At 40.6% G+C, this 564,696-nt stretch overlaps 7 protein-coding genes, 1 long non-coding RNA gene and 1 pseudogene across 49 annotated transcripts; 4 read left to right on the forward strand and 5 right to left on the reverse strand.

Annotated features, from left to right (window-relative positions):
- Positions 1-5,557: 5,557 nt before the first annotated feature.
- Positions 5,558-17,260, reverse strand: SPCS3 (signal peptidase complex subunit 3). The gene is made up of 5 exons (XM_059049550.2): positions 16,928-17,260; positions 15,400-15,473; positions 13,367-13,443; positions 10,106-10,221; positions 5,558-9,154 (listed from the first exon to the last, which is right to left on the reverse strand). Exons 1-5 carry the CDS (start codon positions 17,068-17,070, stop codon positions 9,022-9,024), a joined length of 543 nt encoding a protein of 180 aa, XP_058905533.1. The 5' UTR covers positions 17,071-17,260; the 3' UTR covers positions 5,558-9,021.
- Positions 16,840-87,248, forward strand: ASB5 (ankyrin repeat and SOCS box containing 5). Of its 3 annotated transcripts, none has more exons than XM_067022553.1 (10): positions 17,401-17,613; positions 19,682-19,769; positions 21,359-21,488; positions 38,377-38,662; positions 78,938-79,017; positions 81,644-81,751; positions 82,455-82,605; positions 82,774-82,908; positions 84,924-85,115; positions 85,911-87,248. In XM_067022553.1, the coding sequence occupies exons 3-10, from the start codon at positions 21,453-21,455 to the stop codon at positions 86,036-86,038; spliced, it is 1,116 nt and encodes a 371-aa protein (XP_066878654.1). In that variant the 5' UTR covers positions 17,401-17,613; positions 19,682-19,769; positions 21,359-21,452; the 3' UTR covers positions 86,039-87,248. The 3 variants fall into 3 exon arrangements, with proteins under 3 accessions (XP_058905528.2, XP_066878654.1, XP_066878655.1); XM_067022554.1 differs by having other exon boundaries at positions 17,408-17,456; positions 19,570-19,769; XM_059049545.2 differs by lacking the exons at positions 17,401-17,613; positions 19,682-19,769 and adding an exon at positions 16,840-17,002.
- Positions 87,249-89,287: 2,039 nt separating this feature from the next.
- Positions 89,288-156,592, forward strand: SPATA4 (spermatogenesis associated 4). Of its 19 annotated transcripts, XR_010838486.1 has the most exons (13): positions 89,288-89,541; positions 92,407-92,510; positions 95,698-96,248; positions 97,154-97,283; positions 97,693-97,811; positions 97,918-98,138; positions 100,118-100,234; positions 101,658-101,852; positions 118,472-118,533; positions 120,099-120,233; positions 121,066-121,199; positions 121,706-121,807; positions 122,423-123,343. XR_010838486.1 is itself a non-coding variant. In XM_059049548.2 (8 exons), exons 3-8 carry the CDS (start codon positions 96,037-96,039, stop codon positions 101,771-101,773), a joined length of 915 nt encoding a protein of 304 aa, XP_058905531.1. In that variant the 5' UTR covers positions 89,288-89,541; positions 92,407-92,510; positions 95,698-96,036; the 3' UTR covers positions 101,774-101,883. The 19 variants fall into 19 exon arrangements, 1 of the variants encoding a protein (XP_058905531.1); XR_010838482.1 differs by lacking the exon at positions 121,066-121,199; XR_010838489.1 differs by lacking the exon at positions 121,066-121,199 and having other exon boundaries at positions 122,426-123,343.
- Positions 105,628-184,509, reverse strand: WDR17 (WD repeat domain 17). Of its 17 annotated transcripts, none has more exons than XR_010838481.1 (32): positions 184,309-184,492; positions 178,071-178,192; positions 167,064-167,192; positions 161,190-161,373; positions 157,126-157,356; positions 150,881-151,132; positions 148,862-148,984; positions 145,752-145,936; positions 144,986-145,154; positions 142,342-142,433; positions 139,055-139,137; positions 137,285-137,371; positions 134,953-135,117; positions 133,270-133,472; positions 130,743-130,892; positions 130,527-130,657; positions 129,006-129,131; positions 127,838-127,993; positions 126,071-126,135; positions 123,277-123,409; positions 122,708-122,799; positions 121,085-121,184; positions 120,109-120,248; positions 118,083-118,103; positions 117,895-117,965; positions 116,325-116,436; positions 112,918-113,059; positions 112,539-112,641; positions 111,159-111,260; positions 108,557-108,655; positions 108,061-108,244; positions 105,628-105,926 (listed from the first exon to the last, which is right to left on the reverse strand). XR_010838481.1 is itself a non-coding variant. In XM_067022557.1 (32 exons), the coding sequence occupies exons 4-32, from the start codon at positions 167,184-167,186 to the stop codon at positions 105,807-105,809; spliced, it is 3,873 nt and encodes a 1,290-aa protein (XP_066878658.1). In that variant the 5' UTR covers positions 167,187-167,192; positions 177,913-177,960; positions 178,071-178,192; positions 184,309-184,492; the 3' UTR covers positions 105,628-105,806. The 17 variants fall into 17 exon arrangements, 16 of the variants coding, with proteins under 16 accessions (XP_066878658.1, XP_066878656.1, XP_058905522.1 ...); XM_067022557.1 differs by lacking the exon at positions 117,895-117,965 and adding an exon at positions 177,913-177,960; XM_067022555.1 differs by lacking the exons at positions 117,895-117,965; positions 184,309-184,492 and adding exons at positions 176,590-176,680; positions 177,913-177,960 and having other exon boundaries at positions 178,071-178,149.
- On the forward strand, positions 184,242-207,957 carry LOC136793329 (uncharacterized). The gene is made up of 3 exons (XR_010838500.1): positions 184,242-184,871; positions 192,945-193,047; positions 207,862-207,957. It is a non-coding gene; the product is annotated as an uncharacterized lncRNA (long non-coding RNA).
- Positions 207,958-208,561: 604 nt separating this feature from the next.
- LOC131747640 (small nucleolar RNA SNORA18) lies at positions 208,562-208,685 on the reverse strand (annotated as a pseudogene).
- A 7,857-nt stretch (positions 208,686-216,542) lies between these two features.
- GPM6A (glycoprotein M6A) lies at positions 216,543-468,796 on the forward strand. Of its 6 annotated transcripts, none has more exons than XM_067022569.1 (8): positions 341,635-342,103; positions 343,397-343,455; positions 439,846-440,038; positions 450,923-451,079; positions 458,923-459,076; positions 463,172-463,248; positions 463,785-463,850; positions 466,681-468,796. In XM_067022569.1, the coding sequence occupies exons 2-8, from the start codon at positions 343,419-343,421 to the stop codon at positions 466,831-466,833; spliced, it is 837 nt and encodes a 278-aa protein (XP_066878670.1). In that variant the 5' UTR covers positions 341,635-342,103; positions 343,397-343,418; the 3' UTR covers positions 466,834-468,796. The 6 variants fall into 6 exon arrangements, with proteins under 6 accessions (XP_058905296.1, XP_066878670.1, XP_066878672.1 ...); XM_067022570.1 differs by lacking the exon at positions 341,635-342,103 and adding an exon at positions 342,680-342,841; XM_059049313.2 differs by lacking the exons at positions 341,635-342,103; positions 343,397-343,455 and adding an exon at positions 216,543-216,672.
- Positions 468,797-523,852: 55,056 nt separating this feature from the next.
- Positions 523,853-530,844, reverse strand: LOC131747560 (beta-defensin 109-like). The gene is made up of 2 exons (XM_059049493.2): positions 530,682-530,844; positions 523,853-524,058 (listed from the first exon to the last, which is right to left on the reverse strand). The coding sequence occupies exons 1-2, from the start codon at positions 530,764-530,766 to the stop codon at positions 523,853-523,855; spliced, it is 291 nt and encodes a 96-aa protein (XP_058905476.2). The 5' UTR covers positions 530,767-530,844.
- An 8,430-nt stretch (positions 530,845-539,274) lies between these two features.
- On the reverse strand, positions 539,275-547,346 carry DEFB108B (defensin beta 108B). The gene is given in 3 exon segments (XM_067022751.1): positions 539,275-539,406; positions 539,408-539,439; positions 547,286-547,346. Coding segments are annotated over 3 exon segments (225 nt in total).
- Positions 547,347-564,696: the final 17,350 nt, after the last annotated feature.

The raw sequence follows: 564,696 nt of genomic DNA on the forward strand, positions 1-564,696 counted from the left end.
CAGTTTACACTCCCACCGACAGTGCAAGAGGCTTCCCTTTTCTCCACACCTTCTCCAGCATTTGTTGTCTGTAGATTTTCTGATGGCCATTCTGACCGGTGTGAGGTGATACCTCATTGTAGTTTTGACTTGCATTTCTCTAATGATTCGTGATGCTGAGCATCAGATTGGATTTTTTAAATCCCGCTTTATGCTATTTAAAGGAGACATCCCTAAACCCAAGGACATAATAAGGACGAAAGCAAAATGACCGGGAACTGTCTACTGTGGAGCCATACCATCTACGGTTGCCAAACAGTTTGTAGTTCAGATTGCCCAGAAAATCGCATTTTTTCATCCTGTTGGTGGGCTCGTTTTTAATCTGGGCTTCACTAACTTTTAAAAATGTACTTGTCTTGGGCTTCACTGGTGGCGCAGTGGTTGAGAGTCCGCCTGCCGATGCAGAGGACGCAGGTTCGTGCCCCGGTCCGGGAAGATCCCGCATGCCGTGGAGCGGCTGGGCCCGTGGGCCGTGGTCACTGGGCCTGCGCGTCCGGAGCCTGTGCTCCGCGGCGGGAGAGGCCACAGCGGTGAGAGGCCTGCGTTACCGCAAAAAAAAAAAAAAAAAAAAAAAAAGTACTTGTCTTGTTTCAGCAGGGGTGGATTTATCGGCAGTATGCACACATTTGCGATAAGACTGATTTATTTCCCTTAGTCAGAGATAGTTTTTCCCACGCCACTGGTTTCGAGCCTCGTCTGTTCATGAGATTAGATATTGCTTTCTTACCTTAACCCTCTCACAGCTTTTGGCAAGTTCTGTGTGACGCAAGACTGAAGGAACCCACAAGTGCACATTCCTGTGGGTAATTTTTCTTTATGCGTTTCCGTGTTGTAAATCGTACCCATCAGGCCGCAACACGAGGCGGCATGGAATCCGGGAGACCTAGCACTTGTTTTTCTCGGCTCTGTCACCAGGGGGCACCAAAGCCCCAGTAATCAGCAAAAGAGGCTCATTTGAGAGAAAGCAGGCACCAAGGTGTACAGCTTGCACAGAGCACAGCCGAAGGCTGTCTGTGAAATGACTGGACACGAAAACTTCTTACTGTAAAAAATTAACTTTAAAACCAAGAAATGGGGAAAATTGTACTGATGAAAATTACTTCCCTCTCTAGTGATTGTATAGGTTACACTGAACTTAAAATATGTCATGTAGAAGATGAATAAATATATAGGAAATTATATGAATGAGTTATATTAAGTTCTTATATGAAAATATATGAATATATATAGAAAATTATCTTATGCCATCTCACTAAATAATTAAAACAGTGATGCACTGGATATATATTTGCTTCTTTCCCCTATTAATCTTCATAAAGCTTGTCGGGCCTGAGTGTCTCCTATTAACAAGCTCTTTATCACGCGATTTCTAGCCAGGGGAACCTGACTCCTGCAGTTCACCAGAAAATGTGAGGCAACCATCACACAGTTAAAGCTGGGTAAGAGGATGGATGACACGTAGTAGGTGTGCAGTGACTAGTGTTATATACGTCCCGGTGATGGACATTGTAATGGACTTTGGAGCCAGCTAGACCTGTGTTCAAAACCCCTCCTAGTCTGACCTTGAGCTGAGTTTCCTGAACCTGTTTTTCCACATCCGCATCCCACATCAGCCCTGTTCCTTGGGTGAGCCAAGAATTCTGGTTTCGCAGTCTGGCCCTCGCGACTCCCGGGGTCAGGACTTCTCCTCTGTCGGGTACCCTGAAGTCCATCCTCTCGTCTCCGTCAGCTATCAGCTTGCACCCAAACACGCCTTTTCCCCCTTCCCCGATTCTTTTTCTCCATAGTACTTATCATGACACAAAATACATCTTACTTCCTCGTGTGTTAGCTAGAGATTCTCCCCACTAGTCGGTGAGCTCCATGAGGGCGGAAATTGTTGTTTCTGCTTTGATCGCTGCTCCGTGTCTAGCGGCTAGAACGGTGCCCGGCAAACAGGAGCACAGTAAACGTCTGTTGAGTAACGAATGACTCGCAGGAATGTTACGGCTCGTGATGTTCATAATCACCTAGCATATAATAGCAGGTAAGTTGTAGCTGTTATTAGGAAATTCTGTTACATTGTAGACTCCATTTCTTGATTCCTATTACAATTTGAACTTTTTAAACAAGGAGTCTTGAAGTTGATTAACTAGGTCACGACCATCTTTTTTTTTTTTTTCTTTTAATGACATGGAAGGGTAAATGAGCCTATGCCTGTAGCCCAAAGTATCATTTTGTGAAACTTCACTTGCAATTTTGTGTGCGTGGCAGGAGTGTGTCATAAAAGCACAGGCACTGATATAGACCCACTGCCTTTCATAGGTTGCCCTGGAGGTCTTTTCTCACGGAATGTGCCTTCCTGGAAGGGGACTGACCGACAGCAGGCCTTAGATTTGGAAGGACTGGTCCTTCTGGCCTCCTGGACTCATCCCAGCTCACGTTTTATCCTGGAAGCCCCTCAGCATCGCCAGATTTAGCACTTAATGCAGCTCCAAGCCTATGTCACCGAAACAGACAGGTAAGATCACCCGTGGGATAAGCCCATCTGCTTTCCCAGCAATTCTGTGATGACTTTACGTTTCCCCTTGGAGTCCGAGCATCTCTCCGGCTGGCGGGTCCCACCAGGGTCGGCCGCTGCGCTGCAGCCAGCTGCGCTGAGCCTGGACACCGTTCCGCAGGTGTCCGCGCAGGGCAAGGGGTCTCCGCAACCAGCTTGGCCTTCCCGGCCCGCTGCACCGTCAGGAGGATCTTGGCCGCGTGACTCAACGTGACGCGTGCAGTGTGCCCCCCCGCTGCCCCCCCCCCCCTTTAGTGCGCTTATTCTGTCATTAGTAATCACTGCGAATACAGCATTTTACTTCCTGACTCTATAACCGGAAACATCTTAAAGGCAGGGCTGAGAACGCCCCGCTTTACTCTAAAAACAAACTTCCCAATAACATTTCAGGTGTGTGAGGTGCTGTCTGTATTTACCACGTCACCCCACCCCAGGGTGAAAGCAGTGTCTGGCCCGTTACGGACGCTGCGTAACGCACACAGATCAGTAAAGTAAAACTGGTGAAATCCGAATAAGATCCATAATTGTACCAGTTCCCAGGTTCTGATACTGAACTGCAGTTGTGTAAGATGTCACCGCAAGGGGAAGCTGAGATGAAGGGTACAGAGGACCTGCTATTTTTGAAACGTCCAGTGAACCGCAATAATTCTTTGAAGGATTAATAAAGGCCTTTAACCAATATATTTAGCCTCCGTCCTAACCAACACCCTTGCAAAACTGGAAAGACTGTCAGGTGACTCACCAGAAATGCATTTCTAATTAGCAGGAACGGGCAGGCAAAGGACAACTTCTAGAACCTGTTAGCGGTCGGTATAGAGAGAGGGCTCTCTCATCACCACAAGGGGGATCGGGGGTTGTTACGTAGACAAATGACCAATGGAGAGAAGAGAGAGTATATAATGCACTGACTTTATAAATAAAAATACTTGGAACTTGGTAGGCAAGATGCTGAGTAAACACATGTTCCATTTCTTGATTGCTACGGTACCATCGAGGGTAAAGAGCTGGTGGTCCGGGAACCGTCAGTCTTTAAGTTGAAAGTGACAAATAATGGGAGATGGAACCGATTCAGGTTCCTCATCTCTCTGGGGCGCGTCCTCTCCGACATGTTCCTCTGACTCTGTAACTTCCTGGGTACCAACCCACAGTGACGCCGTTCCACTGGGGGACTCTGCAGTTTCCTCAGCTCTCCCCAAACCAGTGACAATGCTGAAGCCTTCCTGCGCCCTGTGCGCCCAGAAGGAAGCAGTGGTTAAGCCCCCGACCCTGGACTTCCCGAGAGCAGAGCCATGCCCGCCAAACCTGCAGGTTCTGAGAAATAACGGCATCCACCGCGCCTCTGCAGGACTGTCTTACTTACCAGCCTCTAAGAAACCCGAGCCTCCTTCCTCTTCTGAGAAATCCTTCTGCAGAAATGGACGTTCTCCCCATTGCAAGGGCCAGAATAAACCCACCTCCCCTGCATCGTCGGTGCATTTTGTCTCACCAACTTCCAGTCAGCTTTAGTCCTTGTTTTTTTCCCTGGCCTTTCTTTTTCCAGATGGTTAAAATGAGGGTAAATTTTTCTATACTTTTCACAATCATTAATCAACTAATCTTCATGATCAAGCTAAGTGATTTTTTCCTTTCTTAGGTGAAAAACATTGGCGCAAGACTCAGTGTTTTGCATCAAATGAAATAACTACCTAAGTTGTCCTACCATTACAGGTAAAAGAAAAAAACCCTGCATCTTTGCTAAGAGACTTTAAAGTCTGTGAACTTTTCAGCCCTGTTCCCTCAACTCCCTCCCCTACCTGCCCTACGTTTCGTAGAATAAAAACCGGCTATGTGCCAAGAACCCCAGGAGGTCCTTTTCCCACACGTATTTACTTCTCCCAGCACTTCTGGAAGAAAGTTATGATCACCCCCACGTTCCTGGCAAAACAGCACAGCCTGTGGGGAGGGGCGTTCAGCTCTGGGGCAGACGCCAGGGTCTGAATATGGGTTCTCCCACTACCTACCTTTCAACTCCCAGATGCCTGTTCCCAAGTATACTCAACAGATATACCAGTGGGATATGCAGCAACCACACATACTCCAAAAAGGAAATGCCTCTCTGCTCCTCTCCAGTGGGAAGGAAAGGCCCGGCTGAAAGCTACTTGAGGTCTATTCAGATAGACTGAGGCTCACCTACTGATGGGGCAATTTCCTTCTACAGGGATAACTCACTCATCAGGCCACAGGCTGCAGAATCCAGAATTCTCGCTCAGACAAATCAAGCCAAGAGAAAATGCGCGAGAGAAAACGTCTAAGGACTGAAGTTCTGATACAGCGTTGCCCAGGTTCAGAGAAAACAAAACCAAAACCCAGCTGACCTCTTGTGTTGTCCCAGATTAAACATACTTCGGTTAAATATAACAAAGTTGCCCTCTGAATTCAACTTTCTGTTCTTTTGAGGGAGTACTTCTATCGTTTCAGTTGTCCGAGTTCACTGGGAAACATTCTTTTGAGAAACGGAAAGAAAAGGCAGGGTTCCCACAACTCAGTGGGCTCGCACGGTCGTCCCAGGGGTCAGGAGCGCGAGGGCAGCGACCCAAGCCGCCGACACGCCCGGGAGCCCCGGGAGGCCCGCGAGGCCGGGCCCGCCACACTTTCAAATGGAGCCAGCTGTCTATTCTGACCCAGTTCTTCACGAGCTCCGCAGGCATCTTGAGAGTTTTCAAACTCAGGTCTGTGTGGAGACTTTCCAGTGTTACCTTATCCATCTTCTCAACCAGCCGCTACCCCTCGGCTCTCACCGGGAGCCCGGCACTGGGGGAACCCGGGTCCCGGCAGCCAGAGCGGCAGCAGCCTGGCCCAGGCCGTCCCGAGGCGTGAGGAGAAAGAAGGAGAATCAGACGTAGCGTCACCAGGAGCTCAGGAGTGACAAAGGCGGCCCTTACAGAGCACACGCACTGCAAGGCAGTCCCCACGCTCTGGCCACATTACGGAGACAAGGACTTTGTTCACCATCAGCATTTATTGGGCGCCTATCATGTGCAAAGCGCTCTGCTAGGTGCTGGGCAAGGTACAAGGAGAACCCCCAAGACTGCCCTCAGAGGGCTTACAGTCTAGTATAGGAGCGCAGTCTCTGGAGAAGATCTTTTAGGTGTGACTGCTCTCCCCTGACCCACCCCACCAAAAAAAAAAAGAGGGGATGGGAGGGGGGGAAAGGAAACCACCTCAAGGTTACTAGACTTGGTTTCAGCCATTTTCTCTCAGTGCAGCAGCTTCACATTAAAAAGAGCATCAATCTGAAAGTCTTTTAAAATGCATACTTTTACTCATAAACGAAATTCACTTTCATTAGAAAAATGCTGAATATTTATTGCAATTAATAAAATCCTCAAATATATCTTCAGTATTTTCATGAATTTTTTTCTTATGAATCTGTATTTGTAAAGTAAACAGTTTCCCAAATTGCATCAAAACATGCAACCACTTTTTGAAACAGACCTCTTTAAACCACTGGCAGTCACATAAAAGGTACACAGGCTGCCTGCTAAAAGCAAGGGAAGCGTCTGAAATGGACAGATGTTTCCTGCCAAAATTCACAGCTTATGGTTTTTTCCCCCCCATAAATTCATTTCAGGTCAAGTCAAAGCATTATAAAATAACACCTCCCTTAACCTATACCCCCAAAGACCCAAAGCTTTAGATCATTAAGCTTCAGATAGAATAGTGAACAAACGTTCCTTGTGGCCTTCAAGCCTATCTCTTAGTTGCCAGACCCACCAAAGAGCTGTAAAATAATTCCAAAAACAGAAGCTCAAAATAACCCCCTTTTCCTGTTACACCATGAGGAATTTCTGAAGTTTTCTGGTATCTTCCTTCAAGCGTAAAGGAACCAAATGCAATCAAGTGGGGAACAGAATCGCGGATACAGCTGCTGGTCTAGGTTAAACTGCTGAGAAAAGGAGCACGCAAGCACCACATCTTAAAATTAACGCATTTCTAAACATAATTACTTTAGGTGAGTGTCTTGCAATTACCCTCGTCCCAGGATCACCCCTGGGCTCAGATGTTTCTAATTAAAAGTGTGAAGCCTTGGGTTCTTTGTGGAGACTTTCTAAGACTTCTTGAAAACACTGACGCTGAGGTCAATGATATGATTATCAACTGAACACAGGTCCATCAGGGAACTTACAAAGCTGTGCATACCCAGAAGTGAGCTCCTGAGAGGCAGGTTTCTTATTCCCATGTTGGAGCATGCTTGGCCCGAGCAGCTTCCCTTAGCTAGTGAGTAGAAGCAAACGCGTCCATTGTGCTGGGGGGCCTTTCTACTCCTCTCTCACTCAACTCCAAAAAGTCGGTGGGCTTGGACTGAACAGTAACTGGAGTAAATTTCCACATTCGTCTCCAGCAAACACGGATCCACAGACCCACGCGTGCAGAGGCCCATGAACACCTAAGCCAGCCCCGGGTCTGGCTACGGCTGCAGGCTTCTTACGTGTACCCGCCTCAAGGAGAACACACCCAGCTTTTAAGCTTTGATGCCGACGGATTTTAAGTTTGTACAAACGATATAAGAAGTTAAATCTTCTGGGTGTAAAATCGAAGAGAAATAAAGTCAGATCAATATGAAGTATGTGTTGACTTGTCTTTCAGTCATCTTGCTGCCCTCACACGACTGAGGTGCTTTTCTGCTCAATCTCTCTGCCAAACGGATACCACAAATTTTACAGACGTGTGTGGTAGAAAAGAACTACTATTCAAGTTAACTAGTCCAACTCTGTCATTTCACAGATAAAGAAATGGAGACCCTGAAAAGTTTAATGAAAAATCTGGGAGCCAAACCCAGTCTAGCATTCATGATACTGTACTTCTGACTTTCAACTGACCTTCACAGAACACACACCCTTACAGGCAAGAGCTGTTCCAACCAATGCAATTAAACGGAGATGTATTTCATATGAAATAAGTATAACAAATGTTAAGCCACTAATGTGAGCCATTCTTAGAAAATATTAGCCCTTTTTGGTTACTGCTGATAGGGTACCTACAGTGTTTGGTCTTGCTTTTAAGGGTGACTGATTTGTAGTTGCTTCCTTTGAGGATGCTTATTTGCCCACTGTAGAAAAAAATCATGTTAAATACGATCATATCATCAATCTCTAAATAATTTTTACATACATTTGGATTCTTATACTTTAAACATGAGTATAATTAATTTATGCAGAGAATGAGTGAGATATTACCTCTATATAAGTTGTTGGCAACCTGAAAATTAGTCATTTCCATACAGGATAGGAAATCTCTTCTAGGTAATAGAAAGGGCATCCAGGGTGATAAAAAATATAATAAAAATTATGTAAGTGAATTTTGACTAGTCTGTAATCGGAGGTATAGAAAAAAGGATATGCTTAAAGAATCAGATCTGAGTTCAAGGGTTAACACCCTTCCTTGCTAGCTATGTAATAACCTTGAAACAATTCCACAAACTTCTGGGTCTGTTTCTTTATCTGCAAAGAGCTAATATTTGCACTACTTACCTCGTTAGATTACTGAGGAACATATACAGTAAAACATATGAGAGTGCTTGTAAATGGAAACGCACACCAACAAATTCTGATTATTATTACCCCAATAATTTTCAAATGTGGACCTAGAAAAAAAATTAAATAATTACCACTCAGTGGCACTAGGCATGCTCACTAGATAAACCATGCAAACATCTTCAACGTTCAATGGCAATGTTAAAAAAAAAAAAAAAAAATCACCCAAAGATATAATACCAAGGAACTTTTTTAGAGAAAGCACTGAAAGACACACATTTGGTTGACTTAAGAGACTTTAAAACGACTTAGAATGATTTACAGCATATAAAGAGGTATTTAGTCTTTAGTGGAGAAAGTTGCTAGTCACCTGTCAGGAAAACAAGCATTGTGGGCATTCCTAAGACAAATGGAATAAAATTCATCACTTTTCGCTATTTTGTAAACCAGCCTTCTCACCAACAATTGTATTAATTTTTCCAGTATTCAGACATACCCTAAAAGAGGTAATAGAGAATGTCTGCTTCTAAATCACATCCAATGTGAACTTGCATAAATGCAAGGCATAAATAGAGTTCTTATGACTCCACAGGCACCTGAAAGTTTTAACTACCCTTCATGCTCACGTCATATTCCATAAAGAACGGAAATGCAGGGAATACTTCAAATATAAATATTTCACAAACCCTTCTCACGTGGCTGTCTTATTCTTACAATACTCCACTCTGATGGCCTTTGTTTTTGTTTGGAAAATTAAGCAGTACATTAACCTTTCCCTTCCAATATGCCTTCTGATGTTCATTCTTACACCAACAAAAAAAAAAAAAAAAAAAAAGTTAACAACCCAAAACAAATAAAGATGCAAGGGAAGAGATAAACAAGATACAATTCATTAGGTATAAAAATATGCTGTTTCAAATTCAGAATAATTTAATAACTCTTCGTTATTTCATATGTATCTGGAAATGGGACAGATACATGTCCTGATCCTGTCACAAGAGGTAGAATTCCAGCATTTGGTACAACGTTCCAAGATAGGGTTAAAGTGACATTCCTGTTTCCCCTATAAAAAGATACAATAAACAGATGTCAGCAGAAACATTTGTAGTTCAATAAAAACGTTTCAATTCAAGCACTGAGGTATCAAACACTTTATTTTTAACCAGCTATTCCTAATTGGAATTCTAATCTACACACAAGTTTTTTTCAAGTCGTCTGAAATCCAAGATGATGCTGGAAAACACCAGCATTCTCACTGCAGGTCTCCCATAATGACCTACTTAAAGCCAATTACAGTCACAGTTATTCGAGCCATCAACAGAAATGCTTAAATGAGTAAAACACAGAAAACAGAGAGATTTGAGCTAGAAATCAGGAGGCAAGGATTTGAAACCTCATTCTGTCATTATCCAGATGGGCAAACCTGAATCAATCAAACTCTCAGGGCTGGAAACTTTTCATCTGCAAAACCAGGTTTGGTTAAAATAGCTCTCCCCTAAAATCCTTTCCAAAGCTGACCCACAGAGCTTAAGAGCTGAAACTGACCCCAAAGATCAATCGTTCTAATGCCTTCATTTTGTATAAAAGGAAACTGAGGTTCAGAGAAATTAAGTGAACCAAAACTAGACACTTCAGTATCAACTCCTAGACCGACAGGCGGCTTGCTCGTTCAGGTTCCCAGGCGGGCTCCTCTCACGTCCCCGAAGGAGCCCTTTGACGACAGTCCCACTCCAGGGTCAGTGGCCCAGGCTCCCCGCACCCTTAAGGGCAGAAGCCCCAGGCCCTCCTCGAATGACCGTTACAGTTCCCATCAGGCGAGAGAACGGGGCACTGTTTTAGAGCTGGGTTTGCACGGGACTATTTCTACCTCATCTTCCAGTTCACATCTGTATAAATACTCTTCTTCTCTCTGAACTTTTCTTTTTAGCTGTTTTTCTTTAAAATAAAAACACATCACAGCTTTCTCTCCCCTTCATGTAACATCACACGTAAAAAACGACAAAGAATTGCTCACTTGAGACCATTTCCATCGTCAAAGAAAAAATACTTTGTTTTCATATCTTTCAACAGCAGCTTTGGATTATCACCTCTCAGAACAATCTTGTCCCACAGAACAACCTGGTTCAGAGCCTACATTAAAATAAAGATTGATTAGATAATTCAACAGATATAGCATCTCTGTCACTTCAAAAGTATGTTAACCGAAGAATTTAATTTATATGAATGAATCCAACTTTGAGGGAACTGCTAAAATCTTAAAGCAGACAAAATGGTAACGAGTGGATAGATACAGGAGTGAAACTTCTCCTGCACAAAAGAAAGATACTTCCCTAAAGGAAATCACCCCTTTTGCCAAGGCAACTGTATTAATTAGAGTCCTCAAAGTTTAATGCAAGGTTGTAGACTTATGTGCTCTCCAGAGTGAGGCCCTAGGAGAAACAGAAGGCACTAGAATCCCTAGAAGGGAAGCATTCTTTTAAATCACTTTTCCCTGTAAAATTTCTAAGACCCTCTAACTCTGTGGACACTGCATGGTGCCAGGGAAACCGAGAGAACTAAACCCTGTAGATCACACTGCTAATACAGGTCACTGCTGCTAGACTATCTCATGAAAACTGATATATCTCCAAGGTTTTTAAATTATCAAGGAATCACTAAAGAAATGAAGCCTTTTTAGGTTTTTTTTTCCCTTTAAATTAAGAAAACATAGGCACATTATTGTTTTACTATGGCAAAATCCTAGAAGTCAGACAATTCTTTTAAGCACTGCTTTGACATATCATAAACAAGTTTCGTTTGGAAAATTAGAGTTACAAAATGGAGAAAAAGCACGTTTGTAATCACTTCTAAATGCCGAGAAATGTGTTCTTATGAAGCTACCATCCATTAGCTTGTGAGGCCAACTGCTCAGCATTAACTAAAAAGAAATGTGGAACAGCTGATTTCTAAAAAGGGGTTCAAATCTTCACCTTAAACCCTCCAACATTAAACAGAAACATCAAGACTGAAGAACACAGAATCAAAGATATGCCAAAGTAAAATGACTTTTTATGTATATTCATTCACCAAAGCAGTGATCTGTCAAATTCCAAACTGTATTAACTTACTAGCCATGCTGGAGTAAATGAGAGTTACAAATCTGACTTAGGTATATCCATCACCAAGAAGGTGACATATTTATTTGGATCATTTGCTGAAACTTGTAGAATACTTGTGCTTACAGCTGTCACTCTTATCTTCAGAGCAGCTTCTTCTGTTTAACACTTTGTTGCTTCTCAAGGGCAGAGATCAAAACTTATTCAACCCAATATTCTTACTGCCCAACGAAGTATCCTCCATAAAAGATATGCTCAAAATAAATATACAGAGGATTGAAGTGCTAATGATTCCAGTTAACTAATCGAACCAATCAACAGATAAAGTTGATTAATTTGTCATCCCTTGAAAATGAAAATACAGTTCAAATACAATACAGAAGTAGACTCATCTCTTAACTACGAATTACCTCAGGCTATGCTGATAACAAAACATAAGCGTAGCTCAGGTAAAAACAACACAGAAGCACATTTTGATTCCACAGATTTCACCTTTCAGAGTTAATGCACATACCGGAATCACTCTCCTTACACTTTCTGGACCTAAGATTTCTGTTTTATCAATATGTTATGTAAATATTTTAACCCTTACTCTTGTCTGCAACAAAAGCTCTAAATCAGACTGGACTGGACTAATAAATTTCAGCCACAAACTAACAGTTTTAATAATGTTATAATAGGTTTTAATCTAACAGTTTAATAGTTTTTAATTATAAAACTTCTAATCAACTCTTAATTTATGATTAAAAAGACTACTTTAAGTGTTTGAACTGATGGGTCCCGTACAACTCAAAACAAAGTAATGTATTTCTCAATATAAATTAACTGTAGATATATGGCTTAATAAAAGACTATCAAAACAGCTCACATCATGTATTAAAAGAGGGAAAATATAAATATTTAGATGGATTTTAAAATAATCTAAGAGACGATTCACAAATTAGTTATCTTTACAGCTTTTGATTACATTATCTGGGTAACAGAGTTATAAGCACAAGTTACAAATTTCACTGATTCAAGTATCTTGCCGTCTATCTCTAACGGTAGCCGTGAAGAGAGACTATCGTAGCTTCGACCTCCTCATTTCCTCATATACCCATAGTTCAGCAACATCCTTTTGGAGCTTATCACTGGAAATAGTCTCCAAAGATTTCTGATAACAAATTATTTTGAACACCAACCCCAAACTATGCGTCCTTATTTACAAGTTACCTGCATGATACACATGACTATTATCGTTAGATATATTATTATTGATAGTGAATGTAAATGTGCATCTCAAATAGTCTTCTTGACTAATGCTAAATCGTTCTCAACCGACTATTTATTAGACCTCTTTGATTTTTTGTTACTCCTTTACCGTGGCTGAGCAGCTCAAGAGCAGACAGGCCAGCTCGGCCGTTTTCCTGTCGCTCACACGTGTCTGGACGGTTAGCATTCTCTTCAATCTGTAATTTCTTTGAAAGAATTTTTAAACCATTTTTCCACTTGTGAGGATTAGTTTATTTAAAACTAGATGATATAATCTACTCAATTGGGTACACATTGCACTACTTTGCAAAATGCTGAAAGTGAATGAATAAATGTATGTTAGCAGGCTGACCTCTTGCCCTACAGAATTCCCCCCTTCCTCCAGAGCAGGTGCGCGTTTTAGGAGGCGTGTGACCATTTGACTTAAGGACCAAGTACGAGTATTGGTGTCAGTCCATAGAGTGAGTAGCAGTAAAATTTCACATCTTCTCCCTCTTATTTTAAATGGAGAAAGAATACGTAAGCGGCCTTTCGGTTTCCAGTGTGGCACGTGAGGAGCTTGGAAGTTGCCACTCCATCCTAACACCAGGTAAAAAGCTGAACAAACTGAAAATCTGGCACCTCTTCTTAGATCCATAAGAAAAGAAACAGTAGCTCTGGATTGTTCTCCTTATACATCTAGGCATTACCCTGCTTGCAGCCCACTCTTGGGAACCACAGTGCAGGGAGGCGGCAGAAGCAGACAGAAAAACAAAGAAGACAGAAGCTACCAAAGGACATAACGTTTTCTTAGTAGAGTCACCCTTCCATGGGCTTGTGATTTTTACTAAATTACTCAGGTCAGATATTTCAAATATATAAAATTTATATTCTTTTCTAAAGAATGAGGTTTTAAATATCTACGAAAATACTTCCATACATATACTTACATTATTTTTTGTTGAATATTCGGCTGATAAATAAAGAAACAACTGCTTAACATTCCAATCAAATATATTTTCTAGATGTATATAAATTAAGGAATACATAAATCATAAGGCAGCATACAACTTTAAAACAGATTTTAGTTATTCTTAAATTAATTATTCATAGCAATACTCATACTAAAATTTAAAAAAAAGGAGAGGTGGCCCAGAAACATACTGGGCCTCTAATTTAATAAAAAATATATAGAAGATGATACACTGTAAAATCCAGCTCATTCCAAAGTCAAAAAATATCAGTGAGATTACCAGTATCCTGCCCTGCTCCTCTAAGCATTACTACCTGAGATACTTCGATTAATACAAACTTAACTGAGAAATACGAAATTTCGTTTTCTGTAAAATCAACCCAGTAAGTCTAAAAGAAAGAGGACTTAGTATTTCAAGCACATATGATTCCAATGGAGTTCTGAGTATAACCAGTCACCACAATATAACTTAATGTTAAGCAAAAGTGAACTAGGCTCAAGTATTTAAACCAAGTACGGTAAATTGTACATATTATTTTTGGACATATGCCAGTAGAGATCAAAATGTCTCAACTCATGAGGTGCTTCAGTAACGGTACGCAGCTGAATACCAATCTGGTTTCATTAGTTTGCACCCGAGTGAAAAAAACTCACCAGGATTAATGACAAGACTGGTGTCACTGAGAAATGAACTAAGTTAATGTTTGGATTCATTAAGCATCATATGTAAATGGTTAAGTCATTTTATTATATCCGTTTATATACTAACAGCTACATGTTCATGAGATTCCACTCTTAGATATGTGTATCCACTAAGAATCACTATTTTAGAATTCAGAAGTCTTAAATATCTCCTTATAAAAACAGGTACAATTTCAAGTTTTAGCAGCCATATTAAGAAAATCTAAACTACAAATGATGAAATTAAATTTCACTATAATTGCCCACATACACAAAGTTCCTACTTTCACACTAGCTCCAAACTCTCTCTCACTAGCTTAGTTTTTCTAAAGACATGAAGACTTAAAAGCAAAAGTTTAACACAGGACTTTTCTGATGGTGTACTCTATTTCCTAAAAAAGTGCCTACAGAACTAATTCCTAGTCTACTTCTAAACCTAGTAATTTATTTCTAAAAAAATCAAGTTAAAAGTCATTCCAGGCTAGTAAAGAGACATGTCAGGTAAACTCCCCAGGTAGATAATCTGCTTCCACTGTTCAGATAGTTGCTTTACACAAGTTCAGACAGTTCAATGTCCATAACCGATTTTAATCCTGGGGTCTTAAAAAGGCAGATGAGATCCCAGAAGTGGCAGGTAACAATGCTGCCAGGATAGTAATCTAAGACCCTAAGAGAAGATTAAACTAGCCCAGAGATCAGAGGTGTCAAAAGGTGGAAATTCAAAGTAAAGAGAAAATATTTAAATCACCTCCATTTTAAATAACTCTTTTAATTGTTACGATTTCTGACTCTTATTATAAAAATACTGATAAAAGGAATGATAATGGCAAAATGCTAATATGGTTTACCAATAATCATTTGACAGTGACCTTCAGAATCACAACAGATGCAATTCACTTTTCCAACATGTGTTTTTTCTCTCTGCTATCACAAAATATGGACATATTCTTGGGGATTGGACATGAAACGTTACATCTAGGTAGGCTGAGTAGTGCTTACATTCCGTCTTTAATCTAGATGATCTAATTTTATTTTCTTTCCTAAATACAGATTCAAACTCTCCTGTAGCTTTAGATCTATTTAATGTTTCTGTGAAGAATTTAAAGTGTGTTCACACAATAATAACTCATCAATCTATAAATACAAGTTTTCTCAAGGCTGAACGAGGAGGTATTAACACGACTATAACTGATGAAAACATAGGCATAGAAATTTCCAAGGTTTGACTGATTCAATGGATAAACATACTTACCGTCCCCCAAATCACTAAATATGTATATCATTATAATACTAGAGAAAGGGCGATGAAATATTTGCTAAAAAGGATATCAGCAGTTATATCAAATGTAATGAATCCCAGATCACTTCTTTCTCTAGGTCCAGTGAAGTCTTCTACATTTTTTCTAGAAATAAAGATAATAGTTTCACCATCCTTCAAACATAACAGCATACAAAACTCACAAAATTCCTTACATATGTGAAAGACAGGGTCTAGCTGTATCCCACAAAGAAACAAGTAAAAATCAGAGAAACGTGTAAGTGTGACAATAGAAACATTCTAATCCACTATAAAAGTAGGTCTTCAGCTATTTTCATTTACCTTCAAAGAACCCCTAACAAAACCCAGGGGGAGAAAAAAAGTGCTCAAATAATGTGGAAATACTCATGTCAAGTGATTTGGTAGACTGGCTGGAAGAAAATTACATTGGACTGCAAGGTGGTATGGAAACCAAGATTAAATGAACAACTACTATTCACTGAGCACGTGCTATGTATGCGTCTGGGTCAGGGCCACTGTGTGTTGACAATTATCTCAATCCTCACAACAGGCCTACGAGTTGGGTATTACTTCCACTTCAGACAAAAGGAAATGAAGACCCAGGAAGGTAGGAAGCTTGCTCAAGATTCACAGTAGCTAACAGCTGTTCAGTGTGTACCATGAGCCAACCTCTTCTAAGCCCTCCCAGAGTAGACAGCGCTCGTGATGCCCAGCCTGAGTCTAGCGGAATCTAAAAAAGAGTACCTAACAAACATCAATGCAGAGAGGAAAAAAATAAGTGGGGAATAGCCATTAGATGACTGGCTTGTTGGTGTTTGTGACTTAGAAATAAAACCAAGGTTGAAGACGAGGGAAGATGGCACAGATAAGAAGGACACGAGAACCAGGGGAGAGAAAAAAGGTAGAAACCGAAGAAAGTGCCAGAGAATAAAAATTAGCATAAAAAATAGGCATTAGCGAAAGGACAATGTTATTTCAAAATTCTACTTCGGGCATTTTCGCAGATTTATTCAAGCGGCTGGCCGTTCACAAATAAAACGAAAAGCACGCCACGCCGCCTGGGAGCGCTGGGAGGCCGACTCTTCCCCGGGCATCCGAACCTCTCCGGCCAACTTCGCAGGCGCCGCGGGTACCTTCGGCGGCGGGAGGAGGGGGACGGACCCTGCGGAGGGGCTGTCCGGGGGCGAGTCGGGCCGGAAGCGCCTGGGACCCCGAGCCCCGCGCCGGCGGGGGTGCGGCCGGGCTGGCCCGTTGGGCTGGTGTGGTGCTCCCTTATTGGCCGGGTGCGGGCGAGGGAAGTGAGGCACAGGAAGGAAGCGGAGGCAGCGATCCGAGCAACACTCCAAACGAACGTTTAACAGCAAGCCCGGGAAGGTGCGGCGGAGGGTGGGAGCCGAGGGAGAGCCCCCAAGGGGTCCGCCCGGGGGCGAAGGCCGCTAGGGGGAGGCGGGGAGGGGAGGGGAGGGGAGGGGAGGGGAGGGGAGGGGAGGGGCCCCGCGCGGCAGCCTGGCCTCGGCGCCCCCCGGCCCTGCCCGGCCCGGATGCCCGGCCCCGCCGCCCGACCCCGGCCGTACTCACAGCATGATCCTCGAGACGTGCAGCCGCACCGGGACGCTCCGGTCTTTGAAGGCCGTAGTGATGAAGCAGCCGAAGGTGAGCGCCGCCATCACGCTCAGCGAGAAGGCGAACAGCGAGTTCGCCCGCGACAGCACCGTGTTCATCGCGGCCGACGCCCCGAAACCCGCTCCCCACGCACACCCGGGACCCCGTTCCGGCCGCGGTACACCTCCCTGCGAGCCGCGCCGCCTGCGCCGCGCGTTCCGGGGGGAGCGCGCGCTGCCGCGGCCCCGCCTCCTTTCCGGTCCCCAGACGCGAATGAGCGAGCGCGCTCCCGCCGCCTGGACACACCCACCTGCGGGCGGGACGCGCCGAACCGGAGAGCCGGAGCCACGCGGGGGCCCGCCCCTCCTCGCGCGCCCTGGCGCCGCCGCCAATCAGCGACCAGCAAGGGAGGGGCGGGGCTTCGCCGCGGAAGGCCCGCCTCTTGGGCGCTGGCTTCCTCTCGTTCGGCCCGCGGCTCGCCCACCATCTTTTCCGCGGCCTTAAGGCAGGTTCTCTGGTGTTGCGGCTTCCTGGGTGCTTAGGTTCCGTCGACTTGAGCTTTAAACCGGCAGCGGGGCCGGGTAGTTTGGTTTGTGTCCTGACGTGTCGCGTTTGAAAGCAGCGCCTTAGAAAAAGCCGAGTCTTTCCCTTTGTCAAACCTGGTCAAAGTTAGAACTCCGGCTTTTGTGGAGGACGTGGGAGCCTTTACTTTACTTTCCACTCCCAACCTTAGACTACTTCCTATTAATGCTTTGCCTTCCAGCGGTCGCTAACGCTGTGTAAAGCCGATAAGGATGCTGCTACCCATTTTAAATAGTCCATTTAACAAGGTGTATCGGGGAGCTGAAAGGATGACCTCACTAGGTCCTTAGGATGAAAGGCGGTGGTGGCTGTGGAATCGTTATGTCGCACGAAGTATAATTTAAGTTTTATTTACATAAAATATTTAATATGTATAATATATAAAGAAGATACGTACTATAAAATACATACACTTACAATTTAACATTAGCAAGCCAGCAATACATAATGGCCCTGAGGGCCCGTAGGCTTCATACAGCGCCAGTCCCTGAGCTTAAATATGCTAACAACACCTTTGTTCCTTTTGCAACGAGGCTGTTTTGTACTTATAAAAATGGGATTCAGAGGGCCCAGTAATCCACTGAAATAAATTTTTTAAAAAAATTCTCTGTCCGTAAGCCAGAAGAGTTTACGAACACCTGAGATACCTGCAAACCAGAAAGATCCTGATGCTGGCTTACGTTGTCTATCGTTGAGCCCTTGCTTCTTTGCATTATTCATTAATCACTCAGTTTTCATACAGCCATGCAGTTAGAATTATTACTAAGTGCCTACAGTTCCAGGTAGAGTTCTAGGCTTTGAGAGTACAGGACTAATAAGGCAAAGTCCCTGCTAAACTGGAGCAAAGCCAAGTAATGAAAAAAGGATAAACTATGAACTAAGGAGAGATCCTTAGTTGAGTTAAAACCATAAATGTTTATCTTCCAGGCAGCCAGAGGTTATTCAATAAAGCAACGATTTATTGAATACTGAGCCCAGTGCATAAACAAAACAACTAGGTATTCTTATTATAGGATGCCTTAGAGAAGGGATGCTTGTTGTTACAGGTGTTGATGTCCAAGGAGAGTATTCTAAAAGATTCGGAACTGCAAGTATGGGTTTATGTAAGAGTTACCCAGCAGTCTGGTCCAGCTGAACAATGTATGTATAAAGCATTAGGTGGAAAAGAGTCGGGAAAGGTATATCAAGGGCCTTTTGTAGAAAACCTGGCCAAGGAGTCAGGATCTTATATCACAAGAAATTACATGTTAAACAAGAGTGGCATCACTGAACAGACAGCCATTTATAAGTTACATGTAGAGAGTAAGTGCCTGAGGTTGACCACAAAGGGACAAAAAAAAGACCGATAGGGACATTGCCGAGTCAAAAATCTATGATTTAGCAATTGCTTAGATAGGGGTGTGTGCAAAATATGGTGGAAAGTAGATTGTGAAAGCACAAGTGAAATTAATATTATTATTATGACATCATGGCTTGAACTTGAGTGACTGGGAGTTCCAAAACACATGCAATTCCACCATAGGAGCAGAATAGAGATGGGGTGGGGAATTCTCTTATTCTGTTGTAATTCTCCCATTGTTCCTTTGCCTTGTCTAGATACTTAATCATACCATGTACATTAGAGAACACTTTACCTTTTCCTTTCCAGTTTTTAAATTTCGAATTGTATTCTCTTGTCCATCACAGTAGCTAATATTTCTAACAAAATCCTCAATAATGGAGATAATTGTCATCCTTTCATTTCTCCAGCCAGTAAGATAGTGGCTTTGTGATGTAAGTGGTGTGTGTGTGTGTGTGTGTGTGTATCATATTGATATCTAGGAAATATCCATTAATTCCTTTTTTATTGAGAAGTGTTCTTTAACATGAATGAGTGTTGAATTATTTTCACATGTGTTTTCTGTATCTTTGGATGTGATTGCATAATTTTTCTCCCTAACTATGCCATAGACTGAATGTTTGTGACCCCACCCCCCAAATTCATATGTTGAAATCCTAACTCCCAGTGTGATGGTATTAAGAGATGGGACCTCCAGTAGGTGATCAGGTCATGAGGGTGGAGCCCTCATGAATAGGATGAGTGCCCTTCTAAGAGAGACCCCAGAGAGGTCCATTTCCCCTTCCTTCATGTGGGGACTCAATGAGAAGACTGCCAGTCTATGAACCAGGAAGCCGGCTCTCACCAGACACTGAATCCACCGGCACCGTGATCTTGGACTTCTGAGCCTCCAGAGCTGTAAGAAATGAACTTCTGTTATTTATAAGCCACCCAGCCTATGGTAATTTGTTATAGCAGCCAGAACAAACTAAGACACTCTATTAATATGATGGATTATATGAAGAGCTTTCCTAATATTGAACCATTGCACATTCCTGTAATACACTCCACTTGGTCATGATGAATTAATTTTTAATATGATCTTGGGCTTTCTTTTCTAATTGTTCTTTTAAGTTTTTGCCATAAATATCCATAAGTGAAATTGATCTGTTTTTCTTTTTTGGTCGTAATATACTCAGATTAGAAAATGAATTTGTAAGTTTTCCTTGTTTCTCTATGCACTAGGATATTTAAGTGGCACTTGGATTATCTGATCTTTAAAAATTGGATAGGAATTACCTTGAGATGCTACTCTTCTTTTTTGATGGTTATTGATTGTTCATTGTAATTACCTATATGTGTGCTTTCTCCCTTTTTTATTATTTTAATTAGTTTTTTCTTTGTTGAATTTTTTCAAAGAATTATCTTTTACATTTCCTAATTAATTCTACAGTTCTTTGTTTTCTTATTTATTAATTTTTGTTTTGTTTTTTGTTGTTGTTGTTGTTGTTTTTGCGGTACGCGGGCCTCTCACTGTTGTGGCCTTTCCCATTGCGGAGCACAGGTTCCGGGCGCGCAGGCTCAGTGGCCATGGCTCACGGGCCCAGCCACTCCGCAGCATGTGGGATCTTCCCAGACCGGGGCACGAACCCGTATCCGCTGCATCAGCAGGTGGACTCTCAACCACTGCGCCACCAGGGAAGCCCTAATTTTTGTTTTTAACATTATCTACTATTTCCATTCCACGTTTCCTTGGTTTTCTAGCTTTAAAGATTAGATATTTAATTGATATATTTTCATTTTTATTGTTATGATAACCACTTTAGCTGTATCCTAAAATTTTTGATCAGTTGTGTTTAAATTTCGTATTTCTCTTCTGAAGGGTAGCTTAATTGTGTGTGTGCGCGCACGAGCTACATTTCCAGGAGGAGGGACCTTTTTCCTTTTGATTGTTTTAAATTGTTGTCTGATTTTATTTCATGTAGACAGAGAATGTTATTTCTACTCTTTGGATTATTGAGGTCTTCTTTGTGGCCTAAAATGTCACTTTTGTGAATATTCAATGTGCATTTGAAAAGGTTATGTATTTTCTGCTAATGGTCTACAAAGCTTGATATATATCCATGAGATCTATCTTATTGATTATGTTATCTGTCTTTTATATCCTTATTAACTTTTTGTTATCTTTGTTTTCTTGGATTGAGAGAGATGTGTTAAAGTCTCCAAATTATTGTGTTTTTGTCTGTTTCTCCTCTCATCTTTATACTCTATGTTTTATAAAATTTGTTAAGTAATAGTATGTCTTCATTATAAATGGTAATCTTTAGCATCATAAAGTATTCTTCTTTTACTCTTAATGCTTTTCGATCTGAGTTCTAGCTTGTCAAATGCCAAGGTGGCATGGAAGGCAATTGAGGCTGTTATTTATCTAAAATAATACTGTAGACCTCAGTTAAGGTTTAGCACTTTTTGACTAGATGTCTTCTCCTCTTTGATAATTTCTACAGAGAAGCTGATGGCAGTTATGAGAGGAACGGTTGGCGTGCTTTGTCAGCACCTGAATAAAGAGGGGGTGGTCGACTGGGGAAGACACGCTTAGTTATGTTTTCCAAGCGTTGGAAGAACCACAGGATGAAGGTAAAGTTTCCATCTTCTTATTTGCAAATAATTATTCTTCTGTAACACTGAGCCAGGAAGAAGGAAGAGGAGTAACTTAGGGAATACTTTCAATAAAGCTGTGTGCACACGGACAGTCAGGCTGTGGAAAAAGTAGATAAACCGAAAGGGACAGCACTGTAATGACAGGTGCTATTGTTCGGGGTGTGTAAAGTGCCCCAGAAGCACCAGGCTACCCAAGGAGGTTGCTGCGGTGGAGTACGTTACAGGTCTGAGCCACTGCGGACTCCCATTAGAACTATTTTTCATAAAGGGACTATAAATTATACTGTCCAGCGTGGGGAGTCATACATTTTTCTATCCCTTTTAATGTCCAGGACAGAACCTTTACCTCGGAGATGCTCAAAAACTTCTAGTTGAATGGAGGTGCCCTGAATCCATAAACTATATTTTTGAAGAATTTTCACAGAAAAAAATGTACGTCATACGCAAATAACAAGTCTTTAAAGTATAAATTGGTAAAATGGTAGCAAGTGAAAGCTAACTTGGATATGAAGGCTGAGGACAAATTGTAGACGCGGCTTGGATGCCAGGGTCATAAGTTGGAACGTCATCCAGGGGACAGTTAGAACCTTTGGGAATTTTAGGTCATTTGACTATTAAGACCATGGGGTCTCTATGTAGATAAGTAATTTCTTAGGGAAGAACGAGACTGCCAGCGGGTAGACCAGGTGAGAGGTTATCGCGGTAGTTCAGACGTGAGCTGACGAGCGTGTGAATCAAGGTGGTGGCCGTGCAAGTGGAGGGAAAGAGCAGCTACATCTCTGAATTTCCCTATAAAGTCATCCATAGCCTCCAGGTCTTTACCACACTGAGAGTATTTCCAAGGACTCTGGGAAATACCCATAGCAAGTCACTCAGCCCAAATTCCAATCCTGGCACCAATTCACTGGCATTTCATGGATGCAGTTTCATGGAGGACTGTTTCGTGGATGAAGTCAGGAGATGTGAGACTCGTGGGTCAGAGACTAAGGACTCTGTTACTTGCGGCACAGCAAAAGCAGCACGAGCACCATGTTTGAATTGGTTCTTCTTGGCCTCCGAGTCCCTCAGGGGTGACACAGAGGGCCCCGATGTCAGCTGTGCCCACATCATTTGCAGTTTTGCTGAGGAATGTTAAGCTGAGGAACCTACCCTTTTATAGCAAAGCAGTAAAAGCAAGGGGACAGCACCCCCTCCCTCAAGGTTGCCCACTGCAAATACAACTCGAGAGATGGCCTGAGTAAAGAGAAGTCAGGGCTTGGCCTGGTCGGCGTACCCAGCAAACCATGCGTGAACACAGGGGTTCAAAGACTTCTCTCCCAGTGCGTGGATCCAGAAGTTGTATGTGTTTCAGGTGGCGATAAATGACAAATAGCCTTCAAAAGGTGCCCATTTACACTCCCAGGCACAGTCAACACCCATGGCGTTTTTGTTTGTATGCTGAGCTGGTTGCCAGCTTTCATTTCTGAGTGTAAGGTTACAGATGAAATATGTTTGTCGCTCATTAGTATTTTCTGTGACTTGCCTCTCCAAAATTGTCAGCCCCCTTTCTGCTATGAAACGCTGTCTCTGCCACTTCCTTGAGTTTTCTTGCCTGATTTTCAAGACCTCAGCGCTCTAAGTCCAGCCCGCGTTGCCAGATCTGTGTCTCCAACGCTCACCTTCTGCCCTAGCTGCCAGTGCCCTGATCTGTGAGACTCCTTATGCCTTAACTCTTGTTCCCTCCACTTAGAAGCTCGCCCCTCCTATTCTCCCCCTGCACTTTCTTTCCATCTTTTAGGTTCCAACCCTGCCTCTTCCAAATAGTCCTTGACAAGTTCTACTTACCTAGCTTTCACTGCTTTGAACTCTTTCAGAAACTTCTTTACATAAACCAGGATTTATGACTTAATTTTATGTTATAATGAATTTTTATGGTTATGTCGTCTATGTCACCCTTACCTCCTAGGTTTGATTGCATGGATCTGTGACTTCTTTTATATTTATATAGAGCCTCTTGGAGTACATATTACCATACGTGTATTTAACCAAACAGATAGCTTCAAAACGATTTTTTTCAAGATATTTATTTGGTTAATGACTATTAAATAGACCATGCCAGTCTTATAATTCTAGCAGTTCTATTCCTATGCCTTTCTTTAAAGAGAGAAAACCAGAGAAACAAAACACTTTAGCAGAAGGAAAACCACTTACTGGGCATTTGAGGGGACAGAGGACTATGTAATTTAAACAAAACAAAACAAAACTTGTTGCTTTCAGGTCATTTTGTGTCTGTTAAAGTTTTTCCAAGCATGACTCCTATGGCGCGAAGGAAATTTAAGAATATGTTTCAATTTTTGTCACAGTATGTACGTTTATTTTCCTTGTTACTTCCATGAAAATTACCCGTTCAGCCCAGGGCCCTTGGAATGAAGCAAAGAAGCAAATGTTTCTGCTCAGGAGGCTGTGGGGCTTTTATAAAGTTCATCGTCAGCCTCTAGAACGTTCCTCCAAGCAGCCGCTCTTGCGTACTTTTGTCCTTCCATCGCTGTCACTCTTTGCATCTCGGCTTTGCACTCTGGGTCTCCGTTCCCGACTCAGGCCCTCCTCAGGCTTGCTTTCTGAACCTAGCCTTTTGGTCCACTGTCTTTGGCCCACCTGTGTGCACTGACTGTTAGCCTGCATGACAGGTTAGCGCGTGGGTTCACAGCCGCCTGCCCCTCGTGCACAGGCCAGAGTAGTTTATGGAGCCTCCTTGGTCGGGGCATGGCGGTTAATTGGAAATTTTCCCAGAGACCCTTGGTTTCTGTGGATCTAAATGTCACCCTCCCGAGGAAAATGAAAAACAAGAAGTCCTTCCATATTCTCTAGACAATCAAAGACATCCAGAAGTTACTGGCATTCTTTGGATAGAATAGGCAATTAATATCCACCTTCTCTGCTCAGAGCATCTAGACAACTGTCCTTGCAGGAAAGTGAGAAGCTGCTAGTGAAGCTGTGGCATTCTCTTAGTTGAAGAGCCTGCTAAGCTTTAATGTCTTCCTGGCCCCCTCAGACTCACCCAGAAACCTGCTGTTCCAACTGTATCTCTAACACGCTGGACATCTGGCCACTGGAAAATCCAGCTTCTAATTTGTATCACTGCACACACACTGCACACACGGGATGAGGAAACTCGTCCCGGCCGCGGTAAAGGGGCCTGAGGAAGGGCCATCAGCCTCAGGCCAGCTTTGGGGCACCGGGCCCTAGAGTGAAGTTGGCCCGGCACTCTGCTGTAATGAGTGCAGACCGCCAGAGCTCTACAGCTTTGAGATCCAGAGATGCAGAGCATGCCTGGTGAGGTTTACTGCTTCTTGCTTCTGTGAGTTCTCTTTAGTATAGAAAAGTTTCTAGATACCCACTGGCAAACAAAGCCAGCTGCATCTGGGATGGATATAAATGGGGAAAATAGTTACGGGAACTGTGTACAAGGGTTAAGCCAATAGGCCCGAGACTGCTGTCCTTAGAAGTACCTGCTCGCAGGGTTGGCCCTTGGCTGGCGTCTGGGGACTTGGCTGGTAGACGGTTCCCTGAGCTGGTATAAAACGTCCCCTAAATGATAAAAGCGGTTCACTGTCCCGAAACGGTCCGTAGAAGCAATGTGGTTCGTGCCACGCCTGCTTTCCTTCTGAGAGTCTGGAATGTTGTTGGTATGCGCTTGGCAGAGGGTGACCTCATGACGATTCCCGTGTAGAGACCCTGGGCGCTGAGTCGAGCGCCTCCCCGGTGGGCAGCACTGCACGTGTGGTCACGGTCCGCAGCTGGGGGAATGGAGCACATCCTGTGTGACCCCACGGGGCGGGGGAATCTAACTTCAAAAGGGTAACGTTTTTTTTTTAAGTTTAACTTAAAAAGTTAGAAATCCATGTAGAACTCTATTATTCTATCTTAGTAACTTACAAAAAAGGAATAAGGAAATATTTGAATTCTTTACCTCCTTACTTTGAAAGGTCCATTCTGAAGAAAAAAATCTGTTTCAAGAGAATTTATTAGATTTTAGCTTCTGGGTGCTGGAGTATGTTCAAATTTTTTGCACTATTACATTTCTATGAATCCTTATACTGGAAGGAAGTAAAAAGTACCACTCTAGGGATGTGAATATACTACTAAAACTGGAATTCGTGAAGCACAAATTCTGCTTCTGTGGTTTAATCATGAGTCACATTGTGTGAATCAGTTCATAAGCGTACGATATTGTAGGAGCAGGTGGGGAAGCAAAGAACTTATGACCTGGAATAAGATCTGTTAACAGACGCTGAGAAAATGATCGTGCCACGTGCACTGACTTAACCATATCAGCGGGCAAGACCCAGCGCCCCAAAGACAGCTGTGGTGCGGGTGACAACCAGCATATGGGATTTGAGTTGTACGTGAACCCTTTGCGTGTCTGTCTGCCCTTATGCTGCTGATTGGTATAAGACACGTTTCACTATGAGTTATCATACTTAGCAGCTGGTAGTTTTTGTGATAACTTTCCTAGGAAAGATCCCAAGTGATTCCTGACACCAAGATCCCTAGAAGAAAGCGGTGAAAGGTGTCTTCCTTCTTTCCTCAAACAAATATAAAGAAAAAGCAAAACTTCAGTCAATCTACAAACTACATTTCTTCACTTCCTATCTTCATTGAGGCTTTGAATGTAGATGTGGGTACAGGGAGGGACCCACATGACACCTGTACTTCTCTTTGGTTCAAAGGCTTACGGTGAACTTGTAATTCTTCTCCCAAGCCTAGAATTAATGTTTTTAAGGTAAGAATTATTTCTTATGTGTGTAACACCTTTGAAAATTTATTTAAAGGTTTAGGGAGAGAGTTGCTGGAATAAAACGTAGATGATGGATATCTGAGAATATATCTTGATCATTTACATTAATTCTTAATGAAATAATTCCTGGTGAATCTTTTTTTCTAAAGTTGGGTTTTCTAGCCACATAGCCTTGATGTATTACATGAATTCATTGGGCTTGATTTTCTGATTATAAGAGAAGCTTTGCAAAGCTGTATCCACATTTGCCCAGAACTGTTCTGGTTTAACCAAGTTGTACTTGAAAATTTGTGATAGTATTTCATTTTCAAAAATGTCTTGGTTCATAATAAGTTCTAAGATTATGCTACAAATACAGCCAATGGTAATGAATTTGGACTTTATTCTAAGTACAATGGGATGCTTAGTTACAAAGTGCCAGGTAGCAACTAATTGCCAATAATTTATTAGGCAAACACCATGTAATATATAGTACTAGGATATGGAAATCATAATCATCTTTGGCCATGTTTTAAAATTTATACTGATTGCATATTTCTTTGGGACAGTTTTCTAAAATGAAGCCCAAATATTATCTCCCGAGATGTTTAGCGCTGGAGTCTTTTCTCAGGACTTTCTTCGGTGCCGTTGTATCCAGGCGTCACAAAGCAGTGTCGAATTCTGGTGCCCTGAATCTTCTGCTGCTGCACCTCCAGAATTGTGTTGTGCGGTCGCTTCGATGTTATTCTCTGATGCCTGCCTTTCTTGCACTGTCCAGTTAACCACCAATTCTGTCAAAACGTATCTTACGTTTATCCACTTTTCTCAGTTTTTACCTCATTACCCGAGTTTCCGCCGTCACCTCACCTGGACTGCTGTAGAAGCTTCCTCACCCACCCTCTGGTTCTATTCCTGCTCTCTCGAATGCAATACACACCAGCTAAAACCATCCTGCCTTGCTTTCAGTAAAGCCCTTCAATCACCTTCCATTTAATTTAGAAGAAAATCCCATGGACTCGTTGCCATGTTGCAGTTTGCGTCTTCAAGAGGAAGTCTCCCAGCCAGAGCCCAGCGCACAGGCGCGTTGGTAGAGAGCGTCGTGGGCAATTCCCCAGAGGACTGACAGACAGCCGAGGACTGACAGACAGCCGAGGACTGACAGACAGCCGAGGGCAGTCAGTGGGCGGCCCCACCAGCAGCTGGGAGAAGAAATGCTTCCGTCCTGAAGGGGAACCTGGGTGGCGCTCGGCCGCTATCCGGGGCCCTGAAACAGCGGTCACGCCCCCTGTGTCAGCACCGTCTCGTGCCCGGCCTCAGGCACAGCGGCGCTCCGTCACGTCCTGGGAAACCCAAATCCTGGACTCCCACGGGCCGCTGAGCCTCCTCCTCGGTGCCTGGCACCATCTCACGTGGCTGGCACGCTCCTTTTTCTGGGCTCTGCTTCATCTTCTCTAAAAGGCGTCCCCTGGCTTCCCTGGTTGAGGGTCGCCGCCGTTCTCTCTGTCACAGCGCTGCCCGGTTTTCTCCATTGCCCCCATCGGTCTCGTTATCTTGTAAGTCGCTGGTATTCAGTATAAGCTCCATGACAAAAGGGAAAACTGTTTTTGCTCACGCGTGTTTCCCCGAAATCTAACATGGTGCTGGCACATAGTAGGCACTCGATAAGTTTTACTGAATGAATGGGTATAAATCCTCAGCCCGTGTTTGCCGCCGTGGAAGCTTCGCGATTGCCTAGCCGAGACGATCAGTCAGACAGGCTCCATCGTGCCGCAGCAGCACGTTAACCTCGGTGACCCAAAGCCCAGGGGGCCTCCTGGCCCCTCTCTGTGTCCTGCTGGGGACACACGCTGTCCTCACTCGGGTTCCCAGGCCAAGTGAGGCTTGGTCTCCTGGCTTCGTATTTGCTGAGGCAAGAAGGAGGGCAAGTGGCCGGCTGTGCGCCTCCTCCTGGAAGGGATGTGTATCCGCTCCCACGTGGCCTGGCGGAGCGAGTCACGTGGTCCTGCCCCGCTCCAGAGGCCGCGTAACTTGCCTCCGTCCTGAAACCAAAGTGCCTTGCACCTAAGAAGTGATTTAGAAAACACCACCAGTAGTTCATGTAGCTCTCAGATGACTGCATAGATCTCTCCAAAATGAGGCTGCCCTTGACCTGGAGTCGCTCCCCAGAGAGACAAGGGACTCGTTATTTATGCATACTCTGAGGATAATTATCCTTACAGTGGAGTCTTACATTTAGAAAAGACGGTTCGAAATTTGTTCCTAACTTTAGCTAAATTGATCAGTTAAACTGCCTCGGTGCTGGAAAGCAGACATTGATGGTTTATGGGACGAGTTCAGCTGGTGGGGTCCAGGACTCTGCGGGGGAAAGGTTGACATCAACACTGCAAGGTTTTCCTCATCCCGCTGTTTGGAGTCGTGTGTGTAGTAGCCTAATTACATGCTGTATGAGACACGTTGGAGGGGTTTGGTCCCAGCCTCTGTTGATCAGATTAGTCACAGTGGCTGACACTGTGACAGACTCATGGGAAAATTAGCCAGAAACCAGAAATGATGGGAAAATTTGCTGGCACAGAATTCTCCATGGGTCTCTGTGTCGGTGCCCTTCTGTAAGCAGAGGCACTTGCTGCCTTTTTCCTAGACTATCTTTTGGAGGATGTTTGTATAACATTCTTTGGGAGATGGAGATCAGTGTCTTTCTCTGCAGCAGAGGGCAGGTTTGTGTATTACACAGTATAATAAAGATAATGGTCTCCCTCCAGGACAAAGTTGAGGCAAGCTTACTGCCCATTAAGAAAGATCTGGGTTCCTAAAGCTTGGAGTTCCTCAGCTGTGACACAAATCATATGTGCAGGATGTACCTGGGACCCTGAGGAGTGTGAGAGGCTGGAGGAATTGATGCAAACACTATCCTCTTGCTACTTTCTGTACCTTGGATAATGGAGTCCTTTGACTTAAAATAGCCTTTGACCCAGGAGGCTGGTGTGTTCTGTCAGCAGCCATGAACCTATGGCAGGTAACTTATTACATTTTAAGTAGGGTAAAATCTCAGATCCTTCACGTTCTTGACAGGGGGGATTTTTTTTTTTAATTAGCCTGCTTGGGAGTCATTGGGTTCTTGAATTTATGGACTGATACCTTCCATTTGTGTTGGAAAATTCTCAGCCATTATCTTTCCAAATTTTGCTTTGGACCTTCTCTTTTTCCAAGACCTTGATTAAACATATGTTAGATTTTCTATTTGCATCTTCTCTTCTTCTTGTTCTTTCTTCTCTTTCATCTTGGCTGGTTTCTTCTGACTCATCTTCAGATGCACTAACTTTCTTTTAGTTAAAGCTGACCTGCTGGTGTACCCGTCCATTGCCAATAGCGAGTTTTACAGTTCAAAGATATCTGGTTTTTTAATTTTTTGCTTTCAAATCTGCAATGTCCTTTTTAAAGACCCCATTCCTGCTGAGATGTTAGTTTGGCATCTATCTCTATAAGCTTAGTGCAATACTTGATACATGTTAGATTTCTGGAAACTTCACTATCCCGGATATTTATGGGTCTCTTTCTGTTGTTCTTTGTGCTGGTTCGGATGCATATCGATACGTCTATTTGTGTGTTTCCTTATTTTTCAATGAGTGCTAGATATGTTTTTTAAAAGATGTATAGAAATAATTTAAGGTCTGTGATACTGTCTTCTTCCAGAGAGCATGCTTTTTGTTGTTTCTTTCTGACAGATGCCTGTGAGTGTACCAGCAATCTTGAGTCACCTTACTCCAATCTCCAGGATAGAAATTTCTAGACCATGTAGATTGTAGTCATTGAAAGCAGCTGGCTTACTTCTGGTTCATTCTTCCTTCTCTGTTTTACAGCTTTTGGATACCAGCTCTAAGTGTGAGCCCTGTACCATGGTCCTCGATTTGGGCAGGCCTTGTACTTTAATTTTCTTTTATTTGTCCTTTTATTTTATTTATTTGTCCTTTCCTCCAGAGACTGTTAGGGGGATTGGTTAACCTCTCTGCCATCTCTTCCTGTTCCTAAGGCAAATGTGGCCCCAAATCCCTTGCTCCCCTCTCTTGTCCTAAATTCTTGGTCCAATTACTTCTCGCTTTCTTCATAGTTTGTTGATATTACTAGGAAGAGGGTCTTAATATTTCATCCAGAAATGTTTGTTGTCTCCACTGGGAGGTCTGTTCTGAATTAACTAGCCTGCCATTACCAGAAGCCAGCATTTATTTATTTTGTCAGTTTTTATTTCATTGCATGTAATTCACTTAGAGTAAAATGCACAGATCTGAACTATACGCTTGAGAAGATTTTTTTTAATATATATTCCATGTTACCAGCACCCAAATAAAGACAGATAATACTCCCATCTTCCTGGAAAGATACCTCATTCCCCTTCCCAATTAATCCTCAACTCCAACCCCAGAAATCATTCTTTTGGTTTTATCTTTTTGTTTTTTTGTTCTTTTGGAATGTTTTGCGGTACGCGGGCCTCTCACTGTTGCGGCCGCCTCTCCCGCTGCGGAGCACAGGCTCCGGACGCGGAGGCTCAGCGGCCACGGCTCACGGGCCCAGCCGCCCCGCGGCACGTGGGATCCTCCCGGACCGGGGCACGAACCCGTGTCCCCTGCATCAGCAGGTGGACTCTCAACCACTGCACCACCAGGGAAGCCCAGAAATCATTCTTTTAATCCATATCACCATATATTTATATTATTGATATTGAACTTAATATAAAAGAAATCATATAATATGTACTCTTTTGCCCAACATAAGTTTTTGAGACTCTTCTATGTTTTGCACATATCAGTAGCTTAATCGGTTTATTGTTCAACTGTATTATGTTTTATAAATATACCACAATTTGGTTATCCGTTTCCTATTGATGGACATTTGGACTATTTCCAGTTTTGATTCATACAAATATATCTATTAGGAACATTTTTTTAGGATTCATCTTTTCTCATGGAAAATGAAAGGGCATTCATATTTCTATTTAGGGCATCTCTGTTACTGGAGATTCTTACACCAAGTTACACACCAAGCTACATCTTCCAACCTCATCTTCATCAGTTTGTTTCACTTGACATATTTTTTGTTATTTTAAAATTTATTTATTCAGCAGATTCTTGTAAAGCACTTAGTGTGTGTTAGACATTGTTCCAAATACTTTCAAATAGTAACTTATTTAATAGTCCTGACAACCAGTTGATGTAGTTATTATTACTATTCACATTCTATGAATGAAAAAACAGATGAACGGAAAGCTGAACTGACTTACTGGCGGTCCCAGAAGTGGCAAGTCGGAGGGTCAGGACTCAACCGCCCCCGAGGCGTTGCTGCCTTCCCGGAAGTGTTCATATATGAGCAGGGAATACCTACAACATACCCTCAGATAACCCGAGAATAACTAGGCCCGTTAAATATGCCGCAGATGTTCTTTATGATAAACCCTTGTACAAAAGAAAGTGGGTCACTATTAAATGTGCGTGTTTGAATAGCCAGATTGTGAAACGGAAGGGACTCATCCCAACTCAGAGAGAGACGAAAGATACACTTTAAAAACCTGTTTGACCCCAATGAGCTCCTCACCGATGTTCCCTCACTTACTCAGGCACTGATCGTTCGCGCTCTCCACACAGGAGTTGCCAAATCCCCGTGACCAATAGGTGAAGGGGTGAAGGTCACCACTGTCCTGCCAGGACCCTCAGTTGTCTCGTGGGGTCTGCCTTCCCCACCCATCCACAAGAGTGATCGTATCTGGGTTTCGTGGACCTCAGCGTCATACGTGTTCATCTTTGTTTGTTTCTGCAAAGTATTTAAAAAGCCCCTCCTGCCTTTGGTGATGTTACAGACCAAGGCCGGTCTGGGGAGCTGCCCAACAGAGCTGGACCAGGCCAATCTCGGGGCAGTTACCTTGAAAAACCTCAAGCCACAGTGTAACTGTGAGGAAAAACTGAGGTTGAGAGTGCTTCCTGCACCAAGTGGGCAAGACAGGCCAGAACATAAAACACTGAACCAACGTTGAGGTGGGTGGTCAAACGAAGGCTTCTCTTGACTTTTTGAGCCTTTTACATTCTGGGCCGTCAGATAAAAGAGCCCCCAGGGGCTTCCCTGGTGGCGCAGTGGTTGAGAATCCGCCTGCCGATGCGGGGGACGCAGGTTCGTGCCCCGGTCCGGGAGGATCCCACGTGCCGCGGAGCGGCTGGGCCCGTGAGCCGTGGCCGCTGAGCCTGCGCGTCCGGAGCCCGTGCTCTGCAACGGGAGAGGCCACGGCAGTGAGAGGCCCGCGTACTGCAAAAAAAAAAAAAAAAGAGCCCCCGAAGTTGCATAATCTCAAGCAAATCTACTGTAAAAACTGGATATTTTCTCTGTTCCGCGTCCAGGCTGGGTCAGCTGGCGCTGATTTAGCACTGTGAGAGCGACGAGGTCCTTGTTTGCCTGGGTGCGTCGCCTCCCAGCCCCCAGGACCTGCCCCGGCAGGACGTGGTGAACCAGCAGCCCTATCTCGACCTGCTCAGCAGAGGCGTAGCTTGTGGTTACTTAGTAGTCAGAAACTGCAGTTTGTTACTGGAGGGTGAGCTTGCTTGTGATTTTAGAAACAGTGATAAAATCAGGGGCTCTCAAATTCAGAGGTTGCCTTTATTTAAAAGGAAATTGAACAAAACTCAGGCCAAATTCTCATACACTCCTGCAAGTCTGTGATAGCACTATCATCCTGTTTCATAGGTGAGAAAACAGGCCAGAGGTTTAAGGAACTTGCCCAGGTTCACAGAGTTCACAGCTAGAGCTGGGTCTCTGAAAGACCTCACCCTAGCACTTTCTGCTGCCTTACCCAGTTTTTCCTGGGACATGTGTGACACCGGCTGACAGATGCCCCTCAGGGTAAATGCCCAGGCTTTCAGATGGCCATACAGCTTCCGCTGTCTGCATTCCCCTACTTGTACAACTTTATTTAATTCACGGGCTGGTTTAGGGGTGCTGTAATACATAACAAAATATATTGCGCTGTTACCGTTGCCTTATTACCGTTGCCATGAGCACACCTTCAGATAAGGTTTTGCAGTTCCAGGACCTTGGTTTCTTTCTTTCTTTCTACTTATTTATTTATTTATTTATTCACTTATTTATTTATCTTCGGCTGTGTTGGGTCTTTGTTGCTGCGCACAGGCCCCCTCCAGTTGCGGCAAGCGGGGGCTACTCTTCGTCGCGGAGCACAGGCTTCTCACTGCGGTAGCCTCTCCTGCTGCGGAGCATGGGCTCTAGGCATGTGGGCTTCAGTAGTTGTGGCCCATGGGCGTAGTTGCTCTGCAGCTTGTGGGATCTTCCCGGACCAGGGCTTGAACCCGTGTCCCCTGCATTGGCAGGCGGACTCTTAACCACTGTACCACCAGAGAAACCCCATAACCTTAGTTTCTTAAGCAAGGAACCATGGATTCTAATGTGAGATCAGGTTTATTTCTAAGACCTGGAGTGTCTGCTCTCTTCTCTGTATGCAAGACTGTTGAGCATCTTTGTCCTGGGCCTGGGAAAATGAATAAAATATTCCAAAATATCTGTGATGAACAAATTTCTTAGGAAGTTATAGCTATCCGTCATATCTTGAAGCAAAATATATCATTTAAGGACATGTAGGGGCTTCCCTGGTGGCGCAGTGGTTGAGAATCTGCCTGCTAATGCAGGGGACACAGGTTCGAGCCCTGGTCTGGGAAGATCCCACATGCCGCGGAGCAACTGGGCTTGTGAGCCACAACTACTGAGCCTGCGCATCTGGAGCCTGTGCTCCACAACAAGAGAGGCCGCGATAGTGAGAGGCCCGCGCACTGCGATGAAGAGTGGCCCCCGCTCGCCACAACTAGGGAAAGCCCTCGCACAGAAACAAAGACCCAACACAGCCAAAAATAAACAAATAAATAAATTTAAGAAGATGTATAGGGCTTCCCTGGTGGCGTAGTGGTTGAGAGTCCGCCTGCCGATGCAGGGGACACGGGTTCGTGCCCCGGTCCGGGAAGATCCCACATGCCGCGGAGCGACTGGGCCTGTGAGCCGTGGCCGCTGAGCCTGCGCGTCCGGAGCCTGTGCTCCGCAACGGGAGAGGCCACAGCAGTGAGAGGCCCGCGTACCGAAAAAAAAAAAAAAAAAAAAAAAGAAGATGTATATATACACACACATACAAAGAAATATTACTCAGCCATAAAAAAGAAGGAAATAATGCCATTTACAGCTACATGTATGGACCTAGAGACTATCATACTAAGCAAACTAAGTCAGAAAGAGAAAGACAAGTACCATATGATATCACTTATACGTGGAATCTAAAATATGACACAAATGAACTTATTTGTGCAACAAGAACAGACTGACAGATATAGAGAACAGACTTGTGTTTGCCAAGGGGGAGAGGGCGTGGGGGAGGGATGTATGGGGAGTTTGGGGTTAGCAGATGCAAACTAGTATCTAGAGAATGGATAAGGAACAAGGTCCTATTGTACAGCACAGGGAACTATATTCAATATCCTGTAATGAACCATAATGGAAAAGGGTATGAAAAAAGAGTATATATATCTCTGAATCGCTTTGCTGTACACCAGAAAGTAACACAACACTGTAAATCAACTATACTTCAATTAAAAAATTAAATATATCATTTATTTTATATGGAACATTGGTTATGAATTCCAGTTCCAGAAATGGGCCTATTTTCTATCCTTTCCTTGATCCTCATTCTTTTTGTGTTTACTCAGTTATTTGACCCTCTTTTGAACATTCAGCGTTGTTTTCAATGAACTAACTCTCGACTGCCCTATTCTTTGGCCCTTCTACCGGCTTCCTCTCTGCTATTTTAATGGGAGCTGCTCACCGACTCTTAACCTTGAATAATCGAGAAGTATTAGTCCAGTCTCCAAACATTCCCCTTTTCCTTGGTTCCCAGGTGTCAAGCACACACAAGATTCCATCTCCTGTAATCATCAGAGCATGGATAGCTGCCCCACTCATTTAGGTGCTAATTTAGGTACCTGATTAAATGCACTCTTAGACCGACCTCCCCACTGTGTGTGTAAGTCTATGTGACTCTGTCTCACTCTGTATGTACAAATCGTACTTGCTCGTTCAGACGGTAAGTGCTTAAAAATAGAAAATATGGGCGGCAACTTGAGCACGTATTTTAGAGGCATAACTGTGTTCAAATACTCTTATAGGCCACTAACTCCCTGAATTACACTTTCTTCATCTTTAAAATGTAAATGACAATAATACTCACCCCTCCAGGATAGAATAAGATAGTAAATGAGAAGATTTATGTAAAACATGTGCCTTACAGTGAACTCTCAATAAATGATTTCTGGGCTTCCCTGGTGGCGCAGTGGTTGAGAATCCACCTGCCAATGCAGGGGACACCGGTTGAGTCCTGGTCCAGGAAGATCCCACATGCCGCGGAGCAACAAAGGCCGTGCACCACAACTGCTGGCCCTGAGCTCTAGAGCCCGCGAGCCACAACTACTGAGCCCACGAGCCACAACTACTGAAGCTGGCGCACCTAAAGCCCATGCCCTGCAACAAGAGAAGCCACCGTAGTGAGAAGCCTGCGCACAGCAACGAAGAGTAGCCCCCACTCGCTGCAACTAGAGAAAGCCCGTGCGCAGCAACAAAGACCCAATGCACCCAAAAATAAATAAATAAATTTATATTAAAATATTATTTCTTCCTGTGTTCTTATCTCCTCTCACATCGCCCATTCTAGTAACAAAACTGTTGAGCTCAACTTTGGTTTGATTGATTGATTGATCAAAACTAACAAGATCAGTTGGGATATACTGGCTAATCACCAAATCACTCTACCACATCCTCTCAACATGGTAAATGATAAAAGTATTTATCTCAATAAATCCCTTAAATTACTAATCAATATTTGATTTTTTAAGAAAACCCAAATGCCAGGAAAATAGGCGCACAATATTTTTCATGTGTCTTTTAAATATTAATAAAATAACTTATGATGTTGCTTGGAAGGGTCTATAATGTGAAAAATACAGCATCTAGTTTATATTTGATGAGTCCACTTACTATGAGTTATTTTATTTAGCCTTAATTTTTATTTAGTGATACTAGAACTAGAGACGGTAAAAGTTGCCAAGGGAGAGTTTATGCTAACGAAAGAAACAGAGGTGGGAAATCAAGGAACTCATTAAAATAAAGTGTGACATCTTGACATAAAATCCTAACTATTGGAGAGCAGTATTTTTCTAGTAGTAAAGCTGTAAGGAGTTAAAATTAACTGCTCCAATGATAGCAGCCTTATTGAAATAAACGTGTTCCTCAACCCAAAAGAATCCAGTCCCCTGATGAGGTGATGTGGAGATAATTATTTATAATAGCACTTACTGGTAGAGAGGAAGGAGTGAAACCTTAGAAGACACTGAGGCATGACTTAGGTGGGTTTTATTTCTGATTCTAAAGCAAAGGAACTGGATGTGGGTGCAGTGACTCAGAGTATCGTGATGGTCCAGCTGTCCACGGGGCATGCCTCTCTGGTGCGTACTCAAGCATCGTCACGCCAGGGGAAGGGCTAACTGGAGGGTCATCTCCTCCAGTCACTTAACTAACACAATCTCACATGTAGTTACTTCGTCTTCTATACTCTGCAGTACACTTTCATTGATCCCCAAAACACATGTGAAATGGCACTCCGGGGCCAGTGAATCACCTCTTAGTCTAGTTGTCTGCCTGTGCGAACAAGACCAAGGGGCATTTCCAGAAAGGGGGCAGTGACTGCTTTCTAATATTTTATTTTATCTAATTTACTTTTCTGGGAACCACGCAGTCACTGGGGAAAGAAGAAGCCTGCTTTATCTGACACATGTATTTTACAGCAATACTTCCTTTGTCTTAGGGGTGTTTCATATAAATCAGTGCACGATACACGGCATGAAAAGCATGCAACACTGACCACTATGACCAATCACTGATATGCTCCTTTATTCCCGGAAAAGCCACTTCTGTTTTCTTATGTTTTTGTTATTATTTGTGATTCTGGAAATTTTCGGAAGAATCGGGAAGCAATACAACAATGAACAGGCCCCAGGCCTGGTCATAATGTATAAATGTATAAACAAGCTCCCTGTATAATAGGTCATTTTGTATCTTGGCATATTCTTGTTGGCTTAAATGCCATAATACTGTCACTCTACATTATTGTTCTTAAATAATGTACTCATTTTCTGTTCTAAAAATATAGCTTGCCTAAGGATGCCCTTATAGACAGTTGCATTTCACTTCTAAACTACATCAGATCAGGTTTAACAAAGATTATGGGGCTAAAAAATATATTGTTTTGCTTGGTTTGGGAGAGTCAAGATGAAATACTTACGTTTACTTGAAAATCTCTGGATAGTATATGTCCTCCAGGAAGCCTTTCTGGACTCTTCTCTACCAGGATTAGGCCCTTCCTCTTTGCGCTACCCTGTCCTCACTTGTATTTATTTTATGGCTGTTTCTCCTCCAGACTCTGAGATCCTTGTGGCAAGGATTGGTCTGCCAGCATCCAGCAAAATACCTGACATATAGTAGGTGCTTAAAAAAGTGTTCAGTGGATGAATAAACACTCTAAATTTATGAGCCTGTGACTCTCCAGTCTATCCGCTTACACTTTTTTTTTTCTTCCTGACAACGGTGAAAGCCACAATTTGGCGAATTTGATGAGTGATCATTAAATCATCAAGTCGTGGACTCTGATAATGTAGCTCCTAGCCTACAAAGACGACCATCTCCAAGGTTTGAATTGATGGGCTTCATTTTTCCTTGATATCATGAATACCACTTACATTAACACCGGGAACCCCTTACGCAGGGTCTTCAAAGCGCTCCTGACAGAGATCCCCGCAAAGGGAAACACTCTGTATATCAGTCGCAGTACCTGGACTCTGAAGTTCCGAGCAGGGAGGCAGGGTGTCATTTTGTAGCCAGCACGGAAAGCCAGGAGGGTCAGGGGCCGGCACGTGTTGCCATTGCCCCCGCGGGACACTGTCAGACCAATGGGCGTGTGCGAAGCTCTTTCACGGACGGTATAAATATTTTGAGCTGGACGCTTCGTCACCAGCTGATATTTTCCTTCCTCAGGACCAGCTGTTCAGGAGCACCCGGACCGGAGCCAGGCACATTCGAGACTTGGATCTGACCAAGGGCGGCAACAGCAGGGCTCGTGCGGCGATGTCGGTGGTAGAAGAAAGCCGGCCCTTTGCTCAGCAGCTCTCTAACGTCTACTTCACCATCCTCTCACTGTTCTGTTTCAAGCTCTTTGTGAAAATCAGCCTCGCCATCCTCAGCCACTTCTACATAGTGAAAGGCAACCGCAAGGAGGCGGCCCGGATAGCGGCTGAGTTCTACGGAGTAACCCAAGGACAAGGTACGTTTACGGCGGCCTGCGCTGCCCGCGTTTCCCGTTTCCATCTTGCATGCACGATCCAAGACAACGTCCCATGCTTCCCTCAGGGACTGCTTCAAAGCGAATGTTTTGCCAACTTCTCATTGCGGAAAATATTTAACTCCCTTCATGGCCTCATAAGAAAGAAAATTACTCTTTCTGCATTAATGAAATCAAGGTATCCCTGCAGGATAGCCGAATGGAAGCATCGTTTTAAATATATATCAATATTTTCCTATTAACAAATATTTTCTAACTTTTAACATTTCATGTGCCGAGCCATGCTTTCACAGGCTTCAGTTAGGGTTGCACTTCGACTGTCCTTTAACATGCCTGAGATTTTATGACTTTTTAAATCCCTCTTTAGCTACATGGAAAATAATGGTTGTGAGAGAAGATTTGAAGGTTTTACTGGTTTCTCACAGTTTTTATTTGACCAGAGTGAACCACTTAATTATAAAGTAAAGCACAGTGTGGTGAATATTAAGATTGATGGCATATGTTTTCCGGAGGGAATTGTTGTTTGTGCTCAATTTGCAAAACATTGATTATATGAGGATAGGACCGTGAATTAACAAATGTAACATGTATGCAACCAAGTACATCCATCATGCTTCCTACGAGAAATTGAAGTGTGAGACTAAATGAGAAATGATCATTTTGACCCTCAGCTTGAAAGGCTGTAAAACCATTTCCATTCTATTGGACTGGTATTCTGTATAATAAAAGCAATTCTTAGGATGGGCTTCAAGGTGACATTTTAATTTCTTATAGCCTTTTGATTAATTTCTGGTTTGAAATCATCAGGCAAGCAAGCACATTTTACAGCCCTGCATACCTCTAAAGTAACTTTCATTTTCAGAATCAAAATACACTATCCTACTAGAGAATGGACTTGAGGACATGCGGAGGGGGAAGGGTAAGCTGGGATGAAGTGAGAGAGTGGCATGGACATATATACACTACCAAACGTAAAATAGAGAGCTAGTGGGAAGCAGCCGCATAGCACAGGGAGATCAGCTCGGTGCTCTGTGACCACCTAGAGGGGTGGGATAGGGAGGGTGGGAGGGAGGGAGACGCAAGAGGGAAGAGATATGGGGATATATGTATACGTATAACTGACTCACTTGGTTATACAGCAGAAACTAACACACCACTGTAAAGCAATTATACTCCAATAAAGGTGTTAAAAAAATACACTATCACGTAATTAGAGTGTAATTTTTTTTTTTTAAAGAATGCTTAGAGTAGAAAGATTGCCTTCTTAAAATCTGTTTTTCTACATTTTTCAATGTCTGGAATAACTTATTTTAAAATCTAGGCGACTGTAGATACATGGAAAGTTGAATAAAGGTAGAAAATCTTTTTTGGTGTATGAGGTAGTTAAGGAGTACATTTTTCCTGAGGAAGATTGTTCTTATGCAAAGTGAGGAATTTATGTGCTCATTCAAAGTGAGGGAAATCTAAATGCCAGGATGAAACTCTCACAAGGAAGATGGGATCTAGAGAAATAGACAATATTTAATCCTTCACCCACCAGCTCTGCTTCCGACCAGGTATAACTATTTAAGTGTGGCATACACCATGTTGGTAAATGGAATATTTTGTTTAAAAACCAGCAAACATAGGAGACTAGATTTTAAAACAAAATCCGTATTTTCATTTTATTTTTTTAAACCCGTATTTTTAGACATGAGACTAAAATAGGCTCTGCGATCATAAGGTGAAAAAGTTCACTGTCACGGGCAGCCCATAGCTCATTACCTTATACTCAGATCCCGTCTACGTGTTATGAGAATTGCCATGCATAAAAACGGAAGTATTGGCTAAAAATGCACCATTTTTGGTGGATTGACAAGGGTGGTTTTAGAGGAAGCTTTGGAATCTCCTTTTGTCTTGTCCCCTCTTTAGCCTGACCTCACTGTGCTCCTGCTGGGAGGTCATGGGAATATGTGAAATGGCTTCCATGCTCCCGCCTCCTTTTATGAGTCTGTGTTAAGATATATTAGAACTCTAGGATTATATCCCAAAAAGGAGAGAAAGAAATCCACACTCGCTAATAGAAAACACTTTTCCTGGGAATAAAAATGGGGAACATAGAGTTTTCAAATGTTTGTTTTCTGTTATTTTTAATTTTGTATCTGTTTAACAAAATTCTCCCTTCCTATAGCTTGCATTAATCTATATACTAAACAATACAATATAGTATTATAATTTTTATTCAGTATAAGCATAATTAGTCTCCAATTTTATTTTAATATTAGGAAGACAGTCAGGAACCTTACAAGCTCTTTCTTGGTCTACCTCTAAGAATCAATTCTTCCTTGCCTAGGAAATTATTACTTTCTCTATTTTAACATAGCTTTTTCTTTTATTTACTACTACTAAACTTATTTTCATTTTATGTATGTCTTTATGATTAATCAGGCTTCATTACCTTTGTTTAATCTAGCAATTTCCTCCTTCCTAGCAGAGATTATCACCTTCATTCCATTCTGAATTGGGTTTCTCATTCCTACTTTCAGGACTTAGCCAGATCATTTCCCAACATTTCTGATGTGGAGTTGCCAAAATCCATGAAATATGAGATGGTGTGTGTATTTTCATGTCTTTCATAATCACGGAAGACCATGTTGACAACATCCTGGACGTCCTCCCCATGAGCTGTAGTGCTCTGGTATGAAATAAAAGCCACTCCGTCTTCCCAGATATGGTTGCAGATCAGCTCATTGTATTAGACAAATATGGGATGAGCTTTCTTAGTGCACTTCCCAATCAAGCTTAAGACCAAGGTATGATGACACAACAAGAATACTGAAAAGCACACGGTAACTAAAATCGCTTAAGACTGTCTCCTTCTTGATCCCTTTGCTATGCCCATAAGCCTTAGAAATCTGCCTTTTCATCCGTTTATTAACTCTGCCATCGTATTGAAGGGACTCATTAGGAGTTTCTGTGCAACTATCGCCCTGTATGGTTCCTGCTGTTAAGTGTCCTGGTAATAGTCTCCACATATCAGAGGTCTAGTCTGTTTTTAGAGCTAACACTTTACTTTGAGGCTGGGTGAGACTAACGAGTGGAAGGGTGTCTCCAGCTGTAACATCAGACAGTACGGAGAGCAGGGCAAGATGCAGGGGACAACACGGATTCTGTGATATCACTGCAAGGGCTTTGGAAGAAGCCATGTGCCACTAATAACCCACGGACGCTTGGAGAGACAGCTCCCCTCCTCTGCTAAGGGTCATACCTTTCAAGTCCTATCTTAGGCTCTGAGGAGAATTCAGTAGTTTTACCTACATGTGGACAAGGTCAGATCTAAGCACCTGCTTATGGAGCACCCCTGGTATGGAGGCTTTGAAGAAACAGGATATAAAAAAGGCAAAATGTATTGTTCCCTAGTGTAAGTAGGTCATTTTAGTTGAGGAGATGGTATATCTACGTATAATACTTACTTCCCAGATACACTAGATACCAGATGAGCCTAAAGACTGGAAAGCTAAGTTTCAGATTTGGACCTTCAGAGACATTTTTATGGAGGAGGAGGATCTTGAGTTGACCCCAGGGGCCCAGGAACAAGCAGAGACAGGAGTTGGAGTGCACATAGGATATAAGAGACAGTAGATTTGACTGGAGTCGAAGTTTCATGCAGTAGAAAAATGATAGTAAGTTGGGCACAGATATGAAAGTATTTGAACAGCAGGCCAAGCAATTCAAACTCAACTTTGAAGACAATAGGAGTCACTGAGAGTGTTTGGTATGAGTGAAGGTAGGAAAATGGGAAGAGACGCGTACAAAACGCTTTTTTTTTTTTTTTTTTCGGTACGTGGGCCCCTCACCACTGTGGCCTCTCCCGTTGCGGAGCACAGGCTCCGGACGCGCAGGCTCAGTGGCCACGGCTCACGGGCCCAGCCGCTCCGCGGCACGTGGGATCCTCCCGGACCGGGGCACGAACCCACGTCCCCCGCATCGGCAGGCGGACTCTCAACCGCTGCGCCACCAGGGAAGCCCCAAAATGCTAATTTATGGTTGATTTATATAGTAGTGATCTTTGGAGTTGGGCAGTGGTAGACCAGTCAGGCCCCTGCCCCTCATGAAGAGATGAGGACCTGGACTTGTTCGGTGGTGGTGGTGTGGATAGAAAAGAAAGGATGACAACAAAAAATAAATAAAAAGAAGAAAAGGAAAAAGAATGAATCTGATGATACCTTAAATAGCATTGGCAGAGAGAGGAAATGTTACCTTAGGGTCTCCCAGAATTCGTTATAACAAAGGAAACGCCTGTCATTCAGAAAGATTAATTACCCACCAGGCGAGCCTGCAGTTCCCAGCCTATGCCAGCCCAGAGAACTGGGTCTTCAGCTGCTTGGTGAGTGGGCCACCTGTCTCTAGTGTGAGATGTCAGTGAGAATCAGGAAGTCATGGAACTGGAATCTGAATTCCAGCCTTGCCTTTGATTTATTTACTGTTTATTCCCTTTGTTCCACTTTTTTATCACCAAGCAACATTCTGGTTATGACCTCGGCCCTCCATCCGCGTCCGTCCACAGAAAGAGAATGTGCTGGCTTTCCCCAGAGTGCTTTAGCCCATCTGACATTTATGGTTCTCGCTGTAAATGACTATGTTTGCATCTTGACATCACTCTTTAGTGCTCTGTGCTCTTTGAGTTGTAAGTCCACCTCTGAGATGTGACTTTGCTCCAGCTTTGCTGACAGATCAGGTCTCCAAGACTGCAAGGCCATGGACCAAATGTTAGAGGGTGGAAAATTCATCAAGGTAATGTCTCTGTGAGGCTGCTTGAGAAACAATCTAGTGACATCCAACCTCTTTGGGTGCTCCTTTCAGGGTTGAGGCTTTATATAGACTACAGAATGTACGTAGAATCATCTGGCAGAATCTTTGTGCTTGTGATTCCATAAATATGATTTCAGCGTTGCCATTAAGCATGCTTTTGTTTGTTTGTTTTTTGGTGAGTCTGTTGTTGACACTTGGAAATAGGATATGGGGTAAACGTGCACCGCTAGTCAAATGGCAAAAGGACTTGTCGTTCCAGAGAATAGTGTAACCTGGGGAGGAAAAGCAGCTAGAATTTTCTATGATGTAATATTCTTTCTCCATCAGGAAAGTCCATCCCAGGTTTAAAAACAGTTTTAAGAATTTAACTTTACAGCAGACGCCAGCAAGGGCAGCAGTCATATCCATTATACCTGTTTCCAAGGAACAACTTGTTTCATATGATTTTTGGTGCTACCACGTTGATTGTCTATGAAGTTAGTTACGCTGGGAACATTTCTCAGAATCTCGGCAATGACAAATTTCAAGCCAACCTGTAGAATGACTTCTTTCATGCTGTTCATTGTATAAAGGTATAAAAATACCTCGAAGATGTGAGAGTTTGGGGACACATTTTCTGTACTTAGGCGGAAGAATAACTGGGGTCAATGGAGCTGCTCTTCTCTCACAACAGACATGACATTATAATCAAAAGTGCGACCAAAAAAATTTTAAGAGACTTTAACTTTGCCCATGTTCTGCTATTTTTTGGAAATGCCAGAGCACTTTTTTTGGAAGGAACCATTATAATACTGTGAGTTAGAACAGGAATCTGGGAACAAACTTTCCAAGTTTACAAAAGACTTTGTCATAGTTTAATGTATTAATATTGTTCCTCTTCCTCTATATTTGGAGAAATGCATGGAGTTTTGGAATTAAAGAACTCGGCATGGCTCATGATAGCTTAGGAGGGATCAGTTTTCCTAGGGATATTTTTCCCATACCTTTTACTTGTGTGTCTTCTATGTCAAAGGCCTGTGCTAGGCATGAAGGATAAACTATACAAACACACCGCAGTCCCTCTCCTAAAGGTGTGTATAGTCCAGTGGGAGAGACAGAGAGAGATAATCAAGTAATTTAAAGCACGGCGAGCGCTCTTTTACAAGGTTGACAAGGTGCTGCGGGAGTGCAGAAGAGCAAGTACGGAGATAAGAAGAGCTCTGCCTGGGCTTCACCAGTTAAATAAAAGCCGTGCTAAGCCCATGCCTATTCTCTCCCACAATCGTGCATGTGTCCTTATTCATAATGCTTGAAAGCTCCCCCGTTCCCCATTGTTTCTCTCTGTTCTTTTCATCTCGCAATCTACTATTATTATTATTTCTAAGAATTTGGTTTTTTTAGGAAAGAGCAAGTGTGCTCATTGCTTATCCACTAAGCCTTTTGAAGAATGACAAGTATTTTGGTGAACAATTTCAAAATGAGTTTTGTATATAGGTGACATTTTTATAGTCAACTCTAAAATTTTTATATAGTGAGGTCAGTTAAAGGATGAAAACTAGGTCTCTGCTTTCCACTGTGCTATCTTTTTCAGAAGGTGGTAAATTATTAAAATAAGCTGCCTTTCTTATTAATTGACATAACTGATACAATTTTGAATTTAATTCAGTTTAATAAATATTTGGATACCTACTCTGTTCCTGGCACAATATTATGTGCTACATGTACATGGACGGATACATATATGTGGGTGTACATGCAAATAGTTACCATATATAGTATATGAGTTGCTTTTTGAGTAACAGACTTGGGTCAGCGGAGCCAAACCTTGCACATATAAAACAGGCAAACAGCAAGCAAGTAGAAATTCATAAGGTGCTAAATTGAACACAGTTGAGTTCTGCAATGAATGTTCTCTAAGAAGGTCCGTTGGAAGTACCAGGCCCTTCCTGAGAGAAGGTGGAGCTCAAGGTAAAACTTCAAAGGCAGCACGTATCTGGTTATGTACAAGTGTGGATGAAACCGAGCCGACTCTAAAGAAAAAGAGAACTGTTAGATGTGGAACTGAACAAGCGTGGCTCATGGAATCAAATGTTAAAGGATAAATATTGGCTGAGGAGACAGAGACAGATGGTCGGTGCCAAAGTGAACAGTAAATACGCGTGTTCTCAAATCACACATCCAAAGTAAAGAGTTCTATTAAGAGTTTTCTAATGCCTTTACTGGATTCAGCCTATAAGAAAGTCACTAGGTAATGATGGAAATCAGTGTCACCATGAGTATTTTACAAAATCCTGGGGGTAATGAGTCAACATGTCATTACATGTGTTCCGTGAGCTACACCTCCGAGAAGGTCGAATACCTCCTGGGCGCTGAGTCAGCTGTGCACATCCTCAGGGTGGCTCCGTGGCAGCTCGGTGGATTCCGGCTTCAATCTTAGCACATTAAGCTCATTTTCTAACCTGGGAAAGAGAGAGGAAAGTTTATCCCCAGTGACACATGGACCATGTCAATGAAAGCAGGGGGGTTATTTGGAACGCCTCTTCCTTCAAAATCACCCTCCAGTAGATTTTTTTTAAAAAAGAAAGTGTTTGGTTACAGGCTATGTAGAACTTTTGGCATTTCTTCTTTACCAGCTGCATAAAGAACAAATCATTCATTCTTTCCAGCCCTCTCACGGCAACGCTACAAAGCAGACCACTGGCTTTTGAGACTGGAAGTGCCCCAAGAATATCAGCTCCGGGAAGGAGAGGCTTACAGAGTCTCATAAACTGTTAAATTGTCAGCACTTCCAGGTGGTCTGTAATTCAATCAGTCCATTCTGTGAAATTTAGGTTGAAGAGGACATATATTAGAAGGGTCTCTTCTCTCAATCCTGTAATTCTTCATTGGCTACTGTGGGATGGGATTTTAAAAATCTGTACTCCAAGTAGATTTAGGAGTTTTCTAGAAGAGCCTCAGGGACTGAGAGACTAGGCCGGTGCTAGGGGACAAGTTCCCATGGGCCCCCTTTTCCCTTCCTGAACAGAACAACTCTACTTTCATGAATCTTCAGACGTTGGACTTCAAGAGGCATTTTTCCTTAAAGAAAAGAAGAAAATAATGTTTAAAACTAAACTGTCCCAGTTTATTTAAAATATTATGTGAGTTACTTGCATCTTTACAGACCCTAACCACCCTGTAAAATGAGTCATAACTGAATATCCGTTCCACATTCTTTCCTAGGGATTAGAACAACAGCAAACATTTGGGGCCCGTCAGGAATGGGCCTAACTATGTCAGATGGCACAAAGGCAGTCAGTCTCTCTCCATGAGAGCAGCTAAAATTTCCATGTCACCATTACTTACTGAGCAAAATAGAAGCATTCCGAAATACATAAACTCTTTCCAGAAGGCTTATGGTCTTAAACTATGGGCAGAGGACAAACAAACTGAAATTCAATATGGAAATGCCTTGATGTTCTTAAATAGAAACACCAGGTCATCTCCGTCCTCAAGTGTGCAGCTTGATTTAAATGAAAACTGACAATGATGCAATTAAAGTTAAGGCCTGTGCATTGAAAACCTGCTCCTCGAACGTTCCTTGTTAGTTGATTGAGGCAGGTAGTGTGCTGCCAAAGTGCTAAAGGATGCTCTTCCGCCTCTAAAGAGTTCTCAGCACACTGTGATAGCAGTTAAATAATAAGCATGTAAGTCATGATGACGCTGTGAGTGAATTCCTCAGGAACAACCCAGCACGTCTTTGATTTACCGCTGGAAGACGGGTGGGCCGCTTCTGTTTTCCAAACTCGACCTCCTTCACTAGAGAAATGATGCCTCCCCTCATCCGCCAAGAGAAAGTAGTCATTTCTAGAATGAAATGAGGCACCAGAGGAGTTTCTGAATTTCAGGAAGCTTGGTGTCTTATTTCCCTCTTGAGCCATGATCCAGGATGGGGAGTTAGGACGAGGAAAAGAGCCAGTTCCTTTGGAGTTCAAATGCATAAAATCACAGATCTGTTGAGTCTGGGAAGGGAATGAATGCCTCCTCGTAGTGACTCTCCAAGAACTAAAAGAAAAGGAGCTAAATGAAAATTTGAGCATTTCTCTCTCTGTCTTTTCCCTGTAGTTATGACAAAACTGCTCATCCAGTAAAAGCTAGTAGAGGAGTGAAGTTTTAGGGCTACTTACCATGTTTCAAAGAAATCAACAAAATAAAACTGGTTTGAGTTGGAGAGACTGTCTCCTGTATAGTGAATATTAAGTCCTAAAACGATGCTTGCGTATCTACTTGGTGTGACGTTCCAGGAATGTGAAAGAAAGGGAAATCTGTTTAAGTAAGCTCAAATTTAGCGTCCATTGGAAGTAACGAAAATATTTTTTAAATGATTTTTGTTTATGAAAGTTAATTGGATTCAATGATTGAGATTTTTGTAATCATCTAAAGTTTAATTTTTAAAAGCACACACATGAGCAAAAACCTGATTCTATAGCATTATAATGAATATTTTGATTATTTTTTTAAAATAAGATTTTCAAAAGACAATGTATTTAACTAGAAGGAAAAAAAAAGAAGTTTGTAATTATCTAAAGCTCACGAGGCAAACTTGATTCCTGCCCCAAACTTGGATACTGAATTGTAACAGGACTACAGGGGAAAACTGCTGTTATTCTAGAGAAGGAAATTATAACTTACTAAGCGGAAAGTCAGTTGGTCCTTGAAATAACTGAAATGGCAAATAGGAAAAACAATGCCTTGGATATTGAAGAAACTCAGCAAATATTTGTGGAATGAATAAAAGACCCCTGCATAAATCACACTGCTGGTAACATAGCGATTTAGTCACACATAAATTTTTCTATCATGGCACTTTTGAGATGTGTGGTCTTGGGAAAGTTGTTTAAAGTCTGTAGACTCAGTTTCTTCATCCCTAAAATGGACATAATGGTATTTATTTCAGAGGGTTACCGTAAATTTTATATGGGATATAGTGTATTACCTAAACCACATGCCACAGTGTCTGGCTCCATGAATGTTAATTCTTTATATTGTACTTAAAAAAATTTTTTAAAACAGTACAAAAGTTCCCACAATTTAGTAACACAGAGAAGCATCAATAAGAAAAGATGGTGAAATTATCATGTTATGTTTGCTAAACAGTCGCTGTAAGCAGGAAATCACACTAGGACAAGCAAGTGTTCTGTCCCAGAATCATGCTAGCTCTTCAGGTGTATGATTTGAGAACTTACGTGGTTGGTTTTATTTATATGTCAATTTAAGAGTGACAAGCCGGAGCCCTGTGAAAGTTTAAGTAAGTTGTCAACTTTTTCAGTTAGTGACTAAAAGCGCAGAATTTCAAGCCAGATCCAAGTGGCTCCTGAGATGTTTCTCTCAACCACTTGGCTCTCCCACCACTGGTGTTTCACGTGGTGTGAACAGCGGCCTTGGCAAAATCAAGCCTCAAGCTCCCCAGGTCTCTGTGCCGTCCACGGGACTTGTCTGCCGGCCCCTTCCAAACAGAATTTTAAGAATTTAATATGCAAAATTTCCCCTAAATACAAGCCCAAAATGAGAAGTTGGTTCTGTGCCTTTAAGACTCAAGATATTCTTGTGATTCAGACATTTTTCTCTGACACGCTTCACGAAAAACAAGATTTTCTGAGCCATCACGTGGGATCGGAGCAAAGGGAGATAGCAGGCTTGGTTAGGATGTCGAGGACCTGGAGGGGATGCTGCGTGGGCAGGCCAGTTCACAGCACGGGGTTTTAAATGACTTGCAGACATTTTTTCTACCATCATATTACTCTGTCTAAGAAACTCCTCTTGCCAGAAATTCTTTGGACAGAAGTGTTTTCCTGGGCAAACTGGTCAGGTACCTGGTTATGAGTATACTGTAGGAAGCCTGGGTTTTTCTGGAAGGGCTTTATGATGAGCGTGTCAACAGCACACTTCCGGCTGCTCTGTTATCGTGGCCACCAGAGAAAGGGCTGAAGCTTCTTTACCTGCAACATCGCAAAGCCCGGGATGTTAACTTCCTCCGCTGAACTGTCCTTCTCACCCTTTTCTTTTTTCTCTTAATCCCTGGCAGCTTTTTGAAAAGGGAAGACAAAAACCAATACTGACAGCGTTAACGGGGAAGAGCTGAGTCAGCCTGTTCAGGGATGTGGCTTTTTTCCTTTATTTTCTCTGCTTTTTTCCTGCCCGCTGGTCTCTCCAGGAAGCAAGCAAAACATAGTTTTTCACTGGACGTATCTTACAAAAAAGTGGGGTTTTTTCTTATGAAGAAAGAGGGGAAAAAAACCACCTTTTTCTTAAAAAAAAATAAGCAGACTGCATCTGGGAAGAGGATACAGAATTATGTCATAGAATCATTGAATCACCTCGAAGTCTATCAGTGTTGTAAATTATCTGGGAACCTAGGCACAGGCTTGCAAACTAGCCCTCCAAGGACTTTTCGGGAACCCTTGCTTCTTTACTGGGCCACTGCAAGGATTATCTGCAGGTGGCTAAGCCTCTACTAAGAGAATAAGAAATCACAAATGACGGTTGTGTCTTCTTTCTCCAGTGTGAGACCATTAAGCTGTATATAGTACCATGGGGGGCAGGAATATGAAGGCTGTTCGTTGGCAGGTCTCTGGGGCTAGTGTCCCTCCTGCAGTGTCCGTGACCAAGGGTGAAGCTCAAGCGCAGGTCAGAAACCAGCTTTACGACCGAAAGCTCGGCAGGAATTTGGTGATGGACAAGGAACTTTCTCAAATCGGAATGGCTGACGGTGACGTCGCAAACTGGAGAGTGGCATTTCTGAGATCACAGCAGTAAGTGATGATTCATTCCCCCAGATTTTCGGAAGGTGGCTCAGACTAGCGCAGTCTTCGGTAGGCTCTTAAGGAATAATGCTGTGGATAGAATGCTGGCCGTTCGTTTTATGAGATGATAGCAATCCAGCTCCATGTTGTAATATCAGAAATTGAAATATTCTATAAGATATGCTATTTTTCAAAATAGCCAAAGCTTAGGAGCTTTTAAAGCTATGTTTGCAACTTGCTAAAACACCAATCAAATGTATGTACACCAGAATATGTGCACCGTTTTGCTTCACACGTTGCGTATAAAACAGCTTTTGGTAAATTACTGAATTTTTATATGATCATGTAAACTTGTCGCTTAAAGGCGTTCCTTTGGAAGTAATCAATTCATTTTGTAAATATACATTTTTATGTTCTTAAATTGAGGTACATCTGTGTTGCTTTTCTAGTAAATATTCTGTGGTTAATAATTGTAGAAGGAGGAGAAAATGAGAAATGGAAAAAAGTAAACATCCTCTTTACCATAAAGTGAACCCTTAGTTTCTCAAATTCTCAGCAATTGAACTTAATGGGGGTGGCCAGCAAGTGTCCTTCTACTTCTAGCTTCGACTCGACCTATCCCACACTTTCTAGTGATAATGTCACATTTTTGTCGTAATCCACGAAGTCTTTCCACACACGCGATCCCTTTTCATCTCATCACCGACCTCTGCAAACTGTCAGCTGGTATTATGCTTCTTTTACAGAGATGGTAACAGAGGCTTAAATACATAGACTTGCTCAAGGTTACCGATCAAGTTAGAGGAGAGTCAGACGTGAGCCCTGGTCTCCTGACCTCGCCTCTGACATCGCTCATCTGGACCATTTGCAGCGCTTTGTTTGTTTCATTTATACTATGAAACAAGCAATGTTCTTTTTCCAGAGCTATCTGTGTGGCGGGTTGCAGTCTTTGAAATAGTCCTTCCTAGACCCAGAATTACTTAATACTTTCTGTGCTGCTTTTTCCCCATCTGTGTGGGGAATCCCAAACAGATGCACCATCGACTGTCTCACCGAGTCAGATCATCACCAGCTTGTGTGTCTCGTGAAGACGGAGGTTCATTTCACGCTCAGAGCTTGGAAAGGTGCCTAGCACATGGCGGGAACTAAGTAAATACCCAAGGAAGGAAGGGAGAGAGGAAGAAGGGGAAAAGGAAGGGAGAGGGTGAGGGGATTCAGATTTAAGAATAGGGATCTTATCACCACTTACCGCGGGGCATCGCCAATTCTAATCTTGCCCCGGCCAGTGGTGTGGCCCCTGTACCCGCTGAATAAATGTTAACGGAGGGAGTTTGAGAGTTAATTCTCAAAGAACAAATGAAGACAGAAAGTCAGTACTGCCCAGAAATTAAATCTGTAACGAAGGCCCCACTCCTTCTTCTTAATCAGACCTACTGTCCCCTTTCTCTGATTCCTTTCAACTTTATGCCTTGGCATCAGCCCTCCTCCCGCAATAAAACAGACCCTCAATGTACATTATTTAGCAGGAATAGTTAATGGCTGTGAAGATCTTCAAGCATCTTCTTCATTTCATAGTAACTCAAAGATCTCTTGCCTTGTGGTGAGGAATGCTACTTGTTTACCTTTTGATTTCTCATTTTAAGTGAGTGCATCTTTATTCTTAATATTTTAAACTCTCTGAGCCAAACTTCAACTATTATTGACCGTTTTCTCTCTGTTCATCTAAAATTGAATGCTCAGCATGGTACTTCAAAGTGGGTATCGTGAACTGAAAACACACCAAACCCCAGATATCAGAACTGTAACTGACAGGGGATCGCTCTTTTTCTCTCTCTACAGCAAACCAGGAAATTGTCAAGTCTTAGAAGGTGTTACAGAAGGGGTTTGGCTGATGGAAAACTTGTTCTCAATACCTGCTGAGAACAATTCCTCTGGACTTCAGTTCTTCATCCTTTAAGCCACTCTGTATGTTACTCCTGGACCCCAGATTCTTTCTTTCTTTCTTTCTTTGGCTGCACCGGGTCTTAGTCGCAGCGCGCGGGATCTAGTTCCCTGACCAGGGATCCAACCCAGGCCCCCTGCACTGGGAGCGTGGAGTCTTAACCACTGGACCACCAGGGACGTCCCTGGACCCCATTTCTTTAGTACCTGTTTAAGTTAGCAGAGTGGTAGGAATAATAAAAATAAGTAAAATTTTAAAAAATCTTGCTTTTGCCTATACACACAACTGGCTGCTCATACACAGGCAGCTAGAGGATTACAACAGGAGGAACGGTCTGTTTCAGCATCAGGAGCTCTCTTCTCTGTGGTTAAGGTAACAACAGGGGGAGAGAGAGCCGTAGCCCCCCAGGGTGGGGTGGGCCTCCTATTGGGATGCAGTTGGGTGAGGACAGACTGCCCGCAGGACACTGGGCCGCCCTGCCCGAGTGTATCGGACAACGCCTTGCCAGGCAAATTTGGGGCTGAAGCCAGTACCCCTGGGACTCTTGACTTTCTATGCTTTCTGCTCTAAGACCCACTTCTGCAAAAGCGTGTTCACGTGTCAGAAACACACATCAGTGTGGCCCCTCTTCACTTCTCATGACGAATGTCAAGCTAAAACAAACTAGCAGCTGCCAGCGCCTAAAGCTACCCTGAGCATGTGGTTAGTGGTGATAAAACTATTTGTGGCTAGAACTGCGGGGAGGAGATGCAGTACGTGTAAACTGCTGGGCCATGAAGCCCTTGTCCGTGGCGCAGATCAGATTTTCCTCCACGCGGCTGGCGTCCTCTGACTGGAGAACACGGGTTGCTAGTTTCATTCCTTGTATGGGTTTGTGGCCTTTTTAAAACTTCACGCTGGCATTTGGTAGAGCTAGAACAGTGTGGTAACAAAGTGGGTAAAGAGAAGGAAAGGACGAGAAAAGTGTCATTTATGAGAAGAGTAAACACTACCCCCGTTCTTGGTTACGCGCCAGGGGCTGTTCTAAACGTGTACAATTATAAACTCATTTAATCCTGACAAAAGTCTGACGACGTAGGTGCCATTGTTTATTAGATCTGTTTTCACCTCCCTTATTTTATGTTCACTGGTTTCGATTTGTCTGCCTGTGGTTAAGGAGCAAATGTCACACGTTGGAAAAGCACATGCAGGAAGCAGACAGTCTCCGTTCCAGTCTTGCTCTGCTGGTAACGCTCTGGGTTACTCTGAGGACACCCCCTACACTCTCAGCTTCAGTTTGTTTGTTTGTTTGGCTTTTTTCTTCAACTTCAGCTTCTCTATCTGAAAAATGGAGGAGTCGGGCAAGATCGGTGGGTTTGGGACCTTTTATTTTTAAGCCATTGACTGTGTGTGTGTGTGTGTGTGTGTGTGTGTGTGTGTGTGAGATTCTGGAAGCTCAAATTGTAAAGCTGCTGGAGCGGAAGCTGCATCGTTGGAAGAGAGAACCCATGTTCTACAGATGCACTCGAGGTAGCTCTGTTGAACTCATAGGGCTCTTTGAAGCCACGTGTAAATCACAGAAGTCGATGGTATCTGAAGTGCACTCTCTGCTCTGAAACACATAGCGTTAACTACTGGTGAATCCTTTTTGTTCCAGAGAAGCTTTTAGCACTCAGAACCCACGCTACTCTTTGTGAATTTGTCACCCCCGTGACGTCGCCTGCCTTATTCCAGAACACGTAGAATGTTCTCACCACCTGAGCTGCTCAGCACAAGTGTCGTGAGCCACTGAATACGTGTAACTGCAGTGACCTGAGAACAGTCCTGCACTCTTGCGGACAAGTTTTCGCTTTTTTACTTTAAGGATCACCCAAGGGCATTTGCTGCGTGCTGTTGGCAGTTTTGCCCTCGAGCCACGCTTGGGCACTGTTCCATCCTCCCCGCTGAGCCCACTTTCGGTGCTAAGAGAAAGTCGCCGGGTCATTTTGGGTGCTCTGTGAGCCCCGTGGAGGCGAACGGTAACCCCTTGCACACCTGCGAGAAGGTCTGAGGTCCCGCACCGCCCTCAGTCATGGAGCAGGTGCTCAGCAGATTTAGGCTGTCAGGGTGAGCAGGGAGGCCCCAAGAGTAAAGGACATCGGGGTAAGAAGAGCCAGGTGCTTCCTCGTCTCTTACTGGGGTGTTATGTTTTCTGCTAACCTCATCCTCTTATTTTAAAATCTTTTTGGCTGCCCTCTCTTTGTTAATTAGCATCTTCTTAATCAAAAACTAAACTACATCGGGAAACAAAATGAACAGAACTCATCTATAGAATTTAATAAAAGACTGTAAAGCAGAAACCTGTTTAACCACGACCCAAGTCAAGTAGAGCATCCTTGGAACCCCAGAAGCCCTCCAGGTAAACCTTTGTAACCACAACGCCCTCCCTAGGGGAACTAACTTTTATTGTAATCATTTTCTTGCCTTTCTTTCTGGTTTTCACTCCCCTGAATACATCCCAAATTGATAAGGTTTCATTTGGTCTGTTTTTGGATTTTTAAATATTTATTTATTTATTTTTGGCTGTGTTCGCTTCTGTGCGCGGGCTTTCTCTAGTTGCGGCGAGCGGGGGGCCACTCTTCATCGCGGTGCGCAGGCCTCTCCCTATCGCGGCCTCTCTTGTTGCGGAGCACAGGCTCCAGACGCGCAGGCTCAGTAGTTGTGGCTCACGGGCCCAGTTGCTCCGCGGCACGTGGGATCTTCCCAGACCAGGGCTCGAACCTGTGTCCCCTGCATTAGCAGGCAGATTCTCAACCACTGCGCCACCAGGGAAGCCCCTGGTTTGTTTTTAAATTTTATATAAGTTGAATCATCCGCTAAACACTCTCTCATAACTTGCTTTTTTTCACTAAATGATATGATAGGAAGATTTATCTATGTGTATATGAAGTTCACTCATGTTCAATGCTATAAATTCCATTCCCAATTTAGAGTAATTACGAATGGTACTGCTCTAAATGTCCAGTAGAAATAAGTTGGTGTAGCTCTAGGACTGGAATTGCCAGGTCAAACAGCATGAATATCTTGTTTTTTTACCTAGTGTTACACTGTTTTCCAACATGGTTGTAACTATAGGGACCCCAGCAGCATAGAAGAATTTGTGCTGCTTCTCATTGTCGCTAATATTTGGTATTGCCAGTATTCTTCATTTTTGCCGATCTAGCGAGCATGCAGGGCTATCTTATGTTTTAATTTCCATTTCTCTAATAACGCCATTTCCATGTTTCCTGGCCGTCCGTACTTGTCTTTTGTTGCTTGCCTGCCAAATAGTTTGCCAGCTGTTCAGCTGCACCATCTGCCCCTTTTTTGTGGATTTTTAGAAGTTATTTTTATATTCTAACAATTAGATAGAAAATGAAAAAAAAATAACTTGAAGGAGCTCCTTATAAATATCTTTTGTGGCTTGTCTTTTCACTTTTTATGGTTTTTCTTTTGGTGAACAGAAGTTCTTAATTTAAAAATAGTCAAATTTATAAATCTTTTCCATTTTGGTTAATATTTTGTGTGTAATTTATTTGTTACAATGCTGCTGTATGCCAAGATAATGAAAGTATTTTCCTGAATTCTCTTCTTGAAGCTTTCCTTTCCAGTTATCCACTTGGAATGGATTTTTGGAATGGTATGATTTACAGTTGCTGCAGAGCCACTCTGAATGAGTACAGGGCCTATCATGCCCGTCTGTTTATGGGCTTTCTTACTGCTTACGTTTCCCCAGGCCTAAACCACACTATATTGGTTTCTACAGCTTTACACTATGTCTTGATACCTGGTAGCGCTATATCTATTTTAGAAGCAACTTCTGTGATTCCCAAAACACTTGTTGAGTTTATTTTTGGAATTCACTTAACCTATCAGTCATTGATTTGAGAGAGAATTCACATCTTGGCAACACTTGACCTTCCAATGAATAAACATGATATGTTTTCCCATTTATATAGGTTTTCTTTAATGTCTCTCAGTATTGTTTTATTATTATCCCCTGAGAAGGTCTTACTTTTTTTTTTTTTGCGTTACGCGTACCTCTCACTGTTGCAGCCTCTCCCGTCGCGGAGCACAGGCTCCGGACGCGCAGGCTCAGCGGCCACGGCTCATGGGCCCAGCCGGTCCGCGGCACGTGGGATCTTCCCGGACCGGGGCACGAACCCGTGTCCCCTGCATCGGCAGGCGGACTCTCAACCACTGCGCCACCAGGGAAGCCCTCTTACATATTTTTTGTTTAATTTATTCCTGGGTACTGAATTGTTTTATGCTACTATAAATAGTATCTTGTTAGTTTCTTCATTTTCCACCTGTACGTTGTAGGCATAGAAATAACAATTAATTTTTGTATATTAATTTTATACCCAGAAACTTGTTAAACTCTCGTATTAATTCTAATAAAAATCTGTAGGTTCTGTGGGGTGTTTTAGGTAGAAAATCATATTATTTGTGAATAATGCCAGGTTTCTTTCTTTCTAATTGTCATACTACCATTTTTTAATTTCTTCTTCTTCCTTCAGTCTATGGATTAAAACCTTCAGCACAAAAATTAATTGACTATGATTCTGTTCTAGGTCTCCTTAAAGCTTGAGTCTGAATAAAATTTAAGGCACAGATAATGGTAAAAAATAAATACAATATATAACTTTCAGAGAAGAGCAGGAAACAGAATTATAAAATTAATCAAATCAAAAGAACTAAAGAAAGAGAACAAAGATACAGAAAAGGTGGAGAAAATACAAACTAATACAGGAAAAGTAAATCTAACTCTATTAGTAATTTAAATAAGTATAAATTGAGTTCTCTAAATATAATTTTCAGATGGAATTTTTTGAGTGGCGCTTCTAAAACATAAGGATTCAGAAAAGTTGAAAATAAAAGGATCGTGAGAGGTGTGCCTCAGGAAATAAAAGTTCTGTCACTATATTAATGTGAGATAAGTAAGAGTTTTAGGCAAAAAAAAAAAATTACTGGATGCCACTCACTATATAATGATAAACGGTTGAATCTACTGAGAAGCTGTAACAAGTCTGTGTGGTCACCCAGTAAAATGGCTTCAAAATAGAAAATTGAAAAACTGGCATAGCTACAAGGAGAAAGAGGAAACATTTTAATAGAATTATCTTAGCAATTGATGGATTAAGGAGACAAACACTGCTCACTATATAAACACACAGAAGAAATTTAAGAGGTAGCTCTTATTGGTAAATGGAACTCTAAATTCACGTTCTTTTCATGTAGCTTTTGAACGTTTACAAAAATTGAGCATACACAGGGCCACAAAGCATGTCTTAAGAAATTTCAGATGTCTGGTATTATACAGACCAGAGGTTGGCAAACGTTTTCTGTAGAGGATCAGAGAGTAGATATTTTAGTTTCTGTGTGTGTGATGTCGTCTCAGTTCTGCAGTTATAGTCTCAAAGCAAACATAGATGGTGTACAACAGAATGGGTTTTGCTCTGTTCCGATAACACTTTATTTACCAAAACAGATGGTAGGCCAGATGTGGTCCAGGAGCCATAGTTTGCTGATCTCTGATATAGAACATATCCATTCCTCTCAGTTAAATTAATGTAGAAATCATTAACAAAATGCAATGAGAAAAAAAATCTCATTATGTTTGGAGACTGAGAAAATATCTTTAAGTAACTCATAGGTCAAGCAATCAATATTATGAAAAGAGCAAAATCAACTTCCGCAGATGAAGGAAGAGAAGAATAAAGCTGCAAGTAAAAATTAACAAAGGAACTTTTTATCAACAAATTGTAAACAAAGCTAAAAAATCACCTGTTGAAAAACTAGTAATCAGTATGCCTCTGTCAGAACAGAGCTACAAATACACAGATGGAATCAGAGAACATGATAGCAGACGTTGCTGAAATTTTTATAATAAGTGGTTGTTATATAACAACTTAATGCCAATAATTTTGACTATTTGGATGAAATAGACAATTTCCTAAAACATATAACTTCTCAAAGCTGAGTTTTTTAAGAAATAAAGAACCTAAGTAGTCCGAAAATCACTAAGATAATCATTAGTTTTTAAACTTCCTCCGAAAAATCTCCAAGAGTAGATGATTTTACCAGTGGCTTCTACCAAGCACCACAGGTAGAAATATTTCTAATAGGTGAATCATGACAGTAGAGAAAACAAGAGACTAGCCTCTCTCGTCTCGTGGAGTCAGTGCCCTGTTACCTGTGGCGTCTTTGTGCGGTGTCACCTTAGTTATCCTGAACTGCTTCCCAGAACCCCCTCTCCTCTGTCGTTCTGCGTTGGGAGCAGCCAGAAGAAAACTATGTACGCAGTGAAGGGCCACCATCTTTACACGCTGACGTCCGCTGTGGACACCGGGCGCCACGGCTGCCGGCACGGGCCACCGCTCATCCAGGAGCATCCAGACCCACGGCTGCCGCAGCTCCCTCCCGACGGCCTCTCACGCGGTGAAGGGTGCCAGCTTCTCCTCGGGTCACCTGCATCTTGGAAGGTGGAGGAGGTGAGAGACCAACACCATCCAGGTTTTCTTCTGGGTTCCGGCACATCCTTGCCCTCCCCCACTTCACATTCAGCTCTCACTGCAGACCTCCAGCCAGACGGTCTACAGTAAAGTCAAGCCCAGCGTGCATGCAAAGACGACAGCCTTGCAGAGACTTCTTAACCCACAACTGCGGAAGGGCTCATTGGTATAAGAAACCCCTCGTTCTCTATATTATATTCAGAGGGATCGAAATTTAACTGATACATTACCAAAACTTGAGAAGGTCAGTATAAGGAAAACCAGAGGCTAATCTCACTCAGGAGTGTAGCTGCAAAAATCTTTAGTGAAATATCAGCAAACCAAAACTAGCATGAGAAATCATCTTTCTAAGAAATCTCTATGGTAAGGTTTCCTATTTTAAATAACATCCTGGCCCATAAATTGAGCAGAAAGATAACATCCTATTAGGAGATGCAACCTTGCTTTTGCAGAAGCACACAATCAAAGCTTCTAAAGTGGGGCTTCCCTGGTGGCGCAGCGGTTGAGGGTCCACCTGCCGATGCGGGGGACGCGGGTTCGTGCCCCGGTCCGGGAGGATCCCACGTGCCGCAGAGCGGCTGGGCCCGTGAGCCGTGGCCGCTGAGCCTGTGCGTCCGGAGCCTGTGCTCCGCAGCGGGAGAGGCCCGCGTACCGCAAAACAAAAAAAAAGCTGCTAAAGTTACCTTGGAACCATTTTGAAGCAGATCCCAAACGTCTCACTTGATCAATAAAGAGAAAATGGGTTGAACAATAGCCAGAATTAATGTAAGCAGGACAGGAAGTGACTATCACAGTACACAACGTACAGCAGCTCAGGCTAGGCCTTTAACCGCGGGGCGGCGGTGTTGGAAATGAATGTACACGGACATAACTAAGGGAATTCTTGCAGGGGGGATTAGCATGATGAGCTAACAGGTTGGTTTTCGCGCAGTTCCACATCAACATCTGAAAGCCCTGGGGTAATGGCAACGTTATGAAGGCACTTCTTCCAGTGTAAGACGTCATAGCGCGTTATTGCACATTTAAGAGCTGCCATCCGTTCTTTGTTCAGGGAAAGGCTTAGGTAACATTCACCTTGATCTGAATTCAATTCCACTCGGCAAACTTGGGGACTGTCCAGATCGTCTTGGCTTCCTCACCACTGGCAAAACCTTCCAGAACCAAGGGGCTGTTGATAAGGATATTTGAGAGACTTCCGTGCTTCCAGAATATTACTACCTCAAAATGTGTGGCTTCTTCCTTTTTAAAAAAATTTCCTCATTTCTCATATTTTTAGTGTTTCCTAAATTTTTGACTTTTACATGAAAATGGCTGGTCTGTTATGTATCAATGAGCATTTCTTTCTTTGCAACCAGTAGACTCACCTGTGACATAGGATGGATGTATTTTTGAGCCTGCAACTTTTCTACAGCAGTGTTTTCTGTTGCTTCATTTTCATGGGCTGTCTTTGTTTGGTTGTTTGTTTCGTTTTGTTTTGCTTATGAGGTAGCAAAGTCACATCTAGTATACCAGAAACTGTTTTATATACACCATAGTCACTAAACGACTAACGAACCATGAATATCTGTAGGGTTTACCAGTAACTGAAGTACTTGAGGGTTTTGAATTTGCTTTTCAACTTTGCCACTAGATAGAAAGACAAGATCTGATGTAGAAAGCATGAATGATGCATTTATATCTACATTATAAACTAGTAAGAATAATGCCATAAAAACTAACATTAATAGGGGGCTCACTGGCTACCAGGCATTGTTCTGATTTATGTATTAATTCATTTAATTCTCAGAGAAACCCTGCAAGGTAGGCTTGTTATCCCGTTTTCCATGTAAGGAAATTGAGGCACAAAGAAAGTAAGTAGCTTTCCCAAGGTAACAATTTTAGTATTCGGCTGAACTGGGAAACGAACCAGCTTTGGCAGTTGGATTGCAGAGCTGAGGCTCCTAATTAAGACACTAATAGTGGAACAAGTACTGTTGCCGAAATCCGGCCTCTGTGCACCGGTGCCGGGTTAAATCTCGGAGACAGAGTTTGGGGTGAAGTGGAAAGAAATAGCTTTATTGCTTTGCCAGGGGGAGGGGGCCACAGCGGGCTACCGCCCTCAAGACGGTGTGTCCCCCCTGGAGGGGTAGTGAGGGGTCTCGCAGTGTTCAAGGAGCAGGGCGTGGTCAGCTCGTGGACACTCTTCTGATTGGTTGGTGGTGACGTAATGGGGAATCAGCATCATCGCCTTCCGGCTCCATCCGGTCTGCGGTCTACGTGCTGGTTGGTGGGCAGCATGCGGTGAACTTCTTCCACCTGCTGGGAGTTTCGGTCTCTGCAAAACAGCTCAGAGGACGTGGCTCAGAGTGTTATCTACAGCCCTTGAGGAAGAGCTAAACGTCCTTGACTTTGTTCAGTGGCTAGAGTATTATTATTTTGTCTTGCTTGACTATTTTCCTTTCTTTCTGCGTTGTCTCGCTTCTCTGATGAGATTTATTCTTTGACCGAAGTTTTTCTACAGGCAAAAGGCAGGTGGAGGACACAGGTTGGGGTCTGTCCTTGGAAGACCTCGTAGGCACCTGCTCGGTTACAGTAGCTCCATTAGAAAGTGGCTCTCCTGACATCTATCAAATCAAATGTAGATAAATTGCTGATGTAAGTAAAATTGGTTAAAAAAAAAAGTCACATCAATGAGAGTTTAAAATCTTTTTTTCCTGTGTATTGTGATTTTAAAAATTAGGCTTTTTTTTTTTTTTTTTTTTTTTTTTTTTTTGCGGTATGCGGGCCTCTCACTGTTGTGGCCTCTCCCGTTGCGGAGCACAGGCTCCGGACGCACAGGCTCAGCAGCCATGGCTCACGGGCTTAGTTGCTCCGCGGCATGTGGGATCTTCCCGGACCAGGGCACGAACCCGTGTCTCCTGCATCGGCAGGCGGATTCTCAACCACTGCGCCATCAGGGAAGCCCAAAATTAGGCATTTTTAAATGCAATATATACTTTATTTTAAATATATGTTTAGCAGAAGTCTGAAAAATGTGGAGTCCTGCTTTCCAAAACAGAATCACTCTCTTTGGTTAGATCTTCCTTGTTTATTTTTTCTTTTACAATGGTATCTTTCATTTTGCTATTTTTCCAGTGATTTCATAGCTTACAGGCTAGCCAAGTGCTTTCAAAGATACCACGTTAAGAATAACAGCAACAGCAAAAATTGGTTTTTCCTTACTCGTCCACAAAGATCTGGGCTTCACAGACGTCTTCGTGATGGAAATATACCATCTGTGATAACGTCGTGTCCTCTTTATTGAGAATCACTGTTTACCACTTACGATTTATTAAACGTCGGTGAAAGTTGTACGCGTAAATCAGATAATTTATGGATATCTCTGGCAGTTAAGGGGCACTGCTGCAACCTTGCTGTGGGAATTTCTGAGTTTGGCATGACTTGAAGAGCCTTTGATTCCCAGACATACAAAGGCTGCTTAGGCAGTGATCGAGGTTCACGCAATTCTAAGATGCCTCTGTAGAGTTTAAGGTTAAAGTGGGCAGTGACCACCTTTTCACTTTGTGTTCCCAGGAAGTAGTACCTGGTAGGCACCTAATAAATATTGAATGAATGGGTGAGTGAACATCTCACTACCTTTATTCATTCATTACACAACCAGGAATTAATATACTTAGTTGTTAGAGTTTATGCTAGTCTCTCATGGCTTAAGCATTCAGGTATCTTGAATTTAAATTGTATTTTGTTACTTTCTTTCTACATACAGGGATTATTTGTGTCTCTTAAAAAATTGTTTGTGTCACTTGGTATAGTTTGAAATATTCCAAATTCAAAGGCATGTTTTATAACGTTATACAAGATGTTTTAAACGTTTTGAGATTTTAGCTCTCAAAATTAACAAATATTTGAGTTTGGTGGAAATCACCTGTAAGAACAGCTAAAGGAGAATGACTCCTCATAATTTAGTTTCCTGGACAATGGAGACAGGTATATTTTCCTCAATAGAAGCCCCTTACCATCTTGTTTCAGGATCTACCATGAGAACGTGTTTTGTGTGGACATATATATTATTATTTCAAACTATATTGAACTGGAAGTTTTTATTATGCTTATAGTTTTTTTCATCATCCCGCCCCAAAGTTGGTAACATTGGAAAGACCTTATATGACATTTATTCTCAAAGGCTTGTGCACACAAGCTAATAAAATATCCTTCATCACATGGTTTAGGCACCACCATTACATGTGTGGTTTTGTAATGATACCAACCGTATTTTCGTTAATTGGGATTTTTCAGGCCTCTGTGACCTCTCCTAACCACTCAGTTCCAGCTAAGACAGGAGCTGTCATGGACCACAAGATGTCACTATAGGTTTCCCAGCAACCTTTATACAAGAGGTAGATAACCTTTGAAACAAGGGTTAACTGCCAGGTAACAATCCCTCTGTTTTTCCCAAGAGACTTCTGTCAGGTTTGCCCTCAGACCCCATCTGCCCTCATTTCCCATCACTAGGCCAATAGATGTAGGTACTCATGTTTAGACAAAATAATAAAAAGTAAAATGGAGCAAGAACGGGGCTCAGAGATGATGCTTAAGAGTTATACGCACACGTGGCTTTGTAATGAAGCGCACAGCAAGGCAGCCACCAAGAACTGAGTAATGGCCTCTTCCAGACGGGACTTTGCAAGGCTGGAAATTTGGCATTTATAGGTAAAGGGGCTCTACCGCATCTTCGTGATGATTTAAGACGATGATTGTGTCTTGTACTTAGTGAACCCTTGGTAACAGAGAAAACAAGCTATCTTTTTTAGGGGGGACTCATGTTTTTTAAACAGACATTTAGAAAAGGGAGAGATCACTGATTTTTGCCCCAAGATAAAGGAGTTAATGGTTATATCAATTTAGGTATCGTTATAGAAGGCAGTTTACGAATTGAGTGGCTCTTTAGAAAATAAAAACTACTGACCTGTAGATGCTGATATATTGGAAGTACTGTTTTTGTGGGATTATGATATAGTAGTTATGATTGCAAAGAGTCTGCATCTTTTTTTTTTTTCACTGGGGTACAGCTGTTTTACAATGCTGAGTTAGTTTCTACTGTACAGCGGAGTGGAGTTCCCTGTGCTATACCGCGGGCTCTCATTAGTTACCTATTTTATACGTGTTAGTGTATATATGTTAGTCCCAATCTCCCAATTCACCGCACCCCCAGCCTCGCCCCTTGGTGTCCATACGTTTGTTCTCTACATCCGTGTCTCCATCTCTGCCTTGAGTCTGCATCTTTGAGAGATCTGTACTGAAATATTTATGGGTGGGACAATACGATGAGGTTTGCTTCAAAATGATCATAGGAATAGGGGTGGGGAGAGATGTGCGTTGGCTGGATATGAAACAAGACTCACCATCAGTTGGTAACTGTTAAACTGGGTGGTGGATGGCATATATGTCGGAAATATTCCATGGTCATAATGGGGGAAAGTGCCAACCCAGATGCAAGCAAGAGTCTGTTCATCCTGATCTTCTTATTCTGAGAGTGGAGGGGCTCCACGATCAAGTCCCCCAGCTCAGGCACACACCCTCAAAACTCTTTACCTATGCGTTATTCACTCGTGAGTTTACCTAAATACCACCTTTCGGGAGCAATGAGCTCCTGAAGTTTGTTACTGTGTAAACTAAAAATAAATAAATAAATTAAAAGCGTTTACTTTTTAAAAAATCTAATTTAATTTAATTTGTTTATACAGCAGGTTCTCATTAGTTACCTATTTTATACATATTAGTATATACGTGTCAATCCCAATCTCCCAGTTCATGCCCCCTCCCCCTCACCAGGATTTCCCGCCTTGGTGTGCATACATTTGTTCTCTACATCGGTGTCTCTATTTCCACCTTGCAAACTGGTTCTTCTCTCCCATTTTTCTAGATTCCACATATATGTGTTAATATACGATATTTGTTTTTCTCTTTCTGACTTACTTCACTCTGTATGACAGTCTCTAGGTCCATCCACGTCTCTACAAATGACCCAATTTCATTCCTTTTTATGGCTGAGTAATATTGCATTGTACATACATACCACATCTTCTTTATCCATTCCTCTGTCGATGGGCATTTAGGTTGCTTCCATGACCTGGCTATTGTAAATAGTGCTGCAATGAACATTGGGGTGCATGTGTCTTTTTGAATTACGGTTTTCTCTGGGTATATGCCCAGTAGTGGGATTGCTGGGTCGTATGGTAATTCTATTTTCAGTCTTTCAAGGAACCCCCATACTGTTCTCCATAGTGGCTGTATCAATTTACATTCCCACCAACAGCGCAAGAGGGTTCCCTTTTCTCCACACCCTCTCCAGCACTTGTTGTTTGTAGATTTTCTGATTGGTGTGAGGTGATACCTCATTGTAGTTTTGATTTCCATTTCTCTAATAATTAGTGATGTTGAGCAGCTTTTCATGTGCCTCTTGGCCATCTGTATGTCTTCTTTGGAGAAATGTCTATTTAAGAGTTGACATTTGTGTCCCAAATTTAGCTTTTAAAACTGTCGGAACATGATCTGTCTTCCTAGTATTTCAGAATGTCTTGAAAAGTTTATTCACACCTGTGACTTGTATGATTATGTAGATTTCTATCAGATTCCCTCTTAGATGTCAACTTTCCATTTTGAAGAATCTAAAAGTAATAAGGTTTCTCTCCTGTGGAAGTGCTCTGTCTTGCTGGTGATTTCCAGCGTCCTTCTTTGAAGCTTTTGCAACCTTAGTATCACTTTATCACGGAGGATTGGCAACCAGACTAAACATAGGTCCCCATGTTTTCAGATACACTAGCGATGTTGAAACGGGAATAAAATGGCTCCTGGGAATAGAATTACCCTGTTTCATTCCCCATGCCCTTCTTACAAGGGTTCAAACTTCATTTTAGCCTTTGTGGGTAGTAATAGCGTGCCATCTCCAACCTGTAGTCTATCTCAGATACTTTTACTGAGACATGTTCAGAGTTCTTTATCTTCTATGAGTTGATTTTTCTTATTGTTTTATCAATACCTTCTTTAAAGCTTCTGCCTACTCACAGAGCCTGATGATACCCTGCCGTTGATCTAATCCACTTTTTAATTTACACTAGGCAAGACGCTAGATGCTTCTATATGTCTGGAGATTTCACCATGAGTTCTTATTTATACAATCATAGATACCCAGCATTTAAATGATTCTGTGCCAAACATATTCACTTCACTGTGCATATTTTAATGAAATCATACAGCTATGCATAATCGATGCAATCTTTCGTCCCTTATTTTCTCCAGTAAATAGACTGAAACATTTTCTTTCAATTCCATAGAGTCACTTTAGAAAACTACTTATACTTTTGATGTATTTAAAATTTTTGGAAGAAGTAACTGTGATCTCCCTGATCCACCTGATTATTTATGTGACTTATTATATGTGTTCTGCAGGCCGCACATACCTCAGTTAACTAAGTATGTGGTTATGGTCAAACGCAATGGCTTCTCTTCCCCCCACCTCGCTGCACTGGAAATTTGCTTATTACCCCCCAGGGACTATAGAAAGCCTTCTTAAAGTATTCTCGGGAATTCCCTATGCAAATTACATTTTAAACTAATTCGTTTTTGACTGCCCATTGTAAGAGGTGCAGGGGTGGACCTGTTGAATAACAGGTGTATGTACTCAGAGTACACAACATAGTGTAGGAGACAGACATAGGAAGAGGCCATTAGAAGACCAGAGGTCCAAGATTGTTAAGACCAAAAATGTCACAATTCTTATAAGAAAGCATCCCATGTTTATTTTATAATAACAAAAGAAAAGTGCAAAGCCAAAACGTCAAAAGTTTAAAATTGAAATTTCTTTTAGAGACAAAAATTAGTATTTACTTTCACTGTATGGCTTGTGTAGGTCCTTGCACCCCCCTTATGGGTACCAGTGAGGGCAGGGAGCCCAGTGGCTCATGATAACTGGCTCCTGTAAATATGCTGGACTCCATAAGCCCCCTCCTGGACTAGCTTTAAGGTTTTCTCACCACCTAGGAATGTTCCCCCCATACAAATAGCCTCGGCTAAGCTGACCCCAAGTTCCAGGTTTACTGGGAGTGGCTGGCCTCCTTGGTGGTGATATAATACGCCCAAAGCTCGCATACCACCCTACCCTTTCGTGTTAGTCCTAGACTCTGAGTCAAAGGATGCTAGAGCCAGAAAATAACCATCTTCTCCAAGCTCCTCATTTTATAGAAAAGGAAACTGAGTTATCATTGTGCTATCTGCCGCAGCCACATAGCTCCAAGGATTAGAAATCAGTCCAAGATAAGGAAAAACTATTCCTGGTATTCATTCGTGGTAACTTTGAAGTAAATATCGGCAATGAAATGCAACAGCAGATGTGAACAGGGGAAAATTATCTTACTCATGAGATGTGTTTGTCTCTTACCCAGCTTGTTATAAGAAGGCAGTACCCCCAATAATTATTTTTTCTGTGTATACCAACAGAAGGTAGACCCTGGTAATAGTGATTGAAAACTATAGATAATAGAATCTGTGACCCGTTTTCACCTAGACCACTCTCAGTAGGTTAATACCCTGTAACAGGATCAGCAGCTCAGTTAATCCTTGGTGCCCTGTCATGGCTCAGCCGCTGCTCTTGACTCAGTCACGGACCACGTTCCTTGTTCAGTTTTACGCACCAGCAAAAAATACCAGGCACATGTTCGGTTTTTCCTCTCTTCTCTCCAGCTACCCTTTCCTCTGCCTTTTAGGGTGAAAAATCTCAGCTGTACTTAAATTGACTGCTGACGTCTTTTGGTCCAGAAATGACCTCCAGGAAAAATCACAATAGAGAGCTATGCCTATATAAATAGGGAGACTGTGGTTTTGTACGGAAGCCAATTCTAAACTTGGATCCTTACAAGATGGAAGCATGAGCTAGCTACCAGCTGACCCTAAGGCACATACACTATTTATTTCTGAGGAGGGAGGACACTGACTCTCTGGTCACCGGCCACGATGGAGCTTTCTGGCGGCAACGTGTTTATTGCTGTCATCGGCGGGCGATTCTACATTGGATTGATTTGTATCAATAGATATTTCAAATAGGCTCTCATGTTTTAAAGACAGGGCTCAGCTTCTATTCTGTTTCCGACTAGGAAAGGCAATCTAACACGTTTTTACTTTCGGTGTCACTCAGGTAGTTAAATACTCAGCTGGCAGCAGCCGAGTTGCCACTTTAAAAATAGCGAAGCTACTGCCTTTCTGACCCAGTCCTACCCCTACGCGTCCTGCTCCCGTGTTTCTGAATCGAGTTCAGTGTGGAGGCCATCTTCCAGTCAGCACACAGGAATCTCTGTGAAAGCCCAAAGGGAAGGGAAAAAGGAGTTCGAAATCCAGCCGCTGACCTTTCCGTTCTGGCTGGAGCCCTTGCGCTGGGACATCTGCTTGTCTGGGCGGAGGCGTCGTCGCGCTATGCCCACAGACAGTGCTGTTGAAGGCAACCGCGTTAAGCAGACCCTCCCGAAAAGAAGGCTAGCGAGCGTAGAAGGATGCTCTTCTAAGCGAAAAGCTAGCTGGGGTATTCTGACCAGTCAAGGTTAGTAGAGCAGCCATTGCAAGTCTGTCGGTGTCCTGAAATAAACGATATGGACCTGTTTTTGCAAATACTAACTTGAAGCTGTGGATGCTTTCCCGAATGCGGACTCTGACATGTAAACGTGCAGCACGGCAAAGGGCTGCACTGTATCTTCACCTTGTAGCGCGTGGAAAATGCACCCGTGGACTCTTCCTTATGGCTGTGCAGTGAACACGCCGGGTGGTTTACCTTTCCGGTTCAGCGGGTGTTTCTAAGTTGATGTGGGAACAAGGAAAGCTGCTATTAAGCGGGAAAAGACTGTTGCCAAGCAACTAAATCTGGAAATTTCGAATCATTTCTATTGAACCATACAGTAGGGGGGTGATGAAGGCAAGAAAATGAATAGAACCACTTCCTTAAAGTGCCGTGGTGCGAAGCTTTTAATTTTAACACTAGAAAAATAGGAAAGCTGTCGAGGAGATGAGCACAGCACCAAAGAGCAGCTGTGTGAGGAGATTCTTTTTTGAAAGAATAAGTGTCAACTTTTGTAGAACATCGGTACGGTCGATGACAGACTTAAAGGTTGGAAAGACAGGTTTCGGCATAAAAGTGACCCCCTACTCCCCACAGTGTAAGAGCTGTATTTACTAGCTAATGGTTGGGGCCTGATGAATATTACTTAGAAATTGTTACAAATTTAGAAAACATGCAAAACAAATTTTTAAGTAGGATAAAACACTCTCATTTCTTTAAAAGACCGAGAAAGCAACCTGATTCTTCCCCTCACCCCTGACCCCAAAGTACATTTCCTTTTAATTTCTCTTTAACATTAAGATGGTCAATAAAGATTAAGAACAGATTAGCTTGGTTGAGAATATGCTCATATTCAAAGGCTTTTTTTCCTTAGTTAAAAAAAAGAACAAATTAGCATAGATAAAAAGCAGTTGACTACAAAGACAAGTTAATGGCTCAACAAGTGTTTACTGAGGACTTACTAGTTCTGGGCACTGTGCCGGCTGCAGGGAAGCAGTAATAAATAGTCTCGGCATTCTCAGACTCTTTAAGGATCCAGGAGGAATGCAGGCAATGATCATAGAACAAAGATTATTCTGGCATTTCCTACGTGAAGAGTCAGTTATCTAAATACATGCTTGACCAGAGCAACAGAGTTGAATACTGTGGTAAAAAATTTTAAATTAAGTAAACTCATTCACCTGGATGAGCCTCACACATCTTCACTGAAGATAGACTCCAGAAGTTGAAAATAAGCTCTAAAATTATGTTTAAAATCTAATTTTAGGTAAAGGAGGTGTAGTTTTACACAATCCTCTTTGACACAGCTTAAATATATTGAAAATAGAACAAAAAAAGAAATGGTCCATGGTTCAATTTTTAAAAAAAGGAGGGCTTCCCTGGTGGCGCAGTGGTTGAGGGTCCGCCTGCCGATGCAGGGGACGCGGGTTCGTGCCCCGGTCCGGGAGGATCCCACGTGCCGCGGAGCGGCTGGGCCCGTGAGCCATGGCCGCTGAGCCTGCGCGTCCGGAGCCTGTGCTCCGCGACGGGAGAGGCCACAGCAGCGAGAGGCCCACGTACCGCAAAAAAATAATAATACTAATAATTAAAAAAAGAGAAGCTATCTTCAAGCCACTTCTCCTATTTGGACTTAATCAGCCCCTGGAAGCTGGGCGGGAAAAACAAGAACCAAAGCACAGATACACCTCAACAAGTTACTGTGCGATATGCAAAAGAGAATTGAGTTGGGGGGAAGATGATAGAAAAAGGAAGGAAAAGCAATTGTTTGGAGGAACACGCACAAGCGTCCAGTTTAGCTTAAATGAGGGCATGTGAAGGTCGGTGGTAGAACAATAAACAAAGGGGAAGATCTAATCCATATTGTAGGTAACCTTTAATTCCAGGATCAGAATGTTAGACTATATCCAGTGGGGGACAGGGGGCAGCAACGTTTTTGAGCCTGAGGACGACAAGATTCCAGAGGGGTTTTCAGGGCAGCCACGTGCTGCCGTGAAGACGGAGCATGTGTGCCCAGAGCAGGGGGGCGTAGCTTCCCCAGGAGACGGGCGCCTTTTTCAGTTTCCCAAAAGGCAGTCTGTGGGCTAGCTAGCCAGAACCCTAGGCGCTTTGGGAGGTTGGATTCTGTGGCAGCATTCAGGCCAGAGTGGTGAGATAGAGACTGGTGTCAGGAAAACCATCTGGGAGGGTAGAGTCCAAACTGACTTCAGGGGGACGCAGACCATTCTTCCTTCGTCTCTGTGTATCTCCGGCGTCCAGAAGGGTCCAAATTGCCTGGGAGATAGATCCCCATTGGATGAGCGAGTAAATGGTGGATGAATGTGAGGCACGAGACTGCGGCTTGAGGACGAGCTCTGGGGCGCGTGGGTGGGGCCAGCGAGACGCCTGGCACAGTTTACGAACCGGTGAATCCGGCAGTCAGAGCGCCGCGGCTCTAAAGCGCGTCGACGGCTCACGTGACTCTGCACATGCGCCTCCATCAGTAGATGTCATTACGTGGCAGGCGCTGGGGATGCGGCAGTGGGCAAACTGCAGCAAGTGCCGATTTCTAGGATCTGGTAATAAGTGCTACGAAGGAAGACACAGCAGGGAAACGAGACAGAAAGAGTGCTGGAGAGGGGGCGGGGAGGACCTTCTCATAGTCGAGGAAGGGCGGTCCCGTGAGGCGCTGCCAGTGGAGAACAGAAGTCAGCGATAAGCCGCGCGCGTGTGTGTGTGCGTGCGTGTGCGTGTGCATGCGTGTGTGTGCGTGCGCGTGTGTGTGCGTGTGTGTGTCTCAGAAAGAAGCCCCGCAGGCAGAGTCGACAGAAGCACAGATGGTCTGTTTGTTCAGGGTGGCCCAACTAGGGCCACGGATACAGAGGATGTGTGGACACACCCTCGTAGGTCATAAGTTCCTTGGAGTTTACTCTGGGTGAGAAAGGAAGCCGTCGGAGTCCTTCTGGCTTTACAAGGATCCTTGTGTCAAGGACAGACTGTTGGAAGCGCGTGGGCGGAACCACACAGACCAGTCAGGAGGCTTTCGCAGTAAGTCAGGCGAGGGTATGGTGGCTTGGGCTAGGGGAGTAGCAGTGGAGGCTGTGAGATAATAGTCGAAGCTGGGTTATATTTGAATGGTCAAGGCAAAGGGACTTACGGGTGTTTGCCTGTGGGGTGTGAGAAATAGAGACAAATTCAGGATTACACAAAGGCTTTTGGTCTTGAAGTACCTGGACGATAGAGTTGCCATTTACTGATAGGGAGCAGGTTTGGAAGGATCACAGCCAGAGTTCAGTCTGGGGCATGTGAAGTTGCATTGTCTATTTCGATATCTAAGCGGAGAGGCCGAAGAGCCAGCTGGAGATACACGTCTTGAATTTAGAGGAGAGAGCTGGTCTGGAGATACAAATTTGGGGTGGTCACAATGTAGATAATATTTGTATCCGTGGGACTAGAAGAGGTCCCCCCAGGAGTGAGTGTAGATTGACGCAAGGACCGAGCTTGGAATGAGGGTCCGTGAAAAAGAAAAGACTACAAAGAAGTACCTCGTTTACTAATAACTGCCTCCCTGCAAAAAAGCACAGGAAATAGTCAATACCTATGAAGTTCCCCTGAAAACTGTTGTACTTAAATTGAAGACCATATTATTAGTGCCAGGGGGCAGGAGGAAAGCTAACACTGTTTAAAGTAGTTCTCTCTTTTTGAGAGAAAGGTGATGAATTTGCTTTTAGAAATGTCTTGAGATGCCAGCAAAGTATCTATGTGAATGTCCTGAAGTCAATTTTGTAATGTGTCAGTGAAATTTGTAGGGGAGTCCGGGTAAGAGCTATAGTTTGGAGAGCTACCCCTATGCATGTGATAATTGTCTCTGAATTTTGACCATTTCCTATCCATTTATATCTCCTACAGATATATGTAAGAGGAATAAGATGAGCTAAAGCTTTGTTATCTTAAATAAGGTGAATTACTCTATCTCCTGTTGAGAAGATGTAGTAAAAAGCTCACGGGACAGATAGACGGAGGTACCTGTTTAATATAGAATTAGGTGTGTCACATTTCAAGTGTGTTTAGTACAAATGTGCTAAGTACTTTCACGTTCATTACAGCCCTATGATGGAGATAGAATTATCCTTCCCTTTATGGCTGAGAAAACTGAGGTTCAAAAGGTGAAATAACTACCAGAGCTCCCCTAACTAGTGTCTGTGCTGGACTCTGAACTCAGGTCTCTGTGATGAGGCCGGGCAGGCCGTGTCTGCAGCGCCCGTGGTCACTAAGGCTTCATTGGGATGACGGAGTTACCCCTCCCAAGGGCAGCACGAGCTTCTAAAAAGCGTCTTACGTAGTCTTTCTCTCTTGATTTTGGATATCCATGGGGGAAACCACTATCTTCACTCTGCTGAAAATTTAGTCTTTTTTCCTGAGATAAACCACAGCGGTGCTTTCACTTATCTGTGGTTTTTTTCCTGTTCGGGCCCGTGCCCTGCCTTCTTATAAGATCAGGAGGGCCCCTAGGCCGCGAGCAGGCAGTCAGTGAGAGGTGCAAGTCCGTACATATACCTGGAGTTCCCGGGGCACAGAGCTCGCTCGCTCTGGCGGTTTCAGACTCGGACTAGCACTGTTCTTAGGAGATGAAAGACAGGCGCATGTTCTGAGAATGGAAAGACAAGGACGGTCGTCTCAGTCTCTAAAGAGACTGGTTTTGGCAACATGTCGCTTCCCCACTAATCAACCACGTCCTCCAGGATTTATGTGGCTCTATTAATCTGCTAAACAGAAAAGTACACGGTAAGGGTCAGTAAATCCCTGGTGATTTTAAAAGTATTTTATAAACTTGTGAACAGGGATGGGTCAGATGTTGTTGAACCTGAAGCGTAGCCACATCTCTGGATCTCCTTTAAGACAAACAACGTGAAACTGCACATACAGAGCCTCAGGAAATGGCCGTGAAAGTGATGGGTTCTGAACTTCACGGTAAATCCAGGCCCCTCATGAGGAGGATTGTTGATTTAAGATCGACAGTCTGTCAAGTGTATTAACGTTTTGCCCTCGGATTCGTATATGAAGATGTCGTTGCTCTTTGCCTCTCCTTGTAAAGTCCCCTATTTGAGATAACTGTCCGGACTTTAATGTTTGGGGCCACTGAGGAGAACTGGGTGTGGCCCAAGCCCAGAGCGCCGTCTGCAACGCCGCTAAGCGCCGTCTGCAACGGCGCTAAGCCTGCTTTCCCGCGAGCCTCGCTTCCACTTCTGCGGACGGGACCGGGATGGCGAGAAGGCAAAGACTTTGGGAAAACTAAAATGGTTTCATCATAGCCCGGAGCAGAGATCTAAGTGTAATGTTTGCATTTCATTGCACAGCACTTACTGTAAGGAGAAAACAAAACGAGTTAGGAACAGCCATAAGAAAAGGCAATTTTGAAAAGAAATCAGATTTTTCAAAAGCTGTTTTTCTTTTTGGAGGTAGGTGAAAGGTCATGTTACAAGGCGCTTAGAGCTCCATAAAATGGCCGAACGGAGCTAGCACATGGCAAGTGATTTTTGTTGTTGCTGTCAATGCTGATGAAAAAAAGACATGAGTTGGATTTACCTCAACAGTGGCTGGCTTGAAGTGCCCTGGGGAGATGGTGATTTAGGTATGGTGCAGGCCCCCAGCACTCTGTAAATACCTAAGAACGTAAATGTTTTGCTCTGGTAAGACAATGTTTACAGAACAGGGCAGGCTCTCTCCCTGTAAATGATATACCAGATGCCTGGGAGCCGGTGTTGTTTCTAAATATAGGCGGTCACCTCCACTGTTGCTGCAGTGAGACGGTAACCCCGGTAACCGTAGACATTAGATTAGCTGGTGAAAGTACAGATATTTTGTAAAACAATTTTCACACTGAATGATTTATCCTAAGGAGTTAAACTGAACATTTTTTAAACATCTTAGATACCCAATTTAAAGTCTAACAAGATTGTAAAGTTTAAAAGTTGCTGCAAATGAAGATGTTTATCTTCTGTTTGGTCTTGAGAAAGCTTATAAACCTTTCTACTATAAAGCATATCTGCGTTGAAAGGTAAGATATTTAATATTGAACGCATTTGAATGGAAATTTGCAGTTGCTAAATTTCAGATATTGAAAGGGAGAAACAGGGTGAAGGTTTAGTTCAGAGCGGACACTGGAGCATGATGTATCCTTTGATTCTCACATGTTACCAGATTAATTATAGAAATTCATCTGAGGAATTATAAGGAAGAAAATGAGACGGGGGGTGCTTGGGAGTTAAGCAAGCAGAATTCAAAACAAAAACTTTTTTATTTTCATTGATCTCAAGCATGTGCTATAAATTACTCCTTTAATGGACTGACATGACTTTATTTCGTATAGCTTACTTAGGAAAGAAGAATACAGCAGCAGTGTTGACTGTTGACTTTAAAACATTGATAAATCATTCAATCGCTTTATACGGTTTATTTAATTAAGCTGCTAGCACTGAAAATCATTTTGGTCAATAGATGCTGTCATCTATGGCTTGAGTTTCCCTAATTTTGGAGAAAAAAGGATTGTTCCTTAAAATTCATATTAAAATGGCCCCTGTTACTCAGTTCGTATTTGACAAAGAATGCTAGGTGTTATTTGTGCATTTACACGGCAGGCACGCACTGGGCGCGCTCGCTGCTAATCCACCCTCAGTCCTGTCTCATAGGCAGTGTTTCTCCTGTTTCATGAACAGTCTGCCTCGCAGAGCGGTTAGGTGCTTCCCGAAGGCCACCGCCCCAAGCTGGGCTGCAAGGCCAGGCCTCCCCGGCCCCTCAGTCCTTTTCCTCCGTGAACTTCTGGGCTCCAGCCCGCACCTGGCTTCTCACTTCCTTCTGCTTTCCATTTCCTTCTCCTCCTCCTCTGCTCCTGCCTACCCCCTTCTTTAAGGCACAACAGGCAACGGGTCCTGTTTAGGGCAGGTGAGCAGAGCTGAGTTCACCCCAGGAAGCAACAGGGCGGTGGCTCTTAGAAGCCTGGTCCCTGCCTTATGGGCCAAGGGAGCCCTCATGCAACACTGTGTGTTCTCGGGGCTTCTCTCACTGACCGCCGTCCGCCCTCTCCTGCGGGCTGTGGACACTTAACTCCTTGTTCATGCCAGTGAGGTCATATGAAGAGAGCTAATAGCAAATGCACGTGCAGTTTGCTTTCTTCCACCATAAGGGACTTGGGTCTTGGTGATGAGAAAGATGACACCGAGTGGGGACAGAAGGCTATGTGACAGTCTTGGGGGGGAGCCCCGGTGTGACGGGACGGCAGACTCAGCGAATACTTGCACTTCTTTATGTGGGCCCTGGAGTGGCCTGCTTTCTGGATGGCCCCTTTCCTGCTTTTCTCTCTCTTTTGAACATCTGCAAGCAATGCTGGAATGGTTCCGAAGACTAATGCAGTCGTTTCGGTGGAACAACTGTATGCAAAACAGGAATATCTAGTAGCCTCAGCTGCAAATATTGTTAGTTTTGCCGCCCCTGAAATGTCTTCATGACGTACTAGAAAGAAGTAAGTCCAACGTGAATCCAAATGGCCACTTCTATGGGCTTTTCCCAGTCCCAGCGTCCGGTTAATTGCTGCATTAGCCAGCGACAGCGAGTTCAGCCGATACAGCTTTCAGAGGGGAATGAAGGATATAGTGAAATGTGTTAACCCATAATTATACAGGAGGGAGCACAGGATCATTATAAATATTATAAACGAATAGTTTACTTCAAACATATATTTAAGCGTTGATTACTTAAAACCTTATTAATTTACTACTGCTCTGCTGACTAAACTGAATATAGAGGTTTCATACATGCAGTCTGTTTGGAAAGTTAACATTATAATTTTCTTACTTAAATAGTCGCAGTGAAAACTGATATATGTTCTGAAGTCCTCTAGAGTTTCACACTGCAGTCAAGTTGTTTAATGATGAAACGAACAGATGTGTACAATTTCTAAAGCACTGAATATTATCTTCGTAGGGGGAACTTGAAACACAGTTGTTCCCCCAAAGCATATTATTTATGATGGTGACTTTTGCATTTTATTTAGTGAGGACATAATGTTTCAATTTCTTATAAATTATTATTTTGCCGCCAAATTTTGTCCTATCAACAAATATTTACTGGGGTGCATTAATTCAATTCTGCTTTTAATAAAGCACAGGAGTTGCCTACTGGCAAGAAATAATACACAAAAACGAGTAACAGTGACTCTTTGGTCAGTTGAGAATTCTACGATCTGGCTGTTGGCTTTATTAATCTCCTGGATAAGCAGGAAATACTGCTCGATGGAAAGACCAGACAACGGCAGTGCCGTGTAACTAGGGGCATCAGCGCTGGAGTTGGACTCTGTGACTCGTTTTAAATGTTATCACTTCTTCTACAGCTCTCATTTCCTCAACTTTAAAACAGAAATATTAATTATTTATTAATACATTATTATTAATTAATGTACCTCAAAGAGCTGTGAGAACTAAATGAGATTCATACACACTGCTTAGACCAGTATCATGCACGTAGTAAACACTATTCAACATCAGCTGTGATTTCCGTCACTCGAAAATCAGCCGTAAGGAAAAGAAAGATTCGTATTTTCAATAATACCCCATACTATCATTGGATATAAAAAGACTGATGGGGCTTCCCTGGTGGCGCAGTGGTTGAGAGTCCGCCTGCTGACGCGGGGGACGCGGGTTCGTGCCCCGGTCCGGGAAGATCCCACGTGCCGCGGGGCGGCTGGGCCCGTGAGCCGTGGCCGCTGAGCCTGCGCGTCCGGAGCCTGCGCTCCGCAGCGGGAGAGGCCGCAACGGTGAGAGGCCCGCGTACCGCAAAACAAACAAAAAAGACTGATGATTTTCAGTTGACTTCTGCCCTCTGTACTGGGTTCACTGGGTCATTTCATTAACCTTGTGATATCTGTCGCACATTTTAGCCAGCAGAATTGTTTGGACCTCACTTGTGGCAAAGTTCTACTGTAAGAGCATCATACAGAAGCACAGGTATATGCCTGGGCATTTTCAGAGGTGCGGAGTGTAGGAATAATGAAGTGGTCTCTAAAAGTACAGCACCCTACTATGTTTCCAGTCATTTTCCTGACCTATACAAGCAAGCTTTACACATGCTTTTCATGAAATTTATGTTTCTGACCCAACAGCTAAGTGACTTTATTTAAATTGCACTAGGACTGATCAGCAGTTTATTTTTTTAAATTATTTATATTTATTGCATCCTATGGATCCACAAAAAGGGTACTAGACAAGGACACAGGTATTCGCAAACCATCACATTACATCGGGAAGATTTTCCGTCTTGTCGGCATTGCTTTACTTTATCAGCCGATGATACCCTGTGAGTATTTTTCTGATTTGTATAGTCTGTGTGTTTAATCGCTCTAAGGTGATCTCCCATGTCCATTAAATAAAACTGACAATGCTGGTCTTGCCAACAAGAAAATCACTGAGCACCAACCCAGTATCTTACAAAGTCACGTGGGTGGACCACGGCGGGGGAGGGCTGGGAGGGGCAGGTGCTGGCTGGGTGCTGAGAGGGGCCTGGGAGAGAAGGAAAGGGGGCTTCTACATGGGAGGGCACTGATTTTCCTAATGGGGAGGTGCCAAAGGCCTGTCAGAAGAGGGGTCACGGGGCGCATGGCAGGTCAGGGCTTTATCCACCGGGGCACAGGTCTGGAGGCTTTGGTACCTCCATCTTCCACTGCTGGCACAGGAGGGTCAGTGACCCCGAGCAAGCCCTGGTGCCCTCAGCACCATCTCAGACGCCGATGAGAAATAGCGTGTGATATCACTTATATGCGGAGTCGCAAAAACAGGATACAAATGAACTTATTTACAAAACAGACTCAGAGACTTAGAGAACGAACTTACGGTGACCAGGGGGAAAGGTGGCGGAGGAGGATCGTTGGGGAGTTTGGGACAGACGTGTACGCACCGCTGTATGTACCACGGGTAACCGACAGGGACCCGTCGTAGAGCACAGGGAACTCGGGTCACTATTACGTAACAGCCTAAATGGGAAAAGCATTCGAAAAAGAATAGATACGTGTGTACGTATAACTGAGTCACTTTGCTGCGCACCTGAAACTACACTCCAATATAAAATAAAAAGTTAAACCAAAAAACCAAAACCCCGGTGACGGTCTGCCCCTCCCAGCCTGTGACACCCCCTTTCTGGGACCCGCCTGGCGTCTTGCAGTTTCAGGACTTGGAGCTCAGCTCCTTGAGACAGCTGCAGCCCCTCACCCCGAGGGCAGGCCACCGTCGGGGTGCAGAGAGCATGCGGACAGCGGGCTGGGCAGGGGTGGGGAGATGTCAGTGTGCTCGCTGCCGTTTTTGCTGAGGGTGCAAAAACGTGTTTTTCTGGGGTCTGCCTGAAAAACCATGAAACGGGGGCTTCTGGGGCAGATCTAGTGACTTTAATCCTTCTCTTCTGTGGAGAGTAATCCAGAAGGTACAGTAGGTCTGGGATAGGCCTATTCCAGAACATGCAGCACAGCCCTCTGGGCTTGGAAACTGCCCATCGGGGCCCCTTAGATCAGCAGGGAATTTCTGCGACGTGGTGAAGCATCCCGGTCACTTCGCTGAACACGGGGCCTTGATGATGTCTATTCCGCCTGAATTAACTCTATCTCTCAGGGTCTACTCTGACTCACAGATTTTTGCTTCCTTTCTTTTCTGGCAGGTTCCTGGGCAGATCGGTCACCACTTCATGAAGCAGCAAGTCAAGGTCGTCTTCTTGCTCTGAGAACGTTATTATCACAGGTAGACTATAACGCGTCGTTTAAAATACGCCCGTGTCCCAGGAGCATAGGAACATCCGTGGCCGATAGTAATCAACTCAAAATAATAAAACGGCTTAATAAATTTTACTAGTCTTTTTGACTCATATTATTAGCCAAGTTCACAGTTTCTCACTTACCTCCGAAACTTCTTTTTAACCATTTCGGCGTAGTCTTCTGTCTTACTATTTCAAGTTTCTTGTACAGTATATTTGTTCATTGATAGTCATATTTAAGCAGGAAGTAATTGGAGGTATGTATTATTCATTACACCTTTTTAATACGCTTAAGTCAGTACAATGTGTACAGCTAATGGCAGCCTTAGTTAGTCATAAAATATCCAAGAGGGGGTGATCAGACCGGATGCCTAAACAGTCCTTTTTACATTACGGTGATCTGTAGTATGTTACAGGGGTTCACCTACGAAAGCTACAAAGCAGTCGTTTTTATACCTGTCTGCTCATCAGAATCACCCGAGGAAACCATGAAGAGCACAGATTCCTTACTGAAGTAGAAAGGCCTGCGCCTTGGCCAGTGCGATTTAAACGCACGCCCAGCTCTGGAAGTCCTTGCCCTGGCGCTTCCCAGTACCAGGGCGACAGGAATTGTCTCGGACGATTCCGAGGGAAGGAAGGGCTGTCGCCCGCTCTAAGCAGCACTGCCGGGGGCTTTGCAGCACCTGGATTCCAGGCTGGCGCCTGAGGCGACGCACAGGCTGTCTGAGCCCTCTTTCTCTCACCTGCAAAGTGAGGAGGCAGGCACTCCGGGCAGCCTTCCAGTTCTCGGTTAACCCTGTGACTATGTTATTTGCTCATCACTTGGTGAAAAATACCCGAAAGACTGCAAAAACGTCACTGGCTTCGAAAGGGTAACCCCTGAAAGGGTCATGCAGCTCTCGGAGAGGAGAGTAACCTTAGGATACTTGTCAACGCGTAGCTCGTGTCCGTGGAGAGGCCAGCGAGAGGAGTCAGAGGATGCCGCCTGCCAGGCGTGGTGAGGCAGACTCTTGACCTTGCCAGAGGCTTCTTCCCCGGGTCCCCTTAGTGGGCGGCAGGTGGGAATTAGCTCTCGAGTCTGGCTGAGGGCTAGCCAGTTCAAAACCTCCCAAAGGATGATTTCAGCCATCTTAAAAACCGCCACTTGCTAGTGACAGAGATTTGGGGTGACATTTATTTTCTTGCCTTCATTTTAAGATTCTTCGTGTCCATTCTGGTATTATTACAGCTCATGGTAATCTGTAAGATGTTACGGGGATTTGGCCATGAAAATCTTCCTATTATGTTGCTTAGAATGATTGACAATAGACAATGAATTGCCAGAAATAGCAAGAAGGCGAGGAATCGCATATCCTAGCAACATTTAATTATTTTAGTCTGATACCATTAGTTGAATTGGAATAAAAATATTTTAAGTCGTACTTAGTTTTCATTGAATAATAAAATAAAATCAAACATTTGCTATATGCTGGGCATTGTAATCATTATTGCTTTGCAGGTATCAGCTCAGTTAACCCTCATGATAACCCTAAAATTTAGCCGTTACAGTGGTTGTCCAAATTAAAATAATTACTGCATTATGGAGCTTCAGACCCACATCTAACTGACTCTGTATTCAGACCTCTTAACCACTAACATACAATCTAGTTGATGGGGTTCAGAGCAGGCTGCCCCAAAATATGCCCAGGTAGCATATTGATTATTTTGAATTAAAGCTATTTGAGAAACAGCCAGTATAAAGAAGGACCCTCTGCCTCTCCTTTGTCCCCCTGAAATCGGGAAACAAAGCTCCCAGGGGAGGTATCCTCCCCTTGCTGGGAGGTGGGTGAGCTTCCTGTCACCAGAGAAGGCGAATTTGGGATGGAGGAAGCTGTATAAACAAACTTGACTTACTTTTAAGTTGCTACTCCAAAAGCCCAAATGCTTTTGTCTCGTCAGATCTTCACAAACAATTGATTCTTTGTTTATGAAATTACGGAAGTGGCCTGCGTGCGCAGACAACTTCTTAGGTCCTGTACCCGTGGGGCCTCCACACGCATGAAATTAAACTTGTTTTCCTTCTGTTCGTTGGTCTTATGTCAATTTGATGATTAGACCAGCCAAAAGAACCTAGAAGAGAAGAAAAAAGGGTTTTCTCCCCTATATAATCATACCTATTTAGGGACAAAAATTCATGGAGCAACTTAAGACAATTTCTTTTTACCCCAGTCTAGGCTGACCTGAAATTTTCTGTCGCCCATCAAAACAGGCGATCCAGCCTAGAAACAGTCTTTAGTTCTACAAAACAAAAGACAAAATAACAATAGCAACCAAAACAATTCAGAAAGACAAAAAAAAAAAAAGTTAAGGAAGCAAAACTTAGAGAAAACACTCAGAATCCTTTGAGCGAACTACTGCAGGCAGTGAGGCATGTAGATAGATTGGCCACAATTTGCTTCGGGGCATCTGACAGCTGACTGGCCGGGGGGCATTTGCACCGGCCATTCCTGCTCAACTAAAACCTGAGGTGCCTGAAATTCTCTGGTCTTTGACATCGCCCTCTAATGACAGTTATAGAGAGGATTTTTTTCTGACGTTTTGCTCACATTTCGAAATTATTGATGTCATATTTAGGGCTATAAAGTCAATGCAGTAACCATAGACCACGTCACCCCGTTACACGAAGCCTGCCTTGGAGATCACGTGGCCTGTGCCAGGACGCTTCTGCAAGCGGGAGCTAACGTAAGTGCCTCTGAGAAGCCTTCACCGTTTCCACATCAACCGCTAAGAGAGTCAGGCCAAGTGCTCAGTTGGCTTCTCTTTCCTTCTGCGTAGTTTGCAAACAATAGGAGAACAAACATAAAGCTCTCAAATCGCCCCCTTGCGCTCTGAGCAGGATTCCCAGTCCTCGCCAAAGAATGGGTAGCTGCCGCAGGATATGGAGTATTCTTTAGGCTGTTGGCGGCTTTCCTGATTCTAAATAGCCGTGGATGAACATCTTTATGCCTGTAATGTTTGCTCATCTTTTGAATGATTGTTTTAAGATAAATTCTCAGAAATGGAATTTCCAATTTCAACTGCCACGAGCAAAATGGCTTCAGCACGACTGTCATCACTATTACCTGTGCACCTTTCTTTCCTAATTACAGAGTACCTAATCATGGAATCCGTTTTTGTGTATCTGATTCCCGGGCATTTTCTTCTTCACGATTCCCCTAGCCGCACGCCCACTCCTGCGGATTACCTACCGCATCCTATTTCTATTTACCCCTGTAGTTTTTAAGCTTGGCTTATGGACACGAGTGAGCTAAAGAGCCTTTGCCATCTGTACTGGCCACATGTTCTCACTTATCTGTTCCCAGGTCACGTACCTGTTTTTAAATGCCTGACAGCGAATGCTGTAGGATTCTGTGACTCCCATTCTCAGATCTCTGGTTTGGTTTAGGTAAATGCGATCACCATAGACGGTGTGACCCCGTTATTCAATGCGTGCTCACAAGGCAGCCCCAGCTGCACAGAACTGCTTCTGGAACACGGTGCCAAAGCCCAGCTGGAGTCCTGTCTTCCTTCCCCTACACACGAGGCCGCCAGCAAAGGTACCCGTGACCCCAGCTTAGGTGACGAGGGGAGAAAGCTCCGTCAGCAGCATGCGGTGCCCTGTTTATAGTGAATAACTGCCGGGAGAAGCCTAGGTGGAGGTGTACGTTTCGCGGGGGGAGCAGGTATTCAGGAAACGCAAACTCACCTGTCCTTTGTGTCGGCAGGTCACCATGAATGTCTGGAAATCCTGATATCCTGGGGCATAGATGTTGATCAAGACATTCCTCATCTGGGAACCCCTCTGTATGTGGCTTCTATGTCTCAGCAGTTCCACTGCATCCGGAAGCTTCTTTATGCTGGTAATTTTCTGTACACCATCTTCTGTTCTGTTCGTACACACAAGCAGTTATTCAGCTCCATATTGATTTCTGTAAATAAGCATCTTTAAAAATTACATCGCATGGCTACAAATGTCCTTATTCTAAACATTCTCACATACAACTATAAAACCCATAAAAAGAACCTCATTTATGGTAACTCCACTTCACCTCAAAACTCCAAAAGCCATATAAAAGGTCATCAAATTAAAGTCCTCAAGGATGAATATAATGGTGCCAAGTGTATGTATAACTCTGTGAGCAAACCCGTCAAAAGAAACGTTAGGGATTATAACTGATTAGATACCTTTTCTTCCAAGACTTTCCCAGACTTTGTAATCTACCTGAAAAGACTTAATCCCTCTTCACTTACTTGAAACAAACCAATTCCTCAAGGTTCAGCTTTAGCCCCTGAGAAACCATTCCTACTCTTTTGAGACTGTAGTGATCTCTCCCACTGTAGGACTCGGAGCCCTTTTAGGAGATGAATTATGTCTTTTTTTCCCATCATCTCTTTTCCCTAACACAATGCCTCTCATGTGGCAGGTGCTTAAAATACACATAAAATTAGCAAGCAGATTTCTATGGTTTTTATTGTCTATGACTCTCATTTGGCCTCTGATATATACCGACATATATTTTTAGTAAACCCTTTATGCGTTACTCGCATCATCTTGGCTAAATTATAAACTTCTTCAAGCAGTGTCTGCATCCGCTATTTTTTTTCCCTTTACATCTAGTAAGAGTCTTAAACGTGAGTTCTGGTAACAACAGCTGACAGGTTGTTATTTTCTGGTTATATTCTCCCATAAATTTGTATAACCAGAAGAGTTTATTCTTTATCACCTTCTTTTACTTTGCTAGCAATATTATTCTTTTCCAAATATTTTATATTGGGTTAAAAAAAAACTGGAAAAGTATTGTTAGTAACTGTGGGTTGATTTTCTCAGGCTCTGCTCTCCCATAAAACTGATATAACCAACAGAGTTCATGCTTTCTCTATGGAGATGTTGTTATGGAATATAATTTTCCCACTAAATGTTTTACATTTGATTTGAAAATATTGAAAACAATTACATTTATTGAAACTTGAGAGTAGCGAGAGGGCCATAAAGGGAATATTAAAATGTATTGCTTCTTATAAGCATCATTAGTTTTGCTGATGGTATCAGACAACAGAACTGAAGACTTAATGGGTTTTTATTAATAGACATGTCTTGGTGTTGTACTTTATGTATTTATGTCCTGGAAAATGGGATTATTATTGTTTACAATACTAAACAGTATGTATTCATTGCACAAGATGGCCACCGTGTTCCAGGGGCTTTTTGCACTAAGATAAAAAACCTATGTAATAGATAATTTAACATGTAAGGGTATTTTAATATAAGCATTTCAAAAACGTACTTTGCATGCAGAAATATAGGGTGCCTTTCCGTTTCAGAGGCTCAGTGCCTTTATATATTTATTGAATTAAACTACATGAGTGAGAAGTAAGAGGAAAATGGACATGCATTTTACCCAAAGAGCTCACATATCTATAGATTCATGAGTTTTCCAAGAAACCAAAGTGCTCCACTGCCTTAAAATAAGTGAAACGAATAAGAGCAATCAGCTCTTGAATAATCCTAAAAACTATCCATTATGATGAAAAGGGACATGAGTCAACCGAACTGTGCACTCTTTGTAATACTAATTAATATGACTCCTTTGGGAACTGTTTAAAATTTTAAAAAAAATTTTTTTTATTATGAGATCTTTCAAGCACAGAGAAAAATGTTAGAGAATCTAACAAAAGTGTGCATTCTCCAGCCAGCCGTATCACGTTTTAAGACGAAATATGCATGTTTATGTATATTATCCATAAAGAAATAACTCCTTGCAGAGAGAGTTGCGGTCCTCTTCGTGGCTGACACACCCGCCTCGCCTTGGTGAGGTTCAGTGACTCATCTAACTAATTCTGTTTGCATCTACCATCATTCCTCATTTCCCTGTAGGCGCTGACGTACAAAAAGGCAAATATTGGGACACCCCATTACACGCCGCTGCCCAACAGTCCTGTACAGAAATTGTAAACTTACTGCTAGAATTTGGAGCGGACATCAATGCCAAAAACACAGAGCTTCTGAGACCTGTCGACGTAGCGACCTCTAGCAGTTTGGTGGAAAGATTACTGCTTCAGCACGAAGGTAAGAAGAATCCATGTGGGCATTTAAAAAGTTTTCTTTGCCTGAGGTAGATGAAATTTAAAGACTATTTGCTGGCATGTAAAATAACAATGGCATAACATTTGGAATATTTTTTGAAAGAAGATAATTCTTTAACTTGGGTTCCACCTGGAAAGAAGAGATCATGATGATCTTGATTTCCTTTGGGCTCATCTTACCTAAATTCCATGTTCCTTTGGTTAAGCTTCGGACAATAAACAATATGTAATTCTGTTTAATATTTTAATAAATATTTGGAAACATGCCCCATTTTATAAAGGCATGCATTATCTATAACATGTTATAGAAACATAATCATGAAGTATCTTTGTTCTAAAACAGAAATTCTAAAGGCTGGTCGGTCCAGACACTGTAGTAAAACTTGCTTTGGCTTAAATAGTAAACCTAATTTGAGAAAAAAAAATTTTTTTTAATTCCCCTTTTAGTGCATAACACTTCTTGGGGCTTTTGATTTATATCTCCTTCTAAAAGCAGAAAATTTTTTGAAGGTTTACATGCAACAATAATTTCATAAGCCTGAAGATTGTAATGTTTTAAAGAACATGCATGGGCATAGACTATACCTCAATTATAATAAAGTCTTATAAATAAAAAAAGCATTACAAGTGCTTATATACATTTTCCTGGGATAATGGTCATACTCCCCTAGTTTACTGCAAAGCACTGTAGTTTTTTTGTGGTTTGATTTCATGTATCTTACAACATAGAAAGCTCCATTTCGATTTTCATGAACAAATACTTTCATGTCTTTTGCAGCTACCCCAAGCTCTCTGTGCCAACTTTGCAGACTCTGTATCAGAAACTACATTGGAAGACCAAGATTACACCTTATCCCACAGCTCCAGCTACCAACATTATTGCAGAATTTCTTACAGTATCGATAAGGCAGTAAAATAATTCTAAATGTTTGAAAATCAATCAAACATTTCTATTTCATCTGCATAGTGTATATTTCATATTAAAATATGCTAAAGATAGGGTAAAGAGATATGAGAACACCCCGCAGAAGAAGTGAAATAGCAATTTTAGTTAAAGTACACTTTAACTAGTACATACTATTGTTTTATGCATCTTTACTGTTTTTGAACTATATTATGTTTAAAATACCTATATATTACTAGCTATTCCCATATATCCCTTTGTTGATTTAGAAAAAAATGAGAAATTCACCATTTCATTTTTAGAATGAAACAGAAAAATGTGAACCCTTACTAAAAGTATTTGTATATTATATTTTTTAAGGTCTATATTTTTCAAATAATGTGTTAGCTTTTAAATTTTGGCCTCTGTAATTGACTATCTGTATTTTTTATATTAATACAAAATACGAGTATGGTTTAGAAAAGAGCAAGTCATATCCTTTTTGAAATAAAGTTGACTCTCATTCAGGAAACCCACCCTGTTAGATGTACCCTTGTCATTATAATGATTAATTCAGTAAAGAAAGGATAAATTGCCCCTTCCCTGCAAAGGTCCCACTGGTCACTTCAGCGCTTTAAATGGACCTATTTCAGAAACTGGTGGGAGTAAAATGGCCACTGCTGCCCTCTCACCCTGAGAACTTCGGAACATTACACACCTGCTCACACTATCCGAAGACCCTCTCCTTCTCAAGGGTGGCGTCCCAAGGTTTCCCTTCTGTGCTTTTACACGTATCTCTCCAGCCTTCCCCCCGTGCCGAGACTGCTGATAGCTGGGGATACCTGGACCCAGGAAAATGAACTTCATATCTCGTTGATAAAGAGGCCCTGGGTCACACTTCGGGGATCGGGGCAGCCCGAGGCTCTAGAAAATGGAAGACGAAAAATGCGTCAAATTGTGGGGTTTTCAAAGAAAGGGACGAGAGGGTATCACTTAGCAAATGTAGAAAACTCAGAAAATGTACGCTATCCGTGGACCTTCACTGTGGTGTTTCTAACCCTTCTTACACAAAGCAAGCGTTCTGCATAGACTGTACTGCAAGGGAGTGCTGTACACCAAGAAGGTATTAGTGTAGCGGTGTCCCCTGCAGGGGCTTATTCTCTTCTGCTTAACTGTACTTGAGTGTGATGTAAAACAGAATTTAAAAAATTAAATAAAAATTTTTAAAAAGCCTTCGTGCCTTCTTTGTAATTTAGACTGTATTTGAGTTTTTTGTAGATTTAGAAATAAGATCATCAAGATACTTATAACACTGTGTAAAGTAGAAGAAAATATTTTGATGAGTTTTATGTTATAAATTCACCAAATTTTGATAAACTATTTTGACCACTATTTTGATGACCCAGGGGCCTAGTAACTTAGTTCTTGGCTGACTTTCAGAGACCCATGGGAAATAAACTATTATTGTATGTAACCCCAAAGTTACTAAGATTGCATTTAAAAAAAATCATTTTAGATTTTCGAAAGTAGAAATAAGGCTGTAGCATGTTTGTTTAAAAAATGTCTTCTAGGGCTTCCCTGGTGGCGCAGTGGTTGAGAGTCCGCCTGCCGATGCAGGGGACGCGGGTTCATGCCCCGGTCCGGGAGGATCCCACGTGTCGCGGAGCGGCTGGGCCCGTGAGCCGTGGCCGCTGAGCCTGCGCGTCCGGAGCCTGTGCTCCTCAACGGGAGAGGCCACGACGGTGAGAGGCCCGCGTATCACAAAAAAAAAAAAAAAAAAAAAGTCTTCTATGTGGGTAGAGACTTTTAACTTAGTCTGTTTTACAAAATATCTCAGTTTAATAAATTTGTAATATCCTCAGAAGAATATGCATTTAACTGTTGTTTTATTATAGAGTAACCCTATTAAGTATAATTATGTATTAAAACTGCTTTTATAAAACAGTGTTCTACTAGCATTGTCCCTGAGCTAGAGGTCATCTTGGAGTATTAGAGTAATGCAAGGCATCACTCTTAATTGATCTTGTGCCAATAAGAGAAGTAAATAGCAAATATTAAAATAAAAATTGACACTTGAAAATTTTAGTATGCTGGTACCTTGTATCTTAGCTTGAGTACAATTGTCTTATCAAAGATGTGTTCTAATTTAAATATGTATTTGTTAATATATTAAAGTGGGATGTTTATCCCTGGAATAAAGCACTTTTTTTTCTCTTCTAATTAGTATTTGATTTTATAATGGAAGATAATGGGAGAATATGATTCAATTGTCCTAGTTTTGTTTACCACTTGTTTTCAAATCACTGTATCACAGGCAGTGAGAGTAGGGTAGTGCAGATTGAAAATTAGACCTTGAAGGTCCTCTAAGCCAAATCTTATAATATATATGTCTGTAAAGGTCCAAGGATAACATTCCACAAAGACAAAGACAAAACAAAAAAATACTACAGATCTTCCTATACTTAGTATGAGGTTACCTCCTGATCAACCCACCATAAGTTGAAAATATCGGATGTTGAAAATGCATTTAATACACCTTCCCCACAGAACATCAGAGCTCAGCCTGGCCTACTTTAAACGTGCTCAGATCATATATATTAGCCTACAGTTGAGCAAAATCATCTAACACAAAGCCTATTTGACAACACAGCGCGGACTATCTCATGCAATTTATGGAATACTGAAAGTGAAAAGCACTGTGTTTGTCTGGGTCCAGAATGGTTGTAAGCATATACCAGTTGTTTCCCTGGGTGATCGCGGGCTGGCTGCGTGGGGGCTGAAGCTGCCCAGCGTCAAGAGAAGATCAGACAGCATCTCCACATTCAAAATTCGAATGCACGTCGTTTTCATATGGTGGTAAAGTCAAAAACTTGTTAGGTCCAGGACCGCCTGTATTTGATATGAGATGAAAGAAATATAGTGAAATAAATACTGGAGTAAAGCACCGTTGAACACTATTTTGTACGAAAATGTATTGAATTTCTATTATTGTTGTGACCACAGGGTGTTTTCGATGTTTCTGAGTCAGTAAATAGAAACACAGTGTAAAAGGATGGCCTCTTCTGAAAAGGTCTAAGTGTATCCATCGTGTTTCCCTGGATGGCCCTGAACCCAGGTGACCGGCTCTCCATTTACAAACAACTCAAAACAGTATCCTCTCCCTTGGGTTAATTCCCACTTTTTCACTCTAATTTCTCTACTTTCCTATTCTTTATAATTGGTTTATTTTAAGGTTTGCCCTCTCTCTTAAAAACCTTAATAATCATTCTCAGTCTTTTTTCAGGAGGAAAATTTATTCAGAAAATTCAGGCCTTGCTACCTTTCCATCTGCTCTAGGATTTCAACAAAAAGGGGTGCACTCCAGAGAATATAAACGACCTACATACATAAAACAAAACATCTCCTGGAATTGCTGTGCTAAATGGAAACACTCACTCTGTGTCACAGAAGCACAACTGACCAGGTCCGGCTGCTAGAAATGGGCGATTCTAGTGTTTCTGAGCCCAAACACGAACAGATCATGCTGGTAAGTCACCCGCCAGACAATGAAGGTTCCCAAAGGCCCAAGGAAGGAAAGGCTGGGGTGCTGGGGGGCACAGGACTTGATGTCAACCAGGAGAGGACCCGCTGGACGCAGGGGAGGAGAAGTGGCGAGTCGGGATGCTAGCGGTCAGGACAGCTCCCTGCACGGGAGAACGTTTCCCTCCCGCAGGGCTCTGCACAATCCTCCCACGTGACGATGTAGGCAGAGAATGTGTGACACGCGAGGAGGGAAGCACAGGGTCACTTCCCTGCAGGAACAGCTGCTCTGGAGGGCAGGATAGGCCCTCGAACTTCCTTTATCCTGGTGCCAGCCTCCTGCATTAGACCAAAGGGAGAGGGGGATATATGTACACGTGTAGCTGATTCACTTTGTTGTAAAGCAGAAACTAACGCGCCATTGTAAAGCAATTCTACTCCAATAAAGATGTGAAAAAAACCCCAACAACATCAACAAAGGGATAAAGATGCGGAGAAAACCCTATTTCCGATCTTCCCTTACCACAGACAGGATAGAATTAACACCCTACACTAGACGTTTAAAAAGGAAAAGTTTGGGGCTTTGTGGGGGGCTTTTGCAGAGTAGAAGCGTGTTGTGGACACGGAAGGCACCATGACTCCATCTCTCCGTGTATCATTCTCGTGCCCAAGGCGGGATCCTTAGCTTGCCCCGTCCTCAAGAGGCACAAGCTAGCATTTGGGACCTGACGTCATCTCGCAGGCCCTGAACTTCGGGGGACCCAGGGGGATTGCGAGTGACGCTGGCACCTCAGCAGCTGCGTCTGGGCCAGGACTCAGCCTGCCTGTGGCCCCCCTGGTTCCCGCTCCCACCCTGTCGTTACAAGGAGGAGGGGCTGGGTCACCACGGGCCCGCTTTCCCAGAGGCCGCTCTACAGGCCGAGGACCCGAGGACAGAGCCCTCTAAGTGGGTGGCCTCAGGCCGCTGCATGGTCCGCGGGCCTCTGAAGCCGCAGCCCTGCCCTGGACTCTGGGAGGACTTAACATTCAAAGCTGCCCTGGTGTGGGAGCGCCCCGTCAACGGGAGGGGCAGACGTCCTCCTACATTCTCTCCGTTGCCCGGAGGGCAAGTTAAATGCGCGTGCGCGCGCGCCACACACACACACACACACACACACACACACACACACACACACACACACACACACACACACACACACACACACTTCTACACTTCCCAAGGACAAATGGTAATTCTCAGGCACAGGACAATTCAAACACGTAAGGGGGGAAAAGCAGTATTTTCCTAACTATCTCACATTTTTGAGGTATCCCTCTCAAAGCAAAGCCAGCATTTTACATTGTTACGTTTCAAATTATTAGGAAGATCCGTATCTATTATGTACATGAAGGCATAAGGCCTTAGGTACAAAATGACTCTTTGAAAGGAAGGACTCAATTTAATTCTCAGCCAAGTGGTCTCAGTCTGGGGGAATGGAAGGCAGTAATTTTGGACTTTGTTCTGTTCTCCTTAGGAAAAAAAAAAAGGAAGGTATTAAAAGGAAGCTCACAAGCTTCCTTCTTGATTTGTGTCCGCAGAGGAAAATTACATGGTCGCCACAGCCATAGATGCTAGTTTTAGTAACACTGAGGTGAGCTCTGCTCAGAGCCCTGCACTCAGAGGGCCCCAGGCTTGCTTTAATGGTGGTCTTGAAATGCTTAATTTTTGAACAATGGGCCCATTTTTATTTTGCACCGTGCCCTGAAAATTATGTACCTGTTCTGATTCGGTCGTGACACTCTAAATACACCAGTGCGTAACATGCATCTGGAGGGGATTCTCCCTCTTTGGCTAAGTCACATGGAGCTTTCTCAGGTAATTCCTTTGCCCCATTAAAAGAACTAGAGGGAGAACTTGAGGTCTCTTTGCAAACATCCCCTCGATATGGACGTAGTCCAAGTAGAAGGACATGGCTCAATGGAGGACTGAGTGAACCTTCTGTCTGATCCCAGAATCAGGGAGGCCTCGCCACCTCCCCGTGGGCAGGCGGAGGCAGGGGCAGGTTACGTCCCGAGCAGCACAGGTGTCCCTGGTTGAGCAGAACGCAGTCGGTGCTCACTGCCCGCACGCCCCCAACTCCAACGTGAAAGGGAGGTGTGGTGTTGAGAAATCAAAAGCGAGGCCACAGGCTGAAAATGCCCCTAGACCAAGAACCCTTGGCCACTTAACTAAAACTTGAACTCCCCAGACTTGCCCAAATGCTGATGCTGACCTTAAAGAAACTTTAAGCTTTCTCCCTGTCAGTGTGACCTTACAGCTTCCTAGCTGGTTGGCTACCGGTGAGTGAGTTTATGCAATGAGAAGAAGGGTAAGTTTCCAGTAACCAATCACAATAGAAGAGAGTGCACCGTCGCCCCTTAGTACCTGTGGCAGATCTGGTTCCAGTCTCCCTGGAATGCCCGAGGATGCCAAAATCCTGGGATGCTCAAGTTCCTTATAAAAAATGGAGTGGTATTTGCTTATAACCTATGGACACCCTACTGTATATACTTTAACTCATCTCTAGATTACTTATAATTCCTAATACCACACAAATGCTATGTAAAGAGGTGCTGGCAGGAGGTAAATTCAAGTTTTGCCTTTTGGAACTTTCTGGAATTATTTTTTCTAATATTTTCTATCTGAGATAGGTTAGATCCACAGATGTGGAACCCACGGGTCCAGAGGGCTGAATGTACTCACACATTTACACTTTATAAACTGCGCTGTAATTGCCGAAAGCCAGCTTCTAGGCACTTTCTGTTGGACGTCTCCCTGTCTGACATCTGCTTCTCAATCAACAAAATACTCATATCAAGTAAAGCTCTTCTGACTTTTCTTATGTTGACATAGGGCAACAACAGTTGCTGACTGCAAGGGCTGTTGGCTTGCGCAAAAGTTGGCTGGCTCTTAGAGGGCGACTGTGGATCAGTGAACTTCATCAGGAGGTAACTTCGGTGAGAGCTGCTTTTCCATTTGAGCTAACGGAATGGAAAGCGGGGTCTGGCTGCCCGCCACTCCAAAGCCAGTGGAGAGGCCAGGCTGGCGGAAAGGAAAGTTTGCTTTATTTTGGATGCCTGTAACCAGGGCGGAGAGGGGAGGGCGGACTCGTGTCCAAAGGCCAGCTCCCCCAGTGGCAACCAGTGGGCAAGAGCTTTTATGGGCAGAGAGAGGGGCTGCCTGCAGAAACAGCACAGGCAGCTCTGACGGTCATCTTGAAATTGGTCCTCTTGACTGTTTTAAGTATAGTTACTATTCGGTTCCAGGGTCGGTTTGTTTCCATTTCCTTGAGGCCAGTTCTTGGAATTGCGGCAGCTTATGTCATGGCTACAGCCTGGTCATCACGTAGTTAACTTCCCCACCTGGTGTGGGTCTTGGAATCTGTAAGAGAGCTCACAGGACACGGCTCAGAATATGATCTATAGCCCTTGAGAAGGAACCAAAGGTCTTTCATTATGCTTAATGACTAAACTAGTATTATTTGGTCTCCTTCGACTGTTTGCCTTTGTTTCTGCATTTTCTCGCTTCTCTGATTAAACTTATTCTTTGGCAATAGTTTTTCCACAGACAAAGGGCAGGCAGAGGACCTGGGGGAAAAGGACCATAAGGTGCTGCTCTGTTTCAGTATCTTTACTGGAATAAATCGCCACAGTCCCTAGCAACTGTTACGCTGCTACTGATCTGCAAAGTACTTCTTCTCCTCTCTACCAGCCTGCAAGAACCACAAAAAGCCGCTTGCTTTTCTTGAGCAGGGCAAGCAGTGCACGTTCATCATCCTGCCTCAGGTCAAATCAATTTTCTGGCTCTCTGCCGCAAGATCAGCGGAGGCTTTTGAGTGTCGTATCATCCCACAGAATATCCGGCTGGTCCACTCTGTTCGTGATACCGTGGATCCAGTGAACGGGAGTAGCAGGTTCTTTAGCTGCCCTGGTAACATGTAGATGAGCTACTCCGAGTATGAAGCAATGTATGATTCAGCAGGAAAACAGAGTAACTGCACGAATTCAACAAGAATTTAAAATAAGGAAACGGTCAAACGGAATTAAAATGAGACCATCAAACGAACAGAGACAGACCCCTAGCGCTGGAGAGCAAAGGCAAGGAACGGGGGTTCTGAGAGTCTAGAACTTGAAGGGAAAGCCCTACAGACCTTTGAAGGGGCAGCGTATACAGCAGATACTGATGCTTAAGGAGCTCAGAGGCACCGTCCTAGAGAAAAATCTGGGGCTTGGAGTTCTGAGCGCTTCTCAGTGGTCGCTGAAACCTCTGAGGGAGCACGATGAAACCTGCGCCGGGAATGCAAAACAAACAAACTAAAACAAACCCAAAAAACCCAACCTGGACGCTGGCACCAACTACCCCTGCCCGGTGGAGCTTTGTTGCCGTGGTGACCGTCATCCAAACAGCCCTTCTCCTTTCCTCTGGCCTCCTGGTCGCTCTCTAGTTCCCCCTAGTGGCAGGATTTAATACAACTCAGCAAAGGAGAAACTACCGTTCCGAGTTCCAAACTCTATGGGGCAGAACCTAGAAGGGTGTATTTGAAACAGAGACCTATTTGCTTCACAGTTGGCACATTTGCTACAGGAAAAAATTCTAACTCCTTAGAAAGACTGTTCTCAGTCAAGCCCCAATCTATAGCCTTAACTTACCTCTCTAGCCATCAGCACCGAAATCTTGGGGTAGCCCCACATGCCAAAGCCTAAACACTTTCTCTGACCTTAATGGGTTGTTATTCCTTAAAACTCATAAAAACGATCATATCATAGATCCTGTCTGCTTCTGCTAACACTAGTCACTCTGTGTGGGACTGTCCCTTCCCCTCTTCATTCCACAGATTTCCATGATCGTCTTAGAAATATCATTTAAACTTACTGAGCCCTATGTGTGTACACTGTTCCAGGCTCTTCACTCATTTAACTTGTTAATTTAATCCTTCAACACAACCCTGTGAGGTATACCCTATTTATTTCCATCTTTTACAAATAAAACTGGTTAAATTACTTGCCCAAAGTCACATAACTGATAAAAACTAGACCTGGTGCTCCAAAGCCTCTTCCTTAACCAGTTCAAAATACTGCCTTATAAGATTCACATCAAAGGTCACCTCCTCTGAGAGGACTCCTACAGTCCCTCAGGCCAAATTATTTGCTTCCTCGCTGATACTAATATATTTTTACCATGGCAGAGCTTTTCAGGGTGCATGATCTTTTTTTCAGGTATTTATATCTCTGCACCTTCTATAAATAATCTAGTGCACAGCTGCCCAACAGATCTTTCTGCAGTGACACTGCGGTATCTGAGTTGTACAATGTGGTGGCCGGAAGCCCCATGTGACTACTAAGCAGTTGAAATGTAGCCAGTGTTACTCACTTTATTTTATTGACATTTATTTAAATTTAAATCGGAACAGCCACGTGGGGCTAGTGGCTACCATATTGAATAGTGAAGACCTAGTGCATAGCAAAGCACCGAATAAGAATTCCTCAAAAAAAAAGTTCACCAAGTGAATGAATCATCCATGAAAAACAGATTGGGCAAAGGAAAAACACCTGTATAGCTCCGTTTTTGTTTTTCTTTTTCACCACGGGCAGACTCACATTGGTTTACTTGACTAATAAACATGTCTATGAATACACATTCAATAAAATATTATATAGCTCCACTCTCAAGATCTATCCCATATTTTATCTTGCACAATAATGTGTATTACGAACCACATTTTTTTTTTTTTTACTTTAAGACTTTTTAAAGGATGTTAACAACTCTGCTATGTAAATATTTAATTTATAATTGTCTGTCCCTGCTCTGCAATCCTTTTTTCTTCCCCTCTGTACTGTTCACTGATAAATCCCAAGTGACTAGCTCAGGGTCTAGTAAGGACTCAATAAATGTTTTTCGAATGAATGAACGAATCATGCCTACTGGGGCATTTTTGTGAAGTGTGAAAATCGAATTTACAAATCGCTTTCAAATATGTAATTTTTATGAACACAGCGTAATAATTAAGGAAATACGTACGTTAAATTTTGTAGCCATTAAAGCATCTATTCGTTTTAATTTTGAAGATTTTTTTTCATTGGCATTTTGGAACAAAACCCTATCGTTTCCAGTTTCCAAACACAAACTGTCTTTGTCCTCTGAAAGGTCCTCACAACCTCCTCCAACTGCTTGACTGAAACTAGGCCTTCGACGGGGCAGAAACCACGATATTCAAGGGCGGGCTCTAAATCGGTTATTCTTCACGCCAATTAAAACGGAGATTGAAAGCTCCGCCCAAGGCTTAAGCTTCCGGAACCAAGTCCTCATGGGAGGCCAGGGAAGCGCGTCCACCAACCCGGAGCCGCAAGACCCCAAACTGGAGGACCCGCAAGGCCCAGGGCGCCCGCGCCGAGGCCCCGCCCGCGCCGAGGCCCCGCCCCCGACGAGGCCCCGCCCCCGACGAGGCCCCGTTTCCGGTGACGCCATAGAAACTCAGAAAGCGCCATGGCTGCCGCCGGTCTGGGAGCGGAGCTTTTGGCACTGACGACGGTACCCAAGTCACCGTCACCTGCGCCACGTCCAGCCGCTCCCATGCGAGGGAAGCCTAAGAAGTGTCTGGTCTATCCGCATCCCCCGAAGAGCTCCCGCGTGTCTCCGTCGGTTCTGCGCTGGCTCCAGGGCCTGGATCTCAGCTTCTTCCCCAGAAACATCAGCAGGTGCTGGAGCACGGCCGGCCCCCGCCGCCTGGCGGGAGCCTCGGTCGGAACAGAGCAGCCCCGGGGTCCACGAAGGGGCTTTTTCCTGGGTTTGCCCCCACTCACCGCACACACACACACACACACACACACACACACACACACACACACACACACTCTCTCTCTCTCTCTCTCTCTCTCTCTCTCTCTCTCTCTCTCACCACACACACACACACTCTCTCTCTCTCACCACACACACACACACACACACTCTCTCTCTCACCACACACACACACACACACACACACACACACACTCTCTCTCTCTCTCTCTCTCTCTCTCTCTCTCTCTCCCTCTCCCTCTCTCCTTGCTTTCTTAGGGAGCTGACCTAAAAAATAGGATGGAGCCTTTCACTCAATCGGTCAGTCAGTCAATCATTACATAGACTTAAGCTAATACAGACTGCTTTGGTGACTACAAAAAAAGTAAAAGAGTCCAGGCTCTTTCTTCAGAGACATTGGACATTAATACTAGTGGCAGTTAATATTTGCTCTGGGATTGCAAACTAAATTCCATAAAAATAATGACTTTGTTGCAGGCAAGGACTCTGGTTTACTAATTTCAGTATTCCTCCAGAAAGACACGCCTGAAAATTTCAGTGTACCTAGGTATCACATGGGCATCTTGTTAAAATGCAGGTTCGATACAAATTAATAGTTTGGGGTTCATAAAAAGAACACCATGGCCTTTGGTGTGTGTCATCTTACCCAAAAGCTATTCCATAGCAGGTGCTCCTTGGAGCAATGGTACAACAAAATTCTGTAAGTTGCTGTGAGTGTAGTATATTAAATTGGTGTTAATGAACCATAATCACAAACTGTGTAAGTAACTGCATTTTATTTTATTTTCTTACTGTTATGGATCAGGGATTTTTCAAATGGCTTCCTGATAGCAGAAATATTCACTGTACACTACCCCTGGGACCTTACGTTGTCATCCTTTAAAAATGGAACTTCTTTAAAAGTCAAGTTGGATAACTGGGCGCAGTTGGAAAAGGTAAATTAGCAATCAATGACACTTTTAACTGTTGAAAAGTTTATGTTTGAAGAGGTGTATTCTTGAGGTCGTGGATTTCTCTGTATATGCGTGTGTGGCTGTGTTTTAGGACGCAATGCAGCTGGGTAGGCAGCTTGTTTCCTTGTATTGAAAAGAAGGTTATTAAAGTTTATGTCATGAGTCACCTGTGAAACTGACATACTCATTTCAAATTGGAGTGGGATATAATGGTTGATTTTCTTGCTGAGTAATAATAACTTTTAATAATTAACATGTTAAACCTCAAAATATTAGTTGAGGATTAAAGGGAGATTAAAGTGAATTCACAGTAATTGGAGATTTTTATAGAACTTCTTCTTATCACCATAAGAAGTATGGTGAAGAAAGTATTCTCTTTCTACTATTACAGTTCCTGGCAAGAAAAAAACTTAGATTACCTAAAGAACTAATCCACGGAACAATTCATTGTAAAGCCGGAGTACCTGAAATATTGATACAGGAGGTGTACACCTTGTTAACACATCGAGAGTGAGTTATTTGGAATTTTCTAGTAATATAATATGAAACTTTTGATAATATAAATGTTATTACTAAAATGGGGCTTGTCACCAATATTTATTTTTTTTATTTCCAGAATTAAAAGTATCCAGGATGACCTTGTGAATTTCACAGACTACAGTTACCAGATGCAGTTGCCCCTGGTCCCCAGATCGACAGCTTCAAAGTCTATTAAAGATAACATTCGGTTATCAGAATTAATAGGCAATCCGAACAAGCTCAACAATGAACGTAAAGTAGAGTTCCTCTTCTTTTTACACATGTTGCAAAGAAAATTGAGCAGAAAACTGAATCCAAGTAAGTTTTCTTGGAAATAGTCAACTGGGTTCTTCCAAGCTTAAGAAGGCTCTTCTTGAGCACAGATGAAAGAAAAGCCTGCCACTGTGCCCTAATTCATAGACTGTTGTAATTTCATCTACTGCGACTTTTATTGTTATTAATTCAGTCATACTTATTACCATATATGTATTCACATCTATCATATTATTTTGTGCTTTTAATTTGTTCTCTGTTTCTTGTTTTTGTCTTACCTATTTTTCTTCTTCTTTTGGACTGAACTTTTATCCAAAGACTTTTTTCCTCCCTACTAATTTGGAAAATTATAAATTTCTACTCTCTTGAGTGCTATGCTAGAAATTTTAACATGCATATTTATCTTAGTCTAAGAGTAATATCTTTATTCTCTTCCTCAAACTGTAAGGACCTTACAACAGTAGGACACTGACCATTCCCTATCAGCCCCCTCCCCACTTCAGTTCTTTTGTTGTTCAGCACTTTCGTTTTGTCGAGTTATTTTTTTAACACCGCAAAGTCAGGTATCATTATTTTTTATACCGAATATTTGCTTACATTTAATCTATCTCACTGTTACTTCCACTCCCCGGGTCTTGTCGGAATTCCTGGAACGAAGCACAGCCATTCCATTTAGTCATCACGTTAAATGTCCATCTTGGTGCAAAGCTAACCTATCCCTGCTGTCTTCTTTGGAGCACATTTTCTCTTTAGCCATGGACACTGCAACACTTCCGGTTCTGGAACAGAATTCTGTTATCACCAGTGTTGATTTCTGAGACTGCTGATTTTAAGCAGCCAAAGTAATTAATTGTGATCATCACAGTTCTGGGAATGTTACTGACCAGGGTGGTGTCTAAGCATAAACAGGGCACGGCTGACGAGCAGAAATGACCTTAGACACGTCTTCCAGCCTCAGTGAGGGTGAGCTGCTGAGGAGTAGGTGATCGTTAGAAGCACAGTGAAACTGATGCCCAAGTGCTGCAGTTGATAGAATTAGTCAATAAGAAATACGGGAAACATGGAAAATAATTTTGTCACTATTTTTATAGTATAAAAATGTTTGCGAAATGAAATAGCTACTGTATGGTTTTATTTATATGAAATATAAAAACATGTAAAGCTAACCTGTGATGACAGAAGTCAAGACAGAGTTTTAGTTTTAGGGTACTGTATGGGAGAGACAGGAAGGGATTTTGGGGTGCTAGCACTATGCTATTTCTGGATCTGGGTGATGGCATCCCAGGTATGTATTCACTCCAAAAATTCATCAACCTGTAAACATACGATTTGTTCATTTTTCTGTACATATATTACTATTGAATGAAAGCTTATTGGGACTTCCAGTGGTTAAGACTCCGTGCTTCCAATGCAGGGGGTGTGGGTTCGATCTCTGGTGAGGGAACTAAGATCCCACATGCTGTGTGGCAACAAATTTTTTAAAATAAAATAAAAAATAAATTGGCTGAATTTTTTTTTAAAAAGCTTAACAAAAGACTAACAGGAACATAGGGATACTGTCTTTAAAGTAACTTTTTTTTTTTTTTTTTTTTTTTTTTTTTTTTTTTTTTTTTTTTTTTTTTTTTTTGCGGTATGCGGGCCTCTCACTGTTGTGGCCTCTCCCGTTGCGGAGCACAGGCTCCGGACGCACAGGCTCAGCGGCCATGGCTCACGGGCTTAGTTGCTCCGCGGCATGTGGGATCTTCCCGGACCAGGGCACGAACCCGTGTCTCCTGCATCGGCAGGCGGATTCTCAACCACTGCGCCACCAGGGAAGCCCAAAGTAACTTTTTTAAAGCAACTATTTTGTGCATCAGAGATGTGAACCACAGTGGAGAGGGTTATTAACCTACGGATCCACACTGCTCTCAGGAATATGATACAACAGATGTCTAAATAATTTTCTTAATTTAAAATTGTGGTGTCGTATTTTGACCATGGCCATAGTGAATTTTTAAGAAAGAATTTTTGTTTACATTTTATAGAATGGTTTGAGGTCAAACCAACAGTGGGAGAATCGACTTTCAGACATGGTCCTGCCCAAGCCTCTGGGTGCAAATGTAATTCAGTCGTTTCGAAGGAAAGAGTTGCTCCCGTGTGTTGTAAGTTTTTAAAAAGTTTTTTCACTTGTTAAAAATGATGTTTTTGTTTTATGTTGTTTGTTTAAAATTTCAAGCTAGTTCAAATGTTGGTCTAGGCATTCAGTCGAGAACGGTGCAGTAGGTTGATGTGTGTGCTCTGGAATGGGTGGCAGACACATGCTGTCCTCTAAGAACCGGTTGCACCAGGGGACACTCCCAGGCCAGCGTCTCCCCGCCCGCTACTATAGGAGCCATTTCAACTCCGACTTCAGCTTTAAAAAGTGCGTCTGAAACAGGGGAGGCTCGTGGGCTGAGCTCAGAACTCAGTCCTGTAGCAGCTGGATGAGGAACCCGTCCTAAGGCGGATACAGACAACCCCCACCCCTGGGCTTCCCCATCGCTTGTTTTACAAGAAGCCACGAGTTTAAATCCTGTTCACTCAGAAAGCACATAACACCACAGCCAACTGTAGCCAAACACGGGCCAAAGTCAGCCTCTGCCTGACTTTTTGGTATAGCCTGCAAGTTAAGAATGGTTTTTACATGTTTAAATGGTTGACAACATATACCAAAATTGCACATAATGGTACTGAAATCACAGGCTGTTCATCTGAAAAGCTTCTAATTATCAAATAGAGTGGCAAAAATTAATTGTAAGAAAGGTTGTTACCCTTTTTTTTTTTTAAACACTTAAAGTTCCTCTTTGTTTACCTAAATCTAGCATCTAGCAAAATAATGCGCCAAGGGAATGTAGATTTCTTAGTTGTCGCTGGCCCCTCATGTTAGAACTGAGTCACCTAAAGAGTCTGGTGGCCAGCTTGGATGCCTCAGTGCAGAATTCTAGAAACCGAATTATGAATTCTGTATATTTGCCAAATCTAAGCACTATTAAAATCACGGCACCGGCTTCCCTGGTGGCGCAGTGGTTGAGGGTCCGCCTGCCGATGCAGGGGACGCGGGTTCGTGCCCCGGTCCGGGAGGATCCCACGTGCCGCCGAGCGGCTGGGCCCGTGAGCCGTGGCCGCTGAGCCTGCGCGTCCGGAGCCTGTGCTCCGCAAGGGGAGAGGCCACGACAGTGAGAGGCCCGCGTACCGCAAAAAAAAAAAAAAAAAAATCACGGCATTGTTGCCTCACCTGCTTTCTGAAGCAACATCTAAAAATAGTTGAGTCATATTCAGTATCAGATGCACCAAAATAAGCCCTGGGTATTTTTAGGCTCTACCGATGCCTTTTGGAGATGGTGGCATTCGGGTTTTGTATTTCCGACTACTGTAATGCGTGCTTTAAATATTCTGTTTACCAGGCATTTAGACTAACATGTACTCAGCCTGTTGCCAATCGTTCTGCGTATGTCTGGTATGTTAGAAACACAGATGGTCGTATTCATATTTAATAACCACAAATGGATTTTAATTTTGTTTATTTAAATATTACACCCAATACAGGTAATGGTGGCAGTCCACTTAAAGAAATTCACATGAAGCAAGCTGGAGAACATTCTTTTGACTCTATGAAACCTATCAGAAACATGGAAAAGGAACCCAGAAGAGCGCCTGTCTAATGGGCTTTGAAGAAGCGATGCCACCACCTCTTGCCACTCGAAAGGGATACGGTCACCCAGTCTTGGATATGTTTCAATAGTAAGTAAATTAAAGGGGTGTCTTATCTGTAGTTGGGCTGAAGAACGTATTTTTTAATTCAATTCAACAACCATTTATTCAACATCTGCACCTAGTAGTGTTGAAAATACAACATCGGTTTAATTACTAGAGAATGAACAAAAATAACTCTAAAGGTACAGTTAAACATAATTCACCATGACGAGTAAGAATTCTTTCTCATAAATTCTGTAGGAACGGCGAATCTACTTCGTAATATGTTTTCCTCACTAGAAAGAAAAGAGCCACGCTACTAATAGGCCTGATATTATTTATTTACACGTCATGCCCATCAACAAAATTTATTCTGAATGATGATTACTATTATACATAGGCCCATAGAAAACCTGGCCCACTTCCATAAATAACTTTACTTAAGCCATCAAAAAAAAGAGTCATCTTTCCTGTTGCTACTGAGTTGTGGGGAAGGAAAATCATGTTTTACTTGGTGTTAAGCAAACAATTTAGTTTGATTTAAAAAAATGCCTCCTGCTTGCTGCCATGCCCCATATTTTTACTGAAGGGAAACAAAAGCAGTGATATCCGAAAGACTGATGATATTTCATATATTCTTGGTCATTTAAAATTCATATTTGGAAAAATTTCTTCAAGTGGAATTATTCACGTTTTTATGCTATCTCATTAATAGTGTCATTTGACTTCCAAGATGAGTATTACTAATGCTGAATCCCATGATATGCTTGTCAATTTCCAACAAAACTCTATTCGTTTTCCTGCATTTTTGAAGCCTTAGAGAGTTTAATTAGAATTTCTACCTGCAGAGACTTCCTTGTTTAATCTTACCTTTCTGGATAGGTAATATTTAGTAAAAGAAATTAACAAGAGCCCTGATGAAATCGATGACTTCTTGGGAAAGGTTTAGAAAATTATGAGAATAATTTTTAAACCATAAAATATAGTTCCTTAGGAAAGGATTTTAGAAACAAGTCTTCTGAAGCTCAGCTAGAGAAACATCCAGAGAAAAGGATTAGATTTGGATAAACAGTCAAATAATACGTTTCTTTATTCTCTTGACTCTGTGTTCAATCTCCTGAAAAAGCTAATCACTCATGGCCTGACCTTGGTTAGGTTCCCAAGAGCCCTGTGGGACCCATGGAGAGTTTTGAAAATACAGGAGAGTCTGGAAGCTTTATTTGGTAGTGACTAAGGAAATGACGGAAGCGGGGATCTGGTGAAAGTAGGTAACGTCGAGAGCTTCTTAAGATGAGTTGTGTCAACAGAAGCCAACGCTTCAGGCAAATCTAAGGAAGGTCCTTTTCTTCACAAAGATCTTTGACAGAAGGAAGCAGTGAACTATTCTAGGAGCTACAGCAGCCCCTATAGGAACAGAACCTTTCAATCAATTGGCAGAATGCTTATCACGGGGATGGAAGCTTCTGTGATGTGCTGTTTATATTAATTAGTAAGCCTCTTTTTTCTCTCTTTTATACTAGTTCTGGGGTTTATTGTAGTCGGTGTTTCTTACAGTGGAGAATCGTCCTCCTAACAGTCCAATCACGTGATTTTTCTAGGTTTCTGAGCAGGGTAATAACCCAGATGGACAGTGCAGCCCTTCATACCACTGAGGACTTTAACCCAGAGTTTAGCGAGAGGTGGCGTCCTCTCAATGGTGGTTCTGAGGACAAGACTGATGTTCAGCTTAGCAGTGAACTGTGTCATATTTGGCTTTAACTGCAGTATTCATTAAAATCGTTGTCTAAGGAGACTTCTTTCATAAAAGCATACTTAGGCTTGCAAAATAATTTGTCCACATTATCAGTAATACGGACATCTTCAAATAAAAACAAGTTCATGTTCTTTGGGTTTTCATGCATACTAAATATAACAATGAAATTTAACTTTATAAATTTTTGAAACTTTTGTTTTTCATATAATATGAAAAACACATACAGATCAACAGAGTCAAATGACATTTTATGAAGAATTAATAGTCATTAAGGTATAGAACATTGTTGAAGTCAAGGAATAATAGAATTGCATTTGAATCAATCATATTTAGGTTTTAGACAAATATTGGGTTATACCTCAATGGTCTTCATGTGATAAAGAGTTGTAAGATCTTTTTCATACTCTATACGTTAAAGTATTATTTCCTGCACTCATTAAAAACACAGAAGAATGTAACAATTGTTTATATATGTATAACTTAATATCTTTGAAGTATTTAAAGCACAAATTAGGGTTTTTAATCTGTTTTAAAACAAAACAGAGAATGATAATAGGATTTAGACTGCCACCTTTTAAGTGAGATTTCAGTACATACATGCCAATTAATAATACCCCTCGCCTAAAAAAAAAAATCTGAATTACACATATCACTAAGGGTTGAAAAGTACTTCTCAGGTACGATTTACATTACCCATTGCATCTCTGACTTGTATACATTCTCTTCTATAATCTTAACTATTTTCTTTATAAAATGGAATTTAAGGCTAAAGTGCTTTTTTTGTGGAGTTAGAAGTAAGTCAGTGTAATAGGCAAGTACATAATATATATTGTTTTCTGCTTTAAGAAGCTTAAGAAAAATTTTAAAGTATTTTAAATGCAACAAATTTAAAGATAATAAAAACCACCATTATTCTAGTTATATGAGCTCACTCCCTAATTAGACAAAACACCTGTATTATAAATCTTGTAAAACAGCTTGAGTATCAAAGTACTATTCTTCCTAGTATGCATTCATTTCGTAAATTTTGAAGTCAGAATTCTAGTACAATTGAAATACTTGTCATCACGCCTCAGGCTTTTTAAAAATATTGACAGATGTACTATTATAATAAATATTTTTAAAACTTGAATTTACATAATATATCCCAAATTTCAACTAATATCCTATTTACTTACAGAAATTTATTCGAAACTCATTTTCATCAAATAAATTGTTTATTATAACTATATTATAATGTAACTTGATTCGCAATTATGTGAATATTAAATACATTAATCAAAATTAATATTCATAAATACCAGATCTTTTAAAATAGTGAATTATCATCAAATGCAAATTTTCACATAGATTTCACTGCATTTTGTGTTTTTCACCTCCAATTTTTTCATGCTTATATAGCCTATTCCTTTATAATTAGACATTTGAGTTTCAGCTACAGAACTTGGTAATGTTTTCTCTTAAAAAAAAGAAAACTCAAGGGCTTCCCTGGTGGCGCAGTGGTTGAGAGTCCGCCTGCCGATGCAGGGGACACGGGTTCGTGCCCCGGTCCGGGAGGATCCCACATGCCGCGGAGCGGCTGGGCCCGTGAGCCATGGCCGCTGAGCCTGCGCGTCCGGAGCCTGTGCTCCGCAACGGGAGAGGCCACGGCAGTGAGAGGCCCGCGTACCGCAAAAAAAATAATAATAATAAATAAAACTCAAAAGTACTTTGCGTACCCATTTATTGATATATATTAAACTTATAACTGAAAACTTCGATTAAATATGAGCTAAAACTAGTGGTTTACTATACATTGCATAGAGGACAACCACTGTTTGTTAACTTGAAGATCAGTTGTACACACCTTACATTTCGATACTTCAGGATATTCAGTCACCCAAATACTCTAAGCGCCTCTACTGCACGTCAAGCACTATTCTAGGTGTTGTACTATTTTATAAGTTTCAGTGTTTCAAGAATAGAATACTTGGTACCTTTTGTGCTTTGTGAAAAGTTTATATGCTCTTTTAGATTTGTCAGTCCTTTATAATTTAAATATTACCTTCCTCCCAAATAAGGAGACACCTATTTTTCCTTGAAATTATATAAATATTTTATTTGTTGAAGTTAACGAATAAAATCAACGGTGAGTCCCCACTTCCCACCTCCTCCTCCAGACCTTTGGCTCTTGGACAACAAAGGTTAAAGTTAATACTAACCAAAAAAAGGTCTTTAAAAAAACAATTAAGTGTGAGAAAAGCCTTCTGTCAAAAGGGGTTGAGTCGTATTCCAGTCCCCAAAGGTGAGAATGGGTTCACCTTTGCCCACATCAGAGCATCATTCAAGGAGATTGTGGATTTCCCATCTTCAAGGAAAAATACAGGGCCCTGCACAGTGACAGTTAAGGGAAGAGAAGATGAGATTACGAATTTGCAATATGTTTTTAAACTTCCAGAAACATACGCTACTAAAAAAAAAAACCACTGGTGATATTTAAGCAACACTGATAGGAAATTTTAAAATGAGAGAAAAATTAGATTCTTTGAATTGCCACCAAATAGAGAAACATTTTAAAATATCTTAACGTTATGCCCTGATGTCTTTCAAGATAGAATTTAGTTTTATAATTTGAATTCTTTAATTACAGTGGCGCTGTCAGTGGTAATAGGTATTGCTAACCTATTAATTACTACAAAGTTAACATTTATAAAGGCATATATGCCTAATAATAGACTTTAATCTTTTAATCATACAGCCTACATCAATACAGCTGGGTAAATTATTTAAGCTAGAAATTCAACCTGCTCTCCAGAAGATGGAAACTACACTGCTATATATGTGTATATATACTTTGAAGTCCTGTCAACCCTGTGATTTACTAGCATATCTATAATTTAGTTATATCAGCTATTTTGTATGTCGAGGGTAGTTCTGAAGAACTAAATCCAAAAAATCTTTCAGTGTGCATCTCCCAGCTCTTAGAAGGAAAAGCATGATTTTACAAACACAGAATGGTATAAAAATTTACTTTCTTCATTACTTTCTAAAGTTATCAGGTTTTTTATCATGATTTCAAAGGACAACAGCTTGTTGTTAGTAAATTATTTCTAGATATTAGAAAATCCATTACATGGGCTAGGCAGCTTCCTATTCACATGTACTTGAAATTTTAGTTTTAAGCAGAACACATTGATTTTCTGCAGGAACAGAAATATGCTAGGAGGGTAGCCCCCCCTCTGAATCAGTCATTTGCGCCCTAGCGCGTGTAAGATAACGAGTAGATCCTTTCCTAATGTGTGTGTGAGTGCAGAGTGGCTAGCCTGTGGCGTGGGCCGTCTGTCTGTCTCAGACGGAGGAAAAGTCCTGAAGAGGAGAAAGAAACAGGCAAGCGTCGGTCCCTAGAAGTACATGCAGGGCGGTGAGTGGCACTGAAAATGTATTCTAAAACGTGCACGATGGTTTTTGCTCTTATTCGTAAGTTCTTGAATTTACTGCTGTGGTTCTTTATCTCTGAACATAGTGGATAAGCACGTATACGACTATGTGTTCTGTCTGTGGTTTGGAATATATTGCTGTGTTCTGAAGACTTAGTTTGTTTCTGGTGTCAAGTCAAGCTATGGTTAGAGTTTACATTAGCAGCAAGATATTTAATTGGAGTGATTATCCTCCCACGTACCTTTCTCCATTGACCTGGCATGTCAGTGTTCGAAATGTGATTAGCTACATTACATTAGAAATACAAGAATCCACTTAGTAAACTGTGAATGAGCCCAAGAGGTGGCATCCTTTTTGTCCCACCTGGTCTCCATTAGCATTTCATGGGGATTCAGCTTTGTTTACTTCTTGGGGACACCTGCAACGGGTCCTGGCTCTGGGGTGATGAAGGCTCCTCTATTTTCTGGGGATAATGGCACCCCTGGGTCACACTGGGAGGCTCTGGCATCGTTCGCCATCATCACTCTGATTGGGCATGAGGGACCATTCCTTGGGAATCAGCCGTCCCTCATGATTGAGCCCCGTAATGTTTAATTGCTGAAAAGTTCAGTAAGTCAATGTAAGAATATGCATAATATATCAATGATATATTATACATCTAACAGTTTTTAATTGCCTTCTTTGTGTTTAAAAAATACAAATGGAGACTATAAAGTTAAATTTAATCTACTGAGATATAATCATTTGTAACTGTGTTGATTGTTGCTTTGTCTTTCTTATTTAATTTCCCTAAGGATATGATCTTTATGTATTTTAAAACATTTGTTATTAAGTATATCTATTCTATGAATTGCTTTTATGATAACAGTACAATGACCATGTCTCTGAATTTATTTCAAGGAGAGAGAAAACATTTATACCACATAAGGAAGCACTCAGGGCGGTATTTGCTCACTGGGCCTCAGGTCTCTTTATAGGTCCCTACTTTTACTCAGGTTGTGCTTATTTTAAGATCACATTTCAAAAAATAATGAAACAAATAAAAATGATGAACATGCACAATTGATGCGTGACATTACGCTGTACCTGGATTTTTAATCCTGTAAGACAAGAGATGTGGCTCTCAAAATGACTGGGAAGGCTTGATCCGGTCACACAGTCTGGTCCAGTGATTCCTCGGAGTGGCTCTTCTTTGAGTCTCTTCAGTAAAGTTGCATAAACCATTCTTTGTGAATCAGAAGGGGGTGTATGTGGAGATTCTTCTGATGATCTATATTTTCAACAGATGTTCCAGTTTTAGTTTTGTAGAATCACAGCGTTGTTAACGTTTAGATTGAAAAACAGTCCCAGATGATTATTTAGTTCTCCTTTATAAAACATGGCAAATCAACTTTAGACTCAACTGATAGTAAAATGAAGGACTTTAAAAAGGCAGGAAAGAGCGTTGTAAATTCTTCCTGAATATATGCTAAACAACACAAGATGCATTATCCTGCCAAGATAAATAATGAGACAACCGAATTTTCAATAAGTCTGTCTGCAATACCTTCTGTATCCCAATTTTTATATCAGATTCACTCACCGGTCGATGGATTGTGTGCAAGCTCTCCATGCATCCAATTCCTCAGAAAGGTGTTCAACTTTTATAGGCACTGACACCTTCCGACGTTTCAATAGCTGACTGAAACATGTGAAAAAGAAATTAACATCTGCCATCCAAGACAAAGATAGCAAAAGAGCAAATGAACTTTAAATAACTGCAATTTCAGATTTAGCAACTGTTGTTCAGCTACGGTGTGGTCCAGTGTGTCTCCGTAGTAAAAATGACTCTTAGAAAGCAAGTGGAACAGTAAGAAAAGAATGTCAATTAGGGGAAAGCAAAGGAAATGCTGATTTCAATTATTTAAAGACAGGGATGTGTGACAACAAGCAGCGAGACAGTGACGGCAGCGACCCATCACATCTGTGCACAGAAAACTGGAAAACAGATACAATGTTGTTGTTAATTATGAGGCTGTAGATCAGGAACTACCAGTCCTAGTTTGCATAAGTTACAAACTCAGTATGTTTTTCACGGAACTAGTTGGTTGAAATTTAAAAGTAAAAGCTGTTTAGGAGAAAAAAGGAAAAGAACATAAGACCTTACAGATGATATAAGACTAAATGTAAGCATTTCTGTAATTTATATCTTACGGTTATAACTCTTGCTGCTTTTGTCATCATTCTGCTGGGACATGATCAGAATTGGTGAGAAAAAATATATAAACACCCTCCCCACACACACATACCCCTAACATTTCAGTAATAGTATCTCAAATCAGTTGGTAGCTTGTTTTTTTTCAACCTCAAATTATTGACTTAAAAATTTTTTATTGATCATGTATGTAGCCTGGCTCCAAAACAAATTCTTTAAATCATATGGTTTCCGTGTCTGCAATTCTGCACTTGATAGCACTTTGTCTGCCCAGTAGCGTTTGATGATCTACTGTAGATAGAGCGCTGTTGGAGAGCGAGGAGAAGAACCAAGGTGGCTAGGTGCAGAGAGCGCCGTGAAAATATCAGAGAAAAGCTTACACGTCCACGGGGAATCACAAGTGTTTCAGTGTGGCTGGAGGAGAGGACATGTAGAAGGACACAGTGGGCGGTAAGGATGGAATTTGACTGCCGTGGAATTTCAACGTAAGACTAAGGATCTAAAATGTTACCTGCTCACTCGCGGGGAGTCTGTCTCACCGTCAGGGAGGCTAATGCCACCGTTGCAGGGGTGACAGGAGGGGGGGGTAGGGTGGCCAGAGGACGGGCTACCACGGGGGACAGTTAGTGAGGCCGGTAACCGTGGGTCCCAGAGAAGGAGAAGCGTGCGGGCGCGGGCACTTGCTGCATGAGTGGATGCTGACAGTGAGGAAGAACACCGAAGCCTGCCTGGTCCTGGCCGTGTAACCCTGCGCCACGGAAGTATAAGGACGCCATCGGAAGAAAGAGCGGACCCGGGAGGGACAGCCGTGAGAGGGAAGGCGGCTTTGATGCCGAGCGCACGGAGGTCCGGGAGCTGCCGGGCGTCCAGCCGGGCGCTGTACCTGCGAACAGGAGGCCGAGCTGTCCGCACAGAGGTGAGAGGCTGGGCTCTCAGGGACGGGGTACAGGCAGGTCCCGGGGCTCGCCCCTCTCGCCCACGGTTCTCCCCCAGCCACAGTCTCAAGTCCCTGCTGCCTTAGGAATAAAATGCCTTCCTTGTGTGGGTGATATTTTTTTTTTTCAAGGGACCATTTTCTCTCTTTCATTACCAAAGTCATACAGAGCTGAACGTAGCTCATTAAACAATATTAATTCCATGTGACACAGCCTACTGTTCTTACAATATATTTTCTAAGTATTGTTAAGAGTTGCCTTCGAACTGTGGTCACGCTGCCGGCGCAGATCTCTCCTGGAGAGCCCTGACGGCAGCAATCTCTGCGGCCCCCGGGCCAGGCCCACAGCTACACCGGACCTGCCCCCGGGGGCACTGGATTTTAATCTCGAGTACGACAAGCTTTAAGCACAGTGGCTGAGGTTCAGCAAGCTGTTAGAAAACACAGAGGTTTGGCAGGTAGGTTATACCTGAATACAATATGCCTCGCATTTTTCTACTGTAGAGATGGGAAAGCTAAAATACACAGGTTTTCGTCTTCTTTTGAAAGTAGGGTTACACAGTCCTGGCCAGTGGGTTGTAGGTGCACAGCCCTAAGGAAGACTTTCCTTCCCGAATCAAAGGGACCTGCCCTCTGTGGTCTCCCTCCTTCCTCCCTTACCACTCCTGCTTTGAATGTAGACCTACTACCCAGAGGGCTGGGAGCTACCCGGTAGCGTGGGTGACTCAGGCAAGAGGAAGGAAGCCAAGAATGTCGGAGTTGAAAGAAGCGAAGAATGCAGATCCTTGATGGAATCTGCCCGAGAATGCCTCCCTCAAGTGTCTTGACATAAGACCAGGAAACCTTAGTGTTTAAGCTAGAATTAGGATTTCTATTATTTACACCCCAGCTCACTGCTAATTCATATCGTTTCCTGCTGCTTGATTATGAAGCACATGCTTAGTGAATAAATGGATGAGTGCAAAATGTATCTGTTGCTTCTGTGATGCACTTAGACACTAACGGTCTCAGTGAAAGGCACTTCTCATTTCACAGTAGAAGAGAACCTGCTTTTACCTCGTGTACTCATAAAGTGCCGGGACAATGCTTTGGTACTGTCTTCTGATAGCCAGCAGAGCACCAACGTACCCACATAACGTCAGCAATTCATTTCGAGCTCTAAAAGAGAATATATTTATTTTTAAGGATTCCATAACTTGAGGTACAGAACATTGCTCTCATATACACTTATTGTACTTGGGTCTCTATATTTTGATGGGTGACATTTATAGCAAAATATGCTTAGAAAATTTTCTAAACTTGAAGATGTTTTATTCATCAGTTAACTCCTATTCAGACATGTACACAATAACATAAATTGTATTTTGAAATAAAAGACTTTAAATATTTAACCCCGCCTTCTTGTTTTTCTCTCTTCCTCGTCCGTTCCTTCATGTACTTTGTCCCCGAGTAATGCACTGGGTCGGACTGATGGATTCCTGGCATACTGTGCAGACGACAGGGAACGGCGGAGAACGCCTCTGCGCACCCAGCTGGGGAGGCTTGCCAAAGTTTCAGAGGCTCTGCACCGCCTTTTCCACACGGCATTGCAACGAAAATAGCCCGAAGCCTCTAGTATAAATATATGTGGTCTCGGGATTTTAGTTACATGGATAACGATGTCCTTAAATGATACCTGAATTCAAGGATAGTGTCTATTTTTTAATTTCTAGCACTTTCACTTCTCTCCCCAACCTAGTGTGCTTTGCACACATGTAGATTTAGGAGGTATGACCTCTAGACAGACCACCGAGGACATGAGGTCCAAAACCATCCCAAAGCTCCGAAGTGGCCCTATTTGAACCAGATGTGTATGTGTGTGTCTGTGTATGCATACACATAACACACTAGGTATTAGGAAATGGGACCACTAAGATTTACTATGTTTCAAACTGACCTCTGTATTTTTACTTAAGGATAACACAAATTAAAATGTAATTTCTCTACACACGCACTTATCTGTCCAAGATGATCTTATTTCCTGATCTGAACACCAAAAACAATACAGCCGGGACCTTCCCTGGTGGCGCAGAGATTAAGAATTCGCCTGCCAATGCAGGGGACACGGGTTCGATCCCTGGCCCGGGAAGATACCACGTGCCGCGGAGCAACTAAGCCCGTGTGCCACAACTGCTGAGCCCGCGTGCCGCAACTACTGAAGCCCCTGCGCCTAGAGCCCGTGCTCCGCAACAAGAGAAGCCACCGCCATGAGAAGCCCGCGCGTCACAACGAAGAGTAGCCCCCGCTCGCCGCAACTAGAGAAAGCCCGCGCGCAGCAACGAAGACCCAACGCAGCTAAAAATAAATAAATTAAAAAAAAAAAAAAAAAAAAACAATACAGCCATTCCGAAACATTACATAATCTCAAGTTACGCATTTTGGAGGAAAAGTACTCACTTAGTACATGTATGCAGGACTAATGTTTCAGTACGAACATAACTCAGTAGGTCAAGAACAGGGTAAATGGTATGCAAAGTCCAATCTGAACTACTGAAGTATTCTGGCAAAATAAAACCAAATAAAAGATTCTCTAAATAATAGGATTAAAACTTGTTCATCCAATTTTTAACTTATGTAATTGATTCTTTTCTAGTCAACGCTATCTACTTCTTTATTTTCTAGGTCACAGTCAGGTCCCGATAACAAACGCTCAGCAATCTCTGTCTTCTTTAAGTTCAGCACGGCTAGTGCTTGGTTTTAAGCCTTTTTATCAATATGAATGAAAATACCAAATAAAAGAGTAGATTTTAAATTGTACTACCAACTGAACACGTACCTTTGATGAAGTCAATACCAATAGGAAGGGCTTTTTCAGGTTCTTGACTTAACAAGTAATACTTTATAGTTTCAAATATATTGCCATCGGCATGGGCTGTCTCAGCTAATCGCATACATTCTTCTACTGTGGGTAGCTTGCACTAGAAAATAATTGGTTTGATGACACTGTTACTAAAATTTACAGGGATAAAAGCAATAGTATTAAGTGCTAAATGTTTCCAATATGCCTCCTGATTAAAGTTGCTGAGAACATATGTAAATGAAATAATTTGTACTAAAAGCATACATTTATGGGAATACCTTTAAGATCTAATAACAATAAATAGGGTATTACCTAATGAGCCAGTAGTTTTAAGCACACAAATTCCTAATAAAAGAGGTGGAAGTAAATTGTCCTGATTGTGATACTAGAATTAGTACCTGCAAATGTAATTGAGCAGGAAATGCTGAAATTAGTTACTTTAGAACAAATATACGGACCAGTCTCAAAAACTGCATCAAATGTAGAAAACATAAAAGGTGCCTGCTTACGTGTTCTCTACACAGTGATTTACTTTCACTTGGCCTTGAGACAAAGCAACTTTATTCTGAGCAAGGACAAGCTCTCAACGTTTTTAGCTTTGACATTCCGAAATGCCACAAAGTGGAGATTTGAGCCTATGAAATTTCATTACTGTAAAATGAAGAGCAACACTCCCCATCTTTTCAAATAATGTTGTTTCTGTTAAAATTGAGAGTCTACTCCTCCCTCATGTAAGTTTTTCTGCTTCCGTAACGTAGACAGGAATTAAGTTATAAATTAGTAACTTAATAACTCAAATCAATACTTTAACTTATAATTAAGGTATAAATTAATTTTAGATAAAATTGTGACATGTTCATGATATTTGCAGTTTAGGCGTCAAGGTTTGTTGGTTTGTTTCTAAGCAACACAGGCATAGTTTGCTGCTGTCTTACTAGTCTTGGGCAGCCACTCAGGTGGAGCTTCCGCTGCAAAGCATATTTTGTGCTGTGACCGCAGACGATGTGGTTTGTCCACGGTTAGGCCACCCGTCTCCTCGCCTGTGCGACGTGTCACTCTAGTTCCTCTTCACTCGTGTTTACATCCCCTTAGGTTACTGAGAGGGTTTATTCAATTTGTTTATTAATGCATTTATTCCACAGCTTCATGTTTTCCGTTGTTTAAAATTTAAGTAAACTGAATATTTTAGATCCCTCAAACTCTCAAAAAATTACAACAAACTAAACTAAAAGAGCTCTCATGTATGTGACATTTCATATTGTTTCCCCATCGTTATTCACTGAATGCCAGTTATTTACTGAGCAACTACTATGTGCTAGGAACTGTGCCTGGTTAGAAAGAAAGAAGTTGCTTCACTTTGCTACATGCTCTGAGAGTACAGGGAATTAACCACTAGTTCCCACTGAAATTTCATTCTGACACAGAACATGAAAAGAACAGTAGGTTGGTCATTCCTGTAATTCTTTTCCTACCTTAAACTTCTAAAAGCGATATAACTTAATATTTAAATATAATTTTTAGGGGAGTTCCCTGGTGGCCCAGTGGTTAGGATTCTGGGCTTTCACTACCATGGCCCGGGTTCAGTCCCTGGTTGGTGAGCTGAGATCCCACAAGCCACATGGCACAGCCTATAAATATGTGTATATATATATGATTTTTAGTCTTACTTGTGAAATTCTCCAGAGTTATTAACACCTTTACACACATACTAACTAGTCTTTCTAAAGAGTTATTAATGAAGTCTGCCGGAGAGTCCACTGATACCCGTTCAGGATGTGTGATGAAAAGACCAGGTGAGTACTGTGTTTGTTGCCTCATTAATAGTCGTGTAAACATAGACAAGGATTTAGCCTCTCTTAGCCTCTGTACTAACACCGCACCTCTGGCCTCAGAGAGTACGTCAGTGTACACTGAAACACTACACAGTACATGTAAAGGATAACTGCAAAAACTCCACTCCTGCCTCCTTCCATATGCATGTTAATTTCAACTTAAAAATAACTTTTGTCATGTTTATAAAGCAAAGCACAGCTCATTTAAAAAGTGATTCACAGAGCAAAGTGTATAAGGAAGTTAAAATCACCTATCATGTCACAACCCATTGGTAACTTTCAACATTTATCCTTTCACAAGTATTTTCCCTGATAACATACACAGTCATACACACACACTCACACACACACACACACACACACACACACACACACACACACACACACACACTTTTGGTCTATCTGTATTAACAAAATACTCAGTTAGTATCCCTTGTGGAATGAATAGGGCCCCTTACCCACTGCAGGGAAAATCAAGGTTCATATAAGAAAACTCTGTTATTTTGAGAGTTAAAGATGAGAAAATGTTTTATTTACATCATCTTTTTCTTAAAAGAACTGTACTGTGCTATAAATAAAATAAATATGTATACAGTTGATTTTCCAAATGAAAATCATATGGTGTGTACATAGTTTTATCATCTGCTTCTTATTTACTTGTTTTATAGCCATCTACCAATGTCAATAAAAATAGAACTTCATGACCTTTTTAATGGATTAATAGCACTGAAATATAGAAATGTACTGTAATTAATACAATCTCCCTATTGTTGAACATTTTGATTGCTTTTGTATGTAATCTTGGTATACAAATTCCTGTATTCTGTAATGGAGCATTTTTAAAAAGCACTTTAGAATAAGCATGCCAATTTTATTATACTTCACTAATTCTTTTTTTTTTTTTTTTTTGTGGTACGCGGGCCTCTCACCGCTGTGGCCTCTCCCGTTGCGGAGCACAGGCTCCAGACGCGCAGGCCCAGAGGCCATGGCTCACGGGCCCAGCCGCTCCGCGGCATGTGGGATCTTCCCAGACCGGGGCACGAACCCGTGTCCCCTGCATCGGCAGGCGGATTCTCAACCACTGCGCCACCAGGGAAGCCCTTCACTAATTCTTTTAAAGATCCTAAACTGCCTATTTTTCAAGTTAGCATACATGTATGTACCTTAAGATGCAAAGGGGAGAGGCCTTGGGATGTGAAGTTACAAACGTTGAAGTTCTCACCCCACCGTTAACTAGTTACAAGTTCCTTACCTCTCTGAGTTCACTTTCTTTAGAAATTAGGAACAGTATCCCCTGCTTTTCAGGGTTTCATGAGAATTAAGTAACAGACAGATAACAGATAGATGTGAAAATTTAGAACAGTTCCAAACATATAGGAGAAACTCAATAAATGTTCTTCCTTATTGTTATAATTTTTGTTGTCTTTATGAGAGGATTCTGACGGGATCGTATAGTCACTTCTCCGCGTGCACCACTATTTGACCAAACCTAAAGCTTATTAAATCACAGCACTGCATTCCAAGCTGGAATGCTTAATATCGTCAGCATACCTTCTCATGAAGATCATTTATCTCTTCGATACACCCCGGGTAGAAAGCACAGAGTTTTACTAACTGTAGTTCGCTCTCCGGAGTCATTAGGAGAAGATCAACTGCCAAATTCCTATTCACATAACAAAAGGGGAAACTTCAATGAGGAAAGAAAAGCCTAAAAATAACATTTTACAACTATTTCAAAGGAAGAAGACTCATTACACCTCCCTTGCTTTTCTATTTACATAAACAGTACTAATTTCCCACTTAGTTACGAAACTCCTCTAAATGTAGATCACGGAAACCAAAGGGCATCAAGAAAAAACATATTATGAAATTCCTAAATACTGAGCCTTTATATATTGACAGTTAATTCTGTTATTATAGAATAATTCTCTAACCAAACCCAGTAGTATTAGACATGATCTTTGGAGCGAATTATACGGCAGACTCTGTGAAAGCTAATTCTCATCAACTTTTGCTACACTTGCCAACAATGGACAACTGTATTATCCAGCTCATGAAAACTAATGGATATTTAGATATTTCAAGTTTAGATGTATGGGTATTCTGCATATTTCTTAAACTTTAGGTGGAAATCAAAGCTAGAAATGCAGTTTTCCGACTTGCTTTCTAAAGATTTAATCAGTGGAATAGATCATTTTGAAATCAGATATTTAAAAAATGTGTGGACTTTCACAGCTTTACATTACAATATTTTGTATAAAATCATTTTTAAAAATCACGAGGTGAGGAGGTTTTGGTTTCACGCCTCATAAGTGAGAAATCACTCATTTTTAATGGCTTACGATATTATTATTCAGTTTTCAAGAAAATGATAGACATTCAGCATGACTTTAGAATAGACAGTATATTCCCAATGTGAGGTTACAAAGGCTGTGCGGTGGCCTCCGAGTAAAGGCCCTCCACCTTCTCTGTGCAGCCTTCAGCTACATCTAAATTGGTCATTCAAGTGAATAAATTATTTTAGAAAATATTAGGGAGATGTTTAATCAGAATACAGTGAGTAAAGGACAGGAATAGGGGTAATTTGTATGTGTCAAATTCTCCATCATCACTGGGCAAGTAAACCTTTGAGTGTTCTTACAGGCTCCAAATTAGAGTAATTCATCTGTTCTTGGTAAAAGGTATGACTTTACGTTTTCTGATACTAACATTTAATAGCAGTTTTTAATAATGTCTGTGAGAAAATAGAAATTATCATTTGCTTTTATAGTGTTTAAAAAAGCTGTGCTAAAATTCTACTTTAACTTCTATGAACTACAGACAAAAGTCTGACTTTCTTATCCTAGAATCATATCCTGATACAGAGAAATTTACAGCAATTCTAGCTAATTTTATTTATTTTTTAGGCTAATTCACTATTGAAAATTCAGTATGCCAGTAGGGGAAAATGTGTGTACATATTGCTATATACTGATATGGACCAGCGAAATGATCCAAACTCTTAAATTTCACTATAGAACAGGCATTTTAATTTGCCTAGTTGAGTTATTTTTTTATTGTAGAAAGCCACAGTTCATTTTTTACACAGGTTTAAAGTATAAAATCATGAGTAATTTTGTACCTAGGTTACAGGAACTGTTCTCATTACTTTGTAGTTAGGTTTTATATAAACTATATAAATGAATTGGCATTCTGCAAAGCAATAAAGCAAAAACAGTTAGTGATCATTTCTTAGTAAAGAGTTGGTTTTCTAAAAATAAAATAATATGTGAATTTTTAATTGAACACTTTAATAAAACTAGATAATACCTGTATCCAGTGGATGGAAAGCTAAAAGGAAAGTAAATTTGAATACCATGAATAGGCAATGACAACCAAGAAAAAGCAAACTTTAAATCAGTAACTGTAAAAAAACACGAAGTGTTCTGAATTTATAAAATTTATAAAATTACATTAGGATTAGATTTCACCCGGAAAAAAGCCAGATCCACGTATTTCAGCGTTTGAACTTTATCCTGGTTTCTGGTACACAAATCTATGGCTATATAAAGAAAGGGCTCTTGGAGGGAGTTAAAAGGAAGGAGTTTGTTTTATATTAAAAGCAATAAGATATATAGTCAGGTGGAAGGTTTTGAAACCTCTTTAAAATTTAATATCCATGTTTTGCTACTTTTTACCTTTACTTTTTTTAAAAAAAGGAATCACATTGGATTCGAATTAGATGATGACTCAGCACAGCGTCAGTCAGTCACTTTTGTGGGTAAGTAGCATGGTTTGGACCTCACGCTTTCGGTTGGGTCTGAGCCAACTACCATAGTTCTTGAGAGACGGAACCGGGTCCTCTCGAGGGATGGTCTGCGGTAGGTACACTTAAGTCTGAGGCTGATGGTGGGGTACCACTCCATTCTGATGGGTGAGGGAGCTCTTACATCACTGTAAGATCTGGGTAAAAATCAGAAGAACTCTGAGATTCCCGAACCTCTCTGAAGCCCCCAGATCCAACAGGAAAGGAGACCGGGAAGCACTGCTCTTTTCCTGACTCAGCCCTGGAGGAGGAGGTGACGTAGTGTGACAGCTGCCAGAGACTGAATGGTTGTGTCCCCCCCAAAGTCCTATGTTGACATCTAGCCCCAGGGGGATGGCATTAGGCGGTGGGGTCTTTGGGAGGTTATAGGGTCATGAGGGAAGAGCCGCGATGAATGGGCTTTAGGACCTCGATAAAAGGGGTCACAGGGAGCTCCCTCACCCCTCCCACCGCGTGAGCACGGCCCAGACGCAGCCAGTTACGAGACAGGAAGCCAGCTCTCGTCGGACCCCGGAGCTGCCAGTTTATCTTGAACTTCTCACTCTCCAGAACCATGAAAAATCAATTTCTCCTGTTTATCAGTCACCCAGTCCGTAGCATTTTGTTACAGCAGCCCCAGCTGATAAGACAGCAGCCAGGAGTGCAAACGCTGGAGCCGGTTTACGTAGCTCTGAGTCCTGGCACGACCATTTACGGGGGCCAGAGGCAAATCCACATCTGCTGCCTAGTTCCGAGGGGACCGTTGCGCGTAGGTGCTTACGACGGCGCGTGGCGCAGCGGGCGGTACGAAGGGCTACAGCTAGCGACGATGATAGGCTCCTCTGTGGCGTGGGGTCTGTACAGCTCCACCGTAAGAGCGGGGGCCTGTGTGCAGGGGCTGTGCGGTGGGGAGAGGTGGAAGTCCTCATAAGCAAGCGTATGCAGACATTTCCCAAGGTTCTACGTGTTCTGGGCAAAGAGAAGGCAGAGGTCTGAAATCACCTTTATTCAACAAGCACGTGAGTGACAGCACCATCTCCTTCCTCCACGATGAGGCGTGAGGGAGAATTGCTGTGAGCCGGAGCTCCCGGTCCCCCAGGGACTCTCCCGGGTCCGCCTCTTACAGCCCAGCCCAAGTGTGTTCCAGTGTCCGGCTACGCCCTCTTTCTTGTCACTCTCCATTAGAAAAGTGACTTTATTTTCTAAACCTCACACTAAGACCCGAGATCTGACAAGAATGAGTGTAGACATGCAGAATTTTAAAAGTGGGAATGCGTGGTGCTGATAATCTTAAGGGCACATTTACTGTCTCGTGGTGCTTTATGTGTTTGAAAATATTACACGTTACAACTGGGCTACTTTAGAATAAGTGATGGCAGATTTCGCTACATAGCCACGTACTTCTCACTCTTAATTCGTGCTCACATCTTACCTTTGTCTGAAAGGGAGCTCCTATATTCTCCCAACACACACCTTACCAAGAGCAACTTACAACGTTCAAAAAATGCTTCCGTCCCCATGAAACTCTTCTCTGACTTTAGAAATGCTCACCGCGTCGGAATCATCATGCACTTTCTCGCCAGCAGCTCGAGGGCGTAGTGGGTTGCGGGTCCTGCCAGCTCTCCAAGCACTGTGCCCACACAGACGGCCAACTCCAGCTCGTTTCCGCGAATCAGGTACGCCATAGCCAGCTTGCGCGGTGAGAAAAGAATCCCTTCGGTTTCATAGATGCTGGGTGGGGTCATCGTTCCCCTACTCCGTCTCATAAAGCACATAAAGCTGTATTCACCTATAATCGATTATTCTTATAACACACTGAGTGTAACATTTGTCTCCAGTGCTTATGTAAGGGCAACTACAGTTTTCAGATGGAAAAGCTGATAAAGGGACACAGAGCACATTTTATAAGGTCAGAATTTAAGAGTTTCGAACCTTTGCTCACAGTTTTGTGATTAATTAATAACGGTCTCTGCAGTATCCTCAACATGTCCCTCAGTCTCTCTATCAGAAAAAAAAGTAAATTCTTAAAATCTTCCTCGATAGTGTACAATGACTATCAATTATCCCTTAAGGCCAACATAGCTAAGGATACATGCAAACTAGAACCCACATCTTTACTTAATGGTTTGCTATTCCATTAGAGGCTCAAATGAAAAATACCTCAAAAACATAACTTGCGAAGAATATACTAAAGTATTTATAAAAATAAGTGCTTTCAAAAGTCAGGTATTCTCAGTCCAAGTGCAGTGATTCTTCCCTTTACCACACTACTGCTTCTCATATATGATGAAACACTTAAAGTAAGGTTGTTACAAATACGTCTCTTGTAATAAAAATAAATAATTAGGTAAATAAAAAGATCTCATAGTCTGTAGAGTTTACCTGTGTTTATTGGGCATGTAATCGCTCAGGCTTGGAAAGCATGCAAAAACCAGATCTTACATAGAAAGTCACCGTATTATTCCTCCTCAAACATCATGACATATCTTAAGAGCTTTTCATTCACAGGAGCCAGTTTGAAACGTACCTCGATATTATCCACAGCGAGGTGGCAACACGCAGCTAGGACTGCCCGGCCATCCTGAAAATACCATTCCGCCAGCTCTCTGCAGGCTTCCTGCAGGAGTCTAGGAAGAAAAGGTGTACGTACTGGATATAAACACAAGGACTCCATCATAAAAGTGAACTGATGCCTTTTTATAACAAGCTGCGTAAGGGATCACACGAGATTTAATTTTATATCCTTGGTGTAGGTAGAAAGCCTGATTTGGGGGGAAAATCAGGAATGCAGTCTTTCTTAGCAGATGAGCTGACAGGCTACCTGCTCTCCCCTGCAATTTTTCTTCTTTTCAGAAGAAAAGCCAAATTTTCAGAATTTCCCATCCTACATCGAATAATTTATGCCTCAGCTATAGGGGCAGTTAACCTTAGAAGAATTACAGGTTGAACAGAAACTTTTCAAGATTCAGGTGGTGACTGGAACAGGGGTGGTGTAATGTTAGATCTTTAAAATGCCAAGTTTAGAAATGGCGGAGAATAGCAAAAAAACAGGAAGAAATACGTTAGTCCCAACACATTATTTGCCTAACATTTTGTGATCATTTTTACTTGTCAAATGTCCTAAAAGTTTAAATATCCTATTTCCTAGGGCAATGATAGGAGCTAAGAGAAGACACAGAGGAAGGTAGGTTACTAGATTTGAAAAAGGTCAAAAGGCTGGAGAACTCTAATTTCCATTTCTTTTAAAAATGTAAGTATTTGGATTTCTCTCTCTCTTTTTTTTTTTTTTTTTTTTTTTTTTTTTTGCGGTATGCGGGCCTCTCACCGTTGTGGCTTCTCCCGTTGCGGAGCACAGGCTCCGGACGCGCAGGCCCAGCGGCCGTGGCTCACGGGCCCAGCCGCTCCGCGGCATGTGGGATCCTCCCAGACCGGGGCACGAACCCGCGTCCCCTGCATCGGCAGGCGGACTCTCAACCACTGCGCCACCGGGGAAGCCCCATTTGTTTTTAATTTTTTAAAAAAATTGTATTGGAGTACAGTTGGTTTACAATGTTGTGTTACTTTCTGCTGTACAGCAAAGTGAATCAATTACACATATACATATATTCACTCTTTTTAAGATTCTTTTCCCATAGAAGTTATTACAGAGTATTGAGTAGAGTTCCCTGTGCTCTACAGCAGGTCTTTATTAGTTATCTATTTTATATATCGTCGTGTGTATATGTCAAGAGGCCTAGATGTTATTCCAGATGCTAATACCAGGGTCATGGATTTTGAGTGACGTCAGGGAGATGTTATCCACACTGAGTCTAGGGTGAAACATTAATAAACAGCACATCTTACGTTTACTGCCTCTCCTCCCCAGCAGGTTTGATCAGATTTTAAGGATTGAGGTGCTTTATATGCAATTTCTGTACTGAAACGCAGTTTGCTTTTCTGGAAGCTACATAAGACGTGTGGCGGCTGTGTCTATGTGCCTGACATTTCCCTCCTCGTCGAGGGACGGATGCTGTGATGGAACAAGACAGTGGTGAGAAATGCAGCTGAGGACACGAGACAGACAAGTCCTCCGCGTGCCAAGGAGGAACTGCCTTAAAGGGAAACCAGCCACAAAAAAATATTGATCCCCAGCAAAGAACGAATCGCTCACTCGTTGAAGTCTTCCTTGTAGATATCATCAGAATAAGAAGATCCTTTAGGTGTCGAAACATGGAAGGTTTGCATATTTCCCTCACAAGCAGCCTGGAATTTAATGCAATCTTTAGTTAATCTGTAGCTAACCGTTGATAATGGACCAATTTCAGGATATTCTTTTGAACAAAGTATATTTAAATGATGTTTAAAATTTATACTACGATTTGGAGATACCCTTAGAATTTAAAACAAAAAAACCAAAAAAACCCCACAAAAAAACCAACCCATGAACTCTGTTGTATCGACATGAAGCTTCAAGTGAACGGTTACTGGCGTTGTTCAAGTGTATACAGTGTCCAGTAGCGTAGAAAAGGCCAGAGTTCGGAGATGCTCGCATGTTTAAACATCTAAAATAGGTTCAGTGTGGCCAGAGCAAAGAGAGGGGGACTGAAATGTCCAAGAAAGAAGGTCGGGAGGTGGGCAGAAGCCAAGCCATTTACAAGTCTGTCCATCACATGAACATGACCTTCCCCCTCCCACACGCCCCTCCCAGCATGTCCAGCCCGTGTCGTTACGCGTTTGTACCTGTGCAACAAGCAGAGCTTCTTTAAGCTGACCTCTTGACATTAAAAAATGGACTAATTTTTTCACATCGCCAATGGCTATGCAGTATGGAATGACATCATCCTTATCTTCCTGGATTAACTGATCAGCTCTCCTAATAAAATAACAACAAAGGTTTTTTTTTATATAACAGTAATTTCAAGGTTCTCAGTTTGAGATTCTCTGAAGTATCTAAAATTTGCATCAGAATCCACAAAGACTTAGATTTATAATCAGATCACATAAGGAGGACAAACGTTTTCTGAAATAGTAAACACTATTAGTACTTGTTTTCCCTTAGGATACTACAAATTTTCATATTTTAAATGCACTGAACATTTCAGGTCTTAAAATTAATGTAGCTTAGCTATTAAAATAGAGAATATATCCTTCTGATAAGTTGTTATCTAGATATGTGTGATGGGACATCTACTCTCAATTGGATTAATGCATATGTGGGTGTCTACTTCACTAAAGACAGAATTTTAAGTGTTTTGGTGAGCAGAGCAATAATTGGCGAGCCTCTAAATGCAAGGAGCCTAAGAATCATGAAAAAGGATAATTCAAGAAAATTTTATTTCACTGTGACTTATACTGAACAAACATGAAATTTATTTCTGTTTTTATTTTTTCCCTACTCACTGTCACAACCGGCTACGTTTCTGCTGTGCTCATATGCTGGAAGGGGTTAAGGAGCTTTGCCTCAAGCAAGGTAGCTTAAAGAAAAACAATGTTCCCAAAACGTGAGGGGGGAGCGGGGGCCTGATCTTGGAGATTATGAAGGATATACATGTGTCTGTCTCTGTCTCTACACATCCATCACTGTCTGTCTGTCTGTCTGTCTCTGTTTCTCTTTTCCTGTTTTAAGTCCCCATTACCTTCTCAATGACCAATGACGTTAGCCCCACTCTTAACATTTAATCTCAGTTTTACTGAAAACTAATCTGTTATATTTAATTTATGCCGGCACCTGCATTAAACTCCATTTCAATCGCCAACCTCTGGGTGGGTGCAGTAGACACTTTTTTATTTAATAATAAAGCAACACTTTTATTACTGTTTTCCTAGATCACCGTTAAGAGTCTCCAGCTCATGGGGTCATTGGAGTTTTCCCTAACAACCAGGCTTTTACCATCTGACCCTGATTTCCCTGTTACAGCTGTTTAGAAACAATATTCTCTTCCTGGGCTTTCAGAAGTAGGACTTGAGAGACTGACGATCAAGCTCTCTGAATGGCTGGCTCCATAACACGAACCTAGGAGTTGCGGGGAGATGATTTGCTGGCCCCCACGTGAGCTAAGGAGCAGAGAAAAGCAGGTGTTGGTTTTCAAAGATAAATGAACAAGACTGTTGTTTCTTAGGTTGAAACAAAATTGTTTTGTGAAATAAATACCCTCTGCTACCCTGACTTTGTTAAGGTTTCAGCGGGAGCAATGACATTTACAATCGTGTAGTAATTGTACACACAATAGAAGAGACATGAACTTAGAATTACTTTGGATTCTTAGAGCTTCGTGTAAGGAGCCTGCAGTCTGAGGGCTGGAGCTATAGCTATTGCTTAACTTATTTGGGGAGAGTAGGTGCCAGGGAATGGTCCACTTTCCCACGGCTAATGGCGTTAATCCTTCTGTATTTCATGCTTATTCTCTGATTGATTTTATTGGTACATGTGAGTTACAGTTGAATTTTTTTCTAAACCATGTCCCATGAAACGAAAACCAAACTTTTCATTTTTAATGCCAGAAGCAAGGTAATTTACTCACTAAATAGTCCTCTACGGTAACTGGCACGTAGTGAGCGCTAAATATTTGTGGAACGAATGAATAGAACAGAACAGAGAACAGTCTATGTTTCCCCCTCAAAAGATACGTGGTGGAAGCCCTAATCCACGGTACCTGTGAATGTGACTTCATTTGGAAATAGAGTCTTTGCTGATATAATTAAGTTAAGATGGGGTTGTACTGGATTAGGGTAAACTCTAAATCTGATATGACTGGTATCCTTATTAAAAAGGGGAAACTTGGATGCAGAGACGCACGGGGGATAATGCCACGTGAAGGCTAGGCAGAGCCTGCAGCGCCAAGGGCCGTCGGTAGCCACCGGAAGCCAGGGGGAAAGCAGGGACCTGATTCCTTCTCAGAACCTCCAGCAGGAAGCAACACTGCTGACAACTCGACAGCCGTGAGAGAACACATTTCTCGTGTTCTCCGCACTCAGTCTGTGGTCCTTTCTTATGGCAGCGCTAGGAAACCAATACACCGCAGAAGAAATCTTGTTTGTTTATCACATTCTAGAACAAGGACATCCGGTTAACCTGGTTCGGTGGTAAAACTCTTCTTCAACATCAGAACTACCTTGTATACATGCAGGGGACACGGCAGGAATCAGTGTCCACAGAGAGAATTTCTGAGCGTATTTATAGAATGACTATTTCACGAACTGCTGGTAACCTTCAAAAAATCTTACCACTTATATATATTTCAATAGCAATACATTAACCAGTGATTATGTTGACTGATCTGTCATTTCCTCTGTCAACATGGGGGAATTTGCCTTCCACCACCGTTCTTAGCAGATGTCAGCTCAAATATGAGAACGCCAAATGACTTATAACCGATTCGTTTAATTTACTGTATCAGGAGATATAAAATTCAGTTATCATTTAAAACAACATAAGAGTAAATAAAAAATCTCAAAGGCTACTAGCATATTTATATATTGCTTCTATTTTAACAAAATGTAAAACATCTGTCTGGACACAGAGTCTCTGCCTCACCTCTGCATCAACTTCTTCCAGTATTTCACAGACACCCCTGGAGCAATTGACAAGGCTTTGTCCCACTAGAACAGGAGAAAAGAAGAGCAGAAACATACCCATTTTGATTGTACGGGCTAACTCTTAACAGACTTTTTAAAAAATGAACTCATATTTATAATACAAGTTTGTATTAGAGTGTCTGGATTTCCAGGGATATTTTTTGTATACTATCTCATGCATTCCCTAGAGTGTAAGTATTACCATAGTTTAAAATAAAATAAGATACAGGGCTTCCCTGGTGACGCAGTGGTTGAGAATCCGCCTGCCGATGCAGGAGACACGGGTTCGTGCCCCGGTCCGGGAAGATCCCACGTGCCGCGGAGCGGCTGGGCCCGTGAGCCGTGGCCGCTGGGCCTGCGCGTCCGGAGCCTGTGCTCCGCTACGGGAGAGGCCACGGCGGTGAGAGGCCCACATACCGCAAAAAAAAAAAAAAAAAAAGATACATAAATTCCCTGATTTAGCAGGGAAAATCCCAAGCCTACAGAAAAAGAAAGAGCCGTGGAGGGGAGGGGGGGAGCAGAGAGAGAAAAAGAAAGGAGGTTGGGGGAAGGGGTTGTACATAAAGTACGTAGTTTGAAAAATGTACGTACTCACCTTCCCACACAACACGAGTAATCTGGTCTATGGTATTCTATGTTCTATTTTCAAAGTCATGTATACACTGAAATTTTTATTTCACTGTTACTTATATTTAACAAACACGGCATTTATTTCTATTTTTATTTCTTCCCTACTCACTGTCATAAATTTTATTTATTGTCATCTCTCCCTTTATAACTGATATTCCTGTCTTCATATTTTAAAAATTAGACTACTACTAAAAGAAGCTCACTGTTCAATTAAGGCTGATTGTGACTGTTGTTTGAAGACACAGATTTCACTGAATTCAAGTCTAGAAGGGAACTAGAGGAGAAAATATTCTGAAATATCACTATATAAATCAAAACTTCATTTTAATTAAGGCTCTCCAAGACAGGCAAGTCCTACTGCAAATAAAGCTAGAAAATTGGTAATTAGCCTGAAAATAATAGGTTACATTTTCAATAGGGAATTTTTGCAAAAAAAATGAAAAGCTCAATAAATCTTCCCAAACTGAATAAACTCATGTAACCAGCTCCCAGATCAAGGAACAGAAGCCCCTCCTCTCTTTTGTTCTATTTTAGTCACCACCCATCTCCCAAAGGAAACCACCATCCTGAATTTTAATAGAATGGATTTATGCAAACCTTTCTGGAAAACTCCGTTTTGTTGATTCGGTGCTCTCTAAAGACCAGGATGTGCCTTCACAGCTGACCCTCAGAGGCGGTCAGTGTGGGGCTGACAAACAGTATTTGCAAGGGGAATTCACCGGGAGTAGATTAGCCAACATAGCTTTTTTTTTTAGGAATCAAAGACCAGAGTCGAGGACAGTGGTTCTCACAGGTTAGCTTGTTGGGAAGAGAAGCTGGAGGGCTTAGAAAAGCACCCGGCATTGGGCTCCATCCCCCGAGTTCCTGATTCTGTAGGTTTGGGTGGGAAAGGCATGTCTAAGGAGTTCCCAGGCATGCTGATACTGCTATAGCCGGGATCTCACTTGGGTAACCACCGCTCTGAGGTGTAGCCCTGGTATCAGATTGGCAGAGAACCGACCAGACCCGGAAGAAGATAAGCTTGATATTTCGTATCTAACTGAGACTTGGAACTCTGTGTGAGACTCCTTGGTTTTGCTTCCATATCACATTTTACCTCTCCAAGTTCGACCATCAGCTCACAGTATCTCCGAATCTGTCCTAATCGCAAGTGTATTTCAGCAGCTTCCTTCAGTCTTTCCTCTTTACTAGGGACACCAATACCACCACCAAATTTAGACATCTTGACTGTGGTTAGTTCTTGGGCTTCAGACTGTTAAGAAGAAAATGAAATTTTCTAAATTTTGTTATGCAACAGTTAGTGATAACAGATTATTATCAAAGCATTATACGGATACATATTTTATAAGCATATAGCAATGGAAATTAAATATTTATTAAAATCAGTGCTTTTTATCTATAAAATATATTACCTCTTTAGACCCAATATTTTGGTGTGGTGAAGAGTAGGGCTTGGATATGCCTGGTGTGGGTGGAAAGAGGCTAAATCCCATTTTCCTTAAAACTCACCAGAAGTCCAGAGGCCAAAAGGCAGTGAGTGATAAAGTGGTATATAACTGGTGAAAAAATATATAATAAATAACTAACAGTTATTCTAATTGGTTTCTGTACTATCAGTAGGTAGCTGTTATAATCATTAGGTGCTTAGTTTGTGATTTAAAAGGGTACTTTCTTTATGAAAATAGCTGCTTCCTGACACCGTCAAATCCACCTCCCTGGCGTGATTCTCTCCATGGTCTAACAATTATTAAACAGTCACCCACTGATACTTCATTGCAAATATAAAAGCTTTTTCTTCTTTCTGGTCCCAGGACTGGTTTATTGTTGGAACTGCATATCGCTTCACGTATAAGGTGACTAGTAGTTTTGTACTGAAATTCCTTAAGGGATAAAATATGATCAGTTTTAATAAAATATATCCCAGAATACAGCCTAGTAGGACTCTTGAGACAAAATCAGAGTAGCCCATACATACAATCATCTGGTACTAGTGTAAAGGTAAAGCATTTCAAGGGCTTTCCAGGTGACCTTCGAAGAATTTCACGAGATTCAACCTATGAAAACCGTGGCTGCCGTAATCTGTTCCCAAAATAATTGGTACTCTCGTGATCAGTTTTCACTGAAGGTAAAAACTGTCCTCAGTGTTCACTTACTTCAGTCTACCAACTCTAATTATATATGGGAAAAATAATTTTCATATTTTAAAAGTGAAAAGGCAAAACAGTTTTTTGTTTGAGTACATCACATCTGCATACTTTACTTACTGTTCGGAATGTAATCAGATGTTTCAAATGCATTATTCCTTTACAGTAGTTCGGAGGAAGTAAGCTATCATCTTGCCCTTTTATCACAGCAACTAAGTCCCATAAATTGTCACTGCCACCCGGAGGCTAAAAAGTTGATACAGAACATCCAAAGATATAATAATGAATTAAAAACCCCACAGCATTTTGCACCTTTAAAAATAGAATGCAGGCATATCTAACTTGAAACATTAACAGGATAATAACTATACTCTATCTTATTTATTGTTTCTTGCCTCCAGCCGCGGCGGGTCCTCGAAGTGCAGCAACGATCGACGAGAGGGGGCAGGGAACTGAAGGCACCAAGGTGTGGGATCAGAAGGGCACAAGCAACTGATGGTTGCAAGGCAAGTTTAATAACAAAGCGTAGCCGTGTATATACCCCTAAAGCAGGGAATTTGCTTCCTCACGGCATCAGCTGGTTGATTGGCTTCTCGGCTTCTCCCTCAAAGGCACCAATTTCCCCTCCAGGGTTGCTTTTCCTAGCTTTAGGGAACAACCAGGGACTCCCAGTAACTGAGCAGGTCCCTGGAGCGACTTGGCCAAAGGCCATCTCCTCTTTTACGTTCATACCATAAAGTCCAGGATGCAGACCAAGGAGAGTACAATCGGGCCCTGAGGCTTATGAGGGTCTTAATGGCGCCTTCCTCAGAGGACAATGCTCGCCACAGTTTCTGGTTTCCATTTGCTTTTTTTGTTTGTTAGGCCCTCTGAGATCCTTGTTGGATCAATGCATGCACCCAAATTGTCTATTGAGGACCAGAGGGGAAGAGCTTTATTTGTTGCAAAAGATCCTTGAATCACCCACAGTCCCAACAAATAGCCTCTATATACACAGATGTGCGTGTATAAGCGTGTGTGGTTTAATATGAAAATTTTGGATATTTTCAAATGTATATAGTAGAAACTGTTATAATTTATAAAATAACACTAAATTTAAAATCATTTTAGGTCAGTGGCAAACTCTTTTGATTACATATTTTGTTAGCTCAGCTATCTATTATCATGTGGAAGATCACAAATAGTTCTTGAGGTGAAAAGGGTCTTCAAAATAAAACACGCAGCTCTGAAGTGCAAGTAATAATTAACAAGGAAAAGTTGATTTATTGCCAATAATAAAAGATAATAATATCAAGGCGAGGGCCAGAATAGAAGGTAAGGAAGCAGGCTATAAAAGCAGACAAATGGAGACCACACAGCAGCAGTTGACAAGTTAGGAGGCAGATCCGTAGCTGAAGTGCCCTAGAGGCTGTCAGAAACGCTACTGATTAGTCAGTGATCGATTTTATCAGTGTTAGTAGGGTAGAAACAGCAAATTGCCTTCTTCTGTCTCTTTTTTAATGTCTCATTGCCCTCACAACTTATGGGCCATTTGCTTTCTTACACTGGGATGACACATGTAAATATGTGATAACTGAAAAGTTGTCATGATTCACTTTGGCTACAGGGCACATTTTCACATTTAATTCTTATAATACTTACTGATAAACATTCTGAAAACCATCTTAGTTTTTTCACACGAGCGTTGCCACTTAGTTTCTCTATCTCCTGTTTGATATCTCTTGACACTTTGCCACACAGCAGAGGGGGCATGCCTTGTTCCACAGCACAATCTGGAGAAGAGACACAACTCAGTGAGAAGAGCGCTTCTAAAATCGTATTTAGAAAGAAGATCTAATACATGCAGAGTTTCCATACCAGTGTTCCCGATAATTTCTTCCCAGGATCTATCTGCCAGAATATTTATTTGTAAAGGAGTGATTAACGGCGTTAATGACCAGAGTCTCACTGTAGAGTCCCGGGAACACGAGGCCATAGTGAAGGGGCGACGTGGGTGGCATGTTAAACCTGATGGAAGAAATAAAGCCATTTACTAAAGGAAGCACTGAAAAAATATGTTTTATTGATGTGTACCTCCTAACCCTTCCACCAAACTGAAGTTGTGGAGAAGTGTTTTAAATAACATTTCTGTCTCGGCTGAAAACAATACAAGGATGTAAAAAAAGTATTGAGCATCTTCTGTAGATAGGAATACAGAGTTGAATAATTATTTGAAAGCAAATGGTCCCGGATGAAAGTGTTGAAATTACATTTCAGTTGGTGTGTCAGCAAGCTGACTGTCATACCCGTGGACTCCACAGTGATCCACGGATGGGTGGATGCTCTCATTACACAATGAAGAAAGACTTGAGGGGCTTCCCTGGTGGTGCAGTGGTTGAGCGTCCGCCTGCCGATGCGGGGGATGCGGGTTCGTGTTCGGGTCCGGGAGGATCCCACGTGCCGCGGAGCGGCTGGGCCCGTGAGCCGTGGCCGCTGCGCCTGCGCGTCCGGAGCGGCTGGGCCCGTGAGCCGTGGTCGCTGCGCCTGCGCGTCCGGAGCGGCTGGGCCCGTGAGCCGTGGCCGCTGCGCCTGCGCGTCCAGAGCCTGTGCTCCGCAACGGGAGAGACCACAGCCGTGAGAGGCCCGCGTACCGCAAAACCCTCAGAGGTGGGTGTTTTATAAAAGAAAAAAATTACTGAGCTGGTTTTAAACCCAAACCCCTAGGTAGTGGCTGGCCTAGAATTTTAAGCCAGGTCTATTCGTTCTCACACCTGCTCTGCTTTATCATTTCTGATGCATGTCGATGATTTGCAAAGATTATGGAGGAGTGCCAAGTTAAATATCAAAGTGTAGCTTCCAGAGCTTCCCTGGGGGCGCAGTGGTTGGGGGTCCGCCTGCCGATGCAGGGGGCGCGGGTTCGTGCCCCGGTCCGGGAAGATCCCACATGCCGCGGAGCGGCTGGGCCCGTGAGCCGTGGCCGCTGCGCCTGCGCGTCCGGAGCGGCTGGGCCCGTGAGCCGTGGCCGCTGCGCCTGCGTGTCCGGAGCGGCTGGGCCCGTGAGCCGTGGCCGCTGCGCCTGCGCGTCCGCTCTGGCTGGGCCCGTGAGCCGTGGCCGCTGCGCCTGCGCGTCCAGAGCCTGTGCTCAGCAACGGGAGAGACCACAGCCGTGAGAGGCCCGCGTACCGCAAAACCCTCAGAGGTGGGTGTTTTATAAAAGAAAAAAATTACTGAGCTGGTTTTAAACCCAAACCCCTAGGTAGTGGCTGGCCTAGAACTTTAAGCCAGGTCTGTTCGTTCTCACACCTGCTCTGCTTTATCATTTCTGATGCATGTCGATAATTTGCAAAGATTATGGAGGAGTGCCAAGTTAAATATCAAAGTGTAGCTTCCAGAGCTTCCCTGGGGGCGCAGTGGTTGGGGGTCCGCCTGCCGATGCAGGGGGCGCGGGTTCGTGCCCCGGTCCGGGAAGATCCCACATGCCGCGGAGCGGCTGGGCCCGTGAGCCGTGGCTGCTGGGCCTGCGTGTCCGGAGCGGCTGGGCCCGTGAGCCGTGGCCGCTGGGCCTGCGTGTCCGGAGCGGCTGGGCCCGTGAGCCGTGGCCGCTGGGCCTGCGCGTCCGGAGCCTGTGCTCCGCAGTGGGAGAGGCCACAGCAGTGAGAGGCCCGCGTACCGCAAAAAAAAAAAGACTTGAGGACCTTTCATTTTAGAATGTCCAGAAATGGGATTCTCTCCCACACTCAGTCGCGCACTGCAGGAACTAAAAGGCCATTGGCGTAAAGCATATGGATACAATGACTAGGTTAGGGTTAAGTGCTCTCAATAATCATTGTTGCATTCTTAATTTACCTACTCAACCCCATCAAGGCCTGGGTGCTACAAATGAGAGTAAAGTCATGTGCAAAAGGTAAAGAATCTGATTGTCCATTCCCAACTCATTTATGGTAAAAAAACTTTGTACTATATTAAGAAACAAAACATTGCCCCAAATATCCAAAAATAGAGGTAAAGGAATGGTAACTACGTCATACCTAAGTCATTAAGGATTTCCTGTTTCACAGCTAACCTTTGGGGTGATAGTAAAGGTAATGGAGAAAAATCCAAGCCACACATGAGAAGACGTGCAAGGGTATATGCGTGCGTGCGTGCGTGCGTGCGTGCATATGTTTCTCTACAGGGATAGAGAGAAAGACACCACAGTGCTAACAAGAGTTATTTTCTGATTATTTCTGATGACATCTTCTATTATCTTCTGTGTATTCTGATATTTAAATAGTAAGCATGTATATTTCTACTAAGATGTTATTTCAAAATGCAACACTGTAAGACTTCTTCAAAAATACTGTCTTGCTCAGAAATTATAATCATTAATATAGCAAAATTTAAAAGTACATGAAAAACACTTTACCGTATACATCTGCACCATGATCGTACACGGTATCCAAACAAGTTCCTTCCCGAGTGTCCCACACTTTTATAGTATAGTCCCAGCTGCCGGATATTAGTAGGTATGGGATCTCAGTATTCCACATTAATCCCCGCACAGGCGCCGTGTGCCCTCTAAGAACGCTTATGCATGCATCTTGAGTATAATCCCAGATTCGAACAGAACTGAAAACAGAATATTATGTATACAATACCATTCAAGTTACAACTTATCTAGAGTATCAGCATATTCTTAATGGAACACAATGATTATTTCTTAGTATATTGAAAAAACATTTTATGTTTCAATATATGTTATGATTCTCTTCTTTATAGCAAATAAAAATGAATTTTATTTATTTTAAAATGAATAATTAACTAGGCTAGAGCCATCCTATTGCAATATTTTTTGCTTACTTTTACTGATCATTAACCCCTGATACTAAATATATGATTTCACAGTTTATGTGTTTAAAAAATTGCTTTCTTAAAATAAAATAGCCAGAGTAGATAAAGCCAAAGAAAAATATGACTAACCACATGTATACAAAAATGTAAGAGCGCTCAAATTACCTGCATAACATGAAAATACAGCATGTATGAGGATGGGTATTATTTGAAAAATCAATTTGTATCTCTGCTTTTATCCATACAGGAAACACTTCATGTTTTTGTCAGTTAAATAAGTTTCTTAGTCTGTGGAATCACTCTCAGATCAAGTACAAAATTTAAATATAAATGGGTTCATAATATTACTTGAATCTACTGATTGTGTAGAGTACAAATGTTACTGAAGGACAATTTGAACTCAAAATCAATTTAAGACCTCCAAATGCCAACTCTGCTTGGACAATTCATAATAATCTTTTAGTTAAAGATTTATATAAACCTGAGAAATATCAAAATATTAACACTCCAAAGGTTACATTACACTATTAGGAGACACACCACATATTTTATTCCTTAAGGCATATCTCTTTCTGCTACATATAAAAAGACTCCTTTCTTCTTTTCCCCCTTTATACCAGGACAGGATAATGTGGTTACTATATACTGCAACTTTAACTTGCACCAAGTAAGATTTTTCTTACCTAAATTTATCTCATATTCAAACAGCCCAAACTGTACCATGCAAATGTATCTTGTCTGGATATAAAATATAGACAAGATTTCAGAAACTTTCATAAACTCAGAAGAAATGTTAAGTCACTCTCATTTCTAAAATATCTTCTTTTCATGCTAACATATATAATCATCTTCTTTTATTCCATTCTTAATGAAAACAGAGTACAGCGGTTTTCCACATTAAACATGGGAACCTTACTAAAAATGAACTCGTCTCTACATTTTACAAAGGTTTATTGTTTCAGATGTTTTCCCCTTTCCCGAAAGATTTCTGTTAACTTTGTTCCTAATAAGACAGAAATAAGCATCTATTACAAGTACAACAAATAAGGAAATAGAAATCATGAATAAGATGCTAAGTATGGAAAAATTTAATTTACTTTTAGTTGGATGCAATTAGATACTTGTTAACTGCCTACTTGTTAAGTACATGTTTAAAACAGTTCCACATACACGTTGGATCATATAAATAAGTACATTTCTAGAAAATTACAAGCTTATGATTTTTAGGACTAGAGAATTAGAATCCAAAAATACATACCCATCATCAGAGCCACTGCAAAGAATTCCCTCCCTCAGAGGAGACCACCTAACGTGGAACACTTTCTCTGTATGCCCACTAAACACTTTCAGTGGTTGATTGGAACTGGTGGCCACATAATAGACACGAACATTTTTGTCTTCACAGCCAGTGGCTATCATGTCTCTGAAATATCACCCACGGCACATTAAAAAAATAAAAAGTTCGATATTATTTGTTACTGATCGTTTTTAAATGCACACAGTTCTAACTTCTAAAATGAGAATTTTTTGCTCCCTTAATGAAGTTACACTAAAAACTTACATACGTAAAAACATCATTTACAGCAACTGCTCTAGTACAGAAAGAGTTTCTCAGAGTTTCCTTTCAATCAGTTATGTTTTTATTTTATTTATGAGATAATGGTACAGTTATTTCTATACAGTCTTTTTCAAGATGTCCAGATTCATAACTTTAGTATTTCTCAGACCTTTATATTTTGCAACTGTTAGGTCTTAAGAAGGGTCCTGAATGGTCAGTGATTGAGATTTGCTTAATTGCTGGTAGGCACGTTATTAATTACTACATGCCATGACCGCTGGTAAATTTTTTTGTGGTAGGGATATAAATAGCAATGTTTCCCCCAGAAGTGTGCTAGGAAAGCTCCCCGCAGAACCAGGGTCGTCTCATCTGACAGTAAGTCACATTCCTGGTCTTCCAGTTCTCTTTGGTGAGATGCTTAACTGTTTGATCCAACAGAATCCTCTGGGAATATAATATGTGGATCTGATCTTTTCATGATCTTGGCTCAATATCTCCAAGAGAGTGAGATAGCTAAGCGACTCTTTGTAGCCTAGCTGTCATGCCAGGAATACCGTTCCCAACGGAATTCGAGTACCAGGCAGACCTGTGGCATCAGGGACCAGCCAGAACAGTCTCCCGGAGGAACATTAACAACCGTATAACAACAGTCCCCAGGCTTTAAAGGTAAAGAGGAGAAGTTACACGTTTTGGACCCAGCTGTTATCAAAACCTTCTCCAAACTTCAAATTGTTGATTTTTGTCTCATGGGTTGTAATACCTATATTTATTTAAACTTACATGCAGAAATACACCAGTTTGTAAACTGCATGCAAACCTATAAATGTGTAGATTACATGTGCCCAAGGCCCACTGATAAACAGTCCGCTCCTCTATGTGGGAAAATATATTTTGCATAATACAAATATTTACACGTATACATGAGCATATTTCTGTATATATGTCTATGCAGATACATAAAGATAAAATTTTAGAAATGAAAAAATATTCAAAGAAGGTACATACAGATATCCAAATTATAAATTCAGAAATATCTTATGAATAAACTTTTATAATTTCAAGGTGTTTTTCACTTATCTGCTAGGATGCTAAGTGGAATATAAATAGAGAAATTAGAACATTTAGAAAAGATTTTTTAAAATAAAAGTGAAATTTTGAAATGAAAAATGAAATTTATTAGGTATGCTTAAATTCAATAAAGATTTTTAAAATGGTCCACATTAAAAAAAAATTTTTTTTTAAAAAAAGAACCTGTAACTGTGTAATAAATGCTTCTATATTTACTGGAAGAAACTCATAGATCCATCATTTTGTATAATATGTGATTTGACTCAGAACACAGTGTAATAAGGTTTTAATATTTTAGTATGTATATTTTACGACTCTAATATGGAAAAGCATAATTCACATTGTTTTCACAATATTTAAAGAAAGTTTGAATTTTTAAATATAACTTATATCCCATCAAAGAGAGGTTTGAAACACAAGATTCTTGGAAGTGCAGTGGCTTAAAGGATCAATTTTAGTGGAGGTTTGACTTGGATTAATTTTTAAATCTAAGCTGATCTTGAATGCCAGGCTCTTAAGCAAGGTTGACCTTTCAAAACCATTCTAAGTTCCGTGTCATGGGAAATCACCCAAGGCCGTGGCATTTGCATTAGGTGGAGGCAATGGAAAGTCACGGGGAACAAAATACCATTGCACAGATTCCTAAAAAGGGTTCAGAGAAAGGGTCACGTTTCTCAGAAGACACACACAGATTGGACTGATTTCCACGTTTCATTAGTTAGTCATATGCTTTTCCTTAAAGTGGCAGGAAATAGCTTGAAGTAGGAAATCAGTATTTCTAAATCATATTAAAAAAACCTCATGGAATAAAAACAGACGGTTACACATGCAATTTCAAGGCTAGGCAAAGGGAATATTACCTAAAAAGAGTCACGAATATTACCTATGGAAATAACATTAAACTTTATGGCTATTCAACATCTCTGAAATGTAATTACTACTTATTTCCAGAAAAAATACTTACCTGTTGTTTTGGCTCCAATCACAACCAAACACTGCAGCTGGATGTTTGTATTTGTGTAGTACTTTACCATCAACTGTTCGAATAATACTGAAATTAAGTATAATATATTAATAGAAAATTACAACAGTCTAAATACATCTTTCAAGGGAAGAAAGCCAAAACTGTAAAATTCGAACATAAGTGTTTTAGGAAAGAGACCTTGTCTGCAAAGCACAAGGAACATTTAAAAGTACTGTGTAAATAATATTACCAATTATGAGTAAGGATATTTATTTCACATCGTATTAATTATGGTGACCCACTGAAACCAATTTAAAGGAGATACATTTTTATTTAGAAACGATTTCTTATATTTTTAATTAGGCAAATACATAGTTTAATACGTATATTTTAAAACATATTCATTAGATTTCAGCTTCAGATTTTAACAGTTCAAAATGTATGTTTAAAACAACTCATTTATAGCGTTGGTTGCATGCACTATTACACCAACTGCAAGACACATAATATTTTCGTGGCATATTTTAAGAGATACAACTAGAAATTCAGAGGACTGCTTCTCCCAAAACAGATCCTATATACTTTCACTGCAAAAACAAAAGTAGCTCTAATACCCTCCTATTATATTACCATAGTGCAAGGGCTACTGATTCCATTAGGGACACAAAGCTGTGTATAAATTAACGTATTGCAAAGTTTTAAAAGTCTTTGGAAAAGACCCTTTTAAAACATCACTAGGCCCACCAAAACTTTTGAGGTTACTGGAGAGTGGTGGTGACCTATGCTTCCCAATATTTAGTCATTGACTGTGGTATTTATCAAATAAGGAATGCCCTGAGAATATATGGTAAAGCTAATCATGTATCACCTAGTCAAAAAACTACTACATACATCTTTCGTATTTTGGTATGTATCAATTAGCAAATAGTCATTTTCAAGGGAAAAAAATCACTAACTGTTGTTTCTGAAAATTTTAACTTCTTGGTAAAGATCTTTGCTTTCCATAACTACTGTATTTTCCACTGAAGTTAAAAAGTGAGGATGAGAAGATTTGGGGCTGGGTATAGCAAAACCTAAGAGGAGATAAACTTTACTACTTCTCAACAACCATAAGTGCCTATACTATCTGTCAAAGATGACAATACCTATAGCTATAGGGTAGCACCATTGGATTAAAAACATTTTTTTTAACTTCAAAGGCAATTCTTCCCTTACATATATTTCTTGGAAACCTACTTTTTCCTGGGACTCAACAGAATTAAGAAAGCACATATTTCTGAGAAGTTAGTCACCTTCTAAAAATAGGCACTTCCCACAGGCATGATCTTATTCCTCCTTACAAAGCCTTTTTATCCTTTTTAAAATAACACCTACTGTGAACAAGTTTCTAGAGCACTTGATACCTCTTTAATCACTTGTGAAACTGAAATACCACTCCCTCAAAATGTGATGAAAATCAGACTCTGTGAAAGTCCTTTAAGTTTTTTTGAGGCAAGTCACAGTATTTTAGTTAAAATTCGAGTAGTATTTTCATTTAGAAAGAATTAGTGGTTTGTTTATTTTTAAACATCATTGCATTGTTATTTATTACTGATATATCATAGCAATGTAGCATGTGCCTATGCGGGCTTATAAATAATATTTATGATAGTAGGTAGAGCTGTACAAATGGAATCTCATCAAATATTTTAATGTATGTGCTAACATGATACAATTGATATTATCAAATGTATCTTTTATAAACAGTGTAATTTCAAACATAGTACTTACCAGTAACCATCACCACTGCAGGTTGCTATTCTTTTGGAATCTTTATGACTCCAGGCAATGCAGAATACTCCATTTTTTCCATGCTTCAAAAAATGTAAAATACCTATCAATAAGAAATAATTCACCCCTTTTTCCTCTTATTTATTTACTTCTTCTAATATTACTTTTCTATTAGGAACTTGCTCTAGATGATGCTACAGAAACTATTGTCAACAGCAGAAAGCTGAATACATACTTTGAAGAATGTGTAACGCTGCCAACACTTAAGAAACAAAACCATTGTTTTAAGACATAAACAGGTGGCTCTATTTCCTTTTTGTGGACACTGGTAAAGACTCAGAATCTGCTTCCTCAGCCATCTGTAGAATTAAGCTCTGCTTAATAGCTTAATACCTTTTTCTGTAACAGCCCTTCTGGAGATGAAGATGGTTATCTATCTGCTTTCTAACCCAGTTAGGCTCCTAAAACTACAGTATACGAGATGCTGCAAGCAGCTGTTATTATTGATTGTTCTTCTAAATTTCAAAATTTTATTTTTATGAAACAAGGTTTAAGGTTATTATTATAACAAATCACTCTGTATTTACCTGTACTCTATATTTATCTGTATTCCTGGACTGGGAAAGGGTAAAGGAATACAGTCACAGCTGGTATGATGAGAATTTTTAAAAACACAACGAATATATTTTATACATAGGAATGTCATGCATCAACTAGGTAGTGGGTGAATAAAGGTTGCAACCAATCCATTTCCAAATTTTCTTTAAAACATTTCGGTTTTATATAGCACTTAAATCGTGGCTGCTCTTAAGGGAAGCCTAAAGTGACATTTTATCTGGCGCTTTCAGGCTGTTTTGCTAAGGCGGTCTGCAGTTCGCTACTTTTACCTTCCTCGGGGGGTCGAGGTGGGTAGGTTTATGAAGATGAACACAAGCATGGAGGTGGCCTCTCTACTCACTCAGTTGAAGGAGGGGAGGTCCTCCATCAGCTGTGTCCGGCCCCGTGAACGGGGCATTAGGGCTGCCTCACGCCCTGCATTTTGTTTTGTGAGGCACGTGTAACTTAGTTAACTGAAGCTGGCAGTGTTCATTTTCCCCACATTTATTATCCCAGATGTAAGCTGTTTCGATCTTGGTCTTAACTGTGCTATCGGAGCTGGGAAAGACATAAATGGGCGTCAGAGACGTCCCTGATGCTCAGGGCTGGGCTGCTGGAATCGGGCTGCACAGGCCGAGCGCTAAGAGGAAGACACTTAGTTGACAGGATGCCAAGATGCTAGAAGAAACCGACAGATCTGACATCCAAGGATAAGATTCTTGAATTAGGTCCAAAGTTTCTTTTCCAGGTTCATCTTTTCTTCTTATATCCTTACTTATTAGGGGATACGCATCGTTCTGGTGATGGGGAGGGCAGAAGGCGGGTTGGGGGAGTGCAGAGCTGAGAGCATCGTTGTTAAGTAGAGAAAGGCAAGCACGGACTGTAGTCCTTTGCCAAAGTTTCCGCTTTTGAGAGCAGAATTGCACACTGGTGGTTGGTGATGTTTCCCTGAGGCTCTGCATTTGTCACATAACTTCCGTAACCCCTGGAAGATCAACGCTACTTGATTTTCAGAGAGAGAACAGTCTTTTGTATAAATGGTTTTAAAGCCTCGATATATAAATAATTATCAAGTCAGTTACATGTTGAATGAACTTCAACAGTGATCATTTGAAATGAATGAAATTTCAAGAGAGTGAAAGACAATCCGAGACGCTGTTCACATTTCCCTCCATTCACAACTAACATGCTGTCTAATGAGAGCATACGTGGTTACAAAATGTCAGCAGAACTCAGGGAAATATCAGATGACAATTTAACCCCAAGCAGAAGGAAAAGTACCATCTGTGACACTACAAATAGGAAGAGGGGAGCTTTTAGAACTTGTCATATGGAAGAATGGAATTGGAGACTTGGAAGGAAACCTAAGAAATTATATAATCCAACTTCACCATCTTATAAGTGAACAATCAGAAGAGCTATGGGGACATATGTACACGTATAACTGATTCACTTTGTTATAAAGCAGAAACTAACCCACCATTGTAAAGCAATTATACTCCAATGAAGATGTTGCAGATTCACTTTGTTATACAGCAGAAACTAACACACCATTGTAAAGCAATTATACTCCAATGAAGATGTTAAAGATTCACTTTGTTATACAGCAGAAACTAACACACCATTGTAAAGCAATTATACTCCAATGAAGATGTTAAAGATTCACTTTGTTATACAGCAGAAACTAACCCACCATTGTAAAGCAATTATACTCCAATGAAGATGTTAAAGATTCACTTTGTTATACAGCAGAAACTAACACACCATTGTAAAGCAATTATACTCCAATGAAGATGTTAAAGATTCACTTTGTTATACAGCAGAAACTAACCCACCATTGTAAAGCAATTATACTCCAATGAAGATGTTAAAGATTCACTTTGTTATACAGCAGAAACTAACACACCATTGTAAAGCAATTATACTCCAATGAAGATGTTAAAGATTCACTTTGTTATACAGCAGAAACTAACACACCATTGTAAAGCAATTATACTCCAATGAAGATGTTAAAGATTCACTTTGTTATACAGCAGAAACTAACACACCATTGTAAAGCAATTATACTCCAATGAAGATGTTAAAGATTCACTTTGTTATAAAGCAGAAACTAACCCACCATTGTAAAGCAATTATACTCCAATGAAGATGTTGAAGATTCACTTTGTTATACAGCAGAAACTAACACACCATTGTAAAGCAATTATACTCCAATGAAGATGTTAAAGATTCACTTTGTTATACAGCAGAAACTAACACACCATTGTAAAGCAATTATACTCCAATGAAGATGTTAAAAAATAAATAAATAAATGAACAATCAGGTTCAAGGCAATAAAATTATCCTACGTCAAGAGCTTATCAGTGACAAAATTGGGACTACAGTTTGGGTCTTGTTTTGAGTTTAGTCTTCTTCCAACTTTTGAATATTTGCCTAGACAATTTTGTGGAAGGTGACCCAAATTTCCTTTGAACCTCTAACGCAACTTCAGGTGAACTTTTATATCTTAGACTCAGCTACATTTTTCAGAATTCATTTTGGCACGTGCAGGTCCTCTTGGATTTTCTTCTAATTAAAAGACTACAATGCCACCTGGTGACTAACTAATAAATTAAGAGAGGAAAGCATTTAAAAAACGTGAAGCCATATAAGACATTATGTTATTTGACTAGTAATAAATACATCTTACCTCATTAAATCGTTGTACGATTTTGCCCTTTTTAATATCCCAAATAAAAGCACCATTTCGAGAAGTTGCTCCAGCAATACAATTTAAATCACCTTAGGAAACAATTTGTTAGACATTATATGAAATGTTTGCCACAAATGTAATTCTTTTCAAAAATGTAATTTTTGAAAAGTAAGACTTGAGTTTGCAAAGTGGCTCTTTTTTTTAAATAATGAAAATTATCAAATGTATGCAAATATAGAAAGAACAGTATAATGCATGAATCCATCATACAATTTCAACAATTATCAAAATATGGTCAATCTTATTCTGTCTATAGCCCCCTACTGGATTTCTTCGGAGCAAATCTCTAACATTGTATTCTTTCATCAATAAATACTTGAGGATGGCTGTCTACAATACAGGAACTCTTTTATTAACATGACCAAACTACTACAATCACAAATAGAAAAATTATCAAAAATTCCTCAATATTATTACATATCCAGTCAGTATTTATATTTTTCTGACCATCTAGTAATTTTTTTAATAGTTAGGAAAGTATTTCTCTAAGCAGGAGACATGAAAACATTCATTTTCTCCATCAAAGACATAAACAATACTCTTTGTTTTTAAGAAGTGAAAAACATCTGTTAAAATCGAACTGCAGCTACGTTAGTAGATGGTCTTGAAGGCAGTCAAAGAAGAGGTTTGCTCCATTAGAAGAAAGAAATAGCTGTTACCTGCCTCCTAGGAGTAAAAATATGGAGGAATTATTTTGTGATAAATGACTATAAATACTAAAAGAAAAGGCCTCACCATTTCTTTCTAGGGTTTTCATCCTGCTACCCTTTTAGTGCTCTAAAATTATTGGGGGAAAGTTTCCATATTTATATGCACTTCTAAAAATTTTCCTGTGATATCTACCCTAAAAATAAAGGAAATTTTGCAATCATCTATAACCTACTCTACTTCCATCCAGTGTCAACCTTTGCTACTCTTTTAAGTTTCATCCATGTTGACCTAACAGTAGTGAGTCATCAGTAATCACGTTGCAAAAAATGGCAGAATTTCCATTTTCCAACATTTTTATTTTCTTAAGGCAAATTCTCAATGTAGGGAGTGAAATAAACTTGAAGTAAGATTGGGCCTTCTGTGTTATGATTTGAAACAATGGTTTTCACAGTCACAATTTCTATCCAAGCTTTAGGTTTGAGACTTGAATACGTCTTGTAGAAGGAAGAATGATCAGCTCATTTTGCTGTTACAGTGTCACTGCGCTGGCGGCCCGATTCCTGTATCTCAGCCCGGCAGGCCCTGCTGTGACGACGCAAACCACAGTGGCTAAAGAGCACAGGCTTAACCATCAAACTGACAAGGGTTCAAATCTTGACTCCACCACTACTCCCTGCGTATATGATCTTGGGTAAGTTACTCAACCTCTCTGACCTCAGATCCTCTTTAATAATAATGTTGGCTCTCACAATCGAAAGTAAAATGAAGATGGAGGTAAAGAAGGGAGCAGAAAAGAGTGCTAATTCTTTTTCTTCCTTACTTCTTAATTAGTGAAACAACATCTTTTTTTTCCAATTAGCTTTGGATCTATAATGGCACTAAGTGTGTTCTGCTTCAGAGAACAACTGCTGTCATTAAGACTTGGAAGTAAAACCTTCTTCTAGATCTTCTCCTCATGGTAGGAGATAAAGGATACAAAAACAGAAGTTCTTTACCTTTTTTGTATCATGGACTTCCCTGAAAATCTGATAGCTATGATAATCTTTGACAGATATAGGAACATGCACACATATGCTAAAAATTATGGATAAAATTCCAAGAGATTCCCAAATTCTCTGAAGACATCAAAACCCCGACAGCCCATATATTCAGGGCTAAAAATCTCTGTGCACAAGGAGATAAGCTAAAAAATAAGCTACATCTTGGTTATAAGTGGGTGTTAAATTAATATGTTAGTATTAGGACAAATAAGTAAAGCATTCTACATAGTTTATAAAGTGAAAAATTCATTTTAGGTGTGTAAAATTATTTATTACAGGAAGAAAATATTTTGGGAGAAAATGTCAGAGGTTTCATAGGACATCTCTTTTTTCCGTACAGGAAGGTATAAAGGTAGCATCATTCTGAGATCAAAGAAAAGACCCTATTATAGCATAAAAGTTCTTCAGTATTACTAAAGCGGAGTTTATATAGAATCACACGCTCACAATTAAACTGTGATGATATGTAATCATTCATATTCACAAAACAGATGTATCAGAGAAAGACAGGTATTATAATTTTTAGAAAATACATGTTTTATTTTCATATATTTGATTCACATGAAAATTTTAAGGAAAACTTCTATAATGTAAAATACACGACACCTTTATAGGCATATCTATACAAATGCAGCTAAAATTAGATGGGTCAGTACCATCCTGATTTACTGGGGCTTTTCTATACAAAGGTGGCCCAGAAATCAACATGCTTGTGCAGGCAGTCTATTCTAAAACCCACAAAAACTGCACCAACAACTGTGTTGCTGCTAATCTGCCTCCACAATCATTTGGAGTAAGATGGCACTGTAAGGAAGAAGATAACACCAATGAAAAGAAAAGTTAGGAAAGTCATTTAATTGTATTCCTGATTTTAATGAAATACTTCCTACCTGGAGCCCATGAGAGGGAATAAATAACCCCTTCATTCCCTGGGGAAGTATCCACTGCCGTCAGAGTGTTTATATCCCAGACTTTTATCGTGCCGTCAAATGAAGCTGTTGCTAAAAGATTGGGATCGTCAGGTTTGAATTTGCAGTCAAAGATAGTTTCCACGTGACCCTAGGAATGCAGCATAAAAAAACATAGAACAAACGCATACAACAAATGCGAGTCCTCGGCACGGTTGCGTTCTATTTTACACAGAGGCTTAATGATCATGAGAACAGAAGTTCGTAGACTCATAGAATTATTATGACTCCATAACAGAAATAAATCTTAGGAGACGCTTAATCCAACCTTGCCCATTTCATGAATGAGAATAAGACAGCTCAGAGTAACTGGCCGAGGTGGACTTCTTCCTTCGGAAAGAATGTTCTATTTGCTTCCAAAATGTACTACGACTATGTGATTTTCCACTATACAAAGGAGTAACGTGGCCCACGCAGTAATGGGAAAACTACCCAATGCAGAGTAACCCTGATAAGCTAAACAGACATTAATATTGAAAGAAGTTTAATGTTTATCATGTTTACAATTAAATAATTTTAATAGTTCTATACATTTTTCTAAAATGTTTCGATCAACCAAGATAAAGTCCTAATATATGATTCTCTATGAAACTAATTTTAGAATATCATCAATAATGCATAAGTAAAAGTAAACATCATGTTATACACAAAATAAGTATTGTGTATAAAAGAATGACCACAGACATACCAAGTCCCTAAGAAAATCCCACTTCTTAGCTCCCATATCATAAAGTCCAACTCCACCATCCAAGAAACAGCACACTGCGTGACCGGGAGCAACAGAGAATGCTGGATTCTGTGTCAAAGTTGGGGGCGGTACTGCTTCACTCGTTGAGGATGTATAATGATTTTTGGTTGGGGACTGGATTGAAACTAGAAAAGAAAAAAATAAATAAGTAAACATTTACGCCAGTATCTTCCCATAGGCTGGAATGAAACCACAGGACTTAATTTACACAGACGCTCTTTGTTTTCTCTCTTTTTTTTTTTTTTTTTTTTTTTGGTACGCGGGCCTCTCACTGTTGTGGCCTCTCCCGTTGCGTGCGGAGCACAGGCTCCGGACGCGCAGGCTTAGCGGCCACGGCTCACGGGCCCAGCCGCTCCGCGGCACGTGGGATCCTCCCGGACCAGGGCACGAACCCGCGTCCCCTGCATCGGCAGGCGGACTCTCAACCACTGCGCCAGCAGGGAAGCCCCTCTTTGTTTTCTTTTATCCAGAATTTATATCAGTAAAGCTCTTAAGCAATGGTCAGATGTTCTGCCACAGGAGTACTGTAGCAGCATTGCCCATATTTATATATTTATATACACAAAATGGGATATTATTTTGAAAAGAGGTGTATAGAAGTGCAAAATAAATGAAAATTAGTTTCTGAGGAATCACAATATGTGGTGAATATTTGGTTTCTTATTGCCCCATAAATTAAAGAACAGCACGATTATTTCTGAATTAAAATTTTCTTTCAAAGTGCTGATGTAACAGCTTACTTCTTCCTCTATACAAGCAAACACACATGTGTGTGAACTTTTTTCTTTTAAAACTAATAACTCTCCTCCACTAATTTTCAATCCAATGAAAACAATTATTTTTGAGATTATTTATAATTCACTTTAATTTAGCACCCAAATTAAGAATTACAACTGTCTGATATACATTTGCATCTTAATTTCTCTCTTCTTCCTCAATTCTACTGTTCATAGACTTTCAATTCCCCAACTTTCAATTACATAAATGTCTCCTTGTTCATTTATTTTTTTTGTATTCTTTTTTTTTAAAGATTTTATTAATTTATTTATTTTGGGCTGTGCTGGGTCTTCGTTGCTGTGCGAGGGCTTTCTCTAGTTGCGGCGAGCGGGAGCCACTCTTCATCGCGATGCGCGGGCCTCTCACTATCGCGGCCTCTCTTGTTGCGGAGCGCAGGCTCGGTAGTTGTGGCGCACGGGCCTACTTGCTCCGCGGCATGTGGGATCTTCCCAGACCAGGGCTCGAACCGTGTCCCCTGCATTAGCAGGCAGATTCTCAACCACTGCGCCACCAGGGAAGCCCTCTTTGTATTCTTTATCGCATATTTTGCCTTCTTTCAAAAAGCTTTTCCTTAGAACATAAATATGTTCTTGTAAATATAATTCAAAATAATGATACCACCATAAATTATCAGACCAATCTAGATTAATTACACACTGGAATATAAATATTTCCCAGTATATTGTGTTTTTCGATTCACATATAATAAAGTCTTTCTTATTGCGTTCATTAGGATAATACTCATTTCTTAGAATTGGAGAACGACAGGCAGTCCAAACTAGAATGAACCATTAATAACAAAAGAAGCATTTGTTTGGTTCAACGGAATTTTGCTGAAAGTTTGGTTAAAATTAATATAATCCATGACTGTTTTCTCATATTTTAATGTGTTGATATTATAGGTGGTTTTGATACCCTTTATGCTCCTATCTATCCATAATTCATCTTTTTTTCAGAATTTGATGATTATATCTACATTTAAAGTTTTTCGTTTTTACAAAATTTTTCTTACTCCACACTTTCTGTTACATTAAAAAATTGGGATAAAAAACTATCAACAACCTGAAAGGAATGACTCAAAAATAAAAAGATCAGTATGTGCTTCTTTATATTTCCTGATTTTTCTCTAATGGGCCTGGACCACTTTTGCAATTAAAAAAAAATAAGGAAGAAAAGAACCTATGATATCTCAGTCATCTTACGAGATGGGTATTCACAGCAAATAAACAAAGAAAAAAATAGTTCCAAACAATGCAGGATACATAAACAATATCCCAGTCCCCAGCATACTATCAATACTTCTCCAGTCCTAATGCTTCTAGACCCTCCAGTTTCCAGGATTTAGAAGTATTAGGAAAAGCTTAAATTTGTGAAAAGACTGGAGGTTCAAATTCAGAGATTTTCTGCTACTTGCCATTGCCCACAAAATTAGATACTAAATTTGCTAACCAAAACAACATTATTTTGAACAGGCCTCACTAATTATTTAGTATATCATAGACAGTAGTGAGTAAGGAGGAATCAATAACTCTAGGTTGTTCAGTCACTAAACTCTTTTCCCCAAGGTTTTTTATGATCCACACAGAAATAAAAGAAACATTACCAACCATGCAGAGCAACCCCAGTTGACTTAAATAGGAAGTCAATTTCCTTTCCCTCATTCTAATTCTAAACCTCCCCCCGCCATACTCCAGATTTTTCTTTTATACCTTAAATGTGTTTTATAATTTTTTCTTAATCATAGAAGTAATAAAAGGTAATTAGAAAAAAACACAAAAATAAATGAAGAACATCTATAATACTAACTCCTAATCCTGCGACAAACATGCAATACATTCAAACATGGAATATATATTCTAGATCCTATGTTTAGGTTATTTTAACTTTGTTATAAACCATATAGATTGTAAAAGAGCCACGTTTAAAACAAAGTCCCCTAGTTCAGACCAATTTTATTTAGTCCCATCACTCTTGATATTTTTTATTTTCACCAATATCATTGTTTCATTTTCCCCATGTAGATCTGAGATTATCTTAATATCCTCATTTAATAGCATTTTTAATGTAACTTTGCTCTAAATATTTTAATTTAGCAATATTAGATATTGTGTGGCTTTGATGGTACCTTTAGCACGTATATTGTCAAAGGCAGTTTTTTAAAATTTGCTTTTCAGTAGCAGTATTTGATACATTTATATCAACATATCACTCATGTTATTGGATAGCAGCAAGTACGATATTTTAAAATATCAAATTTTGATATTTTTACTTACATTTCTTCCTTGGAGGAGAATTCAGTACATGTAAGCAGTGAAACCCTGTTTTCTTTAATTTAAAATTATCAACAGGTGTTGCTCTAGAAACATTCCAAACGCGCAGGACACCCACTTGAGAATCTAGTCAGATCAAGAAAAAAAGCATTATATTAACAAATTTTATTTGAAACATAAAATGCCTAGATATAAAATTCATAACAAAATTTCAACGTGCCAGATTTTTAGCACCACTTACTGGCCTCCTTCACACAGTAATATTATATCATAAGACAAAGACACAGCCCAAGTGATATTCTTGCTTTCAATTTTGGCACGTTTTGCCGTTTCCTGTTCCAAATCCCTTTCTCGGGTGAGAGACCGCCTGCCTCTTGGGAGCGTCCCCGACAAAGATCATTATGACAATGTGACCACAAAGAAGTACCCCAGGGACACACTTGCTCTAGGAAAGCCAGCCACAGAAAACTTTCCACCTCTACCATTAAGTTATCCCTCACCTTTCGAAATGTTTGTAAACTGCTTCCTTGCTCACCTGCAGCCAAACAAAGACTCCCTGACATACCTGAAGACTAATTAGAAAGCACCCCCCCCTTCAAAAATCCGACCTGAATAAGCTACTCTGGAAAGAGTCTGGCAGTTCCTCACATGATTAAACGCAGAGTCACCATATGACCCCAAAATTGCACTCCTGCATATCCACCCAACCGAACTACAGACATGTGTCCCCATAAAGCCTGCACACAAATGTTCACAGCAGCATTCATAACCACACAAAAGTGGAAACGAGCTAAATGTCTATCAGCCGATAAACGGATACACAAAACCTGGCGTATATATCCATACAATGGAATATTATTCATCTATACAAAGGAATGAAGCGCTCATCCACAAGCTACATCGTGGATGAACCTCGAAAACTCTACGTTAAGTCAAAGAAGCCGGACATAAAAGGCCACATGTTGAATGACTCTGCTCCTATGAAACGTCCAGAACAGGCAAATCCACCGAAAGAGGAAGCAGATTAGTGGTTTATGTACACTCCTGAGTGACTGAGGGGTGCGCAGGGCATAAAGAAGAGTGGCTTGCGGATGGGTACAGGGTTTATTAGGGGGATGAGGAAACGCTCTGGACTTAAATGATGCTCATGGCCGTAGAACTCTGTGAACACAGAAGCCACTACACTGTACACTTCAAGTGTACACGGTGGGTTTTTATGGTATGTGAATCTCAGCTCAAAAACAATAATAATAATAACAAGATATATTATTATTAATATATATCTATCATTAATTATATCCTGTGAAATTAAAGGCAATGAAGATACATCAGTAAGAATCCATCTACTTCTATGTGCAGTTTAAGTGCTTAAAGAGGTAAAGACTTCTTTAAAAATGTTGAAAAGATAAAGACTCTTTGTCTTTCATGTTACACGTAGCCAATATGGGAAGTATTTATACAGTAGCTGCAACAGCTCTGTCTCTTCAGAGACCTCTCTCTCTCTCTCTGAAGCTAAGTAAATGGTAAAAGTAGAGTCATTTAATTCCTAATTACTATTTAAAATTCCCCACCTTCCCATCCCCCATTACTTCTTAGTTTTGCTAATTCTCTTATGATTAGGAAATCATGACTCTGTCAAAATTCTCAGTGCGGCTAACAGACTCCTCCTCCAGATAAAACTGTTTTTCTAGCCAGTATTTTTACTGTCACCCTGCCCTGGCTGAAACTGAACTGCCTTTGTCTTTTGTATATACACAAACACAGACATGCACACGTGTGTGTACATGTATAACATATTCCAATGTTACCAGAAACCTGGCACACTGGGCCTTCTTTTCATTTTTATTTGTCATTGTGTTAATGATGCACTGTATAAATAAAAGTAAACTAGGTATTTACTGTAATAATAATGTTTGAGACATTAATAAGTTTTATACAAAATCAACCAATAAAAGTACAATTTCCCTGATTCAATTAAAGAATGTACACGTACTTAAACCTCTGGGAGTAGGGTAAAGTTACCTCCAGTTATAAACATGCCAGGAGCACTGGGAACCCAGGCCAAGCATTGCACAGAAGCTACTGCACTGGGAAAATTAAATGTTGTTATGCAACGAAGTGATTCCGAATCTACTAGGCGAATTCCACGATGCAAATTGGCCACTAGGAGGTAATCGGCAGACAGTGGGTCCCATTCCAGGGCTGTCACAGGATCCTCTTCGTCGGTGCCTTCAAGAGATTCAGGTCTCAGAACATGTTTCTGACTTTTATTACCTATTAAAATGTAAAGAGCATGATTTTAAACAAAATTTCCAAAATAAGATTAATCATTGAGATCACATGAACTTTCTCCTTGCATACCACTGATCTCTGAGACTCCTGGGAATACAAGTCTGGCATTTCTATGCAGAAGTCATAACTGACAAGGGAATGCAGGGGAATCAGAGTTTGTCCTAAGGATGAAGGTCGTACTGGACTGCTTTGCTTTGGCAATCGCCAGTACCCTGTATGTTTTTCTGTTTGTTACTGAAAAGCTGTAAGAAAAAGACGTAGAAAAATAATATACATCACCCTGTCATCAACTACAATTTCACTGAGTTACAACAGCATAGGGATAGGGAAGTGTTTACCGAAGGGAAGAACATCGTGTTCTGACTAAAAGCACAGACTTTGGAGGGCTGCCTGGGTCCAGATCCTAGTCCCAAGATACTTAATCTCCGTGTGCTCAGTTTTTTATTTTACAGTGGAGAACATAACGATCTCAGAGTTTGTTTGTTTGTTTAAGAGTAAACGAGTTAGCTGCCTGAAGTGCTTCGAACAGTGGGGCACGCGATAAACAGCATACCAATGTTTACTGTCACCTGTCCTCATTCATCCCACCACTTGCCATATCATAATTCACTCCTGGCTACCAGAACAAAGCGGCAGCCAGAAAAACAGGGAGATGAAACAAGTGAAATTAAGTGAAGAAAAGGATCAGCAAACAATCCTCTTATTTCTTCCACAATATATACACACTGGCGATACGGGAAAAAAAGGCCTTTGCTAACGCACCATTGGGGACTCCAATTAAACAGTTCTCTCATTCACAAAAGAAAGGCAGTGAAACACTAAGTTTACAGATTACAACCTCAACACAAGTACCAACTACTCCTAAGAACTGTAAACTTTGAAGAAGTGTTTATTTTTAAAATAACACTATTGAAAGATACCATAGCTCTTCCTGCAATGTCTTTGTTACATACTGTTTTCAGTGTATCAGATTATAAAAGCAGAAAATATAGATCTCCTTGTATATATAAGATATTTGTAAAGTTAATTGAAAAATCTTATAGTTTCTGGCTGGAGGTTAATTCGTCAGAACATATTCTTTAAATATAATGTTATTCTTAGGTAGGTAGTATTTTATTTAGATATTTTGCATACATAATCATAGAAGGTGCATGTGAAGCTTCTCTTATTTGACTTTATCACACTTTTGCAATAACCATCAAGAAAAGTTTGTTTGCTTCTTCCTTCCCAAAATAAGCATCTTTAAAGTTGCTATTTGATAAAACAAATAGTAATGAATATCAATTACAAACCACGGAGAGGTAGAAAAATCATTAACCTAAGTTGAACTAGCTATTTAAGTAATTATTAGGTATTTGAATGTGCCCATTAGTATCTATGGTCATTAAAAGTATTCCAGCATGTGAAAAAAAAAAAACAGCAACAAAAAACATGAGAAAATTTGCAATGCAAATACTGTAAAAGCTAAATCGTGTTGCTTAAAGCCCTACACTTACAGTTAAAATTATAATGAACTATATCATCATTTTCTGTTCTATCTGGTGTCAACATTCTTATTATAAAAGACAGAAAACTGAATCCATGAAATTTTGCATCCAGTGGTATGAACAACAGCTGATGGTAGTTTTATTTATATACGTTATTTATTTTATTATTTACTTATATTCTATTTTATTACACAACTTGTGTTGTCAGATAAGAACAGAAGCATAGGATATGAATAAGTCAATAAGAAGAATTTCTTATGAAAAACAAAAACTGGGGCAAGGCAAAACTAGGGTTGAAAAATAAAATAATGAGGATAGTGGAAATCCACATAGCTGTTCAAATGTTGACTTTGAGATCGGGTGGCCAAAGCCAAGAAGAAAGAAATCATGGAAGGTTACAGAATTCACAAAGTCTATAGGATAAAAATAAAAGAAGACAACGGACAAAAAATGTTCTCAGGAGCATAACTTTTCCTAGAACTGAGATGAGAAATAAATATTCCTGTGTGTTTTCAGAAACAACCCCACAGTATCACATAGGGCACAGTCATCAACAACCTTTCTAAAATGAAACAATGCGAATTTGATTAACCCAGATCCCTGGAATAATACCAAAGTCAACTCAATTAACACATTTCTATTATGAAGATTTAAAAAAAAAGAGATTTCCTGAAGATCTGGCTTTGTTTAATGATATAACCTGAAATTGCTAAAACAGTAGTTTTCCAACTTTTTTGGCCTGGGAATCCCGTTCACACAAGAATTTTTATGTGAAATCCAATACAGAATACAGAATAAAGTGGTGCTTTTCAGACTGAAAGGGAGCAGAAAGCTTGCAGCCCAGCTGGATCACCTACCAAGACTTACCATCCCCACCCCCACCCAATACACACACATAAATCCACAAACATACTAAGCACAGTTTAAAAATCACTGCTTCAAAACGAAGGATGAACTGCGTTACTGTGGGCAGTCCTCCATGAATATTTGTTATTTCTTCCAAGACAGATAAAGACAGGACAGCAGAGAGCTTGAGGTCACAGTCTCCTGCAAGAACCTAGAGGACAGAAATTCCATCTAGTTACATAGAAACAGAATCATCTGTGATGCCAATAAGGCATTAAGAAGGTAAGGGTGACCACTCTTCAGGAAAAGTAAAACTATAACAATACTGGATTAATACTGATGGTCTCAAAGTTTCAAACTCGCAATTTAGAAGGTAGTGTCAGAATTTACAAGTAGTGTTTCCTTCATGACCCATTAGCTCTTGCATGTGTAAGGAAAATACAAAGCAGGCTTATACTAATGTTTTGTGCATATTAATTGCTAAACACCCTATAGAATAAAGAAGTCAAGTAGTCTGTATTGGTTTGTTAGGGTTAAATTGTGTCCCCAAAAGATGCTGAAGGCCTAAACCCCAGTATCTGTGATGTAACTTTATTTGGAAATAGCGTATTTGCAGATGACCAAGTTAAATGGAGGTCACCGGGGTGGGCCCTAATGCATCATGACTGTGTCCTTATAAAAAGGGGAAATTTGGACACAGAGACACACATGTATGCAGGAGGAACCCCCTGGGAGACTGGCTTTATGCTACCCCAAGCTAAGGAACCACCAGAAGCTAAGAGAGAGGCTGGAACAGATCCTTCCCTGGCGCCTTCAGAGGGCTTTGCCAGACACCTTGCCTTTGTACTTTTGGCCTCTAGAATTGTGAGATGATGAATTTTCTAAGAGTTCTCATCACAAGGGAAAAATTTATTTTTCCCTTCTTTTCTTGTTCTTTTTATTGTATCTGTATGAGATGAGGACGCTAAGCTCATTATGGGAATCTTTTCACAAGATTTGTAAATCAAACCGTCATACTGTACACATCAGACCCATGCGGTGATATGTGTCAGTTCTATCTCAATAAGACAAAAAAAATTCTATCGTTCTAAGCCCTCCAGTTTGTGGTACTTTCTTAGGGCAGCCCTATCAAACTAACACACGGGTGGATCCAGAAAAACCGCACTTGATGATGAGGGCACAGACGCACAGATTACTTTGCTTAACAGCCAGGTGACTGAGTTATGGGAAAACACTGGCTTCTTCTGGAAGTCACACAGGCCAGACTGTTGAAATATTATACTTTCTACCCTCACATAAACCTAAACAGAAAAGTGCAGGAGGCTTTATTTTCCTGCCTATACTTTTTATGCCAAAATAAGCCTATAATGTCTCAGTGTTTCAGAGCTTAGACACATAATACTATGTCTCAACGTCTTAACAGATTAAAACCTTCAAAAATGCCCAATAACAGCAAGAAAGCTAGAAAAGAAAGCCCTAGTCCATGACAAAGGAGAAGGCCACAATGACAGATTACAAAATATGAAAAATACCCCAGATGAAATATGGACCAGAATAAGAGCATATACCCCCATTATCCTCCTCAGAGCTCCGGCAGCACGGATTCTGCAAGATGCACGTGTCACGATCCCCGTGAAATCTCTGGGTGTGGGCCAGCCCGAGGGAGATATGGGGAGGGTCCCTACACACACCCCAGAGGGCAGAGAGGCTAGAGGAGCAGCCACAGGGCAGGTCTTTACTGCCCCCAAATCACCTCCCAGGTGCTGAGGAAGAACACATGCGGGAGAGGAAGTGGTGTGTACCTGATTGGCACAGAGCAAGTCTGCAAATTATGTCACTTAACTGCGAGCCTCAGGGACCAACTGCAACCAGCATCTGCTCCCAGTGCAGAGAACGGAACAGGCTGGGTGAGGGCATCTGAGACAACAAATCCTAAGGAAGCCAAGGACTGGCCCCTCCCCATTCTACTCTAAACAGATGGCGCTTTCCCCGTGTTAAATCACTGCAGCCAGAAGGGCAAGAGGATGTGTACGAGGAGTGCAGAGGGGAGGCGTAAAGAAGCAACGGACAGTGACCCTCACCTTTCTTAAAAATGTATATAATAGATCTTCTTTAAAATGTACTTAAAATGGTCCGATGGATAAAGAAGATGTGGCACATATATACAATGGAATATTACTCAGCCATCAAAAGAAACCAAATTGAGTTATTTGTAGCGAGGTGGATGGACCTGGAGTCTGTCATACAGAGTGAAGTAAGTCAGAAAGAGAAAAACAAATACCGTATGCTAACACATATATATGGAATCTAAAAAAAAAAAAGAAAAGTGGTTCTGACAAACCGAGGGGCAGGACAGGAATAAAGACACAGACCTAGAGAATGGACTTGAGGACACGGGGAGGGGGAAGGGTAAGCTGGGACGAAGTGAGAGAGTGGCATGGACATATATACGCTACCAAATGTAAAACAGAGAGCTAGTGGGAAGCAGCCGCATAGCACAGGGAGATCATCTCGGTGCTTTGTGACCATCTAGAGGGGTGGGACAGGGAGGGTGGGAGGGAGGGAGACGCAAGAGGGAGGAGATATGGGGATAGATGTATATGTATAGCTGATTCACTTTGTTATACAGCAGAAACGAACACACCATTGTAAAGCAACTACACTCCAATAAAGATGTTAAAAAAATTAAAATTAAAAAATAAAGTGTTAAAAAAAATTAAAAAAAAAATAAAATGGCCCGACTTTATCAATAATTTATGTAGCCTTTTTTTTTTAACATTAGAAAGATCATTCTCTAAGGAAAGAAAAGATTTATTTGGATGTTCACTGTTTCTTCTGTTCGATTTCAATTTCTTCTTTCTTCTATTAATTTCGGATAGATTGAATGTAATCTGTCTTGGGAAAGTAGTTATTCGAGTCCTGAAACAGCACTTTCATCCAGCTACCTAGTGAACCAGAAGTCACATCCATCAACAGGGATACCAGATGGCTGAAAGCACGTTTTTCAAGTGTCAGCAGTGCTTACTTATAAGTGGAGAACTGTTCATCTAATTTTTCAATTTTTTATTATATATTTTGTTATTGTTTAAATTTTAAAAATAAACTAATTTCTCAGACCTTTCCACTGCGCCATATTTTTTGTTTTTTGGGGTTTTTTTTTTTGCGCCATGTTAATTAACTAATAGGGCTACAAGGAGTTATTGCTCCTTTTTATCCCAAGTTCAAACACTTTGCTAAGGAGCTGTGACAAATGGTATTTTACAAGCAGGTGGGAAAATAGTTTTGAGTAGTATTAATAAGTTATTATATAATCCAGCTGTAGGTCCTTTGTCATTCAGGCCATTTTCTTAGTAAATGTGCAGAATGAAACAACTGACTTGAAACAGTAAAAATGCAGGACAAATGCCTGACAGGGGTTAGTAACTCAAAGTAAAATCTGCAGAGCTCAGTTAAATGTACTACGATGCCTTACAAATAAGATTTACTTCCAATGGTTATTTGGAATTGGCATAGTGCTGGATAATATTTGCACAACTGTTATTTAAAAATTAAAATACTGTTAACTCTCTATGCTGTGTAGATAAGAAATTATATATGCTGAGAAAAATAAAATGTAAGAGACCTGACTAGTAAAATTCTTACCTGGTTGAAAAATTGATAGACTTCCATCAGTATGACCAAAGACAACTTTCCCCTTTCTTTGGGTATGCCATCTGAATAGACAGATATCAGACAGGAAGCTATGGGCTTCTTTGTGTACAGTCACGCCACTGTCTGGTCCTGAGATGGTCCAGAGGAACAGTGGGCCTCTCTGGGAAGCAAACGCCACTGTGTCATCTGCATTCCAGCACCAGCTGAGAGAGGCAGGCGTCCCTGGAATAAATTAAATACAGATACAAAGTAGGGAAACGTGGCGGTTAAATGTTACTTGCATCCTACCTTTCTAAAACAACTAAAATACAAGACTGTGCTCATTATTAAAAAATATGACCTTCTTACTTGTAAATTTGATTTATAAAGTAACCCTAAACGCTACAGGAAACATATGGAGGGTACTTCTTGGATGAAAAAGTACCTATAGTTTCTGGTTTAAAACTACTAATATGATCATATGCTTCACATACTCAAAGAAATTTATAGAGTTCTTTCTTTCTTTCAGAAACCTATATACTAAAGCAATAAATTCTTACTAAGTTTTTGTGTGTAAGACCTGCTTTAGGCGTTCTAGGTATACAAGTTAATATAGGAGACAATTCCTGCTTTAAAGGATCTTAAGTATAAATTGGGGAGATAAGGATTACATTTATGAAAAGTTGCATGCTACTATAAGGATTTAATAACAACAAAATTAACACCACAAACTACTTCTTATCAGGAGTTAGATTTAAGTCTTAGTTTTGCCTCGGATGATCTAAACAAGCCACTTTACCTCTGTAAACCTATTTCCTCACATAAAATAGACATGACTAAAAATAGCTGACCACCTGTTTCACACGAAAGTTTGGGCAAGAAAAAATAATGATGCATGTAAAAATCCTTTTTAAGCTAAAAGACAAAATACGAAAGTTAACTGTTAATCTCCTGTTATTGTGATCAAATAAATAAGAGATGAAATAAATGTTATGGTGAATTTGTGACTCAGGAGACAGACTGTGAATCTCCCGACATAGAATCGGAATCATCAAACTGAATATGCATATCAGATCGTGCGGAGTTAGGGCTCAGGAATCGATTTTCAACAAGGTTCTCCAAATGATTTTTATGTGTAGAAGGGTTTGTGACTGACTGTTTGGGCTACTGCCCTGGAAAGAAACTGGATTTGAATTACACCTTGAAGGAACAGCAGAGTTTCAATACGTGGGTCAAGAAGTATTTCCCAGGAAGAGGAAATGCTATGAACAAAGACACAGAGTTGAAAGTTGTTCCCTGACCGTAAATTCAATTTGTATCAGCAGCCTACAATGTGCCAAGGGGCAGAAACTAAAGCTGATTCACTTGGTTATAAAGCAGAAACGAACACACCACTGTAAAGCAATTATACGCCAATAAAGATGTTAAAGAAAAGAGAGAGAGAAAAAACAAACTGTTCCAGGGCTTGATATACATGGGAACTCCATAAATACTCACTGAATGAATGAATGAGTACATAAATAAAGCCAATAGCAAAGCTGTTTGGTTTTCGGATACATTAACAGAAGTAGAATTTCCCCAATAAGGGATAAGACATGCTGTATGGGTCAAACCACCACAGCCCACTTGAAGGAAGCCACCGGAATGATGGCTCTCGGAATGTGTGTTTTGAGAAGTACAGCAAGGAAGAGAAAGGACCAGAAACGATGTCATGTAGTTACAATAGAAAACACTGCCATACTGGCTTGTCCCACGCAAGCACTTCTAAGAGCTCGACAAATATCCACTCATTTAATTCTCCCAACAATATTCTGAGATAGGCAGGCAGTATTATTCTCCACTGTTAACAGTTTGGGTTTTTTTTTCTGAAAGTGTATTATTAAGTGTGACATTTTTCAGGTTGGTGACAATTTTTTAACCTTTTACATTTAAACAATACAATACTCGTGTACAATACTCATTTTCTTTTAAGTGACTTTTTTTTATATTAAGAAAAAAGAATGATGAAGTAAAAAGAATACAGAGGCATGTTCAAGTTCAACAGCCAGAGGTGGAAGTTCTAATATTTATTTTTTTTAAAGTTGACAATGCAAACTTCTACTTTGCTTAAACTGGATTCTGAAAAGAAAAAAAGGAGTCAAAAGCCATTTAAAAGGGGATTACTTTTTAAAAATGACCAAAAATATTCATAATTTTTACAAATAAAATATCAAAACTTTCAATCTTCCAATTAGGAAAATGAAGATCTTTGAAAACATGAGGAATTTACTCTGAAATTTTTCAGAAGAAGGAAAGAATATATAAAATTGATCAAAATTGTTACCACAATTATTTAATCATTCTACAAATGTTAATGAAAATGTCTTATTTAATTGTATATTCAGTGGCAAAGGAAGCTATGGTGCACACAGCTGGTGAACAGAAATCTCTTCCACCATGAATGGATATGATGCATATGGTGTTCGATGAGAAATCAGTGGACACACTAGGTAACGATACCATAATATGCTGTCTAATCTGTCCTTCTGCATAACATTTAGCAACTGTTATTATGCAGTTACAGTCCAGCATAGATTTTTGTGTGACAACTTTAGAGGCACAGTGGCATTGTATAACATTTTTAGTTTATGTCACATAAAATATGGAAAGAATTTTAAGGAGTGTTTATTGTGTTGTTTAAAATTAATCTCACACAAAGCTGTATTTAAAGTATTGGGAAAGTGCACTGTTGATCAATACAAACAATACTGGAAAAACCGTAGGATCTGTGATCGGTGGAGAAATGGGTATGACCAGAAAAACATGAAATCTTGACTGAGGCTATTAATCACTGTTTATACACCACAAAGCTTTGTACCAAACCGAATTTGGCTTTTTCTCATTGGAGTATCGAAAACCTTAAGGAAAACTGTTACTTATATTAATGGAAGCTCACTGAATAGATGACTTTTTGAAAGATTATGCTCAGAGATTGAAGCAAACTACTCACTGTCTCATACTGAGATTCACTGGTCACTGCAAGTGCAAATAGTAAGCAGCATATATGAACTTGGGAAGGAGATGCTCATTTTCCTAGCTGAAAATATTTGGTAAATATTTTTTAGGACGAAAGTTACATAACAAAATTGGTGAATCTTTCTGGTGTTTTCAGCATTCCTAACGACCTAAATTTGAAAAGGGAAAAGCCGTACTCAATCTATGTCGAACATATCCAAAGGTTCCAAAAAGCATCATTATTGTTATATTGGAAGCAAGATTTAAATACAGTTGCCTATGACTTCTCAATATTGTTGTTACACACTGAAAAGAAACCCTGTGAAAAGTAAAGTTTGTGACACTGTCACATCTCAGTTTACTCTCTCAAAGTTGCAACCAGTATTTTTTAGAGAAAAGGCTGAATATGGAAAATATATCCAGCAGTAGCTTTCAAAAACATGATCGGTAATTGAGCTACACTCAGGACTCAAAAAGAGAACTGAATTATTATGACCTTTAACACAGAAAAATGATTATTTAACTTTATCATCATTATGGGGTGAGATGCTAGGTAGAAAGAAAGTAATGATATTATGCCATTCACAAAGATCTATTTGCATAAACCAGAACTTTCTACTTTGACCTAAAAATATAGGAAAGAAGTCAACTCAGCAGAGCAGTGACTACATGCATAATATTGTCTTTGTATGTTTCAAGCAAGGCCAATTGTCTCATTGAGAAAATTGTATCAAATTATTATGTTTATATTTATTTTGGAAGTTTTAATATTATATTTAAATATTAATAAAGTTATTTGGTGTTGACTATGTTTTTTAATTGATCAGTGTACTAAGTCTGATAATTTCATGAAATTTTGTTTCAGTTTTGTACACATGCACATACACAATGAGTCATGATGTGAAATGTGTTTCTTATATAGATTACCATTAGAAAGCTGGAAAAACACTACTTTAAAACTTGAGCTAATTGAAATAAAATATTTTGCTTATTGAAATAATAGAAAAAAAACTGAGGTATAATTCACACGTAACATTCTATTTATTTTCATTCAATAAAATAAATCCCAGTTATAGGTATACCTTTTGTATTGTCGAGTTTAGCAATGACTTTTTGTTCTGCAACATTCCAAATGATCACTAAATTATCAGTACTGCCACTGGCAAACAGATCAGGGTTATGTGGACACCAAGAGATAGCTGTGATTGTTTTTTTATGTTCAGACATAATTGCGTGAAGTTTGAATTCATTATAACGGTGATCCAACTAAAAAATATACAAAAAAACATGTCAGTGCTTCTTTCTAGGTAATACATTTTCCATTAATAATCACATTATTTTTAAAAAGCTACATACATGAAAATCAGTACACCTAATAATAAGATATGAACATAATTCAAGCCTTGGTCTACTTTCAAGTGAATTCAAATGTATTCAATTAGCTGAAAGAAATCATTTTTTTTTTTAAAAAAGAGAATTGAAATTAAACATGCCAATTTTAAAAGAAGTAACAATAAATGTTGTACATTTAAATATGCATAATAATTCAGAGAATTATTTTCCATAGCTCTCTCTATTTATGAGGGAAAAACACCTTGTTCTTAAAATATTTTTTCTGCAAATTTTTAACTTATATTTGAGTCAAAAAAATGCAGGTTAAATAAACCAGCTGCTCTTTACTACATTATTAAGATGTCCAAAGTTTGCAGAGCAATGGTATCATTTGGACCTGTTTTATGTTATTGCTTTTGGGAAGGGGCATTATGTTGTGTTTTTATACGTAAGTGGACAAAAGGAATAGCCTAGTTTTCCTATTTCCTTTGTAAATGTGCCATTAATTAGTGGATCAATTCATCTTTCTATCATTTTTAACATGTTTGAGATGTAGATACTATATATGTCATTTTGTTGAACCTGGTTTTTCCCTTCACAGTGTTATATAAGAGCTTTTCGAATCATTATCATATTAACTATTAACTACACCAACCTCTCTTTAACCGTGTACTTGCGGTAAAATCCTAACTGCTGACACAGCCTTCAACACCCAGAATCATGAACTCCTGCTTTCGGGCCCGTCTCATTCGGTTTCATGCTCTGCCCTGTTCACTCTGACATTCTTGTTCCTCTAACACAGCAAAATCATTTCTGCTTTAGGGCTTATGCTTTGCTGTTCCCTTGGCCTCGAATGCTCTCCTCACTGATTTGCTCATGGCTTTTCATTCTCCTGTTTGGGTCTCAGTTCAAAAGCTCCGCTCTAGAGAGGTGTTTTCTGACCATGGTAGCTAAATAAATTCATATTCCTCCCCAGAACCTGTCTCATGACTTTCACTATCTTTTTTAAAAACTGCGGTATAATTCATATGTAACATTCTATTAGTTTCATGTGTACAACATAATAATTCAATATGTATACATATTGCAAAATAATCACCACAATAAGTCTAGTTAACACCCATCACCACACATAGTTGCAAATTTTTTGTGATACTTTTAAAATCAACTTTCTTAGCAACTTTAAAATATACAATACAGTGTTGTTAATTATACTCACCATTCTGTACCTTACATCCATCCCTATGATACATTTGTTTTATAGCTGGAATTTTGTACATTTTGACCACCTTCACCAAGTCTGCCCTCCCTCACTCCCCACCTCTGGCAGCCACCAATCTGTTCTCTGTATCTGTGAGCTTGGTGTTTTGTTTTGCGTTTCAGATTCCACGTAAGAGCGAGATCATTTGGTATTTGTTTTTCTCTATCTGACTTATTTCAGGTAGTATAATTCCCTCAAGGTCCCTCATGTTGTTGCAAATGGCAAAACTTCCTTCTTTCTTTATGGCTGAACAATATCCGTGTGTGTGTGTGTGTGTATACACACATACCACATCTTCTTTATCCATTCATCATTGATGAACATTTAGGTTGCTTCCATGTCTTGGCTATTGTAAATAATGCTGTCATGAACATGGAGGTGCATGTATCTTTTCAAGTTATTGTTTTGGTTTCCTTTGGATAAGTACCAGAAGTGGAACTGCTGCATCATATAGTGGTTCTATTTTTAATTTGGGGGAAAATTTTCCTACTGTTTTCCATAGTAGCTGCACCAATCTACATTCCCACCAACAGTGCACAAGGGTTCCTTTTTCTCCACATCCTCACCAACCCTTGTTATTGCTTGTCTTTTAAATAACAGCCATTCTAATAGGTGTGAGGTGATATCTCATTGTGGTTTTGATTTGCCTTCCCCTAATGATGAGTGAAGTTGACTACCTTTTCATGTACCCGTTGGCCTTCTGTATGCCTTCTTTGGAAAACTGTCTATTCGGGTCCTCTGAACATTTGTTTTTTTTTCTATTGAGTTGTATGAGTTCTTCATACATTTTGGATATTAATCCCTTATCTTATATATGATTTGCAAATATTTTCTCCCATTCAGTAGGATGCCTTCTCATTTTGTTGATGGTTTCCTTTGCTGTGCAGAAACTTTTTAGTCTGAGGTACTCCTTCTTGTTTATTTTTGCTTTTGGTGTCAATGACTATCTTATTATCTGGTTTACATCTTTATAGAACACATTTCTTCCTAAAACTTTTATTTATTCATTTGTTTACTCATTTATTTATTATCTCTCCCTGCCTCCGTCCTTCCTAAGAATATGAATTCCATGAGAAGAATTTGCCTGCTTTGTTCTAGTTGCATTCCTAGCGCCTAGTAATGTGTGGCCCATAGTAGAGATTCTGTTAATATTGTTGAAAGAATGAGCTGTTGTGCTATTGTTTAACATTTAAACAACTTTTAACTTTTGCTATCACAAATTATGCTGTAGCAAATATCTCATATATAAAAATTTGACTGATGATCTAATTATTTCCTAAGGTGTTACCTTATGTAACTCCTGTATTTTTTTTGCTACTTGAACTTCATCTATTCCTGAACAACTCTTGAAGGAAATACTATTAAAGATGACCCAGTAGCAATGGAGCTTTCATCTGATTAGTGTTACAACTATAGTGACTTTAAGTTGGGCTGTTTAAAGGTATAAATGCATTTTCTGTACATTTAGGGATGAATAGGTTTGTAAGTTTTCAAGTATTCAGGGATTTAGGTTACCTATGGTAGATACTGTGAATGTGTCTAATGAATCTACTAGAAGAAAACTGCTATATAAGTTAGACATTCAGTGAAAGAGTCTGTGACTACAAGGAATGTGTGAAGAAGCCACTTTGCACATCAGTGATCTTCTCTGACTTTACAAATTATCCATATAGGATCTTAAGCACAATATAGAATACTGAACTATTTGTAGGGATTAATTCAGTAATACATTCTTATTATATTTTCAATGCAGCATTATAAGACTGTACTGTTACAATGTTTTGGATCATAAATTACTCTACTTTTAGAATAGTTAATATATTAGTGCATTACAATTCAATGGTTAAAGAAAAATGCTAGTGGCACGTACACATATCATATAATAGATCAGAAAAATCTGAAATTACATCAGTGTCATCATACAGAGTGTGATGGACTCAGATTTTGTGCATTGACACTCGGTGTTATTTAATAAATATTCCCTCTAAAAAGAATCATAATATTTTATACAGCAAAATTTTCAAAGCATTTTCATTTAGATGTTCACATTTAAAATACTTATTAATATAAATTTAATTAGTGTCAATGTCACTATTTAATCATGTAATTTTCAATGCATATTTTGAAACAGCTTCTCAGCGAACTCTGTAATTAACTGTCACCTAAGTTTATTTGTATTAACTTCTAAATCAGGGTAATTTTTAGTTTGTTTTAGTCTTTAATGACACGCAAACTTTCTCCATAGGTTTTTTAGATTAATACTTTTAGCTTAATCTTCCTAAATATTCAAGTCATAAAATGTCAGCATTAAACAAGATATATGCAAACATTAAAAAAATTAAGTTTTGCCTTCATCCACTTTCTTACCTTCCTGACTCCTTAGAGCAATAGTTTTCCCTGCCTGATAAATTCTTCTTCGTTAGGAGGAAGTAAAAGACAAGACAATAGGGACCAAAGATTAAGGGAGAAATTTCTTACGGGGAAGCTTAGTAACACACATAGGGTGGTAAAGAGGTAGATGGCAAAACAAAAGGGGTAGTTAGCAGGCTTGCTCCTGCCTTGTGGGGAACGGGAAGTGAAAAAAAAAAGTGAGTTATATTGAAATTGCATTTTGATTGCTAGATATTTCCTCAATCTTGAGAAATGGACTACATAAAATCTTAGCATTGTGGAAACTTAATTGGTTTATAGTTTAATGCTATTATTTCTCAAATTTTGAATAAACTACAACACTATTAGCAATTTAAAGGAATTTTTACTCCAGAATAAAGCAATAATTTGTTTTCACTCTTAGCTGAAATAAATGAGTTGGTATTTCAAGATAAAAATTCAAGAAACATTTAATAAGTGGTTACTAAGTGCCAGAGAGTGTGCAGTAACTTGAGAATTCAAAGATGAGAAAGACACATTCCGGTCAATGGAAGCACGTAGAGATGCAATCCATTCCACAAGGTCCTTCACTAAGAAAGAGGAAAAAGCTGAATGTAGAAAAGAGCTTATACATTTGAGCTGACATTTGAAAGATGAGAAAACGTCTCTGGACAGGCAATGGGGGTAAACTGAAAAATCAGTGCAAGCACAGGCAAGATACAAAAGAGTCTGAGTCGTTTTGGAAAAGGCAGTGATCTCCGTGTCTGGAGCGCAAGGTGACAGGGAGACGGAGACAGGAAGATCATGAAAGGAGGTCATACGATGAGGTTGGATGTTAATATGAAGGAATGAGGAGTAACTGAAGATTGAAAATTTTAGGTTTGCATTATAGATGATTGATTACACTGAAGGGTAAATTAGAGGGAGTCAAGAGAGAGGCAAAGAGAGTATTAAGAAACTATTATAGGGCGTCCCTGGTGACGCAGTGGTTGCGAGTCCGCCTGCCGATGCAGGGGACGCGGGTTCGTGCCCCGGTCCGGGAGGATCCCACGTGCCGCGGAGCGGCTGGGCCCGTGAGCCGTGGCCGCTGCGCCTGCGCGTCCGGAGCCTGTGCTCCGCAACGGGAGAGGCCACAGCAACAGTGAGAGGCCCGCATACCGCAAAAAAAAAAAAAAAAAAGAAACTATTATAGTAGCTTAGGTGAGAAGGATATGAAGAAGGGAGTAAAAGGTAGAAAATACCAGAACCAGTCCTGGTTACCTAGCGTGTAGGACGTGAGTAGAAGAGGGGAGTCAGCGCTAACCTCACATCTGTGGTTTAGACTAATGGTCAGTGGGCAACACTGAAATGCTGGGTCCAGGTTTAAGAAGAAAAACTGGACTTGCATTTGTGATGCTTATGGCACCTCCATATGAAATAATTCAGAAGGCCGTTGGCTGTGTAGACTGGGAACTGATAAGAGAGGTCTGGATGGAGCCAGCACATGAAAAAAGGTAGTGATAAAGGTGTTTATCCCAAGACTATCTCAAAATATGTTACAACTGCACTTTTTTTAATAGAATGCTCTCTAAAGGACTACTCACTTCTTCAACTGATAAGGCAATGTTCTCGTATCACGTGTTACTGCACAAGGTTTGAAATAAATGGACAAATGAATTCCATTCATTTATATGGGAATGTAGTTTAAAAGAATTAAGAACTACTTGTTCACCGTTCATAAAACAGGACCTTTAATGCTTGAAGAAATTCTTTTTGATGAAGAGCATCAAAATAGGATTACTAAATCAATTAAGAATTTGCTAATAACTTAATATTATGATACGAGCACTTTCTAAAAGCTTGACTTGTAAAACTAACGTGGTAAAAAATAGTAACAACATATACAATAAAATACCAATATCAATAAAGTTACAGCATTAAGCTTTTCAAGTATTAATTAAATAGTAATTTTACCTGATAAAAGGAAAACTTGGAAAGAATCGGCACTCTTTACCTGGTAAATATAGATGGCCAGGGTAGCACAGTACGCGAACCTGTCTCCATTGGCAACGCACACATCTTTGTTCCATGGCTGACATCCAGCAGCCAGCAGCCCCACTTGCCTTACCTGGGACATGTTTGCCTTGAAAAACAAATTCAGAGGCATATCAGTCAATTCCATTATTCAAGAAACTTCCTCTTCTTTGTTTTACATCTGTTTTCTTCAATCCTTATCTTTACGCCCTGAAAAAATTTCCTACTAGCATCAATCTCAGTGTATACTTTCAAAGAACAGGCGTTGAAATCTCCAAATGTCAACAAACATCAAGGCAGGTCATTTCAATTAAGGACGCAAGAGATTATAAAATAAATGACAACTGACATTTGACCAAGGGTTGGTAATCCTACCAGGAGTGACAGGGACCAGAGTGAAATAGAAAGTGCACATCCTATCTAAAGGGTCTAGTACCACTGGAGAAGGTTACTCCATGTTGCCAGATTTCTGGAACTTCCCAAAGAAATGGAAATATCCAGATTTTTATGTAAACATACCAATTTTTATACACTGGCAATTCCTTCAAGGCAGCAAATTCAAGGGTAAGACACTGTGAGCCAATACAAAATTGAAAGGATTGTAACCTCTGCCTCAGAACTTCACCGTCTTCACATTGACTCTACATCCTCACAAAAACTATTTGAGGTGCACAAGGCAGGAATACAAGCTGGGTTAACAGTAGTGTTCATTGTGAAGAGAGGACGGAAGGAAGCTGGAAATTACAGAATATAAATCGTTTATGTGGCAGGGCAGGGGATTTTAGAGTAAATGAGTCCAGAGTCAGTTACGTTATATCTCATTTATTTACAAAGCTACTTTTTTCTTCATATCTTTTCTAGTTCATATTTCCACTCCCTGAAAAGATCTCTTCTTTTTTCCTCCTCTCTTTCTTCTCCAATTTCTATCTTCATCCCATTAAATTCCTTTATCTGGGTGGAACTAGTGATATATTTCCCAAAAAGAGAAAATAATTTGCAGTAAAAACTGGCATGATAAAGAAGCGGTGCTACCGACCTTTCGGTGCTTACAAGTATATGAAACTGCTACAAATACTTGCTTTCGTCCTCCTCTAATGACACCTAGCATTCTGGATAAATTTTAAAAATACACTTTTTTTCAATTAGTAATGTTATGACAGTATTACATTTCATTGAAAATGTAGATTTTCAACCACATGTGAATTAAGTAGGCTGTTATAGTTTATCCTTGGTATGTACGATTACTTTTAATGTTTGTGTGTAAACAAATTTTGAGTTTATATTTGGAAAAGAAACATAAGGGAAAGATATTTAATATACAGGCAAAGTGGAGTCATTTAATTTTCACTTTCTTCTAACTCTTTTTTTACTTTTTAAGAAATTAATAAACTTTATTATTAGAGCAGTTTTTCATTTACAGCAAAACTGAGTAGAAATTACAGAGATTTTCATTCGCCTCCCCCAGGTCCCCAACACGCACAAGCTCTGCCACTATCAACATCCCTACCAGATGGTAGATTTATTATAATGATGAACCTACCCTGACACATCACTACCATCCAAAGTCCATAGTTCACATTAGGGTCCCCTCTTGGTGTTGTACATTCTATGGGTTTTGACAAGTGCGTAACGACATGCATCACCACTGCAGAATCATACAAAGCAGTTTCTCTGCCCTGAAAATCCTCTCTGCTCCACCTGGTCACCCCTCTACCCCTCCTACTGCAGGTATAACCACTGTTCTTTTTACCGTCTCCATAGTTGTGCCTTTTCCAGAATATAGCTGGAAATCATACAGTATGGTTGTTTTCTCCAGATCAGTTTCTTACATTTAGTAGTATGTATTCAGTGTCTTTTCACGGCTTGATAGCTCATTTCTTCTTAGCACCGAGTAACAGTCCATTGTTTTGATGTACCGTAGTTTACCGACCCATTCACCTATTGAAGGACATGTGGTTGTTTGCAAGTTTGGGCCATTAGGGATAAAGCCACTACAAACATCTGTACGCAGGTTTCTGTCTGGACATAACTTTTCAATTCATTTAGGTAAATAAGAAGGAGAGGAAAAGGAAGAGAGTGCTGGATCCTGGTAAGGGTATGTTTATTTTGTAACAAACTATCAAACTGTCTTCCAAAGTGCCTGCCCTATTTTCCATTCCCACCAGCAATGAATGAGAGTCCCTGCTCTTGTACGTCCTCACGACCCTTTGCTGTTGTCAGTGTTGTAGATGGGCCATTCTAATAGGCACGTAGTAGTATCTCACTGTCGTTTTAATTTGCAATTCCCTAATAACTTATGACGTTGGCCATCTTTCCATAGCTTACATGTCATCTTCTTTAGTGAGGTGTCTTTTCAAGTCTTTTTCCCCTTTTATTTTTATTGAAGTATAGTTGATTTACAATGTTGTGTTAGTTTCAGATGGACAGAAAAGTGATATATATACATATATTCTTTTTCAGATTCTTTTCCATTTTAGGCTATTACAGGAAATTGACTATAGTTCCCTGTACTATACAGTAGGTCCTTGGTTTTTTTTTTAATTGGGGTGTTTGTCTTTTCTTGTTGAATTTTAAGAGTTCTCCACATATTCTGGGTAACAGTTATTAGATGGTCTTTGGCAAATATTTTCTCCGAGTCTGTGGCTTGTCTTCTTTTTCTCTTGACACTGTCTTTCACAGAGGAGAATTTTTTAATTTAATAAAGTTTAGCATTCAATTATTTATTTCATGGATCATGTCTCTGGTGTTGAATCTAAAAATTCATGGCCGTACCCAAGGCCATCTAGGTTTCTCTTATGTTAACTTCTAGGATTTTAATAGTTCTGTTTTACCTTTAGGGTCTAAAATCCATTTATGAAAGATGTAAGGTGTAGTCTAGATTAATTTTTTGCATGTGGATGTCCAGTTGTTGTAGCACCATTTGTTGAAGAGACTATCTTTTCTCCATTGTATTGCCTTTGATCCTTTGTTGAAGATCAGTTGATTATATTTATGTCGGTGTATTTATGGGCTCTCTATTCTGTTACACTGATCTATTTGTCAATTCTTTTATCCATACTACACTGTCTTATTACTGTAGCTTTATAGTAAGCCTTGAAGTTGGGTAGTGTCAGTCCACTGACTTTGTTGCTCTCGTTCAACACTGTGCTAGCTCTTTTGGGTCTTTTGCCTTTCCATATAAACTTTAGAATCCACTTGTCAAAATCCAAAAAATAACTTCCTGAGATTCTGGTTGGGATTTTATCACATCTATAGATCAAGTTAGCAATAACTGACGTCTTGACACTGTTGATTCTTTCTATCCCTGAACATGGAATATCTCTCCATGTATTTAGTTCTTCGATATCTGTCGTCTGAGCTTCATTGTTTTTCTCATATTGATCTTGTACATATTTTGTTAGATTTAAACCTCAGTATTTCATTTTGGGGGTGCTATTGTAAATGGTAATGTGTTTTAAATTTCAAATTCCACTCGTTCATTGCTGGTACACAGGAAAGTGATTGACTTTTGTATATTAATCTTGTATTCTAAAATCTTGCTAAAATCACTATATTGGTACCAGGAGGTTTTTTTTCTACACAGACACTAAAGTCTTCTGTGAACAAAAACAGTTTGATTTCTTCCATGCCAATCTGTATACCTTTTCTTTCCTTTTCTTGTCTAGTTACACTACTTAGGACTTCAGTACAGTGTTGAAAAGCAGTGGTGAGAGCAGACATCCCTGCCTTGTTCCTCATCTTAGCAGGAGAACTTCAAGTTTCTCACCATTAAGTATGATGTTAGTTACAGGGTTTTTGTTCTTTATCAAGATGAGGAAAAAAAATGTTCTTCATCAAGTTGAGGAAGTTACCCTCTATTCCTAGGTTGCTGAGAGTTTTCATCATGAAGGAGTATTGGATTTTGTCAAATGATTTTCAGCATCTGTTGATACATAGGTCTGTTCAGGTCTAGATACAGGTCTACACATTGTCTATTTATTCTTGTGTGAGTTTCGTTAAACTGTGTCTTCAAAAAAATGGTCCATTTCATCTAGGTTATCAAATTTGTGGGCCTAGAATTATTGATAGTATTCCTTTATTATCCTTTTAATGTCCATAGGATCTGTAGTGATACCTCTTCTTTCACTACTAATATCAGTAATATATTTCTTCTCTCTTTTCTTCTTAAGTAGCCTGGCTAAAGGCTTATAAACTTTATTGATCTTTTCAAAGAAGCAGCTTTTAGTTTTGTTTTCTTTATTGATTTTCTATTTGCAATTTCATTAATTTCTGATCTAATTTTTATTATCTTTTATTCTGCTTACTTTGAATTCAATTTGCTCTTCTTTTTCTAGTGTCCTAAGGCAGAAGCTTAGATGACTGATTTTAGATCTTCCTTTTTTCTAAGAAATGCACTAAATGCTATAAATTTCCCTCCAAGCTCTGCTTTTGTGGGCTTTTACTTCATTAAGTTGTATTTTCAATTTCATTTAGTTCAAAATAATTTTTAATTTCTCTTGAGAGTTCTTCTTTGATCCATGTGTTGTTTAGAAAAGTGTTGTTTAATCTCTAAGTATTTGGGGGTTTTCCAGCTATGTTTCTGCTACTGATATCTAGTTTAGTTCCATTGTCTCAGAGCAGACCTGTATTATTTCTATACTTTTAAATTTGTTAAGGTGTGTTTTTTGGTCCACAATATGGTCTAGTCTGTGAATGTTCCTTGTGAGCTTGAGAAGAATGTGTGATCTGCTGTTGTTGGATGAAGTAGCCTATAGATGTCAATTATATCCGGTTGATTGAAGATGCTCTTGCGTTCAGCTACGTCCCTACTAACTTTCTGTCTGCTAGATCTGTTAAATTCTTATAAAGGGATATTAAAGTCTCCGACTATAATAGTGGGTTCATCTATTTCTCCTTGCACTTCTATCAGCTTTGCCTCATGTATTATGATACTCTGTTATTAGGCGAATACACATTAAGGATTGTTACATTTTCTTGGAATACTGACCCCTTTATTATTATGTAATGTCCCTCTTTATCCCTGATAACTTTCCTTGCTCTGAAGTCTCACCATCTGAAATTAAGACAGAAATGCCTACTTCTTCTGATTAGTGTTAGCATGGTATATTTTCTCCATCCCTTTACTTTTTTTTTTTTTTTTTTTCATCCCTTTACTTTTAATCTATATGTGCCTTTTGTTTAAGGTGAATTTCTTGCAGAAAACATATAGTTGGGCCTTGTTTTTCAAACCACTTTGACAAACTCTGTCTTTTAATTGGTGCATGTAGATCAGCAACATTCAAGGTGATTATTGATACAGTTGGATTAATATCTACTATAGGGCTTCCCTGGTGGCGCAGTGGTTGAGAGTCCGCCTGCCGATGCAGGGGACACGGGTTCGTGCCCCAGACCAGGAAGATCCCACATGGGAGTGGCTAGGCCTGTGAGCCATGGCCGCTGAGCCTGCGTGTCTGGAGCCTATGCTCCGCAACGGGAGAGGCCACAACAGTGAGAGGGAGGCCCGCACACCGCAAAAAAAAAAAAAAAAAAAAAAAAAAAAAAAAAAAAAAAATCTACTATATATTTACTGTTTCATTTTATTGCCCTTGATCTTTGGTCCTGTTTTTGTCTCCCACACTTTCTCTTTCTTTTGTGGTTTCAACTGAATACTTTGTATGACTCAATTTTTTCTCCTTTCTTAGCATATCAATTATACTTCATTTAAAAACATTTTAAATTCTTGACCTAGGCTTTGCAATATACATTGACAACTAATCCAAGTCTGCTTTCAAATAATACTATTCCACTTCTCAGTACCTTATAAAAACAAAGTAATCCTAATTCCTCTTTCTCATTTCTTGTATCATTGATGTCATTCATTTCACTCACACATAAGCATACCTGACACATATATATGTATGTATGTGTGTGTGTGTACACACATAAGCTTACATAATCAAAGACATTGTCGCTGTTTTCATTTTGAACAAACTGTTATTTGTTAGGTCAATTAAGAATAAGAAAATGAAAGTTTTTATTTTACCATCACTTAGTCATTCTCCACTGTTCTTCCTTTTTGTATATAGATCTGAATTTCTACCTATACAATTTTCCTTCTCTCTGAAGAACTTTTTTTTAAACATTTCTTGCAAGGCAGGTCAACTGGCAACAAATGCCCCAATTTTTGTTTGTCTGAGAAAGTCTATTTCTCTTCCACTTTTGAAGGATAGTTTCACAAGGTACAGAATTCTAGGTTGGTGTTTTAGTTCTCTCAACACTTTAAACGTTTCATTACACTCTCTTTTTGATTGCATGGTTTCTGAGAAGTGGATATAATTCTGACCCTTACTCTGGCTTCTTTTAAGATTTCTCTTTGTCTGATTTTCTGAAGTTTGGATATGATTTCCTAGGCGTATTTTTTTTGGCATTTATCCCGCTTAGTGTTCTCCAAACTTGGTGGATCTGTGGTTTGGTGTCTGTTGTTAATTTTAGGAAATTCTAAGTCATTATCATTTCAATTATTGCTTCTGTCCCTGTCTTTCTTCTTCTGGTATTTCCATTATGTGTATGGAAACGTAGTTGTACATTTGTAGTTGTCCCACAGTTCTTGGACATTCTGTTCTGTTATTTTTTCATATTTTTTCTCTTTTCTTTTTAGTTTTGGAAGTTTCTATTGTCATATTCTCAAGCTCAGAGATTCTTTTCTCAGTTATGTCCAGTCTACTAATGAATCTATTAAAGGCATTCTTCATTTCTGTTACAGTATTTCTGATCTCTTGTATTTCTTGTTGATTCTTTCTTAGAATTTCCATCTCTGTTTAAATTATCCATCTGTTTTTCCATGTTGTCTACTTTTTTCATTAAAGCCCTTACCATACTAATCATACTTTAAAAAAAAATTATTGGTCGGATAAATTCCAACATCCCTGCCATATCTGACTTTGGAGCTGATGCTTGTTTAATCTCTTTAAACTGTGTTTTTTGCTTTTTAGTGTGCCTTGTGATTTTTTGTTGATAGGAGAACATGATGTTACTGGCTAAAAGGAACTGGTAAGCAGACCTTTAGTAATGTAATGTTAAGTTGTGGTAGAAGAGAAAGCATTCTGCAGTCCTATGATTAAGTCTCTGTCTTCTGATGAGCCTGTGGCTGTGGATTGGGAATTTCACCAGTTTTCTCAGGGATCTTTCTCCCCTAGGTGGGACAGGATAGCTAGTTAGCGGGGACTGGGTATTTCCCTTCCCCCAGATAGGTTAGGTGCTGATATAATCTCTGCAGATCAGGCTCTGGTAAAATAGTTTCTCCTCACAGGCAGCCTTGTTAAGAAGAAGAGTGCTCTGACATATTTCAAAACAATTCCTTTTCCTCTCCCTTTGCCAGAAGCATGAAGGGATCTTTCTCTGATATTTACTGTGAAAACTTGGTAAAGGTCCTGGAGGTAAAGCTCAGAAAAGCCTGGAGGCCTCCTTATTACTCCCCCTGCTGTCCCGAGTTTTTAGCTCTAGGACTTGATATGAGCCTCCAGCAATTCATCAATTACAGTTCAGGTTTTCCACTCTGGCTCTGGTTCCCACAGAGGTGTCTGCTGGTGGGTTTCCGCTCTGGTGCATTGTGATTCTGTGTATCTGCCTGTCTGTCTCTCAAGCTGGGGCAGCGGTTTGCCTTGTGACCTCACTTCTCTTATGAATATAAGAAAAGTTGTTGATTTTTCAGTTTTCATTGTTTTGTTTTGTTTTAGGCCAGAGTGAAGACTTCTGAGCTCCTACATGACAAACTGGAAACTAAAAGTTCCTCTGCTAACTCTTTATTTACTGAAAACAAATAAATTACTTCTAAATCCATGCCAATACTTCTTATTTTATCAGTCTATCCTGATTTACTTCTTTTTAGTTTCTAACTTCAGATAATATAAACATTTCAATATTGTCATACAATTTGGTATGCCTTTGTACGTTCCTAAGCAGCTTTTATAAGTCTTATAGTCCAACAACTTAAATCCTTCACAATTCAGAGTTGAATAACTTGTCTAAACAGCCATTAAAATAATAAACAGGAAAAAACAAAATGGCAGCTTCTTAAAAAAATTAGGATTTTGAATGAGGTATTAAAAAATCATGCATCATTAAACATATGAATACTATTGCATCTATAATTCTGAATTATGTATTTAAACTGCAAGTATTTGAAACTTCTATATTATTTTTCTCAAAAGTATCATAAAATATATATATATATAATATTATGTAGCCTTTATTAAGCGATATCTACAGTTACCGAGGAGATAAAAAGAAATGTCCAGAAGCTTTTGATATCATTGTGGTCAGCATGAATGGTTACACAATTAGTGATTCTGCATTACTAAAAATAGAAAACGTTCAACCGAAGGTCCATTTCAAAATACATGTTTATATTTTAAATATAAATCCTACAAATATGTCACATATATAGGAAATCAAATATATTTTAACTGTATGCAACAGGTAGTTTTATATTTCAGGTAAATATTATGTACCCTTTTATCTTTAGTTAAGAATATGTTTCATTCTTATGTGAACCACCTAAGAATTTCCATGTCCATTCTAAAGATTTGCTATTTCAGAAAACATCTTTTGGGCCCAGAAACAATATACACACTTCAAAGATAAAGTACTAAACCTTGCAGTTCACTGAATAATGCAGATTTACAAAGGATTCAGGAAGAAAGTCTGAGAATTGTGTCACCTCACATGCAAATGACAGTGTCAGTAGCCTGGCAACTACAGCCCTACAGAGATTTTTTTTTTTTAACCTAAATTCTATTCTTGGTTTCAATCTTATATTATATGAAATACACAATACGTACATTATAATTACAATGAAGTGTAAGTGTATGAAATGTAAAAAAGCAAGTTATAAGAATATATTTGCATTCGATTTGTATAACAATAAAGCTCACCTCTGAATATGCAAGATTATATGACATAAGCATGAAATTTAAATATAGCTAGAGTTACAATACTGCCAAAAATAAAATTATAAAACTAAGTTAAAATCAAGTTCATATACATGTGCTGTGTGTGTAGACATATATACATATGCCATAAATATTAATTATATCAAAGTATAAAGGCCACTTCAGTGACCTAAAGATAAAACTCATACTTGTATGTGATTTTTTTCAAACACTACATTTCTAAATTATAATTTTTAGCTCAAAACCCAACTTATCTTTTCCAGTAAGCATTAAAAACATAAGTATGGAAAAATCTGGTATTCTGAATGCTGATTATATAGGACATATGTGCACATATATATCATCTGAAAAATTATAAGCTGGAATTTTAGAAGAAATTAAATAATCATGTTTCAATTTTCATTATTTAGAATAAGATGTTTCATTGTCATCTAAGTCTGTATAAGAACTGATCAAAACTTGAGCCAAGAAAAGCTTAAACTCATGAAGAGGATATGATAATTTTAGGGTTGGACTATATCTATATATGAGAATAGTTATTCTTTTAATATGTCTCAGAACAAGGAATTCACTTACAAAGGCCATAGCTTATTAAAGGGCAGATTGCTGTTATGGTGGAGGGAAGGATTTTGAATCCTCATAATCTCCATGAGCTGCCTCAAAATCACTAAAAAAAGACACACAATTTTAGCAAAATGCATTTTCTTAAAATCAGTCACCCCCTCCCTCCAAATTAGATTGTCATCCCTTTCCTTTCCCATAGAGGAATATATGCACTACACTTGAAAAAAAAAGCCTTCTGTTTGAATATCAGAAATGCACTGTTATTATATTTAAAATGCACACACACAATATAAAAAAGGACGCTGGCATTATAGTGCATGCATGCATGTCTGTGTGTGTGTGTGTGTGTCCAGCGCAACTTCAAACTCTGCTATTAAACTCATAAGCTGAAATATTTCTATCATTATGGTTAAGGCTGGAATTCAGGAGGGTGAGCTACACAGTAATTCTCAACCTCTCCTCTGAAGAATGCTTTAGGATCTATACCATGAGGGTTATTCTCCACGGTTAGATATTTACTGGCTCCAGAGATGTTTACCAACTTGTTTCACAGCTGAAAAAAAAAAAAAAAATCTGAAGAAAAAAACCCAAGAGGCTTAAACCGCTGAGGATTTACAACTAAAAAGATAATCTAAAAGAAGTAAAATGCTGAGAAAATATCTTTGATTGATGTGATTAGAATAGCACCCTGAAGAAGTAAGGAGGAAGAAAGAAAAATTCAGTGCTGCATGTCTTTAGTAGTATATGCCCTCAAACAACAACGGGGAAAAAGCTGGTAAAACTACATAAAGATATTCTGTCTCTTTTGTTCCACTCATTAATGAAAAGAAAAATCCACAAATCTCCTTCATTTAAATAATTAAGGAATCCTTCATTTAAAAGGTGAACATAATCAAAGAGAAATTTTATGTTATTCTAAACTAAATCCATTTTGATAAGGTGCATTTAAAAATGGCAGTTTTCTGCTATCGCAGTAGAAATAGATCAGAATAGCTACGCTAAGCAAAAGTTGCCATAGTAACAATGCAAATCCCTTTGAAACATAATTAATTGCCTAAAAATTTACCAAATGGAACATGGCACTCTTCTTCAGAACATTTTCTTTTACAATATTATTATAATACATGGTATTACCATACATATTTCTATCATAAAATTATGTAAAATTACTTTCTTTAAAGTATTGCTATTTTCATACACTAATCTCATTAGAAAGAATCCTATTTTATCTTTAAAGCCTAAAGACAATCTGAACACGTTAAGAATTCATCTGAAATCAGGATAGAAGAAAACATCTTTTCTTCAATAAATGACTATCCTCATATATTTTCTTACCTCTGCTTTTAAGTCTATCAGATAAGTATCCTATTTACCCTCAGAATCCTGCAATGCAAAAATGTCCACAATATAAATGACACAGAAATACAGCTGCATGAGAAATAAAGCAGAAAAAAATCACAGAAAATTATAATTACAATGTAAATATATCTTACTCTTTGTAGTCCTTCATACCAATCATCTTGCTCAAACCAATGTGAAATGTAAGTCATCCAAGCCATAGAATGTTTCTACTTTAATCAAGGCAATTGGAAACCGGCTTCAGAATAGTCAGCACCTAAAGTAATAACAATGTGTTTCAACCAAATGGGTTTACCAGACTCTGCCTTATGAAATGTTGTTCAGTACAAGAAACTAGAAGTACACACACATTTCAGCTGAAACAGTTTTAATAAGTTAGTATCTGTAAAAATAATGCTAAAGCAGAAAATGCAAGCCTATAGTCAAATAAGAAATAAATCCAATGATAATTATGTTGTTGTACTAGAGAATGCTATGTCAAATATTTCATTAGCCCTTCAGTTTTCATTCTAAAAACCATCTTGGATTTAACTTTTGTAAGAAATAGGCAAATTATTTCTAAAAGTTACCAAGTTAAAAACAAGGAATCCAGAAAAACCACAAAACAACAGGAAGCAGGAAATCAGTTCCATTTTCAATCTCAGGAGTTGGACATAAAACTAGAGTAAAGATTAAAAGGGGTACAAGGACAAGGCCAATCCTATATATACTTCGATTTGCTTCCAGCTCCACGGGTTGAGAGTTAAATCCTTTTACGGTTAGCTGATTGTCAATTACCTAAGTGCCCCAAAAAGTTTAGAGGCAGCACCTCACTTAATAGAGCGCTAACACGTCCAACAGAGAATCAAAATCACATGACTCGGACTTCATTTTAGTTTTACCCACTTCTGGAAGAAATTACTTACTAGCCATACTAAACAAGAGATTTCCTGGTGTCCTAGAGAATATTTGGACTTCAAAACATCCTCTATAAAATTTAGGTACTTCACCCAACATTTAATCGGTTCTGAGTGATCTTTTCCTGCCCCAAACTCATCAAATCCTTATAACTCAGTGGAGAAAAAAGGAAGGAAGGACGGAAGGAAGGAAGGGAAGAGAGGGGTGGAAATAAAAGGAAAAAAACGTGAGCGATTTGAGTGTTTCATTCTTCATATCCAAAAAGTAAGATAACTTTTGTTCTGGCATAGAAACACACGTATGACATAAATATCACTGCAGCTAGTTGAGAACATCTTTATCTCACTCTACAAATATAGCACACGGAGGGCTTCCCTGATGGCGCAGTGATTGAGAGCCCGCCTGCCGATGCGGGGCACGCGGGTTCGCGCCCCGATGCGGGAAGATCCCACATGCCGCGGAGCGGCTGGGCCCGTGAGCCATGGCCGCTGAGCCTGCGCGTCCGGAGCCTGTGCTCCGCAACGGGGGAGGCCAACAGCGGTGAAAAAAAAGCTTTTATTTTAAAGCAGCCACTACCCACTAACTTGAGATCTTCTTCCTCTGTCTACTATTCATAATTCTAAATGACCACTATTTTCACTGATATGTACATCCATAGATTATCAAGGATAAATATAATTTTAAAAATCTCTAAATCGGTGCATCTCAAAGTGTGGTTCTCAGGTCTCTTGCATCAGAACTAACTGAGAAACTTGCTAAAAATGAAGATTCCTGGATCACAATCTAGGGCCAGTGGACCTTGGGGTGCAGTCTGGAAACCTGCTTTTTAACATCATTTCCGGATGATTTATATAGCACAGTAAAGCTTAAGAACTACTTACTCAGGTCAACAACAGTAAAGATATTTATCAGATAAACTGCCTCCGGTATCTTCTACTGACCAATTAATCTCTTAAATTTCAATCATTCCTAAATTTACCTTTCATGTGCTTGGCAGGACATTATATCTAAGCATCCCCAACATATGTCAAATCCTGATGTTCTTAAAAGCTTAGATGATAAAATAGGTCACAAAGTACAGTGTTAACCTACGTTAAAATCCTGGATTAGCTAGCGAATAGAAAAGAATAAGGTCATTATGGTTGTTCTAGTTTGGACTCACAGAATGACCACTTATACCAGTATGAATTCCAATTTGATCAGCGAAACAAAGGATTGTAGGTAAGATGGAGAAGACCAAAACACTAATTCAAAGATGTGGCAAAGTGAATGCAGTTATTTCGTCATCCATCTATATACTTAATCTATCATTCATCTAGATATTTATTTTTATACTTCCTACATTTTAACCACCAAAGTGAAAATTATATGGATTTGAATTATGAAATGAGATTTTCAAGGCGCTTGAAGGATTACAGAATCTCTTGACCTGCAATGCGGAAAAGATTTTTAATTTGATCAAAGATGTAATACACTTTTCTTGAACAATAGGATCATTCATACACCCTCAATTAACCATTCTGAGAGACTCAGCCAAAGAGAAATAGAGGAGTGAAATCACGTATTTTTCACCCATAAACGAAGAAGAGGTAAATATTCCAATGAAAGAGACATTATGAAAGTAAACATGTAAACACTGTCATAAAAAAGATGTAGGATTATTTTTATAATAGGGTATGGCAAAAATAAGTAGCTTTATTTGTATAAATAGGATCATTCCGCGTGAAGGAGGACTTGAGAAGCTATGGCATGAATTGCTCTGTAAACCTGAGGGTGCCTGTCCCCCTTTAATTAATCTGCTCTGTAAGTTGGATTTTGTATATGAGTTTTTAAAGTAGGGCGGGTCTTCACGCTTATCTGTGTCTGAACATCAAGATTCTTATTTGGCAGAAACAGTCTAACTAGACTGGTATTTTCATGTTCTGCGCCAAGGGTGTTAAAAATTACTTTTGTCAAGTGCTGAGAAAAACCAACAAAGGAAATCAAATGGATTTAAAAGCTTGAAAGCTTTAAGAAATAACTCACACAAAGTCACAGCATCCAAAATTTCTTTTATATATGCATCCATACATTGATAGGAGGCTGGAAATAAATCCTAAAGTCTGATAAGTGAAGAGTTGTATCAGCTAAGGCAGGATGAGTGCATATGAGACAGGATACTAACCTAGTCAACGGACCCCCTGTCAAAAATTATCCCCTTAGCCAACATAAAATTCCCACAAAGAAGAACTAATGTAATTAATAATGCAAGTGAGATACTGTGCCCAAAAAGCTACTGTTGAAATGTAAATGTTTATGAAATGTATCCACAATTGTATTCAATATTTTCAGGAATGAGTTCATTTATTTAGTAGTTTGAGTAAAGTTGCAAAGCTGGAGTTGTATACGAACACTACCAGTTCAAGAGAAGACTAGGTCCAGTGGCACAATGTACCTTCTGTCCGTACTTCTCAAGCGTGACCTTGCGTTAGAATCGCTCGAGGCTCCTGAAAACACTGATTCCAGGTGCTCCCTCACATATTCTGATTTGGCAGGGCTGTGGCCTGGAAGTATGCACTTCTTTTTTTTTTTGCAGTACGCGGGCCTGTCACTGCTGTGGCCTCTCCCGATGCGGAGCACAGGCTCCGGACGCACAGGCTCAGCGGCCAAGGCTCACGGGCCCAGCTGCTCCGCGGCATGTGGGATCTTCCCGGACCGGGGCACGAACCCGTGTCCCCTGCATCGGCAGGGGGATTCTCAACCACTGCGCCACCAGGGAAGCCCTCTCTACCAATTTTTATAACCGAAGTTACAAGTCCTTCTTGAACAGTTAAGTAACCTCAAGCAAGAGAAAGCTTTTCCTTTAGGATCTGTTTCTCTACAGAGTAAATTCTTTGGGGAATTTCTAAGATTCTCTCCAGGTATCCATATCTAATTTCTTGCTCATAAATCTCCAAGGAATAGTCTCATCAACAGTGAGAGAATAATCTCCACGTGATTATCATAGAACACAGCATGGTCTTGGAGGTTGTAAAATGCCAGCCACTCCTGGTCTAATATATGTTTCTCACATGAAAGAAAAGGAGGTGTCAGTTAGTAAGAAATCCCTTCCAATCTCCTAATATGATGTCTATGGATTAAAATATTCTCAATAAGATCTCTGTTCCTGAAGACACACTGGAAGCTACATACATAATTTCACTTTAATATTTCAATCTGCTACATGGAATAGATACAAAATACAAGATGAGATAATTCAGCAATTGCAGAAAGTAGTAGTAATGTTTGTATACACATCATTACCATGAATGGCTGGGTAAACACATTATTCAGTAATCTGGTAAACCATTACCTTTCTTGCATATTAGATCTGACTTTGAATAAATTCTGGAATACAGGAAGGACAAGTGAATCCTTCCAAATTGTTTGAATTTCATTTTAGTCTTCATTACAGAGTTTAGGCAAGTAAAATTAGGTAGTATGGAGAATTTGCACATCTTTTATTGACAGGGACAGTCTAATCATTCATGTTGGACTTCCAGTATCTACTGGGGCAAAAGAAACAAACAAACAAACATAAAACTGTTCTTACTCTTCTCTGAGCAATATAAAAGCTGCTGCAGCTCACCCATGCTCAGGCTAAGGGCTGCAAGGCAGAGTCCACAGAACACAACAACAAACAACACTCTAGCCCTAGAAGTCCCTCTACTGGGAGCAGAGGAATTTAAAAACATTATTTCCTAAGCTAAATTGATTTGCAGCTTTCGAATATATAGGATTATTGTGTGAGTAGTAACAAAACTTTTTAGTACAGCAATATTTAATCATTAAAGATAAAAATAATGAAGAATTTCAAACTTTTAAGTAAATATATCTAATTTTTTTTTCAGAGATACCCACAGATAAGTATTCCTATTACTATAAACACCGGGAAAATCAGCTCAATATAAGTAGTAAAATTCAACTAGCCATTTTAATATAGAGTAAGTTGGTGGAGCTCACTTAAGAAGTATATGAGTTTTCTTTCCATGTGGGCCCTTTCAAACAAGCCGTTGGTTTATTCCAGTTGAGCAAACTTCCCAGGAACTCTCAATGCAATGACCTAAACCTAGCATTTGTAACATTAACCTCTAAACAGTCACCTAAAGCACTGTTCCCCAAACTCTGTTGAATTAACTGACAACTTTTCAAAGGCACTTAATTACTGTATTTAATTTTAGATCACAGAACAGGAAAGACTGTCAGACTGATTTCTCAGATCTCTGCCTTCACACAGGTAAGATGTGACCACGCTCACTTTTCTTGCACACTTAGGCCAGTGAGGCAGAATCTCAACAGGATGTAAGAGAGTGCTTTTCTACAGGGGCTGCCCACACCGCAAGCCCAGAATCAGCTCCACTAATGCCAATAAGAGGGAGATGACATAACACCCAAGACCATGCTGTGTTCTATGATAATCACACCAAGACTATCCTCTCACTGTTGATGAGCCTAGGAGATTTGGGAGCAAGAAATTAGATATGAAAACCTGGAGAGAATCTTTGAAATTCCCCAAAGAATTTACTGTTAGAGAAACAAACCCTAAAGGGAAAGCTTCTTCTCACTTGATGTGACTTAAAATGTTCAAGGAGGACTTGTAATTTCGGTTACAAAAATTGGTAGGGAAATGAGTTTCTCCGAAGGGTATCTATTTCTGAAATACACAGACAATGAAAGAAATGTAATCTCTCTCTTCAAACCATTGTTGGAGACTTTTAGATTTTAAAAAAAGTCAATAAATACATATACAAATGGACATGGAAGTTACAAAACAAGTGTGCTTTACTTTTGATACATGATCCAAGGCATCACTAAACTTCATTCAAATCAACTGCTTTTACTTAATATAGTAAAAAAAAAAAAAAAGTCAGCTCCAATGCTTGCTCCTTTTAATATCTGCATGCAAAAGAGTAAGTCTGGGTTTGTTAGCGTCTGAAAAATAGGAAAGATTATACTTTTAAGATTCGCTTAGCACACAGTGCGCCTCTGAGATTCAGTACTGTCTGTCTTTTTCCTGGGACGCGCTTCCCTTTGACCCCAGGGTTTCTTGCCGCAGCCTGAGTAGGAAGGCCACCTTCAAGGGGGCGGGGGTCCTTACAGAAGCGCCCGTGGGCACAGTAACGAGAGCGACAATCTAGACTCTAGACGCACAGAGGGTGAATAAGCTTAAAACATAAGGCAGTGTTTCCGGTCAGGGTCGCAGGTGACACTCCAGGGGCAGTTCAGACACGCAAAGGCTGCAGCTTCTGCTGCGTCCCGTCCTCGGCCGGTGAGCGGCGCGGGCGCTGGGGGCCTCTTCGCCTGCCAAGCCCCACAGGACGCGCGCACGCGGGTCCGAGCCGTCGCGGGGGCGGGCGGAGCCCACCCCCAGCCCCGCGACGCCCCATCGCTCGAAGATCGCCCTCCTCCAGCCCGCGGCCGCCCGCGCCCCTCGCCCTGCGGCCCGTCGGCCCCTACCTGCAGGACGATGCGACCGCAGCGGCGGACAGCAGAAGGTGCTGAAGCGGGCGCGGCGGCCGAACCCGACCCGCACCGCCCTCCCCTCCTACGCCGCGGGATCCGAGGCTGCGCGGACTGGCCGCGGGGTCTGAAGGGCGGGGAGGCGGGCTCCGCAAGCCTGGCCGCGCGCGCGGAGCTCCAGGTCCCGCTCCGAGCCCCACGTGACAGCCACACTGGCCGCTGATTGGAGCGCCTGCGGAGAGGCGGAGGCGGCCCCTGAGCCCCGGAGACTGTGCGCGCCCAGGTACCCGGAGTCGGCGCTGAAGTTGTGGTTCCCAGACCCTGGGATAGGCTTCAGCAGAGTTTACAGGGAGGCTGAAAGTGGAGGAAAGAACAGTGAACCGCCAGCGTTCTCACCACCTAACAGATTCCGCACAGCGGGTTTGCACTTTCTAGGAAAATGAGTCAAGTATACAATAAATAAATCCCCCCCCCGCCCCCGTCTTCTTGAGGAGCCTGAGGGAGGGAGTTGAGCCTTCTTCAGAGGCTAGGCTACACTAGCCTTGATCCTCACCTGGAAGGTGAGTACAGAATGCTGTCTCTTCTACACTTCGTTATAGTCTGATTGGGCTCAAGAAGCTCTGTGCAAGATTCCTACTGATGCGATTTGTCTCTGTTGGTGGATTTGTATGTAGTTAATACACCTGCCCTCAAAGTGTGCAAACTGACATTTTCCTTGTGGAATCTGGTTGAATGGAAATGGCACTGTCATTCATATTTCCTTCTTCGAATCTCTGAAATATCTTCACTACCAATGACCTTTATCAAACACCCAGGAGAAAATAAACCTTCATATACTCGGAATGTGTTTAATAACATTTACTGAGCTTTAATTATATGTCAGACTCTGAATAGTTAATAATTTTTTTTGTTTTTTTGATAGCATCTTTCAGATCTTTTAAAAAATTAGTTAATTTATTTCTTCATTTTTGGTTACCTTGGGTCTTCGTTGCTGCGCGCGGACTTTAGTTGCGGTGCGCGGGCTTCTCATTGCGGTGGCTTCTCTTGTTGCGGAGCACGGGCTCTAGGCACGCGGGCTTCAGTAGTTGTGGCACGCGGGCTTCAGTAGTTGTGGCTCTTGGGCTCTAAGCACGCGGGCTTCAGTAGTTGTGGCACACGGGCTTAGTTGCTCGGCGGCATGTGGGACCTTCCCAGACCAGGGCTCGAACCGGTGTCCCCTGCATCGGCAGGAGGATTCTTAACCATTTTGCCACCAGGGAAGCCCCTGAATAGTTAGTAGATTATGGTTTACCCCAACCGGCCAACCAGGGAAACTCCCTGGACATAATTCTGACCCTCCAATGCCATACACTTTTTTCTTACAAATCATTCTGTGCAGACTGTTCCCTACCACGGCACTTAGCACTCTGTTTTGCAAATTAAAATTGACTTAAAAGTTACCTCTCCACATAGACAAACTTGTCAAAAGCTAGAATCCGTTCTTACAGGTCTGTTCTCTGCATTCTAATGAAGTGCCTGGTGAAGAGCAGATCTTCAGTAAATGTTGGATGAATGGATGGGTAAATAAATACATAAGCACGTGATCTAACGGAGAACGTATAGAGGACAACACCTAAAGATATTTGGTGTGTTAAGCCCTAAAATAGGGTTATATAAAAGTGCTGTGAGATAATTGCAGATGAGGGAAGGAGAAAATTTTCTTTGTTTTCAGAGTAACTCTCAAGAAGGGTGATATTTGGACAGGAACTTAAGAAACAAATAGATTTCCCCTGTTGGAAAAAAGAACTGGACATACTATGCAGCAGGAACAGCATGGCCAAAAGCACAAAATGGGGACAATGCACGATTGATTTAACTAATTTTGACTTGTTTGCATTCTCTGGAGGAGGTGAAGGTGAGTATCTAAAGATAAGAGGGGGCAAAGAAATTGGCAAAAGATTAAACTGAAAAAATAATAAAACCAGATTTAAGAAGACGTTGGACTCCCTGATTAGGTTAGACCTTGGACCTTAACCTCTAAAACCAGAGTTTTTTTCTTGAGAAAAGATACCTTACAAATGTTGGGGGGTACATAAGGGTGCAGAGAAATGAAAAGCTTGATCGAGTAGGGAAAAGATGCTGATGGCCTGAATTAAGATGATGAAAATAAGAATGATGGAGGGGAGATCGAAAGAAACATTTCTGGGAAAATAGACTGTCATTTTCATCTATGACAGATATTTGTTCGGTACAGTGTCAACAATAAACACCAAGAGAAAAAGTTGTCAAAGACACAATGTCTAGCTTGTTCCATCAAAGTCTTTTACAACTAATTGGTTCATAATCGTTCCAACTCTCCAGTTAAGAATCAGAAAAACAAATGACACATTAGAAATTATCTGGTTATGCATTCACAATTGAAAGATGAAGGTCTTGAGGCCTGGAAAGTTCTAGAATTTGTCAAGATCCTACAGCTATATTAGCAGCAGAATTGATATCATGATCCCAGACTCCCAGTTCAGTACTCTCCTCCCTTTACCATGATTTGGTTCACAAGTTTTGAAAGGGAGGTTTAAACAATCACAGATATAGTTAGATCCAGAACCCAAAGAAATAGTATAAGCTAATTTCTAAGGAAAACATCTTTTTACTGAGATTTTCGTTCATTTATTCAACACATATTTAATGTGATGCTGTCATCGCACAACCAAAAAAGTCAGACACTCAGGCCGACAGTTTCAGGGCAATCATTAGTTCTTAGCTAGAAGAGGGATTAGGGGAACCAATTGATTCTAGTCAATCAGTCTTCAAGGATAGACATGTTCTGTGAGAGCAGTGGCTTTGAAAAGGTGTTCCAGGCCCTTTAATGTGACAGGTGCACTTTTTGTGGATATTCTAAAAAAAAAAAAAGCAACCAGGTAGAAATTCTTGAACTTAAATTTTAGGAAAATTTAGCTAAAAGAGCTTTAGATTTACCTAAGTGAAAAGCTTTCTCACACTACTTTTAATGTAAAAATGGTAAGAGAACAGAAATAAGCATGACAAAAAAAGCGATCAAACTGATATGCAGTAAACACATAGAGAACTAAATACTTAGAAACTTACTGTGTATAAAAACACTGGCTGAAACCAGACTGCACTGGTTTAAGAGAGACAGCTGTCCTAGTTTTCAGGGTTTTAGCAACCCATTGGTGTACAGAGCTCTTATTAAAATTAAGTGATATAAACTTATAATTTTAAAATGTTATTGAAAACAAATACTCAAAGCTCATCACTTTCTAATTATTTTTAGTATTTTATCTGTATCTATGCTATTGATGTTATTTATGTCTATTATGTCTATTTATGTCTAAGTCTGCATGGTGGAAATACTATATAATATTGTATATTTCTTCCCAACTTGTCCTTCCATGATGTGATATTGGATGCTTGAAAATGGCCAAAATCAGTGTATTTACAATCCCCAAATCAGCAAATGCTGCAAATCAGGCCGTGATTCATGGTTTTGTTGACAGTCTAGACCTACACTGTCTAATAAAGTAGCTCCTAGCAGCATGTGGGATTTTTTAAATTAATTAAAATTAAAAAGAATGAAAAGTTTAGTTCCTCAGTTGCAGTAGACACATTTCAAGTGCTCAACAGTCAGTGTGGTTCAGGGGCTTCTGTATTAAACAGCACGGATAAAGAACATCTTCATTATCATTTTCATTATCACAGAAAGTTCTGTTTGTAAGTGCTGGCTTATTTCCAGAGTCAGAAAACTGTTCCTGGAAAGAGCCAGAGAGTAAACATCGATATTTTAGGCTTTGCAAACCATACAGCCTCCATCTCAGCTCCTCAGTTCTGCTGTTGTAGCTTGAAAGCAGTCAGACAAGACATAAATAAATAGGTGTGCTGTGTCCCCAAAAAACTTATTTATGAAAACAAGCTGTATTTGACCAAACAAGTTATTTGCCAATCCCTGGTATAAACTTAAGGAAATGATGGAGAAAATATTAATAATGCATTTCAACTGTAAAGTGTGATATGCCTATAGTTATTACAATATAAATAGCAAAAAAATTTGAGGAACACTGCTTCTAATATTCAAAACCTATTATGCAATACGTTGCATATGCTTATATGTTGTATAAGCTGAGCTTATACCCTTAATTTTACCATGTTCCTCTTAAATAATATGTTTTTGGCTGATTGTATCCCAAATAGAAATATTTTTTGGTATAAGATACAGGCAAATGTTATCTGAGATAGATATTATAACTCTCTACATCTAAAATTTCCTTAATATGGGCATTCCATTCCTATGTGTGTGTTGCATACACATAACTATGTATCTAAATAAAATGTATCAAAGCTTTGTAGAGAGCACTGAAGAAGTGTACGTATTAGACTGACACAGTGCAACAGGCAAAGCTGAGAAAAAATAAAGCAAGGTTGAGACTTCTGGTTATGGAAAATATGCCTTAGACCATTTTGCTGTGAAAACAAGACAAGATGTTGTTGCTACGAGCGGGAGTCCCACATGAAGTAATTTGCCAAAAATATCTCAGAAGACTTTGGGCCCCTAAAACAAAGCTTTTTGTTCTGGGGGTGACTGCCAACAACTTATCTTTAATCCACAATTTTAATCTTTTAGTGACACCAGGTTGGAGAGCACTTAATCATTTTTCACATGTTTTTAAAATTCTTAAGATCATCTACAATAATAAGTTAAAATCTAGCATTTCTAAAATCTTGTTCAGTGCATGGCCAAATTTCCTTTGGCTACGCTTTTTGAGAGCAGTTGCAAAATTAAACCTTAGAGGATTTCTTCTGTGTTACTGTATTTTTAATCCTAGCCATCTTGCCAAAAGGAAAAAAAAAAAAAGAGAAAAGAAAAATCTCTGAATATATATTTTATGAAATATGACAATAATATGTTACATTGTGCTTTTCCAGAGGGAAAACTTATAAACCGGTTGATTTTACGGCCTAAAAAAATTTTTCTAAGGAGCACAACAGTTTAATAAAAAGTATGTCCTATTTTTTTTTTTTTTTTTTTGCATGTTGTTTTTCCACACGCCCTTGTCCCTATATGCCATTTCCGATTCCACAACTACATTATAGTTTTACGTTTTTTAGAGATCAAAGAGGAATAAGAAAGCAATGGATCCAAATTCTCTTCTGGAGATGTTAATATTGAAAAAGTTTTTTCTCGAAAAGGAGAGTGTGGACAAAGTAATTAAGTAAATGAGCAAGTCAATCTTGAATGTCTATTAAGCAGGTCGGTGAACATCTAATACTTACCACTTACATAAATTGTTCTGTTTAAATGAACGTTAAAAAATTTTAATTTATGGTTGATAAATTAATATTTTAAAAGATGGTTATATTTAGCTTTTCAAACCTTTGCATTGCATAATGCTTCCTTTTTATGTTGAAACTTGAGGCAAGATCCTTAGGGATTAATTTGTAAGTATTCTCGAACTCTCTAATTGCCAGAGCATTTTAGTATCATTGCTTTTGGTATACAAATGGATTTCCCCCTCTAGTTCATGAAAACACAATTAAATTTTGAGAAGTGTGTTGTTCAATCATATGCCATTTCCCCAGTTAGAAGCATTTTACTAGTATAGAAGGGAACCAGGCAGATGTTATAACCAGTTCAAAAACAATTCAGAACTTCACAAATGTATATGGTGTGTGAAGTAATATTGAAATGACTTTCAAATGGAAGCGGAAATTGTGCTTCTGGGAAAGAGGAAGAAGTCAACTGAATCTTGACCAGATAGGACAGAATTTATATATCTATCAGTTACTTACAATTTGAAAGAGAAGTGCAAAACAGCGCAAAGACCATGAATAGGATTGGAATTGGGCAGCCAGAAGGATGGGCGATAGTCAATGCATGAATTTCCACTGGCGTTTCAGCAGTTGTGCTGGTGATATTTAGGGACCTAGCTTTGTGTACGTAATACACTCATTGAGATGACAGATCTGTAGACTTTAAATTTAATCAACCTGATGGATTCCTAACATCACATGTAGGTTCACTGGGGGAAAAAAAATATAATCTCTGGTTATAAGAGAACTGAAATAGTATTTAAGGCATAGCTTAAAGTAGCATATGCATTGGCATGATTGTAAACTAGAATTATCTAATAGATATCATTAAAAGAGGTTTTTAGTCTATCAATTCACCACCGCTTTTCCCAAATCTTTATTGTCAAATTTACAGTGGTTCATAGCTGAGATTTTTTTTGGTGGTGGGACTAGATGGAGTGTATTATGATTATATATAATGGGAAAAGTATTAATCTCTGAATACTGAAAAATCTTGGTGATTTTTTTGTTTGGTTAAGATATGGAGCTTAAAAATAAAGCTTCTGACATTATCTGAAAGAGTATACGTATTGTCTTAAGAGGACAATCCTAATTTTTCTGATGATTTTTGTGACAGTTTTGAGTTGCCACTAGGTGGCACTGCTGCATCCTTAGTCAATGTAACAGTTGATTCCTCTTCCACCCCGAAGGCCATGCAAGTTCTGCAAGCAGGGTCAGGGGACCCAAACAAGACTTGAGATGAGTACTTGGAGACGGTGAGAGAAAGGCTTCGTTTTTATAGGGTTGCTAAATTAGGAGCTATCTTGATTCACATGAAAAAAAAAAAAAAATCGTTGCATGAAGAATGGAGGCAAGAGGATTTACCCAGAGCCAAGAAACCCAAGACTTGATTTAGTTATTTGAGCTCCTGCATCAAGTCATGCCTAAAGCTGGACCCATTTATAGGCTTTAAGCCCTATAAGCCAATACATTACTTTTTAGCTGAAGCTAGTATAATTGGATGTATATAATTAGCAATGGAAGGAATCCTAAGACATGCTGAACTTATTTTTCCTCGGTTTACAGAAGCTAAATGAAATATAGCCTCTTGAAGATTCAGGCTTCACAGCACATGATTCCTCTGTGCATTAAGGCCGTATTCCTCCAAGGACACGGTGAAGGGTAGGAAGGGCGGGGTGGGGGTGGGGTGGGAAAGCTAACCCTCAGCTGAGACTCCAGGGGGCAAGCCGTGTGCAATGTACATCAATGAGGGCTTGGAAATCTCCAGGTCTGGTTCAGCAGGGGATGGCGCCAGGTGTGTCAAAGTAAAGTAGCAGGTGTGCCAAATGTGGGTGCAAAATGGCGACAAGGAAAAGCAACATGGGAGATTTGCTACACGGAGCAGGGCCCTAACTGATTGAGTACGGTGCTAAGTCCTCAGGGGAGACTGAGAGGTAGACCAAGGTAGGAACCAGTCCTACAGCCTAGGGCCGACGTCATGAGGAACCAGGCTCAGAAACTCTTCGGATAAGCCCAAAGATCAGAAGAGATTGGCCTGAGGAAGGGAAGGTAGGACCGTGGGAGCCTCCTTTCTTGAGGGAATTGGTTTGGGATTTGAATGGGGAAAAAGCCCAAGGAGGGGAAAGACCTAGTAGAAGTGCAAAACAGGGAAAAGAGGGCGGTTTCAATGATAGCTTCCTAAACTATAGTGTTCCCAGAAAAATGTTATCTTTACAACTGAATTCGAATTCTAGTGATTTTTCGTAAAAACAACTTTTTGCCTATATGCTCATTCCCCATGTTGAAAATCCACTCTCCGTTTGGACATGTATGTTTACTGGAAATTTACACTTCCACCTGCGAATTCATTTCTCTAAGCCTTGAACCCACAACTGACGAGCCGCCCCTCTATCCCTCTTCTCCTGTGCTTTCCTTAACTTAAGAAAGAAAAAAAGCTCAGCTCACAGAGCCGTGACGCGTGAAAAGAAACGAGCTCAATCACTACTGTGAACAAGCGAGCATGGCAACATAAACAAGCTATTCCAAATGTTTTCACTGGCTGAGATTTAATGCCGCTCCTAAAAGAGGTTGGGTTTCCATGTATGTAGTAGGACTGTCAAGTCAAAAATTTTATCGCTTCATAGATGTTTTAATGAAATAAAAGGGCATCTAAGAATAACCTTGAAGCATTAAATGCTTTCATTCTATCTCCCTGGTTTTTAACAAAACAAAAATGCAGGTCTAATTTATTTCATATCATTAAAAGGATTAAAAATTCTCCACTGGGGCTTCCCTGGTGGCGCAGTGGCTGAGAGTCAGCCTGCCGATGCGGGGGACGCGGGTCCGAGCCCCGGTTCGGGAGGATCCCACATCCGGGAACCCGTGAGCCGTGGCCGCTGAGCCTGCGCGTCCGGAGCCTGTGCTCCGCAACGGGAGAGGCCACAACAGTGAGAGGCCCGCGTACCGCAAAAACAACAACAACAACAACAAAAAGTAAACTTCTCAGACCTTCTAATCAGAACTCTGTGTTGCCTAGTCTTCTAGATTAAAACCAGAAGTTTTTGCTTAACACAAAATGTCTAGGAGTCAGCACGGTGGGGTGACCATCTTGTCCCCATCTGCGCAGGGCTTTCCTGGTTCTGGCGCTGAAAGTCCCAGGTCCAGTGTCCTGAGAATTCCCTTAGTCCCCGGCAAACCAAGATGGTTGGTGGAAGTTATCGCCAAGAACTAGCTACGATAACAAAAACAGCACAGTGGTTGCAAAGCCTTAGCATTTCACATAAGCTTTCGGAAAGCGAGAAGGCAAGGAGAGATCTGAGTCATAATTTCACTAAAATGCTTTTTTTGTACAGTATCAAGACCAGTCCAGTTTGAAGCTCCACAATCCATTCGTGCGGTTAGGCTGACCTCTGGTGGGGATGGACCCTCGACCACAGTCGCCTGAGAGGTGATCAAGTGAGTCGCATGTTTCTTTTAAGGTTTTTTATTTCCTTTTCTATTCAGAATGAAATATGCCTCCCATAAAGTTTCTCCTCTGACGTTAAGTGTACGGAGGAAGCTCTCTGCGGTTGTGCTCCTGACGTGCTTTGTGGGCCTGCCACGTGGTCGCAGAGTGGGGAAAATCAGGCCTTTGCTCCCCGTGTTTTTCTCAGCTATTAGTGCGGAGAACCCAACGAGATAGTTAATTTGACATTGAGTCTCTAAGTGCTAGTCTTTGCATCTAGTGTGTCCTCGGCCTTGACCTACTGTTATCCCAGATTTCTGTGTGTGTTTCTCCTTCGCTTCCTTCAGGTCTCCGATTAAATGTTACCTTATTAGACAGGCCTTCTTGACTACATTGTATAAATAGCAACTCTTTCCCTGATGCTATTATCCTTTGCCTACTTCAGTCCTCTTTAGACCAGTCAACCACACCTGAAATCTGTTCATCTCTTTCTCTCTACCTACCTATCTATCTATCTATCATTTACCTATTCATCCATCACTATTCCCACTAGAAAAAGGCAGGGGCTTTGCCTATATTGGTTACCGCTGTATCTATAGCATCTCGGACAGGACACCTGAGGGTACCAGTAGATGCACAATACGTTTCTTGAATGAATGAGTGAACGAATGGTCGGTTTTTCATTAGCACGATGCCAATCGTCTGAAAGACATTGAGCGTCCAAAAACAATGCCCAAGTCCTTGCAAAGGGAAGTTTTCACTAAAAGAATCACACCGCAGATTGTCTTTCCACAAGTTAATGGCCTAGTTACCTAATTTCACAAAGTGGAAATAGAGTGGTAATGGCAGCATGTGTCACTCACAGGTCTCTGAATGCAACTTTGTTCGTAAACAGATTTTGTTCTTGTTCTTGCTATTTTCCCTTTATCAAATTGAACTGTAAATTCAGGGCAGTGAATCTTCTCTCATTTATCTATTGAAGTTAAATCAATAGTAAGACTTTTTAATAGCCTAAATATTATTAGGCGTATATATTATGCCCTTCAAAATATGTTTACTGCATATAGATTACTCATGTTGTCCTTATTATATTCTAGCCAATTGCCACTAGGCATATTAAAAAACTATCTGGTGCTTATACCTGAGGCCATACAGACAGAGGAAACCACGCCACACATTTTCAACACTGGACAGAGAATAAAAACTATTTTTCTTGTTAATATTCTTTGATTAAATAGGACTTAGATAAACATTTTTGGACTTTTAACTGAAAATACATCTAAGAAGATCATAACAGCTGACAGTGCTTGAGAAAAGTGGTAAAAAGCAGTGCTTTAAACTTTTATTCAACTTCTTATTCTGACGTAATTTCAGACCTGTAGGAAAGTTGCGAGAATATTGAAAAGACTTTCTCTAAGCCTTTTTATTTTTTTATAAATTTATTTATTTATTTTTGGCGGCGTTGGGTCTTTGTTGCTGTGCACGGACTTTAGCTGCGGCGAGCGGGGGCTACTCCTTGCTGCAGAGCGCGGGCTTCTCATTGCGGTGGCTTCTTTTGTTGCGGAGCATGGACTCTAGGCTCGTGGGCTTCAATAGTTGCAGCACGCAGGCTCCGTAGTTGTGGCTCACGGACTCTAGAGTGCAGGCTCAGTCCCTGAGGGACTCAGGGACTCAAGGACTTAGTTGCTCCGCGGCACGTGGGATCTTCCCGGACCAGGGCTCGAACCTGTGTCCCCTGCATCGGCAGGCAGATTCTTAACCACTGCGCCACCAGGGAAGCCCCTCTCTAAGCATTTTATCCAGGTTCCCATGTTAACATGTGCTACCTTTGTTTTGCTCTGTTGCTCTTTTCTTCTCAAATATGTTACACATCCACACCCCCAGAGTTTAATCTTCTCTCTTTGTATATGATTTTTCTTCATTTTTTTGAAAGTAAGCCTCAGACATGATGCCCCTTTACTCTTAAATACTTCAGTAAATATTTCATAAAAGCAAAGATATTCTTTCTAATCAAAGTACAATTGCCAAATAAAAAATTAATATTGATATTGTGATCTAAACTACAGACATTATTCACACGTTGCCTGTTGTTCCAATAATATCCTTTATAGCAGAAGAAAATCCTGGTTCACACTTTGCCCCCTGTTGTTCTGTCTTCTTGGTCTGCTGTAGTCTGAACACTCCTTAGTGTGTCTTTGTTTTCATAACCTTGATAAATGTGGAGAATATAGGCCAGTCATTTTGTAGACTGTCCTTACACTTGCTTTTATGGGACACAGCCGTGTGATTGGGTTCAGTGTCTGCATTTTCGGCAGGAATATTGCAGAAGCACAAGATGTCATTTGTCCTATTGCTAGTGATATTGACTTTGATCATTTCATGACAGTGGTGTCTGCCCATTTTCCCCATGGAAAGTTATATTTTTTCATTGTAATAAATAAGCATATTACGGAAAATAATTTGTCAGTAAAGAATATAAAATTCCTGTGACTCATCAGACTTACTTTTTATCCACTAGTTTTAGCACCTGTTAATGATTCTTTTGAAATCAATTATTACTATGACGATTACCAAATGGTGGTTCTCTAATTCCATAACAGCGCTGCTTTAATCAGAAATAAGTCTTATGTAATAGTTTTTTATCTTTTCATAGTTTAATTATTTTCTTAATGGATTTGTATGCTCTCATTTTTTTCCCCACTGCTATCTGAGAGATCCGTAAAAATTGCCTAGGTCATTTGGTAAAAAGCTACTGATTTTATAGATCATTTCCTTCTTATAATAAGTAATTGTTTGCATTAACCATATTATTTTAATATTTTTATAAGTATAGATGCTGTCTGTTTTAAGAGTGCAACTTTTTTATATGTAAAGGGAGATCCTAGCCCTACTCACTAACTTGGGGTTAGGTTCCTTCACTAAAGCTTAAATTTACCGGGCATGGGTTGATTTTTTGCCAATACTCTGATATTAGCAGCAGGGGGCAGAAGCTGTCGAAAGATTTTTTAATTTTTTATCACAAGTGGCATTCATCTTAATTTCTTTCTTTTTCTTAACTATATGACACCGTGTGGTAAATATTACATGATATAGCAAAGAGTTTCCTATAACTTTTACATTATGACTCAGTGAAAGAAACTCTAAAACAAACACTACTGGGCAAAGAAGTTTTTAAAAATTATACATCATTGGGTAGTCTTTGCAATGGCATTTAAAAAATTTACTAACCTGACTAGCTAAATAAACTAGACTCTGCTCCTATACTAGAAATTTTTCTCTCTATATATGTATTTCTATATATACATATAGTATGAAGATATGAAGGGTGTACATAATATTTACCAATCTACAAACATTACCTCTAAGTTTATACACACTTTATCTCTGGATATTAAAATGTCATAATTGCTAAAGTTTAATGACCCTGTTAAGACGAAAGGAGTAGGTCTTCATCTATATTTTTTAATATATAAATAGTGAGAGTACCAAGAAAATTTGAAAATTATTTTGTGATAAAATGGGAAAAATTCTAGCATGGAACTCTAGATGCTGCCAAAAGAGCATTTATTGGGGGTTTGCTGATACTCATGTATAACTTCCATTATTTTACCATCACCATCATCAAATCATGCCTGTAGGAAGGCTCAATGAATACTTTTGGATGTATAACTTGTTGTTACCATAGATGTGTCCTTCATATTTGTTCATTGGGTAAATGGTTTAAATTAATAGCACCTTACTATATTCATTCCATGATTCTTGAAAATTCAAATTTAACTTACTTATTTTTGTTGTTGTTTCTTTTACTTTGGGTTGGCAAAAGTTGAGGAAATAAGTTGATTGCAGGGATGTTAGCACTCACTTTTATCCAGGATGAGCCTTGGTGACACTGCAGTGAAGTAATACGATTTGTATCGATAGCAAGGAAGACAAAGGCATCATAATTTTGTGAGGCTAGAGACCATGTACACCTTTTCTCTCTCTTCCTTTATAGCTTTATAACTTTATAATTTTCTCTGCCCAATCCCACCTCACCTCCACATCCCCCTCCATTCCCATCCCTTTTTTTTCTCAACCCCTAACCCTTCCTGACCTGCTTCTCTTATAGCTTAACTAGAACTAGTTTTATGTTCAGAGATGGGTGTTCGTAATATGTAGTCTTCACAGATTAAGTATATTTATGAAGCAGAAATGGAAGCTTTATTCTAACCACCAAGAACTTTTCGAACTTTTCAAATTTATGGAAATACAAGGATTCAAAATATTCTATTTTTAAAATTATATTTTAGAAATTTAAAACACTCTTAGTCTTAAAGTATACTGTTGGCAGTGAAATAAACATATATATAAAAATTAATTAATTAACTGTTATTCTTCAGCCAATGCAATCTTTAACAAGACTGCAGCCAACAGATAAATAAGACGTCTCTAATTCTGATGAAATGATTCATTATACAGCTTGACTCTATTTTCATATAATTTAAAGATCAATGAAGCAACAGAAAAATAATGATGACGAGAGAGCTCTATAGCCTCGCGACTGTGTTCTGATCCTCTTTTTTGCTGTAAGACCAGCTAGCTTATGATTGTTGCAGTTTGCTGCAGTCAGTACAAACAATCAAATCATTTTTACAGTGTTTCTTACACTAGAGTCAATTTTTTTTTCCTGGAGTGATTTCTTTTTCCTGCTAGCTCTCCAGTCTCTTCTCTCACCAGAATCTAAATTGCTCAGGCACCTTTCTGTCCAAACGGATCCACTCTCAGCAACAGTACGTGCCTGTCTGAATAGCAGGGAACACTCCAAAGGGTGGCGGTGAATCCCAATGAGAAGAGCACTGAATTCAGAGCCAGAGGCCAGCGTGCTTCCGAGGATGGTAGGCTGATAAGTGACAAAGTCCCTTCCAGTCTCTCCTTACCCTTCACGCAGGTGACAACTTAGTGCTTCCTTGTCTCAGTGGAATTTTCCTGTAGTGGGTAAAGGAGATGTATGGGTATATCAGTTCCCTTTTGACGTGTAACCAACCAATCACCCCAAAATGCAGCAGCTTGAAACAACCATGACGGACAATTTCTCGTGACTGATTGTGTGGTTGGTTCTCCTCTCCACGAGGGGTTGGCTGGACTCGCTAGTTTAACTGTGTTGAGTTCGTTTGTCCAGGAAGGTCTCTCTCAAGTGTCTGGAGCTTCAGTGCCAGCCAACGTTGGAGGCATCTCATTCTCTCCCCACTTGCTGTGAATTCCACATGGTCTCTCTTTCTATCAGGACATCTTGGACTTTTTACCCAGAAGCTCAAGAATCTAAGAGAGCCAACGTCAAAGCTTCTGGGCCTATTAAGGGCTAGTCCCCAAACCAGCAAAGTGGCTACTTCTGCTGCATTTATTGGGCAGGTCACATTCTACTGGACAAGGCCAGCCTGCTTCAGGGGGAGGGGAAATGCCGCCTCTTGATAGAAATTAGTGTCATGTGCACACAGGGAGGGGAGGAATTGTTCGCAGCTCATTTTTGAGACTATCTATAAGAAAGGTACATTATTTTTTAATGCTGACGGGATTAATTTCTCCCATTTTTTTTTCAGTAGCCATATCCATTTTCCCTCAGGAAATTATTTTTCCTACTCTCAATCCACATGCTTTGGGTGAAGTCCCATCCTCAGCTCAAGGGTAACGGATGGGACTTGGGTTTAGGTCATTCAGTGCGTGGTGTTACATTAACCACTGAGGTGAGGAGTGAAATGTGATCTCATCAAAGTCACGTGGGTGCAGTAAAGTTTGTTTCCCTGGTCATTGTGGGATAGAGGGCCTCATTCTCTTCCCTAGTGGCCTTGAAGCTAAAACGGTGATGGTGACAAGAGATAATAGAAAAATCATCAGAGAACAGATTCAAGCCAGAAGTAGAGCCCTAAGCTGGAAAGAGGAAAAACAGACCCTGATGACATAATTGAGTCCCGGATCTAGCTTGCTGAGGCCAGAACCCCACCTTGGTTTTCTCAGTGTTGCAATGCAATGCATGTCTCTCTGTGTATAATGCCTGTGAGTTCACTGGATGGGAAGGGTTCCAACTCATAAAAGTACAAAGCTAAAGTCGTCTGCAATTCCGTTCCCTTCTTGGCCCCTGTAGCCCAAAGTTCAAATGCCTTGAAGAGACGCGAGTGAGGAGAAAGAATTCCTCTGTTAGAAATACGAAGAAAGAAGGAAGGGTTTTTCCAATATTAAAAGAGAGGTTTTGTCAGGTTGAGCTTGGGGGTGGGAGGAGGAGACATGGGTGAGGCTCCGACGTTGCCGTGCGCCCTGAGGAGGTGGCCGGGCCTCAGGAGAGTTGAAAGGGTTAGTGCACGTCGTGAGGCAGGACCCTGGGCCCCAGCGCACTCACTTGCTCCAGAGCAACCCCAGCCAAGCGTGGCACGGATGCGGCAGAGCTGGCTGGCTTGAAGGGCTCACGGAGAACGGGACGGTGGGAGCGCCAGAGCAGGCTCTGAAAATAGCACCCTAAGCCCCAGGGCTTCTGCAACATCCTGGTGAGGAGAGACCCGGGGACCCTCAAGGTCGCGTGGCCTGCCATCCTGAGGGAGTTCAGAGTTAAGCTGATGTTAAAATCGCTTTTAGAAAGTAAAACAATGACTTTTTGTCCATTGGAATTTGTAGACTGAGATTTATGCTTATTAAGCACTAATGTAATACACGAATTAAAGCAAATTATTTAACATTTCTGGGCAGGATTGTTCTCCTGTACACAAGCAGGAAGATGAGGGATCCTGAAATCAAAATATCTTGTTTGCCTGTGATCACTGGAGAGTGTGTGTGTGTGTGTGCGTGTGTGTGTGTGTGTGTGTGTGTGTGTGTGTGTGAAATGTCAATTAAAATATGGAGCACCCACTATGTGTCAGCACTATGCCGGGTGCTGGGGACACAGTGATGAGAAGAATAAGCCCGGTTCCTGCCCTCCCAGAGCCTGTCGTTTAGTAGAGACACAGACAATGAGAGATGGAACTACAGTGCAGTCGGCGTGATGAGAGGACGGGCTATGTTTGGAGCGTTTAGACGGTGGTTGTGTCTGTCCGAGTCTCCAGGTCACGGAGAGCCACTGAATCCAAGCTGGAAAATAAAGACAGCAGAACTTTACAGAGCAAAGTGGGAAAGGAGATTTGTTGGGGGCGAGAGTTGTTTCAAGCTGAAGGAACAGCATATTCCAAGGTCAGAGTGGGGAGAAAGCATGGCAGGTTACAGGAAGCTGAACGGTGGTGCACAAGAGGCACGTAAAGAGCGATGAGGTGAGTGACAGCCACGAGAGGTAAGGCTGGAGGGCTGAGCGGACGGCAGCCGTGGCACCAAGTCCCTTCTCTGCTGCTTAAAATGTTTGTCTGGATTTAGCCATTTATCCCTACCCCCGCCTGCCCTCTCCCCCTTGGTAACCGTCAGTTTGTTTTCTACATCTGTGACTCTATTTCTGTTTTGTAAATTGCTTCATTGGGATTGACATATACACACTACTAAGCATAAAATCGATCGTAAGAACTGCTGTCGAGCACAGGGAACTCTGCTCCGTACTCTGCAATGAGCTATATGGGAATAGAATCTAAAAAAGAGGGCATATATGTATATGCATAACTGACTCACTTTGCTGTACAGCAGAAAGTAACACAACATTGTAAATCAACTTTACTCCAAGAAAAATTAATTTTAAAATGTTTGTCTTGGGGCCTCCCTGGTGGCGCAGAAGTTAAGAATCTGCCTGCCAATGCAGGGGACACGGGTTCGTGCCACGGTCCGGGAAGATCCCACATGCCGTGGAGCAACTAAGCCCATGTGCCACAACTACTGAGCCCACAAGCCACAACTACTGAGCCCACACGCCTGGAGCCCGTGCTCTGCAACAAAGAGAAGCCACCGCTCACTGCAGCTCGAGGAAGGCCACGTGCAGCGACGAGGACCCAACGCAGCCAAAAATAAATAAATAAAATAAATTTATTTTTAAAAAATGTTTGTCTTACTTTGATGTTTAGGTGAAGAATTTTAAACCAGGAAATTACATAACCAGATTCACATTCTTAGGATGATCAGCTGGGCTGCTGAAGAGAGGATAAAATGGTGGGGGGAATTGTATGCTGTAAATCGAATGGTTTCTGGCACTCCACTGCTTCTCTGAAATGCTGTTGTCACTTCCAGGCTGTCATTTCCGACTCTGGCCAAGATGTTCCCCGTCCATTGTACAGAATCAAAAATCTACTAGCGCTCTTTGGTGGTCTCAGGACAGCTCATTTCTTTCCCTATTCAGCTTTGCCCATCATATTTGGCTCTTGTCCTCGGAGCTCTGCTAACAATGCCACTAACTGGTCTCACACAGACCTATAAGTCCCTGGAGGATCTGAGCCTCCCTCTGCTGTTTGAGAACTCCTCTGACTCTGCCCCAACTTATAGAAACTAGCAGCATCACTGTAAATTAATAGTAATAATGCACTGAATGCAGAGTTGTTGGAAGAACTGCATATGTGATGTTTATGCAACGGACCTAGCACATAGTAGGCACTACAATACATGACTATTATTTATAGTTGATCTGATCTTTCGAGCAATTTTATCCTCCTTGCCCTGATTACCTAGAGTAAATATATGAAAGGAATCAGGATAAATTTAAACCATATTTAGGTCTATCGGCACAAGAGATAGTATCATAACTCAAATGTTGCAGTAAAAACATAATACCCGGCATCTCCAAAATCGCAAAGGAATAAAGAAACTTGAAAGTGCTTATCTTCATTAAGGAAATATATGAGGTGTGACTGAAGTGATGTGGCTTAAATGGGGCTGTGAAGGCTAGCTCCACAGCCACACAAACAATGAACCTCCTTATTTTAATTTTTTTTAATTTTTTTTTTTTTTTTTTTTTGTGCTAGGCGGGCCTCTCACTGTTGTGGCCTCTCCCGTTGCGGAGCACAGGCTCCAGACGCACAGGCTTAGTGGCCATGGCTCACGGGCCCAGCCGCTCCGCAGCATGTGGGATCTTCCCGGACCGGGGCGCGAACCCGTGTCCCCTGCATCGGCAGACGGATTCTCAACCACTGCACCAGCAGGGAAGCCCTGAACCTCCTTATTTTACACTTCACAGCAGGAGTACTAGATAGATAAGGGATGTCTGGTACTTCTACATTAAGGGTAGATCTCATCTGAATTGCATTTTCACTCTTGTGTTTCCGATGTCCTGAAATGATTTATTATGCTACAAATATGCTCTTTTTTTTTCTGGGAATTTTCTGGGAATTCTGGAAAAATTTTTTATTTACGAAACAGAAGTAGAGAAGTAGAGTCACGGATGTAGAAAACAAACTTAAGGTTACCAGGGGATGGGGGGGGAGGGCTATACTGGGAGATTGGAATTGACGTATACACCGTACTATGTATAAAATAGATAACTGATAAGAACCTGCCATAGTGCACAGGGAGCTGCACTCAATCCTCTGTAATGACCTCTATGGGGAAAGAATCTAAAAACAACAACTACAACAGAGTACTATGAGTTTGGAAGAGAAATATAGATTTGTTCTTACTGGAAAAGAATTATCACATCATTTTTATCCTTACTATATCTAAAGTAAATTGAACAACATTGAAAACTGCTTTAGTGGTGGAAAACAATGATGTCTCATTTGCTTCTGGTAGTTGGACCACATTTCACAATAGACTGAAGGTGAAGTTTCTGAACTTTCCCCCCTATCCTTTGGGGCATGTAGAATGGCATATCCTTCAATGAGCTTATTTTACATGCAGAATCTTCATTTCTTCTTACATAAACTATTCTAACTTCTTCCTGTCACACTTTACTTTTACTATCTAAAGGACATTGTGATCTCTTAAGCATCTTTATGTGACTTTGAAAAATGGTGTTGGTTGTGCTGATTTACATAATATGGCACACATGTGATAATTTACAGTGTACTACATCACCTGACACTTTTGGATAAAATTACAAATCATGGTCGTATTTCCTGACTTTTCATTTAGATCAATGTGAAACACTCTTAAAAATATTTAAAAAAAATTTTTTTTCTGCAAGTCTGGGATGAAAGACACTAAATTTGAAAAGTTTTTTTAAATTTTGAGGACAATCAAAATGTACTAATGTTATCCATAAATATTTATTGGTCTTTGGCAACATTTTTTCTAAATTATTATCAATGAGCCACAGCGTACATCTTCCCAACATGGCTAGTTCTAAACAGGAACTGTCTCTCTTATTCCATTTTGTCCTGATGGAGCTATCAAACCCAAAATTTTATGTGCAGCCTTCCCTCTGTCTCCCAGGTGGTAGCGCAGGGCTGGTACCTGAGCTGTGCAGACTGATGGTAGCGTGTCAACCTCTTGACAAAAGCGGACAGCCCACAGGTGGTCACATGACCTCCAGCAGAGCCAATCAGAGTCCTCCACAGACTGGTAGAGTATCCAGAGTGGGAAGGTCCTTTGCTGTAGGGCTTCTGTGCTGGGAAAAGGTAATCACAGAAGGTTAGTGCCATCTTCTATGTCACATGTAGAAAACAGAGACACTTTCTGAGGGATTTTACAGCTGAGAGGCACAAAGTGCCTACCCAGGGAGGAGGAGGAGAGGTGTAATTGGTATTGAAATGTGTTAAGACCACGTTACAGGAATGAGTCGTTCTGTAGAGAGAAAGGAAAGGGTGGAGATATTCCCGAAGCAACATCCACGTGAAGTTCTAAGCTCATAGGCACCCATCGCAAAAGGTGACCCTTATTTGTCATCCATGGAGGAAGGGCCTCTGACGACAGTGAAAGGCAAGCCCAGGGACAGTCAGCTGTTAGTGTTGAGCGGGGTCACTGGCCAGAGCCACCAGACGGCAGGGCGTCGCTCGGTTCAGTCTTCTGACCTATGACCCCTCTCAAGGTGTGGTGGAGTTGGGCGCCCCTGGCTTGAGAATAGAGAGCTGTTGGTAGGAGTACTCTGTGGGCAGCCTGGAGTGTCTGGAGGAGGCTGTGGAGACTTCGTAGAACCTGCTGGGGAGGTGTGTTCACAGCCTGCAGGTCTGCCTGGAGGAGACGCGCTCCTCAGAGCCCTCGCACCTCTCGTAGTTGTTACTTAGGTCTGCTTGTCCGCAGGCGAGGCACGGTTAGCTTCAGAGCCGGCTGTGCCTCCTGAGCTCCTGCACTGGTTAGACAGTAGCTGAGAGGGGGGTAAGGTAGCTGAAGATTTAACACGAGAGTGACCGTCACCCAAATATCTTCAAGAGAGTGAGCTAAGCCTGACATCCCCCAATAAATGGAGGGGGGGTGGGGAGATAAAGACGTCTGTAATGAAGCATAAAGTATCCTCCCTGATCCACTGAAATGTGAGCTGAGTGAAAGGAGCCTTGGATGGAGTGGTGAGACTCCTAACCCCTTCTCTGTCAACGATCGATGCTTTGAAGGACACGTGAAAGTTAATAATAATAATTTGAGTCTCAGGGTCTTGATACATCACATTCTAATCTCCCTGTAATGATTAACTTCCACTGAGTAAACTCAAATGACCACTCAGCACGCAGAGGTTTGCTGTAGCACTCTCTTAGGGGACGTCTCATACTCTTATTCTCCTTTCTCCATGCCTTACCCCACCCTTCCTTTTATAATCCTTAAAAGAGGAACTCATTTAATACTTAGCTGAAGAACAACACCCAAATGGAACAAGAAATGCCACGAGGAGGAAAGTCTTCCTCTGACAAAGCCCACGGCAACACCCTTGCCTGTAGTTGGCCCCCTCCTCCTCCCCCCCTTTATGGATGGGCGTCCTGCCCCTGTTTACCTTCCCTCTTGCAGCCGCGATTTCTCCTGCCCTCCTGATCTAGTCAAATTATGATAAGCATCCTCTGGAATCCACCTTCCTCTCCTCATGCCTTTCTATTCCCAATGCCCTTGCCCTGTTCCTCTTCTTCCTCTCAGAGCCAATCTTCTACCAAGAGGCAACGTTTCCACTTGCCCTTTTCTTTCACCCTTGAGCGCAATCTGTTTGCTTCCATCCCCACAACTCTTAGCAAGGTCACTAGGAATCTTCAATTGGCCAGATTTAAAGAGTCCTTCTTCAAGCCTTCCCCGACTTGTCTCTGTAGCACCCCTTCTTTGAGGTAATCTCTTCCCGTCCCTTCTCTCACGGTCTCCAATCACATCAGCCACTTCTCGAGTTCACTGATTCCTACTCTTCTGCAGCACATCCAACGATAATCCTCAGGCTCCTTCCTGGAATCCCTCTTTTACCCTCCCGCTAAGTAAGTCCTTCTGTTTCTGTGGCTTGTAGTAACATCTCTGTGCTGTGAAGACATACAGGTGCATCTGCAACTCAGTTCAGTCCTCAGCTGTCCAACTGGCAACTCGACACTTCTACTGGGACATTTCATAGGCATCTCAACACTTAACACGTACAAATGAGGTCTCTCCAGGACCTCTATTTCCTCCCTGCAACTCCTTCATTTCAATAAAGGGAACCTTGAACCGGAAACCCAGGAGGCATTCTTGACCCCTTTCCCTTTTTCAACTCACATCAATCAAACATCCCATCATGTCAGTTTTATGTCCAAATTGTCTGTCCAGTTTTCTCCATCTCTCCCATTGCTTCAATTCCAATCAACATCATCTCTCAACTGGCCTGGTTTTTCTGTTCCTTTCTCTTCCATTCCCCTTTTCACAATGCAAACAAAATAATCCTCTAAAAGTAGGAATCAGCTCAAGTCACGCTACTACTTAATATACATTAACATTTTCCCATTGTAGTGAACCTGATTTGCAGACTCTCTACAATGGCTTATAACGTCCAATGTGGTAGGACTCCTTGCTGTCTCTCTAATCCTACGTCACCTCTCCGTCACTCCTCACCAGCCATACCGGCCCAACGTCAGCTTCTGGAACAAGGTAAACTCTTTTCCTCGTAAAGTAAATCTGAAGTGAGACCTGAAATCTACATTTCTAACAAACTACCGGGTGATATGAATGCTACTCTTTCAGTTGCAAGGACCTAGATTGACAACCAAAGCTTCAATTCACTTTTCTATTTATTCAATAGATGATATCTATTGGCCATCCACTTAGTGTAAAAACTACAGGGAGGAACGTAGGTAACGAAAAGAGAATAAGGCACTCTATGCAGAGAGGACTGATGCTCTGATTGAAGGATAAGGTAAGTAAGCTAGTCACTCCGGGGAAAAGGGGATCCATTTAAAAGGATGTGGAGAGGGCTTCCCTGGTGGCGCAGTGGTTGAGAATCCGCCTGCCGATGCAGGGGTCACGGGTTCGTGCCCTGGTCCGGGAAGATCCCACATGCCGCGGAGCAACTAAGCCCGTGAGCCATGGCCGCTAGGCCTGCGCGTCCGGAGCCTGTGCTCCGCAACGGGAGAGGCCACAGCAGTGAGAGGCCCGCATACCGAAAAAAATAAATAAATAAATAAAATAAAAGGATGTGGAGGAACAACTGATTTGGAGATGGTGGATGATAAGAGGGCAAAAGATGCAAAAGTTCTGTCTCAAAAAATAGGTATTTCCGCAGGTGAAGGAGAAGTAAATGACAAACAGAAGTAAAGGTACATCGGACATAAATTATGGAAGATGCTAATTATAATAATAGCATTAATAAAACTAATAGTAGGAGCTTCCCTGGTGGCACAGTGGTTAAGAATCTGCCTGCCAATGCAGGGGACACGGGTTCGAGCCCTGGTCTGGGAAGATCTCACATGCCGCGGAACAACTAAGCCTGTGCACCACAACTACTGAGACTGCGCTCTAGAGTCTGCACTCTAGAGCCCACGAGCCACAACTACTGAGCCCGCGTGCCACAACTACCGAAGGCCACACGCCCAGAGCCTATGCTCCGCAGCAAGAGAAGCCACCACAATGAGAAGCCCGTGCACAGCAATGAAGTGTAGCCCCCGCTTGCCGCAACTAGAGAAAGCCCGCGCGCAGCAACGAAGACCCAACACAGCCAAAAATAAAAATAAATAAATTAATGAAAACAAAACAAAACAAAAAACTAATAGTAGCGATAAAACTAACATTCACTGAGCCTTTACAATATGCCAGGTGATTTCAAAACATGTATATATTTATTATTTATATACATAATTTATTTAAATATATGTTTATGTATTATATATTTATACTTCAAGACACATATATTAATATAGTATAATAAATATATATTAAAATTATAAATGTATTATTTATTATATACAATATAAATTATTTATTATATAAGTTCATTTAATCTTCAAAATAACCTAGAAGTTGGTGCTATAATTATGCTGTTTTCCAGGGGCAGAAGTAGAGGAGAGAATTTAAGCCACTTGCCCACCTTTACCTGTTTAGTCAGTGGCAGAGACAGGATATGAACGTGGGTGGTTTGTGGTAGTTGGTGGCTCCAAACCATTGCATCAGATTGCTTCTAATATCCTAAGCCTACCAAATTAGAATGTATACTTCAACTAGACCCAATGTCATTTATGCATGTGATGGTTTTAGAAGCTCTGCTCCAAACTAAGTGAATTCTGAGAGTTCTTGTAATTCTGAGGTTTTATTATAAAGCTTCTGAGGAGCATTAAGTGGTAACAGTGGGAGCTTGGTCAAACTATAAACATTTAATGGTGAGAGGATATTAACTAGAAAACTCCCTTTTCTCCCTAAAAATAGGGTGGTGATGGGGCAAGTGGAGTTAGAAAATATCTCTGGTGGGTTAAACATGTGAACAATATGTGAAATAAAATAAGGACTAAAATGTATACTGAAGGGTCACCTAACATAGGTTTTTTTTTTTTTCACATATCTGAAGTGTTTGTCTTTAATTCCATATACATTTCTTACAGATTATATCATCAGTGAGCTGAAGTGAAAAAGCAAAAGGAAGAGAAAGCAAAGCAAGATGCAGACGCCCAAAACAGAGCAAGGGCAAAAGAATTTCATAAGGTGAACATCCAGCCTCACAATTTTTCATGTCTAAGGTACATCAGAGCTATAACTGATAAACTGAGGGAACTCCACAGAAAACACTAGAGAAACTTCGAGCCAAAAATATATGCTGACTTTCCACGCAAAGTGTAAAGGTTTTTTTTTAAAATTATGTGTAACATAGACAAAATTGTTTAAGTGAATTTTTAAAGAATTTCACATGTTCTGATTCTTTCCAAGGCCAATCACCTTAGTTCCTCCAAACTCACAATCTTCAAGATAAAATAGCCCTCTCAGAAAGAAGCTGTCATGTGAATCAGCCCACAGTTGTTTTAGTTGGAGATCTTTGATCTCCAGTGGAATATGGACACACTTCAGAATTCCCCACCTGGAATCTTTGGGACCCAATTTCCTCAAGTGATTTACTTTAGGACCATATTTAGGGTCAGGAGATGGATCTGCCTGGTTCTGAATTTGACACCCTCTAAAAATGTATTAGGTTCAAATCATATTCACTCCTAAGCCATCATACCCTAGAACAGTACAGATCATTGGGATATGCCAATACCTAAGATACGAAGAGTTTGATGATTGGGTTTTTCATAGTTTACTTGGCAGCTTTGTCTTGTAGTTCTTTCCCACAGATCTAACAGGTAGTTCTATGAGTAAAGGAAACCACACGGTTACTCTATGAGGCGTTTCCAACGAAGGTTTTTTAAAAGATACACCAATGAGCCTAACTCAAGAGAGATGCTAACGTGATTATAAATGTCAATTGCATAGAGGACAGTGCAAGAAACATGCCGCATTCTTTAAAAGTGTGTGAATACAGACTAAGGCCATAGAATATAAAGGGCACTGAGGCCTGATACTTTCCACACCCTTAAGTCTATGGGCTCTAAATACTAATCTGATGTGTTTACAAAATAAGTATGGATACAGAGCAAACATTAAGGAGCTGAGAATGGAAGTAATAACGGGAACAAACAGAAGAGAGGAATCACGTCGGAATCACGTCGCCATCCAGGGTTGTGGGGGACCTGGGGATCTGACCAAAGTTAGATATTTTTCTCTTTGACCTTCTGTGTCTATTTTGCTTGTTGGCCCCTCACCCTCTTTTTTTCTTCTCACTATTTTTAATGCCTTACTCTTTTTTCTTTTTTAAAAAATTTTTTCTTTTCTCATTTTATATTTTTTGGCATTTTTGTATTTTTTCTTTTTCTCATCTTTTCCTTTTTATTTTCTTTTTCTTAATTTTTTTACTCTTTTAATTTTTCTCATTTTAAAATTCTTTGTGGCTTTTTCAGTTTTCTTTTTATTCTTTGACTTTTCTCACATTGTTCGTTTTTCTTTTTCTCAGTTTTCTTTTTCCTTTATTCATATTTTCTTACTTTTACTTTTTAATTTAGTTTGTAGGGGTTTTTTTGTTTACTATTATTTTTGTCTGTTATTGTGGTTTGATCCCTTTATGGTTTGATCCCAGTTAATTGGGTGAACTGTATTAGTCACAGCTCAACAGAGAATAAAACCAATAGGATATATAATATATGTATTTTATACATACATATATACAATATGTATATATGTATTTTATATATATAGTGTATACATATTATGTATACTGTGTATCGTATGTATTTTATTATAGATTATATAATAGTGTATTGCTATTATATAATAATATAACTGTTATTTATAATTTTATATTATAGTATGGATTTATTGTAGATTATATGCATATATGTATAATAAGGAACTAGCTCACAGGATTACGGAGGCTGGGAAGTCCCGTCCCACGATCTGCCATCTGTGAGCCGGAGCCCCAGGAAAGCCAGTGGTGGGATTCAGTCCAGTCTGAGCGAACTCCCGAGAACTGGAGGAGATGATGGTATAAACCCCAGTCTCAGGACAGAAGATGAGATGAGCTGTCCCAGCTCAACAACGAGACAGGAGGAAGGCGGAAAACATTCCTCCGCCCTCCCCTTCCTGTTCTCTTCGCAGACCCTCAGTGGAGGGGAGGCTGCCCACACGCACTGGGGCAGCAGAGCTGCTTTACTGAGTCCGCTGGTTCAAATGCTCATCTCCTCCAGAACCGCTCTCACAGACACAGCCAGAAATAATGTGTCCTCTGGGCCCCCCGGGCCAGTCGAGTTGACACACAAAACTAGCCAGCATGTGCACTTTGGGCCCGGTTTTGCTTCGAGGGGATTTGGACCAGCTTTTCACCATTTTGAACCGACCTTTTAGAAAATGGAGCAGTCAGCCCCACGCACTGCGGGGCCTCTCGCCACCTCGGGTTAGACCCAGAAAGGCAGCCACCATCTCGTCAGGCCTGCTGGCCATGGCGGGCGCACATCCTGCCTGGGAACGCGGTGGCCGTGAACATCAGTAACGCGGTTCAGCAGAGCCGCCCCGAGCTCCGGGGACGATCACACACGAAGTCCAAAGCACGAAGGCCTTGAAGCCCTTGCCACGCAGTAGACCAGTGGAGAGACTTGTCCCATTACTTCGTGGTCCATGGCAGCAAGAGAGAGAGCTAGAGAGAGACAGAGGCCTGAGGCGACCTCCACCAGATCATGTCCGCTGTACAGTCCTGTCCTCAGGAGTGGCTCGTCCTCAGGGACTGTCGTGGCCTGAGTGCCTGTGTCCCCCCAAATCCGTATGTTGATGGATTTGGATCCCCAACAGGTCCCCCACGGATATCCTAACGTGGCGGCATTTGGAGGAGGGCCCTTGGGAGGTAACTGGGGTCAGAGGAGGTGATAAGGGTGCGGCCCCATGATTACAGGAAGAGGAAGTGGGACCGGGGCTTTCTCTCGCCACCCCGTGAAGACACAGAGAGAGGCAGCCAGCCAGGAGGTGAGTTCTTTCCAGGAGCCAGATCCACTGGTACCTTGACCTTGGACCTCACAGCTTCCACAACTGTGAGAAAGAAATATCTGTAGTTGAAGCCACCCAGGCCGTGGAATGTTGTTACAGGAGCTCAAACCGAGTGAGAGATCCAAAGCAGAAAACCTGTTTTTGGAGGCTGAGGGTCCAGGTTTTGCCTCCGGCAACGAGTTCCCCCAGGGCTGCAAGCTGGGCGCCTCCTGCGGCACAGCCCCACGGACACACGGCAGAGATCCAGGACTCGTTAATGCAGCAGAAGTAAGACGAAGTGATGGCCACCTGTCTGCTCCCGGGCTACGTGAGATGCGAGCAGGGGGGCTACGCCATCACTCTGAAGCCCCCCACTTGAGCGGGTCCCACAAGCACCCGCCCTTCCTCCCCATCCTGCAAGGTCCAGCGCAGGGTCTCTGCCAACCCAAAGCAGCGGAGTTTCAGCCAACGTGTCGTTCTCACCTTTCATTCTTACTCCAAGAGGAGTCGGAGTAGAAGCAACTCAGGAAATCGGTGGCTGAGGAGGACTGGAATTCGGGGCAGAGGCCAGCAGCACATCTAAAGTGCCTCCCAGCCTTCTCTCGCGCGCGGAGAGGAAGACAAACTCCCTAGCGCCCCCCCCCCCCCGCCCCCAGGGTGGCCCTGTGCCCGCCTCTCCTCCCCGACACCAGCAGCTGTGTAGGGACCCCAGACCGTACCACCTCCCCCCAGGGCGCATCCTCCAAAGGACGCTCCCTCCCCGGCGCGCAGCTGGTGCAGGCGCAGAACCAGTGGAATCTGCGTGATGGTGGGAGGTGTGACCCAGCCCTTCTTCAGGTGACATCCGGGCCTAGCAAGGGGCCACTGGGAGATGTTTCATCTCCTCTGCAGACACTCGCCTTTCAAGCTGGCCAGAAAAAAAAGACAGCATCAACTTGAAAGCCGACTGCAGTGGATCAGACATCACGTGGTGGGCGGGGCAGTGATAAAATCGAGAAAAAATGTCAGGAGGTCAGGTTATGGTCTCTGCCCTTTAAGGGGGGGCCGGAAGGTCATGAACTCCACGGAGCCCAGCAAGGCGGTGCTGGAGATGAGCCAGGTGTGGACGAGCACAGCTGCAGGTGAGAGCAGAGCAAGAAGTCCACACTGTGTGTGCGCCGTACAGCCACCAAGAGGACTTCGTGCAGTGGAGGGTGCAGGTGTGCAAACGGCCCTGGCGTCCCCTCCGCGGGGCTCAAACTAAGAGGGTACCCAGCACCTCCATGGCCTTCAAAAGCATAACTGCTAAGCTTAAAAGTCTGCCAGGAGCCGTCTGGGACAAGAGGGGAAGCCATGTTTGTGGAAGAGGAAGGAGGGCTCTATAGAAAAAAACACACACACACACATTCTAATTTATGCATTGTGTTTAAATACAGTAGCTAAAAACAGACAATGATGCCCTGCTGTATCGTTACAGCTGTCACAAGACACTTGTCCACAGCTTTGCAAGAGAAGGCCTTGAGTCCTTCAAAATTCTCCTGTGACCCAACTGAAAAAAAAAAAAAAACCAGAAAAACAAAAACACCACCAAAAAAAACCAAACCCTTCCCTTCAAGGTGAACGAAAGCCTGGTGAGACTATCCTAAGGATAGGACTCATGTCAATGGACTGGACAGGGGTCTGTATTGGGGACCTGTGGTGTTGCTTTTTCTTGCTTGAGGGTCACATCTATATGATAAATATTGCTATGAAATGACCATTCCAATATTTTAAGCCTAAAAGAAACAAACAGAAAATTAAACTAAACAACAGAAATGATATGAGTCTTTCGGATGGCATTTCCACTCCCTGAGAAACCAGCTTGCTCTCTGAAAACCTCCCTTTCATCATCCCCTATCCTGCTCAAGGATCCATGGCTTCCTCTTGACTCATGATCATATATAAATTATTTTGGTTGGCTTTTCTGGCCACTCATAAACTATTTCCATTCATGTTCTCTATGAATACTTGCATTTGCAACTAACATTTGTATAGCTCTTTAAGATTTTCAAGGTCTTTTTCAAATGCATTATCTCATTAAAATTTTTTTTTTCTTCTTTTTTTTTTTCTTGCAGTACGCGGGCCTCTCACTGTTGCGGCCTCTCCCGATGCGGAGCGCAGGATCCGGACGCACAGGCTCAGCGGCCACGGCTCACGGGCCCAGCCGCTCCGCGGCACGTGGGATCCTCCCGGACCGGGGCACGAACCCGCGTCCCCTGCATCGGCAGGAGGACTCTCAACCACTGCGCCACCAGGGAAGCCCCTCATTTAAATTTGACTCAGACTTTTTCTTCTTTCCTTCTAGCTCCTAGTATTACTGCAGCAGACTTTAGAATCCCTACGGATGACCCTCCCCTCCATACCAATTACCATCACCTCCACTGCACTTTGCAAATCTACTCCTTGGGTCTTACCCTGGGCCTTACTCCCAATCGTTTAACTTCTGAGATCTTGAGGTCTAATTCAGAAATATTTGAACATAAGCTGCTGCCTGTCCCCCATCTTTCAGCTTTATTTCCACTAAATCGGCCTTTAAACTTCACTCACACTCTTGGTAACTTTACCCCTTCTGTCACCGGAGTCCCAATCTACTTTCCCTCCCTGCTGAGCTACGAATGGGGTGTCTGCGTTCCCTCCCTACCCCCCCCACTTCCTCATCACCTGTTGTCCTTCAAAGCCCTCTGCCCCCCCTTTGACAGCACTCTTGCTGACTGTTGGAGGAGGTCGTCGTGAGGAGGTGGCTGGAGAGCTGGGTCCAGGCAGTGGAGGCTCCTCACCCCCTCCCTGTCCTTGGACTGTACTTTCTGCACACTGTTCCCACACCTGGAGTCGTTTTCAAGGACGCAGCCTTGAGAGAGCAGTGTGTTACTGAGACCGTGTGGATGGTCTACGTTAGTGAACCCAGTTAAGGGCTCTCTCTGTAACCTCTGAAGAGTCTGGCCGGCAGGGGTGGACATCTACTGGTCTTGTGGCCCCCAAGACAAGCCTGCTAAGTCGATCCCCTCCCTTATTACACGTGCTCCCTCCCAACCTGGAGGGGCTGCCTCTTCTTTTGGTCTCTCTTTGTCCCCCATGTACGGGGGCCGGTTTCACATTTCACCCAGGAACCCTTGACGTATTGAACCAGCACTCTTTTCCACCAGTGACTCGATAACCGCTAAATCCAGAGGGAACTTCTCAGCCCTCATCTCATTGGCCCTGTCTGTGAAATCTAACCCAGGTGACACCACTTTCTTCCCGAAGCTCCCCTCGCAGGACTTCCTCTGGGTTCTTTCCCTAGACTGAGATGCTACTTTTGCACTCCTGTTCCTGGACTCCTCTGGCCCACGCTAATTACCGTCTGTGTGTTCCAATCTCCCACTGATGGCGCTCCTTCCTTTTCATTCTACATTCTCCCAAGATGAATCAAAACTGTGGCGATGCGGGAGTGATATCTGACAGAGCCAGGAAAGGCTCGAGCAAACTCCAGTCACTCTGTGCCTAGCTCAAACCCCTGCAGTCTGCAATAGAGTGTGGAATGAGAACTCCTCCACTCATCTCGGGATTTAGCTAAAGCCTCAATTCTGAGTTCAGTGGTGGATTAGAACCTCCATATTCTAAAAAAGAAGTGCTAGTCTCATCCACAGAGGACTTGTGAAGAGGTGGCCCAGGCGGTGGGGTTGGAGAAGGATGAGTGGGGAGGTGGTTTGGAGGCAGAATCATAGGGACTGATGGACAATTAGGTGAGAGGAATGAGAAAACAGAAATGCCGGAGAATTGGCGTTATGAATAGAATATACTGAGGCAATGAGTTCATTGAATTCGCATATAAAATTATGTAATTTATTAAAGCTCAGGTGAAATAATGGCTTCTTTGTGTCTGAGATCCAGAATATTGATGCCCGTTTGTATCGCAGATTACTTAAACGTTAAATTTCGACACATTAATTTATAATCAGCCAAAAGAGAGACAGCATCAAGATTTTGATTATTACATAGCAGTATATAATGAGATCTACCTTTATTGTATTTCAGAATTCTTACTGGGAGTACCTAACATATTTATGAATTCTTCGTAATACTGGAAGATGATACCACCATCTTTCTCAAGCATGTGGCCATCCACATAACTATGGAGAGACAGTGCGGTGAACTGATTAAGCTCATGGGCTCCGGAGCATGTCTGCTTGGGTTTGAATCTCACGTTTCTGTTTATTATCTATATGAATTTGGGTAAGTGATTTATTTCTTTGTGGCTCCGTTTCCTTATCAGTAGAGTGGGAGTAACTGTATGTCCCTTATAAGTTTGTTGTGAGAACTATATGTGTTAACATAAAGCCTTTAGAACCACGCTTACTTTATAATTATTATTTCGTATTTCAGAATCATGGTATAATTCCACTGGAAAAAGAAGAATAGTTCTAATTTTAGAATTATAGTATCTTGAAATAGAGCCTCAGGAAATAAGAAGTAAGTTGTCTGGGGTGATCCAAAAGCTGTGCTTAGAAATTACTCTCCAAACATTGATCATTTATCTCTCTTGGACCCAGGCATAAGTATTACGCTGTGCTGCAAACACGGCTCACGATCGTCGGTTTCCAGAACGGTGATGCCTTGAGCACCTTTAACTTCTATCGACTACTTCCCGCCCCGCCCACAGAACAACTTTCTATTTCCATTTAACTGAAAGGCATTCACAGCATCCTTCCGGGAGTGTGCCTCCTCCATTAAGGGAGAAATAGCTGTGCAGACGTTTCTGTGCCACTTTAATGATACGCTCAGCGTTTCTTCACGTTTCTCTGCCAAACGTGCTCTGAATTATTTTTTCGTGCCGTGTCTTCTCCATTATTTAGCAACGTTCCTCCAGGTTGGTAACCATGCACTTCATTTCATTCTTCTGTTTATTCATGGCATAGACTTTAGGGTGTGTCCTGTACGAAAAAGGAGCTTGCGATACTTTGGGGACTGGCTTACTGAAATAACTTCTCCACTATGAATCCTGAAAGAACTAGGCCAATAGCCCAAGGAATTATATAATTTTTTTTTTTTTTTTTAGCTTGAAGGGACCGTAGAGATCACTTTTTCCAGATCTTTCATGTTACAAATTAAGAAACTGAGTCCTAGTATGTTGGTAGGGGAGCCGGAATCACAACCGATTCCTCCCACCTGGCAAGCCCAGTACTTTTTCAGCACCATCTACTGCTTCTTGAACTGAGTCATTTATTCTCCAGGTGACTTCTGCATATGATGATGATGTGTGTGTGTGTGTGTCTCTTTTAGGACTTTATAGCTTTACCAGGTTACAGAAGCAAATTTATTCAACAGAGAAGAAAGAAGAGACGTAAATTCAAGGGAGAATTTTCTCTTCCTATTGCCTTAACGTTGTTATGAGGGAAAAACTGGAATACTGAAAACAAGAGAAGATTTGGGGGAATGCAGAAATCACCCCATCGAACTCTTCTGGAAGAATCTCTCCTGGTCTCCACGTTGGGGACGATTATCTCGGCTACCCGGTCGTCCGTGGGGCGCCGAGACGGTGCGGGTGTGTAATGTGTGTGCCACGTACGGGGGGCGGGGAAGGGCGTTTGCACGCGGCTCGCCCGGGTCTGAGCGGGGCCGGGGGGGGGGGGGGGGGGGCGCAGCGGGAACCGTGAAGCCGCAGCCAGTCGCCCGCGGCGCAGGTGGAAAGAGGGAGGGGTCTGCGCGGCCGCCGCGGAGCCGGGAGCCCCGGGAGCCCGCGAGGCTGGGAGGGGCGAGGCCGTCAGTCGCCGCGCCGCGCGGAGCAGGGGAAGCGCGCGGAGCCCTGGGCCCCGGGCTGCGCCGGCCGCTTGCGCTCCGGACGGGCCGCAGGGAAGGGGGACGCGGCGCCATGGGTGAGTGAGGCGCGGCCTCGGGGGCGGGTGTGGCGGGAAGAGAGCGGGTGTCGGTCGGCCTCGGACCGCGTCCCTCCCCGCCTCCCCCGTCCGTCTGTGGACTTTTCCCGGGCGCCGGGGGAGGGCCGCGGCCCGGGGGTCGCCGCGCGTGGGCGGCCCGGGGGTCGCAGGCGAGGAGAAGGAGAGTCGGGGGGCGGGGTGGCCGTCCCCACGTGTGCCACGTCTCAGTGTGCGGTTCGGCGAGCAAGTTGAGACGGGGCTCGAGGAGTGGCGCCGTCGCGCGCTTCCCATTCGCCCAGGGCTGCGTGCGGGAAGGCGCTCGGACGAGGCGAGGTGCGGGCCCCTTCCGGCCCCCGCCTCAGCGGGCCGCCGCCGCGGCGCAAAGGGCTTGACGTGGAGGCTGCAGGCCGACCGGCCTCCAGCAGAGCCGGGCCGGGGGCGAGGGACGCGGGCTGCCCGTCCCGGCCCAGGCCCCCGGGCGCTGGGGCGCGCGCCGCTCCGCTCAACTTTCTAGACGGGGTCCGCCCGCCTCGGGGCTGAGCGGCGGCAGCTGCAACGGCCCGGGGAGTGTGGGTGGGCGGAGGGGAGCGGGTGTGAGCCCGTCGGACCGAGCGGAGCCCGAGGCGGCGGCGTCCCACGAGAAGGCCCGGGAGCGGAGCAGGGCGCGGGGGCCGGAGGGCAGGCGTCGCGCGCCCTGCGGAGGCGGCGCGGCCCGTCCCGGAGGCCGGCGAGAGCCCGGCCGTGCCGCCGCCCACGGCCTCGGGTCAGCGACCCGAGCAGCGACGCCAGCGCTCCCGTTCCTTCAGGTCCGAGCGCGTTACGCCCCTCCCCCGGCCTCTCGCCTGTCCTTTGTTGTCAGGGATTTCCTCCAGGGTAAAGGAGGCCTTCGGCACTGACGTGCCCGGGTGGAAATTCCTGAGTTCCCACAGGCCCGAGGGTTAGGGGGCGCCTGGACTGCTAATCGGTGCAGTTCATAGACGCTGGCCAACTTGGAAGAAAGGAAAAGAGAGAAAGCCGAGGACATTTTTGCCTGTGAATGTTCATTGTTGTCAAGACATGTGTAGTCTCTTGCGTGCTTCTGGAGAAGTTTTAGAAAGACCCATTTTTAGGGGCTTTGAATAAAATAGTGTTGCAGATGACCTGCAGGAAGAACTGTCTTTAAAAGTTTTCTGAAACGGAAGGAATATTTCCAAGTTAAAAAGGAAGGATAAAACATTTTCCCAAGTATGGCAGAATGAGTTTCAGGCTCTTCCTTCCTTCCCTCCCTCCCTCTCTCCCTCCTTTCTTGCCTTCCTTTCTAAATACATGGCCATACAAACTCTCGTTAGAGTAGCACATAGAGGGGAAAAGCTCTCATAAATGGAAAACCAGACTAATTGACTTACGTAACCCCTTCGTTTTACTGAAAACATTAAGATGCTATTTGGATCCAACATAAAATTTCTAGAAGGAATGACATTTTTGCCTCGTAACCTTAAGCTTGAGTGGACTGTATCTACCGGGGGGTAAAGTACACATCATTTTGCAGTTAATTATTTCTGTAGGTTGCATTTCCAAACGATAATGGCAACAGTTGGTCTTGGCTTTTACTTCAGTGTCTTTAGGAAAATTACTACACGACCCCAGGTTACTGGAGAGTTCTCTCCGGGACAGGGGGTGGAGTTAGCACCTGAGCTCCTCTGCGAATCCTGAGCTTGAAGACTTCTCTGTCCTACCTGTACACTGACAGATACCTAAAATGTGTCTCTTTCTTTTTCTGCCAGGAGTGGACTGCCTTTTCCTATTGTAATCAAGGTCACTAAAAACTCATGTAGGTGTCAGATGGCTGGTAGGAGAGAGTGGGTAGAGGAGGCGGGTGAGAGCCCAGAGGTCAGGGAAGTAGAGAAGGGAACAAGTGGGTAGCACTAGAGTTAGTGTGTGAGGCCAGCACTCAGGACAGTGACCCAGACACGCGGTCCACAAATAGGAAGGAGCCGAGGGGGCCCATGAGAGAAAGAAGGAAGGAAATCTGTCCAGAAACTAGAGAGAAAGCTCTTGGTCACTTAAGGTCATCTCTCTCCTCTTCTTTTCATTTCCTTGTGAAAAACACATTGCTTAGAACTTCTTTTATTTAGAGGTAGTAGGGGGGTGAGGGTTTAGCATTGGAGTCCAAATTGCTAGGGTAAAGGGGAAAGCAGTGTAGCAGAATGCCTGACTGTGCCAGCAAGCTGAATCCATCTTTTTCTGGTGTCATGACAACTGAAATTTATCATTTAAAAAAAGGAAGATGGTGCTATGGGAGTGAATATAGCAATCAATTCTTGCTTGACTCAGAAGAAGAAATCCATACTCTAGCATCGTGGAAGAATGAGAGTAATTGGTTAATCAAATATTCTGAATAATTGATGGTTATTTATAATGCACAAGGCTAATCCTCAAAAAAAAAAAGTTATTTGCGAAGTAGGCAAATTGAGATTTTGGGATCCCTTGCTTTCTCCTTTTCTGTATTTTCTTTCCTCAGTGATGCCTTCAGCTAATCTAGGTATGCAACAGGCTTTCCCTCTGCACCTAAATTTTGCTCTCCAGAAAGGATATGATGAAGCATTTCATACTGAAAAAATGCAGGACTGACTCCTTGCTAAGAATATTTATATTTTAGCTTCAAGGTTAACTTTAACCCACATGGTCTCTAATTATGAAATTCCAGGCTCCAGTGTGAGGTAGCTGGGGGGATATTTTGTATTTCTCCTCTCTCCACGTCACTTACCGTTCTTTGTTTTATTTAAAAGGTGATGTTGGACATTATTTCGTTCATTATTTAGGTATTATCATGGAGAGTTTCATGGAGGGAGTGGTATTGAACCTGGACGTCTGATAGTCTGAACCTGAGCAGAGAAAGATTAATATTCTGGTTATCTTCACTGCCTAACAACTATCTCCATAACTAGTGACTTAGAACAACAAGTTGTTATTATCTCTCATGGCTCTGTGGACTGGCTGCTGAGCGGTTCTCATCTGAGGTCTCCTGCCTTGCAGTTGTGTATCTGCTGGGGATTCTAGCATCTGAAGACTTGATTGGGCTGGTCGCCTAAAGTGGCTCCCACCTGGAGCTGACAGCATGCTGGCTGTTGACTGGGACTTCAGGTGGGGTTGCCTCCAAGTGGCTTGGACTTTTCACTACATGGTGGCTGGGTTCCAGGAGGGAACAGCCCTGGAAAAGTGTTCCAAGAAAAAACCCGGCAGAAGCTGCAAGGCCTCTTATAACCTAGAACATCTTAGGTCCCAAAACATCAAGCTGAACAGCTGTATTCTAGTGGTCACAAAAATCATTCAGGACAGTCAATTTCAAGAGGAGGGGCATTAGGCCCCCTTTTGCCCCTGATTGGAGGAGAGAAGGAGGGAAGGAACTGAGGTAGGCAGCTACTTGATCTCATTTCTAAAAGAGATGTAAGTGTGTTTCACAGTAGAGACATCGTCAGGTTTACATCTGAAAATTTGATACAGGTTTTGTGAAACACGTATGGTAAAGCATTGAAACTTTAGTTAGAACTATGGAGAAGTCCCGATTGTCACACTAAAGTTTCACAGTAAAACATTTGAGTGGAAATTCATGCCTGGGTGGAAATGTGTTAGTAAAATGCTGGGATAAGCTCTACTCAGAATAATTTCAAATACGATCAACTAATATTTCTTATTTTAGTTTGAATTTGAAGTTTTTAAGGCTATTGTAAATTACTCTTTATTTTACTTAACTTTGAGTTTATGTCATAAATTGGAAGGTAGGTCAATTAGCATAAATCCTTTATTCAATATCCTGTTGTCACAATAAACTGAATGTTTTGTAGTGAACTAACTGTTCAGAAGCTTGCTTTAGTTTTCAAAAACGTGTTAACAGTACAAAATACATAATTGGAATTGGTATGGTACAACTAAAAAGAAGTGTAGTCTTAACTGTACTTACGTTTTGAAGGATATGTTTCTAAATTAAACATGTAAGATTCAGTTTATTAAAACTTTCAATGTAAATCTCATTTTATTATTTTTAACGGGAAAGAGGCAGAGCTGTCATTTATGATACAAAAATATAGGTCTATCTCCTAGACAGTCGAAAAACAAAGCAAAATTAGGGTAAATGAGATGGGTTTAAAGTCAAGGACAGAATTAGTTTCAACCTAGAAACTTAGAGGCCTTAAAAAAGAATTAGATCCTGTTTCAACCTGACTGATTTGAGGTCATTCTATTTTCAACTGTTTGACAAGAGGTGAGGAAATGAGGGTAGATAATACGAAGCCACATACTTGGTGCACAGCAGTCATGATGTGGCAGACAAACAAAAAGCACATCTCAACGAGAAGGGAAGGCCTGACCTGTAGAACCAAGAGAACCGGAATAATGCCCGAGGAGTTCAGAAGGTACTGTGACGTGGAGCTAAATTCTTCTTTAGTTTGTTAACATGACCTGTCAAAATAGTCACTCGCTACTTTCTCTACAAGGTACGAGATCTGCCCAAACTATCTAATGATAGCACAATAAATGTCTCTTGCTGTTTCTGTACGTCTTCTTTTTCTAGAACCTCCGCGTTTATTGTCTAAATAGAATAACTTAGAGAATACGTTCAATACTAATTGCTGGGTCCTACTGCCGAGATTCAAATTCAGAAGGTGTGGGCTTGACCGGTGGACCTTCCGTTCTCACGTGTGGTTCCACCAGTGCTGAGGACGAAGCCTAGGACACGCTTCGAGAACTGGCTGTTGCAGAAAGCCTCTGTCCCCCTTCCCGCTGGCTGAGCGCCGTGACAGCTGCTCCTCTTCCCTTGTGTCCTGTTGAGACTTCACCTGGTGGAGTGTCTATCTAGTTGCTCTTTCCTTCCTTAGCAAAGTCACTTCTTAGCCTTAGGATGGGGTGATGCTCTCCAGAGTTTACTGAAACTCTCCCTCTGGAAATAACTAATGATTTCCCGGCTCGTGGTTCCAAGCGTCACATGTGCGCGTAACTCCCGAAGCCGTGTCACTGGGCCCCAGTGGCCGCTGTCTCCACCCGGCCGCCCCCCTAGTGCTTCAGCCTCCACGCCTGCAAAACGGGGTTCCTCCTGCCGGGGTCTGACTGGTTCCCTCTTGTCTTCCTTTGCCCTCTTCCTCCCCTTTCTTTTGCCTGATGACTCGAATAGACCAGGCCTTGTTGAGCAAACGTCATTAGCCCTCTCACCGTCCACACTGTCTCATCCCGTGTCAGTGCAGTTGCTTTCCGCCAGCCCCTCACGCCCTCCAGCCTGGACTTTAGTGGTCTTTTCGCTGCCAGTTACTTCCCCGCTTTGGTCTCCTCCTAATCACCCCCACGTGATGATCAAGACACCCCCCTCAAGCACAGCTCTCAATCCTGTTGCTGTCCTCCCCGACTTCATCTCCTGCCGTTATCGCTCGTGCATTTTATCCCTTAACCGAAACAAACTACAAACTAATTTCATCCACCTCCAACGGTTTGATCGTGCTCGTTTTTCCTCCATGGCGCGTCCTTTCTGTTTCCCGATGGAAATGCCAGCTGTTGTCAGCTTAAATATATTTCCTGCATGAAAAATTTCCACTATCTGCTCAGCTTAGTGTTTTCCAAAGTGTGGGATATATGTTAGTGAAGTGCAAAGTATTTTTTTTACTGTTCCACAAATGAGTTATGATAATGCTTCTTTTTATTTTTTTAAATATTTATTTATTTATTTGGTTGCGCCGGGTCTTAGTTGCGGCAGGCGGCCTCCTTAGTTGTGGCGTGCAAACTCTTAATTGCGGCATGCATGTGGGATCTAGTTCGCTGAGCAGGAATCGAACCCGGGCCCCCTGCACTGGAAGCACAGAGTCTTAACCGCTGCACCACCAGGGAAGTCCCCAGTATTTTTATTTTATATATTTCACAAATACTTCTACACTATTTAATATGTGCCATGCACTATTTACAATGCTTTTTACAATCCTATGATATGTGTTATTATCATCATCTTCATTTTTACACAGAAAGGTTTAAGTAATTTGCTCAAGGTAACCTAACTAGTAAATAGTCAAGAGGGATTCTGAACTGAGACCTTCTGGCTCCAGAGACTCTATGTTATACCACCTTTCCATTTTAGGTGGTTCAAGGACATGGCATCAAATAAAGTTGAATGTTACGGTCATAAAATTATTCTCATCTCAATATTCTTTCAATGCTTTTGATTAATTCAAAAAGAAATCCTAATTTAGTGTTATTGGTTATATTCATTTCACAGCAATTACCTTAACAGATCTCCCTTTACATAATAAAGGCATCCAAGTTTAAATAATCTGAGAGGTAAAATGGTACTCAAGTCAAAAAAAGGTCGAATAATTAAAGAGTATCAACGATATTTCAGAGAGTTCCCCTTTTTAATGAAGAGAGGGCAGGACCTACACTTTGAGCCTTTGGTAATCATTGTTGTTTTTTTTTTTTTCCTCGTTGTTTTTAAAATAAGAAACACTGACTTTCTATTTAAGGTAGAGATTTAAAGTTTCATTTAAAATATATTTTAGTAAAAATGTAAATTGTGTTTTAAAATATCAAGTAAAAGGAGAATAATGATGATACTTAAATATGGGACAAACCATGTACCTGGAGGCAATTTTGTTCTGTAGAAGTACTTAAAACATAAGTATTTCAGTAAATTTTTATCCTAATTTATCCACTAATTAGCCACGGAACTTGGGCACTTTTGTCGCTTAACCTTCTGGGCTTCAATTTATAATTGGTGGGGATAAAACGAACAATATTTATCTTACAGGGATGCTTCTAGAAGAAAAGAGGGGTATTTGAAAAAAGCTTTGAATGAAATAAATGCTGAGTAAAGTATTCTATTTTTACACATTGCTAGGAGAATCTGGTAAAAACCGTGACCGCGGGGCACCAGTGCCTGGAATTTGGTGAGCACTGCATCTAATGAAAGTCTGCCTTTTCTCTGCCCTCTCAGTGCCTTACTTCTACGTCTGTGACGCTTAGTTGTGAATGTGTATTTTCTCCCCCATTATTTGAGGTCACGTCCAGATTCTGAAGATGGCACCTTCCACATAATTGGCAAAAACACAGCAAACACTCTCACCCTTAAGCTGTTTGTCTAACACTGTTTACCTCACTAACTTAGTAGAAAGTTACAGAAATACAGCATTTGACTGTTACTGATGAAAACTATTTAGAATTAGTCATGGCAGGAGACAGGAAAGAAGGCAGAACTGTGCAATGACAGGGCTAGGGCTGTGGTCCTGGGAGGGTTTCAACACTGGCCCAAAGGCCCCAATGAGATGGGAAACATGAAGGCAAACAGCCCTAGAAGAATCCTCTGAAAACAGACGAGACAGAGTTAGTTCGACTGCAGGAGAGTCCAAGGAGGACAACGTTTTGAGAAACCAGGGACCTGCAGCATCGAGCCCAGCAGAAGGAAAAATAGAGGAATGACATTCCTTTTGCATCGACGGATTTTGTGTTGATATAAGTCCGTTGAAGTTACGGTACTTTTAATAAAGGGGGGAAGATACAAACCTGCTCTCACGGAGCAAATTTCAAGGACTAGAAAGAAGAAACAGGACGGAGGGAAGAAGGGGGAAGAGGAAGGAGAGAGAGAGAAAGGATTTGGGTGGATCCAAGGTCAAAAGAAGATTTTTATCAGAAAAGAACTGCAAGAATTCCTTCGTATTTTAAGGAAAGGGGAGTGACCTTGGAGAGGCATAAACTGCCGGTTCTCCTTGTGGTGTTTTCTCTTGTTGCGGAGCACGGGCTCTAGGTGCGCAGGCTTCAGTAGTTGTGGCACGCGGGCTCAGTAGTTGTGGCTCGCGGGCTCTAGGCGCGTGGGCTCAGTAGTTGTGGCGCATGGGCTTAGTTGCTCCGCAGCATGTGGGATCTTCCCGGACCAGGGCTGGAACCCGTGTCCGCTGCATCGGCAGGCGGACTCTCAACCACTGCGCCAACAGGGAAGCCCAGGATTTTTTTTTTTTTTTAAATGAAAGACCATGCTTCTTGATTGTTTTAAATTGTGTTATAATAAGTCCAGTAAAGATGTTGTAACTTGTCTGTTTTGACAAACATATTGTGTTTATTTTTCTCATATTTCATTTATAGAGGATAGTTATACCTTTAATACTAAGAATATACAGATAAATTTGTGATCTATTTCAAACAGTTAAACGAAGCAACAGAGATGAAGCTTAATGTGGTTAAATATTCCCTAGACCAGAAATCTCCTGATTTCGGTGTGGTTCTTGTCCCAGCTCTGCTGTTATCCATCTGTGTTCCCTTTTTCCTCAGGTACAAATGAAGGATTTGGCTTAACTGGCCCATAGGATTCCATTCAGCTCTAAATGCCCATAAGCTGATAAACAAGCAAAAAATAAATACAACATGTCCATGAGGATGGTTTCATTGCAGTGGTTCTCAAACGGCAAGCAGATCTGTCCTTCTTACTCATTTCTTTGTGGCTTCAACCTAGACTTTCTAACAAAGAAGACTCTAGAGGCTTCAACTACAAGATTTTGGTATTTTTCTTTCTTCATGGCTGTACGTATATGTTTTTATACTTACCAAGTGGGGATAAAGGAACAACTGAAACAAAATAAAACACCAGGCATACATATTTCCAGAAGTTATCTCAGGCTTTGTTAGGCTACATTGCTCACGTAGAATTCATTACACATCATTATTAATATATCATTAATAAGTAAGGGAACTGGTTGATATATTTTAACATGTAGGTTTGTACTCCTTATCCTGGTAGGATCCTAAACTTTTGAAGTATGTGGCTATATATGTGTGTGTGTGTGTGTGTGGGGGGGTGTTCTTGTTCTTGCATTTTCTTTGATTTGTTTAGTTTTTATGTGTGTGAGTACAATAGTGTCCTGTGAGGTTGTTATAATTAAAAAGGAATCATTTTGCAAGTGTTAGAACTGTTTTTTTAACCATCAGCAACGTTCTCTGCTGGTGAAAAATAGCACCATGGTTATATCCTAGTCTTTGAGTCCCAAGCAAGCACTATTTAAAAAAGAAATACTGGGGCATAAAGAATATAAAATAAAATATAACTCACTGCTGGCTAATTCCATCTGGGTGTAATATTTTGTTATTTCTTCTATTAGAAAAACTATGTAAAAGGGAAATGCTGAAATGGAATTGTGTTTTCAAAAAATACTGAAGACTAAACATGCAGTAATATTTATTTTAGTAGACATTTTCTATTATTGAGATAAGTCAGCTATCTACTTCAGCCTTCATTTGAAGCGCAGATAACAGACATCGGATATGAAGGGAGTTTTCTGCAGTCCTGTTTCAGTTTTTCTACTAGATAGTACAACAAGGACAAAAATTCATGATGAGGTGCTTCATATATGTGTGACAAAGACCCATTATTGTCACTTTTTTACACATTCTTTCCTTCCTAAAGAAAGATTTACAAAGAAGAGTACAATTTTGTTTGTTAATTATAGATGAGAAAGTAAACTCAGGGTGACAAGTCTCTAGAGAAGAAAAATCCAGAGCAACTATTAATATAAGTGCATCATTTGTAAGTAATTGGTTCCTTAGGTATAAATGAAGTAGTGATCACTAGAAAAATTAGTGTTATTAGTTTCAATCATTTCACAGCAATTACCTTAATAAACGTCCCTTTATATAACATGATAAATGCATCCGGTTTAAATAAACTGGGAGGTAAAGTGATACTCTCAAAGGAGGTAAAAACAAATTAAAAATACCAATGATAGCTCATATATCTCATTGCATCATATTAAAATCATCGTTGTGGCAGAATCATTGTACCTAAGGCCACCAACACTTCCATAGTAAAATAATACGGTGTATTATATACTTGAAGTTATTCGAGAGTAGATCTGAAGCTTCTCACCATAATGAAGAGCTAACTATGTGATGTGATGGATGTGTTAATGAACTTAATTGTGGCCATCGTTCAAAATGTATGCATACGTCATCATGTTGAGTACTTTACATATATACAACTTAGTTATACCTCATTAAAGCTGAAAAATATGTAAGAAAGTGAAAAACTAAATTAAAAAAGAGTACTCCTCCCCCCAAAAAAGCAGACTCTTAAATGTATTTTATTTTCTTTTCTTTGGCTCCGCTGCTCAGAATGCCGGCTCTTAGTTCTCCGACCAGGGATTGAACCCGTGCCCCCTGCAGTGGAAGCACGGAGTCTTATCTACTGGACCGCCAGGGAAGTCCCTTAAGTATAATTTAATATTGATTTGACTGAACAAGTATTTCTTTTTTTAGTTTATTAAATTTATTTATTTTTGGCTGCGTTGGGTCTTTGTTGCTGCGCGTGGGCTTTCTCTAGTTGCAGCCGACGGGGGCCACTCGTTGCCGTGCGCGGGTCTCTCATTGCGGTGGCTTCTCTTGTTGCGGAGCACAGGCTCTAGGCGCGTGGGCTTCAGTAGCTGTGTCTCACGGACTCTAGAGCGCAGGCTCAGTAGTTGTGGCGCACGGGCCTAGTTCCTCCGCAGCATGTGGGATCTTCCCGGACCAGGGCTCGAACCCATGTCCCCTGCATTCGCAGGCGGATTCTCAACCACGGCGCCACCAGGGAAGCCCTGAACAAGTATTTATTAAGGATCAACCACATGCCTGCCCTTCTACCATGATGACAGCGAAGGATGCAGAGTAACTATAATTTCTGCTCCAAAAGGATTTATGTATTAATTGGGAGATAAAAAACTCGCCCACACACAGAAAACTGTTTGCTAAAATTAGATAATGGAGATCTAGACTGATGATTGCTAAAGCTATTGGTCCAGAATGGAAGAGGCCAGTGGAAGCTGCAGTCATCAGGGAGGTTTTCTGAATGAGGGACCTTGAAGAGAACCTGGACTTTCTGTGACTCTGTCAGAAGGTAGGGGGGTAGTAGGTGGGCGTAGCCCAGGAGGAGCGGGTGCAGAGCGTGGAGGTGGGGTGAGTGTGCTCTGGGGCCCACTGGAATCTGCTTCCCCTCCAGCTGTCTTGCGTGAAGTCTCCTGACGCTTCCACTCTCCGTGACCTCTGGCCTGGGCCACGGGGTGCCACCTTAATAGAAGTCGGCCTCTTTGATGTGCAGGCTGTTTGTCTACTTCAGTTCCCAGTTGACCTCCGCGTGTTCCTGCCAGTCCTGTTCATGTGGAGACTACGTCCTCAGCTCTTTTGTTCTCTTACTGTGTTCCCCCAGATCTTAGCAGCGTGTTGGCGCACGTGGCATCCCTTTCAAGACTAGTCATTTCCACCCCCATAACCACCCGCAACCCTGGCTCTCGTAACTCACCCCTGGATTCTGTCCTTAAGTGGGATTTGCTGACCATGTAAATTAAATCCAGTCATGCTGAGAGCATCGGTAACATTGCACAACACCAGAGGGTGTGATTCCCATCGCACTCTATGTGCCCCAAGGGCTTCCGATCGTGTCGAACACATGGGAAGCGTGCGCTGGGCAGAGGAGGGTCTGCTAGTCACAGCATCTTAACCTTTGTGCTCTCACTCTGTTTCTCCAACTCTGACCCTTCTCACTGTCCTCCTAGAGCCCTGACAGCCTCGTTTGCTTTCCCTGTGCTCCAGCCCACCGTTATTTCCCTTCTCTTCAGGCATGGCCCAGAGCCCCGGCCACTCTGCTGAAAATCTTCTTAACTCCCTTGATCTTTTGTCCCAGAGCCCGGATTATTGCAGCACAGATGGGAGGAAGCCTTCATACAAGGACTGAGAAAACGGTTCTAGGGCGTGATCATGCAGTTGTAGCATCTCAGCCAGGGAGTGATAAAGAAATTAGCAGATTTTGTTACAGATGAAGCAGAAAGGAAGGAAATGTGAGAGATAATAAAAAGAAAAACTCTCTTTTTGTCTGTTGGAATACCAACCAGAAGAAACTGTATTCCGCTGAGAGAGGAAGAAGCCATCAAGGATGAGCATAAACAAACTGAAAATATTCACAGTTCAGGCAATTGCCAATTAACGGAACTGTATGTATCCAATCCCATGTTATTAAATAAGAGGATGATCTGGTAGGACTTCTGTCCACCCACGGATTCAGGGTTGCCGTGTTGATCTACTTGTCCAGAGGGATGTTCTGTTACTTCCTGCTACCTACGTGGTCCTCCCTGGAAACTGCAAAATGACAAACTTTCCGGATGAAAGAGTATTTTACTAAGATTATGCAATTGGCTATACTCGCTATCTAAATAGAACCTTCAAACAAGCTCTTAAGATCAAATTTCCCATTGACTGTGTGATATACAGAAATTTATAAAATTTGACTCAGCTGTAAAGCCATCCACTTAATGACAAATGAAATAACTGAATTCTGCATATTTAATTACGGATTATAACAATGGACAATTATACTCTTCAAGCTAAGTTGAAAAATTAAAAGTTTGAAACTTTAGATGTCAAAGAATGCGATATAGTTAAGTATTGATAATGACAGAGTACCGACCGTTTTGTTATCCCCAATTATTTAGCATTATGCAATATTTTCTCCTTTTTCCTATTTTTTATATTTAATATGCATGATTTGAGATGAAGGGCAAAGAAGAAAGACTTTTTTTTTTTTTGTGGTACACGGGCCTCTCACTGCTGCGGCCTCTCCCGTTGCGGAGCACAGGCTCCGGACGCGCAGGCCCAGGGGCCACGGCTCACGGGCCCAGCCGCTCCGCAGCACGCGGGACCCTCCCGGACCGGGGCACGAACCCGCGTCCCCTGCATCGGCAGGCGGACTCCCAACCACTGCGCCACCAAGGAAGCCCGACCCTCTTTCTTATCACCTTAGATTTCACATTCTTACTTGTAGGTCTCCCTAATTCAGGGGCTCTCTTCTATTTCCTTTCTTTTTTGCCCCTCTGGGTTTTTTTCTGTTTCTTGCTTTTCCTTGGCTTTTAAAGTTCAAAATGATGAATATTTGAAGAAGGCTATATCCTTGGGGTTGAAAGACTCATTCTGTTCTCCCCTGTCTTCTATGTAAGGGACTGATCCAAAGCAACGTAATTAAAGTAAAACACTGTATAATTAAAACAATGCATTCTGGATAGGTGAATTTTTAAAAAAAACTAATTGGATATCTGTAATGATGTCTTTTCATTTTCCACTGAAGCTTGCTTAAATTAATATGTTCTGCTACAGGCAGGTGAATCTCTAGATTCAGATGTGTACAGGGAGCGTCTCTCTACACCTGATTGCTCAATAGCTCCAGCAAGCGCGCCTCTGATCTAACAGGTCCTGCACGGACTCTACAGGATCGAGGTGCAAGTAGCTGTTTGCTCTCAAGTCCAGCCAGTCCGTCTGTTTTCTTGGTCACTGGCTTTCTTCTTCTATACCAGTGGCTGTAGCTCACTGTTTATTTTTTGGGTGCTTAGTATGAGAAAACATCCAGTCTTTGATCACTGACAACAAGTTAGAGCAGTGAGCATGCCCGTCACGGTACATTGGGTATAGTCTTTGGCTGTTAGGCTCTTGGCTGGTTTGCTGCACTTTACTGTCCTGAAGGTTTGAGAAATCTGACTGCTTTGTTGGTGGTTGTTTTCCTATTCTTATTAACACTTGCCAAACCTTTTGTCAAGCATCTTTAGAACCATGACAGCTTCTAGGTCAAATTTCAGTTTTGATCCCTGCATCTTTAGAAGGAAAACTAAGAACTAAAATAGCCATTTCCTCCCAGTGATTGCAATGGATGCTGATTAAGCTGCATGCTGGTTTTTGGAGTCATAGCAACAAGTCCTACTTACTATCTTTTAAGAATCTCAATTAAGTTTCTTTAGTCTTTGAATATCTAACTACAAAAAGTTTAATTTCCTAGGGTAAATGAATATGTTCTTTTCTTGGAGAACAACACCACAGAGTTAATTAAGCATTCCTTTCAAAGGTTTATTTGTGTGCTAAGCTAGAAATTATTTGCACTCCTTTTTTTTCTAGTTTTCATAATTAGGCTTTCAGTGGACTTAATATTTTAATTTTAAAATGATTAATTGCCAAGTTGTTGGGTACCATTGCTTGGGTTACAAAGATAAACATACCCAGCGATAACAAGAAGTTCATTGAACTTGCTACAGTGACAGCAAATACTCAGGTTTAATTTTCAACAAAGACTCAGGACATTTTGCACTTGACAGTGTTATCTTGAGAGGAGCTATTTATTTTTCTAGGGAAAGGTAGATTTGGGGAGTAATTAATTTTTTTTGTATTAAATTCTACTACGATATAGTAGCATGCCTCTTTGGAGGCATAGAATTACAAAGTTTAGACTTTTCCCAGATGGTTTAATGGTGGAAAAAAAGGTTAAGTTATTTTACTTTTTAAAAATTTTTTTTATTTTATTTTTTTTTTTGCGGTACGCGGGCCTCTCACTGTTGTGGCCTCTCCCGTTGCGGAGCACAGGCTCCGGACGCGCAGGCTCAGCGGCCATGGCTCACGGGCCCAGCCGCTCCGCGGCATGTGGGATCTTCCCGGACCGGGGCACGAACCCATGTGCCCTGCATCGGCAGGCGGACCCTCAACCACTGCGCCACCAGGGAAGCCCAAGTTATTTTACTTTTTAAATAAACTTTTGAATTTTGTATTCTCCAATTCATTAATTTCTAAGTGAATCTGAACAAATCAACCTTCCCTGGCAAAGTCATGGCACTTTCTTTGCATTTTTTGGTTTAGAAAAGTCTGTTTTCAGTTCCTAGACTCACTGCTTTGGAAAGGTGATCTAAACTCCCTAAGCTTCAGTGATTGTATTTTGTTATTGGTAGGCACGATAATAACACTGTGTACTACCTGGAGTTGTTGAGAAGAATAAATGATGGAATATATTAAAATAGTGTAACAACATGTCAGATGAAGAGATAATACTCAGTACATATAAACACACGTGAGTACATGTGTGCACGTGCGCACACACACGCACAACTATGAAAGTTAGTTTGTCTTACCAAATCTTTAGTCTTAATTTTTTTTAAGTCTGTCATACAGGAAACTGTAGATTTGTGAGTATAATACAAACTTCAGTCAAATCAGTGCTTATTTTTCAAAACCAATGCACAGCGTAGTCATATGTTTTCTTAGGAATAAACTGATTAGCCATGGCTTTTATGGTTAGAAGATATTATCAGGAATAGGCTAGAATTAAGAGCAAAGTTGCTCAAAAGATGTCTAGGAATGGTCTTAGAAATCAGAACTTGTAAAGTCTGTCTGTATAATCCATTCATCAAGCAATTTTAAACTTGTTATTTGCTAGACAGCATACTTAGTGCTAGATATTGCCAGTACAAAGATGAAAAAAATGTGATACTTGATATAGTGGTAAAACAGTTGGAGTTATAAGCTATAACAGATGCTGCAGTGGAACTTTATATGGTGTGTATGGACAGAAGAGAGTAGTTAAAATTTCTCCCAAAATGTCAGTAATGAATTCCTAGAGACAGTCTGGGGCTGAGCCATAAAACTTGAAGATGGTTTTCCTGACACATGGATCAGGGTAAAGGCATTCTAGCCAGGGGAGTAGTATGAATAAAGCATTGAAGTGACAAAAGCATGAAGTTGTTCAGTGAATTTTAAGCACATCAGCTGATGGGAGTATAGAGATGTGGGTGGTATGCACTGATCAGGAGGACTGAAGAGGTAAAAAGGAGGCAGAGTAGGGGGTCTTGGTCGACATACTGTTGGCATTTAGTGTAGGAAGCATGGGGAGCCCCTGCTGGGTAATCAGTATGGGGATAAGATACTTAGATTTTTATTTTATTAAGATTGTTCTAGCAGCATTGGAGATAAAAAGTATTATAAGTGGGAGAGTAGAAAAAACAGGAAAGAATACAAAAGATCATTTTTCAGAATAGAGGTAAAAATATCAAATAAAAGACTAAAAGATCTAATCTAAAAGTGTCTTAAAAATAGTTATGTCCAAGTAACATGTATTGGAATGGAAGGATGGTTAAAGATCTGAAAGTTAATTTTTTATGTTTAAAGGGGAAAAGCCATATGATCATCTCATCAGTAGATATATATTTAATAAAATTCAATAGTAATTTATGATAAAAATTGTAAGCAAATTAGGAACAGAGCAGAACATCAATAAACAGATCTAGGCTATCCTACAGAAACCTACAACTATCATTATATTTAATGGTGAAACATTAAAAGCATTCACAGTACAGTCAATAGCGGGACAAGGATGCTTACTCTCACTTTTACTATTCAGCACTGTCTTAGATGTCCTAACCAATGCAATCAGAGAAGAAAATAAAGAGGAACAATTGGAAAGAAAGGCAAATTTGTCGTTACTCAGGATGATATACTTGTCTCCGTAGTAGACTGAAGAGATACTACAGACAATTAGAAATAATAAGAGATACCAGCAAGGACACTTGGCATAGGGTCACCATATATGATTAAGAATATTGCTATATGTCAATAATACCAAAGCAAGGTTAATTAAAAATCCAATTAACAGTAGCAAAAAGAATCCTATAAATAAACATACGCCCCAACATATGGGATTTTACTGGTAAAAAGAAAATATGAAACATGACAAGATATATCTGTTTAGTGACTGTGCAGTATCATTATCAGAAATATTCCAATTCCCTTTCAAATTAATTTATATATTCAGTGTAATAATTCCAGTAACACTCCCAAATAATTTTTTGGGATTCTAAAACTCTGGATGGAAAAGTGGTGTTCTACAAATTGTTCACAAAATTCTTAAAAAGAAAAAAAAAGAGGTGGGGACTAGGCCTTCCAAATATCTAGATTTATTTCTTAAACTATAATAATTATAACTGTGGTTTAACAGAGTAAAGACAATAAAGTGGTATTTTCATTGGACTCAATAAAGATACCAAAACCAGATTCAGATTTCTGTGTGTCCTTGATGTGTGATAAGAGAAGGATTACTAATCCTTGTAGGATTATTCACCAAATGGTGTTGGGACAAGTGGTTTGCATATAGAAAACAAGTTATTTTAACACCTCACACATTACCTAATACCTCACTCCATACATGAAAATAATGATCTAATTGTGAAAAACCATCTTAAAATTATAAAGTTCATAAAATTGAAACAAAGGAATGTATGTAACAAAACAGAAACAGACTCATAGATACAGAGAACAAACTAGCGGTTACCAGTGGGGCAAGGAAGCCAGGGTGGGGCAAGGTGGGGGGAGGGGAGTAAGAGGTACAACTATGTATAAAATAAATAAGCTATAAGGATTTATTGTAGAGCACAGGGAATATAGTCTATATATATATATATATATATATATTTAAAATTAATTAATTAATTTATTTATTTTTGGCTGCGTTGGGTCTTCGTTTCTGTGCGCGGGCTTTCTCTAGTTGCGGCGAGCGGGGGGCCACTCTTCATCGTGGTGCGTGGGCCTCTTACTATCGCGGCCTCTCTTCTTGCGGAGCACAGGCTCCAGACGCGCAGGCTCAGTAGTTGTGGCTCACGGGCCCAGTTGCTCCGCGGCACGTGAGATCTTCCCAGACCAGGGCTCGAACCCGTGTCCCCTGCATTGGCAGGCAGACTCTCAACCACTGCATCACCAGGGAAGCCCCGTAGTCAATATTTTATAATAACTTTAAATGGAGGATAATCTATAGGAATCTTGAATCCCTATGTTGTATACCTGAAACTAATATCATATTGTAAATAAACTATACTTCAGCAAAGTTTAAAAAAAGAAATAGAATTGAGGTAGTCTATAATGTTTGTAAACTTATACCTTATGCAACTGTGGTTAGTTTTTACATTATTGTGTCAGTTGTTTCTTGGTGGAGACTAAATTTTTCTTCAAACACTTGGTTCTTATCATATGAGTATTTATTTTAATTAAGGGAAGGCTAATATTTGCCTGAGATTGAAGGACAAATTTATTGGCAGCTGTTGTAAAATATCTATTGGGTGTTTTTTCTATAAGAGTTCCAGATTTGCAGTATGCAGAAATTTTGCCTTAAATTGATAGTTTTAGGCTTTACATGAGCCATGATGAAATAGATAAAATACTGTATTAAGGTACCACCTTTATTATAATTCAGTGTAAATTTAGCTCCATGTCAGCAGTGGTTCTCATCCTTTAGTGTGCTTCAGAATTACTGGAGAGCTTTTTAAAACTAGTGATATTTGGCTCACTCATAGAAATACAGTTTCAATTAATTCAGATTATAGCCCAGATACTGGTATTTTTAAAGAGCTCAGTACTTGAATCCAATATGCAACCAAGATTGAGAGCACCTGAATTGAACACTAGAGTCCTTTATTTCTATATTATTCACCTATTCTTCATAGACTAATTGCTGTTAAAAAACAGCAACAACAAGAAAAACAAAACCTGCATCTCAGTGGCTTGCAAAATAAAGATTTATTTCTCCCTAAGTCACAGCCCAGTGACCGTGGGTGTGGGGAGGGTATGTGGAGGCTAGTGGGGAGGGGACCCACCCTTTTATTCTAGTAATGCCATCATCCTATAAAAGCCTCAGAATTTTTCGCATGGTAGATGAGGGAAGAGAGAACAAGGGAGATCAATGGGAGGTTTTCTGTTCAGCCCTGAATTGGTAGATACACTTCTATCCGTATCACCTTAGCCAGACTCAGGCTTAAGGTCTCCACTTAAGTTCAAGGAAGTCTGGAAATCTAGTCTCCATTTGTGCCCTGGAGGAAAGGAAACTGGGTTTGGTGAATACGGGGCAACCTCTATCTAAAACAGATTTTGATGAAAACAAGCACAGAGATATTCTCAAAGACAATAGTAAATGATAGCTCATCAAAAACTGCTTTATTCCTTAAACTTTTGTGTAGTATCTTGAAAAAACATGTACGTGTTTATTTTTACATGGTCACAGGACTTGGATTAATGGCTTTTGAAGCTGCGAGGCCTGCAGGGGAGGAGCACACAGTCGGCATGTGGCGGGTTCTGCAGCGTGCACCGGAGGTGTTTAGGAATTCAGAAAGGGAGAAGAGAAAGCAGTCACATTTTCCCACCCTTCGGTTATCAAAGGTCACCTCCTAAGTAGGACCAGAGATCCTTACTTCTGTTTCGGTGTTAATGTCAGTGCGTCATGCAGATATTGGGTTTGGTTTCACACACTTTACTTTCCAGTCCCTTGTTGATAATCTCACTGTAACGCTGCTCATATGGGAAAGAGAGGATTATTGAGATTGTCTTTAACTTTTTATATGAATATTGTGTTGTAGGTTTTGAATCACAAGGCTATTTCTGTAGGGCTTCTATTTAAAATAGGGTTAGTTTATTGCTGTTTCCGGATATTGGGAGGAACATAGTGTCTTTCCATTCACCAGGAATGTCTAGGTTCTTCCAACAGATATGTAGACTTTAGGTAAATTAAACTCCACATTCCAAGATATTATTAAAGAGCAATAAGACTTTTGTTCTCCTTTATTCTAAACTCAAGACATTGAAATAAGTTGCTTAGTTTAATAATATTTGACAGCACTCTCAAGAGAGAATGCGAAATAAAATACTGCAAACACTTGGTTTTACATGGACATTTTTAACTGCTGTAGGAACGGTAAAGATATGAAAATTGTTTTCCAATTCATGATAGGAATTTCCATTATTAGTACATCAAAAATCATTCTGATTATTTTATAGTCATATCATACTCTAAAGTCTGACTTTGATGAATTCTTCTGTCTTGGTTGTGATTACTTTTGGTCACTAATTATTCAAGCTTTCTAAAATCTATTTCTTTGATTTGTCTGTTAATCATTTATCCAAAGAATAAAATATTATTTTAATATTGAAAACCAATTTCAGGGAGTACAGTACATATTAGTCTGTTAGTCTGCAGAATATTTAGATGATTTTTAAAGAACCAGATAGTCTCCAGTGGCTTAATTACGTAAATGTAACAACACGTCTCATATCCTACCATATTAGGGAATACAGGATTTCATATTTTTTTAATTTTTCTAGATTTATTCAATTCTGGATTTGTTTTGTTTAAGTCTGGGCGCTTCTACTTGTTGGTTATGCCGTTTGTGTAATTTGTTGGAATTCTCTGAGTTGCAGCTTCTCTGGGTGGCAGTTCTACCTTACTCCTAGGGTCTTAATGATGATCCGAAGCACTGGGTTCTATGTGAACGCCTAGTCCCCGACTCAGGGCAGGGGTCAGTCAATGGAGCTTACCACCGATTACCAGTCATCTCTACCTGTTATACAGACAAGCCTCTACGATAGTTGGCCCTCCTTGTTGTAAACCTTCACTTAATGAGTATGCGTGGTACATACCACTTGTGTTGAATTACAATGTCGCGCTATAACGTTTGGTTTATTGAATTGCCTACGGTGACCAAAAGGACAGTTTTAACATAAGAAACTAGTTTGAGAGACAACATCTTTTATTTTATTTATTTATTTTGCATTTTTCATGTAGAGTTTTATTTGCTCTTTCCACAAAAATAACAATCTGCATTTTGGAAAGAGTGCACACGAATTCGAATGTCTCAAAATGTGAGACTTCTGGGCTTCCCTGGTGGCGCAGTGGTTGAGAATCCGCCTGCCGATGCAGGGGACACGGGTTCGTGCCCTGGTTCGGGAAGATCCCACGTGCCGCGGAGCGGCTGGGCCCGTGAGCCATGGCCGCTGAGCCTGCGCGTCCGGAGCCTGTGCTCCGTTAAAAAAAGCACATAAAAAAAAAAAAAAAATGTGAGACTTCTTTACTTATCCAACAATAAATGGTATTCATCATGCTTAGCAGGAACGTCATGGGTTTCATTTTCAAAGTACTTTGCAAGTATCAGCTAATTAAGCCTCCTGTAGTCTTCAGTTTGACAGTTGTTTTCAAAAGTTGAGAGACAACGTATTTTAAACCACAGACAATGAGTTAAAAACTGAAGTTAAAAAAAACCCCAAACTGGTGAAAAACATCAGTGTAAAGTATTTTAAGATGATTTATTAAAATTGGATAAGACAAGTCTGAATTAGAAGAAAGTCTAAATCACTGAGTTTTCGAATGCGAATAGCATGTTTTTAATTCCTAGCAAATATGAGGGCTTCAAAGCAACTGTTACCATGGTTTTGGAAAGAAACAGCTTCTATTTCTACCTCAGTGAATGAATCGGAATCATTTAAAATTACCTCAGCACCTTTTATATAGAAATTAATTTAGAATGATTTTAGTATAGTTTGTTTTCCAGATAGATAACTAACAAAGTACTAAGACTGTGAGTCTAATTATATTACTTTATCTTTGATTAATAAATATTTTTCGTTGAATAAAAGTGAACAGTTACCTGTGATCAAATAATAAGTTAACTGAATAAAAGTTATTAATGTTTTTATTTACAGAATAAGAGTTTAAATATTTCTAAAGAGTTAGCTAGAAACTGGCGGGAACTGAGCCCCTGGCGGCGGCATTAATGCAGTGCCGCGGAGTTTGGGTAGTGGTGGTGTTTGTCCGTTCATTCACGCACTACGTAAATATTGATTGAAGGCCCACTCTGTACCTACTGTGTGCCAGGCACTCTGCTAGGTGCTGAAAATGTAACAGTGATGGAAATAAACATGGTTGGTGATATCACAGGTGTTCATAAACTAATAGGCGAGAAGCACAAGCAGATAATTGCAAGTCAGGCATTGGTATTTGAAAAGATCCAGTAAAAAAAAAAAACCAAAACAACAAAATCCTTATTACGCACCCAAGTTTGGATTGAAGACAAATGCTCTAGCAGAAGGAGCTTGAAGTGTTAGCTTTTTTTTTTTTTAGGGCACAGGCTCAGTAGTTGTGGCGCACGGGCTTCGTTGCTCCGTGGCACGTGGGATCTTCCCGGACCAGGGCTTGAACCCATTTCCCCTGCGTTGGCAGGTGGATTCTTAACCACTGAGCCACCAGGGAAGCCCAAGAACAGTTACTTTTTTTTTTTTAGATGTTGGGGGTAGGAGTTTATTTATTAATTTATTTATTTTGGCTGTGTTGGGTCTTCGTCTACTGTGCGCGAGGGCTTTCTCCATTTGCGGCAAGCGGGGGCCACTCTTCATCGCGGTGCGCGGGCCTCTCACTGTCGCGGTCTCTCTTGTTGTGGAGCACAGGCTCCAGACTCGCAGGCTCAGTAGTTGTGGCTCACGGGCCCAGTTGCTCCGCGGCACGTGGGATCCTCCCGGACCGGGGCACGAACCCGCGCCCCCTGCATCGGCAGGCGGACTCTCAACCACTGCGCCACCCGGGAAGCCCGAAGTGTTACCTCTTTTACTACTGATAGTGATCTTAGAGAACAGGATTTTAGCTAGTCTCCCCAAGGGGGCTTTTTAGTACGTCAGCTCTGAGTTGGACAGACTCACTGAGATGCAAGCATCGCGGACCAGTGGCCACCTGTCAGAGCCTGCCCTTCTACTGCCGCGCGGCATGGAAGGGCAGAGAACTGTAGACAAGTATGGAGGCTGAAGGTGGAGACGTGCGAGATCAGGGGCTTTAGGGAATTCACTGTAGTTCAGGTTGGTGTATAAAGGTAGGAGAGATGTCTGCAGGAAGATGTGGGATCCGTATGGCACAGGGCTTTGGGGTCACGTTGGCCAGTTTCGATTTTATCCTAAGAGCAGCATGGAGCCGTAGAAGGTTTTCAATAGATGGTTGACAAGGTCACATTATTGTTTTAATGTCATCTAGGAAGCAGTGCTCAGGGTGGATTTGGAAGCGACAAAAGAGAATGCGGATCTACTCTACAGGCTGTTTTCCTACTAGAAACTAGAGGCCACACAATGTGAACAGGAGTAGTAAGAGTCTGAGTGGAGGGGTTGGAAGACATTTGCCGTTTCATCTTTCCAGCCTCTTGTAGCCCTTTCACCGCTCTTTAGCACCTCCAGCAAGAGGGAGCGCAGAGGAGCTGAATCGGACCTTCCTGGTGTTCTTTCAGAACCACCATCCTGAGGAATGAGTAGTAATTTTTTAAATTGTAATTAATAGTCACAGAGTGGTTTGGGATTAACTGAAAATTTCATTTATTCATCCTGTCCCAAGATCTCATTAGTATGTATGATTGAGTTGGAAATGATTTTAATTATTTACTTGACCCTTTTAATTGCCTCATTTTTCCTGTGATAGTTTGTAAGCCTTCCGCATATTTTTAATTGATCACATCAAAGGAGTCGCAGCTTCAGTAAGATGGGTCCTGAAAACAACAGCAACACAAGCGGCAAAGCCATGTTCTGAAGTTTTGTGAAGTTCATTATGGGATTAGATGAAAAGCAAAATCTTTCTTGGATCGTGCTGTTTGTTGAAAGAGGAAGCCTTTCCTCGTTGAAGTTGGATTGCTTTTGGTTTGAAGACCTAGAGTGGACACTGCGTGCCTAAAGGCTCAACAGTCCCCGTGTTACCTCATCCTTGACCTAACTTTAGAAGCTTCCGTATCTACAAAGTTAGGTCCTCTTAATTTTGCTGTGGCATTTCCGTCACCGTCTGCTTCTCTGCTTCACCATCTTTCTGAGGTGGGTGTTCACTGTTACGCCCACGTTTTGTCTCCCCTGACCCAGCACATCGCACCTGAATCGTTGGGTCAGAGATGACAGGCATGTGATCTCCACTCATCCCACCGTCACTCCGTGTGCACCCCTGTCGTGCCTGGCACTGTTCAGTGCTCTGTACACCCGAAGGTCATAAAATGTAACGAGTATAGCTATAACTGCTCTTGATGAATGTTAACAGAGGTACCTGGCCCTCACAGCATAGAGAAGGGAATTGGCTCATTTTCCCTTCATTATCTAAGAAGGAAACTTTGGATAAGGGTCTGAGGAATGGAAAGGAGAGTGTCAAACTACAAAAAAAGTGAGCCTAAGCCAAGTAGAGGTATTAGCATATGTTAAAAAAAAAAAAAAAAAAAAAGCCCAGAAACAAAGATAATGCAAGTACCCTGTATTTTTATTTTCCACTGTGTTATCAAGGCAGAGTCTCCCTCCATTTTAGATTATAGAGTATGTATATGTAGGTCTTGGAGCTGTGAGAGCTATAAACTATGTTTGGAGATCCTAGCCCAAACCACTTATTTTATAGCGTAGAACTTGAGGCGCAGAGAAACCAAGAGACTTGCCAGAGGTGATGTGGCCGATCAGAGGCAGAGCGGGGTCTCCCCGCTGTCAGACAGCAGCTCTAACCCCACGGGCAGCCCCAGTGAAACCAGAAGCCTCTCCGTGGTTATATCTTTGATACCTTCTTTTCTGTCCCTTGTTTGTGAATCCTTAGGAAAGGCTCTGAAATTTTAAGCTCAGCTCTTGTGCAAACAGGGATGTCGTCAGCGGTGACGTGAGCCGCGGCGCTGTTCGAGGTGCTCCACTGCATCCTTGATCAGCACTGTTCCCTCCAGCGCGTACTGGCCGCTGAAGATAACTTTGCGTGGAGGCTGATCTCTGGAGCATCCAGAGAAGTGTTTATAGTTAGCTGAAGATGGTTTTAGTCCCGGATCCAGATGAAAGCTCTTTGGAAGAGTGATGATCTGTTCTACTGTTTTTCTAGTGTGGACAAAAAATATGGTACGAAGGAAATAAAATTACAGTGTGAGAGAGGTTTTGAGTCTGAGATTCAGGTCCCCATAGCCTTCTAATAAATAAAGGAAAGCTGTGTAGGAACATTTGCACTCACCTTTCAGACGAGCAAAGGGAATTTAGATTCAGCAGAGGCATCTACTCTCCCCAAGAGGGTTACATCTTCACAGCCACCAGCTCAACAGTCGTAGGGCACAGGGGTCCTGCTGGGGACCTGCCATCGTTCTGAGAATATATAGATATATACCAACTCTACTTTCTTAAATTATAAACGGTTTTAGGGAGATTTTGTTTTTCCTTTTCCTTTTATCTGCCCAGGCAGTGTGGATTACAAATTTATCTTCAACAAATCCCATGTCATTTGTAAAAAGACGTCAACTAACAGTCTTCAATAACAAAGATTTCAAAGAAAGTTTAAAAGGATTATTGGTAAAGTAAAAAAACACTTTGCAAGTGAAAATGTCCATATTTTAAAATTTCATGTTCAGGAGTTTTTGTTGTTATTTCTATCTGTCAGTCTTGCTAGAAATAATTATTGGCATGAAGTTAACAGCCATAAAGATTTTGTATTTTATTGCCAATAAAATGATTTTTGAGCAAAATATCTATATGTTTTATTGTTAGTAAGATACACTGGAACATTGTATTGTTTGTGACTTTATTTCCAGCACAAGAAAATTTAAAACAAAATATCTAGTGCTTAGTAGCTGCATCTGATACAAATCTAAAAACATTTTGCTTTTTTAAAATAAATCTTAGAGCTAAGCTAGGGTCCTTTGAACAAACTGATGGAGAGTAAAGTATATGCAGAGAATCATAATGTGAAGGGGAAAATGAATAGTAGCCGCACGGGGGAATTTAGGTCAGTTACACTGCACATGGCCCTCTTCTGACTGGAAATATTTTTCAAGTAGGAAACAATGTACTCAGCTCCTCCCCTACCCCCGGCAGTGTGGCGGGCTCGTCCTGCCCAGGAAATAACTGTTTCCACCGCCCAAAGCACGGAGAACCCATAACTGACTTCCCCAAGGTGTACTTTTTACCTCTATTTGTTTCTCTTTTTGAAACCCCAAAGCCACACACCATGTAAATTGTAGCCATACTGTACTGCTGATTTCAACACCATCACTGTCCTACTTTCATTTTTCTGGAAAAATACATAAGTACTTTGTTTCAAAATCTTTACTTTAAACAGGGAAAGACAGCATCAGTCAGAGGCTTCTGGGCCCTATTTTCCCTGTACCTTCTCTTTTATTACCTTGCCCGTCTCCTGCTCTTTTTTGTTTGGTTTTCTTGTTAGTTCCACCCTGTTCTGCTTTCTGTCTTAAGATGGGAAAATACGCCACCATGTGTAAAATAGCTAGCTAGTGGGAACCTGCTGTATAGGACAGGGAGCTCAGCCCTGTGCTCTGTGGTGCCCTGGGTGGGTGGTATAGGGTGCGGGGAGGGAGGTCCAAGAGGGAGGGGATATATGTGTACATAGAGCTGATTCACTTCGTTGTACAGCAGAAACTAACACAACATTGTAAAGCAGTTATACTCCAATAAAAAAAGTTGTTTTTTAAACAGGAATATATCAATAGTAGAGTTGGACAGAAGTATAAAGGGGAGAGGAGATGGATTTGGGGAGAGGAGTTGTGGGATGTCTTTATGAGTGTGTTTGGCCTTCATTTTTATATGGAAGAGATGAATTTTTAGAAATATGTTTACACATTATTTAGGCATATAAGCATCTACTCTATCTCGTTGTTTGAGTCCAGCTTTGAAAATACATGTGACTCAGAGAACAGGCTTACCCAGGTTTGGATGAGTAGTAACCTAAAGGCAAGTACAAGCTCCTTTAAAGAGCCCCTGTTTTCATAGCAGATAAAGGCAAAGCGTATGTCAGTGCCGCCCTGACAGGCAGGTTTCACAGGAGATGGAAGCTGGGGTGGGCAGTTTTGATCCGAGTTGCTAAGATATTAGGGCTCTAGACAATCTCAACATGTTCTATATTTTAAAATTGGGCCGAAGATAAATGCCTGAAGGTGATGGATGCTGCAGACCAGCAGGCTTTTTCTAGCAAGTGGAGTCTTGCTGGGGTCTGTATCCTTGACTTTCCTAACTAAGGCTGCATTGTATTTGCGACTTGTGCTGAATTCCCCAGGAGTGCCCCGTGCTGGTCAGTGGCAGGATGTGACTTCAGGCGCTGGCTGACTCCTTTGTGCTGTAGTCCGTGCTCTTGCGTTGGAAAGCAGTGGGCTGTGAGTGTCAGATGATGCTGACACCAGGGGAGCACAGTGGACCTACCGTTCGGAAGACACGTTCTTCCAGCAGTTTGCTCCTTCAAATAAAGGGGTGACAAAGGACATAGAATCTTGTTTTTCTTACAGTTGCTATTCCTGCCTTTTAATGTGACCTTTTATTTCAGAACAAGGGAGTTTGTTGTGGCTTTGAAGATAAGGCTTTCCTGGACTCTTTTCTCCTGTTTCCTTTTATACTTGTGATGGTATTAAGCTACACAACCCTGCATATGACCCTTTAAATCTAATGTGAATAAGGAAAGAAATAAGCTTAGCATGAATTTGTTTTTTTCTTTCTAAGAGGGAAGGAGCCATGTCCAACTTCTTTTGTATGTATTCCTTATAGCTCCCTCTTTAAAAAACATTTCTCAGTGGATACATATGTGAAACAGACACATGCACACACACACACACACATCCACAAACACATATAAACTAACTAAGAGCTATACTGCAGTCTGTCATTACTATTTACTAGTATTTTTTCTTCATTTTCCTTGATTTCTTTATTTTTTTCTTTTCCGTTGAGAGTCTCCTTATTGTATCTCTGAAAACTGCCATCTTTTGGCAGTCAGGTGGCTCGTGTGTTCACTGCAACTAGAATGTGACCTTCAACCTTCGGTTTCCTTCTCTGTTACAAAGTGCAAGTCTGGTGTGTTTTTGTAAAAGCCCCCAAAAGCAGATTTCCGGTGAAAACAAACTTGTTTATTGAGAGGTGGCAAAGTGCATGGGCAAAAGAGTTTTATTTACAGAGAATTTGCCAAATATTTTTTGGTAGGAAACGTTTTCTTTGATGAAAAAGAAAAAAAAAAAGGAGAAAGGAAGGACACAGTGGAATATTTCAGCATCATTGTGTTTTAAAGAACAATAATATCTGAAAGCTATTGCTGAAATTGCCCTTGAAAGTAAACAATTTAATAACTTTATTTTTCATACTTAATGATCACTCATCTTCAAACTATCACTGTGTGCTGTTGTTCTGTGGCATTTACTGAAAAAATTAATAAGCATATTTTTTAGAGCAGTTTTAGGATTACATAAAAATTGAGCAGAAAGTACAGAATTTACACTTACCCCATCATCCCTCCTCAGAAACACAGTTTCTGGTGTTACTAACGTTTTGCATTAGTGTAGTACATTTGTTACAATTGATGAGCCAATACTGATGGATTAGGATCAACTAAAGTCCAGAGTATACATTAGAGTTCTTTTTTTTTTTTTTTTTTTTTTTTTTTTTTGCGGTACGTGGGCCTCTCACTGTTGTGGCCTCTCCCGTTGCGGAGCGCAGGCTCCGGACGCGCAGGCGCAGCGGCCACGGCTCACGGGCCCAGCCGCTCCGCGGCACGCGGGATCCTCCCGGACCGGGGCACGAACCCACGTCCCCTGCATCGGCAGGCGGACTCTCAACCACTGCGCCACCAGGGAAGCCCCTAGAGTTCATTCTTTGCATTGTATGTCCTCTGGGTTTTGTCAAATGTATAAAGATATGTATCTACCATTATAGTGTCCTGTAGAATAGTTTCAGGCAGGAAAAGTCCCCTGTGCCCCACAGATACATCTCCCCCTCCATCACCCCAGATCCCAGGCAACCACTGCTCTTTTTACCGTCTCCACACTTGTGCCTTTTCCAGAATGTCATATAATTGAAATCATTCAGTATGTAGTCTTTTCAGATGGCCTTCTTTAACTTAGTAATAGGCATTTAAGAGAAAAGTTTCTCCTTGTCTTTTCATGGCTTGATAACTTGCTGCTTTTTAGTGCTGTATAGTATTTCATTGTTCGAGTATACCACAATTTGTTTGTTTATCTATATCTATTTTGAAGGACATCTTGATTGCTTCCAATTTTTACAGCTTTGAATGAAGCTGCCATAAACATTTGTGTGTAGCTTTTTGTGTGGGCGTAAGTTTTTAATTCCTTTGCGTAACTACCAAGATGTGTGATTGCTGGATCATATGGTAAGAAAAGAGTCATCCCTCAGTATCCACGGGGGACTGTTTCTGGGATCTTCCTGCCTATACCAAAATCCTAGGATGCTCAAGTTCTTTATATAAAATGATGTAACATTTGTGTATAACCTACACACATCCTCCCATATACTCTAAATCATCTCTAGATTACTTCTAATACCTAATACAATGTAAATGCTATGTAAATAGTTACCTGTGAGCTGCAAATTCAAGTTTCCCTTTTTGAAACTTTCTGGAATTATTTTTTCGAATATTTTTGATCCAAGATAGGTTGAATTCACAGATGCAAAACCCATGGATACAGAAGGCCAATTGTATGTTTATTTCATAAGAAACTGTTAAATTGTCTTCCAGAGTGTCTATGTCATTTTGCATTTCCACCAGCGATGAATGTTTCCTGGAAATTCCTTCTTAAATAAGGTCTGAGACTTGTAGCTCTCTGAGTTTTGCTCCCCTGCTGTTACCCAGGAGTCCTTTAACGTGGAGGTAAGGTGGGAGGAAGAGAAGCAACTGTAGCCCTCCGATTAGGTATTAGTGTTTTAGTGAGCCTCTGCCCTTGGGCTGTGACCTTTCCCGGGGCCGGCCTCTCTGTTTCCAACACCACCCCTTAGGTGAAACTGAAACTCAGGAGTGGGCTGGAATATTTCCCTTCTTCCAGATCAGTTTAGCTTTGGTAAAATATTTCGTTTGAGGGCAGGTCTTGTTAAGAAGAACAGGATGCTCTGGGTGTGTTTCAGAAAGGCTATATCCCACCAGGACCCCCCCCCTCCTGGAATGGAAGCACCAAGGAATTTTTCTCTGATCTTCTCCGTGAGAACCTAGCAGGGCTCTGGCAGGTGAAGCTCACAGAAGTGCAGGGGCCTCCCTGAGACTGGCGCCTCCTGGAGTTTTAAACTCGCAAACTCGTTAAAAGCTCAAACTCAGCTTCCAGCAAGCCATCAAGTACAGACAGTTGAAGTTTTCTTACCGTGGCGCTGGTTCCAGCAGGGGTCTCTGCTTCTGTAAACTGTGGTCGTCTGTATCTGCCTATCTGTCTCTCCAATTTGGGGGACCCGTTTGTCCTGGGACTTCAGTTCTGGTGAATCTTAGAAGAGTCGTTCATTCATCTTCAGATTTTTCAGCTCTTGTTAGAAGAGCGTGGTGACTTCTAAGCTCCTTAACATGCCAGACCAGAAATGGAAGTCCATTCCTTGGTATTGTGAATTTTGTTGAATCAACACTCCTGCTTAAAAATAATCTGCAAGCACTGTAAAACTTTGTTTTTCAAATGCATGGTATTTCCAGTAAAGGGGTTTGTGTGAATATTATGAGAAGTAACCAAATGATAGTCCATCAGCTTGAAATGTGCTTTATAGCGTTAGCTATATTTAAGGACGTTTGGGTTAATAAAACTTCAGAAATTAGCACACTGGCTTACCTAGGCTTTGGAATGCAGAAGCCAGTAATAATATTGCTTATAAGGTATACATATTTATACATTAAACAGTATGCATGTGTCAAACTACATTACAGATCTTCCTCGACTCATGTTGGGTTACGTCCCGATAAACCCATCAGAAGCTGAAAATATCCTAAGTTGAAAATGCATTCAATATACCTACCCTACAGAACATCGTACTTAGCTTAGGCTCGCCTACCTTAAACATACTCGGAACACCCACATTAGCCTACAGTTGGGCAAAATCTTCTAGTACCAAGACTGTTTTATAATAAAGTACTGAATATCTCATGTAATTGATTGAATACTCTACTGAAAGTGAAGAGCTGAGTGGTTTTCTGGGTCCACAATAGTTATAAGTATGTCCCTTGTTGGATCTCGTGATCACAGGGCTGACTGGGAACTTAGGCTGCTGCCCTGCCCTGCATCACAAGAGAGGATCAGACCACATATCTCTAGCCTGAGAAACGATCAAAATTCAAAATTCGAAACATAGTTTCTGCTGAATGTGTATCACTTTCACACCACTGTAAAATCGAAAAATCATTAAGTCGAAACCTACACAAGTCAGGAACTGTCCGTATTTACCTTTATCCCTAATTTTCAATAGAAAGGTAGCTAATCTTACAATTAACTGTCATTTTTCCAAAATTGAAACAACTTTGTAGTTAAGATAGCATGAATTTTGTGCACCCTAATGCGGCAGTGCTCTGGGATTTGTCTTTTGACACCACAGACATTTAGAATTTGAAGGGATCTTTAAAATCATTTAGCGTTTCTCATATTGTACACATTAAATGTATAAAAGTTACGTTTCTCGGGCTTCCCTGGTGGCGCAGTGGTTGGGAGTCCGCCTGCCGATGCAGGGGACGCGGGTTCGTGCCCCGGTCCGGGAAGATCCCACGTGTCGCGGAGCGGCTGGGCCCGTGAGCCGTGGCCGCTGAGCCTGCGCGTCCGGAGCCTGTGCTCCGCAACGGGAGAGGCCACAACAGTGAGAGGCCCGCGTACCGCAAAAAAAAAAAAAAAAAAAAAAAAAAAAAAAAGTTACGTTTCTCATCTAGGGTCAAAAAGCTAGGATGTGGCATGACTTATATTCTGGACTTCTTAATGGGATTTTTCAGTCTTGGTCCCAAGACAGATTTAGCTCAATCACCTTGCTCTTATTTACTTGATTAGGGGACTGGTGGAAAGTAGAATTTATACTGTTGAGCCTGCAACCCTGAAAGATTTCAAAGCCATATCTGACTCATCACAAAATGGCTAAATTCTACACCTAGAATTCGATTCTACTTTTTTTTTTTTTTTTTTTTTTTGGCGGTACGCGGGCCTCTCACCGCTGTGGCCTCTCCCGTTGCAGAGCACAGGCTCCGGACGCGCAGGCTCAGCGGCCACGGCTCACGGGCCCAGCCGCTCCGCGGCACGTGGGATCCTCCCGGACCGGGGCTCGAACCCGTGTTCCCCGCATCGGCAGGCGGATTCTCAACCACTGCGCCAACAGGGAAGCCCGATTCTACTTTTAAAATGTTTAATTTTATTAATTTTATTATATGCAAACTATTTGAAAATTTACCCCAAGTTTGGCCAGGTGGTTTAAAAAAGAAAAGGAGGTTACGTTGGAACACATTGGTGCCAACCTGTGTGATCTAATAGGAGCTTATTTAAGAAAGTTAACCAGGGCAGTGTTGACCTCCAGAGTAGAGTATTTGGCAATGATTTTGTGGTATTCAGTAGGGTCACCACTTAACCTGTTGGCACCTCAGTTTTCTCCTCTCTAAAATAGGATAATAGTTTCTATCGCATAGTGTTATAATAATTAAACAAATTAAATGTATACATTGCTTAAAACAACGTCCGGCAGTAGTTTCCTAATTAATGTTAGCTATTATAATTAAAGAGGACAGTGAATCGGACGCCCGGGGTTTGCATTTGTGGTCCTCTTCCATTTAAAACTCTTTCTAAAACCGTCCTGGATGGATGATTGGACATTTCTGGGTTACCTCTAAAACAGTTCCTTTCATTCACCCATTCTGAGTGGATGTCTGTGGGCAGTGGCCGTGAGGCAGAAGTATATCTGAGTTTTGGTAACCGATTCTGTGGTCACACAGGGCAGCAAAGTCCAGACTTAAAATGCATTGCACACACCCACGTGTCTGTAGTGACTGAACTACCCCCCAAATCGCCAGTTCTGCTAACATCCTGCTGTTCCTCTTTTCTGTTAGCATCTTTTTGCATAACGTTAAGTAAACCAGTGTCATTACAGCAGTCACTGAAGTGTATGCATGTGACATGTGTGTGTGTGTGTGCGTGTGTAGGATCGATTCTAGGTGCATGAGAGGTTATGAAATGGCAGTCATGGCAAAGGTGATGAGCCGCCATACATCCAGTCATGACGTGTGAGCCTGGCTGTGCTGTGAGCTCTCATCACGCATAGACCATTGCGCTATGTATTATGTCCCAGGACTTCCAGTCCCCACCTATCCAGACATTTTGAAAGTAGTTAATTTTAGGTTTGTTTTTGTGTTTCATTTCAGCAGAGTGTCTCTGTTCTCTGTCGCTACTTCTTGAATTGATTTTGTAGAATGAGTTCGCTGCTCTGCCACCCTGCACTGCAACTGTCCGCTTCTCATGACAGTCGATTAAGTGGAAGCCCTTTTCGGAGCGGGAACTCCAAGCAGATGTAGTGCGTGCACTCTTCACTCATTTACCGCACGTGCAGCCTTGTGATATTAGGCCTCAACCTGAAGCCAAGGAATCCTGGTCTTGACAAATGGCGAGGCAGGTGGGTCAAAGCTGATTTTCATCCAAAGTGAAGGCCACGGTGACGGAGTGGCCAGAGGGCCGGCTGTGACTCTGGAGGGTGAGACCAGAGAGGGCTCCTTGAGTGGAAACCTGCCTCCTTTGGGGACCCTAGTGCTCTGGCAAAGCAGACATCGTGGGTCTAGGCAGATAACACCACAGTGCATTTTAAGATACGATCTAGATTCAGGCTTTTAATGGACTGCTGATATATCATCAGAGTGACCAGCGGCAAAGCTCTCCGGAGATCTCCAGAGATCTGTGGAAACCTGTCTTTCTGGTCAGGACACACCAAAAAAAAAAAAGAAAGAAAAGAAAGAGAAAGAAAAAGAAAAAGACAACATCTCTGTTTAGAATACAGTTTCGGCCGTTTTTTTACACTTGGCCCTGTCACTTAGCAAATGAATTTGCAAACAGGTTTGAAAGCTGCTCTGTAGTTCTCAATGGCAATGGCTTTGAAAGTGCATTTCAAATACAACTGCAGTTCCTACACCCAAAACCCAGTACTACAAAGTAGAACAGTAAACTTGCCTCTGGTTAAAAACAACGGTTTCCTAAACGCTGCGGCACTCATGTCTTTAAGGGACCATCATTCGAAAAGTACCTTGAAGGTGAATGATGCCATTCAAGTATTTTGTTTGGCCCAAATAACTTTTTACAGGAAATATAAGAAAATACACAGTGATTTAGCATTCAGAGTCAGTAGTGACAGGCCAGGATCGCAAGTTACAGTGCTGTTCTCATTGCCGTAGGCACAAACAAAAATCAGGCTATGTGTATGTTTCATTTCTTTTGCGTTCAGATCAACACGGGGCAAATATATTGCTTTGGCTTTGCAGAGAATTAACACACAGATGTAACCCACTGCTTTAAATTTTACAAATCTGGAAAATTTATGTAACACCATGTAACAATTTTGTTTTTGATTTTGTTCTTCTGCATTTTTAATGGGAATGCTGTTTGATGTTGACTTCCATTTTCTTGTGGCGTTAGGGAAGCGGGCACTCTGACACACAGAATTTGCTTTGGATTAGATATAGTTACCGTAAGGGTGAGCTGACTCCTGTATTTCCCGTTTCCCCGACACTTAACTCCAAAAGGGATTCTGTACTTACATTCAAGCTCTCCTCAATATTTTGTTCCACATATTTTCCTGCTTCAGACTGTGCGGTAGAAATGCTATAGCGATTTCTCTTCCCCTTGGTATTCTTATTCTCCTTTGTGATGTTCATTACATTTATTTTTTTTTCATACAGATAATCACAGAATAGACCGGCTAAACAGCTCTCTGCTTTTTTTTTTTTTTGCGGTACGCGGGCCTCTCACTGCTGTGGCCTCTCCCGTTGCGGAGCACAGGCTCCGGACGCGCAGGCTCAGCGGCCACGGCTCACGGGTCCAGCCGCTCCGCGGCACGTGGGATCTTCCCGGACCGGGGCACGAACCCGTGACCCCTGCATCGGCAGGCGGACTCTCAACCGCTGCGCCACCAGGGAAGCCCCCAGCTCTCTGCTTTGATCTGTAGCTTTGCACAGTGTTTGCCTCTTAGCTTACTGTCGTCCTAAAGGTCTTCGAACTTCTTCTACATCCCATGCACAACACGCACACACACACACGTTTTTACAGGATTTCTGAATCCTGCAGAACTCTGCAAAAGATATCTCTGTCTGCCTTGCCTCTCTGTACAACCAGACATTTCCTGTGGGCCCGTACGTAAGTAGCCAGCCTAAAACTTAACTCTGACCATCATGCCTGATCCAAAGGAAGTGGTTACAGAGTAGCTTTGTCATTACGATTATCAGCATCACGCTGGCTTCCCTCGAATCCCTGTCCTAGTTTGGTTTGGTTTTCTTGTCCAGCCTTCTCGTTCCTTCTAGACCACACAGTTTTCAATTTGTTGTGAAAATTCTTTCACTTGGGGTTTCAACCAGGCTGTGGGTCATTTCTGGTTGGGGAATTAAGTATTTCTCCAGAGCACCTTCACCGTCTTGTAGAATGTCAGGTACGTAGGTATAAAGTCGGGGTTGATCGACGGGTATGTTCAATTTAAATGAAAATAAATGAAGTTCCTTGAGGGCAGGTGCCCTGTTGTGCGTCTTGGATAATCTACCTTCGCACTTAGCTTATTGTGAAGCACAGAATTTTTGCTCAACACGTGGTGTAAATGGGAGTATGGGGTGGGGAAGAACTGATGGAAACAGACGGAGAGATCAGAGGCTGTAGTGACGGGTAAAGTGCATCTATTCAGTGTGTTACATCTTCATTTGTCAGCCTCCTTGAAATCCTGAGGGTTCAGTTCTGGACATTTCAAAGCTGCATGCTCTGTAACAGCTAGTCTTCTCTGAAAGCCTTTCAGGTGGCAAATATGTTTTTTTTCCATTTCCCTTTTCTCCAGTGGTTGTATGAACAATTGTTAAATATATTTCGATAGGCATTAATTTAGTCTGGACCATTGTGTCATTTCTGTGTATTTTCCCCACTAGAATATTGTGAGGTAATCCCTGACAGTATGCACACTAGCATACGTGATTTGTTTTATTCTCATATTTATAATAGAGAATAATAAATACCGTCACGTTGTTACTTGTACCAAATGGTCCCCATCCCCCCACCCCCCCTTTTAAATATGTATTTCGCTGTCATAAAATGGGATTAAAATTGCGTTACATTGCTTAGGAATATAGTACTCAGTTGAAATGAGTACTTAAACGTTTAAAAATTAGAGTCAGAGGATAAATCGATCAACTTTCCAGCCAAGCCTAATTCACTGAACACCTCTATGTGCAGCTTAACTGGGGAATAGCTTCCTACCTCACAGAATCTGTGCCTAAGTAATTTAAAACGTTTTATTTGAATAAGAAATAACTTAGGATCTGACAGTTAAATTATACAGCCTCATTATTTATTTAAAAACATTATTTCAAAAGTGTTAGTACCTCGCAGAGAGATATAAATTCCTAAATGTAAACAAAGAAATAGAAAGATGAGATTTAAAAATGGTGAAGGGGAAAGAGGGCAAAAGGGAATTTAATTTAGAAAAATGAAGTGAAGCTGGGTGAGATTCTTAAACAGAATCTATGTATCATTAAATTCTATACATTTGTAACCTACAAATTTTGTCTAGTTTTCCTAACATCCGACACGAAAGAGGTACGGTTACATGAACACCATCTTCCGCAGGATAAAAACAAGCCAGAACACGTGTCTTTCTGGTATGTAAGGGAGGAATTTGGCCAGTGGGTTCTCCAAGAACAGGAATTTAAAAAATTTGGTGACAGTATCCTCAACGAGATCCTTCTCATATATCTGGTACCGCATTAGACTTGGCGTGACTCACGTCCACTCCGGCTGATGGCACTCCGTCCCGTGCAGGTCTGTGGCCCTAGTGGTGCGTGGTAAGTGTGTAACAGCCAGTTCTCCGGTGGCTGTGGGGTAAAGCCTTATTGGCAGTGCTTGACCACTCTCACGGTGGTTTTCCACGAAGTTCAGTGTCACCGAAGGCAGGGTTGGAGAGACCGCACAGTTGGCCCTCTAGAGGCTGCACCAACGAGCCCCAGTGCCTCCCTGCGTGGTGCCCTCACAGCTCTCCCCAGATCTTGGCTTTATCCCAGACCGGATATAGACTTTTAGAAATGGATGGTTTATGCATCACACTGACGAATCAGGCTCTATCAGTACTTTTTTTTTTTCACTAAACCAATTTTTGTTGTTGCTGTTACCATCAAGTTGCAGTGATTTTGAATTATACTACTTAATAATTACTTACAATGAAGTTTTTCCTTAATACTGGTTAAGAGCACAGCCAAATGATTTAACCATCGGGGGAACCAGAGGTAGACTGGATGTCCATAAATAAAACTGAGAACCATGAAAATGACCTCTGCCTGAGAAGATTTTACTTTACCTCTGTACTGATCAAGGTATATGATAACTAACGTTATATTTGAGCACTCGTTTTGGGCCAGACACAGAGTTTTTGTTGCTTTACATATATTAGCTGGTTTTACTACTGTCAAAATCCTGTGAGTTGGGTACTATTATTATTATTATTTTCTCTTTTACCACAAGGTCAGACCTAGTGAGTTGTGCCTTTGAGATCTGATCTCAGGTTGCCTGGTTCCATTAGTCTACCGTATTTGAATTTTGGAAAACATACTCTCTGTTTGCTATTGAATATTTGTTGAATAAGCAAAGGACACAACGGCATTGAAATAAGCTGTTTTTAAAATGGGCTTAGAAGATTTTTGCTCTCTCCCCTGGGAACCCAGGATTAGGTACGGTGTGTAAGTGTTGGTACAAGTAGAGAGGCAGTCCCTCGAGCTATCTTGAAAAGGTGAGATGTCAGGTGTGGGCTTTGCCTAGTCGTGGATTATCTGTGTGGCAAAGCCCAGCCACTCTTCTTCCAGGGATGGACAATTTGTCTCTCCTTAGGACGCCGTTTAACAAAAGTTGTGGTTTATCTTGGACTCCTAAAAGACAGAGCGTGTTTTACCTGTTAAAGGTCACTGTCCGATGCTCTTGACTTAAGTGTTTATTAGGCTCTCCCAGCCCCCTGCACTGCCGCCTCTGTGCTACCGGTGCTTGGTTCAGTTCCTGATTATCTGTCTTTGGTTGTTGCTGCATGCCTTGCTGTTTGCCATCAGACAGCTGAGGTAAGGGGTTACTCTTACCCTGGTTAAGTAGAAAATGCCTCAAGTCTAAACTATGTTTGACCCAAAGAAATAGAGAGATGTGAGACCCTGTGAGTAATGGGGACAGAAATATAGTTGGGCTGTGAAGGCTGAACTTACATGCACAACCACAGACACCTAACAAGCTTACTTTTCAAGCTGTCCTTGCTCTCAGAAAACAGAAATGTATCACCTTCTTTAATGATTGAAGGAAGCATGGAAATGACGACTTCTGTCTCTCTCAGGAGGTGACAAACTGACTCATCATTTCAGATTCACTAGTCTTTAGCCTCTTGGGTTTTACTTGACTTTTTTAGTGAGAAAATAATAGATATTTCTGGGTATTTACTTGAAGCAAACAAAAACACGAATTTGAGAAGATACATGCACCACCCCGTTCATTGTAGCATTATTGACGATAGCCAGATACGGAAGCAACTTAAGTGCCCATCAACAGATGAATGGGGAAAGATTATACATATATATATATATGTATGTATGTATATAGTGGAATGTGTATATATATATACACACATATTTATATATACACACACACATACATATACACACACGTATATTATATATACACATATATATACAGTGGAATATTACAGAACAAAACAAAAGCAGAATCATAGATACGGAGAACAGATTGACGATTGCCAGAGGAAAGAGGGTGAAGGGGTATAAGAGGTGCAAACTTGTAGTTATAAAATAAATAAGCTACAGGGATGTGATGTACAGCAAAAGGAATGTTGTTAATAATTTAATAACTTCGTATGAGGACAGGTAGTTACTGGACTTACCATTGTGGGCATTCTGTAATGTATGCACATATTGAATCACTTCGTTGTGCACTGAAACTGACATAATATTGTATGTCAACTATATTCCATTACAGAGTTTAAAGGTAGATAGCTACGTGTGACTGGAGTCTACCTTATTAGTGAAGCTCTAGACCCTACTGCCTCTCTGGGAGGAGCCAGGGTCCATCCTAGGCTGGGAAGAAGAGCCAAGGAGAGTTGATTGTACACTTTTCTGTTACCCAGCTTTCATCGCTAGCAGTGTTGATCCCAACTGTGAGAAAAGATGATTATAAACCAACTGGGTTAGCATTACTAACTCCCTTTAAAACAGTAGCCGTGGTAGCACACACTGTACGTCTGCCATGGGTCCAGCAGGCTTCGAAGTTGTGTGGTGTGTTGTAATCAAGAAAGCGGTATTACTGTATTAACTAAGAATAATGGCCATTGAGGGAAGCATCCATTAAATTTCTGCTTTGCAGGCATTTGGCTGCCCCTGTTGTGGTTAGAAAGTTCTTTCTCCTCAACCCTTTCTTTGTACCACATATCTTAAAGTGGATGTAAATTTAGGTTTCTGAAAATGCCATTTCCTGAGCCATTTTCACATCTAGTGCACAAATTATTATTCTCCTAGAATACTTCTCTGTGGAAAATTGTCATGGCACAGCAGAGGTTCCAACACAGTATATTTATAGGTTTCTCAGGTGCAAAAACTATAGAATTCTGGGAACAGTTTGATGTAGAATAAAGTCTCCCTGCCCTTGATATTCTTCTTTATTTGATGAACATTAGGATTGTAGACATTTAGAATGCATGCCGTCTTCCGTGGTCAAAGCAGAACCTTCCCATTATTTAGCTGTCATGGTGAGGGGACTTCTGTTTTCTTTGGGCGTTGTATTACAGCAGGACTGGACTCATTAGTGGAAGAGATGAGTCACTATCCACATTATCGTATGATTTCATGGGCTCTGGAAAGGCACTCGCATAAAACTTTTCGCAAAAGAGACACTCAAAAATATTTGTGGAATAGGTGAGTGAACTAATGCTTTCTAAATATTCCTAGTTTCATGTTGCTTAAATAGAAGAATTTGATTTTTTCTTTAAAAAATACTTACCCTAAGAAAGCAGAGCGATGGTAGCCTCAGCTCCTTGTTGTAATGGGTAATTGGGGAAAGCGATTGAATAATACCTTAATAATACCTTCCTTTGAGGGCACCCTTTTTGTGATCCCTTACCTTTCATTACTGTAGCCAAAGAGCAAAGAATTCATGGTGTATGATTCTTCCACTCATTTCTCCTACTGAAAATTCCAGGCAAATATAATATTTAAAAAGAAAATGACTTGCTACAAGGGTTGGTTGGACAGACAGTCATCTTGGGAAGGTATCATTTTTTGTCCCGTGGTGAGATCAGTAGGAAGGATAAAGGTTTTCAATCATTTATCAACATTTTACTTATAAGAGTAGTAAATTCTAGTTTGTGGAGAGGAAAATCTCTAGGAGCTTTTTGGAATGGGTGGCATTCACTGTAGAAGAAGCCTGAAATAATAATAATTTTTAAAAACCTTTCTAAATATTCATAGGGAAGAAAAAATGCCTTACAAATACCATGTTGTTTTAAATTCAATATTATTTGAGCCACTGGTAGATATTTCCATTTTGAGAGCTCAACTTTCCGACATGACTTATTTTCAGTACTTTGGAAATTAAATAGTTGAATTTATGGTTGGTAATTTTTGCTATAATAGTAGGATTCTTGCTGGTAATCATTTAAGGTGAGGGGGGAAAAGGCGTTTAAAACTATTGTGTGCCATTTAAAGTCATATTTTTTTTCTTAGAGTTGAAGTGGGGACTTTGTCCCCTCCTCTCCCCATTCCATCCCCACCCCCAACACACGTGCCTAATCACAGCAAAAAATAGTTTGGCGAGGACTGCCCACTCTGTTGACTGTAGCAGGTTGTCCTAGGTTTTTCTGAGAGTAAAACTCAGTCTAAAAGCACTCCAGCAGCTATATTTTCACTCCCAAAACACATTTCAATGACCAGAAATTATTTTGCAATTTCTTCCTTTGAAATTTGTGGTCGAACCTGGAATATTTGCATTTTGCTGAAAATTAGGGATAATTCTCAAGGGTTATAGTCCTATTTTCATATTTCAAAATTACCTCCTAGTTATATAGGAAATATTGTTATATGCCTGAAATTTTTTGTCTCAGGAATCAATGGCACTTACAATTATATTTAATTTATGAAGTCATGATACATGAGGTGAATAAAAAATTGAATAAATATACACATTTATTAAGTCTCACTAGGGCTCTATTAGACCCACAGGTAATATAATTTTATTTATTCTTTTCTAGTGATATAATTAGGTGTCTGAGTTTGGATGGGCAATAAATCTCTTAAAATATCACAATACTGTAGAAAGCAAATATATTAACTTTGTCAAACTGTATTGAATCTTTTCCCCTCTGATATTCATTTTAAACTGAATTACTTTTCCTAATGGTGAACTCTGTGTGCTTTTAAGATTTTTCTGAGGGGTTTCTGACATTTTTTTTCCTTTACAAAATCATTTGTCATTCAGCAGTGCTTGTATATGATCTGATTACTAATAACTTTATCTCCTTTCACTCCTGGATTTTAAAAATTCACTGGATATACGATATATGAGCTCACAAAGCTACAACAACTTTTTCTGTTTGATTTCATGGAATATCATCCAAAAAACTTAATGCGGAAAATCAGATAATTTTTAAATAAGCTGTTTGCAAAACCACCTACTCAAGGAATGTACTAAATGTGCAGAATGAACAGATACGGTGAAGCCTACCAGTTTGACTTTATCTTCTAAGTGCACTTGAAATCAAACTGGTGAAGGACTCTGGAAGGAGCAGCCAGAACAGATGCCCTTGTTTCTTTGCCAGTTCCAAGGAATCTTTACTAAGGTCAGCTCTTGATAAGAAGAAACAGGGAGTACTAGGTACAACTCAATCTAATAGCACTTAATTATTTAGCTTCTTAGATTGAACCCAAAAAAAACAAACAGCTTAACCTTTTTTTTAACACAAAATATGTGCCAAGCAGATAATTTTAAGATCAGATACGAAATTTATACTACTTGAATTAAAAAAATCTCCCCCTTGTTCAAAAAGTAGTTCATTTTTCATTGTGAGCAAACTGAAATTATAGGAAAGCACTAAAAAACATCACTATCACTTGTAATCACATCACTCATTGATAAGTACTTTTAAATTTCTGGGTATTTCTTTTGAAAATATTTTATGATATCTGGGAGTATATGAAACTTCGGGTTAGCTGTTCATTTTAAGAGCTGTTTCTTGATTCCTTAGTTGCATGGAAGAAGTTTAACTGAGGGAGAAAAGGTAGCTGGTTTCCTCTCCCCACCACGATGCCCGCATACATACATACCACCAAGTGCAGCCTTCTTGCTAGAATAGGAAAAGTATCTGGTCTTTCTCAGGAAATTATCACTTGTTTTCAAGGATCTTTAGTTAATTTCAATAACTGCCCTTTACTTACTTTAATAGCAATTAATTGGTGGTAATTATTATTAGTTATAGTATTAATATTTTTATTTCACTTGATGGCGCATAGGCCCCATAACATAGCTCTGTGGCAAATGTTTCAAGATTCCAGCAAAAGGAAGGGGTGGAGTCACAATTATAATTCTCCTTTCTTCTATTTAATTGTATCTGCTTTCCTCTGAGGTTAACCCATGTGATTTAGTTCTATATTTGTTATAATAGTGCTTTATATAAGATTTAGTGGAATAATCCGAATTTCCTAGTTTAATTTTCTAAAGTCAAACAGTGTAGAGAAGGTGGAACAAGACAAAGTGTATTAGTCAGATGGGGCTGCCATAACAAAATACCATAAACTGGGTGGCATAAATAATAGGTATTTATTTCTTGCAGTTCTGCAGATTGGAGGTCCAAGGTCAGGGTGCCAACGGATGGCCATCTTCTTCTAGTATTCTCACATGGCAAAGAGAAACAAACCTTCACTCTTCTTTTAAGGGCACTAATCCACTCATGAGGTCTCCACCCTGAGGACCTAATCTCCTTCCACGGGCCCTACCTTCTAACATCATCACATGGGGGCTTAGGATTTCAACATAGAAATTTGGAGGGGGGGGGCACACAGAAATTCAGTCCATGGCATAAAGATTCCATGATATTGGAGAAAGGATTACAAAGTTCTGTTCTTCTTCATAGGGCTTATTAAGCTGCAAGTAATATCCTTAGGCATCCTTGCAATTAGTAACTTGGAAATGAGATGTGGTTGGAAAGAAACCAGGTATCCTTTTGCTAGGTGCTGTGGTAGCACACACCGCTGTAGAGAAACAAGAGGGGAACTTCATTCATTCACTCATTTTATTCATATGTTAATTCATCCATACATTCAGTGATTATTCAAGTGTCTACTGTGTTTCCAGGTATCTTGCTAAAAATCCAGAATATGATGAGAAAACTGAGACTATAAACTTTCTATTTTCCTAAAAAACCTGGTGGGGAGACCATGTAACATACTTGAAAAAAATACTCAGACCTCCGTTCTGCTCTTGATTGTGCAATTAAAATCTTGGGTGTCTTTGGTTAAATCAACATTTAAAAATTTTAGCTAGACAACCCTCAGAATGGGAGAAAATATTTGCAAATGAAGCAACTGACAAAGGATTAATATCCAAAATTTATAAGCAACTCAGGCAGCTCAATAACAAAAAAACAAACAAACAAATCCAAAAATGGGCAGAAGAACTAAATAGACATTTCTCCAAAGAAGATATACAGATTGCTAACAAACACATGAAAGAATGCTCAACATCTCTAATCATTAGAGAAATGCAAATCAAAACTACAATGAGATATCATCTCACACCGGCCAGATTGGCCATCATCAAAAAATCTACAGACAATAAATGCTGGAGAGGGTGTGGAGAAAAGGGAACCCTCTTGCACTGTTGGTGGGAATGTAAATTGATACAGCCACTATGGAGAACAGTATGGAGGTTCCTTAAAAAACTACAAACAGAACTATCATATGACCCCGCAATCCCACTACTAGGCGTATACCCTGAGAAAACCGTAATTCAAAAAGAGTCATGTACCAAAATGTTCATTGCAGCTCTATTTACGATAGCCAGGACATGGAAGCAACCTAAGTGTCCATCAACAGATGAATGGATAAAGAAGATGTGGCACATATATACAATGGAATATTACTCAGCCATAAAAAGAAGTGAAACTGAGTTATTTGTAGTGAGGTGGACGGACCTGGAGTCTGTCATACAGAGTGAAGTAAGTCAGAAGGAGAAAAACAAATACCGTATGCTAACACATATATATGGAATCTAAGAAAAAAAAAAATGTCCTGAAGAGATTAGTGGTATGACGGGAATAAAACACAGACCTACTAGAGCATGGACTTGAGGACACGGGGAGGGGGAAGGGTAAGCTGGGACGAAGTGAGAGAGTGGCAGGGACATATACACACTACCAAACGTAAACTAGACAGCTAGTGGGAAGCAGCCACATAGCACAGGGAGGTCAGCTCGGTGCTCTGTGACCACCTAGAGGGGTGGGAGGGAGGGAGACGCAAGAGGGAAGAGATATGGGAACATATGTGTATGTATAACTGATTCACTTTGTTGTAAAGGAGAAACTAACACACTATTGTAAAACAGTTATACTCCAATAAAGATGTTAAAAAAAAAAGAAACAAAAAAAATTTTTTTAATAAATAAATAAATAAATAAAACTTTTAGCTGAGTGGTCATCATAACCTGCTCTCTTAGCCATTCATTTGGAGAAGCAAATGAGGTAATGAATGTAAAAGCCTTTGCAGAATATGTATTATAGCACAAATGCTAATTATTATTGGGACTCATTTGAAAATACATATGAGATTTGCGAGATGCTTGTATATATAATCTTTCATCTTGGAGGCATCAGTATTTTTGAGTTCTTCAGATTTAGGATACATATGAAGATAATATTGAATATTTTTAAATGATTTTCTTCAGTAGAAGTTTTCCCTCTAGCGGTTGCTGTGGAAATCACATGAGGAGTTTCTGTTGGTACACATCAAAATGGAAAAGAAAACAATCAAACTAAAGAGAATTGGAAAGAAAAGAAAACAAAACAAAAAAACACACTCTGAATTATTGAGAAGGTGTTAACTATTTTTTTAAAGGCTCTCCACTTGGACTTTTAAAGTTATATGGCATTCAGTTTTCGAAAATGCGGAAGAACATGCTTTGCTCCTTTTCTGGTGCAAATGGAGATGGCAGTTAAGTCACCTGTGGTTTGGAATAAGCACTAAAGAAGGCTGCCCTCTCCACCCTGTAATGTGCATGAAGACTTGGACTACAGCTTCTGACGTGCTTTTGTCTGCTTTCCTCATCGGCTTCCAGTACAGCAGTGATCTCCAATCTTGGCTTCCTCGCAGGAAGTTGAACAGAAGTTCTGGGTGAGTAAACGTATTTGGTCTTTCTAACAGGCACTTTTAAAGAAATGATTCCAAAAGGTAAAAAAAAAAAAATTTCATTTGCTGGGAAGATGGATACATTTAAAAAAATCCAACCTCTAACATGGCCTACCAGGTCACCCACTATCTCTCCCTTGCCGGCCTCTGCAGCCGTGCACCGTCCTGTTCTCCTGTTCTGCCCTTTGCCCCCTGCCCCCGTTTTCTGACTGTGCAGTCGTCTAATAATTAATTATCAATTAGTTTATGGCTGCGTTGGGCCTCCATTGCTCACATGCTCTAGAGCGCAGGCTCGGTAGTTACGGCACACGGGCTTTGTTGCTCCGTGGCGTAAGGGATCTTCCCGGACCGGGGCTCGAACCCGTGTCCCCTGCCTTGGCAGGCGGATTCTTAACCACTGCGCCACCAGGGAAGTCCCTGTGCTGTCATCTTATTATGTCCCTCAGACAGCGCACGTTTGGACGTGCCATTCCCTGTTCTTGGGATGCTTATCATCACATCACTGGCTCCTATAGACAGAAACCTCACCTACCTCAAAAAGGTCTTCCCCGACCCACCTAACAAAGTAGGCTTTTGACAATTAATCTTTGTCACCCCCCCCATTTATTCACCCAGAGCTCTTACCACAGTCTGTTTACTTACTAATTTCCTGTCTACATCCCTGCCCAGAATGGAAGCTACGTGAGGTAGGAGATCCGTCTCTCTTACTCACAATTGTATCCCAGAACCGACAGCAGGTGCCTGATAGGGGTTGACCCGATGAATAGATCAGTGGGAAACGATATTAACACTCGCTCATTGGAGTCAATCGCATAACGCTTTTCCTGAAACGTTAAATAGTCTTTGGTGCCCTGTCTTAGTTGAGGCTAATTTTTCCACCTTTGAAACCATTTAACTTCCTAACTTACTTCACATTGAAATAAGCGTTGTAAAAGGTTTGCAGTTCTTTACCCAGAAGCTCTATTCCAGAATTACAAAATTGAAACATGGGGGGGGGGGAGGGAATGTTTAGGGAGCTCTGTTTGTGCTAAATAAGAACATGATGCTTTTATTTCTGTCTGTTATTAAATTCAGCTTGATTCTGACAGCTTGTTTAGTGATATGTTGTTTCTTATATCTGTACAGTAAGTCATTTCATAAATTGAAGTTGTTTTTCTGAAACTCATGTTACTCCGTCTTGCTCCATCTTCCGTAAAGAGATCATTGTTCGCACTCCCGTTGTTGGCTTCCTCAGAATCTTTTCCAGCCTCAATAAATGATAAAAAACCAAAACAAAACCAAACCTCTTCAAAAATGGCTTGTTTTTTATACCCGTCATCAGTTTTGATTGATGTCCTCTTTTACTGCTTTAAATATTCCTCCTATTCCTGCACGGTTTTGAGGCTAAAAAATGTACACTGAAGGCCAAGGATTCCAGGTCTGGGAGACTGGGGTGTGTGTACTGCTGTCTCTCAGCGGACTGCCCTGGGAGAGCCTCTGAGACCCAGCACTGGGCATGTGGCTGCTGGTTGCCTTTACTCATGTTTGTGTCCTAGTAATCTGAGCCTGTTGCCACATGCAACTAAGAAACAGGTGGTTCTGCTATAAATTAGTAGCAAAAAGGCTAAGACACCAAAAACTGTGAATTTCTTACTTAAATTTTCTGCTCTGTCACCGTCTCCATGCAGCCCCTTGAACACAAGGGCAATGTGCACGAGGTTGTATTAGTTCTTGCCTGGTAGTGTGTGTGTGTGTGTCTGTGTCTGTGTGTGTGTGTGTCTGTGTGTGTGTGTCTGTGTGTATGTGTCTGTGTGTGTGTTTGAGGGATGACATGTTTTAATCTATTGGCGATGAATAATAGGAAGTAGAATAAAGTTAATACTCATTTTATAGGTAGTTCTGCTTATTACAAAGGCTCTAAAAATAAACAGAGGAAGTGCAACTTATCATTGGCTTATTCAGCCTCTCTCTTTTTGTACTTATGCTTTCCTGCTTTCGTTACCATAGTTACTGGTTTAATCATGATGCACAGAACCATTTCTAATTACAGTAGATGCCAGCACAAAAATTAATTCTTTGCATATCTTAGGCCACAAACAGCTTGTATGTAGCTTGTTATTTGGCACTTTATTACCATATATTCTGAAACAGACATTTGTACATCATTTAAAAACTGTTATTTTCTGCTATTTGTTATTAAGATGAAACTAAGTCTCTCAGGTGGATGACGTTAGAACAAGTGACGCAGAAGGTTTGGAAGAGATGACGGTTTATTACAAGTGAGACGTCATCAATATTATCCCTAAAATATTAATTAGTAGCAATTAATACATATTTAACATTCTTTTCCCATCAGGAAATATTACTAAAAGGATGTTCATCATTTAGAAACTAAAATTATTAGATTGTATGACTAAGCAGTTGAGACAGATACCACTATTTGAGCATTCATATTTTCTAAAAAATGGGCAATTTACCTCAAAATTCCCTCTTAGCTCCTCTTCCAATTTTCCTAATTGTATCAGTCTAGTTGGAGCAGATACCACAAAAATTTTATAGGCATTTCTTTTCACTTTCATTATTATTTTGCAGCTGAGTAGCAGTTTTAAAATATCAATGAATTATTATCAACAATAGACATTTTAGAATATAATTAGTTTGTTGTTTTTTTTTTTTTTTGCGGTACGCGGGCCTCTCACTAACGTGGCCTCTCCCGTCGCGGAGCACAGGCTCCGGACGCGCAGGCCCAGCGGCCACGGCTCACGGGCCCAGCCGCTCCGCGACACGTGGGATCTTCCCGGACCGGGGCACGAACCCGCGTCCCCCGCATCGGCAGGCAGACCCTCAACCACTGAGCCACCAGGGAAGCCCCTATAATTAGTTTTACGGACATTTTTCTTGTTAATGTGAAAATGCTGTTATTCTTAACTCAAATGTATTACCCATCTTTTCCGCCTTAGCAAAATGTTTGATAAACCAAAAGGGCATTATTTTCTCTCACAAAATTACAATATATCTTTTCCGCAAATGTATTTGAATCGTATTTACATTGGTTGATACATACATTTTCTAAAGCAATCAACATATGGTGCTTTCATGACTGCTCTGGTTCTAAAACCTCTTATGTATTTCATAAATGGTGGTCCACTAGGCATGCTCAGTTTCACAGACAAAACTGTTCACAATCACACGAACGATATTTCTGTCATAAAATACTAAAGGCACTAGTGCACCATCACTGATCTGACCTTGTTTGGCAATCTTTTGCTGCCGTGTTCCTACCTTGACTAGCATGGGATCTTTAAAGCCTGTGTGCATCTTCCCAGAAATAGCACAGGTAGCCGGGAACCAGGCCCTGGGGTTCCATTTGTACTTACAGGAAAACCTCTGACTGCCAAACTATAACTGTTTTTCTGCCGATTAAGACTGAAGCAGTTAAATGCAAAATAAAAAGAGGAAACCTCTTCTGCTACCAAGACTAGATTCTTTTTCTTGCTGCTTCTGTTTAAAATCATCATACTCTAGTTCTACGTCAAGACATGTATCCACTCACTTGTAGTTTATTACAAAATAAATTTTAACGTCCAGTTGAATTTTTTCTGACTTTTTGCATCTGATGGACTTATATTACTGTTAATGGACACATATAATGAATATATTATGTTATTAACTGAAATAGCTTTTAAAATTAGTGCACTGTTTAATTTGCCAGTGAAACTGGTAGAGTGGCCTCTCTTTAATTGGGGAAGACATATTTTTTGGCTTTTTAACTTGGTGTTTTTAACTGGCCTGGCAGCAAATGTAAATCAGTTGGGAAGGCGTAAGTCTGTTAATTAGCTGAACTGATTTAGGAGAGACAAAAATCTCTTAATTTGGATAACAGGTTTTCCATCAGGAAGAATACAGATTATTAAGTTATTCACAATTCTAAATACTCGGAAATGAAATTGTAGACATGAAGATTACTACACGAGCTTGTCTGTTATTTTAAAAGGATTATTTGATATTCCTTTGGGCTGCAGCAGTTGAGTGCCATTAGCTGTATTTGCCAGAGCCATGTTGGGCCTTCTCAGAATTTATTCTGAATTCAAACCGTAATCCATATGTGACAGACATAATTTAGACTTCTATGCAGTTTACTGTCAATTTGCAATCATAATAAACAGGGTTGACCTTTTTGGGTACAAGCATTTTCAAAACAATTTTAATGAACAAATTTAGAAAATTTGCATATTAAATAACTTAATCTTTTAAAATAAAATGATTTGAGAGTAAGCCTGAGGTATAATAAGATGAAACCCAGACTCTCTGTTATCCATTCATTCACTTGAGGTCACTCACATCTATATAAATAATTGATTAACAATTTTTAAATTAAATTGGTTGATTGAGAGCCACCTGATTGATCAAACCAGTTACATTATTTGATTTCAGCTTGTGATCTCAGTGGCACTTGTCAATTTAAATGCTGTTTTTCATTGTGAAAATCGGCCCATTCGTTTAGCTTTTGGCTTTGTTCTGAACTTTAATGCTTTTATGTGAACAGTTTTCTGATAGGTTACTTTCTTCAGGTTTTCACTGAAATTAATTTTCAGTTCAACTCCTCAACAATGACTTGTTTGAAACATTCGAGTAAATATGTGATATAAAATGTGACAGTCCCCTTCATGACCCCAGTCTTTTCCTCCCGCATTTTGCTCTCCGGTCCATAGGTAATCACTTGTATGTATCAACATGCTCTCGGCTTGCTTTCTACGTATGTGTTCAGCGACTTGTTCATTCCATAATCCAACATTTTAAGCACCGTCATGCAGAGTGTCATAGCCATTTGTATGTGCTGGGCACGTTCGTAGTTTTTTTTTTTTTTTTTTTTGGTTTTTGTGGTACGCGGGCCTCTCACTGTTGTGGCCTCTCCCGTTGCGGAGCACAGGCTCCGGACGCGCAGGCTCAGCGGCCACGGCTCACGGGCCCAGCCGCTCCGCGGCATGTGGGATCTTCCCGGACCTGGGCACGAACCCGCGTCCCCTGCATCGGCAGGCGGATTCTCAACCACTGCGCCACCAGGGAAGCCCACGTTCGTAGTTTTTATACCATGAATTTGGTCACACTCTACAAGCTGTTCTATAACTTTTTAAAAAAATTTTTTTTTTCAGTAACTTTTTCCATAGAGGTACATATAGGCACAACTCATTTTCTTTAAAGGCTACATAGACCCATACTAGGTATGCAAAGTAATGTACTTAATGGAGGGGCATTTGAATTCATTCCTTTTTGTTTGTTCTTTCCCAAAAATGCTGTAATGAAAAGTTTGTCCTTGCGTGCAAGTCAGGATTTCTGTAGATGAGACTTCTAAGAGTAGAATTGCTAAGTCAAAGAGGATGCACAGTTATAACTGTGATATTTTGGTAAGTTGCCTCCTGCCACATGTACTTCCATTTTAAATTCCTCTAAAAGCAGATGATGGTTTTGTTGTCTTGCACTCTTGGTGGAGCTGGAAGTCTTCAAATCTTAATGATAGGTATATAATAAAAGATGTCTTTTAATTTAAATTTCTTTGATTTTGAGTCTTTGAATTCAGGGAATATGAATTTATTCAATGTTTTATTGAATTTATTTGAATTAATTTTGAATTTATTCATGTTTTATTCCTTGTATGTAGTATATTTAATGTTTTGTAGTTTTCTTCATAAGTAATACATATATATGTATATATTTCTAGTTTGTTGGAAGTTAAATGGGGATTTAGAAAATTCTTTATTTCTCTCAGTGAGTATTTCTTATCTTCTGGCAGTGGTTTTAGAAATCCCAGTCTTTCAATGGCTTTGGGGTGGCTGCAGGGAATACAGAAGATGTACACCTGGGCAGGCTTTCTTTAATATTGGAGGGAAACGTCTTTTCTGTGCAGTGACGGGTTGTACCTTTGAATGAGTAATTCCTGAGAGTCGTGATAAACAAGCATAGTTGGAAGGGATCTGCCACCTAAGAGGCCAGCGGTGTCGGGGAGGTGAATGCAGGCTCTTCTGTAGCGGTACAGACAGTGGATTAATGCCCCCATTGCTGCTGGACCTCACGGTAAAGGCACATTATTCCCTCTGCGGTGTCAGTGCTCAGCGCAGAGCCTCACTCAGCAGGTAGGTTAGCAATCATAACATCAGTGTTAAACTAATCACGAAATCCACGTGGAATTAAATGGGACTGAGAGATTATCATTCCTTTTTAAAACACGGGCCCAGCCGCTCCGCGGCACGTGGGATCCTCCCGGCCCGGGGCACGAACCCGCGTCCCCTGCATCGGCAGGCGGACTGTCAACCACTGCGCCACCAGGGAAGCCCTAAAATAAACGGTTCTTAATATCCGCTTTGGAAATTTGTGCCTGGTTGTGACCTCTGAGCATGAGATGGGGATTTGAACAATACTTGAGCTTTATCATTATTGTTTCTAAAAATATACACAGAGGGTTAGCTAGTTTAGGTGACAGTCTAAAAACTGGGCCTATGCTTTGTGGCCAACACAGGCATTATGAAGAAGTTTGTTATACGATTTGTAAATATTCCTGGAGGCATAGATGATAGCTTCAAATTTATCAACAGAAGGGAAATAAATGTGAGGGTTTTACTGCCTTGCAGTTATGTGAAGGAGTATCTGAAAGCATTTATGCAAAGGTAATTTCCTTTTTTTCTATCTGCTTTTATTGAGCTAGTTAATTTCGAGCAAAACCCCATACATTTTGGAACCAAATGTATATGCCCTCGAACAATATACATTTTGGTGTTCAAGCAGTATCTTTTGAAAATTCTGGTGCCAACATTTATTGAGAGGAATACAGTCTGTAATTTCTCTGGTATCTTCAGATTTGGGTGATATTTTAGAGCAGTCCAGTCACTACAACGTCAAAGTAACAGCTTAAGTAAACAATTTAGTTTTTACTGTCATAAATTATTTATTTGATCTATAGCCAAAATTTGGCATATCTATGGTTCCCTAGATTCATGGGTATGACGCTTTTCCTCCTACTTGTTAACTGATGAGAGTTTGGGAATCACTGGCTTTCAAAAGAGAATAAATGCTGTAAAATGAACATTTAAAATAATCAACTTCACGGAGGAAAAATTTACCTGTATAAATAAAACGCACCCATTTCAAGTGTAGCATGACTTCTGGCAAATGTCAACTGTGTCACCACTACTAGAGTCCTCAGAAAGATATAAATAAAACGCACCCATTTCAAGCGTAGCATGACTTCTGGCAAGTGTCAACTGTGTCACCACTACCAGAGTCCTCAGAAAGATCACTGGTTATCACCTGCTCCCTTGTCCCCAGGCAATCACTGATCTGCTTTTGCCACTGTGGATTAGTTTCGCCCGCTATAGAATTTAATGTAAAGGAATGTAGCTTTTTGTGTCTGGCTGCTTTCACTCAGCATAAAGCTTTTGAGATTTGTACATGTCATTGTAGATATTAAAAGTCCATTTCTTTTATATGCTGACTAGGAACCCATTGCATGGATTTACAGTTTTTCCACTCACCCATTGATAGACATTTGGGTTATTTCCAGTAGGGGTCTATTAAAAAAAAACTTTTAAGAACGTTATGTGCAAGTCTTGGTGTGGACATACGTATTCATTTTCCTTCATTAACTACCTAGAAGCATAATTGCCGGGTCGTATGGCAAGTATATGTTAACTTTGTAAGAAACTGTCAGACTGTTTTCCAGGGCTCTACCATTTTACATTCCCACCAGCTATGCATGAGACTTAGCGTGACTCCACACCATCACTGGTACCAGACTTTGTCAACCTTTCATTTTCAGTCATTCAGAACGTGTGCACTGGTACATCATTATAGTTTTAATTGGAGTTTCTCTGAAAATAGATTCTGAGACTCTTCATGAGCTCATTGATCATTTGTATATATTATTTGTTGAAGTATCCTATCCTTTGTCCATTTTTCTTGGATTTGGTGGTTTGCTTGTAATTGGGATTTGCATGGACTGTCTTTTCCAATCCTTTACTTTTAACCCTATTTCTTCCTGTATATTTAAAGTGTATGTCTTACAGCATATCGTTGAGCATTGCTTTTTTTTACAGTCTGACATTCCACATTTTATTTGCAGTATTTAGACCTTGACTATTATTGTAATTGATAGTATAAGTGGGTTTAAGTCCTCCTTGTTCTTTATTTTCTATATGTTTCCTCTATTCTTTGTTCATTATTTAATTTTTCCTGACTTCTTTTGGGTTGAGTATTTTTCCTATTCTTCTGTTTTGTTTATCAACTGTATCATATTTTTAATTTTTAGTAGTTGCTCTATGGTTCACAATTTGCTCTTTAACTTATTATGCTATAGCTTGATATAATATATATCTTCATGTATAATGTAATAATCTTAAAACAGTGTACCATTTCCACCTTCCTTTCTTTGTCTTATTGTTGTCATACATTTTACTTTCGTATATATTATAAATCCAGAATACTTTGCTATCATTTTTGTTTTAAACAATTATCTAATCGAGAAATGTTTTAAAGATGAGAAAGTGCCTTTAAGGTATACTTACCTGTTTATCATTGCTCTTCAGTCCTTTATGTAGACCTGGGTTCTATCTAGTATCATGTTCTTTTTGCTGAAGAATTTCCTTTACTATTTTATTGTAGTGCCCCTACTAGAAGTAAATTCTCTAAGATTTTGTTTGTTTGAAAAGTCCTCATTTCACCTTTATTCTTAAAGTATATGTTTCCCTGAACGTAGAGTTTGAGGTTGACAGTTTATTTTTCTCAGCACTTTAAAAATGGTGTTCTGTTGTCTTTTGGATTGCATAGTGTCTGATGAGAAGTCTGAGATCACATCTTTGTTCCTTTACATGAAATATGTCTTTCCTCTCTGGTTGATTTTTTTTTTTTTTTTTTTTTTTTTTTTTTTTTTTTTGCGATACGCGGGCCTCTCACCGCTGTGGCCTCTCCCGTTGCGGAGCACAGGCTCCGGACGCGCAGGCTCAGTAGTTGTGGCTCACGGGCCCAGCCGCTCCGCGGCACGTGGGATCCTCCCGGACCGGGGCACGAACCCGCGTCCCCTGCATCGGCAGGCGGACTCCCAACCACTGCGCCACCAGGGAAGCCCTCTCTGGTTGTTGTTAAGATTTTCTTTTTATCATCTGTTTTCAAAATTTGATTATATGCCTTGGTATGATTTTCTTTGTGTTTATACATCTTGAGACTTGTTAAATTTATTGGATCTCTGGATTTAGAACTTTATTAAATTTGGGGACATTTTAGCCATTACTTGTTCAAAATGTTTTTACTGTCTTACACTCTCTTTTTTCTTTCGTAGACTCCAATTCCGTGTATATTAAAGTGTCCCAGAAGTCACTGAGATTCGGATCTTTTTTTAAGTCTCTCTGTAGTTTAGTTTTCATATTTTCAGCTCTTCTTTTCTTCCTAATAGATTGGGCTATTAGGCCCATCCGAGGCTCATTTTTAAAGATATTATGTTCTTTAGTTCTAAAAGTTCCATGTGTTCCTTTTACATCTTTCTGCATTTTAATAATAGCTGATGTAAATGTTTGTTTGCCAATTCCATTGTCTCCGGCACTTATGACTTATGGGTCTGTTCTGTTGAAAGATTTTCCTTCTGGTTTTCCTTTGTAGGAATCACTCACTGGATTTCAGAAGTCATGAGTGGTTGGATTTTGCGTCTTCCACTAAGAGGGCTGAAGTTTGTTTTAGCGGGAAGCTAAGTTACTTGCAGGTCAGCCTGATCTTTCTGGGCTTGCTTTTAAAATTTGTTAAGGTCTATTTACAGTTGTCTTTACTTTAGGGCTGGTTAAGCCCTGATGCTTAGACGTGACCCTTCCAAGGTGTCTACTGATTGCCTTGAGCCTCAACAAGGATTGTCTACTGTGGCTGGTTGAAATTAAAAAACTCTCTGCACTTTGTTCAGCATGTGTCTCCCCAACAGTCATTCTATATAGAATAGTGACTTGGAGCAAAGACCTCTTAAGCTGGTTGCCTGGGCTCCCATCCCACCAACTGTCCTGGGCTTTTGACCAAAGAATGTAACCGCTCTGTCTTAGTCTGTTTGGGCTGCTCTAACAGAATATCACCAAGGGTAGTTTATAAGCAACAGAAGTTTATTTCTTACAGTTCTGGAATCTGGAAGTCTGAGATCAAGGTGCCAGCATGGTTGTGTACCGGTGAAGGCTGTCTTCTGAGCTGTAGAATGCCGACTTCTCACTGTGTCCTCGCATGGTGGGAGGGTCTAGGGAGCTGTGTGGGGTTTCTTTTATAAGGGCATTAATCCCATTCATGCAGTCTCCACATTTATGACTCAAGCACCTCCTGCATGCCCCACTTCCTAATACCATCACCTTGGGGTTTAGGAATTCAACATATGGATTTGGGGGACACACAACCATTCAGACCATAGCACTTTCCATGCTTCAGTTTCTTCATCTGTAAAAATAAGATACATTATGGTACCTACATCACAGGGTTGTTGTGGGTATTAAATGTATTAAGACATGTAAAGCACTTAGAATACACATTGTAAGTGCTCAGTAAGCTTTGAAAACTATTATCAAAACTTTAATACTCTTACTAAACGTAGGATATTCAAAATTATTTTATTGTACAGGTGTGTTTGTGTGTTTATATGGTGACTCATGTATGTATGTATTGTGTATGTTGGTTATTGAAACCTCAGGCATAGGGTCTGGGTTGGGAGTGGAAGGGGTTAAAAACTGCTAATTTAGGGTTGCCAATTTTTAAATTTTAGCTAATAAAATAAAAATTGAATTTCAGATAAACATAGTCATTTAGTATACATGTGTTACTTACATTTTAAATGTTAAATGTTGCATAGAACATAATTATAATAGAGAATCATTTGTTATTTATGTACAGTTAAAATTTAGCTAGGCATCTTGTGTTTTATCTGGCATCTGTAACTGCTATCCGCGAGCAGAGGAAGGATGGAAGCAATCTTAACCTTTAGACCAAACTAAACTCAGGCTTCAATAGGGGTTACATTAGATAATATTTATTCAATGTTTCCCTCTGCCTCAAGTTCCTCCTCTGTAAAGTGGGCACAAGAATAGTGATTACTGCATAGGATGGCTGTGTGAATTGAGGTAGGAGAAATAAGTGGTTAGTCTGTGCCTGTCTTAATCTAAGTGCCCAGTAAATATTCACTCTGAGGTCAATGACTGTAATAATGACGATTATACCAAGACAGTGATTACTACTCTTACTGTTTGTTTTCATTGTTGTTTTTGATGGTTTTAAAATTAGATATGATTTTCTGTTTCAAGAATCTGTCAATTTAGCTAGGAAGAGTAAATACCATCACAATAATGGATAATTCATTTATAAGATTCTGTGCCATGCATTGTCCAAATCTCAAATGTTGCACCACATAGTTATTTATCAGAGTATCAACTGTCTAATAATACATCCTACCAGAATTATGTAATATTAACTGAGAAGAAAAAGATCTATGTTTGGGAAATAGTTGTACTGGCTTCGCTCTTCGGTATGTGGGAGGACTGGAATGCCCATTTTATCTGCAGGACAAGTGCCAGGATTCTTGATAGAAGTTTAACATTATTTGAATAGTTTTTATTCTGAAGAATTCAAAGGGATTAAAATGAAGTTCAGCATTAGAGACTCAAAAGAACCTCATCAAGCAAAAAAAAAGATTCTTTTAAAATTTAATTCCGAGTTGAGTGTAATTGTCTAAATTTAGCTTGTGAAGTGCATGAAATAAGCTGTGTAATACCCAGAATGCTCCTTAGGAAGATGACTTCATGTTGAAACCTTTTTTCAAAAATAACAGAAGACAGGTTTATAAAGTTTGTTTTTTTTTTTTTTTTAAGTTTAGGCTTATGCTTTTTGTTGTTCATATGCTGTGGGCTCGTCTGAAAACCTTCTCCTTAAAAAGAAGACTGTTTACATGGAGGTAATCTTCACGATGAGCTTCTGCTCTGTTTTTTTTTAAAATTTTGAAACTCCTGGTGATGTTTTCAATCAGAGGCAAAAAAAAAAAAGGCACCGTTTTTAAAGGGTGCTTTTATTAACAAGAGAATCTTGCCTCAGCGGAGAGTGACCGAGTGTTGTCTCTGTGTCCATGACGGGGACACCATTCATCCCTGGAGCGCCCTCTGCATGTCCAGTAAAATAAAACAGCTGCTGGGGGCAGTGGTTTTTGCGGAAATCAGAAAGAGGAAGGAAGTTGAGGTGAAATGACTTGTAGGTTTGCCTTTATCCATAGGGAGTAGGTATGTTCCTTGGGAACAGGGGTGAGCCAGACAGGTACACGGCCCTGACATTTACAGGGCAGCACATGCCTTCCTACGTGATGTGAGATCTCCATTATACTCCGCACTCAGTGTGTCTACCTCTCTGGCACACTGATCACATTCTGCTTTATAATTTAATGGTTTAAATACTTCTGTCTTTGGCTAAAGTGGATGCACAAGATGTGAGTAGCCTCGTTTTGTCTGTATTTACATCTGTTGCGTGAACTAATAAGGTGATTTACACATGCCCAAGGCTCTGTACACAGTTTTTTTGAGAATTGATGGGTCATGATAGTTGAATGGGAAAAAAAAAAGCTAACTATGTTGACTCCTGAATACTTCGTACTCCACGTGTGTGGGTTCCCCCTAAACCAAGCCGTTCTGGCACTACCTGTCTGCAGTTAATACCACGTCCCACAGTCCCAGAAACCTGCACCCCACCTCTTATACTGATACATGCCCCACCCACGGATGTGTTCCAGGACAACTGTACAAATGCAGAAGAGTACTATTTTATTGTATTTTAGTAACTGAATTTCTCTTTGTTTAACCCAGAGTCCTACCAATAGGGACATGCAGTTCAGAAAATAGCTACAGTGCAGTGGACCTCTTAGAAGAGCCCACAAGAGCTCACTTGGCTTCTAAGTCCTCCTGGCTTCTGGAAGCATGAGCTAATGAGGTTTCATGGTGAGATTGAGCTTCCAAAATATTTTGCCTGAGCTAGGTGATTTCAGGCATATAAAAATGTTCCTTTTTGTTTATGAAAGCATTCTAAATACAGACAAAAACCACTGGTGTTTAGAAATGGAAGCCTGCTGTAGTGCTGCATGTCACAGAGCTGCCATCTTTGATTTTCGTGGCTGTTTCTGGGAAGGCTGTTGCTTTGAGAATTTTATTTATTTTACTTAATCACAGGCCTGAAACTATTGAGAGCTAATGTATGTTTATTTATTCCACATAAGCCTTCGACTTCCAGCCTGAGGAAGCCCTCTTCATGACTGACTTCTGCATTGGGCCCTAGTAAAGAAGGTGCTCCTGGGAAATGTATATTGTAGAGATGCGTGATAAAATGTATTGTCAGACAGCCCCACCCACCAAAATTAACCAAGGACATAACTAATTAATTGGTGTTTCCCCTAGAGCTTCGTTATTTTAATTTTGAGAGTTTGATGTTAAATAGAAATTGCTATTCTAAATCGGAGTTCTTTGGTAGGCTGCTCTATAACAATGAGTATATTGAAATGTGATGAATTGGAGTTAAATATGCTTATTCATAGTCTCTTTTGCATATGATAAACAGGGATAAACCCTGACTTTTCATGGCTTCCTTTCCTGGTGAGTTTCAGTTCTCTGTGACACCCGCCCATGCCATCCAGGCCCCCTGCAGCTCCCACTTCACTGGCCAGTGAACATCTCCCTTCTTAAATGGCTCCTAAATCCACACCTCTTTTGTGCCAAGCTTTTCTGAATGAATTTTTAAATTTTAATGTTTATTTTTGGGTGGGGGAAGTTGTAGTGGAGTGGGGAGTAATTTTCCTGTCTCCTAAACTTGCAATTCTTGTTATCAAATCATATATCCAGGCACTGCATGTGGACAAAACTAAAGAGAAAAAAGCTGGATGGTTTTCCCAGGTTAGGGATTATGTCACCAGAGCAAGACTTTTCCAATATATACATTTTTTTTTTTTTAGAATAACACCTTCCAAACTGTATTATTTCATTCCATTTATTCCAACGTTCTTGTCCCAAGTCACCATCATGTTGTTGAGGAAGCTTATATCATTAAAGGGCATATTGTAGACTTCTGTGCAAAACCGGAGTCTTCCCAAGCCCTCAGGATTCAGAAAGGAAGAGTTTGCTCGCTTCAGGACACTCGTTTTATGAAGCAAAATGTAAATTTATGAAAAAAAGGAGAAACTCTTCTGTTTTCTGAATAATCTGTCTTCTCTCTGGTAAGGACTGCCATTACACATCCTCCTTAAAAATGAGGACAACAGACTTCCTAAACAGAGTAATCCGTCCGCAAACTAATTAACCCAAGGGAAACAAGTAGGTAGAAAAAAAGGTTTGCTAGCATGAGATGAGTTATACCTTTTTCCTTAATCAGTGCTCTCTTAAGTAGAGCTTGCTGTGAACAAAACAAGCAGTGCAGCTAGTGAAAAAGCACGAGAATAAGGATTGGGAGATCTGGATCTGACTGTCCGCTCGGGCAGATCCACAGGCTTCAGTCTTCTTTTCCAGGGGTTCGCGCGTCTCTGCCAGCTCCATGCTGTAGGTTGTATTCACCAAGTATGAGTGATTCTTGGGGTTCTGTCTGGAGTGAGGGCAGAGTTCCCACAGGCTGTGGACACCACATTCCTTCTCCGTTTTTGAACTGCGGTCTGTGAACAGCACAGTGCTTCCAGAAATGATTAGACGTTTCTCAGGAAAAAGAATCATCCCCTCAAAAAAGCCACCTTCTTCTGTCCCGATAGGTGGTTTCAGAAGAGAAGCTCTCCCTCTCTTGTGTTGGACTCCAGATTTTATATTCTGTGCACTCTACAGTAGAAACAGTTTCCATATTTGTACCCAATAGGTGTGCACTTGTAGATTCTATACATATACCATTGCATTTATAAATATGTGGATGATGAAAATATGAGGATAGTGAGATAAAATCAACAGTATTTTAAATAATATTTTGTTCACGGCAGAGACAGCTATTTGGTTTTACTAAAATACTGTTGTAAATGATAATATTTTTATGTAAGCAATGTGACTAAATAAACTCCAATATGTATGAATATGAGTTAAGGCAACGATTTATAAGTCTGATTTTAAGTACAGTTTATTATATTATATGGTTATTAAATTTGAAATTATTACTCCTTCAATTGGCATTTCTCTGTAAACCATAATATTTTGAATTGTTGGTATCCTCTCTATAAATGAGGTTCTCATAAACTCAAGAGAAAATTTAGCTAAATGAAAAATATTCTTAATTAAATATTCTCATATTATTAAATAATAAACATGTCAGGTCAGCTGTTTTCACAAATACTGTCTTTGTGCCTCAATTCAGAGTAATTTTCTTGGATTAATATATAAAAATTTGTCAAATAAGTTGTTTCTTTCAAATGTTTTATAAAATTTAGATACCATGTAATTGTAGGTCATCTCAATTTCATTTTGATCTCATACACAATACAGAATTATCCAGTAAAATATAGGGGCTTTATTAAAAGATTCTTCCACAAGCCAAGCTATTCCTAAACACAGAGAATTTAAAAATTAAATCTTGAAATCCATTTTGATCTCACATTCTCCAGTTTGTTCACTTCTTTTCTTGCTCTTGTCTATTTTTTTCTGTTCCATTTTATTCTCGGTAACTGCAATTGACCTGAAGCTTCAAAAGCCAACATTTTTGGCACTCCATTTTCTGAATATTTTGAAAAAGCATTCAAAATTTAGAGATTTACATTCAAAATTTAGGGAACTCTATAAACGCACACAAATATACATAAGCACACGTAACTTTTGACAACTACAGCTGTATTTTCATTAGTACAATATTGAACTAGAAACTAGGTTGGATATAATTATGAACTGTAATTCATTTCAACCAATTTCAAATACGTTTCTTAGAAACACTATTTTTATTCAGAAGCTCCAACAAAATTTGTATTCACATTATTACCATAAAAACAATTCTTTTTTGTCAACAGTGAACTTTCTAACTACAGTAGTATTTACCATAATGTTACATGTTTCAATTTCAACAGAATGAGCTTCTAAAAGCTTTGTCCCAAATATATTAAATTAGATTTTAAAATTAAAATCAGTCCGGGAATTAAATTGAACTGAGTTTCATTTTTGTGCTTTTATTTGAAGCATTTGTGACACAGGATAATTTAACTGTTTGTGAAGTTCATTTGCTAGGTGAACACCGTACTAATAGCTTTTCCTATGTGCACAAGAAAACTCGGACTAAGATAATGCACAAAATTAATCTAGAAGTCAGGCATCTGATGTAATTGCAGTCATGCTTCACGGAGTGAAGTGTGAACGCCCCCTCTGCAGCTTCTCCTCCTAACTCGTTGTGTTCGGGTCCAGGCTTCTTGACATAACTGCTGCCTTTTGAACAGTGACTCTTCCTCGGGAGATTGGTGTCTTATGCGTCTCGTGTGGTCAGACATGTTACCGTGACTCTCGGTGGAGAAACACTTCGAAAAGTTACACAGTTATCCTCAACTTCTTCGAGAAATGGAAATTTGGTACCTAGTATTTTCATTGACCATGACCTTTAGGTAACTCATGGCAAAATGGTTCACTGCAAAAGGCAAAGCATTGCCGGAATAAGCTATGTGCGTAATTGCAGATTTAATGACTCGAGCACCGTTGCCCGAGGGTTGGGGCGCCTCTTGGTTTGTCCGCAGGAGAAACTGCTCAGGCTCTGCTTCCTCATCTCGTCCGCGCCCATCTAACCTAGCACTTCTCAGAGACCCGTCTGACTGGTGGCCTGATAGCTCGGCCCCCCCAACAGCCTTTAGCAAGGGCCACCGGACGTCTGGTCAGGGCGGCACGTGACCCAAGTGGCAGCTGCATCAGATTCCTTCCACCGCACCCTCCCCGCAGCTTGGCCTGCCCCTAACCCTGGCGTCGGCTGTGCTGCCTTTGCTCTGCAGAGGTCTTGCACTGCATATGCTGTCTCTGTCGGGAGGATTCAATCATATTTCATTTGGAGAGGGTCTTCGATAGAGACAGTATCTGAAGGAGGTACTAGTTTTCTTTAGATGTGACCATGTTTTATAACGAGAGAGCTGTTTGCCGCAGAGAGTGTCCTATGCTACTACGTGTGGCAGGACCAGAAGCAGGAGGTGGAAAGCAGAGGACTTGCCCAAGCCATATTGGCTTGTTTGAGTGCAGTTACTAACAGTGACAGTTGATTTGAAAAGAGAAATTTCTGCCAGGGCAGCAATGCAAGTAGAGCGCTCCAGGCGAGCCTAGGCGGCTCCCACAAGCTGGGAATTGTGACCCTTGTTCCTCTCCACGCCGTCATCTTGTGGCAGCAGGATGGCTGCTGCACTGGCGGCCGTGGACCCGACCCCGAAGCAGCACGGCGGGCCGGGCGCGGGGAGGCAGACGGGGGTGTGCAGGAAATGCCTTCCCCGGAACCTTCCTCATCCTCAGCAGACTCCTCTGTTCAGGCGGCAGGTGTCTGCTCCCTTCTCGCTGTTGAATGTGTGTCACCCTCTCAGGCACCTCGTGGCCAGAACTTGGACGCTTAAGTGCAGTGTTCTTCCCGCTACACAGCCCCACAGCTCTCCTCCTTTGGAGTAAAGTGTTCTTCTAAAGGAAGAACGTTCTCGCGTTATTAATCCTTTCACTTGTATGGTGTATATGAATTATTCACACTCCCGAATGTCGGGAACTATACAGACTGCCTTTGACAACATGTGTGAGATCTGTTTAGCTCAGGTATTGCTAGAGATTCAGCACATTTTTCTACAGAAAAATATTTATAAATCATTGGTGATATGGATAATAACAGAGTATCTAGGAACGGATGCTATTATTATAATATCTTAGATAAATAACTAGTGCGGACTGCATTGTAATTCAACAATATTGAGATAAAGATGAGCTCAAAAGTGCACTGATTAAATTATAAGATAGTAGTATTTGGGGGGAAAATGATGTGCTTTCCATTTATAATTGCTAACTCAGTATCCCTTTCTGTCCAAAAATGAATAAAATAGAGCAAAAGAAAATTAAAAAGGGATGGTTATAATCAGTTAGATTTTATGTTAGGTTGACTTAAAATTACTAGTAATTAGGGATTTTGCTTGCGGGTTTACAAAAATTGTACCATGTAAATATTACTAGTGCGGTATACTCCAGTAGGTAAATGCAAAATCCCACCTCAACAGCAACACGAAACAAAGGGTAAGAAACCTAATGTAGCAAACAAAATGATAGGTAATGATCAGATACGAATATGTTCTTTAGAGAAAAATCGGTCCCCTTCATTTCTTCCATAAAAAACTGAATTTCCAGAAGGTGTGAAACTCACCGCATACCCCAAATTAGGTCCACATAGTACTTTCTCAGACCTTCCTTGATGATTTAGTTATTTCCTGGTCTTTAACAGGTTATGGAATATTTCATCTTCTTTGTATCCCATTTTTTTCATTGGGAACAACAGTCCTTGACATTTTGGTAGGATAGAGCATGGACGTCCTTGGAGAATCTGATTAAAATATTGAAGTTCTCCTCTCCACGTATGAACAAAATTTCTTTTTAACCTTAGGCAGTTTACAGGTTTTGGAAGGCATCCGTGAACCCATGGAATGCGGATTAAAATCCCTATTACATTGCCTGGCTAGTTAACCAAATGAATTTATGATCTGTTTGCACATTCCTTTCTTCTTTTTTTTTAAGGAAAGAAATCAGTCATGGTTGTGTATTGTAAGCGTTCTTTTTAAAGGATGGTTTTAGTTTAACTCTGTTTATGATATAAAGTTAGCGTAGTCTGAATGGAATCTGTGCCCGCATATCTTGGATGATTTACAGTTTGTGTGTAATCTTAAGATTTTTTTCCCTAATACATAGTTTTGCTATCTCATGGCATTTGCAGAGTGATTGCTTTATCTTTTACAACTCTTGCTTTAGCAATATTGCAGAACCACTTTCACATAAATTGACTAGCGCATCTCAGCTAGGAAACAGACGCTCATCTCAGAATTAGCAATAATTTCCAATATCCCTGCCTCATCTTTTACCATCTTCTCCCAGGATACTCATGTGGCCCTTAAGGAGAACCTTTCTGGGGATATTTATGGAGAGTGATGATTTTTGATATAGTAGCCATGAAATATTTTTGGGCATTTCATGATGAACTACAAAAGCTATTTTGTTGTAGAAGCGTGACAGAAGTACTACTGTAGTGCCGTGCAGCTGCATTTATTTTTATTAAGCATGAAAAACCACAGGGACCTGCACGAGGGAAGGTTGTTTGACAAGAAAAGCCAATTGTTAAAGCATAAAAGCTACAAACTAGATTGGTCCATCCTGCATCTGTCTGATGCCGATAGCATGCTTTGAACCTCATCATTGCAACAGCTATACCCAAGACCCTCATACCAAGTAACAGAAATCTTTCTAAGAAACTCCTTTCCTCAACTTTCCAGTGTGTGTCTAATTGATAGACGTCATGCATGTATTTGTAGCCTTTTAATTCCTTCTCTTGATGTGTCCACCTATCTTTTCTTAACTACGTTTTCAGCTTTATTGAGGAATAATTGACAGATAAAGTTTTAAAATAGTTACAGTGTAGATCATGGTGGTTTACTGTGTGTCCATACTGTGAAAGGATTCCCTCCGTCTAGTTAACTAACACACCCATAACCTCACCTGTTACTCACGTGAACATACTATGAGTGGAGACCAGGCTCTGTCTGGTAAACAGTAAACCTTTAAAGTTTACTTCACTTTCAATGAGACTTTAAACTCATGACCAGAGATGGCCAGATGTGAGAAGGCAAAAGGAGAATCTGTGAAAGAAGCCTGTCTCTGCTACACGGCATCCTTCAGAGGGGTCTGGACGAGAGAGAAAGGTCTGAGCCAGAGGCAGTGTGCTCTTTTACACAGAGGACGTGCCTTCGTCTGGATACACAAGGCAATTCCTGGAACTGGATAGCGATCCCTTCCCTTACAGAGAAGTTCTGAGGTAACAGCAGGGTTCCAAACTGAACTGGATCTCGGCTCAGCTACACGGAGCAGCTCACCATCCTTAGCTGGTCTGGCACGGTAACCAGTGCCACGTAGGCTGGGAAATGTCATCTTTTAGTAGTGCGCTGATTCTAACTGGGGGTTCTCATCATTTGAAAGAAAAGGGGAGAATGTGTGTTTGGTAGCAGTTAGCAGTCATGGGCTTATCTATTGATTATGCCTTTTTATCAAAGATGAAACCTTTGGCCCAGTTCTTTATTTACCCTTGTGTACTATCAAGTAGAAGCCTGCTCAGAAGTCTCCGGCAAACTTCACTGATGCTTCTAACTAGGGTGAGTTTTGTTGAGGATTAAAAAAATAAAAAGACCTGCTGTTTTTAAGTTAGAAATGTTTGGGTGAAAGTGTCAGTTGCTATCTAAACTTATGCTGACTCAGTCTCTTTTTGTATGTGGGTCTTACTCTGTCACGAAGGTGAGAACCTAGATTTGAGGATCACGTAGACATCATCAGTAACTTTTATGATGCACAAAATTTTTAGAAGTTCCTCACCAGAAAGCCGTTACATTTAATTAGACTGCCAGAGACCTCATTCTTACAAGACAGATCACTAGAAGAGTTGAATTTTTAAAATAAGAGGTGGGCAGCAGTCCTAAGCAGATATTTTAATTAACAATACAGTTATTTTTAGATGTACCAAAAGTGTACCCCACCATATCCTAAGTATAAAAGGTGATCTTTCCGCCTTCCCCAGTTTCAGATCAGTTTATTAGTATGCTCAGTTTTACTTCAAAACATGAGGCTATAAAATCAACAAATATGAAAAAGGTCTTTGCCTTATTATTCTAAGATAGCTTATGAAATAATAAGACAGATACTAACATCTCAAGTAAAAATTAAAGGACATAAATAGACAATTTAAAAAAGAATGGGGATAAACGTGACAGAATTCTTTCTTGTTAATTTCAAAGATTAAACAATGATGTGCTGGAGCTTTTAACAAATTGCTGATGATTTAAAAATATACATTTCTGTACATTTCCCATATTGCACTATAGACATAGTTTCTGAAAAAAAATGAGGAAACACGGTATGCAGCTTTTTCAGTAAACTCTGGGAAACCAAGTTAAGAATCTTTCAATCCAAACTCTTACGTTAAGGAAGTGCTGTCTTTAGTTACAAGCATTCTGTTAAGTCTTGCTAAACTTTCTTCCCTGTGGAAATGGTCAACAATAATTTAAGACATTTTTTTCAGAATTTGTCTAACATCAGCATTTTTGGTTAAAGACAGGAGCCATGCCTATACCTTCTTGATATATACTAACGTTTCTTCAGAAACCGTTGAAGTATTATCTCCCTTTTCTCCCCTATTTAAAAAGTTTTCTTCTTGATTCTGTTTGGTTTTTTTTTAAAGCTTCTTCCACACATAACTCAACAGCTGCTGTTCCCAGCACCAGTTTCATTACCTAAGCAAAACGTTGCCTTTCTTAAAAACTGACGCATTCCCAGCTTACATCCTTATAGTTTGTCCAGTGTTTTTAGAGAAGATTCAGAGCTTGCACATAGGATTATCATCAAGTTTGTGTGAAATATCTCTTCATTGTAAAGTTTCTCTTTTTCTTTCTTTTTTCCATTTTCAGTGTCAGTGTTTTAAATTACACAGACAAAATATGTCCCCATAAGCTCTTCATTGTGAGAATATAATATGTTAGGAAAAGAATTATTATAATTTACTTTTTTATCTGGTGGGATTTATTACTAAAGCATTTTCTTTTCAGTGAAGTTTAAAATGAGATAGCTATTTTGAGTTTCATGAAATAAGGAACTAGGGGAAAAAAGATGCAATTTTTAAAAAATTACAATAGGGCTTCCCTGGTGGCGCAGTGGTTGAGGGTCCGCCTGCCAATGCAGGGGACGCGGGTTCGTGCCCCGGTCTGGGAGGATCCCACGTGCCGCGGAGTGGCTGGGCCCGTGAGCCGTGGCCGCTGAGCCTGCGTGTCCGGAGCCTGTGCTCCGCAACGGGAGAGGCCACAACGGTGAGAGGCCCGCGTACTGCAAAAAACAAAAAACAAAAACAAAAAATTACAATAATAGTATATAATTCCTTACAAATTACCCACTTGTAAGGCTACTTTGTTATCTTTCTGTGTTGTGTTGTTTAGAAAGCTTTCCTGTCCTTGGGTTGAGATTTCTTGAACCATTAGGCATTATTTTTCCATTGCTTTTTTTTCCTGTGTTTTTTGTACCAACTCATTTCTCCCACATATTAGAGTTTTTAACTCTAATATTATTAGATATAAAGTCTAATACAATATTAACTCTAATATAATATTAAAAACTCACAGTTTTTAACCTGTTGTTCCTGAATTACATAATGATTCTTCCCCCCTCATGCATTTTATAAATTTTGTATCAAGGAGGATGAATGAGAAACATCTGATCAGCAGATTTTTACTAGCTGCCCACACTATTATGATTTCATACGGGGACAGATAAAATCTTGTCAGCCTTTTTTGGATTTCTTTGTTCTTGTTAGAATTATATGTATGCTACCTTTCTTTGGTCGGCATTCGTTTGCCCTCTCAAGCCCTGCCATTTCATTGTTTTGCTTATTTAGTGCTAATATTCCATTTCTTAAAATATGCAATCAACAGCTGCTTCCAGCAGGGCCCTACAGTGCAGGGCCCTAAGGGCAGTGCGAAGGGGAGGAGGTGACTCATTTATGGGGGGATTGAAACGAGGAGGGCATCTTAAATGTTAGGACCCCTACAGATAAATGTGAGCGATCGATCGATCGTGTGGAGGGCAGCCTGTAAGAAGCTGCCTGTGATCCATTCACTTGTTTTAGCTGGGAGGTGACTCCGTCCACCCCACCCTGCCCAGGGAAAGGTAAACAGTCAGGTGATCCTGTTTAATTTCCTTGCTTAGTGGACTCCTGCAGACTAGTGATATTTGCCAGGAGAAAGGGACTTATCTCTTCAGTAGGAATGCTTTAAGCTGGATGTCCTTGGCTAAAGGGTTGCCTGTATTGCAATGGGAAGTAAACCCTAGGTCTGTGGATTCACGAGGCAGGAAAAAGGCCGTCAACCCCCAAACACCTTGGGGTACAGAATAAAGCTATTTCATAACTTAGAAATTCCCTTCAATGTGTGTAACAACCTGTAACACCTCTGCTCCACTCACCTGTTGTTCTGGGCCAGAGAAAACCCATCCGGTGCAGGAAGGCGGGACCTGGGGAGTCACATGGGATGCCTCAGTCTTCTTTATCTGAGCCCCTTGATTGCTCTTAGCCTTAAAATTATTAGTACAACTTGATGCTGGGTAAGAACTCTGATTTTGGGAGTCTGATTAGAGAGTTTGAAAGTGTGGGCCAGTTTAGATGATTACTTTTTCCCTCATTGTCTCAGGGCTGCTCCTGAGGTGATATAAAATGAGGGAAACAAAATAAAACACAAGATCGGTACTGGAGTCACGGAAGCGGTGCTCAGGGCCCCTGGGTGATATGATCTGTGGCTTTCACAGGGTCTTATAACTTTCCCCTAAAATAGCAGGCGGAGGAAGAAGACAATGTTCTCAACGATTTGAAAGAAAAACTTAAAATTTTGCCAGAAAACGGGGTAGTTTTGGTTGACTTGCAGAGCTGATGGGAGGGATTAAGTGGCCTGTATTATGTTAACATCCTCGGAGCCACCCTTTACGCTGTCTGTTTTGTGGAAAAGAGAGTCAGGGAGCGCGCACTAAACAGAATTAGGTTTCTGTATCTGTACAGATGGTTGTGAATTTTCTAAAGATGTTTCGGTGTGGACCATTTTTAAAGTCTTTATTGAGTTTGTTACAGTATCGCTTTGCTGTATGTTTTGGTTTCTTGGCCCCGAGGCGTATGTGGGATCTTAGCTCCCTGGCCAGGGATCGAACCCACACCCTCTGCATGGGAAGGCCAAGTCTTAACCACTGGACCGCCAGGGAGGTCCCTTAGTTGTGAGTGTTAAACCCGTACTCCTCGCTGTGTATTGCAGCTCACAGGAAAACAGGGAGGAAGAGCATGTGGGAAGGGATGGGAAGTTTGGTTTCCACTGGGGGGGGGAACCTCAGGACCTGGGTCTCCGGGCGTTCTGAGGCGCGCGGTTTTGCACGTATCTACTTTCTTGTTTGCTGTCTTGTATTTATGTCCTCCTGCCCTTGGCTGGCAGCATTTCCAGCATTTCTCCCCTCCTCTTCCCTCCCTTCCCGTCCCTTCCCCTGGCCTCCCCTCTTCTCTCTCTCTGCTCTTTTGCTCTGAACTCATCCTGTCTCTACTTAGTGTCATGTCCTTGCTTAGGTCTCAGAAACTCTACACACGTAGCCACGTCTCAGCATTAATTCTTTTTTTTTTTTTTTTTTTTTTTTTTTTTTTTTTGCGGTATGCGGGCCTCTCACTGTTGTGGCCTCTCCCGTTGCGGAGCACAGGCTCCGGACGCGCAGGCGCAGCGGCCACGGCTCACGGGCCCAGCCGCTCCGCGGCATGTGGGATCCTCCCGGACCGGGGCACGAACCCGTGTCTCCTGCATCAGCAGGCGGATTCTCAACCACCGCGCCACCAGGGAAGCCCTCAGCATTAATTCTAATTACGCCTCTGATGCTGCCTCCCGGACAGCCCCAGTTTGGCGTGTGGACACCACCCAAGCCAAGCCTGTCCTGGAAGGGATTAATCATCTTCCTCTTTGCTCCTTTTGATCCCCTTCTTGAGTTTTCAGTTTCCCTCTGTCATTTTTCTGGCATCTTGTCTTGAAGAAAAAAGTTCACTCACTCTTTTCTTTTGATGCAATCAGTCATCTTCAGATTTTTTATCTCTTTCAAGCACTCCTTTTTTTGGTACCATTTTCATGTGTATAATCCTAGTTCGAATTATCGTATTATCTGTATGAACCTTCAGATAATTTCCCTGCTGTCAGAATATCTACTGATTTTTAATCCATCCAATTCATTGCCGAATTTATATTTATTAAACAGTAGTTTCCTTATATCATTCATCGACTCTCAACCCTTAGGTACGTGAATAGAGTTAAAACTCACTTTGCGTTTGGGGTATATGGCCTGATATGACCTGTGCCAATACTCGTATTAAACCTTTACAACATGATGCTAAAATGGAAGTTTCAGCTAAAGTACAAGGAAGTATTAGGCCTTATGTAGTATGATCAGATCACGGGAGAAAAACCCTCTTGACAACATTTAGAACATAAAAAGCGTTAGAATTTCTTGATTTTTTTTTTTTAAAGAGTAGCCTCTGTACTCGGAGTCTCATTCTCCTCACCTACCTCCCCTTCAAAAAAGAAGGGTTCTAAAGGAGAACACTTGGATAGCAGAATATATGCCCTTGCCATTTGGCGGACAGGGTAGATTAGTGTCTCAGACACCTGAGAAATCCAAACGTCTAAGCTTCAGAGAATTATTTCACCCTCCCGGTTAAGCAGGGCATAGGATATACGAGTGTTTACTGTGGACCACGTGTGAGAGTGAGGCAGAAACGGTCAAGATACGTGATACCTTAGGCTATAAAGCAGGTGTAGGCAAATTCCAGCTCTCGGCCAAATGGCGCTGCCTCCTTCGGAAAAAAAATTTGAATGGAGTCACAATCATTTATTTTATCTGTTGTCTATGGCTGCCTTGGGCTACAGTGCCAGAGTTGAGTAGTTGCTGCAAAGAGCAGCTGGCCCACAAAGCCTAAAATGTTTACTGTGCCTTACAGAAGAAGCTTGTTAACCCTTGTTGAGAGAGGAAAGCAGTTTCAGCAGAAGGAGGCTGGAGTTGTTGCTTGATTCCTCAGTCCAGAGAAAGAAGACCGCCAGCAACTAGACTGTGTGAGGCCGATCAACCCGATGCCCACGGTGGTCTAGTCGAGCGATGCCAAAGATAGAGAACTTTCAGCGAGCGCCAGGTAGTGTAGAAAGAGCACCTGCCTGCTTTTTGCATCGTCCATCTCCTGTGCTTACAGAGGCTTATGACAGTCTCAGCCGAGTAAGTGCCTGCTGCCTTTTCCTTTGTTCTTCTTCTCTATCCGCCAGCACAGGAGGGCTGAGAAACTGCATTATCAACCAGAGGAGTGGTAACACTGAAAGGGAAAAAGAGAAGGCACCTGCCCCCTTGCCCAGCCTTAAATCAGGTTCAAAGCTTTTATTATTACATGGTTTTCACCATTTTTTTTTTTTTTTTTTTTTTTTTTGCGGTATGCGGGCCTCTCACTGTTGTGGCCTCTCCCGTTGCGGAGCACAGGCTCCGGACGCGCAGGCCTAGCGGCCATGGCTCACGGGCTTAGTTGCTCCGCGGCACGTGGGATCTTCCCGGACCAGGGCACGAACCCGTGTCTCCTGCATCGGCAGGCGGATTCTCAACCACTGCGCCACCAGGGAAGCCCACCATTTTAATTCTTAAAATTAAACTGTTTTGCAACTTAAAGAAATCATGGAGTTGTTATGCTATTCAGAATAACCAGAGAGGACACGTGGAAAATTCAAATTTTCATCAAGGGGAAGGGGAAGCCAGGGGCATGTGGAAACAGGCCCCTGTGGCTTATGAGGGTTGGTGGTTCAATATTCAGAAACTCTGTGAGCCTGTGGGTAAAGCATTAGTTGCTTGAAATTGGCTGCAGTGGGAGTATTTACACCACAGAAATTGGTAAACGCTGCGGATCAGGTCTTTTTCCCCCAGAATGTCAATTTCCTAGCACACCGCTGGACCCTAACAAGCCACACTGACTACTTTGAAAGTGCAGTGGGAGACGAAATGCACATGCTTTTCATTATACCCTATGAGTTATTCATGTTTAATGCAATGGTTGTACTTGATTCCTTTTCCTTTGATTCGTAAATATCTTGTTGTCATTTTCCCTGTTCCCTAAACAGACTATGGCTGTTTCTCATTAAATATGTTGTTTAACCTGCGTTATTCAAAGTAATGTTTATCTCTCTCAGGTCATCTTATCCAAATCTTACCAATTTTTAAAACTCACTATAGACTCTACCTCTTTCTTAAATCTTTCCCATATGACTCCATTTGATATTGAATTTCTCTTTATTGCTCTTCCTTTTGTATTTGTGTTTCAGTGTATAAATACGTAATGTAATGTTCTGCATGGCTTTTTTTTTTTTGCGGTATGCGGGCCTCTCACTGTTGTGGCCTCTCCCGTTGCGGAGCACAGGCTCCGGACGCGCAGGCCTAGCGGCCATAGCTCACGGGCTTAGTTGCTCCGCGGCATGTGGGATCTTCCCGGACCAGGGCACGAACCCGTGTCTCCTGCATCGGCAGGCGGATTCTCAACCACTGCGCCACCAGGGAAGCCCCTGCATGGCTTTTAAATTTGTGTCTTTCATGTTTTTTCTTCCCTCACTTTTACTGTAGGCTAATGGAAAGTAGAAATCATGGTTTTTAAAATTCATGTATCAATCCCATGTTCATAGTTAGCATTATGTAAACTTATTTCTAATAAACGTATTAATGAAAATTTATTCATGAATGGATATATTAAAATACTCTACATTTAGTTACTTTCACTATGGTATTATGGTAGATTGAGGGCCTTGGAAATTTCGCCAGCAGATGGCTGTTAGCTACGTAGAAAAAGAAGACCATTACAGCAAAACATTAGAAAGCTTAACTATGTCCCCTTCCATATCAGCTTAGACAGTGAATTTACTCTCTGAACATCTGCTTTTTCTCTGTGAGCTGAATTTAATAATATCTACCTTCCTAGGTCGTTGGGATGATGAAATTAGGTAATGCGTATGAACTCCTTTGATCGACGTTGGGTGATTAGATGTTCGCCCTGACGTACAGGTGGGCCAGTCAGATAAATTTTTCTCTCTCATCATAACTCTTATTCTGGGAAAGACCTCCAATTTAAGTTCTTCTAAATTGTTAAGGGAGGGACAGAAGTTCCTCTTGAATCTACAGGATCTCGATTACATTTAGTGCAAAATAATCGTCACGGTAAAGTGGCACGTTTGGGGAGGCTTGTTCTGAACCCCTTCAGGTGGAATGGAGTGGCAGCTGGGCACACATTATTTTGATTATAATAGATTGCATGTTAAAAATGATCACTAGGGCTTCCCTGGTGGCGCAGTGGTTGAGAGCCCGCTTGCCGATGCAGGGGACGCGGGTTCGTGCCCTGGTCCGGGAAGATCCCACGTGCCGCGGAGCGGCTGGGCCCGTGAGCCGCGGCCGCTGAGCCTGCGCGTCCGGAGCCTGTGCTCCGCAACGGGAGAGGCCACAACAGTGAGAGGCTCGCGTACCGCAAAAAAAAAAAAAAAAAAAAAAAAAATCACTAAACAAATGGAGTTTCAATTTATGATGCCATAAATATGAAATTTACGGCCAAATAGTTATTTAGTTAATACAGTCTTTTTTTTTTTTCTATATTTACTTTTTTGTATTCTTACGTTTGCTCTTAACATTCACTTCTTCCCTGCTTCCTACTGACGTAAAAAAGCCTTTCCTCTTCAGCGGTTTGGATCTTTCCTTCTGAGGATGGGACTGACTGAGCTTGACTACTGTGTAGATTTAGGATTCATGGAGTCTCAGAGGACATAGATGTAGATGCAGGTTCATTTGGACTGTGTCTGGAAGGTCTGCTACTTCAAACAAATGAGGTTTTGAGGTTAGATCATTTAATAAAAGGCAAGGGGAAGCAAGGAGCAGAGGAGATTGGATCAGGATTGAGGCTGGATGAACTCAGGGGATTCTTATGGAAATGCGTAGTCCTTTCAGGACGCGAGTGTGTGCACACACGCTTAGAGGTGGAAGAGAGTAGCATCTTAGTCTGTTTGTGCTGCTGTAACAAAATACCTTAGACTCAGTGTCCTATAAGCAACAGAAATGGATTCCCCACAGTTCTGGAGGCTGGTACATCGAAAATCAAGGTGCTGGAAGATCGGGTGTCCGGCGCGGACCCACTTCTCCACTGGCAGCCATCCTCCCCCTCCATCCTCACAGCGGGGAAGGGGCAGGGGCTCTCTGAGTCTCTTTGACAAGAGCACTAACCCCATGCACAAGGGCTCTGCCCTCGTGACCTAATCACCCACCAAAGACGCCACCTCCTGACACCGTCACATTGGAGCTTAGGATTGCAAACTACAGATTTTGGAGGGACACAGCCAAGTGGTATGTAGGTGAGGAAGACCAGGTCAGAGGCAGCGGGTGCTCTGTAAAACAGACCAGGAGGAGGTGGTGTGACAGCCCGGAAGCTACGCAGTGAGCCGGGGGGGCCACGGCGCTCTTGAAGCGCCCGCTGAGCCCGTCAGCTGTAATGACTGGGAAGCAAGTTGTGTCTGGGACGATTAAGGAGAAATGCTGGCTATTTAACGGAAACCATCACAGGTCGTTTGTCTTTTGTGGTGGGTGGTGGTTCTGCTGTGGTTCTAAAGGTCCTCTTACAGACTGGCAGAATCTGGTAGACAGTATTTGCTTTCAAAGATGCCATAAATGGGGCTTCCCTGGTGGCGCAGCGGTTGAGAGTCCGCCTGCCGAGGCGGGGGACGCGGGTTCGTGCCCCGGTCCGGGAGGATCCCACGTGCCGCGGAGCGGCTGGGCCCGTGAGCCGTGGCCGCTGCGCCTGCGCGTCCGGAGCCTGTGCTCCGCAACGGGAGAGGCCGCAACAGTGAGAGGCCTGCATATCGCAAAAAAAAAAAAAAAAAAAAAAAAAAAGAAAGAAAGATGCCATAAATGCCCTTCACTTTGACCCACTTCAGTGGCTGAAAATGTTCCTAAACATCTGTAGCTGAGATTTCCCAACTTAATTTGGTTCTCATCAGAGTAAATTTCCATGCAAGGCAGAGGCAGCATCTGTGCCTGTAGCTCTGAGAAGGAAAAGATGTGTTTGACAGTCTCCCCAAGTCGGCAGCATCAACGTGAACTCATGAGAATTATAAGGAAATGAAGTAAGGAAAGGTAAACCTGGATTTCAAAGGAGCCTGGGTTGGGCTGCTGTCACGGAGGTGATGAAAAGCAGATCTGCAAGCTTAGAAGCTGAGCAAGGAACAGAGCTGTGCTTCTGAACGGCACCATGGTTACGGTCTACAAAAATAATAAAACTGGAAGAGAAAAACAAGAGCGCGGGAGTTTGAGGATTTTTTTTTTTCTAACATTGGTTTTTATCTACTTGTCTGATCAAATGAAAAGATCCTGTGATTTGCATGATCGCACCTAAATCAAAAACCAAAAGCAGATTATAAATGCCTCTCCAAATGCTCATTGCTAAATATTAAAGAATGTTTGTGCTCTCTATATCCCTCCTCTAGACATCACGAATGTTATGTTTAACAAGTCATTGTGAACTATCAAGTCTCCCTCTACTCTGACTGCAGATCTACAATCAAAGCTCAGTGATGACTGTGTTATCTTTCACCCACTCCTCAGACTTACTATCACTGATGCAGGGAGAGAGTTGCTTGAATTTCAGTGCTTCTTGCATCCAGCTGTGGCCATTGATTCACTCATTGAATCTGATGGTGTTAAGCACAATAAGGGAGATGACTTAATGGGTCTTAAATGTTTACTGTTATGGAAAGCATTCTGCAATTTTCATTACCTAGAGAAGTCCCTGCTGAAATGTTACTCTTTCTGCTTCCCAAATGCTTCTTGTAAGCAGAGATACAAGGAAATTCAGTCCACACCAGCTGTTACAGGCTAATTTAGAGAGAAATGAAGTGCTCAGATTCAGTAAAGCTCCACTAAAATGCTCTTCTTCTCTTAATGACGAAAAGACAAAAGGGCATTGCATTTTCACAATTTAATGTACGCCTAGCAGTTGACTTTTTTTTTTTCTCACATTAGCATTATGTAATATGAAGACCAGTTCCTTTAGAAGATGTTTCCTTAATGTGAGAGGATATATTCTGAAGGGGATCAAAGTACAACACCCCCAAAGATGCCGCTGCGGCAGAAAGATTATTTTGAGCTGAAGGCAATTGAGAAGCCACAGACAGAAAAGTTCTTTGCCCTTCCCATTTGCCTAACAGCAGGGCATCCATTTCCCTTTGTATGAACCCCAACCCACTCATCTCTTGCACCAGGGAGGGAAGAATGAGATTAGCCCAGAGGCAACAAGGAGAGGAATCTGTATAACAAACCTTACTGAACAAACCGTATCTTTAATTACTTTCCCCTATACATTTACCTTACAATTTACCAACCTTAAAGCCTCAACACTTTTTTTCTTTCTGTTGTTTTCACAATTTATTTCTCTTTGTTAAAATGGTATATAAACCCCTGGCACTAACTGCTTCTTTGGGTCTTCAATTTTTTTTCTAAAATAGTTGTACCATATTAAGTTCCCATCAGAAATACCTGAGAGTCTGGTAGCTCCATATTCTAGCCAACATTTGGTGGTGTCATTCTTTTTAATCCTGCCCATTCTTATGGATGGATATAGTCCAGTTCCATTTTTTATAATTTTTATTTGCATTTTTCTGATTACTGATGAGATTGAGCACTTTTCATGTGTTTATGATCTGTTTGTATGTCTTTCTTTGTGAAGTATCTCTTCATGTCTTTTTGCTCATTTTAAAAATTAACTGTTTGTCTTTATGTTATCAGGTTGTACGAATATTTTATAGAGTCTTGATGCAAGTTCTTTGTCTCTGGTTTTCCAGGACTAGTGGAATACTCCAGGATACACATACATACCAAATTGCACAACACAGTAGAAGCAACATGAGCTATGGAGGGGAGAGGAAGAAGCAAATAATTCTTCTGTGGGTGTTGACAAGTGGGTGACATATGAGCGTGGCCTGAAGGTGACTATGATTTTACCAAGTAAAAGGAATATAGTGTATGTAAGGAAAGGTATGAGAGAGCATAGAAGGTCAGCTCTGTAAGCACAGGGGCTTGTCTTTCATTTGTTATTAGGTCTAGTAGCTAACCCAGTGCCTGGCAAACTAATAGGCGTTCAACAGATACGTGTCGAAAATGGATCATTGAATCCTTGTGCCCTCCAGTTGCACGGATGCCGTCAGCAGTGTTACAGCAGAGAAATAGCATGATCTCATCTATTTATTTTGAAGGCTAACTTGGGTGGCATGTGTTTAATTCATGGCAGAAGGAAGAGATAAAAGAAGCAGCAGGTCTGGAATCTTTTGGTGGCATTTGGTCATTCATTTAGCATATATTTCTTCAGAGCTGTTGTGTGGTTCTTATAATTGGTGGGTTTAGTAAGGATGAGAAAGTTGTGATCTCCGCTCTCAAGGGGCTCACAGTCTGGTTTGGGGGAGGTAGAAACAGAACCAGACAACGATCTAATGCAGTAATCACAATGATGGATGTACCCCTGGAGGCGTGTGTTTGCAAGCCCACTTTTGGGCATTCGGATTTTTTCACTTGAGTTGCATCTATGTGGGTATCAGCTAGAAGAGGGGAGTTGGGCAGGTGTTTCTACAGAGGCCTCTTATGAGCATAGACACTCCCTGAGACTCAGCATTGGGTCAACCATAAGCAACCTGAAATTTGTAGAGGTGCAAGGTCAAAACTAAAGGCAGAGGTGGTCACAGGTAGCTGGGCCGCAGGTCTTGGAGGACTTATAATTACACCTGGAAGAGTTTAGGTTTTATCCAGTCATTAATGAGGAATTACTGAAGTGATCTAGGGAGAGAAGTGACACGGTCAGATTTACATTTTACATAGGTCACTTTTAAATGGTGTGTGGAGAATGGATTGAAAGAAGACAAGATTGATATGGCAAAGCCAGTTGCATTAATTGAAGACAGAAATGATTAAGGAAGCCAGAGGATTTCCACTCAGAATGATAGCTTTTATTTATCAAGATTCACCAACAATATCAAAGAAACTTGGTATGATTCTGGTTTAAGATAGTTTTACTTTGCTAATCGCTAATTATTCACAGCTTGAAATTGAAAAGAAATGCTTAGACCTGTGTTACTAGCCAACTTTGGTAAAATATATTCAGTAAAATGTAATATGATATAATATTTCAGTAAAGTATAATATCACTAATATAGCAAAAATAAAATGGATTCTGATTTAAGTACAGTCACTGTTCGGATTCAGTAGCTTGTAGAGAGGACCTCATTCTGCTGTTCTGAAACCTGGGCTGATTTTATTCTTTAATCAGAGTAACTCAGTTGACTCAAATGACAATGCCTGTGCAGGTACACTTTAGTGATTTTGGAAGAGATTCTAGCGTGAGAGGAAACGCAGAATCCAATCCCTACATTTTTCTCTTGGGTCCTCCATTGCATGCCTCCCTGATCTTCCGCCATCTTCTGTTTCTTAGAATGGCTCTACAGTATTTTTCCAGTCTAGGCAAGAAGCAGATTCGTTAGAAGAACCCATTGGTGGCTAGAAATGTTGTTCGGTATCTGAGGGTACTTCTGCCCTGAGTGATGCTGGGAATTCCCAGACAGTCCAGTCTCTGGACTGTTGACGCCAAGGCTCTGGCCTCACCCTCCCATGCTCCGTATGTGGGGGATGCCGACCTCTGCAGAAACCAGGCTGCTTATCCTCTTCTTTCTCCGACTCCAGGGCTGTCTCTCACCACTCCAGTGGCTGCTGCAGCTCCTGCCATTTAAGCCCATTGTGGATTCAGCTACTTCCACCGGCCCTGGACTCCAGGAACTCCACGTCCTCCCTCCAACTGTGGGACCACATCAGCCTCCTGCTCTTACTAACCCGAGGACCCTTCACTGCCCTCTGACTTCTCAGCAGTTCCCTGACCTGGGCAACCTCTGCCCTGTATTGGCATCTCTCATTTCAGTTTTCACAGTGGTTTTTTTGTTTTCCAGGTTGAGCCCTGACTGATTCATGAGGCACACAAGTTCTTTTAAGGGCTCGAGTTAATCATCTTGAACTGAACATTTTCAGTGAATATAATCATTATCCCTGATACACCGTTTGGATGAAAGACGCCACTCCAGAAAAGAGGGTTTCTGGGTGATACAAACACAAATAGACAAAAGAACCAAATATCTTGTCAAACTTCACCCTCTTTTCATTGACAAGTACAGAACTTGGCCTTGAGTAATAAATACTGTAGCAAGTTGCTTTACTGAAATATTATTTTTTGCATTTCTTCTCAGATTCCACTGTGCCCACCCCCTCTTCCCGCCCCTGACCCCAACCCAAGAAGATAGGCATGTCCTTTTGTGCTTATCTAACTGGGTTGTTGTTTTTTTTTTTTTCTGCAAGGCAGGAAGCAGAAGTAGAGGGCTCCTGCAACAGCACTTTGAATTCTGTTCAGCTCTTTAAGCAGTAATGCCGGGTCCACGACTAAGGTGGCATGAGGACAGCAGTTGGGTGAGAAGGCTTTGGAGGAGCTGTAGAAAGCCTGAGGCTCAGAAGAGGCCAGAGGTCTCTGGAGCTCAGAGGGAGGTGGACCCACATCCCGCTCTTGGGCACCTCCGCAAGCAGAATGAAGGCTCTCCGAGGATTATTACCTTGTGCATTCAGCAGGTGTTAAAGGAGAAATTTGTTCATGACCCTTGCTAAGGCACAGTGAGTCAGACGTTATTCAAGGGGGCGCTCTCAAGGTAGGCGTGGAGACCACTGCAGCGGGGTGTGCACTGGGAGAGAGACTGGGGTCAACTCCAAGCACAGGGTGGACAAGTGGAGGGCTCACGGCCGCGGAGCAGGTGGGGATCCGTGGATGGAAGATTCCCAAGAGCAAACATCGGAGGGACTCTGGGTATCCCGACCTAACAGATTCTCGCTGAAGGCAGGCCCGGGAGGTGAGACGTCCCCCGGGGGCTGGAAAGGGGTGAGGAACCTGATCAGATATCAGGGATGGCTAAATTGACTGATCGGGATTCTTGTTAAAATTGAACAATGTCGATATGAACACAGAAGCCTGAAAGTCAGTTGAAAAGGAGCTCGAAGCATCTGTGTAAGATTTGGTCACTGAGAGAACATTGTCAGGGGCAGAGTCCTAGGTAATGGTGACTTCAGTGTCCTAAGCCTGCCACAGACTCTGCAGAGGCTTCTGACCTGAGGGACCAAGTAGATTGGGACACCGAATGTCAGGTCACGGTCGTTAGCGGAGCAGACAGACGGGGGGGGGGGGGGGGGGGGGGGACTTTGCCATCTACCTTGGTGCTTCTTGAGTCCAGAAAAACCCTGAGCCTTTTTCAGCCTGAAAGTTGGAGCTCTCTAAAAAGATGAAAGTTGAATTTCCTGCCACTCTTGAAAGATGGAAACTAGAAGTCAGAATTAAGTTGATTTTAAGAAAATAAATAAAAGTAATACTAAATTATATCTAGATTTGCTGACTCAGATATATACCCATTGCAAAAGTAATCATACTTACATGATGCTTTTTAATTGGCAAAGCTATTGCAAATCATATTTTCACTACCAGATGGTAACAGCAAATTTGTTTAATAAAGCCAAGTGTAAAAGGCCACAAATGGAGAGACTCAGGACCAATAGAAGCCAAAACAGAATAAATCAGAATAAAATCAAATGCAAGGTAGATCAAAGATTTGGGGGTAAGAGTTTATGCTAAGGTACTATTATGAATAGTTATTTTAAAGGATGTTAAGACATGTTTTAATTTGAAGAAGTAACTGCAAAAAAAGCTGCTATGCTTGTATATGATAGATCAATGCCAATGTACTTAACACAGTTTAGCAAATATTACAAATCTCATAAATATTAGTTTTTCAAATCTTTTCTATATTATTAAGCACCAGAAACAATTATTGAGAATATGGCTATGTGTTACTGTATGAATAGGCTGGCCTGGAATTTTTAACCTGCTCATAATATGTTTTCTTTTCTTTTTTTTTTTAAATTTAATTTGTTTATTTATTTATTTTTGGCTGCATTGGGTTTTCGTTGCTGCGCGGGCTTTCTCTAGTTGCAGCGAGTGGGGGCTACTCTTCGTTGTGGTGTGTGGGCTTCTCATTGCGGTGGCTTCTCTTGTTGCGGAGCACGGGCTCTAGGCGCGCGGGCTTAAGTAGTTGTGGTGCACGGGCTCAGTAGTTGTGGCGCACGGGCTTAGTTGCTCCACGGCATGTGGGATCTTCCCAGACCAGGGCTCGAACCCGTGTCCCCTGCATTGGCAGGCGGTATTCCTAACCGCTGCGCCACCAGGGAAGCCCTCATAATATGTTTTCATCTGTTTAAATTTATTAATAGCTGTATATATCTTGGTGATACATTTATATGTTGATATCCTTTTTCCTCATCTCTGTTTTCTAAATTTTCTACAAAGTACATCTGTCACTTTCGAAATAATCATAAAATATTTACTTTTAAAGTCTTTAGTTACTGCAAATTGGCATTAGAAAAGATTAATTTATTCGCTATTTAAAAAAAACAATGCATTCTTTATATTAATATCACTTTTATTGAGATTAACCTAAATTTATTTTGAGAGGAGAAATTTAAGTAGAATTTTGAGTTCTTTATATTGACCAAATGGAGTCCTTTGGCCTTTATTCCATCCCATAAAGAAAACTCACCAGAGAGAGCAAAATGCAGACCATGTTTAAAAGCAAGTTGGCTTCACCAGTGGTAATCTCAAGGCATTCATTGACATTCTGGATCATAAGGTGATCTTCTTCTAAGGATAAAGTAAGACTTTGTTTTGTTTTTGAGTTGTATTTGAGTTTGCTTTGAAGCGGACTCCATCCCGTTCTAGGTCCCCTGAAATACTAGGTGACACAGTGAAATGAAGCAAGAAACCCATCACAGCAGGTCTCATCAGTACTCAGTACTGAGCAGGGAAGCAGCGTGTTGTAGCAACACTGACTTAAGTCTTGGAAACAGAGACTGGCATAAAACCTGGATCTGCTGCTTATTGGCTGAATGACCTTAGACGTGATGATACTCAATCTGTGAACTTCAGAGACCCCTCATGTGAGAAAAGGGGATCATATATCCCCTATATATTTTTTTATGTATAGATTTCCCGCCTAGATGATATGATTGTTCTGAGCTTTTTTTTTTTTACTTATTTTGTGTTGGAGATCTTTACATATCATTATATGCACAGCTAACCTCTTCTGACTGCTGCAGAATATGCTTAAAATGAACTCAGCCAAAATGACTTAACCAACCCCGTCTTGATGAACTTTTGAGCGGCTTCTAGTATTTTACTATCCTAAAATGAAAACCCTTATGTCTGGTTGTTTGTGCACGTTACTCTGAAGAAGCAATGATGAAGAGGTGCAAGGGTTTATGACAGAGAATGAAGCCCCATTATCAACTAGAAATAGAGCATTCTCCTTTTGCACTTGCATGGAAATCTCTTCCTTTTTGCGAAAAAAAAACCAGTTGTGGGCAGAAGGGAGCAAATACTTCCTCAGCGAGGTCTCCTTCTATCAGACAAAATTAGTCTTTTGTATTTTGTGAGACTATCTTTTGGGCTAAGGCAGGGCAGCTGCTTCTCTTCCAGAGTTCCTTTTCTTTGCAGTATACTTTGTGTAGATTAGATATAGAGGATTTCTCATTTCTGGATTTAACTAATCAGTTAATCTGAGAGCATTTAATTAGGTCTGTGACTTTTTGGAGTGAAAGTGTCTTCAAAGAAATCACACAAGTCTTGCAATTCAGAGAGGGGGATGGTCTGCCATCCTATTTTGTGTTCTCCAACTAGATCTACCACCTCAGTCTCAGACTACCAGCAAAGAAGGTGAGAAGGTGAAATTGTCACCGTCGTTGAGACCCGGGTATTCTTGGAAGGTGGGAGTTAAACGGTTGCTGAAATCAGAGATGAACTCATCCTTTTTTAGGACTAGATTTTTGACTAACCAGTTTTGATGGGTAAGATCTCAGAAATATAACATGAAGTTTGGAGTTATCTGGGGTCAAATTTTTATCATTGTATTTGGTATCATTTTGCTAATAAATAACTTCACACTGCTTCTACTTAACCAACTTTTAGCATCTCCAGGTTTCACAGGGAGGTGAGTGAACTGAGAGATATCAGGCATCCTAGACTATAAATTCCTAGGGTAAACGTAAATTCTTTAGTGAACTTCTGTCTCTTCTTAGGAGGATTAGGGAATGTCTTAACTAGATTAGGCAAATTTGACTTAAACGAAGATTTGAAGATATAAGACCAATAAGGCTGTTCATCATCTCCACGTGTATTATCAGACACTAGGAAGGAACCTCATGCATTCAAGGGGACGTGGTTAAAAGGAAAGAGAGCACCATGAATGTGCGGGAGGAACAGGAAGAAAGAACAGACCGAGGGGGAGGAAGATGTCAATCTACAGGAGGTCAGGAAAGACGCTGATTGGGGTTGAACCAGGAGAGAGAGAAAGAGAGACACAGAGAGAGAGGACAGTGTGTACGTTTGGATATTAGCACTGCCTGTATTTATTACCTTTTCTAAGGAGTTCTTAACAGAAGCAATTTTAAGTGTTAGAGGCCTCTTCGTAACAATAAAAAATGTAGCTCATTGAAATATTTGGAGTTTTTAACCCCCTCTATTCTAGCGTATCTCACAAATGATTATTTCATTCATACACCAAGCCCCCCTAGCATGGCCCCTCAGAGTCGATATTGTTATGATGAAACCCGGCCGGAGGTTAGGAAGCTGGACAGCAACCCATGGGTTCATTGAAATGACCAGGCAGTTGGTTGAAAATAAGAGAATCTGAGAATCAGACCCTTTGAAACTTGGGTCTGCCAGCACTGTCCTCCAACCCCATTTGTCTCTCTAAGTAGAGAAACAGAAGGAGACAAAAGCCTTCTACCAAGGACGAGAAAGATGGAAGCGTAGTTTAGGCAGTGTTTCCAAGCCAGGCGGCGGAGTGCTGGTCAGGAGCAGGCTGCTGGCCCGCCCACGGTCGCGAGGACTCCTAGGACATCCACGGGGTACCCGGCATGTGGAAGGGCCCAGGCCAAGCACCAGGGTACCCAGTCCTGACCTGAGTCTCGGCATCAAAACTGCAGAAGGAAATCAACCAGAACATGAGTAAAACCTTTATTTAAAATGCCAGGCAGGGGGCTTCCCTGGTGGCGCCGTGGTGGAGAGTCCGCCTGCCGATGCGGGGGACGCGGGTTCGTGCCCCGGTCCGGGAGGATCCCACGTGCCGCGGAGCGGCTGGGCCCGTGAGCCGTGGCCACTGAGCCTGTGCGTCCGGAGCCTGTGCTCCGCAACGGGAGAGGCCACAGCGGTGAGAGGCCCGCGTACCGCAAAAAAAAAAAAAAAAATGCCAGGCAGGGACAGCTCAGAAGAAAGTCGGAATTTTTAATGAAGTTTTAACAAAAGGGCACAGTTGATATTCACCTAATAGTAGGAATAGTTGGTCCAAGATGGTTCCGGTGCATCCACTGCCATTGTTTGCACAATTTCAGTTATATCAGGAGGGTGTGAAGGAACCATTAGAGTGAAGGCCATGTGCAAGAGAGGGTGGGGCTAGGACACAGCTGTGCAGCTCGAGGACATGCAAAGAGCCACTGTGGGAAATTATTAGTTCTTCAGCACCTCTTACACAGCGAGAAAAAAATACTACTTCCAGTAAGACTGTTCAAGCATATTTATGAACTAGCACATGAATTACATACTGAAGGTTAGAGAGTTTGGAACGTGGGAGAAGAGAGTAGAACATGGCAGAGAGAAGAGAGTGTAAGTGATGCTTGAGACCTGAGAAAAAAGAGGGAAGGGACAGAAAACAATGAGTAGCACATTATTTTTCTAGACCTAAATTATTTTTTAAGGCTTATAAAGTAAATTGGAATGGGACAAGAGAATACACTGAACTCCTGTCCAAGGATTTTAATCATTCAAATGCTGGACATCTGTGACATCATCTCTCATAGGTGACGATTCATGTTAACAAGATGCCATTTTGTGAATTTTGTCCTTCTTGAGTGGAGGCTGTAGTTTGCTTGAGTTACCAAAAGGTGGCAAAGTTACCTGCTCAGTGGTTTTAAACAGTAGCTTGCTTCCCAGTGGAACCCTCTGATTCCTTTCAGTCTCGGTGGCAACGCACATACAACATGCGGAAAAACAAAGGGGAAACGCCACACAGAAGCTTTCAGCCCCTCGTGTCGGTCTCTGCTCCTTGGCACCACTGCGGCACCACAGCTTGCAGTACTATGAATCATAGCCTTGCCTTTTCATTTGATTCTTTATTTAGTACTATCATTATCTAAATGAGCTCTGAAATTATGAGCTGAAGCTTCAGACTCGTCTCTGACTCTGCTATTCCCATCTGAATTTGGTTCAATACTTTATATTTTTTCAAAAAGAGAAGAGAGCAAAGTAATTTTTTTTTTTTTTTTTTTTTGCGGTATGCGGGCCTCTCACTGTTGTGGCCTCTCCCGTTGCGGAGCACAGGCTCCGGACGCGCAGGCCTGGCGGCCATGGCTCACGGGCTTAGTTGCTCCGCGGCATGTGGGATCTTCCCGGACCGGGGCACGAACCCGTGTCTCCTGCATCGGCAGGCGGATTCTCAACCACTGCGCCACCAGGGAAGCCCGAGCAAAGTAATTTTTAAGATATAGCTCAAGTTCTCACCACCTGCCCTTCTCCCTTATTCTCTCCCGAGGAATACCACCGTCCTGAAACTAGGGCAATTTTTTTTCTTTGTATGCTTTCGTATCAATTACTTATACGTGTCAGTGCCCTCCAGAGGCCACCAGGAACGTGCCTGTATTTGAATAAGTTGGGTGTATTTCAGTGATGGAGAATGCACATCATAGGGAAGTGTGGAATCTTAGAAAGGACTTACAGTTGGACTTGGGTTAGGTGATTAGGGGTAGGATTTAAGGAAATGGGGCTTTGCTCTGAATTGTTTACGGTTAGGAAGCAGGAATAATGCAATTATTGAGTATCTTAATAAATCTTATCTAAATGGAGGGAAGAATGTGATGAGACTAAAGCTGTAATTGGTAAAGAAGCAACAGTCAATTGTGTTAGCCAGGATAGGGGATGCTTGGTCAATATTCCTGGTTTTCCTTTGTTCAGCATGAATTCAGAGCGGTCTTATTTTTTTCTCTTGATCCATAACGGTCACAGTGTGGTCTTGTTTGATGTTGACATTCTTTGAAGTTATTCGTGTTCAACAGAAGAACATAAAGGCCATGTGCTATGAAACTCATAGAGGGAAGTACCAGGCCAGTTCCTAGTTGATAGAACCAGGTCCACTCACGGATGTCAAGGGCTGCTTTTTTCAGATATCTATGTAGCTATATACACATAAGTATCCATATATATAATTTATTATAATTTTGATATTTTTCTTTAAACTTTACACAACTGACATCACGCTATGCGCGTGATCTTTAATAATTTGCTTTTTAAACTTCTCATTCCTGATGCATCCGGTTCCTTGCTTTCAGCTGTGCATATGGTGTCTCATTGTATGAATAAGCCATATTGAATCTTCTATAGGTGGACAGTTTAATTACGTGGGTTTCCTATTAAAATTATTGCAGTAGTGCTGTCAAAACATAAGTATAAATATCTGTTCCATAGGTATTTATTCTAAAACAAAACTACCATTTCAAATGTACTAGGTATCGTTAAGTTGGTCTCCAAAAATTATTTGTATACATTTGTACTTTGTACTGTATGAGTTTCTGTTTCCCTACATCTTCCAATGCCTCTTGTTTTCAAACTTAAATTTTGCCAGTCTTCTGGATGTGCAGTAGAATCTCATTGCTATTTTATTGTGCTTTTCTCTAATTATTAATGAGTCTGCATATTTTTATGTGCTTTTTGGCCATTTGGTTTTCCAATTTCGTGTATGACTTATTAATATTATTTGGTTATTTTTCCCACTGAATTTCGGGTCTTTTGTTTATTGATTTGTAGTATATTTTTACATATTTTGGACACTAATCATTTGTACAGTCTGTGACCTGTCTTTTCCCTTTTTTATGATACTTTTTCACGCAGAAGTTTTTAATTTTAATGTGATCAAATGTAGTAATTTTTCCTTATGGTTTGTGTTATTCATTTCTTTAAAAAAATCCTCCTCCATCCTGGTGGCATAAAGTTAATCTCTTTACTTTTCTTCTGAAAGTTTTAAAGTGTTATTTCTTACATTAGGTCTTTTGCTCACCTGATGTGTTTGTATGGGTGGGATAGTTTGAGGTAGGTGTCTATTTTTCCTTTTTAACCATATGGTTAGTCTATTATCCAGCACATCTTTCCCTTCTGATTGATGATGTTACCTCATTCCTAAGTCTAGTTTCCATATAAGCAAGGATCTATATCCGGGGCTCTGTATTTTCTTACATTCTTCAATTGGTGTATGGCAGTATCACCACGTCTTTGTTATTCTTTCTTCTTCTATTTCTTTAAAGCTACTTCTCCTGTTTTTGGCTCTTTATGTTTCTGTATTATCTCAGATTCACAGTGTTATGTTCTTGAGGTGCCTTTTGGAATTCAGTATGAATTGCATTAGTTTATAGAATTATGGGGAAGATACCCACCTTTAAAAATTGAGACTTTTTACTGGGGAACATGGTATAATATCTGTGTGTATTACCGTAAGATTGTCTAATGTTCAGCCATCTTAGTATTCATACGTTAAGCCATCCTTGAATTCTACTTAGTTGTTATGTATTATTTTTACATTTTAAATTAGATTTTTTGAATTTCTATTCATAAATAAAATCCATCTTAAAATTTGTTTTTGATGATGTCCTTATCTACTGTTGGCATTAAGATTGATCTGGTATCATCACATTTAATTGCAAACTTTGCTTTCTTTCTCTTCTGCAACACAATTTGTTGAAAATGGGATTCTCTTTTCTTAAAGTTTTCATGGGGTTTTCATTTAATACGGTTTGGCTCTTGGTCTTCATCAGTGGGTAAATTTTAAACTACGGATTTGTTATTTAAGTTGTTATAACGATACTCAAGTTTGCTCTTCCCTCTGAAACATTTAAAATGTCCACTTCATCAACATTTTTGAATATACTTAAGAAATTGTTTTTAGTGTTTTCTTGTTTCAGAAGTTTCTCAGTTATACTCTATTCCATCTAGGACTCTTTGCCTTTTCTCTTTGGTTCTTTGTGAAACTTGCCAGTGGTTTGTTTGTACTTACGAGTCCTCACTAGGTATGAGCTCTGCAGTGTGTAGCTCTCATCACCTCACTTCCTTATCGTGAGACTGTTCCTTTCCGTTGCATACAGTAGTAGTTCACTCATTCTCATTGCTTTATAGTATTTCATTGTATCATTACACCACATTTTTTTTCTGACATGAATGGATATTTGGGTTGTTTCCGGGCTTCGGATACTGTGAAAAGGGCTACTTTGAACACGCCGTATCCATCTTTTGCTGTGCATACATGTATACATTCCCGAAAGGTGTATTCCTGAAGAGTGAAGTTGTTGAGCCGTGCTTTAGATATGCTCAGATTTCGTGTCGAATAGCAAACAGTTTTCCAGCTGACGTTGTTTCCAGCAGGTGTGTGAGAGTTACGGTTGCTCGGTATTCTCACCAGCACTTAGTTTTGCCTCTTTCATTTTACTATTTTGTCTCAAAGGACTTCCAAATTGACAAACACATTTGAACTCCATAGTAGGTATTTTTGAGTATTTGACATATGTCAAAGGAGCATTTCATCTTGATATGAAGAAAACCTCTAACAATAAGTGCTGCTCACAGTATGTTAGGTCAAATGTCAGATTTATTGGGATTTTAAAACAAGAGACTGACCTATATGCCTCACTGCTCTGTTGCATCGCTTGATACATTTTGAAAATTTTTGTGCTCAGTTTCCTAAAGCAGACTCTATGAAAGAGTCATAGATGCAGTTGTTAAAATGGTTCAGAATGTATGTGTAAGTGATCTGAATCACCACGAGTGTATGGAAACGTTGAAAGAAGTAGAAGACAATGAATTCAATAATCTTGTGTTCTTTGCCAGTGCTTGCTAGTTGAGTCATGGAAGATTTTTATAAAATCTGCAGTTCTGTTAACTCCATTCAAAATTTCTTGAAACAGAAATAATGCTTGCCAAATATTTAAAAATCAGAGACAGAAATGGCAATGTGATTTACATTTTGTCGTCAGTATCACACTGCATGCACGTAAGCCAAATTTGAAGCTCCAAGGAAAGTAAAAGTTTATTTTTTGATGTAACTAGATAGCAGTGAGGATTTATTTTGAAATTAAAACTTCATAATACAAATCAGTAATGATTTTATACAGTTTTCTAATAGGAGTCAGTGTGTAGAACATTTTAATTGTAGTTAACAGAATTATATAAATTGGCTATAAAGCCAACAAGAAAAATTTGAGCAATGCGTTCTTGCTATTGATAAATTTAGAGTTGCTTTTCAATTCATACGATATCTCTAAATTCGGTGTTAATACTGAGTTAACACAAAAGTTAGTTAATTTACTTATCTTGGACAGATGTACTTTTGAAACGTGGTTTTGAAACTGATAAGCTTTTGTTTACATCCAAATCTATTATTCTAACAAACGTGAATCAGTTTTATTAATATTATTGCAGAAATCAAAGAAAATGATTTTTCGATATCCAATTCAGTTATTAGGAAACTTTTAACTATGTTTGGAATAACTTGGAAATGTGAATCTACTTTTCCTACTGTAAATTGTGTGAAGTATAAATACAGATCAAGTATTTCTGATGAAAATTCAGCATCCACATTGAGATGCGCTGTAAGTATAAAAATACATAGTGGATTATGAAGACCGAGTAAAAAAAAAGAACAATGTGAAATATCTTCTTAATAATTGTTAATATTGATTAGACGTGCAGCAGTAATATTTGGATCCTTTGGATAGCTGGTTAAATAAATTTTATTATTAAAATGAATTTCCTCTCTTATTTTTACTTTCTAAAAGTGTGGCTACTAGAAAATTTTCAATTACGTATGTGGCTCCCTTTGTATTTCTGTTGTACAGTGATAATCTAGAGTAGTAGCTTACATGTGCATATTTTCAGAACAAAGAGTTCCAAACCAATATGCTGCAGAAGAAATTGGATTGATGATCGTCTCATGTTTCGATCCTGTGGGTTTCCATTGGCTTCAGGAAGTCATATATGTTCTTTAAGATGGTACATGTTCCATGGTTAGCCTCTGGCTACTGTTGAGCAATGTGATCTAATCTCTCCGCCTTGGACTTCCTTCCGTGTGCATTGAAACATGAGTCGTTTAAATATCTTTGATCCCGTCATGCAATGTCATGAGTTTTTAAAATTTGCATAAATTGTTGCCGCTCCTTATCACCTTGACTGCTTGGTGAATTCCTACTAGTTTCTCCAGGACCCTCCTCTTGTTTTTTCTTGTTTGATATGTTCCTTGACTTTTCCCAGTGGAAGCTGAATCTTCCTCTGTGTTACCATTGTAAGTTCCTGACACCTGTGTCCTTACCCTTTTTCATGATATTTTTATTTTACAAATCTATTTCCCTGCCAGACTGCGAATTCTTTTTAGCCTTGTTGCTTACACAATAGAAATATTAGTATATATACTATGAGCTAGGTATTCATTACAGGCATAATACCTAGGTCATAGTATAAATAGTAGTGTTTTTTAAATGTATGACTGAGGAAAATAAAGTAAAGCAAACCATCTGATGCCAAAGCGAGGATGAAATGGATAAAGGGAAAATTTTAAATTTCAAAGTTTATAAAAATGGTAGGCTGAGTTTCTATGGCAATCGTTTTAAATATGTGGAAGAATACTTTTAACTGTGTCAGAACTCTGAGGGTAAATCATATGAAAAAGGATGAGCTTTTCAATTTTTATTTAATGTGAAATTCACCATTATATAAATTCGAGATATTAATATTGAATCCTTACCATGCTTTACTGATAGTTTTATTAACCATCCAGTAGCATAGAATAATTTCAGTGCTTACTCATGCATTATGTTACTAGTTGTGTCAGCTACCTCTAAATATTTTGATAAGTATACAGCAGACCTCATGGAAGACATTACAGACAAATTATGTCACTAAAATAATAATAGGTATTCTTAAAGAAGCACACTATCTTAGACAAAATGGAAAATGTATATTCTTTTTGCCTTATATTAACTGGATATGGATGACGTGAATGATAGGGTTTCTAATTCTAATTGATTAAAATGATAATAAATTACTAATATATTCCTGTTGAAGTAAAAAATGAAAATTATACATCTATTTATAAGGATAAATATATATTTCTTTATAAATGTATAATAAACTATTAATCTAAAAAAATTAGATGTAAATTATTTTAATCAACTACTCCACTAAAGATTTTTTTTAACTCTGTTGACTCCAAATTATATGTTGATTGTTGCTTGACATAGCAGGTGTTTAGAAAAAGCTGGTTCAATATTATTATTATCCTTATTATTTTGATTATTTTCTCATTCAGTAATAAATAGCATTATTTTTTAACCAAAAATATTTATCAGAAATAACATGAATTTCCTATACATAACATTTAGCAGAGGAGAGAAAGCCATTTCCTCCACTATTTTGATGTTCCTATATGACATTACTGACTTTTTTGTTATAAAGGTATAGAACACTGACCTTTTTTGTTACAAAGGTGTAGAACACTGCAGCTAGATTGTTGTCCTGCTACATCTAGAGTCATTTGTTTTGACTGCCACATGAAAACGACTCTGATTTACTGTCCTCACTCTTCTGGAGCTGAAGCAGGAAGCAGACTTCTTCCCCAGAGAAGACCACAGTGGCCTGTGCCTTCCATGTGCCCACAGGTGAATCTGCTGCTGCCTTCACCTCGGGGCAAAGGTCACCTCCGGCTGGATTTGCTCTTTGACATCCACTGACTTTCATTTCCCTGACGGCCGGGACTCATCAGGGTGTACTCTTTCTAGTCATACTTCCAGAGCCTCCAGAACCGGACCTTGAGACACACTCTGCTTGTGCAGAATCCCATGGGGACAGTGTCACTGGTCTTTTTTTTACCTTTCTTACCCGTTAGCTGGAATCTTATAATTTCTGGTCCTTCTCTTTTCTAAGGATGGGCTTCAACCCTGGTGCACAGAACCAGGAGAGGTGCAAACAACAGTTGAGGATAGACAGGAAAAAAAAAAAAAAAAAGGAAGAAAGAAAGAAAAAGAAAAGAACTGGATTGTTCAGAGCAGTGACAAAAGTTGTACTGGTTGAACCCCATTCCTCTTCCCCATTTTGGCTAAACTAGCGATGGTCCCACGTTCGTATGAAAGCACGCCCTTTCCGGTCTGTTTAGTGTGATCTTAGGTGGCATTTGCAAATGTCTTAAATTGCGCATCTAACGGGACAGACTTAACGGCGAGGATGTGGTTACCATGATACTCAGAAAACAGCTTTCAGAGAGAAATGTATCTTCTCCACAAACAGAAGCAAAGCCTGAAAATAGATGAGCGTGTTTCCTACCCCAAAATCGAGGACATAAAGTACAGTGTACATTAGTGAAATGCAAAGTGTAATTTTAGTTTTTAAAATGTCCTTATTACTTGAAATCTAATCTACTTTATGAATTTTTTTAACTCTTTTTAAAAAAGTTTATTTTGGCTGCGTTGGGTTTTCATTGCTGGGCACGGGCTTTCTCCAGTTGCGGTGAGCTGGGGCTACTCTTCGTTGCGGTGCGTGGGCTTCTCATTGCGGTGGCCTCTCGTTGCGGAGCACGGGCTCTAGGCACATGGGCTTCAGTAGTTGTGGCTCGCAGCCTCAGTAGTTGCGGCGCACGGGGCTTAGTTGCTCCGCGGCATGTGGCATCTTCCCGGGCCAGGGAACGAACCCGTGTCCCCTGCATTGGCAGGCGGATTCTTAACCACCGTGCCACCAGGGAAGTCCCTGAATTTTAATTATGATGTTGGCCCGTGTGTGAGTCATATTATTACCCCTATGCTCATTGTGGCAGGAGAGTCAAGGTTCTGGAAATCTGTTGGGAGGCACTTCATGAAACAGCTCATCTGAAACTCATGGGACTGTCACCACACTCCTCTTAGGTTTCTTCCCACATTAATACTATTTTTAGGGTTATGTACCATATGGGAATCAAACTACATAGAGGAATCACAGCACAGATTTTGGAAGACTTGAGCTGGGTGAAAATTTTTGACAAAAACCTCCATTTACAGATGAGGAAAATAAAAGACAAAAAAAGGTATCAGACTTTTCTAGTCGAGCAGGTGATTAGGAATAAAACCAGCCCTTGCTGTTAGGTCTCGGGTTCCTTTTCTTGGGCTTGCTGGTAGGTTTCTACTGCTTGTTTCGGCATTACAAGACATCAAGGGTTAGCCTACCACAGGGGAGTCATATTGCTTAATGACAGGCCCTCCTCTTTAAGGTTTGCCCTTGAGAGGCAGTGTGCTATTTCTGCTTCCAAGGCATCCATTCTTAAAAGGGTTTAAGGGACCTTGGAATGGTCTTGAATGATCATCTACTGCTTTTCTACAGGTTGCTGAGCCTGGAAAAATGTGCTGTGCTAGAAATCACTTGGCTGTGGACGTTTCTGCATTTTTGTTTGGCAAATGCAGTGGTGTATTTAGGGAAGCAATGTACAATGCTTGGACCGGTAACCAGCATCTTGACTGTCAAACTTTTGGAGTACATCACATGATTTGTTATACAGATTGTAAGATGTGGAAAAGAGTTATCATGTAGGTCATTACATGCACTTGGCCATGATAAAACTAAGTTTATGTTCTTTCATTTTAACTGGGTTTTCAGTGCTGTTGATGATTCTCTTTCACCTTGAATTGTCTCTCTGTTAATTATCCCATGATCACAATCATAGCCGCTTTCTTCCCTCCTTTGATCTTCAACTCCTGTGCCAGTTACATTGGTGTGTGTGTGTGGGGGGGAGGGGAGCGGTTGCATGACATAAAACTGCTTATGGATAACTTAAGCCAAATGACACCTACTAGCTTGATATCAAAAGCTCATGGAATTGCAGGAAGGCTGGAGAAACGGCTTTGGAGAGGGCAAGACCGAGGCAGCTTGGAAGCCAGAAAGCAGACGCTCTGAGGATGGTTATTTGGCAGGAACATGTCGGCACAGCTGCTGGGCAGTACGTACTCCCCACCCTCTCTCCAGTCTTGCATCATGGTTCAAAGTCCCAGGAGTGAATCTGGCTAAGCTTAGGCCACATGTCCTACTCTTGGCTGTAGGGGGTGGTTCCAGCTTTTTTAAGTGGAAGCAGGCACCTGGATTTCATGTTGCAGCGCATGCACAAAGGTTGGGGCATAGGCAAGGCCACAAAAGGACCTCGAAGTAGGAAAGAGGTATTAAGAAGTGGGAAGGAACACAGTGTGGAGAACAGCAATTGTTCAGTGATCCTGCCTGCTTTCCTTCTAATGACTGGCAGATGGCCGGGCTTCTGGATTAATCGAAAAGATGAATGCCCACTGAAGAGAGCTGTATCGATTTTCCTCTTCTCCCATTTCCCATTTATTTCAAAGCAAGGATCTTTTATTTTCAATCCCATCTACCTTTTCTGGAAGTTTCTGTCGTCACTTGTACCTTCTTTCTCATATTCAATCTCATTGTCACTGTCTCTTTCCCCTTGACTTTTAAGAGATTTATTTCCAAATTATTTTTAAAACGTTGCCTTTGACATTTTTCTTGTCTTAAAGTGTACCATCAAATCTCTCCAGTTTCTCAGTGAAAGTTTCAAGTTGAAGTCACCCCCACTAGCTTTGCTCCTTCCGTATCTCCTCTTCTCTTTCTTCTGAAACTGTTTTTTGGGGTCAGAGACCTGACCCAATGCCAAAGGTCGCTTATCTATCCTAACTCTTTGAACTCTCAGAACAAAATGGACCACTTGTCTTTTCTTGAAAAATTGCTCCTTCTTTGATTCACAGCATTATGTTCTGTTTTCTTACATTTATTTTTTTTCTCTTTATTTATTTATTTATTTTTGGCTGCGTTGGGTCTTCGTTGCTGCTCGCCGGTTTTCTCTAGTTGCGGCGAGCAGGGGCTATTCTTCGTTGCGGTGTGTGGGCTTCTCGTGGTGGTGGCTTCTCTTGTTGCGGAGCACGGGCTCTAGGCACGTGGGCTCAGTGGTTGTGGCTCGTGGGCTCTAGCGCGCAGGCTCAGTGGTTGTGGCGCATGGGCTTAGCTACTCTGTGGCACGTGGGATCTTCCAGGACCAGGGATCAAACCCATGCCCCCTGCATCGGCAGGCAGACTCCCAACCACTGCGCCACCAGGGAAGTCCCAAGATTCGTTTTAGAAAGTGTGTTTTGGGAAATCCCGCCTGCCAATGCAGGCGACACGGGTTCGTGTCCCAGTCCGGGAGGATCCCACGTGCCGCGGAGCGGGTGGGCCCGTGAGCCGTGGCCGCTGCGCCTGCGCGTCCGGAGCCTGTGCTCCGCAACGGGAGAGGCCACAGCGGTGAGAGGCCCGCGTACCGCAAAAAAAAAAAAAAAAATTCACTGACAATTATTAGTCATCTATGAGAAAAATCAGTGTTGATCTTTCAAATCTTTGATTTATTACATTAATTACTTCATAACTTTATCATGTTTTCATTAGAATATTTTTCATTAATTTTATTAGAATATATTTTCTTATTGTGGAAATTATAATAACTGAATAGCAAAAAAGGTAGTGTCTATATATATTTTCAAAGCTAAACGGCCACCTATTATAGCAGAAAATGTGATTATGTTCTTAATTGTAATTTAAACATCTCATAAAAAATGTTTATGTGATCATTTTCTTCTTTACTAAGCAATTTGCTGACTTGTGGATAAGTTTTCAGTACATATAAAATTACAAATGATAAAGTAATTTAATAAAAAATATCTTAATGTGATGTTTAATTATGAGTAGTAGGTAAATGATTGTCTTTAAAAAAAAAAAAACCTGCTATTCTTAACTCATTAAGCTGAGGAAGGTACACACGTTTCCCCTTTCATCTGAAAATCAGCATATTGTGTATGTGTGTGTGTGTGTGTGTGTGTGTGTGTGTGTATACACATACACATATACAGGTAAATGAAATAGCTAAAATGCAAACACGTACATACACATGCACATATCCATAGAAAAACAAAAATTTTTTTAATATGTCTTCATATTTTATCCTTCTTCTTCCCCAAAATACCTTAAATAAAATCAGTTGGTATCTGCTTGTCCAGTACACATGCCATTTCTTTTTAGCCCTTTATGAAGGTTAATTAGCATTAATTCTAAACCCAGAGGAATATAATTAGCATTAATTCTAAACCCAGAGGAATATAATTCAATCAGTCCTAACAAGACTTGTTAGAGAGAACTCTAGTGATCACATTTTGGTTTCTTAGAAGTGTAAATTTAAGAATCTTACTTTCACAGGAAGGTTATACCATCTGTCTCCATGTTAATTTATTGCTTCACATGCATTAATTTTTTTGCACCTTGTGTCACATAAATTTTGGCATTGCTTACTTATTAAGCCGTGTAGTCCTAAATTAGAACAGAATCACTTTTAATGTACATGCTCCTAATAATAAAGCAACTTTAAAGACAAGAGTATTCATTAATACTGTATTCACTATGATAGAACACATTTAATATGCTTCTTCTAATTCTCAAAGAAAGCCAACTAGAGAGAATCCTGTTATATGAATTTTGGAAGTATTTCAGTCTCTCTCTTTGCCTCAGTTTTATGTACTTTAATTTGTACGGCAATTCAGCATACCTTCTTTTTAGGAATATTTTAATGCTTCTTGGGCCAAACCCAAGATCACTGATGCCTCAAAGAGAAAGAAATAAAGAAACTTTTGAAGCGATTTCAGGAAGTGCCTGGGAATAAAGGAGAAGAGTACAAGTCTGGAGGGGAGTAGTGGGGGGGAGGTAGAGAGTAGGGTGGGGCGGGGGGGGGGCACCGCGGTGCAGAATAGGGACCAGAGGCACCACGGAGGTGCACAGAGCTGAAGATCACGAGTCCTGGACCTGAGGAATATGCGCACCTGTAATCTGTAAAAATGAAAAGAGAGGAGCTTTTCTTTAAGTTACTTTTAATATTGATTTCACATACAAGCTGGACGAGTTAACCAGGAGAAAAAGGAAAGGCCAGTTGAGGGAGATGAATGAATATGTGAAATCTCGGTGAATAAGAGAACAACAGCAAAAGCAAAGCACAGAGAGATTATTCTTTAAAAGTCATAATTGTAAATTCCCTGTGGAATGTGTCAGACATTTTCTCCGAAAGCACATGTCAGGGACAAAAAGAGTGTGTTAGTTAAGCTTTAGTAATGAAATGATCTATGATCTCTTTGGGAATATCTGGAGGAGATATATATTGCTTAATTTCCAAATATTTGGGATTTTCCAGCTATCTTTATGTTTTCTATTCTTTACACTAGAGCTCTTCATACATTGCTTATAGCTGTGGTAAATTCATGGAGACACAGCATGGCTGGTTTTGTTTCTGGACGTCAAGCTCCTACCAGTTTGATGTTTTGTGATAGATACAGGGTCTTCGGGAAAATCCCAGAGCACGCCGTCTGGATTCTTGCCACCTGGCTTTGTATACTGAAAGTCACATTCTACGTTGATATTATTTTTGTTCAACCAATTATATTCTTTAACATTTAGATGTAATTTTAGGTTTACAGAAAAATTGAAAAGACAGTGCAGAGAATTCCCATATACTGCTTACACATAGTTTCTTTGATTAATTACCTCTTACATCAGTATGCCATATTTGTTAGAATTAATGAATGAATACTGAAACATTATTATTAATCAAAGTCTATACGTTATTCTGATTTCCTTACTTCTTACCTAGTGTCCTTTTTTCGGTTCCAGGAAACCACAGTGCACCATCAGCGTGTTCTTGTTTTTTGAGCGGTTCCTTATTTTCTAGCACTCTAAGATGCTCCAGGCTCGTCCTGTATCTTTCCTGCCAGTTCTAGAATTGGCCATTGCTCCAAAGACTCCTGGTTCAACTCATTGGAGAGTGGAAGGGTCACCACTCCCAGCTCTGTGTGGGTGACGCTTATTCCCCTTCTGACCTTGTCAGATGGTCTTTTCCTGCCTGAAGCTCAAGGCAGACCCTGCTTGGGTCCCAGAGTCCTCTCTCTGTTCAGCTCTTTCCTCTCTGGATCTCCGGCCGTTGGCCTTCTAGGTCTCTCTGTGCCCTCCGCCCAGGAAGTTCAGCAGGCACTGCCTGGGTTTCCCTTCCCAGAACATGAGATGAGCCCCGGAAATTCTTTCAGGGTGGTACGGGGCAGTTCCAGGGCTCAGTCCCATCTCTCTGGGGGCTCTGTCTATTGTTGCATGAGGTCTTTTGTCTTGAAAGCCATTGTTTCAGATCTCATGTTCAATCTTTGGTTGTCTCAGGTGTGAGGGTAAATCCAATCCTAGTTACTCAGTTTTGGCCTGAAGCAATAGTCTGCCCACGAGTCATTCATTAGAACTTGCCTCTTTCGTAAATCCTGGGATTTCTACCTGTCTGAGCTCTCAGTGGTGTCAGATTAACACAGTTCTTTATGCAACGTAGGCTCTGACCTCAGTCATCTTTCAGTGCAAGAGGCTTCGGGTAAGTGTTGGATGCTGCCTTCCACTCTGTTTTCATGGCCTTCTACTTTCTTCCCTTTTGCTGCTTCCTTTCTTGGTTTGCTTTTGAATTGTTTCTAAGAAACTGATGATCTCAGGGTCTTTCTCCTGGAGATATTTACCTTCTGCTAACTTGTGCTGATACACACCTGTTTCCAAAATATGTGCTTCTTTTATAATTAAAATTAGGTCCTCAGAACTATGTTTAGCAACATTTTCAGTTGACCTGGCCAAGTCAGAAATATGTTTCCCTTGTTTATCCTTTCTTCCTTTCGTGGGAGTCTCTTTTTTCTTCTAATTTATTGGCTTAAGTCAATTAGCAGCTTGCTTTGAGTTTCAAGGTAACATGGGTACCTAGAGTTCAAATTAACGTGGACCAGTTACAAAATATATTGCATAAAGACTCTGATAGTGAAATAGTTAAGAGTGTTTAGGCTTACAACAATGGTTCAAACTTGCTAAGAAGGCTTAAAGTTTTTATTTTTGGTAACTGAGTGATATTAATATCATAATATCCTCACACAAAAGTACTGCTGAGAAATAAAGTCTCAGAGGGTCATGTGAGTTCTCAAGTTACCACCACTGATATTTATTGGGTTTGTCCTTTCCCTTAAAAAAATAAGTTCCTTAGAACCTAACCCCTTACGTAAAAGCATAGAATGATTCTGCTGGTAATCGTTAGTTCTTTGTAAAGAGCAATAAAGATTTCCTGATTTTCTTACTTCTTGACCTCATTGTTTCTGAGGCTTTGCAAGCTAAGAAAAACAAAAAAGAACTTGTTTGATTTCCCGATTATTGTCTGATTTGTGCTGCACTATTATTTAGTACTTCCTTTATATTGTGATAAGCTTCAACTCAAGTTTTTAGTTAAGATCAGGTAAAAAGGGGGAAAGAAAAAGAAAAGCTTCTTTTGTTCATACTTTCTTGTAAACTTAGCTCCAGGGTGTTTTTTTTTTGTTTTTTTTTTTTAATTAAATAATCCTTTTTGATACGGTGCCCCAAAAGCCTCATGTCAGTAATATTCAAGAGTGGAGTTGAAGTAATCACTGTAAACATATATTAGTTATTAACAATAGAAGTGATCTCTTTGAACCAAAGTGATTTGAAAATTTTTCCTTAAATTATAAGTAATGGGGAAAAATAAGGCAAGTTAACTGTAGCTCTCAGTTATCTCTGTAATTTTCTACAACCTGATTTTTGTAGGATTAGGGTTAGATCTGAGAAGAAAAGTGATGGCAGCTGTAACCGGATGGCCCATTTGGGTACAACGTTAACAAAAGGAAAACAATGTTTATCATTGTTGATCCAGGCTCTTTGCTAGATCTTACATAATCTGTCCCTTGTTTTAAACAAGGCTATGTATCTTTTCTGATGTTCAATTTGCTCTAAGAATGTGAAATATTTTATTTGATTAGTGTTTCCGCATTTTCATGAAAGCTTCAAGGTTTTCTTCATGTTTTTTTCTGAGAGCAAAAAAAGACTTTCCTTTTTCTATGTTAAAGGCAGCAGAATATTAAACAAGTAGGAAAGAAACTTGAACGTTATATAATTAGTGCTCTGAAATGATTTTTCACACTCCGTTCTTAAGTTTTTGTTTGTTTGTTTGTTTTGCGGTACGCGGGCCTCTCACTGCTGTGGCCTCTCCCGTTGCGGAGCGCAGGCTCCGGATGCGCAGGATCAGCGGCCGCGGTCACGGGCCCAGCCGCTCCGCGGCACGTGGGATCCTCCCGGACCGGGGCTCGAACCCGCGTCCCCCGCATCGGCAGGCGGGCTCTCAACCACTGCGCCACCAGGGAAGCCCTCCTTAAGTTTTTTTTAAAAGACTAAGTGCATTTTCGAATTCGGGAGCAGAAACACTTATTATTAACATGAACTCTAAGAGCTCTCAGACTGGAAGGGTTTGGATGAAGCTGTGACAGGACGCAATGAGGGGATGTTTCCATTTTTCTTTGTCGTCTCTAATAAAGTGCAAATTAGAGCAAGAATGAAGATGAGTCTTTGCCCTGAAAGAACACTTTAATTTTTAAAAACCGATCTATATTTAGTCTCATTGCGTTGGCCTCTGTACCACAGTGCTTTCCAGTGGTCTGCCTGGCTCTGTAACTATCCCTTCCTTCCTATCCATCTCTTTTCTTATTACTACCTTTTAATAATATAGGTCTTCCCAAAAGTTTCTTTTTTCCATTATCTTTTCTCTCTCAATTTTCCCCATCATGATCTCATGCATTTCTTCTTATTTATACATTCATTCCAAACTGATTATCTATTTTGTTCCAGGAATAATACCAAATGCTAGGGACATTGATTCTACCTTCTGATTTCATCCCTTTATTTAACTTCTAATAAAATGACTACAGGTCCCATTCCAATTATGGGGAGATCAACACCCTCTCCTGAGAGCTTGCTTTCCTGTAATCCTTGTGTCTTTTTTTTTTTTTTTAATAGCTCTTCTGTGTGTGTGTGTGTGTGTGTGTGTGTGTGTGAGAGAGAGAGAGAGAATTAATTTATTTTTGGCTGCATTGCTTTGCTGCGTGTGGGCTTTCTCTAGTTGCAGCGAGCAGGGGCTACTCTTCGTTGAGGTGCACGGGCTTCTCATTGCGGTGGCTTCTCCTGTTGCAGAGCACGGGTCCTAGGCACGTGGGTTTCAGTAATTGTGGCTCGCGGGTTCAGTAGTTGTGGCTCACGGGCTCTAGAGCGCAGGCTCGGTACTTGTGGCGAACGGGCTTAGTTGCTCTGTAGCATGTGGGATCTTCCTGGACCAGGGCTTGAACCTGTATCCCCTGCATTGGCAGGCATATTCTTAACCACTGTGCCACCGGGGAAGTCCCATAATCCTTGTTTCTTATTTTAAATTTCTGCTGTGACTGATCTTTTAATACCCTGTCACTTCCTGAGGCTGCTTTTCTTTTTTCCCCATATTGCTCTCCCCTGTGTGTGGCCACTGCCCGCTTTTTTCGTTTATTAAGGCACTGCTGACACATGTCTGTGGCATGAAACAGATTTTACTGAAAGAAGCTAAAGGATATTAGAGGAAGGGTGATCACTCAGTACAGAACAGAAAATTGTTTATTTATATTCATCGTTAAACTCAGAACCAAACAAAACTTTGAATGTGAATGAAATTTCCACAGTGTGTAAACTGGGCCTGCAAATCACAACTTGTTTGCATCCTTTGCCACCTGTGGGTGCAGAAAAACTGTTAGTTTGAATGGAGGGTCTCATGTTTCCTCCTCCGACTCCAAAACCACTGCATCCATGATCCCTGCTTTACACAGATGGAGGGCTGGGTGGGTACCTGTCCCTCTTCAGTGTGACCTGAGTAGTATCTCACGGCACACGAAGATTATTTGTATACTAAGTTGGAGACTTCAGCCTCCGGAAAACACAGGGGCAGAAAAAAAGGAGAAAATGGGCTGCAGTAAATACACTGCATCCTGGGAGGGGTATTTCTAGTAAGAATAATTGTTGCGAGAACAACAGGGAGAGAAAGAGCACCACCTACATGCAGGAGATGTTGTTTTACGTATATGTATGTGTGTATATATATATGCACGAATGCTGCATGCTCTGTTAGTATATCAAAGCTGGCATATCCAAAATCAAGTTATGTCATCCCAAACTTGTTTCTCTTCTTTCATTTCTAAAATTTTTTGTACTAATGACAGTCCTTGATCGTTCACAGCTGTATCTCCTCTCTTCCCATTACACTTACGTTCATCTCTTTGTTTTCCTGAACTTTTTGAATCTGCATTCCGAAAAAAGATTACAGTTCATCATCTCTTCTGAATTCCACGTGTTATAGCCCCTTGCTCTGCTTAGTTTCTTGTCGTTTCCCACGTGGACTATTGTCATAAACTTCCCACTAATCGTCCTGTTTCCGTTCCATCCCTTTCATGGCCTAAGCTTCTTCGAGTACAGAATTAGACTCCTCTCCTGATTACGATCCTTCAGGGTTGCCTTCTTCCTCACTGAATAAAGTTTCCATCTCTCTCTTCAGATCTTTACTTCAATAGATTAGCCCTGGGTTTTTGGAGAAGTACCTGAGGGGAGGCGGTAACTGTAATTGATTTGTCTGTCTGCATCCTCCCCTCCTGCACCCAACCAGCCCCTCTGTCCTTCCGTTCCCTCCTTCTGGAATGCTGCTCACTGCTTTTCCCCTCTTCTGCTCATGCACACACGATTGGACGCATTCCTCTCTTTCAGACTTAACCCATTTGACATCTCTTCCCAGAAGTCTTCTAGTAGGACTCGTATTTCTTTTCTCAGCATTCATTTAAGACGTTATCTGTGCTTATGTGTCACTATGATTCTATGCTTTATTATAAGTGTATGTGTCTTCTCTGTTTTCACCAGACAATGACTTACTTCGGGCAGGAAAAGTACTTACACCTAAGTTCCAATATCTGTTTATTAAATGAAAGAAAAGTTATAAAATAGGCAAATATTAAAGATAAAGGCAGTTGTCAAGGGTAATTCTTAGTGCCATGCAAGTATTGTTTTCATCTCTTTGTCAATGGAACCATCCCTATATTAATCGGAGCAGGCTAGATCATGCTGTGATAACAAATGAATTTGCAAACCTTAGCGGTTTAACACGTCAGTGGGTTATGTTTTGCGAATGCCGCAGGTCCGATGTGGATCACTGGGGGGACACTGTTCCACATGGTGACTCAGGACGCTGGGCCAGTGGACACTCAGCATCTATAATACGGCGTTAATCAAAAAGGTAGAAGCACTTTTCTATTTCTCAGAACTGGTGTCTAGGCTTTTGCTTAGAAGTGACACATGTAGGTTCACTCATAGTCACTTGGCCAGAATTAGTCACAATGTCCCAGCCCACTGAAGAGAGCTTGGGAGAAGCAGGCATCACGTGAATATTTGGTGCACTGTCTTTACCATATTTCCCTACCAAATTCATTAGTGCTTACTTCTGGAGAGCACAAAAACCATCCCCTCATTTTATTTTACTTTCTTTTATTTTACTTTATTCTGTTTATATTTTGGCTGCATTTGGGTCTTTGTTGCTGTGCGCGAGCTTTCTCTAGTTGCGGCGAGCGGGGGCTACTCTTTGTTGTGCTGCACGGGCTTCTCATTGCGGTGGCTTCTCTTGTCGAGGAGCACGGGCTCTAGGCGCGCGGGCTTCAGTAGTTGCGGCTCGCGGGCTCGGTAGTTGTGGCTCATGGGCATAGTTGCCCCGCCGGCATGTGGGATCTTCCCGAACCGGGGCTCGAACCCATGTCCCCTGCATCGGCAGGCGGATTCTTAACCACTGCGCCACCAGGGACGTCCCAACCATCACTTCTGAAAAGGAAAATTCTTTACACTATGAAACTATAAATATTTATAAAATTAACTACCAATTTTGAAGTTCATGAATTTTATATAGAGAACAATATTTCATACCATTTAATATTATCAGTTGAACAACAAATCCAAAATTAAAATCGAGTCTCGTCACTTTTCCTAATATGTATCTGAATTGTATATATTTATTTTCTTATTTCTTACTTGCTCTAAAATTATTGTAATATCTCCTTAGCTTAATAATGACAACAATTTTAAAAAATAACAATACTTATTAGGTTTTATGTTTATTAGTTAATAAATAACAATACTTACTGCTGTGAACTATCAATAGAAACACATTGCCCAAAATTTTGTGTACATAATCTCCTGAAATTTTCAGAACATTCCCCTTTGGTAGGTAAATTATTATTATTCTCATTTTATATGTAAGGAAATTGAAGTTAAGATAGGATATTTCCAAAAATACCACAGATAGTGCAAGGTAAGGCTAGAATTTGATACCCATTATGCCTGACTCTAGTCTCTAAGTTGTAATGTGTTCTCAGGTAGACTACTAAAGATCCTAATCATAACTTAGTTTGCCTCTTAATCTCCAGAATATTGTATGTGATTTTAAAGTCTGTAAGACGGTTAGTAGTTTTAGAACTTAAATATAAAACGAGAAAGAAGATTTAAGACCTTCCAATTAAGAACTCATTCATCTGATGGGTCCTCAAAGGTATCTGATAGTTTTAATTCATTGATTTTTCAGAGGTAAAAATGGAAATGTATTCCTGTGGGTAAAGGCTTTTCTTTTCATTAGGGGCTGCTATCTTTGAAACTAGAAAGACAAGACAACTACAAAACAAGCTGTCATCAACATTATACATAACAGAAAATGTTCAAGAAAACACTGTTTCAGCACGAGGCTGCCTAGCCGGTAGATTACAGCCTTGGTATTTTGACAACTATTCGAGAAGAGATATGAGCTTTCTTGCCAACAGACAACTAAAAACAGCTAGGAATTGGGGAGTAGGCAGAAGGGAAATGAAGATATGATCTTGAGAGAGAATTAAAGACTTTATAGTTTCTTTTGCAGAATACTGTTCTTGGTTAGAAAAATATACTGTGAGCTCCCTCAGGAAAGGAGTTTGTCTTTATGGGCTTATATATGTGTGGAAACCTTGTTTGTAGATCAAAAGAAACGAGGGTCATCCAGTGGTTAATTTCAAGTGAGAATTTGTATTCCAGTGCATAATTCTTGAGTTCATTTATTAGAATACATACTGGATGGAGGATTCTATTCCTTGTTCTCTATTAGGCCAACTAACTGCCTCCTACTGGCTTACTATTTTGGTTTGGTAACTCTCTGCTATATCTTTTTTTTCTATATATTCTAGTATGCTTTAAACCAAAAAGGGAAATTCATTGATTTCTGGCTTTTATTTATATAACTTACATTGGCAACAAAAATATTCCAAGAATATCGTTTGTTTTTGAGCTCAAGATGAAGCTGTGTAAAACAAATGTAATGAACTCCCCTTCATTTCTTCATATTTAGACTAAGCCACATTGAGGCCCACATCATACAGTTATGAAGTTGAATAAGCATCTAGAAGCTTTGTGTGCTTGTTTTAAAGTACTTGATATAAGGGCTCCATGTCTGATTATTTGATTTAATATTCTGTACCTCAGTTTCTTGATACTGTGTGTAATATTCTGTTTTATGGGCTCTTGAATTGTCATGCAATATGGCAGAATCAGTCACATGGAGTAGGAGACTTTGTGCTTCAATCCATTCATTCCTTTAATCACTAAGAAAAAATTATATTTTCTGAATATGAAAAGTTATACATTTTAAGTAATTATTTGCTATGTAATAGTTTTTTCTTTTGGGAAAAAAAATTAATGATTTACTTGGTATCTAATTGCCTCTTGTATCCAAGTGCCTCTTGGGTTAAAGACCTCACAACATGTGCAAAGAGCATAGTGACTTAGGCTACAAGGATAAACCAGCCACACTGCCTCTGGTTACTGCTCCCTATACATTTTTTGAGAGAAGAACCAGTGTTTGAATTTTCCTTCCAATATTACAGAGTTTTTTAAACTGAAGTTTATAGGACTGTAAAGCATGGTTTCATATTGGACCTCATAAAACACCAGAAATGTACACAAAACTTGATAGGTTTTCATATATTCATTTGTAGGGGGGTGGGATAGAAGATCCAAAGCTTTTATCAAATTATCAAAAAGGCCCACGATGCACACGCAGTTGAGAATCATTGAAATAATAATTTCTTTCCTTCGTTGTTAAATATAATGTAAACTGGAATAAGTGACAAGAACAAAGTTGAGAACAGAGATGCAGTGTTATGGAATATTAGGATTTGAAAAGGGTACTTGTCTTAGTCCGTGCAGGCTGCTATAACAAATTGCCATAGACTGGGTGCTTGAACAACAAACATATGTTTCTCACAGTTCTGGAGGCTGGAAAGTCCAAGATCAAGGTCCTGGCAGGTTTGGGTTTAGTGAGAGACCACTTACTGGTTCATGGATGGCCGTCTCCTCGCTGTGTCCTCACAGGTTGGAAGGGGAGGGAGCTCTCTGGGGTCTCTGTTGTCAGGGCACCAATCCCAATCATGAGGGCTCCATCCTCATGACCTAATCACCTCCCAGAGACCACCCTCCACCTCAAATACCATCACATTGAGGGGGTTAGGTTTTAACATATGAATTTGAGAGGGGCACAAACACAAACATTCAGTCCGTACGTCACTAACTATTTCGTATAGGAAGTATGCTATGAACTTGAAGTTGACCAATATTTGGAAAAGTAAATTGGAAAGAAGGTGATCCAGGCCAAGAGAAGAGCTTGAGACCATATGGGATGTATCTGGGGGACAGCAAATTATTTGATTTGTTCCTACTATTAAGTATAAGAAAGGGTGCAGTGCAATATACATTTGGGCAGATAGATACATTTGGAGCCAGATTCATGAACTCAATCATTTGAATGATGGCGAGAAGTCAAAAATGTTTCGGAATAAGAATAATGTGATAAAAATCCCTGCTGTGAGGATTGTCTTAACATTAGAAAGGGGAGCTTTGGAACCACAGAAATTAATTAGGATGTTATTGTAATGATCCAGATAAAGATTACTAAAAGTTGAAATTGTGGGGGATAGAAAGGTCTAGATTATTATAGAAATTTCAAAAAAAGGAATTACCACCAGACTGGATGAGGGAGAAGGAAAGAGCGATTTGAGCTGGAACGTGGATATTTAGTTTCAGGTTCTTTGTTTTGAGGGTATCAAATGTAGTTCCACTCATCCAGTGGTGAATATGCGTTCGAAGTAGAATGGCAACTATGCACGTGTAGATGTTTATATTGTTAAAGTGGACATTTAGTGTGAATGAGAAGTTACTAATCAAGGTATCATTTATTCAAGAATTTAAAATAATTTAATATTGGATTCCATTTCTGTTGGTAAAACATTGAAATAAATTTGGGAATGTCATGTTATTCCTGTACGTCACATGTTTACATTAGAAATGAATCATGTGGTCCACGCTCTCCTCTACAATAGGAATGTGTGTGTGTTCATTGCAATTAAAAACTCTTTGCCGGGAAGCCCTTGAAAATATAATCCTATTTCTCTTCTGCATAGACCCATGAGGAGGTAAGAGCCTTTTAAGGACACACTCATATTTTCCACATAACTAAGAAAATGTTCTCAATTGACTTTGTCACATACACACACACACAAATGTCTATTTCTTTTCTGGTGTTGTTATTGAGTATAAGGGAATAATTCAACGTACCGGCAAGGTGTTAGTTGACTTTAGAAAAAGAAGAGCATTGACTAAAGCAAATGTAGAGCAAGAACAAATGCAAATGCTATACAATAAGAGCCTTTTCTCAGCAAGTCTATCTGGAAAAGATGAAAGAACTTAAGATGATGTTCACCTATACCTATCTTCATAAGAAATAGCAGTTTGTAGAAAAAAATTTTAAAAATAAAATAGTAAAAAATGGACTCAATGCCATGAGCCCAAGAGACACTTATAAAGTCTTGACAGTGATAAGAAAATGAGACATAAGTATTTAAAAGAAAATTAACTGGAATTTAATGAATCCTTAGTTAATTCAAGATAATTCAGCTCTTGTGCTACAAGCCTTCTTTAACTTCCATTTCATGATCTGAATGATCGCGGATGGGGGGACGGAGGCGGCATCGGGGGGAAACCTCTTCTCAGTAGGGGTCCGGATCCAGATTCAGCTTTAGCACTTTCTGTGGCGGGAAAAAAAGTATGTGCAAAGGAAAGACATGTGGAGAAACTAAAGTTGTTGTTTGTTAATTCGTCTCTGCTTTTAGGTGAAATAATTTTTATGCTTTATATTTTGTTAGGTGGCTTTCATCTTGGAAATTCTGCATTTACTTTTTGGCACAAAAATAATTTTCCTAGAATTCATGGGTGTAGAGAGATGGACCTGTTAACTTTGGAGAGTTAGAGATGGAAAGCTTTCCTATTTGAAGATTGAGATCGATCTATCTATCTATCGTTGATCTATATCTGTAGATGGTATACAGAATAGGCACATAGCTAATAATTTTGATAAACCTCAAATCAAAGACAAATTTTGCATCAATTGTTGCTAAGTAATTAGCATTCTTATTATAATTAAGTTAGCAAATACTGGTGATTAAAAATGTCCTCTTTTTTTTGCATAAAACTATTAACTCACATTCGTACTAAAGTATAACTAAAATGAACTATGATGACAGTTATTAATCTTTTAAATTAAGTGTGAGATGTAGCATCATAGAAGAAAAAAACTGAGCATAAAAATATAAAGAACTATGTTTAGTCTTCTTATGGCCACTTAGCATGTAATGCTTGTGAGTGTCATATACTTCACCAATGAAAAAAAAGTTGATAACACTATCTGCCCTTTCTAGTTTACACTGAGAGTTTCTGTGAAGACCAAATTTAATCACATAATGCCTTTAAAATCTATAATCTAATATATATAATTTTACATTGCATAGTCAAACCTGTCTTACATAATTTAATGCTAAATTTGCCTTTGGAGAATATTTTTAACCTTGGAAACATTATCTTAAAAAGGAATTCTGTACAAAATATTGTTATTACCTTAGAGAAACAAATCTATTTTTCCAGGATTTTCTCAAATTTTTATATATGCAAAACCAAAAAGAACTAAACTCTAATTTTCAGAAAAACTGAGTAGAAATGACCATGTATGTCTTATATTATAAAATAATATTTTTTTCTGAATAAAAATTTATTTTGGCTACTTGTGTATTCATTCATGAGCAAGCATTCTATGTTATCTTAAAGCAATATAGATTAACTGGATTTTGTTAAAATGATAAATTGAATGACAAATATGGAAACGACAAAACTCATATTTTGTTTGCAATGTTAGTTTATATCTTGCATTTTATTTCCACATTTTCCAGAATCAGTAGAGAACCTGATGATCTGTATATAACTGTTAAGAACATCAGCTTTTTATCTCTGTTTTTAAAAAGAGCTAGCTATTTTTTATATGTTCATACACATATTTTAGCATGTATGTGAAAGATTCTTCCTTTTCTCGAAAATATGTCAGATGATTGAATGCGTCGGCAGCGAAGCAGTGCAGAGGTGTACTGGCCCTTTAAGGCTGTTTCTGTTGTCATGGAAATAAGATTTTCAAGTAGGTTTATCTGCAGTGCTTTGCTTTTTATAGATTCCCGATCATTTTAAGTTGGTTTTGGACAAGCATCTTTATCCTTTAAATAAAAACACCAATCGACCAACTTTCAATGTTTTCTCCAATAAGATTTCTTAAAAACCTAGGAGTAAGGGAGTGTTAGATTTTTCAGAAGTGTACATTGCATATATAATGGAAAACGAAAAAGCAGGATCCAGCTCCAATGTCAAGCTTTTAAAATGAATACCTCTCTCACATTATTGTTAGTTGTTTAAGCACAGTTTATATAGGAAGAAAATTTGAAAAGTGAAAAGAATCATGTCACGACTCATGTTATTTGTCCAAATTCCTAACCTGGGCCTCCACTTTCCCTCATGACTCAGCAGCCACTTACCGTGAAAATTCATTACTACAGAGAGATTTGCTGGGGCTGAATTTAGGTTCTGCTCCTAACTAGCTGTGTGATCTTGGCAAGTTATTTCAACTCTCTCTTCCTCAGTTTCTTTATCTTTTTCCATCATGTGATAAATTTATGTTTCCTAATCACTTAAATGTGTTCTAGTCAACCATATTTTCATGTGTTATTGATGTATTCACATGTTCCTAAGGAGAAACATGATAGCAGTGGTTTTCCAGGATAAAAGGACCTGGGAGAGGTAGTCCTAGTGGGTTTTCCTAAGCTCCCAGGAATTGGCAATTTGTAACAAGCACCCAGGAAAAGAAGATATAGTTTACAATACCCTCTTCTCAATGCCAACACATGAACACGTGGTGGGATCCCACGGTGAGGACAGGCCGACCAGGAGAGACAAATAAAGGAAAGGAAGAACAGCATAGTATAGAAAGCGCTAGAACAGAGGAGAGAGCAAGTGCCACGTGGCGCAGTCATGGGGCTTCTGATCCAGTTTGGAGGATTCAGGTACCAAAAGAATTAAATCGACAGGTAATCAACCCAATGACCTTCATTCACACTTCTTTATTCTTCTCGCTCTTTGGGTGGGTGAGGGTGATATATGAAGCAAAGGAGTCGTGAGAGCTTCAATAAAATGAAGAAGGGCTGTGCCTTTTCTTATTATGTAGTGATGGTCATAATAATTCTGATATTTATTATAATTCTTCTTTTCATGATTCAGACACTCTCAGCTCAGTGTCAACTTATAAACAGGGTTGGTTTTTCTTCTTTTTTTTTTTTTTTTTTTAACTCTTATTAAGGAAAAAGTGCACAGATGAGAGAACGTGATAGTTTAATCCATTCCATTCAGGATTAGAAGCATAATGGAGCCCCTGTGTACATACTCCAGCATCGTGAGTTTACAACACACATTCGGTACAAAAGGAGTCAGGAAGGGGAAACAGCCTGTGAAGGTCAGAGATGCAACCCTCAGTTGTGAACACGCCAGCTGACTGCATCCTTGAACAGGAGGGCTGAGAATCCGGCCCCATTTCTCACTTTTTAAAGTTTCGTAACCACCCGAGTAAACAAACAGGCCAAGACCAGAGTAAGCTGAAAAAAGTAGCTGAACAATTCTGTGGGATGGGGGAGCCTTTTGTCCTTTTGCTGATGCGTGTACCTGCCCCTCCCCCAGGCCGGGCTGGGAGCCAGAGGGGGGTGTGAGGGGCACGTTCTGTAGGAGATTGCGCTGTGCCTGGTGAGCACCAGACCGTCACTTCCCGATGAAAGCCCTGACAGGTATCTGAGTAAATCTTAACTCATCTCTCTCGGTTGGGTCGTCAGAATCCACGGGGGTGGCACCAAGTGTCCGCTGGCCTTCGAAGTTGCTGTGGCGTCAGCCCCTCTTTACCTCGCACCCTGGCTACAGGCAGCCCGCTGGCTCGGAGCCCCGGCCCTGCGGCATTTCCCGGAAGGACCTGGGACACGTCTAGCCCGGTTTCTCCACTTGCCATTCAAGAAGCGGTGACCTAAGTCTTACGGGCCCAAGTAAGGGCTCAGTAAGACCGATTTCTCTCTCTGTTCTCACCTCCCTCAGGCCTGGCGACTGTTTGTTGGTTTTGTGTACTGGGTGTTGGCGATTTGCGGCGCCACTCGGAAGTCATTTGAGGCTGGCGGTTAGGGCGACAGGTTTAGAGGGTCAGAGTGAGGCCTGGTTTCCGCCGTGACTCGTTCTACCATCAGAGCCTGCCGCGTCCATCCTCTGCCCCTTAATTTCCGTACCTGTTAAATGGGAAAATAATATACCTTACTTTCTCTCTTGGGCACGATGTGAAGCGGCATTAGACCTGACTAAAGATATTTACCTGTTTGCATGTTCCTACCTTGCCGTATCCCCCCAAAGATATCATCGGTTGGCCAGGAAGACGTAAACCTGAGGGACTGAAGACTGCCTTACCAGCTGGATTAGGGACGTGGTAAAGAGACTTAAAAATAAGCCCAATCCAACAGACCGGCATTATATCGAGTGTCTGCATTTCTCTTCCGCACCGCACCTCTTCAGAAGGCCCAGAGGAGCCCAGATGCCAGGATAGCAAAGATGAGCCGTTGGCTGAGAGTAGAAGGAAGAAGGACGCTAATCAAGCGTGCGTGCAGTTTGGGGTTTGGAGAGTTACACTAGGCCTGTACATACTCTGGCCTTTTAACTTCAGCGCTAGATTTACTGTTCAGTTTCCTCTGTGACGCTGAGCATCTCCGCGCAACGTCGTGCCTTTGGCAGAGGCTCCTAAGTCCACTGCGGATGCTGCCTCTTCCTTGATCTTATCCCACATGAGCCGATGGACTCCGCCCTCTCTCCTGTCTCCGGTGGTTTCTCCTCGATACCAGTCTAGGGGTGCTTAATAACAATATGAGGGAATGTACCGTGTACGTTAGCTTCCTCCTGATCGGGTTTTTGAGGTTGGAATCTGTTTCTTAGTTAACTTTTTTTTTTTCTTTAATACTTTGCAGTTCCCAGGAGAATGGCTTGCACCAGGTATTTTGTTACTACTGATTGAAAGAATTTAACTCATTATCAATTTTAATGCCTTTCTCCAAGGGTCTGGCAGTTTTCCTATGTTATGGAGTGATTCTGCTGTGGTCGGGCCTAGGGGTCTGGGAGGAAGGGTCCTCTCTAAACCTTCCTGACATGCTGTTTTGTTTCACTTTCTATAATTTTTCCTACCAACTCTCGACTCTCTGCCCTTTGCACTGGCTCATATGCTTAAACATTGTGTCTTCTTTCTTTACTTTCCTCGCTAGGAGTCTTTAATAGTTTTAACCAGAATTTCTCGCTAATGATGTTTTTGCCTTTTTGTCAAAAACCTATCCAGAGAAGACATTTGCCATCGCCTGCCCAGCTCCTCTTATCTCCTGGGAACAGAACCTTTTCGTGTTTTGGTGGAAATGGTTCTCCCAGTAAATTTCCCACCAGTTGGAATGCGGAATGACCCTTCTGTTGTTGCTTTGAGGTCAACGTTGAACACTGAGGCTAGGCGGTGTCAACCATATCCCCTGCTTGGTGGGGAAAGCCCGGAACAGAGATCGATGGTGGTGTCACGTGACAGAAATAGTAGAGGCTGGAAAACCTTTCTCATCTTTCTGGGTGTAGGCGGGCGTTCCTGTGACCAGACGCTCCTCTGTCACGACCGGTCCACTTTTGTGGATGTACACGTGAAGCTGTCCTTTGGTTTAAGGATGTAGGAGTTTGCTTTCTGTCTCTTGCACCAAAAGAGCCTCGAATAATATACCAGATAAATGTCATATTTATACTTTAACAAATTAAAAAAGTGTGTATGGTTTTTGGAAATGGGAAAATAGAGATCAAGGTATAAAATCATCTAATTTCTGTCATCTATGTTAAAATCTTCTAAAAAAAATAAAATAATACACAAGTTAATCCTTCCTTTTGCTTCAGCTACTGTTGGTTCCTTCTGCTAGATCCTAAGCAGATGTTAAGTTCTTGGTGGACAGATAGGCTTAATTAATTTCTGTGTTGTTGGTACCTTGCACAATTTCTGATGCATAATAAGAACTACACTAGTAATTTTGAATTGAAATAATATATTAATATTAGTATTACTAGTTATAATATAATATAATATAATAATATATTGTCCTGAAACAAAATCCTGGAACAGCCAGGATATTTCTTAGATGTCCATTACATTATATACTACACTATTTTGTTGTATACTTCTTGTATTCATAAAGAAAAAAATATTTAGCTTCCCCTTTTACTGTCTATTAGTTTATAAAAGGGAAAACTATCTTACCTAGTAATTTATTAACTTATTAATTATAATTTATTAACATATTTAGTTGAGGTGAACGCTTAAATCTCAACTATTTGGGAGAAGTCAAGATTTAAAATATTTTTAGAGTCAGTCGGCCTAAGAATAATAGTTTTTTTGTTTGTTTGTTTGCTGGCTATTAAATCAATTGCTGGATTTTTTAAGAGATTAGAGAGCCAGCATTTTAAGAAACAAACGAGAAAAGGAGACAGGGAATTGGCAGTCAGAGGAAAGATGAACAGGGTGCTGATCTAGACAGTGCAGCATCAGTGAGGCACGTACAGCGTTGAGAAGTCATCTAGAATGAAAATGGTAAACTGGCCCTTTAAGTCAGAAAACACAAGTTCCATTCCTGACTTTTGAGAGCAATAGTAGGGGATGAAGTGAATGGAAATCAGATTGCAGGGGCCCTTCGAGGAGGTGGAGAGGGGTGGGAGAAGCCTGTCAGTTAATCTAATTAAAGCGTGGATTTGCTTTGCAACACAGAGAAAGATGTTACGTTCCTGACATAGAGGCCATCAGTGGAATATTTCCCATTTCATGTTGAGGAATTTGTATTTGATTCCCTGGGGCACTGGTCTGTTCAAAATAAATTACTCTCTACAGTCAAGTCATAAAGTAATTGAGACTCTGGGAATGTAAGCCAAGTGCTTTAAGCTCTTGTTTAAAAAAAATGTGCCAAAGGAGGTAACGTTATAATAAATAGAGCAGCCACTCAAAAGTGCCTTCGGTTTGACTAATAATTTTTTCTTGTTGTCTTCAGATTTAAGTATGTAATCTGTTAGATTCAAACATCATTTTGTTTCTATCTAATGGGTTTAATTTATCCAGATTTTAGCTCTCCAGGGATTCACAGTGATTAAATAAAGGGCATTTCTCTCAACCACTCTATTTTGATAAAACTCTAGCTTTAATCACTAGTTGACAATAAAAGGGCAAGAAGAAATAGATTCTATATTATTTCCAATTAAAAGGAATTTTTGTATGTTGTTTAAAAACAGGTAAATAAATGAGATAAGTGAATCAAGTGTGATCAGCATTTGGATTTATTTAAGTTCAGGGATTGAGTAAAAATCGCCAAATTAAATATAAAGTTGTTCAGTCCACTTATTTTTTTCTTAGCCCAGTTCGCCAAGGACCTGTATGGGACTACAGACACAAAATAAGTCAGTGAATCAGTGGAGAAATAAATCAGAATAATGGAGACTGCGTATGAAGCTGAACAGATAAAATGAGGAAGAAAAATAAACACGGAGTGGTGGCATGCGTCCACTGCAGACATAATAAGAGCCCTCTGTTTTCTGTGCTCACTTATTTTCTTAAAATGGATGGAAGGCTGTGGCCTCTGCAGGCGGACTGTCCGCTTTGAGTGTCAGCTCTGCCAGTGCGTGCTTCAGTTTTGCTCTCTGCAAAATGGGAATAATAACAGTACCCACCTCAGGGAGCTGTTGAGAACATTACATGGGGAAATACATGTCATGTTCTTAGCACGGTGCCTGGCACGTCAAAAAGGCCCATCTAGCGTTAGCTCTTATTACTACTGTCATAACCATTGTTAGGGATTCTATTCGGTCTGTAAACAGTACAACCACTTTGCAAAGAATAACTGTTGTCTTGAAACCACACGGTGAGGTTGTCACCTGCCTAATTTTTTCTACTTCAGGAACTCTTGACGTTTTAAAATGCGGTTATGTCAAAATTGCGCCTTTTACTAATAAGCCTTGGACAGTTTATAGTATGAAAAGTCACATGCTCTCCGTTGTTTCATGGTGGCTTCTGAGCAGGCTGTAGGTATGCTTCCTACCCAACCGGGTAAGAGTGACAGGACAATTCTGCTTTGGGGTCAGTTTGTTTAGGCAGACCTATGGCTTGGGCAGGTGTAGAATTGACCCAGGGATTGCTAAACTGGCCCAGTCCCCCAGTGTTTCAAAGGGAATCTCCTGATCCCTGAGAAAATCAATACTCTCTGTTTTAGGAAGAAAAAGAAATTCTTATTTATAGATACTCAGGATAACATTGTTTTTACAAAGTGGATTACCTTATGACTCAAGACAGTAATAGTTCTTTTAAAGCCTAGCACGCCTTTCTCTCATCTTTTCTGAGCAGTTTATGGGAGAGTAAATTATCTGAAGTGATGTCACATTCGAGAGGTAGAGGGAGGAGCCTCATACGCCCTGAGAGCCAGCCAGCCCTGCCCTGTGCCAAGATTTGCGCTGAATGCACTTGATCCTGCAGAATCCCTAATGGATAGGCTTTCTTTTTCTTTGTTTACAAACGAGAAACAGAACAGTAAAGAGGTCACAGAGGATGTACAGAGCTGGCAGAGCTGCCCTTGGAGACCGATTGCTAAGCGGAGCCCCTCGCAGGGCACTGTGCTGACCTCAGTGCCCCCAGAGAATGGCCGAAAGGCTTCTACGAGGGGAAAAATACTCCTGCCATGTGGCCCCTAAGCTGTGGATAAATCGCTAGTCGGTTTGCCTCCCTGGGAACCCACTTCACAGGAGTGGTTTAGTCTTACAAGTCCGAGCACAGGCTTAGGAACCGGTCTGTCTGGTCTCATTCCATCCCTGCCTTCAGGTTCTTTCTCTTCCTCCGTTCCCACACCTGTAAAATGGGGATAACAGTAGTGTGTGCCTCAGGGAGTCATTTTCAAGATTCTTGAGTAAAAAAAGTATGGACAAAAATGCTCAGAACTGGGACTGGCACAGACTAAAAAGCCCTAAATGTTTTCCATTGTTTTTCTGAATTTTATCAGGTGGACGGCTGTGCTGCTGTCAACTTGAGATTTCTAGGATTCTCCAGCACTAATATTTTTCATTCAGCATGAGTTCCTTCTTCCCATTTAATTATAACAGGGATTATAATTGTATTTATTTTGAACCATGGTTATAATCACATTATTTTGTACAGCATTTGATATTTCCGGAAGAAGTGTTTCATCTGCTTTCCTCTGGAGCCCTCTTCCCCTCACCCACTGAATGGCTTTAATTCACGATGCCTGTCTCACGGAGGTGTTGGAGGGGTAAAATGAGATGGTGTACGTTAAACACGTAGCGCCGTATCTGGCACTTGGCGCGGTCGCCTTGGGAAGACAGCAGGGCAAATGTTAGTACATTCAGTTTGTATTTGAGGAAATGGAGACAGACCATCGCAGCCTAAAATCGTATAGTGGGTAGTGGTACAGTCAGCCCACAGCAGAGTAGACGGGATGCCTGTGAAAGAAGTAAATCACCCACAGAACTCGTTTTTTCACAACAGCTCCTCATTTTATTGTATTGCCTGATTTGACATATTTGGACCTGGGGGTTATGAGTTCATTAATAAGAATCTCAGTAAGCTCTATTTTTTGAGACCCGAGAAACTTGTTGACTTACAAAAGGTGTTTTAGATTTCACTGCACAGATGGGACATTTTTGCATTCCCTTCTCTCTCGACCATCCAGAGAAGCTCCTTGTTACCACTTGCTTCTAGGACCAAGTTTTGTGTACTGTTTCGGTTTTATCTATGTCAACATCTACGTCCTTTGGGTGAATGTAATCAAAAGTCAGCATAATGTTGAAACGACTATATTAACAACTCAAAAATGCTGAATGGCCACCTGGTTGTTCTATTTAAAAAGCAGAGCTTTAGGGCTTCCCTGGTGGCGCAGTGGTTGAGAATCCGCCTGCCGACGCAGGGGACGCGGGTTCGTGCCCCGGTCCGGGAAGATCCCACGTGCCGCGGAGCGGCTGGGCCCGTGAGCCGTGGCCGCTGCGCCTGCGCGTCCGGAGTCTGTGCTCCGCAACGGGAGAGGCCACAGCGGTGAGAGGCCCGCGTACCGCAAAAAAAAAAAACAAAAAAAAAAAAACAGAGCTTTATAGTGAAAATTGTGATAGCCCGGGTGTCACAGAGACTTGTGTCTCAATCCTCATCCTGATACAGGACACACGCGCACACACACAGAATGGATTCAAGCATTAGGTACTATTTTGAGGTGTTCTACGCCTCAGGCTACAGATTGATGACTAATGCTTTTTGAGATTGAATACAAGCCACTTTTTCTTTTAAACGACAGACTTGATTCCAACCTGACTTGAAAATGTTCCACTTGAAAAAAATGTTGCACCACATCCAAACAGTTACAAAAGACCCAATTTGGACAGAAAATGTAACATTTACGAGCACTGTTGATTGCTCAAGCCTCTCTTTCATTGTTTTCCTTCCTAGCTAATAAATTATAAAATTCTACTAGAGATTCTTAGATATGCATTCATTGTTATGATGATTTTGTTTTATTGTTTGCATACATTATTATGGCTATGGATCATGTTGAAGAACCTCATATGTTGGCAGCACAGGCTGCAGGACCCTTCTGAGCACTCTTCAGTGTATTGCCCTGATTTATTTTCATCATTGCGCGTATCAGAACCTGATACTGTCCTTCTTTATGTGCTTGTTGATTTAGCCTCTTACTTTCTTCTTCTGGAGGGTCAACACCATGAGAACAGGGACCTACTATATGTTTCCACTGAACTTACCCTAGGAGTTAGATTTGTATCTGGAGGAAGATAAGCACTCTCTATATAGTTGATGAATTAATGAATGAAAAGACTGTCGCTGAGCGAGAGTCCCTTGAACATCCTGTACTTTAAGATAATGTCTTTTGAAAATTTATATACATTTAAAATTTACAGTGCAGTTTATAGTGACAGTGCTGTGTGGTCTACCCAGGATGTACAATAAGAGATGCCTAGAAAACTACTTAGAAATTTATAGGGACGTCCTGTTCCTTTCGCTACAGATGGTAAGACCGTTCCACAAGGGCAACTTGTAAACATGTTTCTACATCACTTATTTTCGGGAAGTGACTAGTCATCACTTGTTTTTGTTCGTGGAGCCGTTTAATGTAGTGGAAACAATGAAATTTTGAGAGATTTTATATTCACATTATGCTTCTTCAGAGCTGCGGAACTTGTACAGATTAATCACTGCTCTAAGTCTCAGTCTTATGACCTGTACATTGGGAACACCACTTATTCCCAGGATTGCAAATAACCAGTAAGATAAAAATGTGCCTATAGCCGACAGTACGTGCCACACACATATTTGTTAAATGTTGCTGAGTAAGAAGAGTTGAACCTGGCCCTGGGAAGCCTGTCACTTCAGAGTAGGTCTACGCTCAGTCTCACGGCAGGAAAGGTTAGGGAGAAGACAAGTGTGCAACTTATGGTTCCTGCTCTCAGTGAGGCAGAGGAAACACATATTGAAACAGCATCTGTATTGAGATGTTAAGAATGACAAAAAATGTGTGATACTTGGCAAATACGTGTTGTAGACAAGTGATATGGAAGTTCAGGCAGTGGGTTGGAGGGAGCAAATCAATCAGTTTTCCCTTAATATTTGCAATATCAGAGCCTAAAAACAGCTTTGCATTGATCTCGGACAGCTGCAGTGGGGTGCTGTGAGTGACTTGAGCATCCCGCAGAAGACCTAAAGGACAGTTGCAAATGGACGGCTTGTGTGACTGGAACCAAGGGATATTCTCCAGGATCCATTTAAGCTAACGCTGTGTACGCGGAGTACAGGAACCTTTGGGATGTAAATTTCTTGTGCTGTTTGAAGGCTTGAGTGTATCGACCTTCCTGGAGCCATGCTCTGTCATCCAAATGGACCCTGCGTCATTGCCAATAAAACTTCCTTGGGAGAATGTTTTCTGGCTGTTTCTGGTGCATGAAGGACTTGGGCATATTTGTCTTCTCCTTAATTCATGGAGAGTAGATCACAATCAAAGACCTCTTGCTCAAGACCAGTAACCCACCCAAATATCTTCAGATATCCAACTCACCAAAAAGGAACAGTGCATAAAGTCACACACCCCTCACAGAGGTAGGAAAGGAAGTGACCTTCATTTTGATCTGCCCATTGGGAGGAGCCCGTTACGCCCTGCCTGAGCCATGAGTTCAAATGTGTTGGTAGAAGGCATTTTGCAGAGAAGTTGTCGGTCTGTGACTAGTTTCCTTTTATGAGATAAGAAAGATGTTTAGGTTACCCGAGATGATCTCTGGAAAGGAAAGAGTAGACTCCAGTATATTTTTTTCAGCCATGAAAGGACTTGCAATCTAATGTATAACCAAAAAGACCAGAATGCTCATTATAAAGCTGAGAAGGCTTGAATCTGATTTTTCCTCATCATTTCTTTTTGCACCATCTTGTGTAATCAGCTTTTTCAAAGGATTTTTCCTATCATCTGTGTCTGCAGGAACATTCAAAGCCAGATTTAAAATCAGTATCTCAAAACTCGGAACTTCTGACAAGCTTTACAAGCATTATGTTTACCTCCCTCTCTTTCTCGTTCTTTCTCTCTCTCTCTCTCTGTCACTCTCATTCTGTTCTTCTTTATTTATTTTTACAGGCTTGTCATTTGCAATATCCAATGTGATGTGTAAGGTTGGGCTTAATTGAGATTTCCAAATTGTTGATCTTTGATTCAAATGAATGGAGCAAAAAGAATCATCTTTCAGCTAAGGTATAACTTATGTCTGTTGTCATTAATGTAACACCAAGACTTTACTCAAAAATGAAGAAATGGTAGCATAAAGTGCCTTATGACTGTGTTAATTAAGTACTGAATGACTTGTCTTCTTATAGGGGGTGAGTTTAGAATTAGATGGACCAAAATTCAAATCCCAATTCCTTCATTTACCAGTTGTGTCACCCGGAGAAAGTTTCTTAAGCTTTGAAAGCCTCAGCTTTGGTTTGCAATAAATCCTTATAATTGATTCTTCCTATTTTGAAAGGGCAAATTTGGTCTAAAGGGTGTCCTTTTGAATTTTTCTGTCTGTCCTTGCCATAATCAGTGCTTATGGCAACATAGCCCTCCTTTAGTAAAGAGGCATGGCACACAATGATTTTCCACTTGCCTTTTTGTTTCACAATATGCTTTTTGAAATATCTCTGTATCATTCTGTCATCAACTGCTCAGTCATGGCATTTGTTATATATGAATATGACATGTGTCTCCTGGAACTATTGTAAATGATGTTCACACTCCAAAATACTTTGTAGAAGTTGCTAAACATACGATAAAGTATATTTTAAGCCATTGGATTTTTTTGTTATCCATCACTATTATTTCATTCATGCGTGCATGCATTCAGTAATTACCTATGGAAAGCTTACTATGTGCTTGTCTTGTGGGAGGTGGAGAGAGAGGGCACCTGACCTCCTGGGGCTTGCCGGCTACAGGTCAGTGGGGAAAATAAATGGAAAATGCAAACGCCAGGGGATAACTGTAATGACGTGTGTCATCAGTACTAAAGGACGCTTATTCTGCGGGTCAGGGAAGATTTGCCAGGGGACGTTCATTTATGCTGAGGTCTGGTAAATGAGTAGATCCAGCTCTCTAAGGGTGGAGGGAAGAGTGTTTCAGGCAAAAGGAACAACATTTAACAGTGGACAATTTTGAGAAATGAGAAGGGGTGGGTGAGTGAAGGATAGGAGGGGAGGTTCCTGCCGTGTCTGCCCCATCTTTCCAGCCAATCTCAGGAGGTTGAACTTTATCCTAAGAACACGGGCCACGAAACTGACATGCCAGGTGGCTTGGCTATAACTCTGAAAACACAGTACTGCTAGATGGCAAAAGACAAGTCTTTGTGTGAGAGAGCCTGACATTCCTGAAGATGATTTCTTGAGGAAAATATAACAGGTTTCTCATCTTCTCCTTGTCAAGACTCCAACCTTAGGGCACAGGACATGTCTCTGGAGTGTCTCCCTGTCTCTTCAGTTACTCTAAGGAAACTAAGGGCCCTGACTCAGAGCTGGATTTTCCAGCCCAGGGCTCCTGGACACCTTGCCTCATAAACAGTAAAAGAGGGTCCCCTCCACGTGGCCAGGTGTTGGTCTCTTACACGTTGTCAGAAGAATATAAGCTTTTGAGTATTCAGGGTCGACCATCTTGAAAACCTTTCCCTTCTCCCCTATTCCACCCCCTCTCTTCTTCCCAGAGAATATCACCTCCTTTGGGTATCAGGTCAGATAAACCTCACCCTCTCAGAAAACAGGAAAACTTTCCCAACCATCAAAACTAAAGCGTGGGTAGGCATCCTTGCTGTGGGCTCATGTAGCAGCCCGGGTATTTTGTCCTTAGCGGGTATCACTTGTCACAGTGTTGAGATTTTTGACCTGTCTTGTGCTCTTAGGCTGTGAGTGTCACTCAGGCAGGGATTTGTCCTTAGTATCTCTCCTGCCTACAGCAAATTCCTGTGTAGGTAAGAATGTTAAATAAACATTTGTACAGTTAAAGAATGAAAGGAAGTTGGGGTAATGATACTTCAGTTTAACAAGGCTTGTAAAGTCTGTGGTCATTCTGTGAGTTGACTACATATATGTTTATAAAACTCCAAAGAATGTTATACTACTTTTACTATATATTTAAAACCTTCCGGTGTTTGGTTTGAGGTGGTTTTAATTTTCTTTAAGAAGAGTAGATACATGTATATGTAACACTGAATCACTTGGCTGTACACCTGAAACTCACACAACATAGTTGATCAACTATGCTCCTCTCTAAAATAAAAATGAAAAAAAGAAAATTTTATGGAAGTTAATTTCTGACCTACAGCTTAAAACAGCAGTCAAAAATTTTTTTCTTTGTCCAAATATAGGAAGAAACCAACCAAGACATTTCATTCTGGAGAATAGGGTTGGATCTGTATCTGAAACATTTGAGGGGAAAAAAAGCAGTTTCTAAACAGTGTTTATGTCTGTTTGCCGTGTGCACTATACTTAGTTCAGATAATCATGTTTTCACATCTCTTTTTTTCCATGTATCTGACCCAAGACCCTTGAACTTTTTTTTCCCATTTTTTTACAATTGGTGCAGTACTTGGGACCATCCACTTGTTGTTTAATCTGTAACCCTTTTTACTTAATTGTATTTTGAACGTTGTATCACAGAGAGGACTGAATTATATAATAGAGGATTGAATTATATAATAGAGGAATATGTAGATATTTTCTTGGTTTATATAATAAGATGTTTACAAAGTAAGATGAAGTGTTAAAGAACCACTAAGCTCCAAATGAAGGTGAATAAGAGAAATGAGAAGGACTCACAATGGGTTTAGGTTTTTAAAAAATATTTTTATTGAGGTATTATTGGTTTATAATATGATGTAAGTTTCATGTGTACGACATTATATTTCTACTTCTGTATCCACTGGGGAGTGCCCACCACCAAAAATTTATTTGCCATCCATTATCATACAATTGACCCCCTTTACCCATTTTGCCCTCCCCCCCCTTCCCCTCTGGTATCCCTTTTGTGTTCTGTGTATCCATGCTTGTTTTTATGTGGTTTGGTTTGTTAATTTATTTTCATTTTTTGTTTGTTTGTTTGGACAAGTCCATTCATGTTGTCACAAATGGGAAGATTCCATCTTTTTTGTGGCTGAGTAGTATTCCATTGTATATGTATATCATGTCTTCATCCGTTCACCCATTGGTGGGCACTTAGGTTCTTCACATAGCTTGGCTACTGTAAATAATGCTTTAATGAATGTAGGGGCATATGTATCTATTTGAATTAGTGTTTTCATGTTTTTCAAATAAATACCCAGAAGTGGAGTTGGTTGGACCATGTGGTAGCTCTAATTTTAGTTTTTTAAGGAACCTCCATACTGTTCTCCCTAGTGGCCGCACCAATTTACATTCCCACCAGCAGCGCAAGAGGCTTCCCTTGGCTCCATCCTCCTCAACAACTCGTTATTTCTTGCCTTTGGGATAATAGCCAGTCTGACAGGTATGAGGTGAGAGCTCCTTGTGGTTTTGGTTTTGCTTTGCATTTCCCTGATGATGAGCGACGTTGAGCAGCTGGTCATCTGTGTGTCTTCTTTGGAGAAATGTCTATTCAGCTCCTCTGCCCTTTCTCTTGTAAACTGAGTTGTTTGTTTTTTGTTGTTGTTGTTCAGTTGTATGAGTTTTTATATATTTTGAATATTAACCTCTTACGTATTATTTGCAGATATCTTCTCACAGAGGGTTTAAGTTTAGTGAGCAATGTGTCTTCTAGTTTACGCAAGAAAATTGTCATAAATTTCACAAATATTTCTTAGGCGGTATTTGAAAGGGAAAAATCATACTTAACATTTAGTATATTTTTAAACTCCCACTGATAAACTATCATGCATTTTAAATCAGTGACTGGAAACAGAGTGTGGCAAACAGAACGTGATGCCATGGAAAGAATGTTAGATGACGCATCTCGTCATCTCAACCGGAAGGTCTTAAAAACAACCTAGAAAACAGAGCATTGTCAATTCTTAGGGTTCATGTAAGCGTATTTACGAATTCATAAAGTTAATCTGCAGTAATAGCAACCGTTTTTCTTTTCGAACTAGTTTTGAATTACTTGGTAGTTCAAAATACTTTTAATTTAAATGAGATCAAGACTTTAAAAAACAATTCTAAACACAACAATCAGCACCAGGAACTCAGCTGCCTTCCAGTGGGAGAGAAGGACAGAGTTTTAAGGGGTCAGAGTTTCTCTCTGGGGAGTGAAGAAGTTCTGGAGGTGCAAGTTGATCACGGTTGTACAATGGTGCGAATGTACTTGGTACCACAGAACTGTCCACTTAAACACGGTTCAGATGGTACATTTTATGTTATGTCTATTTTACCACAAGAAAAAAATTAGTCTCCTCTTACTGAGAGGTGATTGCGTAAGGAAGCTGTGTGCCTGCTTGTTTCTCCTCATTAAGAGTCTCTTTAGCCTGGATTTTAGGTGGTTCTTTGCATATTTGAAAAATCGGTATAAGTTGCTATCGTCTTCTTTTAAAAATTTGTGCGTGAAAAAGTCTATTTAGACAAAAAAATAATAATAATGATCATTATAGGAATTTGTTGCTCTGCTGGAAAGTTTCCAGAAAGAAAAGAAGTTATAGTGACTTTTCCACTCATCTTGCCCAATGAATATTTTTTTAAATTTCCTTTTCATCTTCCTTTCACTCTTTCCCGTGGTACACATGGTGAAGCACAAGGCTGTGAACTGAGTCTGATTGGTGAGGGTGCTGAGGACACTCATAATGCAGGCGGGAAAGGCAGCCTCAGGTTCAAAGCGTCAGTCGAGGAACCGCTGACGCGGAATCTTAGACTTACTTGGCTGTTAACTGGCCCAGTCCAGGGTCTCCCTGAGTCTCAGTTTTTTCCAACATAAAATGGGGGGAAAATAACACTTTCCCTCTTTGTTTTGCAAATGGGTTAATGCATGTGCATGTGTCTTGTAGATTGTAAAGTGCCCTGAAGGCTTAAAATGGCCTTATTCTTTCTACTGCTATTAACTATTAATGATTTGTTTCACTGATGATTCCTGTGGTATTAAATGAATAAAGAACATCACTGAGAAGTAATGCTCCATTCTGTTTTGACTGTATACCAGTTTATGTCAGCCTGGGGAGAAGTGGAAGCAGAGATGCTGCTATGATTTGGCTCTTTGATTTCCCTCTTGGTTTCCTTCTTTCAATCCATGCCCGGAGCAAGCAGCTCTCTCTCATGAACCCTTGAATACAGATTGAAATATATTCAGAAGAGATAGGCTTTTGATTTATTTGAATTATATTTACCTTTGGGTTAAATTCGTTTGAGTAGAGAAAATAAATAGCAAATAATCAATCGTAGAAGTGAGAAGGCTAAACATTCTTTTAGGAGAAATCTTGGGAAATACAGTGGAATGTTGTACAAGAAATTGCCTTTCTCCTCAATAGTTGCTTTTGTGATGGTTTTGAGGGTGATATGGAATATGCTGCTGACCCACTTAAAAAAATGTATGTGAAGTATATGCTATAATGCAAGAAACGTCTGCTGTGGGTGATTAGGAGGCGAAGTATTTTTTATTAAAGGTAAGGAATTACAGTTTTGTGTGTGTACACGCATGTGTGTTTCTCTGTGTGCTTTTGCTTCTTTAGAGACCGAGGCGGAGATAGGGATTCTTCCTTTCTTTATACTCTAGGCAAGGTTTATGCCCCCTGGGAAGGGATACTGTTTATTTTTCTTCCTATACCTTTTGTGAAGTAGGGAGACTCTTGGATCGTGCCCTGTCACTCAGTAGGCTGAAGTGCAAATGCTAATTTCTTGCCAGACTGCAGCGCTGTGATTTGCATTCCAAATCAGACTGCAGAATCCCATTATAAATTGCTTATCCTGTCGTTCCTCATCTATAATTTGTTCCTTCTGCTTCCCCAAGAATGACCCTTGAAACAATTCTCTTTCAAGACATTCCCATTTAAAATCAGTTTTCATGGCCGAAAATCACAACAGTCTATTACAAAGGCATCCCTAGATTCTTTTTACAGAAATTGCATTGTTTCTCTCCCTTCCTGTCAAGAGTTTCGTGGTGCTGAAGTGAAATAATGACTTAAAACATATCTTTCAGGCTTAAAGGTTTATACTCATTCTTTTGAAAACCATACTTCTCTATCTTTTTAAACCTGAGAGGTGTGAGCTTACAAGTCCTCTCTCAATGATCACCTTTTACAGATAAACCCTGAGATGGTATAATTGCATCCTTTCTTGGCACTTTTAAATCAAATTAACCAGCTACGTGGGGAGGAGAGAACAGGAGAACGCAGTTTTGTAAGGTATCTGACTGGGTGAGCCCCGAGACTGCAGCATAAAGAACCGCCGGAGTCTGGGCTTTCCCACTCTGGTGGTGGAGAGGGGGAATTACGGGTTGGTGGTCTGCTTCCTGTTAGGAGAACACCCCTCCATCTGTTCCCAGCTCAGCCTGTTTCCAATTTAAAGCCCAGATTTCAATACAAACCTCAATTTCTTTTCCCCATTTGAAATGCAAAGCAAGCCTTTCACGTCCTAGAGCCTCTGCCACTGGGATTCAGACCAAATTTCCCCCCAAAATTCTCAGGCTCTTTGCTTGAATACCTGCTTACAGTGCTGCACAATGGACAGCATTGAGAAGAAAAATTAATAATCTTCACGGAAGAGTAATTTGAATGAAATTGCACTTGACAGCCTGTCTCCAAGCAAACAAGAAGCGCGAGGGAGCCCGAGCTAAGCTCCAAGGACTTACCCAAGCCACTGCTGGGGGAGCTTCCCAGGGACAAAAAAAAAAAAAAAAAAAAAAAAATCACTCGCTTCTCCTCCATCTAATTGAGCTTTTGATTAATTCCTTGTACCAGATTCTACTGAAGAAAGGTAGCCATGGAAGAGAATATGGAAGAGGGACAGACACAAAAAGGTACTGTGCTAGAAAGGGTTTATTTGTAACTAAGTCATTATTTTGCAGTTTCCTTGTTTGCTTTAGACACTTGCCAGCGAGGCTAATGAAAGTTTCTGTCTTGGAAGGCATTTTTTGTTTCCCCTGTAGTCTGTTCCCCACTTGCGTTCATATCTGGCGTGAATGTTGCCACTGTTTGCAAATCTTTCGGATATCAGTTTTCGGATGCGGAGCCGAGCGTTAGCGATGAGAGCATTGCGGTGTCGTTGCGCGCGGTCCCCTGGACCTTTGTTCATCGTCATTTATTTCATGTTTTCGCGCTTGTCGAGCTGGGTCAGGGGATTCCTGGTGTGAGCCATAAATGCCATATGGGGAGCTAGTTGTAGTTAAAAATCTGGTGATGTAACCGTTATCGATACCTTTGAAAGGACATCGGATAGAACAAAGACCGAGAGTGTATTTATTATATTTTCTTTGGTGCGCCTTTTAAAAAAATCCTTTTTTTCTTTGAGTGGATGCAGTTGAGTTTTAATAGAGATGGAGCGAAGGTTCATAAATTTGCAGAGTGTACGGTGACATTAAGGCTTCCCTTTCTATAGAGTTGATTGTGATCAACTTCTGCATAATAAATGTCAAGGATATTCTCTGATGCATTTTCTAAGCCGGTGAGGTATATCTGGCTGTATAAGTTAAAGTGAAATTGTCGTTTTTATAGGTTGAAAATGGCCAGATATTGGCAATTTTAAATGATTCCAATACTGTAGAATTTGTGTGTGTGTCGAGTGGTAGCTTTGGAGGGAACTGTAGCTTTCACCCCAGAATCGGCCGCGTTTTCTCTCATGTCTGTTCAAGGCTTATGTAATGTTACAGAAAACACTCTTGTGTTCTTAGGATGGAAAGAAACATTACCACAGGTAATGCTACTTAAAGGTTACATTTAAGAGTAGTACGGAAAAGATTCAGCCATCAAATTTGATTTCAAATGTACGTAAATGCATTATTTTAGAAAATTATATTTTACATGATAAGATAGGTAGGTTGGAAGTATAGTATTTACATTATTTTAAACCATTCAGCTTTGCTGGGTCTTTCACCTTAACACACATGTACACACACTCCCATATACATAATAAGAGACATTAAATACATAAAGGCTTTATAGAAGCAGTAGAGGAAGGCAATAGATAAACCAGTGCCCCGGTTTTAGACATTGGCACACTTGTTAATGATACTCTGTAGCAGGAACACAATAATCTACATAGATAGAATGTGATCTATTTTAAATTAAAAGAAAACCTCAGCTGCCTTTACTATGTGAACAAACAGCTGAAGTGTTCATCAGTGATATAAAATGGCAAATTTTCATGGTAATTTTCATCCTTAAAAGGCATCTCAATTGACTTTTATTTTAGGAATAAAATACCTTATTTTAATATCTTTTTATAGCACATAAGAAGATTGCTTCTCGGCCAGTCAACCTGTTTAAGGAAATAGAAGTGTATCATTTTAAATAGAAAACTGGTATTCATTACACTAAATAAAACCTTGAGGTTCATCACGGATTGTGGTAACAGGCTGAGGATGTCTGAGCTTGCCTTGGTAGCTGCAGGAGCCAAGAAGAATGATGTAATTAGTTGTGATGTGTTTTTCTCCAGTAACACTGAAAATCTTTCCTTCATTGGGGTCTGGGTAGCGGTGATGTGATGATCGCCTCCACCTGTCTCATCGGGTTCTTTTTATCATAGATGTGCATACTTGGTTCAGGAACAGCCGTGGAAAACCATTTTTAAAAATTAAAATTCGTATAATGATCTCTAAGTATATCAAGATATATAAGTAAAATATCTGTGATTAAGCTTTTTTTTTCTTAATGGAGAAAGAGAGGGTTTAAGTTTCTTCATTCCTGGTCTTCTATTCCTTTCAACTATGCCTGTGACACCTTTTCTGTATGAGTTTGTTGTTAGAAAGTTATATTTGAATGTAAACGCTCTCTCTACTTGCGTGGAGGCAGGAAACAATGGGGTGGGATCTAAGTTGGAGGGGTTCCTTGACAAGCAGATACAAATCATTAGAGGTTTTTAAAGAATTTAGGTGGACAGATTTGATGACCCATCCACTGAAAGGAAGGCAACACTCTGCATTAACCCTTATCCTGTTTTTCTTAAACTGCATAGGATTTTCTTAAGTAATATTTCAGATAGCACAGAAGTCTCTGACGTTTGAAAGATGCTTGCCTGTCCCTTCTTAACAATTGAAATCGATGCTTCCCTGTTACAAATTTAAAGGACTAAAATTCATGTCAGTGTTTACTCATGTCACCTTCCAGATTCAGCTAGCATGTAAAATGGAAGCCAGTGGTTTAATAAACATATTTGAAAAAATACAATGGAGTTGATATTTAAGGACTTAAAAAGATCTTCCATAGGAAATGTATTTTTCTTCAAAATGAGTTCTCCCTTCCCCACTTCCTCTGAAAGGCAACTGAAAGCAGTCCTGTGACATTTGCACTAATTTAACTGCGTGTGATCGGTTTGGGAGAGACAATAATAGTGGGATAACATCACCAGCCGTTCTGCTGGGTGAGCCCATGCCTTGGTGTGAAACTGAAATGGGGTCAGTGATCTGTTATTCCATCTGCATGTGCCACCCTTCCCAAAGGTGAGTATATCTCATTGTGCTGAGTGGGAGCATAGTGTTGTTTTAAGGAACCATGTTTTTTGTAAAACACGCCCTCGGAATGAAAGCCAGTTATTTTATCTCGAGTTCAACCAAAAGCAACAGTGTTCTGGTATGGGAGGAAAAAAGAAAAGAAAAGCAAAGAGGCTGTTTTGAACCTAGCCCTTAGGTTCAGCCATAATAAACCCAGCATCACTTGTGAAAAATCGAGATACATTGGTCACCAAATCCAGCAACAAGGGCTTCACTTGTCATAGAGAGCTGGGCAAAGTGCATGAAGAGATTTTCTTTACAAAGATTTAAAAGGTATACATTTATGACTTGTAGATATGCAACTACATCTGGAACATTTTGCCCAGTGCTCTGGGAAGAGATGTTAATGATTTGAGGGTGTCTGATCATTAGTGAATTAGTGAATGTGTGTTCATATGGCCAGCCAAGTGGGTAGCCAGTACTTTGTAGATAACTCCAGTGAACACATTACTGAATTAGGAGAGGTCACAGAGAAGGTCACTGATGAATCAAGGATTAGAAGAAGTGATTTTAAAAAGTGATTATATAGAGATTAAAAGAAAATAACAATGAACAGAAAGAGAGAGCAAGTTGGAATCTTCATAAACTGGCTGAACTGTTGCAAACAGCCAAAAACCTGATTGATTTCATTTCTGAATAGGAACATCGTATATGAAAAAAGCCTCAAAATTACAAGCTGTGTACTGGAAATGTTTGATCAGCTCAAAAGATAGCCTCGGTGTCACTCAGCATGTTTTTCTAGCATAATTAACTAGCATCATATGAATCTACGCTGTCGACTTCTCCAGCTGAACAGAGCCCACCGCTGACTTCCTCTGAGAATCAACCGCTGGTGATCCTGAAGGACTGGGTCCCTGGAGGACATAGGAGGTCACACTTGGTGGCAACAGCCCAGCTTCCTCACCTCAAACCCATCACGGGGCCACTGCCTAATGGTCCTCACTCAGCCTCAGCCCAATGCCACTAACACAGGTGTCGTGGCAGCATCCTTGACTTACTAAAACCAGCAAGAACATCTCAATGAAAGGGCAGGGCACAGATCTGTTTTTTCCCGGTCAGTTGTTACGTCTGTCTATCTCACAGTTAACAACACTGTATGATTATATTTATGTCTGCTCATAATTATATACTCTACATTCGACAAGTATACACACATAGGACAAAAGCATATATATCATATTTGTGGGCTGACAAAGTCTTTCCAAAACTTTTTTTGACTAGGGTTATTTCTGCCCTGCCAGATGACTCTGGAGCCTAACTCTTCCTTAAGCAGATGTCACCCCTGAAGAAGAGACACCACTGTACTAACTGAGCAGAGAGGCAGGGGGCTTCAGCTCCTCATCTCTAGATGATGTTGGTCAATGTGAATTACCCTGTGATTTCAGTGCCAGACAACGGCCTAGGGACTTTACATAAATTATATCATTGACTCTTCACAATGGCCTTTGGTGGTACCAATATTGAGAAAACTAAAAATCAAATAGGTTAATTAACTGGACCAAAGTCTCATAGTAGCAAGTAGCGGAGCCCGGGTTCGATACAGTCAGACGGTGGCCCTGGTCTGACTTTCACCTGCACCCTGCATTGCACTAGATGTCAGCGAGGCCTGCCTGCCACCCGCCCTTCCTAGTGACTCGGCCCCAGCCACGTACTAACTCTGCGCCGGTCAGCCGTGCTTGGTAACTCACGGCTGTGTTCTTTATCACCGACTCTGGCTCTTTTGGCCAGATGCGAACAGCTTCACCAGGGGCAGCCAATCCGTAGGAGAGCCAGCAATCTGTGACCTCTGAGTCTTGACTCCAAAAAGATGGGCTTGGTCAATGGGACTCCTCTCTTGAGGTTGGGAGAAGACGCTTCCTGGTGTGTTGGGAGGGTCTCTTTATCCCTCCATGGACCTTTCTAGTGACTGCGCTGCCCACCCCCCAGCTAATCTTAGTGGGTCTCAGTTCTTGGCAATCCAGAGACCCCTAAATAAAACACATGTCCAGATCCTTTTAGGAAGCTGATATGAAGGGACTTAATATTAAGAACTTTTCCCCAAGTTTGACCTGCTAAGTGGCAACTGGACCGAATGTCCACTTATTGTATCCTTAAACGTCATCTTGACACACTACTCTTGGACACGTCCTAGGGGATGCTGAATTTTCCCCTCACCAATATTTTATTTTTATAATTTGAATAGTTAATTCACCCTAAACCTTACCAAGTAAGCATTGGTAGTAAAATATTTTGAGAACCATTGCAAGAGAAATTAAAGAACCAGGATGAGTCAAAATGTCTGCTTTATTAATAGAATGCGAATCTTTAATAGTGTGCCATTGAAATCCATAGGCCTGTGACTAGGAAAATAACAACAGCACCAAAAACCTTCGAACACTCATGGAAATGGAACAAATTAATTAGCCTCCTTTTGCTTTGGGGATGTTAGCTACTTGTAGACCCATGAGAAAGGGAATTTGTCTTGTGTAGACCGTAGCTCCAGGTGGACTCACTTCATCTCAACAGGCATTGTCAGACGTCATCAGCATTTGGACAACAAAGCTAGAAGAAGCTTAGAGACTGAGATTTTAAAAAGCGCATAGGAAAACTCTGTCCTGTGATTTGACAGCCGTACTTTTACTAGTGTTTGCTGCACTTTAAGAAATGAACTTCTAAAAAAAATAATAATAATAAATAAATAAATAAATAAGGGCTTCCCTGGTGGCGCAGTGGTTGAGAATCCGCCTGCCGATGCAGGGGACGCGGGTTCGTGCCCAGGTCCGGGAAGATCCCACATGCCGCGGAGCGGCTGGGCCCGTGAGCCGTGGCCGCTGCGCCTGCGCGTCCGGAGCCTGCGCTCCGCAATGGGAGAGGCCACAGCAGTGAGAGGCCCGCGTACCGCAAAAAAAAAAATAAATAAATAAATAAGAAATGAACTTCATGTTGTTATCAGATGTTCTAAGACACCTGTCAGTAGGGAAAATTAGGTGCATTTTTCATAAAATTTGGTAAATAATCCCAGAACTTCTGCATTGCCCTGGTTTTGATGACTGCTTTAGATATTTTTTTTTGAATTTCTGAATTTTATTTTATTTATTTTTTTATACAGCAGGTTCTTATTAGTTATTCATTTTATACATACCAGTGTATATATGTCAATGTAGTTTAGATTTAATGTTTTAGAATATTGTCATCTTATATTTCCATTGGATTTGTTGCTAATTATGTTTTTTAAAACTGTGGGTGCTATTTGTCTCTGAGACCCACATGCTCAATAACACAAGTTCTACCATCTTGGTAGGATAAAGGATATATGTCAGTTTTTTTTTTTACCGCATCATTAGAATGAGTGTATTCACCTTTTAAAGTGAAAGCGCTTAATATAGTTACAGCATTAACTCCTTGTACTGAAACTTAGTCTTAACCATTTAAGGAAACTGAGAAGAACAGTATGGTGGACTGAGATACTGATACAGAATGAAGGTAGAGTGATGACTTCAAAATGGTTCTTGGAAATTAATTATTCTTTAATCTCAAAGGCAGTGGTGCGTGTGGGATTCATAGGATACAGGAGATGACTCCTAGTTTGTCAATTTTGGCCTCCATTTTCCTCTACACATACACGCCTCCCCGCCCCCTCCTCCCCATGTAAAATGTTTGACAGTTTTCTTTTTCATACATCGAAGACAGACTGCCTGGCTTATTTTCAAAATCCTTTTGGATAGCATCCATATTAACAGGTGGCACAGCTGTGGATTAGCTGACATTGTAAAAATAAATTCACGTTTTCCCATGTGTTCTCTATTCAAATGGTGACCATTGTCTTAGATATTCTTAATCTGAAATAAACTTCCTTTCTTGCTCTGAGAAAATAAAGGGAAAGAAAAACAAAAGATAGCTGACTGTTTCTCTCAACTTGCAAGTGGGAAATTTAACTCTGGTCACAGGTGAAATTCTGTTTTCTGGGGCCCGTTTATAGAGTTCACTGGGGAATAAGTTACAATATGAGCGAATCTGAGATCAGAGAAAAAAAGGAGGCCTGTTGGGTTTCAAATCATTTGTGTTCCTAAAGTATTAAGACGTATGTATCAACCTGCCAGAACATTACTGTTGTGTATAACCGGAAGAGTTTCCAAAAGAGAGAAAGACATTTTGGCACATTGTTTAAATTGCTTAATGTTTATGGACTTACATTTCTATCATACGAGAAATAATAATCTTTTAGTCCACCTACCTCTACAAAAGAGAGTGATTTGGTGGAATCAATCCCTGAGAATAATTTTAGGAGCATAAAACATATTGTTCACACTGCCTCCTAAAAAAATTATAATTGTTTATATTCCTTTATTGTTATTTGATGAGCAAAAGTTCTAGTAAATTATTCAAATAAAGAAGCAGTACATGATCAAATCCCTTTCCCTGAAAATTTAGCCAATTTTTTCAATTTTGGGGACACCTCTCCACATTTCCTGTATCAGTGGATATACATTTTCATTTGTAATAATCTATACCATATCAATTTTACACTTCAGCTTAGTGACTGAACATCTGAAACATAGCTAACTGCCTATACTAACATGATTTACTTTTCATGGAAAAATAGTAAATATAATAGCAAATATTTAATAATCTAGGCACTGTCCTTAGCATTTCATGTCAAGTATCTAATTCAAATATATATGTTAACATTAATTTATAATTAAACTATTGATTATAGTTTTCTTATCAATTTCAAAGGTTCTTTGATTTTTGAGGACACTATTTAGTCAATGGCTATTTAGTTTAAACTTAACTCTACAGGGAACTAGAAGAAAACCTTATACAAATATCCAGAGAACAAAGAGGATTTTAACTTAATGAAATGAGATAGTCTTCATTTCAAAGAAAATAAAATGTGTCTAGTTAGAAAAACCATTCTTTCCCATAATAAAAATATTCAAATACAAATTTTGGAATTTTAGACTGGAAGTTTCTTTTTCAGTGCTAGTAAAGAACTGTATATATTTTTGATAAAACACCTTTCAGTATTTTGCTACTAGAATCAGTATTTGTTTGTTTGTTTGTTTTGTGGTACGCGGGCCTCTCACTGCTGCGGCCTCTCCCGCTGCGGAGCACAGGCTCCGGACGCGCAGGCGCAGCGGCCACGGCTCACGGGCCCAGCCGCTCCGCGGCACGTGGGATCCTCCCGGACCGGGGCACGAACCCGCGTCCCGCGCATCGGCAGGCGGACTCTCAACCACTGCGCCACCAGGGAAGCCCTAGAATCAGTTTTTTAAAAGATAGGATTGAGGGCTTCCCTGGTGGCGCAGTGGTTGAGAGTCCGCCTGCCGATGCGGGGGACGCGGGTTCGTGCCCCGGTCCGGGAGGATCCCACGTGCCGCGGAGCGGCTGGGCCCGTGCGCCACAACTACTGAGCCTGCGCGTCTGGAGCCTGTGCTCCGCAACGGGAGAGGCTGCAAAAGTGAGAGGCCCGCGTACCGCGATGAAGAGTGGCCCCAGCTCGCCACAACTGGAGAAAGCCCTCGCACAGAAACGAAGACCCAACACAGCCAAAAATAAATAACTAACTAAATAAAATAGGATTGAGCATGGTTTGAGCAATGGAACACTCAGATATGACATTGAATAAGGTTTGTCCATTAAAACCAACCTTAGGCTTTGAGAAGTTCTGAAGGTCTTAAGCAGAGCCCATATATCATTAAACCCAGATTCATTTAACACTTCAGAAATATTATTATAATTTTAAATCAATTTTAAAAAATCTCATCCTTTTACAGTAAAGATGACTTCGAATGCTATTCATACAATAACTGAACTTAAAACATTTTAAATCTCTTCACCATCCATAATAGAAAGTGGTAATTAAACCCTAAGATCTGGAATTCAGAAACCATGTACTGGATTCTCTCCATAAACCATAACCATGTAGAAAACGCAGACATTTTTGTAGTCAGCTGTCATACTGAGTGGCCCATTAACTTGTGGGTTTCCAGAGCAGATGACTTTGGCTACAGCCGTCTTTACCTGTAGCATAACTTGATTTCTGTGTAACTTCACCTGTACTAGTCAATCCTAGTTTTCTCAAAACCCTTTTTTTTTTTTTTTTGAGAATTAGTTTTCTCTACCATTATCTTTGGGATTGATGGGTTTATTATTATTGTATACTTGTTTACACTACAATATTTTTATTGTGAGCATTAGATGGAATAGTGAACAGGTGAACGTGCCTATCACAGAATCTCCAACAGAGTAGAGTGGAGTCAGTTCAGGCTCCTTCTCCTCATCTCTTCCCTCTCATCATAACACATTGTGACCATTTACACAACAACTAGGCAATTTTCCTTGAGACAGAGAGCCAGAACTGCAAATTAAACAATACTAGATTTAATCACTTTCTTGAATCGTTGTGACAGTCATTTTCTAAATGTTGGTTTAGCATTTAATAAATGACATCTCATATTATCTTTTTATATAAATGTTACGTCCCTTCTTAAGGGTCTTAGGGGTGTAGATTTTATCTTTTGTTCTTGAACCCAATCTGCAAAGTCTCATTCATGTCTTGTGATGATGATGATGGAAACTCGGAGGAGAGGAAGCGAAAGAGCAGGGTGAAGAGGAAGAAGGAAAAGATGAGGTCAACCATACAGGCTAAAAGAAGGATGGAACACGTTTCCTTCCTAAATAAAGACAGACCTTACGGAGCAGCTAAACGTTGCTTGGAAAAATGCTGCCATGACTCCATTTTATGCCATTAGATTTGAATTTTAAAAAGTTCTTTTTTCTTCTGACCTGCAGTACATTCCGTAGTTTGATAGCAAACTTCATGAAAATGAATAGACTTTAGTTTTATTATGAAAGAACCCACATATTATTCACATTCCAATTTTAACAATTAAGTAAAATTCATTGAACTGTCAAGTTTAGCAGGTGGTTACTGAAACTTTGAAAGTTATGTCTTAGAACTTTATATAAGATGCTGAGAAAGAAAATGTAACATAATGGTTTATAAATTTGCTGACACTAGGCTCACTGTTCATTAGAGTTGAACAAAGGAAAAAGTTCAAGGGAAATAACCGTTTTAAGTTATTGAGGACAATTTAATAAGATGAGGTCTTCCTGAGGCTCTATCTAGTCAGTTTTCGAGATCATAAATTCAAAGACCAGCATGTCAATAAGGAACAAAATTTCTCTTTACCTTCTTGTATGCTTTCCATTTTCACATTCTCATCAGTACGTAGTCTGTACCAATTGCCAGTATTGTGGTTGTGAACAAGGCACAGTCTGAATAAAGGGCATTTAAGCTCTAGTCAGTGGTATGTGGGGAGTATTTCCATACAATATTTGAATGTTTATCTCTTTCTCCCTGCAGTTTGGTGTACTAATTTTTTGGTATATCATCACTGATTTATGCTTGGAATCAACGTATGATACATTATCTGTTGAAATCGAGAGGGAGTTCTTCTTGAACATCTAAAGCTATGTAATGTTTTGTATGCCAGTTATATAGTGAGGTCAAAAAAGTAAAATCTTGGGAGAAGATAAATTTATTTATTTATATGTTCTTTTTATACAGTGATTTGTTGCAACCCTAGATAAAAACTTAGTCATCAAAGAGGTGACAGGCACTTACTACTGATACTGATCTCTACTCCGCTAATATATGACATATATGATTCTTTCATAATGCTGTTTGGAATATCATCTGTATGTCAAATGTGGGTACCACTTTAATATGACTATTAAAAGTATTTTTACCCGTTGCTTCTGGTAAAGTGGGAGGAAGGTTTGTGTCACATTCACAGAAACATCATCATTACAATGTCTGGCCTCAACTCTAGTACTTTATTTATTCTTTCAAATTCTGCAATGATGCAAAAGCAACATCATTATAACCTAATGATTCTGAGGTCTCTCTTCAGGCAGCTGGATTCCCATGCCCCTGTCCCACCAAGCATTGCACAGTTTTAAAAATACTAAAAATAGAGTGTATTTTTTCATCTAATATGCTCAATTAAAAGAAATCAAATCCACTGGCCACTCCATTTCATCTGTGTCCGATTGTGGGCACAGCTCCTATTGTTAATTGACATATGTTCATTTTGCTTCAGCCTTTAAGTATTAACAGAATTATTTTTAAGTGTCTCCTGGGTGATTTGTGACTTATTTGAATATATTGTAGATGTGTTAGTTTGAGCATCTCAAATTTCTAATACCTAACCATTTGTTCTACAAAGATGACATTTCGATATGTCTGTACTGTCAGTGTGCTACCTTTAATGAAAAAATTTAATGGTTCATAGTTCCTACATAGGAAATAATATATGATATGACATGATTAAGGTTTGCAAATCATATTTACATGGAGTTTATAGTAAATTCATCAAATATTTTCCCCCCAATCATTGTGAGCTCATTAATTTGTTGTGCTATTTTACATTTTTAGCAAAAATTGGCAAAATGTTTGGAAACTTGATTGATGTATTCATGGGTAATGACAAAGCTAACATTCTTGTCATTTTTGAAGTTGTATGAGTTTGGTACTTTGGTGACCTGTTCAACAGTACTACTCTCGTGTCTATGATTTACTCCGCCTGCCTCAGAGAAGATGGCGTGTCTTTTCATGTAGAGAGTGGAATATCTGCTCTGTTTTGCCTTGGATCAAGTAACACTCCAAAGATCATTTTCCATACCTGTGGCATGACTAGTGGAATCTCAGCTCCCGCAAGCTGAGAATGCCGTTCTGTCATGACTGGGTCTTTTTTTATATCATCTGTGATAAGTTTACAAGGCTGTTTGTGGTCCTTGAGGTACAAAGAATCATGTACCATTGCAGTATTGAATGTAACTCAGACATAATAATAATTTACTTATCGCTGGTTATTTTGAAATTTTATTGTGCAAGAAACAGAAGCCCTCATTGAAAGGGTCTTACAATCTATGTTTTGGAAATGTAATAAAGCAATCATTTTAAATAATAATTTTTTAAAATTGGGCTTGAGTTGCACAGTAATGCAGGACAGCACAGGTGAACAATGGAATGCCCTTTAGTTTACGTAGATGCATAATTTTATCTGTTAATTTTTAAGCGTGGGTGTGAGAAAAAGTGGGAGTGGATGGCAAAGGCTTGGGTGCCCCTGATCTTACTATAGGGTAGTCTAAATAGTTTTCGACCACTTCTGGCCCAGAGGTTGGAGAGTCCCATCCCTAAGTTAGATGATTTACATTTAATACAATTAATATAAAAATCACATTATGAAATTGGATTTATGTATACATGGTTTGCATACATTGATTAAGTAAAGCAATTTATTTCTCAAACCCAGGTTTTGGTACATGTATAACTTTATCTTTGTTATATTTTGTATATTCTTGTTAACTATTTATGTTTCCATTTTGTAAAATCTGAAGTAAGATCCCTCTTCGATCTCTGTGACAATGTTTAATCATCCACTCCAAGTTGTAGAGTTACTGGAGTTATTTAATGACTTCCTGACCACGTAGAAATCCATATAGTTTAAAAGAAAATTTTGTACTCTCGGGATTGTATTATTTGAAACAAAATTTTTAAAAATTTCTTTAAAATTTGTTATCAAAAGTCCATCCCACTTAAGAGATCATAACAAGTTGAACTAAAAAAGAACTTACCTGGAAAAACATTTGAATCTTATCCTTATGAAAAGGGTTTTGCAGTATGCCTTTTGGCTAAGGGTTGCTCGTGTGTTTTTGAAAATATGTTCTATTTCTAGGGTGACAAGTAGACGTCTTTCGGAGGTGTCCGTTGTACCTGTGCCCACTCGGTCTCTCACTACGTTATTAAATTTTTACTTTTGTATATAAAAATGTCAGTATTGTCTCTGTGCCGTATTGCTTTAACTCTGTTGCACGAATATCAGTCTTTATTATAAGTTGAGTTTCCACAGTTTTCAGTTGATTCTTAGGTTCATGGAATTTTCTCGTAGTTCATGGAGTGACAGGGGAACATCAGCTCAGTGTCTGATGCACTGGAAGAGGTCATTGAATGCTACACTCCAGAAATGACAGTGGTTCAGAGTCAGTCATTAAAGAAATGGGTATATGTTTGTGCCCAAACAGAAATGATGTGTGTTTCAGAAGAGGGCTGATGCCTGCGAGAGTCTGGAGAAGAGATCTGGCTGGAGCTTCAGGGAGCTGAGGACAGAAAAGTGGGCTTTGCCTAAGGTCTCCAGGGGCCGGCAGTGAGCCTGGTAGAGCTATTTAGAGGGCATGGTTCGGAAAGAATAATGTTGTTTCCCATTTTGCAAAATGAGAAGAAAAAAGAAAGATGTTACTATGTATCCAGCCACTGAGATCTTTGAACTCTTAGCTCGTAAGTAGCCTCTGGCAATGATTTCCAATTTCCTTCATTTTCTTTTATGTGAAATACAGCTGAGGCTTTGCCAGACAAAATGTGCCAGACAAAACTTGAGTACCTCTTTCGGAGCGGTGTCAAAATTGCATTTTACACCTTGGTAAAATTGCTTTCCCGAGGAAATCCACTGATTGTTAATCCACTGTGGTCCTCAAGTTTCCTTCATTCCATAACCAAGAGCTTCTGTCTTGCTAGTTAGATGCAGGGGCACTACCAGGAAATGTTTATCCAGCCCTCTAACTAGATTATAAATGTCACAAATGGAGCTTTATTCACCTTAAAATGGTGAATTGAGCACTATCACAGAACATTTGGTTTAAAGATAATATCAAGTTGAAACAACTGAGCTTCCTTAAAACCTGTTACATGATACACAAGCAGCCTCTGGAGGAGATAAGGTGATGATGTTGCCTGAATCTGTTAGAAATGAATAACTTGTAAGAGAAGAAAGACTATTAACTGTACTTTGCAATGGATGTGCTATTTTTGTGCCTTTGGGATTCCTGTGTCTTTGTAAGTCGCACAAGTGTAGCAGTACCAGAGTCTAACAGAGCAGTTCTGCCTTCGGTCTGCTGGGTGCTCCACCAGTTTTGGGGTGTGTTGAAGCATAAGTTGCTGCCCCTCCTCCCCTCCCCTCAAGTTTCTGATATAGTAAGTCTGCGCTGGGGTCCAAGAGTCTGCATTTCTAATACCTTCCCAAGTGACGCTGTAGTGGCTAATCCTGGGACCACATGTAGAGAACCCTTGGTCTGGTATATTACTTCCGCTGGGTAAAACTCACGGTGAATTTCCCAGCTGAGGTTTATAATTTATATATATATATATATCCAAATAAAGGTAGTATGGATTTGAAACCTGAAAGCCTGAGAGGAAAACATAGAAATGGCAGTCATTTAAAATAAGAACCTTCTGGGTAAATAACTCAAACATTTTGCTTTTGAAAATCAAAAGGGTTTTTGAAATCTATGATCATGTGCATAAGTTCTTGATTACTTCAAAAAGTTTTGTGAAATGTGCAATGGTATACAGTCCTTCATCTGGATTATTCAGTAGCTATAGGAGAAAATTACAGTCATGGGATGATGGGGGAAATTGACCGAGTTAGAAAACCTACAGTTATTGAAAATGTTAAGAATGCGTGCACCAAGAAAACAATTATCATGTATTCAGTATACATGGGAGCTCAGTTATTTTAGGGAGATCAACTCCATGTCACACGTGACTGCCAAGACCTGCTGCTGGTATGAATGCTATTGCCGATCTCATTAGCTAATTAACAAATATTATACATAAAGAAATCTCATGTCAGAGATCATGAAAGATCCCATGAAGACCAGCTCTAAACTAAGTTGAAATAGTTGGTTATCACTATTGGTAAATAGTTGGTTATGACTAAGACCACAAGGCATCTTTTACTGGCACATTAAATAAAATGAAAGCAAAAACAGTAACTGTCGAGATTCCAATTATCACCATGTATTATAGCGTTATTTACTTTTTTTTTTTTGCGTTCTCTTTTTAAGTGTACATAAATTATCTTGAAGAAATGAAAATAACTAGCAGTTTTTTACATGTTGCTATGGAATATAATATCAAATTAGCTCATTTTTCTGGAGAACAGAATGCTTAAGAATCTAAGGTGATTGTTTTGCTATAAAAAATGAAGACATGAGCTTAACACACACACAAAAAAACATAGTTGAGGACTTTATAGAAATTCTTGAAATTATTGTTTTGGATCAGAACAACTTTTAGGGTGAATTCAGTATGCTCTGGGGAAGGAAATACCTATGGGAACGTATTACATGCTCATTAGCTTAAAAACAAACCAGTAAACAGCTCGCACGGGTGGAAGAGCTTGAAGACTGTGTCTTCCATCCCTGCTGCCCCTCGGAATTATACCTCTTCTCTTGCCGAATTCCCAGGTGTAAACATCACTGCTGAACTAAACACAACCTAAAAGCTTTGTTAATGCAACAGCATGGGGCAAATGACTTATATTCTAGCTTTTACATTTTCATAATGAAAAACCCTCAACTGCCAGAGGGAAGGTAGTGGAAATAACCGGAACCATTCAGACATGGATCCTAACTCTTCCATATACTGACCTTGTTTCTGGTCCTGTAACTTAGCTTTTCTGATCAACAGGCTTAATTTTATCATCCATATGTTGGGATTGATATATCATTAAATGAGATAATGTTTATAAATCATCTAAATCATTGGCACTACTTGGTAAATTGTAGGTGATCAAAATGGATTTTTATTCATCTTTTAGAATATGTCACTGTGTTCATTCCATTGTGCTATAGGGCCTCCCTGTCCATGCTAAAAGACATCTCAAATGTGAAAATGTTGTGATTATTCGTAGATAATTATTCTAGAATGACTGTGTGCCCGCCACTCGGCTAAGTGTCACTGAACAAGGCAGACTAGATGATGCAGCTTTTGATGTGGACGTGGAGGCACACTATAACTAAAACAACAGCCACACGTAGATAGATATGAAAACATCAGGGATATGCTTATGAGAACAACAGAGTGACAGGTTGCAAAGTGACAGGATTGCGGTCAAGCCGTTGGCCGTGGCTGCAGCCTCATCTGAAGGCTCAACTTGCTGGAGCACATTTGCTCAATAGCTCTTAGGCCATCTTGCTGGCAGGCTCCTTTACTACAGCGTTGCCTCACGCCGTGGTAGCTGGCTTCTGAACATAGAATCTAAAAGAGATGGGAGGAGGGCATGCCTGGTGAGAGCCACAGTGCTTTTACAATGTAAGCTTGGAAACAACATTTTATCACCTGTGCCATATTCTCTTCATTAGAAGCAAGTCAATAAATGTAACCAATAAATAGGTAAATGAATGAATGAATGAATGTAGCCCTTACTCAAGCGGAAGAGATTTCAGAAAGGCAGAAAGGCGTGAGTGCTATGAGGCGAGATCAGTGAGGACCATCTAAGAGGCTGCTGCATAGGCGGTGCCTCAAATGTAACATGTCCTAAATGAAATGTATCAATTTACTTCTGAATCTACTCTGCAGCTTTGTTCTTGACTTCCATCACTCTGTCACCATTTATATATGGTGTGTCAAAGCCTGAAAGCTGAGGGGTCAGTGCTAATGCCTTCCGCATTTTCATCTACACCTAATTGGTTACCATATGCTTTTACCTCAGAAATGTCTTTTAGTTCTGGTGTCTCATCTCCATCTGTTCAGTTGTAGCCTTGAGACTGAGTCAGTTCTTGCCTTAAGCTATTGCAGTTGTCTTTACTATGCTTCTCTTCATCTAATCTCTCCCTGCTTTAGTTATTTTTCTCAAACTAAATATATTCATGAATTCTGTGGTTTAAAGGCTTCCATTATTTTCACTCCCTGTATGTAAGATTAAATCCATTATCCTTATTTTGGCATATCAAGCCCTTTACAATATGGGCAAAGTGAACTCTCTAGCCCCATTTTCTGATTTCATCCTTCACACAGCGTAGGACTCCTTGCTCTCTTAGCGTACGGCACGCCCTCTTATGTGTACTGGCCCATCCTGATTTCCCTCTTTATCCTCTTCCTTACCTGCTAATGTCACTCACCGTTCGAGTCACTCAGCTCATTGAGTTATCATTGAGTTTTACTTCCTAAACTTCCCTTTCAGACAAAATCCAAGAATTATTAATCCTGAATTCAAAGTTCTGAGTACAATTATATAACAATTGATGCTCAATAAATATAGATTGAATAAACGAGTCCTCCTTTAAGTTATTGTATGTAATTGCATGGTGTTTCAAAAAGAAAATACTTGAACTATAGAAGTGCCAAAGAGGTTCCAGGGCTATGATCAAAATAAATGTTTGATTTTAGTTCCTACTGGGGACTTACACATGTAAATCTAGAAGAAATTATACTAGTTAACATTTGTTAAGCTCACACTATTTGCCAGGCACTATTTCCAGTGCTTTTTGTTTAATTTACCCAATCCTGTCAACTCTATCAATTAGGTACTTTTTTGATTCTCACTTCATTGATAAGGAAACCAAGGCACAGAGATTTTTTTTTACATCTTTATTGGAGTATAATTGTTTTACAGTGGTGTGTTAGTTTCTGTTGTATAACAAAGTGAATCAGCTATACATATACATCTATCCCCATATCTCCTCCCTCTTGCGTCTCCCTCCCACCCTCCCTATCCCACCCCTCTAGGTGGTCACAAAGCACTGAGCTGATCTCCCTGTGCTATGCAGCTGCTTCCCACTAGCTCTCTATTTTACGTTTGGTAGTGTATATATGTCCATGCCACTCTCTCACTTCGTCCCAGCTTCCCCTTCCCCCTCCCCGTGTCCTCAAGTCCATTCTCTAGTAGGTCTGCATCTTTATTCCTGTCCTGCTCCTCGGTTCAGGCATAGAGATTTTTAGTAATTTTCCCAAGGTCACGCAGCTAGTAGGTGGTGAAGCTGGGTCTTAAACTGTGGTGGTCTAGCTCCAAATACTCTTATTCCAGAAAGAAATCGGTTTCCAAAGATACCCAAATCGAGAAAACATAAATTGAATAGGGTTAAAAAATAAAACAAAAACTAAAAGATGAAGGCTAATTATGACAAATGGATGAAAATTGTGAATGAATAGAATCAAGTTTATATTATCATAAAAAAGTATTTTCAAACGTTTTTCTCTCTAAACCCCAGAATTTTAGAACATTGGAAGAACTTCAGCATCTTAAAAGAATTTAAGGAAGAAAAGAATTACTGTTACCATAAACAATGGGAAATGACTTTCGTTATCAAGGCATTAGGTGCTATAAGTGCAGTGGAAGTAGTTTCTGATGTCAGGATGAATTCATGGATACTTTATAGCACATTACAACGCATTCCTTATTGTTGCGAGGCGGGAAAGGTGAGCATGCAAGACATTTCTAAGAGTTTTACCAACAGGGCCCTACATATCTTAGAAGAAGCATATTCACATTGTATGGAGCCATAGAACACACTGCAGAATGGAAATCAGTAATAGTTTGGGAAGCAGGCTACCCAAAGTCCATAATATAGTCCATAACAGTGGATTATGTATCCTTTTGAATGATGGTTTTCTCAGGATATATGCCCAGTAGTGGGATTGCTGGGTCGTATGGTAGTTCTATCTTTAGTTTTTTGAGGAACCGCCATACTGTTCTCCATAGTGGCTGTATCAATTTACATTCGCACCAAAATATATGTATGTTTTCTATTCATACATTTTATTTATCTTTACTTATTTCTTAAAAAATAAGCTCATTTGTCATCCGATGTTATATACAGAAGAAACTCATCTGAGTGTCAATATTCTGTTAGCTAATAGATAGAGCCTACACATAGAATAATTATATTAAAGTGGAATTTCTAGTCCAAAACACACAGAAGTATTTACCAGAAAATAGGAACATTCATAATTTAATAATTTATTCTCTCTCTCTTCCTTTTTCTTTTTCTGTCTCAGACACAGATACAGACAGACAGACACACACACACATAACAAAAGCAAATTATTATAAATATAATAAAGAAATTGTCAAGTGAAGGCAAAAGATTTTATATGTTTTATATCTAAAGGATTAGTGTAAACATTTCTTTCAATCCAGGTTTGGTATTTTTGCTGGCCTTCTTTTCTTCTACAAGAAGGAACAATATGTCTTTTTTTCCAGTTAATAAGTGACTTCATCGTGTTGCAAAGTCCTCCAATCTTTAGCATTTGTTGTTCTTGCCTTTGAACTAAAGACTTCCTTAAACAATAGTTAACAGGATTATAACAACTTAACCCGGGCCTTCGTAAATTTTCATTTTATGATACAGAATTGAGATAATTTTGCTATTCATTGATTTCCTATTTGGACAATATGGTATCTTTACACCAGGGATAAGTAAATGGCAAAAGGCACTTGCTTTTGTAGTAAAAGAGAAGCTAAATATATATTGACTTCAGGCATTTTTTTTTTATAGAAAAGGAACTCATAAAGGAAATAACCAAGGCAAAGGATTAAAAGCATCATATTTGTGATGCTTAAAGCATTCTGATTATTTTTTTAAATGATGATGGTCTTATTGCAAACATCTCTATAGTTCAGACTCAGGAAATAAATCTTATTTATTTATTTCCTGAGTTCGTCCCTTTATTTTGCTGGTGAATTTGTTGACAGATAGTAATTAGGTCACTGTATTGAAATGTCCATTGTAAGCTCAGAATTCTCTGTGTTGGTTGGCGTGACAACCACAGTGGTCAATTAAACATGCTCAGAAACTGAGAAACTGTGCTGCTCAGGTTAACTAGATGGGGAATAGAGCACTGTCCAGAGGATGGCAAAATGGACAGAGACTTCTAAGAACTGCCTTGGATGTGCTATCCCATATTTATTTGTGTGGTATTGATAAGATAAACTTACAATACGTACAAAAAGCTAGATGTTTAAAAATTCATTTAGATTACCAAATATGTTTTTGATTTTATATGGATTTTTAAAAGGTTGAAATAGCCTTAAAATCTTAAGTCCTCTTTTAGAGAAAATGCTTATTATTCTTTGTAACAAATATAATTGCTATAAATGATACTTTCTATCTAGCTATTTCCCTTTTAAGTCATTCCGTGAAGCGCATGGCAGATGACATACACAGATGGTGTAGATTGGCACTGCCTTTGCTGGCCAGTATTGCCATAGCCAAATTTAGGGACCAGGGAGATGGTGAAAGGATAAATCATTAACGACAGAGACAGAGCGTTGGACAAAGACTGGATGGTATGGTTCACTATCTTTTTTTTTTTTTTTCTTTCTATTTTTCAACTCCACCCCTTTGGCTGATACATAGCTATTAACCTAAGACAAATTTGGAGGTAGTCAGTAAAAGCAAGTTATTATGTTTTATAGGACACTTCATATTTTTTGCCATATATTTTCTTTTATTTCTAATACAGACAACATTTGGGGGTTAGGAGAAGGAATTGACTGTCTAGCAAGATTTTTTAAAAGTTAGTTTGTTCTAATCTGGCTATTAAAATTAAAAAGACAAGATAAAATGGACATCAGAGCTTTGAACTGTTTCTGTAACTCAGATTAAACAATTGATATCTTAGTTAAGGTGTTAAGTTAGTTAAGGAAGGTGGCATATTTTAATTTGATTCTTTTTTACTAGTATGCCTGTATGAAAATTCAAGTATGGATGTTTTAATTAATCAACGAAAAAATATGAATATCAACTATAAAAATAAATACTTTTAAATAGGTTAAGATCATTCCAAAAATCCACTGTCAAAATCAATTGAAAAAATCAGTATCCATTATAACATTTTTGAGAGGATGAGATATTACAGATCGTCTTCACGCTACGAAAGGAAATTAACTGTGTAGGATTATGGAGGTAATTAGTGATAGAACTAGGCCTAAAACCCTGCTGGCCTCATTCAAATGCAGGCAGGCTCTTTTTATAGCACTGTGAGGCCTGCTAATCTCCCTCCCCATCCATGCTGTGGCCATACATGGTAACTTCCTGGAGACATGAGATGTCCATTGAGTGCAAGTGAAACGAACACTGTTTTATTTTGAAATTCCTTATTTTCTTTCTTTGTCATGTTCTTTTTCTGGAGCTGTGGGCTCTAACTGATTACTTTATGTGTTCGTTTTTGCTTCTTTTTAATTTTGAGAGAGGCATATTAATATTTTCACTATATTTAAACGTCTGATTTGCTCATGAAGAACTATTGAAGGATGGGCAGGGTTAAATATTATCCATCATTGACTGGTATTTAAATATTAACTCTGAAAAACAAAATCAACTTTTGAAATTACCCTGATAGATACACACTTCTGTAAAATTTGCATTTTCTGCTATGCAAATAATTAATAATAAAATGTAGCTTCAGTTTGTTTTAGAACTGGCACTCATTAAATTTTCCAGTTTTGAGGACAGATGTTTTGTCTTTCTTGTATTATCCTCATGAGGTTTTGGTTAAAGCTTTCAAGTGTTGGGACTAAAAAATGTTATATTTTTTAAAAAAAACAGTCATCTGTATATTTCTATTCTACATTTGTTATTTCTGTAAACAAATATGAACTGAATATATCTTAACCAAATTAAAGATACTTCTTTGAGAAGAAAATTGGCCATTTTCCTTGATTTCAGGATTGAAAATACGCGTCTCTTGCCTGCCTTTCCTTTTGTTTGTTTCTGACATAGCAGTTGAAAATCTTTGTTTTCATTCTCCTTTGTCTCCTCTTTTCAGTCTGTGCTCAGACCTTTCTCATCTTCCTTCCTTTTTAAAGTCTCTTCCCCGCCTTGTCCTTCCCTTTCAGATCCATCCCCACTCCCCGCCTTCCAGTTGCTGTGACTAGATCAGCACACTTTAATGAGCATCTTCAGAAGAACAGAAAGAGTGGGGGGACGGGGAGGGGGAGATGGAAAAGTGATGAGCAGGAGAGTAACAGCTGAAATGAAAGATGAGAAGACTGTGAATTTTAAAAAATGGGGGGAAAAGATAAAACAGTGGACAGGAGTGTTATTTTAGCAAGTTAAAACGTCACAGCATGTATTTCTATTTTTTCATCCTTTATTGGTTGGATTCTTTCATTCATTCATTCATCACTTAATAAACGTATAATGAGCGCCTACTTTTTGCCAGCTCTAATTGAATCGTTTGGGATGTAGGAGTTAAAACACACACACACATACACACACACACACACACACACACACAGACACAAAGTCCTCGTCTCCCTGGAGCCTATATTCCAGTGCATAAAAACTGAACTTAGAAAATGGTGCTTTATATTATTTATGAGTATCCTTCTTTCAGAAGTAAGAGCAAAAGGAAAAGATTTTTCTCAGAAAGTTGTCTTTCATAGATTAAATTTGTTGGTGCACAGTCATGTCCGGAAAGCAGTTTGATGCATGAGTTCAGGATTTGGGAGAAAAACCTGCACTGAAATTCTGCACCTGTAAGTTCTCAACAAGTATGTGATCATTGATGATAGCAGTATTGATTAAATCAACCTAAAGGTGTTTGTAGACCTAGAAGGGACCGGAATAGAGACTCATAGAAAACATGGTAGAAAGAAGCTGAGAATAGGAAAGAGAATGTTAAGTTGCACAAAAGCACGTGCTGGGTCCTTGAAGAAAGCCAAGGAGAGGTCACGAAGAAGTGGCCAGCAGTATCCGATGCTTGTGAAGACCAATAAGATAAGGTCAACAGTAACTTTGCTGACCTTAGTACAGTGTCAGTCAAACCTTTGAGTGAACCTTTACTGCTCCATTTCTCTGTAGCTCATACCGTGTTAAGTATATTATTAAAGCTTTAAGATGTATTTTATTTATTTTATTTTATTTTTTAAATAAATTTATTTATTTGTTTATTTTTGGCTGCACTGGGTCTTCGTTGCTGCGCGGGCTTTCTCTAGTTGCGGCGAGCGGGGGCTACTCTTCGTTGCGGTGCGTGGGCTTCTCATTGCGGTGGCTTCTCTTGTTGCAGAGCATGGGCTCTAGGTGCGCGGGCTTCAGTAGTTGTGGCGCACGGGCTCAGTAGTTATGGCACGCGGGCTCTAGAGCACAGGCTCAGTAGTTGTGGCGCACGGGCTTAGTTGCTCTGCGGCATGTGGGATCTTCCCGGACCAGGGATCGAACCCGTGTCTCCTGCACTGGCAGGCGGATTCTTAACCACTGCGTCACCAGGGAAGTACTTAAGATATATTTTAATACCTAGTATGTCACATCTTATGAGAAGGATGATATTTTTTTCCTGTGTTGTTTGATCTTTCATATGGTAAGGATGTGAATGTGCATTTACGTGAAGAGCAAAGAATCAGGATAGTGGGAGAAAGAGAAAATAAAAGAAAACAAGAGGGCAGTCAGTTGTGAGAGGTGCTGAAATCCAGAGTGTAGCTGGAAAGGTTAATAAACACTCTGAAAGATGACCACAGATTTTTTTTTTCCCATCCCTATTTAAAGAATAAAGTTTAGTTTTGTGTCTTAACACAAAGACGGAAGATGTATCTGTCTCATATTTTGTGTGTTTTGGTGTTACACATTTCTGATGGAAAAGCACAGTTGTGGTGAAATTAGTTTGAGGTTGTGGTGAAATGAGTCTGGAATTGTGCAGGATGGATGGATTGGAGGCTAAGAGGCTATAGCTTGGTGGTCATAGAGGCTAGACTAAGGTAAAGGCTATATACATTGGAAGGATTCAATTGAATTGATTCCAGGGAATAATGTGAGGGAAAATTGATGAGATACCTGGTGTCTCTAGGCCAAAAGAAATACCTAGCACATTAGCTATTAAATATTTAATTTAAATATTAAATATTTAATTTAAATATTAAATAATTATCTTAATAATTGTAGTCTAACAGTGTCTGACAGATGTCACTGTATTTTCCGTTGAAAATTTTAAATATCCAGGGGTATGCGTGGTATGCTGTGAATATCCTGTAGGTGCCTTGGGTCACAGGCTGGAAACCATAGGCTGATGCTCTGCTTTCTCCTATCTTGTTCTTCTTGTTGTGTTGGAATATATATCGCACTGTATCATAATTGCTTACGTGATTTTTCCGTCCTTCTTGCTGGACTGCAAACTACATGAGGAGAGGACCACTTTTATCTTGTTCATAGTTGAATCCTTCCCAACCAGCACTGGCTTGTGGTGGGTCTTCAATAAGTAGTTGTTGAGTTAATCCAAATTATGAGTGCGTTAATGATATACAATGCTAATTTGTCTGTGTGTATTTTTCAAACTCTACGTTAGTTTCTGGCATATTTCTTTTAGTGGAGTCCTCTTAACGGTCTATGTGAAATCTGTTAACAATATCTGAGTAGACTGAATGCCAGTGCCAAAAAAGAAACACGTTTTTAGTTCTGCATAAGAGAAGGTGAATTAAATGAATTAGGTGTGCCAGTGTGGGAACACTTCTAAGGGAATTGCGGTAGACGTGAGAATGATAATTCTAACAATCGTTAGAAGTCACAGAGTGCACCTAACTCACTCAACTCTTCACACAGCTCTAGGAAGCACAATGCATAACAAACCATCCACCGAGTTACCGGTTTAAGACAATATGGATTTTTCTTCTTTCTCACAGTTGTATGCGTTGTTTGATTTATTCTGCTGCTTCATGTGGTAGTGGCTACAAGACACTGGGACATTTGCAGTCCTCTGGGGTCTTGATGGAGCAGGAATGTCCCAGAGGGCTCAGCTGATGTTGGCTGTGGGTCGCAAGCTTAGCTGAGACCCTGCACCACTACGCCCACGTGTGTCTTCTGCATGTGGCTTGGACGTCTCACAGCATGGCGCCTGGATTCTGAGAGGGGGCATCCCCAGAGCAAGTGCTCTTAGACATCCAGGCAATAGTTGCAAGGATTCTTAGGATCTAGCCTCAAATCTGAGAACTTCTCCTCTGCCACATTGTATTTGGAAAGGCAAGTTGCTAAAGCTTGCCCAGATGGGAGGGGAGGGGAATTAGATCCTTCTTTTCAATGTAAGAGGCAGCATGCATAAAAAGAGAGGGAAGGAATCAAGAGTGGCCATCATTGACCATCTCCTACGTGTAGGTGCTATTATTTTTCTTATTTTAGAAATGAGGAGATGAATTCATGGAGAGCTTGGTAACTTAGATTCATAGCTGATACATGCAACATCCAGGACGCAGACTCTGGACTTTGCTCCCAGAGTCTCTGCTCTTAATCACAACCTGTTACTGCCTCACCTCTAGCAATATTGTTCATTCTCATATATGATAACACACACACACACACACACACACACACACACACACAACCTGTTACTGCCTCACCTCTAGCAATATTGTTCATTCTCATATATGATAACACACACACACACACACACACACACACACACACACAACCTGTTACTGCCTCACCTCTAGCAATATTGTTCATTCTCATATATGATTACACACACACACACACACACACACACAACCTGTTACTGCCTCACCTCTAGCAATATTGTTCATTCTCATATATGATTACACACACACACACACACACACACACACACAAACACACACAACCTGTTACTGCCTCACCTCTAGCAATATTGTTCATTCTCATATATGATTACACACACACACACACACACACACACACAACCTGTTACTGCCTCACCTCTTGCAATATTGTTCCTTCTCATATATGATTACACACACACACACACACACATTCAGTATATTTAGAGATCATGGTGGTAATGATAATGGCTATAGTCATATAATTCTTTGTTTTTGCATAGTTTATTAGGGTTCACATTATTTTTTCCTAGAATGCACTTTTTTGTTCAGTAGTTTAATTCTGACATAATTTTAAATTTACAAAAGCATTGCAAAGAGAGTGCAGAAAGTTCCAGTGTAACTTCACCCAGCTTCCCTGAATGCTTACATAGCCATGGCACATTTATCAAAACTTAGAAGTTAACATTGATACAATACTCTCTAACTACAGGCTTTATTTGGATTTTCAAATGTTATTGACAATTGTCATTTAATGTTCTAGGATCCAATCCATCATACTAAATTGCATTTAGTACTATCTCCTTTTTGATGAAAACAGAAATGTACACTTATCATGAAGAATTCAAAATTGTTCAATGCCTTTATCAACTCTTAAAAAAATTTTTTTCACCAGTGAAATTGATATGACTTAATCTAAAGCAAATTCTACTTTGAGTAAGGTTTCTTATGCAGGTAAAAATGGGGATGTCAAGGCCGTGCCTAATTATTGTATAATTTGTGTTTTTGTTTTATGTTACCTTTATAGCAAAGGAAGGAAACAGAGGTATTACTCTCTAAGGAGGCAAAGTTAATTCAAAGCAATTTTCATTTTAATAAGTAAAAAAGGGCACAATCAAGTTTAATAAACTTTTTAAAATAGGAAAAAATTTGAAAATAATTGAGAATTAATGTTTTTTGAGTTTTGTTTCATTGTTGCTGGCAATTTAGGGCAGTGTATTTTTTTCAAATGTACATTACAGACATTGGTATTAACAGTTATGCACTGGTTTTACTCAGTGTATTCAGAACAAAATAAATGTATACTTTAGAATGATAATCATTGAACCTTCCTTTCTGAATATATATAGTATTTTAGTAGTTCAAAGGATAACACCATATCTTAAAAGAGGAAAGGAGAATAATATGATTATTTTCTCTACTTTGAAAATTATTTCTTAATCAAGTCTATTCCTTAAGGTATATGCAAATAATGTAATTATACTATTAATGGAATGCAAATTATTAAATGGTATAATGTAATTTATACAACTTACCTATGATTTCCATAATTGCAGATATTTGGGGTAATAAAGTGCTGTTTCTTGTTTGGCTTGTTCTTCTGCCGATTAATCAAACCTAATGAATTTATGTAGACTGGAGAATATAACCGCACTTGAGTTGTATTAATTTGCTAAGTCGTTTCGCAAAGGATCATCAAGAATACAGAGATAAACAAAACATTATTTCTGTCTCCACGGAACATGTGCTTTAGTAGGAGAGGGGGCATAAATGTGAACTTTTACCTTGCAAGGCTGGATATGATTTTCCTGATGCTCTTTCAATTGGGACTTCAGGGAGTTTCCATGAAAGGTGATTGTTTTTTGTGAACCTTTAAGGATGGTTAAGATTTTGAAAGGTGGAAATGGGTGGAAATGATATCCCATAAAGAGAAGCAGTCTTAGCAAAAGCTCAAGGTGGCTAAGGAGAAAGAGGTCTGAGGAACTCATAACGTTGTCTGTGTTGTCCTAGGGTGTATGGAGGAATGGTCTGTGAAATACAGTGGGGGCCAGATGATGGGATGATGTTAGCCTACACATTTCAGCCTCTAAGCAGCAGAATTGGGTAATACAAATGATGAGGCTTATTATTGCCGGCGCTTCTTGAGCCTTCCTGTTTTCCAGGCCTTGCCACAATCCAAGGAGGTAGACGTGACCGTTATTTCATATATCATAGTTGAGAAATGTGAGGTTTAGGTATGTCATTACTTGCCCCTCTGCTCGAGTTCATTATATGACACCACCTTTGCATCTTTATAAAAGTGGCAGTCATACTGTAAGACCATGATTTTGAAAAGAAGGATTCAGAAATTATAGTGGGGAGGAGATCTGAGGTCGCGGAGGAAGTGGTTGCAGCCATGTACGTGTCTGTTTTAGCGTCAGAGCGTTAACGGACTGCTAGGGATGTGATGAGATTTGGGCAGACGCTGGCTCTAGCAGCCCCGGCCGGCAGAGGCTGATAGATGGCCAGTCTGCTGTAGACGGAATCAGAAAGAGAAGGGACAGAACCACGAGATGCTTTCGACCTTGCGTAGCCAGGTGAATGATGCGTCTACCCTGTCAATTGAGAGGTGAGGTTGATTCTTGGCAGGGAGTTTGCCCTGGGGAGTCACCTACATGACCATTTATTTATACCGCGTAAGGAAAGTCCAAGGCACATGGAAATGTGAAAATGGGTCTCATGTGAAAGGTCAAGATTATGAGTGAAAAACAATTTGAATAATCTGCCTTGAGACAGTCATTAAAGGTTTGGGTTGGAGGATTTAAGAGATGGAAAGAAAGGGATCGAGGGAGGGACAGAATTCAGTGAATACTGGTGTTTAGGAGACGAAGGAGGAAAAAGAGATAGCAAAGCTATCAGAGAATTGTCCTGGACATTCGTTAGTGTGGTGACGTAGGAGTTTAAAAAGGAAGGGATTTTAAGAAGCTTGACACGGTTGAGGTTGAGAATCAAGTAATTTCAGATCCAGAAATTAAGATGTTAACTATATTAAAAATGTGTTTCCTGTTCTGGCTTCCCGGTTTTTTATCAACACAACCACAGCGGACCTATGGATTCCCTACCCTCCATCCAGTCCCTTCCTTTCTTCAGGGCATCCAAACACACTGCTTGAGTTTCTTGATGCCACTTGGGTCTCTGATTATAAAATTGTAGGTCCTCATATGATCTTACTTTCCACTGTTGGTGTTGAGTGATGTCATTAAAACTAAATAATGTGACGATAGTCATTTTTGTTTTATTTTTTTTTTATTACTGTGCCTGAGTCTCCTTGCTTCATTTATAGACTGTTTTAGTCATTTGGTGTTGCCGGTGATGACCTACATATGTCATTTCTTGTGTCTCCGGCCTCTTACCCTTCCAAGCGATTGAACATGTACTTGCTATGGCCGCTGAATTTCTCCTCCACATGCGGGTCTTGTGTGCGTGCGCGATCTCTGGATCTGTCTAGTCTGAGTTGTCAGAACTGAAGCTTTGGCCTTACTCCTACCATAGAAAGGTATCTATAGCCATCCAATAGAATACAGCCGTATCATAAATGGTGAGGACACATTCACTTATTTCGGAGGTAGGGAACACATTCGGGACTGATTGTGAAATTGGTTTTCTTGCTTCTCTAAAGCTTTGTAGGATCCAGGTGTTCTAGGCATTATTCAGAAAACATTAGCTAATTTGTGTTGAAGGAATTCAAATTGTCATAAACTTTAAGATCATTTTAAAAATAAATTTTAATCTTACTGAGAAATACTAAATTATTAAGCAAAAACCATAAAAAGTAAGCAAGCAAGCATAGGTTTGAATATGCATGGGTTGAATGTGACATTTGTATGTTCACTTTATTTTGTAATTCTCACCATACCTGTATGATAGCTGTTCGCTCATTCATGGGTGTTTGCTGAGTGCCTGCTTTGAGCCAGACACTTGGGATGGACAAGGGTGACAGGAGCTGCAGTCTTGCACACATGTCCTTCTTTCTGCAGAGGAAGCACCTTGAAGCTCCTGCAGGTAATCTTTCAGAAGTGAGAGCGCAGATTAAAATACCCGGTTTCTTCTGACTGCAAAGCGCTATTGAGCCTACTGCCACCTCTAAGTTTCTGTATGTGATGACAGTTTTATTTTGTTTTTCAAAATGAATACAAATGTATTGTCTGCTGTGAAAGAAGCCATTCTTTTCATAATTCTCAACTCATAGTTTTCCTCTTATTTCCTTTCAACGCTTTCACTCTCATATTTCCTCACTTAGAATGTATGTAGTACTAGTCTGTTAGGTCACAGAATCACAGCACTGCCAGGCTGGTGTATCTGTTGCCAGAAAGGGAAAAAAGCCCTTAGACTTGTTCATTGTTATTGTTTATTGGAAGAGTCTTTCAAATTTTAAATTTGTTGACTGATGTTCAGTGTTTGCGTCTAGGGATGTGTGGAGCAGATCGTCTCTGATTTAGCTCCTGACGGTACCTTATCTTCATGAGGGTCAGGAGAGCTGAGCATCTGTGTTGACACAGTACCTCGGGGCAAAGCCACATTCATGGTGCTCCGCCAGCTAAACTGGGAGCCACTGGAATGCTATCGAATATCCTAAGCCCTGCCGTGGGACATACTGTGGTTTTGGAAAGAATGAAGTATCCACATAGAAAGACGTGGAAGCATGTCCAGTGCACGTTACAAAACCCAAACAAAATAGAAATCATTCTCCATATGTGTGACAGCTTTAAAATAGTTTTTGGTAAGGGAATATTTACAGACTTATACATCCAATAGTTAGCAGTGATTACGTCAAGCTTGGTAAGATGATACTGGAAATATCTTGAGAAACAGAATTGTTCCCAGGGATAAAGGCCAGAGTGGGTGCTAGTGTGAAGACACGCCCCCCCATCATTTTCACAGACATTTATGAGAACTTGATATCTTACCACTAAGGTTTTTTTTTGCTGGAATATCATTTTTTAAGACAGATTTTACCTCAATTACTGACTAATGTTATATGACAAATTTGTAAATAAAGAATTAGTGAATTTTATTCCAGTCATATAATTAATGTAACAATATTTATGTTATAATTATATGCATAATTATATAGTAATATATATGCTATTAATATAGAACAATTATATTATTGATATGTTGATATATTATAATTATATTAAATGATGTATTTATTATATATAATTTTACTATATTTTATACATATGATGGGTATATATGTTAATAATGAGAAAGAATTATTAGGTAGTTATAGTCCCCCTATGTCATGTTAAGTGGAAAAAAACTGAGCAATGTTTAATAAGGAAATCTCTACGGTGCTTGATTTTCACCTAAACTACAGAGTTTTCTTTGTCATCATCTTAAATATTTCACTGGAGAAGCTCAGTCGACCTGGACTGTTAGACAGATGTCAGTGACAGGTACCCAACTTGAATTTTAAACATTCATTACCCCAAGTCCCTTACAATCAGTGTAATATTTATAGCCTAGATTAAATGCTTCACATTACTTTAGTAAATTTTCCCCCAGGAAACCTTGATACCGTAAGACAAGAGAACACTGGTGGGCGTGCCCTGCTAGACCTCTGCTTACACGCCGACGTTTATGAATAAGGGCTAAAGCAGAGTCCGAGTTGGGAAGCAGTGAAAGGTGAGACGCAAGTCTTTGCTCCTTTCTCGCCCATTCAGTTAAATAAATGAGATAAATAAGTAAACGCTAAAGAAAGTCATTTACGCGATTGCTGCTCTATAAATACCAAATGGATTAATTAAAGACATTCTTTTAAGTGTCATACTGTCCTTTTTGGGGTAGTTCTAGTTGATATGTAAAATGTATAAAGCAAAGATCATTGCTATGGTATATTTGAAGAATTAAAAAAAGTAAGTGATTCATTAGTTATTTTTCACAATTTCCCTACGTCAGAGTGAGATCTATTCTTCTCTAAGAAAACTGAATAGTTCCTGTGGTCTTCACCATCTGTAGGTAATATGTTGAACACATTCTTGAATTTTAATAACACTGAAGCAAAGACTTAAGATGATAGTTTAACACATTGATTTATGCTAATGTAATATACTGTTGGAAAAGTATGTTTAAGATTTGCGATGTTTTGATGTTTTCTAATTAAAAATTGACTTTGTTACTAATTATAAAATATGAAGTCTAACCCTGTAACTTACAAGTAGATATAACACACTCACTTATGGAGTCTTGTAGAGAAAATAAGAAAGAGAATGTTCCCTCTCATGATTGCATGCTACACAGAGAAATCACTTCATGTGTAGGGTATATCAATAAAATATATATTCCTCGTATAATTTACTGAGTTCCTACTGTATGATAGGAACTAAGATATATCAATTTATTAATTATATATTCAGTGTTAGGTAAAATTGCACCCATTTTCAAAGACTCTGCAAGGCTGACTGCTGTTTTTCTTAAAGACAAATAAAACCTATGGTCTTCATGATCTCTAGCTAATACAATAGGCCAGATATTGAATATGGTCTCACAGTTAGTAATTGCTAGGACTGGAATTCAAAGCCAAGCTTGTTTACCTCCAAAGACTATGTTTCCATAACAGCAGCTGGCCTCATCTCTTGTGTTTACTTATCCTATGCCCTGCCAGTAGCTTCTCCCACCCATGCATCCATAATTGTCTGGAAAGTCTAAAATTAAATTACGAATTTATATTGCTATTAAATGTATATAGTCTTTGTTCTTTGCTTTGGAGAAGAATAGAATTTCTCTATAGGGCTTGCTGTTAGAATTTGAGCTGGGTGCACAGGCCTTGAGGGCATGTGGTTTGTAGACATGTATCACTACTGGAGTCCTTATTCCAGTGCATATATTCTTAGTTTCCCTTGGTTCCGAGGACCTTCACTTATTTTACATACCTGTTCCCTTATGTATATATGTAAATGTGTTAGGGGTTTTAAAAACCATCGTGGGGAATGCATCCATAATCCGTAAGTGTGAAACTGAACGGTCACCTTCAATAGAGAAAATTAAACTTTGTTAGAAATGAAATATACAGTGAAACTAACTATGATTTAGGTGGGGGTTCTTACTCCACCTTTTCATGGAATTGATTTCCCAGGGCAGCTTCTTAGCCTTGCTAAGACTTAGTCTTCTTGTCAGGCTTCCGCGATCGATGCTTGAATATGTTAGAGACTAAGCTAAAAGGTGCTCAGAGGTCCCTTACACACCTGACTTTTTCGGCAGCAGCTCAAGTTTTGACATCATGAATCAGCACAGTTTGCTCTTTCAGTCAGAGCTTCTGTTACTCTTCTAGATTCCCTTCCTCACTGCAAGGCTTGGCTGGGTCTTTGTTTGGAAGCCAAGTGGAAAGATACATTTGCTCTTAGCTGTCAGTTAAGTGAAAAAAGGCGCATTAACCTAATTCTCCATAGAATTTACATATCAATTGACTTAACACACTGGGTAAGTCAGTTCAAAATGGGACGCTTGTAGGATAGACACTTTAGTATAATGATTAATATAATACTGAACTGAAATTTTTATCTGAGAAAGTTTTATTGAGCTCCTTGCCATAGACCTCTTTTTGAAGAAGCGTTTCTCATCAGTGTTATCGCTTTTTGCCCCTTTAAAACAAATCTCCTGCTTCACCTTCTTGCCATTCTTATGGTAATTCTCACACCACAAATTAATAGTGAGGCCAGGCATGTCGTGTCCTTGGTTTTTTATGATCTGAAGATTTTCCTCTAATGTAGTGTCAGTAGTGTCTCTTGACATTTTTACTTTTTTCTCAAGGTTTCCTCTTTCGTGTTCTACTTCAATGTCAGTCTATAAAGAATAAAATATAACCTCTCTTTTTTGTGCTTTCATCCCAATGAGCTGATTTATAGATTTATAACTTAGATTTTCACAGCATGTTGATCCAAGGTGGCAGAAAAAAACAGCTCTATATTCATGAAGTTTTAATTGGCTTTTCTGAGGATTGTAGGTTGTGTTTTGATGTGTATTTCACACATGACTTGCTTTATAATAATTTGTATACTTTTTTAATCATCAGAAGTGTTCCTGATTTCTCTCTTTTAATTTAGTTGTTTTGAATTTCACCAGATCGTCCTTTACATGTCCTTTAAATGGCTATGAAGGCAAGGCATTTGGGAAGGAAGCAGTCATTTATTTCCTCTGCTTTGTCAAATTTTTTACACTTGAGTTTGAAATATAAAATATTTGGTAAAGGATACTAGAGGACTGAAAATTACTAGCAGGCTGAAATAACATTTAGGTTAATGGAAAAAATCTAGAGATATTAATAAAATTTTGAATAAAATTCTAAATATCAGAGTTCCTCACTTTCTTTTTTGGGGCCATGACTTTGGAGAAACGCCAGTATAGAAATATTTGTTTTTCTGCGTTGATTTTTAAGTAGGAATCTTAGAAACAGAGACAACACTTTGTCTTTTCCCATTTGTGTTTTTTAGTGGCTACAAAATATCTGGGGTCCTCCTCAGATGTGTGCTTTACACATGGTTGAGTCTAGATTCCTCAACTTTCTGAAATTTTGTGAGGTTAGTACTGAGTTTGACACAGAGATATTTCTCTCAACTGCAAATATTTTGGCGATACTAATTTTATATGGCCTTGTAGATTTCTAGACCAACTGTAAGTACTTCCAAAGGTCTTAGCCTAACATCTAAACTAATATGAGTGCGAGCCTTCTCAGCCCTGGTAGATTTTACACATTCACATACAAGACAGACAATTAAAATGTTAGCACTATATAAATCTGCTCACTTTATATCATGATTTTATTTTATATCTACGTCGAAATATGGTTTGGTCACAATTTGGGGACCATCAGGTTAACTTAAAAATAAAAACTATTTTATGGATATTCGTCATTAAAACAATGGATAAATGAACAAAATTCCACCTATTATTAATTCAACCTATTTGAGAATATAATTTTTTATATATCACCAGTTTTATATTGTAATTTCAGAGTTAGAAAATAGCTATATTTTACATATCCTTTTTTAGTGATTTGTCAGTTATTTCCTCTTAAAAATGCCCTTTATTAGACAGTCACGTAACATAAGACTTTTTTTTTTTACTGATTTATTGTAGTTTGATGATCCAGTGTTGATATAGACAATTATTCTTTTCTCTGTGGTTCAGTTGTTACAAGGATCTATCATTATTTATGATACTCTTGTATAAAATATTTGTGATGTTCACTCATGACAAATTACTTTATCTAAAAAGCTCAGTGTCTGATTGCTTTCACTTTCTCTTTGGAACTTATGTATTGCTGGATACTCTATGTCAAAATAAAATATGTTAGGTTTTTTCCAAGTTAATTAGATTGGCTTTATTATTTGACTGTGTTAATATCCCCATTTTATAAACATATATTTTAAATACTTCAGTGCCAGTATTATAGATTGGGTGGGGAGGGGAATCTAATGACATTATTTGAAGCATTTAGATTTCATATGAAAAACTTAATGTTTATTATACTTTTAATTAATTACCAGGGTGAGTTATAGTAGATACTGTGTTATTAACCCAGTGGTTAATTGCCGACCTTTTCCGGGACTTTTGGTACAGGAGAAGAGAGAAACAAAAGACAGACTCAAATGCAAATTTCCCCCTCACTTGTCTTTATCCACACTAATGCGATCATAATTTACTAAGCAAATATCTAAATGAAAAACAGTGGTATTGACAGAACTCAGTCTACAATCCTTGATTGTCCTTGATGGACATTAAACAACTGGGATTTTCCATTTTGCTGCTGAACTTCAAGCTGTGTTGGCAACAAACTTGATAGAACTGGGCTTCATTATTTTGATATGTGGATTAAAGAAAAAAATTAAGGGGGTTCTGTTTACTCCATTCCAGTTAATTTATATTGAAGGATTTATTTTTAAGGGTATGTATGAAATGATATGTCATTTAGGTTTTAACATTTAGCATATTAAAATTTTTCCTTTCTGTTTGTAGGGATAAAGGCTTTTTTTCCCTAAGATTTTGGTGCAGTGAAATGCAAGCTGAGGCAAGCCTTTTGTCTGGAGATAACTATTGCTTTTACACTAGCCATTGCCCTGTTTCTATGGAAACTGCAGGACTCTGAGGTATAGAGGTTTTTGTCCAACGGTGCACAGTGATAGCCAATCAGAGTTTCTTTCCCTATTCAATTTATTAACTCACAAGTGTGGTTTCATTTGTTCTGTGTAGAATCCAAATACAATTCCATTCATTTTTCCCACAAGTGTCATAATCTGCATATGGCATTTTGTATCAGATTAGTTTTACTTAGGATTAGTGTTACTATTATTTGAAAAGATAATTTTATAAACACAAAATCAGTTTTTACCTCAAGAGTTGTCCTTTTTAGTATCAGATAAAAATATTTCGTTAAATTTGAATGTTAAGATTTTGTTTCTTTTCTAATTGGCAACCAATCTATTCCAAACAGGCTCTCCTATTTTCTATATTTATTGTGAGGATGCAGTATTGAGTCTGGTACTAATTTCAGTGCAAGGCATTTGTTCTCTTTAAGGCTTGGAGTTTATGAGACTAGAGATTCTTTTGCCACTGCTCCTGAATGGCGTATGCAATGATGGTAGTGATTAATAAGCCTTTAATGTAGAAAATTGATCTCTTGAAAGCCCACTCAACGATTTTTCAATACGTGAGACAGCTGATAAACATTTGCTTATATGAGCTGATGGTGAAAGTCTATAGGGATGTATGGAATCTCCACCAAAATGACGAGGGGCTTTGAATGAAGATGTACAAACAGAAGGGCATTGGTGGATTAAATAATCATATAAAGGGATTTTAGTATGCTGATTTATTCCCGTGACCTGGTCAAGACCTAGGGTGAATTATTGACCAAGGGGGTTCAGAGACATTCAAGATGCCTCAATCTGTAAGCACATTGCTTTATAGTAATTGGACTTTCCCTGCTTTCATTTGATTTCTGAATACTAGATAGTTATGTTTTCTCCTATATGATGAATATCTTTATCTCTCGCTCTCTTTCTTTTTCAGTATATAACAGTAGGAAAGCAAGATGGATGCTAACCCCAAGACAATGTGAAACCTGGACTAGTCTGTTCTGTGCGATTTCTCTTCCCTTTATCTCTATTTTTGTTTTCCTTTTCCCTCTCCCCCCCCCCCCCGGAGGGAGTGGATAGAAGCCAGTTAGGAAGCCCTGAGGCTCAAACTCAGCACAAAGATAGGAAGGCAAGTTGGCCGTCTAAATGGGGTGATTTGGATTGGGATAGGCTGCAGTTTCTTCTTCTGCAGTCTCCTTGTGGCGGTTCTGGATCAAACACTGGTGACAGAGTACAAAGGAGCATTTGCCACGGATATACCATTGTAAGCTCACAACATTCTTGCTTTTCATCCTTTATACCCCCTAGGGCTTTAGCCTTTCCTGGCGCTTTTATTTCAACCAAAGCCTCTCTCACAGTGGCTGCTGCTCAGCCTTCTTCCCTGTCTTCCCAATTCAAACCCGGCATTTACTGAGGACAAACCCAGGAGCAGAGCCCCACTTGAAGTAACTGAGAAGTTGTGGCTGACAGATACGCTGACCCCATATGGCGGGGTTGTGTCTGCAGCCCCAGAAAGGTGTGTGGCGGAAGTGTTCATGAGTAGAATAGCCTTTCCCTTCCTCTGATGGTTGGCTGGGGAAAGTCAACACATGTGCACTGAGCGCAAGAATAATAGAAGAGGCGATTCCTCTGCAGAGATGAAAAACAACCTACACAGGTAATGCCTGAGCATGTAGAGAGATTATAGCTAAGGAGCTAGGAGTGGGAGAGGTGGTAAAGATGCAGGAATGGTGATGTGAGCTCGCAGATGAGGTGGGAAGGATTGGGACTTGGCAGGGATGTCAAAACCCACACAAGAAAACCTTGAAGGGGAAGGTTTTCCTAGCACCAGCATAGCACGTGTGAAATCCTGAGGAAAGAGAGTTTAGAGTAATTCAATATTATCAAGTGTAAAGAAGCAAGTTTCAGAGATGAGACTGACAGCTAAGCAAGTGCCCAATCAGAATGGAAGTTATAAGCCACTCCGAGGACCTTGAAATTCATTCTGAGGTGTGGAAAACCTCTTAGAAAATGCCTTCATAATGTAAGTGATGTGTTGAAATTAGCATTTTGGAAATGTCACTCTGGCTGCAGAGAGATGAGATTTAAGAGGTAAGAGATTAAAGGCCAGCAACACTGGTGGCCGTAGGGCTGTGAAAAGCATCTTGGTATCTCATTCACAATGCCTAGAAGTCAAGATAATAGGCCATTTAGGATAAGAGGTCCTAAAATCTTATAACATTTACCATACCATTCTTCTTTTTGAATATTCTAGCAGAATGTCCCTTAGAAATAGAATTCAGCCATTTGCTGAGACTGCTAATCTCTTCAGACGATGTAAGATTTTTCTTAACTTTTAATATATAAGTTTAATTTTTTCCTCGACATTAATTTTACACTGGAAGAAAAACTAAAAATACGAAATATCACAGAATGAAATAATCAGCAGGCAAATTTAGCATTTACTCTAAGTATGGTGGTCCGTGGCCTGCCTTTCTTTGGGTTCAGTGACAAAGTATGAAACAGGGTAAGGGAATATATAATTTATTTGGTAAATGGTGGACCCTCAAGTGCTGCGCTGGCCTCACTTATCTCTAATGCTCTAAAAGTTGGCCAGTACCCAGCCCTGGGCTCCCCAGACCTGGCTGAGACTGTAATCTGAGCCGTTTGAATCACCAGCGTGGAGTGAGCTCTCAGGAGACTCAGAGAGGTGCTGGGGAGAAGTTGCCATTCATTTGTAGCCGTGAACTCACCTTTGTCTTTTGCACATCTTATTTGCTCGTCTGTGTCATCATTCTCTGTCAACTTCAAACCCAGGCTGGCCTTTATGTTTAATTCAGGTAAAGACTCCAAGATGTGTTTTTGTGCGCTATCTCATTTAACTTTATAAGGTCAGGAAAATTATCCTGGTTTTTTTGGTTGAGGCTTAGAAAGATGGTGTGGTTTATCCAAAGTCACACCATTACGCATTTGAACACTTGCATTGGGAAGTTAGGGTTTAAACCTAAGGTTTTCAAAAATAATACACAATCCCAGTTAGTAAACCGCCTTTTAGTTAACATTCTGTTATTTAGGAATATAATGAATATTTCTAAAACTACCTTTCAAATAGTACCTTACTTTCTTCTTTTGCATTACACATAAATGTCTATTTTTTACCTCTGAATGTTTATGTTCAAAATGATAAATGATGCCCACATATTTAAACTCAACTTCTGTAATAAATGTAAAGTTCAGTATATTACATAATAAAAATTAAAAATCCACAAACTACTTTTATTGGGTCTCAAATTAAGTTTGTAGGCAATAGATCATTTTTCCTTTTTTTTTTTAACTTTACTTTCACTGTATCTTCTCCATCTTCTTTGAGTCTGGTCACTGTACAGAACTAATTTTTTGTTTCTTTTCCTTCCCATTTTCTCGGGCAACTCCTAAATCCCCAAGAAATACAATAGACACTTGAATCTCTCCCAGAGGGTGCCTCTTTTTCCTGTATTTGTAATATATGGCGTCTAAGACATCTACGGAGTTTATATATTCTTCCAGGAGAAGAAATCTGGAAGGCACAATCTGTTTAACCAGTGACACAAAACTGATATGATACTTCCTTTTTAAAATACTTTGTACTCTTTTATAGGACATTCACAGTCTAAAAATAGCGTCTTTTTTTAAAAGCACTTGTAAGCATTTCATGTCATTTCTTAATCGCATAAAAGCTTTTTCTTAGAATTATACTTGTCAAATTGAGCACCATCAGGTAATCAAGCAGTCATTCAAAATCAGATGATAATTAAAATAGAAATTTCTTTCACTTTCTAGATAAACATGAAGCATACTGTTGTTTTTAATGGAAGTTCCTATTCAGTTGTGTTATTACCTTGATTGTAGGGTTGAATATAAAAATACGTTCATTTTGGAAAATGCCAAATGCTGTAACCCTTAAGCTCCTGAAAATTGTGATATCCACTTGAATCTCCCAAGCCGACTCCTTGATTTTTCTGTATCTGTAGTATATGGCTTCTTAGACATCACCTATGGGTTTAGATTTTCTCCCAGTGGTAGAAACCTGGAGGCCTTTGAATGTTCTGGAGTGAACCATTCACTCTATATCAGTATCACATCTGAATTCATGGGTGCCAAACCTGTGTCTCGTGAATATACCTCAGCAGACTCAAACTTTCTAGATAGTCCATGTCATGAACAAAATAGAAAGAAAAATTTAAAACTCCTCAAATGTGTTGTACAGTGGCTGAAGCCATTACGGCAGCCCCCCATTTGACTTGATGGTGCACGATATGAAAAATCTCCTATAAAAAAAGAAATTAAAAAAAAAAAAAAAAAAAGAAATTAACAAATACAAAAAAAGTATTTTCTCTGAGAAAATGTAGTTTCTAAAATGCGTTCGTTTTCTGGTTGGTAAGACCAGACAGTGAATTGGTAAATGGTCTTTTCAGGTTTTAATGGTGAAGCCGCCCAGTCAGGGGTTTCTGGCTTGGGCAGAGGTTTGCTGTACGTAGTGCAAACACATTTTCTTTGGCTGGATTACAAGTAGTTTTCAAGTATAGAGAAGTCCTCTTCCTGTCCCCCACACAGGAGTGTCACCTCGACACAACATATGTAGCTTTCTGTTGCCAAAAAGGGGGCAGATTTTGAATCTTGGCTTTCAAAAAGCTGTTCCATCTGTAGCTCTTGATCGTTTCTATAAATTCTCCAACTTCTTTTAGAAGAATGGTATGTGTCTTCGGGAGAACTGATGGGCCTGCAGAATATTTAAACAGTTCTGATAGATTTTATTTCAAGAAGCTGTGTTGGACTCATTCATTATAAAAAGAAAGAAAGGAGAATAGCAGTCTTTACCTCTGACTGCATGTTCTCTACATGCCCTGGAAGGCAGTGGCTGAGAGCCAACCAGTTTGGTCCATTAAGTGCAGAGAAAGGTTATGATTAGAGGGGCAAACTCAGAGGTAAAGCGTGAGTGGACGCACTGGTATTCCAACGCTCCTCTGGAAATCATAATGCAAGGTGAGAACTGCCTCAGTGATAGGTGTATCTGATGAATTTAACTCTATTAAACTTATGAATTGATATGTTAAAGACAATCAAGTACACTGAGTTGGGGAAAAAGGGGGGGAAAAAAGAAAAATGAAGCTAGTGACCCAAAGTCAACTGATTAGTGTAAATTGAAGTCATTCATGTAATTTGAGTTGAATCCCTTCAGATTCTTTTCTCAAGATAAAGGCTTATTTTACTGAGCATTTTTTCTAACAGAGTTTGACCTGCTGCTCTTCAGAATCCTTAGCTTGGCAAGGGTTATATTTTCTTCATCTACAAATCTGTAAAAAGGGGTAAAAACAAGTGAATGAAAACACTGTCCCTAATTTCTCACACTTTTTGAAACATCTTAATTAAATGACCTATTTCAGAGGCCAAAGAATAACATATATTTAACTGATTTATGATCGTTTTACTTACAAGAGGGATATTTTTTCTTACTATAAAAAGCCCCAATAAGTTTACAGTGCACTGTGGGGATGGGAGATTGAACAAATAAACTGCTAAATGAATGTGTAATAAACTACCTTAAGTGCTAAGAAAAAAATTAAGTTCATTTCGAAGGAAAAGCATTGGGACCCCCTAATTTTGATCGGGGGAGTTGAAAGGTGGTTTGGAGAACATGACATATGAGTAGAGGCTAAAAGACGATTAGGAAATTGTTTAGGTGAAGAGTGATTTGGTGACAGCCGGGGAATTACAACAGCATTAGGTAAAGTTCTAGAAGTGTGGTGGAGGGCGGATACTGACAGAAGCCTGGTGTTGCTGGGGTATAATATGGAAGGGGGAGAACTGTTAGATGAATTTGTGGTGCAAGTCAGAGTCTGGGTAATAGCGATTGACAAGTTGTATTGAAGATTGGGTTTTGCTTTAGAGGTAACAGTTTCCAAAGGGTTTAAGACAAGGGAGTGATGTAATTTATTTAAATTCTTAAAAGCTTGTCTCCAGTCTTTTCCGTGGAGAATAAATCTGAGATGGTCAAGGCAAGAGGGAACAGCCCAGATAACAGGTGATGGCGACCTGTTCTAGTTAATGGCAGTGGACGTAAAGAAAAGCAGAAGACTTCAAGGCATTTTGCACATCGAACATATAGCATTTGGAGGTGGAATGTACATTGGTAATGAGAGAAGAGTGTGCTAAGGATGGCTACCAGGCGTTGGGCTGAGTCACTAGCTGAATGGAGTTGCCATTTCATAAAAATGAAGGAGGCCAAAGAAACTTTAATGTGGAGCTGGAGAGAATTCACACATACTAAGTGGGAGGTGTGCACAAGATGTCCAGTTGGTATCAAAAGTGGGTTCTTGACTATCAATCTCGGCCTTTTATGTTTTCCTTGAAATTCAACGAGTTTCATTGTCCATTGAAGGTATGCCTGTTGTCTTTGGTATGTGAAGGATGAGCTCTTTAGTAGGCAAAATATTTTCCTCTTTAGAGAGAAAAACTTTTCCCCCAAGTTTTATTTTCTTAATTTGTGTTTCAGAAAGAAACATATCACATGGTATTTGTATATTCTATAAAAGCAAGCAAAATGAACTGCTAAAATAGTAGCGAAAAAGTAGAAACAACCCAAATGTCCATAGACTGTTGAATGGACAAACAAAATGTGATACACACACACACACACACACACACACACACACACACGAATAATATGCAGCCATGAAAAGGAATGAAGGACTGACACCTGCTATGCCGTGGACGAATCTTGAAAAAAATATGCTAATGGAAAGAAGCCAGACACAAAAGGACACATACTGTGTGATTTTTTTTATGTGAAATAAATGACAAATCCATAAAGACAGAAAGCAGATGATTGTCAAGTCCTAGGGGTAAGAAGGAAAGAGCTATTGCTTAATAGGTATGAAGGTTCTTTTAGGGATAATGGAAAGTTCTGGAACTAGATAGTGGGGATGGTTGTAGAACATTACGAATATATTAAACACATAGAATTTTGTACTTTTATGTGTATGCATTTTACCACAATCATAAAGGGGTCAAATAAAATACTTATTGTCTAAAGCAGCATATCCCAAATCATGTTCCACAAGGCCGTATGCAAAGTGTTTGTTGGAGAATAATTCTAATAACACTAACTATAGAACTTCTCATGGATATTGATTATATTCTATTAAAATAAGCAGTAGCTTAAGTTTTTATTTATTTATTTTTTTTTGTGGTACACGGGCCTCTCACTGTTGTGGCCTCTCCCATTGAGGAGCACAGGCTCGGGACGCACAGGCTCAGCGGCCACGGCTCACGGGCCCAGCCGCTCCGCGGCATGTGAGATCTTCCCGGACCGGGGCACGAACCCGTGTCCCCTGCAGCGGCAGGCGGACTCTCAACCCCTGCGCCACCAGGGAAGCCCAAGATTTTTAAAATTAAAATATTTCTATCAGAGAAGAAAAACAAATCAAAGGAAGTTATTTTCTTTGGATATATAGAAGACTGTTAGGGAAAAAAACTGCCTGTTTTCTGATAATAGAAGATCTATTTCTATAAGAAATCAATATTATTAAAGTTTACCATTGAGACATGTAGAATGTTCTGTTTCACGCTGTTAATAAAGAGTTTATAATTAAATAGTCTGGGGTTATTCTACATCATTACATTTTATTCCCCAGATAAACTACATTTAATAAGACCACATTGCAAATGTTAAGAATTGGACACATCATTAAGTGGAAAGTGAAATTAAGTTTCATTGGTTATTGAGTAAGTCATGCTGTATTTAAAACTTAAAAATTTTAGTAAGATGAGTCAAAATAATATGATTATTAAAAATAGCGTGTCTTTAGAAGAAGAAACTACTTGTTGGCAAAATCACAGGAAGGAAATTGATTCCATGTGTGTCGACAGATGATCATCCACAGGGAAAGATTCCTTTTAAAAAACTACGTGTTGGGCTTCCCTGGTGGCGCAGTTGTTAAGAGTCCGCCTGCCGATGCAGGGGACGCGGGTTCGTGCCCCGGTCCGGGAGGATCTCACGTGCCGCGGAGCGGCTGGGCCTGTGGGCCGTGGCCGCGGAGCCTGTGCTCCGCAGCAGGAGAGGCCACAGCGGTGAGAGGCCCGCGTACCACAAAAAAAAAAAAAAAAAAAAACTACGTGTTTTGGAAGTAAAGACAGTTCTGAAAGAAATTTCAAAACTCCTGCAAAATAAATTGTAAGGCATTGGATTATTTATGAAAAAAATGGTAGCAGCATCTATTTTTCACAGATTTCTTGGGATGTAATTCATATATCATAACGTTTTCCCATTTAAAGATGACAGTTCATTGTGTTTTAGTATATAGGCAGAGATTTGAAAGCATCACCATGATCTACCCGGAAAGGAGGCTCCTACCCATCTCCCCTACCACTGTCCCAGTCCTAGGTAATCACTAGTCAATCTTTCTTTTGTCTCTGTAGATGAGCAGCTCTGTCTTAAAGTGGTAATCCATTTTGTTTTTATTCCTGGTGTTCTTAGTATTTGAATGAAGGTCTCACCCTGAATGTTTATGGGGAAAGAAAAAGCGATCATCTGCGTCAGTCCTTGAGACAGTCATATTTATCTCTGACCAATTGCAGGCCTGTTCAGATATTCTCTTTTTGTTTTCCCCAGCTGGTGTTCCTTCCCCAGAATCCTTCCGTCTTTTAAATCTGGCAGCCTTCTACCATATGCACGAATAACAATTTATCTGCCCAGAAATATATACTTAGATTTGGACATTTAAATCCTTCGTTACATTTTAGTCTGACAAATGTACTGTATTGATTTCAATCAGAGTTTAAATATATTCCATAATAAATAGAACAATGATCAATAAAAGAGCAGCAAATCAGCACTAAACATAATAAGTTTACTCCCAGGCCTTGAATACTTGACATACAGGGGATATTAGTGCTACTGTAAATGTTTTTGAGTGAGTGAACGAAAGATACATGAATGAGTGAATAAAAATATGGCAAACTGACCATATATGGGCAAAATACCATATATTAATACCAACTCTAGATGCTCATGGCTGTATTTCTTTTATAGTGTTTATAATATTAAGTAGCATCTAGGCACTCAACTGAGAACTCAGCAAACTGATGAAATGCGCTAGATGTCAGGTGAGTGTAGCACTTATGAGAAATTCAAGCACTTTGAGAGGACAGTTAGACTTGAGGAAACTAGGATCTCTTTCGGGCATTTACAGCTTATTATCTGACAGCTAAGAAATTGTTGACATTATTCACCGTGTTTATAGACTACAAATGTGAAATTAATTTAGATTTCATAATTTTTATCTTTAATTTTCTGCTGGGAAAGGGAAACATTCTGGTGAGTTGTAGTCATTTAAAAAATAATCAGTATGTTATTAATAGTTAAATTATACATTTCCAAATTATTTAATCCAAAATTTGAAATGTGTTATCTATTTAATTATCCAACATAGATATAAAAATTGAATAAAAGGGCATAACTTTTGTGGATCAGTGTCTACCTGAAATATTGGTAGAAGGATCTTGTATTTTAATACAAATACAATGTTAAATTATAATAACATAATCATCATTTCATTCATTCAACACATAATTATTGGAGATCCCGTTGTCTGTAGCAGAGTAGTGGTTGAAATCCTGGACTCCAAAGTAAGGTCCACGGTTTTAGTTTCTAAGAAAATTCAGTATGCAACTTAACCTCTTGAATTTTCGAATGGGTCTTTCCATGAGATTCTGTGTCAGCAAATTCAGGATGATAATAGCACCTTCCTCATAGTTTTTATGAGGGTTAAATGAAATAAAATACCTTAATACAGGGCCCTGATATAAAATAAGCTTTTAATATCTTTAGCTAGTATTCCTATGTCTTTTGATCTTCCATCATTACTGTTTACATTTCAGACATACCCAGATGAGCATCTCCCATTTTTTTTTTTTTTTTTTTTTTTTTTGCGGTACGCTGACCTCTCACTGCTGTGGCCTCTCCCGTCGCGGAGCACAGGCTCCGGACGCGCAGGCTCAGCGGCCACGGCTCACGGGCCCAGCCGCTCGGCGGCACGTGGGATCCTCCCGGACCGGGGCACGAACCCGCGTCCCCTGCATCGGCAGGCGGACTCTCAACCTCTGCGCCACCAGGGAAGCCCCACGTGGGCCAATTTGATTTGAGGAGAAAATGTTTTAGATTTACGTGAAGAAAAGAGCATTCTTATATTCTTTGTGGTTATATTCCAAAGAATAAAATTCCTTCCTTCTGGAAGAGAGAACGGTTATCTCCCTTTGTTAAAATAAAATTCTTCATATTTTAGATACTAAATTTTTTATTAGAAAGTAATGCACAATTATGGTAAAACATCAAAAACTATATCGGAAGATATAAGATAAAAATTAACAGCCCCGTTTTAGTCCTCCCCAAAACCCAAGATTCATTTCTGGGGCTAACAATCATTAATAGATTCACGTATGTCTGTAAATTTTCAATTCAAACACAAAATACCAGTTTATACACATAATCTGTCAGTAAGTAAACGGAGTTGGCTTTTCAAGTGGCATAGGTAGACTTCCAGAATAGTTTTGAAGTCTTTTTCTAGAAAAAGACCCTCAAAATTCACAAAAGTTATTTAGCCAGCTATCTTCAAAAGGGAGAAAGTGGGTACAGAAAGAGAGCATGTTACACTTTCTATAAAAAGATTCAATTTCTTATCATCTTGATCTTTGATCTTCAATGCTAAGTTGTCTTGAAGAATTATCTATGTGTAAATAAGGTCATTATCTTGTCTTCTTCTCATCTCGTCTTCCTTTAACTTCTGTTTTGTTTGGTTCCATGCATCAAAGTCACAAAAATCACTTCCTTTTCTAGAGGAAATCATCATCATAAGGCAGATAATCCATGTAGCCACAACCATCAAATAACTGGAGACAGTTATATAATAACTTCAGACACTGGCAGCGAGAGCCACATGCCCTGAAGGGCCTTCAGAATCATCCACAACCCGGCCGTGCTGGCCCCTACTGGGCGCTTGATCATTTGTGAGTGACCGAATGTATGAGCTAGAGATTTAGTGTTGCATAGTATTGTTCTCATTGTATAACTTGGTGGTGGTATGCCCTACGTTACAAACAAAACCCAGTCCACACTGTCAGGGAGTGTAGAGTCTAGCGATTTCTGTGACTTTGATTCGCTTGTAAATGGAAGAGACAGAGTGCCTTGTATAAATTCACGTGGACTTGGAAAGAAAATTTGATGTCCTGGTAGCTTTTAAAGGGCTAAAGAGAAGGCCGGCTGTCTCCTGCTGGCCGCTAGTACGTGGTTTCATGTGTGGAGATTTTGTATATCCTGCTGTGCTTCAGGAGAGGACCAGAAAATGTGCTCATTATCTTGTATTTATTTTTATATACCAGGATTTTCATACTGTTACAACTCCGGGAGCAATCACTGAAAAACACTCCTTGTTTTTATAAATCTAAAGACGTTTTCTCAGTGTTCCTTTTAGCCTCTACAAAAATGGTCATTTCTAGATTTAATTTGCTGTTTTCTCCCTGGCGGCTCTCTGCCAGTTTCTCCTAAGTAACAAGTCACATTTATGCAGTGCTGTACAGTTAGAAAGATATTTCACGTATATAATCACGTGCTTGGAATTAACTGGTGAAGCCAGGGGGTTTGACTGATTCTAGCCACATTTAAGACTTTTTTCATATAATGTGTTACTCTGTATTGACTTCTCGAAAATTTATTCATTTTCAGAAAAATATGTTACCGTTGAGAAAGCAAAATGTCTGTTTTCTTATGTCTTTTCCTAATGTTTCCAATTTTTAGAAAGGAAATGAGGTAAACAAGGGGAAATAATGTTTGCTAAGCGCTTTGTTTTTATGTCTCAGGCTTGTGCTGAGTGTTTCAAGCTAAGTAACATGTATTTTAAACCGGACAGTAGCTCTTGGATACTATCCTGGTCTAACAATGTAGGACACGGGGCTTGGAGAGGTCAGAGGTATCTCCTGGGGTCACTCCACTGGCTGGAAGTGAGCACTGGCCTCAATTAGACTGAGACCTTCCTCCCACCACCCCCCCACCCTCCTTCCATGGACTGTCTGCACTGTGCGTTTTCCCACGCTTTTGCTGCGGCTTGAAATGGAAGATTCTAGCATGCATTTGCAATTTTTATCCTTTCAAATTCAGTGGATGGTTCTACCATATCCCAGTCGCACAAGCCAAACATTGTCAGTTATTTGAAATGCTTGTCTTCAGACCCAACATGAACATGTTTCCCATCCCCATTGCTGTGGCCTTAACTCAAATCTTGTCATCTCTGACTGGACTATGTCATGAATCTCCTAAATGTCCACCCTTATTTCTATCTCTCCACCAAAAAATCCATCCATCAGAGTTCTTGCAAAGCATCCTTTAGTAACTCTTCATTATCTTGTAACATAACTCTACACTCTGTTCTTTCTTTAACTTTTGCTGCTCCCTTTATCACCACATCTAACTCCTGTACCTTCCAGAACATACTAGAACCCTCATCATCTGAATAACTTGAAACTCCTAATGCATCCGACCTTGGGTCCCATGGTGACACACTCAACCCTGAAGCCTCTTCTCCTCTTATTGTCTCTCACCTACAGAATACCAGCTCATCTTTCAAGGCTCAGTGCAAAGGTTACCTGTTCTAGGAAAGCTTTCCTTCATCTCACCTTATAGCCGACACCTCCCTGTCTCCCTGCAAACTAGTTGGTGTCAAGGATTATGACTAATTCTTCCTTCCTAATCTCCTGGGCTCATTGTAGTGACTGAAACACGGAAGTCATCAAGTAAAATGCTAATGAATGAAAACAGAAATTCATTCATGTGACCTGGGTAGATGGATTACTAGACTTCTTGGCTCATTCTGGAACACTACAGAATCACCTATAATACAATCGGTTGTGTGTGTCTATGGTATTTCCAAGAAATTGTTTATTGGGCTGGCAGAGAAGCAAGTACTACTACCACTTACACATACAATTTTATATGGAAGCAATTCATAGTTTCTTTATTATCAGATTGAACTTAAGGAAAACATGGTTTAGTTTTATTTCAAACATATTAAAAGTGTTTGAAAATACACGTTTTTAGTTACCCTGAACCTCAGCAATTGAGAATGTTACTATTGGTTATATGGTTCCAAAGTTTTATTTTAGAACCGAAAATCACTTTCTTCTTGAAAACTATAGGATAAATTCTGTGTTTGGTCTTCTTGACTGCATTTGAAACGCCAAATTTTGATTGTGGTATTCATGTAATTACAGAGAAGAAAATAAGAATTTATTTTAGCTATAACTAAGAATGCCATATATATTTTTTTCATTTAAAACATCTTTCAGTACATTTATCACAGTGGTAACCAGAAATGCCACGCTGTTTTTTGCAGTATTATGATTCTTTTTCCCTCATAACTACAACAAATTACATTTCTGAGTCTTTATGTTTCTCTAATACAAGACAGAATTTTAAATGATAAAAGTTTTCTTTTGCCCTTACAGTATTATAATGTTCAAATTACACAGAAGTTTTTTTTAAAGATTTTCTCTCTGTCTCTTTGTCTTTAGAAACAATTGAAAAGTGCCTAAGAGGAAAAAACTGTGTGTGTTTCTGTGTATATATGTGTGTGTGTGTGTGTGTGTGTGTGAGATATATACAAAAAATATGTTTATTTGATTTAGAGCAATAAGAAAATGGAGTCAATGAATATTTCACTTTGTTGCTGGAATAAAATTGTTGGACACCGACATCTGGAACAAATTGAAGGCAGAATAATTAACGGCATATGTTCTCTATTTTAATTAAATAAATAGTTTACAATTCTTTTTTTGCCTTTTCTTTGTCACTGGTGTATAGATTCTGCATGTAGGTAAAACAAATGTGAACATCTTTCTAGACACTGGCTTTGTGTATAATCTCTTCTTCAATTTGAAGGCTGTTATTGTGCTTTGAAGTAAATAACCAACACCCTGAAAGGAAGTACATTTAAAAACATAGTTAAAAAAACATATTAGGGGGAATGGATATGGGGAGTGTGACACTCAGAGCCTAAAAACGAGGTGGGAAATATCTGCAGCTCAGCTCACCAGTCGGCGGGGGGGGTAATCCACAGGCACTTCCATTGGTACAGAAGAAATGGTTCTCATCAGAAGCACAGAACAAAGATTTCTTTTTCTTTTTCCAAATAAATAAATTAATGAAATTAAAAATAAAAACATAATTACTTAAGAATCTGAGCCCTAAAATTTAACGTTGAGAATTTGGGGATTGTTTTTATTTCTACTTAGCTTGTTGCTTTGAATTGAACAAAATGTGTTTAAATTATGAAATCGAATTCCGAATTTAAGGTTAAACCACTGGTATACAGAAGGTCAGAAGCTTGGGGGTGTTTGTTATCCTCAGATATGTCTTTATATTTTTGTTTAGAAACTACTTTTGTGATGGAAAGGATTGCGTGCGGCACTTTTCATGGGGCTAACCTATACCTTTCAATTAAGCCCTACCTTCTAAACCAAGGACCTTGTAATTGTTGTTATCGTTGTCTCTGTAATCAGCTAACTTGAGCACATCAAGAAGATTTTTTACTTAGCACACCAGGCATGTATGCACGCATCTAGCCAATACGTGGTATTATTCAATACTAATGTTCTACTTGGAATTAGCTTCGGGTGGGTGAGGGATCCGGATTAAAAGAAGTAGTTGACATACCTGCTTATTAAGATGAATTGAGAAATAGTGAGTAGGTAATACTTTTAATGGGGAGTTTGGAGACACATGAAGTGATGGAGCAGAGCCTAGAGCCTTCTAGGGAGAGTGAGGAGAAAACACACTTCTCTGTGAAGGCTGGACCTGCCTGGTGTTTTGATGTGGGTTTGGGCACAATTGCATAGCTCAGGGAACAGGAGACGCTGGAGTCCTTAAAAGGTGGTGATGATCCTGGATGCAGAAGGCAAACACAGTCAAATGTTGGACATGACATAGGTCCTTGCCAAGTAATATGTATTTAAATTGAATCAAACACTAAAAATGGAAATAGAATTTTCAAGGGGAAAAAAGGTCTCAAAATTGTATGCATAGTGAGTTGGAAAGTGGAGAAACCGGAATTTGGAAGACCATTTAGGAGGTTGTTAGTTTAGACATGAGGGGACAGAGAGTTTGCTAGAAGATAATGAAGAATTAAGATTTAAATGCCAAAGAGGAAAACATCTTATTTAGTGAAGGGAATAGGAAAATTGGGGCTTTGAATAAGATAGTTTATGAAGGTAAAAACAAATTGTTTCAGGGCTTATTAATTCAGTTAAAACTATTTACTAGTGAGATTTCCTTTTAAAATGACATTTCTGTTATCTCTGAAGTGTAATTATCTCCAGTCTATTTCACTTTGATATTTTTCATTTGAAACCTGAGGTAAAAGATGTTTCTCTGCTCGTATATGAATTTTAGTAACTCAACTGTGTTGATTTGTTCATAAATTGCATTCTAATCATTTTGAGCAGCTTTCTCCTAATAAACGTAAAACGTCACTGGATATTATTTTTAGGATATATGTAAATATAGATTTCATGTTAAAATTAATTTCTTCTTTATGGTTCAGAACAACTGAAGGATGCTGAACATAAAACATCAAATATTAAAGATGTGGAAAATGTCTGCGATTGTTTTATGTAGCATAACAGAGGCATAAGGTTGTGGATCTGCCTCTGGAAGTGAGCTAAGATGTGTGGGTGTTTTAACTTCGTGTCCCATATGGGAAATGTAGACACTACATTTCAGTCCATGGGAACACTAATGAAATTTCTGAAATGATACTTTCCAAAACTGGAGAACATTCTGTCTTTTAGCTCTTAGCACACTGCCAACCATGAAGCTTGCCTTTCTAACCACTGGATTGGCAGGAGGGATTCACCCTACACAGATGGAGCCTTACCACAGCCCCGTGGAGGAAGCTATTTCTCGTCCCACAGTCTAGGTGGAGGTACCCAAGTCCCTTTTAAGGAAAGATACATTGTAACCAAGAGGGAGATGCTGCAGGACACAGTTTATAAAACGGGCGGAGGAGATCTTTGTCTCTTCAGCTTTATTTCCGTGTAAGAGAAATGTAAGCCAATAGAGGGAGACAGAAAGAAGGCTGTTTTCCTTCATCGTAACGGGTCGAAAGTGGCTATTCCTAGCAGCTGAGGGCCAGCAGCCAACCTCCGAACTCTTGGGAAGCATGTCTCCCGCCAGGCGTTTCTTTGGCTCAATCCTTCCTTCGTGGAACAGACTTTGTCAGAGGCTACGGAAGGATCACCCCGTTCTCCTTGACGAGGACAGAGGACCAAGTGTGATGGGGTTTGAGAGGCAGGTAGACATGAATCAGGCAAACGCGGGAGAATTCCAAGCGGAGAGGACACAGGGATGAAATCACAGGATTGTACATAAGCTCATCTAAACTGAGGAACTCTTCAGTATTCTGTCCACTGAAGAGTTTAGATTCTGAGAAGGCCAAGAAGAACACTGAAGAGCTTCACAAAGAGCAGGGATTTGATAACTGCCATTTTTTTTTTTTTTTTTTTTTTTTTTTGCGGTACGCCGGCCTCTCACTGTCGTGGCCTCTCCCGCTGCGGAGCACGGGCTCCGGACGCGCAGGCGCAGCGGCCACGGCTCACGGGCCCAGCCGCTCCGCGGCACGTGGGATCCTCCCGGACCGGGGCTCGAACCCGCGTCCCCTGCATCGGCAGGCGGACTCTCAACCGCTGCGCCACCAGGGAAGCCCGATAACTGCATTTTAAAACGTCATCCTGGACTGGTTGGACGCTAACGACCTATGCAAGAAATGAGGAGAAAATAAATAAACTTCCTAAGCAAGAAATGATCTGTGTAAATGGTACAGGGACAGAGAGGCGGACAAATTGGGAAGTATTACTGGGTAGAACGGACTGAATGTGGCTCGTGGGAGCGTTCCAAGAAAGGAAAAAATGGAGGATTCCATAGGTGTTAGCAGCTGAGTATTTGCTGGTGCCATAGACAGACTGGATGCAGAGTAAAGTAGGCCAGGGAAGATGGGTGCCTGCGTACACGCTTACCGTACCCTCTAAGCTCCGAGAAAACGCTGCCTGCCGTCACGTCTAAGGCTAACGTTTATTCGTGCCTTTGATGTCTGGCATTCACTAAATTCAGGGTCCGCTTCCTCAACTCTGCCTTCTTTGTGCATTCTTTCTAAATTGTCTCCTCCCTGTCCCCTTATAAAACATATACCCGCTTCGTCTGAACTGTGAGACATAAGAGCCCATTGCCGTCTGTCACCCTGGGTCACCTTCTGTTTATTGTGCGTGGTGTGTGACCACAAGTACAATTATGTGAGTTCTGATTTCTCCACAAAGATCTGCACCTCCTCCAATTAATACCAGTGTCCTTACCATAGACAGTGTCCCTTAACTTTGTAGAGTGTAAGAAATTTGCTAAAGGTAAACCTGTTTATATCCAGTATAGTAGAGTTACCTTGGTTGGCTTTTAGTAAGAGTAGTGCCTAGAAAAACCCGAAACAACTTTTTGTTTTTTTGTTTTTTTGTTTTTTTTTGCAGTATGCTTGGGACAATAAAATGCCATTTCGAGGTTTTAAGGAGAGATTTGAGAAAGTAACTTATGTTATTGATTGAATACAATTTTCATATGACTATCCTCCCGTATTTCCTAAAATATAATGATTTTACATCATTATATTCTGGATTTTATGACAATGCACGTCATTCACGTTCCCTATGACGTTAAATACTATCTTACCCTAGTATTCATCTTTCTGACTCTTCAGACACTTCTCTTTTTTCCCTGGATTTAAATTATTGTTAATGCATTCACGCATTTAGAATTGATATAGTTTGCAAGACTGTAGAAACAGATCTTTCTTTTTTCCCCTGCCAGTCACATCACCTGAAGTCTCACATTTCCAATTTATTACCATTTAATATGCCGTTGCGGATGTTAAACGATAATAAATGTCAGGATATCAGGATACTGAGGATGCAGTATGTCTGCTTTATTTGTGGATCATAGATGAACTTCCCTGAAGATTATAATCATAATTCTATCCCTTTCTGGATTGCATCTGGAAGTGTTTAAAGAGCTCTAGTTAAGAAGAAGCTGAAACTGACACCGGCAAACTCAATATACATACGATTTTACAGCCTCCTGTGTTATCGTGCGGATTTTGTCTCTGGCGTCTCTCAGGAGCTCCGCTGTCCCATCTGAGAGTGCTCCTGTGCTCATGAAAGCCTCGCCTTCTAGAAGTTATAGCTCACATGAACTTCAGGGCCCATGCTTCGGTCTCGAGACAGGTGTACTTTGGATAAACATCAGGAGATACTTTTAACAGGAGTGTAGTTATGGGATCTGACCTTTATGCACACGTACTGAAACGGCGAAGGCTGTGAAAACTTCGCCTGTCAGCCAAGTGCCAAATGGCAGGTCCCAGAGAATCGCTGGACCAGGAGGAGGCATAGGGAGTAAGTGATGCTGGAGCAACTCTTTCCTTCTCTGATAACTCATGCTGCCCATTGGTTGGGGGAAATTTTCCCCAAATAGTTATCAGAAGAATGTCTTAAAAAGAGGAACTCACATCCAGATGACCATGACATTATACTTAAATATGAAAAAACACTAAGAGTGATTTGGCGACACTCATCACTTTTTACCTATACGTTTATCATAAGCAGTGTCATGAAGAACTCTGCCGTTATCAGAGTCAAGACGCGGTGCTCTGCTCTGTGTTCATTATTTGAGCAGAGCAAGGAAACTTTTTCTAAACATAAGTTATTATATAAAGGGTCTAAAGAACGTACCAGTATATGTTTGAAAGCCAACGATCACCCTTGCACTTCATATTCCGTCGTTTGGTGATTTAATACTGAATTCAGTCTAATACTTATTATAAAAGGCATGAAAAAGGCACTGTGTTCTAGGTTTCTTTCTTTTCTAAAAATACATTTAAGTATTGCAGTCTGCATGACAAGAGATCATCCAGACGATTTCAATGAGTTACAGTTTGCCAAGTGACTTACTTGGTAGCAGGCAAAACAATAAGATTGGCTTTCTCATTTTGTTTCAGTAGTGTATTGATAATCTAGATATCTATAGATATGTACGTATAATCTAGATATATCTTGATACGTTGATCATTTATAGATCTAGCCTTACATCAGTTTGTAAAGTTTCAAATCCTCTGATGTATAATATTTAAGGTTTTCAAAAGATATACTTAATTATCATCTAGCTGATCTTGGAAACTCTTTACCTTTTAGACGTAATATAATCTGGCATGGGTTTAGGAATATAAAAATAAAGTTGCTGGGAAAAAAATGAGTATATAAAGGGTCCATGCTCCAAATGGTATCACATTTCGGATGTGTCTGTTTTGAGCACCCGAAGCTTGAGTCTAATTATGATGGGTTTCACATTTCAGAAACTTGCCTATAAGAATATTAAATAACATATTTGCTTCAGATGTTTAAAAATTTATTTATTTTTGGCTGCGTTGGGTCTTGGTTGCTGCACACAGGCTTCCTCTAGTCGCGGCGAGCGGGGTCTACTCTCCGTTGCACTGCGCGTGCTTCTCATTGCGGTGGCTTCTCTTGCTGCGGAGCACGGGCTCTAGGCGTGCAGGCTCAGTAGTTGTGGCACGTGGGCTCAGTAGTTGCGGCTCACGGGCTCTAGGCGCACAGGCTCAGTAGTTGTGGCGCACAGGTTTAGTTGCTCCGCGGCATGTGGGATCTTCCCGGATTGGGCTTGAACCCATGTCCCCTGTATTGGCCGGCGGATTCTTAACCACTGCACCCACCACCAGGGAAGTCCCTTTGCTTCAGATTTTGATCTTTAATTCTGGTCTTTCAAGAGACCACACAAGGTTGATTGAGAATGATTAAGATCATAGTAATGTCTGACTTACATACAGGTTAATACACAGGCAACTTAAGGAGATGTACATAAGAAATTAACAAAATAACTAAATATTTTCTCACTAAGGAATTAATAAAACCCCAGTCAAAGATGGTTACAGAATGTGTTTCTAGAATGGTCCTGTTTAGATCCTCTTCCTTGTTTTTCTTAGTGGTTCCCCCATCAGGTACTAATTTTCTCTCTTTTATCAATCTACATCTTGTCTGTGTCTGAACCTGAATAAGTGCTTCTGGAGGGGAAACTGATGTTGATGGTTACATTAACTATATGGAAATTTTAGCGTGTCTCTCTGGAACTGCTCAAGATGTACACTTTTAGTTCAGCAGATGATGAATCCACTCCCCTTTCCTTATCCCTCCTACTGTTTCTACCGTCCTAACAAGAACCCTAGTCATCTCTCATTCGGGCTATTAAAACTGACGCCAGATTTCTTAGCCTCAGGTCTTCTCCCCGCTTAAATCCGCCATGCACAGGGCAACCAGTGTGATCTGTCTCAAATGTAAATCTCACTATGTCACTCTCTGGATAAATGAAACTCGCCCTGGTTAGCATGAAGAAGCCCCCCCCCCACCAGCCCTCACATGACTCACACATTCTCCAGCCTCAGATTACATCTTCCCTCACTTTGCATCCGGTGCACACCTTGGTTTTGTCGACAGTGACTGTAGCTGTCCGCATATGCTGTGATGTTCCTTGACTAGTCTGTGTATTTGGTCATTCTGTGCTCTCAGCCAATCTCATCTTCCTTTGCGTGAATAATTCCTGTGTATCATGGAATAACAGTCATGCAGGCATCCCCTCTTTAAGAGGATTTTGTGAACTACACAACATACCATCTTAGAGGGAAGACTCTGCAGTGTCCCTTCCAGGTCCCTTGAGGCAGGGGTTTCCTTTGTTTGTGGTGGTACTTCCAGCACCTAGCTCAGTGCTTGGCACATAATAGGCAACAAACACGTGTTGAACGGAATCAAACAAAGCTCATGTTCTCGCTCTTTGTCATTTACTAATTTGCACATTAAACATGCCCAGGACAATGGCAGCTGCAGCTGACTCACAGTAGGGAGGAATTGACCCAAGAAAACACTCTTCACCTGCTTAATTTTTCAATGAAGTGCATTAGCTGAGTAATGAATAATTGTCATGGGTCTCTAAGATGAACCTTTTGCCTGTCATCTCAAGTTATGCTGTTTAAAAGGCAGACACTTAACGTATGTCAGGATAACAGATTTAGCACATGAAGACTTTCTGTAAGTGGTAAAGAATCTGGTGTTTTGTGCCTTTTCTGATTTTTCGTCAAAATACTCTCACGGGTAGTTAATTTCTTGTCTTCACCTTTATAGCGTGGGCAGTAGATCAGACAGAAAGGAAAAGTTCTTTTGGCTTTACTTTAGAGAAAAGGAATAGTGAAAAGAGAAATTGAGGCCTTGGCAAAGTTTCTTATTTTCCTGTGTTTTTCTTTTCATTATGCTGAACAATTTAGAGTTCTGTACAATAAAAGTACAGTCATGGGCTTGCAGCGTTTCTTACTTTAAAACTTATGTATTTATGAAAAAAACTTATGTATTTATGACCATAAATTCTCTGTAACAGAGATTTAGTGCATACCAGAGGTTTTGAGATATGCCCTCTTTTCATTATCATTTATTTCAAAATACATTCTAATTCTTAAAATTTCTCCATGGGTGATTTTGGAAATATATTGCTTAAATTTGACATATTTGGAAGTTTCCCTAGTTTAAAAACTATTCATTTGTAACAATTCCACGTTGGTGAGAGAATGCAATATATTTCAAATTTTTTGACATTTGATGAAACTTATTGCTTACTCTGTGGCCTATTTTGGTAAATGTTCCATGTGCGTATGATAATAATGTATATCCTACAGCTTGTGGTTGTGTTATTAAGTGTTTGTCAGTTCAGTCAATTTTTAATCATTTTATCGCTTGTGTACTGGTCTTGGCTTTATGCTTTATTGTTCATTCAGTTACTAACATATACCTGCTAAACTCTTCAACTATGATTTTGTACTTCTTTATTTCTCGTTTTAATTCTGTTATTGCATTCAGTGTTTGATGCTGTTTAATTAGGTATCTAGAAATTTAGAATTATTTTATATTCCCTTTGAATTAAATCTTTAATTGTGTAAAATGTCCCTCTTTTTCTTCAGTGATAATTGTCTCTAACATTTATTTTGTCTGATAGGATTGATGTATGACCTTTTTTGTTCAGTATTTGTGTGATATACCTTTTTTTCTGCCCTTTTATTTTTCATCTTTCTGTGTCCTTATATTTAAAGGTTTTTTTTAAATTGTAAGAAGTGTATCATTTTCTTTTCTGATCTTTGTCTTTTAATTGCAGTATTTAGTCCATTTACATTTATTTGAATTAATAATATATTTTTGTCCAAATCTACCATTTTTCTTTCTTCTCTTTGTCTTTACTTCCGTTTGTTCATTCTTTTCTCCTTTTACCTTATTTTATATTAATCATTTTTAAAATTTTTCTCCTTATTAGTGTGTTAATATTAATTCCTTTTTAAAATTCTTTTATTGGTTCCCCTAGAAATGCAACATGCATTCTTAAGTTATTTGAGCCTCCCTTAAATAAAACATATACAGATTTTGAGACTTTGTACTCTACTTTGTTTCTACTTACCTCCGTCCTTTTGTACTTTTATTAACATTTAATTAAAAATACTTGTATTTGGAGTCACATACTTTTAAAAAGATCCGTTAGTATTCATCTAAATTTACCCCCAAATTTAGGCTTTCTGGTGCTCTTCCTTACTCTTTGTCCTGCTTCTATCTGGCATCATTTTCCTTCTATATGTTTGTGTCTCTAAAAAGAAAAAAGAAAAGAAAAGAAAACTCTAGTTTGTTTTCCCTTTCTCTGCTTTTATTCCTGAAAAATATTTTCTTTTTCCACTTTAACTCTTTAAATAGATCATGGCTTTGGCTTCCATCATTCATGTTGTGAAATCAGTAAATTTGGGGCTATCCTTGATTCACTTTTCTTCAGGATCTTTGGCCCTCACATTATAGCTGCTTTGATTACTTATAGAGGCTTTAACACACCTGCTTTTGTGTTAGTTTTTATATTTATCCAGCTTTCATTTTGTTTTCTGCAGGAAGATTATTCCAAGAAACAGATTTTATAACCAGAACTGAATATCCAATAGCTCAGTCTTAAATGTTCATTATTTTAAATGTCTATTTTCTGATGTCTACTTTTGTAAACATTCCCAAATAATGAATTTTGTGAACATAGCTATTAAATACAAAGAGGATCAAATAATGTAGAGAAAAGTAGCAGACAGTGTAATCCAGTTTTTGGAAATGAATATTTAAAAAGTCACTGATAGGGCTTCCCTGGTGGCGCAGTGATTGAGAGCCCGCCTGCCGATGCAGGGGACACGGGTTTGTGCCCTGGCCTGGGAAGATCCCACATGCTGCGGAGCAGCTGGCCCCATGAGCCATGGCCGCTGAGCCTGAGCGTCCGGAGCCTGTGCTCCGCAACAGGAGAGGCCACAGCAGTGAGAGACCCGTGTACCAAAAAAAAAAAAAAAAAAAAAAGTAAAAAGTCACTGATAAACCAATGTATTATTGATGTAGCCGTATATCTGCATATCAGTTTCATAAGTGCTTTTGGGAATTTAATTTACATTTTAAGCAAGTGAGACATTGTGCAACTTTATCTATCCATGATACGATAGAGCATTTACAGCCACTTTGGAACAAACCAACCTGCCCTGAAGGAGTAGAGGGAATTATTTTATATTGTGGATGTACATGGTTCAGACATCAGAACTTGCATCCTGTCCCACTTCATAAAATAAGTACTCCAAGGAAATTATGAGTATCTGGTACTTACTTGGGTAAATACTCTTTCAGTTTAGCCTACTTCAGGGGAAATTTTTTATATGTTTTGCCCTGACAGATTTTATTTTCAAAAACTATTCAGAATATTTTTTATAAAATAATGACTATAACTATTACATTATCAGTTGGTTCCACGGAGCACATGTGGGCTTTAGTTAGGATAATTTACTTCTTGCCTCGAACTCTCTCTGATTCTTACTCTTCCTTCCATGAATGCCATTGCCCTGATTCTAAGTTACCATCGATTGTTAATTTACTAACAACTTTAGAGGGGAAAATAATGAATTTTTGCTTTAAATTATACAATAGTTGTGAGACAGATCCCCAAAACGTTAAAATGTGAAACAGACTTATATTATGCATTTGAGAAGTTATGAAATATATTATCGCCAACTAAATGCTGGTTACTGTGGTGATCCGTGAAGAGAAGTAGATGAAACATTTTAGGTTGAAAGAGTCTGAAACCTAGCTAGGCATTAGCAATGCAAATCCATAAGTATAACAATCTGATAAGTCCATTGACTTGGTATGTCTGAAGGTCCCATGAGAGCCTGGTAGAAGATGAGGCTGTTAGTCATATTCCAATAATGAAGGGTCATGAATTTCCTGTGGAGAAAGTTAGGATGGCTTTAATTAGCGATTATATCCTCAGATACATACTTCAAAAGCTAAGAATACTGGCACTATGTAATGCATAAAATCCTTAATAGTCTGAACTAAGATGGTAATGATGAAGAAGCAGACTAGATGTGGTTTTAGAATCAATTTAGGAAATTCAGATAGCAAGGAGTCTGGTGACTATAGGGAAAGGAGGTATACAGGGACAAAAGGAAATTTCTCATGTTTCTAACGTGTGGTTTTGTGTTTCTGATTTGAGTGGTTTTGAGCCCTATCAGCATTTACAAGGTAATGCAGAGATGATTTATCTTGGATTATGTTGAGTTTAAGGTACCTGTGTATATGCTGGAGAAGCAATTAGTTCTAATTCGTAGGAGACCATTTGTACTACAGAGAGAAATTTGAGACTAAAGAGGTAATTTTTGAAATTGTGATAACAGGTGAGATCATGGAGGAAAGGGGTGCATTGTGGAAAGATGATAGACTCCTGGGAACCAGCAGTATTTATAATATGGAACAGGGAAGGGAGCCCGGAGGGAGGCGAAGAAGTTGGAGAGAATGGAGAACTGGGAAGGAATGGTGTTAAAGAAGACAGATCTTCAGGACAGCGAAGTTAGTGGTGCCAGATGCTGTGGAAATCTTCAAATGAGGGAACTGAAAAGCTTTACTTAGATCTGGAATGTAGGTGACTGCTAGTGGCCTCACTGAGAGCCATTTCAATGGAATGATCAGGTGACCTCAAACTGTAGAGTCAAAACTGTAGAGTCAAAGCTGAGCATTGGGGGACGAAAGGGAGTAGAAACAACGAGTGACATTTCAGTAGTATTTATTAGGCAATTGCTCCTGAACGTTAGAACTAGGATAAACTTACAGTTCGGGGTTTATGCATTTATCTGCCCATACTTTCATTCTTTTCATACTTTCATATTTGCCGGTGACATTTAGAGGGCTGCTTCTAAAACGCCTTTCGTCGGTTTCTGTAGCGCTACTTAAAATGCCACCCTTTCAAAAGCTTATTTTGGAAGCCCTTTACATTTGACAGTTTTTGAAAGAAACATGAACATGAAATAAACTTCTAAAAGCTAAAACAGTAAAATCAATTATAATAAAATAAGAGCGAAACGTTTTTCTAATCTGACAGCTGCTTATCTCTCTGCATAGATATATACGTAAAGCAAAAGTCACCCACCTCCAAAATGTTTCCAGGGCTCAAACTATATCACGACTGAGGTATATTAATTTAATTTTTTCTTCATATTTAGAGGCATTCATAGGGAAAATTTTCAAGAAAACAGAATTACAGATTTTTTTTCTGCTGAAGAAGTTTGTCATAACACTTGCCAGTCTTTGACACTAGGTTCCGCAAAGGAATTCGTTTTAATGGTTTTAACTGAAATTTCTAAATTATTTAAATTCTATCCATAATTTGCATGTACTGCTCATTCTTCACAAATTTAAGTGGACACAAAGTATCATCCAAAACTGTGTAGTGGCAGAGTGTTTTATGACTCATGTCCCCATGTACGTTATTTTTATTATACAACTAGTGATTTTAGTAGGATTTCTACCTTAAATTAAATATATTACCCAGCAGAATGGGGTTCCAGCTGCCATTTGGTAATTTTTGAGTGTGTGTTCAGATCAGGTGAATCAAAATATGTTTGATATGATAACCTAAATTTATTAACCTGTTCCTTCTTAACTCCCTAAAATTTAACTAAATTAACCAAAAAGAAAAATAAACCCTGTGTTTTAGAGACAATTTTTTCTGTATATTTATTTTAGCAAGCCATTGGTCAAATATTATTTACTACTTTTTAAGGTCTTTTTGGAGTACTTTGCTTTATATCTTCTATTTTCTGTAATAGTTTTAGATAATTCTCACATTTGTCTGAGGAATAAAATGATCAGTAACAAAACCCGTTTTGCAAAAAGAAAATATGGTTTGATAATTTCTAAAACGTCACTTCTTCATACTTAGAGCTGGATTACCGTGTTAAAAGGAAAGTCTTACATGGTGGTTTAACACACTGGGAGAAGCCAAGTGTCTCAGGCTTCTGATGGCTCACCAAAGTATTTTTATTTTTTTTTTATTTTCTTTGCGGTACGCGGGCCTCTCACTGCTGCGGCCTCTCCCGTTGCGGAGCACAGGCTCCGGACGCGCAGGCGCAGCGGCCACGGCTTACAGGCCCAGCCGCTCCGCGGCACGTGGGATCCTCCCGGACCGGGGCACGAACCCGCGTCCCCCGCATCAGCAGGCGGACTCTCAACCACTGCGCCACCAGGGAAGCCCGATTTTTAAAAACTGTTTGTTTTATTTATGTTTTTGCCCCACCGCGCAGCTTGCAGGTTCTTAGTTCCCCAACCTGGGATTGAACCTGCGCCCTCAGCAATGAAAGCTCGGAGTCCTAACCACTGGACCAGCAGGGAAGTCCCTCATCAAAGTATTTTTAAATTGTCCTGTTTTACTACCTTACGAATTAGAGGTTTAATATTATAAGGTCATTTACTTATAAAAATGTGACTCATGAATGACATTCATTAAGAAAAAAATTCTCTGTGTTTTCAGAACAGCCTAGCCAGTCTACCAATCTTTACATTTCATATATCAAGAATTTCCCCTATGCATGTAGTTAGTACCTTTCAATAACACTTGGTTATTAATTATTATTAGTTCTCAAATTGGAAATTGCCAGAATTAAACTACAGGCATTTGTGATATGGAAGCTTAGAGAGAACATTTGTTTCGAGGAATAGACGGGGTGTGTGTGTGTGTGTGTGTGTGTGTGTGTGTGTGTGTGTAGAAAATACGGTAGATTTTTGTGCCTGAGACCTTTTGAAAGAAACCTCTGTCCATAGAAATTTGACAAAATGCATCTCATCTATTACTATTTATAATTGAATTTGCATTTCCTTGGCAAAAATATATTCCCTAGTTAACTACATGACATGACATTAAATTTTGAGAGAAGAATAAGGTAAACCGAAACACATATACCAATTTTTAAATTCAGGCAACAAACTTAGTGAGAATAATTAGGAGCCAATCCTGTCAAATGAAAACTAAAAGAAAATAACTTGTATTCAACACCTTGTCAGCCACAGCTGTAGTTTTCTTTAACGCTTGCGTTAGACTTACCAAATGCTCTCTAGTTTTTTAGAATAAGCCCACCTCCACAAATTATGTCAGTTTTGTAGTTAAATTTCTTTTTCTTGAAAGCAAAGGCTACTAGCCTTCAAAAACAAGCCATGAGTTTTTAGAATTAAGGTTTTAAAAATCAACCTGGTTTCCACCCCACCTATAACTTTGTGTATCTAAAACAAATAGCAGGGCTTCCCTGGTGGCGCAGCGGTTGCGAGTCCACCTGCCGATGCGGGGGACGCAGGTTCGTGTCCCGGTCCGGGAAGATCCCACATGCCGTGGAGCGGCTGGGCCCATGAGCCATGGCCGCTGAGCCTGCGCGTCCGGAGCCTGTGCTCCGCAACGGGAGAGGCCACAACAGCGAGAGGCCCGCGTACCGCAAAAAAAAATAAATAAATAAAAAATAAAATAAAACAAATAGCAGATGGTGTGTGGGGTGGGTTGGAGTGTAGAATGCATCTGAAATGAAAATTCATGGAATTTCCTTGACTTAAGCAAATTATCTGCACATTTAATTCTTTACAATATGAACACACTGCTCCGTTTTAAATTCAGAATTGCACTTAAAAATTATCTTTGCATTTTGTTCATTTACCAGCGTACTTAGGCACTACTTGTCTAGGATAGAAAAAAGTTTTAAAATCGCCTCGGATTACTCTCCATCCATCTCTGAAGCCTTTGTCTTCCCATTTCTTTTGGCCGCATTTTGCCATTTCACTCCCTCCTTGTGAACGCCTTCAGAGGCACAGTGCGAAGTACAGGCTTGCTGAGGCCTTTGCCTGCTGATTCAGTGTCTGCTTTTAGTTTGTTTGGCACGGTTTCAACTAACGGAAGGGAGGAGATTTTCTCAAGTGAGTGCCACCCACAACACCAAGATGGTAGTACCGGCAGTAAGACATGTTGGCGTTTTCAGGAGTTGCTAGTGTTTGAAGGTGGGTGACCAAGAGGCGCTTTGGGATGGGAGTGCACCAGAGCAGTGAGCGTTCCCAGCTGCTGTGGATTTCTCCAAGCCTCCCCTGAGCCCTGTAAAACATAAATAATGATCATATTTATTGAACATTTCCTGTGTACCAGGTTCAGTGGTAAGGACTTCCATTTGTCAAGTGTGTCCCCCATGTAGCAACTTTTAACTTAAGGAAGCTTTCATTGTACGCCCAGTATTGCAAAGGCCTGGAAACCTAGCCTAAGTCCAAAGGCTGAGCTGGCCCTTCCTTGTAGGTTATACTCTTCTCCTCCTCCTCCAAAGGGGCAAGAAAGAATCTTTCCATTTGAATTTATCCAGGTTAAAATGTCACTATTGATTCCATAGTGACAAATTTCCAAAGTATTCTTGAAGCCTGTCAAAATAGGATGTTTCTCCAAATGAAATATGATTTAGGGAAAGAATATTATCTTCCTGATCATCAATGATGACCTATTTCTAGCTAGCCTCATCAACTATTGCAGAGGTTAACACCAATTACCAAGAGCAGAGGCTTATAAACTGGTTAGTTCTGAAAGATTAGCATAGTTGGGAATGTGATGGTAAAAACACCTTTTTACCACCTTTTTACCAGGTGGTAAGATTCCTGAAGATGGAAGCATGCCTGATGCTTGCTTGTATCTCTTGTTTGTATCTCCAGCATCTTATATCCTCCCACGTTTTTCCAAACTGATTCTCTCTCCCAAACTCTAGACTCATCTATGTAATAGCCTACCCGACGTCTCCACATGGATATCTCATAGATAAATTCAGGCATGTCTAAAATGGAATTCACTATTTCCTGACACCTGTCCCATCCATTAATCACTGATTTTCCATCTCAGCTGATGGCAGATGCAACCTTCTATTTGCTCAAAGTAAAATCCTCGGCTGCTGCTTCGCTTACATCCTCTCATCCAACCTAGGATGAAACCTTATAAACTCTACCTTCAAAATGCGGCCAGATCGGACCTCTCCACACTGTCGCTGCCGCTACCAGCCTTTAAATAAACTTTAAATAAGCTACTTCAGGCATTGCTGGAGCTGCTTCCTCTGTCCTGGACATTCTTCCCCAAATATCCACACTCGACTCTCTCCCACCCCCATCAAGAGTCAAGTTTTTGTTCAACTCTCACCTTTACAGTGAAGCCTGGCGTCCTGCTCTGGCCACCCTATTGATGCTGCCCCTTCCCGCCTTCCCCCCACCCCAGTCTTTGGGTCACCCCTTTTCCTGCTCTGCCTTTTCTTTGTGCCGTTGCTCTTGTCACATTTTCAGCTACTTAATGGTTTTTAATTATGTTTTCTTGGCTATTGTTTATTGTCTCTCTGCCACTCTCCAGGATTTAAGATCCATGGGGGCAGAGATCTTTGTGATATTCACCGACGTAATCCAAACGATTAGGAAAATGCCACTAAATGAGTGAAAGAATATTAGAATGATTTTGATTTGGGGCACTGGCAGCAGACTCCCGTCCCACAGTTGGGCTTTTCAGAGAGCAGTATCAGTGATAACTCGAGAATATTTAGTGGATGTGCTTAAACATAGTCTCATGGCTGGGGAAGTAGGTGGAATTCCACATAATTTCCTCCCTAGAAGACAAGATCTCAGGCAACCTGCCAGGATGGGCTTCCTCGGAGGCTCAGTTAAAACGTCACCTTATCTAAAACCCTCCCTGCCTTCCATCAGCTGTTAGATTGAACTGTTCTGTTTTGTGAACCACGTACCGCTGGGGGAGAGCAGTGAACAAAGGAGACAAAGGCCCTGCTTCACTCAATTTACATCGAGGTGGGAGGAGACCGGCAAGTGACAACGAAGTAGACAATTAAAAAAAGATCACCGGAAAGTTAAAAAGTAATTAAGAATGGAAGGAGAGTAAGTTGTCCCCAGGAGTCAGGAGGCTGACAGTTTTAATTGGGGGGAGGTGTTGGGGACACTCCCACAGAGCACATTTGAACAAGAGCTTGAAGAATGTAAGGGACTGAGGCGGGTAGAAATTGGGATGTTGCTTTGGTGGAAATTGGGGGTATTCGAGGCAGAGGAACACAGGGTGAAAAGGCAGGAGGTGGGGTGGCATCCCATGCCTTGGGGTTCAGGTTGGCTGGAGCTGAGAGTGAGGGCATGAGGTCGGTGAGACAGAGGCAGAAGTTTTCAGGGTCTATCATATGACGTTCGTCTTGCTGGATGAGGAACGTCTCGAAAATAGGATAAAGTCTTCCTGACACAAAACTGACTGTTCTGTATACCACAGGTACTCAGTAAATGCTGTTCAACATTAACTAAAACTTTTCTCCCATGCTTTCCTTTTCTTGGCCGACAATTTAAAAATCAAGACATCATTTGCAATAAATAAGCTTTTAACAGGCACATGTCTCATCAGCTATTAAAATATTCTCCTTCAAATGACACTTTCTCTCTTTTCACATTTATACCAAAAATGCAGAAGGAATTAACAATGTGCCTTCAGCTAAACAGAAATAGTAGTAAATTTTTAAATTTCCTGCAGTCAGTTTCTGGATACTGTCATTTTGATTAATATTTGTAACTATATTTTCATAGAGCTAGGAATAGGATAATAATTTTAAGGAAAACACATTTCATTTTATGAAAATTCTTTTGACCCGAAAATCCGTGTATGTCAGAACTGTCTCCTACAAAAACAGCATGCAAATTTATCTTGTAATTAATACAGTTTGCTTAGTTTTGCTTGTTTTTATCTTATTACCACTAGCCTATAACTGTCTTTAAAAAGTTGTTTTATACAAGTAAGCATACTTGCCAAAGTAAGTCTGATGGCTGTGTTTTGCTAGAAGTTTTCACTTGGTAAATTTAGCTGTTTGGGGATATTATTTAAGACCTATTTTTATTTCAACAACATAAAGCTGCTTTTATGGAGAAAAAATTATCTTCTTTATTAGAGCATTTAAATCATTTTCAAAGAGAAATTAAAAAAAAAAAAAAGAACAACTTGGTATTGTTGATGCTATTTGGTGCCCCAGGAGACAATCGTTTGGTAATAAGATGGTCAGTCTAAGATAGTAAGCAGGGTGGAGCCTCATGTGTCAAGACCTCAGGTTGGTTTATTTACATTTTATCGGTTCCTCCTGCTAAGAGCCCTTTCTGTAAGATGCCATTCTTTTAGTCTCAGGGAACTCTTGGGTGAAATCCACCAGATTGAGTTTGGAAAGGGATGTGATCGCCTTTGTATTTTTATGCAGATCTATTTTTAAATGACTCTATTTGTTTTCCAGTCCCATTTGTGCTCTTAGAATCGTAAATATGGTTATTTGTAATGTAGGCCCCAAATTTGTATTCTTTGGGTTAATGATTTTTATTTGTGAAAAACTTACAGTGGTATTATATGTGCATTCATTACATTTACAGCTTGATGAAAGTATTTGTCCTTCTTGGAGACTAAGAATGGACCACTTAATAGCAATAATTTGGAATAACAGCTTCTTCTTGTTTCCCAAATCAGACAGAATTAAGGACCAAATCTGAATATAACTATAGTCAATTTTATCTTTATATGACTTTGAAGATCTTCAACTCTTAAAATCTAGCCTCAGTTGTTTTTAGTTTTCCTGTTTAATGCCCACACTGACTCTTCACAGTGTAAATTTGTGGAAGATATTTTTGCAGAAAGAATAAGTGTTGCTATTAATTCTAGATTTTAGAAATTCAAAATACACTGAAGCGATGGAAAAATCCAGAAGGATGTACTTTGAAAACAGTTTCCTATAGGTTGTGCTAAGTGACCCATGTAAAATATAGAATAGAAGGCATCTTTCTGAACAAAGATAAATACTGTTTCGTGACATTTTAAAAATAAGCATTCAACAGTTGCTTATTGGCTTATTGGAAAGCATATGTAGTATGAAAAAGTTCTTATGAATAGATCATTCTCAAAGGTATAATCTAACTCCAGAAAAAGTTGAGGTTCCGAATACAAAAACAGATTAAGGAATAGTTTACCTAAGGTAAATATTAAAGCATTTTTTAAAAGTGAGGGACTGGGGCTTCCCTGGTGGCGCAGCGGTCGAGAGTACGCCTGCCGATGCAGGGGACACGGGTTCGTGCCCCGGTCCGGGAAGATCCCACGTGCGCGGAGCGGCCAGGCCCGTGAGCCGTGGCCGCTGCGCCTGCGCGACCGGAGCCTGTGCTCCGCAACGGGAGAGGCCACAACAGTGAGAGGCCCGCGTACCGCAAAAAAAAAAAAAAAAAAAGTGAGGGGCTGGCTGCATTTGAAATAATCTGATGTAAGTTCAGGAACCTTGAAAATTAGCAAAGATTGACAACTATACCTGAAACAGAAGAGCACCGCACTTTTGAGCAGGGACCTGACAATGGCAGGTGGTGAAGCATGTTAATCGATGACTCGTTGGATGTATGTTAGAAAAAAGAACAACTGGAAGCAAAGGGAACAGAACGGGACTCGGAGCCATAAATCTAAGGAAGAATTGAAGAATTACAAGTTACAGTGGCAGCACTGGAAATTGCAAGGAAATGTTGAACTAAAGAAAAAAATATGTATTTGGCAGAAAATAATATAGGCAACCAAAGAGAGAGATTGAATCAAAACACACTTTAATTTTTCTAGCTTGGAATAATGGAAGTCAATTTGAAAGAGATGATAAAAGTTCAATTTTGAAAATTTTAAATATGACGAAACATCAAACTTGGCACACTCTATAGGAATTTAGATGTTTAGGATGAAGGATTAAATAGGAATGCTATTAATATGATTATCATGAACGACAACATTTTAATCTAAATTAAACGAGTTCTCAAACTGGAATTAAAGTACTATTTTAGAGATAGTTTAAGGTTACTCTGTAAGCAAAATTAAGTGTCTGTACTATGTACCCACTACTCTTAAACATGCAATCAGGCTAAGAAACTACGCAGATACAAGACTTAGTCTTTAACCTGGGTATTTGTATCCTATTCTTCTCCTGGTCTCTCAGAGATAGAACGACTGAGTTTAGATATTGGGTGAGTAAAGTAAAAAGTACATGCTGACTTGTGAGAAACATTTGCTTCATGGAGGAAAGCTATTAATAACGTTAAATCTCCAATAAAGAGATATTTCTCCCCATGTAGGTTAAAAAAAAGCAAAGACAAAGGATAATTGAGTTTACTTTCAAAAAATAGCTTGAACTGTTTAGATAGCTTGATTTCTCAATGTTTTTATGTTTTTCACAAGCAGCATATTTTTCATAAAGAGGTAATGTTATACAGTAATAAACCATTTCACCACTGGGCTAAAATCTTCAAGAGGGAAGTAGCACGTCAGTTTCACTCATCATTACATTGCCTGAACCTAACATGGGTCTGACACTTAGTAGATCTGACTTACAGTTTAGCTCTACTCCTGCAGTCTGTGTGGCCTTAGACAAAGCAGTTCATATCTCCATGGCTGAGTTTCCTCAGGATATAAAATACAGATAATAACATAGAACCATTGAGTAACCATTGGCTTAATAGATGGGAAATCTCTGCAAAATTCAAACTCCTATGTATATGTACATCCCAGTATTATTTCATAATATTTCTGAGGCAAGTGACAAGTTAATGAAAACCTTCAATTATATAAAGGAATATTATACAGAGACATCAGTAAGGTCTCGTGGTATCAGCTACCGCAAAGCAACCTTCAATTGGAGCATTAAGTCTTTGAGTTAGTTACAAAAGGGTAATATTTTCATGTCAAAGGATTCCCTTTATCTGTGTATGTTTTTAAGATACAGGATGGAATATTTCTTATCTGTTGTAACATAAATGTATCATTTACTAAAACTAATGTAAATCCTTCAAAATCCCTTGCTACTTGAGATTAGATGAATAAGCTTAATGAAAAAAAGGTACCTGTATATATACATACACACATGTGTGCACATATACTCATGGAAAAATCTGCCCCCCTCTTTAAGAAGGTTATGGGCATTACGGCATTTGAAAATTAAGTGACCTACTCAAAATTAGGTAATTAATTTATACCAATTGTAACATGTAATTTGAGTCTTTTTTAAAACAAGTATTTGTTGAACACATGCTCCATGCCAGATTTTTCCAGATGCATAGTCTCCTCTAACTGGGGTTACCCTATATTACAGTTTTTCAGGATAGTCTCAGTTTATCCAGAACAATCTCAATTATTGCTTATTGTCCAGGCTTAATTATCGACAACACCCTCTCTTATTCTCAAAAGTATCCTGAATTGGGAGTTAATTTTATTCCAACATTTCATACTTGTAAAAAAACCCTCAGAGGTGGGTGTTTTATAAAAGAAAAAAATTACTGAGCTGGTTTTAAACCCAAACCCCTAGGTAGTGGCTGGCCTAGAATTTTAAGCCAGGTCTGTTCGTTCTCACACCTGCTCTGCTTTATCATTTCTGATGCATGTCGATGATTTGCAAAGATTATGGAGGAGTGCCAAGTTAAATATCAAAGTGTAGCTTCCAGAGCTTCCCTGGGGGCGCAGTGGTTGGGAGTCCGCCTGCCGATGCAGGGGACGCGGGTTCGTGTCCGGGTCCGGGAGGATCCCACGTGCTGCGGAGCGGCTGGGCCCGTGAGCCGCGGCCTCTGCGCCTGCGCGTCCGGAGCCTGTGCTCCGCAACGGGAGAGGCCACAGCGGTGAGAGGCCCGCGTACCACAGACACACACAAAAGAAGTTTAGCTTCCATGCGTGCAGTCTGCACGTTCTGCTCAGGGTCTCCATGTGTTTTGTTTGTCCTACAGCTGTGCCTGTTGATCCTCGTGCATTTACTTCTTTATGTTCGTAGGAAAATCTGTTCCATGTGTAGATAAAGCCTTTTCTCTGGGTTCTGACTTTCATTTCTCATTGTTATGAAGGGCAGATAAACACTTGACTTTATTCACTGTAGTATAATGACAGGCTTACAATGACAATTAGTAGGAAAAAAATGTGTGTATATATATATTATTTTTCTAAGAATATATATTTAATCTGCATGGCATTTACTGGTTAAGACTCCTATTCCCACTTTAGTAGGTAAGAGAGATTAATCTGTTGGTCATGATTTTTTATTTAATCAACAAATTTGTATTGAGCACGTTCTATTGTATATTCCAGACACTGTCCTAGGTGCTGAAGATACAGCAATGAACAAAGCAGGCAAGAAGTTCTTAAGATCTTACCTGCGAAGAGCATACACATATGGAATTTAAATAGTATACGAGAGGTATACTAGAAGGCAGTAATTACTATGGGAAAAATACTGAAGAATGGGGAAATATCAGAGTTTTAGATAAGATTTTAAAAGATGGGCCCTACTGTAAAAAGGGGAAAACCATACAGATATCTTCCAGGCATTGTGCTGAGGACCAAAAATATGACATTGAGCAAAAACTTACACTTCACCCTTGTGCAGAGCAACGTTGCTTAAGAGTCAAACACATGCCTGAGGCCACGGTCTCAGTGAAGTGACCTTATCAGGAAGATCAGGGAAGGTTGTCTCATGAAGTAACCATTAAGTGGAGAGATCATAAGAGGTATAGAAAGATCAGGGAAGGTTGTCTCATGAAGTAACCATTAAGTGGAGAGATCATAAGAGGTATAGAAGTTAAGTAGGTGAAAATAAAGGTGCAGCGTGTGTGTGTGTGTGTGTGTGTGTGTGTGTGTGTGTCTGGGAGTGCATTCCAGACCCTGCGGCAGGGCAGCATATAGTCCTGTATCAGAGAGGAACTCCAGGAGCCCAGTGTCAGCTGCCACAAGAGATAAAGATCCAGTAAGCAGAGACCTGAGAATGAAGAGTTTTGAAAGCCAGGCTAAGGGTTTGTCCTTCTTCAGAGATCAAGTACATTATAAGCTATTCTAAGGCAAAAGTCATTCATGTATTATAAAACAAAGAAAGGACATAAAATTTATATTCAATGTGTTCTGACTGAGATGGGCCAGTGGAGATGAAGCAAGACCCATTAAGGGCACTTTCAGTGTCTGAGAGAGAGAGGGTGGCAGGAAGCACAGTCAGGATATAGACCCTTGGTAGAAGAAGATAGAGGCAAAGAAGTAGAGGAGAAGATGCCAGAGAGGCAGGGAGAAAACCAAGAAGCCAGACAACTGTTGGGTCATGAAGCCCAAGTAAAAGCAGTGTCAAGAAAGCGGGAGGGGTGATCAGTGGTCACTTTAGGGCAGACGTGAATCCTGTACATTGGTCAACGTAGGAAACCATGGGAAATGCTTTCAGTGTAGTGGTGGATCGGGAAGCTAAACTGGAGGGATGGCTTGCAGAGCCAGATGGAGATGACCGAAAGAGGCAAATATGTCAGCAACCACTAGAAACCATTTCTCTCTGAAAGGGAGAAGGAAACCATTTCTCTATGAAAGGGGGGAGGAAACTAGGTCAAGAGCCACATGTTACGTGCCAGGATATGTAGAAATACGGGAGAGCTTTTAAAAATTTTGTTTTCAAACTAAAAAATATTTAAGGACTTTTAGAAGCCAATGGGAAAATCCAGTGGAGAAGAAGTTCAATATGCATGAAAGCATAAATTGATTATACAAGAGTCTATAGATATCAGGAGGGGAGGAATTAGCTTTAAATAAGTACAGAGATCTTCTCACTTGTCACCTGTGAAGGGATTTCCATTTCTGAAATAGGAGAAAATTAGAACAGGGTCAAGAGTGAAGGCATTGGCAGATCAGTGTGATTAGCACCAGGAAGAAGAGAGCCTTCTAATCCCGTGGTTTCTATGTTTCCAACAATGGGATGACCATACAGTTTGTCATCCAAACTAGCACACTTTGAGGAATAAATGTAGGTACGAGTAATAATTAAGCTGGGATTGTTTTGGCAACTGGAATTTATGGTCACAGTCTTTAAGTTGAGTTCCCCTGGAAACTGCCCCTGCAGGTACAGAGATTTGAGGTTTGTTATTTATTTGAAATGCAAAGGAAATACCACTAGAAGAGTGAGAAACTGAGGCAGCGAATGACGTTTGGGGAAAGAAGGACACTGATAAAGCATGCATTATCAATCCAGCTATCACTTAGAAGAGTCAGGACCTCATCCAGCTGGGGAACATTGAGAGCCAATGCAGATCACACATCTCTAGAGCTGTCTCACCCTAGGAGAGAAGCTGGGATACTTATACTCAACTCTGTCAATCATTAGATGAGGGTTGATCTCAGGTGGACATGAATTGCCCTACGCTCACCCAACTGGCAGACAAAACGTTTGTGGGACTAAGGACCCCTGTGGGGGAAAAAATGCAAATGCTAAAGGTTGGAAGTTGAGCTATCACGTAACTAAGAGGAAATGTAATACGGAGAGGGCGCCAAAGGCTCTCATGATACTGAGTTAAGTGCAAGTTCAGGGGAGCTCTTGAGAGTTAGGAGATGGATGAGAAGTTGGAAGGAGCATAGAGAAAATATAAACAATGATATGAGGAAACATGGCTATTACTATTGTGGATGCTATAGGTCTCTACACAACAACTAGGAAAAATTTTAGCCGTCGTTGAGATGGTAGTGATGGTGGCTTTTATTTTCATCTTTATCTGCATTTGTCAGACAGAACTGCACCATGGAAAAGTAAATATATAATAAGTCACAAGGACCACGAATAAAAAGCCTGGAAAACAAAAGCATGCACTCTGGCTTCAGATGCTCTATGTTCTTTTCAAAAGAGCACCTGTCAAAGATCTGTTCAATGAAGGTTTTTGGGGTTTTTTTGTTTTTTCTTTTTTGCGGTACGCGAGCCTCTCACTGCTGTGGCCTCTCCCGTCGCGGAGCACAGGCTCCGGACGCGCAGGCGCAGCGGCCACGGCTCACGGGCCCAGCCGCTCCGCGGCACGTGGGATCCTCCCGGCCCGGGGCACGAACCCGCATCCCTCGCATCGGCAGGCGGACTCGCAACCACTGCGCCACCAGGGAAGCCTCCCAATGAAATTTTTTAATATGTTTTATTTAGTTTGGTTCAACTGGTGATGGATCACTTTTAATTTGTGTTTTTAATGGGAAAGACTTCCTGTTCTCTTAGATTCTCACAGGAAAATGATGTAATCCATTTGCATGGATTCACATGTTTTATGTTTAACTCCACCCGATAGTATTTCTAAATACTAACCTATAATTTAATATGATAATCTTCCTTCTGATGATTAATAGTAATAAATCAATTAAATGAGTGCATAGTTGCTCCATTGCTGTGAGAAGTATGTTAGAAATGAGATTATCTTAAGTTATTTTGAATATTTTCTAGACACACCCTGTTAGAAGTTTTTGTAATTGTATAATGACGTTAATGGAAGAAATGAGTGGATAATTGGTGACGAGAAGGCAGTGTATCACTGGGGGATAGGTTTTCTAATCAACTGTTAGACACATGCACAGCAAACCAGGCCACATTGGTTTACAGTTTTCCCCACGGACCTTACTCATAATACTTGGGAAATGAGTTATTTAATTGAAAAGACAGAAATTCCCCTATTTCTTATCTTTCTCATAGATTTGTGACCAAAAGTTTATGATACTGAATGACTACAGACGAGGTAACTTTGTTCTTTGCTGTGTTTCTTTCTCCATTAAATATAATGAGCTTTTTTTTTCTTCATTTGCAACTTTAGAAGATTATTGGCTCTTCCTCATTTCTTTTTTTTAAAGAAATTTATTTATTATTTGTTTATTCTTGGCTGCGTTGGGTCTTCGTTGCTGCGCACGGGCTTTCTCTAGTTGGGGCGAGCGGGGGCTACTCTTGGTTGCGGTGCGCGGGCTTCTCATTGCGGTGGCTTCTCGTTGTGGAGCACGGGCTGTAGGTGCGCAGGCTTCAGTAGTTGCGGCACGTGGGCTCAGTAGTTGTGGCTCATGGGCTCTAGAGCGCAAGCTCAGTAGTTGTGGCACACGGGCTTAGTTGCTCTGCGGCATGTGGAATCTTTCTGGACCAGGGCTCGAGACCGTGTCCCCTGCATTGGGAGGTGGATTCTTAACCACTGCACCCCAGGGAAGCCTTTTCCTCATCTTTTACATTGTAGGTTTCCCGATATGAGGAAACTAACTGCCTTGGTAACAGTTTGTTTTTATATCTGCTAGATTGCTTTTTGGAAGCCCAGTACTGCTTCCAGTTTTGTAAATAAATAATTCTTTGAGAGGAAGTGTCACAGATTTCAAGGAAGTTATCTGTCAGTGATACTGTGGCATAATGTCATTCAGTACTATTTTCATTTCCTTCAGTAAAATGTAGTTTAGAATTTCTGTCATTTATCCATTTTCTGTTTGAGCATTTTTCCTTCTTGGGTACTAAAAATTGGGAGTTAATGGGGAGATTTTTTTTTTTCTTACAGAAAATTAAGTAACATTTTTCCATTTTTATTCCTGTGCCTTCTTACTCCTTCTACGTTATACCTTGTAATAATGCTTTGGAATTTCATTCCATGTTGGCCGCATAGGGAGAAACGTGAGAATTTGCAAAGAACGTACCACTGGAGAACCACCCAAGCCATTATACAGGAAAGCATTCCTTGAGTATGATCAGAATGTATAAGGATGTAGATTAGCATGTAATATAGATAATATGTAATATAGAATGTAATTAGAATGGATACGCATTACAGAAATATTATTGCCATGTGTAGGGTGATTACTATCAGGTGGAATTATTAGCGGAATATGTTTTGTTCTTTAAATTTTTTTTTTCATTCCTGTCAGATTCAGCAATTAAGGCAAAAGCCAGGCCTCCACAGAAAAGGAAGGGAACAAGAGATAAACTTGCCAACCAGGAAGGTGGCACTTAGAATCTCAGGCTCAACGAGTGTGTCGTGATTTTCAACCTTATTTTTGCTTTAAAATCATTTCCACATTTTCAAGTAATTACTAAAAATCTAATGAAACCAAGACTTAACTATTTGAACGAAAGTATTTAATAACTGTTAAGAACAAACAGTTGCTTCAAGGTTTTGCAAATGTGTTAGGATTTCTTTACTTTTTAAATTAATTTATTTATTTTTGCTGTGTCGTGCCTTCGTTGCTGCGCGGGCTTTCTCTAGTTGCGGCAAGCAGGGACCACTCTTCATCGCAGTGTGGCGGCCTCTCTTGTTGCGGAGCACAGGCTCCAGACGTGCAGGCCCAGTAGTTGTGGCTCGCGGGCCTAGTTGCTCCGCGGCATGTGGGATCCTCCCAGACCAGGTCTCGAACCTGTATGCCCTGCATTAGCCGGCAGATTCTCAACCACTGCGCCACCAGGGAAGCCCCAAGTGTTAGGATTTCTTTGTCAGTAACCATTCGTTGTGTTATATGTAAAAGTGGATATTATATTACCAATATTCATTATCCCAATGTGAGTGGGTCTTACAAAGTGACAGAGCACGTGCAACTATAAAGTTTAAGTATCCGGTGTTTATAAAATTTGTATTAGAGTTTACTTTCCCATTATAAAGTAATGTTACATTTTGTAGGACTTTTAAGTAAAATAACATGCTAAATTATTTCTTGTATTTTTAAATGTATTATCAAATATTTGCGACGTGGGAAAATACACTAGTGTAGCACATTTTCCAACCCTACCCTTTGAAAGACCTCTAAAGTTCAAAACATCACACTCGGCTGTAATGTTACACACTTCCTGTCTAGAATCTGCTAGGTGAACCAGTGCCAGCAGTGGACCATGTCATGAGCACCGCTCATCCTCCCAAAAGCCTCCTGGAGAAAGGGAGACTCAAGGAACCATGGGTGCTTCCTGAAGAGAGGTCAGAGGTAGACATGAAGGGCAGCCCAGTACTCTGTCCTCCAGGGGCACTTTCTACCTGTGTCCCCGTGAATGTGCCCGTGAGTCTGGGAAGCCCCTTTTTGTCGCGTGATGCTCAGGCATAACTGGGTTAAAGCTTTCTGGAGTAATAAAAAGACTCTCTTTCTCCCTGTGTCCGGAATACATTGTCTATGATCTACTGAGCACTGGGAGAAGAAAATCAAACCCACGGAATTTTTTGAAAGATTGTTAAAAACATTTTATAAGCAGAAAGAGACCTTAGAGACCTTTCAGTGATTGGATCCTTTAACAGTGAAGGAAGGTTCAGGGACTTGCCCCCAGCAGCCGGGTTGCTGGCTCCCTGCTCAAGGCTCTTTGCCACTGAATCTTAACTAGCTCTTGTCTACCGTAGAATAATTTAGAACATATGCTTAAAATTCGTTGTCCTAGATAGTAACTATATCGGTACCATTTTCTTTGTAAAACAGTGCAATATTTATGGCTACAATACAAGTAGACTTTCTGTTTTGATGTGTTTCTTTGTTTTTTAAGCTAAGAGGAGAAATGTTCCACAAAATGAGATGGAGTGGTAGCTAAACCTTTATGCTTCCTTCTGTTTCTGGAAATACCTGTCATTTTTATCAGATTGGTGGTTGCAGCCATTGGGAAATGATATCTTTATGTATGGACTCTATGGCTAAATTGCTGAAGTCTCCAACTAATGCGACAGTTTTCTTTCCCAGGAGTTTTGTAGGAGCTCTTGCGGTATTGTGGAAAACCAGGATCCAGTCAAATGGCTGTGCACTCTTTTCTTTGAGGCTATGGAATATATAGTGCAGTTTTTAATATGAGGTTATCGTGTCTCTTTCTGGCTATGATTTTGATTTTGATTTTTTTTTAAATTTATATGTTGACTAGGATACAATTCATGAATTGGATGGGCAGGGTGGAAATTGAGCAAAAACTCGGAGGACGTGAAGAAGTAGGGTCCCCAGATAGCCGAGGGAAGAATATTTGTGCGAGAGAGCATAGCGTCTAGCAATGCCCAAGGCTGGGTGTTCATCACCGCAGGGGGCTCGGAGAGGTGATGAGGCAGAACCTCAGTCAGGGGCTCCAAAGCCCCTGTAAGGCTTTTGGCTTTGCTCCAAGGGAAATGAAGTGCTGTGCAGGCTATGAGCTGTACCCACCCGCAAGGCCTGTCTTTGCGTTCTCCCCCGACCCTTGAGCTCTCTCATTGCTGTAGTCATGCATGTTCATTATTCACTAGCGATTCACACATAGAATATAATGCACAGTACATTGTAATATTGCTTTTTTCAATATTAGAATTCCAAATATATTGATGTTAATGTCTGGACTCCTAGATATTGTTAATTTATTATTTGTCTGGCAGGAGAATCAACATTTAGTAACTCATAGCTTTACAAATAAAAGATCAGCTGTCTCGTCTTCTTTTTCAAAAGGAACCAGGCTATTAGATGAATGTTTCATATTTTCTCTTAATTTAGGTTATAACTGATGTAAATATAATAAGTCTACCTGCTCAAATTCTGGGACTCTTTGGAAAAGTGCAGTATTCTGGCCAAACTCCTCCAGAAATATCCTTTTCGGTTGTTCTTTAGAACTATAGCACCTGCTCAATTTTTAAATGGATAGGCTTCCTGATTAGTTAGCTACATCTATATAGTTTACAAACCAAATACATGGTTGAAATGGGAGTCATGATAATGCTGAAAAAAGAGGGAGAAAATCCCAGTCAACAGACAGTGACTTTGCTTTCATTGAACGTTTGGGATCAAACATAAATAGAGCCCAAGCCCCTTGGGGACATTTGCTTCCTACTCATGAGATGGTCAAGGTGCCTTTTGTAGCGTATTTCCCCTGGATTTTCCTCATTCAGTTCTGTTTGTGAAATACTTCAGGTCTTGTGGTTTCTTAAGTGAAAGGAAAATAATCTCAGGCATGTGTATCATCTTTGTGTAACTAAACAGTAGCACATATATATGTCATTTACAGTCTGATTATGAGAGTAACCACTGCAGTTACTGTAAACTCTTCTCTCAGAATATTATCTAAAAATGATAATAGGATTTCTTTTTAAACATGTTATTTTTACCAGTAGAGAGAAATCTTTACATATGATACATTATCCATAATATAATTTTATAAATTATTGGAGGGGGTTTGGTCACATTTGAGAGCTCAAAGGAAATAGCAAGAATTACCATATCATTGGAATACATTTGTCACTGTCACTAATTAAACAATTTTAAATGTCCTTCACTACAGTTGCTTTCACTCACTTCCAAGTTCAGTCTTAACATGAACATTGTCAGATGCGTTGGATAAAAATAGTCCTTTCAGTTATCTAAATTTGACCACATATACCTGTCAAAACTGCAGGAAGTGTCAACAGTTTTTATCATGAATACAAAACACTGTCCTCCATGTTTTAATGCCAATGTGTTTATTTAGTAAGCAGAGTCTTTAAGGACGATACAACTTAGACTTTCCAATGATTTGAGAAAAACGTTAAGCTAATGAGTTTATACGGCAGCTTTAAGGGTAATAAAGCCAGTTCTATACTCCACACAGTCCCTCAATGGAGTGTTTTAAAATTAGATTTTGCTTATTTCAAAATAGAAAAAAACCAAACACTAGGTAAGTTTAACTAACTGCTACTTATTGAAGAAAAAGCAGAAATAGAACATTTCTGCTGCTACTGTCTTCAGGGTTCTTTTCCATCATACCTCAGTAGTGACCAGTCCTGGCCAAAGACAGAAATTACTATTTTTCTTTACATTGTGAAATATACTTCTACGGTTTCCTCGAGTTAAGCTCCATCTTTTGATTCTATTGCTGTGACTCTAATATTTTTTTCCAATATAATTTGAGTGGGCAACATGTTGAAATTGAAGTTTACTTATCCTTCCTGTACATAGGTAACTAAAAGAAGAAAAAAACACACCAGATAGAGGTAGAAGGTACACCCTAGGGGTTATCCCATGCTTGCTGTGTTCATGAACCAAAGTATAGGAACTCCTGGATGTGTAAAGATGCATAAAGTCCCAGTCCCTGATCTCAGAAACTGATTGTCAGCTCACATGCAAACTGCAACACAGGAATGCTATACCCAAGCGTAGAGTATATCCTAGAGATTGTAAAAACCTGATGCTTTATGTAATGTATCTGTCTTTGCAGTTTTCCATGGACATTCTTCTATTACTTCTGCAGCAATTCTTACTTTAACTTGACAGCCATTCGAAGTGACCGGAAGGAACTGAAAGTGAGCTTTGTGTGTATTCACAACATTCTGGGGATTAGTAACATGAAATAGAAAGATTTACGTGAAGTACAGGTTTTCATCCACAGGCTGAGCTCTCTTAAAGATGTGCCCAGTGGTGAGCAGAAGATACAGAAACAGCGAAAAGGCAGATTCCCTATAACATGTTCACAGGCTCCTTTGCTGTCGTTTTCTCTCTCTCTCAACCTTGATTTCTCAACCACCACTGTCTAGGAGTCATATGGGATCTGACCAGAAGAAGCAAGAGACATGAAATATGGGGAGTGTGGGACAAAGTAGTCGGGAATGAAAGTCACTGTAATTAAACAGCTGTGCATCTGTATTTTGTGATTACAATGCTCATTCAGATTGTAACAGAAGCAACAAAATGGCAGGCCTCTGCTTGGCTCAGATAAAATCAACATTTCCTCTACAACATTTAAAAAGATTTACTAGAGACTTTGAGCTAGTACTTCCCTGGCCCTTAGGAAGCAGAGCATAGGACCATAGCTCCTCTGATGAGAGAGGGAGAGGGAGACAAAAGAACAATATTATTCTGTTGATTAAAAAAATATATTTTAGCTTTTTAAAGTCTCTGGCACTTGAGAAAAGATGGCGCTTGCAGAAGTGACACTTCTACTTTGCAATGCTGCCGTTTTACCTATTTCCAAATATGCATTAGACAATTCAGACACCCTTAACAGTACTTCAGACTATGGAAGAGAGTTTTCCTTCTAACAAATCATGAGAATTTGTGACTAATTGTCAAAAAACAACCGATTGTGAAACGAATTGTGAAAAAATATACTCATTTTGAAAGTTCTGCTAATGTTCGTGGGAAAACATCTTAATATGATTATCAGGAGATGATTTGCTTTGTTCTCTATTCCATACAGATTTTGAAATAACATTTTGATGTAAGAAACTCTACTTTAAAATATTCTTATCATGTTGATGTTTCAGATGATGACTTTACATTTTGTCTCATACCAAACTTTTGTATACTTGTAGTAACTATGAAATAGAAAATGTTAATACCTGCCTTTCTGAAAACAACTATTTTTAAATTTAGAATAAATACCAGATTGCATTAAAAAACCTACCATTGTGTTTAGAGAAATACGGTTGTATCTGCAAATGCCATAGTGAATTTCTACAAACTAAATTAAAGAAATAAACTTTCCATAAGTAATTCACACTCTTTAAAAAGAGAATTTATATTTTTCTTTCATAACTTTAATTCATAATTTGGAATTATTACATAGTTTTGTTGTTTTGCGGTACGCGGGCCTCTCACTGTTGTGGCCTCTCCTGTTGCGGAGCACAGGCTCCGGACGCTCAGGCTCAGCGGCCACGGCTCACGGGCCCGGCCGCTCCGCGGCATGTGGGATCCTCCCTGACCGGGGCTCGAACCCGCGTCCGCCGCATCGGCAGGCGGACTCTCAACCACTGCGCCACCAGGGAAGCCCTATTACATAGTTCTTTTAGTCACTAGCTTTTAAAGTTATATTTTTATTTTCAAGAATGTCTTCAAATTACTCAATTATATATATATATCTTTTTTTATATTCAGCAATTGGGAGTATTTAATGTCTCTTACCCATGGAATATTACATGAGGTTTCTATAGAGATATATATCTATTTGTAACACGTAGTTCTAATGGAAGAAGTTATCTAAAGAAAGACATGGAAGCAAAGAAAAAATATGCAGGAAATGCAAATTGATTAATACATATATATATATATATATATATATATATATATATATATATATATATATATATAGTTGACCCTTGAACAAGTTAGGGGTTAAGGACACAGATGCTCTGTTACTCAACTTATATTTTAAGGATACTCCAGCTGGATATAAAATATGTATTTGATCATTTACTTGGATTATGATAGTAGATGATGATCCCATTTTGCCTTTTTTCACTGGAGTTTCAAAGAAAACACTGATAATACTTTTTAAAAAAAATTGTCATAGGGTTTAAACATGGAACAATATATTTTTTTATTTGATGACCAATTTAATTTTTAAAATGTAAATGTTATTTTTTAAGATTAATTTTTAGAATTTCCTTATTCTTTTGTTATTTTTAAAGTAGCAATATAATAGTAGCATATTAGGATACTTGATCTGGAATCCAGACTGCTATATTTAATTGGTGCAATTCCACAAAATCTTATATACTGTTTAAAGTTTAAAAATAACGTAATGCCATATTGCTTCATTATATAACGCATAATGTTTATTTCACAACACAGAACACCTTATCAAACTGAAAATTCTGGGCAATTATAGCAGCTCCTTTGTGATGTGCAGAAGACATTTAAATTTTTTTTTTATAATACATGGTTCACCAAATTAGCCAAGAATGAAAAGTGCAGGCTCAATTGTGTAATTCACATAAGTATGAAGTATTTTCCGTTAAAACAGCATATCCCCAGTTTTTCCTAGAGGATCCATTTCATCACCAGGTCCTTCCTTCTTTCTAGGTGTCTTGACAAGTTTCTTTATCTAAAGAGACTTAACTAAAGATTATTTTTTATTTTATTGCTCATTGATATGTACATATCTGGAAATGACAGTTAATACCATTGCTACTCTGTTATAGTATAAAATTCCAACAAAAGCCAAATGTTGACAATTGGGTGGTCATTAGTGACCAAGTGATAAGTACTGATGTAGAAAAATACATAATTAAAAAATAAATGTCTGTTAATAAATGATGAGCTTGATGATACACTGTGCTTAAAGGAATTCTTCCCTATCATCAGTGAATACACCATTTCCACTAGACTTTTTTCGTATTGAAAATAAGATCCTCTTTCGTGAATGGTAAAGAGTATTCTCACTAAGGAAGAGACGTGGAGACTTGGAGGAGGAAGGAGCCTAACACAGGGACAGCATCAGAAGCAGGTGGAGGGCAGCATGGGTGCGAAGGCTTGTCTTCAAGGCACTGAAAGGTGGCCATCGCGGCTGGTATGCGGCGCCCGGCGACGCCCGGTGGGAAGTGATGCTGCCCAGATCACAAGCAGCTCTCCGGTGCGCAGGCAGCTGACAGAAGGTGTACTGGTGAGGACACCTGAGAGAAAGTCAGGGAAGGATTTCAAGCAGGAGAGTGATATAGCTCCACTTACGTTTTGAAATAATTCCTCCAGCTTTTGAATTAGTGGTATGTGAGGTAAGACAAGAGAATACACCCATTATTAGGAAGGCAAAGCTCTTTCAAAAAAAACATATCCAGGCACCACAATATTTTGCAGCAGTACTTAACAGATATTTTCAAAATCATGTAAAATTTTCCTGAGCACAAGTAAATATCTTAAATTACTTTAAGAAAAATACTATTCTCTTTTCCTGAATTAGTTTGCTTAGGAGGCTGGTGATTTTTACTTTTATTGTCAATGTCATCAGCTTCTTCTGTTTGGAATTTAATTTTGATCTGTTTAAAATGTAAGCACTCAGAATCCTCTGTGGACTCTTCCTTTGTTTTTCTTTTTTTTTTAACATCTTTATTGGAGTATAATTGCTTTACAAAGGTGTGTTAGTTTCTGCTTTCTAACAAGGTGAATCAGTTATACATATACATATGTTCCCATATCTCTTCCCTCTTGAGTCTCCCTCCCTCCCTCCTTATCCCACCCCTCTAGGTGGTCACAAACCACCGAGCTGACCTCCTGTGCTATGCGGCTGCTTCCCACTAGCTATCTATTTTACATTTGGTAGTATGTATATGTCCATGCCACTCTCTCACTTCGTCCCAGCTTACCCTTCCCCCTCCCTGTATCCTCAAGTCCATGCTCTAGTAGGTCTGTGTCTTTATTTCCGTCTTGCCCCTAGGTTCTTCATGACCTTTTATTTTTTTCTTAGATTCCATATATATGTGTTAGCATACGGTGTTTGTTTTTCTGTTTCTGAGTTCACTCTGTATGACAGACTCTAGGTCCATCTACTTCACTACAAATAACTCAATTTTGTTTCTTTTTCTGGCTGAGTAATATTCCATTGTATATATGTGCCACATCTTCTTTATCCATTCATCTGTTGATGGACACTTAGGTTGCTTCCATGTCCTGGCTATTGTAAATAGAGCTTCAATGAACATTTTGGTACATGACTCTTTAAATTCTGGTTTTCTCAGGGTATATGCCCAGTAGTGGGATTGCTGGGTCGTATGGTAGTTCTATTTTTAGTTTTTTAAGGAACCTCCGTACTGTTCTCCCTAGTGGCTGTATGAATTTACATTCCCACCAACAGTGCAAGAGGGTTCCCTTTTCTCCACATCCTCTCCAGCATTTATTGTTTCTAGCTTTTTTGATGGTGGCCATTCTGACCGGTGTGAGATGATATCTCATTGTAGTTTTGATTTGACTTTGTTGTTCTTGATCTAGAAGGTCTGTGTTTTTATTTTGTTTGGTGGAGAGTCATACTGATAATCCTCAGTATGGTGTAGTATTAAAGCAAATATATTTTACAGACAAATATAGTTATAGTACAAATCCAAGCACTGGCAGGTACTTACCCATATGATACTGTATGATGAGTATCCTAATCCCAGTTTTTTCTTCTACAAAATTATGATAATACATTACAGGAAGGCTCGTTAATTATCTCCCCAGCAAACCTGCATAAATACTCTTTACCAGTTATTTCAAAAGAAAAATAAGCTGGTTTTTTTTTTTTTAAGATATGGGACAAAAAAAAAAGGAAAAATAATGTTGTAACCAATTTGTATTCCCTAAGTTTCTCTTCTTGGTCACAAAGTAGGAAATTTTCATGATTCTGACATTTGTCTGCAGGGTAGACATGGTGGAAGGTTTGGAGCTAATGACCTCTTTCTCACCTGTCCTAATTGGTTTTGGGGACAGATGTTCCAATTAATTCATTTATGCAACACATGTGAATTAAGCATCTACTATGTGTTACTCTGTTGCAGGAAGTAGGCATACAAAATGAGCAAAGCCCAGAAATTTTTGACTTCGTGGCTTTTTCATTTTGGCGAAGAGGTTCAATAAACAAAGTCAACCAATTAGATAAAAAGTGTGTCATGTGTCAATGAGTGTCCTGGACAAAAGCAACGTGATCCTTAGGGTAGAAAGTTCAGTTTTAAACTGGATGATCTTGTGGCAGCTTGAAGATGGCTGCGAATTCTCTACCACCCCTCCCGTCCCAGCCTGGAGTCAGTTTCCCTACACTGGAGAATCTGCATTGCCTGTAACTACTCTGACGGTAGAACGTGGCCCATTTCTGAGCTCAGCCTTTAAGAAGACTGGAAAGTTTTGCTTTCTCTGTCTGGAAGCTCCTGCTTTGCTAGAAGCCATCCGTTATGACTCACCTTGCTGTGAGACAGCGTAAGTAGCCTCTGGGAGAGGCCACCGGAAATGAGATGTTCCTAGGAGGTGCTCAGCTGTTGCAGGCGTGCTAGCTGGGGTGCTTCACGACACATGCAGGTGGAGGAACCAGCTCAGTCAAAGAATCAGGTGACTCCTGACCCCATTCACCTGTTGGCTGCAAGAGCTTGAATGATCCCAAGTGAAAACTGTCCGTCGCGGTCCAATAAACCCATGCAACTATGAGAAATTGTAATATATTTTTGTCTTCAGCTCACTCATCTTGGGGATGGCTCATTAGGCAGCAATGGATAACCCCCAAAACAAACAAATGGCATTTGTTTGAACGTAGGCCTGAAAGTTGTGAGGACACAGCCATGCTGATATTTACATTGACTGGCTCATTCCTTACGGGGGAAGGTGAGGGTTTTAACTGGGTCTCGGAACATCATCTGAACAAGGAAGATGTGTTCTGCAAAACCTCACAGGTGTCTGGAACTCAGACCAGTTTGGGGCTCCACTTTTTTACCTTCCAGGGATTGCTCTGGTTGCACCTCAGAAACCTTTCTCCACCTGACTGTTCCCTCATCCTAAGGGCTTATGTATCACAGTCGGAAGAGTATGGTTCTAATCATCACTGAAACAATGAACTTTTCTGCCTTAGGGAAATGAGTTTAATTAATCAAAACATTTTTGCTAAGTCATGTTGACCAGTACAGATTGTTCTGTAATTAGTGATATATATTTTTAAACTCTGAGTTGTAAATAATAATATTATAGAAATGTCCATAATAAAAACATTTTTAAAAGGAAAATGTCATCATTCTTCTGGAAGATTCACTATACACAGGCTTTTGCATACTTTTCAATACCAGCCCTCAATAATCATTTGAGAAATTACCTGTATGGAATTATACCCCCTTCGCAGGGTTACCGTGGAGGTGACACCCATCAGTACATGAAAAGTCTTGGCACTGTTTCTGGTTCCAACTGGAACCGTTCAAAAAAAATTCTTATTGACGTCATTTAGTTGTAAACTGCATACTTTGTTTAATCATTTGTACAAAATTCCTAGAGTAAATCCTTCTTAATCCCTGTGTTACATGTATATCTGGTTTATCAACTTGTTTTAAAGTAGGTTAGATATTTAATATGATTTTATATACTACTGCATGGTTTCTGTATGCTGTTACATCTGTACATCAGAATCAGCTGAAGTACTTGATAAAAACAGCAGAGTTTTCAATGGAGGGGATCCTAGGATCTCTGGTTTTGAGAAAATCCCTGGTGATTTTGGTACCCGGCCACAAATTTAGGAGGGTATAAAGAATATCTCCAAACTCTGCGTATTCTTTACCTTCACCAAGATTTTTCCTTTTAAAAGTAGGAACTGATTTGTTTAAGCATAGTATTGCAGCAATGACTAAAATATGTAACATTAAAACCTGTTATGTGCGTTTGTATTCTTGATAATCCCACTTGGTCCTGAATTATTCAGATATTTAACTCTGTACTTTGTTTAGGCCAGGACTATCTTTAAATAAATGTGAATAGCATTTCAATAATATTGGGGGATTATTTGAGCTATATTCTAGGAGGCTTTAAAAGTTTCGATGATGATGTCATTAATCAGAGGGTGACTGTTAGCTATACACTTTACAGGATAAAAAATTCTTCCCAAGCACAAGTTTGACCTCTCACCTTATTGCTCATCTCTCTAGTATGCTATACTTCCCACCAAGGGCATTTTCCTCCTATTCTCTGAATAACTTTGAACTCCAAGGCCATCGCCACGCTTTCTGGTCTGTTGGTGAATATGGTGATTCTGGCTGCTCTGAACGTGCGTGACATCACAACAATACTAAATATTCAGGTAGAATATTCTTGGAAAACTTTGCGAAAAGGTGCACGAAATTGCTAATTTTATTTCCCACTAGTATGTAGGCTTATTTGTTTCTCACTACTGCTAGGTAGAGATCATAGTTTTTGTCACTCCTGTAGACTCAGTATGTAGAACTAGCAGGTGCTTAAAAACATTCACTGTATATTGATGTAGTGATTCGGTGCCCGTGTTGCTAGCAAGACGCGGAACAAAGGAATGAGCTTGTGAAATAAACTTGGTACAGTCCAGTCTTGACTTAATGGTGCCTATACTTTTTCCATGCACGGGACATGTTTCCTTGTATAATAGGATAAGAGAAAGTGAGGTTGGCTTCATGCCACTAGGATTTCCACAGACACTTAAGGATCCTAAGGCCAAATTGCATTGTGACAAGTCTTCAGAAACAGTCCTCCGAAAAGTCATCCGCTTTCCCTTTAGTGGGTAACTTCCCATTTCCCTTGTCTGACGATGGCTTTGTCTAAGACACTTGTTTCCGTGGCCCCACTTGCTGTAATGGGAAGAGCCACACATCCAACCCCAGGCCTCTCTTCTTCTCGGTATCGCGTGGCTGTAGGGGAAGCAGTGTGTGTGTGTGTGTGTGTGTGTGTGTGTGTGTGTGTGTGTGTGTGTGTGTGTGTGTGTGTGTAAGGACCAGGAAACCAGCCCACGAAGAAAAGTCCTGTCCATCTGGAGATGCGGTATCTTCAATTCTAGAGTTGATCTACTGTTTCATAGTATTTGATGATTGGCTAATCTTCATTTTCTCTGGTCTTCTTGATGGACCTCATTCTCTTTGAAGGTCGAAATTGGACTTCGTCTGATCTTCTAAGTTGCTCATCGTTTCTGTCCAATTTCCATCTCCATCTTATTGTTCTTTGACATAGATTTCCTTTTCTTTGTCTTTTAGCCCATCCATTAAATCTTAAACTTCTGCTATCATATTCTTACTTAATAAAAGCTTTTAATTATTTTGCGGTTACCTATTTTTAGCATCCACCCTTATTTCAAGACTGCAGTGTGTTTAATTATATCCTAGGGGATTATAGGAGAGTGTGTGTGCGTGTGCGTGCGTGTGCACGTGTGTGCGTGCGTGCGCACGTGTGTGCGTGCGTGCGTGCGCGTGTGTGTGCATGTGTGTGTGTGTGTGTGCGTGTGTGTGTGTGTGTGTGCTGCCTGCTTTGCCTCTCATTTCTCGGAGCTCCCTCTGTGTTTGTTTATTTTTGTTTCCTTCTTTCAAGTTGGAGGTGTTCCTCAAATACCTAGTGATCTTTTGTTGTCCCTTTGTAATAAAGAGTGAGCTCGCAGCAGTACGGTTGACTAAGAAACATAGAAAACTTTGCTTTTGTAAAGCAATTTAAATTGTGGAATTAATATGTGTGTGTATTTAAAATATACATATTTAAAACGTAGATCTAACTAAAATATACTTACTTACATAAGTACATTGGTACACTTGCAAAAGAGTAAGCAGAGTCCTCGGAAGCCAAAAATAAGGTAAAGAGGAGTGGGCTTCCCTGGTGGCACAGTGGTTGAGAGTCCGCCTGCCGATGCGGGGGACACGGGTTCGTGCCCCGGTTCGGGAGGATCCCACGTACCGCGGAGCGGCTGGGCCCGTGAGCCGTGGCCGCTGCGCCTGCGCGTCTGGAGCCTGTGCTCCGCAACGGGGAGAGGCCACAACAGTGGGAGGCCCGTGTACTGCAAAAAATAAAATAATAAAAAAATAAAGTAAAGAGGAGTTCAGAGGGATAAGCAAGGTAGTTCTGAGCTAAAGGCAGGCTCTGTGGTCACTTTGATGTTCTGGTCTTCTTGGCTTTACATGTGATGTCCTGGAAGCAGGGATTAGGAAACAGCCTGAGTTCCTAGACAGGGAATCAACCTGAGATATACAGTACAACGCCCAGGACTCTAAAAGTCTTTTGCAGGAGGCTAAACCATGAACACAAAATGAGATGAAACAAAAAATAAACAGAATAGCAATGATGACAAAATTTCTGTGTAGGACAGAAAAAAGTTACCTGTCCTTTACCTTGGGTGGGTTGAGGGGGGAAAATGTTGCCTCAGAATCTGAGACAGCTCACAGGCCGGGTTTCCTGGGAGTTTGTGACCTTAATTTCTGCTACCTTTAGAGACTGAGAAACTCAAGTCTAAATTTTGACCTAAAGGAAATCACCATAAATTCCAAAAGACTGCTGACCCGTAAGCCATTTTCTCTACATAACAACCGTGCAATTAAGATACAAACACAAAACACGCCAAAATATAGGGAAAAAAAGCCTCATGTATTTGGAAACTAAAAAAAAAAGAAAAACGAAAACAAATATATAAATAAATTATGTTTCAGAAACAAATTACAATAGGCTTTAGAAAATTGTAATAACTGAACAACAATGAAAAGTTTACAAATTAGAACTTGTGGAACTCCCTCAAGCAAACTTAGAAGGGAACCCTGTCTCTTTAAATGTTTGTATTGGAAAAGAAGAAAGACTAAAGATTAATAGCTCAGCATCCATCTCAAGACATGATGAAATGTACAGCAAACTACACCCATAGAAAGTGAAAACAAAAGAGGTAATTTAAGAACAGAAATTAAAGGACTTCCCTGGTGGCACAGTTAAGAATCCGCCTGCCAATGCAGAGTACACGGGTTTGAGCCCTGGTCCGGGAAGATCCCACATGCCGCAGAGCAGCTAAGCAACTAAGCCCGTGCGCCACAACTACTGAGCCTGTGCTCTAGAGCCCACGAGCCACAACTACTGAGCCCACGTGCCACAATTTCTGAAGCCCACACGCCTAGACCCCGTGCTCCACAACAAGAAAAGCCACTGCGATGAGAAGCCCCTGTTCGCCGCAACTAGAGAAAGCCCGCGGGCAGCAACAGAGACCCAAGGCAGCCAATAAATAAATAAAAGAGTAACTTAAAAAAAAAAAAAGAACAGAAGTTAAGGAAGCATGAAGTAATCATGCAAAATGAGTTATTTGAAAAGAATAATAATATTGAAAACCCATTGGCATTACTTATTACAATAGCCATTAAGGCTATTGCCTAAGGATTTATGGACGCCCGTCCTATGCAAACATGGTAGAATTGCACTTGTTGTTCTGTGTGATTGAGGGGAGGCATGTGACTTTCTAGGCACCGGACTGCAAGTAGAAATAGCACTATCGTTGCAGCCTCGGATATTTGTCAGAGCGAGACTGTCCTGATGTTTTTAATTCTGATGCGATGACTGACAGTGCTCAAAGTCACGTCCCCTTCAGCCGCCTGAGCGTCCGAACGGCCAGAGAGCCCCACTACTAACCTTGCATGGAAATACTATCATCTGATTGGAAAATAAAATGTGATGTCTTAAGTCACATAGAACAAAACCCATGCTATTCTGACTGATGCACTTTAAGAATAGAGAAAGAAAAGAGAGAAAGAGGAGGAAAGAGAGGTGGGGTCAGAGAGGATGGAAGGAAGGAAAGAAGGAAGGAAAGAAGGGAGGGAATTGAAGTCATCAGGGAAAACAAAAGGAAATATATGCTGGTGATGAATAAGTTAAAAATACTATAAAAGTTACATAAAACTTCATCATAAGTTTTAAATCTTATAATAAGTTTACAAATGCCTACAACACTGAACTTATTAGCAAACAGACTTAAGAAGAAATAGAAAATATGATTAGTTCTGTAACTAATTAGATCAGTAAACTTCTTCCCGTAAAGTAAACAAGTGGCCTGGATGGTTTTACCGGCTGGTTCTACCAAATATTTCTTTTTTTTTTTTTCAAATATTTCTTATGCAGCTAAACCTGATGGGAACAAGCCCAGGGTGTAGAAAAAGGAGCTCACCTTACCAGGCTAGTATAAACTTGATTGCAAAGCAAGAAAGCAAAAATTAGATGTCAGTCACATTCATTAACATCCCTGTCCTCACCCAGTGCATTTTTCATCTCGTCATCTCATCTCATGTTCTTTTGTTTCAGCTTCAATCTGTTTTACTGCCCCTGACTTCTTAGATTTTCCTCAAATAAGCTACACACACCCCTGCCTCAGGACGTTCACATGCACTTTTCCTCTGCTGGAAACCCTCTGCTCCCAGAGAGTCTAGTCTCTTGGCCAGGCTCCTTTACCTCCTTCCCATCTTTTAAAAAATGGCATCTCAGTTATTCCTTCCCTGAATTATTCTGATATTCCCTACCTCTCTTCCATGTTTTGCTTTTCTTTGCACTTTTCACATTCTCACATATATTACCTCTGCATCTTGTTTATTGTCTGTTTCCCACCTCTAGAACTGAGAGCAGCAGGTTTTTTTAAATTTTATTTTACTAATTCCACAGTTCCAGCAATTAGTGAAGTGCCTGGCACCTGGTGAGGCCCTGCTAACTATTTGTGGAATGAATCGATACATACAAAAGCATTGAACAAAATGTTAGCATGACAAACTCAGCAATGCATTAAAAAATACAGTATGACTCAGTTGGAATTTTCTCAGGAATACATTTAGTTGAAAATTGAAAAAAACATTGAAATGGCAGGTAAAAAGAAAAAACATAAAATTATTTCAACAGATGGGGAAAAGCCTGGTATGGAATTCAAAACTGAAGAGACCTTCTATAACCAAGAAACCAGTGGCGAACGTCACACATAATGGTAAAGGAACAGTGAAGTGAAGAGAAAGATCAGTAAAAAGGTATAAATAATGAAGAGAAAGAGACAAAGCTCAAAATTTTCACAGATGGGATGATTATCAACACAAACGTAAACTAATTCCCAGAATCAAAATAATTCAGAGGATCAAAAAAGAATTTTGCTGCATTTCTAGATGCAAAATCAGTATAAAAATACCAGTCAGAACCCCAATAAAGTAAACTGTGGAATCAGACAAACTGTTTCTACAATGTATATGTTAATGCAGTAGAGCCTCCCATGAATAGCATGGTACACGTGAGGAAGATGAGCAAGTTTGGGGAATTTTCTCCACCACAAACCAAGACAGACTCCAAGGCCCTGGGATAGACCAATAGACGAGAGACCAATGGGACAGAATAGAGAGCCCACAGGACTCAGACCTCTGTGCCTACCTGATAGTGACAAAGGTGACATGGTAGGTTGGAAGAGAAAGAATCAACTCATTGGTAAACGATGCTGGGAAAAACTGATCAGTGAATACATTGTCTGTCAGTCTCTCTTCCAGGATCTGCCATTATGTTGGCCTCTCTTCTCAACTGTCTGTCTCTCATGCTCTTTTGCTTGTTACTTAAGGTCTTTTTCCTTTATTTATTTTGGTGCACTTTGTGGAGTGAACAAGGCTTGTGTTTATTTCACAACGTTTAAATGAAAGCAAATTAAGCACGTATCTCATTTTAAATAGAGACTATCGCAAGAGCTTTTAATTTCTTTGAAGTTTTCAGACACGTTGCAGAGTGTGTTGAAAAGAAAGACTCGTAATTTCTTTTTTTTATGTGACAGTAAAAGCATAGTGTTAATTCACTGTGAGAAGATACAAACAGGAACTGGGTATGAGACATGCTTCTTTGTGTATGCAGGTATGTCTATAGCATGTAAATTCTGGGTTCAGTGTTTCAACCACCAGCTCTATTGGAGAATCAATCATCATATCGAATATTGAAAATGTTTCCTGTGCGAAGTAATTGTGTTGTTTTTAATAGAGAGTTTTCTCGAGAGAGGCATTTTCTCCAGTGCCAGCATTCCACTTACTATGCGTTCACTGGTATTCATTTAATAGAGTGGTTTCTCATTTGAGGTGCAGTAAAAACATGGTGATCCGGGCGGAGCAGAGTCCTCAGCCTTAAAAGATGATTGTTGAGAGCATATCCTGGACCCCGGAGCTCGGTTACTATGGTAACTCTGCAGCTCTGCCAAGGCTGTTCCTCGCTGTGGGAGGAAAGAAGCTCCCTTGCCAGAAGCTACGTGGGATTCTGGCAGCTGGAGGGAGTACTGTGAAATGGTGCGCTGCTTCCCCAGATGGGAGCTCTGAGAGCCTTCTTTAAAATCCAACAGCAACTCGGGACCGCGGAAGACCGAGGGCAGTTAGGATCCAGCCCATTATGGTACAAAATGTGCCTGATGAGATGCTTGAAGTTTCTTACTTTGAGTAAAAGTTTTGCAGAGGATCCGGACTGAAATGGAAAGATTCTAGCCTGACACGGCAGTAATGGAGTTTTAGAGGAATTTGTGCTTATCTGTAGGGGTAATATAATCCTGAGAGATTTAAGGGACAGCATTTAAATAGAAAGTAAAAGAAACATTCCTATTTGATTTGGAGATCTTGGGGCGTCCCTGGTGGCGCAGCGGTTGAGAATCCGCCTGCCGATGCAGGGGACACGGGTTCGAGCCCCGGTCCGGGAAGATCCCACATGCCGTGGAGCAACGAAGTCCCTGCGCCACAACTACTGAGCCTGCGCTCTAGAGCCCACGAACCACAACTACTGAGCCCGCGAGCCACAACTACTGAGCCCTCGAGACACAACTACTGAAGCCCGTGCACCTAGAGCCCGTGCTCCGCAACAAGAGAAGCCACCACAATGAGAAGCCCACACACTGCAACAAAGAGCAGCCCCTGCTCGCCACAACTAGAGAAAGCCCGGCGCAGCAACGAAGACCCAACGCAGCCAAAAATAAATAAATTTATATCAAAAAAAAAAAAGGTCATCATAATTTGGAGATCTTAAACTCATTCAGAAATGCCTATTAACTCAGGCTTGTCAATTGGGGTTTTCTCAGTATTGAAATTTATCTCATGTTTTTCTAAATTTAAAAAGCGGTATTCAATTAAAGCTATACTTAATGCTATAGAATACAACATGAATATATAGTGTCCCCTCCCACTGTGCTTCTATAGTCTAAGTAATAACTAAGCTTGCTTGCATGGAGGCTAGTATCGGTCCAGCTAAACCACAGTAGAGAAAACATGGAATAAGCTGAAAGTGACTCTGAATTAGCAAAACATTAGTCAGGAGTCCTCGATGGCAGTTTGGTCACGGTCAGCGGGCTTACCAGTTCATTGGCTCCTGAGCCATTCTCATTCTGATTTTATCTTTAGTCTGTCAAAAGCTTTAAGTGTACGTACGATCAGCAAAGGTAATTCCTATCTACGAGCTTGGTGTTTGGACTCTTCCCCTGTATATTTGACTCCTACTCTTAAGGGTTTTGTTGGGTACTTTCATCTGGTTTTGACACCTCCATGTCTGCAGTAGAAAGTCCTGACTCTTAGATTCTGGAAAAATAGGGAGGAAATCACAAAGGACTGGGATTTGAGATCACGGGGCTGTTTGGGGCACTTGCCAAAGTTAGGAGTGACTCTTCTTTGGGTTGCTACCAATTTTTATTTTATTTATTTTATTTTATTTTTAAATGATCGGTAAGATGAAAATTTTACAACATGGAGAGACAGAGACGAGTCCAAAGATTTTTCTGCTACCCTGTTAATCTCCACTCAAAGCTGCGTTCAGTGACATTCAGGTACTACACACACTGGTCTCACCATCTGCCAGTGAGATTTCTTTCTATCACGTGATGTGTCAAGCTTTTCTAACCTTTTCCACTTCCCCACATCGTGTGTGTGTTGAGTGCGTTCTGTGTGTCGGGGGCAGAAAGTTCAGGAAATGATCCTTGCTATGCAAGCAAGAGCTATGGAAGTGGGGAGGTGTTCAGACTTCTTTTTAACCTCTCCTGGGACAGACGAGATGATCCATGATTCTCTTAAGAAGGTTAGTTCCATGGTCAGTATTAAAATAGCAGACTAGCCTACCTTCTGAATGTAAAGTTACTTCACACAGGAACTTTGCAGTCACTGCATGTTTCAGATATTGCTATAAACATATATGCATTAGTGATAAAACACACTAGAGACTGTCATACAGTCAGAAAAACAAATATCATATATTAACGCTTATATGTGGAATCTAGAAAAATGGTACAGACAAACCGGTTTGCAAGACAGAAATAGAGGCATACATGTAGAGAACAAACGTATGGACACCAAGGGGGGAAAGTGGCGGCGGGGGTGGTGGTGGTGGTATGAACTGGGAGATTGGGATTGACATGTAGACACTAATATGTATAAAATAGATAACTAATAAGAACCTGCAAAAAAAGTAATAGCCATATTTTTTTCAGGGAAACACACACACACACAGATCTTTCCATGACTTAATTAAGTACAATACATAACAATCCATTTTCCAATATCATTTGTTATTTGTTTCTGAAGAAAGAAAAAGTCAGTTACACGGAGAGAGTTTGTTGTTGAGGAGTTTCAGCATTATAAAAGAAAATTTGATCAAAACTTTGCAAAAGGAGAGGAGTAGGAGGAAATCTTTGGAATAGGATACGTGTGGGGAATCAGTGACGGACAGAGGTGGACAGAGGTAAAACAGGTCACATAGGGGTTCCTCTTAGTTGTCAGGCCTCTAATCTAAACTTTCCTTTCTCACCAGTGTCCGGCAAGTAGTATCTCATCAGTATTTGTTATTGCAAAACATATACACTCAAACATTTCTAGTTAATCCCTTAGAAGAAGATACCTAACAGCTGACTAGAAAATTCTGATCCTTATTTTGAATACTAACAACCAAGGTTATCTGATGTTTCAGACTAGTTTAAAGCCATCTTTTGAAAAGGAAGGGCTAAACTGATGAAACTTCAAAAAACAAAAGTAATTACTGTGGTCAATTTTTGGAAACCATATTATAACACAGCAATACTTAATAATAGTTATAATTACATCCAATGATGGTAGATGTAACATTTACTGAGTAGTGACTCTGTGTCATGCACTATTTTATTTTTTTAAATTAATTTTTTTTGGTGTATAGTTGATTTACAATGTTGTGTTAGTTTTGGGTGTACAGCAAAGTGAATCAGTTCTACATATACATATGTCCGCTCTTTTTCAGATTCTTTTCCCATCTAGGCCATTACAGAGTATTGAATAGAGTTCCCTGTGCTCTACAGCAGGTCGTTATTAGTTATCTATTTTATATATAGTAAAGTGTCTATGTCAATCCCAATCTCCCAATTTATCCCTCCCAGCACCCTTTCCCCCTTGGTAACCATAAGTTTGTTTTCTACATCTGTGACTCTATTTCTTTGTAAATAGGTTCATTTGTACCATTTTGTAAGATTCCGCAAATAAGCAATATCCTGTGATATTTGTCTTTCTCTGTCTGACTTCCTTCGCTCAGTATGACGATGTCTAGGTCCATCCACGTTGCTGCAAATGACATTATTTCCTTCTTTTTGATGGCTGAGTAATATTCCATTGTATATATATGTACCACATCTTCTTTATCCAGTCGTGCACTGTTTTCTGTATTAACTCATTTAATGCTCACAAGAACATTTGAGGGAAAGCTTTACTGTCACCTTTTTATAGCTGATGAATTCAAAAGAAAAAACTTGCCCCAAAACACACAGTGGTGGAGTTGAGATTCTAATCCTGTCCAGGTCTCTCTTTTGGGAGAGAAGGGAAGGAAGGGCTTCTCTGGCTTGAGGGTAGAAGAGGAAGCCCTCAGCAGAGGTAATCATTCTCCTGTCTGTGGAGCATGTGGTTATCATTAAGAAACTTGATTTTTATACCTTCCAGGACACTCTAGGACTTGATTTTCACGGCTGGCCTGATGTCATCTATAAATGCAAATATGTTTTCCATAATGCTTAAGTTTGAAAAAAAGTTCAGTTAGATTAATATAAATATGAATTTCTAACTTTTTTTCTGTTGGACTTTTGCAGGGTGTTTTGAGTGCTGTATTAAATGCCTGGGAGGCATTCCCTATGCTTCTCTGATTGCCACCATCCTGCTCTACGCTGGAGTTGCCCTATTCTGCGGCTGTGGTCATGAAGCTCTTTCTGGAACTGTTAACATCCTGCAAACCTACTTTGAGATGGCCAGAACTGCAGGAGATACGCTGGACGTCTTTACCATGTAGGTCATTCTGGTATCGCTTGTTATTTTGAGAATGTGTGTGTGCACATTGCCGTGTGTTGAATAAATAGGGATCTAGAGTTAAGTGAGGCAGTGTTACATAGAAGAAAAAGTACTCTTAGGGTATATACGTGAGTCAAAAGGACGCTGACCCTTGCCATGAAAACAGGAAGGTACACAGCAGAAGATCGGAGGCCAACTTAATCTGGACTTAATTTGTGTTTTAATTTGCCTGTAAAGTTTTAGCCGACATTCAGTTACCATTAAGTGGAGTACTTCCATTTCTGTCACTCTTCTAATTTGATCAGAGGCTGTCCTAGCGGAAGAGAACAGAGTGTAGAATCAGAGGCAGGTATAAATGTGTACACTCTGCTGCTGAGTCTTGGCAAATCACCCAAACTCTGTGGCTACCCCCAACTCTAACAAATTGTAACTCAGCGGTGGGTGTGATATCATCATTATTTCCTGCCTCCTAGAAATGATGTGACCACCTAAGTGAACACTGTGAAAGGGGCTTATTGACTTCTGTAAAATGATAAACATAAAAATATTGAGCACCTTTTTGCAAGCACCAATTATGCTTAAAATGTACATTTTACCCATAAATGTAAACTCCTGGGATCACTAAACTATGGTGATGTTAATATGTTTTTAAAAAACGTAACTCAGACATAGTCTGGAAGCAGAAAAGAGTTTAGCGTTCAAGTTTCAGTCCCATATTGCCTAAGTTTCCAGAGAGCAACATTTTAAGATTGAGTTACAGAGGAATTTTTTTTTTCCAAATAAATTCCCGATTCGGGTCATTTATCCAGTGATTTCTTGCCCACAAAAAGAAAATAAATGATCTACTCACTTTATGTCATAAGCTCAGCTGATAGTAAACTTTCTATTGTATTGTGTATTGCCCGTAAAACTTCTTAAATCGATTTCATGCTTCTGGATACTATGTGATTATAATGTTTTCCACGTTGCTTTATTTTGTTATTCTCAATAAATTCAACACTTCTTAATTTATACATACTTCTTTCTGGCACAAGATGCTTCTAGAGTTACAAACCGGAACGGTCTTATGGCTGGTTAGGACGACGGTGCTTTTTGCTCTTACCAGTTCTGCGAAAAGAGGTTAATCACACTTCTTATTCACCCCGGGCAATTCCTTCTGACAGGGTGAACTGTAAGCTAAGACCCTAATCTGAGACAACCCTTGGTCACCCTGGACACCATTCTAGATGGAAGATAGCTTTTCTCCAACTCCAGTATCAGAAGATACATCATATTTCTAAATGTTTTAAATAATCCATCAGCTGAAGTCAGATTGTCTTGAACACAGTATTTCTCATAAATTGTATTTGTTATTTTATTCATTAATGTTGCTGAGTTCCATGAAAAATGAAAATGAGAAGTGAAAAGAGATGCACGTTTCTATCAAGTAATAGAGCAAGAATTCCCTCCTTGGGGGCTGGAGGGCACGTCCCCATGGACATAGAGATAGCAAAATTTTTAGAAAAAAGAAAGTTGAAATAATTTATGTTTATCTAAAATATGTTGGCACTTAAAATGTGAGCGATGTTGGTTGTAAAATAAGAAATATAACAAACCAAGTGTATCACACACACACACACACACACAGTGATTAAGAGGAGGTGGACGTTGATTAGCCACTCAGATAAGAAGTTAAATTATTTAAACATAGTCCCTAACTTGGAAGCATCAGTTTATTTCATCAATGTCACTGATAAATGGAAATGAAGAATTAATAGCAAATTTGAAAAACCATGCAAATAAAAGAGATGAGGGAATTACATCACTTATGTTTCCCAATGTAACTTTATTTTACAAATTAGTTCCAAAAATTTAGCATTATTCATTAAATGAAATTTTTTTAAACCCATAGTAGACAGTTTACCAATTTCCACCGAATCAGGTAGGTAGCATGAATTGATCCTTGAGAGTTTATGAAAGATAGTCATCATCTAGAATATAATTAAACTATCTGAAAATGCTTTGGATTGTTGCAGGTTAGTTTGCAAAGGGCCTGGAGACAGGGATTGCATGGCTATATTTTCATGTGATGATACTGACATTTTCTTTTCAGTTTTATCTCAGCCTACACTGGACAAAGTATGTTTTCACTGTGCATTATTTTAAGCTACCACAGATGTCCTTAAAATCTACAGATTCTCTATATTTAGGCTCCATCCAAATTGCTACCTTTAGTTATAGAAGTTTATAAGAAATCATAAGCCTAATATCTGGCATGGGATGGTTGTATAAATCGATCAGAAACCAATTGTCAGGATGTTTATTTAACATTTAGACAAGCAGCCTTAATAGATCACAGACCTCAACTACAGCTCTGAAGGGTAGTACACGTGGGAGTTCAGCAGAGAAATCAGGGATCATATACTTAACTTGGAACTTTTACCTTTGGTCTCTTATACTGGGAGTTAAATGTGAAATCAGGAATGCATCTTTGGCATGGGAAGAATACCGTTTTCATTGGAATGAAAGCAAGGGCTCAAATTATCTCTCTTTTCATATTTCAAATAACTAAAATTCCTTATCCTAGACCCCGTGGAGCTACCAAATGAGTTAAGAGTCCCAGTCGGCAAACGGTTCGTGCAAGCACAGAGGGCAGGTGTGTACCAAGCGGTACCTTCCAGGCACGTAGCGCTTGAGAGGAAGGTAGCGCTTACTCTGTGGGGGCTGCCTTACGGGGCTCTTAGCGGACTCCATACGGTGAGGGGCCAACGGGAAGTAAAATCAGGACTTGGGACACAGAAGTGAGTGAGAGACGCGATTGCAGGCAATACAGCTTCCTTGAAAATAAGCTAAGGTAAGTTTGGAGGAGAATGTGTAAGAGAATGATTCCGAAGAAAAGACTTGTTGGCCAACTTTAGTAATTTACAGGGTCTGTGTCTGGTCTCCATAGTTCTCAGGCTGGATTCAACCCAAGTAAGCGCTCCTACCTCATATACTTATAAAGGAAAAGAAACCTGTTCTCTGGGTGTGTGAACGAAGAGATAAAAGGAATTGCCTAAGCCTCCGTCTTCCACCCAAGGTCCTCAGGACTCCCTTCTTTGTCTCAGCTTCTCTTTCTGTCTCTCCACTGCATCCCTCCTCTTAAATATACACACACACACACACCTGTCTCCACGTGGTCAATATCCACGTCTACAGGGGGACGTAGGAAGGGCAAACACACTGGAATACGCCTACTCCGTTTCGTTAGTCCATCTTTCTCATAAACAAGTTTGCAAATAATCTCTGTTCTCATGTGATCTATGTTTTAGACATAGAATTCTAACACCGAGAGCCCTGCCCCACAGCAGGTGAACTGAAGTGTAGCATCTTCAGCTGCCGTCACACACTCTAAAGCATTTTGTCATCTTCCATTTGAAATATAGGGATCTCCAAAGAGAGAGAAAAGAGTGAATTTCGCAACTATTTTGTGACCTGCTGGTATGTTTTTAAGTATCACTCTGTCCCTCCTCATCTCCTTGGTTTCCCAGAGCTTTTTACCCCCTGATCTGTTAGTGTAGTCTCTCAAGTCCGTGGTCATTGTTGGCTCCAAATTGTTGGGACAGTGAGTGTGTAACTTAACCCGCTGCCCGCATTAGGGGATATTCCTACACTCAACTACACCCGTGTTAGCTTGGTGTAGCCATGGGCCCCCTAACTGCGCACGGCTCAATGCCCTGCTGCTGCGTGCAATGTGACGAGGACATCTGCGTTCTGATTTGTGGTTCAGTTTCTCCTCTGCGAGCCCCTTGCCAGGGTGACGTTATTGTGTCCCTAGATTTCGCTTGATGAGTGACCAAGATTTAGGATAGGTATTTGACTTCCGCAAAGCAGATTCCTGTGGAACGATGAAATACGGAAACCGTTCAGAACATTAGATATCAAACAATCCAAACCATGAATTTTTCTAAGTGACTTGGCTTCTTGAATAACTCTCCTGAGGACAGAGCAAGGGACAGCCTTATTCACACACCAAAAAAAACTATAAGTTATTAGACAGGGATTGGATTCTGGTTTCCACAAAATATAGTGAGAATCCAGGATCTGGGGAGGATTGATTTTCAGTGTAAATTTATTTTATTTTCAAAGTTTTATGACTGTGATCCGAGGTCAGTGCATCAAAAACTGAGTTCACTAGAGAGTGAATTCTTTGATAGTTAATGCACACATAAAAACTATTCCCTGTTTGCCTGAAACAAAAGCAGGCAGTAAGCTCAGTTAAAATATCGTAGACACATTGGCTTTGCTCTCAACTATCTTCATGCGTGTGGAAATCTCTAAGGCTACTTGTAGTTCATGTTTATACCCTGGAAGTTAATGAAATGGAAAACCGTTATCAAAATTGGAGTGGATGGAAATGAGAAGGGAAAGGAAAGCAGGAATTCATGGCAAGGCAACGCCAGTTCCACAGGTTGAAAGATCACAGCAGTGTGCAAACTATCTCTTCTGACCTGGCTGTTGACAATCAAACCAGATTGCTGAAGTCTTCTTACTTATAAAACATTTGAAGATGAGACAAATTGACATGAGATTATTGATTAGTCTTGGAGAGTCCAAAGTAATCTCAGTTCTAGCTAGAATGTAGATTAAAAAAACATACTGAATTTCTAACTACTGATACAATGAACAGTAAGCGTCTCCTCAGGCAATATTTCAGCCAGGCTAGTAGTCCTCAAATGAATGTTTTTTTTAAAACCCACTAATATGAAACAACAGCAACAAACCCAAATACATAACCATGAAGGATTTAGATAGACAACGTAGTGTGGTGCGTAAGAGCACTGGTTCTGAGGCCACACGCCCTGGTCTGTTTCCCGTGGTCTCTGGCCCTTTCTACCCACCTTACCGTGGGCAAGTTAAGGAACCTGTCTGCCTTAGTCCCTCATCAGTAAAAGGGACTTATTAACACTGCCTACTTCTTAAAATTGTTACAAGGTTAAATGAGTTGCCATTTTAAAACAATGAGAGCAGGGCTGGCCCATCGTAAGCGCTGTAGGACTGTTGGTTAATGTGATGGGATGATAATGGTGATGATCTCGATGACGGTGTCTTCCCTGAAGCTGTATCACAATTTCAATGCCCAGTGTCATGCATCCTAAAGCCTGTTTGTCCCTGGACACACCCTACTTACCATAACACCCTTACCGACTTACTCTAGCACTAGAGTAGGTAAGCACCTGTAGTGTCAGACTGGATTCGAATTCAAAGATCTAATTTCTGCTCTCTTTTCTAAAACCTAGGAATACGGCAACTCCAGAAAAAATATTTACAAATAAGAACACGATGATTTCATTCTAAGAATATTTGATAGGGCTATCAAGGAAAAGGAAATTTGCTTTGTTCTTTCAATTCATAGGGAAAGAGTTTTTGTCTCAGAATACAGAACATTTCTACAATGTTCTTGTTTTCAAATATTCAGATTTTTTTCAGGTCAATCTTTTGTCTGGTTTGTTTTTTAATGAATTCATTTACTCAGCAAAAATACAGGGTTATACTATGTGCCAATCGCTGTGCTAATCTTTAGGGATACAGAGTAAAACGAGACAAATTATTTTTCCTCTCGTACTGACATAGGAAAGATATGTCAGCAAAGTGCCATCCACGTTAGACTCAGCAGATGTGAATCAGGTAGTGGTAGTTAGTACTTGAGCTGATTTCTAGGATGCATCAGGTTAATGAAATAGCGAGAGTTGAGGGGCTACAGTAATTAATACTACATAGAATTGGCACAGACATATATATATAAGTACTTGTAAAGTACTTATATGTACTTATAAGTACATATAAAAGTATGTTCCTACTCTAGTTTTTACCAAAATTTTTTCAGGTGGATTTAAAGTGAAAATTTAAGAGTAAACTAATTTGTGAAAGCTAGAAGAAAATACAGATTTAAGATTTTACTTATTATGGGGCAAGAAGTATATAAGCAATATAAGAAATCACAAGGGAAAAATATAGAGATTTGACATAATATAAATTAAATTTTACTCATTAAAGTATTATAAAAAATTAAAAGGTGTGCAAAAACTGAGCAATATATTTACCACTTATATAACAAGACTTCCTATTTTTAATAAACAGAATAAATTCAACAAAAAGATACATATTCGAGTAAAAAAATTGGCAAATATAAAATCATATTTCTTAAAGAATACAGATGATTAATAGCTTGTAAACATATGTTCATCCACACTACTAAACCAAGAAGATTAATTAAAATGATAATACCATTGCTTTTTAACTATTAATTTATTAGAAAAATTGAATGGTAATACTCAGTATTGGGAAACAGAATAAGCCCTCTGCTTATAATCAGTGCACCTTTATTTTGGCACAAACTTTCTGGACACCATTTTCACAATACATGCCTTACAAATTTCTAGGAATTTATGCCAGGGAAACAACCTACACTGCCCAAAGATTTATCTTAAATGATGTTTGTAATAGTGATGCATAGCTTCCTATTACTGCTGTAACAAATTACAACAAACTTAGTGCATTAGAAAAACACATTTATTAATTTTTTACAGTTCTGGAGGTCAGAGGTCTGAAATGGGTCTTACCGGGCTTATTGAAATGGGGTCAGATCAAGGTGTTGGCAGGACTGCACTCCATCTGGAGGCTCTAGGGGAGAAATCCGTATTTGGACTTGTTGCAGCTTCCGGAGCCACCTGCATTCCTTGCCTCATGCCCCCTTCCTTCTTCAAAGCCAGCAGTGGACCGTCTTCAGACTTCTCTCTGAATCTGACCCTGACTTTCCTACACCCCTCTTTCACTGATTATTAGGACCCTGTGATTATATAACACAGGATAAGCTCTGAATATCCAAATCATTAATTTAATCACATTTGCCAAGTCCCATTCAACAAGGTAGCATATTCCTAGGTTTTGGAGATTACACGCAGACATCTTTGGGAGCAGCATTTTTCTTCCTACCACTGAGCAAAAGCAGAGAAGTGGTAAAACATGTCAAACCTTCAAATAATAGACTGTGCCATAATCTTTTAAAAATATCTTGATAAAACTGTGTAATAGTATCATGTAGTTAATTGTAATTCATATTAACAAATTGGGAGAATAAACAGTGAATAGTCTGTTTTTCTGGTTTTATTTTCATTTTTTTTTCTACAATGAATATAGATTGCTTTTAAAATCAGTAAAACAGTGGTTTATAGAAACATTGTCAAATTTGAAAGTTTGCATTTAGAAAGGAGGTTAAGTGCTTTCATTTTTTCCTTTAGAAGTAAGATAATGTGGATTCTTACTTTGCAAAGCAAAAGTAGGACAGTGAAGGTAAGACTTCTTATGGTTCTCTATTTGATCCTACAGTGGACACATAATCAGTGACTTCATTACCAGAGGGTTTGTATTACTGCATTTTGTTGACGTATCATTGACAGGAAACTCATCTTTACAGAGAATAAGAGTTTAATTTTCCCAATATCATATTTGAAATTCTTTGTTAAATTCATATGCTGCATGTTTACAAGAAAGAGTATTTTTTGTGATAAAACAGAAGGATTCAAGCCAATAAGGTAATGACAAGTATATTATAATTTCAATATTATGATGATTTAATTTTGAAATCCATTTTGGAATGTAACATTAGAAAATGTCCATCCTCAGACTGTTGGAAGAAAAACTTTATATAAGAGTTTTTGAATGTCAAGAAATTAACATTCAGCTTCAAGAAAGTATAGCTTGTGGCCGGCTGAAATAATGACCCCCAAAGATATCCAGAACCTAGTCCCTGGAATCTGAGATTTACTTTATATGCAAGAGATTTTGAAGTTGCGATTAAGGATCTTGAAGTGCGGTGATCCTCCTGGATTATCCAGCTGAGCCCTAAATCCAAACACAAGTAATCCTTATAAGAAGGCAGTGGAGAAATATTTGTCCAGAGAAGAAGGCATTGTAACTACAGAAACAAGGCGCTATTTACTGGCTTCACTGGGCAGGGGATGCAGCTGCAGCTCTAGAAGCTGAAAAGTATAAGGACGCTCTGCCCTAAAGTCTCTGGAAGAAGTGCCTACCCCTCGATTTCAGCCCAGTGAAAGTGATTTCAAACTTCTGACCTCCAGAACGGTAAGGAAATAAATGTGTGTCAAGCCACCAAGTTTGTGGTAATCGCTTAGAGAGACCATAGGAAAGTAATCAACAGCTACACCGTTTTACTAAAGCCAGTACTTAACTACCAGGTATTCTTACAGAGTGTTTGAGCTAAATTTAAGAAAGATAAAAGCAAAGGGTTTGTGATTGCTATGTAATTGTCATCAATAATTTGCAGTTATACTTCTAGTGTAAATAACCAGATGATGTACACATGAACTTTAATTGAATTAAACATGAATTTGGAAGGAGTAATGTCAGCAAGGCGGTGGTAGGACGTCCCAATGCTTGTTCCCACAGAAAAACACCAATTTATCAGTGATATACAGACCGAAATACTTTTATTCCTTTTATTAAGAAGTTGCAGTACCCCAGACAAACACAAAGCCAAGAACACTCACGTTGAATTGGGTTAGACGGCCAATTTCACTTTACCTGCATCAGTCCCTAACCCCAAGCCAGGGCCAGGTGAGAATGCCCTGGATCGTGACTTATCCTTTGGGGGGAGAGAGAAGAGGGGAGCATTCCTCCAACATGCTGGCTTTTCTGAGGGCTCCCCAATGAACTGGTTTCTGTTTTGCCTCACTCAGAGCGCGGACAGAGCAGGTGTCTGACTCAGGGCCCTGATGGGAACCTGGCATACTTCGGATGCTGGTTGGCCACTGGGAACAAGAGAGATGAGGGCAGCTTGCTGCCGTAGAACCAGAACTTGTAGAGTTGCAAGCACAAAAGAAGCAAGATTATGAGATCCTGAAAAAGATACCAGGAAGCCCCTCTAGTTGAGAAAATTGCACTCACAGGCCTTTAGAAATCCCATTGCCCCCCAAAGTTTTTAGAGGCCTGCATGATGTCTAGGCAGGTCGATTAGTGAGGGTCTTCTTCTGTACAAAGCCAGTTCCTTAAGCACCGGCAGAGGTAGCTGCTGTTGCAAATGCGGGAGGGACCCCAACACTAAGTTATAAGACACATGAAGAAACAGGGAAACACGACCAGAGCAAAGGAACAAAATTAATCTCCAGAACCCGATTGTAAGGAAATAGAACTGTATGAATTACCCGACAAAGAATTTTAAAAATTATCATAACGATGCCCTATGAACTCAAGAAAACAATGCATGAACAAAATGAGAATATCAACAAAAAGATACAAAATATTTTTTAAAATTGGGAGATTGGGGCTTCCGTGGTGGTGCAGTGGTTGAGAGTCCGCCTGCCGATGCAGGGGACGCGGGTTCGTGCCCCGGTCCGGGAGGATCTCACATGCCACGGAGCGGCTGGGCCCGTGAGCCGTGGCCGCTGAGCCTGCGTGTCCGGAGCCTGTGCTCCGCAACGGGAGAGGCCACAACAGTGAGAGGCCCGCGTACCGCAAAAGGAAAAATTGGGAGATTGAATAAATGAAATGAAAAATTCACTAAATGGGTTCAAAATCAAGTTGATAAAGCAGAAGAAAAAATCAGCAAGTTCAAAGACAGGTCATTTGAAATTATCCAGTCATGGGAACTAAAAGAAAAAAGAATGGAAACGAGTGAAACAAGCCAAACGGACTTAATGTATGCATTATGGGAGTCTCACAGAAGAAGAGAGAAAGGGCAAAAAACTTATTTAAAGTAATAACAACAGAAAACGTCCCAAATCTGGGTAAGGAAATGAACATCTAGATTTAAGAACCTCTGTAGACTCTAACTCATATAAATTGAAACAAATCCACACCAAGGCATATGATAATCAAATTGTCAAATGTGAAAGAATTTTGAAAGCAGCAAGAGAACTTGTCCCCTACAAGAGAAACTCCATAAAACTCTCAACGGGTTTTTTGGCAGAAACCTTGCGGGGCGAAGGGAGTAGGATGATATATTCAAATTGCTGAAAGAAAGAAATTACCAACCAAGAATAAATACTATATCTGCCAAAACTATCCTTCAAATATGAAGGTGAAATGAATTTCCCAGATAAACATAAGCGAAGGGAATCTATTACCACTAGACCTGCCTTACAAGAAATGCCAAAGGGAGTCCTTCAAGTTGAAATGAAAGGATTTTAAATAGCAACACAAAAATCTGTGAAAGTACAACGCTCACTTGTAAAGGTAAATATATACACAAATACAGAATACTGTTAATACTGTAATAGTGGCGCGTAAATCACTTTAAGTTCTCGCATAGAAGTTAAAAGACAAAAGTATCAGAAAAATCTATAAAATATGTTAATGGGTTCATAATATAACATGATGTGATTCGTGACATCAATAACAAAGTGTGTGGGGGAGAGAAGCAGAAGTTTCAAGTATGCGTATATGATTGAATTTATCAGTTTAAAAGAGATGGTTAACTAGTTTCATGTAAGCCCCATGGTAAAAACCACAAAGAAAATTCCTGTAGAAGATATACAAACGAAAATAAGAAAGAAGTGAAAGCATGTCACTACAAAAAAAAATCAATGTGTCTTTCAGGGATGTTTTACAGTTTCGTTCATGCACCTTTTGAACTTTTCTTCTTAAGGGAATGGGGGATGGTGCAGGGGAAGAGGAAGAAACTTACAAGCGTGAAAAACCCTTGTCAGCAGATGCTAGAAGTGGCAGAGCAAAGCGTACCCACATTAGGCATATAAAGCAAAAATGTTTTAAAATCCAACCTCCATTATGAACATAAAACTCCATAGCTTTCCTTCCAAAGGAACCCTGAGCACGTGGGCGTCAGTTGCTGCAGATCAGCCATGAAGAGTTATTGAACTAAACCGCTTCGTCTTTTCTTCCCAGGATTGACATCTTCAAGTATGTGATCTATGGCGTTGCAGCTGCCTTCTTTGTGTACGGCATTCTGCTGATGGTGGAAGGTTTCTTCACGACTGGGGCCATCAAGGATCTCTATGGGGATTTCAAAATCACCACGTGTGGCAGATGCGTGAGTGCGTGGGTACGTTACCTGTCTTTGCTCAGGAGTTAATGTGGGTTTCTCTCAGGAGCACACAGGTGTTTGTGTTCATCTGCCAAGAACTGGAGGGTTTTTTTTTTAAACACGGTAAGATTCTCTGCTCTGGTGGCTATTTTAAATCTTAATAGTATTTTCAAAATAACGATTCCATGGGAAAATTCAGGTTCAGATTCTCAAATCGTGTGCAACACAACTCATCTTGCTTCTAGAGGCAGCCAACTGTTCATTGATTTATGACCTGTGTCTCCCAAATGGCTTTGGGCTTCCCATACAATATTTAAGATAACAGAAAGATCCATCTGCAACTTATAACAGTGCATGTCTCTCTTCCTTAAATACACGTTTCATGTATTTTACTGTAAATTTGGGTGGCAACTATATTATGCAATTTCTGTTTAATATTGACATAAGCTAAGAATTACTCTATTATACTAATTTAGATTTTAAATCGTTATTGATATGATATTTAACGGTAACGAGTTAAACGTATGGTCTAGAGCTAATGCAATGCAGAAAATGCATGTATATCTATTAAAGCACAAGACTGATGAAAATTAAGAGTAATATGTTAAAAATACATTCACATTTTTATGCAGAATAATTTTCATAAAATGAACTTTGGAGCTTCCATCCTTGACCAATGTATTTTTATTATTCCCCAATATTATATGGGAATATCTACGTAATTACAGCATATATTTCCTATTAAGTAAGATGCCTCTAATAAGGAATGGTGCAATTTATTTCAGTCTTACAGAAAAGTTCAAAAATACCTATTAACCACCAAGCATTTTTTCCACCAGCTTGTAACAAGTTCTAATATTCGCTCAGTGTCAATAAGGATAATAATCTTATAAAATAGTTATAGCCTGTGTTGTGGGTATTTGTAGTTGTAGCTGCGATAACTTCTTGTAAGACTCTTTTGGGGAACAACGTTTATTGTATTAGCTAAGTGTTTAGGATCAGTAATATCAAATTCCAGACCCAAAAGAAGTTTAAAGATCTTGAATTAGGGCTTCCCTGGTGGCGCAGTGGTTGAGAGTCCGCCTGCCGATGCGGGGGACACGTGTTCGTGCCCCGGTCCGGGAAGATCCCACGTGCCGCGGAGCGGCTGGGCCCGTGAGCCATGGCCGCTGCGCCTGCGCGTCCGGAGCCTGTGCTCCGCAACGGGAGAGGCCACAGCAGTGAGAGGCCCGCGTACCGCAAAAAAAAAAAGAGCTTGAATTAATTTAATAAGTAAAAGATGACTATTCAGTGGGCTAATTTTAGTGATACCTAAGGGATTTCTCTATTAAGAAGGCATGTTTGATTTTAGATTCATTTATACTCTGCCAATGGACTATGGTGAATTCAGTTAATGATGGGCTTTTTCTTATAATTAGGACAGTATCATTACAAAACCACTTGTATGTCTTAGCAAGTCACCTAGATTCTCCTGATCACAGTTTCCTCTCTTACATCATAAAGACATTAGATCACCTCTAAAAGCTCATTCTAGCTCGAAGAGTCCATAATTCTAAAACACTAGTGAAATCATAGAGAAAAGGGGTCTCTTTTACCATTGGGGAGTGACCTTTCGCCAGGAAGACGGCAGTTGATTAGGTTGTTTCACTGAGATTGTGAAATTTCTGCATAAGATTGTATGCAGAAGCAAAAAGTCATGGAAGAAAACACCTATCTCTGTGCTGTTACTAACTATCCGCTTGCCATTGACACTTCAAAGCTATCTCAAATAGGAATTTTTAAAGCAAAAATGAGCCACATTTTTTTCTATAATAGCAACAATTGTGTCACCAATCCCGCCCAACAGCCCAGAAGGGTGGCAGCAGCTGCGTGGGTCTCTCCAGAGGCCAGGCAGCAGGGAGTCAGCCCCCCAGAACACCCCACCCACGCCTTTAGCACCCCTCCGCACCCAGGAATGAGCAGAACTGAGGGAGAAGCAGAGCTGCACTCTTGTGCGTCTTGCAAAAGCAGCAAGGCAGGGAGCGGGCAAGGCCTTTGAGTCAGGTGCGGGCTGTCCCAACGTGGCCTCCGTGAAGGGGACCAGCCCCTGCAGAAAGGGGACTGGATCCACTGCCTGGAAGTGCCCTGCCCAGTGCACAGCCTGCAACCCTGCATCCAGGATTTAGGGCTCCATGGAACCAGAGGAAAAAAAATAATAACGTTTTATCGGAGATTGCCAACAAACACATGAAAGGATGCTCAACACAACTGAGCACAACATTTGCTACAATTAATGATCCTACTCTGATGCATGATAATCACCCAAAGTCCATAGTTTACCTTAGACTTCACTCTTGATGTTGTAACTTCTGTGGCTTTAGGCAAATGTACGGCATGTATCCATCTTTATAGTGTCAGACAGAATAGTTTTACTGCCCTCAAAATCCTCTGCGTTCCACCTCTTCATCCTTCCCTCTCCTGCAACCCCTGGCAACCGGTGATCCATTTACTGGCTCCATAGTTTTGCCTTTTTCAGAATGTCATATAGTGGGACTCATACATTATGTAGTCTTTTCAGACTGGTTTCTTTCACTTAGTCATATGCATTTAAGGTTCCTCCATGTCTTTCCATGGCTTGATAGCTCATTTCCTTAATGCTGAATAATATTCTATTGTCTGGATGTAGCACAGTTTATTTCTCCATTCACCTACTGACGGACATCTTAGTTGCTTCCAAGTCTTGGCAGTTATGGAGAAAGTGGCTACAACTAAGCAAATGATTTTTTTTTTTTTTTTTTTTTTTTTTGTGGTACGAGGGCCTCTAACTGTTGTGGCCACTCCCGTTGCATAGCACAGGCTGCGGACGCGCAGGCTCAGCGGCCATGGCCCACAGGCCCAGCCGCTCCGCGGCACGTGGGATCCCCCCGGACCAGGGCACGAACCCGCGTCTCCTGCATCGGCAGGCAGACTCCCAACCACTGCGCCACCAGGGAAGCCCTAAGCAAATGATTTTTTAAAGAAAGCTTCTGATCACTACTTGCGCTAGGATAGTTTTGGGCCATGATGTTGGCAATGATGACGTTTGCATATTTTCACGTAATTTACATAATAATGTAAGAATTCTTTTCTGCAGCAGACTTTACCCTGTATACTTTTCAGAGCCTGCTGAGTTCAGTTCTGTTAATATGCTGTTCCATTTTGCATTCTCCATGATATAGTACACTCAGGTGTCCATCTGCTCTTTTTTAACTTGGCATTTTCTCGTATTAGAACTGTGGTTCTCACCCAGGGACAATTTCCCTACCCCACCCCCAGGGGACATTGGGAAACTTTGGTTACACAACTGGCATCTCTTGGGTAGAGGCCAGGGATGCTGTTAAACATACTGCAATGCATAGGGCATTCCCCATAAGAAAGGATTTGCTGGCTGAAAATCTCCATAGTGCTGAATTTGGGAAGTCTCGATTTTGAAATTTGGTTCACGACCAGTCCCTCACTCATCCGTGCATTGGGCTGTTTTGTTGACATTGGCAAATCATCCCAACTGTACTTTTTTTTTTCTCCTTCCGGTGTGGTACCCTGAAGAGCCTGAAGATAAATAGCAGAGACGTTTTCACGTCAGATGTACTCATGAGAGCTTTATTGATTCCAATAGAGCAGTGGTTCCTCACACGGGACCCCCACTAGAACCTCCTGTAGACATGTTGTAAATACAGATATAGTTGGCAAGGGCAAGGCCTGAGCGTCTCTTTCTCAGATGTGCCAGATGGTCCTAACGTGTGGCCACAGCTGGAAAGCACTGTCAGAGGCTGTGCTCCCTCAGTGCACGTCCGTCCAGTGAGACTGCTTGATGACAGTGTCTCTAAGCCTGGAGCTATCTCTGCCTTTGATGAAATCTAAAGCTGTTTCCCTTTTTTTTTTTGCACTGTTTCCTTTTGCTCCTCAAGTGGGGACATGATTGAATTGATACTCTTTAAATCCATTCACAATGAGGAAATGTCATTGAAAACATATTGTTGAGAAATGAGGGGGCTCCGAGTTAAGAGTTAGCTAAATACTTTTATATCCTGTGTCTCGAAACATTAATGAGAAAGGGACCTTATAGACAGTAACCTGAGTGGAACCCAACAGTATACGTTTGGTATATGTTTGCATAGATCCCGTTTTGTTCATTTCACTAAAGTTTGGGTCTGCCTCATGCCTGAATTTGTTCATTATATCATAACATTCCATTCGGTATGTGGCTTATTTTTTCAGTGTTTACATAGTTCACAGGCTCAGAGACTTGGGAGTCAGAGTCAGCTGGCTTTTTTTCGTCAGGGCTGCTACCTTCTAAACTGTTATTTTTACCCGGATTGGTGCACATCTGCTGAAGCTGCCCAGAAAGTCTGTAGCTCAACGAAGCCTGATTTTCTTAGACGTCAAGCCTAAGTTCATAGGAGCTCAGATGGAAAATGAATTACCTTGTATAAGTCATTCTCCAGTTAAATACACTGTAATCGCAATAGCTCCATAATCAAGGATTAATCATCTATTTTAGCCTTCTTTCAAAGGTTATGAAAACCTTGTCTCCCGCAGTTCTATATCTCACCCTCCCTTTCTAAATTTCTAACAATGATTAGAATATCCAGGTTGAGAGCAAAGCAATAATTACATGTTTCTTTTAAAATTTTAAGCCACTAAGGAGTAATTCACAGCAATTCTGTTGAATTTAATACTAACCATCAACAAATGTATTTTGAGTAAAAACAAAAACAAAACAAGGAATAGGATAACAAGAAGATACTATTGTGAAAGTCATTTGCATGTTCTGATGAAACGGTACTCAAATAATGATGTGATAATGAGATTGCTGGATACTAATTATGAATCTGGCACCCAGTCCCTATCATTTAATGGCGTTGTTTTTTACCATCGAAGATCAACAAGTTAACTAATCTAAACCAAACCAAGGAAATTTTACTGAGATTTTTTTATCTTTGTGAATTAGGAGGAAATGGTTAGCATCTTAATATGTGAGTGATATATTAAACAATGGCTGAAATAAGAAAAGCCGCTGAGTCTACTTTATATGTCAGACTTCCACAAGACCCATCCCTCCCTCCTTTCTTATAAACAGGGCCACAGCTGTTGAATTTAGAAAGTAAAATTCCTTGCCGTTCAAGGCAGTAAACACCAAATTCAACGTAAATAGGTTAGTCTGTCCATACCTCACCTTTAGATATGAAAAATAATTTTTTGCTGAATCAAACAACTTCCTCTCTTGGGATTTCTTCCTAAGTAAGATTTACCGTGGACCATGTTTACTGTTAAGTGATTTCATATCTGAGCCCTGTGAGAGAGGTCTGCTAATTTCCAGTTTGTGAATGAGGAAGTGACTCTGAGCCTTAAGTGAGATGTGAGTGATCCAGTCCTCTGATGTCAAGTCCAGGGTTATTTTATTTCTTCCAGTTTCTATTTGTTTGTCCTCACTAAACTCCCCAAACAGATATTGCAGAGTTAAATTTCAGAAAGTGTTTCATCTGAATAGATGTTAATAAAGGCAAAAAATAAGGTTTTCAAAATCAGAAGAATTTTTCAAATGCTCAGAGATTGTTCTAATAAGAGTAGCTTATTTAAGATACAGAGAACAGCCTGCTGGTGGCCAGAGGTGGGGGTCAAAATGGGTGAAGGGGGTCAAAAGGTGCAAACTTCCAGTGACGAAATAAGTAAGTCCTGGGGATGTCACGTACAGCGTGGTGCTTATAGTGAATAATGCAGTATTATATATTTGAAAGTTGCTAAAAGAGATCTTAAAAATTCTCATCACACTCACACAAAAATTCGTAACTATGTATGGTGACAGATGTTAACTAGACTTATTGTGGTGATCATTTCACAATATATACAAATATCAAATCATTATGTCATACACCTGAAACTAATATATTATGTATCAATTATACCTCATTTTTTAAAAGTAGCTTATTTATTTATTTAATGCTCAGACAGCAGAATGCATATCTGTCACATTTCTAGTGCAAAGCTAGAAATAATTTATGATAATCATGAGATATTTTATTACATACAGAGAATGTTTACCTAGAATCACACTTGATCAATTTAAATAATTCGTCAATCTTAGTAATTATCAGAGTCTAAGCGAAACATAAAATAGGAAGATAGACTTATATTTTTAGCATCTTTAATTTGGATACTTGAGTGACTATGAACTGCTGCTCCCTGAAATGTAACTGCTTGGTACTCCAATTCAAAAGCAAAGTCTCTTGTGTCTTGGAGCGAAAGTTATGCACTAATCGTCATGAAAAACATTTTCTCACAGCAAAGGTTTACTCTATAACGTTTAGCTTTACTACCGTGCCATAACATTATGGCAAATATGAGTCAGAACTGTGGTTTAAGAGTCATTCCTTTCATTGCCTTGTCAAGTAGCAGCAGCAACATGTTTCAGAGGGCTCTACGCCACTTTGAGTCTAAACCTATTGAATTCTAAGTCCCATCCTGCAGCGAATAGCACCTTCAAAAGAAGCTTTTGAAAAGTCCCCTGGGACAGAAAGAAAAACAAGATAGAGAGGACAAGGCCAAAAGCACACTTATTACTCTCCCGTGGGTTCCGAGTTACTAGTTCCCTCCAGAGAACTGGGTCTGGGGCGGCCATATCATGCTCCTTGTTCCTGAGACTGTAAATTAGCCTGGAGAGCTACAGTTGTGAATAATGAAAATGTTAATAAACAGGGCTTTTTCCTCCAAGGAGGAAACAAGATTTCTTCAGTTTTGGGGTGGTTTCCAAACTTCCTAGAGTCTTTCTCCTTGAGTGGGAGCCCTCTTTGAATAGCTTTCCCAGACTGAAGAAGTTCTCATTCTTTTTATTTTCTCCAAATGTGAAATGAAACCTAATTTCCTTATTCCGTAGAGTCCTATCATTCAGGCAAATATATATATTTGATGGTAGTAGTAGTAATCACAGTAATACTATCTAGAATAAAAACTAGCTAAAAAAAAAAACTAGCTAATACTTTGGCTTCTTATGTGCCAGATTCGATGCTGAATGCTTTTTCCCATATCGTCTCATTCCAGCCTGTCTACAATCATGCAGTGATTGTAATTGTAGATTACAATTGTGATTGTAATTGTAGATCAGTTTAGCAGGTATTCTCTTGCAGACGCAGACACAGAGACATAAAGAGCAGCCTAGACTCATTCCAGCTCAGAAGTCTGTGCCTTTAATCAATGTGCTCTAAGGCCCCTGTTATTGCTAAATAAATGTGACATTTAGGCTGGGGACACTGGAAGTGAGTGGCATATCAATGCTTCGTCAATCAATCAATCAGTCAGTCAAAGGTAAAATTAATATGCATGAAAGAAGCCTTAGATTTAAAGTTTACAGAGGTCATTAAAAAGGAGGAGTAGAGATATACACTAATATTATATACTAAAATGACTTGTGAATCATCACATTTAGAATGTTAAATGTAAACACAAGTAGCTTAAATATTTATGATATAAAATCGTGCCCATTTAGTTGTAATGTAAAGTTACTGACAAGGTTTTAACTCACTCTGCAGAAGCCCCTGTAAATTTACCAGTTGATGTTTTCTAAAGTTTAAAAACTGTGCGGTGAGATTTTCAAGATAAATACCTGAATGAAACAGGCATTAACATGCAGCTGGATGATCTCTTCCTTTGCACATCAGAAGCTCGGTTTTCTGGCAGGTTTCTTCACGTGACCCATGATATTCACCTCTCTCATCTTCCCAGGTTGCAGTGTCCACCTGGGTTGTAATAATTCAAACCTCTGGTAGCGAGCTATGTAAGTTAAGCACAACAGTCTTCTCTTCCGGTAGATTATGTGTTTTCTGTCTCGACCTCTTCTCTGTGGCAGTTCATTATGCTGACCTACCTTTTCATGCTGGCCTGGCTGGGAGTCACGGCTTTCACCTCGCTGCCAGTCTACATGTACTTCAACCTGTGGACCATCTGCCGAAACACCACCTTAGTGGAGGGAGCGAATCTCTGCCTGGACCTGCGTCAGTTTGGTAGGTGAATCTCCGGCTGTAAAACAGCACCTCATATGATTTCTCCCAAATAACTGCCTCTAAAACAGTGTAAAGCACTTTGGAACCATCATTGCTTCTTCTACCAAAGAGAGAGATGTATCAGAGTCTTCACGTTTAAGTCATTCTTTTAAAACTGAAATAAGTAGGAATTTCAAAGTGATTGGAAGTTGATCTCACAACATGAACCCGCAAACGTGCACATGTGAACAGGCTGTCAGGTTGTGTTTCCTGGTGTTGGCAAGTTATAATTTTGATTTTCCTGTCCTGATTCCTGTGAACTTTTCCTACTCAATGTGATGTTTGCATAGTATTTTCATTCTCTCATGATAAACCGTACAATTTGTGAAGTCGGCTATGAAGATCATCTAAGAAGTATGTACTTCATTGTCTTCTGAAATAGGGCAAAAAAAAACCACCTTAGCATTTCATAATAACAAAATCAAAAAATGTTAAATAAATCAGTAGTCCTCTTTGGTTATTTTTATTTAGGGCTAAAACCTCACATAATAATAATACTTTCTTATGTATATAGGGGCTTACAATGTGTACACCCCATTCTGAATGGTTTGTATATGTTGACATGTTTTAATTCTTACAATAATTAAATATGGCAGACACTGTTATCCTCTTGATAAATGACAAAATTGAGGAACCAGGAGATTAAATTACCTGCCCGAGGCGATACAGCTGTATGACTGTGACAGAGCCAGGATTCACCGCCAACTAGCTTCAGTCTGTTCTTAGCTAGAAGTGAACTGCCTCTCCTGTCAAAACAAGTACTGAACTATGAATGTGTAGAGTCTAATCTCACCTAACCTATTTGGAATTCTATCCCATCATTTGTAAAAACATGGGGGCTACAGAATTTGTAAAAGATATGCAAATTCGCAGGCTCACAGGGACTTATTTTCACAACACAGCTATTAAAATCTAAAGAACATTCTAAATGTTTTTCTCTAACGGGGGTTTCCTCATACTTCAGGCAAGCGGGAAACATTTCAGTAGATGGTATGTGCGAGCCTGGGGCTCTAAGGTTATGCCGTAGACAGATTGTAGGGTACGGATAGAACGAGCCGGTTACCAGCTAGCCGTGTGTTCCAAAAGTGTGGCCTGCCCGCCCTCTTGTCAGAAGGAGTCCCCAGCGCCCATTGTCTGGCCCGAGTGAAAAGCAGGACGGTCTGCTCTGCACATAAGGTTCTTGGCAAGAAGATGACGGAGGGACTGTGGACACAGCTCTTCCACTGGGGAGGTGTTCTAACTTTGGAATCATGTCCCGCGTAAACACAGGAAAAGGAAACGTCGGCACCAGCTGCTGGACGCAGGTCACTAGAAAACAGCTGCTTGAAAAAGCACGGCCCTGACTTCAGTAACCCCCAGCCCACATACTACAATGTCTTCCTTGAATTCTGCAGATGTGAAAAATTAAGACCGGAAACGATGTGACCAGTGTCACAGAGAGGGTTGCCAGGTAGATTGCAGGACTCCCAGTTAAGCTTGAGCTTGAGATAAACAGGCAATATTTTTTTTTTAGTCCAGTACGTCTCAGATACTGTATGGGGCATAACTCCAGTCAGTGGAAAGCCTGGCTACAAATAAAGCTGCTCTTTGAACCTTAGCGCCGTTTACAACATCGTTACCAGGATTTATGCAAGTTTAGCTTTTCTTTGTGACATGGAAGGGAAGGCACTTTTCAGATGTCATATGCAACCTTTTACATCAGCCTTAAAGGCTTTCTGTTTGCTCTTAACACAGAATCTACTGCCTGGATAGCATTTATTTACCCTCCAGACAATAGGTCCTTAACAGGAATCCTGAATGTTCATATAGAATCATGTTATAAACGAGGGGCATCAAGAATAGAGAAGAACGTTCACTCCCCAAAATGTGGATTATGGTGGGTACAGACAGAGGCGGCAGAATGTCCTGATGGATTGTATGTGGGGTTGAGAGAAAAAGAAGGTTCAAGAAAGAATTCATTTTGTGATTGGGCAACCGGGAGGATGGATTCGCGCTGCAATGAGACGGGAAAGCCAACCAGAAGAGCTTGTGCTCAGGAGGTGGGGGGCAGGTGAGCGAGAAGATCAGAAGTTCAGTTTCGACAGTGTTGGTGTTTAGACGCTTGTTAGAAATCTCAACACAGTTGCCAAGTAGCAAATTGGATACATGGGCCTCAATTTCAGGAGAGAGGTATGGGCCTGGCTGTATGGATTTAGGAGTCTTGATGATGTTTCAAGTCGAAAGCTCTGAGACAGGATGAGATCAGCGGAGGAGACAGATGACTGAGGCCTGAACGCTGGGAAACACCAATGAAAGGGGTCCTAGCGGAGAGGAGGAACCAGACAGAGGTGTTGAGAGGGAGAAGCCGATGAGAGCAGAAAGGCAAAAACAAGAGACTGTAGATTTTGGAGCCCAAACGAAGAGACCATGGAGGACGCAGAAGTCATCAACTGCCTCCAGTTCTGCTGGCCGGCAAGTAGAAGGAGAGCTGAGAATTCGTCTCCCGCTTTAACAGTGTGGAGGGTTTGGGTGGCCTCGATGAGAAACATTTCCATGGAGGATTGGGGTGAATTTGACTAGAAAGGGTTTAAGTGGAAATGGAAAGAAAGAAATTGCAGACTGAGCGAAGGCAGCACTTCCTGGAGGTTTTGCTGTGAATGTGAATAAAGAAATGAGGGAGGGCCTCCCTGGTGGCGCAGCGGTTGAGAGTCCGCCTGCCAATGCGGGGGACGCGGGTTCGAGCCCCGGTCCGGGAGGATCCCACGTGCCGCGGGGCGGCTGGGCCCTTGAGCCGTGGCCGCTGAGCCTGTGCGTCCGGAGCCCGTGCTCCGCAACGGGAGAGGCCACGGCGGTGAGAGGCCCGCGTACCGCAAAAAAAAAAAAAAAAAGGAAAAAGAAATGGGTGAGGAAATGTATGCACAGCCAAGGTATTCCACGTGAATGAATGAAATCTGTAATAGATCAACATGGAGAAAGATGGCCTTTCCTGGAAAGGTTTCTCATTAATGATGGTTCATTAGTCCCATCTTCTGGAGGTTCTTTTTTACCCCCTGTTAGAGCTGTCTTGGCAAAAAGGTCACAGAGAAGGATCTCTGCATTCGATGTACTGCAAGTAGATTTGTTTTAACTGAAATAATAGCCCAAACTCTTGGCAAAGCAGGACGATAGCAGCTCCACAGAGATGGACAGTTGCTGGTGCGCCTCAGAGCTAAGAAGGTGCGTATATACGTACATATTAAAACTCAATCATATGTGCATATATTATTATGCAGCAAGTGCTAAACGCTTAGGTATTAGTTTGCCCGGAACTTGTGAATTTTTTTGCTCATGTATATATGTGTTTAACACTTCAGTAGTTCTCAAAACAAAATCAAAGACCCATTTTAGGATGCACTTGATCACTTCTCTAACATGAGGACTGTGGCAGTGTATCACCTATGTGCTTGTTAAAAATGCAGGACTCCTGGCAGACAGTCACAGATTCTGATTGAACAGTCCTGTGGTGGAGTCCCGAGGTACAGATTTGTGACAGTTCCCCAGGAGATTCTGATGCAGTCGGTCCATAAACCAACTGGAGCAAGGGTAAATAGGGGTGAAATTGCAGCCTTTTACTTCTCCTTACTGATAGCACTGTTTTCAGAATTAGCAGAGAAAAACGGCTCCTTTGGGCAATACACGTTTGTAGACTAACAGAGGCTTTGGGCCAACAGAACACTGTTAGATCCTGACTTCATTGTCGTCTGTGGCACAGCTATCAAAATAATTCTGATGCCTACACCGTGGCATTAATGGACCAGACCAGTGAAGTGGCTACAATTGAGTATGAAGATTCTGGTGGCTAGATTCCATTGAATTCAGATTGAAAATGTTTTTAATTGCTTGAGGCCTAAATAGTCTTGATCTTTCATTGAGTTTTTTCATAATCATTGTCAAGCAATGAAAGCTGAGGAACAATTTTTGTTACAATATAACATAAAATGAAATTTGCTTAGGTTTTATCAGCTCAAGTTTCTTTTTTTGTCTCTGGGATCTTGAAGACATTTATAATGTTAAACTGTAATTTTCTCCATGTTGCAGGGATTGTGACAATTGGAGAGGAAAAGAAAATTTGCACTGTCTCTGAGAATTTCCTGAGGATGTGTGAATCCACCGAGGTGAGTGTTTTTACAGCCTTTAATTTTGTCAGAATTTGAGCTTCATTTCGTTGTTTGAGGCATATATAATTAAATCGACATTGGATTTCCCCCTTTTTCTTTCAGAGGCAAGGTCACATACAGTGATGTTGTACAGGGGGACTAGAGAATAAATATGAGATACTCTGCATATTTCGATAAAAATTATCATTTTTTTTCTAGAAACTGTCATTTTAATGAAAGTTGAAAAATCATGAAATTATATTTTAAAGGATCTAACGTAGCCTTCTGTGTTTATACTGTTACTGGAAACCATCATTATTAATCATGATTTCATCTTTAAAATGAAATTATATTAAAATGGTGCAGTTGCAAAGATTTAAGTAACTTGCAGGAGAAAAGATATTGTAATAATGTTTTTGGTTAAGTGATTTGTCATGGGTGCACTTCTGTGAGAGGTGGACAGAGTTCTTATTCGTAAGGCAGCAGAGGCATCCTTACCTCTCTTCTGTTGTAACCCTGGTGTTCATTCTGTGTCTCTGTGGTTTCTTTTGCAGCTGAACATGACCTTCCACTTGTTCATCGTGGCCCTTGCTGGAGCTGGGGCTGCAGTCATCGCTATGGTAAGACCTCAAGCTCTGAGGCTTGGTTTTGCACTTTGCCTGTAGAGACGATAATTTACCTCTGATGTCTGAAGTCTATACAAATCATATGTATTTTAATATAAGTTTTAAAAAAAAACGGCTTCCCTGGTGGCGCAGTGGTTAAGAATCCGCCTGCCGATGCAGGGGACATGGGTTCGTGCCCCGGTCCGGGAGGATCCCACGTGCTGCGGAGCGGCTGGGCCCGTGAGCCACAACTACTGAGCCTGCGCGTCTGGAGCCTGTGCTCCGCAACGGGAGAGGCCAGGATAGGGAGAGGCCCGCGTACCGCGATGAAGAGTGGCCCCCGCTCGCCGCAACTGGAGAAAGCCCTCACGCAGAAACGAAGACCTAACACAGCCAAAAATAAATACAAAATAAATAAATTTTTTTTAAAAAGGTGGAGGAGAATGGGCAAATAAATAAGTGAAAAACAAGGCTTAACCTAAAGAAAGATTATCGTTATAATAGAGCTAATACTTGGTAGTCAGTTGAAGAACTCAGACACTCCGTAATATTGGTAACACTCACCAAAATAAGTAGCATTTTAGATATGAGACTCTACTATTAACATAAAAAAGTCATTCCTTTAGTATATAAGTATGTATCAGTGGGATAGTCAAGTAATTTAATCAATTCCTTGACTTATATTATCCTTTTTTCCTCCTTAAATCAGAACATACAAAAGCCACGCTGAGTCACTTAGGAAAAAAGGATTAATTTATTTTTCTCCACATAAACCTTGGTAGTCTCATGTCGTGTCTTCTGTATCTAACTTTCTTCAGAAATATTAAGAACAAGTCCTGAAAGTCAGGCTTTTACTGAGTTTTGAGGACCTACAATGTGCCAGACACTGTCCCTTCTTTGTAACTCGCCGTGAATTCCACTTTGTTCAAGGAAACGCCAAATGGCAACAATGAACAAGTACTCTGCACCTCAGTCATAGCTTTTGCAGCCCAGGTCCTCAGTCCTTGTGTCTTAGAATATAAGTAGCATAGAACTCTAGATGGTACCCAGTAAACTCACCCGTGGTATAGCCAGTTCAATACGCAAAAATGATGAGTTAATTCTTATTCATTTTCTCATTGGTATACATCTCTTTCCTGTATCATTGTGTCAAAATTGTTTTGTTAATTTCTTTCTGCTGTCTGACTGCCTTAACATACTACACTAGTCACCATTTAGAATTGACCTTGCATTCTTTATGTCCATCCCTACTTTTCTAGAACCAGCCTACCTCCTGTTTTGACTAATCAAAACTTTAACGTTCTTCAAAAATAGAACTACCATATGACCCTGCAACTCTACTCGTGGGTATATATCCAAAAAAAAAAAAAACATTAGTTCAAAAAGATACATACACCCCAGTGTTCATAGAAGCATTATTTACAATTGCCAAGACATGGAAGAAACCTAAGCGTCCATCAACAGATGAGTGGTTAAAGAAGATGTGGTACATATATATACAATGGAATACTACTCAGCCATGAAAAAGAAGGAAATCTTGCCATTTGCAGCAAGGTCCATGGATGGACCTGAAGGGCATTATGCTAAGTGAAATAAGTCAGTCAAAGAAAGACAACCACTGAATGATATCACTTATATGTGGAATCTAAAAAGTACAACAAACTAGTGAGTATAGCAAAAAAGAAACAGACTCACAGATATAGAAAACAAACCAGCAGTTACCAGTGGGGAGAGGGAAGGGAGGAGGGGAAACATAGGGGTAGGGGATTAAGAGGTACAAACTATTATGTATAAAATAAGCTACAAGGATATATTGTACAACGCAGGGAATATAGCCAATATTTTATAATAACTATAAATGGAATAAAAACTTTAACAATTGTGAATCACTATACTGTACACCTGTCACTTATATAATATAGAATATCAACTATACTTCCATTAAAAATTTTAGTGTTCTATTTTACTAAATTATGGATAAAAATAATGCCTACCCTTTAAAACTCAGAGAAAGTATATACCTGACAACTTAGTTTCTTTTTCCTATTCGTCCATCAAAATTCACCATTTTGAAAACTACTTTTTCTGTCTCATAGACTACAAGGGAGGGAAAGAAAGAAAAACAAATAAGTGATCTCATTGGTCAATCTATTCAGGTAAAATCCGGAGCTTCGTCACTCGAGTAAGTTTATTACTCAGGAAAAATCAGGAGCTTCCTTTTTGAACAGGGCACTATTCTAGCTATTATGAACATATATAAATATTCATGATTTATATGACACAGTGCTTGCTTTTTTGTAGTTGGCAACATAAAATTCATTGTGCAAAATTCATTGTATGGAAAATTAACTTGTTAATTAAATCCACAGGTTTATTTTGGGGTTTCCATGAGCCCTCTTTCTGTTGCACTGTGGGCAATATATCATCTCATTAATTCAAGTTCACTGGACTCCACTGTATGTGAGACTGTTTCCCATAGTGGATTAGAAAACATAAATACATAAACATAAAAGATATAGTCTGGGTTTGAGTAAATGAGGACAAAAGGACAGGAAACATCACATAAAGATTAAAAATATTGAATTAAGACTCTTGGGTACTTCGGAGTTGAAAGAGAAGAAAGATACTGAAAAAAGGGAGCTGAGAAGACTGTGTCATAGTTGGAGGATTGAGGAAGGAATATATTGTATTTATATTCTTTGTGTTACAACAGAAATCTTCATTCCATTTTGTTAATGAACATATTCTATATAAGTATATAATTTGAATATTTCTTTCCTGATAGCAAGGTGTAATGAAGACACAGAACAGACTTCCAGTATAAATTATCTTTGTCTTTGATTAGGTCCACTACCTTATGGTTCTGTCTGCCAACTGGGCTTATGTGAAAGATGCCTGCCGGATGCAGAAGTATGAGGACATCAAGTCGAAGGAGGAGCAGGAGCTTCATGATATCCACTCTACTCGCTCCAAAGAGCGGCTCAATGCATACACATAAACAACACCTTCCCGTCCTTTCTACCGTTCAAATGCATTGGTGATTATCTAAGGGCCATCCAACCATCCAACCTTTTGAAAAAGAAAATGAAAGTGCTTCTCATCAATGATATGGAGGGTGACTTATGAATCACCTGAATACAATTCTTTGTTGTTTAGCACTTAATTTCCTAATTTGTTAAATTGGTGTAATCAGAGCTCTCCTACAAGCTCCTATCCAGCCTTTTTTTTTCTTTTTTAAATTTCTCAAACTCATCTAATAATTCTGTAAGATCAAAGAGACTAACATTGTCAAATGCAGAGATTTCTTTGATTTTTAACCACTTCCATGTGTTATACATTATACCTTTTGCATTATTTCTTATGTTTTGAAAAGAAAAATAGCTTTTTATACTTTTTAGTTTTGATTTCGGTAACTAGTTTAACTACAGGTAACCTTCAAAGGGACCATTGTACATTATAAACAATAGACAGAGATGATATCATGATGACCCGAAACATGAAAATTTTGTCTGAAGATCAGTGGCCACATTGCTATAGGCCCTGGTTAATGTTTTCATCAATCTAAGGTGCAATTTCTAAATTTGTAAGAGTAGGTTTTAAAAAAAAAAGTGCTTCTTATCTTTGTTAACGTTGTATTTTTTCTTGATGTACTTAAAAGGCATTACTCTCTGATTACTCATGTTTCTGTTGTGAGCATGTAGAAACAATGATGCTTATGCATGGCTACTTACCTTTTTAAGATTGTGACACCAGGCTTACCTTTTAAAGTTTAGTATAGAGACAATTTTAACGGAAATAACTACTGTGGACTATTGGCAAATGATCTCTTTGTGATTTAAGCAGTGGCTGGATTGGAACTTTTAATATGTTAATGTGGGACATTAATTACCTTTATGAAGGTGGTGTATCAAAAATAAGCACACTAACCCCTCTGAAGTTGTTTTACCTACTTTAAAAAATTTTAATGGATTGCACCTCTGTAAACTATCCCTCAAATTGTGTATGATATATTTGAAAAGGTTTCCATTAATATAATAGCTTTGCTTGCAGCCTTCCAATCTATGCCGGTTTACCTGTAGTGTTTTTTAAAGTGTGGTCAGAGGCCACTATACAATGTATCCTTTTGAAGTGTAGTGATATATTTGTGTTTTTATTTCCAGTAAGTCATTTTAACCAAATGTTCATTCGTATTCATTTATAAGACATACCTATATCAAAAGAATTTAAAAAAAGCAATCAGTATTATTGGACCAAATTTGGTGTTTGTTTTAACCTTAACTCTTCTTTCGGTTATTTCTAATGCTACAAGAATGCTGTAAAGTGTCTTTTAAAATGATATAGCCTGACGAGACTTTTCTGTCAGTGTAAAAACTAGGTAGTATTGTGCACTGATTTGACCATTGTGAAATCCTTTCTCAGTGTAAGTGCATTTCTAATAAAATTTATTGAGTGAAACAATCTTTGTACAACGACTAGTCATGCATCATCCGTAATTTTACAAGTTCTTGTAGTAGGTAGGGGGGTATTACTAGGTTATCTGTGGCATGATTATGCATTCTGTAGTATTATTTAATTAATTTGGGGTTTTGCTTCTTTTTTTTACACTTAGATTATCTTACTGGTTCAACATTTTTCTGATACATGCAGTATTACAGATATTCAGCAAAAGTATTAATGGGCTTCTTTAAATTCTATATTGTAGTGTTTCGGTTCTGTGTCTTAATAGTTTGTGATGATTTTTAAAACTGTCTTTTAAACTTATGTAATGATGTTGATGTTTTTGGCTTTTTTTTTTTCTGGTATTAGAGTTTGTATTTTCACAAAGAGTGCTTTGTAGCAGGCATTACAATGAATCTGTTTTGTACATAAATGTGCCAACAGCTTGATGGTGGCGTTTTTGAAATGTAGAACAAAGTGCTTGCAAAATGTAATAAATACACTTGTGTACTTTGTGTACTTATTATTAGTTTCTGCAGTGTTTCTTTTTTGTTTTTTTCTTCCTTGTTTTGTTTATTCCTCTTTCTTATGTGTGTGCATTCTTTCCAATGCAATATATGCTATTTCTTTCGGATGCTTATTGCCTCGGTTGAGCTGACCTCATATTTCAAAATGCAATGAAAATTCTGTGCATGAACCATACCGTGGGAATGCTGAGTGGGGAGAGGGTGGAATGGAGACTGTGGAGGTCATTTCATTTAGCAAATGATAACGATTCCCAGTTTATGCTATTTCCTTGCCTAATGTTTATTGTTTTGTGTTTTCTTTAGTGCTTCATAAACTAACAGAGAAACTAAAAAGACTAATGCAATTCAGAAAGAAAAATGATTCTTGGTTGGCTTCAAAATTTCAAGGTGAGAGCAATGAAATGAAAAAAAAAATGTTTTTCCAGAGTTTTTGTTTGTTTTGGATGTAATTCCTTCTGGCCAAACCAGAAGTAATGGCAATTTTAAAATAATAAAATAATTATCTAAAAAACTTAATTTTTATAAGGCCTAAGGAATTATATTAGTCTTCAGTTATTTTTATATTATTATAAATGACGACTTGGAAGTTTCATAGACTTAGGTTACTGATATCCACAATAATTATAAGTAGATCTGAGGAAAATGTCTTGTGTTTTAAAAAGTCACTTTGAAGACAACACAAAAATTACCCCTAGCCAAATCTTATGAAATGATAATTCTTATTCCTTCCAGTGTTTATGAAATTCTTAGCATAGCAACAAGATAATAAAGAACTATATGTTAAAGAATATCAACATGAACAAAAATTTCAGAATATGTGCTTTTCAAAAACTGATCATCATAAGATAATTACAATCTTTGACAACTTAGAAGTCCATTTCTCTTTGTAAAATTACACATTTATCTTTAAAGTGAGTAATTGCCTTCTGGGAACTCTTTTCCCCCTAGCTTTATTGGGATATAATTGACATCCAATCCTTTTGAGAATTGTAAAGCTAATGTTGAAGCTAAGGAAATTACTCAGTTTTGAGAATAAGTGTATCTTGGCCAGCTGCAACTTGGGGTGGGGTTAGTCAGTTTACTTCTTCATGTTAAAACTTAGATATTAACAGATTCTGATTTAGTCACTCAAAGATCAAGTAAACTTGACTTTTTGTTTTATTTGTTTTATTTTTGCCTTTTAGACAAAACAGAAACAATCATTTTAAAGTATATTTCATTTAAGTTACCTGATAGCTGAGATATGCTGAACATGATAAAATTTGAATTAAGCAATCATACCTTGAAGAAACATTCTATTGCGTTTTCTGCAAGGTTTTTAGATGACAGATCATATGAAGTCAGTGGAGGCAAGTCTGTATAAAATGCTTCTAGCTCAAATGTAAACATCTTTTGCCTAGCTTAAATAAGCCCGGGACCTTCAGTTTCTTCTCTCAAAAGTGAATTTTGCCTGTTTGATCATTTTAGGTTCTTTTGCTCTTTTCCATAAAAATAAAACTTCTCAGTGTTTATGTAAAAAAACTTAGAAAATGAAATAAGTTCTATTATTTAATTCATTAATAAGTGAATTAATGAAATAAATAAAATAATAAATGAAATAATATTAAAATGAAATAGAAATTTTCTTGACTATTTCTAACCTGCAGAAACTCTTAAAAGTGGAAAAACCAAACAACATAAAACAGATAAACAAACAATGCAGGAATGAAAAATAGGAGAGAGAAGAGATCCAAGTTATTCTGCTATTATTCTTTCAATAAGAAGGAGAAAGAAAAGAGCATGTTATTGGAAGATATATATATTGCACGGGGGCATCATTTTAAAAAGAAAGTCAAAAATGCAAAAATCAAAAATGAGACCAAGAAATAACAGCCTACAAAAGGAAAAACAAAACCAAAAAAAAACTGTAAAAAACAATTGAGACCACAGGTGTTATTTTCTTCAGCATTTTTTGCCCTCTATTCAAGGTACTTGAGCAAACACTTAACCCCCAGGTTGTGCAGAATAGAGCTCTCTCGTCCCATAAAAGTTGGGGACAGGACAGTAGAGGAGCTGATGCCATTGAGTTGCCCAGCATTGCTGCTGACCAGAAAATGGGAACATTTGTTGACTTTTAGAGTGGTGTTGCGATCTGTTTGCTTTTTTTATTTGTTTGAGCAACTGTTTTTGTCCCTTGGGGCCACCTTGATGGGAATGTGGTTTCCCACCACAGATTCAAGTCCATGAGTCAGCCCCTCTGAACCATATCATGGAGACTGAAAAGGGGCAATAATCAGAGGAACTCACTGAAAGACAGCGCAGAGGCGCTGCTGTGTGCGTTATTTAGAATACTGATTAAGTGTATGTAAACACCAGATTTGTTTTATTAATTGTTTTGGTATGTCCAGAAGGTACTGATACTTTTTTCTTAAAAAGGTTTACACAAGTTGTTTAAATATTAACATTCCCCTTTTGACTGATTCATGTGTTAGTGGAAGTGAAGTTTCACCCATATGATCCAACGAAAATACACGTGACCTAACTTTGTGCTTTCTAATAAATGAGCATTTAGAATGAGCGTATTTCTCGTTTTTTGGATCTCTTTTTTATTTTTAATCTCTGGCATCAATTAATCTCTATATGAAATCTATTAATCTGCACTTGAAATCTTATATAGCTTATCTAGATTACCTGGTTCTGGATTCTCTTAGAATACCACACTCACCTCAGGCCTCACCTGGGATGGAGCTCCTTCGTTGCTTTCTCTCTCTCTCTCTCTCTCTCACTGACAGCGTTGTCAGGATTCGGTTCTTTGTGGGATGTGCTCTGATACCTCACTTCCTCCTAAATCTATTGGGGGAACTTCCTGAGGTGATGGAAGTATCCCAGATCTTTACTGGGATGGGGGTTATTTGGGTTTGTCCAGTGTAACGAACCTACACACTGAAATCTATGAACTTCATTTCATGTACATGATACATGATGATCTCCTTCCATTAAAAATCAAATTAAGCTGAATGAAAGGTAAGAAGGAAAATGCAGGCCTTTGAGGACATCTCTCTGGGTTCATATCTTGTTTCTGCCCGTGTGATCTTAGAGAAGGTAGTCATCTCTTTTTGTCTCAGTGTCCGTATCTGTGAAACTGAAATCAGAATAAAATATACCTACTTCAGAAAGTTTTGCAAAATAATTTGGGTGAAGTAGCTGAGAGATGATGAGATCATTATATTACTCTGTCTTAGACAGTTAATTATGTCACTATAATCATTGGATTTGGGGGTTGAAAAGGACTGTAGAGGTCATTTTTAAATTTCTCATTTATAAATAAACTCAGACATGACGTGAATTGCCCAAGAATATACAATAATTTATTAAACAACCTGTGTTATATCTCGGGTTTTCTGTCATTATGATTCACATGAGTTGAGGAATAGCTGGAGTGGGTAACATCATACTATCTTTTCTTTGCTTCTGTGACTTCTACAGGACCTTCGGCTGAGTGTTTCACAGTGAATATGTAGCCATCTGTAAAAAAGTTAAAGGAACAATATAACCAACTATATTAAACTGATGACAGCTTGTTTCTTATTACAACTATTTCACGGACATCTGCCCAAATGACTATTTTAGCAATTTACCATTTTCCCATCTTGTTCATGAAACAAAGGGGAATTTATATGTTTATAATTTATAATCTTACGATAAAAGGCAAAAGAGTTGGCCTTCCGTTGCGGTCTTTTTTGTAAAATCAGAGTTTAGAAATTAGTCATATTCGAAATGGCAATTATTTTACATAAAAAATAAAATATCAGTTTTTGAAGGAAAGAATTCTCTCACCATGTGGTCCTTTCAACAATAATATTCTGTGAAGGGGTTTACAAATGATTATAATCAATTGTAGTTGATCAAAGTACACGTGATTGTATATACCAAAGGGTATGTCTTCATTTTTGTTTTGCATAAACAGTATCTTATATTTTAGCCCTTAGTTTCAAAAACATTACAAAGGCATTGGGAAAATCGCATGTCTTGGATTGAAAACCCTTGTGTACTTAGTGGTCTCATAATCTCAGATTCTTCATGATAAAGAAATAGTTTAAACCTCAAAACAAAGATTTCCAGTGATGAGTGAATTAAAATATGAAGATGATGTCAATGTTAGCTACTTTTAAATGGAAGCTTATTTCTCTCACCTTTTTTATTCTCATACTTTAAAATGGCACTATAGAATCACTGTCAGAACTCGATAAGCAGAGTAGGTCTGCGACTATCCTGTATTTTGAAATAAACTCATCCTCTCTCCTGGTCATTTTATTACGGTGGCTCCACCTCTGTGATCAATAATATATGTGTGTTTCTGTATTGTCATCAAATCTATCACTTTTAGAACGCTTTTCAGTTTAAAGGTATTTCGACATTTTTCATCACTTTTCTGTGGAATAATTATTTTGTAGAATTCATACCTAGGAAACTGACTTTAAATGACCTGCCTTAGCATAGTTTTGTAACTGATTTGGGAATGCAAACCTGAGGTACCAAGTTCATAGACCGTTTTATTATATTTCTATTTTTGTCTCATTATTTTCAATTAAAATTGTGCTTGAGAGAATGCTTACTGTGGCTTGTTAATTTTCTTTAGTGCACTTCATAGCATTTGAAGAATGAGAACCAATGCTAATGTCATGCTGTCAGGGTAAGCTCACCCTCTGATATGAAGTATTGATCCCTGGGACAGTAAGTAAATCGCCTGTAACGACAGAGATATTTGACTGCGTCTGCTATCTGGTAGAGCTTTGTTTTGGCCAAGAACAATATGCCACGAGGGAGTATTTGTCTACTAGCTTTCTGAAAGTGTGTTGGCTTACTTATTTTGCTCTAAAACACGTTAACAGTTTGCTGGTTTAATAAGAGATAAGGTCTATGAAAACTGTTGTTCGGTTTGTATACATCTTGATTTTTGCTTTATAACTTTAGAAAAACATTTCGAACTGGAAGAATTCAGTGACAACTTTCAGCTCTCATTATGTTAATAAAAATCTTTGTGAAGAGGAGAGGGTCCTCTGGTGTAGGCATATACATATTGCATTGGCCAAAAGGTTCCAAACCAACCTTTTGGCCAACCCAATACAGAGAGAGAGAGTAAAAATATCAGTGGTGACCAGGGGTTAGTGGGGGTGGGTTGACTAGATGGAGAGGATTTTTAGGGCAGTAAAGCTACTCCATATGCTATTAAAATGGCAGGTGCATATCACTATAAATTTATCCAAACCCACAGAATGTACAACACTGAAAGTGAACCTTAGTATGAACTGTAGAGTTTGGGAGATAATAATTGTCAGCGTATGTTCCTCAGTTGTAACAAATGTGCCATCTGGTGGGACTGTTCATAATGGAGGAGACTGTGTGTGTGTGTGTGTGTGTGTGTGTGTTGGGGGGTATATGAGAAACAATACTGCTGTGAACCCAAAACTACTCTAAAACATAAAGCCTATTTTTTAAAAAGTAAATAGTAAAAAAAAAAAAAAAGTAAACAGTAATAAGCTGATTAGAGAAGTAACTAGACGTTGAAGTACTCCTAAATTAGCGGTGGTTTTACCTAATTGTTTTCCATTCATTACCCTCGGCCTTGGCTCAAGGCAGCCCCATGTTAGGAAATAGCATCAGCGTGAACCGAGCAACAGCTCCAGGAAGGGCCCTCCAACTCTGGTTTGAGGAGCGGGAAATGGATCTCTAACATTCAGAGAGGGTGGGGGAAATATCCCATTTATTTTCATTTTCTCTGCTTTCTCATGTCCCAGCTCCCTAGCAAGCCTAGGGTAGAGACAGTGACAGCCGTGACAGCAGCGTCCCTTTTTCAGAGCGAAGGAACTGTTGTCTCAAGAGGACGGTGTGATCGTCCTTGCACTTTTGTTGCTTTCCTGTCCTCCTGCCACTTGGCCTCAGATGCAGATGCAGTGACCGAAGCATGTCGGACAGAACGAGGTAAAGGGACCCCCAGCTTCTGGCCGGAGGGCCAAGGAGAGTCCTGGCGAAGCGGGTGAGCGCTGTGTAGAGAAAGAGGAGGAGGGCCTGGGGCAAGGGACCCGCGAGGTCGTCGTGAGCGTCTCAGCTCATCCTGAGGTGCGCACCTGTGCGTCTCACCATAAAGAGATGTATGATAAACCACCAGAGACTCCAAAACTCACTATGGGACGGACTCGGGTCTCATCTGGTCCCAGTTCCGTGTCGGTAGTTTGGAATGCTGCCTCCTTACGTGAAAACCAGAAAAATCTTGAAGCTCAATATAGAAATATACGTTCACCCAAAATTCATTGTACATTTATGAAGGATGCAGTCTTTATTTTAGAACTCTATTTAGCGATATTAATTTGAAAGGCTGTTGAAACATTATAAACGAACACATTAACTCAAGAAATTGGATTATACAAGGATCACACAAGAATTAAATAGGCACAAAATATTGAACAACAGATTGAATGTTCAAGCCTTTTTAAAAACATGAAAATCTTGGTTTTGGCTCTGGGTGATGTATGTGCAAAAGCTAAATGCTGCACAAGCATCTTGGCTTGTTTTCTTATCTTAAATAATGTTAGGTCAAAACTGCTATATGGTTTAGTTTTGAAAGGATAAAATCCCCTTTAATGAACAGAAAACAATGATGGTGACTACCTCAGGCTTTGTCAAAGTGTATAATCCTAAAATGATTATCCTCTAGCTCCAAGCAAGAGCTAATTTAAAGCCAATTATACTTTAAGGTGAATAAGCAAGAATATCAAAATTGATGGTAATGTTCATCAATGGTAGACAAAAATAGTTATCACACACTCGTGTGATAGATTGGACAGCTCATGAAACTGGTGATAAAACATAAAATGAGGTATGTATTAAATTGAGCCTTAAATGAGCAACGAGGACATTAGAGTTCAATCCTTTCCTTACAACTAATTTTAATACTGTGAGAGAACAAATACAGAATAAGTACAGAGTGTTGATATGAGGACCGGTTATGGGAGCACTGATATTTTAATCATCTTTATCGTCCAAATTGTAACTCTGTATATTGATGCTTGCTATTACAAGGCACTGCTGAGATTTTATTTTGTTATTATTTCCATTTGGCATATGAGAAAACAGACTTAGAGATATTAACTTCTTCCAGGTCCTGTTAAATGATGATACTGTATTCAAAACCACAAATACGTGATTTCCAAATTCCTAGTAAGAACTCTGGTTGAAGAGAATCAGTGGAGCGCTAAAGTGTGGGGTACAGTCTAAGAGAAAGAAAATATTATGCTCTGGCCTATTTATTGATCTCTCTAAACTTTATTTTCTCTTCGGTAAAAAGGAAAATTAATAGTCATTCTTTCAAAGCCAAGGTGTAACTGAGAAATGTGGATTCAAAACAAATGTAATTCAAAAGCAGAAGGTTTCAAATAAATGGAGCACCATGGTGGACTGCACGAGGCCGAGATTTTCGTCCTGCCATTAACAACTAGAAAACTAGACAAAACAGGAAACAGTAGTTGTCCAACACCGGACCACAGGCAGCAGAGTGCTGTGATCCGTGGCATAAAGGAAGCAGATGAGGCCTCAGCTAACTATCTGGAAGCCACTGCACAGGTTTGGGAAAGCCAAGCAGTAGATATCGGTTGAGGAGACAGAGACTGGCATTTGAGTCAACCAACGCGGCTTCAATTTGTGAGGCAGGTTATCTGAGAGGAGCGAGCTTCACAAAAGAAGGGCTTCATCCATCAGCAAAGGGATGCACGTTCAGTCTTCAACTACTGATCCGCCAACGTGTACGAAGGCATCACCTGAAGATGGGGAAACACAGGAAAGCAATGGGACCAACATTGCCTGAAGCACGTGCAGCGCAGACCTTAGAATCATTTGCGTTTCCACCTGCCAAAATAGAAAGACTTTATAATAAACAAACATTGGGTGCAGTCCTTAGAAAAGCACCAATTCCACAGTGGGCATCAAGTAGCCCTGGACCAAAGGCTGCTTTGAATCGACCCTGGACAAAGCTTAAAAGCAAGCCTGATTCAGCAACAGAATACACGAATCTTATCGAGATCATGCAGATCATTCACAAGGATAAACTATATTCTGGGTGGTAGAACACATTGCCATAAATTTAAAAGCAGTGAAATCAATCAAAATGTGATCTATAACCACAACAAATTGACCTAGAAGTCAATAATAGAAAGGTATCTAACAAAGTATTTCAAAATTTGGAAATAAAATAGCATACTATTATATATAATTCATAGGTCAAAGAAAAATCAAAACAGAAATTTGAACATATTTTGCACTGAATGCAAATGAAAATACAGCATATCAAAACTTGTGGAATTCAGGTGAAACAGAGCTTATAGCATTAAATCTTCATATTAGAAGACATGAAAGGTCTTAAAGCTCTAATCTTCTGTGTTGAGAGACTATAAAGGTAAGAACAAATCAAACCTTGAGTAAGCAAAAGGAAGCAATAATGATAAAACAGAAATCAATGAAGTAGAGTACAGTAGAAATAGAGAAAAGTCAATGAGCTCAAAAGTTGGTTCTTTGAGTAGATCAATAAAATTGATAAATATTATCCAGAAGCCCCCCCCAAAAAGGGTATAAATTACCAATATCAGGAAAGAAAATGAGGAAAATGCAATAGATCCTATAGTTAAAATGATAAAAGGATAATATTTTTAAAACTACATGTCAATAAATTTGATAATTAAGATGAAATGTACAAATTCCTTGAAAGACACAGGTACTAAGAAGCTACTAAGAAACTATTTAAGAAGAAATGGACAACCTAAATAGTCCTATGTCAATTGAGGCAATTAAATTTGTGGTTAAAACTGTCCCACAAAGAAAATGGAAGACTGCTGTTGTTTTAAAAAATAAGTAATGCCAATTTTGAGCAAACTTTTCCAGTTGATAGAAGAAGAGGCCAGCATTGTTCTGATACCACAATCAGTTACAAAACGAAACAGAACAGAACAAAACAAAAAAAGACAAACATCTCTCATGAAATATAGATGAAAAAATACTTAACACAATTTTAGCAAAAATGAATCCAGCAATATATAAAAAGGAATAAAACATGACCAAGTCTGGGCTTCCCTGGTGGCACAGTGGTTAAGAATCCGCCTGCGATTGCAGGGGACACGGGTTCAAGCCCTGGTCCAGGAGGATCCCACATGCTGCAGAGCAACTAAGCCCGTGTGCCACAACTGCTGAGGCTGTGCCCTGGAGCCCGCGAGCCGCAGCTGCTGACCCCGCGCGCCTAGAGCCCGTGCTCCGCAACGAGAGAAGCCACCGCAATGAGAAGCCCGTGCACCGCAGCGAAGAGTAGCCCCCGCTCGCCGCAACTAGAGAAAGCCCGCGCGCAGCAACTAAGACCCAACGCAGCCAAAAATAAATAAATAAATTTATAAAACAAACAAAAAAACATGGTCAAGTCTGATTTATCCCAGGAATGCAAGGTTTGTTTCACATTTGAAAAATCGAAGATTTCGATTCAGCACATTAACACACACAAAAAAGAAGAAACGTTATTATCTTAATTGATACAGAGCAAGCAATTAACAAAATGCAACACCCATTTGTAATCAAAACACTAAGAAAACTAAGAATAAAGGGGAACTTCGTCAAGTTGGTAAAGAGGATTTACAAAAATCCGTAGCAGTGATCACACAATAGTGACAGATAAATGTTTTGCGCAAAGATCAGGAAAAGGCAAGAATGTTCTTATTACCATTGCTTTTCAATATTTTAGTAGAAGTCCCACCCACTGTACCTTACTTTATTTTTTTAGGGCAGTTTCAGGTTCACAGCGAAATTGAGAGGAAAGTACAGAGATTTGGTGGGCTTATTCCTTTGAATTGTCCTGCCCTGGTTCTGCGAGGGCCCTACAGGAGCTATAAAACTGGATGTCCGTGAGTTAGTGAAACTGGTGTGTGAAAGGTTTTTTACTTCCATTGAGTAATCAACTTAAAAAAATATTATCTAGGGCTTCCCTGGTGGCGCAGTGGTTGAGAATCCGCCTGCCAATGCAGGGGACGCGGGTTCATGCCCCGGTCCGGGAAGATCCCACATGCCGCAGAGCGGCTGGGCCCGTGAGCCATGGCCGCTGAGCCTGCGCGTCCGGAGCCTGTGCTCCGCAATGGGAGAGGCCACAACAGTGAGAGGCCCGCGTACCAAAAAAAAAAAAAAAAAAAATATTATCTATACATCTCAAAGCATTTCCTCTACAAATAAAATTATCAGTGCTTCCTTTAGATACTTGTTTTTCAAATGTCTGAGAATACTTGAAGCACATAGATAAAATGAATAGTGTCACAAGCTTGACCACTTTCAGAAGAATCCTTTGCTCAATACGGTTGGTTTTCCAGGCTCAGTAACTAATTGGTTAGTTATTTATCTTCAAACTGATAGCTGGTTATATTTCCAACATTTTCTTTTGCTTATTTTCACCAGTCTTTCATCTCTATTTATTAAATAATGGATACACACACATGCACACGCACACATACACTTGTCATATACTAGCATTAATGAGTCTTATCCAACATCTTGTCAATATCATGTTCAAAAATGTTCACAAATAAAGAATAAACGACAAGCTACAAGCCTACTCAAGGCTTTCACGTACGAGCCCTGTGAATCTGTGATTTTTGTTCCCTTGTGGTACACGGAGAGTTATCGGCTGATTAGGATGAAAGTTTGTGAGGTAATTCAATTCAGCCTTCAGTTAAAGAAACTAGATATTTTTTCACGAAATCATAAACGTGATGTGAAGGCGGATTGAAAACTAAATGGCTGTGGAATCTGTTCTCTTGTCTGAGTGACAGGTCTGTTCCTGCCAGCCCTCCGTTCACTAGCAAGAGGGAGAAAATATTTCCAGGTGCACATGGACACACCTGAGCTCTCTCTGCACCTTTAATGTATTTACTAAAAAGCAAATAGATTGAGGAAACAGCTAGCAGTGGGGAAATGCTCCAGTTTCATAGATTTGAAGTAAAAGGAGAGGTAGCTCCTACATATCCTTCTGAGATAAGCTGAAATAAATTCTCCACCACCAAATATTTAGTGCCCAGGAGCCCAACTACGGAATTATTATATTAACAGTCATACTGAATGTAGACATACCAAAGAATTTGCATTTTCTGTTGTACCTGTTGCTTAACAAATTGTTTTCAATCAAGACTGTATGAGTTAGAACAGAGTACCAGCAGCCTGCTGGTGAGAATGGTTATATAACCTCAGCTTATTCCATAGCCTGAAGCAAGCCATTTTCTTCTAAAAGTTTCAATTAGCTTATCTAAAAAAGTCAGCTGGTAAGATTTGATTTCTCTCTATGTTCAATGTACCAATGAGAATTGTTTGCAAGATGATTCAATATCCTCTGCCTAATTGTGCTATGTGAGTTTCAAGTATTAATGAATTCTGGAACATTAAGACTATAATATGTTGCAGTTTAGTTAGATGATTCATTTTAAGCTTCTTGGAACAGGGACTGTTTTGAATACATCTTTGTATCCCCCCATGGAACCTAGCACAGTGCTTCACAGAGAGCTGGGCTGAATAGACATTTGCTAAATGAATAGATTTTACAATCTCCGTCTGTAGCTACAGTTTCTCAGAGAAAAGGGGAGACCTTGTTTTAGAATTGGGATTGAAAGAGTGATCTCACCCAGTGAACTGAAGGATAAATACACCCAAACTGTAGCCCGTTCACAACAGCAAATCATTGCATAACTAATCTTTAAGACCTTTGTAAGTGTCAAAATTCCCCAGTTCTGTGCCCTTTTCCCCAAAACTGCTGCCTACACATACATAGAGTTTGTATAATATTCCTTTGTCAACTGTAAGGAGAGGACTTTGGTAGGTCTCACTTGATTGTATTGTTCACAGTTGGGAAAGACAGAAAATCCTCTCTGGCTCTCCTCTCTCCAAAGTCAGGTGTTGAGAGAAAGTGACAAGGGAAAAGGCAGACCGTAACTCCTTAGTTGTTAGCTGCAGATTCGTAATATCTGTAGTCCAAGGAAATTTAATGATATGTATTCTCCAGCACACCTTCTTCAAAACACATGGTGCGGCTTAAGAGACATGACTTGCTCTTGAAATTATTTCCCTGTGATGAATTAATTAATCCGTACATTGATTCACTCACAAATTCACTGATTTTACCTTGCACACGAAATGGACAAGAGATTCTTCTAGCTCTCAAGGCAGCAATAGTTCTGCAGAAGTGTTGAGAGATCCAAAAATACTCACAAAATGTAGAAAGGGCTAAATTTACAATAGAGTAAAAACAGGAAAGAAATCATCAGACATCTTCATTTTCCCCATGATGCAGCAGATGGGGAACACTTGTTAAGAGCTTAAGGGGTTAAGAATATGTTTGAAGCGATTCCTTCTCATACCATGGCAATGTGCATTACATACACGCATGCACGTGTGCACGCTGATACTTTTATTAAGACCTCTGCTTAACATATCATAAAACTTGGGATTGGAAAAGTAGTCATATCCAATGAATTGCTGATGTTCTTACATTTTTATATGTATTATTTTAAATGGCATACAATTTCTCATTCACTCTTTTTATGCATGGAGAAAATGGCTGAACAGAAAGTCTGTCGCAGAGAAAAATAAAAAAAGGCAGCGAGAGCCTCTTTCAGAGAATTATCAGAGGCTGACAGCTGGTGGCTCTCAGCACTGTCGCGATAGAACACGTTCAACAACAGTACACTACTTTCCGTTTACGTGCCCTGTGCCTCCAAGTTCAAATGCACACCTGTGACAGATGGATGTGTCTTATTTTGATGACCTGTCGTGGTCCTTTATATGTTAAACTTCTGCTGATATTTAGACAGAATGAAAAACTGAAGTGAAACAGACATTTTGGGATCAGTTTTACTTCACATTCTGCCTAAAGCTGAAGAAAGCGCCCCCTTTTCCTTTACTACATTCTTTATTACGTAGGAGAACATCTTGATAAATGGTTACTTGTTACTCCCTGGCTTAGACCTTTTGTCATCTGAAATAAGCCTCTTGTGAGTTAAATTCTTCTGACATTTTTGATTTCCCATCTCTGCTTAAACTTCCCCGCTCTGCCTGCTTCACCACAACAGCTGCTGTCCAACGTGCAAAAGGATGGCCCTGTAATGGTTCTCATTACCTTTTTGCGTTGAGTATTTGGCATTTTTCATATGTTACAGAGTTTGTATTTCTAAGGGTAGATATTATGTATGTGGCTATTTTGTCAAATGCACTTTAACTTGATTCCCTCCCCCTTCCCTCCCTCCTTTTCTGTACCTTATAATTTCAGTTCAATACTTATTGCTAGTACATTCCTCCAAGCCTTATGTGTTTTTTCCCTGTTGATCAGTGTACACAGCAAAAACCTTATCCTGGAAAGTAGGTTACATTGAATGCTTTCTTGACTTTTTTCCCCAACATGGCTCCTCTTCTTGGTCCCTCTCCAAAAGCCATCAATTTAATGAGTTTGCAAAGAGCTTCCTAAGCACGGGCTTGCTCCTTTGTGGAATTTACATCCATTTTTTTCCAAGAGACTGCATAGACAACATTTCTGTGACGGGAAAATACAAAGTAAGCAGCTTGGTGCTTTTATTCATGAGTTCTGCCATGTTAAGCTGTCAGAGATGTGAGGGGAAAGGAAGAAAACCGAAAAGGAGGACAAAGATAGACTGCAGCTCTCATGGCCAGTGCAGAGTGTGGTCCCTAGTTTGGCCCGTAGTAATGTGTAAGGTTTGCCTTAGAGGCTCACCTGGAGATCTGAAACTTACGAGTCTCTCAGAGAGCAGCACGCAGGAGAGGGGAAGTCTAGTACCGCTCCGGGTGTCCCGAGCTCCCTTTCTACGCTGTCTGCTCCGCCTCCTCCACAAACCCAGTACGCCTCCCCAGTCACCCAACCATCACACTCAACACATAACCTCCGTGACTTGGGATATGGCCCCAAGAGAAGATCCTTCCTGAACTGAAGCTCAGAGGCGGGACACCTTGGTGGTTTGAGTGACTTGGGATGAGGTTTGCTGGAACCCTCTAAGGGCAACTTTTTCCTGAAAACGATCAAAGCCTTTTAGGAAACTGTTTCAGCTGAATCGTACATAGAGATTCCATAGGCTGGAGTACCTTTGTATCTATTTCAAAATACTATATTTTCGCTATTTTTTTAAAAGAAAATTCTATTCTGTTTCTATTTTGTTAGTGAAACTTTTGCTTTTATAGACTTTATATAGAATGCGGTGGAAATCGACAGTTTTCTCTGCATGTTTGTTATTCAGAGTTCAACCCCAAAAGCTTGGAATCTAGCTTTGCTGGGGAAGAGTTCATGGTCCCCTTCTTAGCGATTAATGCAGGTGCTTCTGGAAAGCGAAAAAGGTCGAGTACCATCCCAGGCAGCCACACGTCTGTCTCTTTATTTCTCAGTAGAGGTGCCTTGAAGGCTGTGGCTTCTCCAGGGCCACCCCAGGCATATCGTATTGTTCGTGGATGGTGTGCAGTGATGGATCTGGGTGCAGGCTCAGGGCTGCTGTCTCTTCGATGCTGCTTCTCCTTCTCTACCACTCACTCAATCTTCTCTTAGAACCCGGGGCTCTGGTGCTTCTGGAACCCAGCTCCTTGATGCTCCACTCTTCTGGAGCTCCAAAGGGGCCTCATGTGTGCTCTACAGACCCTACTGGAAAGATGCCCCCCAAATCGCTGTCACCATTATTCATCCACATTCTTCAAGTTAGTTTGATGACAACCCATTGGTTTCATCTGGGAGTGAGGTTATTTCCATTTTTAGATGCATTATTTTAATTCTGTGTATTATGTTTATTTTCATCCACGTGAAAAGAGAAAATCATAGCTATACTAAACATACGCAACTTCGTCATCTGGATTTGTCAGAGCATAATGTGCCATCTTTATCATCTTTAAAAAAATAAAATAAGGTTCCTGGAGGAAGTGCTGTGTCTGATGTTAGCAACCTGATGTAGAACTTAAATGTATGCATTTTTGTGCAGTGTAAGCATAGGTGAGTTACTGATGTTCACTGCTAGTCCAATGTTAATTTATAACGTGTTTCATTAATACTTAAACCATTACTTTTAGTTGGAAAATTATATAGAGGATACTTAAAAAATTTTCTTAATTCTTCTTCCTTAAAATAAATAAATAAAATAGTAATTGAGGCTATCTCCATGCACTGTCCTTATCAGAATTAAGCCTCTCCCCTCTTGCTCTCCTCAGAATTAACTGCTACTGTGAAGAGAATTGCATCATTCCTATAGATTGTCATATTTTAATAGGTATTTAATACATGTTCATGTATTTTTAACACAGTACATAAGTTTATATAGTTTGCTTTTTTCTCTCAACACTGTTTTGAATATATAGCCATGTTAATCTCTATGTTTAGGTAATTAACCATAAGTATTTTTAACCAGATTGTTATAGAGCTTTTGTTCATCCTATAAACTAGCACATAATATGCCTTAAACCAGTAATCTTCTTTGTGGGAAATGCTTACAAAGAAGTTACAGCAATGGGGATTCAGGAGCGTTAGATAATGACTCCTCTATAGAGTTACAGATGTGGGCGGCCTTCTCTCATGACTTCAAAACATGAGAGTAAAATTGTCCCTGATACGAGGTTGGGCTTGTGGGATGGAGGAAAAACACACCCAGAGAGCTAGCTATGCCACATAAAGTCAACCGCAGTCTATGGTACTACGGCCTACTGGTCCATTAATATGCATTTAACGTTAGGTATAACAATATTAGAAAATAAAAACATCCACTTTGTAGCTGTCTATAAAGGAATTGTACAGCAAGATTGTATTTCTAAATGTTTTGCCTTGGATTGAAATGTTGAAATACATGGCACGTTCAGATGTTATTTCTGCATTTACAAAAAGTGTCTTCGAATCTATGCTACGTTGTAAGATACCCCACAGGGTAAGGAGGATCACTTATTTTAGCTACAGATCAAAACTGGTAGCAGTTATTTGCTTCTTTCTAAAGTATTGCAGAACGTAGAAAACATGTAGGACGGCCACACTGCCTAATTTGGTGTAACTGGAGTGACAGCAGGAAAGAAGAGAGAAAAAGGGACAGAAACAATATTGAAAAGATAGACAGCATGAATTTCTCCAAAATGATGAGAGATACAACACATAGATTGAAGGACTCCAGCACCCTGTTGGTAGGATAAAAACAAAAAACCCCACATCTAGGCATATAGCCAAAGTGCTGAAAACCCAAAACAAAGAGAAAACTTTAAAACCAACAAGGGTTGGGGTGCAGAGGCCTAATAAGGGACCAACAGTAAGATTCCCAGCTGCGTTTGCACTAAAACAATGGAAACTAGGATACAATAGTTTACTAGTCCTAGAAAACGGGTCAGGCTTCCCTGCTGGCGCAGTGGTTGAGAGTCCGCCTGCCGATGCAGGGGACACGGGTTCTTGCCCCGGTCCGGGAGGATCCCACGTGCCGCGGAGCGGCTGGGCCCGTGAGCCGTGGCCGCTGTGCCTGCGCGTCCGGAGCCTGTGCTCCGCAACGGGAGAGGCCACAGCAGTGAGAGGCCCGCGTACTGCGGGGAAAAAAAAAAAAAAAAAGAATAGATGAAACAAGTAGAGAACAAAGAGATGGTTGGTTAAATCCAAACCACATAAGCAATTAAATTGAATATACATAGAGTAGATACTGAATAAAAGAATACATTTTTCAGGGTGGATTAAGAAAATAAAAGAACAGCAAGACACAACTATAGACTATTTTTGAAGACACACACATATGGCCTCAGATAAATCAAAAGCAAAATGATCAAACAAGATATGCCACAGAAACCTAAACAAAAGCAGGCTGTCATGATTATTTAAATATCAAAGTAGATTTTAAGGCACACAGTTTTATTCAGGAAAAACAAGGATGTCTTCTAATAGTAAAATGATTGATTCAGTAGGAAGACACAGCATCCTGAAATGTTCACGCACCTATAGTAACAGCTTCAGTTCTCAGATTTTAAAATGTTGAAAATAATTCCTCTGCTGTAAGTGATAGAAGTGGCTTAGTTAAATGGGATACCAGTAAGTATTGCTTGGAAAATTTGCCTGATTTTCATCCACAGAAACCAGAGTGTTATTTATTCTTACTTATTTTGCTTTTTAAATGCATGGCTGACTTAGAGAGCTGGAGCTCAAAGTGACATCACTAAGAGTGACAGTGTTTCCTATTTAGATGCTTAATTTCTGTCAGAACTAATAAGTCATAATTGGTGTTAAGATAAAAATATATACTTATGTAATGAAAGGTGTGCTCCTCAAACATGTCAGGCAAGCAGATGTATTATTTAGTAAATAGTTTTTTTCCTTATCAAAAATCTGTGAGATATGAGTATCACAGATCTCCTAAAGAATCCGTAAGATCACACCCATCATCACTAAGTAATCATTTGTATAATACATTTAAGCTTCTTTCTGTCAAATTTGTTAGCCAGATTATGCATGCGCCTGTTTATTTTTTTTAACTTTGTATTTTATATTGGAGTATAGTTGATTAACAATGCTGTGATAGCAAACAGATTCAGTGATACATATACATATATCTATTCTTTTTAAAATTCTTTTCCCGTTTAGGTTGTTACATAATATTGAGCAGAGTTCCCTGTGCATGCATCTATTTAGAGACACAAAGTTTACATTAAAATGGTGGAACGTCTTAGTTATAACTTTAATTTTTTTTTTTTTTTTTTTGCGGTACGCGGGCCTCTCACCGCTGTGGCCAGACCCGCAGGCTCCAGACGCGCAGGCTCAGCGGCCATGGCTCACGGGCCCAGCCGCTCCGCGGCACGTGGGATCTTCCCGGACCGGGGCATGAACCCGCGTCCCCTTCATCAGCAGGCGGACTCGCAACCACTACGCCACAAGGGAAGCCCCAACCAGTCTTTTTTTTTTTCCTTTTTCTTTTTTGGACAAGGGATATCATTTTAGTTGCTACAGTTACCACTGGGATGGGCGGGACGAAGGGGCAGGGGCAGGGCGTGGGTTCTAGCCAGAAGGCCCTGGGAACGCCAGGTACTGGAGGTGCATTCCCGGGATCGGCCGCGAGGTGGCGCCGCGGCACAGGCCGCTCGGCGATGGGGATGCGCATGCCCAGTCGGGCGCCTGGGGCGTCAGTGGTCCCCGGGGGTCTCCAGGACCCGCCCTCCGCTGGGCCGCTGGGCCCGGGAGGCCCCTTCCTCGGGCCTCAGAGTGGTTTCGCTCCATCCGTCGAGGGACAGTGCGGCCTCCACAGGCCGGGGACTGGTCCAGCGCAGGCAGCCGGGCCCAAGGCCGGCCCAGCCGGCCCAGGTCAGCGCCCAGCTCCTCCCGCGCTGTGGGCCCCCGGCCGGCCGCCGGAGGAGGACACGGCGGGGACGCGTCCGCGGAGCCGGCCCGGCTCTCCAGGTAGGCCCTTCGCCGTCCCCCGGCCCCGGGTGGGTCGGGGCTCCAGCCAGGTCCCCGCAGCCTCTGCCTCGGCACCCGTCCTTGTGCAGGTCGCCTGGCAGGCCTCGAGGACGAGGGGACCCGCTGCGGCGGCGACTCACCTCTGGGGACCCGGGTTAAAGTGTCCCCAGAGCCGGGCGGGCTGAGGACGCGCAGGCAGAGGGCAGGTGGGCGTCGGGTAGACGGGCCCGGGGTCAGCATCCCGGCCTGCGGCGTCCCAGGTGTGCAGGTGCGCCGCCGGCAGTGGGCAGGGCCCACCAGCGCCTTTGACCGGCCTCACGGCGGGAAGCGCCTCGTCCGCGCGCGGTCCGGAGGCACGTTCTGTGTGAGTGTGGAGCACGTGCCGTTACACACGTAGGGCAGCCCTCCTGATGCCGGCATATTTGGGCACAGTATACGAAATGTTACATATAGACACTTACAGCATGTGCGTACCTCATATAAGCATTTTTATGCATATATTATCTTATATATAAATATTCAATTTAGTAATACATTATATAATAATATAAATATACACACACATCTAACATTTCATAATATGTAATTATATACATACTACATAAGTATCACTAAATTGTATGTAAATTAAATTATATAAGTTTGGTATGATGTGTATATATTATACATCAATGTGTTCTCGATTTAATATCAGTCTAATTCACATCATCACCATACATATATGTTTATATAGATACTTATCTATTATCACATATATTATGTATATATACATATATAAATTTCATATGTACATTTTTATAATTTTATACTTTCATAATATATTTAATATATTATTACATACAAATATACCTGTATTACATTTATATATATTTGATATTTGTGTTTATATATTTAAATACAATTATATATTACACATACATAATTGATCATATGGGTCATATGTGACATAATTTTATGCAGTGTTTCACAGAACTAACCCCCGAGGTTTTTTTCTTTTTAATAATTCTACAGCATTTCGATTGATTGATTGATTGATTGATTGGCTGTGTTGGGTCTTCGTTTCTGTGCCAGGGCTTTCTCTAGTTGCGGCGAGCGAGGGCCACTCTTCATCACGGTGCGCGGGCCTCTCTTGTTGCGGAGCACAGGCTCCAGATGCGCAGGCTCAGTAGTTGTGGCTCGTGGGCTCAGTAGTTGTGGCTCACGGGCTCTCGAGCGCAGGCTCCATAGTTGTGGCTCACGGGCCCAAGTTGCTCCGCGGCACGTGGGATCTTCCCAGAGCAGGGCTCGAACCCGTGTCCCCTGCACCGGCAGGCAGACTCTCAACCACTGTGCCACCAGGGAAGCCCAAACCCCGAGGTTTAAAGCAGAAAGAGGGGCCATCATTGTCAAGCAGATCTCTGACTTAAGTCTGGGAATCTCATGGGGTTTCTACCTACTCCCCCGCTTCCCACCAGAAAGCTGGGTCCAGGGTGTGGAAGGACCCGAGGCAGCGGGCGGGTGTTTGACAGACTCTCTTCTTTCCTCTCTGCTGGCCTCTGCCCTTCTCAGCTGCGCGTCGGAGCATGGTGTAGGCGTGTCATCTGGAGTGTGCCTCCGGCCTCCGTGCGCCGGGTGTGGAGAGGGCTCCCACGAAAGCTTGGCTGGCCCGGGCCGCCAGCCTGGGGGCTCCTGTGCCTGCCCCGTGCGGGGAGAGCTCTGGGACTAGCTGTCCTGTCTGCTCCCCCGGGGTCTCTCACTCCCCTGTAGTGAGGTCTTTGGCCAACGTACCGCCTCCTGGTCAGCCATGAAATATCCACGCCCCCTCATGTTAAGAGAGGGCAGTGCGCTCTGAAGAGTCTCAAGCTGGGGGCTCAGTGTTGCTCCCAGTGGTGGAGAGGAGAGGTGCAGGCTGACCTTCCTCCAAAGGAAACCTCGGGGCACTTTGCACCTGGCCTGGATGCTGTGGCCGGCAGGTGGCCGAAAGGAGCGGGGATGGTGAGCCCTGCTCCGGCCTGCGTTCACCTGGGGCCCGGTGCCGTGACAGCCTCCATCTGGGTGATGGTTGCTGGTCTGAGGGGACTGGGAAAAAAGAGAGAAAGGAGAAGAGAAGAAAAAAAGAAGACATCACCCAGGTATCTTTTCCCTGAACATAATTTTGCTTTGGTATCTTTAAGTCTACAACTAGCCCTGTATTCAGATGTGACCTGATTTAGTTAAATAGTTCCTCAATGCTGTTGGGTTTTCATTTTCTTCTCTCACAATTTCACATGATAAACAATTGGCACCTAGCGATGTGCACATTCCTTTATGTCTATTTTTATCATTTCTTTAGAATAATTATTATGAATTTCAAAATCTCTTCTAGCGTACTGACTATGTGAAATTGAGGAAAGCGTTTAATTACCTTAAGACACGGTTTCCTCATTTCTCAGGACAATAATATCTCATTCATCGGGTTAAAGACTAAATAAGACAATGAATGTAGGACACATTGCATAGGGCCTGATATATGGGAAGAGATAAAATTTAGCTCTAAGTATTATCGTATTTACGCTGAAAATTCTTATTAGTATTCTTTTAGTTGTATCACTTAATTTTCTTTTGGCAAAATTGAAACAGTTTAGACTTCTACCAGCAGTGTTTGAGGAGGTCAGCCTTTTGATATTTCCATAGGGAAGAGCATACTCAGAATGTTTACCGTATGTGTCCTTTCGTCGTTGAAGGAAACCATCATTAGAAGTCCTTACTGTGCTTCCACACGGGCCTCAGTGGCTGCACTGTGTGACGGCCCCACGCCTAATGGGACGGGCATGGGGGAACGGGCCCATCGCGATTATCTGTGACCGCTAGGGTTCTTCCTCTCTCCTCCCGCCCAGATGAGGCTGTGGCTCTGGGATCTCTCTTTGTAGGGGTGGATGACCTTTCTGAGGAAGGTGGAGGAAGTGCAGTGGTCAAATGCGCAGCGAGGCAGGGCGCTTCGGCTGTTGTCATGGTCCAGGTGAGAGAGAAGATAAGGGAGCGCCAGCGGAAGTGGTGATTAAAGTATCCTGGAAGAGTGTGGACTGGGAGTCGGCAGGGTTCGAGGACCGGCTGGACTTGGGGAGAGGCTGAAAGCAAGGAAACCAGATGAAGGCCAGGTTTCTGCCTTTGATATTGGGGAAGGTCATGTTGACGTTCACTGATATGAAGTACGTGCAAAGGGAGATATTCGGTACACAGTGTGCACGTGAGCTAACAGCACAGGGCGAGGTCTGGGCTTCTGAAAATAGACATTTGGTGGTCATTGCATGTAAAAAGTAGGTGAAACCGTCTAAGGGAATGCGGTTGTTCAGGAAAATGCCACATAGGCAACAATAGATATGGTGATATACATTATAAATATATATAAAATTGAGACCACTCTTTTTTTTAAATAACTCTAGATGTTTTTAGAGATTTGATAGATCGAACAGGTTAAACCTTGGGTGTCCATCTCAAAGTGTCCATAATTCAACCTTTCTATAAAATGTGATATGATACTTTTTAAGTTTTCCTGAATATAGCTCGTCATGGTCACTGAGCAGAGTAGGTCATTCATTCTACTTGTGCTTTCCTGGGGCTGTTTCCTTTTCCTCAAGTTTTCACTTATTTTGATTAAATGATATCGCAGATTTTAGCCTTCTTGTTGTTTCTGGAACGTGCCAGTCGTATCCTGTCTTAGAGATTTTGAGCTGGCCTCTGATTTAGACACTTTTCCTCCAGGTATCTGCAGGGTTAATTCTCTTTCCTCCTTTAAGTCTTTGCTCAAATAACACCTTCACAATCAGGCCTCCTCCGATTACCTTTTTAAAATTGCATCCCTGCCCACGATGTCCAAATAACCCTTAGACAGCTGTAATGTTATTTTTTCCCAAAAGCACTTCTCACCTTATAACAGATGGGCACATTTACTTTTATTACTTTTATTCATTATTTCCTATCGCACCCTCCTACAGTATGAGCTCCAAGAAGGCGGGGACTTTGTCTGTTTTATTCACGGATGTATTCCAAGGACATATATATTCCAAGGCACTTGATAGAGCATTACATTGAATGAATGAATAAAATATGTCAGATGTGCTGCACACCGCTTGGAACCAAACTGGCTTTGCAGTAAATATTTGTCAAAAGCCCTGAAACAAAGCACGTGTAAAAAATCGTTAACGAGATCATCTAGTGGTGTATGGGTGGCGTCTGCCAGGGTCTGTGATGGCATAAGGAATCACTGTGAAGTGTTTTAGTGTGATAACAGGATTGATTGTGGTGGTGTTTAATAAAAGAGTGCTTACCTTTTAGAGAAAATATACTGAAATGTTTATCAGTGGAATAACATAATCTCTGAGATTTGCTTCACAATAATTGTGTGGAGGAAGGAGAGCAGGTGAAGGTTTAACCGAGACAAACGTGGCCACAAGTTGCTGACGGCTGTCACTTGACGAGGGATACGTGGGCTTTCACCGTACTGTTCCCTATACTTTTGTGGAAATGTGATGCTTTTCAAGATTAAAAACAATAATAAAAGGCTGTAGATATTAAAATAAATCACCTTCCTTCTGACAGGGTGAATACAAGAGATGTTCTTGGGAACGTAACATTTAGTCTTATCTTGGACTGTCCGGCAGCTTCATACCTCAGAGCGTGAACCCAACTTTAACTCTGTGCGTGAATGTAGGTTAACTTCTACTTGGTACAAAGCAGAAAAATTATGTGGAACGGCAGAGGAAAACCCTAGGTTAATGCGAGACACTGGATTTTTATTTCAGCCAGTAACTTGGCCTTGGGAGGAATCCTGTTTCTTCAAGTATTTAATGTTTGCATTTAAAATGACTTGAATGGGATCAAGATAATAAGCACTTTATCTAAGTTTTGGAGTGAAGTGTCTTCCTCCTGTATTCAGCGCTAACCTGGATGTGCGATAGATCGATAAGGGGGCTGCTGGTGCAGAGCTGCAGGACTCCGTTCAAGGCAGCTTTGAGGACGCCAAGGAAAGCTGGTTCACCGAGGGCTACCCACTACTACCAGTCCAGCTTCCCTTTTCCCTAAAAATTCAACGCTAACCAAAACTGAATGCGCACACCTGCCAAATCGCAGCGGCTTTTCCTATATATCTGTGCAAAACACTGAGACCCGCATCTCAGTAGAGATCTTCCCATTCATACTAAAGCTAAGACAGTAGCCTGTAATTCATCCCTCAAAAGTGTCTGCCCTCTGTCTGTATTATATTCCAGGCTTGGGACTCATCATTTGGGAGCTTTCAGTCTAGATGAACATTTAAAAAGTTTAAGACAGATAATAAAAAGTTTCCGTGAGTTATGATCAGAGGGAATTGTCATTCTTAGAAAAACCATATGTATCATCTTGATTGAAGGGTGGAAGAAACTCATGATATAATAGGGAATCTCCAGACTTGGTGAGAAGAATCGTAAACCAACATCTCTACATAATGAGGTGGAAAAATCTATAGATCTGGGTTTGGGACTTGGTTCTTGTCTGGAGTTTATAAGATGTTTGGCTTATATGTTACATGGTGTTCCCTTTATGAAGAACCCAAGCAGGAATTCATGTCTCGTATTAGTACCAGTAATATCTGTGCTTTTCCTAAGCACGGGGTTCAATTGATTCTTTAAAAAGTGCAAGTGGCAATACTTCACTTTGTTATTTGGCTTCTGGAAAGCGTAATGCCAAAGTTGTGGACCACTTCAAACAAGATATTTATCTTTACAGTATTGAAGTCTTTACCCTCATTTCTCAACCTTTTATGATTCTTCTCTTGCTGTACAATCGGCATTGTTTCTATTTTGTATTTATCATACACCTTAAATCCTTATTATCTATAATAAACCCTTAACCTTATCACCCACCATAAATCCTTAGGCAAGATCTTTATCTTCTTAGGATCTTTTTTTTTCTCCACTTGTAAAAATGACATTTAGAACGTTTTATGTTTGCAAGAGATTTATCTTTTACAGTAATATCAGAACTGCTACCATCTACCTTAGTATTGTTCAAAAGGAAAAGATAATATAGTAAGAATTATCATTATACTGCATATGGTATTTCTCACATATGCAATATAGTAAAAAAATTATACTATGTTGAATGAAAATTTTATCTAGTATTGTTTAGAATCTCTCCCAAAACTCTAAAGAGGCAACAACACTGGTATCATTCAAAAACTCAGTGAACAGAAATGGACATTATTCATGGCTGGACATTATTCATGTATTTAAAAAAATTACTTCATTACAAATGATAAGGCTACCTGAAGAATCTATATTAAAAATCTTATATCATTAAAAAAAACCCCATACTTCTTTGAATAAACCCCAAGTGTATTAATGGAATGATGTAACTCTAACAAAAATTTACAATTACACCCCTAAGTCTTGTCTAGAACTAGCATCCTACCTTCCTCATTATATCCTGCTGAAAGAGGAACAAATTATTTCCACCCATAGCCTCTATACTATGAGAATAGAAGCCTGTCAATTTGTAATAAGTGGGCATGTACCACATTATACTTTCTGACAACAGAAACAGAAGTTCTGTCCTCACCCATTCCTTGGCCATATAAGAACCCACTGAAAGGAACTGTGTAATTCTTTTGGAAAATATTAAACTATTACATGTACAGTTATGCATGAATCATGATTTTCATAAGTGTCAGTTAACAGGCAGAGGAAAGTGCTGTGGGAAAAGACAGGCTAGTTTGTTCAGATTTACAGCATTGCCACACAATCTGCTGATCAGTTCAGCAAAGCAGAATCAACAGCTGCTGTGGGAATGAGATTATTTAAAACAAGCAGAGGAAGCATATTTATGCCCAGGTTGGGAGCCTGAATATTGCTCTCTAAGTAGCGCTCGGATAGTCCCCATGTATTTTGGCAGAGGAGAAATGCAAACTGGGTGAAATCCAAGGAGGACAAAGCATTTGAGGCTCCCGATGATTCTAGGACTGTCACAGTTAGCAAAAATCCACTGACCTTTGTTTGCAATTTATGACGGTAATACCACGAGTAGAGATGGAAACCAGGCAACCCTTTTATCATGGAGAAAGACAGTCTGTGCATGATACACTAGACCCAACGTACAGGGGGAGAGTCGTTAAGCGGGTTTCGGCACGGTTGGCAGGAAGCAGTTCTGTTGAGCAGACGTAATCCCTGGGATGTCCCACATACGTGTATTAAAAATAAGGTGCCTGGGCTTCCCTGGTGGCGCAGTGGTTGAGAATCCGCCTGCCGATGCAGGGGACACGGGTTCGTGCCCTGGTCCGGGAAAATCCCACATGCCGCGGAGCAACTAAGCCCGTGAGCCATGGCCGCTAGGCCTGCGCGTCCGGAGCCTGTGCTCCGCAACGGGAGAGGCCACAGCAGTGAGAGCCCCGCGTACCGCAAAAAAAAAAAAAAAAAAAAAATAAGGTGCCAGATTTAACAAGTAAAAATACAGGACACAGTTAGATTTGAATTTCAGATGCAATGGGAAATTTATTGTGAAAATGGACCAAATATTGCATATTCTCACACTAAAAAATATTCATCGGTTACCTGAACTTTATATTTAACTGCAAGTCGTGTATTTTATCTGGCAACCCTCACTAGAAATGAATCTTCACCGAGAGGCTTGGATAAACTGGATTGAACCTTCCTGTCTCTAGGGTTCACCTCAGTATATTAAAGTCTCTCAGTTAATATTCGATTTGGTTTTCTATTGCTGCCGTCACAAACGACCGCAAATTTAGGGGCTTAACAGCCACCCACCCTTGTTAGCTAAGCGTTCTGTAGGTTAGAAGTCCAACGTGGGTCCCACTGGGCTAAAATCAAGGTATCGCCTGGGCTGCGTTCCTTCTGGAAGCTCTGGCAGGAAATCCACCTCCTTCCCGTTTCCGCTTCTAGAGTCCCCCGTGCCCCTTGGCTTGAGGCTCCCTGTCTCTGCCTCCTGGACGGAGCGTGACGGGCCACGTCGTTTTCGCGTCGGGTGGGTCTGACTGTCTTCCGCAGGCCCATTGCCCTCGCGCTCTCTTCTCCTGACCCGCCTACCACAGTCTTTAAGGCATAGCTGCGTTGAATGAGGCAATAATTTTAAAGCTGCCTTATCTCGAGTGGCCTGACATTCTACTCTTGTTTGTTTGTTTGTTTTGGTGCCCAAAACCACATCTTTATTTTTTTTAACTTTGTATTTTATATTGGAGTACAGTTGATGAGCAGTGTTGTGTTAGTTTCGGGTGTGTAACAAAGTGATTCAGTTAACATACACATGTATCCACTCTTTTTCAAATTCTTTTCCCACTTAGGTTGTTACATAACACTGAGCAGTGTTCCCTGTGCTATACAGGGGTCCTTGTTGGTTACTCATGTTAAGTACAGCGGTGTGTACATGTCAGTCCCAAACTCCCTAACTATCCCTTCCCTCCCCCCCCCCGCCGTAACTGTAAGTTCATTCTCTAAGTCTGTGAGTCTGTTTCTGTTCTGTAAATAAGTTTATTTGTATCATTTTTTTTTTTTTGATTCTGCAGAAGTAAGTCAGATATTCTACACTTTTAATTGGCTGGCTAGATTCATTTTCTGTAGGATGCAAAGAAAGCAGATTGTGCTTGCCGGCGAGATCAGACACTCTGTTCAAGCGTGTTAGAAGAAAGCAGCGCAGCACAATACAGAGATGTCAGTGGGGAAAAGCTCCAGCTACCAACACCAAACGACTTCGTTTACTCTCTGAACGTCATTTTCTTAACCACGTACCGTGGAGTCCTTGCATTGCCTAATTTCGTGAGGGTGGGCAGATAAAATGTAAGCAGCAGTTTTACACATGTGAACCTTTTATGAAGAAAGAATTAGAACAAGGTGACAGTGGGGACAAAATCCTAGTTTTCTATTGACTTATTACTTATCACGAAACTTTGTTTCTTGATAGACACACACACACACACACACACACACACACACACACACACACACACCCTCTCTTGGGTCAGATACGAGTTTACAAGTTTGAATGGGAAATTACTTGGAGAACTTCCATTCTTAGGAGTCTATTATATTAATATGATTTACCAGCTAAGGCCACTCTGTATATGCCAGGATGTACTCCATCAGTGCCTGGAAAGATCTGCTTCTGCTTGATAAAATCATTTTTATCATTTTCTTTTGTAGACAGTGGGGGGGAAAGAAGTTCCCTTTTATTCCCAGAGTCTTTAATGCAATTGGTGTAAATATCAGGCATTTCAGTTTTCAGCTGGGTTCTCTTTAGGTTGGTGAGTTTAGGTTATTGAGACATTTTAAAAACGATTCATGCCTTTATTACATTTTCTTTTTATGCTACAAGTTCAGTGATAAGTTTCTGTGGTATATAATCTTCATTAAATTTCAGCTTTTATTGTTTATAATTACTGTAATTATTGAACACTTTCTAGGAGCCACATTATGCTCTAAGCTCTATACATATTCTTCATGCAAAAGTCATCGTAATAGGTATTATTCACATCTCATTGAAGAGGAAACTGAGACTTTTATAACACTTGATTTTATAACTACTTGATTCCAGAGTGTTAGTCAGGATTTGAAACCAGCTCTACCTAAAGCCTAAACACCTTTCTCTTAATAGCTATATAATCATGCCTCCAAAATATATGATTGTGCTTTATTTATACAGTCATAGTTTGCAGGTTTGCTCTTATTCTCTTTTATTACAGTGGTAATGATTACATTTTATTCTCTCCTGCTGGGTTGCCAACTAAAGATTTGAGAAATATTCTTGTTTGGCTTTGAAGCTCTTCCCTCGTATACCGGGTCCATGCGTGATGAACACATAGCTTGTAAGCCCTCTGAGGTCAGGGACTGTGATTTGTTCAAGTGTTTTACATTCTGACAGCACCTACCATTGATTGCCAATAAAGATACGCTCATTAATGAGTCGGAGATTAAAGGCCTTTATGTTAACTGCATGTGTGATAAGGGTTTCACCACACTGGACTTCCTTTTTCTCTGTAGAATGAGGCGTCAGTCAGAGCTCTGATGAGGCAGAAGAGCGGCCCATATAAGGTGTCCATGTCCCTGTCTCTGGAAACTGTGAATATGTTAGGTTTCATGGAAAGAGGAATTAAGGTTGCAGATGAAACTAAGGGTACTAACCACATGACCTTAAAATAGAAGAGATTATCCTGATGGGTCCAGTGTAATGACAAGGGTCCTTTTAAGAGGGAAATGGGATATGGGGGCTGAAGAGAGCCGGAGGGAGATAAAACTATGGAGGGAGGTCAGGTGATGGAGTGTGAGAAGGCGTGCGGGGCTTCTTCTAGAAGCCAGACAGAGCGAGGAGCCTCCAGAAGGGTGGTGCAGCCTTGGCGACAAACTTGAGTGTAGCCTGGCCAGACTCATGTTGGACTTCAAACCAACAGGGCTCTAAGACAATACACTTTGCTATTGTAAGCCACGGGGTGGGTGGTAACTGGGTACAGGACCACCACGAAACTAACATAGCTCTTAACTGGTATTACTCAGAAACCTCAAATTCTAAGCATACTTACGTCTTCTGACTTCGGAATTTGGTAACTGAGCTGCAGATGCCTGTCATACGTTCTAAATGGAGCCCAGTGGGAACCTGTCCGTGAATGAATGCAAATTTACTGTAACACTGAGTAAATCACTTGGAACAGGGGCCTCTTTTGTTGATGAGTATGATGTTCCATCTTTATTTGGAAAGAAGTGTGCATTCTGAGTTTTGTGTGCCATAAACTTTTGTAACGAAACCATTTCACTGACTTGCACCTCTAGCAACAAGAGCTGGCAAAACAAGGACAGTAGTTTTTTCTGTTTGGGGAACTGAAGAGCACTGAAGGACACCCCCCCTTGCCAAACAAAACTGTGGCAGGATGCACAGTTAAATTTGAATTTCAGGTAAACAATGAATAATTTTTTTAGTATAACTATGTCCTAAATGTTGCATGGGGCGTACGTACGCATGGGACATTCTTATACTAAAAGATTATTCACTGTTTATCTACTATCCAGTCTAACTGGGGCGTCCTGTATTTGTATTTGCTGGATCTGACAGTCCCTATCCCTTCCCCGCTCCCAAAGCCCACCCCGGACTCCAGAACCCAGGATGCCACCTTGGGTTACTGGCATGTGTAACATTCAAGCAGAGAAGCATTAGCGGGAGGCAACTACTCAGTCCCCTCAGAACATGAACTTGGACTAGTAACATGATTGGACGTCTGATTCTGCAGGCCTGGAGGCCACATGATCCCAGGCCTTCCGTTTGTTCTTAGAGTAACTGCGAGAAACTTTGGGAAAGGAGAGCAAGGTCTAAGGTGGGGTACAGGTGGGTGAGGAGGGGTGTGAGAGGGTTTCTAAGGGTGGAACTGAGCACTGTGGGACAAGAAGGGGTGAAGATGACAGCCAGAGAGGAAGGACTTGACTTGCTTCACGATGAAGCTTCTTTCTGGCCCCGACAAGAACGTCATCTGTTTGCCATTAGGCAGTTTTGCCTTCTAAGCTGGAAATTAAAAGGCATTTCCGCTGGTAGCGCTTGAGTGTTTTAAGCATTGGTGATTTTGATTGCCACTTGATCGCTGCCCAGTCTTTGAAAATTATTCCTCTCCATTCTAATTACTGTAAGCAAAATCCACTTTGTGTCATTGCTCCGGACATAGGGATGAGTTCATGTAACTTTTCTACCCTGAAGGAGAGTGGAATCAATTGTCTGCTGTGAAAAATTCCAGTTTGCCCATTTCCAAGCTGAGCCATTTAATCCCCTTAGTTAAAGTACTAAATCCTGCATCCTTATGCTCAAGAATTTTGGAAAACACGTTGAAGCGTTTCATTTTTAGTTTCACAGTCTCCCCGCCCGCCTACCACCTCCACGCGAAAACTGCAGACTGCTCAGTTAACCCTAAATTCCTCAGACTCCGTAGAGTAAACACACTGATTTGTGGAATCTGTGACTCCTTCAAAACTTACATTTGTTTTTTTTAAAAAATCAATCAATTGAAATGAAAGTTCCTTAAAGGATATTTTGGGCATTGAGTGACAGGCCTTGGAACAGTAAAAGACATCGTGGCATGCTAAAACAAAAACAAAAACAAAAAAACCTGTAAGATGTGATTTTCTGTTGCATCTTTCTCAGAGGTCAGAGTTTATCTGTTAAATGATCGCAGTGTTTGGAAAAACAAACCATCAAACATGGTTGTTCCCTAAAAACTTTAGGGTTCCAAGTGAAATATTGGGACTGACGCAATTTAATTACACTTTATCTCACCAGACATTTTATTAGCAATGGAGTGGTGGTCTTCAGGCAAATACTTTAAGAGAAAGAGCTCATTGAATTTCTAGGATACTTGAGGTACATACTGGATGCCACACGAAGCCTGTGGGGACGTGAAGGGGCCGAGAGCTGGTCTGTAGTTACCTGTTTGAGCTACGACTGCTGTCTGTCTCTGAACTGTCTCCAGGTTGGGAAACTGATGCTGAAAACTCAGCCTCTGTGCACTGGTGCCAGATTGAGTCTCAGAGACAGAGTTTTGGGTGAAGTAGAAAAGAATAGCTTTATTGCTTTGCCAGGCAAAGGGGGACACAGTGGGCTCCGGCCCTGAAAAACTGTGTGTCCCAACCCGGGAGGATCTGGTGAGTTTTATAGCAGTGGTTCAAGGGCGGGGTTGCTGATAAGATTAGGGTGTGTACAGGACCTGCAGTCCTTTAATCTGGCCTCAGGTAATCTCTCGATGAGCTTCTCCGGTTCCTTTAGTCTGGCCTCAGGTAATCTCTCGATGAGCTTCTCCGGTTCCTTTAGTCTGGCCTCAGGTGGTCTTCTCTGGAATGAAGGATGCCGACATCTTCCACTGGGGGGGTTTAGTTCTGTAAGGAGCTCAAAGATATCGTTCTGTGTATCCCTTTGGGCGGAAGCAGGACCCTGCCCCAGGCTGCACTGGTGTTTTCTTCTTCACTGATGAGCAGCGTTTTGCAAGGTTTCTGTGCTCACAAGCCCCACAGGCTCCTGCGTGGTTTCAAAAGCACTGGTATTTCCCTCTACTATTGAGTCAGGGTAGCCGTCTTTAGAAAACTGGCTGGATTTGAATCCTAGCACTGCCACTTAGTAGCCCTGCAACCGTGGTGGAGATGCTTACTGTGTGCCTCCGTTTTCTCATCTGTGAAATGAGGGTGTGAAAGGAAAATCAAGATGGAGCCGGTGTGGCTGAGAGAGCTCTCTGAGACGGAGCTGGAGGCCATGGAGAACGTGTGACTTACGCTTGTCTCGGCCCAGATGGGATCCGACCTCTGACCACTTGCTGTCTTAACACAGAACCAATCTGCCCAAAGTCCCAGAGCCTCAAGATGCTCATCAGACCTCCACCCTAAAAGAACTCATGTCAGCCTCACCCCTTAAGAACAGATACTCCCTCTCTTGCGTGAGACTCAATCATAATTCTTACCCAACAACTTAAACCATCTTGTGCTCTTGCCTTTGTAAGCCCCTGCCTCTTCCTCTCCCCAGAGCACTGTTTTACCTGAGTCTGTCTCCCAACTTGCACTTCCTAAGACCCCAAATAAACGCGTTGTTCTTTGCAGCCTTGATACTAATTATTACTATTTTTTGTTAAATTTGTTTTCTTTTAAGTTTTATTGAAGTATAGTTGATTTACAGTGTTGTGTTAATTACTGCTGTACAGCAAAGTGATTCAGTTATACACATGTATACATTCTTTTTTTTATATTCTTTTCCTTTATGGTTTATCCCAGGATATTGAATATAGTTCTCTGTGCTCTACAGTAGGCCCTTGTCGTGTATCCCTCCTGTATATATGAGTTTGCGTCTGCTCACCCCAACCTCCCACTCCATCCCTCACCCACCCACCCCTTGGCAACCACCGGTCTGTTCTCTGTGTCCATGATTCTGTTTCTGTTTTGTAGACAGGTTTATTTTTGTCATATTTTAGATTCCACGTATAAGTGATACCATATGGTATTTGTCTCTCTCTGATTATTGTTCTACAAGGGTAGTATCTACCACATACAGTCTTTTGAAGGAGAAACAAAAAGTTAAAATCTTGTAAAGCACTTGGAACAGTGCCTTCCATGCAGTAAGTTTTCCACAAGGAAAACTTGTAATTAGTCATGCTACCATTTGTTCATTATGTTTTTCCCCCTAACCTGTTTGCTCCACCAGTGATTTGAGGGGGTTTTCAATAAGTTCACAGATGTGATGGACTAAGAAAAATTTCAAATAGAATAAGGGTGAGGGGATACTTTTTAAAGTCAGGGGGGGGGGGTCCCAGGAGGACTTCATGTGATTTCAATTGGAAGCATTTCTCAGAAGACTAAAATTGGATCTAGGTAAGCATGAGAAAAATTACATGATTCTCATTGATTCCTCAATTTCTTCTATCTACAAACTACAATAAATATTTTTTGGAACTTCCTACTTCCTCTTTTTAAAATTTTTATTGCAGTGTAGTTGATGTACAATGTTGTGTTAGTTGCAGGTGTACAGCAAAGTGAATCAGTTCTACATACACATATATCCACTCTTTTTTCAGATTCTTTTCCAATCTAGGCCATTACAGAGTATTGAATAGAGTTCCCTGTGCTCTACAGCAGGTCCTTATTAGTTATCTCTTTTATACATAGTAGTGTGTCTATGTCAATCCCCATCTCCCAATTTATGCCTCCCACCACCCGGAACTTCCTACTTCTTTTCATTTTTCCTATAAGAAAATGATGGTCTTTAGTAGTTCTCCTAAATAATGATTTGGGATATAAAAGTGCTTTAATCCAGGCTGAGAAATTCATGAGGGGATGGGGCAAATGTAAGCCTTTCTGTTTCTTTAGTATTTTGAGTAAATGTGATGGGCTTATATGTATTTATGACAGAATGGCACAGCTGTTTTAGGTAGAGTTAGCAATGAAAATTTTCCTCTTCTTTTGTTGTTTTGAATCTTAGCCAAAGAACTGCAGCTTAGAAATGGTTTTTTTTGGCTGCTTCACTTGTGGGCGTTGTGCTAATGATTTCTATTAGCTGAATCATGAAGCTGTGGGAGGCACCTGGGGCTGTCGGTTTACCACATATAAATATATTAGATTACATGTGCATCACTTAAACTACCCATTTCCAATTTATTTTCATTATTTTACTTCAGGTGGTCAATTTTGAATCACGTTAAATGTTAGTTTTCTGGAAAAAGGAAACCAGAATCATCTTAATGAGTTTTGTTTTTAAATCTCTCACTTCCATTAGTATGCAAGCTAAACCTGTATTTTCAATTTTATTATGTATTTCCAATTCTTTTACCTAATGCTCTGTACTCCACTAGAAAAGCTGCAGCTTCTTAGCTGTCTTGGAGACTGAAAACTGTCAGAAATGGAAAAAGCCTTCTAGCCACAAGATGTCATAGTTTGTCTTTCCTTGAGTGGAGTAGTGATGCCCGACTTGAGTTCTGTCGAGGCACGTAGGCTTAGGAGGCACAGTCCTCTTGGCTGAGCCCCGGTGCTTTATTCCTTCAGTCTTTCTGCCTCCTATTCTGTATCAGATACAGTTTCCCACGGTTTCTGCCAATTCTGGGTTTATTGGGCGTACGAGTTTAAAATAATACAGTATCTCCTGCAGCAAACTGTGTCATATTTAAAAGTTTTTAAAAATTTTTAGGTTTTTAAAAATTTAATAAACTGACAAAGTATTGAATATGACTTAAAAGGAATGTATCAGTTTGAATTATTCAAATCTAATAGGGACTTCATTAAGCAAATTGATTCTTTAATGAATTGTTTTATTTTGAGTGCATTAGACTTGTAAGGGAAAGAGAGATTGTAATAAACTAGATAGAAATGAAGGATTTATTTCAAAATGCCGTTCTAGAGATCTGTATAAAAACCAATTTGTCTTTTCAACCTTTGACATTTATCTCTAGTCCTCCTAGAACATACAGCATTACAGTTATGAAACTCTTCAGTTACAAAGGATATCTTAACAATTATGGATAATCAAAGTTCTATCAAAACATTTATCCTCATAAGGAAAAAAAAATCCAGAACGTTCTAGATAATTTATTATTAAAATATCAACCTCTGATAGTTTTGTTATCTCAGGAAATTTCAGTGTAACCGAATTAAACCAAACTTGACTTAAACTAAAGCTAAACAAGGTTGGGCATTCAGTTAAAATGACGAAAGTCAGCCTGTTAGTATCCTCAATAAACAAAGAAAATAGAACATTGATATCTAAGTAGATTCTATTTATAAAGTTATATATAAATGATAATATCCTGGCAAACATTTTTTTACTCCTACATTTGCCAAGTGTTGGCTTTATTAAAATGTCCAAACCATCTATTCCCAAATGGTGTTTCATGCAAAAGTAGTGTCATGGGTTAAGTAGCATCTCTCCAAAGTTCATATGCTGAAGTCCTAACCTCCAGTACTTCAGAACGTGACTTTATTTGGAGGTAGGGTCATTGCAGATGTAATCAGTTGACAAGAGAGCATACTGGAGTAGGGCAGACCCCCGTGCCGGTGTCATTGGCATGCTTACACGTGGGGGAAATTTGGATTCAGACGCACACGCAGGGATAACGCCGCGTGAACAGGAAGACAGACCACGGTGATGCTTCTGCGAGCCAAGGGATGGCAAAAATGGCCAGCAGACCAGCGGAAGCAGGGAGGGGCCTGGAACAGATTCTCCCTCACGGCCAGGGACGGAAGCAACCCTGCTGACACCCTCACCTCGGACCGCAATTCTCCAGAACCGTGAGGCAGTAAACGTCTGCTGTTCAGGCCGCTCATCTTGCGCTATTCGGTTACTGCAGCCCTAGCAGACTAATACAGCTGGAAACTAGGTGTTAATAGGCGTTTCATGGGGGAATTTGTAAAAAAATTCTAGAGTCACTGCCTCTTTCCTGAACCGTCTTTCTTGGTTTCTCGCCCCCCCCGGGTTTCCTTTTCCTCGGTCACCAGTTGCTGAATCCTCTCTCTCTTCCTGACCCTTAAACAGGGTGGTGTCCCAGGATTCAGTCCGTAGGCTTCTGGTGTGCCTATCCTTGCTCTCTAAGTAAACTCACTCAGGACCATATCTTTGAACACCTGCTCCCTCCCAAATATATATCTCAGTGCTGACCTCACCCCAGTTCCAAAGTCGTGTGTATATTGACCCACCTAATCTTTCCACTTGCATGTCACTGGGTGTCTGAAGCTTAACCCCCCTGACATGGAGTTCTGACCTGCAGACCAGTTTCAATTTTGGTCCCTCCATGGCCCGCTGGATTGCTTAGGCCAACAGGCTCGAGAGGCATCCTCGGCGCTCCCTTTCTCTTACAATTTACTTCCACTTCATTGGAAAATTTCATTCCTCCCGCTTCAAAGTATATTATAAATGGAAACCAGGTTCAGCACCTTTTCCACCGTCAGCAGCTTCTGGTGTCTGTCTGACTCAGCTCTTGCCCCCGACCCCTCTGTGTGCTTGTCACACGGCAGCGGGGGTGATCTTCCCGTGATAAATGTCAAGTATCGGAGGGGTCGCTCCGCTGCGCAGACCCATCCAGAGGCTTCCCGTGACAGTCAGAATCAGGTGCGAAACGCTGACCGTGTTGTGCAAAGCCTGACGCGGCCTCTCTGATGCTGTTTCCCGCTCAGGCCCCGCCAGCTCTTCCCCAGCCACACTGGCCTCTTCTTAGTCCTTAAACTCGGCAGGACCGCGGCGCCTTCCTTGTCCTTCCCCAGGGCACTTACGCGGCTCGCACCTTCGCTTCGTTCAGGGCACCACTCAGGGGCGGCTTCCCAGAAGCCTCTTCCCTGACACCATATGTAAAGTGACACCCTCTACTCCTGCCTCCTCAAGCAGCTTTCTGGAAAATAGCACTTACATTTTTTAGAACTTATATTTATATTTTAGGCTTAGTTCGTCATTAGTTTACCATCTTTCTTTCCCACAAGAGAGAAAGTAAGTTCCACGTGAGTGGAAAATTGGTGGTGTTTGAATTTTCTCAGGGGACAACAAACTGTTTCAAACCTGAGAGTCAAGAATGGTTGTTACATTTGTTAGTGTTGTGTCAGACAAACAAGCAAACGAAAGCAAGATCCAAGATTCGTGACAGAGGGTGTATGTGACTGACAAAGACTAAAATATTTGTCATCTGACCTTTTACAGAAAAAAGTGTTTCCAAGCCCAACACCTACTGAGCATTCAATAGTCATTTATAATAATTATTATTATATTTATTATATATTTTTATATACATTAAAATATATCGAAAGCTTCGAGAAATCCTGAATCAATTCAATTCCAAGCTTTTAATAGGCTGATTTTTATTGTGGATTTTGGTACCATGGGGCTCTCAAATGTATTAATGTATGTTTCGTGGCCTGCTTATCGACCTCTCCTAGAACAGTAATATTTCTAGAAGAAACGTAGGAAATGCTGTTTGAAATGTTAACCAGGAATGTAGACGATAGACCGCAAGTGATCACCATGAAGCTAAGTCACCAAAGCTCCCCCGGCGGCCAGCAAGGACCCTCGCGGTGAGCGTCGGGCTGGGCCCCGGGGCTGCAGGCTCCCGGCCCTCCCGCACTCGGCGTTCAGCGGGAGGGCATCACCTGTGCAAAGCACATGGCGCCGCTTGTGAAATATTTCCTGCCACTGAGGGCTCGCTCCTTACGGCGTCAGAGAAAGTGCCCAGTTTGTCCAGGCCAAACCGGGTAGGAGGTGACCGTAATACTCGGTCTCCAGTGGTCTGCGTTTCTTCACAGGCCGGTCACTTGGAAGCCCCCTCTGCTCCCTTGGGCCACATTCCTGATGTGTTAGCTCCCCGCCTCCTTGTTCTGCACCGAAGCAGCAACAGCCTCCTCTGGGCCATCAGTGGAGTGCGACAGAGAAGCTCTCACGGAGCGTCCGTCGCAGCGCTAAAGCCCGAAAATCACGGCCGGTTCCTGCTCATCTCGCCCATAGATTCAACAAGTTTTCATGACTCATGAGGTGCTGAGCTGCAACCACAAGCTGCCGCTCAGACACAGTTGGCGTCCTCAGGAGGCTCACAATCTGTGGTGGACGGAAGACATTCTTACAGGTGCCTGAAGTTCAGGTCTGCAGCTGTGTGACCAGGCACCCCTGCGCTCCTCGGCCAGCTCCAAGGGCACCGTGAGGTATTTTAAAAATTCAAGGGAAAGGCCGATGCTGAACTTTTGTTTGTTGGGCTCTGCCAAAACTACTACCTCAAAGTACTTCTCGATTTCAGCATTAGACCTGCCACGTTCCTCCTGGTGCCGCCAGACCTTGCTCAGCTGCGATGTCAAGAGCCACACGGAAAGCGAGGGTGGCCGTGTCCCATCTGATTCCAAGATTTGAGAAGTTGTTCAGGGCCCAGTAGGCGCATACCTACCGTTAGTCAGTAACTGGCTATTTAAAAGTGAGAAAGTATTACTTTTTCTTTCGATTTCTGCGTGTTATTTTTCACATGGTTACTGTGTTGTCAGGGCAGAGATACTTAAGTTATTAAGAGCTAGTAACCGAAACTGTTAGGCATTTCTTTTGGTCCAGGGCTCCGTGGAAATAATTATGAGGCATTAAGAGCTGCATGAATTGAGACACTTCTGAACTAAGTTAAAATGAGTGAAGACGTCCACGGAGGTGTGTTCATGTGTGGAGAACACAAAGGAGGGAGCGATCGATTTGCCTTGCGAGATGGGTTTGGAGGGCGTCTGGGGGAAGGTAAGCAGGGGTGTGACAACGGAACGGTCCCTTGAGGCGTGTGTGGGGGTTTATGAGGTGAAAAGTTAGGGAGCGAAAAGAAAAGGCGATTCATGAGGTCGTTACTGCCCGTCGGTCGAGCATTTCACTGAACTTCTCTTTCAGCCTTTAGTGGGCTCTTCCAGAGCAACATGTCCTCACCTGGCTGTTCTCCAGACGTGACGCTGCATTTCCAAGTGTGACCCTCTCCTTCCAAAGTCACCATCCCGCCGTATTTCAGAGGTCTCACAGCTCCACACACCAACACTAAGACAGGCAGCTGTCTCCCCTGCCGGGACGACAGCCCCAGCCACACGATTTCTCAGTCTCTCTTCTCCGGTGCCCGCAAAACCCCCTCTTCCTGGTGGCTCGAGCACGGGTCGGGCTGAGAAGGAAACGCTGTCACGAGACTGATTCACAGCAGACGAGGAGTTACTTAAAGGCACCCTCTAATCCGCCCAAGGCGAGTCCGAGTCTGAAGCAGGACCCATGTCAACACGATCGAGTTTCTAATCTGTGTTATTTCACTCTCTGTGCAGAACACCCTGCTGAGAGGGGGGGTTTGGTTTTGTCGCAGATTTTGCAGCTGTGTTGCCGTGGAGGGTTGAGTCTACCCCAGAGATTTGTGTCCTTTTAGGCAACACAGGACCCTCTTCTGTTGTACCTTCCCTCGTCCTTTCAAGCAAACCCCTCACAGTTCCTCTCATCACGCGTCCTCTTCCGAAGGTATCATCCGGGCGGGCCTAGGAATAAAACGCCTCCCGAGGATTCCCCGCAGAGCTGACAACTTTTGGCTTGTGATTCTTTTAACTCTTAAACTTTTCCTCAGTGTGTGATGACACATTTATCCAGAATCAGTTTACCTGTGGAAAAGCACGTCCTAGATGGCGATTCTCAGCGCCTGTTCTGAGAGAGCTCTTAATACTCGCAAGAAGAATAAAGTAATGGCATTCGGATGGACAGGCTAGCTCTGGGATGAAACTAGACAGTGGCTAGCGCTCCTTACCCAGTGGTCTCACAAGGCTCTCCCCCTCTTTCCTCACCACTCCCAAGAACCCAGCGTGGCTGCGCGTTGCTCTCGGGATAAGGCAGATACTGCCGTAAGGGCTTTTGAGATGCGAATGCATTTAGCCCTCATGACGATCGGTGAAGTGAGCAGGTTGTCCTCATTTTCCAGAAGAGGGTCACACGACTGGCAGGCCAAGGAGCTGAGATTTGCACCCAGGCTGCCTGTGGCCTGGAGGCCACCGGCTTCATCCCTGTGTCACCGTGCGCCGGCCCAGGGCTCGGAGGAGGCTGTGCCGTGCCGTGCCGTGCTGGAGAAGGCGCGAGTCACGTGTGGCTGTTTAAATGAAAATTAAGTAAAATAAAATAAAGCCTCGTTTCCTCAGGCACACTAGCCGCGTTTCAAATCTTCGGATTTAAAGGGACTGTTTGTCTTTACTACTCCTTCCAACGTGTATTAAACAATAGACCAGCTAACTGCTAGCTTAAAATACGGGAACATATTAGTGAAGGATAATGACCTATTATGTTACCTCTTCCAGAAAACGTATTTGAATTATGATAAAAATTTTAACATCTTGCCCGTAAAATAACGAACGAGGATTGCCTCCGACTCGGGCTGTGCACCTGGCCCGGCCTGTGGGTGGCATCAAGTTGTGATGTTTCGTCACTGCTCGTTTGAGATGATGGCCCATGTCCAGGCCTCACCTAGACCAGGGCCTACGCCTTCAGGTCAGCGCCTTTGAATTGAAAAAGAAGAGGCGCCTTGAAGTACTATTAATGTTCCAGCTAATATCTTGTTGATAAAGCACACTCGCTTCAATTATGGCTTATTTCACTGCAGTTATATTTTTCTATGGTTAATAACTTCAAAGTGTATTTTGTAAGTGTTTCTAGGTGTGAAACCAACAGTTCTTATGTGCATTTGGTGAGTAATATGTATAGCAACATTTTAAGTAATAATAAATAAAAAGCCTAAAGGAAACCTTTAAAATCTTTATACAATCTCTAGGTCAGAAAGAATAGAGAACTGAGGCTTTGGGAGAAATTGTTTCTCAGAAATGCTAACCATCCATCACGCCATTAATAAAATAACGATTCCACCTCCGTTTGTCATCTAAAAAAAAGTCCTTCCCTTGATATTGTTACTTATTTTAATCTATTATGTCATTAGAAAGGATTGTCTAATGCTAATGAAATGTCAGTATTTAAGCTTCATTATCAATCCTGATGAAAATCTCCTTTAATATTTTTCCTAACGTGCTTTTTAAATTTCAGTTTTCATAGGAGGTCTCGAGACATATTAATTAAAGAAATGAAGCTTTAAATATCAGAAAACAATGGTATTTATAATAGAAACTATAAAATTTTAACAATTTGCCGTGGTTTCTTCTGAAATACCGAGAAATAGTTGTTTATCCATATATTCTTTCAATATGAAATCTCTTTAGTTCCATTTTATTTATTTTAAACTGGTAAGCTGTGCATCGTATAATAACAAGCCTATCTAAGTACAATGATTTATTTCCTTAAGGTATTTTAGCAACAAGAGAACAGTAATAATATTAGCGGCAAGCTTTTCTGGGTTTCGCCATGTGTATACCAAGCGCTTTGTGTACATGATCTCATTTAATCCTTACAACAAGCCCGGTAGTTAGACTTACTTCACTCATTTATTGGAGAAGAATTTTAAGGAAAATGAAGGTAAATAAATAGTTCAAAGTCACATGACTGGTAAGCAAAGCAACTACAGTTTCTTCAAGAACCGCACACGTCAACACCGTGTGTTCTGTGAGACCGTGTGATGCACGGAACGTGCAGATGTGAATAAAGGCGGATTTTGTACTCAAGAAACATATGGTCTTGTGGACACCTGAGAGCCACATAAAAAATAGAAACATAAATCCTAAGACCATTAGAAGGTGAGATAACCCACCTTCTTCTGATGGACCACAGAAGACCAGCTTTACGGTTGAGGAAACAAAAAGCCTCGAACTTTGTTTGTGCAGTCCTTTGGCCTCATTCCAAAGATTTTTCCCATCCTTGTGAAACTCATGTCCTGTAATGTTCTTGCCCTCTTTCTTGCCCTTTCATTTTCTTAACCATAAAGTACAGATGATCCAGAATTATTATTCTGGTGGAAACGATTCCGGCCAGAAAGTGGCATTATCTCGTGGCGAATTTGGAAAGAACTAGCAGGGCACGCTGAGTCCTCAGCACTCTGCTGTCTCCTTGGGAGCCTCCTTGCAGGGCGCAGTTCCTGCATTTCATTCCCCCGGGCCTGGGTGAAGTGGGTGGGGGAGACCAGCCCTCAGCTCGTGTTGGCAGGACTGGGTTGGCAGCGAGCCTGCTGCTGAGGTCACATAGCAGGACCATGTGATAAACAGACCTTGACTCACGCCACCCAAGTAGGTCTCTCTTAATAACAAAAATAATTTTTGGTCAGAGTCAAATGAGGAAAAAGGTGGATATCCCCCTTTAGATAATCAAACACGACCTACTGCTATTTCATACCCTTATCATTTTTTTTTCACATTTAAAAATGTTATCTTTTTCTTTTTTAAGAAAGTCATATTCTGTTTAAACATCTTTAGGGTGTGAGGTGCCTCTGTTATTTAGTTTAGTCTTGTAGTTCTTAAGAGGTTTGCATGTGCATCAAGAAGAAGTTACCCAGGGATGAGTACGTGTAGAATTAGGACATTTATTTCCAGTCAAGGGAGAGAAGCACGTTTAAGAGAAGTCTGTATAATTTATCCTCGGGTTCTGGAGTTCTGAGTCAAACAGGAGTCTGTGAAGTTCACCCATGTGTTCTAGAGTTCGAAGGGCTTACAGTTTGCTGCCATCGAGATTTTCATTTGGGAACGGGCGTTGGATAGGGGAAAAGTATCCACCACCTTCTACAGCATTTTTTTTCATCATTACAGACACCAATGGTATCATCCGTGCTGGTGCAGCCTCCATCTTTGCACACCCCTTTCAGAAGAATACATTGTTTTTGTCCTGGAATAAGGCCAGTACTTGCTGCACAGAAAGAGATTTAACAACCTCATTAATTCACCATCAAATTATTGGTAATGTACGTAAAGCAATAAATTTACAGAAGAATGGCTTCGAGATAGAATAAATGATATTACCTCTATGAAAAGATCCCCTAGGCAAAAGAAGTGGCTTTTTGAAGGAGGGGTGCTAAGAGTGTGGGCCTATACACATCTTAGAGAGGGCAGGCTGGTTTCTAGAAGCTTTTGGAGAGTTGTCCTTATCTAGGGCAGTACATGTTGAACCGTGTGGGGTGCTTTGTTGTTACCGTGACTGGGGAGATGTCCTTGGCTTTGGTGGGTAGGGCTCAGGGTTGGTAGATTTCCCACCTAGTGCGTTGTCCTGCCCCAAATGCCGGTGACACCTGCACTGAGACGGACTACTTCAGAGGAAGTGTCCACCCTCTACCCCCTCGCCTGCGCTAACCTCCGCGTCCACGTTTCCAGCACCCTTATCGTATGGCACCTGTCCTCATGTCATCTCCTCTTGTGGAAAGTCTAGCCGTCCTTCAGATTTCACCTTACCTGATTCCCCCATTTCAGGACTGTGCAGGAACTGGGTTTTCTGTGTTCTTCAATGCCCCGTGTGTGCAGATACACGGAGAGAGTCTCTCTCAGAGCTGAAAGGTGCCTTTCCTTAAACACACCTGTATGTTTTCCCGACCCCTTGGGCTGCTGAAAAGCACATAATGGAGGTGCGCTTCAGCGCCGTTCCCTTGCGGCCCGGCATCCCTCCTCCGGCGTCTCCAGCGCAGCCCAGGGTCCTTTTCCCCGTGGCTCGGTCATGGTGGCTGTTACGTAACAGGACACTTCTGTTCGCGGCCAGCAATAGGGATTGGCTGGCTCCTGAACTGTCCCGTTAACTCACCTGTGTCCCGTTTTGTCTTTACCGTTCAACAATGTCCTAACCCTGACTGGCTGGCTTCTTTGGTCCCTAACTTCTACCGCTTAACTGAGAGTTTGAGCACTTGGGACTCTGCATCTTTGCTTGGCTCGGGGTGGGGGGGGGGCGGGTATTTAAAACAGGCGCTCATTGTTATCTCACCGTCCAGTAGAAAAACATGCACAGCCAGATACACCAGCGCAGCCTCTTGGAACTGAATTTTCAGAACCTCTGCGAGTCTGTGTTCTCCGCCTGCTGGAGGATCTGACTCTCAGGCGAGCCATCCGTGGGCTCGGGGCCTTGTGTGACAAGAAAATGGCATGATGGCGAGTTGGCTAGCATCCTGTGGTGCGGCCTCAGCTCTGCTGGTTCCGGAGGCTGGTGCGTCTGCCTTTCAGGGACAGGGCCGAGGGTGACCCCACCCCACGCCTGTCTACACAGAGTGCAGGCTCCGTACCCAGCGGTGCAGCAGTCCTCTGCCCAGCTGCCGGTCTCTCCCCCGATAACCTCACCCACGCACTTAGCGTAACATTTGGTGAGACTTTCAGGTTTTCTAACGAAGCTAAAATCAAGGGTTTTTAATATCGGGCAAGGCATAGTGAGAGGCAGAGTATGTTTCAAGGACGCATCTGGGTACGAACATAGAGACGTCCCACGCGGTGCATCTCCACATGCCAAAGTAAGGTGTCGCGACCTTTCCGTGTGGCTGCAGTGTATTCTCTTCCGAAGACACCTGGCCATTGAGAGCTTTTCCCTCCAGTGCAAGATTATAGCATCTTTGTTTAATCCATCCTCTTGACATAACTGATTTGGGAGAAACCAAGGAGGACTGATCTGGAGGAAGGGGTCGCCGTGATGCCGCCAAAGGGTTCTTGTCAGATTCGTGGGGAGCCCAACGCTGTTACCAACCCCACAAACCTCCTGCTCTTCACTTTTTCTTTCTTTTTTTTTTTTAAAACTGTGATAAGAACACTAAACATGAGATCTCCACTCTGACATTTCTAAGTACACAACGTGGTACCATTATCCAGAGGCACAGGTCTGCCCAGCAGATCTCGAGAATTCCTTCATCTTGAAGAAGTGAAACTTTAAGCCCATCAGACGACAACTCCCCATTTCTCCCTTCCCCCCAGCCCCTGGAAAGCGCTCTTCTGCTCCAGGTTCCTACACGTTTGACTATTTTTAGATGCCTCAGGTAAGGGCAATCATGCAGTCTTTATCTTCTCGGACTGGCTTATTTCACTTAGCATCATGTCCTCCAGATTCACCTTCCAGATTAGTCTTGAAGTAGCGTTTGTTGTGCAGCCTTGTCTACCTGTCCCACGTCTATCATCCTGGACCCTGGCGGTTTTTGCCAAGCGGTTCATCAGTGTGAATTGTGAGTCCTTCATACCATCAGTGATGCACTTTCCTCACCACCTTTGCTGGTTTTGTCTTATACGTTGGTATCCTACTTTAATGGAGTACGAATCATGGTGCCTAGAGGGTAGGAACTTCCTTTGGAACACTGTAGAAGGGGCCTCATCCAAAGGACGACAGAGATTTCGGACTGCATATTTTCAAGTCTAAACATGATTATGACTTAGAGAATCCGCCTAGATAGATCAGATTTATTTACCTTTGGACCACAGAAATTATCAGATTGAAAGGTTAGGAATTTTGATTTCCTAATTTCTCATGATTGTTATTGATACTGTTTATCTATTTCCACACAGTTGCTGGTGGTTTCTCAGGCTTCATTCTATGTGTGTACCTCAAAGAGTGATTATCTCAAGATTAGAAAAGAAGGAAGCTACTCTAAACTTGAAACTCCTTCCATGGCAGAACCAGGAAGGGAAACTCCGAAGAAAGAATAGTGGAAGTAGTGAAACAAAAGGAAAGACATATCAGCCTCCTAGGCCGCCTAGAACCCGTAGATGTTCCTACTTTGAGCATAAACCGAGACCCACCCCTGGTGATGGAGGTACTCGTGATCACCACTCCCGGCACAAAGTCCAGTGGCCTTGCCCTCCCTGTTCTTGAAGTGTCCCTGCAGGTTGAGCCTTGGTGCTAATTCCATGAGATGCTTGGCACATTTTCTCATATAAACTAGTGCTCTCCTGCCGTGGCCTTCTTGCAGTTCCTTAAACACACTGTGGTTTCTTCTGCATCAGGGGCATTGCACTGGCTTCTTCCTCTGCCAGGAGTGTTGAGGTCTCCTTGCAAGGGGTTCATCAATGAACACGTATCTTCCCGTTTTTAGCTCAAAAGGCATGCCTCGATGAACTTTTCCCGGATGTTGCAGATTGACAGTGGCCGCATGTTTCAGGCACTCAGAATACTCTGTTCCTTTTCATTGTACTTATTAAAATGTATAACTTATAGATGCATTTGTAATCATTTGCCTAATGTCTGTCTTCTCTACTGAGGGAAGACAGTCTTCCTTTCATTTCCCATTGTATCCTGGGTATCTCACGCAGCCCATGGAAAGTAGCAGATGCTCAGTACACATTTCTTACCGTTGAATGCAGTTAAGTATTCTTTGACGGTACACACATTTTCTGTCTCTTATTCCTTCTAAAACTTCTTGGCTCCAGCCTATTTTTAACTATTTGGCCCCCACTCTTGGATGTACAATTGTATTTATGGGTGTCCAGTCTTGTTATTACCATAGGAACTTCTCTAAACCTTAGGCCTAGATTTCTTGGAGTCCTGTTTTCCTGTCAGTTATTTCTGGCCTTTGCTCTAGGACAACATTTTTCTTGAATTGTTTTCCACTCTAAGAATGAACCACTGCCATATCACTTTCCCACTATAATGGTGACTTTTGGCTCGATCTTTACTTCCAGAAGTATCCCTCCTTAACCTTAAGAAAAGGGCCCATAACATGGTGTATGACTCTGGATGGAGACAGTCATTTATGTTGAGTTGAATTTAGCTTAGGTGGTGGAAAGCAAGCATGAGCAAAAAAAAAAAAAAAAAAAAAAAAATTCACTCATCAGCCATGCACACATAATTATCTAGAACCAAGTGCTTTCAGCAGTCTGATTATCACCATTATGTGATTTTAAGAACAAAGATCAGGAAAATCTAAAGACCAGTGTAAGTCATCCCAATAATAATGCCAGAATGTTAAGCCGATTCCACATGCCTACCACAAACACTGAAGAAAAAGAATTTAGAGGAAAGCGAAGTAACATGTTTCAAAGACATTGTAGCTTCCCAAAGAGGAAACTTGAAAATCTCCTTAGGTTCTTCAATGTCTAATTAGAGGATTTTGAGGTTAACAGCCTGACAGAAATTAGGATTACCACTTTATGGGCATACCTACACCCGTAGATCGATGGAGACGCTGCTGACCCAGATTAAAAATACTTGGTTCCAGCTGCAGTGTTGCCACTACCTATCAGACCTTAGTGAAATCATATTCTTTATGTGGATGTGGATTCTCTTATCGGTAAAATTAAAAATGAACCATTAAATTGCCTTCTAATTTTAAGTCATTAACATCATATAATTTTACATTAGCTGTCGCTACAAGTGTGTCTTCTTCTGACAGAATTGAGGGCCAGGTGAGAAGTACGTGAACTCCTTCAAGAGGGGGAAGCTGTACATCAGATAGATCCCAAGATATTCATAGATTAGGCAAAGATCAAACATTTCAACATACATAAATATCTTTGATTGTATTTGAAAGAATCTTATAGATGAATCAAGGAAGAGGGAGAGTTACCCCTATGTTACCCCTATGTTCAGTGAACACAGATGTTATTCTGAGGGATGTGAACATCCTGACATCAACAGTGGAGAAAACAATCTTAGTTTTTACAAGGATCTGAATGAATCAGCCTGAAAATGGCCATGTTCCCTTTTCCCTGTAAGTCTACACTTTAATATTCCAACTTTTCCATCGTGAGCACCAAGGATGTAACTCAGGTTGTTAAAACGCTCCCTTCCTGTTTTGCGTTATGCTTAAAATTTTGCCATTGACGCGCCATCCCAAATCCATGCTTTTCCCAAATTCCTCTGCTCCCTATTAATAACTTGATATAATTCTTTTTTTTGTTGAGCTCTGTATTATGAGCCTAATTTCTACCATTCACAAATATTCCTTCACCAACAGACTGCATCACTTCCATTCACTAACCAAGTCTGACCCAGTAGCCGCCATTTTCACTCTCCTTTTTGGAGGTGGGGGCCCTTGTAAAAGCTGCTCGACTTGTATGCTGAGCCTGACGTCACATGTCAAAGCTTCTCCACTTCCACATCGGTTTGAGCCGGCTTTTCTAATCATGGAGCTTTTGGAACTCATTTTCTGTTGATGGAAATCCTTGTCCCCCTTCACAATTTTGGCCTCATCAGTTCTAAGGAAGATGGTCATGTTGGACTTCTGCCTCCCTGAGACTGTGCCTTAGGGTCTGAGTTAAGGTGGCCACAGTATAATTACGCATCCGAGTAGATCTCCTAAGAAACCTATCTCTACAGTTATTCACCATCTTACCTTTTGGTATTATAGTCAAAGAGAGGAGGAGAGCAGAAAGCAGTAAATGGAGTCTCATGGTTGAATGCCCGGTAGAGAAGTGGGTAATCAGGAATAGCGGGATTCAGGGCCTTTTATTTACTTCTGGAGACTGAGGTTCCTTTTAGTCAGTGAAGCTTAACAAGTAAGAAAATAAAACAGCTTCCGCTGGAATATTTCCAAGCCCTGAACTCCCTAATTTGGTGACAAATTAACCTAACTACTGGAGGCCAGATGGCTAATCCTTTACTTTTTCTGTGGGCTCTCAAATTTCTCAGAGGTCAGTATCTTTGGCCAGTCATCTTTTAAAGGGTCACTGAGTGTAACAGTCCTTGTTACCAAAGTCCTCTGAATTGCAAGGGAGCTCTTCCACAGCAAACTCTTTTCCACAAGAGGGATAAAATAATTGCCTATGGACCATTTCTGAAAAAAAAAAAGAAGCTGTATTTTTAAGATACTCCTTTAAAAGAGAGGCCGGTATCACATATGTACTATGTTCTTAGTAGCATCTGAAAGGTAAATACACTTAGTTCACACTGAAAACTAAAATTTTCTCATCTGTTATTAATCCTTTGTATAACTGTCCCATATGACAAGATTGGTGAGATCAGGAGAGTCAAATAAAGAGCACAGTATTTCCTCAATAGCCATGTATTGTCTAAACACTATATGCCAAAAGCTTAAAGAGGGACTTCCCTGGAGGTCCAGTGGTTGAGACTCCATGCTTCCAATGCAGAGGGTGCGGGTTCAATCCCGGGTCAGGAAACTAAGATCCCACGTGCATGGCATGACAAAAAAAATTTTTTTAAAAATAAATAAGAGAATAAATTTTGGGGGAGAAAAACAAAAGCTTAAAGAGATCCCTGACCTTTCCCCCTACCCTACCATATAGAAACAAAGTATAGAAAGCCTAAGTATATGCCTTTGGCCAATAACCAGTTGACCTAAAACCAGTTTATCTAAAGTTAATTGACCTATGATCAATGGCTTAATGACACATTTATCTAAATTTACTTATTTTTTCACTTATAAACTTTTATATGTGATATCAGCTTTTTAGGGAAAATTTTAATATACTTTTATGTCTTCTATTATGACTACTTTTGATCATTTACATGTTTATTAACTAATGAGTTTATTTTATCTATTTTGAAAATTTGAGATACAGTTAGTTGACATATAACATTGTGTAACTTTAAGGTGTATGACATGTTGATGTGATACATTTATGTATTGTGGTGTGACTGCCACCACAGTGTTAGCTGACGCCTCTATTAGGTCACATAATTATCGTTTCTTCTGTGTAGCGAGAACAATTAAGATGTAGTTTCCTATGACTTTGAGGTTTATCGTACAGTGTTGTTGACTATAATCACTATGTTGCCCATTAGATCTCGAGAACTTACTTGTCTACTGGTTGTAAGTTTGTACCCTGAAACAGCATCTCCCCAATTCCCCCACTCCCAGCCCCTGGTAGCCACCATTCTATGCTCTGTTTTGATGAGTTTGGCTTTTTAGATTCCACATCAAAGTGAGATCACACACTATTTGTCTTTCTCTGTCAGACTCATCTCACTTAGCATAATGCCCTCCAGGTACTTCCATGCTGTTGCAAATGGCAGGATTTCATTTTTTTTTCTCACAGCTGAATAATATTTCATTGTGTATACACACACACACACACGATATCTTCTTTATCCATCTGCTGATGGACACTTGGGTTGTTGTCATATCTTGGCTATTGTGAATAATGCTGGAATGATCACGGGAACGCAGATAATTCTTCAAGATCCTGATTTCATTTCCTTTGTATATATGCCCCAAAGTGGGATTGCTGGATCATAGGGTAACTCTAGTTTTACTTTTTTGAGGAACCTCCACTCTTTTCCATAGTGGCTGAACCATTTTACTTCCCACCAACAATGCACAAAGATTCTCTTTTCTCCTCATCCTCGCCAACACTTGTTATTTCTTATCTTCTTGATGACAACCATCATAATAGGTGTGAAGTAATCTTTCACTGTGGTTTTCATCTGCATTTCCTGATGATTAGTGATGTTGAGACTCTTTTCATGTACCTGTTGGTCATTTGTATGTTTGGAAAAATCTGTTTAGTTCCTCTGTTCATTTTTTATTAATTGGGTTATTTAGTTTTAGTTATTGAGTTGTATGAGTTCTTTATATATTTATAAATATTAGCCCTTATCTACTATATCATTTGCAAATATTTTCTCCCATTGTGTAGATTGCCTTTTCATTTTTGTAGATTGTTTCTTTTGCTTTGCAGAGCTTTTTAGTTTGATGTAGTCCTGCTTGTTAATTTTTGCTTTTGTTGATTGTGCTTTTGGTGTCATATCTAAAAAATCATTGCCAGGAAAATGTCAAGGAGATTTTTCCCTGTTTTCTTTTAGGAGTTTTATGGTATAAGGTCTTATGTTTAAGTCTTTAATTCATTTCAAGTTAATTTTTTGTGAGTGGTATAAGGTAGGGGCACAATTTCAGTGTTCTGCATGTGATTATCCAGTTTTCCCAACACCACTTGCTGGAGAGACTGTCATTTCCCCATTGAGTATTCTTGGCTCCCTCATCAAGCATTAGTTGACTGTATATGCAGAGATTTATTTTTGGACTCTCTATATTCTCCTCCTTTGGTCTCTGCATCTGTTTCTATGCCAAAAGCATTTTATTATTTTAATTTTTGATGCTATTTTAAGTAGAATTTCTTTTTATATTTTCTTTTCAGATAATTCTTTGTTAGTGTATAGAAACAATACTGATTTTTGCATGTTGATTTTGTATCCTGCAACTTTACTGAATTCATTGACTAGGTCTTACAGTTTTTTGGTGGACTCTTTAGGATTTCCTATATATAAAATGTCACCTGAAAATAGAGACAATTTTACTTGTTGCTTTCCAATTCTAAAAGCTTTTAATTTCTTTTTCTTGCTTGATTTCTCTGGCTAGGAATTCCAGTACAGTGTTGAATAAGAGTGGTAAGAGTGGGCACCCTTGTCTTGTGCCTGATCTTAGAGTGAAAACTTGTAACCTTTCACCATTGAGTATGATTTTGGCTGTGGATTTGTCATATACGGCCTTTATACTTTCCATCTATACCTAAGGTGTTACAAGATTTTATCATGAATGAATGTTAAATTTTGTCAAATGCTTTTTCTGTACCTATGTAGGTGATTGCATGATTTTTATCTTTCATTCTATTAACTTGATGTATCACATTTATTGATTTGCATGTTATTAACCATCTGTGCGTTCCAATGATAAATCCCATGTGACCATGGTGAATGATTCTTTTAATGTGCTGCTGACTTCAATTTAGTACTAGTATTTTATTGAGATTTTTGTATCTTTAGGCAGATTTGTCTGTAGTTTTCTTTTCTTCTAGTGTCCTTTTCTGGCTTTGGTATGAGGATGATGCTGACCTCATAAAATGAGTTTGGGCGTGTTTTCACCTCTTCAGTTTTGGGGAAGAGTTTGAGAAGGATTGGCATTAATTCTTCCTTAAATGTTTGGTAAAATTCACCAGTGAAGCCATCTGGTTTTTGATTACTGAATTAATATCCCTACTAGTAATTGGTCTGTTAAGATTTTCTATTTCTTCTTGATTCAGTCTTGGTAGGTTGTATATTTCTAAGAATTTATCCATTCCTTCTAGGTTGTCTAGTTTCTTGGCATAGAGTTATCACAGTAGCTTCTTATGATCCTTTGTATTTTGGTGGTCTCAGTTGTAATGTTTCCTTTTTCATTCATAATTTTGTTGATATGTATCCTCTCTCTTTTATTTCCTTGTTTAGCCTAGCTAAAGGTTTGTCAGTTTTGTTTATCTTTTCAAAGAACCAACTCTTAGTTTTGTTAATCATTTCTATTGTGTTCCTGTTCTTTATTTCATTTATTTCTGCCTTAGCCTTTATTATTTCCTTCCTTCTGCTAACTTTGGTCTCGGTTTATTCTTCTTTTCCTAGTTTCTTGAAGCATGGAGTTAGGTTGTTTATTCGAGTTTTTTCTTGTTTCTTAATACAGGCATTTACTGCTATGAACTTCCCTCTTAGAACAGCTTTTGCTACATCCAATAAGTTTTGGTATATTGTGTTTCCATTTTTTTCTCTCAAGATATATGTATAATTTCCCCTTTAATTTCTTCTTTGATCCATTGGTGGTTCAGGAGAGTATTGTTTAATTTTCATGTATTCATGAATTTTCCAGTTTTCCTCCTGTTACTGATTTCTACTTTCATACCACTGTGGTCAGAGAATATACGTAGGATTTCAGTCTTCTTGAATTTGCCAAGACTTGTTGTGTGGCCTAACATGTCATCTAGTTGAGAAAATGCTACATGTACACCTATCTATCCATTGTTGAGAGTGGGGTAAATATATCATTTCATCCTCTCCTGGTCTGAAAAGTTTCTGTTGAGAATTCTGCCCTTCCATTGAGGGCCTCCTGGGAAGTGGCCACAATGCTTGGGAAGCTAGATGTCACATCAGGCTCTCTTTTTCCCACTGGAGAATCGTAGGTCCACAGGAGCTCTCTTGGTCTGGTGCTGTGCCAGCCTCAGGGAGGGGTGATGAGGTTAGAGTGTAGCAATTCAATTACCCTTCTAATACCATCCTTCTCAGTGTTTGAGGTCCAGAGAATTTCTTCAGACTCACCCCCTGTTCTAGGATTTTCACAGTGGTGTCTAATCTGTGGATATTTGCTAGTTTGTCTTCTTGTGAGGGAGACTGAAGTCAGGAACAACTTATATAACCATCTCAATAACCAAAAATAGGATATTGATGTCAGAAGGCAGAACCTACTGTCTAATGGAAAAATTACTTTCAGAGACCATAGGCTTCCCCTCCAATCACTTTGCATCCCAGAGTGCAAAGGTCTGGGGGTTAGAATGATTTCAAAAGAGGGACCACCTGCTGCCTGGTGCCACCTCACATTACGGACTCTCTCCCTGCAGCTGTGGTCCTCAGCAGCCCAAGGTACAGCTCCAGAAGTCCTTGATGTGGTGTGTGCTGTGCACAGCAAAGGTGTGGGTCCCAGGCAGAGAACTGCTGCTGAGGCGCGGTCACCACTGGCAGCCCCCCTTTAGGGCAAAGCCCAGTGGAGCCATATGCACATGGTTCCCCCAAACTCCAGGAATGCAATTATAGCTCAGGAGAGTGGCCCGTGTACACCTCAATGCAGGAAGCTGTGGGGGCGGGGCTGCTTGGAGCTTCGGAGGCCCCAGCCCTGCCCAGGTGTGTCTGGAGGATGGGACCTGCGCCTGGATCCCTTGACTGGACTCCAGACTCTCATAAAGGTCTTTTCATCTGGGTATAGTTGTTAAATTAGACTTTGTGTGAGAAGAGGGGGTCTGGGACCTGCTGTTCTGCAGGTTTGCTTCCTGGAATATTTATGACGATTCTCTCTATTCAGATAGTCCTATTCTAGTATTTAAAGTCTGATCAAAAGAATTGGAAGCATGAAACACACACACACACACACACACACACACACACACACAATCTCTCCCACTGAAGTTAGCCAACATGTTGAATTATTAAAGCAAGTGTGGCATGTCCAACCATCAAAAGGATTTAGACAGGATGCTAAGGACTGATGTAAATTAAGTATAATAAGGATATTTTTATTAAAAAGGATTAAAAATGACAGAGATAAGACTTTATTACTGTACATGATTAACTGAAAGGTATTTGTAGGGAGACAGACACAAGTCAGGAGATTATTCTATATTTGGCAAGAGAAAAAAGAGAAAAACTATGATGAATACATCAGTGTTTCCAGAGTTTTTTGGAACACACCATGAGGTTACTTCTTCTAGGGACTAGAGAGTCTGCTCATCCTGTTTTGACAGCGCTTGTAATGTAGCCGAAGCCTGCTGTTCTTTCAAGGTTTTAAAATCTTTCCTACATATCTGTAAGGGTTTTGCTATTCCCTTATGATTCCCCATCCGCACCCCAGAACTATGATTGCAACTCATTAGGATAACAGTCTTTCAGGTATTTTTTCCTTAGTTATTTAAGACATCATGTTTCCATGATAAATCAGGAAAACAATCGGACTTGCCAGCAAATTCCAAATTATAGATAATAGGTGCCATAGTGTTTTAAATGAACTAAGCCAGATTAAGGATCTCTTCTGAGCTTTTAGACTCAAGAGCACTCACAGGCAGTTAGTCTAAGCTGAGGCACCCAATTTTGTGGAGTCCAGGTATAGATCAGTAATACAGGGGCTAGATTGACTTGGTAGAGAGTCCCAGTTTCTCACCTGTATCCAAAAAGGACATAGTCTTTGTAAACTGAATGCAACTCAGGTGCAGTGTTTATCCATATTCTCGCCAGATGGTGGAGATGACGTAGGGAGGGAGAAATGAAAGCAAACCATCAAGCTGTCTCACCACTTACACACTTAGTTCCTTACCTACAGTATACCTCTGCTGTTTTAAGGTCAATTTTGCTCTAAATCGAGTAAAGATTATACCAAATTATTATGGGAAATATCCATACTCTGAGAATTTTTTTAAAAATAGAGACTTCATAAATACTGCATTATAGGAAGAGAAAAGGAGTCTTCACTACCAAAGCACATTTCCTTAATCATCGAGGTTTTATATATGACTGAAAACTAAGACTCCTTCTAAGAACTGCTTTGAGGTATATAGTTTACTCAAGTCCTAAGGACATTCAGGAAAGGAAAGTGAGACCTTATGACACTCGGGAGGAAGGTGAAGTTGTAGCAGAAGTTGTGAAGCATCAAAAATCTATTTAAAAGGGGCATTGACAGCATACCCTTGGAATAGGTTATTATGATTTTTACAGTAAAATGTTTAGGTTCTATACAAGGGAATTAGTTGTGTTGAGGAGTAAAATATTGAGAATCTCTAAATGATCACAGTGTTTCCTCATAGCAGTAGAATAGCAAAATCTTTGTTGTTGTTGTTAATTGAGGTTTTATTTGTTAGGGTACTTACTTCTGTTGGTCTTCAACCTTTCACTCTCCTGTTTTCATCTCTTTCCAGTTATCTGCCATATGCAGTTACAATTCTTACATATCATCCCAGATTATTTCCTCTTGCCTGGTTCCAATTTTCTCCCCTTTCCCTGTTTACATCTCCTCTCCTCCCTGATATTTTCTAGATTTCTTCTATATTTGACCTTTGCATTTCCTTTGTACTCTCTGTGCGTCTATTTAAGTATGTTGCACATAACTATATTGTCATCTTTGCAACTTGTTGGTTAATCTTTTGATCTTTCTGTGGCACATTTTTAAAAACTTTGTCAAATAAATGGGCTTTCTTACCTCTAAAGAGATTGTTTGGATCTGCAAATGAGTCACAAAGAAGTAGTATCTGGGTAAATTTGAAATCAATATGTATTTATTTATTTTTCTTGACAAGGGATGATAGAAGTTGATAATAAAGCTGGCAGTGTTTAATATGTATATTTTAAATTTTTAGATACAAAGACATTTCCTTTTGATGCTTTTCCAAGTTTCATTTCAATTTATGCTTAATGGGTGGTTGATAATCTGAATAGATAATGGGCGTTGGAATTGGCAGAAGAATCCACCACTGGCGACAGCATTTCCACCGTCTTCGGCAGGCACCAATTATATCCTCTGTTATCTTGCAGGTGTCTCTTCTGCAAAGGCCAGAGAGATTGAGACAGTGGTTTTCAGCAGAAGCCAAACCACTTCTTACTGCAGAAGAAGAGTCAGTGAGATCATTAGTCCATGAATGGAATATAAACCTGTAAACTTAAGTGTGAGAGTAGGAGAGTTCTAGGAAGAGCATTTCTACATGGAGAAAAGAAACTGGACAAAGGGTCCATTCAATTGCTTCATCACATTCACTGACTCCTTTTTATCCAACAGCCAAAATATTAACAAACCCCTCCCTCCTTTTCTTATATGTTTTTGGCATTTTGTTAATTTAGGCTTCAGAAATAACTTTGGTAAATGTCAAAGTGAAACAACGAGGGGATGGACAAAATATATGTTCTAAATACACCAGTGTCTTTATTATTTTAATCCTTTATATGGATCTTCAACCAATATTTGCCAAATGTCTTCTATTCACCAGGCATTTTTCTTTGTACTAGCAATAGAACATCGGAAATGGCAGAAATATTCTCACAGCACTTATATTCAGTGAGGAAAATATGACCATACAAAAATAGAATGGTAAGGTAATTTCAGAAAGTGATAAGTGGTTAGAACACAATAATACAGTAATGGGCCAGATATAGTCTGGAGGATGGAGTTGATAAAATGAACCGAGAAAGGCTTTCTGAGGATATAGCATTTGAACTGAGATGTGAATGCTGAAAATGAAATAGACAAGCAGGGTGGTCCAGTGGTAAAGAATATGCCTTCCAATGCAGGGGACACGGGTTCGATCCCTGATCGGAGAACTAAGATCCCTAAGAACTAAGTGCCGTGGGGCAACTAGGCCCGTGCACCACAACTACAGAGCCCACGCACCCTGGATCCTGCGTGCCACAACTAGAGAAGAGAAAACCTGCACGCCACAACTAGAGAGAAGCCCACGCGCCTCAACAAAAGATCCCGCCTGCCTCAACGAAGATCCCGCCTGCCACAACTAAGACCCGATGCAGCCAAAAATAAATAAATCTTAAAAAAAAAAAAAAAAGTTTAACATTTCACCTCCTCTTTCCTCCTGTCCATTTAGATAAGGGGTAGGGGAGGATTTCAGGAGAAAAGAGCCTGTGGGTACTCAGTCGTGGTACAGGTTTATTCTAAACAAATAGAAAACCTCTCAATCTCTTCATGTTTCAATCAGCTCAGAAAGAAGCAGAAGTTATTTTTTCTTTCCAAATGTAGATGTGATCTACCTAACTCAAAGGACAGAGAAATTTTCATCATGGAATGTATCAGTTAGAGGAAAAGTAAGTTTGTGGACATTCTAAATAATCCTTTCAATTGTATCTAAAAAGTAAAGGGTAGTAGCTGAAAATTGGTCATTGTGTCCAGACCATTTTGGCCTCCAGATGACTTGTATGGTAGAAAAGTTAATTTAATAAATAACTCTCTAGTGGTAGAGCTGATGCCACAGTCCTCAAAATAAACTGGCCTTCCAGTAGAAAATCCACCTAAAACAAGAGTTAGGAAACGGACAGTTAATAGCTTCACTTTGGACTCATCTGTGTGTTGAGAATTTGCATAGTGTCAAGGTTTTACCACTCAAGAAATAACTCAAGGTCTATTGAATAATTATGGGGTCTATTAAATAAGATAATTTTTCGTGTCATCACATTAATTTTATTTATATTTGCCTATCGAGGCCATTCCTAGCTAAGAATAATAAGTCAATATTTTTAGATTAAAATTTGGTGATGATGTTCCTGTTTACTGTGACAGAATGACATAGACAATATACCCACTTAATCAAGTAACTTAAACATGTATTTGAAGGGGAGAATGGAAAAGAAAATCAACACTGACACCTGATAAACATTATTTTTTAAAAAGGAAGAGGACAGTATTGCCTTAACCAAGTTAAAGTTTGTCTGAACACAAAAATCCATGTAGTGTTTCACAGTAAAATATCAGCCTCGATCTCATGAAGATCAGAAAGAAAAGAAGAATGGCAACAGTCAATACTACATGAATATAGTTCTGAAATTTTTGAACCATGCCAAAAGTCATAAGAAGGAAAGTCAGTGATGGCTTGAGCCTACTGTTTTTCCTCTCCTTCTGTAACTCCCCAGATGCCATTGGAATGATGTAAGTAGCATTTTGAGAGAATCTATAGGGGTGCCAGAAATCACAGGGTACCATCAATGCATCAGAAACTGAGAAATAACTGAAAGATGCAAACCAAACATGATCAGGTTGAAAGAAAGATTTAAACTTTGCCAAGATTACAGGTTCAATGCTCTCAAATGACTGCTGTTATAGAAAAAATAGACCCTAGAGAATATCTTTGAAATATTTCTGTTCTGGAAAATGGTAGGGCAATTTCCTAAAATACTCCCTTCTTCAAGGAAAAAAGTCTGTGAACTGAAGCTTGAGCAGTAGGCCCTCTGTGTTGGTCAGCTTGGTGGGTGTAGGGCTTTCCGGAAGGTCAGTGCTATTGTCACCAGTTCTAATGGGGGACTGACTCGGGTTTGCCACATTGCCAGTTGGTTAAGGCTGGAACCGAGGAACTGAGACATAGAAGGGAAGAGGTTTCAGAGCAGTAGCTTTGGTTGGTAGCAGAGACACATTCTCAAATGAGACCATAAGAAAATGGCAGGCTGAGTATAAGCAATGAATTCATTATGTAAGAAGATCAAGAAGGCCAGACACCACGAGTACAAGTTAATGGAATAAATTAACATATATGGATTCTCAGGAACTATTGGAATCGCCCATGTGAGCAAATAATTATGTTCTTGCCCTGACAGAGAGCAAGCTGGGTAATATGTAGATGACAGTTTTTAAGAGCCCCTCAGAGATCTGGGTTCTCAAAGAAAGCTAGCTAACTAAAATCCAAAGTCATAAGGTCCTACTAAAATGGAGGGGGCGTGACATCACAAAGGTGACAGTGTATGTCTTTCGGGCACCTCTCAAAGGTCTTATATTTATTCTTAGAACATGTTAGCTTCCGTTTCTAGACTATCTTCAACTTCTTCTGAAGTTTTACAGACTCTTCTCTTTAAAGGACTGGAAATGACAGAATGAGTCACAGTTCATATTATCCTCACGTGAAATAACACAAATGGAAAAAAAAAAAGAGCCATTTTCACTCTTTCTTGCTACAAATACTTATTCAGCATATATACATTTGACCAGACACTATGTCAGTGGATCGGAGATGGAAGTCATTGCCTGCTAGTGTGAACCACATTTTCTTCCAGATAAGGATTCATTTTCTCGCCAATAAACTTGACCTTCAAAATAATGATTTGAGGTCACTCCAGTATGCTATCACCCATAGGCGACTGATGATTGTAGGCAGTGAAAATGGTAAATGCAGTAAAGTTTCCATGGAGATGTATTTCCATATATATACATATACATATATATACATATATATATATATACACACACATACACACACACATATATATATGTATCACACACACATACACACACATATACATATATATACACATACACACACACATATATATATGTATCACACACACATACACACACGTATACACACACATACACACACACATATATATATGTATCACACACACATACACACACACACACACACACACACACACATATATGTATATCTCCCCATTTCCTTCACTCCTCAGCTCTTGGTCACCATCATTCTACTCAATATTTCTATTGAGTTTAACTGTTTTAGAGTCCACATGTAAGTGAAATCATGCAGTATTTATCTTTCTCATTTCACTTAGCATAATGTCTCCACGTTCATCCACCTTGTTGCAAATATATATGTATATCAAATCATCATGTTGTATACCCTAAATACATACAAAGTTTATCTGTCAATAAGCCTGGAAAAAACTTGTAAAAAAAAAAAAAACCGGGCTTCCCTGGTGGCGCAGTGGTTGAGAATCCGCCTGCCGATGCAGGAGACACGGGTTCGTGCCCTGGTCCGGGAAGATCCCACATGCCGCGGAGCAACTAAGCCCGTGAGCCATGGCCGCTAGGCCTGCGCGTCCGGAGCCTGTGCTCCGCAACGGGAGAGGCCACAACAGTGAGAGGCCCGCATACCGCCAAAAAAAAAAAAAAAAAAAAAAAAAAACCAAAAAAACCTTACAACCTGATTTTAGTCACAGCATTACAATGTTGAAAGTGGACCTCATTTTGTTCCTGTCCAAACCTCAAAAACAAAGAAACACAAAACCAAACATTCTCATCACTGTGTTTCGTTTCTTGGTGAATGCCCTTTTACTTTATTCAGGAACCCGGTGCACCCATTTATTCATTAAATATAGTCAGTTATAGCTCTTCCATATTCCTTTCCCGTGTCACCTTCTCTTAACCCAGAGTTTATCGTCCAGTTGTTCTGTCTCAGCTCAGTTCCAGTGATCCTTCCCTGCCAGGCTGCCCCTTCCTGTCCGTCTTCTTCGTTGCCCAAAGAGATGTGTCTAAACTCAGACGAGTTTGTCCCTTCCATTATGAGAACGAGCCAGTGCATACAGCCCCTCCTACCTTAGCACGCGCCATCAGGGCGGTCATGGGCTGCCTCTGATTCTCCTTGCCAGACTGCAGGCGCGATCACTTCAGCTAACATCACCGTGCTGAACTTACAACCCACCACCGTCAATGTACCATGGCCATCACATCCCGGCGTCTTTCCTCCTGTTATTTCATTTGTCTGAAGTCCCCCCACTCTCCTCTCTAGTCCTCAGATTCACTTCACAAATCATTTTTCATTTATAAATATATACAATCATGATTTCTTTTGTAAAGTTGGTGTTATGTTGTGCGTCTTTCGTTTATACTTTGACTAATTCCACAAAAAGAATTAGTTCTCTCTCTCTGTAACCCCGTGTTTCCAAATAGTCATGCTTGAGCTTTTCACTTATTTTGGTATCATTTTTCCTATGTTTGTCTCTTCCCATAAAACTTCAAAATCCTTGTGAGTAGTTATGTGACTTACGTGTGTTTTAGACCTAAAACTCAGAAAAGTGACTGGAAGATAGTATATTCAGATATAAGATGACTGACAAATAACTTTATTGAAAACTGAATAAACAGATATTTTCAAATGACTATTTTGGGTTGAAAAGTTGGAGGTGAAATTGCAAGTTGGGAATCTCTTCCACAGAGGACTCAGAAAGAGGGATCAAAGTAAAAGAGGAAGACATAGAAGCAAAAAAAAGGAATAGGTGGGCCATGGGCTGGAACCAGCAGAGAAGGAGCCAGAAGGTAGCCTCTGGACTGCTTGAGTCTCAGAGCTCCTCCCTGGCCAAGGGGTGTGGAGACGCCCACACAGGTCTGACTTGTTAACGACACGTTCAGTCAAGAGGAAATGAGTCCACGCCACTTGGGTCGGTCTGTCCTTAGAGTGCAAGTAAATTGAGTGGAGGATAAAGAACAGCAGCGTGTGAACAACATAAAAGGTTAACATTGGAAGTGCCATTCAGGCAGGAAATGTTTCTCTGTTTTAGTCAGAGTCTTCGTTGATATCATACTACCTGATAGGAAATTTAGAACAGAGCCTGACAGTATACTCTAAACAAATTCCTCTTTAATGAGAAACGAAGTGCAGAGAGATCAGTGTGTCCAGTATGTGTCTTCTTAATATGTTTGCTCCCACTGATACCAGCTAGTCTTACGTGACCTACAGACTATTTAAACTCTGTCTACGGAATTGACTATCAGCCTCCTCAACCCTGACGTATTGTTTTCAGATGCAGGTGTGAATACTTAAATTATAGAATGTGAAGTACTTCTATGGACCTCAGTCATCTTATCTAAAAATGACGAGTTTGAGCCTGATAGCTTTTAATTGACAGTCTTAGCCCTAAGCGTTCATGATCACAGAGTATCACATTTTGTGTTGCTGTCTCCATTTCCCAGCCCAATCGTTTTCTTCCTACATAACTCATGCGTCAGTATTCCAAAATGTGTTTTTCCCCTATTGCCTCCTTTTGCATGGCTAGATTTATGTTGGAGTACCTATGCCGTGAGACTGCTATTTAACATGAGAATCCCTTCCTAGAATGTGGACCAGCACTTGATCTTCTCAGTAACCCCTCCCTGGGAACCGTAATTCTCTTTCTGAAACCCTGTTCTGGGTCTGTGCCATTTACATAGAGTGGCCCAGTGGCCAGTTTAGATGAGACAGTTCTGGTTTATGCCTTAGTTCTAATACAGTTATAAGACTTCTTCTTTCACTTTCCAAAAGGGTCTAGTTTGGATTTACAAAATGCTCGCCCTGCTCCTGCAATTATGGATGTACCTGTCCCATAGCGAGCGTTGTACTCGTTATGCTGATTTCTCCATTCCTTCAGGGGACAAACACCTATAGGACAGAGTTCCCCAGTTGATACGACTCTGTCCGTCTCTTTTTCCGACCTACTGAATAGATAAACTGATAGATGCTGATGAAATGCAATCCTTTCAGATCTACCTGCCTACAAATAAATTGCTGTGCCTCACCTAGGCATCCCAAGATACAAAGTAAGGATAAAGTGGAATGTGACCTCATCAGGCAGTTTGGCTAATGGCTAAGGAATGGTCTCTTTCCTACCCTCCCCCATTGTAACCCCAGGGAAGCTGTTGATTCTAGGTTTACGAATCTGTTAAGACTGATTCCAGGGTCTTGTCTGACCTGCCCAATAGCCGTCTAAGCTGCAGAGCCCGCTAATCAGCCACCACCTTACCTGGGGATAAGAGAGTCAAGAAGAGGAGCATGGAGAGAAGCACATGGAGTCTCATGGATGAACAGCAGCTGAAGGGAAGCGGCATCAACGTGGTCGGAGCCTGGGGTCACTGAGTGCGGCAGGTCCTGTGGCCTTTTACGATGCTCCCTGCCCCTGTGCTTTGTTCATGGTTAGTGGAGCCTAACAAAAAGAGAATAACTCAGTCTTCCCCCGGAAATCTCCAGGGACAAAAGTATGCAATGTGGTGGTAACTCAATGGATGAGAAAGCAGAAGTTAGTGTTATGCGTTTCCCACAGATTTAGGATTTCCGCATGGTCTGCTGGGTTCCTTTGTGGGAAGACCCAAGTGGCAGGGGACTGACAACATTGGCGATTAACCAGTGAAGATGTGAAGCCTGTGAACAGCTGCATGAGTGAGTGAGTGAGCTTGGCAGCAGGTTCCTTTGCACCTCAGCCTTCAGATGAAGCTCCAGCCAGGCCCCCAATTTTACAGCAACCTCGTAAGAGCTCTTGAGCCAGAGACACTTAGCTGTCTCACCACATAAATTACGTTAGTAACTGTTTACTGTTCTAAGCTACTGGCTCTTGGTAATACGCTATATAGCAACAGATAGCGAATAATACACAAGTATGCATCTCTTCTCTAGCAAACATGGTTCAAGAGGGTGAAGTCCAGGTGGGAGGATCATGAGGGTGTTACAATTGCATTTCAGGTCTTTTCCAGCCACATGTCAAAGAGATAAATGTATCACAACATTTAAAGTAACCGTGAAAGTGACGCTATCTACCTTGCATGTGTCCGAGTTTGTGTGTGTGTAAGAGAGAGGTGGGGCTGGGAGGCCGGGGGAGGGGGTGGGCGGGAGAGAGAATGAGTGAGGGAACAGAATGCGAGAATGAGGGAGAGGGAAAGAATAAAGAAATGTGAAGCAGTCATTAGTTCAGGAGTGTTCCCTGTGATAAACAAACACGTGATGGTTCTTTTCAACTTTATGCTGATTGTTGGAAGAAGGAAAAACAATGAATACTCCATGATAAATGTCTCTGTAAGAGACATTTCAGCTCCTGTGTATCTGTATCTATCTGTCTGTGTCTACCTGTCTATCTATGTCTATCTATCATTTATCTATTATTTATTATCTATTGTATCTATCAACCATCCATAATCTATCTATATTTATATCTATTTATCATCTATCTAAATCTATCATGTATTATGTCTATCTGTATCTATCATCTATCTATATCTATCTACCTACATATCTATCTATCTATCTTTTGCTATTGGTAATAAGCATAATGACGAATTCAGCAGAAACAATGATAAGGTTCAATAACAGATCCTACCTCATGTCATCAGGAGCTATATAATCACAAAAGAAGAAAGCAAACAAATATCCGTTTAGCGGTTCTGCTTGTTTGTTTCATTTCATTGCTTCATCCAAAGCTTCAGATAATGGTGTATGGCCATCTGATTCTGAGATGTGAGTGCCAGAAAGAGAAGACTGTCCACCACTTCTTTGGGGATGAACATAAGTGAACCTCTTACATTTTCTGAGTCACTCACAACTTTGCTCACTCTTGGTTAATTCCTCTCTCTCCCGGCCCCCCGCCAACCCAAAGCATCTGCTTTGTCAGACATTATTTTCAAAAAAAAAAAAAAAAACTGTAAAAAGGCATAATGTTTACAATAAAAGAACTTCGAGCCTAGCAGGGAGACAGTGATGCAAGCAAACAATTAAACCAGAATCAGATAATTAAAAGGAAACCAAATACCATTTTCATAAAGAAAGAGGTGAGGACACGGGGAGGGGGAAGGGTAAGCTGGGACAAGTGAGAGAGTGGCATGGACATATATACACTACCAAATGTAAAATAGCTAGCTAGTGGGAAGCAGCGCATAGCACAGGGAGATCAGCTCGGTGCTTTGTGACCACCTAGAGGGGTGGGATAGGGAGGGTGGGAGGGAGGAGCAAGGGGGAGGGGATATGGGCACATATGTATATGTATAGCTGATTCACTTTGTTATACAACAGAAACTAACACAACACTGTAAAACAATTATACTCCAATAAAGATGTTGAAAAAAAAACTGGAGGGCAAGTACTATTACAGTTTTAAGAACAATGTAACTTGAAATAAAATATATAAATATGCTGTCAAAATCTAAAGACTTGATAGAAATGGCTCTAAAATTCATGTCTATAATTAGCCATAATATTAATTAATACAGAACTTTTCCCTATCATTTGCTACCATTTTAACTTTAAGATATAAGAAAACAATTATCTATTTTTATTTGAGAAAAAAATTTTTTACATTTTACATCATCTTACATAATAATTCCACATGTTATATAGGAGTAATGTTAGCTTATCTGATCAGTAAACCAGTATAAGGAGTATTTTCATTATTTCCTTTCTAGTTATTAAAATGTTTTTGAATTACTTTATGCTTTCTTCTTTTAATTTTCATTTGTTATTAAATTCCAGTTACATGCATTATTATCAAACATACTTATCTGTGCTATTTTCATTAAAATTGTTCAGGATCCTGAGAAGACTCATATGTAGTCAGTTCTTCTTTATGTTACGTGGAAAATAGAAACTGAGTTATATTTCACATTTATGATGTTTAGAATTGAAAGTGTTTGTAGATTCTACCTTAAAAACTGCTGTTTTAGGTGCGCTATAGTCTTAATGTATTTTTAATACTTGATCTATCAATTGTGATTGAGTAAATGTCATCTGCATTACTCTTTGTTCATTTATTGTTAGGTAACTAGACGTGTTACCTAGATGTGTTATCTAGGATGATAATAGCAGTAGTAACCGTAGCAACGACAGGAGAAACAATAGTAGTAGCAGTTCTATCAGTCAGGATCCAGTCAATTAGAATATATTAGTATTTTGGACAAAGGGGATTTATGTCAGGATTTGTTCCAAGAGAATGCTGAGGGGACCCAGAAATAACTGCAGGAAGTAGGTAACACCACTCAGTGGGACAACAAAATGGAAGCAACAAGGAGCCTGGGAAGGAGTCCTGTGACCCTCAGGCCTCGGAGGAGGGGCATGCTGTGCAGCTGTGCCTGGTGCCCCTGCAGCTCTAAGGGGAGACCTTTCAGGGTCAGCCCTCAGATCTATGAAGAAGGGGCATCAACTAGCTGTTGCTGGCATCTGTTTGAGGACATGATGAAATTGGTCCTGGAATGCCATGAGAAGGTGGACCCTGTGGCCCACCGTTTCTCCTGGATGCAACCTGTCATTGCTGTAGCAGCAGTGACGGGAACAGAAATGAGGAAGGAAGTCCCTCCCCCTCTCCAAGCTCTACATCCCCCTGTAGGGCCTGTCATTGAAGCCAATCGGCAAAGGAGTCTGGGAAATGTGATCTGCACAGCCCTGGTCCCAGCATCACTGGAGAGCATAGTATCAAGGAAATTGGAACAAAGAGACATTGGGGGAAGTGACGCCACAGTGGGTGCAATGTTATAAAGGTTGAGCAGTCAGATTTTCTTTGATGTGCAGATGTTTCGAGTGATTATGTTGTAAATGCATTTGTAATTTCCTTGACAGATTTTTTTTTTTAAGTATACATAATTTAGATTCCTACTTTTAAAATATTTATTTATTTATTTGGTTGCACTCGTTAGTTGCGGCAGGTAGGGTCCTTAGTTGCAGCTCCAGGGCTCCTTAGTTGTAGCAGCCGGGCTCCTTAGTTGTGGCACGTGGGCTCCTTAGTTGTGGCATGCACACTCTTAGTTGCGGCATGCATGTGGGTTTTAGTTCCCTGACCAGGGATCGAACCCTGGCCCCCTGCATTTGGGAGTGCAGAGTCTTAGCAATGTGGGAGTCTTATCCACTTTCCCACCAGGGAAGTCCCTCCTTGACTTTAAGATTTTAAGTCTTCTAGGAAAACAATGTTCTAGGGCAAAATACAAAGAGAAGTATGGAACTGGGGATGAATTAAGTCAGATTCGTTCAGGCAATGGGATCTGATGCTAATTGGGCCAGGAGGTGGTTAGGCACTGAAAAAGATGGAGAGGCAAAAACAGGAGAGAAACAATGTGTAAGAATGAAAAATATCACCAATTATGCTGGAGTGTCTGAGAATTACTTTCACATGCTGCATGTCCATGAATTAAACGCACACCATTCTGAAGGATAGTTATGGGAGTGGGTGGATGCCTCACACCAGTTAGGGCTTTCCTAGGAAGCCTACAGCATGCTCTTGAGACCAGATATTTATCCTCTTCTGGGTTTTGGTTCTCACCATTGTGTCAAAGCCTGTAGCAGTTTTTTCAATCTCAGCACTACTGACATTTTGGGTCAGATAATTCTTTGTCTTGAAGGTCATTTCTGTCATTGTCGGATGTTTAGTAACATCCTTGGTCTCTATCCATTAGGTGCCAGTAGCATCTTTCTGGTTGTCACAACTGAAAGTATCTCTAGACATTGCCAATTATGTGCTGGGGACAAAAGCATCTCCAGTTGAGAACTCTGGCTTATAGCATCTATATCCTCATGCAGGGTTTGTTTTTCTTCTAGCCATTTGGACCAATCCTTAGCGCTAAGGTTTGGCTGTAGGGTCATCAGGTGGTAGCTGACATTGAATGAACCCAGGAAACAGTTTGGGTTATATGAATGCATCAGGAGCAGAGCCAGAGGGCATTTTTTTCCATCGCCCAGTATCAGTGCCCACTGTTTTATACTTTGAACTATAAGAGAGGGTGATGTAGGCTTTTCTGCATGACTGGACCTCCTCCAGATTTCTACCTGTCCCTGTAGCGGTGCCAGGCCTCAAAGGTACAGGAAAGGTATGGGGGTGGAAGCTGTGGTTACTCAGGAAGGCCGTGTTCTGGGTGGAGAAATATAGCAGGTTCTTGTAAGTGAACTCTATCATGACATTCAAGCTTAATGAAAAGAAGGCACAAGCTATTAGAAGTCAGATAAAGGGAGCAATAAAAGTGGAAGACAGGAACAGAATTGATATTTGTATTGTCTTTTAAGTCAGATTTATTGCGATGTCTTACACAACAGACATCTGAATTTTATTCCTTAAAAATTAGCTCAATTCTATGAGATTTTAAAAATGCATATAGTTATATAACCAACACCACAATCAATACATAGAACAGTTCTATTACCTACAAAATTCCCCTCACATCCTTTTGTGGTCAGCGTCTCCTGTTCCTAGCCCCTGACAATGTCTTATCTTTCTGTCTCTATAGTTTGTCTTTTCTTCTTTCTTATTTATTTCTTCTTAAGTGAGTTTTGGTAGTTTGTTTCTTTAAAATAATTTGCCTATTTTCATTGATCTTGTTGGATTTATGGACATACGGTTATGCCTAATAATGCCTGGTTATTCATCTTATATCTGTAGGATCTGATGTACTTTCTTTCGTGGCTGGCATTGGTAATCTGTGTTCTTTTTATCTATCTCTCTCAGATCAGAATGGTAAGACATTTATAAATTTTATTCATCTTTTCAAAGAACCAATTTTTGATTTCTTTTTTATTCTCTATTGATTTTCTGTTTAATTTCTTTTATTATTTACATTAATCTCCTGCTTTTCTTGTTTTAGATTTAATTTGCTCTTATTTGATGATATAAGCATTTGGATACTATACATTTATTTCAAAATGCTACTGGAGCTTTATTCCACACATTTTGTTATGTCGTATTTTTATTTTTACTCAGTTCAAATGCTTATTCATTTTTATCCAGAAGCGTGTTGTTTAATTTCCAAATATATGGGAATTTTCTAAGTACTGAGTGTTGATATCTGGTTTAATTCTATTAAGGTCACAGAGCATATTTTATATGATTTGGATAATTTTATGTTTATCAAGACTTGTTTTGTGGCCCAGAATATGGTTTATATTGGTAAGTGCACACTTAGAAAGAATGTTTATTCTGCTGCTGTTGTGGGAAGTTTTTAAACAATATTAATTAGATTAAGTTTGTTGTTAGCATTGTCCAGGTCTTTTATATGCATACTGAATTTTTGTCCTCTTATTTTATTGATTACTGAAAAAGAAATGATTTTTTTATTGAGATATGATTGACATACAACATTATATTTCAGGTATACAACATAATGATTATATATATATATGTATATATATATAGGGAAGTGATCACCACAATAAGTCTAATTAACATCCATCACAATGCATGGCTACAGACTTTTTCCTTGTAATGAGAACTTTAAGATCTACTCTCTTATCAACTTATCTATCCCTTATCAAGCATGCAGTACAGTATTATTAGCTATAGTCACCCATGCTGTACTTTACGTCCCTAGGACTTATTTATTTTATAACTGGAACTTTGTACCTTTTGACCGTTTCACCCTTTTTACCCACCCCCAACCCCCTGACTCTAGTGACAACCAGTCTGTTCCCTGTATCTATGAGTTTGTTGTTTTTTTCGTTTGTTTTCTCTTTTGGATTCCACATATAAATGAGATCATACAGTATTTAACTTATTGCACGTAGCATAATGCCATCAAGATCCATCCATGTTGTCACAAATGGCAGGATTTCATTCTTTTTTATGGATTAATAATATTTCATCATATATATAATGTGTATCACATTTTCCTTGTTCATTCATCTATCAATGGACAAAGGTTTTTTCCATGTCTTGATTATTGTGAATAATGCTTCAATGAACATGGGGTGCAAATATATTTTTGAGTTAGTGTTTCTGTTTCCTTAAAATAAACCCCAGAAGCAGAATTATTGTATCATATGGTAGTTTTATTTTTAAAATAGTCTTTGCAGATGAAATAACTTTATATATAGAAAACCCTAAAAGACTCCATGAATAGCTGTTAGAACTAATAAATGAATTAAGTAAAGTTTCAGGATACAAAATCAACATACAAAACTTAGTTGTATTTCTATATGTTAAAAATGAACTATCTGAAAAATTAAGAAAACAATTTTATTTGTGATAACATCAAAAACAATAAAAGACTTATGAGTAAATTTAACCAAAGAATTGAAACACCTATACACTGAAAATATAAGAAAATAATGAAAGAAATTGAAGAAGACACAAATAAATGAAAAGATGTCCCAGAATAATTAATATTGTTAAAATATCCATGCTACTGAAAGCAATCTACAAATTTAGTGCAATTCCTGTCAAAATTCCAATGGCGTTTTTCACAGAAAAAGAAAAAACAAATGCTAAAGTTCATATAGAACCACAGCAGAACCTGAACAGCCAAAGCCATCAGCTAGAAGAACAAAGCTGGAGCATCACAACTTCCTAATTTCAAACTGTATTACAAAGCTATATTAATCAAAGCAGCATGTTATTGGCATAAAACAAACAAGGGAGTCAAGACTCCTCAATGGGGAAATGATAGTCTCTTTAATAAATGGTGTTGGGAAACATGCATTGGGCGTATACATACACACAGAATGGAATATTGTTCAGTCTTCAGTCATGAAAAAAAGGAGGAAATCCTATTATTTGCAGCAACATGGACAAACTTTGAGAACATATGCTAACTGAAATAAGTCAGACAGAGAAAGACAAATACCATATGATCTCATTTATATGTGAAATCTAAAAAAAAATCCAAACTCAGAAACCTCAGGTAGATTTGTGGTTGCAGGGAGTGAGGTTGGGGTGAATGGGTGAAGGTGGTCAAAAGGTACAAGCTTCCAGCAGTAAGATGAATAAGTTCTGGAGGTCTAATATACAGCCTGGTATATATAGTTAATAGTAAGTAATTTATTGTGTAACTGAAAGTTGATGAGAGTAGGTCTTAAAAGTTTGCACCACACACAAAAATTCTAACTATCTGAGGTGATGGAAGTGTTAGATAACCTTATTGTGGTAGCCATTTTGTGATAAATATGTATATTTAAAAATCGGGCAAAGAACCAGAATAGACGTTTTACCAAAGAAGTCATACAAAAGGCTTATAGGTATGTGAAAAATTGCTCAACATTACTATTCACCAGGGAAATGCAAGTCAAAACTACAGTGAGATACCATCCCACACCTGTTAGGATGGCTATTGGCAAAAGATAAAAGAGAAGAAGTGTTGGGGAGAATGTGGAAAAAAGGGAACCCGGAGGACTGGCTTTGAAAAGGGTGTGAGAAGAAATTGTCTTTAATCTGGGTGTTGCTCTGTCCACATTCAGCTTGCTGGCGAAGTCTGGGAAATCCGATTATGCAGGTTTCCTGTGATCTGCCCTTTTGATAGGGAGGGAGACCCCACAAGGCTGCATGGAATGAAGTCGTGCATTTTCCAAGTGGGGAAGGTGAGCAGTGTCCCCAGATGAAAGGTGGAGGGCTGCCGGGCCAGGCAAAAACCGTAGGTAAGAAAAAAGTACCCCCACCCAACCTGGAGCTCATCCAGGCTGTATAGAAAGATGGAGACCAAACCGCGACCAAGTGAAAATACATCGTACGAATTCTTAAAATGGGTTTTGTGTTTGCAAGTTTTGATTTTTTATTTATTGAGAACTCACTAAGAATCCCTGTGAGAACAAAGACAGAAAGAGAGGCGAGAGCAAAAGAGAACGAGAGTGAGAATAAAACATCCAAACAAACAAAAAGCTTAAGAAGGGCGTCAGTGCTCCTTGGGTGTAGTAGGGTCGACTTCAGGTACGTGCACCGTGGGCTGACAGCATGGTCGGCCGTCCAAACATCTCCCAGCCTGGATTTCTGAGTCGATGCATAATTCCTGGCAGGAGCCGTTTGGAACGCTCACAGACTTCCTTGAAACCGGCCCTGCCTGCACAGAGAAGAGAGTTGTGGTAGCTGTTTCCTGGTGTCCCTGAATTTTTATTGAATTACATGGGAGGAGGGAGTATCTGGAAACAGTCTTGTGTGGATTTTTCATTGTTATTTGATTTCTTAAAAATCTGCTTTCACACAAAAATTTGGATTTGGGGCATTGCTGTAAAATCTGACAATACTGAGTGCATCTAAGTGACGAAAGGCTGGCTGTGGGCAGCCCTGCCCCATGCCAGGGCACACACGCCCCAGCTCTTCTGGGTCTTTCTCTATCCTTATTATCTCCTAACAGCGATGACAGAGGTCAGTTTTTATTTAATATGAGTCTTGTACTGCTGGTTTTCCTAGAGTAGAAGAAACTTTTTAGAGATATCTCTCTTTCTGTACGTGTGTGTGTCTTTCAAAAGTGGGACTGAAATACAGATCCAAAAGATAATATACATCAAGGAAATTATTAGAGAGGATATTTTTCTGAGGGAAGGGAACAATACTCCTCCATATGTAATATGCAGACGGTGCCCATGTCAGTATTTCTTGCATCCTGAGGCTGCACTCACTGCCTCTTTCCCTGGCTCTCGTCTTTGAGGTTGCAATCTGCTGCAGGAATCACTGCATACATTAAGATTCTTAAAGGCTAAACAAACATCCTTATTAAAAGCATTGAATAGTATTGACTTACGTCCTAATATATTGGTGTTCGGGGGTGGGGTCATACACAATGAGGGGCTCAGTTTCGAAAGTGGCTTGATTCTGAGCCGTCCCTGTATATCACAAAGTGCACCTTTCCCCTGACAACTTCTTAAGCTCTTTGCCGACATTAAGAGAGGTCTCAAAACCAGCACTTCTAGATTTTCCTATTCTGGAACATAAAAGCCAATTCTTGAATAGCTTCAGATCAGTATAGGGCATTCATAGACATTCAACAAAAGTCCATTGAATTCAGCTGAAAGTCAAATGCATTAAATTGAATTTAACTCTTTACTGTTCACAAAGCAATCATTAACGGATATTTGTTAAGCATCCACTGAATGTGAGGCCCTTACTGGGAAGCAGGCATACAGAGAAAAAAAGATACGATGGCCTTCGACTTCCAAGAAATCATAGACCAGCAACCTTGGTTGCTAGATAGTCCAGGGAAGAGTCAACTAGCCCTCAAATTAGGGAATTGGCACAAGGCTGAGGGAGAGGTTTCGTAAGTGAGAGCCAGAGAGAAATAAAGCAAGACTGAAAGAGAGGCAAGAGTGTCGCAGGGGCTGAAGGCTTAAGGCACTAAGCCTTGAAGGATCTGGTGGTCAGAGCAGGCTTTGGAAGGAAACTCATGGGATCACATTAGTCCTAGGTGTTTGAGGCTGTCAATTCAAGGTTTTCATCTGCGTTTTTACCTGTAACCAGAATAGTAATATTCTGTGTGTGTGGATGCAGAATACAGTGAAATAAATATATCCACTACCCCGCACTCGGCGAGGAATTTGACGTGGATAACAGGGCTGTGATTAAGTAGCCTCCTGCTCCTTATCTGAGGACTGTCCCCATCCATGCATCTGTCTACCTTCCTACTCCTTCCCAGCCCTTGAGACCCTGAATTCTCAGGAAAAGGTAAGACAATCCTCTTGATGTAAAGCAGTAAGTCGCTCCTCCCTCCTTAGATCTGCATGTCCCAGAGATATACGTCTGTGCCTGTACCTGTGACCCACGTTTGCATGCAGAATGCAGGGGGTGCACTCACTGCAGTGCCACCTTGACCCCTGTGTTTAGAGTTCTACTTTAGGAGAACAGCTGTTGAAAAGGAAGAGGATAGCCCGAGGTTGGCATGGAGCCTTCAGGGACATCATCAAGGCTGGGCGGCCGACTGTATTACGGGGCAGCGGGTTGGAGGTCTCTCGGACTCAGAGCAAAAGCCTTTCAAGGAGACCCCCTCACCAATCCTATAACTTTGGCATAGCTCTTATATCAGTATCTTAGGATGCTAATTTTTGCTGAAAGTAGAGGAGTTTTGGAGACCAAGATTTAGTAGAATAATGCCTCAATTTTTTGTTACCTAGATCTAGAAACTGCTAGTAAACTTGCCTAAATAATTCATCTTCAGTGCTGGAACAAAGAGGGTCTCAAGCGCTCGAAACGCCCTTGACTTCATGTCATCTAACTGAGAGCTGCTGTGGAGAACTACTGAGTCAGGTGGCTGCAGGACTTCCCAGGTTCCCCACGAGACCCCTGCTCAGGGCAGAGGTGATGTGCGGATGTTGCTGTGAACACTGGACCCCTGTAAGGCCTCAGGCACCCTACTCTTACCTAAGCTTCAGCAGAGTTTGTTTTGTTACCTGGTGGGACTCGGCCCATAAAGAAGAGAATGGTAAGCAGGGGAACGGCAGTCCTCGTGGCTGGAGAGAGGAGAAAGCTTGGCTTCATTTCCAGGAGGCAGAGAACACGTCCGTCTGCGGCTCCCTGGCACCAGCGGAATGTCTTTGGCTGGATATCAAGTGCCCTCCTGTACCTCCTTAGGGTTCTTGTGGACAGAAGTGTTCTATGCACACAGAATGGCCTTTGCAAGAAGGCTGAGAATCCTCGTTTTGTTGGACGCTCAGTTCATTAGGCAGATGTGGGCACACACTTTGGACCAGAAAACCCTGTTAAGTGGGAACATACGCTACAAACACTTTGGCTCCAGGTAAAGCGTCGCAGCAAAGGGCTGTCTGTACTCAGTTACAGGGAGTGGGGCTGTGTGCGGAAGCCAGCTGGTTTAGTTAGTGGCTAGGCATTGTGTTCGTGAGTGCTTCCCAAGCTTCGCTAGCCCTCCTCGTGATCAATCGCCCCCTCACTCCTGGTCCGAAAGCCCACGGCGCTCTGCTCAGGGTATACTAACCTCACGTATGTTAGTTTGCTTACGAGACGCTTACCTCCCAATAAGGTGTGAGCTCCCTGTTGTTAAGACCAGGCTTTGCTTCTCAGGGCTGAGGAGGAAGTTGAATCCTGTGGTCATTTACCCTCAAAAGCGCATCAAGTGCGTACAACACTGGCAGGGCAGTCAGATGCCTCTGAACATGAAGGCGTGGTGTCTGGGTCTAAGTTCCCAGTCTCTAGGCCTGCTCCTCACCAGAGGTCCAGACATCGGCAGGAGGGCCATCCCCCTTGAACCTCAATAGCGCCTGTACAGACTTAGATCTGTTGGGTCGCAATCAAGAGACTCTCAATCATTATGCATAAAAACAACTGGGAAAGTTGATTCAAAATGCAGACACGTCGCCCCGCTCCAGGCAGTGTTAGTTTGGTAGGGTGCCTAGAAGTCTAGGTACGCCTTCTGATGCCTAGAAGTCTGCATTTTAAACGAATTTCCCAGGAACCAATTCTAAAATGTATTCTGGAATACTCAGTGGAAAATATCAACTTAGATCACCTCTCAGCTTCTTTCTAGCTCTTACATTAGAGTATCCTAAGTGCTCTTGTCTTAGAATAAAACTCATGCTTGGCTTTTATGACTGACAACAACATTTTGTGTGTGTGTGTGTGTGTGTATGTGTGTGTGTGCACGCGCGTGCACGCACCTGCCTGTGTGCAGCACACAAAGGTGAAGTGCACACCTTAATCTGTGCAAAATTAGATTCCAATTTTATAAAAACATCCCCGGAAGTGGCCGGAACGAGTAACTAAATCGACAGAGCAATGTACTTGGAAGAAGGCTGTTGCAGTAATAGACCCTAGATGAGGCTCCAGTCTAAAACAATGTGAGTGTACAGAGAGAGAGGATGGAGAATGTTTGAGAGACGAAGGGTAGGGCCATGATGACGTTTATAATGAAAGTGGGCACATGTGAGTAATCCAGTAAGTTTAACCTGAGTGCCTAAGTAAATGGTAACAGCGCTTACCTGGAAATGGTGCTGCACTGAGAGGCGCGGCGGTGGTGACCCTCAGCCTGAGCGAGCGAGCTGCTCGGGGAGTGCTAGAGCCACTCGTTGGCCTATGCCGCCCCCTGCTGGTCCAGAAACAGCTGTCACTGACGCCTTCCCGTACCCCGCCTCTGAGATACACAGCAGCCAGCTGTCTGGACCCCCAGGGTTCTGGGGGAGGAGCTGGCAGAGGGCATGCAGGTGTGAGGGCTGAGGTGAGGCTGGGGCTTCCTGTGGGTGTAGCTGGGGCTTGTGCTCCGGCTGCGGGTCTGTGGTCCTGCATTCCTCGCCTGCAGTTCCCGGGGTAGAACTTCGGAAATCAGTGGATGTGGAGGGGCAGGCAGGCTCAGGACCAAAGTCCCTCTATCTCTGTCCCTTAGGACATCCCTGTGAGATTTGTCCTCCGGGGTTTGTGCCAGAGTTCCCAAGGTCACCTGTGTCCTCCTCCTCCTTGTTTTTGTATTCTCTTTTCCTGCTACATTCTGCCTTACTTTCTTTTCTCTTTGTGCAGACCTTGGACTCTGAAGCCAAAATATCCCATGAGACCAGAAATTAGTACCTGGTCAGTCATACAGGAGAGTCTGTACTCTAATCTCCCATTACCTTAAGGTTTATTTTTATTATCATTAATAGTGGTGGTATTATTATTATTTTTATGATGGCCCTCAATTTTTGTTGTCATTGTTAATCATTATTTATTAGTATTTTACTAGTAACATTCATTATTTTATTAGTATTTATTAGTAACACTATTCATCTTTTTTTCTTATTATGGATGATTTTGTGGTCGATTTATAGAACCTGAGGGCTTCTTGCAGCACTTAGACAAATCCGCGGGTGGTGGACAGGCATGTTGGCACCTCTGTGCCGTCCAGTTTAGTAGCAGAATTTTGGGGGCCAATGAGGGGACTGAGAATGTTTCTAGAGGCACAGGTGGTCCCAGAATGCCCTAACTGCACCTCAGTTTTTGGCAGTGTTGGCTTTCTGGTTCTGAGCTGAGATAGAAAATACCTGCAGGGACAGGTGGTGACACTTTCTAGAAAGCCAAGAGCAGTATTGCCCCCTAGTGGACTTGGAAAAAATGTATAGAGGATTAGTTCAAGATGGCGGAGTAGAAGGACGTGCTCTCACTCCCTCTTGTGAGAACACCAAAATCACAACTAGCTGCTGGACAATCATCAACAGGAAGACACTGGAACTCACCGAAAATGATACCCCACATCCAAAGACAAAGGCGAAGCCACAGTGAGGTGGTAGGAGGGGCGCAATCAAAATAAAATCAAATCCCATAACTGCTGGGTGGGTGACTCACAAATTGGAGAACACTTATACCACAGAAGTCCACCCACTAGAGTGAAGGTTCTGAGCACCACGTCAGGCTTCCCAACCTGGGGGTCCGGCAACGGGAGGAGGAATTCCTAGAGAATCAGACTTTGAAGGCTAGCGGGATTTGAGTGCAGGTCTTCGACAGGACTGGGGGAAACAGAGACTCCACTCTTGGAGGGCACACACAAAGTAGTGTGCACATAGGGACCCAGGGGAAAGGAGCAGTGACCCCATAGGAGACTGAGCCAGACCTACCTGCTAGTATTGGAGGGTCTCCTTCAGAGGCAGGGTGTGGCGGTGGCTCACTGCGGGGACAAGGGCACTGGCAGCAGAAGTTCTGGGAAGTACTCCTTGGTGTGAGCCCTCCCAGAGTCCGCCATTAGCCACACCAAAGGACCTGTAGGCTCCAGTGCTGGGTCACCTCAGGCCACACAACCAACAGGAAGCAAACTCAGCCCCACCCATCAGCAGACAAGCAGATTAAAGTTTTACTGAGCTCTGCCCACCAGAGCAACACCCAGCTCTACCCACCACTAGTCCCTCCCATCAGGAAGTTTACACAATCCTCTTAGATAGCCTCATCCACCAGAGGGCAAACAGCAGAAGCAAGAAGAACTACAATCCTGCAGCCTGTGGAACAAAAACCACATTCACAGAAAGACAGACAAAATGAAAAGGCAGAGGGCTATGTACCAGATGAAGGAACAAGATTAAACCCCAGAAAAACAACTAAGAGAAGTGGAGATAGGCAACCTTCCAGAAAAAAATAGAATTCAGAATAATGATGGTGAAGATGATCCTGGACCTTGGAAAAAGAATGGAGGCAAAGATCGAGAAGATGCAAGAAATGATTAACAAAGACCTAGAAGAATTAAAGAACAAACACCTAGAAGAATTAAACAACAAACAAACAGATGAATAATACAATAACTGGAATGAAAAATATACAAGAAGGAATCGATACCAGAATAACTGAAGCAGAAGAACAGATAAGTGACCTGGAAGACAGAATGGTGGAATTCACTGCCACAGAACAGAATAAAGAAAAAAGAATGAAAAGAAATGAAGACAGCCTAAGAGACCTCTGGGATAACATTAAACACACCAATATTCACATTATAGGGGTCCCAGAAGGAGAAGAAAGAGAGAAGGGACCCGAGAAAATATTTGACAAGATTATAGTTGAAAATTTCCCTAACATGGGAAAGGAAATAGCCACCCAAGTCCAGGAAGCGCAGGGAGTCCCAGGCAGGATAAACCCAAGGAGAAACACGCCGAGACACACAGTAATCAAACTGACAAAAATTAAAGACAAAGAAAAATTATTAAAAGCAACAAGGGGGCTTCCCTGGTGGCGCAGTGGTTGAGAGTCCGCCTGTCGATGCAGGGGACACGGGTTCGTGCCCCAGTCCGGGAGAATCCCATGTGCCGCAGAGTGGCTGGGCCCGTGAGCTGTGGCCACTGGGCCTGTGCGTCCGGAGCCTGTGCTCCGCAACCGGAGAGACCACAACAATGAGAGGCCCGCATACTGCAAAACAAACAAACAAAAAAAGCAACAAGGGAAAAATGACAAATAACATACAAGGGAACTCCCATAAGGTTAACAGCTGATTTCTCAGCAGAAACTCTACAGTCCAGAAGGGAGTGCCATGATATACTTAAAGTGATGAAAGGGAAGAACCTACAACCAAGATTACTCTACCCCACAAGGATCTCATTCAGATTTGATGGAGAAATCAAAAGCTTTACAGACAAGCAAAAGCTAAGAGAAATCAGCACCACCAAACCAGCTCTACAACTGATGCTAAAGGACCTTCTCTAAGTGGGAAACACAAGAGAAGAAAAGGGCCTACAAAAACAAACCCAAAACAATTAAGAAAATGGTCACAGGAACATACATACCATTAATTACCTTAACATGAATGGATTAAATGCTCCAACCAAAAGCCACAGGCTCACTGAACAGATACAAAAACAAGACCCATATATATGCTGTCTACAAGAGACCCACTTCAGACCTAGGGACACATACAGACTGAAAGTGAGGGGATGGAAAAAGATATTCCATGCAAATGGAAATCAAAAGAAAGCTGGAGTAGCAACACTCATATCAGATAAAATAGACTTTAAAATAAAGACTATTGCAAGAGACAAGGAAGGACACTACATAATGATCAAGGGATCAATCCAAGAAGAAGATATAACAATTATAAATATATATGCACCCAACATAGGAGCACCTCAATACATAAGGCAACTGCTAACAGCTATAAAAGAGGAAATCGACAGTAACGCAAAAATAGTGGGGGACTTTAACACCTCACTTACAGCAATGGACAGATCATCCAGACAGAAAACTAATAAGGAAACACAAGCTTTAAATGACAGAATAGACCAGATAGATTTAATTGATATTTATAGGACATTCCATCCAAAACCAGCAGATTACACATTCTTCTCCGTACTATGCCATCTGTATCTCCTCATCCCCTTAAGGCCATGTGTGTTCTACTGTCCATCTCTTTGGAGTTAGGATATTTCATCGTGGTAAAATGTACATAAGCTTACTATTTTCATCATTCATGGTTATACAGTTCAGGGACATCAAGGACACTTACATTGTTGTGCAACCATCACCACCGTTCATCTCCAGAACTTTTTTCAGCTTCTCCAAGGCAAAGAAGACGAGAATGCGCATCCGCAGTCAGCGTTCAGATGTCAGACGTGAAGCCCCCAGCACTGCCCAGACCTCGCTTGCTGTCGGTCCTTCTCTTTCTGGGCACCATGAAGCCCGGGCCCCTCCGTTGGCCTCTGCACCGTCCAAGGTCATCATCTGTGTGCTTCCCGGCCAGCAAGGGCAAAAGGGACCGGCAGCACCAGTTTCCCAGGCGCCAGGTGGAAAAGCTTCTGCAGTTGCTTGGGCGAGCAAACCGCATTCTCCATGCCTTCAAGGTTGGCATCGGCCTTTCCTGGGCACCCGCGGGAACGGAGAACATTCTAGAGGCTCAGGGGGATAAGATGACCTCTGTGCACCTCCGTTTCCAGCAATGATGGTTCCTGGGTTCCTGACCTGAGAAGAAAATTCTGAAGATGCTGGGGTCAGGGATGCCATCTCCAGCCTCTCAAGGAGGGCAAGAGTGGTTCCTGGGCCCCCAGAGTAACCTTGACAGTGTGGCTATGGTGGGCAAGCATACCCTCCCTGACTTCCTGGGAGACACAGCTGTTTCTGGGCCCTCAAGAGGACTCATCAGTTGTCCCATAGGCTCAGGTGGCCCGTGGACATGCTCTTCGAAGCTCCCCTTCCAGCCTGGGCTGCTCACCGTTCCCTGAGGGGAACGTGCAGGATTTCATGAGCCTCGTCCAGCCAACAGGTGCCGGCAGTAAAGCTGTAGTCGAAGGGCTACTGTGCGTGTGTCTGTGGGGAGAACCCTCAGGAATCATCTTCAGCGAACCCAAAACACTTTTGAATAGAGCAGTATGCAAAAGATCATCTATAGTAAGTAGTGTAATAGTAAAAATAATGATAATAATGATAGCGATGATGATGTTAATATTAATGCTGCGATGGCTGTTAATGATAATAGTAATAATCAACTTAAGGAAATGGAGATTAGGAAACAGATTCCCCCAAGTGACTGACAAGGATTTACACTGTCACAGTTTAAGTGACCAACATAGGTAGACTAATGTGTTTCTGATTACCCTCGTGATCATTGTATTGGTGAGTTAAAATAGAGGAAGAGCAAAGGTGTAGAAACAAAACCACAGGATGATAATCTTTTTGTTCAGTATTTTTTGGCCCTCAGTAAGTACTGGCATTTAAGAAGGGAGTTCTGTCTACAGGAAGTGTGAGCGTTGTACAGAAAATGTTCTTCCACATAAAGGAAAACTTAATGTAAATGACACTGTTAATTCACTCCATTGCAAGGTGAATGCATTCATGAACGACTTGCTTCTGAATTTTAAACCATCAGGGAATCTGTCGGGAAAGATTGCCAAGGATACTCAGGGAATTGGGAAAGGGATCAAAAGTTTGCTTTTCATTTACGAAGTGTCCCAAAGGGCAGAAATCTTTTTGTGAAGTACAAACCGTAATACATTAAGACTACTAGTACTTTGAAAATGTGCATGCCTAAAGGTACTTATAAATACACACACACACACACACACACACACACACACACACACACACACACCACGTATTCCAGTGGTCTTCCTTTTATTCCTTTCGGAGGGGCTAAGCTAAATGTATCCTCGTTACCCGAACGCCGTTTTCCTCTCTCAGCATATCTATGCGTGATGCTGACAAGCAGACATATTTTAGGTAGTCTACAAATAGACCCTTCTGACCCTTATCTGCACAGCACCCTGGGCATCACGGCAGCTCAGAGTGTGAACCGCGCCTTGAGAGAGTTGCAGAAGCCCAAACAGCTGGACGGGGAAAACGCCCGTCATTGTAGTGTTCGTCTCAGGAAGGTGCCTGCCACCGAGAGGTTGACTTTGCACAGCACCCCAAGGTCCTGAGCCTTGTGCTGAAGCAGTTCTTCAGATCTCACAGGTGACAAAATGGATAAGGAAGTTCTGTATCCCGGGTGCTTTGACGCACAAGCATACGTGCCGGGGCAGAAGGCAGGACCGCTGGATTATGTGTTCCGTGCGGTGCTGGTGCGCTCCGGGGGCGGTTGTCGCCGACACCCCTACTTCTGTGACACCAAAGCTGGGAACGGCCAGTGGTATAAAATGGACGATACCAAGGTCACCGCCTGTGACGTGGCTTCTGCCCTGAGCCAAAGTGCCTGTGTCCTCTTTTACGTCCAGAAGAGTTCATTGGAAGGAGATGGTGGGCGACCATCACCGGGAGGGGCACCGACATCCCTGGGGCTGACCCCGCAGGCATGGATACAGCCCGCGGGGAACCTGGAGGAGACGCCAGCATCAGAGTTCCTGAGGAGCACCTGGAGGAAACAGACGTTCAAGAAATCGCCTTAGAGCAGTGGAGATGCCACCAAGAACACAACGGACCTCAGCCTGAATCCAACCTCAGGAAGATCGAGTCTACCCTACCAGCGCATGCTGTCGTGATTCACCCGTCGAAATATGGAGATGGGGTGAAAATGAAACTTCCTGAACAGGAGAACTACCTGCTCAACAATCCAACCAGAGGCACCCCACCTCAGGGACCAGTAAACATCGGCCACATCCCTTGTCTCAGAGGGAAGCACTTCCAAGAAGAAGAACAAGAAGAAGCTGAGGTCTCTGGGTGCACTGCAGTAAGCTCTGCTGCACATCTGCAAACACACACACTCAACACACACAGTCACACACACACAAACCCAGTCGTGTATGGGAAATGGTGTTGCAGGTGTGAATAATCTAGTCTTGTGAAAGGACTGTGTGTCTGCAGTGTTCACAGGACACGATATTCAAGTGGCAACTTGTGCTTCCTTCTCAGGAGTGTGGTGTACGCTGCGACGTTACTGGAGCGGGTGGGGGTGATTACTGGGTCTGAGGACTTTCCACTTGTTCTGCCTTTGAAGACTCATTTGTTGATGGGGTGCAGGATGTCTGAATTTTTGCCCTGTGGGGTTCTCATGAATCAGTTGAATGACTTTCCAGTATTGAACTTGGAGTGCATTAGGCAGAGACGGAGAATGGTATTTATCAGCGCCAATTTTTCTAGGGGATTCGGTGTTGCACATATTTGGCAGGTTGTCAAAAGAAGTCCGGTGGTGTGTTCTTGGTTAGCAGTGGGCTGGACAAGCTCCATAACTTTGGAGAAGAGGCCTTCTCATTACAGATCTTGTGGTTTATGTGCAGAGCGGGGGGGGGGGGGTAATTGTGTATATCTGAGAATGCAGCTATGTGTGCATACAGCCTGGCTTGGGACAGGTTAGGGATTTCGTATTTGGAGAATGTTTGTGTTTTTTGTGCATTTCGAGATGAGGAGAGGTTGGGTTTGTAATCTATGTGAAGGTATCCTTTGGGTTTGCAGAGTTTTCCACTTAGAAAGTGTGTAGATAAATGGTTATTTGAAAAACGGTGGCCAAAAATTCCTTTGCCTGAACGGAAAATTTTCTAAAGGCACCAGTGTCTAAGGGATAAAATAATGTAAAGTTAAATGCTTTGGGTATCTGTTTTTCCTGTGTCTGGGGCTACAGAATATTAATCTTTTAAAGTTGCGATGGTTACCATCTCTGTCATCAAAACTACCTGCCTACTATCCTTAAATAAGTATTGAAGATCCTACTGAGGGTCTCCCTCCATGTATACGGGCACAGAACCTCCACTGCCTGTGCTGCCAGGCTGTCCTGGGGAGGATGCCCTTGCCCTGTCTGAGGCTCTTACATTTAACCTCCAGGACCCAGGAACGTCTTATGCTGGCAGTGATGACCCAGAGGCCTTACCCCACCAGAACCAGCAAAATTTCTGCGTATAATTGCAGCAAAGGAACGGCTCTTACTCTCCTAAAGAGGGTGGAGAGAGTAACGTAGCCCTGGAGGCTCGTTGTAAATGCTCCCGTCACCCAAGCAAGGAGGGTATTCTCTGAGCCCATCAGGAAGTCCTGACCTCTCCTGCCTGTGTTTCTCCCAGCGCTGTGTGGATGACCCCTTCCCTTGGTCATCAGCACAACGCAGAGAAGTCGGGTCATTCTGGAGGCTTGTTGAAACAAAAGGGCTTGACAATGAATGAACCGACTGTTATGGACTGAATCGTGTCCCCCCCCCCGCCAAGTTCGCGTGTTGAAACTCAAACATTTAGTACATCAGAATGTGACTTTACACGGGGAGCTAGCAGTTAGAGCGGTGATTACCTTAGCCTGGTGGCCTTATGGTGAGGCCCTAATTCAACCCGACCTGTGTGCTTAGCAGTAGGAGAAGAGACCAGGGGTCTGAGCAAGAGGAAAGGCCATGTGAGGACGGCAAGTCAGCTCCCCTCAGCTCAACGTGGACGGAGGCCTTGGGGAGAAACAAACCCGTCTATACCTAGATCTGGGAAATTCCGGCTCCAGGACTGTGCTGCTTCCAGCAATTAGAAACCTCTGTTTAGATGGAAACGAATGGGAAACTCCTTCTCGGCCTGGAAGGAATGCACTGTTTCACACTAAAGACTTCAGAACGTATTTTCCGTGTCTTTTGTCCATTCCCTCAGGAGGCAGAGACTCCACACAGGGCTCAGCTCCGGGGACCTCATGGGGCCTGGACGTGGTCAGGGAGGATGGAGGGCTTAGGAATTCCTTGAAAAGAACACATGCTACTGTATATATCTAATATCCGTACAATATCACCTGTCTTTCTCATTCTTTATTTGTCACGTGTTCTGTTTCACACGTCTTGAGATGAGTTATAAATTCAAATACCTTTTAAAAAATCTGGATGGTATCTCATACTTTTTCACTTTTTCTACATATATTGTCATTTCACATTTTTCATTACCTTTCTTCCCTGGACTATTGGAAAGATTATTTTTATTTTGAAACTAGGAGATGGTTGAACCTCTTTTTGCTTGTTCTGTCTGAATATTTTGGGTCGAGTATGGATAATGAGCTGTGTGCCATCACCTGGGTAGATGGAAGGTACGCCACCATCTCAAAAGTGACAGCACATGTTTTGATTGAGGCCCAGATCAATGCTGTCTCACTAAAACCATCCTGTGTCCTGAAACCCTGTCCCCTGTATTTGCAGGTCCAAGAATACCGAGCCCATCCCTAACAATTGCAATCCCAGAGGGCTACTATGACAGACTCCTCTGCTTTAATCCTGTGATGTTCAGAGGATTCCATAAAATAGAACATTTGTCGGGGCGTATTCAGACCCTTTGAAATGCCGGAAGTAAGGATCACTGGTGTTTTGGTTTGTGAGAATCTGTAAGAAAGTGCTGGGACAGGATTGAGGTCATGAGATAAGGGAGAGTGAGGAATAGGCTCAGGCCCAGGTCGCAAAGAGAAAAAGGTCATTTCAGAAGTTCCCGCGGATCTGGGCGGGGCCCTGGGCGCGCCAGCTCTGTTTTCCCGATATTTTAACAAGCTCGTGCCTTCAACCAGCAGCTTGCTGCCCTTGAGGTACAGGCTTCTACAGAATGAAGATGCTCTCCCCAAACAATTGTTCTGTGTGGAGGTAGGAACATGGTTTGCTCTTCCCGGGAAGCCCTCTCGACACAGCTCAGTGAATTTTCTTGGACCTGCTCAGGTCTTCCTGTTAGAGCACAGAGGCAGCATGTGCCATGGGTGATGTCACCGCCACCACCTCCAGTGGTTCTCAAAGCAGATGACATAATCACCTCCAGAGCAGCTACAACCCCAGTGCCCGGGCCTCAAAACACACAGCACAAACTCGTACCTTTTGAAGTAGGATTCAGGCTTAGGCACCTCTTAAGATTCACCAGCTGAGTCCAGTGGGGCCCGGTGTGAGAATAAGGCGGCCTACACGTCATCACGGCGTGCGTGCAGGGGACTGACAGGGCGCATTGTTAACGTGCATATGTTGACCCGTGGCTCTGGGAGGGCCGCAGAGTCTGTAGATTTAAGCCTTAGGTCCTCCCAAGCCCCCACTTCCCCTCAGTTACAAAATCCATCTCACTTTTTCTTTTTTGTTATTGTTTTTTGGCCGCACGGCATGTGGGATCTTACTTCCCTGACCAGGGCTCAAACCCGCACCCCCTGCATTGGAAGCAGGGAGTCTTAACCACTGGCCTACCAGGGAAGTCTCCACAGAATCTACCTGAGTAAAATAGACATTAAGATGATCTTCAAGGCTTAGAGATAAAAACCACGTACAACACGTCTCATACGGTAGAACTTTATTAGAATTGAAAGAAATTTTGAAAACAAAGCTTTATACTAACATTTCATGAAACATAAGAGGCAGAGCCGTGGGAGTGTCCCCACCATGATTGACAGCGAAAGACTCCACAGAATCCACCGGCCTCATCTCAGGACGGGGCACTGCTGACCTTCTGCAAAGCACAGCGTTGGGCCCTTTAGCCAGGTTCCAAAAGCTCAGACATTTGCGCCAAATACAGATTACTACCATAGCTTCCTATTTACACAGTAGTTAAAAGTTACTCCTAGAATTTGCCTCAATTACTTAAAATAGATTCAGACAAACAACTTGACATTCCAGTGTGATAAGCACCATTTGACGGATGACTCTAGTTCCATCAGGAGAAAGTGCAGTGCGGGCACGGGTGTGTCCCCGGGGCATGTCTGGGTTTCCACCTCTGTCCGCCCACCAGGGGTGGGGAATTGCTGCTTCTCCAGGAACAGCTGCTCCTGTGACGCCCTCCCGGGTGCACAGTCACCCAGGGCACCTGGGGCTGCAGGACAAGAGTCTCCGCCGCCGTTGGCGTGTCCCTCCTAGTCGCTGTCTTCAGAGGAGGAAGACACCCGAAGGTCATCATAGAGGACACTCCGGGGGCCAGGGGCCCAGTGTCCCTCCGGCTTCCGGCCAGTGGGAGGGATCTGAGCAGGAGGGGCCGAGCGCTCAGGACGAGGCAAGGAGGGAGGCGCCACGTACCTGCAGCTCCAGCGGCCTTTGTCTGCTCTCGCGAAGAGCATCCTGAGAGGCTGGCCTGGAACATGGCTGACGGGTGGAGGACGGTCTCTGGTGCAGGCTTGGACACTGTTGGGGCGAGATCTGTCCCGTGGAGGTTGGAGGGCAGGGCTTTGCCCCTGGGCAGGTGTCTTCCTGCTGACTTGGGGGGCCCCTGGGGGTCCACGTCCAGTTGTACTGGGTGGAGGAGGGAGATCCTGGAAAGCCGTCAGATCTGCTGTCAGAGGGCCCTTCTGGGGAGTCTGGATGGGGCTGCGTCTAGGTTTCTTTGGGGGGTTCAGACATGTCTGAATGGGGATCTGGGCAGGTCTCTTGCCTGGGGCCTTGATGCCGCTTTTGGAGTCCTGCACCAAACTTCTGCTGATGAGAGACACTGCAGGCTGGGTGGATTTCCCGTCGTCCTTCCTGACAGGTGACCTACTTGGGAGATCTGGATCCTGGAGGGGTTTCCTCTTTGATGTCTGGAGCGTGGGCGTATTTGGATGCTGTAGGAGAAGACCAAACAGAAAGGCCAGACGTGAGAATCTTCTCTCCATCCAGGAAAAATTAAAATTAACCAAAAACCATCTCATAGGAATTAATTGTATGTGATGAGATACTCAACCTCAGTGGCGCTCATGAAAAAGAAAGTTACAGTATCGCCTTGAGACATTTATACATCAAATAGGCAAATAGAAAGAGCTTAACAACGTCTCTTGTTAATACGTAAGTGGAAACAAGCTTTTTGTACACCCCCTTCCGAGGGCTGCACACAACTGGGTGTTTTGCAGGCACTTTGATGGCAAAATAAGTTTTGATGGCCGGTTTTGGAGGGTGAACCACAATTTACAGGTTCGTGTTCTGACTTAAAGGATTCTGCTTCTGGAATGCTGCTGATGAGATCACTTCCATCTGCCAGACAGCATACTCTTGCCAGCCATGCAAGTAAGAATGCAACATCAAGGAAACCGGGGAAAATGGCATCTGAGAAGTACTCTCAATGATCCCATTGGTTGGAAAATTAGGTGACCCGCCCCCTCCCCCCGAACGGGACTGAGGCCAATTGGGTTACCGCAGAAGGGGAAAGAGCGCGAACCAGGAGACTGACCCTCAGGTAGCGGCAGGATTCTGTCCCCTCCTTCCAGCACTGCTGCCGCCGCCCTTGGGGTTTCCTGGGAAACCTCTGGAGTAGCGTCCTCTGCTGCTCTTCTTTCCTGCAAAACAAACCACGTTAAGGGGCAGAAACCCAATTTCCTTGTCGCAATTGGGACCAACGGTGCTGTGGCCCAGCCCCTTTCCAAGCCTGGGGGTGACACCAGACCTGAATCCCTGTGCTTTGTGCAGACTCCTCCCCGGCTCACATCCTTCCCCCGACTCCAGGGTTCCCTCCTGGGTTTCCCAGGAAGGCCTGTCTATTTGTCCCTATGGCTTTGGGGCCTGTCAGGTGCAAAATTGCATGTGTTCTCCACACCCCTCGGTGACTTCAAGGCATATTCTGAGCTCCTGAGTGTGGCCCTGTGTCCCCCTTTTCCCTGTCATTTCTCGAGATGGCTCGGCACCCAGCATAGAGAAGGAGAGGAACCGTCCCCAGCGATTTCAGCCCGAAGCTTGGGTACCACCCACCCCACTGCTCACCTTTGCCTTTCACCCTTCTCTCTCTCAGCCGTGTTAGGGGTCCCGGGGGTCTGCAGGTCCTGCGGCTTCCGTGGTTCCAGGTTCTCCTTGCCGAGTTTGGAGCCCAAGGGCTGGGGGGCCAGGGCCCCGTGCCAGCGCTTCATGGGGCACCTGAGGCTCCTCGCTTTGTGCCCAAAGGCTCCGCAGTCCCTACACTTCACCTGTGGGTGGAGGAGAACACGGTGAGTGAGTCAGCAGAACTCAGGCGCATGTCCACAGTGAACACAAGGACAGGTGGAGAGGGCTGAGCACTGGCTCTGCAGACAGGACACAAGCACACGGCCCTTAGGCGCCAGGATATTTATGACAGTGTGCTGCTTCCCAAAGCCTTTGCCAGGGAGCATCAAAGGAGGGGGGGCTGGTGCTCTCAGTGTGCACAACAGGACCCCATTGAGGGATTTGGATAGAAGCAGGCCAGACATCACACTGAGGAGGGATCAGGTGGCCCCCGTCTCTGAACGGCCCGGTCTCCCTGGGGAGGAGGCCCCAAGGCAGCTGTCTTGGGATGGGGCTGGGCAAGGGAGTTATGGACCCAGATATTCCAGGCCCGAGCCCTGTTTCCGGAGTCCCTGCCTCCACTTACCCTGGGGTCTTCGTCCTTTTGCGGTGGAGCCACCTGCCTCTCTGCGCCCGGGTTTTGCTTCCTCACTTGCTGGGCTTGAGAGAGTCTGCAGGGACCCAGCTGTCTGTACCGACCGGCCATGTTCCCCGCCTCTGCGGTGCTTCTCGCCAATCTTACTGTTTGGATTTCCTCTGTAAAAAGAAAGAGAAAACTGTCATATTGATACAAGTCACCCCTGCCCCCTCCACACAAATGGGGTCCTGAAAGCTCACGACCACTCAGGAAATCCAGGTTTCTGATACTTTGACTTCTCTGCCCAGACATTTCTCCATTCTCTCCAGACACCTACCCACAGATGAGGACCCTGACTTGGTTAGAGGTTTTAGGCAGAACTGTGGATTTGCATTTGCATCCTTGAAAGACTAAAGTTAGAGACTTTGGTTACATGTATCACAATCTGATAGATAAGAGTGAGAAAAGATTTCCCCACACGTACAGAAATACTATGCTATGGAAAGGCCACATTTAATATCGACGCCCAGGCATTTGAAAACCAAACATAAGTTTGATAACTCCTTGAGAATTGGGCTCTCCCATCTGACACCAGAGAAGGCAATTCTCAAATACAAATTCACATAACACAATTCTTTTCTCCTCTGCTAGCTTAGATGGGGCACAGCGCAGGGTCTGAACTGTTTTCTGGATCCTTCACCCTCAGTGTCTCGCTTTTACCTAGTTAATAAAATGTGAAATACGTGTTTCAGCTGAGGATGAATGAATAATGTTTTAGGCTTTCGATGCCCACAGACAATCCCACCAAGTTTTCGTAACTGCTCATCCAGTGCCCACATCAATCAGAATGCTAGGATGCTAAATTCCTTACAATTTGAATCTTCACGTAATAAGAGCATTCAGAAGGATATATTTTTTCAGCCTCTGCTCTCAAAACTGCTACTGACGTTAAATGATCTAGATCATTATCTGGCACCATACTTAAAACTCAACTCAAAATCGATGAAAGATTTGAAGATAAGACCTGAAATTGTAAAACTCCTAGAAGAAAACAAAAGATATATGCTCCTTGCCATAGTTCCCAATCAACGGACAAAGGGATAAGGAAACAATAGTATGTATATTCTATGGAAATCTATTCATCTGTAAAAAGAATTGAAATCTTGTTATTTTCCAGAACTTGGATAGAACTTATTGTTATGATGCTAAAGAAGAAAGTCAGAGGCTGAAGGTGAATACCGAAGGACTTCACTCATGAGTAGGATAGTAAGAATAAACAAAAAGGAAATAAACCAACAAATCGGTGAACAAACCAAATGACAAAAACAAACATACAGATTCACAGAACAGAGTAGTGGATACCAAGGAGGAAACGTCAGGGGCCAAGGCACAACGGTAAAGGTGGTCAAATGTGCAGTTACAGTGGGAGAGGAAAATTTTGGTGGTGAGCCTGTGTTAAGGTGTACAAAATCTGAAATGTAATACTGTACAAATGAAACATCTAGTATTGACACCCACTGTTAACGCAATTTAAAAAATAAAATTATAAAAATAAAGACATCTTGGGACTTCCTTGGTGGCGTAGTGGTTAAGAATCCACCTGCCAGTGCAAGGGACATGGGTTCGAGCCTTTGTCTGGGAAGATCCCACATGCTGCGGAGCAAGTAAGCCCGTGAGCCACAACTACTGAAGCCCATGCGCCACAATTACTGAACCCCACACGCCTAGAGCTGGTGCTCCGCAACAAGAGAAGCCACTGCAATGAGAAGCCCATGCACTGCAACGAAGAGTAACCCCCCGCTCGCCACAGCTAGAGAAAGCCCGCATGCAGCAACAAAGACCCAACACAGCCAAAAATAAATAAATAAATTAAAAAAAAAAAAAAGACACCTTACCCTCTTGCCAGGCCAAATCACTACATATCTTCACTATGGACTTCATGTTCTGAGGGATATGCTGAACACAAATTTAAAGCAAACTATCCTAAAGTCCAGCTGTGCTCCTCCTCTCTGTCAGGAGAGTATCAGGGAGGTGGGTGGAGGAATGCAGCTTTGAAGGAGACTGAGGATGGGTCAAGGGGGAATTTCCTTTCCTAGCTGACCTGATACTGCTCCAAGGTCACATGACCTTGTTAAGGGTTGCTTAACCAATCAACATCATCTGTCACCTTTGATCTAACCACGTCTGAAGATGTGTTAAGAGAAAGAAATAATTCGTGATTTCACGCATGTGTGGAGCCCAGAAAACTAACAAACAAAAGAAAATAAGTAAAAACAACTTTAAGGAAGAAAAAAATTGACACGATAACAAATACAAAGATACACAGACCTGAGTAGTGGAAATCAGAGGAGAAGCCACGGGCAGAGGCAAAATGGACAAAATGGGGCAGCTAGATGGTGACAGAGGAAAACTGCATTTTTGGTGCTGAGAAGGTGTATGGTACACAGAAACTGAAATGTATTGCTGTGCACATAAAACTTACTAATATTATAATGGAATGATACCTAAGTTTAAAAAAATTTTTTAATTAAATTAAAAAGAAATTAAAGAATTGATACTCAATTGCCTAAAGCCACATCACTACATAATTTTATTCTTGTCCTGTTTCCTTGAGGGACTAGCTGAATACCAGATTTAAATCACACAACATGAAACTCAGCTGGATACCTCTTCTCTGTCAGTAGATGCTCCGAATGGTGGGTGCTGGTCACTCTCCACCTGAGAAGATGCAGCTTTGTGGGTGGCTGAGGAAGGAATTTTCCTTTCATGCTGACTTGATACTACTCTAAGGTCGCATGACCTTGATGAGGTTTTTTTTTTTTAAACCAATCAACATTATGTATCACCTTGTATTTATCAATGTCTTGAAGACACATTTAGAAAAGAGAAATATCTTATGAACACACTTATATGTGGAACACTAAATGCAAATACAAAAAGCAAATAATTTTAAAAAGATTAAAGAGGAAAACAAATGACACAAACACCAACACATATATTCACAGAGCAGAGCAGTGGATATCAGAGTGTAGGATCATGGGCGTGGCCAATGAGTAAAATGGGTCCACAGGATGGTCACAAAAAAACTTAAGTTTTTGGTGCTAAGCAATTTAATGGTATACTGGGGTTGAAATATATTTTTGTGCACATAAAACTTATCTAACATTTTGACCGAATGATACCCTACAAAAATAATCAAATTAAAAGATTAAAGCATCTGCACCCCATTGCTTAAACCACATCAGTACCTATTTTGTCTACTGTCGGATTTCTCTGACAGACAAGCTGAACGCCAAATTTAAATCAAACAACCTGAATCTTAGCTGTGTACCTCTTATCTGTCAGTACATGCTCAGAATGGTGGGTGCTGGATACTCGGTGCACCTTTGAAGGGGGCTGAGGACAGGCCAGTGGGGGAAGTTCACTTTCACGCTGCCTTTGAGTCTGCTCCCAGGTCACATGACCTTGATGAGGTTTTTCTTAACCAATCAAGGTTACATATCACCTTTACTCTAACAATGTCTTGAAGACACATTTAGAAAAGACAAATTCCTCATGACTTCACTCACATGTGGAACACTGTATACGAAGAAAAAGAAAATAAGTTAAAAAAATTAAGAACAAAGCAAATGACACAAAAACAAACACATACATTCACACAACAGAGTAGTGGATATCAGAGGGTAGCAGCAGGGGGTGGCCAAGGAGGAGAATGGGTCCACAGGATGGCAAAAGAAAAGACCTAAGTTTTTGGTGCTGATCAGTTTTATGGCATACTGGAGTTGAAATATATTTTTATACATATAAAACATGTAATACCCTAACCCAATGATACCGTAGAAAAATTAAAAAATTACATTAAAAATTAAATTATCCATGACTCACTGCATAAAGCCATATCTATACATATTTCATCTAGAGTCCTGTTTCTCTAGGGGATACGCTAAACACCAAATAAAATCAAACAACCTGAAATCCAGCCTGGTACAGGAGTTGAAATACATTGTCATACACATAAAACTTATCTAATATTATAACCAAAAAATACCTCATTAAAAAGTCTACTGAACAATAAATTGAAAAGAAATTAAAGAATCCATATCCTTTGCCCATAATTATTTTTACCACTGCCCGGTTACCTGAGGAACAAGATGAACACCAAATATATAGCAAATCAACCTGAAATCCAGCTGGGTACTTCCTCTTGGTAGATCATCAGAAATATGTGTGCTGGACAAACTCCACTGGACACAGTGTGGGTTCCAAGGTGCCTGAGGAAAGGTTCATGGGAGAAGGGTCCTTTTCTTGCTTACTGTTGTACTACTCCAGGTCACGTGACCCTGTTAAGACATTTGTAGCCAAGGAAAGATATCTACCCCCTTTTTTCTTACCCTGTCTCTGAGGAAGGTTTATACATTGTGATTTATTGTTATCATGCATTTGGAAACTAGTGGGACACCTGTACATACTTTTAAGAATAATTATGATCTGAAAGAAAATTAAACCTTTTTGCATATGCTTATTTTTTCTGAGAATCACAATTTTTACTGTGGTAAAACATGCATGACATAAAATTTACTGTTTAATCACAGTGAGGTGTCAAGTCCTATGGTATCAAGTGCGCTCATATTATCCTGCAACCGTCAGCACCATCCATGCCCTGATAAAAGATAGACAAGAAAAAGAAAGACAACGTTTCCCCACATGGAACAAATAACTATGCGATGAGAAAGCTGCATTTTTTTTTTTTTTTTTTTTTTTTTTTTTTTTTGCGGTACGCGGGCCTCTCACTCTGCGGCCTCTCCCGTTGTGGAGCAGAGGCTCCGGACGTGCAGGCTCAGCGGCCATGGCTCACGAGCCCAGCCGCTCCGCAGCACGTGGGATCTTCCCAGACCGGGGCACGAACCCGCGTCCCCCGCATCGGTAGGCGGACTCTCAACCACTGCGCCACCAGGGAAGCCCGAGAAAGGTGCATTTAATATTGTGGTACATGCATTTGAAAATCAAAGGAAACTCTGCTTACTTCTTGAAAACTCGACTTTCCCATCCGACGTCAGAGCAGGCCATTTTCAAGAACAAATTCACTCAGGAGAAACATTTTCTCCTCTATTAAACTAGAAGCTTCACAGCTGAGCTTTAAATCTTTTATCTCCAGTGTTTCTTTTTTATCTAGTTTCTATTAATGGAAGACAAAGAGGTTTCAGCTAAGAATGAACAAATCCATTATTTAGGCTTTCAATGCCTATAGAAAATCCCACCTTGTTTTGATAAGTGCTGTTTCAGTTCCCCACGTAAATCAGAATGCTGATTTACATGCCCTCTGAATTTTCATCTTCTTGTAACAAATAGTGTGAAGAACAATGTATTGTATCAGTTTCTGTTTTCAGAATTACCCTTAAAAATAAAGAATCAAGGTCACAAACTCACGCCATATACAAACCTGAACTCAAAGTGCATGAAATACTTGAATATAAGACCTGAAACTGTAAAAGTGATAGAAGAAAACAGCGACAGTACACTCCTTGAAATAGGTGGTCATCAATGGAAAAACAGATAAAGAAGAGGTAGTGGGTATTTAATGGAACACTATTCAGTCACAAAACACATGAAATTTGCCATTTTCCACAACATGGTGGGACCTGGAGGGTATCATGCTAACAACATAAGAGAGTCAGAAAAGACAAACACCTTATGACTTTACCCATATGTGGAATACCAAAAAATTACAAGAAAAAATAAAGAAAGAAAAAAATTAATGATGAAACCAAAGGGCACCAAAACAAACGCATAGATGCACAAGACAGAACACTAGAAACCAGAGGGGAAGTGGCAGGCGGAAGGCCAGTGGGTAAAATGGGTCCACAGGATGGTAACAGACGGAAACCAAGTTTTTGGTCCTAAGCATGTGCCTGGTGTACAGGAGTTGAAATATATTGTTTTGTTTTGTTTTTAACAATTCATGTTTTTTTAACATATTTATTGGAGTATAATTGCTTTACAATGGTGTGTTAGTTTCTGCTTTATAGAAATATACTGTTGTAAACATAAAACTTATCTAATATTATAACTGAATGATACCTCAGTAAAAAAAACAATAGAAATGTAAATTTAAAAAAATTGAAGAATCTTTACCCCATTGCCTAAAGCCGTATCACTACATATTTTGACCACTGTCCTATTTCTCTGGGCAATTAACTGAACACCAAATTTACTTCAAACCAACCTGAAATCCAGCCGTGCTCCTCCTGTCAGTAGAACCTCAGAAAAATGGGTGCTGGACAAACCCCACTGGTCGAGATTCAGCTTCCAAGGTGGCTGAGGAAGGGTCCGTGAGGAAAGTTTTCTTTCTGAGCTGACTTTTATGCTGCTCCAAGCTCACAGGACCTTGTTAAGCCTTTTGTACCCGGGGAAAGAAATCTCTCACAATAGATAGACAATAGAATTGGTTGCTCATCCTCCTCACACAAGATTGTTTTTCACCCTGTTTCCCAGAATCCCTTGTGGAGATTTGAAAAGTAATGATGGATCAGTATCATCCTTGTATGTGCTCCTGCAAGTGAACTCAGGCCTGTGGTTTGGGAATTGTGCTACAGGAACACGAGTCATCCCAGTAGATATCCTGGAAGAATTTCCCTTGAGATTTATGTTCAATATTGATGTGTGTCAAAGGGATAACATTCCAAGTCCTGCAGACAAAGTGGGGAGATCTGCTTTGTGAGAACATTCATTTTTTTCTTGGGGAAAAGTACATTGCACTAATTATTTTAAAAACTGGCTTGCATGGTGGCTGATAGTTTCAGGCATTTTATATTTCTGGAGGTCTATTCCATGAGCTTATGCGAGGGTAACAAGGGTGGGTTCCTCTTTAGTGAGACTGCTGGGTGTGTAATTCAGGAATCAGCTGAATAAGATAGAGAGTACGATCGTGGAAGGAACTCTTCCTCCACGTAGCTCAATTCAGCGGTTTTGGGACAAAATAACAAAGAGATTTCTCATGTCTGGGAGGGCAGACATACCTGTCTCTCTAGCCCCATGTGGTTTCCATCTGCAGACATAGGTTGAGGGACCTCAAAAATGTAGGACTAGATAGATGTCTTTGAGACTTCGCCATGACCTTGCCTGACCAGGGTCGTGACATTCTGGGAAACATGACCAGTGGAGCTGAAGATCAGAGCTGTGTCACCACCAGGGCCTGAAAGGGTAGATGGGGTTGAGGGATGTTGGAGTAAGTGGAGCTGAGTTGTGTGGAAAGAGCTGTGGAGAAAGGGGACACTCAGAGAATGAGGCTGAGTCTCTGCCCACTTTCCAAGGGTGCAGACCTGAATCCCTGTGTTTACAGGGGCACAAAGAAAACCAGACACCAACACTTGGCTCCTTTAGCCACAGACTTTATTGTTTGAATATTTGCAACTATTATTCTATATACAAATTTTAATTTCTTCCAAACTCTACATTCTATATTGCTAGATCACTTCACTCTCCTTTTTATGCCACATTTTCATGAAGAGGTATTTCCACAAATCACAGTTTGCCTGAATGTGTCTTAAAGGATTCTTTTAGAGGCTCCCCCTCCCACACAAAGGGCCAGATTTTTCTGATATGAAATCTAGCTGTAGTTCCACTGTTATTTTTAGGATTGCTGCATCCTCAGTGCAAGAATTTATGTTGACTAAGAAATAAGTGATCACTGAAGACTTCTCTTCCTTCAGAGCACTGAAGGTGTGATGTACAGTCTGAGCACACATGTACCAGAGAGGTTGCTCTATGAATAAAGAATTTCTCATGACCTTACATTGAATAACTTCTCCAATATGAATTATTTACAAGTATGCTTTGGTGTTGCTCAGCATAGTTTCGTATTTCTCAAGAGTCTTCATCTTTGTTCTTGATTTAGTATTTATTCTTTCGCTGAGTTTCTTGTGCACATCAAGCCTGGTCTTGGCTGAATGTTTATTAACAGTTATTATAGTCTTAGTGGTTCTCCACTGGGAGTTGGCTCATGTTGACCTTAATTATCAAAGAAGAACTAGGGGTTGGTTATCCTCTGCTCAAGTCCTCTAGGGCAGGTGTCCCCAACCCCCAGACCATGGACCAGTACTGGTCTGTGGCCTGTTAGGAACTAGGCCGCACAGCAGGAGGTGAGTGGCAGGCAAGTAAGCAAAGGTTCATCTGCTGCTCCCCATCGCTCCCCATAGCTCGCATCACCACCTGAACCATCTCCGTGGCCCCCCATCCGTGGAAAAATTGTCTTCCACAAAAGTGGTGCCTGGTGC

The sequence above is a fragment of the Kogia breviceps genome, chromosome 20 (assembly GCF_026419965.1).
Source record: "Kogia breviceps isolate mKogBre1 chromosome 20, mKogBre1 haplotype 1, whole genome shotgun sequence".
Taxonomy (NCBI): domain Eukaryota; kingdom Metazoa; phylum Chordata; class Mammalia; order Artiodactyla; family Physeteridae; genus Kogia; species Kogia breviceps.

Coding starts and splice junctions, on each gene's coding strand:
- LOC131747560 (XM_059049493.2), bottom strand. CDS start 530,766: ATGCCGCTTCCCTTCAGCTGCTGTTCATCCATGAGACTCCATGTGCTT. Junction 524,059..530,681: donor CTTGACTCTCTTATCCCCAG/GTAAGGTGGTGG, acceptor CTTCTTCTGCAG/TAAGAAGTGGTTTGGCTTCT.
- SPATA4 (XM_059049548.2), top strand. CDS start 96,037: ATGGCTGCCGCCGGTCTGGGAGCGGAGCTTTTGGCACTGACGACGGTA. Junction 97,812..97,917: donor ACCTTGTTAACACATCGAGA/GTGAGTTATTTG, acceptor TTTTATTTCCAG/AATTAAAAGTATCCAGGATG. Junction 98,139..100,117: donor GAGCAGAAAACTGAATCCAA/GTAAGTTTTCTT, acceptor TACATTTTATAG/AATGGTTTGAGGTCAAACCA.
- GPM6A (XM_067022569.1), top strand. CDS start 343,419: ATGGAAGAGAATATGGAAGAGGGACAGACACAAAAAG. Junction 440,039..450,922: donor ACGCTGGACGTCTTTACCAT/GTAGGTCATTCT, acceptor TTTTCTTCCCAG/GATTGACATCTTCAAGTATG. Junction 451,080..458,922: donor GCAGATGCGTGAGTGCGTGG/GTACGTTACCTG, acceptor TCTCTGTGGCAG/TTCATTATGCTGACCTACCT.
- ASB5 (XM_059049545.2), top strand. CDS start 21,453: ATGTTTTCCAAGCGTTGGAAGAACCACAGGATGAAG. Junction 21,489..38,376: donor GGAAGAACCACAGGATGAAG/GTAAAGTTTCCA, acceptor TTCCTTCCTCAG/GACCAGCTGTTCAGGAGCAC. Junction 85,116..85,910: donor ATTACTGCTTCAGCACGAAG/GTAAGAAGAATC, acceptor TGTCTTTTGCAG/CTACCCCAAGCTCTCTGTGC.
- SPCS3 (XM_059049550.2), bottom strand. CDS start 17,070: ATGAACACGGTGCTGTCGCGGGCGAACTCGCTGTTCGCCTTCTCGCTG. Junction 13,444..15,399: donor TACATTTGATATAACTGCTG/ATATCCTTTTTA, acceptor TAATTTATATAC/ATCTAGAAAATATATTTGAT. Junction 10,222..13,366: donor AATATTCAACAAAAAATAAT/GTAAGTATATGT, acceptor ATTTTAATGTAG/GCTCTGAACCAGGTTGTTCT.
- WDR17 (XM_059049539.2), bottom strand. CDS start 178,136: ATGGCTTGGATGACTTACATTTCACATTGGTTTGAGCAAGATGATTGG. Junction 130,658..130,742: donor AGAAATTATCGGGAACACTG/GTATGGAAACTC, acceptor TCTCTTCTCCAG/ATTGTGCTGTGGAACAAGGC. Junction 121,185..122,707: donor TACAAGGAAGACTTCAACGA/GTGAGCGATTCG, acceptor TTTTCTTCCTAG/ACTCCTGCAGGAAGCCTGCA.